This window comes from Scyliorhinus torazame, chromosome 25 (genome assembly GCF_047496885.1).
Source record: "Scyliorhinus torazame isolate Kashiwa2021f chromosome 25, sScyTor2.1, whole genome shotgun sequence".
Lineage (NCBI taxonomy): Eukaryota > Metazoa > Chordata > Chondrichthyes > Carcharhiniformes > Scyliorhinidae > Scyliorhinus > Scyliorhinus torazame.
Window position 1 is genome coordinate 46946068 of NC_092731.1, and position 528978 is coordinate 47475045.

General features: G+C 52.1%; 1 protein-coding gene and 1 long non-coding RNA gene across 2 annotated transcripts; both read right to left on the bottom strand.

The window, feature by feature from the left end:
- Nucleotides 1-178503: 178503 nt before the first annotated feature.
- On the bottom strand, nucleotides 178504-464127 carry LOC140402510 (pancreatic secretory granule membrane major glycoprotein GP2-like). The gene is made up of 8 exons (XM_072490375.1): nucleotides 464109-464127; nucleotides 215393-215442; nucleotides 204881-205025; nucleotides 200746-200822; nucleotides 200476-200640; nucleotides 197322-197420; nucleotides 190765-190847; nucleotides 178504-179772 (listed from the first exon to the last, which is right to left on the bottom strand). Exons 2-8 carry the CDS (start codon nucleotides 215424-215426, stop codon nucleotides 179707-179709), a joined length of 669 nt encoding a protein of 222 aa, XP_072346476.1. The 5' UTR covers nucleotides 215427-215442; nucleotides 464109-464127; the 3' UTR covers nucleotides 178504-179706.
- On the bottom strand, nucleotides 321740-331121 carry LOC140402568 (uncharacterized). Its single transcript, XR_011938171.1, has 2 exons — nucleotides 330910-331121; nucleotides 321740-323003 (listed from the first exon to the last, which is right to left on the bottom strand). It is a non-coding gene; the product is annotated as an uncharacterized lncRNA (long non-coding RNA).
- Nucleotides 464128-528978: the final 64851 nt, after the last annotated feature.

The following is a 528978-nucleotide window of genomic DNA, read 5'->3' on the forward strand; positions in this document are numbered from 1 at the left end:
AGGCTCACATAAAATAAACACTCCATTCACCTTATCCGGGGCTGAGTTCAGCCTCCCCTCCAAATCCCTAACCTGAACAATCTGGCCACATCCTGCCACGTTAATTGGTGAGCCAAGAGAGGGCTGGCCTTCTCCCCATACTCATACACCTTCCCATTCACCCGCCTCAATTGCCGCAGAGCCCTGTCCGTGGACAGCAAGTCAAACTGCATTTGCAGATTTTCCCGCACGCCTAAAACTCCGGGGTCGTGTCCCTCACTCACCTACGACCCACCCCGAGAATCTCATCCACGTGTTTCTGTGGCTCCTCCCTCGCCTCCCCATCCACATGTGCCTTAAACACTCTGATCTCTCCCCTGATCACCACCTTCAGCCCCTCCCACAAATTCGAGGGAGAGACTCCTCATTATCATTATGTTCCACATACTCCCGTATGGCCCTCGGAATCCTCACACAGAACCCCAAGTCCGACAGCACCCTACGTCTAACCGCCCCCCCCTACGACCCTCCCGACCGACATCAAACACCAGGTCCACCCAATGTGGGGCCTGATGTGAAATAACCCCCGCCGAGTACTCAGCCTTCCTCACCCCAGCGAGAAGAGTCCGACTCAGCATAAAATAATCAGGCCCCGGATACACCTTGTGGTTTATGTTCGTCTTCTCATTTTCTTTCTGCACATTTGGGTGTAGTCTGGGTGCCATAGGGTGAGGAAGAGGGGGGAGGGGTCATTTGCTGACCGTGACTGCAGTTTTCTCTTTGTTTAATCCTGTTAGTGGGTTTGGCGGCCATCTTGGGTGGGCCTGGTTGCTGCACTTCCGATGTAGCTGTTGGATAATACCTCTTGGTGGAAATGGCTGACTCCGGATCGATGGGCGGGGGGGGGGGGGTGTGGGTGGGGGGTGTGGGAGGCCCCCAATTCATTTGGTCACCTGCAAGAGACTCATTTGTGTCTCGGAGACCGGACAAGGTTGGGGAAGGTGTGGGTGGGACAAGTTTTTAATTCGGGTTTTGATGGTGGGGTCGGGGTGAGGCAATTTTAATCAATCAACGGGTTCAGTTTTCTGACGATAAGATCTTGGCTGACCCCAATGGCAGAAATGTTATTGTCTGTGAGTCTTTGACGGGCACCTCGATGGTCCTGGTTAACGTCTCTGCTCCAAACTGGGACAATCCGGGTTTTATTAACAAGCTGCCAGCCTCCAACCCCGATTTGGATTCATTTCAGCTTATTTTGTGGGGCGACTTAAACTGTGTTCCGGACCCCGCGATGGACCCAGACCCAAATCTCTGACTCCATCAGGGGTGGCCGAGGCGGTGTAGGCTTTCATGGAGCTGGCGGCGGGGGGCGGGGGGGGGGGGAGGGGGCGGGGGGGGGGGGAGGGGGGTGGGGGGCGGGGGGGGTGGGGGCGGGGGGGGGGGGGCGGGATGGGTGGGCGGGGGGGTTGGGGGGCGGGGGGGTGGGGGGCGGGGGGGGGGGGGTGGGGGGGGGGGAGGAGAGGGGCGGGGGGGTTGGGGGGGCGGGGGGGGGAGGGGGGCGTGGGGGGGAGGGGGGCGGGGGGGGCTGGCGGGGGGGGGGGGGGGAGGGGGCCAGGGGGGGTGGGGGGTGGGGGGCGGGGGGGGTGGGGGCCAGGGGGGCTGGAGGGGGGGGGGGGGCAGATCCGTGGTGATTTTTGTACCCGGGCGATAAAGACTTTTCCTCTTTCTCCCGTCTCCACCAGGTATACTCGCCGATCGACTTTTCTGTGGAGGATAATCTCTCCTCCCTTTGGTGGAGGGGACGGGCTACTCGGCCATTGTGATTTCCCATCATGCCCCACATTGTGTTGCTTTGGCTCCAGAGTCAGGCCCCTCCCAGCGTCCGCCATGGAGATTGGATCCGGCATTATTAACGGACAAGAGAGTTTGTGAACGCGTGTCCACCGCCATTGGGGAATAGATTTAAATGTAATAAAAGTGAGTCTTTCTCATCTTCTACGCTGTGGGAAGCCCTTAAGGTGGTTATCGGGGGAGATAATTTCCCTGAACGTGCCCATGGAAAGGAAAGTGAGGGCGGAGTGGCAGAGGCTGGTGGACTCCATCCTTGAGGTGCATCATCAATACTCACTTGTCCCAACCCCGCAGTTGTTGCCAAGTAGGAAAAAGCTGCAGACACAATTTGAATTATTATCAATCAGCCGGCACGGTGGCACAGTGGTTAGCACTGCTGCCTCATGGCACCGAGGACCCGGATTCAATCCCGGCCCAGGGTCACTGTCCGTGTGGAGTTTAACATTCTCCCCGTGTCTGCGTGGGTCTCACCCCCACAACACAAAGATGTGTCGTGTAGGTGAATTGGCCACGCTAAATTGCCCCTTCATTGGAAAAAAAAAGAATTGGGCACTCTAAATTTAGATTTAAAATTGAATTCTCATCACTGGATAAGGCGGTGGGCCAGCTGTGACATTCGAGGGGAGTATTTATGAACACGGGGAGCAGGCCAGTCGCCTCTTAGCTCACCAGCTCAGACAGCAGGCAGCTTCCCGGGAGATTGAGCAGAGACGGGTCTCGAGTGGCAGCCTGGTTTCCACCCGCCTCAGCTCAATGCAGCTCCTGAAACATTTGATCAGGATCTCAGTACATCGGAGCCCCCGGTGGGGAGTTTCGGCAATGACGGATTTTTTGGATGCGTTATCCATCCCAGTGATGGAGAGGGAGGCGGGACGAGTTGGAATCCCGGTTGGGCCTGGAGAAAATGAGGAAATGCGTTGGGTTAATGCCGACGGGTAAAGCTCCTGGCCCTGATGGATTTCCCACTGAGTTTTATGAGAAGTTTGTGGAACAATTGGTCGCTCTAATTTTCGATATGTTCAGCGACTCCTTGTCCCGGGTTTTGTTGCTCGTTACACTTGCGCAGGCTTCTATTTCCCTCATCCCTAAGAAAGAAAAGGGCCCGACAGAATGAGGGTCGCACCGACCTATTTCACTTTTAAATGCGGACACTAAGTTACTGCCAAAGTGCTGGCTGCGGTTGGAGTCCTGCCTCCCAGAGGTGATCTAGGAAGACCAGACTGGCTTCGTCAAGGTCGGCAACTGTTGGCCAAAATACATCGGCGATTAAATGTTGACCTCTCCCCCTCTTCGGTGCTCGAGCCGGAGGTGATTGGTTCCCGAGACGCTGAAAATGCCTTTGATAGGGTGGAGTGGGGATCTCACTTTGAGATTCTTGGCAGGTTTGGATTTGGACAAAGTTTATATCCTGGATTGTTTATTGTCTCGGGCCCCCCCTGCGAGTGTTCACACAAATGCTGTGAATTCGGTGACATTCCGCTGAATAGGGGCACGAGGCAGGGATGTTTATTGTCTCCTGTTTGCTTTGCCGATAGATCTGCCGTCCATCGCGCTGAGATCTTCCAGTAAGTGGAGGGGGATGAATCGGGGAGGGGTGGAGCAGAGGGTGTCCTTGTACACGGCTGACCTGCTTCTTTATATTACACACCCAGTGTCCACTCTGGATGAGATAATGAAGCAGCTTGGGAGCATTGACTCCTTCTCTGGGTATTAGTTGAAGTTGGATAAGAGCGAATACTTCCTGGTTCCCCCCCGGGGAGGGGAGACTTTCTGGGGATGTGACCTTTACACCTTGCCAGATCGAGCTTTCGTTACCTGGGAATCCGGGTGGCCCACGATTGGACCTCGCTTCAGAAATTAAATTATACTCGTCTGGTTAATGGGGTCAAATTTAATTTACAGAAGTGGGGTAACCTCCCCCTGTCCTTGGGGGGCAGGGTCCAGACTATTAAAATGAATGTGCTCCCGAGATTTTTTTTTGTGTTTTAATGTCTCCCCACTTTCTCCCCAAGTCCTTCTTTGTCAAAATTAATAAATTGGTGTCCTCATTAATTTGGGCAGGAAAGACCCCAAGGATCCGGAGAGCATTCCTCCAGAGGGATAGACAATCAGGAGGCTGGGCTTTACCCAGTTTATTATTTTACTATTGGACAGCCAATATTGAGAAGGTACTGGGGTGGTTTAGTGACCCGGGTTCCACAGGGGGGTAAATGGAGGCGACTTCCTGTCAGGGTTCTAGCCTTGGTGCTTTCGTAACCGCATCGCTGCCGTTCTCTCCGGTAAGATTTTCCTCGAATCCGGTCGTGGTGACCACCCTGAGAATCCGGAAGCAGTTCAGACAACATTTTAAACTTAGTTCCTTGTCTCTGCTGCCCCCTATCTGCAATATCAGCTCTTTTTGCCAGCGGGTTTGGACTCGACGTTTAGGTCCTGGAAGGGGAAGGGTTTGGAGAGGTTTGGGGACTTGTTCGTGGAGGGAAGGTTTGCCAGCTTTAAGGAGCTGTCGGAGAAATTCCAACTCCCTGGTTCCAATCTGTTTAGATACTCCCAGATTCCCGACTTTTCTCACATTCCCTCTTTTGTGCAGAAGCGGCCAGATCCTATCAGCGGAGTCGGCTCCGGTGGATGAGGTGAAGGTGAAATGGGAGGGTGAATTGGGTCCTATTCTGGATGAGGAGGTGTGGAGCGAGGCCCTTCACAGGGTCAGCTCCACCTCCTCTTGCACTCGGCTTAGTCTGATCCAGTTCAAGGTGGTTCACAGGGTTCATCTGACCAGGGCGAGGATGAGTGGATTTTTCTCTGGGGTGGGGGACAGGAATGAGCGTTGTTCTCGGGGGGCCGGCCAACCCCACTCATAGGTTCTGGTCTTGTCCCAAGTTAGTAAGTTTTTGGGTCTCTTTCATCAACACCATGTCAGAGATACTCAATGTCGACCTGGAGCCGTGTCCGCCGGTGGCCATTTTCAGGGTATCGGACTCACCGGTGCTGAGGTCGGGGGTGAAGGCGGGTGTCAGCGCATTTTCCTCGTTAATAACCAGAGACGGGTTCTGATTGGGTGGAGGTTTCCGACTCCGCCCAGTCCCTCGGCTTGGTTGGGTGACCTCATGTTGGTCTTACATTTGGAGAAGGTCAAGTTCACCATTAGGGGACGGTTGAAGGGTTCTAACGAAGATGGCAGCCAATCGTGGAATCATAGAATTTACAGTGCAGAAGGAGGCCATTCGGCCCATCGAGTCTGCACTGGCCCTTGGAAAGGGGGCTCCCCACCCAAGCTCACACCTCCAACCTATCCCCGTAACACAGTAACCCCACCCAAACTTTTCTTTGGACACGAAGGGCAATTGAGCATAGTCGCTCCATCGAACCTGCACATCTTTGGACTGTGGGAGGAACCCAGAGCACCCGGAGGGAACCCACGCACACACGGGGAGAACGTGCAGACCCAGCACAGACAGTGACCCAAGCCGGGAATTGAACCTGGGACCTTGGAGCTGTTGAGTCCGGGAGTGAGAGCTGGGACCTTAGAATCAGCGCGGGAATTTTGAAAAGCGCGGGGGCTGCGAGACAGAGGGGACCATTTAAAAGGTTGCTGTCTGTGGTGAGGTGAGTACAGATTAACTTACTTGCCTTGCAGGTCAGCTGTTGAGTTCGGGAGTGAGAGCTGGGACCTTAGAATCAGCGCGGGAATTTTGAAAAAGCGCAGATTAACAACTTGCTTACCTTGCAGGCCAAGTCGATTTCAGCAGGAGCGGAGCAGGTTAGTCCATTTCTGCGGGGGCAGTGCGGAAGTGATTTCTGGGAGGTAAGTTTCTCCTTTAAATAAATTTTTAAAAAAAAATTCTAGTGTTTAAGGTGGGAACAGGAAGTCGACCCGCGGACGTCTGGGAAGACCCTCACCAATAAATTCTGGTGGAGAGGAAACCCGAGACACTACACGTGTAGTGTCTCCCACCCGCCCTCCTCCTCTAACCTAATAATAAAACCCTTTGGTGTGAGGTAAGTACCATATTTTATTCTTGTTATTAATAATTTTTATTCTTTATTTTTTTTTTTATATATAAAAAATTTTTTAAATTTAGTTGTTAGCCAGATCTTGGTAGAAAGTTAGAGGAATGGCAGGGAAGGGAGTGCAATGTTCCTCCTGCAGGATGTTTGAGGTGAGGGATGCCGTTAGTGTCCCTGCTGATTTTACCTGCAGGAAGTGCTGCCATCTCCAGCTCCTCCAAGACCGAGTTAGGGAACTGGAGCTGGAGTTGGAAGAACTTCGGATCATTCGGGGGGCAGAGGGGGTCATAGATAGCAGCTTCAGGGAATTAGTTACACCAAAGATTGGAGATAGATGGGTAACTGTAAGAGGGACGGGGAAAAAACAGTCAGTGCAGGGATCCCCTGCGGTCGTTCCCCTGAGAAACAAGTATACCGCTTTGGATACTTGTGGGGGGGGGGACTTACCAGGGGTAAGCCATGGGGTACAGACCTCTGGCACAGAGTCTGTCCCTGTTGCTCAGAAGGGAAGGGGGGAGAGGAGCAGAGCATTAGTAATTGGGGACTCGATAGTCAGGGGCACAGATAGGAGATTTTGTGGGAGCGTGAGAGACTCACGTTTGGTATGTTGCCTCCCAGGTGCAAGGGTACGTGATGTCTCGGATCGTGTTTTCCGGGTCCTTAAGTGGGAGGGGGAGCAGCCCCAAGTCGTGGTCCACATTGGCACTAACGACATAGGTAGGAAAGGGGATAAGGATGTCAGGCAGGCTTTCAGGGAGCTAGGATGGAAGCTCAGAACTAGAACAAACAGAGTTGTTATCTCTGGGTTGTTGCCCGTGCCACGTGATAGTGAGATGAGGAATAGGGAGAGAGAGCAATTAAACACGTGGCTACAGGGATGGTGCAGGCGGGAGGGATTCAGATTTCTGGATAACTGGGGCGCTTTCTGGGGAAGGTGGGACCTCTACAGACAGGATGGTCTACATCTGAACCTGCGGGGCACAAATATCCTGGGGGGGAGATTTGTTAGTGCTCTTTGGGGGGGTTTAAACTAATGCAGCAGGGGCATGGGAACCTGGATTGTAGTTTTAGGGTAAGGGAGAATGAGAGTATAGAGGTCAGGAGCTCAGATTTGACGTCGGAGGAGGGGGCCAGTGTTCAGGTAGGTGGTTTGAAGTGTGTCTACTTCAATGCCAGGAGTATACGAAATAAGGTAGGGGAACTGGCAGCATGGGTTGGTACCTGGGACTTCGATGTTGTGGCCATTTCGGAGACGTGGATAGAGCAGGGACAGGAATGGATGTTGCAGGTTCCGGGGTTTAGGTGTTTTAGTAAGCTCAGGGAAGGAGGCAAAAGAGGGGGAGGTGTGGCGCTGCTAGTCAAGAGCAGTATTACGGTGGCGGAGAGGATGCTAGATGGGGACTCATCTTCCGAGGTAGTATGGGCTGAGGTTAGAAACAGGAAAGGAGAGGTCACCCTGTTGGGAGTTTTCTATAGGCCTCCAAATAGTTCTAGGGATGTAGAGGAAAGGATGGCGAAGATGATCCTGGATATGAGCGAAAGTAACAGGGTAGTTATCATGGGAGACTTTAACTTTCCAAATATTGACTGGAAAAGATATAGTTCGAGTACATTAGATGGGTCGTTTTTTGTTCAGTGTGTGCAGGAGGGTTTCCTGACACGCAAGGATAATCCCGGGAACTACAGGCCGGTGAGCCTTACTTCAGTGGTAGGGAAATTACTGGAGAGAATTCTTCGAGACAGGATCTGCTCCCATTTGGAAGCAAATGGACGTATTAGTGAGAGGCAGCACGGTTTTGTGAAGGGGAGGTCGTGTCTCACTAACTTGATAGAGTTTTTCGAGGAGGTCACTAAGATGATTGATGCAGGTAGGGCAGTGGATGTTGTCTACATGGACTTCAGTAAGGCCTTTGACAAGGTCCCTCATGGTAGACTAGTACAAAAGGTGAAGTCACACGGGATCAGGGGTGAGCTGGCAAGGTGGATTCAGAACTGGCTAGGCCATAGAAGGCAGAGGGTAGCAATGGAGGGATGCTTTTCTAATTGGAGGGCTGTGACCAGTGGTGTTCCACAGGGATCAGTGCTGGGACCTTTGCTCTTTGTAGTATATATAAATGATTTGGAGGAAAATGTAACTGGTCTGATTAGTAAGTTTGCAGACGACACAAAGGTTGGTGGAATTGCGGATAGCGATGAGGACTGTCTGAGGATACAGCAGGATTTAGATTGTCTGGAGACTTGGGCGGAGAGATGGCAGATGGAGTTTAATCCGGACAAATGTGAGGTAATGCATTTTGGAAGGGCTAATGCGGGTAGGGAATATACAGTGAATGGTAGAACCCTCAAGAGTATTGAAAGTCAAAGAGATCTAGGAGTACAGGTCCACAGGTCATTGAAAGGGGCAACACAGGTGGAGAAGGTAGTCAGGAAGGCATATGGCATGCTTGCCTTCATTGGACGGGGCATTGAGTATAAGAATTGGCAAGTCATGTTGCAGCTGTATAGAACCTTAGTTAGGCCACACTTGGAGTATAGTGTTCAATTCTGGTCGCCACACTACCAGAAGGATGTGGAGGCTTTAGAGAGGGTGCAGAAGAGATTTACCAGAATGTTGCCTGGTATGGAGGGCATAAGCTATGAGGAGCGATTGAATAAACTCGTTTTGTTCTCTCTGGAACGAAGGAGGTTGAGGGGCGACCTGATAGAGGTCTACAAAATTATGAGGGGCATAGACAGAGTGGATAGTCAGAGGCTCTTCCCCAGGGTAGAGGGGTCAATTACTAGGGGGCATAGGTTTAAGGTGAGAGGGGCAAGGTTTAGAGTAGATGTACGAGGCAAGTTTTTTACGCAGAGGGTAGTGGGTGCCTGGAACTCGCTACCGGAGGAGGTAGTGGAAGCAGGGACGATAGGGACATTTAAGGGGCATCTTGACAAATATATGAATAGGATGGGAATAGAAGGATACGGACCCAGGAAGTGTAGAAGATTGTAGTTTAGTCGGGCAGTATGGTCGGCGCGGGCTTGGAGGGCCGAAGGGCCTGTTCCTGTGCTGTACATTTCTTTGTTCTTTGTTGTTCTTTGACACAGTTTGTTGACAGGCCAACAAGAGGTGAGGCCACATTGGATTTGGTTTTGGGTAATGAACCAGGCCAGGTGTTGGATTTGGAGGTAGGTGAGCACTTTGGGGACAGTGACCACAATTCGGTGACGTTTACGTTAAGGATGGAAAGGGATAAGTATACACCGCAGGGCAAGAGTTATAGCTGGGGGAAGGGAAATTATGATGCCATTAGACGTGACTTGGGGGGATAAGGTGGAGAAGTAGGCTGCAAGTTTTGGACACACTGGATAAGTGGAGCTTGTTCAAGGATCAGCTATTGCGTGTTCTTGATAAGTATGTACCGGTCAGGCAGGGAGGAAGGTGCCGAGCGAGGGAACCGTGGTTTACCAAAGAAGTGGAATCTCTTGTTAAGAGGAAGAAGGAGGCCTATGTGAAGATGAGGTGTGAAGTTTCAGTTGGGGCGATGGATAGTTACAAGGTAGCGAGGAAGGATCTAAAGAGAGAGCTAAGACGAGCAAGGAGGGGACATGAGAAGTATTTGGCAGGAAGGATCAAGGAAAACCCAAAAGCTTTCTATAGGTATGTCAGGAATAAGCGAATGACTAGGGACAGAGTAGGACCAGTCAAGGACAGGGATGGGAAGTTGTGTGTAGAGTCTGAAGAGATAGGCGAGATACTAAATGAATATTTTTCGTCAGTATTCACTCAGGAAAAAGATAATGTTGTGGAGGAGAATGCTGAGCTCCAGGTAAATAGATTAGATGGCATTGAGGTAAGTAGGGAAGAGGTGTTGGCAATTCTGGACAGGCTGAAAATAGATAAGTCCCCGGGGCCTGATGGGATTTATCCTAGGATTCTCTGGGAGGCCAGGGAAGAGATTGCTGGACCATTGGCTTTGATTTTTATGTCATCATTGGATACAGGAATAGTGCCAGAGGACTGGAGGATAGCAAATGTGGTCCCTTTGTTCAAAAAGGGGAGCAGAGACAACCCCGGCAACTATAGACCGGTGAGCCTCACGTCTGTAGTGGGTAAAGTCTTGGAGGGCATTATAAGAGACAAGATTTATAATCATCTAGATAGGAATAATATGATCAGGGATAGTCAGCATGGCTTTGTGAAGGGTAGGTCATGCCTCACAAACCTTATCGAGTTCTTTGAGAAGGTGACTGAACAGGTAGACGAGGGTAGAGCAGTTGATGTGGTGTATATGGATTTCAGCAAAGCGTTTGATAAGGTTCCCCACGGTAGGCTATTGCAGAAAATACGGAGGCTGGGGATTGAGGGTGATTTAGAGATGTGGATCAGAAATTGGCTAGCTGAAAGAAGACAGAGGGTGGTGGTTGATGGGAAATGTTCAGAATGGAGTTCTGTCACAAGTGGAGTACCACAAGGATCTGTTCTGGGGCCGTTGCTGTTTATCATTTTTATCAATGACCAAGAGGAAGGCGCAGAAGGGTGGGTGAGTAAATTTGCAGACGATACTAAAGTCGGTGGTGTTGTCGATAGTGAAGAAGGAAGTAGCAGGTTACAGAGGGATATAGATAAGCTGCAGTGCTGGGCTGAGAGGTGGCAAATGGAGTTTAATGTAGAGAAGTGTGAGGTGATTCACTTTGGAAGGAAAAACAGGAATGTGGAATATGTGGCTAATGGAAAAGTTCTTGAAAGTGTGGATGAGCAGAGGGATCTAGGTGTCCATGTACATAGATCCCTGAAAGTTGCCACCCAGGTTGATAGGGTGGTGAAGAAGGCCTATGGAGTGTTGGCCTTTATTGGTAGAGGGATTGAGTTCCGGAGTCAGGAGGTCATGTTGCAGCTGTACAGAACTCTGGTACGGCCGCATTTGGAGTATTGCGTACAGTTCTGGTCACCGCATTATAGGAAGGACGTGGAGGCTTTGGAACGGGTGCAGAGGAGATTTACCAGGATGTTGCCTGGTATGGAGGGAAAATCTTATGAGGAAAGGCTGATGGACTTGAGGTTGTTTTCGTTAGAGAGAAGAAGGTTAAGAGGAGACTTAATAGAGGCATACAAAATGATCAGAGGGTTAGATAGGGTGGACAGTGAGAGCCTTCTCCCGCGGATGGAAATGGCTAGCACGAGGGGACATAGCCTTAAACTGAGGGGTAATAGATATAGGACAGAGGTCAGGGGTAGGTTCTTTACGCAAAGAGTAGTGAGGCCGTGGAATGCCCTACCTGCTACAGTAGTTAACTCGCCAACATTAAGGGCATTTAAAAGTTTATTGGATAAACATATGGATGATAATGGTATAGTGTAGGTTAGATGGCTTTTGTTTCGGTGCAACATCGTGGGCCGAAGGGCCTGTACTGCGCTGTATTGTTCTATGTTCTATGAGCTGTGAAGCCACTGTGCTAACCACTGTGATACCATGCCGCCCATTTACATTTTTAAGATCAAGTCACTGTCAGTTGTTCAGGGGTTTCGTTTCCTGTTTGGGGGTTAGTTAATTCGAATTTTTGATCGTCATGTTCTTTGTCATTGTAACTTAAATGAATTGTTTTATATTGCATTGTTGTAATGAAAAATTTGCAATCATATATTTTATTTAAAAAGCTTTGAGATAGGTGATGTACCACATGGTTAAATATCCTGCCACAATTTGCACTGTGGCTCACACATAAACAAGAGGAATTCCTATGAGTGAACTAGGAAGAGTCACCTTCAGCACTCTCAGCAACTGTACCCCAGTGAGAGTCAGCACCTTCAGGAACTGTACCCCAGTGAGAGTCAGCACCTTCAGGAACTGTACCCCAGTGAGAGTCAGCACCTTCAGGAACTGTACCCCAGTGAGAGTCAGCACCTTCAGGAACTGTACCCCAGTGCGAGTCAGCACGTTCAGGAACTGTACCCCAGTGAGAGTCAGCACCTTCAGGAACTGTACCCCAGTGAGAGTCAGCACCTTCAGGAACTGTACCCTAGTGAGAGTCAGCACCTTCAGGAACTGTACCCCAGTGAGAGTCAGCATCTTCAGGAACTGTACCCTAGTGAGAGTCAGCACCTTCAGGAACTGTACCCTAGTGAGAGTCAGCACTGTCATGATATGCAGACATGCAGATAATGATGTACAGACAGGCACAGACAGGCAGCTAATGAACACAGAGAACAGGACATGACCAATGAGCAGGCAGGACACTCAAGGGTGGGATCTCACTATAGAAGGCACGAGGCACTCACACTCCACCTCTTTCCACTGATGAACATCTACAGAGTGAGTCAGGGTGTATGTACAGTATCACACCTCCAGCACGTGGCTAAGAGCTAGTCTGGTTCAGTCAGGCTCAGTAACCACACTTAGGTTAGCAGAGAGTCGAACTCATAGAGAACTGTGCTAACTGTGCTGCTGGTTCAGTACATCAGATTGAACTAACTTCAAGGTCTGGAGTATCTTTTGGTTAAAGCTGCGTCCCGTTGCAGCCTGTGTTATCCCAGAGTACATAACACGACAAGTACATGCAGAAAGTGGGCCTCAGAAAAGGTCACCATCTGTAGGAATAGAAGCTGATAAAGAAAACCTGGATTTGCGGCTCGTGTGACGAATGATCACTGGTATTAGGAATGGTGTCATGTGTGGAGCTGAACTGAGAATTTATCAGGAGTTTGAGGAGATGCTGATTCTCTCTGGCCCAGAACTTCTGATGCGTGTGTGTATGTGTCTGGGTCTGTGTCTGCATGTGTGTGTGGGTGTATGTCTGGATATGTGTCTGCATGTGTGTGTGGGTGTATGTCTGGATATGTGTCTGCATGTGTGTGTGGGTGTTTGTGTGTCTAGTTGTTTGTGTGTCTGGGTGGGTGTGTGTGGATCTGCATGGAGGCAAGAATTGAAGATATCTGCTGTGGAATTGACAATGACATTTCAGGATAACAAATTCAAATGACAAGCCTTGCCTGGGTCTGCCTGTTCCCACATTGTTGTCCGTCTTCCCCGGGGTCCTGACAACCGGAGCCAAGAGCGATTTCTGTGTCAGTAATTAACACACATTCCCACTGCCAGCATTGCAGCCTCCAATCAGTGAGAGCAGCAGAGAGGCTCCCTCACTCTGCTTTATTTAACCACAACCTCATCTTTAAATGAACTCACGGTCAAACAGCAAAGGGCAATTTCCCATTGCTTCAACTTCTAACCGGGCCCCAGAAACAGCAAGCTCTCCCTGATCCGGCTGCCATGGCGACATTCCGGAGCTGGGAGGATGGCATCACATGGAAGATGTCTTTACCGTCCAATTGAATCTCAGTCTCCTGACCTACCCACAGCCTCATCTCTGCAAGAGTTTGGAAAGGGCCAGCAAATGACCCTCAGCAGGAGGTAAACTAACCAGCTGCCCTGGAGCAGGGTGACCAACAGGGGAGGAGGTCACCACCCTGACATTGTCGGGAGTCTCTCCTGTTTCCATTGGTCCTGAGGCTGAGATGGACAGAGTTTTGGTCACTCAGGGAATCAAGGATGTGGGGACGGAGCAGAAATAAATAATTTAGTCCAAGGATAAACCCTGATCGTTTCGAATGTCGGAGCAGGCTCGAGGGGCCGAGTGGGCTCCTCCTGTTCCCATTTCTCATGTTTTTAGGATATTTAACAGTGTCTCTGGTGAGAAGATTCCTGTAGTGAACACGGTTTGGTCTCACATTGCTGAAGAATTAACCACTTTGCAATAACTTGGGGCAGGAGTCTGAATGAATGAGATTTAACAATATTTACTGGGGGTAATTTTGACCCGGGTGTGATAGCCACTTTATATCATGTGATGAGAATGTCGCTTTAAGAAACGTTTGGCTGCTCATGTTAATGCAGTGATGTCAGAGTGTGGGTGGAGCTGAGCTCTGGTTCTGCTATTTTGTTTCACTTTGAGAAAAGCTTGGGTGTGTCTGTTTGGTTTCGTGTTTCAGTGTGTTGCAGCTGAAGTCAGAAATAGCAGCTGTACTGTTGAGCTCTCTGCCATGAAGGATTATCTCTTGATCAGTTGGTGAATTCAGAATTATTAATGTTTTCAGTAGTGAATGTAAACCCTGATGTGCTTCTGTTTAAAGGTTTGTTAAGTCTGCTGGGTGTTAGAAGGACAGCATACAGATTACTTAGTGTTGTATTCTTTGGGGGGTGCATTTGATTTACTGGCTGCTAAGACGTTCACAGTTTGTTTTAGAAAGGTTAACTTGAGTTCATAGAATAAACATTGTCTTGCTTTAAAAAATACTTTTCTATTTCTCCTGTACCACACCAGTAGAGTGGGCCGTGTGCTCCCCATACCACAATCTATTAAAAGTTGTAGGTCAGGTGAACTCCATGATACACTTTGGGGTTCTCTAAACCCTGGTCCATAACAAATTGGGGACTCGTCCGTGATAAAAGTCTATCTATTGGATTGGCTTAGTGAACTTAAAGACAGTGAGGGGTGAGCATATTGTGGTTGCTTTTCAGGTGTGGTACTTCAGTTTAAGTAGAGAGTGTGTTGTGGACAATGGCTCTTTCAGAGGCTCTGAAGTTTTTGGGAGTGGAGACGGTCACATGCAGTACCTTATGGACAGAGACTAAAAGCAGACTGTTAGATTTGGCAAAAACATTGCAGTTAACATTACCTGACAAAATGCGAAAAGATGAGGTATTTATGGTGGTGGCTAAGCATTTAAAGTTGCCTGAGATACAGTTTGACTCATTAGAAATGACGAAGATCCAGTTGCAGATTAAGCAACTTGAACATGAAAAAGAATTAAAGCAGCTTGAATAGGCAATGAGAGAAAAAGAAAGAGAAAGGGATATACAGATCGGGGAAAAAGAAAAGGAGATAGATGAAAGAAACAAAGAAAGAATAGCCCTCGCAGAACAAAAAGAAAGAGATAGAGAGGAAAGGGAAAAAGAGAGAGATTTGAACTTCAGAAAATGGCTATGAAACATTACAGTCAGTTAAAATTGGCAGACATAAAGGGAAACATACAGTTGGATGATAGTGATGAGGATAGTGAGAAAGAGCGTCAAAGTCCAAGGCTTGGTGGGGATCTATTTAAATATGTCCCAGCATTGCCAAGGTTTGACGAGAAGGAAGTGGAAGCCTTTTTCATTTAATTTGAGGAGGTAGCTAAACAAATGAAATGGCCACAGGGCATGTTGGTATTATTGATTCAAACAAAGCTGATAGGTAGGGCTAGTGAAGTGTTTGCATCACTACCGGAGGAGGCATCTGGGACGCATGAGGAGGCGAAAAAATCCATCTTGCGTGCATTTGAACTAGTGCCTGAAGCTTACAGACAAAGGTTTAGAAATTTACGGAAAGAATTTGGTCAAACATACATGGAGTTTGAGAGGCTCAAACAGAGTAATTTTGATCGGTGGATAATGGCTTTGAAAATGGACCAAACGTATGAAGCTCTCAGAGAAATTATACTTTTGGAGGAGTTTAAAAATTCAATCCCTGATGTAGTGAGAATTCATGTGGAAGAACAGAGGGTTAAAACTGTGAGATTAGCAGCGGAAATGGCAGATGATTATGAATTCGTTCATAAATCAAGGCTTGGTTTCCGACATCAGTTTCAGCTGGTGAGAGATAGAAACTGGGGACATGAGAAATACTCAAGTGGTAAAGGTAAAGGTGATCTGATGGGAGATAATAAAGAGAGTGTACCTCAGATTAAAAAAGAAATCCAGGAGGGTGGAAGAAAAATGAAAAGTTTCAAATTTTTTCACTGCAATAAACTAGAAGACCAGAAGACATAGGAGTGGAAGTAAGGCCATTCGGTCCATCGAGTCCACTCCACCATTCAATCATGGCTGATTTCAACTCCATTTACCCGCTCTCTCTCCATACCCCTTAATTCCTCGAGAAATCAAGAATTTATCAACTTCTGTCTTACAGACACTCAACGTCCCGGCCTCCACCGCCCTCTGTGGCAATGAATTCCACAGACCCACCACTCTCTGGCTGAAGAAATTTCTCCTCATCTCTGTTCTGAAGTGACTCCCTTTTATTCTAAGGCTGTGCCCCCGGGTCCTAGTCTCCCCTGTAAATGGAAACAACTTCCCTATGTCCACCCTATCTAAGCCATTCATTATCTAGTAAGTTTCTATTAGATCTCCTCTCAACCTCATAAACTCCAATGAATAAAGTTCCAGGATCCTCAGACGTTCATCGTATGTTAGGCCTACCATTCCTGGGATCATCGTGTGAATCTCCGCTGGACCAGCCCCAGTGCCAGTATGTCCTTCCTGAGGTGTGGGGCCCAAAATTGCTCACAGTATTCTAAATGGGGCCTATCTACTGCTTTATAAAGCTTCAGAAGTACATTCCTGCTTTTATATTCCAAGCCTCTTAAGATAAATTACAACATTACATTTGCTTTCTTAATTACAGACTCAACCTGCAAGTTTACCTTTAGAGAATCCTGGACTAGGACTCCCAAGTCCCTTTGCACTTCAGCATTATGAATTTTGTCACCGTTTAGAAAATAGTCCATGCCTCTATTCTTTTTTCCAAAGTGCAAGACCTCGCACTTGCCCACGTTGAATTTCATCAGCCATTTCTTGGACCACTCTCCTAAACTGTCTCAATCTTTCTGCAGCCTCCCCACCTCCTCCATACTACCTTACCCTCCACCTATCTTTGTATCAACGGCAAACTTAGCCAGAATGCCCCCATTCCCGTCATCTAGATCGTTAATATATAAAGAGAACAGCTGTGGCCCCAACACTGAACCCTGCGGGACACCACTCGTCACCGGTTGCCATTCCGAAAAAGAACCTTTTATCCCAACTCTCTGCCTTCTGCCTGACAGCCAATCGTCAATCCATGTTAGTACCTTGCCTCGAATACCATGGGCCCTTATTTTACTCAGCAGTCTCCCGTGAGGCACCTTATCAAAGGCCTTTTGGAAGTCAAGATAGATAACATCCATTGGCTCTCCCTGGTCTAACCTATTTGTTATCTCTTCAAAGAACTCTAACAGGTTTGTCAGGCACGACCTCCCCTTACTAAATCCATGCTGACTTGTCCTAATCCGACCCTGCACTTCCAAGAATTTAGAAATCTCATCCTTAACAATGGATTCTAAAATCTTGCCAACAACCAAGGTCAGGCTAATTGGCCTATAATTTTCCATCTTTTTCCTTGTTCCCTTCTTGAACAGGTGGATTGCAACAGCGATTTTCCAATCCTCTGGGACTTTCCCTGACTCCAGTGACTTTTGAAAGATCATAACTAACGCCTCCACTATTTCTTCAGCTATCTCCTTTAGAACTCTAGGATGTAGCCCATCTGGGCCTGGAGATTTATCAATTTTTAGACCTCTTAGTTTCTCTAGCACTTTCTCCTTTGTGATGGCTACCATATTCAACTCTGCCCCCTGACTCTCCGGAATTGTTGGGATATTACTCATGTCTTCTACTGTGAAGACTGACGCAAAGTACTTATTTAGTTCCTCAGCTATTTCCTTGTCTCCCATCACTAGATTACCAGCGTCATTTTGGAGCGACCCAATGTCTTCTTTTGCCTCCCGTTTGTTTTTAACGTATTAAAAGAAACTTTTACTATCATTACTAATGTTACTGGCTAGCCTACCTTCATATTTGATCCTCTCTTTCCTTATTTCTCTCTTTGTTATCCTCTGTTTGTTTTTGTAGCCTTCCCAATCTTCTGACTTCCCACTACTCTTTGCCACATTATAGGCTTTCTCTTTTGCTTTGATGCATTCCCTAACTTTCTTTGTCAGCCATGGCTGCCTAATCCCCCCTCTGATAACCTTTCTTTTCTTTGGGATGAACCTCTGTACTGTGTCCTCAATTACTCCCAGAAACTCCTGCCATTGCTGTTCTACTGTCTTTCCTACTAGGCTCTGCTCCCAGTCGATTTTCATCAGTTCCTCCCACATGCCCCTGTAGTTACCTTTATTTAACTGTAACACCTTTATATCTGATTCTACCGTCTTTCTTTCAAATTGGAGATAGAATTCTACCATATTATGATCACTGCCTCCTAAGTGTTCCCTTACTTTAAGATCTTTAATCAAGTCTGGCTCATTATATAACACTAAGTCCAGAATGGCCTGTTCCCTCGTGGGCTCCATCACAAGGTGTTCCAAAAAGCCCTCCTGTAAACATTCAATGAATTCCCTTTCCTTGGGTCCACTGGCAGCATTATTTACCCAGTCCACCTGCATATTGAAGTCCCCCATGATCACTGTGACCTTGCCTTTCTGACATGCACTTTCTATTTCGTGGTGCATTTTGTGCCCCTGGTCCTGACCACTGCTAGGAGGCCTGTACATAACTCCCATTATGTTTTTTTTGCCTTTGTGGTACCTCAACTCTACCCACACAGACGCCACATCATCTGACCCTATGTCGTTTAGTGCTATTGATTTAATTTCATTCCTAATTAACAAGGCAACCCCGCCCCCTCTGCCCACCTCTCTGTCTTTTCGATAGGTTGTGAATCCCTGGATGTTAAAATTGCCAGTCCTGAACCCCCTGCAACCACGTCTCTGTGATGCCTACCACATCATACCTGCCAGTCACAATCTGGGCCACAAGCTCATCTACCTTGTTCCGTACACTGCGCACATTTAAATATAGCACCTTTAATTCTCTTTGACCGTCCCTTTTTGTTTTCTTAGTGTGGTGGACCTTGGTTTACTGAGCCTTTCCAAACACTGTGTCATATTTTGTGGGATGGGGACTATCGTAACCTCTCCTGAGTTCTGTTTTTTCGTGCTTTTTTGTATTCCTAAGCAGCTACTAGGCCATGTAAAGTCACGGTTTTGGTGGTTGAAGAAAAGCACTGGGAAGGCTGATGTGGTAAAACAGGATAAGACAGTGGGTTTGTTAAAGTGGGAAAGGAAAGCCCAAGTGAAGCGAAGGAGGTGCGAAAGATTATACAGCCTGATCAAGAGGTGATTGATAAGAAGGTGCCAGATCTCTTTAAAGAATATACTTGTGTGGGTAAAGTTTACTCATGTGTATCAGGAGGAGCAGGTCGTAAAGAGGTCACAATTTTATGAGATATGGGAGCTTGTCAATCTTTAATGGTAAGAGTTGAGGAATTATATAGTTTGGGAAGAATGTTGCCTGAAAAGGTGTTAATATGTGGAATTCAGGGTGAGAGGAGTAGTTATCAATTATATAAGGTAAGGTTGGAAAGTCCAGTGAAGAGTGATGAAGTGGTAGTAGGAGTAATAGAGAAACTATCTTGTCCAGCAATAGTTTATCTTGGGTAATGAAAAAGCTGGATGGCAGGTGGGAGTGATGCCTACTGTGGTTGATAAGCCAGTGGAAAATCAGACAACTGAAGTGTTGAAGGACGAATATCCTGGGATTTTTCTGGGTTTTGTAGTAACAAGGTCACAAAGTCACAGATTAAGACAAGAGGAGAAATCAAAGCGTGAAGATGAAGTTGAAGTGCAATTATCAGAAACGATTTTTGATCAGATGGTTGAAAAAGAACAAGAACAGGTGGAGGATGAGACAGATATTTTTAGTTCAAGAAAATTGGCGGAGTTACAACAAAAAGATCTAGAAATAATATGGATGTATCAGAAAGCATACACGGAAGAGGAATCTGAATGTATACCAGAGTGTTATTACAGTAAAAGTAATGCCTTGCTGAGAAAATGGAGACCTTTACATATGCAGGTGGATGAAAAGTGGGCAGAAGTTCAAGTAGTATTGCTGGTAGGGTATAGAAAGGAGGTGTTGCGAGTTGCACATGAGGTACCAGTGGGAGGTCATTTGGGAATAAGGAAAACTCAAGCTAAAATCCAAAAACATTTCTATTGGCCTGGACTACATAAAGATGTAGTCAAATTTTGTCAATCATGTCACACATGTCAAGTGATAGGGAAACCTCAAGCAGCGATAAAACCAGCGCCCTTAATACCCATTCCAGCATTTGAGGAACCTTTTACAAGGGGCCTAATTGATTGCGTAGGACCGCTTCCTAAAACGAAAAATGGGAATCAATATCTTTTGACTATAATGGATGTGTCTACTAGGTTTCCAGAGGCCATTCCAGTACATAATATTACAGCTCAAAAGATTGCGGAGGAGTTACTTAAATTCTTTATGAGACATGGCCTACCCACAGAAATACAATTGGATCAAGGTCAAATTTTACCTCAAAGTATTCAAAGAAGTAATGGATACTTCAGGAATAAAACAATTTAAATCAACTGCGTACCATCCAGAATCGCAGGGAGCGTAGAAAGGTGGCATCAGACATTAAAGACAATGTTGAGGGCTTATTGTCATGATTATCCAAAGGATTGGGATAACAAATTCCATTCGTACTGTTTGCAATTAGGGATGCTCCCAATGTGTCAACCAAATTTAGTCCATTTGAACTAATTTTTGGTCATGAGGTAAGAGGACCACTTTAATTGATTGAGGAAAAATTGTTGAGTGTGAAATCGGAAATTACATTATTGGATAGTGTGTCAAAATTTACTGAACGATTAAATAGAGCAGGTGAATTGGCTAGACAACATTTAAAAGTTGCGCAAAATGTGATGAAACGGGTAGCGGATAAGAAATCTAAAGTTCGTAGTTTTGCCAGTGGGGGTAAAGTTTTAGTGTTGTTACCAGTGGTAGGTGAACCTTTAAGAGCAAGGTTTCGTGGACCTTATCAGATTGAAAGGAAATTAAGTGAGGAGAATTATGTGGTAAAAACACCAGATAGAAGGAAGACTCACCGAGTGTGTCATGTGAATATGCTTAAAAGGTACTTTGAAAGGGAAGGAGCGAAAAAGGAGGTTTTAATGATTCTAACTCAAAGTGACAAACCAAATCCAGATGACTGTGATTCCGACATACCTCAAATTAAATTGGAAAATGAGGTTGTTCTTAAAAATTGGGATAAATTGTTGAGTTACCTTAACCCTTTAAAATTGGCCAGGTTAACAAAGAGATTGAAAGTATGCTTAAAAATGGCTTAATTAAAACATAGAACATAGAACATAGAACATTCCAGCGCAGTACAGGCCCTTCGGCCCTCGATGTTGCGCCGACCTGTGAAACCACTCTAAAGCCCATCTACTCTATTCCCTTATCGTCCATATGTCTATCCAATGACCATTTGAATGCCCTTAGTGTTAGCGAGTCCACTACTGTTGCAGGCAAGGCATTCCACACACTTACTACTCACTGAGTAAAGAACCTACCTCTGACATCTGTCTTATATCTATCTCCCCTCAATTTCAAGCTATGTCCCCTCGTGCTAGACATCACCATCTGAGGAAAAAGGCTCTCACTGTCCACCCTATCCTATCCTCTGATCATCTTGTATGCCTCAATTAAGTCACCTCTTAACCTTCTTCTCTCTAACGAAAACAGCCTCAAGTCCCGCAACCTTTCCTCATAAGATCTTCCCTCCATACTAGGCAACATTCTGGTAAATCTCCTCTGCACCCTTTCCAATGCTTCCACATCCTTCCTATAATGCGGTGACCAGAACTGTACGCAATACTTCAAATGCGGCCGCACCAGAGTTTTGTACAGCTGCAACATGACCTCATGGCTCCAAAACTCAATCCCTCTACCAATAAAAGCGAACACACCATATGCCTTCTTAACAACCCTCTCAACCTGAGTGGCAACTTCCAGGGATCTATGTACATGGACACCGAGATCTCTCTGCTCATCCACACTGCCAAGAATCTTACCATTAGCCCAGTACTCTGTCTTCCTGTTATTCCTTCCAAAATGAATCACCTCATACTTTTCTGCATTAAACTCCATTTGCCACCTCTCAGCCCAGCGCTGCAGCTTATCTATGTCCCTCCGTAACTTGTAACATCCTTCCGCACTGTCCACAACTCCACCGACTTTAGTATCATCTGCAAATTTACTCACCCATCCTTCTATGCCCTCCTCCAGGTCATTTATAAAAATGACAAACAGCGGTGGCCCCAAAACAGATCCACTAGTAACACCACTAGTAACTGGACTCCAGTCTGAACACTTCCCATCAACCACCACCCTTTCGCTTCTTCCAGCTAGCCAATTTCTGATCCAAACTGCGAAATCACCCTGAATCCCATGCTTCTGTATTTTCTGCAGCAGCCTACCATGGGGACCCTTTTCAAACGCTTTACTGAAATCCATATACACCACATCAACTGCTTTACCCTCATCCACCTGTTTGGTCACCGTCTCAAAGAACTCAATAAGGTTTGTGAGGCACGACCTAAACATTGAAGTGGGTTGCAGCCAATGGAGCTCACCCATAGTGATGGTACCTAAACCAGACGGTACCCAATGGTTCTGTGTGGACTATAGAAAGGTTAATGCAGTTACAAGAGCGGACTCTTATCCGATCCCACGTTTGGAGGATTGCATTGAGAAAGTAGGACAATCAGTTTTTATTTCCAAACTGGATTTACTTAAAGGTTACTGGCAGGTACCTTTATCCGAAAGGGAGAAGGAGATTTCAGCTTTTGTGACTCCAGATGGTATATACCAATTCAAAGTTATGCCATTTGGCATGAAAAACGCCCCAGCCACATTTCAACGGTTAACTAACAAAGTTGCTTCAGGATTACCCAACTGTGCGGGAAACATCGATGATCTGGTAATTTTCTGCCAGACATGGACAGAACATTTAAAACATCTGATGGAGTTATTTGATTGACTTCAGGAGGCGGGTTTGGTGATAAACCGAGCCAAATGTGAATTTGTAAATCCCAAGTCACTTTCCTTGAGGAGTTTTCGACACCTCAAGACGAACGGAAATGATGCAGTTTCTTGGCACGAGTTGATTTGATCGAACATTTGTGTAAATGTTTTGTAGCGTGATCGCTCCACTGATGGACTTGCTTGAGAAACGTCGAAAATTTCAATAGACAGCAGAGTTTCAACAGGCTTGAAAGCTGTGATAACCAATGTGCATGTGCTGGAGAATTACAAGGGAATCTGTGATCAGATTGAACTAAAGTATCTGACTGAAAAGAGAAAGGCCGAGGCGTAGAGAAATGGACGGATCGTGCAGAGACCTTCTTGTTCAAAGAGACTGTCAATCGAGAAGGATTTCAGTTGGAGGAAGAACGTAAAAAAAAATGGACTATATTATTATACCTGTTTGGGTGTGTTTTTTGAAACAAAATAGTATATTTACTGTGTGCATTTCTTAAAGGATAGTGAAAAGGTGGAAAATGAAACCATCTTGAAGTTGATGGGTTTTTTCTTTTTCTTGGGGGGAGGTGTCATGAGAATGTCGCTTTAAGAAACGTTTGGCTGCTCATGTTAATGCAGTGATGTCAGAGTGTGGGTGGAGCTGAGCTCTGGTTCTACTTTTTAGTTTCACTTTGAGAAAAGCTTGGGTGTGTCTGTCTTTTTGGTTTCGTGTTTCAGTGTGTTCCAGCTGAAGTCAGAAAAAGCAGCTGTACTGTTGAGCTCTCTGCCATGAAGGACTATCTCTTACATAGAACAAAGAACATAGAAAAATACAGCACAGAATTGGCCCTTCGGCCCACAAGTTTGTGCCGAAACTTTGTCCTAGATTAATCATAGATTATCATAGAATTTACAGTGCAGAAGGAGGCCATTCAGTCCATCGAGTCTGCACCGGCTCTTGGAAAGAGCACCCTACCCAAGGTCAACACCTCCTCCCTATCCCCATAACCCAGTAACCCCACCCAAAACTAAGGGCAATTTTGGACACTAAGGCAATTTATCATGGCCAATCCACCTAACCTGCACATCTTTGGACTGTGGGAGGAAACCGGAACACCCGGGGGAAACCAACGCACACACGGGGAGGATGTGCAGACTCCGCACAGACAGTGACCCAAGCCGGAATCGCACATGGGACCCTGGAGCTGTGAAACAATTGTGCTATCCACAATGCTACCGTACTTGATCATTTAGTGAATTCCGAATTATTAATGTTTTCAGTAGTGAATGTAAACCCTGATGTGCTTCTGTTTAAAGGTTTGTTAAGTCTTCTGGGTGTTAGAAGGACAGCATACAGATTACTTAGTGTTGTATTCTTTGGGGGGTGTATTTGATTTACTGGTTGCGAAGATGTTCACAGTTTGTTTTAGAAAGGTTAACTTAAGTTCACAGAATAAACATTGATTTGCTTTAAAAAATACTTTTCCATTTCTGCTGTCCCACATCTGTAGAGTGGGCCGTGTGCTCCCCACACCACAATCTAGTAAAAGTTGTGGGTCTGGTGAACTCCATGATACACTTTAGGGTTCTCTAAACCCTGGCCCATAACAAACACTCCCAATTTTTATTTACACCGATTGCAGCAATGTCGAAATTACCCCCCGAGTTGCAGCATTCGGCTCAATGAAGTTGGCAGTTTCAGACTGTGACACCAGGGGTGCCTCTGTCATCATTTGAGAGCAGAGACGTGACGGCTGCTGCTGCTGTTACACCAGCAGGTGGCAGTGTCGCACCACAAAGTACAAAGAGAACAGCAGGATCCCATACTGTCTGTGAAAGGTCAGAATGTCTGTGCAGAAACTAATTGGACACGCCCCCTGTATCAATAATGAATAAACACTCCCACTCCCAGCATTGCATGCTTCAATCAGTGTATTTTATTTCACCAGAATTGTAAAGTACATTTGAAATGAATTAAAGGTAAAACAGCAACAAAAGCGAGATCTGAGAGAGACTCAGTGAGCAATTAGAAATCAGGGAGACGGCGAGAGAGAAATCCCATCAATCACACCCGGAATATTCTATTGGAGAGATTCTTGTCAGTGTGACTCTCGGTCACATCTCCATCGCTTCATTGCGAGCTGGAGCTATGGGACGGTCTTGCAGAGGTGTCGGTCATAATCCACAAAGTTTGGGTTGAATTTGTCGTTATTCTCCTTGAGGCACAGGGCAGCTGCAATATCACAGTCGCACCACTTTTTAAGACACTCTGCGTAGTGAGACGTCACTGCGAAATCAGCTGGAAAATAGGAGAGAACAACCAAATATACACAGTGTAAAATATGCACTGTGATGTGGACATGGAACACACACTGGGATATACACACATTAATGTACACACTAATGTGGTGGGCGGGGTTAGGGGTCTGCGATTCCACAATGTTGAAAAATCCTCATTGTTGTTGGGTCCTTAATGTTGTGGGTGACTCACAATGGTTGGGGCCCAATAATGTTCTTGAAGCTTCCGAAACGACGGGGCAGCTAACGTCTCAGAATGTCTCTGATGTGCGAATGGCCGTCCTCAAGTTCTGGATGGTCATTAATTTTCAATCTAATACTTTGGTGCTGAGGGGGTGGGTGGGTCTGAAGCTGTGGAGAGTCGTTAACGTGGGTGAGGAAGGGGTGGCCTGGAATCGTCTGCTGTGGATTCTGTCCTTGGTGTTGTCAGGGGTTCCCCAATATTGTGAAACTCCCTAATGCTGTCAGTGATGTGGGCTGCATTCCTTTAATGTATTGGGGGTCCCTAACATTGTGGGGTGCCCCTAACTTGGTGATTTCTCTGGGTGACATAATGAGAGTCCCACCACAGCGAGAAGCAGCAAACTATCTCAAACCTCGATATCGCCACAAATGTTCCCCACCTCGAATCTGGGGAATTGTGAAATCTCGCTGAGTGATATTTCTAAACTTGAAACCCGATTTAGTTAAAGAAAATTCACTGCGAGGCAGGTGATGTCTGATCCACAGCAACCACATCTTCAGTAAGTGTCCACAGATCGAGGAACTGCGGCTCAGAGTGAATGAGCTGGACTCGGAGCTTCAGACAGGGCAATGGCATCAGGGAGAGAGAATGCTCCCTGGACACTTTGTCACACCCCTTCGCTCAGCTGCTTCATTGGGTTCGTGATCAGGGAAAGACAGTATGACTCCACGTGAGGATCCAGGGGGGAGTAATGGAAGACACTCAGCCCTTGCACTTGTCCGAGAGATTGGAGGTTTTTGCAGCCTGTGTGGACGAGAGCGAGGGCTGCAGGGAGGACGAGCAGACTGACCACCGCACCTGGGGACAGGGACACAGACAAGTGGGAGGAATGTAAAGGAATGGGATTGTAGCAGGGGACAGTGTTGTTAGAGGATAGACAGTGTTCTCAGCATTGAGAGAGTCTGAGCCCTGAGGGCCGTGTTGCCAGCTTGGTGCCAGGGTTAATAACTCCTGGGGGAAGAATTCAGTTGTTGTTGTATCGGTGGGTACCAACCACACAGAGAGGACTAAGAGGTTCTGATCAGGGAGGATGAGCAGCCCGGGACTCAATCTCTGGGCCACAGACAAATTGACATTGGGTAAATAAGATCAGGGAGTTGAGTGCGTGGCTCAGGGATTGGTGTGGGAGCAATGCGATTATGTCATTTCCGAGGGGGCGGCGCATAGCTGATCCGGGGGATCCCTGCATGTGTAACGGCCAATCCATCTCAAGGGGCCATATATCCTTTAGCAGGGGCGGTGGGATGGGGGGGGGGGGGGCGGGGTGGGGTCGGTGGTTATTTGGGGAGATGGTTACTGTTGCCGGGGGGGGGGATGGGGGGTGGGGGGGGCGGTGGTTATTTGGAGAGATGGTGACTGTTGCAGGGGGGGTGGGGGATGGGGGGGGGGGGGGGCGGTGGTTATTTGGGGAGATGGTGAGTGTTTAGGACTCACTCACTGGCTCAGCTGTCATACGAGCCAGGCTCTCACTTCCGGTCCCGTTCACTGCCACCTCGCACTGAGGGTCCTACCCCATCCTCCTGCTCCCCCCACCCCACCCCTACCTCGTGCACCCTCTACACCCAGGCCCTGTCCATCCCTAACTCCCTTCAGATAGAGGATGGAGGCAGGTCGGAACGTTGGGACAAAAGTGTTTCCTGGCGACTATCGTTGTTTCGGATCCGGCCCACTACGATCGTGTCCTCAGCAAACTTGTGGATAGAGTGATGCGCAATCAATTACTCTTGAGACAAGGTGAGTCATAACTAATAGGCTTGAATCAGCGAGAACTCTTCCCAGCAGCTTCGATACGTGAAGGCTGCTGGGACGGCATTGGTTCTTATACTCCGCCTCTCAGGAAGGAGCTATATACATTAGCCAATGGTAGACTCCTGGGTCTAGCCAATGGTCATCCACCTCTCAGGTACTGCAATACCTGGTATTACCACATTCACCCCCTGTTAAAAAGAACCCGGCGGGGTGATGGCCAGCCTTAATGTTGCCTTTTGCATGGTAGGGCCAGGTATGGAGGTACCGTGATGTCGAGGGTAACAGAAAAAGTGTTCATGGTGCAGCAATCAGTCGATCGAGTGGCCTGGTCGTCCTTCTGGAGCGTCTGAGCTTCGGCGATGAACCTGGTGGGGGCCCCGGTGGTTGCGACTCCGGGAACGTGGTGTCTTCCTCCCAGGCAGCTTTGTCACCCCTAGGCGCCGCTGTTGGGGCAAAAGGTGGGCAGGGGGGAGGGGCACCTGTAGGGGGCGTCGGTGCTTGTTCGGCGCTGGGTAGGGGTGGCGGCAGTACTGACCCTCCGTTCAGGTGCTGCAGGGAGGGTGGGGGTGGGGGCAATGGTGCGGGAGGGGGCAATGGTGCGGGAGGGGAGCCGACGGTGGCCAGGTCCCGAAGGGAGACCGTGTCTTGGCGGCCGTCGGGGAACGCTACGTAGGCGTACTGGGGGTTGGCATGCAGCAGGTGGACCCTCTCGACCAACGGGTCCGACTTGTGCGCCCTCACATGTCTCCGAATCAGGATCGTCCCTGCTTCCACCACCTCCACCGGTAGCGAGTTCCAGACACCCACTACCCTCTGTGTAAAAAACCTGCCTCGTACATCTCCTCTAAACCTTGCCCCTCGCACCTTAAACCTATGCCCCCGAGTAATTCACCCCTCTACCCTGGGAAAAAGTCTCTGACTATCCACTCTGTCTATGCCCCTCATAATTTTGAAAACCTCTATCAGGTCGCCCCTCAACCTCCGTCGTTCCAGTGAGAACAAACCGAGTTTATTCAACCGCTCCTCATAGCTAATGCCCTCCATACCAGGCAACATTCTGGTAAATCTCTTCTGCACCCTCTCTAAAGCCTCCACATCCTTCTGGTAGTGTGGCGACCAGAATTGAACACTATACTCCAAGTGTGGCCTAACTAAGATTCTATACAGCTGCAACATGACTTGCCAATTCTTATACTCAATGCCCCGGCCAATGAAGGCAGGCATGCCGTATGCCTTCTTGACTACCTTCTCCACCTGTGTTGCCCCTTTCAGTGACCCGGATATAAAAACATACAAGCTTAGGTTCTGTTTTATGACCGAATTTTAAAATCAGGAGGTCATGTATCAGAGCCCATGCGGGTCAGTGAGCACAATGGCGAGAGGGGAACGGACTTGGTGCGAGTAAAGATACGGGCGACAGATATTTAGATAACCTCAAGGTTACAGAGGATGGAATGTGGTCAATTGTCCAGAAGTGCATTGGAATAATCAAAGGGAGACAAAGGACTGGTTAAGGTTCCAGTAGTAGATGGGCTGAGGCAGTGGATGTATTGGGTGATTTTATGGAGGTGAAAATAGGTGGTCTTCGTGATGGTGACGATCTGTTCTCAGAAGCTCAGCTCGGGATCCACTTTAACACCAAGGTTACGGACCGTCTGATTCTCCCGCAGACAGGCAGTTGCCGGGGAAAAGGGTGCAGTTGGTCCCAGGGTCTGAAGACAAAGGCTTCCGACCAAATATTCAGTTGGAGGAAATTCCTATTGACCCAGTGCTGGACAGAGCCAGGTGTATATAGTGTATGTTACATATATTTACAGTCTCCATTTTTACAGGTGAGAACTGGCCATCGAGGGTCCTGTGCAGGAACAAGGGGCGTCACTCTCCGACCCCCCACCGGGTCTGAGAATGGCCGTTGGCCGTCGTGAATCCCGCCCCCGCCCCCGCCGAAGTCTCCGGTACCGGAGATTGGGCAGGGGCGGGAATCGGGCCGCGCCGGTTGGCAGGACCCCCCGTTCAATTCTCTGGCCCGGATGGGCCGAAGTCCCGCCCAGAAATTGCCTGTCCCGCCGGCGTAAATCAAACCTGGTATTTACCGGCGGGACCAGGCGGCGTGGGCGGGCTCCGGGGTCCTGGGGGGGGCGCAGGGCGATCTGACCCCGGGGGGGTGCCCCCACAGTGGCCTGGCCCACGATCGGGGCCCACCGATCCGCGGGCTGGCCTGTGCCGTGGGAGCACTCTTTCCCTTCCGCCTCCGCCACGGCCTCCACCATGGCGGAGGCGGAAGAGACTCTCCCCACTGCGCATGCGCGGGAAACTGTCAGCGGCCGCTGACGCTCCCGCGCAGGCGCCGATTTTCCGCGCCAGCTGGCGGGGAAACAAATGCCATTTCCGCCAGCTGGCGGGGCGGAAATCCCTCCGCATTCCGCAACTTTGGGCCGGCGCGATGCCCGACTGATTGGCGCCGTCTTTGACGCCAGTCGGCGGACATCACGCCGTTGGGGGAGAATTTCGCCCCGGATGTGTGAATGTGATGTTGCAGCTGGCCTGTGCTTCAGGAAGCACATCGACAAATACAACCAGACATTTGTGGACATTGACCAGGATCTGTGTCAGACCCTCCCAGGCACCAGCCTGCAATGAAGTGGCGGAGATGTGGCTGAGTGTCACCCCGCCAAGCGGATCTCCAATGGAATATTCCGGGCTGGGAGTGACCCGGCCAAGCGGATCTCCAATGGAATATTCCTGGCTGGGAGTGACCCGGCCAAACGGATCTCCAATGGAATATTCCTGGCTGGGAGTGACCCGGCCAAGCGGATCTCCAGTGGAATATTCCTGGCTGGGAGTCACCCCGCCAAGCGGATTTCCAGTGGAATATTCCTGGCTGAGTGTCACCCCGCCAAGCGGATCTCCAATGGAATATTCCTGACTGGGCGTGACCCGGCCAAGCGGATCTCCAATGGAATATTCCTGGTCTACAGGATGGGATGCCTGTTGGGTCGTTTCAGCGATTATTCGGTCACTGAGTGTCACTGATCTCTCGGTTTTGTTGCTGTGTGACCGTGAGTTCATTTAAAGATGAGGTTGTGGTGAAATAAAGCAGAGTGAGGGAGCCTCTCTGCTGCTCTCACTGATTGGAGGCTGCAATGCTGGCAGTGGGAATGTGTGTTAATCACTGACACAGAAATCGCTCTTGGCTCCAGCTGTCATGGCCCGGGGGAGATGAACAATAATGTGGCCATTTCGCTGAACTAAATAAAACTGTCAGTCAGTATGAAATAAAATAAAAATATCCAAAAAATTATAAAATATGCAGCAATTGCAACATGTACACAGATTAATACACAATTTAACCCCCTCACACACACATACACACTCACACACCCTGGGTGAGCGCGTGGTCAATTCTAGCCCCACAGACACCCAAGTCCCAGCATAAGTGAAATCACCAATAATTTGTATATTTTTCCTGAGATCTTTGATCCTCGCTCCTCCAATGACTGACAGGCACCAGATTTGTAAGCAACCCATATAAAAACTGTTTATTTGTAACAAGAGAAAAGATAAACAGGTAATTGTAATACTAGAACTACAGGCCGCTAATCTAATTATTCCCCGAACCCCGTTTCACCCTCAACCCAGACATGCGAAAGACAGACAATCGGTGGGGGTAGGGAAGGATCACAATAACGGGGATTAAGCTGGGGATGAGAGATGAGTAACTTCGCTGCTGAGGTTGTGGCCTTTGTCAGCGATGATCCTCTCTGGCCACAAAGTGTTGAAAACCCTCGGTTAATTCTGACCTTTTCCTATCTGCCTTCAATATGCTTCTGGGGAAATTAAAGGGATTGAAGGCAGACAAATCTCTAGGGCCTGATAATCTTCATCCCAGATTACTGAAGGAAGTGGTCCTAGAAACAGTAGATCCATTGGTGGTCATTTCCCAAAATTCACTCTGGAATGGTTCCCAGATTGGAGGGTAGATAATATAACCCTGCTACTCACAAAGGGAGGTGGAGAGGAAACAGGGAACTATAGACCAGTGAGCGTAACGTCAGTACCAGAGACGTTGCTGTCCATTATGGAGACCATGATCAAAGATTTCATAGCACAGAGTTTGGGAAGCAGTGGCAGAATCAGACAAAGTCAGCATGGATTTACAAAAGGAAAATCATGCTTGACAAATCTACTGGAATTTTTTGAGGATGTAACTTGTGGAGTTGACCAGGGAGAACCAGTGGCTGTGGTTAGTCAGACTTTCAGAAGGCTTCGACAAGGTCTGATACAGCAGATTATTGTGTAAAGTGAAATTGCATCGAATCACGAGTAGTGTCTTGAGATGGAGAGAAAGCTAGTAAGCAAACAGGAAGCACACATTTGGAATAAATGGGCCTTTTCCGATTGGCAGGCAGTGACTAGTGGGGTACTGCAGCATCTGTGGTAGGACCCCAATTGTTCACATTACATTTTAATGATTTGGACGAGGGAACTAAATGTATTATCTCCAAATTTGCAGATGATGCAAAGTTGGTGGGAGGGTGATCTGTGAGGAGGATGCAGAGATGCTTCAGCGGGACTTGGACAGGCTGAGTGAGTGGGAAAATGCATGGCAGATGCAGTATAATGTGGGTAAATGTGAGGCTATCCGCTTCGGGAGCAAGAATAGGAAGGCAGATTATTGTTTGAATGGGTGTAAATTGAGGGAGGTGTAGATACTCAGCGAGACCTTGGTGTCCTCTGCATCAGTCGCTGAAAGTAAGCGTGCAGGTACATAAACATAGAACATACAGTGCCGAAGGAGGCCATTCAGCCCATCAAGTCTGCACCGACCCACTAAGCCCTCACTTCCACCCTATCCCCCTAACCCAATAACCCCTCCTTACCTTTTTTTTGGACACTAAGGGCAATTTAGCGTGGCCAATCCACCTAACCTGCATGTTTTTGGACTGTGAGAGGAAACCGGAGTAACCGGAGGAAACCCACGCAAACGCGGGGAGAACGTGCAGACTCTACATAGACAGTGACCCAGCGGGGAATCGAACCTGGGACCCTGGCGCTGTGAAGCCACAGTGCTAACCACTGTGCTACCGTGCTGCCATCAGACAGTAAAGAAGGCCAATGGTATGTTGGCCGACACAGTGAGAGGGTTTGAGTAAAGGAATAGAGATGTTTTACTGTAATTGTATCGGCATTGGTGAGGTCACACCTGGAGTATTGTGGGCAGTTTTGGTGACCTTATCTGAGGAAGGATGTTCTTGCTATGGAGGGAGGACAGCGAAGGTTTACCCGGCTGATTCCTGGGATGGCGGGACTGCAATATGAGGGGAGACTTAATCAGTTAGGATTAGATTCACTGGAGTTTCGAAGAGTGAGAGGGGATCTCACAGGAACTGACATAATTCTAACAGGATTAGACAGGGTCGATTCAGAAAGATTCCGATGTTGGGGAGTCCAGAACAAGGGGTCATAGTTTGAGGATAAGGGGTAAACCTTTTAGGACTGAGGTGAGGAGAAATGTCTTCATCCAGAGAGCGGTGATTCTGTGGAATTCACAACTACAGAAAGTAGTTGAGACCAAAACACTGTTTAGGAAGGAATTCGATATCGCTCTTGGATCTAAAGGGATCGAGAGATATGGGGGGAAGGCGAGATCAGGGTATTGAACTTGATGATCAGCCATGATCAGAATGGATGGCAGGGCAGGGCCGAATGGCCTCCCCTGTTTCTGTTTTCGATGTATGTTTCAATGTCGGTCTGTGCAATTCTAACTTGTGTCCACCAGGTGGACTATCAGCCTCACTGAGTCAACGTTCGAATTCTCTGGCTGGGAGTTTCCAGCAGCTTTCCCGCCCACTCTCTGCCTTTTAGCGACTTGTCTGGTCTTTGTGCAGGATTCCTGGCTGTGGTATGAAGAGGGGGAGAGAAGGGCCTGGTCTTCAGGACCCTTTTCGGGTTCTCAGGGCAGTGAGGCAGCCTCTCTGCTCCTCGCTCTGATTGGAGCCTGCAATGCTGGGAGTGGGAATGTTTGTTAATTCCTGATTCCGGAATCACGGCTCCGGTTGTCAGGACCCCGGGGAGATGATCAACAATGTGGCCATTTCGATGAATTTAATAAAACTGTCAGTCAGGAAGAAAAATCAAATGTTCAAAAATAAGAAAATTACCACCAATTGCAACATGTACACAATTTAATACATAATTAAATCCAGAATACATCACACACACACCCACTCAGACACTGTTACAATACCCTGGGCGAGAGCACAGTCAATTACAGCCCCTCCACACCCACAGCAGCTCCCCCAGTCCTATAGTGTCTCCCCTAAACCCCACAGCACCTCCCCATCACCTACCACATCCCCCTCCCACACCACATCCCCCTCCCCACCACATCTCCCCCTCCCACCACATCCCCCTCCCACACCACATCTCCCCCTCCCCCACCACATCCCCCTCCCCACCACATCCCCCTCCCCCACCACATCTCCCCCTCCCACACCACATCTCCTGACCATCCTCCCAACCTCACCACATCTCCCCCACCCCCATGCTGTCCCTGTCTGTCTGAACACCCACCACGTTTCCCGACCCTCGCACCCATGCCAACACTCCCCACCCCCCACCACGTCTCCACACCCCGGTTCAATGACCAGTTCCAAGATTGTTAATCTCTCTCGGATCATCCACCTTGATTAGAATCTCTGGTGACGGCGAATTCAGTCCGGATCTGTACCGAGTGCGACCCTGTTTGGCGGGAGAGGGGGTTTGGGTCCCACACGGAACTCACTCCCCCGGGTCTCTATTACCCTCCTCCTTTGGCCTGGGTCCATCAGCGCCCCCTGCGGCCGTTCCCGGTACTGACGCTGCTCCTCAGCCTGGGACAGCTTCAGCAGAGAAAGCTGCCCAATCTGTCTCCCACCTCATTCCAGCAGCCAGACCAGTTCACATATTTTTTATTCTTCCTTCACGGGATGTGGGCTTCACTGGCAGGGCCGGCATTCATTGCCCAGCCCTAATTGCCCCTTGTGTAAAAGGTCGGCCAGTGAGGCACCGAGCAGGAAAGGGAGCCGGTCGGGATCCACCGGCAAGGGTCTATCCCGTCATTGTAAATAAATCTAACTTCTTTATTTTACTCAGTGTGAACGCCCCATGTCCTGAGTAAAAGCTGCCTTCTTGAATTGCTGTAGACCATGTGGTGTAGGTACACCCACAGTGCGGTTAGAGAGGGACGTCCAGCGAGAATGGAGCCGATGTTTCTCCAGGTCAGGATGGCGAGTGCGTTGGAGGGGAACTTGCAGGAGGTGATGTTTCTCTGCAGCCTTGTCCCTCTCGGATCTCGAGGTCGTGCATTTGGACTTATGGAGATTTAAGAACTCTCAGCAAAGAATCATCTCCATGGGAACGATTTTCTGAAAAGGGTGGTACGGTGGCACAGTGGTTCGCTCTGCTGCCTCACAGCGCGAGGCCCCGGGGCTGGGTGACTGCGGAGTTTGCACGCTCTCCCTCTGTCCGCGTGGGTTTCCTCCGGCTGCTCAAACCTCCTCCCGCAGTCCAAAGATGTCCAGGTTCGGGGGATTGACCATGCTGACTTGCCCCTTATTGCAGGTCAGGTGGGGTAATGGGGTTACGGGGATAGGGTAGGGGAGTGGGGATAGGTGGGGTAATGGGGTTACGGGGATAGGGTAGGGGAGTGGGGATAGGTGGGGTAATGGGGTTACGGGGATAGGGTAGGGGAGTGGGGATAGGTGGGGTAATGGGGTTACGGGGATAGGGTAGGGGAGTGGGGATAGGTGGGGTAATGGGGTCACGGAGATAGGGTAGGGGAGTGGGGCTAGGTGGGGTAATGGGGTTACAGGGATAGGGTAGGAGAGTGGGGATAGGTGGGGTGATGGGGTTACGGGGATAGGGCAGGGGAGTGGGGCTAGGTGGGGTAATGGGGTTATGGGGATAGCGTAGGGGAGTGCGGATAGGTGGGGTAATGGGGTTACGGGATAGGGTAGTGGAGTGGGGATAGGTGGGGTAATGGGGTTACGGGGATAGGGTAGGGGAGTGGGGATAGGTGGGGTAATGGGGTTACGGAGATAGGGTAGGGGAGTGGGGATAGGTGGGGTAATGGGGTTACGGGGTAGGGTAGGGGAGTGGGTATAGGTGGGGTAATGGGGTTATGGGGATAGGGAGCGAGTGGGGATAGGTGGGGTAATGGGGTTACGGAGATCGGGCAGGGGAGTGGGGATAGGTGGGGTAATGGGGTTACGGGGATAGGGTAGGGTAGTGGGGATAGGTGGGGTAATGGGGGTTCGGGGCAGGGAAGGGGAGTGGGGATAGGTGGGGTAATGGGGTTAGGGAGATAGGGTAGAGGAGTGGGGATAGGTTGGGTAATGGGGTTACGGAGAGAGGGTAGGGGAGTGGGGCTAGGTGGGGTAATGGGGTTACGGAGATAGGGTAGGGGCGTGGGGATAGGTGGGGTAATGGGGTTACGGGGATAGGGTAGGGGAGTGGGGATAGGTGGGGTAATGGGGTTACGGGGATAGGGTAGGGGAGTGGGGATAGCTGGGGTAATGGGGTTACGGAGATAGGGTCGGGGAGTGGGGATAGGTGGGGTAATGGGGTTACGGAGATAAGGTATGGGAGTGGGGATACGTGGGATAATGGGGTTATGGGGATAGGGTGCGAGTGGGGATAGGTGGGGTAATGGGGTTACGGGGGAGGGGAGTGGGGATAGGTGGGGTAATGGGGTTACAGGGCAGGGTAGGGGAGTGGGAATAGGTGGGGTAATGGGGTTAGGGAGATAGGGTCGAGGAGTGGGGATAGGTTGGGTAATGGGGTTACGAAGATAGGGTAGGGAGTGGGGCTAGGTGGGGTAATGGGGTTATGGGGATAGGGCAGGGGAGTGGGGATAGGTGGGGTAATGGGGTTACGGAGATAGGGTAGGGGAGTGGGGATAGGTGGGGTAATGGGGTTACGGGGATAGGGTAGGGGAGTGGGGATAGGTGGGGTAATGGGGTTACGGGGATAGGGTAGGGGAGTGGGGATAGGTGGGGTAATGCGGTTGCGGGGATAGGGTAGGGGAGTGGGAATAGGTGGGGTAATGGGGTTATGGGGATAGAGTAGTGGAGTGGGGATAGGTGGGGTAATGGGGTTACGGGGATAGGGTAGGAGAGTGCGGATAGGTGGGGTAATGGGGTTACGGGAATAGGGTAGTGGAGTGGGGATAGGTGGGGTAATGCGGTTGCGGGGATTGGGTAGGGGAGTGGGGATAGGTGGGGTAATGGGTTACGGGGTAGAGTAGTGGAGTGGGGATAGGTGGGGTAATGGGGTTACGGGGATAGGGTAGGGGAGTGGGGATAGGTGCGGTAATGGGGTTACGGGGATAGGGTAGGGGAGTGGGGATAGCTGGGGTACTGGTGTTACGGAGATAGGGTAGGGGTGTGGGGATAGGTGGGGTAATGGCGTTACGGAGATAGGGTAGGGGAGTGGGAATAGGTGGGGTAATGGGGTTATGGGGATAGGGTGGGGGAGTGGGGATAGGTGGGGTAATGCGGTTGCGGGGATAGGGTAGGGGAATGGGAATAGGTGGGGTAATGGGGTTATGGGGATAGGGTGGGGGAGTGGGGATAGCAAATGTGGTCCCTTTGTTCAAAAAGGGGAGCAGAGATGTTGATTCCCAAATTTCTTTCTCCGTCAGTCTGGCCTCAATAAAAGTTGAGATGGATTTGCACGTAAAAAGAAGTTATTTATTTAGCTTGCAAGCTTGATTCATCTTACAGAAACATAAGAGACATCCAGTCTCCTACACTCCAGAAAGCGAATGAACAAAGAGACAAAGGGATCTCTGCAAATCAATTCAAATGGTATCAGGTTTCACATCCTCGACGCCCATAGGTCAGCCTATGTCCCTCCTGACCTGTTTGATCTATTCTGATTGGCTCACTTCCAATCCCTTTCTCTGGCCCCTATCAATGCAGCATCACTCTCACAGACACACCTCTTCCTGCTTTTTCCATGCGGTCTCAATCCCTTTGTCTCTATTTGCCAGAATCAAAGTGGCTTATTTCTACATTACATTAACTAGTATCTCTAAAGTAACTATTTTATATCACATTCGTCATTCCCTCCTTTTATCATTCCATGATAACCGAACTACCCAATCCATAGCTACGGTTCCTCATCTAAAAAGATCCGTCGCTGCATTTCCAATTCCTGTCTTAGCCCCCCTTCATCTGTCTCACCCTCATGGATTTTAACAGTTAAATTTTTTTTTCGGTGATTGGGGCGGTGATCTGATCCAGTGCACCCCGCATTCTACCCATCACACATTTAAGGATGGCCAGGCCCACAAAGGTGCAGCCGATAGCTACCACTATTTGGCCATATTTATCAACCAGTCCTTCCATCCTCCAAATCCCCAGTTACCCCAAGAGCCAGGATCCTGCATCCCGTCCAAGTGATCCCGTATGCGATCCATAAATTTAGTGATGTTAGCGGTCAAGTCCTGAACACCCATGATACACTTGCCCTGTACTATGGCGCATACCCCACCCTCACGGGCCAGAAGATAGTCAAGAGCATACCGGTTCTGCATTGCAAACAACCGTAGCTGAGACAACTCCTTAGTTATTGCCCCGAGGGCTCCCAAGGTTTCATTTCCCAAGATGGTGAGGCCGCAAATAAAATAATTCCGATCACTGACTACTACCCGGGTTTTCCTCAGTTTGTCCTTTAATTAACTTAAGTGTATCTCCCGGTAACCTACGTTCTAGCTGTACTTCCCTTCTCATACGCCCCATCCTCTCTCTAGTCCCTTTCTTTTTCTCATAGCCTCTTCCTACACTCTTCTGACAGCCTGATTTTACCTTTATTGTACCACTCTTAACACATCCAAAATCAAATTTACATGTATTCCAAAAACAAGGCAATGTCCATATAATGTTCCCTTCCCATCGCCGGGACCGGTGCAATTGCTTCATGACTCCTGCATTCTCCTTTACTTTGATGACCTTCCATGAGTCGATACCATGTCCTCGTATATGGGGGCAGCGAAGAACATCACCTTTGCATAGGTGATGTATCCTTGTAGATTGGTTGGGGCTACACAGATACATAATATTGCCTTTTTCCATGTCCATCGCCAATAACACGCCAAGCGAAGTGAGGCCAAATATCAGACAGACGATGCGTAGCCACTCCATCATGCTCCACACCTGTAAAATAGCACTGGAGAAGGGAGGCAGGTTAGTATCCGACCTTTTACAGTAGTGGAGATGGACTCAATTTACAGTGATGTAGGTGGACCCAAGCACTTCGCCCCTCCACTTTAACTGCTGTGGGGGTGGTAAGGAGAACTTGGAAGGGCCCGTCCCATCGCGGCTCCGACCCCTTCCTAGTCCAATTTTTGACCATGACATAACTACCGGGCTGGACTGAAAGTGAGCTAGGTACTGGGGGCAATGGCTGGTGAACCGCGCGGACCTGGCCATGGAGCTCCTTGAGCACTTGCGTGAGGGCTAGAACATAGGTGGTCATTTCTTCAGTCATCTGATGAAACTGAACCAGTCTGGGAACCTGCAGGCTCCAGGGAGTTCTAAGAGGCCTGCCAAAAAGAATCTCGGCAGGAGAGAGCCGGGCCGGTCCCGCAGGTGTAACCCGCAGCTGGAAGAGGGCAACGGGGAGCAACTTAAGCCATGTCAGTCCCGTGTCTGCTCTTAATTTAGCCAATTTAGTTTTGAGGGTCTGATTGTGTCTCTCAACCAACCCGGCCGCCTGCGGTCTGTACGCACAGTGTAACTGCTGGCGTATGCCCAACTGGGAGCAAATCTCCTTGTTAATTTGTCCAATAAAATGAGGCCCATTATCAGAATTTAACTGAGCTGGTATACCGTACCGGGGAATGATTTGCCGCATCAAGACTTTAACCACAGTAGCAGCTTAATTATCGATAGTCGGATACGCCTCAACCCATCTGCTGAACACATCCACAATGACCAAAACATATTTGTAACATTGACACCTTTCCAACTCAATGTAATCCATTTGGAGCGTCTCAAAGGGACCACTGGGCAACGGGGTTTGCCCCTTCCCACAAGGGATACCTTTTCCGGTGTTATATTGCTGACAAATCAAACACCGATTACTGATACTCTGGGCCAACCCCTGCATTTTAGGGTGCCACCAAGTGTCCAGCAACAAATCACTAGTCCCTCGAGCCCCACAATGAGTTGCAAAGTGTACACATTCAATGACCCATAAAGCCAGTACATCAGACATACAAGTCTGATGTGCTGGCGTGGTCCATAAAGAGGAAACAGAATCATATGTACAACCTAACCGTTTCCACATTTGTTTATCACTCTCAGGAGCGTCCTCCTGTAACCTTATGACGTCTTTGATGGTTGGCATTGACTTGTCAGAAGCAGACATATTTATAGTAGATCGTTTAGTCTGACTTAACATCTTAGGCACCATCACTTGCTGAATTTGCGCGGCTGTTCGCGCTGCACAATCTGCTCGTTCATTACCAACATCAACTGGGGTCCTACCGTTCGTGTGGGCAGCGCATTTAATAACGGAAATCTGCGCTGGCATAAGGAGGGCCTGCAGTAGGTCATTAACTAAACCCCGGTTGGATATTTCTGTGCCTGCCGAGGTAAGGAATCCCCTATTCTTCCAGAGTTGTCCGAAGTCATGAACTACCCCGAAAGCATATCGGGAGTCAGTGTAAATATTTACCCGACGATCTCCCCCAAGTATACATGCACGGGTGAGGGCAAAAAGTTCGGCTTGTTGAGCTGAATAAGGGGTCTGGAAAGCTGCCGCTTCTAGAATCAGACCATCCTGATCTACGATTGCATAACCGGACAGTCTCCGGCCAGTGGGGCTTACTAATGCACTGCCATCAACATACATAATCATGTCAGGTTGTTCTAACGGAATATCACTCAGATCGTCCCTTATTGTGGTAGTTTCCTGAATCAAGGCTAAACAGTCGTGACCAGGTGCGGCCTCATGGACAGGGGGACCACTAAGAAAACAGGCTGGATTGATAGTGGTACAGTATTTAAATGTCAGACGTGGATTGTTCAAAAGGTATATCTCATACCTATTCTGACGAGCTGCGGTAAGATGCTGAGTCTGCAGTTGCCCCAATAGTGCGATTACCGAGTGGGAGCTATAAACCGTAATATCCTGTTGGAGAGTGATATTGGCAGCAGCCTGCAAACTATTGTATATCGCTGCCAAGATCTGGGTGCAAACAGGGTGGCCCAACGCCACTGGGTCGAGTTAGGAAGAGTAATATGCTACGGGCCGGTGCTTGTCCCCATGTTGCTGGGTGAGTACCGCTGTTGAACATCCTTCCAGAACAGTACAGTATATCTGGAATGGTCGGTCGTATAGGGGCCTACCGAGGGCCGGTGCTTGTAACAAGGCCTGGTTCAGGCAACGGAAGGCCTCGAGTGCCTCGGTGGTGAGAGTAAAGCTCCCCTCTTCACTAGTGTAAGGCGTCAGCAGCTTTGTATAGACAGCGATGTTTGGTATCCACTGCCGACAATAATTCACCATATCCAGCCAATGACGGACCTCCTTGGCTATTGTAGGGGCGGGGAATTGGCATATTGGTTCAATCCTACTGGGTTTGAGACTTCTTTCTGTGGCTGTAAGTAAAACTCCTAAGAACTTAACTTTTCTCTGAGCCACCAAGACCTTTGCTTGTGAAACAACATAACCCAACGAGGATAGGTGGTTCAATAATTGGATCACATCTTCCCTATTACTGGGCTCGTCAGGACTTGCTACCAATATGTCATCTACATACTGCACTAGAGTGGAACCATGCTCCAATGTCAAGGCCTGGAGTTGGGTCTGCAGACATCTGGAGAAGAGTGTAGGTGAGTTGACGAACCCCTGTGGCAGTCGGGTCCAGGTATACTGCTGCCCATTGTAAGTGAAGGCAAACAAATATTGACTTTCAGTCGTAAGTGGGAAGGCAAAGAAGGTGTGCTGAAGGTCAATTACGGCGAAGACCCGGGCTTGACGGAGCAGCTTGGGATTTCAGGGGGTATTGCCGAATGGAAGGTAGCTTTACATGATCCTTAATCATTACCTTAATAGGTGTAACATTTGTCTTTCCCACTTGTGATGGGTATTCCGCCCAGACCTGTGGATTGACATATTCCAACACATCATGTCCCCTGTGATGCTGCAGTCGAGTGTTAATCGTTTCAGGGACCTCAAAATATTTGATGGGTAGTGCCGTCCGGCATGACTTGAAGTGCGTACTCTGTTGGATCCGAATGATCCACTGCCCTCCTTACCATTCGCCCCATATCCCTGGCATGGTACTGGTCGTGGACCTGACGTGTAATATGAGGGCTTACCGAAGCTGACTGTGGCCATAACTGTGGTGATATTGCAACAAAATCGGCTGTAACTTCTTTTCCCGTGACTGTGGCTGTAACCTTGACTGGCTATTCCGTCCCAATTAATGGCCGGTATTTGTCCTCCAACTCCCTGTTTCGTCCTGTTCTGTCATAGGCCAGGTTAACGTGATGCAGTGACTGTTCAATGTCTAACGTCCACCACTGGGGGGTGATAGAAATATAGCACTGTTGTCTCATCCTCCATGATGTAACCGTTACCCCCTCATCTCCGCACTCTAGCTGTAGCTGGAAGATACACAGTAAATCTCGGGCCAACAAGTTACAGTCCAATCCAGTAGTCACGACAAACTGATGATCTGCAGACTTATTCTCGTAAGTGACTGTCACAGGTTCAGAAATAGGATACTCACACAACTGTCCTTGGAACCCCGACAATTTCTGCGTGTGGTCGGATACTGGTAGTCGAAGTGCTGATTGCACAGAAGACATGGCTGCTCCAGCGTCGATTACAAATGGGTGATGTTGATCTCCTATCTGCAGAGAGATAATAGGTTCCCTGTCCGATTGGAGAGTCCTTATGGCTAAATTAGCTAGTCAATCCTGTGTTGGGAAAGGGTTTTCCTGGGAGAAGTCAGTATATCTCGTCTGTCCTCCCCTCGGTGGGTACCCTCTCCTTTGGGTCGGATAATCTCCGTCTACTGCCTGTCTTTTAAAGGGGCATTCCTGTTGCCAGTGATCTGCACGGCCGCAATTAAAACATGCATTGCGCCCTCTATATCTGCCTCGTCCTCTTCTCCCAGTAGACCAATGGCCCCTCAGAGGGGGCTGCGGTTGTAAAGCTGTTGATGCATTCGGTGGGCCATAAAAAGGAGCTGAGGGTCCCTTTGGGTGGGTTTGGTATCCTCCCCCTCGCTGATCCACCCACCCAAAGTCACAATATTGGGGCTCCTGCTGGTAAACTACCATTTCTGCCGCTTGTTGGGGTCGCAGATCATCCTTTTTCATTACATACTCAGTCTTAACCTTTGTAACTGAGCCTCCTTCCTGGCCTACACCCTCCTTCCAATAAAATCTGACTGCCCTTGCCATCTGGGAAGGGTCGTTCTCTGTCCAATTCATGTTATTACATTTCACAGCAGTAACCACAGAAGGTGGTAGGCAATGCATTAACATAGCACAATATTGAGGGGAATTCTGACCATTTTGATACAGCAAGTCGCCTGAAACGCTCCAGAAATTCCTCTGGCTCTTCAATCTTCTTAGGTTTTAGGTCTAAGATAACAGAAAGATTTATGGGCTTTTGAAATGTGCTATTCAACGCATTCAGGATCTGTGTCCTTCTATCGTCGTCTAACGCATAGGCCTGCTGAAGTGCGGCATGGCTAGCATATTTCAAGTGGTTAAGATAATTGCGGTACTCTGCTGGGGTTAAAACCTACTGGACTAGGGCCCAGAGGTCCCTTGAATCAGCTTGATAAATTGAGAAGGTAGTTCTCAAGGAATCCACGAAGGCAGCAGGAGATTTTTTTCTATCTGGGATTGTAGCCATAATAGCCATCATCTCACTGGGTGTCCATGGGAAGTAAACGTCTATCATGGGGTGCACTCCTGCAGTCGCCGCGTCAGGGTTTCGCATCTTCCTAATCGGTAACTGTCTCCGAATGTCACCAGGGGGCACTCTAGCTATTTCTCCTGGCTGTTCCAAGACTTCAACGTCTCTCCCTGTCACTAGGGGGAGTTCTTTCTCTTCAAAATAATTTGTTGCAGCTTCCTTTGTTCCCGAACCTTGTGGTTTCTCCTTAGTTTGGAGAGACTTAGGTGGTATACTTAATTGTTTCTGGTGAGGGTCAAGCCCCTCTCTCGCTGTCCGAGATCTTGTCCTAGAGCTAACTGGGCTTGTGGAACAGAGCTCCTCTTGCTCTTCTGATCATGAAGATGGTAAATCAGGACCCACACTCTCACCCAAAAGGGCTTGAGTTACTGGCATATTTGGAATCTGGTGAGCAATAACTGGATATATATTATTATACTCTGGTGGTTCTGGAATGAGTGCAGACCATGCTACAGGTGCAGACGGAACTTTCAGTGACTTTTCCAAATTATTTAATTTATCATTTTCTGTCAATTCAAGGCCAGCCATTGAACTACGTAGCTCATCTCTTGTTTGACCCGCGTCTTTCCTGTCTCTACTTGCGCTTTTTTTTGAATGCACATTCCTTTTTCAAGACCTGTAATGTTTTTAGGTTACCCTGTTCACTAATTGGAATTCCCATTTTAAGGGCATTGTCCTGCCAACTGGACAACATGATCTTATCTCTTTCCTCTTGACAATATTGCCTCCATAATCCAATTAATTCTTTTGCTTTCATACTTTGACTCTTTTTACAAATTTGTCCCTGGATTTTCTTAACCATTTCTAGGTCTTTGGTGCCCCCTAGTGGCCATTCATCTCCCATTTTACTTCTTAACTGTGCTGACAATTTTCTAAAATCCTTCGCTTTATCCGGATACTTATCACATAATATTTGCAGTGACATGCCTGGATCATTTGTGCTATCCAAGGAATTCCCCATAATCTAAACTAGTCCTCGGAACTGCGTTTTTCGCCACTACAGTCCAAGGGTACAATTTTAGCTTAATCAACTATATATTTAACACACTCACACATAGAGTTGAACCATTTTCAATTTCAAATGTCCCATCAACTCTATAACTTAACCCAAGCCGAATTAACTCACACATAGAGGTGAACCATTTTCAATTTCAAATGTCTCATCGACCTCCCATAACCTAACCCAAGCCGAATTAACTCACACATGGAGGTGAACCATTTTCAATTTCAAATGTCTCATCGACCTCCCATAACCTAACCCAAGCCGAATTAACAATATGAAATCCCATCAATTAAATTGCTAATCCCCAGACTGACCTTTGATTTCGTCGAGACGATCTTTCTGTACCAACCGCGAGTGACCAGACTAATCAGACGATAAGAAGAGGGGAAAAATCAATGCACGGTCATTTTCCAGCTGTCCATTGAGGGCCCTTTCTTCCCCATCCTCCTGTTCATAATCAGTCTAATTCTGATTTTGCAGTTGGATCAGGACCGTCTTGAGAAATCCGGGTTTTCGGCACCAAATGTTAAATCCTCAGTTTCTTTACCCGTCAGTCGGGCCTCAATAAAAGTCGAGATGGATTTGCAGGTACAGCATTAGATATTTTATTCAGCTTGCAAGCTTTCTCAGTTCACAGCAGTACAGAACGCCTCTTGCTCTCTGTACCTCCGGAATCAAGTGAAGCTATCAGACAAAGAGCTCTGTACTGATACATTCAAATGGCATCAAGTTTCACATACTCGACGCCCATAGGTCATCCTATGTCCCTCCTGACCTGTTTGATCTATTCTGATTGGCTCACTTCCAATCCCTTCCTCTGGCCCCTATTACTCAGCATCACTTTGGTGGACACACCTCTTCCTGCTTTTCCATGTGGTCTGAAATCCTTTGTCTGTGAACTAACCAGAATTAAAGTGGCCTATCTTCTACATTACATTAACTAATATCTCTAAAGTAACTATTTTATATCACATTCGTCACTATAAGGTCCTTGATAATGGATTGAAGCATTTTCCCCACTACTGGTCTAAATTTCCCTACTTTCTCTCCACCTCCCTTTTTGAATATTGGAGTGACGTGAGGTACCCTCCAATCTGCAGGGACAGTTCCAGAGTCTCGAATCCCGGAAGATGACCACCAATGCATCCATTCTTTCCAGAGCCACCTCCTTATACACTCTGGGATGCAGATTCTCAGGCCCTGGGAATTTATCCGCCTTCAATCCCATCAGTTTTCCCAGCACCATTTCTCTACTAATGTTTATCTCCCTCAGTTCTTCCCTCTCACGAAACCGTTCAATCTCCAACATTTCTGGGATCTGATTTGTGCCCTCATTTGTGAAGACAGAACCAAAGTATGTATTCAATTGCTCAGCCATTTCTTTGTCCCTCATTATGCATTCCTCTATTTCTGTCTGTAGTGGACCCACATTTCTCATTACCAATCTCTTTCTCTTCACATAACTGTAGAAACTCTTAGTGTCAGTCTTTATGTTCCCTGCAAGCTTCCGTTCGTACTGTACTTTCCCCTTCTTAATCAATCCCTTCGTACTCCTTTGCTGAATTCTAAACTGCTCCCAACCTCAGACCTATTATTTTTCTTGGCCAATCTGTATGCTTCTTCCTCGTATCGGATACTATTTCTAATTTCCTCTGTAAGCCATGGATTAGCCCTCTTACAACCTTTCCTTTTGTGCCGTTTATTAAGATTCAACACCCTAGTCTCCAAATCAACTACTTCACTCTCCATCTTGATAAAAATTTCTACCATGTTGTGATCGCTCATCCCCAAGGGGTCTCGTACAGCCAGATTGGCAATGATTCCCTTCTCATTACACAGTGCCCAGTCTAAGATGGCCTGCTCTCTGGTTGATTCCTCCACATATTGGTCAAGAAAACCATCCCGTATACACTCCAGGAGTTCCTCTTCTACGGCATTGCGGCTAATTTGATTTGCTCAATCTATGTTAAGATTAAAATCACCCATGATCACCGATATTCCCTTGTTACATGCATCTCTAATTTCTTGTTTAATGCCATTCCCAACATCACCAGTGCAGTTTCAGGGGTCTGTATATGACACCCACTAATGTTTTTTGCCCTTGGTATTTCTCAACATCCAGATTCCACATTGTCAGAGCAAATATCCTTTATCGCTGTTGTGTTAATTTCCTCTTTACCCAGCAGTGCCACACCACCACCTTTTCCTTTATGTCTGTCCTTCCTAAATACTGAGAACCCTGGGACATTCAGTTCCCATCCCTGGTCACCCTGCAGCCAAGTCTCCGTAATCCCAATTATATCATACCCATTTATATCGATCTGCCCGATTAGTTCATCCACTTTATTGCAAATGCTTCGTGCATTAAGGCACAGAGCCTTTAAGTTTGTCTTTTTCACAATGCTTGTCTTGCTCCCAACATTTTTCTCTACTGCCCTGTTTGAATTTTGTCCCTGGTTTCTCCACCTATCACTTTTCTGATTCACTTTTCTACCATTTGCTCATAGAACGATACAGCGCAGTACAGGCCCTTCGGCCCACGATGTTGCACCGACATGGGAAGTCAAAAAACAAAAGCCATCTAACCTACACTATGCCATTATCATCCATATGCTTATCCAATAAACTTTTAAATGCCCTCAATGTTGGCGAGTTCACTCCTATTGCAGGTAGGGCATTCCACGGCCTCACCACTCTTTGCGTAAAGAACCTACCTCTGACCTCTATCCTATATCTATTACCCCTCAGTTTAAAGCTATGTCCCCTCATGCTAGCCATTTCCATCCGCGGGAGAAGGCTCTCACTGTCCACCCTATCTAACCCTCTGATCATTTTGTATGCCTCTATTAAGTCTCCTCTTAACCTTCTTCTCTCTAACGAAAACAACCTCAAGTCCATCAGCCTTTCCTCATAAGATTTTCCCTCCATACCAGGCAACATCCTGGTAAATCTCCTCTGCACCCGCTCCAAAGCCTCCACGTTTTGTACAGCTGCAACATGACCTCATGACTCCGGAACTCAATCCCTCTACCAATAAAGGCCAACACACCATAGGCCTTCTTCACAACCCTATCAACCTGGGTGGCAACTTTCAGGGATCTATGTACATGGACACCGAGATCCCTCTGCTCATCCACACTTCCAAGAGTTTTACCATTAGCCAAATATTCCGCATTCCTGTTATTCCTTCCAAAGTGAATCACCTCACACTTCTCTACATTAAACTCCATTTGACACCTCTCAGCCCAGCTCTGCAGCTTATCTATGTCCCTCTGTAACCTGCAACATCCTTCCGCACTGTCGACAACACCACCGACTTTAGTGTCGTCTGCAAATTTACTCACCCACCCTTCTGCGCCCTCTACGTCATTTATAAAAATGACAAACAGCAACAGCCCCAGAACAGATCCTTGTGGTATGCCACTTGTAACTGAACTCCATTCTGAACATTTCCCATCAACCACCACCCTCTGTCTTCTTTCAGCTAGCCAATTTCTGATCCAAATCTCTAAATCACCCTCAATCCCCAGCCTCCGTATTTTCTGCAATAGCCTACCGTGGGGAACCTTATCAAACGCTTTACTGAAATCCATATACACCACATCAACTGCTCTACCCTCGTCTACCTGTTCAGTCACCTTCTCAAAGAACTCGATAAGGTTTGTGAGGCATGACCTACCCTTCACAAAGCCATGCTGACTATCCCTAATCATATTATTCCTATCTAGATGATTATAAATCTTGTCTCTTATAATCCCCTCCAAGACTTTACCCACAACAGACGTGAGGCTCACAGGTCTATAGTTGCCGGGGTTGTCTCTACTCCCCTTCTTGAACAAAGGGACCACATTTGCTATCCTCCAGTCCTCTGGCACTATTCCTGTAGCCAATGATGACATAAAAATCAAAGCCAAAGGCTCAGCAATCTCTTCCCTGGCTTCCCAGAGAATCCTAGAATAAATCCCATCAGGACCCGGGGACTTATCTATTTTCAGCCTGTCCAGAATTGCCAACACCTCTTCCCTACGTACCTCAATGCCATCTATTCTAATAGCCTGGGTCTCAGCATTCTCCTCCACAACATTATCTTTTTCCTGAGTGAATACTGACGAAAAATATTCATTTAGTATCTCGCCTATCTCTTCAGACTCCACACACAACTTCCCATCCCTGTCCTTGACTGGCCCTACTCTTACCCGAGTCATTCTTTTATTCCTGACATACCTATAGAAAGCTTTTGGGTTTTCCTTGATCCTACCTGCCAAATACTTCTCATGTCCCCTCCTTGCTCGTCTTAACTCTCTCTTTAGATCCTTCCTCGCTACCTTGTAACTATTAAGCGCCTCAACTGAAACTTCACACCTCATCTTCACATAGGCCTCCTTCTTCCTCTTAACAAGAGATTCCACTTCTTTGGTAAACCACGGTTCCCTCGCTCAACGCCTTCCTCCCTGCCTGACCGGTACGTACTTATCAAGAACACGCAGTAGCTGTTCCTTGAACAAGCTCCACATATCCAGTGTGCCCAACACTTGCAGCCTACTTCTCCACCTTATCCCTCCCAAGTCATGTCTAATGGCATCATAATTGCCCTTCCCCCAGCTATAACTCTTGCCCTGCGGGGTATACTTATCCCTTTCCATCACTAACGTGAACATCACCGAATTGTGGTCACTGTCCCCAAAGTGCTCACCTACTTCCAAATCTAACACCTGGCCTGGTTCATTACCCAAAACCAAATCCAATGTGGCCTCGCCTCTTGTTGGCCTGTCAACATATTGTGTCAGGAAACCCTCCTGCACACATTGTACAAAAAACGACCCATCTAATGTACTCGAACTATATCTTTTCCAGTCAATATTTGGAAAGTTAAAGTCTCCCATTCTAACTACCCTGTTACTTTCGCTCTTATCCAGAATCATCTTCGCCATCCTTTCCTCTACATCCCTCAAACTATTAGGAGGCCTATAGAAAACTCCCAACAGGGTGACCTCTCCTTTCCTGTTTCTAACCTCAGCCCATACTACCTCGGAAGAAGAGTCCCCATCTAGCATTCTCTCCGCCACCGTAATACTGTTCTTGACTAGCAGCGCCACACCTCCCCCTCTTTTGCCTCCTTCTCTGAGCTTACTAAAACACCTAAACCCCGGAACCTGCAACAACCATTCCTGTCCCTGCTCTATCCATGTCTCCGAAATGGCCACAACATCGAAGTCCCAGGTACCAACCCATGCTGCCAGTTCCCCTACCTTATTTCGTATACTCCTGGCATTGAAGTAGACACACTTCAAACCACCTACCTGAACACTGGCCCCCTCCTGCGAAGTCAAATCTGTGCTCCTGACCTCTATACTCTCATTCTCCCGTACCCAAAACTACAATCCAGGTTCCCATGCCCCTGCTGCATTCGTTTAAAGAGCACTTAATTCTTCAAAAAACTATCTATAGATTCACAACTCTTCGGGTGAAGAAGTTCTGACTGAGTTCAGTCCTAAATGTACTTCTCCTTATTTTGAGTCTATGCCCCCTAGTTCTGCTTTCACCGACAGTTGAAACAACCTCCCCACATGTATCCTATCTAATTCATAATTTTATATGTTTCTATCAACACACGCCCCCCCCCCCCCACCCCCCCCCCGCATCCTTCTAAATTCCAAGGAGTACAGTCCTTGTCTATTCAACCTCTCCTCGTAATCCAATCCCCTCAACTGTGGAGTTAATCAAGTGAATCTCATCTGCAGTCCCTCCAGCGCCAATACGTCCTTTCTCAGGTAAGGAGAACAAAACTGTACACAATACTCCTTGAGTGGCCTCACTAACACCTTATACAATTGCTCCCTAGTCTTAAACTCCATCCCTCTAGCAATGAACGACAAAACTCCATTCGCCTTCTTAATCACCTTTTGCACCTGTAAACCAAATTCATGCGACTCGTGCATGAGGACATCCAGGTCCCTCTGCACAGCAGAAGTTTTCATATTTTATTATTTAAATAATACTCGCTTTTACTGTTATTCTTACCAAAATGGATAATGTCACATTTGTCAACATTGTGTTTCATCTGCCAGACCCTAGCCCATTCAGTTAAACTATCCAAATCCCTCTGCAGGCTTCCAGTATCCTCTGCACATTTTGCTTTGCCATTCATCACAGTGTCGTCTGCAAACTTGGACACATTGCACTTGGTCCCCAACTCCAAATCATCTATGTGAATTGTGAACAATTGTGAGCCTAAAGATTCAAAAACATCTTCTTCCCCTCCACCAGACTCCGAAACGATTCTCTTATGGACTCAACTGGTTAATACTTCACTTCTGTCTGCGTAACCAGATGCCGGTGTCAATGTATTTACATTGCGTACCATGTGTAGCCCTATTATGCAGTTTATTTTTCTTTTATCTTCTTTTTATGTACTGAATGATCTGTTTGAGCTGCTCGCAGAAAAATACTTTTCACTGTACCTCGGTACAATCCAATTCAGAGCCAATAGATGTAACGGGTCCCTCGGTCGAGTTAGTAAGACATGTTTGGAGCTTTATCCTGACTATTTGTAGATGGTGTCTGAAGAAAAAGCTGTTAAGGTCACTGAGAACCTAGAAAATCGGAAACATGTTGTTGTGTTTATGTTGACGGCTGCAAATGGTTTTTAGCTGACAAATTTGTGATTCTTCACTGATTTAATATACAATACTACACTATAGTACACTATACAATACACTATACCAGGGGCTGGTTTAGCACACTGGGCTAAACCGCTGGCTTTTAAAGCAGACCAAGGCAGGCCAGCAGCTCAGTAGAATTCCCGTACCAGCCTCCCCGAACAAGCGCCGGAATGTGGCGACTAGGGGCTTTTCACAGTAACTTCATTGAGGCCTACTTGTGACAATAAGCGATTTTCATTATCTCTGTCTTAAAGACACTCAGTGACTTGGTATCCATTGCCAGCTGCGGCAAAGGGTTCCAAAGATTCACCACCCTCTGGCTGACGAAATTCCTCCTCATCTCCTCAAGGGGCTGTTTAGCACAGGGCTAAATCGCTGGCTTTGAAAGCAGACCAAGGCAGGAATTCCCGTAACAGCCTCCCCGAATAGGAGCCGGAATGTGGCGACTAGGGGCTTTTCACAGTAACTTCATTTGAAGCCTACTTGTGACAATAAGTGATTTTCATTTCATTTCATATCTGTTTTAAAGGATCGTCCCTTTAGTCTGACATGGTGTCCTCTGGTTCTAGTTTTTCTTACAAGTGGAAACATCCTCTCCACACCCACTCTATCTCGGCCTCGCAGTATCCTGTAAGTTGAAATAAGATCACCCCTCATCCTTCTGACTCCAAAAAGTACAATCACAGAGTCCTCAACCGCTCCTCATACGACACACTCTTTATTCCTGGGATCATTCTTGTGAACTTCCTCTGGACCCTATCCAAGGCCAACACATCCTTCCTTAGATACGGGGCCCAGCACTGCTCAAAATACTCCAAATGTGGTCAGACCAGAGCCTTATACAGTCTCAGAAGTGCATCTCTGGTCTTGAAATCTAGCCTCTTGACATGAATGCTAACATTGCATTTGCCTTCTTAACTGCCGACTGAACATGCACATTAACGTTAAGAGAATCGTGAACAAGGACTCCCAAGTCCCTTTAAGCACTTCCCCATTTCGAAAATAGTCCATGCCTAAATTCCTCCTTCCAAAGTGCATAACCTCACATATTTCCACATGGTATTTCATTTGTCACTTCATTGCCCACTCCACCAGCTTGTCCAATTCTTTTTACAGCCCCCCTGCTTCCTCAATACTACCTGTCCCTCGACAGATCTTTGTATCATCTGCAAACTTAGCAACAGTGCCTTCAGTCCCTTCTTCCAGATAATTATTGTATGTTGTAAACATTTGTGTTCGCAGCACAGACCCCTGAGGCACATCACCAGTCACCGGCAGCCATTCTGAAAAAGACACTTTTATCCCCACTCACTGCCTTCTGCCAGTCAGCCAATCCTCTATCCATGCCAGGATCCTACCCTGAACACCATTGGCTCTTAACTTATTTAACAGTCTCCTGTGCAGCACCTTGTCAAAGGCCTTCTGGAAATCTAAATAAATCACGTCCACTGGTTCTCCTTTGTCTACCTCCCTTGTTAACTCCTGAAAGAACTCTAACAGATTTGTTAGACACGACCTCCCTTTGACAAAGCCGTGCTGACTCAGTCCTACTTTACCATGCACTTCCAAGTGCTCCACGATCTCATCTTTAATAACAGACTCTAAAATCTTACCAATGACCGAAGTCAGGCTAACCGGCCAATTTCCATTCTTCTGCCTCCCTTCCTTGTTAAACAGCGGTGTTACATGGGGCCCTTCCTGCCTCCAGTGAATCCTGAAAGATCATCACCAATGCCTCCACAATTTCCTCAGCTATCTCTTTTAGAACATAGAACATACAGTGCAGAAGGAGGCCATTCGGCCCATCGAGTCTGCACCGACCCACTTAAGCCCTCACTTCCACCCTATCCCCGTAACCCAATAACCCCTCCTAACCTGGACACTAAGGGCAATTTAGCATGACCAATCCACCTAACCTGCACGTCTTTGGACTGTGAGAGGAAACCGGAGTAACCGGAGGAAACCCACGCAGACACGGGGGGAACGTGCAGACTCCACACAGACAGTGACCCAGTGGGAATCGAACCTGGGACCCTGGCGCTATGAAGTCACAGTGCTAACCACTGTGCCACCATGCTGCCCAAAGACCCTGGGGTGTGGACCATCCGGCCGAGGTGACTATCCACTTTCAGACCTTTCAGATTCCCCAGAACCTTCTCCTTAGTGATGGTCACTGCACTCACCTCTGTCCCCTGGTTCTCCTGGAGCTCTGGCATCCCTCTGGTGTCTTCCACCGTGAGGACTGGTGCAAAGTAAGCCTTCAGTTCGTCTGCCATTTCTTTATTTCCTATTAATACTTCTCCAGCCACGTTTTCCAGTGGTCCAATGTCTATTTCTGCCTCTCTATTATATTTTCTATATTGAAAGAAACTCTTCCTATCTTCTTTTATAATACTAGCACTAATATTTCATCTTCTTTCCGCTTATTTCTTCATCACCGCAATAGACTTTCGAAACGGCTAAGTGCCGTTCACTTAGAGGGCAAAGGTTATCTCCAAGTCGGCAATGCCCCGGTACACTATCAAGTCATAGTTTTGCCGTTCTGGGTGAAGACTGCCCCCACAATATCTGAGAGGCAAATGAAAATAATGATTGAATGATGAGGCCACTGCGACATTTTCATTGATGACTTTGTGGTGTCCAGCCAGAGTTGGAAGAACATGTACACTAATTAAAGGAACTGATTGACTGCTTAAGGAGCCAATATGCTGAATATGCAAGAAGCAAATTTATGAAGGGCGAATTTTAGTTTCCGAACACAGAATGGGGCATTGTCAAATGGCACAGCTCAAGAAGGCAGCTCATGCCACTTTCTCAAGGGCAATTGGAAATGGACAATAAATTCTGGCCAAATGTAATTAATCATTGGCAGAGGCGAGGGAAAGACTGAAGGAAAGAACTAAAATGAATAGAGATGGGACTGTGAGGGTGGGCTTTTCCGGTCACGCCCGTCCGACAGCTGAAATTGCCACCGCGGCCAACGGAGCTTTCAACAGTCCTCCTGATGTCCTCCCCTCCAGCGACGATTGTTTTCGCGCAGAACCTAGAACTGTTAGAAAGAACAACCTTTTAATTGAAATATTAAGTTCCAGCTTCGCCAGTTTAGACCTGTGATTGTAACTGCCTTGTTTGGGGAATTTTTCAATTCAAGCTCAGGAATAAACATCTATCACAAAGTAAAACCAGGAGAATGTCCCAACTTGTTTTTTGAAATTTTTCAAAACCAGTTTGAACGATGTTGCAATCTTGGCATCCGCCGGGCGATCCGACAAGTATAAATTAAAGGACCTGAGAACACGCCCCTTCATTTAATAAAGCTGGAAGAGTCCCTGCAGCAACAAGATCACCACTTAAAACATGCGCCAATCATTCTACAGTGTGAGGAAGACATTCTACACAACTCTCGCAATCATTGGTGTTCCTGGTAAGTCACTCTCGCCATCGACTTTGTGTAAGTTTACGTGTGTGCGTTTGTGTTTTGACTTATTGTGCGAATCCTTTATACAGAGAAATTGTCAGTAATATAGTAAGCAGACGTCAAATGACTTGCTGTAATTTTTGTTTCATTCGACGAACAACAGACCTCTATTTGGAACAACCGGATTTCTGAATTAACAATTCACACTCCGTGCAATGTCCTGTATTGTTCAAAGAAGACTCACTCCAGCAAACTGATTGAAGAAAAATGTTTGTGAGATTATGATGGATGTAAAATCATACTGAATGTGTCTGGCTCAGTGGATTCTCGTGACCGTGTATGTAGAGGATTATAAGTCTTTGCAGAAGTGTGTTTAGTGTGGGTAACTAAACATATAACCCCAGTGAATATGCATTACTGGGAGCAGCTTTGTGTAAAATTGTCTGTGTCGGCCAGCAACCGGGTGCATCACCTGACACCAATTGCCTATGTCAATACAAATCTCTCACAGTGGAAATATTCTCCGTGTTGGTTGCTAACCCAAGTGACACCGATAAGCACATTTTAATCGGTCTTACTGTTGCTGCTGAGTTATATTCTTCGTAATAACCAACGGTACTTGAGCACTGAACCACAGTGAGCTTAAATTATTGGACATATTTGTGGGTTTAACTGAGTCTCGGTAAGAATGGAACAGCTGACACTAGTTAATATATATTACTGGGAGTGTCTGTCAGTGTACAATTATGCCTACTATGGGTAAGTAAATAAAATTAAACAAGCACTTTGGATTTTCAAATCATTTTCAGATGACAAATCACTCCAGTCCAATCAGCTAATTACTTATTTTAGAGATGTAAATCGGTGCAAAGTTAAGGAGATTTGCTATTGTGTGATAATCAATTGTATTGGTTTTGTTACGTCTGGTTTTACACTGCTCGAGCAGAAACATATTAACTACTGCCTCATAGTTGAACAGCAGCAGGCACAGTTACAGAATTCCCATCATTTATCCAATGGCGTTTCTTCAACTAAATATAGTCAGTAGAAATAGCCCTTTTGTTTATTGTTGGTTCATTACCTCTTCGAACTCGACCCTGAGAAATTCTGGCTCATGAATGCTTCATGTTCTTGATGGTCCATTGGGCCATGCTTATTGTTTTTATTCACGACTTCTCGGTTTGATGGATGATTTGAATCTTATGTTGTGGAGTCTGCACATGTCTTTTAAGCATTCTCTGAGATTTCTGCAGAGAGGTGAGGCCACGCGAGGAGAGACACAGACTACGAAGGATCACGTATATTCAATTTTCATAATGCAGTGGAACATCCAGGGCAGGAAATAATGTCGTCAATGAACCATCAAGGGTGAAATTATGAGAGCAGTTCTCTCATTTCTGGTATGGTATTGATGAAAATAATTGAATATTGTTCAGTGAATGGATCTCATTTTCAAACTACCCGTTAGGAAGATGTGTTAGAAATGTTGAGAAGCCTGAGGATAGAAATGTCCCCTGGGCCTGATGGGATATATCCTAGGATTCTTTGGGAGGCGAGGGATGAGATTGCAGAGCTTTTGGCTTTGATCTTCATGCCCTCACTATCTACAGGTATAGTGCCAGAATACTGGAGAGAGGTGAATGTTGTCCCCTTGTTCAAGAAAGGGAATAGGTATAACCCTGGGAATTATAGGCCAGTTAGTCTCACTTCGGTCACAGGTAGCTAAGTACAGAGATGAAGGTAGAGCAGTTGATGTCGTATACATGGATTTTAGTAAGATGTTTGATAAGGTGCCCCATGGTCGGCTCATGCAGAAAGTAAGGAGGCATGGCATAGAGGGAAATTTGGCTGATTGGATCAGTAACTGGCTATCACATAGAAGACAGAGGGTGGTGGTAGACGGTAAATTTTTATCCTGGAGCCCAGTCACCAGCGGTGTACCACAGGGATCAGTGCTGGGTCCTCTGCTATCTGTGATTTTTATCAATGACTTGGAGGAGGGGGCTGAAGGGTGGGTCAGTAAATTTGCTGATGACACCAAGATTGGTGGAGTAGTGGATGAGGTGGAGGGCTGTTGTAGGCTGCAAAGAGACATTGATAGGATGCAGAGCTGGGCTGAAAAGTGGCAGATGGAGTTTAACCCTGATAAGTGTGAGGTGATTCATTTAGGTAGGACAAATTTGAATGTGGATTGCAGGGTTAACGGCAGGGTTCTGAAGAATGTGGAGGAGCAGAGAGATCTCGGAGTTCATGTCCATAGATCTCTGAAAGTTGCCACCCAAGTGAATAGAGCCGTGAAGAAAGGCTCCAGTGTGTTAGCATTTATTAAGAAGGGGATTGAGTTTAAGAGCCATGAGGTTATGCTGCAACTGTACAAGACCATTGGTTAGACCCGGGTTTGGTTCCGACATCGGGCGACTATCTGTGTGAAGTTTGCACTTTCTTCCTGGGTGCTCAGATTTCCTCTACAGTCCAAAGATGTGCAGCTTCTGTGGATTGGCCATGCTAAATTTCTCCTTGATAGGGTGACAGGGATAAGGGTGGAGGATTGGGCCTTCATAGTGTGCCGTTCCAGCAGATCAATGCTGACTCAATGGGCCGAATGACCGCCTTGTGCACTTATAGGGATTGTATGAATACATGAAATAAGATGATATGAAATCGTAAATTAAAAAAATGTGCTTTTGTTGTTTTGGTATTCTTGACAAAATTTGCTGAAAACACAAAAGCAAAACTTAGTGGACATGATCCAATTGAATGAAAATGGGGTGAAATTAATTACTTGAAACTAACACCAAATAGGGATGGCATGCTGGTGCCATGGTTAGTACTGTTGCCTCCCGGCGCCAAAGACCCAGAGTTCATCTGGTCCGCGTGTCACTATTTGTGTGGGGATTGCACATTATCCACGTGTCTGCGTGGATCTCACCCCCAGAACCCATATACGTGCAGTATTGGTGGATGGCCCACGTTACGTTGGAAATAAGAAAGCCAGATAGAAGGCAACTCAGAAAGTGTGTTGTGCCAATATGTTCATTAAGTATTTTGATCGAGAAGGGAAGAAGCTTGTTGCGTAAGTCGCTGTGACTCAGGAGAACAGATACATAATAATAATAATGGCTTATTGTCACAAGTAGGCTTCAATGAAGTTACTGTGAAAACCCCTGGTCCCCACATTCAGGCACCTGTTCGGGGAGGCCGGTACAGGAATTGAACCCGCCCTTACTGCCTTGTTATGCATTACAAGCCAGGTATTTAGCCCAAGCTAAATTGTCCCTTAATCGTAAAAAATGAATTGGGTATTCTAAAATTATATATATTTAAAAAATGATTTGCCAAATGTTATACTCAATGCCCCGGCCAATGAAGGCAAGCATGTCGTATGCCTTCTTGACTACCTTCTCCACCTGCGTTGCCCGTTTCAGTGACCTGTGGACCTGTACACCTAGATCTCTCTGACTGTCAATACTCTTGAGGGTTCTACCATTCACTGTATATTCCCTACCTGTATTAGACCTTCCAAAATGCATCACCTCACATTTGTCCTGATTAAACTCCATCTGCCATCTCTACGCCCAAGTCTCCAAACAATCTAAATCCTGCTGTATCCTCTGACAGTCCTCATCGCTATCTGCAATTCCACCAACCTTCTGTCTCATTTGCAAACTTACTAATCAGACCAGTTACATTTTCATCCAAATCATTTATATATACTACGACCAGCAAAGGTCCCAGCACTGATCCCTGCGGAAGACTACTTGGTTACAGCCCTCCAATTCGAAAAGCATCCCTCCATTGCTAATCTCTGCCTTCTATGACCTAGCCAGTTCTGTATCCACCTTGCCAGCTCACCCCTGATCCCGTGTGACTTTACCTTTTGTACCAGCCTGCCATGAGGGACTTTGTCAAAGGCATTACTGAAGTCCATAGACAACGTCCACTGCCCTACCTGCATCAATCATCTTTGTGACCTCCTCAAAAAATTCTATCAAGTTAGTGAGACACCACCTCCCCTTCACAAAACCGTGTTTTGAATAATTGATTGGCCACTTCAGGCATTTATTTTATTTATTTATCTCATTCACAGTTAATTTGCTGGCGATTCTGATCCTGGCCCGAGGAAAATGCGGCCTCTCCACTTGCACCACTCACTACCTGGTAGCCATGGCAACGGCGGATCTACTGGTCGTTGTCACTGATGTCATACTGTTCAGACTAAGATATTACTATTTCCCAGGTTATTTCCTGGACATTACCCCTGTGTGCAGTGTGATCTATGTCCTGAATCGTGCAGCTACAGACAATTCAGTCTGGTTCACCGTCACTTTTTCTTTTGATCGGGTTGTGGCTATTTGTTACCGGAAGTTGAAAACAAAATATTGCACCGTGAAAACCGTGGCTGTCGTTCTAGGAACAACCTGCATTCTGTTCTGTTTAAAAAACATCCCCTTCTACTTTGTATTTGAGCCTGGACAGATAATCAACAATGCACCATGGTTCTGTCATATAAAGCCAAGCTACTTTACTGAGCATGGTTGGGTGGGCTTCGACTCACTGGATACCGTTTTAACTCCATTGCTGCCTTTTGCTTTAATTCTGGTGCTCAACGCTCTTACGGTCAGACATATTTTAATGGCCAGTCGAGTCAGAAAGGGACTGAAGGGTCAGAACAAGGGAGATAATCGCAGTGACCCAGAGATGGAGAGCAGAAGGAGGTCTGTGATTTTGCTCTTCACAATATCCGGCAGCTTCATCCTTCTGTGGTTGCTGTATGTCATCCATTATCTATATTATACCATTGCAGGGAAAGACACTGGGGATTACAATGACGCTGAATATGTATTTGCACAAGTCTCATTCATGTTGAGGAATTTAAGTAGCTGCACAAATACATTTATTTACGGCGCGACTCAGTCCAAGTTCAGAGAACAGTTCAAGAGAGCAGTGAAATATCCGCTTACATCAATTACTCGAATAATTAATAAACAAAGCAACAGCGAGCATGCGCAGGATATGTTCCATTGTTCCCAGTCCATGAATTGACTGTTCATCCCCAAACTCTAAATAATCAACGAGCAGTGCACCATCAGGCCAGGGGTGGCTGTAGGATGATGGCGGGAATAGTGAAATGAGCAGATTCAGAGCGCCTCCTGCAGATTAAGAGAAGTAATGTCAGGCATTTAATCTCGTCCACCGGTTTGATTCTGAGTTCCACCCATTTGTGCTGACAACATTAACTTGCTCTGACCAAAGCTAGATAGGAATAATATGATCAGGGATAGTCTGCATGGCTTTGTGAAGGGTAGGTCATGCCTCACAAACCTTATCGAGTTCTTTGAGAAGGTGACTGAACAGGTAGACGAGAGTAGAACAGTTGATGTGGTGTATATGGATTTCAGTAAAGCATTTGATAAGGTTCCCCACGGTAGGCTATTGCAGAAAATACGGAGGCTGGGGATTGAGGGTGATTTAGAGATGTGGATCAGAAATTGGCTAGCTGAAAGAAGACAAAGGGTGTTGGTTGATGGGAAATGTTCAGAATGGAGTTCAGTTACAAGTGGCGTACCACAAGGATCTGTTCTGGGGCCCTTGCTGTTTGTCATTTTTATCAATGACCTAGAGGAGGGCGCAGAAGGGTTGGTGAGTAAATTTGCAGACGACACTAAAGTCGGTGGTGTTGTCGACAGTGTGGAAGGATGTAGCAGGTTACAGAGGGACATAGATAAGCTACAGAGCTGGGCTGAGAGGTGGCAAATGGAGTTTAATGTAGAGAAGTGTGAGGTGATTCACTTTGGAAGGAATAACAGGAATGCAGAATATTTGGCTAATGGTAAAGTTCTTGGAAATGTGGATGAGCAGAGGGATCTAGGTGTCCATGTACATAGATCCATGAAAGTTGCCACCCAGGTTGATAGGGTTGTGAAGAAGGCCTATGGAGTGTTGGCCTTTATTGATAGAGGGATTGAGTTCCGGAGTCATGAGGTCATGTTGCAGCTGTACAGAACTCTGGTACGGCCACATTTGGAGTATTGTGTACAGTTCTGGTCGCCGCATTATAGGAAGGACGTGGAGGCTTTGGAGCAGGTGCAGAGGAGATTTACCAGGATGTTGCCTGGTATGGAGGGAAAATCTGATGAGGAAAGGCTGATGGACTTGAGGTTGTTTTCGTTGGAGAGAAGAAGGTTAAGAGGAGACTTAATAGAGGCATACAAAATGATCAGGGGGTTAGATAGGGTGGACAGTGAGAGCCTTCTCCCACGGATGGAAATGGCTGGCACGAGGGGACATAGCTTTAAACTGAGGGGTAATAGATATAGGACAGAGGTCAGAGGTAGGTTCTTTACGCAAAGAGTGGTGAGGCCGTGGAATGCCCTACCTGCAACAGTAGTGAACTCGCCAACATTGAGGGCATTTAAAAGTTTATTGGATAAGCATATGGATGATAATGGCATAGTGTAGGTTAGATGGCTTTTGTTTCGGTGCAACATCGTGGGCCGAAGGGCCTGTACTGCGCTGTATCGTTCTATGTTCTGAAGCGAAAATCTGGTAAACGCGGAAGAAGTCATTACGTCAGTATCCTCCAGAGGGATATGTTGGTCCCACCCACAACGAACCCTGCCACGGGTTTACCAGCGGTGGAGACTGCAGACCACGTTGGTACTCACCAGCCACCGAACCCCGCCATGGTGGTGCAGAAAATCCCCACCTCGAGAATGCGAAATCCCCCGCTAAATATTGTAAACATGACTGCGAGATCACACACCGGAGAGTCTTAGGTCACTGTATATATTTCTGAATCTCTCTCCCACCTGGATACCGAGTGTAGACGATAGATAAGAACGGAAGTGAAGGATGTGTACAAAGATGCAAGAATTGATGCGAATGGGCAGAATAACACATGGAACATAGGAATGAAAAGTATGATCCGGATTGGAGTTACCTCTGATATTCACATAAATCCTTGTTGATATTGTGTGTCAAACCCACTTCCCATATCTTCTGACTCCCTGGGGACCAATTCAGTTTCCCCTAATTTTTAAACATATTCACTGCCACAATATTCTGCGGACCATTGAAAATTCCAACGATTCTGATTCCTTGGACTGGAGATATTTCTCATTATTTCTATTCCGTTATGATGAGCATGTTCCCCGTGTTCCAGACGTCCTAGTTTGTGGAAACAACCTATCGGTGCCTACCTTGTCACGGCATTCTGAATAGTATAAGTTTCAATTATATAATCTCTCATCCACTGAACACGGGTAAATAGAGACATTTTCAACCACACATTTAGTGAACTTATTTACTTCTTACTGAAGATAAAAATAATAATAATCGCTTATTGTCCCAAGTAGGCTTCAACGAAGTTACTGTTAAATGGCCCTAGTCGCCACATTCAGGCGCCTGTTCGGGGAGGCCAGTAAGGGATTGATGTACAGTTGAAGCCTTCGTACAACACTGCTCTGCAGTTTTGAGAAATGCTGATGTCTTCAGTTCCTCCGCCCTCGTTTCAATAACGGCAAACAGTTTCCTTGTGTTTTTCCAGTTCATAGCATATGTCCACTTAAGACAAGAATGCTCGTGGACGACTAGAAAGAGCCTGGAAAGAAAAAATAATAAAAATAGTTTTGAAATTTCATTGACTTCTCCGTCTGACTATTTCTTCTGGAGTGTTGCTGTTTTTCCAAGGGACATAACATGGTTGAGGTATAGAATGGCAATGAGGAATGTTATTTTCAATCTGCAGCGTTTGAAATCTGTTGATTTAATTCTTGAATGTGGCATTTTAAGTTGGGGATTTAGGGATCAAAATGCCCCTGTCGCTTATGGTTGGACGGGAACACATGAGGCACTCCAGGGAAGGAGTTGGGATCTCTGGCAACTTCACACAGCATGGTACAAGTGTACGGAAGTAACTGACTGTTCTGACCACAGCAGATGTTACTTGCTGTGAAAAGCAAATCTAAGAAGGATCATTGGTTTGAAAACTGGAATAAATCCTACTAATCGCAGCAGCAGGAATTCCGTAAAACTTCCGATATTTTGAAATTTCAATTAACAGTTCTATGAACAAGACAAATATAGCAGTAACGCGCCAAAGATTAGAGTTACACAGATAAAGTTTGCCTGCAAAAATATCGCGCCCACAATAAAGGACTAATCAGACTCAAAAGTAAATCCGTTTCAATAAACACTCCCTCGGGGTGTTTAACTATAAAACCGCAGTGATATTATCCAAGGCGAAGCTGAAGTTGTTGTCATAAGGCACACAACGCGACCTGTGACATTTACTTCTACTTGGAAATCTAGGAAACCTTCAGAATCAAGACCGCCCTTTGCAGCACAAGACATTTCTGGGTGTATTGTTTTAAAGTACTGCTTCTCCCAGACCAAAATAGTTTCGAGGTGGGCGTCCTCGCAGCCAACAGTAAATATAAATTACATTTCTCGATTTACTTCGTGTTCCCCGGTTCTCAGGGCTCCTGAAATTCAAATACTTCCAAACATGTCATGCTACCTCTTTCTGTTGTGTCTGTGCTTCCCGGTGAAAAAGTTGCGATATACACTCTTCTATTTTGGCTCTGAACTCCTGTAAAAATGCTACTTTTTTCTTGTTGCCTCTGACTTGCCTTTGATATTCAAAGGAATTATCGAATTATGTAAAATGCTAATGTTTAATCTAACCTTTTTTGCCTGTCGTCAAACCACCGTCTCATTCCAAATGCACAGACCTAACACATGTATCCTGTCATAGCTGAAACCTCCGAGACAATCTGTCTGCAGTGACCTTTCCCAGCCAAGCTAAACTAGTTGGGCACCCAAATAAAATCGGCGTTCTACACCGAATAGCACTAGTTTATTTCAAACTATGTAATTCTTGCTCACGCCAGCTGCTGCAAGATCTCAGCAGCTAAATTAATCGGCGCTTCCACACCTTCCCTGTTGTTTGGTTACCTCCAAATCTAAATTATAGTGGATTAGACGCTGGACACCCAGGATTTTATCCTTCAGATGGCAGTAATTGCTCAGAACTCGAACCTTCAGAAGGCGATGAAAAAAACCGATTTCCTGGAGCCGGAAAGTGCGGAACAATGTGCTCCTGAAGTGAAACCTGCCGACCTTGGAAACAGAATCTCCTGAATCATGAGGAGATAAACGGAAAACCCCACATCTGGGCACCCCAAAAAATTGAAAGAAATGTCGCGAAAGCTCGGACGGAAAATAAAACCCGAAAGAATTGTCAAGTTACAGGCTGGTTTGTGAATAGTAACTCTTGATTCTGAATAGAATGCCTTCATTACTACAAGCTGCCTTATTCATTTGAATTTTCCTGCAGTAAGTCTGAGTGAGTCTAAAAATCAAAATATGTGGCGCCTCCGAAGGGTGTGATTAAAATAGATACATTTCTGTTCTTAACAACGGATATTGGGGGGAAAAGTGGAAATGTATCAGTGCTGAGATATTACAAGAGGATATTGTTCTTCCTATCTGGGGAGAGATGGAATAGCTTAACATTGCCGCAGACTTGTTAAATAAACCATTAGTTGGCACCAGTCAATAATATGTGGGAGGGAAAGGAGAAGGGAAAGCCAGGAATGAAAAATGAAAATCTCTTATTATCACAAGTAGGTTTCAATGAAGTTACTGGGAAAACCCCTAGTCGCCACATTCCAGCGCCTGTTCGGGGAGGCTGGTACGAGAATCGAACTGTGCTGTGGGCCTGCCTTGGTCTGCTTTCAAAGCCAGCGATTTAGCCCAGTGAGCTAAGTCAAGATGATGCTCGGAATACATCACTGAACGAGGGATGAACCAAAAATCTGGGTTTTGCGGTTGCGATTTTGTGTTGTTTCAGGATTCACCCACATCGAAACCCACTCTGCGGAAGTAGGACGATTGTGTCACCACCAATGGCCTTGCGATGTGTTAAGAGGGAAAATGATCGCCCATTAAAATGTTCACCTTTTGTTGGAAATCCACCCACATCCCGTGGACTGGGGGCCCCATCTACTTTGTTGTACCATCACTGAGCTCATACCATCACTGAGCCAAGAAAAACTTTTCAATGCAAGAGGAGACGACGATCCGATCACCATGTGCCCCCTCTCCATAAAAATGAGACTGTGTGACAGAACGCCTGGCCGCATCCCGGACACGTGTGGTGGACATGAAAGAGGGCAACACACATAGAGGCAATAAATTCTGGGAATTGGGACAGAGAGGATGGCTAGAAAGCGACTACAAATCCGTCCGTGCTCAATGTCAGGATCATCCAAATCCCATGACCCTGCTGCAGCTTTGCTGCTGATTAGAAGCATTTTCATTGCAAGAGGCTGGTTTAGCACAGGGCCAAAGAGCTGGCTTTGAAAGCAGACCAAGGCAGGCCAGCAGCACGGTTCAATTCCCGTACCAGCCTCCCCGAACAGGCGCCGCAATGTGTCGACTAGGGGCTTTTCACAGTAACTTCATTTGAAGCCTACGTGTGACAATAAGCGATTTTCATTTCATTTTTTTCATTTTCACGCTTTTCCAGATGGTCGGTCTGTTAATTGAACAGATCGAATAGATTAGCTGAATCTTCAAAACCAGTCTCTGTCGGATCCATAAGTATACTTCACCTTCCATGCGGTGCGTGTTGTGGGAATAGATCAGCACCTTCTGCCGTTCACGCTGGCGGGATATTCCGATCCCGCGGTGGCGCACCCGGCCGCGGGCTTCGCGGCGGAAATTAATGCAGAAACGGGAAACCCGCTGACAAAGGAGGAAGCAGAAGATCCCGCCGCGGGCCGAAGGCGGGACATCTCCCGCCCAGTAAATCCCGCCCAAGGACATATTTCAGGGTGAGCCGCCCAGTTTGAAAGTTATTTTTACCGGAAGAAGGGCCAGCAACTAATCTTGGGGTGGAGCGAGTATTGCAAGATGTTCGTGGCTAAAATGGTTAAAATGCCTCCTGTAACTCCAGATAATCGTTGCGTTAATTCCAAGCCTAACGTTTCTAAGTTAAGCACCGAAAAGATGGAAGTGCTGGTGATGTTGTGGAGTGTGTTGGTTAAAGGAGCCGGTATGCTCACCGACATTGCTTCTACAATGAATGTCCACCGTTTCGGCAACTTGGGCTGAGAGGTGATGATTCGGAGTCTGATCCTCGGACACCGTGACGGATAAGAGTTGGACTGGTTAACGGTATATTGTGGTCAAGCGAGTAGTCACAACACGAACCGAAGCACTTCCAATTTGGTTCATGATTAGCGTCAGTCTGTGAATGTGGGTGATGTGCACCGCACGATGCAAAGGGCAGCAGTGGAGGAGGCTCCACGTCTCAAATTGTCCGGCAGGTTCCAGGTCATTCCTGTTGCTCATCGAAAAAGGGGCGACAGGAAGGATGACGAAACTAAGTACAGAAGGGGCTCTTTCAAGTCTGAAGAGCAGGATGGGATGTAATTCAATAATGGACAGTATCATTGGGAGAATATAATGGGGTTTGTGCAACCTCGAGCCTGAGGCCGGAGACTGGATTGGCTTCTCCCCCAGGTTGCAGAGGAACCTGGATGGAAGGGGATTGTGGGAGGGGAAAGTTGTTGCTCTCCACCTGGGCACTAAAACCACAGAGAGGAGTGGCGGTGTTGACTGTGTAGGAACAGCTCGAGTCCAAACTGAAAAACGATACAGGACCCAAGATGTGATTATTTCTTCATTATTTTCCGATCCAGCAGTGAGTGAGCAGCGAGCGAAACAGGTCAGACAGTTAAATGGGTCGCTGACAGATTGATGTGGAAGAAATGCGTTTCAAATCACGAAGCACTGGCGGCGGCGCTGGGGAACGACGCTTCTGGACCGTTGCGATGTCCATGAATGAGCTGGGGTCAGCGCTCTGCTGAATCGTTTCACTCGGATGGCAGAGAAACCTCAAACCTGCGTGGAGCGGGTCTGATCAAGTGACCTGGCACTGGAAAGACCAAGGGGAAGGACATGCGGAAGTGAATGGTAGGCAATCAAGGCGACAAGTTTGACAGGGAGTGGCAGAGCGCACATCGAGAAGAAAGCATCAGAATATATGGTCGGAGTAGCCTTCAGCACCAGAGGCTTTTTAAAATCTGAATGGGAGCGCGTACTAAAAGATGGACAGAAGAAGAATTCCAAGTACTTCTATTAAGATACGACATCAGTAGAGTAGTGACAATTAATCTTGTTTCGGACAATTAAAATGTTGATTCAATTTGGGACGGGATGAGAAATAGCAAAGGGAAAAAAATCACTGGTAGGATTGTTCTGCAGACCCCCCCCCCCCCCCCCTGACAGAAAATACCCGAAAAGTCCCCAATTCAGTGTTTCCAATTCAGGGGCATTTTAACGTGGCCAATCCACACTGCACCCCTTTGGGTTGTGGGGGCAAAACACACGCAAACACGGCGAGAATGTGCAAATTCCACACAGACCGGGACCCAGAGCTCGGATCGAACCTGGGAACTCGGCGCCGCGAGGCAGCAGTGCTAACCACAGCTCCATCGTACTGCCCGCCCCGAAAATACCCGACATGATAGAGCATAAAACAGATGCAATGAGGGCTTGAAAGGAAGGTACTGATAATCGAGTTGGATATTCATCTTTATGTCAGTTGGAAAAGTCAAAATCGCCATTGTTATAGGCCAGGGTTTAGAGAACCCCAAAGTGTATCATGGAGTTCACCATTTAATAGATTGTGGTATGGGGAGCACACGGCCCACTCTACAGATATGGTGCAGCAGACATCTAACCGTATTTGGTAAAGCAAAACATGTTTATTCTATGAACTCAAGTTAACCTTTATAAAACATACAGTGAACATCTTAGCAACCATCAATTCAAATACAACCCCAAAGAATACAACACAAAGTAATTCTTAAGCTTTCCTTTGAACATCCATAAGTCTTGAAAAAACCTTTTAACAGAAGCACATCAGGTTTAAATTCACTACTGAGAACAGTTATCACCTCTGAATTCCCCAAATGATCAAGAGATAGTCTTTACATGGCAGCTAGAACCACATTACACCTCCTGCGGCTGACTGCAGCTCCAACACTGAAACGAAACCAAAACAAAACACAGACACATCCAAGCTTTTCTCAAAGTGAAACTAAACAGCAGAACCAGAGCTCAGCTCCACCCACACTCTGACATCACTGCAGTAACATGAACAGACAAACATTTCTTAAAGTGACATTCTCATAACACCTCCCCCCCCCCCCCCAAGAAAAAAAATAAACCATCAAATTCAAGATGGTTTCATTTTTCACTTTTTCACTATCCTTTAAGAAATGCACGCAGTAAATATACTTTTTCGTTTCAAAAAACAACACGCAAACAGATATAATAATATAGTCCATTTTTTTTGTTCTCCTTCCTCCAACTGGAATCCCTCTCTATTGACAGTCTCTTTGTACAAGAAGGTCTCTGCACAATCCGTCCATTTCTCTATGCCACGGCATTCCTCTTTAAAGTCAGATACTTTAGTTCAATCTGATCACAGAGCACCTTGTAAAATGTCCGCTGTCCACTGAAATTGTCGACGTTTCTTCAGCTAATCCATTAGTGGAGCCACCATGCTGCAAAAATATGGCATAAATGATCGATCAAATCCACTCATGCCAAGAAATTGTATTAATTCCCTTTGTGTGGAGAGTGTTGGAAACTCCCCAATAACTTTGTTTTCCCATCCCGTGGGACCATTCGACCCTGTCCGATTGTATGGCCAAGGAAAGTGGCTTGCGCTTTTCCAAATTCGCTTTTGGCTAGGTTTATCACCAAACCCGCCTCCTGAAGTCGATCGAATAACTCCATCAGATTTTTTTAATGTTCTTTCTATATAACGCAAAATTGGGTAATCCTGAAACAACTTTGTTAGTTAACTGTTCAAATGTGGCTGTGGCGTTTTTCATGCCAAGTGGCATAACTTTGAATTGGTATATACCATCTGGAGTCACAAAAGCTGAAATCTCCTTCACCCTTTCGGATAATGGTACCTGCCAGAAACCTTTCAGTAAATCCAGTTTGGAATTAAAAACTGATTGTTCCACTTTCTCAATGCAATCCTTCAAACGTGGGATAGGATACGATTCCGTTCTTGTAACTGCATTAAACTTTCTGTAGTCCACACACAACCGTTGGGTGCCATCTGGTTCAGGTTCCATCACTATGGGTGAGCTCCATTGGCTGCAACCCACTTCAATTATGCTATTTTTAAGCACATTCTCATTCTCTTTGTTAACCTGTGCCAATTTTAAAGGGTACATTCTATATGGATGTTGTTTGATTGGAACATCATTTCCCACATCGACCTCATGTCTAGCCATTTTAGTACTTCCCAATTTATCTCCACAAACTTGCCCATGTTATGTCAATAACTCTTTCAGGTCAGTTCGTTTTTCCCCTGAAATGTAACTCAACAATTTATGGGCAGAATGGTGGCCCAGTGGTAGCACTGCAGTTTCACAGTGCTGAGGTCCCAGGGTCGATCCCGGCTCTGGGTCACTGTCCATGTGAAGTTTGCACATTCTCCCCGTGTATGCGTGGGTTTCGCCCCCACAGCCCAAAGATGTGCAGGGTAGGTGGATTGGCCACACTAAATTGCCCCTTAATTGGAAAAATGAATTGGGCACTCTAAAAGTTTAAAAAAAGAACTCACCAATTTATCCCCATTTTAAGAACATCCTCGTTTTCCAATTTAATTTATGGGATGTCAAATTCACAGTCATCTGGATTTGGTTCGTCACTTTGAGTTAGAATAATTAAAACCTCTTTTTTCTGTCCTTCTCTTTCAAAGTACCTTTTAAGCATATTCACATGACGCACGTGGTGAGATTTCCTTCTACCTGGCATTTTTAACCATATAATCCACCTCACTTACTTTCCATTCAATCTGATAAAGTAGACAAAACCTTGCTTTTAAAGGTTCAGCTCCCACTGGTAACAATAGTGAAACTTTATCTCCACTGGCAAAACTACGAACTTTGGATTTCTTGTCCACTACCTGTTTCATCACATTTTGTGCACCTTGAAAACGCTGTCTAGGCAATTCACCTGCTCTACTTAATCGTTCCCTAAAATTTGACACGTAATCCAATAATGCAAGTTCTGATTTCTCACTCGCCAATTTTTCCTGAATCAATTTAAGTTGTCCTCTTACCTCATGACCAAAAATTAGTTCAAAAGGACTGAATTTGGTTGACTCATTATGTGCATCCCCCATTGCAAACAGTGCGGATGGAATTCCTTTATCCCAATCCTCTGGATAATCTTGACAATAAACCCACAACATTGTCTTTAATATCTGATGCCACCTTTCTAACACTGCCTGCGATTCTGGATGGTACGCAGTTGATTTAAATTGTTTTATTCCTAAGCTATCCATAACGTCTTTGAATAACCTTGAGGTAAAATTCGATCCTTGATCCGATTTTGTTTCTGTGCGTAGTCCATATCTCGTAAAGAATTTAAGTAACTCCTCCACAATCTTTTTAGCTGTAATATTACGTACTGGAATGGACTCTGGAAAAGTAGTAGACGCATACATTATCGTCTCAAGATATTCATTCCCACTTTTCGTTTTAGGAAGCGGTCCTACGCCGTCAATTAGGACCCTTGTAAAAGGTTCATCAAATGCTGGAATTTGTATTAAGGGCACTGGTTTTATCACTGCTTGAGGTTTCCCTATCACTTGACATGTGTGACATGATTGACAAAATTTAACTACATCTTTATGTAGTCCAGGTCAATAAAAATGTTTTTGTATTTTACCTTGAGTTTTCCTTATTCCCAAATGACCTCCCACTGGTACCTCATGTGTAACTCTACCCTACCGGCAATACTACTAGCATAATATCATACCGAGATTACCTGTAATCTCCGTCACTTCGCACTCAAAGTCTTTCTTCAGCCGCGAGGAATATGCTTGACTGTGACTCCAGACTTTATAAAGTCATGAACAGAATTCCAGTCCTCTGACCGTAATTCAAAGAAAGTGTAGTATGATGTAGTTCTTTCAGTTAATATTCTGGTAGCTGATAATTCCCAGCGTGATGGTGCTGTGGAATTCAGCGATTGTCCAGTTGTTGTTGTTAAAGCATTTCTAGCTGGATAAAACCAGGATACTACCCTGAGGGAGTATATCCTGTGGTCCGGATGATTGCTATCCGTCAAACCGAGCCACCGACACGGTAGCGCAGTGGTAGGCACAGTTGCTTCACAGCTCCAGGGTCCCAGGTTCGAGTCCCGGCTGGGGTCACTGTCTGTGTGGGTCGTGCACGCTCTCCCAGTGTCTGCGTTGGTTTCCTCCGGGTGCTCCGGTTTCCTGCCGCAGTCCAAAGATATGTGGGTTAGCTGGAATGGTCACGCTAAATTGCCCCGTGGTGCCATAAATGCCAGGTAGGTTTGTTGGGTTACGGGGATCGGGTGGAGGTGTGGTCCAACAACTTTCCGCCGATTTCCAGTGACTGTTGCTTTACCTGATCTCCTTAATTTCGCTCTCCAATAAAAATACTGCCTTGATGTCCACGGCAGTTTACTCCACACTGTCCTGTGGAATTAATTTATTTTCTCAATTTTTTAACCAAGGCTCAAAAGAACAATTTGAGCTGAGTGCACTGGAGTACTCGAAACAGAAGCATCAGCAAGCCCCTTGGTAGACAATAATTTCCTTTCTTTTGCACTCGAAGGATCTGCTGAGCGCTTCTGCCAAGGAGTCCTTACATTTGGTAGTCACTCATTCTGGGGGGTGGGGGTCGGGGAGTGATGGTGAGGGCTGCGGAAGGGGTAGGGGAAGATGTTACCAGGTAAAATGTAGTCCAAGAATTGTCCCTGCAGGAGCACATGAAAGTGTCTCCCACTCCATGGCAAGTAGAAGTAGACTATCGTAACTAATTAGTATTAGCACCATTTGCATTTGACACAACAGCAGAACCTGATCACCATTGCATGAAGATAGTTTGGGAATTTACATTGCTCCACAGTCCGCATGTTGCACAACTGCCTTTCCAGGCCTATACTGCGGCACCTTTGCCAACTCCAATGGCAATGGAAGATTTGCAACGGGGTGGACGTTTGTTACTGTAAGTTGCTGCACAAGAATTGGAAGATGGGTGACAGATTCATGAAAATGTCATCTCTATGTATAGTGATAACTTTGGGCAGCTCTGTCGCTAAGGAAACAGTTCTCTTTTGAATACCATCTGGCCAAATGCGCAACATCCCCTTTGTTCACAGGCATGTGTTTCTCTTCTTACGGATGGCAATGCGATTACTTAACGTCGAAAATATTGGTTGCAACAATTTCTCGGCTGTGAATCCAAAGAGGACGCAGCTACCACGCAGGATACCCCCCAGGTGCCTACAGTAGCTTCCAGGGGTGAATTTACAACGAACAATCAAACGGACGAAAAGCAAGAAAACCGATGGCCCGGTGTTATTTCAACTGAACCCTTCAAAGATTTTAAGTTGAGCCATACTTGTGCCTCTTCCCGGGCCACCATTTATTATCCGCTCGTAACTTCCCTGGAGAAGGTGCTCCTGAACCTGTGTTTTGAACCGCGGCAGCTCGTCCGATCTGCATCCACAGTGCAGTAAGAAAGGCGGGTGATGTTTTTCAAAGCGGATTCCGTACATTTGACGCCCTTGCCCTTCGAGATGGCAGAGTTCATTGATTTGGAACGAGTTGCTGAAGAAATACTGGTATTTTTTTATAAATTTATAGTACTCCATTCATTTTTTTCCAATTAAGGGGCAATTTAGCGTGGCCAATCCACCTACCCTGCACATCTTTTGGGTTGTGGGGGTGAAACCCACGGAGACAGGGGGAGAATGTGCAGACTCCACACGGACAGTGATCCAGAGCCGGGATCGAACCTGGGAACCCGGCGCCGTGAGGCAGCAGGGCTAAGCCACTGCGCCACCGTGCTGCCCTGAAATACTGGTAATTCGAAGCATCCCTGCGGACGGCAGACACTGTTGTCTTTCTGCTTTGGGTGGGCAGGGAGTGGAAGGAAAAGTTGGCGTGAGGTCCATTCAAGTGAACTCCATTGTTCTGGATGGAGTGAAGCGTCTTGACTGATTTTTGGACTGCACTCATCCAGGCGATTGCAAATAATCCATCATACTCACGATTCATGATTTGTTGATGGTGAACTATCTTTGTGCAGTTAAAGAATGATTTACTAGACCCAGATTTGACAGCCTCTGACCTGCTCTTGTGGGGCACCGTAATTATGTTGTTACAACACCCTGTGCAGGTGTGCAGTTTCTTCCAGCCCCACTGTTCCTGGGATCACAACACAAGTGAAGTAGCCAAAACTTCTGATACAAATAACCAAATTCGTTGGCCCTTTGCTGTCCAATAATTGCTGTCATGGAGTTTGTACGTTTAAGCACAATTCCTGTTTATTAATAACAAAAACTGCAATCAACTATGCAATATATACACTGGTTCACTATTAACCACCTTCTACACGCAGACGCAAGACAGACAGGCACAGAGTGGTGGAAAGGGGTAAAAATGATAAGTGAAAGGAAAATAAGTCGTCCTTTCATACGATGTTTTTAGCCCGCCTGCCTTCACAGCAAGCTTGCAGGTCACAGTCTCTGTTTTCAGCCTGCACCGGATTTCTCTGAAGAAACATTCATTCATTCAGTTTCTCTGCAGTTTAGAAATGCAGCCCTGACATCTTTTATGGAGAGGTACCCTGCATCTCTTCAAACATTACTTTCAGTTTGTGGTTTGTATTGAGACCTTTCTAGTTTCAGGAATGCAGCCTTCACAGCTGATTTTCTAGAAAGAGATTGAGTAGGTTCTCCCTCTCCCTTTCTGGAGAGAGCGATAGCACTCAAAGCAGCTTTTATGTGGAGAGTTTGCAGCTTCCTACACCAGGACTGCCAGTACCAAAACTGAAATTCCTGGGACTCTGAAAAACATTCCACAGGATATAATCCTGCAGGCAGAGTACGGACGGTTGAACCAATTTATTGGCCACCAGCCAATCAATCAAACCGTGCCAAACCAACCTCTCCCACTGATGCCAGCCAGTCTGTTGTCTCCTGGTCAAACAAGCACAGCCTAGTAAAGAGATCTCCCATGCAACTTCTGGATTTTTCAAAGTGAATTAAGGAAACGGGATGCTTGCCTTAAAGACATGTCCATTAATCATCCATGGATGAGGAAATACAGGAGAATCAACAATAGGGACAGTACATTTTAACGGGCAGCTAACGGGCAGCACGGTAGCATTGTGGATAGCACAATTGCTTCACAGCTCCAGGATCCCAGGTTTGATTCCGGCTTGGGTCACTGTCTGTACGGAGTCTGCACATCCTCCCCGTGTGTGCGTGGGTTTCCTCCGGGTGCTCCGGTTTCCTCCCACAGTCCAAAGATGTGCAGGTTAGGTGGATTGGCCGTGATAAATTGCCCTTAGTGTCCAAAATTGCCCTTAGTGTTGGGTGGGGTTACTGGGTTATGGGGATAGGGTGGAGGTGTTGACCTTGGGTAGGGTGCTCTTTCCAAGAGCCAGTGCAGACCCGATGGGCCGAATGGCCTCCTTCTGCACTGTAAATTCTATGATACGCAACGCTTAATCTTTCCTGTAAATTCTATGATTTTATTTTCTGCGAAGGGTTCAGGGATCTTAATGCCATTGAATATATAATGGATGTGTTTAGATTCTCGTTTCTTTGAGAGGTTATTTTCCCAGCACTTGTGTGGCGCATACTTTTAGGGGTTGCTTCTTCACAATCCTGCTGCCCAATCTGCAAAATTCAGTGCAGAAGGAGGCCATTCGGCCCATCGAGTCTGCACAGGACCTTGGAAAGTGCACCCCACTCAAGTCCACACCTCCGCCCCATTCCCGCATCTCAACCTAACCTTTTTGGACACGAAAGAAAATTTAATATGGTCAATCGACCTAACCTGCACACCGTGGACGGAAACCGGAGCACCCGGAGGCAACCCACGTAGACATAGAGAGAACGTGCGGACTCCGAACACACAGTGACCCAAACCGGGAATCGAACCTGGGACCCAGGAGCTGTGAAGAAACAGAACTACCCACTGTGCTAGCGTCCCGCCGATGCGAAATTCACTTCTTCTACTCTTATTGAGGAAGAATGGAGCCGACGAGGACCATTTATTCGTGGGCAATGCCAAGCGAACTCTGGACGCGCTGCCCCAGGACTGCGATGATTGACCTCCAACAGCTTTCTATTGTGCTGGTTACGGCTCCAACATAAGCAGAGTTACCCGCCCTCCGACCTTCAATTTTGAGGATTCCTTAATGGGTCACTTGGTCAAATACTGCATTAAGTCCCGGGAAGTCACCTCCCCACCCCCAAAACCGACCCCATCCCAGCCTTTTAATCGCTTGACGTCTGCATGACGTCATCCTACTCATTTGAATGGAAAACCAAAACCCTCCCCCACTTCAAGAATCCAATAATTCTCGCTTTGTACAACAACGGAGATTGATAATGCTGTGGAATATATAGAGGTCGTTCACTCTTGTCCATAGCCATGAAAAACACCTGACACACATCCTCCTGTTCTCATGATATTCCTACTACTTGTGATGGGATTAGCCACTGGCTCACAAAGTTGCTGTGAACATAGCAGCGGAATTTATTGCCTGGGATAGGTTGCCAGTTAAATCCCCCACCCCGTGGAAAGCAACACCAGGAAGTGTTCCACCTGATCTAAACGGTTGACTGAGTAAATAAGGAAACTATAACGACCGCATTTCAAAGATTTGTAGATACGATAAATTCTATCTCCATTCTGCAATTTATTCACGATGATATGTCTGCAACTGCTTTGATTGGCATAGAGAAAGACGAAGTGTACAGGCAGTGTCATGACCTCTGTTACTTTCAACTTAAACCGACCAAGACTATTATGTGAGGATTTAACACCACTTAGATGAAAGCTCTTTCACTTCAGTAACACCGTGTCCACGTCAAACCGGTCATGCCCATGGATACATGTTCTAGATTTTGTGAATGGTTCCTGTTTCCTTGCCATCTTTGCGACCAATCTAAAAGTCACGAGCGATGTTTTCAATTGCACACATTCAATGTATTTGTTCTTGAAAACTGCAGGGCAATCTCGTGAGGAAACAAAAGGAATAAAATTCTGAAGGAGCGAATCTATCTCAACTTGGAGAGGCAATGTTTCATGAGGAATAGTCAAAATGGCTTTGTCAAAGGTAGGTCATGTCCAGCAAATTTGATTGGATTTTTGGAGCATGTGACCAGGTGTGCAGATGAGGGCAGTGCACTTTATGTCGTTTCTGCGGCGCCACTGAGGTGCAGTGGTTTGCAATGCTGCCTCACAGACACAGGGACCCGGCTTCAATTCCGACCTTGGCCACTGTCTGTGTGGGCTTTGCAAGTTCTCCCCATGGCTGCTTGTGTTTCCTATGGGTGATAGGCAGGTTATGTGGATTGGCAATGATAAATTCCTCCTTCGTGTCCAACGATGTGCAAGTTAGGTGGGGTTATCGGGTTACGCGGATCGGGCAAGGGTGTCAGAAACGGACCACGAATATTTTCTGTTCAACCTCCTGTCTGACAGCGCCAAGCAGCCCCTCCCTGCCCCCTCTGAGAAGCAGTCTGCTTAAAAGATGGTCCAAATATGCGTTATAAATTTGTTTCAGGGCAGCACGGTGACGTGCTGATCCAGACTCTGGGCCATTGTCCGTGTGGCGTTTGCACATTCTCCCCGTGTTTGCGTTGGTTGCACCTCTACCACCCAATGACATGCGTTGTGGATGGATTAGCCGTGCTCAATTATGGCTTAGTTGGAAATAATTCATTTATTTTTAAAAATTGTTTCACTGACACCATTGTTCGCAATGTCCCCCTTCACATAGATGAAAAATAGTCACTGAAATTGATGAAGGGCGAGTGGAAACTTATTACAACCGCAGCTGGGACAAAGTCCAGGATAGTCCCTGGGACCTGAATGATGCGAACGTGTTCTGCAGACAGCTGAGTCATGGCGTCGCTTGTAGGTCTTCAAAACACCGAGACGGTGAAGATGCTGTGTGGATGAATGATGTTGGGTGTGAAGTAAATGAATTGTATCTCTGGAAATGCCGAATCCGCCTTGCACTGACAGCATCGACGTTTGGGGTTCTGTATTCAGATGAACAAACAGGTCACTTTTCCTGAAACCTCATTGGAAATATATAATGGGCAACCGGCATTCATCATGTTTTCCTGGGGGGAACCGGGGAGCGGGGTGGGGGGGGGGGGGTGGGGAGACAAGCTATTTGACACTGGAGCCAAGATGAAGAACCGGACGACATCTGGAACAAGAAAAACATATTTTGAAATATGATGACAGATTGAAAAACGTCGCAAATATCTAGGTACATTCTCCCAGTAAATTCAGATCAGGTCAATAAGACAATAAGACCATAAGACCACAAGACATAGGAGCAGAATTAGGCCACTCGGCCCATCGAGTCTGCTCCGCCATTTAATGATGGCTGATATGTTTCTCATCCACATTCTCCTGCCTTCTCCACATAACCCCTGATCCCTTTATTAATCAAGAATAAGGATGTCCGACAATGGAAAATAATGTATTGGTCAAAGGGGTAGGTTTCAACACAGCAACTGAAAGGGAAGAGGAGGAGAGTAGTAAGAACGAATGTTCGATACTGTGTCCCAAAATCTAATGTCAGGGACGTTCAGATTTCTAATATTCGTTCTTGGGATATGAGCGTCGTTGGCTGGGCCACTTTTGTTGCCTGTTCCTAACTGCCATTGAACTGAGTGGCTTGCTCCGCGTCGTAGTGGGGAGGAGGAGAGATAAGAGCTAACCGCATCTCTGTGTGGATCTGGAGTCGTATGTAGGCCAGACCGCGTAAAGATGGCACATTTCCTTCCCTGAAGGACATTAAAGAACCAGATGGGTTTGTACGGCAACCGACACTGATACATAGATACATAGAAGGTAGGAGCAGGAGGAGGCCTTTTGGCCCGAAGAGTCTGCTCCGCCATTCATCACAATCATGACTGAGCATCCAACACAATAGCCTAATTATGCCTTCTCCCCATAACCTTTGATCCCATTCTCCCCAAATGCTGCTGCTGCCTCTTGAATATATGCAATGCTTTAGCATGAACTACTTCCTGTGGTAATGAATTCCACAGGCTCACCACTCTTTGGGTAAAGAAATGTCTCCGCATCTCTGTCCAAAATGGTTTACCCTGAATCCTCAGACTGTAACCCCTGGTTCTGGACACACCCAACATTGGCAACGTCTTACCTGCATCTGTCCTGTCTAGTCCTATTAGAATTTTATAAGTCTTTATGAGCCCCCCCGCCTCATTCTTCTGAACTCCAGCAAGGACAATCCTAACCTTGTCAATCTCTCATATGACAGTCCCGCCATCCCTGGAATCAGTCTGGTAAACCTTCGCTGCACTCCCTCGAGAGCAAGAACATCCTTCCTCAGAAATGGAGACCAAAACTGCACACAATACTCCAGGTGTGGCCTCATCAATGCCCTGGATAATTGCAGCAACACATCCCTGCTCCTGTGCGCGAAACTCTCGCAATGAAGGCCAACATACAGTTAGCCTTCTTTGCCACCTGCTGCACCTGCATAGTTACCTCCAGCGACTGCTGCACGCGGGCACCCAGGTCCCTTTGCGCACTCCCCTCTCCCAATTTTACAACCGTTCAGGTAGTATATGCTTTCCTTTTTTTGCTTCCAAAGTGAATACCCTCAGACGTATCCAAATCATACTGCATCTGCCATTTATTTTCCCACTCGCCCAACCTGTCTAGATCATGCTGGAGGATCTCTGCATCCTCGTCAGTTCACCCTCCCACCCAAGTTGGTATCATCTGTAAACTTTGAGATGTTGCATTGAATTTCTGGGTCCTCGGGTGAGCTGTGGTCCATTATTTTGCTTTAGAGGGTCAGTTAACATCTACTTTAGAGGAACCTGAATCACAAGTAGTTCTTACAGTGTGAATCATGGATCCAGAATCAATATTCTTCCTGCACTAAACTGGTCTGCAATCTGGCTTGGGTTTAACCTCTCTCTCTCTCTCTACCTTTCTGTTTCGCTCTGTTTCTGTTTTGATTTCTTGGTGTCGGGGGAAGGTTTGATTTGCTGCTTGTCTCCTGAGCAAAATATTCTTTTACATACTAGGCCAATCAGACGCATTCTGTGTCTTTGTTGTTTTTTATATAACCACTGCAAAAATGAAAAATAGTTGGAATTTCATAACACAGGAGGCCACTTGGTACATCATTACTGTGTGTGTCATTACTGTTACACAGACACACCCCACCTTCCAGCCCTGTACTCCACAGATTAGTGCACCCAGTCTGCATATCCATGCCTGTTTGAAATCCTCTTGTGGCTTTCTACTCCCATCATTCACAATGACACTGATCTTTGAGGGAATGAAGGTGTCTGAGGACCACCATTCCGGGAAGTGACATTGAGGCGGAAGGCCAGCTATGATCAAATTGAATGGTGGGACAGGAGTGTGTGGCCGTACCATAAATTATCAAAGATTATCATAGATTATCATAGAATTTACAGTGCAGAAGGAGGCCATTCGGCCCATCGAGTCTGCACCAGCTCTTGGAAAGAGCACCCTACCCAAGGTCAACACCTCCACCCTATCCCCATAACCCAGTAACCCCACCCAACACTAAGGGCAATTTTGGACACTAAGGGCAATTTATGATGGCCAATCCACCTAACCTGCACATCTTTGGACTGTGGGAGGAAACCGGAGCACCCGGAGGAAACCCACGCACACACGGGGAGAACGTGCAGACTCCGCACAGACAGTCACCCAGAGGGGAATCGAACCTGGGACCCTGGCGCTGTGAAGCAACTGTGCTACCCACAATGCTACCGTGTCGTCTCCCCATGTTATTATTGCTGTCCAGTTTCGACATTACTCGCTGATGAACATAATATAATAATAATAGCTTATTGTCACAAGACTGCATCAATGAAGCTTCTGTGAAAATCCCCTTATCGCCACGTTCCGGTGCCTGCTCGGAGAGACCGGTGCGGGAATTGAACCCGCGCTGCTGGCAATGTTCTGCATTACAAGCCAGCTTTTTGGCCCACTTGATAAACCAGCCCAAGTTATGTTTTATTAAGTTAAATCTATCTGACATTTTTTTCAATGTTCATGCAAACATTAATTTATATTCACATGATGCAGAGTTTACATAATTTAATATGTGTCTGACGAATCTCGCATCGTCCTCTTCTTTTTCCAAAGAAGTCAGTCCCAGCCTGTTCAATTTTCCCGAACAGCAAAGTGCTTCAAACGATTTACACGGCGAGTAGTTCTGGTCTGCTCTGCCTGGTAGACTGGTAGAGGCAGACACAACACTGGCTTTAAAACTGCAATGAGGGAAGTGACATGAATCAAATACCTGTTTCTGGCGGAAGGGCGATGAAGTGGGCCGATATGATCTGCTCATTTCGAGCCGCTGAGGTCAAACCGGCTACATTAGCTCAGCGGATGATTTAAGCACCTGTAAGTTTCTTTGCCAATTCTGGCTGTGAGATGATGGGCAGCACACCGAGTATATTTGCGGTAATCCTTCACATACAATGTGTCCATGTTGCAAAACCGTTTCTGCTCCAGCTAACTTTTAATTTCACAGCATCAATTTAATTGTAAGTCCGAACCTTCTCCCCTGCGTGGGGTTCTGCACCAAATAAAACCAGAGACTAATTTATGAATTCTAAGTGGGTACATTGCAATTATTTTAGAAACTGGTTTCTGCCACTTATGTCGGCTGTGGAAACAGAGGTTTGATTCCAGGTCTGTACAATAACTGACCCATCAATTAGTGTCCCTGTCAGTTGCACAGAACGTATCTGGAGGAAAATGTGTTGCCGATATTTAGTTTATCGAACATCTTACATTGGAATTTAAAATCGATCTTCTTTAGGGACTTAAAGTTATTATTCCATGGTGTTTTGGCAAGGATACACTGTTCACCCTATCTCCAAGAACATTCAAGAAGCTCCACACTTTCGAGGTAAAAGGGCCCGCTTGATTTCCCCCCGACCCACCCCGCTTTCCAAAGAAATCAATCCCTACACTAGCGAAGAACATTGGCAGCTGTGTATACCATCTACATAATGCAAGGTTCCTTCGGCAACACCTTCCTACCACACGATCAATGCATCTAGAAGGTCAGGGCAAGCCCGCAGTTGGGAGGACCACCACCGGGAATATTCCCTCCAAGTCACTCACTACCCCGACATGAAAGTATTTCATCGTTCCTTCACTGCAACTGGGGGAAAATCGTGGAACACCCTCAGCAGAACGGCAGGGGTACGTACATCTTAGTGAATGTAAGGATCAATAAGGCTGCTCACCATCACCTTCTAAAGTGCAACTAACATTGGTCAATAAGTGATGGCCAAACCAGCCACACCCATATGTGTAAAAATCTATTAAATAAAAATGTCCTTCCATTGAACCTCTGGTGCCAGTTCTCTATTCTTATGGCTGAGTGTTTCACGTGACTTCTAATTTGGAGGAACTAGGTTCACTCACGTTTCTAACTGTACGAATCCTGGAACGAAAAAGTCTGCTTTCTGCAATAGGAACAAAGAACATCATAGAAGAGGAACAGGCTCTTTGGTCCATCAAGCCTACGCTAAACCATATTCCTTAGTTTTAGCCATAGCATTTCCAGTGCATGATGGGTGAATCGGCTCAGCTCGCAGACACCGGGCCCTGAAAGAGCATCCTTCCGAAGTCCCCACTTCCACCCGATCGCAGTATACCAGCCATCCTGCATAATTTCTTGGACACTACGGGCCAATTTCGCGTGAGCACCCCACCTAAGCCACATATAGAACATAGTACATAGAACGATACAGCGCAGTACAGGCCCTTCGGCCCACGATGTTGCACCGAAACAAAAGCCATCTAACCTACACTATGCCATTATCATCCATATGTTTATCCAATAAACTTTTAAATGCCCTCAATGTTGGCGAGTTCACTACTGTTGCAGGTAGGGCATTCCACGGCCTCACCACTCTTTGCGTAAAGAACCTACCTCTGACCTCTGTCCTATATCTATTACCCCTCAGTTTAAAGTTATGTCCCCTCGTGCTAGCCATTTCCATCCGCGGGAGAAGGCTCTCACTGTCCACCCTATATAACCCCCTGATCATTTTGTATGCCTCTATTAAGTCTCCTCTTAACCTTCTTCTCTCTAACAAAAACAACCTCAAGTCCATCAGCCTTTCCTCATAAGATTTTCCCTCCATACCAGGCAACATCCTGGTAAATCTCCTCTGCACCCGCTCCAAAGCCTCCGCGTCCTTCCGATAATGCGGTGACCAGAACTGTACGCAATACTCCAAATGCGGCCGCACCAGAGTTCTGTACAGCTGCAACATGACCTCATGACTCCGGAACTCAATCCCTCTACCAATAAAGGCCAACACTCCATAGGCCTTCTTCACAACCCTATCAACCTGGGTGGCAACTTTCAGGGATCTATGTACATGGACACCTAGATCCCTCTGCTCATCCACACTTTCAAGAACTTTACCATTAGCCAAATATTCCGCATTCCTGTTATTCCTTCCAAAGTGAATCACCTCACACTTCTCTACATTAAACTCCATTTGCCACCTCTCAGCCCAGCTCTGCAGCTTATCTATATCCCTCTGTAACCTGCTACATCCTTCCACACTGTCGACAACACCACCGACTTTAGTGTCGTCTGCAAATTTACTCACCCACCCCTCTGCGCCTTCTTCTCGGTCATTGATAAAAATGACAAACAGCAACGGCCCCAGAACAGATCCTTGTGGTACGCCACTTGTAACTGAACTCCATTCTGAACATTTCCCATCAACCACCACCCTCTGTCTTCTTTCAGCTAGCCAATTTCTGATCCACATCTCTAAATCTCCCTCAATCCCCAGCCTCCGTATTTTCTGCAATAGCCTACCGTGGGGAAACTTATCAAACGCTTTACTGAAATCCATATACACCACATCAACTGCTCTACCCTCGTCTACCTGTTCGGTCACCTTCTCAAAGAACTCGATAAGGTTTGTGAGGCATGACCTACCCTTCACAAAGCCATGCTGACTATCCCTGATCATATTATTCCTATCTAGATGATTATAAATCTTGTCTCTTATAATCCCCTCCAAGACTTTACCCACTACAGACGTGAGGCTCACCGGTCTATAGTTGCAACAGGTGATTAAGAAGGCAAATGGAATTTTGTCCTTCATTGCTAGAGGGATGGAGTTTAAGACTAGGGAGATTATGCTGCAATTGTATAAGGTGTTAGCAAGTTCACACCTGGAGTATTGTGTTCAGTTTTGGTATCTTTACCTGCGAAATGACATACTAGCGCTGTAGGGTGTGCAGAGGAGACTCACTAGGTTAACCCCAGATCTGAAGGGTTTGGATTACGAGGAGAGGCTGCGTAGACTGGGTCTGTACTCATTGGAATTTAGAAGGATGAGGGGTGATCTTAAAGAAACATATAAGATTATGAAGGGAATAGATAGGATAGATGCGGGCAGGTTGTTTCCACTGGCGGGTGAAAGCAGAACTGGGGGGGGGGGCAAAGCCTCAAAATAAGGGGAAGTAGATTTAGGACTGAGTTTAGGAGGAACTTCTTCACCCAAAGATTTGTGAATCTTTGGAATTCCTTGCCCAGTGAAGCAGTTGAGGCTCCTTCATTAAATGTTTTTAAGATAAAGATAGATAGTTTTTTGAAGAATAAAGGGATTAAGGGTTATGGTGTTCGGGCCGGAAAGTGGAGCTGAGTCCACCAAAGATCAGCCATGATCTCATTGAATAGCAGAGCAGGTCCGAGAGGCCAGATTCCCTACTCCTGCTCCTAGTTCTTATGTTCATTTGCTCTTCAAGATATACCTTAAACGTTGCTTCCGTGCCTGCGTCCACCACCTCCACTGGCAATGCTTTCCACCCACCACACTTTGCGTGAAAAACACTCCCTGCACACCTCCCCTTAGCTTTCCCCCTCTCACCTTGAAGCTGTGCCCCCTTGTAATTGAGAATTCCACCCTGGGAAGAAGCTTCTGGATACTCACCCTCTCTATACCTCGTGAATTTTTGCAGACATCAACCATGGCTCTCCTCAGCCTCCGTTTTTCTAATGAAAACATTCCGAGTTCATTCAACCTCTCCTGATAGCTAACATCTTCCAGACCATGTAACATCCTGGTAAACATTGTTTCCACTCTGTCCAAATCATCCACGTTCTTCTGGTAGCGTGGCAACCGGAACGTCAGGCAACTTTCCAAGTGTGGCTTCACACAACTGCAACATGACCTGCCAACTATTTTACTCAATGCCCCGGTCGATGAAGGCAAGCAGGCCGTATGTCTTCTTGATCACCTTATCCACGTGCATTCCCAGTTTCATGGAATTATGGACCTTAACGGCCAGATGCCTGAATATGTAAATGCTCTGAAGGCTTCTGCCATTTGCTATATAATTCAAACCTGTATTTTCTCTCCCAAAATGCATCACTTCTCATTTCTTCGGATTGAACTCGATCTGTCATTTCTTTGCCAAACTCTCCAATCGATCTAAATTCTGCTGTATTCTCTGACAGTCCACTTCACTATCTGCAACTCCACCTATCTTCGTGTCATCTGCACACTTACTAATCAGAGAATCTACGATTTCCTCCAGATCATTGATATATATATCAAATGACAGTGATCCGAGAACTGATCCCTGTGGAACACCACTAGTGACAGACCTCCATTCTGAAAGACTGTCTTCCACGGCTAATCTCTGCCTCCTGTTTCCAAGCCAGTTATGTATCCATCTAGCTATTAAGCCCCTAATCCCATACAACTTCATCTTTTGTACTGATCTGTCTTGAGATAATTTGTCAGACGCCTGACTTACGTCCTTGGAGACCACATCCACAGCAATTCCCTCATCATTAATTTTGTCACTTCCTCAACAAACTCTATCAAGTTGGCAAGACATGGCATTCCCGCGCAGAGCCATGCTCTCTGTCACTAATAAGTTAATCCAAATGTGAATAAATCCTGTCAGTCAGTATCGTCTCCAACATCTTCCCCACTGACGACAGGACAGCCGGTCTATAGTTACATGCATTATCCCTGCTTCCCTTCTTAAACAAAGGGACAACGTTGGCTATTCTCCAGTCCTCTGGAACCTCGGCTGTCGTCAACGATGATGCAAATTACATCTGTTAAGGCCCCATCAATGTTCTTTCTTGCCTCCCACAGTAAACTGGGATATAACACATCCCTCCCAGGGGAAACAGGAAGGGTGTGATGTGTAATCCAATAGACCAAAAGATAAACCAGCATCTTCACAGATCCATGGTCCCAGGTTCGATTCCAGCTTGGGTCATTGTCTGTGCAGAGTCTGCACGTCCTCCCCGTGTCTGCGTGGGTTTCCTCCGGGTGCTCCGGTTTCCTCCCACAGTCCAAAGATGTGCGGGTTAGGTGAATTGGCCAATGATAAATTGCCCTTAATGTCCAAATTGCCCTTGGTGTTGGGTGGAGGTGTTGAGTTTGGGTAGGGTGCTCTTTCCAAGAGCTGGTGCAGACTCAAAGGGCCGAATGGCCTCCTTCTGCACTGTAAATTCAATGATAATCTATGACAAAGGTTCGGCACAACATCGTGGGCCGAAGGGCCTGTTCTGTGCTGTATTTTCTATGTTCTATGTTCTATGTTCTTTAGGCCATCGCATCTGCTCCGCCCTTCGACAATGCCTGATATTTTTCTCATCTCCATTCTGCTGTCCACTCCCCGTAATCCCTGTTATTAATCAAGAAATCCCCTTCTTAATGAAGAACATTGGATTTGTGCTTGAGGGACTGTTACTTGTGCTTGTGGGCAGCACGGTAGCACAGTGGTTCGCACAGTTGCTTCACAGCTCCAAGTTCCAAGGTTCGATTCCCCGCTTGGCTCACTGTCTGTGCGGAATCTATACGTTCTCCACGTGTCTGCTCCGGTTTCCTCCCACAGTCCAAAGATGTGCAGGTTTTAGAGATTAGCTATGTTACATTGCCCTTCGTGTCCAAACATGTTGGGTTAGGTGGGGTTACGGGAATAGGGAGGAACTGTGGGGACAGGCAGGAGGTGTGGGCTTCGGTACGGTGCTCTTTCCGAGGGCCGATGCAGATGTGGTGGGCCGAAGGAACTATTTCTGCAACTGTGAATTCTCTGATTCTATGATGTGCACTGGACTGCTGACCAAGAGCTGGAATGTGGAATTGGACAGAATATATCTGATATTATCAGAACTCGAAGCAGGTGTATGCAACGTAGCCTAACGAAACTGCTCCAATATTCAAAACGATCCTGGCTGATCTCATCTGCCCGTTGTCCATAACCCTTCAACCCACCAGTAATTAATACAAAGTCTATACCCTCCTTAAATTTACTCACTATCCCAGCATCAATCGCATTCTGGGTTAACGAACACAACAGATTCACAACTCTTTGGGAAAATAGTTTCTCCTCATCTCTCATTTAAATCCCAGTGAGTTCTCCCAGTGAGCCAGAGAAGACACAGCCAGAGTGAGGCACATCGAAGAGTGAGTTGGGGAGTTTGAAGCTCGGTAGGAAGCTCGGTGGGGAGGAGGTGCTTTATATGCGTTGATTTATTACACTTGAATATCCAGGGCGTGGCCTTGCCCTGCTGCAGACGACTACAAGGGAGAGAATTGATTGGTGAGTTGCAGGTAAGGCAGGTAAAACCTTCACATCGGGAGCGGAACTGAGCGGGCGAAATCGTGACTGCAGTCTGAGAAGGTAAGTGGTATTCGTGTCTATGTCTGTGCGTTTTCAAATTGTGGGGGAGGGGGGAAAAGTGATGCCACAGAAAAGCTGTGACCCGATTGGCTGGTAAGGAATCTGCGTTAAATTTGAAATAAAAAACTAATTAAAATTAATTACTGAACTAGGTAGAGGAGTAACTAAACCAGACAGCAGAAAGTAGTTTTCAGCTTTTAAATTTACAGTGACAATCTGGTGCCAGTGACCACATATTAAATCCTAACTTAATCTAATAATGATTTGAGTGATTATTTTTACTTACTTATCCGGTGCTCGAATGTCTCCCAGCGGGGTGCAGTGCTCTAACTGTGAGATATGACAGACCCATGATGCTTCCAGCATTCCGGTCGAATACGTCTGCAGCAAGTGTAATCAATGGCAGCTCCTCGCACACCACGTGATTTGGTTGGAGCAGCAGTTGGATGCACTGAGGAGAATGCAGGTGCGGAAAGTGACATGGATTGCAGTTATAGAGATGTGGTCACACCCAAGGTGCAGGCAGACAAACGGATGACCGTTAGAAAGGGCAGTCAGTCAGTGCAGGAATCCCCTGTGGCTGTCCCCCTCTCTGACAGGTATACCCGTTTGGATACTGTTGGGGGATCGCCTATCAGGAGAAAACAACAGCAGCCTGACCAGTGGCACCACAAGTGGCTCCGTTGCTCAGTTGGGGAGGGAAAAGTCCAGCAGAGTGATAGTTTAACGGGACTCTACAGTAAGGCATACAGATAGGCGCTTCTGTGGGCGGGAAAGAGACTCGTAGATGGTATGTTGCCTCCCTCGTGCCAGCGTCAGGGATGTCTCTGAACGAACACAGGACATCTTGAAGGAGGAGGGTGAACGGGCAGCACGGTAGCATTGTGGATAGCACAATTGCTTCACAGCTCCAGGGTCCCAGGTTCGATTCCGGCTTGGGTCACTGTCTGTGCGGAGTCAGCACATCCTCCCCGTGTGTGCGTGGGTTTCCTCCGGGTGCTCCGGTTTCCTCCCACAGTCCAAAGATGTGCAGGTTAGGTGGATTGGCCATGATAAATTGCCCTTAGTGTCCAAAATTGCCCTTCGTGTTGGGTGGGGTTACTGGGTGTTGGGTGGGGTTGCTGGGTTATGGGGATGGGTGCAGGTGTTGACCTTGGGTGGGGTGCTCTTTCCAAGAGCCGGTGCAGACTCGATGGGCCGAATGGCCTCCTTCTGCACTGGAAATTCTATGAACAGCCAGATGGCGGAGTACACAGAGGTACGAACGACATAGGCAGGAAGAGTGAATAGGTCCTGCAGAAGGAGTTCAGGGAGTTAAAAAATTAAGTGAGCGAAAAAACAGAACCTCTAGGATTGTAATGTGAGGATTACTCCCAAACAATGACGAGACAGAATACAGGAATGAGATAGAGAATTTGGTGAACTGGTGCGATGACAATAATCTCTCCCTCAATACCAACAAAACGAAGGAGATTGTCATTGACTTCAGGAAGCGTAGTGGAGAACATGCCCCTGTCTACATCAATGGGAACGAAGTAGAAAGGGTCGAGATCTTCAAGTTTTAGGTGTCCAGAGCACCAACGACCTGTCCTGGTCCCCCCATGCCGACACTATATTAAAGAAAGCCCACCAATGACTCTACTTTATCACAAAATTAAGGAAATGTGGCATGTCACCTACGATTCTCACCAACTTCTACAGATGCACCAGAGAAAGCATTCTTTCTGGTTGTCTCACAGCTTGGTATGGATCCTGAACTGCCGAACACCGCAGGAAACTAGAAAAGGTTGTGAATGTAGCCCAGTCCATCACGCAAACCAGCCTCCCATCCATTGACTCTGTCTACAATTCCCGCTACCGCGGAAAGGCAGTCAGCATAATTACGGACCTCATGCACCCCGGGACATACTCTCTTCCACCTTCTTCTGTCAGGAACAAGATACCAAAATTTGAGGTCACGTACCAACCGACTCAAAACAGCTTCTTCCCTACTGCCATCAGACTTTTGAATGGACCTACCTCGTATCAAGTTGATCTTTTATCTACACCTTGCTTTAACTGTAACATTATATTCTGCAGCCTATCCTTCCTTCCCTATGTACAGTATGCATTGTTTGTACAGCATACAAGAAACAATACTTTTCACTGCGACAATAATGAATCAAATCAAATCAAAATGTGCCACGTGCCAGTGAGGCTAGAAATAGAAGGATAGTGCACGTAATACGTGGCTGAGCTGGCGGTGCAGGAGGGAGGGTTTCAGATTTCTGGACCACTGGGATCTCTACTGGGACAGGTGTGACCTGTACAAGAAGGACGGGTTGCATCTAAATAAATAACCTTTATTGTCACACGTCGGCTTACATTAACAGTGCAATGAAGTGACTGTGACAAGCCCCTAGTTGCCGCTTTCTGGCACCTGTTCGGGTACACAGAGGAAGAATTCAGCATTCTCAGCTGGTTCGGAAATTGAATCCACGCTGCTGGCATTATTCTGCATCACAAACCAGTTGTCTAGCCCACTGAGCTAAACCAGCCCTTTAAACTGGAGGGGCACCAATATTCTGGCTGGGAGGTTTGCTAGAGTCATTCGGGAGTATTTAAACTAGTATGGCAGGGAGTGGGAACCAGAGCGTTAGCTCAGAATGAGTGCAAACTGAAGGGGAAGTAGAGCACAAAAATAAGAGAATAACATCGCCCTCTCTGCTCAAACACAGTGGTTTAAAGTGTACTTGTTTCAACGCCAGAAGTATAGCGAGTAAGGGAGATGAACACAGAGCACTTATTAGTACTTGGAATTACGATGTTGTGGCTATCACAGAAAGACGGTTGAAGGAAGGGCAGGATTAGCAGCTGGACGTTGGAGGGTATATATGCGTCAGGAGAGAGTGAGGGCGATGTAATGGGCTGAGAAGTGGCAGATGGAAATCCACCCAGATAAATGTGAAGTGATTCATTTTGGAAGGTCGAATTTGAATGCTGAATACTGGGTGAAAGGCAGGATTCTTGGAAGTGTGGAGGAACAGAGGGATCTTGTGGTCCACAACACAGATCCCTCAAAGCTGGCACCCATGTTGATAGGATTGTTAAGAAGGCGTATGGTGTGTTGGTTTTCATTAACAAGAGGAATGAGTTTATGGGGAACGAGGTTTTGCTGCAGCTTTATAAAACACTTGTTAGACCACACTTGGAATATTGTGCCCATTTCTGGTCGCCTCATTATAGAAAGGATGTAGGTGCTTTGGAGAGGGTGCAGAGGAGATTTACCAGGATGCTGCCTGGACTGAAGAGCATGTCTTCTGGAGGAAGGTTGAGGGAGCTACGGCTTTTCTCACTGGAGCGCGGAATGAAGATGCATGACTTGATAGAGGTGTACAACGTGATGAGAGGCATGGATAGAGTGGATAGCCAGAGACTTTTCCCCAGGGCGGAAATGGCTGTCACGGGAGGACAGACTTTTAACGTGATTGGAGGAAGGTACAGGGGGGATGTCAGAGGTCAGTTCTTTACACAAGAGAGTGGTGGGTGTGTGGAATGCACTGCCAGCAGAGGTGGTGGAGTCAGAGTCATTAGTGACATTTAAGCGACTCTTAGACAGGCACATGGACAGCAGTAAATTGAGGGGTGTGGGTTAGGTTGATCTTCATAGAATTCATAGAATTTACAGTGCAAAAGGAGGCCATTCGGCCCATCGAGTCTGCACCGGCTCTTGGAAAGAGCACCTTACCCAAGGTCAACATCTCCACCCCATCCCCATAACCCAGTAACCCCACCCAACACTAAGGGCAATTTTGGACACTAAGGGCAATTTAGCATGGCCAATCCACCTAACCTGCACATCTTTGGACTGTGGGAGAAAACCGGAGCACCCGGAGGAAACCCACGCACACACGGGGAGGATGTGCAGACTCCGCACAGACAGTGACCCAAGCCGGAATCGAACCTGGGACCCTGGAGCTGTGAAGCAATTGTGCTATCCACAATGCTACCGTGCTACCCCTGTACTGTCTTTGATTAGGATAAATGGCTGGCACAACATCGTGGGCCGAAGGGCCTGTACTGTTCTATGTTCTATGTTATAAACTCTAGCCGAGTCTATCTCAGGCTCTCTCTTAAGCCCTACCTCTCAGCCTTACCCTCACACTCATTCTCCCACCAACTCTCCCACACTCTCTCTCGCACTATTTCGCACTCTCTCGCTCGGTCTCCCACCCTCGCTCACACTCTCTGCTTGAAATTCTCCCAAACTGTATCTCAAACTCTCTATCAAACTATGTCTCTCACTCTGTCTGACACATTCTCTCTCGCACACACACTCTCAAAAACTCTCTCTGATATTATATCTCATTCTCCCTTAAACGCCCTCTCTCTGTCACACCCTCTCCCTTTATTTCCTACTGTCTTTCTTCGGCACTGCCCACCACTCTGTACGCCTTGTTTGCCAAACCCCACCATCACCCCCGATCTCCCCCAGACATCCTTCCACTATCTCTCCCAGTCTGCCTCACACTATTTTCCACTCTCTCTCTCTGTCTCTCACCAACCCTCCTTCCCGTGTGCTCTCACACGCTCTCTCGCCCACTCTCTCAAATGCTCTCTCTTACGTTCTCTGCCACGGTCTTCCACATGCTCTCTCTCACTCACACACTGGCTCTCATATTATCACTCTCAAACTCTCTAAACCCCTCTACCAAGCTCTGTATTATACTCTCTCCCTCGCCCTCTCTGTCGCCAACTCTGTCACACGTTTCTCTCTCGCATTCTCTTTCTCAGACTCTCCCTGTGGGCAGCACGGTAGCATAGGGGTTAGCACTGTGGCCTCTCAGCACCGGGGTACCAGGTTCGATTCCCTTCTGGATCAGTTTCTGTGCAAAGTTTGCATGTTCTCCCCATGTCTGCGTGGCTTTCATCCGGGAGCCCCGGTTTCTTCCCACAGTCCAAAGGCGTGCAGGGTAGGTGGATTGGCCATTATAAATTGCCCTTAGTGTCCAAATAGGTTAGGAGGGTTTATTGGGTTCTGTAGATAGGGTGGAAGTGAGGGCTTAAGTGGGTCGCTGCAGACTCGATGCGCCGAATGGCCTCTTTCTGCACTGTATGTTCTATGTGCTCTCAAACTCTCACATTCTGTCACCCTCTCTCTTACACACCCTGTAGCAGTTGTTCTCTTTTACTATATCTTTCACACCAGCTCACACTCACCCACTCTATTTAACACCTTCTCATTATCTCACTCAATCTCTCGGAGACACTCGAACACTCTAACGTTCTCTGTGCACTCTCACCAACTCAGTCTCTCAAAATATCCCCCACTCTCTCTCATACTCGCTCTCCAAAACCGCCCCAAACTCTCTGTGAAACACTCACTCATTCTCTCTCTCTCACTCGCTCACACTCACTCTCTCACCCAACTCTCTCCAACTCACCCTCTTTCCCTCTCATCCCCTGTTTCTCTTAGACTCTTTCCCTCTCAAGACTTCATCACAGAAATCTTCTCGATCTCTCTTCCTCCACATTTCAACCCGTCTCTCTCCCAGTTTAAATTTGTGGATCCGATAGAGGAACAGTGTCAATTAGAGACAGTGTATGAGTTTTCAAAGCTAAATATGTATGTGATGTGTGTGTATCTGTTTCAGAATCCATGTTTTCCGAGGTGTTCCAATGTTTCAAAGCTTTTTCTTAGTTTTTGGATCTGCATCAGATTTAGGTTTGGAATTATTTACCCGAAACTTTTAATATTTACAGGTCTTGCATCCATTGAAATTAGCTATTTATGGTCACCATGACCCCTCTTAAATCACTGAACGGGCACCGTTAAAGTGTCAGCTGCACCTCAGAGTGCAGTAGAAACACTTAAAGAAACACACTGACAACTGGTACTGAATCACTGAATGGTCAGTTAAAAAGGCAGCTACATCCCAGAGTTCAGTAGAACCATCCAGAGAAACACACTGACAACTGGAACTGAATCACTGAATGGTCACAGTTAAAGAGGCAGCTACATCCCAGAGTTCAGTAGAACCATCCAGAGAAACACACTGACAACTGGAACGGAACTATTGAATAGCCAAAATCGGGTGATGGATATCATCACTGAAAATATCTATGATCTAGAGATGGGATTGTTGTGTTTGATTGCAGAGTATCCTTTCTGTTATTATGCGTCGATCAATTTTATCCAGACAGGACAGTGTATGGAAAGTGGTAATTGAATCAAAAAAGGGTTACGTAATTTTTTTGAACCCACTGTCGTAATCTGTTTGTTTGTATATTTCACTCAAAAATAAGTTAAGCGATGTTGCAACCTCAATATGGCTCAGGTGGTTCCACAGGGTATAAATTAAACGCTTTGAGAATATATAACCACAATTTTTAAGACAGAGAGACTGTTAGCAGCAGTAACGGGCACATCACTTTACACTGAAAATGCACCGTCCAATTGATATGGTTGAGAAAATATTCTACCCAATCCTTGCTATTGTTGGTGTTCCTGGTAAGTAGCTATCACCATTGACGTTGCGTAAATCTGTGTGTGAACGGCTCCCTCATTTGCAACTGTGACAGAAAATGTTTAATGCTGATCTCGTGCTCACTTTAATGCAGTATTTGATGCATGTTTTAAACACATCGATGGCTTGAATCCCTTTCATCAACTGACAATACATCTTTGGGTTGTGGGGGTGAAACCTATGCAGACACGGGGAGAATGTGCAAACTCCAAACAGACAGTGACCCAGAGCTGGGATCGAACCTGGCACCTCGGTGTTGTGAGACAGCAGTGCTAAGCACTGCGCCAAAGTGCTGCCCCCAGAACGGAATATCTGACAGCAGTGAACAAGAATCTGTGATTGTATACTGACCTATACAAGAAATCCAGGTACAACCTCCACTAAGCCACCTGAGATGCCAAGAGCGAATATTAAACCAAGCTAGAGTCACAGACTAGCATTACAGGCTCTTGGCGGTTGTGGCAGGGACTAAACAACAGATCGGGCTACAAAGCGAAGTTGAGCAGTATCTCCAGGAGCAGCGCACCCATCCCCGAATGACTCAATGCATTCTATGCTTGCTTCGAGCAGGACACCAACGACCCGCTGTCGAGTGCCTCATAACACCCCTGTACCCACCATCGCAGCTTCCGAAGTCAGATCGGCTTTCCTGAAAGCGAACCCTCAGAAGGTGACGGGTTCGGACAGGATCCCTGGTCATGCATTAAGTGCCTGCGTGGACCAGCTGGCAGATGTGTTGGTGGACATCTTTAACCTGTCCCTCCTCCGCTCCGAGGTTCCCACCTGCTTCAAGAGGACCACCGTCACACCGGTGCCAAAGAAAAACCAGGCAACATGCCTCAAAGACTATCTTCTGGTGGACATGACTTCAGTCGTAATGAAGTGTTTCGAGAGGTTGGTCATAAAGCGCATCACCTCCATTCTCCCAGAACGCCTTGATCCACTGCAATTCGCATACCGTCGCAACTGGTCCATAGCAGATGCCAGTTCCTTGGCCCTACACTCATCCCTACAGCATCACGACAAGAAGGACTCCGACATCAGATTCCAATTTATTGACTACAGCTCCACCTTCAACACCATAATTCCAGGCAAGATCATATCAAAGCTCCAAAACCTAGGATTTGGATCTTCACTCTGCAACTGGATCTTCGACTTTCTGACCCACAGACCACAATCAGTAAGAATAAACAACAGCAGTTCCTCCCCAATAGTACTCAATACCAGGGCCCCGCAAGATTGCGTACTTAGCCCCCTACGATACTCCCTGTGCACACATGACTGCGTGGCAAAATTTGGTTCCAACTCCATCTGCACGTTTGCTGATGGCACGACCATAGTGGGCCAGATTTCGAATAACGACGAGTCAGAATACAGGATGGAGATTGTGAACCTAGTGGAGTGGTGTAGCGACAACAATCTATCCCTCAATACCAGCAAAAGTAAAGAGCTGCTCCTTGACTTTAGAAAGTAAAGTACTGTACACACCCCTGTCAGCAACAACGGTGCTGAGGTGGAGATGGTTAGCAGTTTCAAATTCCTAGGGATACAAATCTCCAAAAATTTATCTTGGTCCACCCACGTCGACCCTACAACCAAGAAAACACCGCAGCGCCTATACTTCCTCAGGAACCTAAGGAAGGTCGGCATGTCCACATTAACTCTTACCGACTTTTACAGATGCACCATAGAAAGCATCCTATCTGGCTGCATCACAGCCTGGTATGGCAACTGCTCGGCCCAGGACCGCAAGAAACTTCAGAGAACTGTGAACACAGCCCAGTCCATCACACAAACCTGTCTGCCATCCATTCACCCCCATCTACACCCCCCACTGCCTGGGGAAGCGGGCAGCATAATCGAAGACCCCGCCCACCCGGCCTACTCACTCTTCCAACTTCTCCTATCGGGCAGGAGATACAAAGGTCTGAGAACACGCACTAACAGACTCAAAAACAGCTTCTTTCCCACTGCTACCAGACTCTTAAACGACCCTCTTACGAAATGACCTCATTAACAATGCACCCATGTATGCTTCACCAGATGCCGGTGCTTTCTAGTTACATTGTGCACCTTGTGTTGCACTAGTATATATTTTCTTTTATGGGGCAAGACGGTAGCGCAGTGGGTTAGCCCTGTTCACTCTCGGCGCCGAGGTCCCAGGTTCGATCCCGGCTCTGGGTCACTGTCCGTGTGGAGTTTGCACATTCTCCCCGTGTTTGCGTGGGTTTCGCCCCCACAACCCAAAGATGTGCAGGCTCGGTGGATTGGCCACGCGAAATTACCCCTTTATTGGAAAAAATGAATTGGGTACTCTAAATTTATAAAAAATATATATATATATGTTTTGTTTTCTTTTCTTTTCATGTACTTATGATCTTTTGAGCTGCTCGCAGAAAAAATACTTTGAACTGCACTTTGGTACACGTGACACTAAACAAAATCCAATCCAATTTTACTGAATGTGCAGAGAATGTGCATCTCTAACAAGATTGGAATATCTGATCCAATTATCCATCGATTACTGAGACTATCTGTCTGTGTATAATTGTGTTGTGCATGGGTTAGGAACTGGACTGAAATAATTTGGCTCTACTTTGAAATAATTTATTTAGTCGGTGAATGGCCGCTCCCTTCTATGGAGCCCTCGCTTTCTCTGAGTTTTACATTTCGAAAATATTGAAAACAGGAATAATTTGGCTGTGTGTTGAAGATGTTTTATTTTTACTGTATGGTTTTTTGGATTTCGGCGGCAGCGGTGCGCAGGGGCCTTCTGGGAGGTGAGTAGTGAATTTAAAAACCTTACCTTTACAGGAGCAGCCCTTTGGATTTCGGCGGCAGCGGTGCGCAGGGGCCTTCTGGGAGATGAGTAGCGACTTTAAAACCACTTACCTTTACAGGAGCAGCCCTTTGGATTTCGGCGGCAGTGGTGCGCAGGGGCCTTCTTGGAGGTGAGTAGTTAGTTTAAAAAGCCTTGCCTGGTCCCGTGTCTGTTCTTCTTTTCTGTTTTATTTGTTTTTATATAAGGCGGGAACCGGAAGTTCGACCTCTGGCAAGTCCCCCCCCCCCCCGCCCAACCAATAAATTCTGGTGGAGAGGAAACCCGAGACACTACACGTGTAGTGTCTCCCACCCGCCCTCCTCCTCTAACCTAATAATAAGACCCATTGGTGTAAGGTAAGTGCCATATTATATTATTATATTATTAGCATTGTGCAGGTCAAGGATCGGAGGTGGAGGAGCAGTCTCTGTCAGCGAGAGAACCTGAGAACATCTCAGACACTCAGAAGGTAAGAAGGTTAGTAAGTGATTTTTACTTTTATACCTTTTTTCAAATTGTGTGTGTCGGGGGGAAACTGAAGTGACATCACAGAAAAGCTGTGACCTGAGTGGCTGGTTGGGATTCTAACCTAAATTTAAAAAAAAAAAAAAATTTGAGTATTTGGGAACTAATTAAACATAATAACTTAATTATAATTTAGAGGATATCTAAGCCAGAGATCGGAGAATATTATAGTTAGCTATCGCATTTCTATTAGAAATCTAGTGCTAGGAAACAGATAGTTGACAGTAACTTTGCAATTTAAAAAAAAAGTATTTAAAAAAAAAAAGACAAATTTTAATTTTAATTAATTGACGCAATGTCAGTTAGAGGGGTGCTGTGCTCTGACTGTGAGATGTGGCAGGTCCGGGAGGCTTCCAGCGTCCCGGATGGCTTCATCTGCAGAAAGTGCACCCAACTGCAGCTCCTCACAGACCGCATGGTTCGGTTGGAGCAGCAATTGGATGCACTTAGGAGCATGCAGGTGGCGGAAAGCGTCATAGATCGCAGTTATGTAAATGTGGTCACACCCAAGGTGCAGGCAGAGAAATGGGTGACCACCAGAAAGGGCAGGCAGTCAGTGCAGGAATCCCCTGTGGTTGTCCCCCTCTCGAACAGATATACCCCTTTGGATACTGTCAGGGGGGATAGCCTATCAGGGGAAAACAGCAGCAGCCAGAGCAGTGGCACCACGGCTGGCTCTGATGTTCAGAAGGGAGGGTCAAAGCGCAGAAGAGTAATAGTAATAGGGGACTCTATAGTCAGGGGCACAGATAGGCGCTTCTGTGGACGTGAAAGAGACTCCAGGATGGTATGTTGCCTCCCTGGTGCCAGGGTCCAGGATGTCTCCGAACGGGTAGAGGGAATCCTGAAGGGGGAGGGCAAACAGGCAGAGGTCGTTGTACATATTGGTACTAACGACATAGGCAGGAAGGGGCATGAGGTCCTGCAGCAGGAGTTCAGGGAGCTAGGCAGAAAGTTAAAAGACAGGACCTCGAGGGTTGTAATCTCGGGATTACTCTCTGTGCCACGTGCCAGTGAGGCTAGAAATAGGAAGATAGAGCAGACAAACACGTGGCTAAACAGCTGGTGTAGGAGGGAGGGTTTCCGTTATCTGGACCACTGGGAGCTCTTCCGGGGCAGGTGTGACCTGTATAAGATGGACGGGTTGCATCTAAACCGGAGAGGCATAAATATCCTGGCCGCGAGGTTTGCTAGTGTCACACGGGAGGGTTTAAACTAGTATGGCAGGGAGGTGGGCACGGGAGCAATAGGTCAGAAGGTGAGAGCATTGAGGGAGAACTAGGGAATAGGGACAGTGTGGCTCTGAGGCAGAGCAGACGGGGAGAAGTTGCTGAACACAGCGGGTCTGGTGGCCTGAAGTGCATATGTTTTAATGCAAGGAGCATTACGGGTAAGGCAGATGAACTTCGAGCTTGGATTACTACTTTGAACTATGATGTTGTTGCCATTACAGAGACCTGGTTGAGGGAAGGGCAGGATTGGCAGCTAAACGTTCCAGGATTTAGATGTTTCAGGCGGGATAGAGGGGGATGTAAAAGGGGAGGCGGAGTTGCGCTACTTGTTCGGGAGAATATCACAGCTATACTGCGAGAGGACACCTCCGAGGGCAGTGAGGCTATATGGGTAGAAATCAGGAATAAGAAGGGTGCAGTCACAATGTTGGGGGTATACTACAGGCCTCCCAACAGCCAGCGGGAGATGGAGGAGCAGATAGGTAGACAGATTTTGGAAAAGAGTAAAAACAACAGGGTTGTGGTGATGGGAGACTTCAACTTCCCCAATATTAACTGGGACTCACTTAGTGCCAGGGGCTTAGACGGGGCGGAGTTTGTAAGGAGCATCCAGGAGGGCTTCTTAAAACAATATGTAAACAGTCCAACTAGGGAAGGGGCGGTACTGGACCTGGTATTGGGGAATGAGCCCGGCCAGGTGGTAGATGTTTCAGTAGGGGAGCATTTCGGTAACAGTGACCACAATTCAGTAAGTTTTAAAGTACTGGTGGACAAGGATAAGAGTGGTCCGAGGATGAATGTGCTAAATTGGGGGAAGGCTAATTATAACAATATTAGGCGGGAACTGAAGAACATAGATTGGGGGCGGATGTTTGAGGGCAAATCAACATCTGACATGTGAGAGGCTTTCAAGTGTCAGTTGAAAGGAATACAGGACAGGCATGTTCCTGTGAAGAAGAAAGATAAATACAGCAATTTTCGGGAACCTTGGATGACGAGTGATATTGTAGGCCTCGTCAAAAAGAAAAAGGAGGCATTTGTCAGGGCTAAAAGGCTGGGAACAGACGAAGCCTGTGTGGCATATAAGGAAAGTAGGAAGGAACTTAAGCAAGGAGTCAGGAGGGCTAGAAGGGGTCATGAAAAGTCATTGGCAAATAGGGTTAAGGAAAATCCCAAGGCTTTTTACACGTACATAAAAAGCAAGAGGGTAGCCAGGGAAAGGGTTGGCCCACTGAAGGATAGGCAAGGGAATCTATGTGTGGAGCCAGAGGAAATGGGCGAGGTACTAAATGAATACTTTGCATCAGTATTCACCAAAGAGAAGGAATTGGTAGATGTTGAGTCTGGAGAAGGGGGTGTAGATAGCCTGGGTCACATTGTGATCCAAAAAGACGAGGTGTTGGGTGTCTTAAAATATATTAAGGTAGATAAGTCCCCAGGGCCGGATGGGATCTACCCCAGAATACTGAAGGAGGCTGGAGAGGAAATTGCTGAGGCCTTGACAGAAATCTTTGGATCCTCGCTGTCTTCAGGGGATGTCCCGGAGGACTGGAGAATAGCCAATGTTGTTCCTCTGTTTAAGAAGGTTTGCAAGGATAATCCCGGGAACTACAGGCCGGTGAGCCTTACTTCAGTGGTAGGGAAATTACTGGAGAGAATTCTTCGAGACAGGATCTACTCCCATTTGGAAGCAAATGGACGTATTAGTGAGAGGCAGCACGGTTTTGTGAAGGGGAGGTCGTGTCTCACTAACTTGATAGAGTTTTTCGAGGAGGTCACTAAGATGATTGATGCAGGTAGGGCAGTAGATGTTGTCTATATGGACTTCAGTAAGGCCTTTGGCAAGGTCCCTCATGGTAGACTAGTACAAAAGGTGAAGTCACACGGGATCAGGGGTGAACTGGCAAGGTGGATACAGAACTGGCTAGGCCATAGAAGGCAGAGGGTAGCAATGGAGGGATGCTTTTCTCATTGGAGGGCTGGGACCTTTGCTCTTTGTAGTATATATAAATGATTTGGAGGAAAATGTAACTGGTCTGATTAGTAAGTTTGCAGACGACACAAAGGTTGGTGGAATTGCGGATAGCGATGAGGACTGTCTGAGGATACAGCAGGATTTAGATTGTCTGGAGACTTGGGCGGAGAGATGGCAGATGGAGTTTAATCCGGACAAATGTGAGGTAATGCATTTTGGAAGGGCTAATGCAGGTAGGGAATATACAGTGAATGGTAGAACCCTCAAGAGTGTTGAAAGTCAAAGAGATCTAGGAGTACAGGTCCACAGGTCATTGAAAGGGGCAACACAGGTGGAGAAGGTAGTCAAGAAGGCATACGGCATGCTTGCCTTCATTGGCCGGGGCATTGAGTATAAGAATTGGCAAGTCATGTTGCAGCTGTATAGAACCTTAGTTAGGCCACACTTGGAGTATAGTGTTCAATTCTGGTCGCCACACTACCAGAAGGATGTGGAGGCTTTAGAGAGGGTGCAGAAGAGATTTACCAGAATGTTGCCTGGTATGGAGGGCATAAGCTATGAGGAGCGATTGAATAAACTCGGTTTGTTCTCACTGGAACGAAGGAGGTTGAGGGGCGACCTGATAGAGGTATACAAAATTATGAGGGGCATAGACAGAGTGGATAGTCAGAGGCTTTTCCCCAGGGTAGAGGGGTCAATTACTAGGGGGCATAGGTTTAAGGTGAGAGGGGCAAAGTTTAGAGTAGATGTACGAGGCAAGTTTTTTACGCAGAGGGTAGTGGGTGCCTGGAACTCACTACCGGAGGAGGTAGTGGAAGCAGGGACGATAGGGACATTTAAGGGGCATCTTGACAAATATATGAATAGGATGGGAATAGAAGGATACGGACCCAGGAAGTGTCGAAGTCTGTAGTTTAGTTGGGCAGTATGGTCGGCACGGGCTTGGAGGGCCGAAGGGCCTGTTCCTGTGCTGTACATTTCTTTGTTCTTTGTTCTTTGAAATATCTCGATATCTGTTTTGTATTGAATTGTTCCAGCAGAAACAAATATCAACTGCCCTCTGAGATTAATAAATCCCACACAGTGCAATATTCCAATATGTTTTGTTATGTTTTTTTCTCATTTTTATTCATCTTGAAATGAATTCCAATGCGTGTTCATTGTCTGAAACGGTGTTGCTTCAAATGATTTGTGTGTGGTGTTGGGTGTTCTGACACACGGATGAGCCAACACGGTTGTATATGGTACAACGCTATTTTATTTAAACTTACTATGTACAGTTTTGTCTTTGCACCCTGCACGTGGGGGTTCCCTGCTTGTGATGTTTTAACAGCTCTTTCTTGTTTCTTTGTCCCCAGACCTACTGACCACCAGGTGTCGTGCTCATGCTTTTTATGTGGTTGGTGTTCTTGTCTGTGATTGGTTGTGGTGTTGTGTACTCTGATTTGCCTGTTGGTGTGTCCATCATGATGTGTGTGTTTGAATATCATGACATCCCCCCTTTTTACAAAGATATGTGCCTACGTGGTAATAAATATGATCGTGTCGTGAGTGCATCTAAGAGTGTGTGTGTGTCGTGTGCAGCATGTGCATATGACGGAACTATGTACATGGGGCGATGTCGGGTGCGTCACATGAACCAAGTTGTACCATAACATAACATAAATGCGAGCGAGAGAAGAAGGAAAAAAAAAAAACTTGAACAGTTGTCCAGTCAGACGACATCTGGAACGATAAACAACAACAGGTTATCATGTAAAATTGTGCAACTTGTTAAACATATGAACGGTATTATAAGTCCAGTCTAATGGGCTTGCGACGAGTTCGGGTTGATCGCCTCAAGGGTGGATCAAGAACCACCGGCTGCTGTGCAGGCATGGCCATGGGTGGCGATGGAAAGGGCGTGATGTGCGGCAGCTCCACAAAGTCATCCTCTGAAGCCTGTTGAGGATCTGGCGTGTGCGTACTGTGTGGCTGTGAGCGTGGAAGTCGGCGAAGGGCGCGCCGATTGCGGCGACGCACGGAACCATCCGGCATGCGAACCAGGAACGAGCGGGGAGCCACTTGTCGGAGGACTTCGGCCGGTGCTGACCAGCCACCATACGGTTGATGGACGCGTACTTTGTCTCCGGAGGACAGGGGGGGCAGGTCCGTCGCTCGTGTGTCGTACCGACTTTTCTGGCGATCACGCTGCAGTTGCATGTTCCGAAGAACCGCCTCATGGTCTGTTGTTGGTGCCAGGATGGAAGGTACCGTCGTCCTGAGGGAGCGACCCATTAGTAGCTGCGCTGGCGAGAGACCCGTGGATAGCGGGGCCGATCGATAGGCCACAAGGCAAGGTTAAAGTCCGATCCGGCAGCAGCCGCCTTGCACAGGAGCCGCTTGGCGATGTGGACACCCTTTTCAGCCTTCCCGTTCGATTGTGGATGCAGAGGGCTGGATGTCACATGAGTGAAACCATATGCTGCGGCAAAGGACGACCATTCACGGCTGGCGAAACAGGGTCCATTGTCTGACATGACAGTCCTTGGAATGCCATAGCGAGCAAATGTTTCCTTGCAGGCCCCAATGACTGCGGACGACGTCAGATCATGGAGAGGCATGACTTCCGGGTAGTTTGAGAAGTAGTCTATAATAACGATGTAATCTCTGCCGAGCGCGTGAAATAGGTCAACACCCACCTTCGCCCAGGGGGACGTCACCATCTCGTGTGGTAGAAGTGTTTCCGGAGGTTGCGCCGGCTGAAACCTCTGACAGGTTGTGCAGTTGAGCACCATGTTGGCTATGTCTTCATTAATACCCGGCCAATATACCGCCTCCCGGGCCCTTCGTCTGCATTTTTCGACGCCCAAGTGGCCTTCGTGTAGTAGATGAAGAATCATCTGGCGCACGCTGTGCGGAATAACGATCCTGTGTGATTTCATAAGGACCCCGTCTATGTTGGTAAGATCATCTTGCACATTATAAAACTGGGGGCACTGCCCTTTGAGCCACCCTTCCGTCATGTGGCGCATCACTCGCTGCAGAAGGGGGTCAGTCGCCGTCTCTGCGCGTATGTGGGCCAGACTAGGATCATCAGCTGGCAGATTTGCTGCTGTCAGAGTTACGTGTGCCTCAATTTGACGCACGAACCCCTCCGCATCTGGTGGTGTGCTCACTGCTCGGGAAAGAGTGTCCGCCACGATGAGCTCCTTCCCCGGAGTGTAGATCAGTTCGAAATCGTACCTCCTGAGTTTAAGTAAGATGCGCTGGAGGCGAGGAGTCATGTCGTTCAGGTCTTTGTTAATGATGTTGACCAGGGGGCGGTGGTCAGTTTCGACCGTAAATCGTGGCAGGCCATACACATAGTCGTGGAACTTGTCCAGTCCAGTTAACAAGCCCAGGCATTCTTTTTCGATTTGCGCGTAGCGCTGTTCGGTAGGGGTCATGGCTCGTGAGGCATATGCAACCGGGGCCCATGACGACGTGCTGTCTTTTTGCAGGAGTACCGCTCCAATACCAGATTGGCTGGCGTCTGTTGAGATCTTTGTAGGGCGAGTCGTGTCAAAGAAGGCCAGCACTGGTGCCATGACCAGTTTGTGCTTGAGCTCCTCCCATTCCCGCTGATGCGATTGGTGCCAGTTGAATTCTGTCGATTTTTTTACGAGATGGCGCATATTTGTTGTATGAGAAGCCAGGTTGGGAATGAACTTCCCAAGGAAGTTGACCATGCCCAGGAATCTTAAGACAGCCTTCTTGTCAGCCGGCCGTGGCATGGCTGTGATGGCGCTAACCTTGTCTGCATCGGGACGGACCCCTGACCTTGAGATGTGGTCCCCGAGGAATTTCAGCTCCGTCTGGCCGAAGGCACACTTCGCACGGTTGAGACGCAGGCCATTTTGTCGTATGCGGGTGAAGACACGTCGTAGACGATGCATGTGTTCCTGCGGAGTGGTGGACCAAATGATGATATCGTCCACATATACACGTACCCCTTCGATGCCTTCCATCATCTGCTCCATAATGCGGTGGAAAACTTCAGATGCTGAAATGATGCCGAATGGCATCCGGTTGTAGCAGAATCTGCCAAAAGGGGTGTTGAATGTGCATAGTCTTCGGCTGGCCGGGTCCAGTTGGATCTGCCAGAATCCTTTGGACGCATCCAATTTGGTGAATATTTTGGCTCGCGCCATCTCGCTGGTGAGGTCCTCTCGTTTCGGGATGGGATAGTGTTCCCGCATGATGTTGTTATTCAGATCTTTAGGATCTATACATATACGGAGCTCGCCAGAGGGCTTCTTTACACAGACCATGGAGCTGACCCATGGCGTGGGCTCCGTGACCCTGGATAGGACCCCTTGGTCCTGAAGAATCTGCAGTTGTGCCTTGAGGCGGTCTTTGAGTGGCGCAGGAACCCTGCGAGGTGCGTGAACGACAGGGATGGCGTCCGGTCTGAGTCGAATCTTGTACGTGTATGGCAATGTCCCCATGCCTTCAAAAACCTCCTGGTTGTGAGCAAGGAGGGAATGGAGATTTGCGTGGAACTCAGCATCCGGGAAGTCGGATATCTCATCTGGAGAGAGAGACATAATGCGCTGTACCAGGTGAAGGACCTTACACGCCTGTGCGCCCAGTAACGAGTCCTTTGATGAGCCGACAACTTCGAAGGGGAGTGTGGCCGTGTACATCTTGTGGGTCACCTGTAGCTGGCAAGATCCTATGGACGGGATGACGTTCCCGTTATAGTCAACCAACTTGAGCCGGGATGGCGTGATGGGTGGTTTGACCTTCATGGCCTGGACTGCAGAATATGCAATCAGGTTGGCGGATGCGCCGGTGTCCAGACGGAAGGCGACGCGCGATCGGTTGACCGTCAGGGTTGCACACCACTCATCGGCTGGATTGATGGCATTGACCTTGTTGACATCGATGACGGAAACGCGGAAGGCATCCTGGTCATCTGCATCACTTAGCTGGAAGTCTTGATGCGTGGGCTGGACGGTCCTGACTTGTCTGCGAGATTGTCGAGGATGCGCCGGATCCATGGGTTGAGCCGAACGACAGTGGGCTGCGTAGTGGCCCATCTTGCCACATCTGAGGCACTGTCGGTTTTTTGCAGGACATTGCCCTTTTAAATGTAGAGCTCCACAATTGCCGCACGTCATGACGTCACGGCGTTCGTTGCGCCACTGCGCATGCGCAGTGCGATCTTGCGGTGGGCGCGCCTGCGCAGTGCGTCTCTCGTTGTGGCCGTTATTTTTGGCGCGCACCTGCGCGGGAGACCGCGAAAAGCGCGGGAGGCGGCCGCTGTCGTCCGGGCCGTGGGTCGGGAAGTGATCGACGGCCTGGATGCGTTCGACGTCGTGGGCGGCCTGGCTTGCCGATTCGACGGCTGGGGACCCCCTCCGTGCCAACTCGGACGCCTGAAATTGGGCAAAACGGCAGGTAGCATTTTCGTGGAGGACACAGGCTTCCACAGCAGACGCTAAGGTGAGGCTTTTTATTTTAAGAAGCTGCTGGCGTAGGCCACTAGAGGCAACGCCAAAAACAATCTGGTCCCTGATCATGGACTCTGTGATGGTGCCGTAACCGCAGGACTGCGCTAGAATCCTGAGGTGCGTCAAGAAGGGTTGAAAAAGCTCCTCCTTACCTTGCAGGCATTGCTGAAAGAGGTATCTTTCAAAACTTTCATTTACTTCAACTTGAAAGTGCTGGTCCAGCTTGAGGATGAACGTGTCATATTTGGATTGGTTTTCGCCTTCTTCGAACACCAGTGAGTTGAAGACGTTGGTGGCGTGCTGACCTGCGTAGAAGAGGAGCATTGCAATCTTCGTGTCATCCGAGGCACTCTGTTTTTCGGTGGCACGGATGTACAGGTCAAATCGCTGCCTGTAGAGCTTCCAATTGGTGCCTAGGTTCCCCGCGACTTGCATCGGCTGCGGTCCGTCGGTGTGGTCCATGTCCAGAATGGCAGGTTAGTAGGCAGGTATCGATCCACTCCTGTACCATGTGGTGTTGGGTGTTCTGACACACAGATGAGCCAACACGGTTGTATATGGTACAACGCTATTTTATTTAAACTTACTATGTACAGTTTTGTCTTTGCACCCTGCACGTGGGGGTTCCCTGCTTGTGATGTTTTAACAGCTCTTTCTTGTTTCTTTGTCCCCAGACCTACTGACCACCAGGTGTCGTGCTCGTGCTTTTTATGTGGTTGGTGTTCTTGTCTGTGATTGGTTGTGGTGTTGTGTGCTCTGATTTGCCTGTTGGTGTGTCCATCATGATGTGTGTGTTTGAATATCATGACATTGTGAATTCACTCAGTTGAACCCACAATCTGCTCCAGTTCATTCAGACACTTGTTTTCCAAGGAGTAAATGGGAGACTTATTGTTCTTATCAAAATACAGCAGTGGAAATTAACTCCCATAGAAATACCCACTTTGGAGGTTTCTTATCGATGATTGATGTCTTACTGTATTTTGTTGTATTTGTCCACTCCATTCACTACCACTCTCAACTTAGTTGTGTCTGTCAATTTTGTAATTGCCATTCTGCTGCCGATTCCAATTTCTGATGTAAGTGCTGACCCTTGTGGAACACCACTTCCCACCTTCCACCAGTGAGGAGTCTCACAATACCAGGTTAAAGTCCAAAAGATTGATTTGAAATCACAAACTTTCGGAGCACTGCTCCGTTATCAGGTGAAGGAATAATGCTCCTAAACATTGTGATTTCAAATATTCCTGTTGGACTTTAACCTGGTGTTGAGTGACTTCTTAAGGTGCCCACCCCAGACCAGAGCCGGCATGCCCACATCTCACCTTCCACCAATCAGATTAAATCCCTTTAAATCCTCTCCCTGTTTTCTGTATGTGTATCCAGCTTGCTGTCCATTCTGTTGTTGGGTCCCCAACCTCCTCTTGCTATGACATTACTCATGAGTCTTTGCTGTCGTTTATTGCCGAGGGTCTTTAGAAAATCAAATTGTTTAACATCTATCGCACTAATCAAATCTATAATTTCGGATAGTTTTTGAAATAATGCAATGGTATGTCAGGAATGGTGCTGATTTTGAAATATGTGCTTACTATTTATTGGAGTCTGTGTTTCTGGACTATTTTTCTCATAATGGCAATTAAATTGTTTCCGACAATTCACGTTGTGACAAGGAGACTGTTTTCTGTAATTGTTATACTTTCTGGTTTATATTCAAGAATGACAGAAACCGACGGATGCCTTACAATTCACTGGTAATATTCTGATGACAATTCGTGCATGGATAATAGTATCTCCGCTGTTTCTCACTGTCTATTTTATGAACATGTGTGGTTGAAATCCATCCACCTCCGGTAATCTCCCTCTACCGGACGCGGCCCTCTGGCCTCCTATCTGATTTTGATCTTTTCATTGAGATCTGTCAGTGGGACATCGACCGTCTCAACCTCAGGGCCCTTCACACGCACTGTCTTCTGTCGCCCTATGAACCTACTCCAACCTCTCTCTAATATCCATGTATGACCTGTTGATCGAAGCTGCTCACAAGGGCGGTGCCATTATTGTCTGGCTTACTGATCGTCATCTCCCAAGCACTTCTTGTTCCATCACCGTGGACTCTGACCACACCCAAATATCATGATATTGTTTCCATGACATTCACTGATTTCATCGACTTTGGAGATTAACCGTTAATAGCCTCGAATATCATAATCACGCAACCCCACACATCTTGCATCGGCCGACTGCTTCTACCTCCTTCACAAAATCCAGGCAGAGGACTGTCCCAGGAGACACATTATTTCGGGCATTTCCAATCCGACCGAACTCATTTATTCCGATCTTGAATCCATCCTCTCTCCCCTTATTCTGTCCCTTCCCGCCGACATTCCTGCTTCCTCTAATGTGGTATGTTTTTAAAACACAGTCAACTTCCTTGTCCCTAAGCGTTTGATATTTACTGTGGATGCCCAATCCCTCTATACCTCTGTCCCCCAACTGGAGGCTCTGAGGACCCCTCATCTTCTTCCATGGTCGGAGGCCCAGACAATCCGCGACCACGGCCGCCCTCCTCCACCTTTCTTTAACTTGTTTAACTTGCAGGTTAAGGGTATGGTCATACATACCGTATTTGGCCCCGCGAGGTCTGTCTTTTTGTGGGTTCTGTGGAACCTTCCTTGATCCTGTTCCACTCCGGTCCCCTCCCGCAACGCAATTTCTGTCACAACGATAACTGTATCTGGTCCAGGAAACATGAATCGATTTTGCTTCCAATTTCCACACTCCCACCTTTACAGGGTCCATCGTCGAAATCTCCATCCCTTCCTTGATCTCTCTGTCTCCGTTTTCAACGACAGGCAGGTCACCTAGATGCATTACACGCCAACCGAATCTACAGGTACCTCTGGTACATAACCTCCCATCCTGCTTCCTGGAAGGACTGAATCCCATTCTCCCAGTTTCACCGCCTCCGTCGCATCTGATTTGATTCAGCCAACTTCGAAAACTACCCTTCTGGCATGTTTTCCTTTTCCTGAACTGGTGTTGCCCCGACGACCTTCCTTTGGTTGACAGGGCTCTCAACCGTGCTCAATTCATTTCCCAGACCTCTGCACTCTCAATCCCCTTCCCTCAAGGAAACATGATAGGTTCTCCCGACTCTTACTTTCTCCACCCCCGCCTTCATATTCAAAGGCTCTTTCTCCGCCATTTCTGCCAACTTAAGAATGTTGCCCCCACGAAACACATTGTCTCCCTTCTCGAAATACCCATCACTTTGTTTGCATTCCTCAGGTACCACTCCCTCCTTGACACCTTCCTTGGCCCTAGCCGTTAAATATTTACTGCATCACACGAATATCCCTTCGCATTTCCACAGCACCTTCCCATAGAATCGCAGTCGGTGCAATACCTGTTTCTCTACCTCCTCCCATTCTATGATTCTCGGCAGCAATCTCTCCTTTCTGGCGATGCTGTGTTTCACTTTTTATTCCTTCATTTTCGTCTGCTGTATTCGCTGCTCCTCATACAGGGTCTTCTACGTTGCGGAGACTAAATGCAGTCTGGCTGAACAGTTTCTCTCAGCTCGTAAGCACGACGTGAATCTTCCTGTTGGGTGCATTTTGAACTCAGCACATTTATCTCATGTCCACTTGTCAGTCCTAAGCCTGCTCCGCAGATCCAGTGAAGCCCAAAGCAAGTTAGATGAGAAACAGCTGATCTTCTAATCAGGCACGTTACAGCCCTCAGGAGTCATCTTTAAGTTCAAAAAGTTTAGACTGGGAACTAGCCCAGATGAACGCACTTGTTTTGGGATTCTCCCATTTTGTATTCGAATGAAATGGGTCTGAATATGGAGAGAGTCTATTCCTGGTAAGTAAACCCTGGGCAAATTCCAATGCCGGAGAGGGAATAGTACTGGGCAAAGCCTGTCCGGGATTGTGTCTACACTGGAAGCGGATGTTTTCCTGGGAATAGAATGATCGGGGAATGTTTGGAATATGACAATGGATTATTCCTGGGAGAGGGTGCCATATGAATGACTGAATCTGGAAAGGATGTGCCTGAGGAATGTTCTAGAGACTGGAAAGGCTCTGTTCGTCCCATTATTATGAACTGGGGAGGTCCTGCGACTGTTTTTTCTTCCATTGATCATGGAGCTTTGCAACGGAACCAGGCATGGTGTCCAGCTCAATCAGCAACCCAATCCAGGGAACGGTTAATAGTCCAATAATTGGGATTCACGAGGCGTGACAATCTCTGATATATTTGTATCTGTTTTGGGAAACCTTGATAGACTTAGTTAATCCTATCAATCAGACAAAGTGAGGAATGTCACCTTTCCCAAAAGTATTTGAATTATGAGCATTTTTGTACTACTGCGGTCAAACTCAAAGAGCTTCAATTCACACTCCTCCTTCTTAACCACTTGAGTTGTATTCGCTAATTCCTTCTCTGCAATTTTAGTCTTGGTACCCACCTCTCTAACAACACTCTCGCCCACGTACTGCCCGTTTTATTGATGTTGAAATCCTGTCCCGGTTTTGAATGGAGAATGTCTAATCAGTGATTTCCTGCCTCTTCTCTCTGGCAGTTAATTTACTGGGAATTGCGATTCTGTGTCGGCGTAAGTGTGGCCTCTCTACTTGTACCAGTCGCTACCTGGTGGCCATGGCAACGGCGGATCTGCTGTTTATTATCATTGTCCCCATACTGACCATGATCAATGGTTATTATTTCCCCTGGAGTTTCCTGGACCTCACCCCTGTGTGTGGTGTTAAATCTGTCCTGCAGGCTGGAGCCATGGACTGTGCCGCCTGGTTCACCCTCACTTTCTCCTTTGATCGATTTGTGGCAATTCGTTTCCAGAACCTGAAAACTAAATATTGCACCGGGAAAACTGCGGCCGTGGTTCTGTCACCAAGCGGCCTCCCGCTCTGTGTAAGAAATATGCCCTGGTACTCTCCAAATGAACCGAGATACAGAATCGACAAAGTCCAGAGCTTGTGTCGGACAAAGAGCAGCTTCTCCACTGGCTTCAGATGGGTTGGATATAACTGGCTGAATGGGATTTTAACGCCATTGCTCCCGTTCTTCTCAATCCTGTTGGTCACCGCGCTGACAGTCAGACACATTTGACTCAGTCGGGTCCGGAAGGCACTGAGGGCTCCGAGTCAGGGAGACAGTCGCACAGAGCCAGAGGTGGAGAACAGAAGAAAGTCAACATGTTTACCCTTGAGCATCTCCACCGCTTTCATTCTGCTCCGGGTGATGACTGGAATTACATTTGTCTATTTGCATTTGGCAGATTTTTATTCCCTCACCGATCCTCAATATATTTTACAACAAGTTGGATGTTTGCTGCGGGATTTAAATTGCTGCACAGACACATTTATTGCTGTGGTGACTCAGTCCAGGTTCAGGGAGCAGATAAAGATCGCGGTGAAATATCCGGTTACATTAATTATTCAATTAATTAATATATAAAACTGACACAGCCCCTCAGCCAATCAGGAGATTCAGCCGCTGCCTGACAGTCCCTCAGCCAACCAGGAACCAACCTCTCTGGAACCCCTCACAGGCGCAGCAACCTGGATCCGCAGCTGCGAGTTGGCTCAGCCAATCAGAGACTCCGCTATCGAAGTAACAGCCGCTGTAGCCAATCCGCTTTCAGACTCGCGGCAGTCACAGGTAATTAACATGAACTTCAGCCAATCAGTGTCCATCTTCAGACTTACAGCTGTCACAACCAACCAGGAAACTCCACGTGCTGGCTGACAGCTTTGTCCGCCCATCAGTTTCCGGTTTCAGACTGACAGCTGCCGCAGCCAATCATGGAGGTCCGCCTTCTGTCATCACGTCAATCAGAGACACTGTCAAACAATCAGCTTGTCAGTGGGCTGACCAACATACGCTTCAGCCAATCAAGGAACACAGTACACTGACTGACAGCCTCCGCAGCCAATCAGAAGCATAGCTTTCAGAGTCACAGCCACCTCAGCCAATCAGCCGTCCCCAGCTGATGCCTGCCCTCCAGGGAGGATTGTCGCAAATCATCAGCCGGATGTTGGACTCGCCTCTGATGAGAGAGACAGGGATTTCCTAAAGTCTAACGGATGTGTCGCCTTTTCCAAGACAGAACTCTGCACTTCAATACTTTTTTGATCACAGTCTAATTCCTCACTGAAAGTTTTAATTCAACATGTCTTCACCACATCCTCAGATGGTGCATTTCCCGATCCTCACCCCCAGAACCCCAGAAAAGGGCATCGGTAACTTCCTCATTGCCCTGAGTGTACTTATTAATTTAAACCAGAGCCGCTCACTCTCTATCTTTTCAACAGTTGGAACCCTTTCTCCCCCTCCCCTCCAGACCAGGCATGAGTCTGCATACCGCCTCCAAACCTTCTCTCAAACTCCAGCTCGCCAAGGACAATCCACCCAACTGCTCCAATCTCTTTAAACAACTGACTGGCCCCCGCACTCCGAAAATTCTGCTGAATCCCGTATGTGCTCCATACAATAGTTTCGAATCCTTCCCGAAATGGAAGCAATACTCCAGCCCGGATTTTCCATGTTCAATGTGACCTCTTGCATTATATTGCTCTGTCAATAAAGCCTATTGCATGATATTGGATTCCATATTCACTCAAGATATCCCACTGTATTTAGGGACATTCCTTCTGCTCTTTCTGGTTTTATTTCTGTAACCTTTGTTTTATACTGTTTCTAGATTTTTGCCTTACTGTTCTGACCGGTCCTGGGGAGAGGCAGGATAAATTGTGAAGTTCCCCAACAGAACTTCCAAATGAATGTAAATGTGTATATTGGAATCAGTCTTGTCCGTGAGGCACAGATAGTGATGCGTTCCAGCAGTTAATCTGGAAGGTTCCACAAGAGCTGCCAGGCAACATTGCAGTCAGTCAGAGACATTTGATGCCCCCGTGTCAGCTGGAGGGCCTGTCCTGTGTCATGTGGATTGCATTCCTGGTCAGCCTGGCCTCCAGCAAAGCTGAGAGTCTTTGCCTCAAAACTACAGTGCCGGATGGTTCGTGAGTCTTCTTGTTTCTTTGTCACTCACGCCGGGCGCATCACACCGGCACCCGGACGGATCAGGTCTGCAGAAACGTTTCACTCATTTGTCTGTATTCCCGGGACGGAAGTCTTGCAAGCTCTCGGTCAATTTCCACATTCTGAGATAGATTTAAACATGAGATGGATTTCTGAATAACTGCGGAGATGTGAAAAACAGTCTCCATTCTCTCCTCAACCACAGAAGATTAAAGTTGGACCTTTTCTCACTCTATTTCGCTTTCACTCTATTCTTACCTTTCTTTATCTCTCTTCCTCTCTGTCGTGTTCTCTCTTTCCCTCCATTCTCTCTCCAGCGGTGTGTTTCTTACCCTCCCTATGTGGTTTTCTATCCCGTCCCACACTTCTTATGATCCCTTTATCTCTTTATAATTTCTGCCGAAACAACTTTTCTCTAAACCCTATTTTATCTTTGTTATTTTTTCGGTCTATTTCTTCCCCCGCCCACTCAAATTGCAGTTCATCCCCCAACCAAATTCCTCCTCCTTCAGATTGTCCAGGTAGAAAGTTCATCCGACGACAGGGATTCCGTTCGCCCCGAACAGATTTTCTCCTCCGTTAGATTTTCCTCATGCCGCATTTTCCCCAGCCTTGCATCACCCAGTCCCTGCAAGGCTTCATCTAACCTCTCTCCTAACTTTTAATAAACTTTTCACCGACTCTCCCGAACTCATTCTTTCCTGATTCCCTCCGTCTCGACAGCTTCCTCTGTCCCTCTAACACCCTCTACCCTACATCACTCCAAATCCTACTCTAAATCTAAATCTACTCTGCTAAACCATCCCAAGTCACAATCTAACTCTAACCCACGCTTCCTCTGACTGGCCAGGCCCCGAAATTCCTCCAGTACCTCCGTTTTCCTATAACACTCGGTAAATCGCTCTGATACACCAAAGTCCCACTAACACGCAATAGATCCCTCACAAATCCCTTCCTTTCACCCGGCCCTGAGTCTCACTCTCCCCTCACACTCAAAGTTGCCTTGCCTCTAAACGTCTCTAACTCCCCTTTCCTCTAGCCCTAACTGCATCTATGATTTCCATTCTTCATCCAAACGACATTTCACTCTCTCCCACTCCAATATTTCCCTCCCTCCCCTCTTTCGTTTTAACTGTCTCTCTCCCTTAAAATCGCACTTTCTCTAATTTTATAAGTACTTCCTAACCTGTACCTCCGAACTAACTCATCTTTGCCAAAACCCCTCAACACCCAGACTATATTAACACACTTGTGAATAGCTCTTAACTTGCCTGATGTCCCCTCCACGTGAACAGCCCCACTTCTTCATGTTCGCAGAGAAAGAAAATTAACTCGGGTTGTAGCTGTTCACTTGGAAAGAAAAGTTGTCATGATGTTTACAAGGGATTAGTCAATTTAGCGTCTGTTCACAAGGAGGGGCATTAGCCAGGTTAGGGCCTGTTCACAAGGACGGGAATTCGTCAGGGTCGAGACTGTTCACAGAGCGATTGTACCACTCCTGGTCGCGGCAGTTCACAGGGTGAACGAATTTGGACGTGTGCAGAGGAGATTTACCAGAATGTTGCCTGGTATGGAGGGAACATCTTATGAGGAAAGGCTGAGGGACTTGAAGCTGTTTACGTTAGAGAGAAGAAGGTTAAGAGGTGACTTAATTGAGGCACACAAGATGATCAGAGGATTGGATAGGGTGGACAGTGAGAGCCTTTTTCCTCGGATGGTGATGTCTAGCACAAGGGGACATAGCTTTAAATTGAGGGGAGATAGATATAAGACAGACGTCAGAGGTAGGTTCTTTACTCAGAGAGTAGTAAGGGTGTGGAATGCCCTGCCTGCAACAGTAGTGGCCTCGCCAACACTAAGGACATTCAAATGGTCATTGGATAGACATATGGACGATAAGGGAATAGTGTAGATGGGCTTTAGAGTGGTTTCACAGGTTGGCGCAACATCGAGAGCCGAAGGGCCTGTACTGCGCTATGTTCTATGTAGGTAAGTTTTTGCCATAGAATCCCAATATCCTCAGTATCTAAAACCTTCTCTCCTGCAGTATTTCCTGCTACACTATGACACACATCGTCCTCCTATTTTTGTATTCACCTGCATGTGTCACTGACAGTTCTCGGATACTACTGCATTTGACTTCCTGCTTGCTAAACTTTTACACATCTCCTGAAATTCTGGCTGCAGGATCAGGGGCGAAATTCTCCCACAACGGCGGGATGTCCGCCGACTGGCGCCAAAGACGGCGCCAATCAGACGTGCATCGCGCCGGCCCAAAGGTGCGGAATGCTCCACATCTTTGGCGGCCTAGCCCCAACATTGAGGGGCTAGGCCGACGCCGGAGGGATTTCCACCCCGCCAGCTGGCGGAAATGGCGTTTGTTTCCCCGCCAGCTGGCGCGGAAATGCGGCGCATGTGCGGGGGCATCAGCGGCCGCTGAAAGTTTCCCGCGCATGCGCAGTGGGGAGAGTCTCTTCCGCCTCCGCCATGGTGGAGACCGTAGCGGAGGCGGAAGGGAAAGAGTGCCCCCATGGCACAGGCCCGCCCGCGGATTGGTGGGCCCCGATCGCGGGCCAGGCCACCGTGGGGGCACCCCCCGGGGTCAGATCGCCCCGCGCCCCCGCAGGACCCCGGAGCCCGCCCACGCCGCCTGGTCCCGCCGGTAAATACCAGGTTTGATTTACGCCGGCGGGACAGGCAATTTCTGGGCGGGACTTCAGCCCATCCGGGCCGGAGAATCCAGCGGGGGGTCCCGCCAACCGGCGCGGCCCGATTCCCGCCCCTGCCCAATCTCCGGTACCGGAGACTTCGGCGGGGGCGGGGGCGGGATTCACGGCGGCCGACGGCCATTCTCCAACCTGGCGGGGGGTCGGAGAGTGACGCCCCAGATCCCTCTTTCTACCGATGTCATTGCTGGAAATGTGGACCATGACAGCTGGCTCGTCACCCTACGCACTCAGATGTTCTGCAGCCCCTCAGCGGCATCATTGACCCTGACAGCATGGAGGCAAGTGACATGCACGCAAAAGACTCCGTGCCCACCTTCCGTTCATTTTAGCCTGCGGGATACACACATTCACCCTGGCCTACATGTTTTAGTTGTGTATAGGATTGGCCGTGAATGGCTCGGCCATCATTTATTGTCCAACGTTAATTCCCCCTGTGAGGATTGTCGTTCGCTGCCGCCTTGAACAGTTGCAATGCAATGATGGAGTAAACTCAGTATGCTGTCAGGGAAGGAGTTACAGGATTTGGGCCAGAGGAAACGGCAATATATTTCAAATTAGAATGGTGAGTGACTAGCAGGGAAAGTTACTGATGCTGGTGCTCCACAGGTTTGATGACTTTGCCCTTACATGTGGTATCGATTGTGGTGCTGAAAGGCGGTGACAGAGTAAAACTGTCGTTGGACTATTAATTCAGTGACCCGGGATAATGGTCTGGAGACCGGGATTCAAATCCCACCATGGCCTGTAATGGAATTTAGACACAATACACAATCTGGAATTAAAAGTCTAATGATGACCATGAAACCATTGTCGATTGGAAGAACAGACAACGGGTTCATCAATGTAATTTAGGGACGGGAACCTGCCGTTCTTACCGGGTCTGGCCTACATGTGACTCCAGATGCAAACCCAGCCCAGCCGACTGGGCAAAGACCTCCTTACTGATGTCTGGGGCCTCGTGCCAAAGTCGGGAGAGCTGTCGCACAGATTAAAGAACAAAGGACAAAGAGAAGTCCAGCACAGGAACAGGCCTTTCGGCCCTCCAAGCCCGTGCCGACCATGCTGCCCGTCTAAACTAAAATTTTCTACACTTCCATGGATCCGTATCCCTCTATTCCCATCCTATTCATATGTTTGTCAAGATGCCCCTTAAATGTCACTATCGTCCCTGCTTCCACCACCACCTCCGGCAGCGATTAGATAAGCAACAGCTGGACATAGTCATACCTTCCAGACAATGTCCCAGACACGACCATTCCCTAGTATGTCCTGACTCACCGGGAGTAAAGAACCAGCAGGCATGGTGGAATGCAGATGTATACTCGGGATGGAATTGCCCTGAGAGTCCTCAACATCCAGCCTGGAACCCATTCAGTTCCATGGAAACCTCCTGGTGATTTTCAGATGGCGGCTACCACCAGCTAATGAATCAGAACTTCTCCACATAGAACAGCACTTAGAGGAGCCACTGAGAGTGACAGGGGTTCAGAATAAGCTCTGGGTGTGAGACTTCAATGTTCATAACCAAGAGTGGCTTTGAAAAGATCCGCTAAATCAACACTGGGTATCCATGCGACGCTGCGGCCGTTAGCAGCAGCAGAATTGTATTCACCCACATGGCACATCCCTCACTCTGCCAGCACCACCAAACCGTGGGTACAACTCTGGTTCAACGAAGAGGGCATGAGAGTATACCAGGAGCAACATGAGTCATACCGAAAAATGAGGTTTCAATCTGGTAAAGCTGCAACACAGGAATACTTATGTACCAAACAGCATAAACAGTAAGTAATGGACAGAGCTCAGCGGTTTCACACCAAACGCATCAGATGTAAGCTCTGTAATCCTGCCACATCCAGCCGTGAGTGGTGGTGGATAATTAACACCTCATTGGAGGAGGAGGCTCCACAAATATCTCCATCCTCAATAATGGAGGACTCCAGCACATATGTGCAAAAGACCAGGCTGAGGCATTGGCAACAATGTTGAGCCAGAAGTGCCGAGTGGATGTTCCTCTCGGTCTCCTCTCGTCGACTTTCTTGGGGAAATTTAATTTAAAATGTCGGCAGTAGCCACTTTCCGAGGGGGAGGGAAGGTTAGTGTTGTGTTTGTTTGTATTTTGTTACTTTCGATGGTCTGTGAAGACAGAGCCGATCGGGGAAATATCTATGTTAATGTTTAACACCTATTGTTCTTTTCTGTTTTTGTTATAAAATTTCACAAATATTTCAATAAAAATATTATTTAAAAAAAGATATTGACATTTGTTCAAGGATTATTCTTTTTATGTTGTTTCTTGTGTGGCTAAGGAAATCCTTGTTTTTCTCTTTTAATTTTAGTTTCCCTCTCTACTGGCTGTTGTTGGCCTCGAACACGTTTTGCAACAGGGCGACCAATTGCTCCCTGCAGAAAGCAAACCTTCCTCCGGCCCTCGAATGGCGTATTTGATGTTCTGCAGGTGGAGAACTTCTGATAGGTCTGCGAGCCTGTCTGCAGCTGTGGGCGGTGCTGTCGATCGCTCGCGGAGCAGGATTCTCCGGCATGTGATTAGAGAAGCGACAGCTCGGGTGTCGGCCCTCATCCCCAAGTGGGACTCTGGCTGCTCCGATATGCTGAAGATTTGCACATTTGGCATGGCTTCACCCTCGCCCCTACAACCTTAGACATTGCCTCAGAGAAGGCTGTCCAGAACCCAACAAGTTTGGGGCAACCCCAGGAGATGTGGGTGTTGTAGGCCGGGCCCCTCTGGCACCGCTCACATTTGTCCTCTATCTCCGGGAAGAACCTGCTCATTCGGGTTCTGGCCCGGTGCGCTCTGTGCACCACTTTTAACTGCATTAGACTGAGCCTTGCACAGTATGAGGTGGAGTTGGCCCTGCTCAGTGCTTCGCTCCAGAGTCCCCAACCCACTCCTGTCCCCATTTCGTACCCCAATTTCCATCTGGCCTTGGCCAGTGGTGTTCGGGCTCTGTCCAGTAGCAGTCCGTATATTTTCCTGCACAGTCACGCTTCTGTCCTGTCCGTGTTCATGAAGTGCTCGAATAGTCTGGTCTCCGGGGCCCTCTTATCTCTTGCCGAGAAAGTGTTTTATTTGTAGGTGTCTAATTTCCTGTCCTGTCGGTAATTCCAATTCTTCCATCAGTTTATTCAGCGTCGCTAGTCTATTTCCTGTGTCGATGTCAGTGTCAGCGTCCCCCCGTCCTGTCTGTATTTTTTAAAGTAGTGTGCAGCATGGTGGAGGGAATCTGTGGTTTACGCAGATGGGGGCCATGGGGGATATCTTGGTCAGCCCGAAGTGTTGTCGTAATTCAGCCCACATTTTCAGTGTGGTTGCTACCACTGCGCTGTCTGTGTATTTTGCCGATTGGGATGGGAGTGCTGCCGTGGCCAGGGCGGCCCAGGTCGGCCCCTTGCAAGAGGCCCTCTCCATCCACACCCACTCTGAGTTCGGTTTGTGCAACCACCCCTCACTATTTCCGCTGTTGCCGGCTGGTGGTGTTATTGAAAATGTAGCAATGCCATGCCTCCCTTAACGTTCCTCCTTTGCAGTGTTGGTTTGGGAGCTACCTGGGATAGATCCCATCCGGACCTGGGGACTTGTCCACCTTAATGCCTTTTAGAATACCCAAAACTTCCCCCTTCCTTCTGCCGACTTGACCTAGAGTATTTAAACATCCATCCCTCACCTCAACATCCGTCATGTCCCTCTCCTTGGTGAATACCGATGCAAAGTATTCATTAAGAATCTCACCTATTTCCTCTGACTCCACACATAAATTCCCTCTTTTGTCTTTGAGTGGGCCAATCCTTTCTCTAGTTATCCTCTTGTTTCTTATATATGAATAAAAGGCTTTGGGACTTTCCTTAACCCTGTTAGCCAAAGATATTTCATGACCCCTTTTAGCCCTCTTTATTGCACGTTTGAGATTTGTCCTACTTTCCCGATATTCCACCAAAGCTTCATCAGTTTTAAGTTACCTAGATCTTATGTATGTTTCCTTTTTCATCTTAGCTAGTCTCACAATTCCACCCGTCATCTATCGTTTCCTAATCTTGCCATTTCTACCCCTCATTTTCACAGGGGCATGTCTGTCCTGCACTCGAATCAACCTTTCCTTCAAGACTCCTACGTTTCAAATGTGGATTTACCCTAAAGAGCTGCTCCCAATCCGTATTCCCTCACTCCTGCCGAATTGTGTTATACTTGGCCTTTCCCCAATTTAGCACCCTTCCTTTAGGACCACTCCCGTCTTTGTCCAAGAGTATTCGAAAACTTACGGAATTGTGATTGCTATTCCCAAAGTAATCACTGACTGAAAATTCAACCACCTGGCCAGGATCATTCCCCAATACCAGGTCCAGTATGGCAGTATGGATGCAAGATGTATAGTGCTGTCGCCAAGATATCTTGCAGACTTTTTCTCCGGGTCAGTATCTTCTAGTGTACTGACGCTCGTACCCAACTGAGTTTTATATCCTCCCGATCCACAGAATAGCCTTCTAAAAGTGAATCACAGATGACTTTCCAAACTAAACTCGGCAGGCAACGTTTGACTCACACATAGGCTACAAACACCTTTATTCCAACCTTTGTGCTGGTTAGAAACTTCTCATATTCTAACCGTTGTTTGGGAATGAGAAACTTCCAATATTCTACTCCACTTCACTTAACAGGAAACTTCTCATATTCTAGCCTCCACGCTGGGTGCCATGAGGATAAACACGCGCCACTGTCCTTAGAATCCCCCCTATACCGTAAAGGGTTAAGATATTCTAAATGGTGAACAGGGATTCTCCCTCCCTGACATCGATGAAATGAAAAATGAAAATCGCTTATTGTCACAAGTAGGCTTCAAATGAAGTTACTGTGAAAAGCCCCTAGTTGCCAGATTCCGGCACCTGTTCGGGGAGGCTGTTACGATGCACACTTAAGTAGGTGCATTCTGGTCAAACTAGTGTTTCAAGTTATCCCCGGTATAACCTATACCTTCATAGATGATTCTATCTACTTGCCATTGAGTAGCTTCGATCCTTTTTATCCTTTTGAAAGATAAAATCACTGACTTTATAGAAAAGTAAAAAGATCTTGCTTCTGGATTTTCCTGGTCGGTTGATTGGGCCTTCCTTTTCGACCTTGACAATCTCTCTTCTATTTCTTTTGGTTTTCTCCTGCTGGATTCGCTGTTCTACTCGGTTTCCGTGTTCGCTCCGTCCCATGACCGAGGGAAGCTATGAGAGCTGACTCTGCTGATGGCTAGTGATTCAGGGTTTATATTGCCCTTCTAGCAGTTGTTTACTTTACATGGCAATATCGGAAAGTAACTTCATTGTGCTCTTGACTGTTCAGTGTACCTTTAATCTTGATTACTTAGGTCACGACTACGCATTCATGTTGAGCATGACTTTAGTTCATCGAACTCTGATTACATGTTTTTCCTTGTAATGTTCAAAAGTGCTTTGATCCCAGAGGAGTGTAATGTATGGTTCCTGACACTTCTCAGATTGTTTTGTTACTAAATCGTGCCCTTAGCTTGTCAGAACTCTGACCCCGATTTGGTGTTGGCTTGTGCTCTCCTGGACGCTTCGTCTTCAGCTTCCCATATTCAACTGGGGTCAGCAGGATTTTACACGTTAAGATTTGTCACCCAATTCAACAAAGACCCTGGCAATTCTTTTTTAGCTACTTATTAAAATAATGACCCTTTAAGTAGGTGTGAAATACTGTTTCCCTTCATGTAACTAAAAGTTCAATCTGCTTTAACTTGGAAGACAGGCATCATTATTACAGCGTGAGCTGTCACAAGCTGGTTTCTTAACGCCTGTTTGATTCAGGCGATTTGCATTTTATTTGTTGCTGCTGTTAACCCTTCGTGCCATTTTCCCTACATTTGCCCTGTAACCTCAGGTTTTGCCAGACGTCCATGTTTCAAATGACCTATTTTCCCATTTTACTTTACAGGTCCCAGCACCGAACCCAGTGGCACTCCACTAGTTACTGCCTGCCAATTTCAAAATCCCTACTCTTTGTTTCCTCTCTGCCAACTAGTTTTCTATCCACCTCAATAAAATTCCCCCAATCCCATGCACTTTAATTCTTGCACAATAGTCTCTTATGCGGGACTTTGTCAAACGCTTTCTGAAAGTCCAAATATACTACATCGACTGGCTACCCCTTGTCTACTGTACTGGCTACTTCTTCAAAGAATTCCAGCACATTTGTCAAGCATAATTTTCCCTTCACAAATCCATGGTGACTCTGACTGATCCTGCCACTGCTTTCTCAATGTTCATATAAAAAGTCCTTGATAATGGATTCAAGCATTTTCCCCACTACCGATGTGAGGCTTTCTGGTCTATAATTCCCTGCTTTGTCTCTGCCTCTCTTTTTGAATATCGGAGTAACGTAAGCTACCTTCCAATCTGCAGGGAGAGTTCCAGAGTGGAAAGAATCCCGGAAGATGAGCACCAATGCATCCACTATCGCCAGAGCCACCTCTTTAAGCACTCTGGGATGCTGATTCTCAGGCCCTGGGGATATATCCACCTTCAATCCCATCAGTTTTCCCAGCACCATTTCTCTACTAATGTTGATCTCCCTCAGTTCTTCCCTCTCACTAAACCTTTCATTCTCCATTTCTGGGATGAGTGGCGGGATTCTCCGACCCCCCGCCGGATCGGAGAATCGCCGGGGGCTGGCGTGAATCCCGCCCCCGCCGGTTGCCGAATTCTCCGGCACCGGATATTCGGTGGGGGTGGGAATCGCGCCGCGCCGGTTGGTGGGCCCCCCCCCCCCCCCCCCCGCCGATTCTCCGGCCATTGATGGGGCGAAGTCCCGCTGCTGGAATGCCTGTCCCGCCGGCGAGAATCAAACCACCTCTCTTACCGGCGGGACACAGCGGCGCGGATGGGCTCCGGTGTCCTGGGGGGGGGGCGCGAGGCGATCCGGCCCCGAGGGGTGCCCCCACGGTGGCCTGACTCGCGATCGGGGCCCACCGATCCGCGGGCGGGCCTGTGCCGTGGGGGCACTCTTTTCCTTCCGCCTTCGCCATGGTCTCCACTATGGCGGAGGCGGAAGAGACCCCCTCCACTGCGCATGCGCGGGGATGCCATGAGCGGCCGCTGACGCTCCCACGCATGCGCCCCACGGCAAAGTCATTTCTGCGCCAGCTGGCGGGGCACCAAAGGCCTTTCCTGTCAGCTGGCGGGGCGGAAATCAGTCCGGCGCAGGCCTCGCCCCTCAAGGTGAGGGTTCGCCCCTCAAGATGCGGAGAATTCCGTACCTTTGGGACAGTGCGATGCTGGACTGATTTGCGCCATTTTTGGCATCGGTCTGCAGACATCCCGCCGATTGCGGAGAATCCCGCCCCTGATTTGTGTCCTCATTTGTGAAGACAGAACCAAAGTGTGTATTCAATTGCTCAACCATTTCTTTGTCCTTTATTATGCATTTCCCTGGTTCTGTCTGCAGTGGGCCTACATTTCTCATTACCAATCTCTTTCTCTTCACAGTTCTGTAGAAACTCTTAGTGTCAGTCTTTATGTTCCCTGCAAGCTTCCGTTCGTACTGTACTTTCCCCTTCTTAATCAATCCCTTTGTACTCCTTTGCTGAATTCTAAACTGCTCCCAACCTCAGACCTATTATTTTTCTTGGCCAATCTGTATGCTTCTTCCTTGTACCGGATACTATTTCTAAATCCCTTTGTGAGCCATGGATTGTCCCTCTTACCCCCTTTGCCTTTGTTCCAGACAGGAATGAACAGTTGCTGTAGTTCCCCCCATGCGTTCCTTGAATGTTTGCCATTGTCTATCCACTGTCATCCCTTTAAGTCATTCTCCACAATCTATCAAGGCCAACTAACGCCTCATAGAATTTACAGTGCAGAAGGAGGCCATTCAGCCCATCAAGTCCGCACTGGCTCTTGGAAAGAGCACCCTACCCAAGATCCACACCTCCACCCTATCCCCATAACCCAGTAACCCCACCCAACACTCAGAGCAATTTAGCATCGCCAATCCACCTAACCTGCACATCTTTGGACTGTGAGAGGAAACCGGAGCACCCGGAGGAAACCCACGCACACACGGGGAGGATGTACAGACTCCACACAGATAGTGACCCAAGCCGGAATCGAACCTGGGACCCTGGAGCTGTGAAGCAATTGTGCTATCTGCAATGCTACCGTGCTGCCCCATAGTTCACTTTATTAAGATTCACCACCCTAGTCTCTGAATCAACTACTTCGCTCTCCATCTTGATACAAAAAATCCATCATGTTATGGTCGCTCATCCCCAAGGGGTCTCGTACAGCCAGATTGGCAATGATTCCCTTCTCATTACACAGTACCCAGTCTAAGATGACCTGCGCTCCAGTTGGTTCCTCCACAGATTGGTCAAGAAAACCATCCCGTATACACTCAAGGAATTCCTCCTCTACAGCATGTGGCCAATTTGATTTGCCCAATGGATAAGAAGATTAAAATCACCCACGATCACCGGCATTCCCTTGTTACATGCATCTCTAATTTCTTGTTTAATGCCATTCCCAACCTCACCACTGCAGTTTGGGGGTCTATACACAGCCCTTCACTCATCAATTTCCTTTGTCATCACTCCAAATAACTCGATCAAGTTAGTGAGGGATGACCTTCCCCGCAAAAGCTATACAGACAGCATACAATGTCCATATATGCTGTCCCTCAGTATCAGCTCGAATAGCTTCCCGACTACTGATGTCAAGCGAACCGGCCTATAATTTGCTGGATTTGGCCTGCTTCTTTTCTTTAAATGGAAACAACATTGGCTGTTCTCCAGTCCAATGGAAGCTCACCTGTGTTTAAAGAGGATGTTGAGCTATCTGCTGAGGCCAGAGATAATTCATAGAACATAGAACATAGAACAAGACAGCGCAGTACAGGCCCTTTGGCCCTCGATGTTGCACCGACCTGTGAAACCACTCTAAAGCCCATTTACACTATTCCCTTATCGTCCATCTGTCTATCCAATGACCATTTGAATACCCTTAGTGTTGGCGAGTCCACTCCTGTTGCAGGCAGGGCATTCCACACCCTTACTACTCTTCCCTTGTCTCCTGCAGTAATCTGGGATAGATCCCATCCAGCCCTGGGGAATTGTCTAACTTAATGCAATTTAGCGCACTCTAAACTTCCACCTTTGATGTTTTTTGTCCAGTGTACCAACAGTATTTGTCAGACAAATAATGAGATTATTACGCATTTTGCTGTTTAATAATTGAAATATTTAACTATTTTCTGACAAAGATTCATAACTTGTCAGTTAACAGAGTTCATCCCAATAATCGGAGTGAATTTCAATTGTATAGAACCTTGGTAATGCCACGCTTACCTTACCGAACGTGGTAAGGCACACAATTCTGGGTGCCACACTACCAAAATGATGTGGATGAGAGGGTGCAGAGAAGGTTGAGCGGGCTATTGCCTGGTCTGGAGGGTGTTGGCAATGTGGAGAAGCTGAATTGACTCAAACTTTTTTCATGACAAAGACAAAGAAAGGTACAGCACAGGAACAGGCCCTTCGGCCCTCCAAGCCCGTGTCGACCATGCTGCCCGTCTAACCTAAAATCTTCTACACTTCCTGGGTCCGTATCCCTCTATTCCCATCCTATACATGTCTTTGTCAAGATGCCCCTGAAATGTCACTATCGTCCCTGCTTCCACCACCTCCTCCGGCAGCGAGTTCCAGGCACCCACGACTCCCTGTGTAAAAAAACTTGCCTCGTACATCTACTCTAAACCTTGCCCCTCGCACCTTAAACCTACGCCCCCTCGTAGATGACCCCTCTATCCTGGGGAAAAGCCTCTGACTATCCACACTGTCTATGTGCCTCATAATTTTGTAGACCTCTATCAGGTCGCCCCTCAACCTCCGTCATTCCAATGAGAACAAACCGAGTTTATTCAACCGCTCCTCATAGCTAATGCCCTCCATACCAGGCAACATTCTGGTAAATCTCTTCTGCACCCTCTCTAAAGCCTCCACCTCCTTCTGATAGTTTGGCGACCAGAATTAACACTATACTCCAAGTGTGGACTAACTAATGTTCTATACAGCTACAACATACCAATTGCCAATTCCTATACTCAATGCCCCGGCCAATGAAGGCAAGCATGCCGTATGCCTTCTTGACACCCTTCTCCACCTGTGTTGCCCCTTTCAGTGACCTATGGACCTGTACACCTAGATCTCTCTGACTTTCAATAATCTTGAGCGTTCTACCATTCACTGTATATTCCCTACCAGCATTAGACCTTCCAAAATGTATTACCTCACATTTGTCCGGATTGAACTCCATCTCCCAACTCTCCGCCCACATCTCCAAACGATCTAAAGCCTGCTGTATCCTCTGACAGTCCTCATCGCTATCCGCAATTCCACCAACCTTTGTGTCGTCTGCAAACTTACTAATCAGACCAGTTACATTTTCCTCCAAATCATTTATATCTACTATGAACAGCAAAGGTCCCAGCACTGATCCCTGCGGAACACCACTAGTCACAGCCCTCCAATTAGAAAAGCACCCTTCCATTGCTACTGCCTTCTATGACCCAGCCAGTTCTGTGTTCTTGCCAGCTCACCCCTGATCCCGTGTGACATCACCTTTTGAACCAGTCTACCACGAGGGACCTTGTCAAAGGCCTTACTGAAGTCCATATAGACAACATCCACTGCCCTACCTGCATCAATCATCTTTGTGATCTCTTGGAACAACTCTATCAAGTTAGTGAGACACGACCTCCCCTTCACAAAACCATGCTGCCTCTCGCTAATACGTCCATTTGCTTCCAAATGGTAGTAGATCCAGTCTCAAAGAATTATCTCCAATATTTTCCCTACCACTGACTTAAGGCTCACCAGCCTGCAGTTCCCTGGATTATCCTTGCTACCCTTCTTAAACAAAGGAACAACATTGGCTATTCTCCAGTCCTCCGTGATATCACCTGAAGACGGTGAGGATCCAAAGATTTCTGTCAAGGCCTCAGCAATTTCTTCTCCAGCCTCCTTCAATATTCTGGGGTAGATCCCAATCAGGCCCTGGGGACTTATCTACCTTAATATTTTTCAAGATGCCCAACACCTCGTAGTTTTGGATCTCAATGTGACCCAGGCTATCTACACATCCTTCGCCAGACTCAGCATCCACCAATTCCTTCTCTTTGGTGAATACTGATGCAAAACATTAATTTAATGCCTCACCCATTTCCGCTGGCTCCACACATAGATTACCTTGCCTATCCTTCAGTGGGCCAACCCTTTCCATGGCTACCCTCTTGCTTTTTATGTACGTATTAGAAGGGTGGAGGTTGAGGGGTGAGCTAATAGAGATCTACAAGATTTTGAGAGGCATGGATAGAGTGGATGGGCAGGCACCCTTTCCCAGAGTGGAGGGGTCAGTCACCAGGGGGCATAGGGTTAAGGGCCGTGGGGCAAAGTTTAACGGAAATGTGCGAAGCAGGTGATTGGTGAGTTCCTGGAGACATATTGACAAACACATGGATAGGGTGGGCATAGAGTGATGAGCAAAGGACGTTCTGAGGATTTCAACAAAGGTTGGCATCATGACCGGTACAGGATTGGAGGGCCGAAGGGCCTGTTGCTGTGCTGTGTTGTTCTTTGTTCTTTGATTGTTAGTTCAAATGAACAATTATCTTTCCCATTCATTGCGCGATTGAATGAAATCAGTGAATATCTCATTCTGTTAAAGTCCAACTATTTGTGTAATATATGAATGATTTGGATGTGAAGGTATGGGACATGAATGGGAAATTTACAGAATGGCAAAGAGTCTCCACGTGATGGACAATGAAGAGGATAGTTATAATCTCAGAAATTATGTAGAAGTGTTGGTGTAGAGGGCGATAAACCGGCAGGTGGAATTTAACAAAGAAAAGTGTGTAGTCATGCATTTGTGGAGGTGAAACAGCTATAGGGAGTACGTACTAAATGACAATATATTAATAGGGGTCGACGAATTGTGAGATATTGGCGTACAAGTACACAGGTCCCTCATATCAGGAGATCAAGTGGACAAAGTTGAAAATAAAGCATATGGAATAATGTCCTTCACTGGCAGAGGGAAATAATATAAAAGTAAGGATGTAATATTGGATTTGCGTAAAGAAAACTGTTGAGGCCAGAAGTGGAACACAATATTTCAGCAAGGACGTAATTGCCCTGGAGAGAGTACATAGGAAATTTACAAGAATGTTGCCAGGGCTGGAAATGTACAGGTGCGAGGAGAGATTAGGATTATTTTCCTTGAAACGATGAAGGTTGAGGGGTGACTGAATTGAGGTGTACAACATTATGAAGGGATGAGATCGGCTGAACAGAATACTCTTGGTGGAGGCTTTTCAAACCTGGAGAAATAGATACAAAATAGTTCCTAGAAGGAACAGAGGGAACATGAGGAAGAACGTTTTTACACAGAGACTGGAAATCGCTCCCCGAGTTGGTTGTGGAGGTAGAGACCATAATCACTTTTTTTAAAAATGCAACTGGGTCGGCACCTTAAGTGTTTTAAGCTACAGGGTTGCTGACTGGGTGAAGAAAGGTGGGATAAAAAAAGGGGTACCCTAGTGTCCTCTGGCTGGCATGGACAAGAACTTCCTCCTGTGCTGTAATTGTTCTGTGGTTCTATGTATATTAGCCAAGGTGGCGGCTGTTTGCGGAGAGAGGCGAATTAGTTCCAGTAGACTCTGTTCACAGGGACAGCATATCAGTCAGGTCAGGGCCTGTTTACAGGGACGGGAATTAGGTTGTGACTGCAAAATGTGAGCCGGAATTAGTCAGTTAATGGGATGTTCAGTGGGCTGGGGAATTAGTCAGTGTAGGGCAGTTCACATGGAGGGGAACGAGTCATGGTATCGGCTGTTCACAGGGAGAGGCAAATTAGTCAGTGTCGGGGGTATTCACATGGAGGGGTAATTGGTCAGGGTCGAGGCTGTTCACAGGGAGGGGGGATTAAGTCAATGTAGAGTCTGAACCAGCATGTAGAATTTGTCGGGTTAGCTGCTGTTCCCCGGGGGGGCGGGGGGGAATTAGTCAAGTTAGGGGCTGTTCTCATGGAGGGCAATTAGTCAGGATACTGGCTGCTCACAGGGAGGGGGAATGAGTCAGGGGAGGGTCTGTTTCAAAGGAGGGGGAGTCAGGGGGGGTCTGTTTAAAAGGAGGGGGAATGAGTCAGGGGGGTCTGTTTAAAAGGAGGGGGAGTGAGTCAGGGGGGGCCTGTTTAAAAGGAGGGGGAATGAGTCAGGGGGGGGTCTGTTTAAAAGGAGGGGGAGTGAGTCGGGGGGGGTCTGTTTAAAAGGAAGGGGAGTGAGTCACTCTGGGTGCTGCTCACATTCAACAGGGATTAGTCAGTGTAAGGGCTGTTCAGACGGAAGAATAATTAATTTAGTTTAGCTGCTATTGACAGGGAGGGGGCACCAGTCATGGAGGGGTCTTTTCAATGGAAGGGATCATTAGTCAGTGTCGGGGCTTTTCACAGAAAGTGGTAAATAGTCAGATGGGAGATGTTCACAGCTAGGGGGGATTTCTTAGTGGGAATTAGTCATGGACGGGGCTATTCACAAAGGAGGGCATTAAGTCAAGGTGGGACTTGTCACAATTAGTCAGGATAGTGTCTGTTCAGAGGAAGAGGGAGTGAGCCAGGATAGGGGCTGTTCACTGGGAGTGGGAATTATTCAAGGTCTGGGATATTCACGTGGAGGGGGAATTAGACACGGTGCGGACTGTTCAGAGGGAGGGGAATTAGTCAGGGGAGGGACTGTTCACAGAGAGGGTATTAGTCAGGATAGTGGCTGTTCACAGAGAGGGTACTTAGCAGGATAGGGGCTGTTCACAGGGAGGGGTATTAGTCAGGATAGTGGCTGTTCACACGGAGGGGAATTAGTCAGAGTCGGGGCTGTTCACAGAGAGGGTATTAGTCAGGATAGGGACTGTTCACAGAGAGGGAATTAGCCAGGGTAGGGGCTGTTCACAGAGGGGGAATTAGTCAGGGTAGGGACTGTTCACAGAGAGGGAATTAGTCAGGGTAGGGGCTGTTCACATAGAACATAGAAAATACAGCACAGAACAGGCCCTTCGGCCCACGATATTGTGCCGAACCTTTGTCCTAGATTAATCATAGATTATCATTGAATTTACATTGCAGAAGGAGGCCATTCGGTCCTTTGAGTCTGCACCGGCTCTTGGAAAGAGCACCCTACCCAAACTCAACACCTCCACCCAACACCAAGGGCAATTTGGACATTAAGGGCAATTTATCATTGGCCAATTCACCTAACCCGCACATCTTTGGATTGTGGGAGGAAACCGGAGCACCCGGAGGAAACCCACGCAGACACTGGGAGGACGTGCAGACTCCGCACAGACAGTGACCCAAGCCGGAATCGAACCTGGGACCCTGGAGCTGTGAAGCATTGTGCTATCCACAATGCTACCGTGCTGCCCTTAAGAACAAATAAATCTACACTATATCATTTTACCGTAATCCATGTACCTATCCAATAGCTGCTTGAAGGTCCCCAATGTTTCCGACTCAACTACTTCCACAGGCAGTGCATTCCATGCCCCCACTACTCTCTGGGTAAAGAACCTACCTCTGATATCCCTCCTATATCTTCCACCTTTCACCTTAAATTTATGTCCCCTTGTAATGGTTTGTTCCACCCGGGGAAAAAGTCTCTGACTGTCTACTCTATCTATTCCCCTGATCATCTTATAAACCTCTATCAAGTCGCCCCTCATCCTTCTCCGTTCTAATGAGAAAAGGCCTAGCACCCTCAACCTTTCCTCGTAAGACCTACTCTCCATTCCAGGCAACATCCTGGTAAATCTTCTTGCACCTTTTCCAAAGCTTCCACATCCTTCCTAAAATGAGGTGACCAGAACTGTACACAGTACTCCAAATGTGGCCTTACCAAAGTTTTGTACAGCTGCATCATCACCTCACGGCTCTTAAATTCAATCCCTCTGTTAATGAACGCGAGCACACCATAGGCCTTCTTCACAGCTCTATCCACTTGAGTGGCAACTTTCAAAGATGTATGAACAAAGCCCCCAAGATCTCTCTGCTCCTCCACATTGCCAAGAACTCTACCGTTAACCCTGTATTCCGCATTCATATTTGTCCTTTCAAAATGGACAACCTCACACTTTTCAGGGTTAAACTCCATCTGCCACTTCTCAGCCCAGCTCTGCATCCTATCTATGTCTCTTTGCAGCCGACAACAGCCCTCCTTACTATCCACAACTCCACCAATCTTCGTATCGTCTGCAAATTTACTGACCCACCCTTCAACTCCCTCATCCAAGTCATTAATGACACAGGGAGGGGTATTAGTCAGTGTAGGGACTGTTCACAGAGAGGGTATTAGTGAGGATAGGGGCTGTTCACAGAGAGGGGAAATAGTGAGGATAGGGGCTGTAAACAGGGAGGGGAATTAGGGTAGGGGCTGTTCACAGGGAGGGGTATTAGTCAGGATAGGGACTGTTCACAGAGAGGGTATTAGTCAGGATAGGGACTGTTCACAGGGAGGGGAAATAGTGAGGATAGGGGCTGTAAACAGGGAGGGGAAATAGTGAGGATAGGGGCTGTAAACAGGGAGGGGAATTAGTCAGGGTAGGGGCTGTTCACAGAGAGGGTATTAGTCAGGATAGGGACTGTTCACATGGAGGGGAAATAGTGAGGATAGGGGCTGTAAACAGGGAGGGGAAATAGTGAGGATAGGGGCTGTAACCAGGGAGGGGAATTAGTCAGGGTAGGGGCTGTTCACAGAGAGAGAATTAGCCAGGGTAGGGGCTGTTCACAAAGAGAGGAATTAGTCAGGGTAGGGGCTGTTCACAGAGAGGGAATTAGTCAGTGTACGGGATGTTCATAGATGGGGGAATTTCAAACGTTTCGCTGAAGTCTATCAAATAATATCCAATGCTCTCCTCTCATTAATCATCTTTGTCATCTCCTCAGAAAACTCAATAAATGTCCATGTACATAGATCCCTGAAAGTTGCCACCCAGGTTGATAGGGTTGTGAAGAAGGCCTATGGAGTGTTGGCCTTTTTTGGTAGAGGGATTGAGTTCTGGAGTCATGAGGTCATGTTGCAGCTGTACAAAACTCTGGTACGGCCGCATTTGGAGTATTGCGTACAGTTCTGGTCACCGCATTATAGGAAGGACGTGGAAGCTTTGGAACGGGTGCAGAGGAGATTTACCAGGATGTTGCCTGGTATGGAGGGAAAATCTTATGAGGAAAGGCTGATGGACTTGAGGTTGTTTTCGTTGGCGAGAAGAAGGTTAAGAGGAGACTTAATAGAGGCATACAAAATGATCAGGGGGTTAGATAGGGTGGACAGTGAGAGCCTTCTCCCGCGGATGGAAATGGCTGGCACGAGGGGACATAGCTTTAAACTGAGGGGTAATAGATATAGGACAGAGGTCAGAGGTAGGTTCTTTACGCAAAGAGTGGTGAGGCCGTGGAATGCCCTACCTGCAACAGTAGTGAACTCGCCAACATTGAGGGCATTTAAAAGTTAATTGGATAAGCATATGGATGATAATGGCATAGTGTAGGTTAGATGGCTTTTGTTTCGGTGCAACATCGTGGGCCGAAGGGCCTGTACTGCGCTGTATCGTTCTATGTTCTAAGTTAGTGTGGCACGCCCTCCCCTACACAAAACCACGCTGTCTATCGCTATTGAGTCCATTTGTTTCCAAATGGGTATGAATCCTGTCCCAGAGAATTCTCTCCAATAATCTATCCACTACCGTCATAAGGCTCACCGGCCTATAGTTTGTAGGATTACCCCTGCTACCTTTCTTCAACAGCGGTACCACATTAGCTATTCGCCAGTCTTCTGGGATATTACCTCCAACCTCAGCCTCCAGTGCTCCTGGGAAAACAAACTCAACCTCCCCAGTCTCTCCTCATACCTGAAATTTCCATCCGAGATAAAATACTGGTGAATCTCGCGGCACCCTCTCCAGTGCAATGGTGGTCACAATTGCACACAATATTTCATCTGTGGCTAAGCAATGTTCAATAAATTTGAAGCAAGGCCTCCCTGCTCTTTTATTTTAGGCCGCGTCTGATGACGGCAGTCATTCCATATGTCGTCTTCACCACCCTATATATATATATATATATATATATATGTAGTCATTAGCACTGTTGCTTCACAGCACCAGAGACCCAGGTTTGCTTCTCGGCTTGGGTCACTGGCTGTCCGGAGTCTGCACCTCATCCCCGTGGCTGCGTGGGTTCCCTCCGGGTGTTCCGGTTTCCTCCCATGAGACCCGAAAGACGTGCTTGTTACGTGATTTGTACATTTTGAATTCTCCCTCTGTGTTCCCAAACAGGCGCCGGAGTGTGGCGACTAGAGGCTTTTCACAGTTACTTCATTGCAGTGTTAATGTCAGCCTACTTGTGGCATTAAGATTATTATTCTCGATCCTTTTCTTTCTCAAGGTACCTAGGGACCTACTGTGTATTTTGTACATCTTGCGCTTAATTGACCTCCCAAAATGTATCACGTTAACTACTATCAATATTAAATTCCATAAGCCATTGCTCCGTCGAATATACCAGTTGATAAATATCAGTCTATGCTACACACCTCAACAACAACACCGGTTTTGTGTCATCGGCTCTCTTAGCAATAATACTTTCTCCATTCACATAATATATATAAAATGGAAATAGTCCCAGCAACGATACCTGTGATGGACCACTGGTCACAGAATTACAATCACAAAACCAACCCTCCACCATCACCGTTTGCCTCCTTTAATAAGCCAACTCAGCATCCAATTTGACAACTTTGTTATGGACCAGGACTTAGAAACTCCAAAGTATTTAATGAAGTCCATCTGACTTACAACCTTTTATGTTGAATTTGGCTAAGATGCGCAAAAGAGCCTCCCCTTCAAGTGTGATTCAAGAGTCCTGGACACTTTAATCAAAATAAGTTTTATTCCAAGAACTTAGTTAACATAAATAGATAAACAAACAGCAATGATTTTTTAAAATCAATTACAAACATAAAGACACCCCACAGCTACAGTAATCTACGTATAATACTTAATGAATTCCCCCTTTGCTGTTCCAATTCAAAAACAAAATTACATCCACTGTTCCGCATATTGAATGATAACATAATTCAACACTGTATTTGTTTGTTCTGATTGGTCGAGTTGTCGTAAGATGAAGCAAATAACGGATAGCCTCCGGTTGTTGCAGGTGTTCCGAACTGTGTCTCAGAAGAATTGTGCCAGAGAAGAAATTACAAATTGGGAAGTACAGTGGCGCAGTGGTTAGCACTGCTGCCTCAAGGCACCGAGGACCGGGTTCGACCCTGGCCCTGGGTCACTCTCCATGTGGGGTTTGCACAATCTCACCATGTCTGCGTGGGTCTCACCCCCACAACCCAAAGATGTGCAGGGCAGGTGAATTATCCACACTAAATTGCCCCTGAATTGGAATTGGGTATTCTAAATTTATTTTGAAAACTAAGCAAATGCAACTGTGATGAAGACATCCTTACATTCACAATTTTCGTCACTAATTTCAACTAATTCCTACTTTATTAAATCAATCCGAAATATACATTTTACTTGGCTTCGAATTTGGGGAAACTCGGGTATACGCCCGACCCTGAAACTAGAATCATGTGGACTGAGTATAAATGTCCATCTCCTATTTGTTAAGGGGCCAGTGTTACGTCCCATTGCAAACTCTTGGCACATACTTCTAGGTATAGAATTGTAGAATCAATGTCACACCTTCTTGTCAAAAAAAATTAGACAAATAGAAGAGGTCAACTTGATGTTCTGCAAACCCCAAACATTAAGAGCAACTGTTAGCAAGATTTCCTGATACAACGTCAGAATTTCTTTTGCGAATTTCCCAACTTGGGGGTAATGTAGCGAGGCCAATTCACCCAGCACATCTTTGGATTGTGAGGGTGTGATCCACGCAGACAATGTGCAAGCACAGACAATGAAAGGGCGCTTGGATCAATCCCGGGTCTCAACACAATGATTTCGCTGCGCTAACCTCTGCACCACTGTGCTGTCCCAGAAATTGCTTTTGATTTAAGTGTTCTTTCCTGCAGGTATGCATCATAGATCAAGCTATTAGCAACCCATATCTCATTCAAAGATATGTACATATCTGCGATTACTGAGTCCGTAGTGCTGATTTCAAAGAGTTCAGTGAAGTTAATTATGCGGTGTCAAATTTACATATTGTGCTAAATCAAACGCGAATGTTTCAAAGCAGACCACCTCTGAAGTGAATAATTCCAAAAGGAACTGTTTCTTGCAAACAGCTCGCTCTGTGTTCGCAATCTCGTTTTACTGTTTAGTGTCTCAACAGCAGACATCAAAAATGCACTATTTATATACCGAGCCATGGTAGAAATCTGAGCCATTATATTTAATCTATGTGGTACTGTACAAAATAGTATTATTATCAACATTTTCCATGTGTATGAGCATATATTTGTGAGCATGAGTGTGTGGATGCAAGAGTGAGTGATGTGTGAACACACGCCATGTAATTAGGGAGGTTATGCTGCAATTGTATAAGGTGTTCGTGAGGCCACACCTGGAGTATTGTGTTCAGTTTTGGTCTCCTTACTTGAGAAAAGACGTACTGGCACTGGAGGGTGTGCAGAGGAGATTCACTTGGTTAATCCCAGACCTGAAGGGGTTGGATTACGAGGAGAGGTTGAGTAGTCTGGGACTGTACTCGTTGGAATTTAGAAGGATGAGGTGGGATCTTATAGAATCATATAAAATTATGAAGGGAATAGATAGGATAGATGTGGGCAGGTTGTTTCCACTGACTGGTGAAAGCAGAAGTAGGGGGCATAGCCTCAAAATAAGGGGAAGTAGATTTAGGACTGAGTTTAGGAGGAACTTCTTCACACAAAGGGTTGTGAATCTATGGAATTCCTTGCCCAGTGAAGCAGTAAAGGCTCCTTTTGAAGAATAAAGGGATTATGGTGTTCGAGATGGAAAGTGGAGCTGAGTCCACAAAAGATCAGCCATGATCTCATTGAATGGCGGAGCAGGCTCGAGGGGCCAGATGGCCGACTCCTGCTCCTAGTTCTTATGTTCTTATGTTCATGATTAATAATTCTTTTTTCATATGGAAAATCTCACACACACGTTACACATGGATACTTGTCAAAAATTCCACTCCACATCAGCAGAGGCGTCACATTGTATATGACAATTGTTAAAACAGGGCCCTCCACGTTAGGTTAGTCACATAAACAATAGAAGGGCAATTTCCACAGAGTCCGATATATACGGTGGAGTGCCATGGGATCGTCGTTTAAAGAAAGATTTTTTTTGTCTGATCACATGTCATTTTGTGGGTGGAGCTGAGCTGCGGTTGTGCAATTTTTTCAGTTTCAGTTTCACTGTTGTGGACTCAAAAGGGCGAAGAAGGTGTTTGTTTTCTGTTTTTCTATGGCCCTCCACCCAATAACCCAGTAACCATGCTTAACCTTTTTAGACACGAAGGGCAATTCATGACGGGCAAATCACCTAACCCGCACGTCTTTGGAGTATGGGAGGAAACCCGGAGGAAATCCACGCAGACACGAGGAGGACATGCAGACTCCGCACAGACAATGACCCAAGCTGGGAATCTAACCTAAGACTCTGGGGCTCAGAAACAACTGTGCTAACCACTATGCTACCGTGCTGCCTATTCAAGTGAGAATACAGTGTGATTAGGATTTTATGGTTTATTGAATTTTGTTTTTGAACTGGAACAGCTGAGGAGAAAATCATTACGGGTTCTACATCGATTAATGTAGCTGTGTGGTGTCTAGATGTTTGTAATTGATACAAGTTCTTGTTGTGTTTTTATATATTTATATATATATATATATATATATATAAGTTCTTAGAACAAAGCTTGTTTTGGTTAAGGTGTCTCGAAAGACTGATGAATCACATCTGATGGGAAAACTCATCCAAGCAAAATTCAACATAAAGATTGTCGGTCAGGTGGTCTTCATAGTATACTTTGGTGTTTTTAAACCCTGGCCTTAATAGGAACTACATCCTGACCACTAGAGTGGGTGGAAGTCAGCGATGTTCACTGACATGTCCACAAGACACTTAAGGTGGTAGGAGAATAGTATGGTGGTAAAAACAGAATATGCATTTTTTTTCCTTTACTGGAGTAGAAAGTCAATAATATTATGATGGACAAGTTTGTTCTGAGAGCCTATATTTGTGGTCACGACATTACAGGAAGGACGGTTTTAATCTGGTGAGAGCTCAATGGCGATTGTTTTTTAATGCTGCCGAAGCTTCGAAACTACAGCGACGAGGAAGGTTTAGAGAGTTCAACGTTATTTACCTTGGAACGCAGGAGTCGCAAATGTGATTTAATTGAAGTGTACTATATTCTGAGCAACTCAGGGGGAGTAGGCAGAAAAGACATGCTTCCCTTCGTGAGTAGGCCTTCAAGACACATATATCAGGCGGTTGGTAAAAGGATCAGAGGAGAAATTGGGAAGGTAAACGTCACCCAGAGGACGGTGGTGTTCCAGAATATGCTGCCTGTCTTAGCGGAGGAGTCCAAGACCATGAACTCAGTACAAATGACCCGGGTCAGCACGTGAGACATGACAAATACATGAACAGGATGGGAATATCATAGAATTCACAGTGCAGAAGGAGGCCATTCGGCCCATCGAGTCTGCACCGGCTCTTGGAAAGAGCACCCTACCCAAGGTCAACACCTCCACCCTATCCCCATAACCCAGTAACCCCACCCAACACTAAGGGCAATTTTGGACACTAGGGGCAATTTAGCACGGCCAATCCACCTAACCTGCACATCTTTGGACTGTGGGAGGAAACCGGAGCACCCGGAGGAAACCCACGCACACACGGGGCGGATGTGCAGACTCCGCACAGACAGTGACCCAAGCCGGACTCGAACCTGGGACCCTGGAGCTGTGAAGCAATTGTGCTATCCACAATGCTGCCGTGCTGCCCTGAGGGATACCGTGCTGCCCTGAGGGATACGGACCCCGGAAGTGTGGAAGATTTTAATTTAGACGGGCATCATGGTCGGCGCCGGCTTGGAGGGCCAAAGGGCCTGTTCCTGTGCTGTACTTTTCTTTGTTCTGTTTCTTCATTTTTTTGTGACCCACTGAAACCCGCGTTTCAGGGTGATGGGACTAAAATGTGCGTCAGTTTATTTATTTCTTTTTCTGCCGGCACAAACATAAAAGGCTCAGCGTCTCTTGCTGTACATAACCTTTCCAATGGTCCCTGCTTTTAGTTTATTAATTCAGCAAGTGCAGTAAGGGGATATGTCAACATATTTTTGAACTGGACTCTGAATCTAGCCTGGGTCACGGCATAAATGCCAGTGTTTGTGCAACAGCTGAGGAGCTGCAGCATGAATCCCAATTCCACCATGAAAACGGGGATATATATGGACCTATAGCCAAACCAGTACATTCGTAACCATACAATGTATACCATAATCACTGTCCATAAGAGGATGAAATTTCCAGAGATAAGAAACAGTAAAATAACGGATTTCCTTCGACTTTCCATCTCGGAATCTCTTGGACTCTCCCCACTGCTCTTAGCCCGGAGTCTCTGGCGGGCTCTGCTGCTCACTAAAATGTTTCTGATGGTAAATATATTGAGCAACAGAATCAGGATGAATGGGACCCCAGGTGTTAGGACGTAATGAAAGAACTCGATTGTTACCCAGACCCGGGACATCATAACGTCCATTGTCACTTTACAAAACCAGGGGTCGTTTACGAGCCAATACTTTGCCGTGAACATGAAATACCAGAAGACGTTCTTCAAACAGCTCAGACCAGTCACTGTTGCTAGAACCAGAACCGACATTTTCTTGGTGCAATACTTAGATTTCACCTTCTGGCAAGAAATGGCCACAAATCGATCGATCGTGAAAGTGACAGTAAACCAGACAGAACAGTCAGTAGCTGCATAAAGCAGAGCAGCGTGGACATTACAGAGAGGAAGGTGGAGCAAGAAACGAAAATGTATGCGATAGACAATCGGAATCTGACGGAAGATCAGGTCAAAGACAATTACCAGTAGATCAGCCGCCGCCATTGCCACCAGGTAACGTGTGACACATTTAGAAAGACCGCACTTCCCACGATTAAGGATGACAATCGTCAATATGTTAACTGTAACGAGTGGAAATAAATAAGAAGATTATAGATCAGTCCGTGCGTAAAGTTACAAGATTGATTGACCTGTACTTGCAATTTGGAAATGTGACCTGAAAATATGTCAATTTCTGAGCCCTCCTTTGGTCACTCTGCATTAATTACATCAAAAATCATCAAAATAAGTTCACACCGAGAGGGAAATAAGTACAATCATAAAAGCAATAGTCAGAACAACTTGTTCAACGTGATGCGAAGAATAATCCATTGAAATAGAATGTTCAGAAGTAATGGCTTGATAATACAGAAGACTTACCAGGAACAGCAACAACAGCAAGGAGAGGATAGAAAATCTTTTCCGCATCACGAAGCAAATTATGTATCCGCCACTCGACCGCTGGGTCCCACCGTCTCGAGCTGCTGATCATTGTTAATGCCGCTGACAATCTGTGCTAACACAATAACAGAAGTTGCTTATTAATAGAGGAGGATAATCCTCTAGTCACATCATTGGGGTCCATGGAGACTGAGATTAATTACAGTCACAGAACAAACAGGTTCAATTAAATCTTCAACTTTAATCATAAACTTTCAGTACCACAACATATATTTGACCACATATGGATGTCCAGCAACTAGTATTTCCTTAAATATCCATTCAGGAAACATTTAAAACTACTCCAAAAGATTCCATTGATCACTGACAATCGATTTGAAGTATGTTCACCCTCAAAATATCACTGGAAATGGCCTTCCGTCTCATTTCATGGGACACTGGCTTCAGTTTTGGGACAGGGGGGACCTATACCGTTGGGATGGTCTCCACCTGAACCGAGCTGGGACCAGTGTTCTGGCGAAAAGAGTAAATAGGGTGGTCAATAGGACTTTAAACTAGAGATTGGGGGGGGGAAGGGAAAGTCAGGGAACCAAGAGGTGAAGTAATCAGTGGGAAGAGTAGCTGCTTAGGAATACAAAAAAGCACGAAAAGACAGAACTCAGGAGAGGTTACGATAGTCCCCATCCCACAAAATATGACACAGTGTATGGAAAGGCTCAGTAAACCAAGGCCCACCACAGTAAGAAAACAAAAAGGGACGGTCAATAGAGAATTAAAGTTGCTATATTTAAATGCGCGCAGTGTACGGAACAAGGTAGATGAGCTTATGGCCCAGATTGTGACTGGCAGGTATGATGTGGTAGGCATCACAGAGACGTGGTTGCAGGGGGTTCAGGACTGGCATTTAAACATCAAGAGATTCACAACCTATTGAAAAGACAGAGGGGTAGGCAGAGGGGGCGGGGTTGCCTTGTTAATTAGGAATGAAATTAAATCAATAGCACTCAACGACATAGGGTCAGATGATGTGGAGTCTGTGTGGGTAGAATTGAGGAATCACAAAGGCAAAAAAACCATAATGGGAGTTATGTACAGACCTCATAACAGTGGTCAGGACCAGGGGCACAAAATGCATCACGAAATCGAAAGTGCATGTCAGAAAGGCAAGGTCACAGTGATCATGGGGGACTTCAATATGCAGGTGGACTGGGTAAATAATGCTGCCAGTGGACCCAAGGAAAGGGAATTCATTGAATGTTTACAGGAGGGCTTTTTGGAACAGCTTGTGATGGAGGCCACGAGGGGACAGGCCATTCTGGACTTAGTGTTATGTAATGAGCCAGACTTGATTAAAGATCTTAAAGTAAGGGAACACTTAGGAGGCAGTGATCATAATATGGTAGAATTCAATCTCCAATTTGAAAGAAAGAAGGTAGAATCAGATGTAAAGGTGTTACAGTTAAATAAAGGTAACTACAGGGGCATGAGGGAGGAACTGACGAAAATCGACTGGGAGCTGAGCCTCGTGGGAAAGACAGTAGAACAGCAATGGCAGGAGTTTCTCGGAGTAATTGAGGACACAGTACAGAGGTTCATCCCAAAGAAAAGAAAGGTTATCAGAGGGGGGATTCGGCCGCCATGGCTGACAAAGGAAGTTAGGGAATGCATCAAAGTAAAAGAGAAAGCCTATAATGTGGCAAAGACTAGTGGGAAGTCAGGAGATTGGGACGGCTACAAAAACAAACAGAGGATAACAAAGAGAGAAAGAAGGAAAGAGAGGATCAAATATGAAGGTAGACTAGCCAGTAACATTAGGAATGATAGTAAAAGTTTCTTTAAATACATTAAAAACAAACGGGAGGCAAAAGTTGACATTGGGCCGCTCCAAAATGACGCTGGTAATCTAGTGATGGGAGACAAGGAAATAGCTGAGGAACTAAATAAGTACTTTGCGTCAGTCTTCACAGTAGAAGACATGAGTAATATCCCAACAATTCAGGAGAGTCAGGGGGCAGAGTTGAATATGGTAGCCATCACAAAGGAGAAAGTGCTAGAGAAACTAAGAGGTCTAAAAATTCATAAATCTCCGGGCCCAGAAGGGCTACATCCTAGAGTTCTAAAGGAGATAGCTGAAGAAATAGTGGAAGCGTTAGTTATGATCTTTCAAAAGTCACTGGAGTCAGGGAAAGTCCCAGAGGATTGGAAAATCGCTCTTGTAACCCCCCTGTTCAAGAAGGGAACAAGGAAAAAGATGGAAAATTATAGGCCAATGAGCTTAACCTCGGTTGTTGGCAAGATTCTAGAATCCATTGTTAAGGATGAGATTTCTAAATTCTTGGAAGTGCAGGGTCAGATTAGGACAAGTCAGCATGGATTTAGTAAGGGGAGGTCGTGCCTGACAAACCTGTTAGAGTTCTTTGAAGGGGTAACAAATAGGTTAGACCAAGGAGAGCCAATGGATGTTATCTATCTTGACTTCCAAAAGGCCTTTGATAAGGTGCCTCACGGGAGACTGCTGAGTAAAATAAGGGCCCATGGTATTCGAGGCAAGGTACTAACATGGATTGACGATTGGCTGTCAGGCAGAAGGCAAAGAGTTGGGATAAAGGGTTATTTTTCGGAATGGCAAACCGGTGACGAGTGGTGTCCCGCAGGGTTCAGTGTTGGGGCCACAGCTGTTCTCTTTATATATTAACGATCTAGATGACGGGACTGGGGGCATTCTGGCTAAGTTTGCCGATGATACAAAGATAGGTGGAGGGGCAGGTAGTATGGAGGAGGTGGGGAGGCTGCAGAAAGATTTAGACAGTTTAGGAGAGTGGTCCAAGAAATGGCTGATGAAATTCAACGTGGGCAAGTGCGAGGTCTTGCACTTTGGAAAAAAGAATAGAGGCATGGACTATTTTCTAAACGGTGACAAAATTCATAATGCTGAAGTGCAAAGGGACTTGGAAGTCCTAGTCCAGGATTCTCTAAAGGTAAACTTGCAGGTTGAGTCCGTAATTAAGAAAGCAAATGCAATGTTGTCATTTATCTCAAGAGGCTTGGAATATAAAAGCAGGGATGTACTTCTGAAGCTTTATAAAGCATTAGTTAGGCCCCATTTAGAATACTGTGAGCAATTTTGGGCCCCACACCTCAGGAAGGACATACTGGCACTGGAGTGGGTCCAGCGGAGATTCACACGGATGATCCCAGGAATGGTCGGCCTAACATACGATGAACGTCTGAGGATCCTGGGATTATATTCATTAGAGTTTAGGAGGTTGAGGGGAGATCTAATAGAAACTTACCAGATAATGAATGGCTTAGATAGGGTGGACGTAAGGAAGTTGTTTCCATTAGCAGGGGAGACTAGGACCGGGGGCACAGACTTAGAATAAAAGGGAGTCACTTTAGAACAAGATGAGGAGAAATTTCTTCAGCCAGAGAGTGGTGGGTCTGTGGAATTCATTGCCACAGAGGGCGGTGGAGGCCGGGACGTTGAGTGTCTTTCAGACAGAAGTTGATAAATTCTTGATTTCTCGAGGAATTAAGGGCTATGGAGAGAGAGCGGGTAAGTGGAGTTGAAATCAGCCATGATTGAATGGTGGAGTGGACTCGATGGGCCGAATGGCCTTACTTCTGCTCCTATGTATTATGGTCTTATGTAAGGCAGAGAAGCTATAGTCAAAAATCAAAAAGAGCGACAGTACAAGGTACAGTGATTGAGGGGAGCTCAGTGAATAGGCACGGTAATATGAAAGAAATAAAATGAGAAGTAAAAACATTAATGGTAAGCGACGCGGCAGGTTGTTACATGAAGATATGGGTTCAACGACAAGGAAAATTCGGAGAAAAGTTAAGAGGAAATATAACTAAGGAGAGGTTACGGATCGAGCTGTTAAGATTCAGAACAGAGGTAAAAAAGCCAACATAAGTGTACTTTACCTGAATGCTCGTAGTATTCGCCCAAGATCCACTGCAAGAATTGAGAATATAAATTCAGAAGATTAATTAGCTTAGTTATCTTTTAGTCAGTCGTGGATTAGAAAATGTTTCAACAAAATATTTGATTGGTTTTATGGAAAATGACAACCGTAATTCTCTGTTCCTGAATTATGTTCTTATAATAATTTTGCATTCACTCCTAAGTGACTAGCATCAATTGTCACGTCAATTACAACGTTAAAGTCCACAAAAGATGCCGGTTGTGGCAGTAAGATCAGATAGCAGAAGGTTGGAAAAGCTAAAATGAAAGGTTCGGCGCTGTGTGAAAGAAACCCTGAAGAATATGTGACAAAGAGCCCTGCGGGGGGACGGGTGTTTGGGATAAGAATTATTTAAAAGCGGGGTTGATTTGGAAAAGAGAGCTCATGGACTGAAATTGTTGAACTCCATATTATGTCCAGAGAAGGCTGAGAGATGTGTAATGGGAAACTGGTTTCCTCATCCCTCCAGGTGGCGATTTGCTTGAATGGAACACTGCAGCTTGGAAAGGATGTTGATGTTGGCGAGATTCAACGCTGAAATGGCAAAGGACAGAACAGCTCGGGGCCATGCTTGCAAACTGACTGACACTGTTCCACAAAACATTCACTCAGTCTGCATATAGCCCCCTCCCCACCGTCCCGTCAAAAGGAGACCACATTGGGAGAAGCGAATAAAGGAGACCAAATTTGAGGAGGTGCATGCGAAACGCTGTTCGGAGTGTTTAGCGCATTGGCAGGGAGGACGGAGGGGCTGTTTAGCACAGGGCTAAATCGCTGGCTTTGAAAGCAGACCAAGGCAGGCCAGCAGCACGGATCAATTCCCGTAACAGCCTCCCCGAACAGGCGCCGGAATGTGGCGACTAGGGGCTTTTCACAGTAACTTCATTGAAGTTTACTTGTGACAATAAGCGATGCAGTCCATGGGGAGGTGCTGGGAGGGTCGCACTGAAGAAGGCGTGTATTCTGTTTCCCTCTGGTCATACGCCAGCAGGCCCGCTGAGCTTTTTCCAACATTTTCGGTATGTTTAGACTTCATAACTTCCCCAAACCATAGAACATAGAGAACATAGAACATAGAACAATACAGCGCAGTACAGGCCCTTCGGCCCACGATGTTGCACCGAAACAAAAGCCATCTAACCTACACTATGCCATTATCATCCATATGTTTATCCAATAAACTTTTAAATGCCCTCAATGTTGGCGAGTTCACTACTGTAGCAGGTAGGGCATTCCACGGCCTCACTACTCTTTGCGTAAAGAACCTACCTCTGACCTCTGTCCTATATCTATTACCCCTCAGTTTAAAGTTATGTCCCCTCGTGCCAGCCATATCCATCCGCGGGAGAAGGCTCTCACTGTCCACCCTATCCAACCCCCTGATCATTTTGTATGCCTCTATTAAGTCTCCTCTTAACCTTCTTCTCTCCAACGAAAACAACCTCAAGTCCATCAGCCTTGCCTCATAAGATTTTCCCTCCATACCAGGCAACATCCTGGTAAATCTCCTCTGCACCCGCTCCAAAGCCTCCACGTTCTTCCTATAATGCGGTGACCAGAACTGTACGCAATACTCCAAATGCGGCCGGACCAGAGTTCTGTACAGCTGCAACATGACCTCCCGACTCCGGAACTCAATCCCTCTACCAATAAAGGCCAACACTCCAAGGCCTTCTTCACAACCCTATCAACCTGGGTGGCAACTTTCAGGGATCTATGTACATGGACACCTAGATCCCTCTGCTCATCCACACTTTCAAGAACTTTACCATTAGCCAAATATTCCGCATTCCTGTTATTCCTTCCAAAGTGAATCACCTCACACTTCTCTACATTAAACTCCATTTGCCACCTCTCAGCCCAGCTCTGCAGCTTATCTATATCCCTCTGTAACCTGCTACATCCTTCCACACTATCGACAACACCACCGACTTTAGTATCGTCTGCAAATTTACTCACCCACCCTTCTGCGCCTTCCTCTAGGTCATTGATAAAAATGACAAACAGCAACGGCCCCAGAACAGATCCTTGTGGTACTCCACTTGTGACTGTACTCCATTCTGAACATTTCCCATCAACCACCACCATCTGTCTTCTTTCAGCTCGCCAATTTCTGATCCACATCTCTAAATCACCCTCAATCCCCAGCCTCCGTATTTTTTGCAATAGCCTACCGTGGGGAACCTTATCAAACGCTTTGCTGAAATCCATATACACCACATCAACTGCTCTACCCTCGTCTACCTGTTCAGTCACCTTCTCAAAGAACTCAATAAGGTTTGTGAGGCATGACCTACCCTTCACAAAGCCATGCTGACTATCCCTGATCATATTATTCCTATCTAGATGATTATAAATCTTGTCCCTTATAATCCCCTCCAAGACTTTACCCACTACAGACGTGAGGCTCACCGGTCTATAGTTGCCGGGGTTGTCTCTGCTCCCCTTTTTGAACAAAGGGACCACATTTGCTGTCCTCCAGTCCTCTGGCACTATTCCTGTAGCCAATGATGACATAAAAATCAAAGCCAAAGGTCCAGCAATCTCTTCCCTGGCCTCCCATAGAATCCTAGGATAAATCCCATCAGGTCCCGGGGACTTATCTATTTTCAGCCTGTCCAGAATTGCCAACACCTCTTCCCTACGTACCTCAATGCCATCTATTCTATTAGCCTGGGGCTCAGCATTCTCCTCCACAACATTATCTTTTTCCTGAGTGAATACTGACCAAAAATATTCATTTAGTATCTCGCCTATCTCTTCAGACTCCACACACAATTTCCCATCCATGTCCTTGACTGGTCCTACTCTTTCCCTAGTCATTCGCTTATTCCTGACATACCTATAGAAAGCTTTTGGGTTTTCCTTGATCCTTCCTGCCAAATACTTCTCATGTCCCCTCCTTGCTCGTCTTAGCTCTCTCTTTAGATCCTTCCTCGCTACCTTGTAACTATCCATCGCCCCAACCGAAACTTCACACTTCATCTTCACATAGGCCTTCTTCTTCCTCTTAACAAGAGATTCCACTTCCTTGGTAAACCACGGTTCCCTCGCTCGACGCCTTCCTCCCTGTCTGACCGGTACATACTTATCAAGAACACGCAGTAGCTGATCCTTGAACAAGCCCCACTTATCCAGTGTGCCCAACACTTGCAGCCTACTTCTCCACCTTATCCCCCCCCAAGTCACGTCTAATGGCATCATAATTGCCCTTCCCCCAGCTATAACTCTTGCCCTGCGGTGTATACTTATCCCTTTCCATCATTAACGTAAACATCACCGAATTGTGGTCACTGTCCCCAAAGTGCTCTCCTACCTCCAAATCCAACACCTGGCCTGGTTCATTACCCAAAACCAAATCCAACGTGGCCTCGCCTCTTGTTGGCCTGTCAACATATTGTTTCAGGAAACCCTCCTGCACACACTGTACAAAAAACGACCCATCTATTGTACTCGAACTATATATTTTCCAGTCAATATTTGGAAAGTTAAAGTCTCCCATAATAACTACCCTGTTACTTTCGCTCATATCCAGAATCATCTTCGCCATCCTTTCCTCTACATCCCTAGAACTATTAGGAGGCCTATAAAAAACTCCCAACAGGGTGACCTCTCTTTTCCTGTTTCTAACTTCAGCCAATACTACCTCGGAAGAAGAGTCCCCATCTAGCATCCTCTCCGCCACCGTAATACTGCTCTTGACTAGCAGCGCCACACCTCCCCCTCTTTTGCCTCCTTCTCTGAGCTTACTAAAACACCTAAACCCCGGAACCTGCAACATCCATTCCTGTCCCTGCTCTATCCATGTCTCCGAAATGGCCACAACATCGAAGTCCCAGGTACCAACCCACGCTGCCAGTTCCCCTACCTTGTTTCGTATACTCCTGGCATTGAAGTAGACACACTTCAAACCACCTACCTGAACGCTGGCCCCCTCCTGCGACGTCAAATCTGTGCTCCTGACCTCTATACTCTCATTCTCCCTTACCCTAAAACTACAATCCAGGTTCCCATGCCCCTGCTGCATTAGTTTAAACCCCCCCAAAGAGCACTAACAAATCTCCCCCCCAGGATATTTGTGCCCCTCAGGTTCAGATGTAGACCATCCTGTCTGTAGAGGTCCCACCTTCCCCAGAAAGAGCCCCAGTTATCCAAAAATCTGAATCCCTCCCGCCTGCACCATCCCTGTAGCCACGTGTTTAAATGCTCTCTCTCCCTATTCCTCATCTCACTATCACGTGGCACGGGCAACAACCCAGAGATAACAACTCTGTTTGTTCTAGTTCTGAACTTCCATCCTAGCTCCCTGAAAGCCTGCCTGACATCCTTGTCCCCTTTCCTACCTATGTCGTTGGTGCCAATGTGGACCACGACTTGGGGCTGCTCCCCCTCCCCCCTAAGGACCCGGAAAACACGATCCGAGACATCACGTACCCTTGCACCTGGGAGGCAACATACCAAACGTGAGTCTCTCACGCTCCCACAAAATCTCCTATCTGTGCCCCTGACTATAGAGTCCCCAATTACTAATGCTCTGCTCCTCTCCCCCCTTCCCTTCTGAGCAACAGGGACAGACTCCGTCCAGACTCTGACAGACCAATCGGAGAGAATACTGCCATCTTCCGAAAAGTCTTCGCCACTTGCAAAGTAATTTGGGGAACTTGGTATCTGTCTTCATAGCGCTTAGCAATTATTAGTATTCCGCGTCCAAACGTATTCCACGTTTCAATGTGCAGTAGCAGTGACAGATCTGGGTCCCGAGGGACGGGAGGGCTGATCGGTTTCTCGTGTCACTGCCCCATGTGTTGCCTCATGAGTGAAAATGTTTCATTCACTCAAGGGAATGACCAATTGCTTAATTTTGCTGCTGTTAGTTGTGACAGGTTAACATCGACATTAACCAGCCTCCTCGCAGTAAACGCAATTTATTTATTAAGAAATAAAACTTTAAACGGGACAAAAACTTGTTGACATTCATTTGGTAAACGGTAGGTGTAACTACATTCCCTTTTTAATTCCGAAATACAGACATAAACACAACTCGGTGTGTAGAGGGAGGCATTTAAGGGAAGACCAGCGGCTTCCAAATTGTGAAACACAATGAAAAAGGGTGACCTTCCATGGGTTTTGACGGTGACGAAATACCTAACCGGCCAGCACAGCTCTGATGCAGATCTTCCGAAAGGAGCTTCTGTTTTTAGGGTAACGGAGATGAATCAATGTTCGTGGCTCTCTCTGATGTACCAAGCTCGCCATTTGTACATCAATACAGCCGGCCTATACTGTGGTGAGGATGTCTAGCCGGGAACTGATACCCACACAAAGCTCCAGGCGAAGCAGGGAGACAGGGAGTTGCAATCCTAATCGTTTTTGGGGTTATTCCCAAATCTGAGGTCAAAAGCAAGCTCACAAGTCAGGGGGATTCCAGAAAACGGCGAGACCGCACAGCCTGAAAGCAATCGGGTTTTCTTCCTCCAGCAATGAGTTTTCAAGGAAAAATAATCTTTCACCATGCGGAACTGGCTTCCAAAGTACCAGAGGTCATATCATTTCCTGTAAAAAAAAAAAGAACGCTCACTGTCCGAAATGAAGTTGTATTCTTCAAAATAAAACAACCCTGGTCAGTGGCCGAAAAATGTCCAAATAACTTAGAATCTTTCCGATCTTTACTAAACGTATAGTTATTGGATATATGTGTTCATAATACAAGGCTCTGTTCGAGGGAGGACATTCTTAACAAATGTGATTAATTTTGTTTGAGGACGTGGCCAGATGAGGGCAGTGCAGTTGATGTAGTTTATATGGATTTGAGCAAAGTCTTTAGCAAGGTCCCACATGGGAGATTGATAACTGAATCAAAAGCCCAGGGAATCGAGGGTAAAGTGGAAATGTTGGTCCCAAATTGGTTTACTGATAGGAGACAGTCTGTGTCGGTGGAAAGGTGTGTGACTCGAGGCCGGTGTCCAGTGACATATCGCAGACCACAGGAAGATTGGGCGGGTAGTTGACAGTGAAGAAGGTCCTGGTTATAGCAGGATATTGACGGGTTGGTCAGGTGTGCAGGTCTGTGTCAGATGGAATGTAACCCATTAAAATTGTGAGGTGACGCACTTTGGAAGGTGTAACACGAAAAGGGAGTATTCAATGAATAGCAGGACACTACGAATGTTCAGAGGAACAGAGGCACCCGTTGGGGCCCTTGGCGACGGATCTCTGAAGGCGGCAGGACAAGTCAATACGATTCCTAAAAACGCAGAAGGGACACTTATTCGCCGTGGCATTGATTGTAAGAGCAGGGTGATTATTTTGGAGTTCCGCATGACTATGGATAGGCCACAGCTGGAGTACTGAGTTCATTTCTGGTTACTACACCACAGGAAGGAAATGATTGCAGGAGAGAGGCTCCAGATGACAGTCACCTTGGGGTGGAGAATTCTGGCAATGAAGAGAGGCTGGTTGATCTCCGGTTGTTTTCTATGGAGTAAAGAAGGCTAAGAATTGACCCGATTGAGGTGAATACGATTATGAGGGACATGGACAAGGTGGATATAAAGCACTTTTACCCATAGCTGAAGGGTGAATAAAAAGGAAGAATAATTTTAAGGTGAAAGGCAGGGAGGTTTCGACTGTACCCCAGGAAAACTGTATTCACCCACAGGATGGTGGGAAACTGGGATAAACTCTCTGGGAGTGCAGCTGAGGCAGGAAATCTCATCCTATTTAAACAGTACTTGGATGAGCATTTAAAATGTCAATACATTCGAGGCTTGGTCCAAGTCCTGGGAAATGGGATTAGTTTAGATTAGAATCGGTTTTGCTTTGTCGATGCAGGCTTGACTGGCCGAAGGTCCTCTTCTGTACTGTATTATTCTAAGTTTACAGAAGTTGCAAGACTTACGAAAGTTCTTTCTGAAGGAAGTAAGAAAAATAAAGGATGATTTTGCTCCCCCCTCACTGAACTCCTCTGTGACCAGGATTCAACTTTAACACTCTACCACTGGCTGAAGGCGCACTCCACAGTGCAGCCAAAGGCCGCATTTTAAAATAGCCTATCTTTATACTCAACTAAATCTAGGCTCTGCGAACCTACTTCAGACTGTTATCTAGTTTAGTATTTGCAGCTGGAAGCAGAGCCTGAATCATCCCTCTTTTCCAGCTAAAGTAAAACTCACCTTATTCCAATCCAAAGAGCAGCTTTTATTTAATGGAGAAATTAATCGAAGATTGGTTATTAGGTAGAAATTAACCCTTAAACTTCCTTGTTGAGCAAACTTCATGTTCAGCACTCTACTGCAGTCAACGGCGCATTCTAGAGCAGACAAATGCAACACTTCAAACGAGATAACCATTCTAACCAATTGAAATTTCCTTCTGGAATCCGATTAAAAAGAGATATTTTTCTGGATTAGTTGTGGATGCAACGAGGCACTGTATCGGCTAGTTTCAAACAGTGACTCAATCTCTTTTGTCCAGCCAAACAGCAGCGTTTATGTGGTTCCTACATTCAAGAGCGACTATACTCCCGGTCGAAATTCAGCGGGAGTATAATTCTTCAATTCTTTCAGTAACCAAGCAACAAGTTTCGCTCTCTACTGCCGCTCAATGTTTTCTCTCGCGCAGACCTTTATGCCACCGGCAACAACTTTTTCATCCGATGTAATGACAATTACCACCATTGTTCAGAAATTAATACAGTTCTTCACATCAATAAAGAAATGGAGAATAAGATAGTTGATGCAGCAAACTAACGTCCGCAACCAGATCATACATTTTCTCAAGAACAGACCTCAAATATTAACTGTCACAGAACCGCAATGGTAAACATTGCGTTTTTTCGATGTACGAAGGCAGTTCAGTATCCTGAGCAAAGGACCAAACATAAATTCATCGGCGTTTATTCGCGCCAGAGAAATGCAAAATAAGAGGTCTCTCGCCCTCTTCCACTTGCTCTTCTGTTTGACTTTCAGGCCCTGAGGACCACTTTGATCTCACCGCCTGGCTGGAAATGATTTTCCTCAATTTGACTTTCAGCCAGTTGTATTCATTCGATGTCACTTCATTCAGATTGTTTGGAGAAGGGAATAACTTGGTCTTCCTGCTTCGTCGCGGCACTCAGAATTCTGTCGACAAAATGGAATTGTTCGTCACCCTCCTTCGAAGTAAAACAAGCTAGCCTTACGTAATCTTATTTCCTGTTTAAAATTCTCCAGGGGGCAAACGCATTCCTCAAATCCGCCCGGTTATGCCTCTCGTGCGATAATGCTGGACAGGTAATTCCGTGAGTAACACTCAAATTCTGTTCCCGCTTTTGCAGGAAAGAGTGTTCATTAATGTAGATAAAGACAACTAATTGAAACTCCGTGAAAAGAGGAAGGCTCATGTTATTGATATCGACTACAAATAATATTTTGTTTGTCACCAAATAATATTTAAATTTGCTAAGGTCCCAGGTTCGAGACTGGGCTTGGGTCACTGGCTGTGCGGAGTCTGCACTTTCTCTCCCTGTCTGCCTGGGTTTCCTCCGGGTGCTCCGGATTCCTCCCACAAGTCTCGAAAGACGTGCTGTTAGGTGAATTGGACATTCTGAATTGTCCTCTGTGTACCCGAACAGGCGCCGGAGTGTGGCGACGACGGGATTTCCCACAGTAACTTCATTACAGTGTTAATGTAAGCCGACTTGTGACAATAAAGATTATTATAATATTTTTTTTAATAACAACCTAAAGAGGATAAAAAAACAAATTGTTTTTCTGCCTTTATTTTTATTATACTTTATATTGTTTGTTTTCCTTTATCGACTATGTATGAGGGGGGAAACTATCATACAATGTATTTCATTTTTACAAAACGTTTGACAGTCCAGCGGTTCTTTGCGGTTCTTTACCACTTTCAATTTTGTTTTACGGAGTGGGATGCCATATTGACTATGTTAACATAAATAATGAGACAGCTGATTTCCATTCACACATTCCCATTAATAGGAATAGGATCACAATTGATGGGACTGGTAAATGTTACAGAGGAAGATGGTGTCAAAGGCTGGAACGTGTTCCCAAGATAGTGAGGATTTTAAAATATTGTATTTAAGATTTCGGGAATGTTATCGGAAATGGAACAAGTTCCAGAGTTTGGGCATATTTCCGGCTCTAGAAATAAAGGAGATGGAGTGGATTCCCCTGAGTTTGAATGTTCTAGAATGAGGGACAGTTTGCAGACATTGGAGATTTTTCCCCCGCAGTCATATAGAAACATAAGAACAGAGCAAATAGAAGCAGGAGCGGGCCATTCAGCCCCTTGAGCCTGCTCCGCCATTTACTATGATCGTGGCTGCTCATTGTTCAAGACCCGGATCCGGCTTTCCACATATTCGTCGATTACTTGAGCCCCAAGAGCTGTACCTGATTCCTTCTTGAAATTACACAACGGTTTGGCATCAACTACTTCTGTGGTCATAAATTCCACAGATTCACCACTCTCTGAGTGATGGAAATTCCTCTCAGTCCTGAAAGGTTTACACATTATCCTCAAACAATGACCCTAGTTCTGGTCTTCTCCCACCATCGGCATCATTCTTTCCGAATGTACCCTGCCTAATTTTGTTCGAATTTTGTAAGTTTCTGTGAGATGCCCTCTCAATCGCCAAAACTCCAATCAATAGTCTCCGAATAGAATTCGTCTCACCTCATCTGACAGTCCAGCCAACCCAGGAATTAGCCCGTTAAACCTTCGCCGCACTCCGTCCAGAGGAAGAACATGCTTCCTCAGATAAGGACACCAAAACTGCCCACAGCACGCCAGCTATGGCCTCACCATTGTCCTATATAAATGTAGGAGGCATCTCTATTCCTAAACTCAAATCCTCGCATTACGAAGGCCAACTGGGGCTGGTTTATCGCAGGGCTAAATAACTGGCTTTTAAAGCTGACCATGTCAGGCGAGCAGCGTGGGTTTAATTCCTGTACCAGCCTCCCTGGACCGGCGCCGGAATGTGGCGACAAGGGGCTTTTTACATTAACTTCATTTGAAACCTACTTGTGATAAAAAGTGATTTTAATTTCATTTTTCATTTCAACTTACCATTTGCCTTCTTTACTGCCGGCTGTACCTGCGCGCTTACTTTCAGCGACTGATGCACGAGGACACCAAGGTCTCGCTGAGTATCCACCTCTCTCAATTTACACCCTTCCAATATAATCTAGAACATAGAACATAGAAAATACAGCACAGAACAGGCCCTTCGGCACACGATGTTGTGCCGAACCTTTGCCCTAGATTAATCATAGATTATCATTGAATTTACAGTGCAGAAGGAGGCCACTCGGCCCCCCAAGTCCGCACTGGCACCCGGAAAGAGCACCCCACCCAAACTCAACACCTCCACCCAACACCAAGGGCAATTTTGGACATTAAGGGCAATTTATCATTGGCCAATTCACCTAACCCGCACATCTTTGGACTGTGGGAGGAAACCGGAGCACCCGGAGGAAACCCACGCAGACACGGGGAGGACGTGCAGACTCCGCACAGACAGTGACCCAAGCCGGAATCGAACCTGGGACCCTGGAGCTGTGAAGCATTGTGCTATCCACAATGCTACCGTGCTGCCCTTAAGAACAAATAAATCTACACTATATCATTTTACCGTAATCCATGTACCTATCCAATAGCTGCTTGAAGGTCGCCAATGTTTCCGACTCAACTACTTCCACAGGCAGTGCATTCCATGCCCCCACTACTCTCTGGGTAAAGAACCTACCTCTGATATCCCTCCTATATCTTCCACCTTAAATTTATGTCCCCTTGTAATGGTTTGTTCCACCCGGGGAAAAAGTCTCTGACTGTCTACTCTATCTATTCCCCTGATCATCTTTTAAACCCCTATCAAGTCGCCCCTCATCCTTCTCCGTTCTAATGAGAAAAGGCCTAGCACCCTCAACCTTTCCTCGTAAGACCTACTCTCCATTCCAGGCAACATCCTGGTAAATCTTCTTTGCACCTTTTCCAAAGCTTCCACATCCTTCCTAAAATGAGGCGACCAGAACTGTACACAGGACTCCAAATGTGACCTTACCAAAGTTTTGTACAGCTGCATCATCACCTCACGGCTCTTAAATTCAATCCCTCTGTTAATGAACGCGAGCACACCATAGGCCTTCTTCACAGCTCTATCCACTTGAGTGGCAACTTTCAAAGATGTATGAACATAGACCCCAAGATCTCTCTGCTCCTCCACATTGCCAAGAACTCTACCGTTAACCCAGTATTCCGCATTCATATTTGTCCTTCCAAAATGGACAACCTCACACTTTACAGGGTTAAACTCCATCTGCCACTTCTCAGCCCAGCTCTGCATCCTATCTATGTCTCTTTGCAGCCGACAACAGCCCTCCTCACTATCCACAACTCCACCAATCTTCGTATCGTCTGCAAATTTACTGACCCACCCTTCAACTCCCTCAACCAAGTCATTAATGAAAATCACAAACAGCAGAGGACCCAGAACTGATCCCTGCGGTGCGCCACTGGTAACTGGGATCCAGGCTGAATATTTACCATCCACCACCACTCTCTGACTTCTATCGGTTAGCCAGTTCGTTATCCAACTGGCCAAATTTCCCACTATCCCATGCCTCCTTACTTTCTGCATAAGCCTATCATGGGGAACCTTATCAAATGCCTTACTAAAATCCATGTACACTACATCCACTGCTTTACCTTCATCCACATGCTTGGTCACCTCCTCAAAGAATTCAATAAGACTTGTAAGGCAAGACCTACTCCTCACAAATCCGTGCTGACTATCCCTAATCAAGCAGTGTCTTTCCAGATGCTCAGAAATCCTATCCTTCAGTACACTTTCCATTACTTTGCCTACCACCGAAGTAAGACTAACTGGCCTGTAATTCCCAGGGTTATCCCTAGTCCCTTTTTTGAACAGGGGCACAACATTCGCCACTCTCCAATCCCCTGGTACCACCCCTGTTGACAGTGAGGACGAAAAGATCATTGCCAACGGCTCTGCAATTTCATCTCTTGCTTCCCATAGAATCCTTGGATATATCCCGTCAGGCCCGGGGGACTTGTCTATCCTCAAGTTTTTCAAAATGCCCAACACACCTTCCTTCCTAACAAGTATTTCCTCGAGCTTACCAATCTGTTTCACACTGTCCTCTCCAACAATATCGCCCCCCTCATTTATAAATACAGAAGAAAAGTACTCGTTCAAGACCTCTCCTATCTCTTCAGACTCAATACACAATCTCCCGCTACTGTCCTTGATCGGACCTACCCTCGCTCTAGTCATTCTCATATTTCTCACATATGTGTAAAAGGCCTTGGGGTTTTCCTTGATCCTACCCGCCAAAGATTGTTCATGCCCTCTCTTAGCTCTCCTAATCCCTTTCTTCAGTTCCCTCCTGGCTATCTTGTATCCCTCCAATGCCCTGTCTGAACCTTGTTTCCTAAGCCTTACATAAGTCTCCGTTTTCCTCTTAACAAGATATTCAACCTCTCTTGTCAACCATGGTTCCCTCACTCGACCATCTCTTCCCTGCCTGACAGGGACATATATATCAAGGACACGTAGCACCTGTTCCTTGAACAAGTTCCACATTTCACTTGTGTCCTTCCCTGACAGCCTATGTTCCCAACTTATGCACTTCAATTCTTGTCTGACAACATCGTATTTACCCTTCCCCCAATTGTAAACCTTGCCCTGTTGCACGTACCTATCCCTCTCCATTACTAAAGTGAAAGTCACAGAATTGTGGTCACTATCTCCAAAATGCTCCCCCACTAACAAATCTATCACTTGCCCTGGTTCATTACACAGTACTAAATCCAATATTGCCCCTCCTCTGGTCGGACAATCTACATACTGTGTTAGAAAAGCTTCCTGGACACACTGCACAAACACCACCCCATCCAAACTATTTGATCTAAAGAGTTTCCACTCAATATTTGGGAAGTTAACGTCGCCCATGACTACTACCCTATGACTTCTGCACCTTTCCAAAATCTGTTTCCCAATCTGTTCCTCCATATCTCTGCTACTATTGGGGGGCCTATGGAAAACTCCAAACAAGGTGACTGCTCCTTTCCTATTTCTGACTTCAACCCATACTGCCTCAATAGGGTGATACTCCTCGAACTGCCTTTCTGCAGCTGTTATACTATCTCTAAGTAATAATGCCACATCCCCACCTCTTTTACCACCCTCCCTAATCTTATTGAAACATCTATAACCAGGGACCTCCAACAACCATTACTGCCCCTCGTCTATCCAAGTTTCCGTGATGGCCACCACATCATAGTCCCAAGTACCGATCCATGCCTTAAGTTCACCCACCTTATTCCTGATGCTTCTTGCGTTGAAGTATACACACTTCAACCCATCTCCGTGCCTGCAAGTACTCTCCTTTGTCAGTGTTCCCTTCCCCACTGCCTCACTACATGCTTTGGCGTCCTGAATATCGGCTACCTTAGTTGCTGGACTACAAATCTGGTTCCCATTCCCATGCCAAATTAGTTTAAACCCTCCCGAAGAGTACTAGAAAACCTCCCTCCCAGGATATTGGTACCCCTCTGGTTCAGATGCAACCCGTCCTGCTTGTACAGGTCCCACATTCCCCAGAATGCGCTCCAATTATCCAAATACCTGAAGCCCTCCCTCCTACACCATTCCTGCAGCCACGTGTTCAACTGCACTCTCTCCCTATTCCTAGCCTCGCTATCACGTGGCACTGGCAACAAACCAGAGATGACAACTCTGTCTGTCCTGGCTTTTAACTTCCAGCCTAACTCCCTCAACTTGTTTATTACCTCCACACCCCTTTTCCTACCGATGTCGTTGGTACCAATGTGCACCACGACTTCTGGCTGCTCCCCTCCCCCTTAAGGATCCTGAAGACACGATCCGAGACATCCCTGGCCCTGGCACCCGGGAGGCAACATACCTTCCGGGAGTCTCGCTCGCGACCACAGAATCTCCTATCTATTCCCCTAACCATTGAATCTCCTACAACTATTGCTTTTCTATTCTCCCCCCTTCCCTTCTGAGCCCCAGAGCCAGACTCAGTGCCAGAGACCTGGCTGCTAGGTCCTTCCCCCGGTAGGTCATCCCCCCAACATCCAAAACGGTATACTTGTTTTGAAGGGGAACGGCCACGAGGGATCCCTTCACTGTCTGCCTGTTTGGTTTTTTTCCCCCTGACTGTAACCCAGCTATTCTTGTCCTGTACCTTGGGTGTGGTTACCTCCTTGTAACTCTTCTCAATCACCCCCTCTGCCTCCCGGATGATCCGAAGTTCATCCATCTTCAGCTCCAGTTCCCTAACACGGTCTTTGAGGAGCAGAAGTTGGGTGCACTTCCCGCAGGTATAGTCAGTGGGGACACCGGTGGTATCCCTCACCACCCACATCCTACAGGAGGAGCATGCAACTGGCCTAGCCTCCATCCCTTCTTACCTGACAGAATATAGCTGCCCTGTGGACTAACTAGATCTCCGCCCTCCGACTCTGCTCCCAGTCAGCTACACTTTGTGTAAACTCCTGGCTCTCTTCGCACTCTTTGCGGAAATGTCGGAAACAAAATGAAAGCAGCACCTTACCCCCTCCTCACCTACCTCCCTCGGTCACCAAACTCTCACTATCGCACTCAAAAAGCACCAAATTCAGCACTCCCTCAGTCACCAAACTCTCACTATCGCACTCAAAAAGCACCAAATTCAGCACTCAGTGCAAACAAAGTCTGCACTGTAGGTGATCACTTTTATACTGTGAATCTAGCCTCTGAAAACTGGCCTTATCCAATTAACTAATTAACAAGCTCCAGCTGCAAGTGCCTACAAGTAGAAGCCTGATTAAAGCTTATTGAAAATTCACCTTCTTCTAAACCAAACAGCAACTTTTAAGTTAATTAACTAAATAAAAGAAAGACTAAACTTTAGATAAAAATGAAGCCTTATACTCCCTCGGTCACCAAACTCTTACTATAGCACTCAAATGCACCAAATTCAGCACTCAGTGCAAACCCTTCCTCTTTTTGCTAACGAAGCTCATGAAGACACGATCCGAGACATCCCTGGCCCTGGCACCCGGGAGGCAACATACGAACCTCATATGTATCCACATTACACTGCATCTGCCATGCCTATACCCACTCACACCTTGATAGTTTGCGTGGTAGTTACCGAAAGGAGCATCATCTGGAATTAAACAAGATGCAGTTAATCTGGGAGGTCGTAAACAGAAAGATTTAAAGGCCTTTCAGCGACCTGGAATGCTGTCGGGGGCTCAATGTTGCAAACATTGGCGGATGTCACTTTACTGGATGCTGGAACGATGACAGAGTGAATTCCAGGGCCTCAGTCAATTTACAGGAGCAGACAAGGGCCGTCGCGGGAATTGGCACTTGTCGTAACTGGGAGTATGAAGGATATCGGAAATTGCAGCAATTAGGACCTTGGAAGGCTACCAATCTCGCTGCATGGGACAGGATATTTACGGGAGCTGGAGAAAGTCACGGATATGGGGAAGGACTGGGCATTATAGGGACTTACAGATCGTTGTCGATGTATAAAATTGATGCACATATAGGGAGGGTTCAATATGCAGCCAGGTGATCTGGTTATATTGTATTGTCCCAAGGAGTTTACAGGGAGGCTGGAATGGCTGCAGGGAGTTAAAGAAATAGGGAGGACTGCAGTGAGTGTAAACATATAATCAAGGCTGGGAAAAGTTTTGGCATAGTTTTGTAGAGGATAATGAAGAATAAGGGACATTAAAGCAGGTGGTGGGGTACAGGGATAACGACAGTTTCAGTGACTGTTTCAGTTTATACAGTGAATGATTGCTGTGGGCGTTACAGGATCGAACAGAGTAAATAAGTTAGATTTTCTGAACGGTTTTTGCAGAGATAGACGGTGGTGCAGGGCCTGGAATAATCTGTCAGAATCATAGAATCCCCACAGTGCAGAAGGAGACCATTCAGCCCATCCAGTATACTCAGACCCTCTGAATGAGCTCCCTGCCTTGGCCTACTCCCCCGCCCTGTTCCATTAACCCCATTAAGCCACCAAATCTTTTGGCAGCACGGTAGCACAGTGGTTAGCACTGCCGCTTCAGAGCACCAGGGTCCCAGGTTTGATTCCCGTCTTGAGTCACTGTCTGTGCGGACTCCACACGTTCTCCCCGTGTCTGCGTGGGTTTCCTCCCGGTGCTCCGGTTTCCTCCCACTCGTCCCGAAAGACGTGCTGTTAGGTAACTTGGACATTCTGAATCCTCCCTCTGTGTACCCGAACAGGCGCCGGAATGTGGTGACTAGGGGCTTTTCACAGTAACATCTTTGCAGTGTTAATGTAAGCCTACTTGTGACAATAAAGATTCTGATTAATAATCCAGCATGACCAGTTCACCGGCCGTGTACATCTTTGCGCGGTGGGAGGAATCTAGAGCTTGCGGAGGAAAGGCACGAAGGCAAGTGTATAATGTGCAAATTCGACAAAGACTGTCACCCAAGGTTGAAGTTGAATCTGGGTCCCTGGCGCTTACAGCCGAAAGTGCAAACATCATGTTACCGTGCTGCGGATTTATGGAGATAGCTATTGTTTTCGGGGTTGCAGATGTTTCTGTGTGAATATCGTGGCATACACTCATAACCATAGATGTTTACAGCAGGGAAACAGGTCCTTCAGCCCAGCTTGTCCATGCCACTACCTCTATCAATCCATTCCAGATGCTCACCACCCTCTGTGTGAAGACACTGCCACTCTGGTCTCTATTGGATCTCTCCCCTCTCAGCTTAAACCTATGCTTTCTAGTTCTAGACACCTATACCTTTGTGAAAATATGTTGACTATCTACCTTATCTATACCCCTCAATATTTTAGGACCTCTATAAGATTACCCCTAAGCCTCCGACGTCCCAGGAAAAAAGTCCAAGCCTATCCTGCCTCGCCTTGTAGCTCAGACCATCAAGTCCTGGAAGCATCCTCGTCAATAACTTCTGCACCCTTTCTCGTTTAACAATATCCTTTCTGTAATAGGGTGACCAGAGCTGAACACGGCCCATGCGTGATCTTACCAATGTCTTGTACAACTTCAACAAGTCGTCCCAACTCCTGCATTCAATATTCTGACCAATAAAACCTAGCACACTGAATGCCTCCTTCACCACTCTGTCCACCTGCGACTCCACCTTCAAGGAACTTTGAACTTGTACCCCGCGATCTCTTTGTTTTGTAACTACCTCTCCCCAGCTCCCTGCCATTAATTGAGTAGGTTCTACCAAAATGCATCACCTCACATTTATCCAAATTAAACTCCATCTGCCATTCATCGGCCCACTGGCCCAATTAGTCAAGATCCTGTTGCAATCTTTTATAAACTTCTTCACTATCCACCATGCCACCAATCTTGGTGCCATCAGCAAACTTACTAACCATGACTTCTACATTCTCATCCAAATCACTATTATTTACAGCAAATAACAGTAGGCCCAGCACTGATTCCTGAGGCACACCGCTGGTCACAGGCCTCCAGTTTGAATAAAAACCTTCCACAACCAACATTTGGCTCCGGAGCCAATGTTGTATCCAATTGCTACCTCACCCTGGATTCCGTGAGATTTAAACTTTTGCAACAACCTACCATGCGGTACTGTGTCAAAGGCCTTGCTAAAGTCCATGTAGACAACGCCAACCGCACTGCCCTCACCTACGTTCTTGGATGCCCCTTCAAAAACCTCAAAATTGGTGAGCCATAATTTCCCCTTACAAAGCCATGCTAACTTTCCATAATTAGCCCTTGCCTGCCTAAATGCCTGTCCCGCATAATACCGTCTTACAATTTACCCACGACAGAAGTAAGGCAAATCTGTCTGTATTTCCCAGGTTTATCCCGACAGCCCTTCTGAAACAAGAGCGCAACGTTTGCTACCCTCCAATCTTCATCCACCTCTCCTGCTGCTGTCGATAGTTCAAATATCTCAGCTAGGGGGCTGGCAATTTCATCCCTAGCCTCCCATAATGTCCTGGGATACATTTCATTAGGTGACTGGGATTTATCATCATAGAATTTAAAGTGCAGAAGGAGGCCATTCGGCCCATCGAGTCTGCACTGGCTCTTGGAAAGAGCACCCGACCCAAGGTCCACACCTCCACACTATCCCCATAACCCAGTAACCCCACCCAACACTAAGGACAATTTTGGACACTAAGGGGCAATTTATCATGGCCAATCCACCTAACCTTCACATCTTTGGACTGTGGGAGGAAACCGGAGCACCCGGAGGAAACCCACGCACACACAGGGAGGATGTGCAGACTCCGCACAGACAGTGAGCCAAGCTGGAATCGAACCTGGGACCCTGGAGCTGTGAAGCAATTGTGCTATGCACAATGTTACCGTGCTGCCCTATCCATCCTAATGCGCTTTAATACCTCCAGCATCTCCTTTCTGCAATATGTACACTCCCCAAGACATCACTTTTTATTTCCCCAATTTCCCTCATATTCGTGTCTTTCTCAACTGTAATTACTGACGAGAAATATTCATTTAGGACCTCTCCCATCCCTTGTGGATCGGCACACAGATGATCTTGTTTATCCTTAAGAGGCCGTTCCCTCTCAAAGTCACCGTTTTAGCGTTTATGTGTCTGAAAAGGGTCTTTGAATTTTCCTTTGCCTTATCTGCCAAGATAATCTCATATCATCTTTTTGCCCTCCTGATTTCTCTCGTAACTCTCCACCGACAAGCCATGTCCTCTTGGATTGGATTGGATTTGTTTATTGTCATGTGTACTGAGGTACAGTGAAAAGTATTTTTCTGCGAGCAGCTCAAAAAATCATTAAATACATGGGAATAAAAGAAAATACATAATAGGGCAACACAACACGTACAATGTAACTACATAAGCACCGGCATCGGATGAAGCATACAGGGTGTAGTGTTAATGAGCTCAGTCCATAAGAGGGTCATTTAGGAGTCTGGTGTCAGTGGGGAAGAAGCTGTTTTTGAGTCTGTTCGTGCGTGTTCTCAGACTTCTGTATCTCCTGCCTGATGGAAGAAGTTGGAAGAGTGAATAAGCCGGGTGGGAGGGATCTTTGATTATGCTGCCCGCTTTCCCCAGGCAGCGGGAGGTGTAGATGGAGTCAATGGATGGGAGGCAGGTTCGTGTGATGGACTGGGCGGTGTTCACGACTCTCTGAAGTTTCTTACGGTTCTGGGCCGAGCAGTTGCCATACCAGGCTGTGATGCAGCCCGATAGGATGCTTTCTATGGTGCATCTGTAAAAGTTGGTGAGAGTCAATGTGGACGTGCCGAATTTCCTTAGTTTCCTGAGGAAGTATAGGCGCTGTTGTGGTTTGTTGGTGGTAGCGTCGACGTGGGTGGACCTGGGATCCATTTGATCCCAGCTGCCTATGCAGTTCATTTGCCTCCTTCTTCCTTCTGACCAGGGCCTCAATATCCCGAGTCATCCTGGGTTCCCTTCTTGTCCGAGCTTTATCCTTAACTCTCAGAGGAATGTGCTCATCTTGAACCCTAGTTGATATATTTTTGAAAGATTCCCACTTACCAGCTGTCCCCTTGCCTACAAATAGGCACCCCCAATTACCTTTTGAAAGTTCCCACCTAATACCCTCTCAATTGGCCTTGCCCCAATTTAGAATTGCAACTTTTGCACTGGAACTATTATTCTCCATAGCTATCTTAAAACGCTTGGAATTATGGTCACTTGTACCAAAGTGATCCCTCACTAACATTCCGTCGCCTGTCCTTCCTTATTCACCAAGAGGAGGTCAGGTTTCGCTCCTTCTCCAGTCGGGCCATCCACATGTTAAATGTGGAATTGTTTCTGATTACACTCGACAAATTGCTCTCCGTACAAACGCTTAGTGCTGTGGCTGTCCCAGGTAATGTTGAGAGAGTTAATGTCCCCAAATATTACCACCCTGTTTTTCTGGCAGGTATCTGTAATCTCTTTACCTATTTGCTCCTCAATATCCCACTGACTATTTGGGAACTATAGTATAATCCTACCAAAGTGTCCTCACCCTTATATTTCAGTTCAACACTTATAGGCTCAGTGGGCGAAACCTCGGATATATTCTCTCTCTGTACTGCTGTGATACTGTCCCTAATCAAAAACACAACTCCCCCTCCTCGCTTACCTCCTGTTCTCTCTTTCCTGTTGCATCTGTACCTCAGAACATTGAGCTGCGAGTCCTGCCTCTCCTTTAGCCAAGTTTCAGTAACAGCATTAATATCTCAGTCCCATGTACCTATCCATGCCCTGAGTTCACCTGCCATGCCCGTTAGGCCTCTTGCACTGAAATAAATGCAGTTCAATCTGTTTCTCTACCTTCCACTTTTCTCCTTACAGACTTTTGTTTCTATCCTCTCTTCATCGCCCACCGACTTCCTATATTGGTTCCACCCCCCGACCCCGTTATTTTAAGCCCTCTACAACAACACGAGCAAACAACCCCCCTCGGACATTGGTTGCAGTCTTGCAGAGGTGTAGACTGTCCGATTTGTAATTGTCCCACCTCCCCCACAACTGGTTCCAATGTCCCAAAAATCGGAAACCCTCCCTCCTGCGCCAATTAGGAGTTAAACAAAAATGTAGGACCTCAAAGGTGGTAATCTCAGGATTGTTACCAGTGCCACAAACCAGTCAGAATAGGAATGTCAGGGTAAATAGGATGAACGCGTGGCTCGAGAGAAGGTGCAAGAGGGAGGGATTCAAATTCCTGAGGGATGGTACCTGTTCTGGGGGAAGAGGGATCAGTACAAACCGGACGGTCTGCACCTGGGCAGGTCTGGAACTGATTTTGTGTGGGGTGGGCGGTGGGGGGGGGGGGGGGGGGGGGGGATTGCTAGTGCTGTTGGGGAGGGTTTACACTATTGTGGCAGGGGGTTGGGATCCAATGCAGTAATGTTGCCACCCAGGTTGATAGGGTTGTTAAGAAGGCGTATGGTGTGGTGGCTTTCAGGAAGAGGGGGATTGAGTTTAAGAGCCGTGAGGTTTTGCTGCAGCTTTATAAAACCCTGGCTAGACCACACTTCGAATATTGTGTCCAGTTCTGGTCGCCTCATTATAGGAAGGATGTGGATGCTTTGGAGAAGGTACAGTGGAGATTTACCAGGATGCTGCCTGGACCGGAGGGCATGTCTTATGAAGAAAGGTTGAGGGAGTTAGGGCTTTTCTCACTGGAGCGAAGAAGGAACAGAGGTGATTGATAGAGGTGTACAAGGTGATGAGAGGCATGGATAGAGTGGATAGCCAGAGACTTTTCCCCAGGGCGGAAATGGCTGTCACGAGGGGACATAATTTTAAGGTGATTGGAGGAAGGTATAGGGGAGATGTCAGAGGTCGGTTCTTTACACAGAGAGTGGTGGGTGTGTGGAATGCACTGCCAGCAGAGGTGGTGGAGTCAGAGTCATTAGGGACATTTAAGCGACTCTTAGACAGGCACATGGGCAGCAGTAAATTGAAGGGGTGTAGGTTAGGTTGATCTTAGATTCGGGTAAACGGTCGGCACAACGTCGTGGGCTGATGGGCCTGTACTGTGCTGTACTGTCCTATCTTCCTATGTTCCTCGCAGAGAGAACATTCTGAGCCCGCTCTAAAAGGAGACGCATCCTAATATCACTGACTCTCCCAAGTCAGATGCAGAACTTTCCTGCGCAATTTTCTGATTAAAACATCACTTTTGATGAATGTAGGGATTTCAGATGCTTTGTAGTCTAGTTATTTGGTGCAGTATAGTTATTTGGTGTAGTCTAGTTATTTGGTGCAGTATAGTTATTTGGTGCAGTATAGTTATTTGGTGTAGTCTAGTTATTTGGTGCAGTATAGTTATTTGGTACAGTCAGGGCAGAAAACCTGGGTTGCAGTGTGTTTGACTGCTGTGGTCATGCTTTGAAATACATCCTCGTTTGAAAGATTTGGAGCCAGAGGTGCAGTTAACTAATCGTAAAGAGTTTTGACAAATTCAACGTTGTTTCGAATAAGGGGATTCACTGGGAGTTGATTAGTTGTCAGCTTGGTAAGATGTTCTCATTGGACTTCCGGTGGTGCCCTCGAGGAAGCAGGTCGCAGGTCGGATCGCTCCCGCCCGAGATGGGCAAACGGACCTTTTCCAACGGACTTTTTCGGGACCTGGCGACCTGAATCTGTGGAGGGGATGATAGGGAAGAGGCTTTCCCCTCAGGGTATGGACAGCTGGACCAGAAGTGGTCAAGCGGAGCGGCAAGGATCGAAGAGGGAGCAGCGGGGACCCCAGACCGGGCGGTGAAGCATGGCGGGCAGCAAGGACCAGGGAGCGGAGGCTCACTGGCCAAGGGAGCAGCAGATGGAGTTCTTCAGGAATTGCTTCGCCGAACTGAAGAGGGACATGTTGGACTCGATGAGGGCGGTAATGGACCGAATGGTCGACACACAGGCGGCCCAAGAGAAGGCGATGGGCCAAGGCGGAGAGGAGCAGCAGATGGGAGAACTGCGAGGTGCGCATCTACCAGGACTTGGGAACGGAGCTGGCCAAGAGGCGTGCAGGATTGATCAAGGTAAAGGCAGCCCTCTACAAAAAGGAGGTGAGGTTTGGAATGCTGTATCCTGCGAAGCTTTGGGTCACGTTTGAGGAACTCCATTACTACTTTGAGACACCAGAACAGGTTTGGGCTTTTATTAAAGATAAGAAGCTGGACGGGAACCAATGGGCACTTAGTGTTTTCAGTGCTGTACAGTGGCGGCGGTCTGTTAACCTAACTTGCTCTGACTAGGAGTGGACTTTTATTAAGAGTAGAAGCTGGACTTGAACTAAAGGACTCGGGGCTCTCAGAGCTGTTGTGTGGCGGCGGTTTGTTCAATTATCCTGTTCTGTAATGTTTTATCCAGGATTGTTTTCAGCCGGGACAGAGAGCGGGGGCTGGAGGGCGCACTGCTTAGGGTGTTTTGGGGAGATTGAAACGAGGGGGGGTGAGAGGGGCCCTGCATAGGGGGCCCTGCACTTGGTATCTTTTGGCGGGAGATCGGGGCCTCTGATAGGGGGATGGGCTAGGGGCTGGTTAAGGGACTTGAAACGGCACGGGGAGATACAATCAGGTTAATGGGTCCTGTGTGTGTGGGGGGGAGGGCCCGAGCACTCGGGCGGGAGACAGTCAGGCACCAAGGGCAGGGGTCAGCGTAGCTAGCGTAGGTCAGGGGGCACCAAGGAGAGTAGGAGGAGGGGCGGGCTAGGGCCAAGCGCAGGGCTCACCTGGCAGGTCAGGCCTCGGGGGGGGGGGGGGGGTGCAGCTAAGATGTAGAGCAGAGGAGAATTAAGTGGGCAAGGGGGGGTGACCAGTGATCCCCCCGGGGGAGAAAGTCGCTTGCAGTCTCTCGGGGAACAACGCAGGAAACCGGCAGCAGCAGCACCCGAGAAGGGGGGTGGGGGTGAAGGGGAAGGGGTGTGTGGGGGAGGGGGGTGTGGGGGAGGGGGGTGTAGGGGGGTGGGGGGGGTGATGGGGGAGCGGGGGGGGGAAGGGTTAGAGCCACAATAGTTTAGTTCAACACGTGGGGCATGGGAAAACAGAGCTGATAGGGGAAGTGCCTTATGAACATTTTTATTCTTTCCCACTGTTCGTTTTCACTATGTTCAGGCTCTTTGCACAGGGCCTTTTTTTCTCTCTGTAAATGTTACAAATTTGTTTTAAATAAAAAATTTCCAAAAAAAAAAGATGTTCTCAATGATGGGCGGAGCTAATACATCAGGCATCTTGCAGGAGGCAGGTCACTTGTGCTCTGAATAAAGCTGTGCCCAGAAGTGAAACTTTTGTTGCTCTCTGCAGTTCCGTGAAAATAAATTAACCACCTTCAAAGCAGTGGAGGCTTGTCTGATAGCAAGGGGGAGCTGAAACTCGCATGTAAATATCTTCTCAGTACATCCAGTGTCATTGGACTGTCCCTTTAAGAAAGGGTTTTGTCTTATCACAGGGCTTCAGTGATGTCATTTTGTGGGTGGAGCTGAGTGGTGGCTGTGTGAGGTTTTTGCTTTCGCTTGAAAATTTGACTGCGGTGGACTCAGAGTGAGAAAATAATTATTTTGGCCTGTCTCTCTCTATTTGCATTTCAAATATCTGTTCCAGGAAAAACGAAACATTGATTACAGCTGCCTGCTTCGGCAACGTAAAAACATATAGTTTGCTTTCCGGAAGGAGTTAAATCTGTTGAGGAGACGGGATTAGAATCTCCGGGAAAGCCACTCTTATTCAAGTGAGAATGCAGAGTGCTGGGCCACACCCTTGAAAAGGGGTTTTGGTTTGTGGGATTATGTTTTTGAATTGGAACAGTTCAGCAATAGTTAATTAAGTGTTATACACAGATCACTGTAGCTGTGGGGTGCTTTCTGTTTGTAATTGACAAAATGACTTGCTGTTTGCTTCTATATATATATATATATATGTCAACTAAGTTCTTAGAATAGAGCTCGTTTTGATTAAAGTGTCAAGGAAGACAAACAAACCATACCTGAAGGGAAGGCTCTTGTGCTTATCCTACCCAAATTCAATATAATGTTTGTAGGTCAGGTGGACTTCATAATATAATTTGGAATTTCTGAGACCTTGCCCGAAACAAAATTGTGTGCTCATGGGATAAAAGTCTATCATTCGCGATTGGATTTGGCTTAGTGAACTTAAGACAGGTGAGGGGTCAACTTATTTGTGTTTGCTTTTCAGGTGTGGCATTCAAGTTTCAATAGGGAGTGCGTTGTAGACAACGGCTCATTCAGAGGGTTAGAAGTTTTTGGGGGTGGAGAAGGTCATGCACAGTACCTTACAAATGAAGAAAAAAGAAAGGCTTATCGAAATGGCAACAAGAGGTGATTTGTGAGAGGTTGATTGATTGAGTGATTGATATTTATTGTCAAATATTCAGAAGTACAGTGAAAAGTGGGGCTGGTTTAGCACACTGGGCTAAATCGCTGGCTTTTAAAGCAGATCAAAGCAGGCCAGCAGCACGGTTCGATTCCCGTGCCAGCCTCCCCGACCAGGCGCCGGAATGTGGTGACTAGGGGTTTTTCACAGTAACTTCATTGAAGCCTACCAGTGACAATAAGCGATTTTCATTATTCATTTTTTTCATTTCTAGTATTTTTCTGTGGCCAAGGGAACGTACACAGCACGTACATAGTAGGCAAAAGAATAATCAACAGAGAACATTGGCAAATGGTACATCGACAAACAGTGATTGGTGACAGTGCGGAACAAGGGCCAAACAAGAGCAGCATAGGGCATTGTGAATAGTGTTCTTAAAGGGAATAGATTAGTCCGAGGGAGAGTCGTTGAGGAGTCTGGATGCTGTGGGGAATAAGTGGTTCCTATGTCTGGATGTGTGGGTCTTCAGACTTCTGTATCTTCTGCCTGATGGAAGGGTCTGGAAGAGGAAAAAGCCTGGGTATGAGAGGTCTCTGACAATGCTGTTTACCTTCTGAGGCAGCGAGAGGTGTAGACAGAATCAATGTGGGGGTGGCAAGCTTCTGTGATGCGTTGGGCTGAGTTCGCCGCACTCTGCAGTTTCTTGCGATCTTGGGCCGAGCAGTTGCCATACCGAGCTGGAATGTAGCCGAAAAGGGTGCTCACTATGGACATATGTAGAGGTTTGTGAGAGCAGATGCAGACATGCCGAATTTCGTTAGCTTCCGCAAGAAGTAGCGACGTTGTTGGGGTTTCTTGACTGTTGCATCAACGTGAGTGAACTAGAACAGACTGTTGGTGATAGTGACCCCCAGTAACTTAAAGCTGTCAAACATCTCCACTTCGGTGCCATGGATATCGGCGGGGATGTGCGTTGTGCTGCGCTTCCTGAAGTCGATGATCAGCTCATTGGTCTTTCCAACATTTAGAGAGAGTTTGTTTTCTGTACACCATGCAACCAAGTGATCAATCTCCCTTCTGTAATCTGATTCATTGTTGTTTGAGACACGACCCACCACAGTCGTATCAACTACAAACCTAAAGATTGAATTGGCGTTGAATCTTGCCACAGAGTCGTGTGTGTATCCGGAGTAAAGTTGAGGACTGAGCACACATCCTTGCGGGGCCCCGGTGTTGAAAACACAGAAGAGAGTTATTAGTAATTAGTAAATTGGTTATAAGTAATCATATTAACGCTTTGTACCATGAAAGGGAATCAGAAAACCAGATATCATAGGTGCCCAAGGAGGATATTGTAAGAAGCAAGGAACCTATCAGATGAGGAGGAACCAGGCTGCAACCTCCCACCACCAATGGGACACAGGCGCCGACCGACTTGGACACAACAACGAGCCCAAGGACAACCCCCAGACCCGAATGCGATGAGCAAATGACTGGCCACACAACTGGACACGGGTCAGTCCTGACCCCCACTGATGGATTAGGGACAATGGAACCTGGATATGAACATGTAAATGTCATGATCAATCTCACCAGCCGACATATCCCGGCCTCTTGCTGTGACATGAGCTATTGGTGCCCATGGAGAGGGAAATTTTGGAAGGGACAGCTCTGAAAATGCGTAAGCGACAGACAAGAAGCCTGGTGGAGTTGGCGGTTGGAGGATATGGGGCAGGAGTGTCAACGATAAACTCCCTTGGCATTGCAGAGGTAAGTGATGAGATAGAGCGTATGAAAGGACAAGTGAGAACTGAGGTCAGAGGGCGTATACCAAGACACCGATACAGCAGCAGATCTCAACGAACAAGCCAATAGGTGAGTATGGGAAAGCTCAAACAGTTCCAACCATTTCAAGGGACCATTAATGAATTAATCAATAGACAAGCTGATATTTCAAAAGAAATACACAGGTTGCAAATGTGCAGCATCTCTGTAATACAACTGCTTCAGAATCCCCAGACTAACCTCTCCCACATTGATCAGCACCAGGGCTCATTGGGTGAGAAACAATCAATTGAAGGCTTGGGTAAAAATGGCCCACCAAGATCCGGATAATAACCCCACCCTCCGCGTGGGGATGATGATGGATATTCCCGAGCGGAGGAGACTAGCACTCATGAGCTCCTCCGGGTAAACAATGTGGGACACTATGGGAGTGGGTTGTTAGGCTGAATGAGGCCTCTGAAAATGAAATCAACCTCAGCCAATGCAAATGATGTGGAGGCTTTGTAGAGGGTGCGGAAGCGGTCTAGGAGGATGTTGCTTGCTATGGAGGGCATTAGCTATGAGGAGAGGTTAGATAAACTCAGTTTTTCTCAGTGGATTGACGGAGGTTGAGAGGCGACCTGATAGAGGTCTACAAGATTATGAGTGACATGGACAGAGTGGATAGTCAGATGCTCTTTCCTAGGGTAGGAGACTCAAATACAAGGGGACATAGGTTTGAAGTGCGTGGGGAAAAGTTTAGACCAGATGTGCGAGGCAAGTTTTTAGCACAGAGGGTGATAAATATTGGAACGCGTTGCCTGGGGAGGGGGTGGGAACCGGTACAATAGGAACATTTAAGGGGCAACGAGAGAAATCTCTGAATAGGGTGGGAATGGAAGGATACGGACTCCGTAAGTGCATTGGGTTTTAGTTTAGGCAGGTACCATGGTCAGCACATGCTTGGAGGGCCGAAGGACCTGATCCTGTGCTGTATTGTGCGTTGTTCTTTGTTCTAACTGGTTGTGTCCAGAGAAGGACATTAATGCAGAAGACTACTGCGGGTACACTACATGCGAGGAATGCACATGAGCAGTAGATGGGACCAACCAGACTGTCCTAAATAGCGCAAAATACATAACTTACTGTATTGTAATCTCACAGAGCGAAGATGCCTCGTCCTAATATTATTCTGGCCAGTTTAGCTGAAACAATTAACATTGGCGATCTCCAGTTTATCCCGGTTGACGATGAATGTGGACTGAAAATGATGACATTGAGCGGAATGATAATGACCAACATAATCCACGGCTGTGCCCAGGAGGAACTACCACACATACCGCAACAAGAGCAGACTGGACTGAGCTCAAAAACAGAGGTTCTGGAATAAAGAGCAGGAGCAGATTAAGACGCACGAGCATGGCTAAGGAAATGTTTAAATCCCAGAGTTTCTTCAGCAAGATCTGGAATTGGGGACTGAATACCAATATCCACCCATGGATATGAATTCTATCACACGTGGTTGTAATCTTGTAGTCACGTGTCCTGATTGTGTTCATTGTTGCAATATGTTGCCTCAAGCGACGAATCAGGAAATGGTAAAGGGAAATGTGTCCCTGAAATATCGAAGAACTGCTGTGACTATTGCCCATTAGTACTTCCAGCCCTGAGCCCAAGCTCCACAATATCAGTCTGTCTATTCAATAGCCTATTCTTAGGTGAACAAGAGCCAGATGGGGGGACTGAAGGGGTGTTCTGGGCAAAAGACCATTCGATCAAAGTTGTTGGGACATGTGGCACATACATAGGCAAGTTTGTTACACAAAGTCTAGGAAATCAACAGTAGAAAATGTATTCCCTTAGCAGAGGCAATTGTAGCAATTATTAACTATTAAATATATAATCTGAAAGAATTGTAGTAATGAAACATAGACATTTTTGTAAATAGTAAAAGGCTCACATGGCAGAACGGGATTAAGCCAACTGAAGTTAGCCACATCCTTCAGGGACGAGGAGTCACATATAATACAGTCTGGTCAGCTGAAAGCATTTTTTATCAGCAGCCCCAGACAGCACTGATGGATAGAGACAATAGCTCCAGTCAGGGACCAGGCTGAGACAGGACGGGCTGTATATACAAAAAAACGAAGAACTGCAGATGAAGGGTCTGAAAAACATCAAGAGAGTATGGGTAAAACGCTAAATGCCAACGACCTAATCACACAGATCCAAGCTATCGAGAGGCAGAGGTCCATTGGTCAATGTATGCATCTATAACAATAATGATTGGAGCATGTCCAGCCAAGGTGGGCTACCAGTCTTTTGAAAAAGACATTTTGAAAATTGGATGCAGTTGAACCGTGATGTCACAGCCTGCAGGTAAGTGATTGGCTGGTGACTGGTAAGTAGTTTTTCTTTTCCCTGAGGTGTTATCGTGCGGGGCGCAGTGGCTGCTGAGTGAATGCTTGCTGAGAAGGGGAGTAATTTTTTAAAAAACTTACTGTTGGAAGTTTCCAGCTGAATCCAGTCGGAGTGAGGACAGAGTGACTGCTGGGTAAGTAATAAAGATTTAAATTGTTTGCACATGCCCATAACCGCTGATTGCTGTTCTTGTATGGGATGCAGTAGTTGCTGGTTAAGTGTTTTATTTTTACCTGTATTTAAGTTGGGCAGTTCCTAAACCCTAGACACTACACTTGTACTGTCCCCCAGACTTCCACCTGTTTTAACATAGGGGGTAGAGTGAATAACAGGTAAGCTCTTTCTTTCTTTTTCTTTTTTTTTATCTAGAGGGGATGGCAGGGAAGGCAGTGCAATGTTCCTCCTGCAGAATGTTTGAGGTGAGGGACGCAGTCAGTGTCCCTGCTGATTTCACCTGTGGGAAGTGCACCCATCTCCAGCTCCTCAGAAACCGCGTTAGGGAACTGGAGCTGGAGCTGGATGAACTTCGGATCATTCGGGAGGCAGAGGTGGTCATCGATTGTAGCTTCAGGGATGTAGTTACTCCGAAGAATCAAGATAGATGGGTGACGGTGAGAGGGGCTGGGAGGAAGCAGTCAGTGCAGGGATCCCCTGTCGCCGTTCCCCTCAGTAACAAGTATACCGTTTTGGATACTGTTGAGGGGGACGACCTGCCAGGGGTAAGCCACGGTGAACGGATCTCCAGCACTGAATCCGTCCCTGTGGCTCAGAAAGGAAGAAGGGGGAGCAGGAGAGCAATGGTTATTGGGGACTCGATAGTTAGAGGGACAGATAGACGGTTCTGTGGCAGCGAAAGAGACTCACGGATGGTATGTTGCCTCCCGGGTGCCAGGGTCCATGAAGTCTCGGACCGTGTTTCAGAATCCTTAAGGGGGAGGGGGAACAGTCACAAGTCGTGGTACACATCGGTACCAACGAAATAGGTAAGAGAAGGGACGGGGATTTAAAACAGGAATTTAGGGAGCTAGGGCGGAAGCAGAGAGGCAGGACCAACCATGTTGTCATCTCTGGTTTGTTGCCGGTGCCATGTGCTAGTGAGGTGAGGAACAGGGAGAGAGTGCAGATAAACACGTGGCTGCAGGGATGGGGTAGGAGGGAGGGTTTCAGTCACGTGGATAATTGGAGCACATTCCAGGGGAGGTGGGACCTGTACAGACAGGACGGTTTGCACCTGAACCAGAGGGGCACCAATATCCTTGGAGCAGCACGGTAGCATAGTGGTTAACACAATTGCTTCACAGCTCCAGGGTCCCAGGTTCGATTCCGGCTTGGGTCACTGTCTGTGCGGAGTCTGCACATCCTCCCCGTGTGTGCGTGGGTTTCCTCCGGGTGCTCCGGTTTCCTCCCACAGTCCAAAGATGTGCAGGTTAGGTGGATTGGCCATGATAAATTGCCCTTAGTGTCCAAAATTGCCCGTCGTGATGGGTGGGGTTACTGGGTTATGGGGATAGGGTGGGGTGTTGACCTTGGCGGGGTGCTCTTTCCAAGAGCTGGTGCAGACTCGATGGGCAGAATGGCCTCCTTCTGCACTGTAAATTCTATGACACCCTGGGAGGGAAATTTGCTGCAGCTCTTCGGGGGGTTTAAACTAATTTGTCAGGGGGCTGGGAAAACGAGCTGTAGTCCAGAAGCCAGTGTTGAGAGTAGTGAGGCACTGAGGAGGGTATCAAGGTCGCAGGAGTGTACCAGCAGACAGAAAGGTGTGTCGACTTCAATGCAAGGAGCATGCGGAATAAGGTAGGTGAACTTGGAGCATGGATTAGTACTTTGGACTACGATGTTGTGGCCATTACGGAGGCATGGTTAGAACAGGGACAGGAATGGTTGTTGGACGTTCCGGGGTATAGATGTTTCAGTAAGAGTAGGGAAGGTGGTAAAAGAGGTGGAGGAGTAGCATTGTTAATCAAGGATAGTTTAACGGCTGCAGAAAGGCAGTTCGAGGGGGATCTGCCGACTGAAGTAATATGGGCCGAAGTTAGACATAGGAAAGGAGCGGTCACGTTGTTAGGAGTTTTCTATAGGCCCCCAAATAGTAGTAGAGATGTGGAGGAAGAAATTGCAAACAGATTATAGATAGGTGTGGAGGTCTCAGGGTAGTTGTCATGAGTGACTTTAACTTTCTAAATATTGATTGGAACCTCTATAGGTCGAACAGTTCGGATGGGGCAGTTTTTGTACAGTGTGTGCAGGAGGGTTTCCTGACACAATATGTGGAAAGGCCGACAAGAGGGGGGGCACATTGGATTTGGTACTGGGTAATGAATCGGGCCATGTGTTAGATTTGTTTGTGGTAGAGCACTTTGGAGATAGTGACCACAATTTGGTGTCTTTCACTATTGCAATGGAGAGGGATAGGGCCATACAGCAGGGCAAGGTTTATAATTGGGGGAGGGGTAATTATGATGCGATTAGGCAAGAATTAGGGAGCATAAGATGGGAATAGAAACTGTCAGGGAAAGGCACAAATGAAAAGTGGAGCTTGTTCAAGGAACAAATACTGCGTGTCCTTGATAGGCATGTCCCTGTCAGGCAGGGAGGAAATGGCCGTGTGAGGGAACCATGGTTCACAAAAGAGGTTGAATGTCTTGTCAAGAGGAAAAAGGAAGAGGATGTAAGGATAAGAAAACAAGGTTCAGTTGGCTCGCTTGAGGGTTACAAGGTAGCAAGGAATGAGCTGATAAAAGGGCTTAGGAAAGCTAGGAGGGGGCATGAGGAGTCCTTGGCCGGTCGGATCAAGGAAAACCCCAAGGCTATTTACTCTTATGTGAGAAATAAAAGAACGACCAGGGTGAGGGTAGGGCCGGTCCAGGACAGTAGTGGGAACTTGTGCATGGAGTCAGAAGAAATAGGAGAGGCGTTGAATGAATACTTTTCTTCAGTGTTCACCAAGGAGAGGGGCCATGTTTTTGAGGATGAGAGTGTGATACAGGTGGGTAGGCTGGAGGAGGTAGATGTTCTGAGGAAGGATGTATTAGCAATTTTGTAAAACCTGAGGGTCGACAAGTCCCCTGGGCCAGATGGGATGTATCCAAGGATTCTTTGGGAGGCAAGGGATGAGATTGCAAAGCCTTTGGCTTTGATCTTTGGGTCCTCACTGTCCACAGGGGTAGTGCCAGAGGACTGGAGAGTGGTGAATGTTGTTCCTCTGTTCAAGAAAGGGCATAGGAATGACCCTGGTAATTATAGGCCAGTTAGTCTTACTTCGGTGGTCGGTAAGTTAATGGAAAAGGTCCTGAAGGATAGGATTTATGACCATTGGAAAGATGCAGCTTAATCCGGGATAGTCAACACGGATTTGTGAAGGGTAAGTCTTGCCTCACAAATTTGATTGAATTCTTTGAGGAGGTAACTAAGTGTGTAGATGAAGGTAGAGCAGTTGATGTTGCACACATGGATTTTAGTAAGGCGTTTGATAAGGTTCCCCATGGTCGGCTCATGAAGAAAGTAAGGAGGTGTGGGATATAGGGAAATCTGGCCAATTGGATCAGTAACTGGCTATCACATAGAAGACAGAGGGTGGTGGTGGATGGAAAATTTTCAGACTGGAGACCAGTTACCAGCGGTGTACCACGGGGATCAGTGCTGGGTCCTCTGCTATTTGTGATTTTTATCAATGACTTGGAGGAGGGGGCTGAAGGGTGGGTCAGTAAATTTGCTGATGACACCAAGATTGGTGGAGTAGTGGATGAGGTGGAGGGCTGTTGTAGGCTGCAAAGAGACATTGATTGGATGCAGAGCTGGGCCGAAAAATGGCAGATGGAGTTTAACCCTGATAAGTGCGAGGTGATTCATTTTGGTGGAAAACATTTGAATGCGGATTACAGGGTCAACGGCAGGGTTCTGAGGAATGTGGTGGAACAGAGAGATCTTGGGGTTCATGTCCACAGATCTCTGAAGGTTGCCATTCAAGTGGATAGAGCCGTGAAGAAGGCTTATAGTGTGTTAGCGTTTATTAACAGGGGGCTTGAGTTTAAGAGCCGCGGGGTTATGCTGCAACTATACAGGGCAGCACGGTCGCACAGAGAATAGCATTGTGGCTTCACAGCACCAGGGTCCCAGGTTCGATTCCCTGCTGGGTCACTGTGTGGAGTCTGCATGTTCTCCTCGTGTCTGCATGGGTTTCCTCCGGGTGCTCCGGTTCCTCCCACAGTCCAAAGACGTGCAGGTTAGGTGGTTTGGCCATGCTAAATTGCCCTTAGTATCCAAAACGTTTAGGAGGGGTTATTAGGTTATGGGTATAGGGTGGAAGTGAGGGTTTAAGTGGGTCGGTGCAGACTCGATGGGCCGATTGGCCTCCTTCTGCACTGTATGTTCTATGTATGTTCTATGTATGACCCTGGTGAGACCACATTTGGAGTATTGTATGCAGTTCTGGTCACCTCATTATAGGAAGGATGTGGAAGCATTGGAAAGGATGCAAAGGAGATTTACCAGGATGTTGTCTGGTTTGCAGGATAGGTCTTATGAGGGACGGTTGAGGGAGCTAGGGCTTTTCTCTTTGGAGCGGAGGAGGATGAGAGGCGACTTAATAGAGGTTTATAAGATAATGAGGGGGATAGATAGAGTGGACGTTTACAGACTATTTCCTCGGGTGGATGCAGCTGATACAAGGCGGCATAACTTTAAGATTCAGGGTGGGATATAGGAGTGATGTCTGAGGTAGGTTCTTTACTCAGAGAGTGGTTAGGGTGTGGATTGGACTTCCTGCTGTGATAGTGGAGTCGGCACTTTAGGGACTTTCAAGCGATTATTGGATAGGCACATGGAGCACACCAGAATTACAGGGAGTGGGATAGCTTGATCTTGGTTTCGGACAATGCTCGGCACAACATCGAGGGCCGAAGGGCCTGTTCTGTGCTGTGCTGTTCTATGTTCTGTGTATAGCTGCCGAACGAAAAACAATGTAAATTCAGAGTTAATCTGGAACCTGCCCCAGATTGCTCTCCCAGGTATGTGGGGCAAGCTTTAAAACTAAAGAATGTATTTAACCAGAGTTGCTGTCTCCGTGAGTCCTTGTGTCGGCTGAACCGTAATTAAGAAGCAAAATCCCCCACGTGAGAGGCAACTTAATCCTTAGTCTATCAAAAGGCTCCTACACGTGGTAAACACGGCTTTTCCCAACATCACCGTGAGTGGGATAAACACGGCTTTTCCCACCATCACCGTGAGTGGGATAAACACGGCTTTTCCCACCATCACCGTCAGTGGGGTAAACACGGCTTTTCCCACCATCACCGTCAGTGGGGTAAACACGGCTTTTCCCACCATCGCCGTGAGTGGGATAAACACGGCTTTTCCCATCATCACCGTGATGGGATAAATACTGCTTTTCCAACTCATCGTCACCCTCAGCCAAATTCGGGAAAAATTCAGCCTCAGTCTCCCTACTTAAACGAGGATGTACATGTATAGGAGGTGGAACAGTGATGATGGATAGATTAATCGCTGAGATTCGGGGTAGAGTAAAACTGTTGATATTGTCTCAAGATCAGAGAATAAAACATACACGATTCCGTGAGGCGTTTGTTGACACTGAGAAAGTTTTTCTGGTGGTCTCGGAATCTAAACCACGAGAATCAGACTCCGGATCAGAGGATCAGAGTGACCTTGCTGTGCAGAAGCAAAATCACAGATCTCTGAAGACAGCAGGACAAGTAGATCACAGCGCCAGGGACTCGGGTTCGTGTTCAACCTTGGGTGACTGTGTGTGTGGAATCTGCATGTTCTCCCCTTGTCTGCGTGGGTTTCCTCCGGTTGCTCTGTTTCCTCCCAGAGTGCAAAGATGTGCAGGTTAGATGGATTAGCCAGGCTAAATTCTCCATTAGTGACCAACAGGTTAGGTGGGGTTGCAGGGATAGCACGGGGGATTGCGCAGAGGTAGGGTTCTCTTTCGGAGAGTCAGTACAGACACGCTGGGCTGAATGGTGGTCTTTTTCACTGTAGGGATTCTATGATCATTTAAATCGGAGATGAGGACAAATTTCTTTTCAAAGTGTTATGGATCTTTGAAGATCTCCACTCCAGAGAGTTGTGGAAGCTCCATCTTTGAAGAGTGGGAAAGAGAGATTGTTGTTCTCAAAATTCAAGGATGTGCGAGGGCAGTTTTTTACACAGAGAATAGTGGGTGCCTGGAACTCGCTGCTGGACGTGGTGGTGGAAGCAGGGACGATAGTGACGTTTAAGGGACCTCTTCACAAATACATGAACAGGATGGGAATAGAGGGATAAGGACCCTCGAATTGAGGAAGTCTTTAGGTTAGGGGGCAGCGTGGTCAGCACAGGCTTGGAGGGCCGAAGGGCCTGTTCCTGTGCTGTACTTTTCTTTGTTCTTTGTTGGGAGTGGCCAGGAAAGTCGAGGTGAAGCCCAAGGTCAGCATGATGATTTTGAGAGGTAGAACAGGCTCGAGGGGCTGAATGATCTCCTCCTGCTCCTATATCTTGTGTTTTTCAGCCTTGTGAACAGCGACATTTCATCAGCAGAAAACTTGGCAAAATGGCCAGACTGAGAGAGGAAGATGAAGCAGGTAGAGGACAGAGGCACAGAAAGATCCCACTGGGAGGAACAAACCTAACATCAGTATCAGCGTCAGAATAAATTTCAATCTGGACCAGGATGGTTTTCACTCCCAATCGGATCATAAGAACATCAGAACTAGGAGCAGGAGTCGGCCATCTGGCCCCTCGAGCCTGCTCCGTCATTCAATGAGATCATGGCTGATCTTTTGTGGACTCAGCTCCACTTTCCGGCCCGAACACCATAACCCTTAATCCCTTTATTCTTCAAAAAACTATCTATCTTTATCTTAAAAACATTTAATGAAGGAGCCTCTACTGCTTCATTGGGCAAGGAATTCCATAGATTCACAACCCTTTGGGTGAAGAAGTTCCTCCTAAACTCAGTCCTAAATCTACTTCCCCTTATTTTGAGGCTATGCCCCCTAGTTCTGATTTCACCCGCCAGTGGAAACAACCTGCCCGCATCTATCCTATCTATTCCCTTCATAATTTTATATGTTTCTATAAGATCCCCCTCATCCTTCTAAATTCCAATGAGTACAGTCCCAGTCTACTCAACCTCTCCTCGTAATCCAACCCCTTCAGCTTTGGGATTAACCTAGTGAATCTCCTCTGCACACCCTCCAGTGCCAGTACGTCCTTTCTCAAGTAAGGAGACCAAAACTGAACACAATACTCCAGGTGTGGCCTCACTAACACCTTATACAATTGCAGCATAACCTCCCTAGTCTTAAACTCCGTCCCTCTAGCAATGAAGGACAAAATTCCATTTGCCTTCTTAATCACCTGTTGCACCTGTAAACCAACTTTTTGCGACTCATGCACTAGCACACCCAGGTCTCTCTGCACAGCAGCATGTTTTAATATTTTGTCATTTAAATAATAATCCCTTTTGCTGTTATTCCTACCAAAATGGATAACCTCACATTTGTTAACATTGTATTCCATCTGCCAGACCCTAGCCCATTCACTTAACCTATCGAAATCCCTCTGCAGACTTCCAGTATCCTCTGCATGTTTTGCTTTACCACTTATCTTAGTGTCGTCTGCAAACTTGGACACATTGCCCTTGGTCCCCAACTCCAAATCATCGATGTAAATTGTGAACAGTTGTGGGCCTAACACTAATCCCTGAGGGACACCACTAGCTACTGATTGCCAACCAGAGAAACACCCATTAATCCCCACTCTTTGCTTTCTATTAATTAACCAATCCTCTATCCATGCTACTACTTTCCCCTTAATGCCATGCATCTTTATCTTGTGCAGCAACCTTTTGTGTGGCACCATCTGTACATTTCTCCAACAGAAACACCTTTCACACCTTGTGGTCAAGAATTTATAGATTTATTGAGCACACACTTCATGCAATAACATTGAAACACCCGCTAAACCGATCAGCCCACATGTGATGGTGAGGGATTCGAACATCTTACACTTCTCAGCTTAATATTCAGTGAAACAAACTCCCCACAATCCCAATCCTCGGGACAGTCGACTGCTTCATTCGAGACCTTTCTGACCACAGGTTTGTGGCTGTGAAAGTCCATTAATGGGAAGCTCACAGACCTGATTGTGTAATAGAAACAAGAGACAAACCAGTGAGCTGTAAATGCTGAGGCGGTCAGGCAGTAACTGTGGAGAGAATCCCAGTTACTGTTTCAGGGTCAGGAGCCAAAGCATTGAGCTCAAACAGGAAACTGGGGTTTTCTCCACAGCCGCTGCCTGACTGGCTGAGAGTTCAGTGTCTGCAGGAGTTTTCCCGGATATTAGTCCTGATCATGGCTCCCTCACACGAGCAGGTTCCAGCTTCACGCTGCACAGTTGTGACCAACAGGACATTTCCACCGGGTCTATTGGTTGACATGAGTGAAGGTGGGAACACATTGCTCTCTGCTCCATCAGGAATATCGCTCCTCCAGATAAGGAGGATCTGATTGGACCCACCACATATCGGAAAAGCTGATCCCCTCCCTTGTTTCATTGGGCTCCTGGGATCAGTTATCAAATATTTCACTTTGATCAACAGAATGTGTTCCTGTGAAGGAAACAAGAATCCTGGATTTAATTCTGTCCCAACAACACCATTGTCGAGGAACCCTGAGGGAAAGGATGATCTCTACCCAGAGATTGTGCTGGGATTCACTGTTGTCTGGACACCCATTCTCGCTGCTGACAAATCTCTGAATTCAGCAACTGGACACAGATCTTTATAAAATCCTCTCATTCAGCAGACGGTTAAAAAGGGTCATTTGGGGTCAGTCTCTGTCCCACAGCCCAGTGGTCAGGAGTTCCGAATGGAGGTTATACTTCCCTATTCCACAAAGCAAAAACTAAAAGCTCCCACATTCCCCAATATGAAGAAGAATCAATCACGATGTAACATTAACACAGCGAGCGATTAACCCTTTGCTCGCTGCTGAACATTGGAAAGCTATTACTGAGCGAAGCTGTGAACACACAGGTCACTAGGTGCTCACTGGTACAATTCATCACCCTCAATCTTCTGGAGCAGCCACAGCCCAGAGCTAATCGTCTCCGACACTCAAATGAAGGTCCAGATCCGGGAATCGATTCCTGAGCGACAGCTTCAGCTACATCACAGACAGGAGAAATGGTTAATATTGCAGTGAGGGTGGGGGGATTGTGGGGTAGTGTTTGGGGACAAAAAGCCACCTTCACTGCCAATCACTGGCTGGAACGGCACAGGCTGTAAGGAACGGGGCAAATTGCTGCCAATATTTGAAATGGAAAGATCCGAGGGAGAAATGGATTCAGGGACAGACAGTGTGGGAGAGGCTGTGAGAGTAACAGAGAAAGTGGGAGACAGGATGAGGCAGAGAGATAGACTGGAGTGGAAAGAAGGAAGGGATCAGGGGTGAGCTGGCAAGGTGGATACAGAACTGGCTAGGCCATAGAAGGCAGAGAGTAGTAATGGAGGGATGCTTTTCTAATTGGAGGGCTGTGACCAGTGGTGTTCCACAGGGATCAGTGCTGGGACCTTTGCTCTTTGTAGTATATACAAATGATTTGGAGGAAAATGTAACTGGTCTGATTAGTAAGTTTGCAGACGACACAAAGGTTGGTGGAATTGCGGATAGCGATGAGGGCTGTCGGAGGATACAGCAGGATTTAGATTGTCTGGAGACTTGGGCGGAGAGATGGCAGATGGAGTTTAATCCGGACAAATGTGAGGTAATGCATTTTGGAAGGTCTAATGCAGGTAGGGAATATATAGTGAATGGTAGAACCCTCAAGAGTATTGAAAGTCAAAGAGATCTAGGAGTACAGGTCCACAGGTCATTGAAAGGGGCTACACAGATGGAGAAGGTAGTCAAGAAGGCATACGGCATGCTTGCCTTCATTGGCCGGGGCATTGAGTATAAGAATTGGCAAGTCATGTTGCAGCTGTATAGAACCTTAGTTCGGCCACACTTGGAGTATAGTGTTCAATTCTGATCGCCACACTACCAGAAGGATGTGGAGGCTTTAGAGAGGGTGCAGAAGAGATTTACCAGAATGTTGCCTGGTATGGAGGGCATTAGCTGTGAGGAGCGGTTGAATAAACTCGGTTTGTTCTCACTGGAACGAAGGAGGTTGAGGGGAGACCTGATAGAGGTATACAAAATTATGAGGGGCATAGACAGAGTGGATAGTCAGAGGCTTTTCCCCAGGGTAGCGGGGTCAATTACTAGGGGGCATAGGTTTAAGGTAAGAGGGGCAAGGTTTAGAGTAGATGTACGAGGCAAGTTTTTTACGCAGAGGGTAGTGGGTGCCTGGAACTCGCTACCGGAGGAGGTAGTGGAAGCAGGGACGATAGGGACATTTAAGGGGCATCTTGACAAATACATGAATAGGATGGGAATAGAAGGATACGGACCCAGGAAGTGTAGAAGATTGTAGTTTAGTCGGGCAGCATGGTCGGCACGGGCTTGGAGGGCCGAAGGGCCTGTTCCTGTGCTGTACATTTCTTTGTTCTTTGAGAGAGAGAGCGGGGCAGACAGGAACAGAGAGCGAGAGGGAGAGAGAGAGGTGTTATATTCTTTGTTGTAGCCCCAAAGCGAGAGAATCAGAGGTGACACACGGTGCAAGGGGTTTATTTACAAAATGCTGCTCAGACAGGGCACACTGGTGAACTTCACAAAAGCCCACAGAGCGTTCCGATTATGTCATTGCATAACACGTGACATTAACACGTGGGTGGCACGGCGGCACAGTGGTTAGCACTGCCGCCTCACAGCACCAGGGACCCGGGTTCAATTCCAGCCTCGGGTGACTGTGTGGAGTTTGCACGTTCTCCCCGTGTCTGCTTGGGATTCCTCCGGGTACTGCGGTGTCCTCCCACAGTCCAAAGATGTGCAGGTTAGATGGGGTTATGGGGCTACGGGGAGAGGGCAGGGGAGTGGGCCGGGATAGGGAGCTCATCCCGAGGCTCGGTGCAGACGTGATGGGCTGAATGGCCTCCCTCGGCACTGTCGCGATTCGAGGGATTCGGTTGTTATATTACACCAGCCAATGCTGTTACTCTGATACATAACAGAAAGTAAAAGATGGGCAGATGGAGACAAAGCAAGAGATTGAGAGAGAGAGAGAGAAGGTGAGAGAGGGAGAGTGAGAGAGAGAGACAGAGGACAGACAGAGAGTGAGGCAGCAGCAGAGATAGACAGAGGGGAGAGAGAGAGTGAGGGAAAGATGCAGAGACAGAGAATGACAGAGAGAGAGAGAGAGGGGGTGACCCCGGGGTCAGCAGTGCAATGTGGGACTGCTTCACATCTCATTCTGCCCCTTGTTGTGTGAGGAGATCAGCCCAATGGGACTGACTGTGACAAAGCCCCTGCTTTAGTTACACTGTCGAGGCTCCGACACCAACACAGCAACAGGAGGAGACCACTCAGCCCATCAAACCTGTTCCAGGGGATAGGAGGGCTGCCTGGGTAATATGAGGGTGAGCAGAGGGGGAGTGGAGCTGCTGTATGTGACGTGGAGACTCCTGGGGCGTCATTCTCCGACCCCCCGCTGGGTCGGAGAATGGCCGTTGGCCGCCGTGAATCCCGCCCCCGCCCCCGCCGAAGTCTCCGAAGGGAGAAAAGTCGGCGGGGCGTTAATGGCGCCGCTGCCGCGGAGAATGTCACGGGTCTGCGCAAGGCAGCCGATTTTCGGCCTGCCGATATTCTCCCTTCCGGATGGGCCGAAGTCCCGTCGACGTGATGACCGTTCACGTCGACGTCAATCAAACCTCCTTTTCATCGGCGTGACCCGGTGCTCCAGGCTCACGCCGACCAGCGAGGAGGTGAGTGACGGCCTGGGGGGTTGGCTCTGGGCAGGAAATGGCGTGGCCGCAGACTGATTGCCTGAGGAGAGGTGTGTCTCGGCTTGTGTGTGTGTGCGGCGGGGGGGGGGGGGGGGGGGGGGTGGTTAGAGTAGGCTGGGCTCCGGGGGAGTGCCGGGAGGGGGTCCGTGCCGGGGTGGAGGTTGGGGGTTGGGGAGGGGGTCCGTGCCGGGGTGGAGGTTGGGGGGGGGGGTCCGTGCCGGGGTGGAGGTTGGGGGTTGTGGAGGGGGTCCGTGCCGGGGTGGAGGTTGGGGGGGGGGTCCGTGCTGGGGTGGAGGTTGGGGAGGGGGTCCGTGCCGGGGTGGAGGTTGGGGAGGGGGTCTGTGCCGGGGTGGAGGTTGGGGGTTGTGGAGGGAGTCCGTGCCGGGGTGGAGGTTGGGGGGGGGGGTCCGTGCTGGGGTGGAGGTTGGGGGTTGGGGAGGGGTTCCGTGCCGGGGTGGAGGTTGGGGGGGGTTCCTGCTGGGGTGGAGGTTGGGGGTTGGGGAGGGGGTCCGTGCCGGGGTGGAGTTTGGGGGTTGGGGAGGGGGTCCGTGCCGGGATGGAGGTTGGGGAGGGGGTCCGTGCCGGGGTGGAGGTTGGGGGTTGTGGAGGGGGTCCGTGCCGGGGTGGAGGTTGGGGGGGGGGTCCGTGCTGGGGTGGAGGTTGGGGGTTGGGGAGGGGTTCCGTGCCGGGGTGGAGGTTGGGGGGGGGTCCGTGCTGGGGTGGAGGTTGGGGGTTGGGGAGGGGGTCCGTGCCGGGGTGGAGGTTGGGGGTTGGGGAGGGGGTCCGTGCCGGGGTGGAGGTTGGGGGGGGGTCCGTGCCGGGGTGGAGGTTGGGGAGGGGGTCTGTGCCGGGGTGGAGGTTGGGGAGGGGGTCCGTGCCGGGGTGGAGGTTGGGGGTTGTGGAGGGGGTCCGTGCCGGGGTGGAGGTTGGGGGGGGGGGTCCGTGCTGGGGTGGAGGTTGGGGAGGGGGTCCGTGCCGGGGTGGAGGTTGGGGAGGGGGTCCGTGCCGGGGTGGAGGTTGGGGGGGGTCCGTGCCGGGGTGGAGGTTGGGGGGGGTCCGTGCCGGGGTGGAGGTTGGGGAGGGGGTCCGTGCCGGGGTGGAGGTTGGGGGTTGTGGAGGGGGTCCGTGCCGGGGTGGAGGTTGGGGGGGGGGGTCCGTGCTGGGGTGGAGGTTGGGGGTTGTGGAGGGGGTCCGTGCCGGGGTGGAGGTTGGGGGTTGTGGAGGGGGTCCGTGCCGGGGTGGAGGTTGGGGGGGGGTCCGTGCTGGGGTGGAGGTTGGGGGTTGGGGAGGGGTTCCGTGCCGGGGTGGAGGTTGGGGGGGGTCCGTGCCGGGGTGGAGGTTGGGGAGGGGGTCCGTGCCGGGGTGGAGGTTGGGGAGGGGGTCCGTGCCGGGGTGGAGGTTGGGGGGGGGGTCCGTGCCGGGGTGGAGGTTGGGGAGGGGGTCCGTGCCGGGGTGGAGGTTGGGGGGGGGGGTCCGTGCTGGGGTGGAGGTTGGGGGTTGGGGAGGGGTTCCGTGCCGGGGTGGAGGTTGGGGGGGGTCCGTGCCGGGGTGGAGGTTGGGGGGGGGGTCCGTGCTGGGGTGGAGGTTGGGGGTTGTGGAGGGGGTCCGTGCCGGGGTGGAGGTTGGGGGTTGTGGAGGGGGTCCGTGCCGGGGTGGAGGTTGGGGGGGGGTCCGTGCTGGGGTGGAGGTTGGGGAGGGGTTCCGTGCCGGGGTGGAGGTTGGGGGGGGTCCGTGCCGGGGTGGAGGTTGGGGAGGGGGTCCGTGCCGGGGTGGAGGTTGGGGAGGGGGTCCGTGCCGGGGTGGAGGTTGGGGGGGGGGTCCGTGCCGGGGTGGAGGTTGGGGAGGGGGTCCGTGCCGGGGTGGAGGTTGGGGGGGGGTCCGTGCCGGGGTGGAGGTTGGGGAGGGGGTCCGTGCCGGGGTGGAGGTTGGGGGTTGTGGAGGGGGTCCGTGCCGGGGTGGAGGTTGGGGGGGGGGTCCGTGCTGGGGTGGAGGTTGGGGGTTGGGGAGGGGTTCCGTGCCGGGGTGGAGGTTGGGGGGGGTCCGTGCTGGGGTGGAGATTGGGGGTTGGGGAGGGGGTCCGTGCCGGGGTGGAGGTTGGGGGTTGTGGAGGGGGTCCATGCCGGGGTGGAGGTTGGGGGGGGGGGGTCCGTGCTGGGGTGGAGGTTGGGGCGGGGGGGGGTCCGTGCCGGGGTGGGTGATGGGAGGGCAAATGAGTTGGTCCACCTGGCCAGGTGCCAGCCTCCAACAGTTGGACCCATGCGGTCCACGCCACCTGGCTGGGGGGAGGAGGGGATATGGGCAATGATGACATGTCGTCGTTCCCCTCCCCCCCACCAGGTCGTCATGTTTTCAGATCATCCAGCGATGTTGGCCGCCGTGGTGGCAGCCGCTCATGTCTATGTTGCCCTGGATGAGGAGGAGGAGGAGGAGCAGGAGGAGCGCGCCAGAGAGGCGGCGAAGGCTGCCGCAGAGGGGCAGGCGGCAGCCGCCCAGGCTGGAGGGACACCTGACCGACAGGACGAGGAGGGGGAGGAGGACGTCGCGGCCCCACGGCAACGGAGGCACCCGAGGGCGCCCCGTGTGTACCGGCCCCGGCAGTCATACCAGGACCTCACGGACCGGGAATGCAGGAGGAGACTTCGGATGAGGCGGGAAACCGTGGCACACATCTGCCACCTGCTGGCACACCTGTCACCGCGTGGCACTGGCGGGGGACACCCTCTCCCCGTGTCCGTCAAGGTTACGGTGGCCCTGAACTTTTATGCAACGGGGTCATTCCAGGCACCGAGTGGGGGCCTGTCCGGCATATCGCAGACATCGGTGCACCGGTGCATCCGGGCAGTGACAGATGCCCTATATGCCATGGTGCACCACTACATCCGCTTCCCTGTGGACCGGGCCAGCAAGATGCCCGGGCCGTGGGCGTCTCTGCCGTGGCCGGGTTCCCCATGGTCCAGGGCGCGATCGATGGGATGCACGTCGCCGTGCGGCCACCTGCAGATAACAGGGCCGTGTTCACTAATAGGAAGGGGACCTATTCGATGAACGTACAGGTGGTCTGCGACCACCGCATGATGATCCTGCACGTCTGCGCCCGTCACCCAGGCAGTGTACACGACTCATTCGTGTTGTCGCGGTCATCCATCCCCGGCATGTACGAGGGACGCCATCCCCGGCTGAGGGGCTGGTTGCTGGGCGACAGGGGCTACCCATTGCGATCGTGGCTGATGACGCCTATACGGAGGCCACGCAATGAGGCGGAGAACCGCTACAATGATGCCCATGTAGCGACAAGGGGAGTGATCGAGAGGTGCTTTGGCGTGCTGAAGATGCGTTTCAGGTGCCTGGACCTCTCTGGGGGCGCCCTCCAGTATCGGTCAGATAGGGTCGGCCGCATCATTGTGGTGTGCTGCGTCCTGCACAACATAGCCCAGCAGAGGGGCGATGTGCCGCAGGCAGAGGAGGGCGGAGTGGAGGAGCAGCAGGAAGAGGCCCAGTCCTCCCCAGATGAGGGGGATGGGGGCAATGGTCAGGGCAGACGGGGTAGACACAGACGGGTGGCTGTCCACCGTTACCGGCTGGCCCAGCGGGCACGGGACAGACTGATAGACGCCCGCTTCACTGACTAGATGGGCGTGGGAATCGGGTAGTATGGCCACAGACCGCACACCATGACAACAGCCGACCACCCACACCCCCCACCCATCCATCCACCCAGCACCATCACCCCCCTCCCCAACCCCACACACCCCACCCGCATGCACACCACCCCCCCACTCCCAATTGCCGATCCACCGGCGGCACAACGGGCCGGGCTCACCCAGTTGCGGGTGGACGCGTGTCTATCGCAGGCCATGGAGAATGATGACAGCCCGCCTCCGATGAGCTCCTGGCTCTACATCGTTGGACTATGTCTGACCCATGGCCAGAGTACCACCATCCACCCGGACCATCCCTGCATGCGGCTGTGACACTGCAGCGCACGGTCCCGTCCTCTGCCCGGGGGATGTTGATGGCGGCCCAGGGGGAAGGGGGCAGACTCACCTGGGGCTGAGGTAAGACCACCCCTCACACACACACTTGCGCTCAACGTACATGACACCCCCGCACACTTTGGACAGAGCACAAAGGCAGCTTCGGTAGGTGTAACATTGACTTTAATAACCAAAGGAGTTCATGCACGTGCCCTAGCGCCTAAAACTCATCTGTGCCCTGCACCCGTGCCAACTTACTCAGTGTCTAATTGTTTGGCCTTACGGGCCCTTTGACTACGTCTACGTGGTTCCCCAGACGGTACAGCAGAACTGGAGGTGGACTCCTGTGATTCCTGCCCTCTGACACTGGATCCCTTTGGCGGCCGTTTCCTGGGGCGTCCTGGCCTAGATGGGCCAGGCTGCGGCCCGGGCGACTGGGATGGCGAGCTGCCAGCCTGTCCTGCCCGTTGCCCACCCGATGCACCTGGGACGGAAGGGGGGGGAGTCCGAGGTGTCGCGGTGTACCGGGACCTCCCCTACAGAGGGAGCCGGGACGGACCACACCACCTCCTCCTCCCTCGGGGTGCCCGATGGCCCCCAGGCCTCTACATGGGTGGGGGATGCGAACGGACTGGCCATCCGACGCGCCCCCGACATCTGGCGCTGCCAGTCCTGGAGGCCCGTGCTGGTATCGACAGGGGTCTGCAGGTTTGCAGCCATGGAGCCCAGGGGGTTGTCGAACCCTGTCTGCGACAGTGCGACGCCAGCTCGCACATGGCCACTGGCGCCGATGCCCTCAGCGATGGCCTGCTGAGACTGGGCCATGGCCTGCAGAGACTGGGCCATGGCCTGCAGAGACTGGGCTATGGCCTGCTGAGACTGGGCCATGGCCTGCTGAGACTGGGCTATGGCGTTGAGCGCCTCTGCCATCTGGCGCTGGCACTGGCTCATGGCCTCCTGTGAGAGGGCAGCCATTTCCTGGGCCACAGACGCCGCCTGCACGGAAGGCCCCAGGCCTCGCAAACCGTTCCCCATGTCTGACACCGTCGCACCCATTGCCTCCACCGCGGACGCCACCCGTGCGGTGTCAGCCTGGGTGGCACGCATGACCGGGACCACTCCCAGCTCCTGGACGCGGGTGGACTCCTCCACCTGCGACCGCAGCCGCCGCAAGCCACCCGTCACCCTATTCGCTCGTCTCCGTGTCGGTGGTTGCATCGGATCTATGTGTGGGTGTGGTAACTGCAGGAACCCGGGATCCATCTGGGCGGCAGATGTTCGCTTGGCCTGGGCTGCCCTCCGACCACCCGGTCCCTCTGCTGCTCCTACCTCCACCTGCTGTACCGGGACGGCTGTGTTGTGCGCACCAGTGAGTGTACCAGACGCCTCATCACTAAAGTGCCCAACCGTGGTGAGTGTTTCTGCGATGGTGGAGGGTGTTGGTGACAGCAGTGGCGTTGTGTCGTGCTCTTCGTCCCACTCTGAGTCCATGGCACTTTGGGGTGGGGGTTCGTCTCCACCCATCCACTCTGAGTCACTGTCCGGTATTTCGTCTTCCCGGGTAGGGGTGTCCTGGGTAGTGCTGTCCCGGGTAGTGCTGTCCCGGGTAGGGGTGTCCTGGGTAGTGGTGTCCCGGGTAGGGGTGTCCTGGATAGTGGTGTCCTGGGTAGTGGTGTCCTGGCTCGGATGTGACGGGGGCCTGTGGCTGCCCCCCTCATCGCTGGGTGGTCGCTCCCGCACGTGACGGGGGTGTCGTCTCCCTGTTGCTCCAGGTCTCTCCGTCTCCCGTGGTCTCCGAGGGGCATCCTGCGGGCGTCGCATGCTGGAGGGTTCGGGTCTCTCCGTCTCCCGTGGTCTCCGAGGGGCATCCTGCGGGCGTCGCATGCTGGAGGGTGCGGGTCTCTCCGTCTCCCGTGGTCTCCGAGGGGCATCCTGCGGGCGTCGCATGCTGGAGGGTGCGGGTCTCTCCGTCTCCCGTGGTCTCGGAGGGGCATCCTGCGGGCGTCGCATGCTGGAGGGTGCGGGTCTCTCCGTCTCCCGTGGTCTCGGAGGGGCATCCTGCGGGCGTCGCATGCTGGAGGGTGCGGGTCTCTCCGTCTCCCGTGGTCTCGGAGGGGCATCCTGCGGGCGGTCTGCATCTGCGGGGATGGGTGCCTGGACGTTTGGTCCTGCGATACACAATGAAGCATGCATGGTTAGACAGCAGGCAGTGATCAGGTGATACGGGAGAGGGGGATATAGGGGAGGGGGGATATGGGGACGGGCTGTTGGTGGCTCACTTGCTCGTGGGGCCCCGACCTCTGCATCAGCAACCTCCCGGTCGTCAGGTCCGCCAGCCAGTTCCAGGGCCCTTTCCTCGTGTTCGGTCAGTGGCCTCTCATCAGCGGGCCCTCCTCCAGTCCTCACATGCTCCCTATTGTTGTGTGCGCGCTTCTCCTGGGGGGGGGGGGGTGGTGGCAGGGGTAAAAGGCAACAGTGTTAGGCAGGTATATGAATGCACGCCATCGGTTGCGCGTGCATTGCAGAGGTTAAGGTTAGGGCTGGATTCACTTGGGGATATGGGGGATATGGGGGAGGGGGGATATGGGGGAGGGGGGATATGGGGGAGGGGGGATATGGGGGATATGGGGGAGGGGGGATATGGGGGATATGGGGGAGGGGGGATATGGGGGATATGGGGGAGGGGGGAATATGGGGGATATGTGGGAGGGGGGATATGGGGGAGGGGGGATATGGGGGAGGGGGGATATGGGGGATATGGGGGAGGGGGGATATGGGGGAGGGGGGATATGGGGAGGGGGGATATGGGGGAGGGGGGATATGGGGGATATGGGGGAGGGGGGAATATGGGGGATATGGGGGAGGGGGGATATGGGGGATATGGGGGAGGGGGGATATGGGGGAGGGGGGATATGGGGGATATGGGGGAGCGGGGATATGGGGGAGGGGGGGATATGGGGGAGGGGGGGATATGGGGAGGGGGGATATGGGGGATATGGGGGAGGGGGGATATGGGGGATATGGGGGAGGGGGGATATGGGGGAGGGGGGATATGGGGAATATGGGGGAGGGGGGATATGGGGGAGGGGGGATATGGGGGAGGGGGGATATGGGGGAGGGGGGATATGGGGGATATGGGGGAGGGGGGGATATGGGGGAGGGGGGATATGGGGGAGGGGGGATATGGGGGATATGGGGGAGGGGGGATATGGGGGAGGGGGGATATGGGGGATATGGGGGATATGGGGGAGGGGGGATATGGGGGAGGGGGGATATGGGGGATATGGGGGAGGGGGGATATGGGGGATATGGGGGAGGGGGGATATGGGGGATATGGGGGAGGGGGGATATGGGGGAGGGGGGATATGGGGAATATGGGGGAGGGGGGATATGGGGGATATGGGGGAGGGGGGATATGGGGGAGGGGGGATATGGGGGATATGGGGGAGGGGGGATATGGGGGAGGGGGGATATGGGGGAGGGGGATATGGGGGATATGGGGGAGGGGGGAATATGGGGGATATGGGGGAGGGGGGATATGGGGATATGGGGGAGGGGGGGATATGGGGGAGGGGGGATATGGGGGATATGGGGGAGGGGGGATATGGGGGAGGGGGGATATGGGGGAGGGGGGATATGGGGGAGGGGGGATATGGGGGATATGGGGGATATGGGGGAGGGGGGATATGGGGGAGGGGGGGATATGGGGGAGGGGGGATATGGGGGATATGGGGGACGCTCACCCTGCCTGCTCTGACGAGGTCGTTCACCTTCTTGTTGCACTGGGTGCCTGTCCGTGGTGTCAGGGCCACAGCGGTGACGGCCTCTGCCACCTCCCTCCACAGACGCCGGCTGTGGCGTGGGGCAACTCTGCGGCCGTGCCCGGGATACAGGGCGTCCCTCCTCTGCTCCACCGCGTCCAGGAGCGCCTCCACATCGCGTGACTCGAACCTCGGGGCTGAGCGACGGCCAGCCATCAAGTCGGGTGTTCCGGTCGGGTGTTGCTGTCGGGTGGAGGGGAGCAGCGCGGCCTTATGAGCCGTCACGCCGTGCAGCGCGTATGACGCTGCACGGCGTGAACTACTGCGCAAGCGCGGATCCCGTTACGTCGCTGCTAGCCCATTTCGGGCCGCAGACTATCGGCCCATTTTTATGACGTGACGCAAGTGGGATTTGCGCCGTTTTTTGCGCCGATCGGCGGAGTTTCCGCCGATAACGGAGAATTTCGCCCCTGATCTCTGAATTCAGACAGTGAGAGGCAGGTGTTGGTGTCAATATTTAATCGCAAAACAGTTTCTCACCTCCAGAATGATTTTCTGAATCGATGCAAGATCAAAGTCTCCCATTAATTTGATCACCAGTTTAAACTCTTTGCCGTTAACTCCTAAAGACAACAATCACAGCATGAGAATGTTAAACACACTAATCACAGCTCAGAATGTGTGTGCACAGCAAGAAGTCTGACATCATCAGGTTAAAGTCCAACAGGTCTGTTTGGAGAATGTGTGTGTGAGAGAGTGACAGCAAGATAGAGAGAATGTGTGAGAGAGAGACAGCAAGATAGAGAGAATGTGTGTGAGAGAGAGAGAGAGACAGCAAGATAGAGAGAATGTGTGTGTGTGTGAGAGAGAGCAAGATAGAGAGAATGTGTGAGAGAGACAGCAGATAGAGAGAATGTGTGAGAGAGAGACAGCAAGATAGAGAGAATGTGTGAGAGAGAGACAGCAAGATAGAGAGAATGTGTGTGTGAGAGAGAGACAGCAAGATAGAGAGAATGTGTGTGAGAGAGAGACAGCAAGATAGAGAGAATGTGTGTGAGAGAGAGAGACAGCAAGATAGAGAGAATGTGTGAGAGAGAGACAGCGAGATAGAGAGAATGTGTGTGAGAGAGAGACAGCAAGATAGAGAGAATGTGTGTGTGAGAGAGACAGCAAGATAGAGAGAATGTGTGTGTGAGAGACAGTGAGATAGAGAGAATGTGTGTGAGAGAGAGAGACAGCAAGATAGAGAGAATGTGTGAGAGAGAGACAGCGAGACAGAGAGAATGTGTGTGAGAGAGAGAGACAGCAAGATAGAGAGAATGTGTGAGAGAGAGACAGCAAGCTAGAGAGAATGTGTGTGTGAGAGACAGCAAGATAGAGAGAATGTGTGAGAGAGACAGCAGATAGAGAGAATGTGTGTGTGAGAGAGAGACAGCGAGATAGAGAGAATGTGTGAGAGAGAGACAGCAAGATAGAGAGAATGTGTGTGAGAGACAGCAAGATAGAGAGAATGTGTGAGAGAGACAGCAGATAGAGAGAATGTGTGTGTGAGAGAGAGACAGCGAGATAGAGAGAATGTGTGAGAGCGAGACAGCAAGATAGAGAGAATGTGTGTGTGAGAGACAGCAAGATAGAGAGAATGTGTGAGAGAGACAGCAGATAGAGAGAATGTGTGTGTGAGAGAGACAGCGAGATAGAGAGAATGTGTGAGAGAGAGAGAGAGACAGCGAGATAGAGAGAATGTGTGAGAGAGACAGCAGATAGAGAGAATGTGTGTGTGAGAGAGAGACAGCGAGATAGAGAGAATGTGTGAGAGAGAGACAGCAAGATAGAGAGAATGTGTGTGAGAGACAGCAAGATAGAGAGAATGTGTGAGAGAGACAGCAGATAGAGAGAATGTGTGTGTGAGAGAGACAGCGAGATAGAGAGAATGTGTGAGAGAGAGAGAGAGACAGCGAGATAGAGAGAATGTGTGAGAGAGACAGCAGATAGAGAGAATGTGTGTGAGAGAGAGAGACAGCAAGATAGAGAGAATGTGTGAGAGAGAGACAGCGAGACAGAGAGAATGTGTGTGTGAGAGAGAGACAGCAAGATAGAGAGAATGTGTGAGAGAGAGACAGCAAGCTAGAGAGAATGTGTGTGTGAGAGACAGCAAGATAGAGAGAATGTGTGAGAGAGACAGCAGATAGAGAGAATGTGTGTGTGAGAGAGAGACAGCGAGATAGAGAGAATGTGTGAGAGAGAGACAGCAAGATAGAGAGAATGTGTGTGAGAGACAGCAAGATAGAGAGAATGTGTGAGAGAGACAGCAGATAGAGAGAATGTGTGTGTGAGAGAGAGACAGCGAGATAGAGAGAATGTGTGAGAGAGAGACAGCAAGATAGAGAGAATGTGTGTGTGAGAGACAGCAAGATAGAGAGAATGTGTGAGAGAGACAGCAGATAGAGAGAATGTGTGTGTGAGAGAGACAGCGAGATAGAGAGAATGTGTGAGAGAGAGAGAGAGACAGCGAGATAGAGAGAATGTGTGAGAGAGACAGCAGATAGAGAGAATGTGTGTGTGAGAGAGAGACAGCGAGATAGAGAGAATGTGTATGAGAGAGAGAGACAACAAGATAGAGAATGTGTGTGAGAGAGAGACAGCAAGATAGAGAGAATGTGTGAGAGAGACAGCAGATAGAGAGAATGTGTGTGTGAGAGTCAGCGAGATAGAGAGAATGTGTGTGAGAGAGAGAGAGACAACAAGATAGAGAGAATGTGTGTGAGAGAGAGACAGCGAGATAGAGAGAATGTGTGAGAGAGAGAGAGACAGCGAGATAGAGAGAATGTGTGTGAGAGAGAGAGACAGCGAGATAGAGAGAATGTGTGTGAGAGAGAGAGACAGCAAGATAGAGAGAATGTGTGTGAGAGAGAGACAGCGAGATAGAGAGAATGTGTGTGAGAGAGAGAGACAGCAAGATAGAGAGAATGTGTGTGTGAGAGAGACAGCAAGATAGAGAGAATGTGTGTGTGAGAGAGACAGCAAGATAGAGAGAATGTGTGTGTGAGAGAGACAGCAAGATAGAGAGAATGTGTGTGTGAGAGAGACAGCAAGATAGAGAGAATGTGTGTGTGAGAGAGATAGCGAGATAGAGAGAATGTGTGTGAGAGAGAGAGAGACAGCAAAATAGAGAGAATGTGTGTATGAGAGAGAGACAGCAAGATAGAGAGAATGTGTGTGAGAGAGAGACAGCAAGATAGAGAGAATGTGTGTGAGAGAGAGGGACAGCAAGATAGAGAGAATGTGTGAGAGAGAGAGACAGCAAGGTAGAGAGAATGTGTGTGAGAGAGAGACAGCAAGATAGAGAGAATGTGTGTATGAGAGAGAGACAGCAAGATAGAGAGAATGTGTGTGAGAGAGAGACAGCAAGATAGAGAGAATGTGTGTGAGAGAGAGAGACAGCAAGATAGAGAGAATGTGTGAGAGAGAGAGACAGCAAGGTAGAGACAATGTGTGTGAGAGAGAGACAGCAGGATAGAGAGAATGTGTGTATGAGAGAGAGACAGCAAGATAGAGATAATGTGTGTGTGAGAGAGAGACAGCAAGATAGAGAGAATGTGTGTGAGAGAGAGAGACAGCAAGATAGAGAGAATGTGTGTGTGAGAGAGAGAGAGACAGCAAGATAGAGAGAATGTGTGTGTGAGAGAGAGACAGCAAGATAGAGATAATGTGTGTGAGAGAGAGAGACAGCAAGATAGAGAGAATGTGAGAGAGAGAGACAGCCAGATAGAGAGAATGTGTGTGTGAGAGAGAGGGACAGCAAGATAGAGAGAATGTGTGTGTGAGAGAGAGGGACATCAAGATAGAGAGAATGTGTGTGAGAGAGAGACAGCAAGATAGAGAGAATGTGTGTGAGAGAGAGGCAGCAAGATAGAGAGAATGTGTGTGTGATTGAGAGAGTGAGATAGAGAGAATGTGTGTTGAGAGAAAGACACAGCAAGATAGAGAGAGTGTGAGTGTGTGAGAGAGAGGGACAGAAGGGGAGAGAGAGAACGTCCTGTGCAAATGACACCAAAATACCCCAAGGAAGCCAACAAACAATTCGGTACAAGGCGAAGCCGCCAGCACTCGGGTCAGTGCACGCACCCCACCCCCAGCCCCCAACTCTACCCCCCCCCCCCGACTCCAGCAACAGCCCCACATTGGTGGAGAGGCGCCCGCACGCAGCACAGTCCACCAGGAAAGGACAGGCAGCTCACAGTGAGGAGAGAGACAGAGCGAGAGAACACCCCTCCCCCTCACTCGCCCCGGGAAGGACACCTCAACCCCAGTGCACAGAAGCAGGAGGGCCGCAACTGGCGAGCACCCAGGCGCTAAGCCCAAAGTAAAAAACAGAATAAAAATATAATAACCATGTAATCCCACAACAATAAATTAAAACCAAAACATGCTATGGACAAGCAGTGCACATAGTCTATTGGACCCAAAAAGAAAATGGTGGAAAATCTCAGCATGTCTGACAGCATCTGTAGGGAGAAAAAGAGCCAACGTTTCGAGTCCAGATGACCCTTTCTCAAAGCCCCTGCTCTCACAGTTCCAGCATCCGGTCTCCGGACACCAGCCAGTCCAAAACTGCAAAAGTGAGTCCGTTCTCCTCCACTTTCAGCCTGACAGCGGGCCAATCAAAACCGCCCCGTGCTCCACTCCCAGACAGTAAGCCAAAAGGCAGCCAGTGACAATTACTGGTCCCAGGCGTGGCAACTGCAGGCAGACAAACTCTATCCTCTCTCTCCCCTGCAACCGGGGCATGGAGTGGACTGAAGTTTTATTGTGACTAGTGAGGAACAAAGTGAGCTGTACCCGGTCAGTCTGGCATCTCGTGGAGTCCTTGTCTCCGTCTCCCACTCCCCTAATTCGTGCCATCCCACTCCCCTCACTCACTCCCCTCACTCACTCCATCCCACTCCCCTCACTCACTCCATCCCACTCCCCTCACTCACTCCATCCCACTCCCCTCACTCACTCCATCCCACTCCCCTCCCTCACTCCATCCCACTCCCCTCACTCACTCCATCCCACTTCCCTCACTCACTCCATCCCACTCTCCTCACTCACTTACTCCATCCCACTCCCCTCACTCACTCACTCCATCCCACTCTCCTCACTCACTCCATCCCACTCCCCTCACTCACTCCATCCCACTCCCCTCACTCACTCCATCCCACTCCCCTCCCTCACTCCATCCCACTCCCGTCACTCACTCCATCCCACTCTCCTCACTCACTCCATCCCACTCCCCTCACTCACTCCATCCCACTCCCCTCACTCACTCCATCCCACTCCCCTCACTCACTCACTCCATCCCACTCTCCTCACTCACTCCATCCCACTCCCCTCACTCACTCCATCCCACTCCCCTCACTCACTCCATCCCACTCCCCTCCCTCACTCCATCCCACTCCCGTCACTCACTCCATCCCACTCCCCTCACTCACTCCATCCCACTCCCCTCACTCACTCCATCCCACTCCCCTCACTCACTCCATCCCACTCCCCTCACTCTCTCCATCCCACTCCCCTCACTCACTCCATCCCACTCCCCTCACTCACTCCATCCCACTCCCCTCACTCACTCCATCCCACTCCCCTCACTCACACCATCCCACTCCCCTCACTCACTCCATCCCACTCCCCTCCCTCACTCCATCCCACTCCCGTCACTCACTCCATCCCACACCCCTCACTCACTCCATCCCACTCTCCTCACTCACTCCATCCCACACCCCTCACTCACTCCATCCCACTCTCCTCACTCACTCCATCCCACTCCCCTCACTCACTCCATCCCACTCCCCTCACTCACTCCATCCCACTCCCCTCACTCACTCCATCCCACTCTCCTCACTCACTCCATCCCACTCCCCTCACTCACTCCATCCCACTCCCCTCACTCACTCCATCCCACTCCCGTCACTCACTCCATCCCACTCCCCTCACTCACTCCATCCCACTCCCCTCACTCACTCCATCCCACTCCCCTCACTCACTCCATCCCACTCCCCTCACTCACTCCATCCCACTCCCCTCACTCAGTCCATCCCACTCCCCTCACTCACTCCATCCCACTCCCCTCACTCACTCCATCCCACTCCCCTCACTCACTGCAGCCCACTCTCCTCACTCACTCCTTCACACTCCCCTCACTCACTCCATCCCACTCCCCTCACTCACTCCATCCCACTCCCCTCACTCACTCCATCCCACTCCCCTCACTCACTCCATCCCACTGCCCTCCCTCACTCCATCCCACTCCCCTCACTCACTCCATCCCACTCCCCTCACTCACTCCATCCCACTCCCCTCACTCACACCATCCCACACCCCTCACTCACTCCATCCCACTCCCCTCACTCACTCCATCCCACTCCCCTCACTCACACCATCCCACTCCCCTCACTCACTCCATCCCACTCCCCTCACTCACTCCATCCCACTCCCCTCACTCACTCCATCCCACTCCACTCACTCACTCCATCCCACTCCCCTCACTCACTCCATCCCACTCCCCTCACTCACTCCATCCCACTCCCCTCACTCACTCCATCCCACTCCCCTCACTCACTCCATCCCACTCCCCTCACTCACTGCAGCCCACTCCCCTCACTCACACCATCCCACTCCCCTCACTCACTCCATCCCACTCTCCTCACTCACTCCATCCCACTCCCCTCACTCACTCCTTCACACTCCCCTCACTCACACCATCCCACTCCCCTCACTCACTCCATCCCACTCCCCTCACTCACTCCATCCCACTCTCCTCACTCACTCCATCCCACTCCCCTCACTCACTCCATCCCACTCCCCTCACTCACTCCATCCCACTCCCCTCACTCACTCCATCCCACTCCCCTCACTCACTGCAGCCCACTCCACTCACTCACTCCTTCACACTCCCCTCACTCACACCATCCCACTCCCCTCACTCACTGCAGCCCACTCCCCTCACTCACACCGTGCAGAGTAATAATTGCCACTCTCTCAGTAGTGGGTTTGACGATTGCTCCGGGAGTTTTCCAGGTGAACTTTGAGTTTAAAATCCCTCTGGATGTTTGTACCTGATGATGATGATGTAGCATTTGGGACAGTCATTGAAGATGCAATGTGTGCCCGAGTGGTCTGCGGTGTGGGTGGGAGAGTTGGAACAACAGCTTCAGCTGGAAATAAGGGACACAAAGAGAGGGAGACTGAGTGAGGACAAAATCACAACATCAAAACAAAATACCAAAGTGCCGGGAATCTGAAGTCATTACAGAAGCTTCTGGAAAGACTAAGCACATCTGACAGCATCTGTGGAGCGAGGACCAGAGAGCCTTGCAGATTGATAAACTGTTTTTGGCCGAGGGACAGCAGCCTACAAGGTTAAGTCTGTTCCACAGACAGTGCCAGACAAGCTGAGTATTGCAGATTCTTCTGTGGGGCTGGTTTAGCACAATTGGGCTAAATAGCTGGCTTGCAATGCAGAACAAGGCCAGCAGCGCAGGTTCAATTCCCGTGCCGGCCTCCCCGAACAGGCGCCAGAATGTGGCAACTAGGGGCTTTTCAAAGTAACTTAATTGAAGCCTCCTTGTGACAATAAGTGATTATTATCATTATTACCACAATCACCAAAACTCCGTTTCAAACCCTTCCAATAATTCAGCAAATGAGAGAGAGGAGGCGGAACAGCCTCCACAATCATACAAATGTGACTCCTACCCAGACTGGTCCCCACACGGACAGTCCACATACTCCTGACCCCATAACAAACCCCTCCACCCATCAGTAAGCCCCCCACCCTGCACACAAAACCTCGACCCGAACAAGCTGACCTCTGGGGTAGAGGATCCCAAACAGTCACAACTCTGTCAGTTTATCATTTTTTAAAGTTTCCCTCCCTCTCGGCCCGAACTGGCTTCCCCGTATTTTGAATTTGTGCCTCATGGTTCCAGACTCCCAAACCCGGGAAAACAGCTCAGCCACACCCACCCTGAGCCACGCCCACCCTGAGCCACACCCACCCTGAGCCACACCCACCCTGAGCCACGCCCACCCTGAGCCACGCCCACCCTGAGCCACACCCACCCTGAACCACCCCCACCCTGAGCCACCCGCACCCTGAGCCACACCCACCCTGAGCCACACCCACCCTGAGCCACACCCACCCTGAGCCACACCCACCCTGAGCCACCCCCACCCTGAGCCACCCCCACCCTGAGCCACACCCACCCTGAGCCACACCCACCCTGAGCCACACCCACCCTGAGCCACACCCACCCTGAGCCACGCCCACCCTGAGCCACACCCACCCTGAGCCACACCCACCCTGAGCCACACCCACCCTGAGCCACCCCCACCCTGAGCCACCCCCACCCTGAGCCACACCCACCCTGAGCCACACCCACCCTGAGCCACACCCACCCTGAGCCACGCCCACCCTGAGCCACGCCCACCCTGAGCCACGCCCACCCTGAGCCACATCGAGCCTGTCTCTGCATTAAGTATGTTTTAGGTTTCAGTGAGTGTTCATCGGGTCAGAGAGTTTCACAACACAGAAAGAGGCCCTTCAGCCCATCGGGTCAATGCTGACCTTCAAACACCCGTCTATTCCAATCCCATTTCCCAGCACTTGGTCTGTTGTCTTGTTTGCTTTGGCATTTCAAGTGCTAAACGCGACTTAAATGTTCTGAGGGTCCCAAAATGCATCACCTCACACGTTTCAGGGTAAATTCCACTTGCCGCTGTTCTGGTCCTCTAACCAGCCCGTCTATATCATCCTGAGAGAATACATGTCTGGGTTCTTCAAACTCTCTTTGTAAGACAGACCAGACACCCCACGAACAAGTCTGGTGAACCTTCGGTAAACTCCAGCAATGGGAATAATATCCTTCCTCGGGTAAGAAGGGGATTTGAGGAAAACAGTTTTACCCAGAGGGTGGTGACGGTCTGGAACACACTGGCTGGGAGGGTGGTGACGGTCTGGAACACACTGGCTGGGAGGGTGGTGACGGTCTGGAACACACTGGCTGGGAGGGTGGTGGAGGCGGTTGCCTCACATCCTGTAAAAAGTACCTGGCTGAGTTCTTGGCACATTGTAACATTCGAGGCTGTGGGACAAGTGCTGGCCAATGGGATGAGGTGGGCAGGTCAGCTACTTTTCATGCATCGGTGCAGACTCGATGGGCCGAAGGGCCTCTTCTGCACTGTGTGATTCTGTGATTCTATAAGGAACCACATCGACACAAACCACTCGGGGTTTGGTCTAATCAGAGTTCTATAAATTTGCAGCAAAATTTTGCTGCTCCTGGACTCCAATTCTCTGCTGACAAAGCCTAACATACCATTCACTTCCTAACTGCTCGTTGTAAATGCATGCTGGGTCTCAGTGACTTATTGATGAGGACTCCCAGCTCCCTTTGTACGTTTACACTTTCTAATCTCTCACCATTTGAGAAATAATCTGCACATCTGTCCCTCCCACCAAAGTGATGACCTCACATTTTCGATGTTCTCTTCCATCTCCCATGTTCTTGTCCATTCACTAAATCTGTCCAAATCCCCGTGAAGACTCTTTGTATCTTCCTCACAGCTCACATTCCCACTCACGTTGCACCTGTCACAATCTTGGAAAGATTACAATTGGTTCCCAACGTCCAAATCATTGATCAATAACAGCTGGGGCGGTCCAGAGAGCTGAGCCTGTGGACCCCACTCGTCAGAGGCTGTCAATGTGAGAGTCACCCCTTTATTCCCACTCTCTGGTTTCTGCTTGTGAACTAATTCTTAATCTTTGCCAACATCTTGTTTAGTTTGTTGACCAAACTCCTGTTGGTAACTTTATCCACAACTTTCTGAAAATACATAAACTCTTCATGCCCTTTCTCAATTCTGTCAGTAACGTCCCAAAAAACGTCCAATATGTTCATCAAACATCTTCCCCCACATTAACCCATGTCGACTGTGTCCAGTCAGATCCTCATTCTCCAAGTGTCCATTTCTCACATCCTTTGGAATTGATTCGAGCGTTTCCCCTCCGACTGCAGCAAGGTGACTGAGTTGGGAAAGGGTTACAAAGGAGCTGTAACAGTGTCTGATTCAGTTCCCGTCGCTGGAAACTACACTTTGGGTTTCAGTCCCTTACAGCAGGAAGGTCTGATGTAACTTTATCATTGCTGCTGCTGACCTGGGACATCCCAGAATTACCCGTTTACACCATTTAAAACCCCAATGTACCTGTGCAGTAAGCGAGGTTACAATTTGTTGTCTTCTGCAAGTAATAAACAAAGTAATCGCTGCAGCGTTTGATCTTTATTTCCTGAGTCCAGTGACAGGGATTTCCACTCCAGTGAAAACAAACTCTCCTCGTCACCTCCCCATCACCCGGAGTGGGATGGGAACCTGAAATGAACAGAGTGAAACAGAGGGAACAGAGTGAAAAGTGTATCCAGTGTGAATACTGTTGGACAGTCAATGTAAATCTGAGATAATAGAGTCTGAAATTACCGTTTAACCAGCCCGGGGCGTTTGTGGAGCAGTGATTGATTGCGACAACAGTCTCAGGAATGATCGATCCACCAGGACTGAAAGAACAATCACACAGTCAGTCGCTGTACTGGGGAAATTAAAATAAAATGAAGCTGGAATTACTCAGCTGGTCAGGCAGCCTGTGTGGAGAGAAACAGAATTAACCTTTCTGTTTGTGATGACCCTTCGTCAGGACAGGGGAGTTATCACAACACCAAACATTAACTCTGATTCTCTCCACAGAAGCTGACTGAGCTGCTGAGTATTTCCAGCCTGTTCTGTTTCCATTTCACATTGTATTCAGGAGGACGTGTGTGAAATGTGCAATGAGATAAACTAAGTCAGGGAGGAACTATTACCATATTTAGCACCCTGGAAAGTGGACATATCCCCTGAAAGAGACAAAATGTATCCCAGGCTGCTGAGGAGAACAAGGGAAGATGTAACAAAGACTCAAAGCAGCTTCACCCATCGACCGTGGCTATAGGTGTGGATCCGGAGATCTGGAGGACTAATCACATTGATAAAACCAGGATGAAGAGACAGGAGCACTAAGGACAGACCACTCCGCCTGATGTCTGTTGTGGGTAAATTACGGGAAATAATTGTGTGAGATGATATCTACCATGGTGAAGAAAGACATAAATTCATCAGAGTCAGGATAGATTTCCTCGGGAATCAAGTTTGACTAATGTGATTGCATTGAGGAAGTTACGTGGAGAGTTGATGAGGGTAATGTGCATGATGTAATTCACATGGGTTTTAGCAGGAGTTTGGACAACATCCAACAAGACAGACAGATCAGGGAATTAGAAGCTGATGAGATGCAGACAAAGTGGTGAACTGGACCCCAACTGGCTCCCTGTCACAACTGGCTTCTGGGTAGTGTTACTGAGATTCACCACGGAGTGATTGTCCCTCACCACGGAGTGTGTGTCCTTCACCATGGAACGTGTGTCCCTCACCACGGAGTGAGTGTCCCTCACCACGGAGTGTGTGTCCCTCACCACGGAGTGTGTGTCCCTCACCACGGAGTGTGTGTCCTTCACCACGGAGTGAGTGTCCCTCACCACGGAGTGTGTGTGTCTCACCACGGAGTGAGTGTCCCTCACCACGGAGTGAGTGTCCCTCACCACGGAGTGTGTGTCCCTCACCACGGAGTGTGTGTCCCTCACCACGGAGTGAGTGTCCCTCACCACGGAGTGAGTGTCCCTCACCACGGAGTGTGTGTCCCTCACCACAGAGTGTGTGTCCCTCACCACGGAGTGAGTGTCCCTCACCACGGAGTGAGTGTCCCTCACCACAGAGTGAGTGTCCCTCACCACGGAGTGAGTGTCCCTCACCACGGATTGTGTGTCCCTCACCACGGAGTGTGTGTCCTTCACCACGGAGTGAGTGTCCCTCACCACGGAGTGAGTGTCCCTCACCACGGAGTGAGTGTCCCTCACCACGGAGTGTGTGTCCCTCACCACAGAGTGTGTGTCCCTCACCACGGAGTGAGTGTCCCTCACCACGGAGTGAGTGTCCCTCACCACGGAGTGAGTGTCCCTCACCACGGATTGTGTGTCCCTCACCACGGAGTGTGTGTCCTTCACCACGGAGTGAGTGTCCCTCACCACGGAGTGAGTGTCCCTCACCACGGGGTGAGTGTCCCTCACCACGGAGTATGTGTCCCTCACCACGGAGTGAGTGTCCCTCACCACGGAGTGTGTGTCCCTCACCACGGAGTGAGTGTCCCTCACCACGGAGTGAGTGTCCCTCACCACGGAGTGAGTGTCCCTCACCACGGAGTGTCCCTCACCACGGAGTGAGTGTCCCTCACCACGGAGTGTGTGTCCCTCACCACGGAGTGAGTGTCCCTCACCTCGGAGTGAGTGTCCCTCACCATGGAGAATATGTACTTCACCATGGGGTATGCGTCCCTCACCATTCAGTGTGTGTTCTTCACCACGGAGAGTGTCCTGCACCGGTGCCAGAACCAAGATCTTCACGGCAGTCACCATCTCGCTGTGTTGACCTGGTTGTGTCGCGGGGTCGGTCTGATCTCCTCAGACAGAAGCATTCACACTCTTCAGTCCCGGCTTTCAAACTGAGGAGTGAAGCTGGCATCCCTTCCTGATGTTCCAGATGTTTCCTTTGCAGTCCAGTGACTTGAGGTCTGACCAAGTCCAGAGGCTCCACATCTGACTGGGACTCATCATATTCCTGGCCTCCAGCAATGCTCTGAGAGGAGGCAGCCTGGGCCATCTCTGCCTCTGCCTGGTCAGAGAGACTCAGCTGCTCACCAGGTTGTGACCACACGGCATCTTTAGAACAAGATCCCCCTGAGCTAGGTATCTCTGCGCTGCTGCAGGAGGTGGATGAAAACTATTGCGGCTCTTCAATGACAACATCGGAGACCTCGCTGGTGTCAGAGCTTTCTTAGGTCTGGCTGGGAGCTCCCAGGACTACTCCCCGGTACCGGAGCCATGACTCATGTCAGGTTGGTGATATGGATGATGGTGTTCAGGCTCCTCCCTCGGTTTATTGGTCACCTCACCCTCAGCACAGGGGTGATCGACTTCCTCCCCAATTAGCTCGAGGGTTCCCTCCTTGAAGTCCGCGAGGTCTTTCAGCTTGGACACCCATCCGCTCGTCTGGAATCTCTGTTTTATTGTGAGCCAGCTTGTCCTGCATGGAGACAGGTGGAGAGAGTGTGTGCTGGACGTGTGCCAGGGCGGAAGGTAACAATGCCAGGCAGCTGTGGGTGGTGAGTGGAGGTGGAGGGGTGATGAGGTGATGACAAAGATTGGAAGAGTTGTAAATAGTGAAGAGGATTGTCAGACACGGATTGTGTCTTGGGCAAAGAAAGGGCAGATGGAATTTAATCTGGACAAGTGGCATTTTGGAAGGTCCAATGCATGTAGGAATTACACAGTAAATGGTAGAACTCTTGCGAGTACGGACAGGCAGTGGGCGTACATGTCCACCAATCACTGAAAGTGGCAATGCTTGTGGATAAGGTGGTGGTTAAGACGGCAGGTTGGCCTTCATCGGTCGGGGATTGAATATAAAAATTGCCAAGTCATGTTGCAGCTGTACAGGACTTTAGTTGGGCCTCATTTGGAATATTGTGTACAATTCTGGTCGCCACATTACCAGAAGGATATGGATGCTTTAGAGAGGACAGAAGCGGTTTACGAGGGTGTTGCATTGTATGGAGGGCATTAGCTACGAGTCGAGGTTAGACAAACACGGTCTGTTCTCACTGGAACGATGGAAGTTGAGAGGCGACCTGATAGAGGTCTATAAGATTATGAGTGCCATGGACAGAGTGGATAGTCAGATGCTCTTTCTGAGGGTCGGAGAGTCAAGTACTCGGGGACAGAGGTTTAAAGTGCATGGGGAAAAGTTTAGAACTGATGTGCGAGGGAGATGTTTTAAACGAAGGGTGGTAAATATATGGAACTTAATGCCTGGGGGGGCGGGGGGGGGAGCAGGTACGTTGGTGGCAATCAAGCGGAAACTAGACAAATATATGAATAGGGTGGGAATGGAAGGATACGGACTACGTAAGTGCAGATGGTTTTAGTTTAGGCAGGCACCAAGGTCAGCGCAGGCTTGGAGGGCCGAAGGGTCTGTTCCTGTGCTGTATTGTCCTTTGTTCTTCGAGATGCAGGGGAGATGCAGATGTGTGTGGGAGAGGGAGTGGTGCTGGCAGTGAGTGAGCTCCCTGTGAGTGTGCGAGTGATGGGAGGAGTGACGTACCCTGGCAGAACGCAAATGGTCACTCACCCTTTTCCGGCGCTGGGTGCCTGTCCTCCTCAGCAGGCTGTTAGCACTGAGCAGAGCTGTCACCGCTTTCCCTGGTGGGTCAGTGCCCCAGCTCGATGGTCTGCTCCCTGGGAGCGGGTACAGGCCCTCACGCTACAACTCCACTGCATCTGGGAAAGATCCGCCCTCTATCTCTGTTCTATTTCCCTGGGAATCTCCCATTATTCCCCATGTTTCACTCTGCAGAAACCACATCTTCCCTTTCCCAGTATTCCCTCCCTTCCCCATTGCTCTGAATAACAATCCCACTTTCTCTGCAGTTCCTCTGATGAGTTTAATCGCGTTTTCCCCTGGGTCTTACCTGTTGAATCTGGACCATCCCGCGACAAGACCGTTATCACATTGCAAATCAGCGGAACAGTTTTGATTCAGACACTTTACGCTCCTCCATGGCTGCTCCAGAACTTTGTGATTCACACACGGGTCGACAGATATGGAGACGGCAGCTGAATGACAGCAAGCTGTTTATTGTTAAAATAAAGATTAGGAAATATTACACACTGGCTCGGCTGCATTGCAACAAACTCATTTTCAACCAGTGTCTGCTATCAATCCCTGAATTGGAAGCTGGAATCTCTGCTCCTTCTCCAAACCAGTTTACTCCTCATCTCCCAGCTCCGTCTCTGGGGATCTGTGACCCTGGGGATGGAGCATGTAGAACCCAACACTGTATCTGCAGCTCAACACAAACTGTGGACATCGCAGGTGTTAAGATACCAGACAAGACACGTGGCAGGGGGTGAGGGGTGACATGATCATGGACGGAAAGAGGCCATCTGGAATGGGCTCAGTACAGGGTGGATTTAATGGAGGGAGTTAAATGGGGAGATGATGGATGGTAGAGGGGATTGGAGGCACAGGCCTCCGCTAAGGCTGGTAATATGGAACGTCCGGGGACTGAATAGAACATAGAACATAGAACGATACAGCGCAGTACAGGCCCTTCGGCCCACGATGTTGCACCGACATGGGAAGTCAAAAAACAAAAGCCATCTAACCTACACTATGCCATTATCATCCATATGCTTATCCAATAAACTTTTAAATGCCCTCAATGTTGGCGAGTTCACTACTGCAGCAGGTAGGGCATTCCACGGCCTCACTACTCTTTGCGTAAAGAACCTACCTCTGACCTCTGTCCTATATCTATTACCCCTCAGTTTAAGGCTATGTCCCCTCGTGCCAGCCATTTCCATCCGCGGGAGAAGGCTCTCACTGTCCACCCTATCTAACCCTCTGATCATTTTGTATGCCTCTATTAAGTCTCCTCTTAACCTTCTTCTCTCCAACGAAAACAACCTCAAGTCGATCAGCCTTTCCTCATACTGGGCCGGTTAAAAGGCCGGGGCTGTTCGCGTACCACAGGAGTTTTTAAGCGGGGTTGGTCTGTCTGCAGGAGATGCACCTCTGTGTGGAGGACTAGGTTAGGTTAAGGAAGGGGTGGGTCTGGCTGGATTTTCGCTCGGGGTTTGATTTGAAATTGAGGGTAATGGCAATTTTAATGAGCAAAAAAATGGGATACGTGTGTGCAAAGGAGGTAAGGAATCTGGGTGGGAGATATGTGATTGTGAGTGGGGTATTGGAAGGGGCACCGGTGGTGTTGGTAGATGTGAATGCCCCAAATTGGGATGATGTGGCTTTTATGAAGGGGTTGCTGGCAGCAATCCCGGATTTGGACAAGAACCAGTTGTTCATAGGAGGAGATTTCAATTGTATCTTAGAACCAGGGTTGGATAGGCCGAGCCTCAGGTCGGTGGGTGGGGTGCGAATGGCAAGGGCTCGGGGGGGTTTATGGAGAGGATGGGTATGGTGGATCCATGGCGTTATCAGAACCCAGGGGGAAGGGAGTATTCCTTCTTCTCACATGTCCACTAGTTATATTTGAGGATTGATTACTTTGTACTGGGTCGGGAGATTTTGGTCAGAGAGGTCAGAGAATGTGGGGATAGTTATCTCGGAGCATGCGCCCCACTGGCTGGAGAATCGGTTCAGATCAGGACGAGAGCAGAGGCTGGGATGGAGGTTTGACTCGGGGTTGTTGGCGGATGGAGGTTTCTGTGATAAGCTGCCGGCGGTGATTAAGGAGCATGTGGAGTTGAATCAGAATGGGGACGTGCCGACGGCTATTTGTTTAGGAAGCACTGAAGGCAGTGGTCCGGGGGTGAAATTGTTTCTTTTAAGGCTCGTGTGGATAGGGAAAGGAGGAATGAACATGACCGTCTCGTGAGCAAGATAGTGGAGGTGGACAGAGAATATTCGAGGGTGCCCACTGTGGAGGGATTGGCGACGAGAAAAAAGTTGCCGGGGCACTTTGACAGGCTGACAACAGGGAGTGCGGTAGGGCAACTGCGTAGGGCAAGAGGGGTGCAATATGAGTATGGGGAGAAGGTGAGCCGCATGCTGGCGCACCAGCTGCGGAGGCAGACTGCATCCAGGGAAATATTGAAGATGTGGACTGGGGCTGGGGATGTGGTGTCAGAGACAGGGAAGATAAATGAGGCAATTAGGGAGTACAAGCAGGGTCTTTAAGAGGCAGACCCGGGGAGAGAGGAGGGGGAAATGGGCGGTGTCAGGACAAGCTGGAATTTCCCTAACTGGAGGAAGCAAAGAGGCAGGCGTTGGAGGAGCCCCTGGGGCTGAGGGACGTGCAGGATAGTATCAGGGGTATGAAGTCGGGGAAGACCCCAGGGCCGGATGGGTACCCGGCAGAATTTTATCAGGAATTTGCGACAGACCTGGCACCACATCTGTTGGGGCGTTTGATGAAGCACTGGAGAAGGGGGAGTTGCCGGAGACGATGACGCAGGCAGTAATCAAACTAACCCGATAAAGGGGAAGGACCCGGTGGGATGTGCGTCGTATCGGCCCATATCGCTATTGAACACGGATGTGAAAGTATTGGGTAAGTTGTTGGCGGGGAGGGTGGCGGAGTGTGTCCCGGGGTGGTGTTAGAAGATGAAACAGGCTTTGTGAGGGGCAGGCAGCTCGCGAGTAATATAAGACGGCTGTTGAATGTGGTGATGAATCCGTCACGGGCTCTGGTACCGGAGGTGGTGGTGTCCATGGACACGGAGAAAGCATTTGATCAAGTGGAGTGGCAGTACTTGTTGAAGGTTTTGGGAAGGTTTGGGTTTGGGCCGAAATTTGTGGCCTGTGTACCGTTGCTGTATGTGGCACCAAGGGCGAGGATGAATGATATGAGCTCACAAAGCTTTGACTTACACAGGGGTACGAGGCAGGGGTGCCCGCTGTCGCCGCTGCTGTTTGCACTGGCCATTGAGCCATTGGCGATGGCTCTCAGGGGTCGGCAGAGTGGCGGGGGATTATGAGGGACAGAGGGAGCAACGGTGTCGCTCTATGCCGGTGACCTCTTGGTGTATGTTTCGGATCCGTTGGAGAGTATGGGAAGGGTTATGGGCCTGTTGGGGAGGTTTGGAGGGTTCTCGGGTACAAGTTGAATGTAAGGAAATGCAGGGTTTTCCCGGTGAATGAGCTGGCACAGTGGGATAATTTAGGGGGTGTGCCATTTACGGTAGTGAGGGATAGGTTTAGGTATTTGGGGATTCAGGTAGCGAGAGAATGGAGGGGGCTCCATAAGTGGAACTTAACAAAGCTGGTGGAGGTGGCGAGCGAGGATCATCAGAGGTGGGATACGCTGAATTTAACGCTGGCGGGGAGGGTCCAAGTGGTGAAAATGAATATTCTGCCGAGATTCTTGATTATCTTTCATGCCCTCCCGATCTTTGTACCAAACGCCTTTTTTCGGAAAGTGGAATTTGTATGGACGGGGAAGGTGCCGGGGGGGGGGGGGGGGGGGGGCGGGGGGACCCTGCTACAGAGGCAGAGGCCGCAGGTGGGGTTGGCGTTGCCGAACTCTCTTCATTTTTATGGATGGGGGATGTGGACAAGGTGCGGCGGTGGTGGGAAGGAGAAGAGGGAGAGTGGGTTAGGATGGAGGAGGAATCTTGTGAGGGGCCTAGTTTGAGGGCTATGGTGACGGCAGCATTGCCAATGGCTCCGAGTAGGTATTCAGGGAGCCCAGTGGTGCAGTCCACGGTGAAGATATGGAAACAGCTGAGGAGGCATTTTAGGGTGGAAGGGATGTCGGTGCTAACGCCGCTGTGCGAGAATCATGGGTTTGCGCCGGGGGGCGGGGGGGGGGGGGCAGGTTAGTGCATACGGGAGGTGAAGGGAAGTGAGGCTGGTCAAGGTGAGGGATCTCTATTTGGAGGAGGGTTCGCCAGTCTGGAGGAGATAAGGGAGAGGGTAGAGCTGCCGAGGGGGAGTGAGTTCAGGTATCTGCAGGTTAGAGACTTTGCACAAAATGTCTGGAGGGGGTTCCCTTAGTTGCCGGGATACACTCTGCTGGAGCGACTGCTACTTCCGGATGTGGAAGGTAAGGGAAGAATTGGGGATATAGACAAGTGGCTGGGGGAGCAGCGAGTTCAAGCGGGTGGTGACGATGCTCTTTCCAAGGGTAGGAGAGTCAAGTACTCGGGGACATAGGTTCAAAGCCCATGGGGAAAAGTTTAGAACAGATGCACGAGGCAAGTCTTTTACACAGAGGGTGGTAATTATGTGGAAAGCGCTGCCTGGGAGGTACAATAGTGGCATTTAATGGGAATCTAGACAAAAGTATAAATAGGGTGGGAACGGAAAGTTACGGAATCCGTAAGTGTGGGCGGTTTAGTTTCTGCAGGTAGCGTGGCCAGCACGGGCTTGGAGGGCTGAAGGGCCTGTTCCTGTGCTGTATCATTCTTTGTTCTTCACCCTCACTCCCCAAACCCTCCCTCCCCAAACCCCCCCACCTTCCCTCCCTCCCCAAACCCTCCCTCCCCAAACCCTCCCTGCACTTCCCCAAACCCACCCATCGTCCCTCCCAAAACCCTCCCTCCCAAACCCCCCCTCCCCAAACCCCCCTCCCCCCTCCCCAACCCCCCCCTCCCCTCTCCCCAAACCCACCCTCCCCCCTCCCCAAATGCACCCTACCCCCCTCCTCAAACCCACCCTGCATTTCCCCAAACCCACCCACCGTCCCTCCCCAAACCCATCCTTGCCCCCCAAACACGCCCTTCCCCCCCAAAACCTACCCTTGCCCCCCAAACCTTCCATCGCTCCCCCAAACCCTCCCTCGAAGTCCCAAACACTCCCTCGCCGTCTCAAACACTCCCTCACCTCCCCAAACACTCCCTCCCCAAATCCCCCCCCTCAAACACCCCTCCCCCCTCCCCAAACCCCCCTCCCCCCCAAACCCACCCTCCACTTCCCCAAACCCACCCACCGTCCCTCCCCAACCCCACCCTTGCCCCCCCAAAACCCTCCCTCGCCGTCCCAAACACTCCCTCGCCGTCCCAAACCCTCCCTTGCCACCCCAAACAATCCTTGCCCCCCCAAACACTCCCTTGCCCCCCAAACACTCGCTCCCCAAACCCTCACACGCTTCGCCAAACACTCCCTCGCCCTCCAAAACCTCATTCCTCCCCAAACCCTCACACGCTCCCCCAAACTCTCACTCGCTCCCCCAACCCCTCCCTCGCCCCCCAAGCCCTCCCTTGCACCCCCAAACCCTCCATCACTCCCCAAACTCTCCCTTGCTCCCCAACACCTCCCTTGCTCCCCAAGCCCTCCCTCGCTCCCCTAAACCCTCCCTTGCTCCCCCAAATCCTCCCTCGCTCCCCCTAAACCCTCCCTCGACCCCCAAACTCTCCCTCACTCCCCAAACCCTCCCTCCCACCCCCAAACCCTCCCTCCAACCCCCAAACCCTCCCTCGCTCCCCCAAACACTCCCTCGCTCCCGCAAACACTCCCTTGCCCCCCCCAAACCTACCCTTGCCCCCAGACCCTCTCTTGCCCCCCAAACAATCCTTGCCACCCCAAACCCTCCCTTGCTCCCCCAAACCCTCCCTCGCCGTCCCAAACACTCCCTCGCCGTCCCAAACCCTCCCTCGCCGTCCCAAACACTCCCTCGCCGTCCCAAACACTCCCTCGCCGTCCCAAACACTCCCTCGCCGTCCCAAACACTCGCCTCCCCAAAACCTACCCTTGCCCCCCAAAGCCTCCCTTGCCCCCCCAAACAATCCTTGCCCCCCCAAACAATCCTTGCCCCCCCAACACTCCCTTGCCCCCAAACACTCCCTCGCTCCCCCTAAACCCTCCCTCGCCCCCAAAACCTCATTCCTCCCCCAAACCCTCACACGTTCCCCCAAACTCTCCCTCGCTCCCCCAAACCCTCCCTCGCTCCCCAAGCCCTCCCTTGCTCCCCCAAACCCTCCATCACTCCCCAAACTCTCCCTTGCGCCCCCAAGCCCTCCCTCCCACCCCCAAACCCTCCCTCACTCCCCCAAGCCCTCCCTCGCTCCCCCAAGCCCTCCCTCAGACCCCCAAACCCTCCCTCGGACCCCCAAACCCTCCCTCGCTCTCCCAAACCCTCCCTCGGACCCCCAAACCCTCCCTCGCTCTCCCAAACACCCCCTCGCTCCCCCAAACACTCCCTCGCTCCCCCAAACACTCCCTCGCTCCCCCAAACACTCCCTCGCTCCCCCAAACACTCCCTCGCTCCCCCAAACACTCCCTCGCTCCCCCAAACACTCCCTCGCTCCCCCAAACACTCCCTCGCTCCCCCAAACACTCCCTCGCTCCCCCAAACCCTCCCTCGCTCCCCCAAACTCTCCCTCGCACCACCAAACCCTCACTCCCCCCCAAAACCTACCTCGCTCCCCCAAACCCTCACTCGCCCCCAGAACCCTCACTCGCCCCAGAACCCTCACTCGCCCCCAGAACCCTCACTCCCCCCCCCCCAAACTCTCCCTTGCCCCCCCCATACCTTCACTCCCCCCAAACACTCGCTCCGTCCAAACCCGCCATCTCCAAAGCCTTCCTCAGCAAACACTCCCTCCATCTCGGAACACTCCCAATCCAAACTATCCTTCCCCAGATCTTCCTTCCAAAGCCTCATTTCACCCAAACTCCCCCTCCCTAAACCCTCCTGATGCCCATGATACCCCTCGCCAAGCCCTCCAATGATACCCAAATTCTACCTCCACCCAAACTCTCCCTCCATCACCTACCACTACATCTGCCCTCCCACCACTCAAACCCTCCCTGCAGCCTCTCCCACACCTCACCTCCCTGCAGGATCCCACCTCTCCCCAGGGCATAGCTTCCCTCCACAACGTCACACTGCCCAGTGCCCAAGCTCTCTCCGGTGCCTCACATCCCTCCAGCCCCTCATCTGAGCCGAGCCTCCGGCCTGCATTTTGGCACCCTCCAGTGCTCACCTACCTCCAGCGCCTCCCCTCCCTCCAGCGCCTCCCCTCCCTCCAGCGCCTCCCCTCCCTCCAGCGCCTCCCCTCCCTCCAGCGCCTCCCCTCCCTCCAGCGCCTCCCCTCCCTCCAGCGCCTCCCCTCCCTCACATACTCTCCCTCCAGCGCCTCCCCTCCCTGCAGTGCCTCCCTCCCTGCAGTGCGCCTCCCCTCCCTCCAGCGCCTCCCCTCCCTCCAGCGCCTCCCCTCCCTGCAGTGCCCCCCTCCCTGCAGTGCGCCTCCCCTCCCTCCAGCGCCTCCCCTCCCTCCAGCGCCTCCCCTCCCTCCAGCGCCTCCCTTCCCTCCAGCGCCTCACCCCTCCACCTTTTTGTTTGTTTGGAACGGAATACATCAGTTCTAGGTTTGGAAAGTCCATCTCCCTGCCCCTGGGTACGGGTGCTCCACAACACTCGGCTCTGTCTCAACTGGTACCTGGTTCAGGGAATAAACCAAAGTGACAACGTTTCAAGATTCTTGCCCCCAACTGCTCAAATCCCCGATTCAGAACCTGTGTCCAAGTCCTGTGTGTGTCATTGAATCCCATATGAGACACAAACACTGGATCCTCCCCTTCTCACGGCCAAGTTCCTCTCCAGACGGGAGATATCCTGAACCCCGGCACTGGACGGGCTCCGGATTGTGCCTGCAGAGTACAGTCTCGCTGCCCCTGACCAAACTGTCTCCTATCACAAAGCTTCTTGTTCTCCAAGCACTGGAGATGGCAAACTTCACCAAGGTGCCATGCTCAGTCCCCTCTTCCACACTCCAGTCCTTCTCCTCATCCACACAGGTAACACACACCTCATTCCTGTTGGGCAAAGTCAGGGACTGAGGCTCCTCCATCACCACCTTCCCTGAAATCACACCCTCCGGTCCCTCACCGTTGGCCTGGGACTGCCCCCTGGAACTGAGTATCCAGGAAACTCTCCCATTCCCCGTGACTTCGCAATGTCCACAACTCAGACTCCAGCTCAGCAACTCGCAGCCAAATGTTTCCTGAGCTGCAGACACTTTCTGCTGATATGTGTCCGGCGTTGCGATGTCTCCCACAGATTGCTACCTGTTGCAGTCATGACCACCACATGCCCGTCCAAGGTGACTTACTGCATTGAGAAGTCAAATAGCTAGCTAATTTATCAACTACCGGCAAGTTATAATCTCTTAGATCAGAGACACAAGTGTGGCTGGGGAGAAAGGAAAACGAGTAAAGACCAGCAGTTTTTTCAACATTGTCCCTCAGATAAACAAAGCTGTCAGCCCCCCCCCCGGCAAACTCTCCGACTGAGGTCATTGTGTAAACTCCCCTGGCCATCCTCAAACTCAAATCCTCTCAGATCCTTAGGTCGCAATTTCCTCTGGCCGTACAATCCATGTCCCTGATCCTCAAACTCCATCCCTCTGCCCACAAATCATGTCCCTCATCCTCAAACTCCATCCCTCCACCCACAATCCATGTCCCTCATCCTCAACCTCCATCCCTCCGCCCACAATCCATGTCCCTCATCCTCAAACTCCATCCCTCCGCCCCAATCCATGTCCCTGATCGTCAAACTCCATCCCTCCGCCCACAATCCATGTCCCTCATCCTCAACCTCCATCCCTCCACCCACAATCCATGTCCCTGATCCTCAAACTCCATCCCTCCGCCCCCAATCCATGTCCCTGATCATCAAACTCCATCCCTCCACCCCCAATCCATGTCCCTCGTCCTCAAACATCATCCCTCCGCCCACAATCCATGTCCCTGATTCTCAAACTCCATCCCTCCGTCCACAATCCATGTCCCTCATCCTCAAACTCCATCCCTCCGCCCACAATCCATGTGACTGATCCTCAAACTCCATCCCTCCGCCCCCAATCCATGTCCCTGATCGTCAAACTCCATCCCTCCGTCCACAATCCATGTCCCTCATCCACGAACTCCATCCCTCTGCCCACAATCCATGTCCCTCATCCTCAAACTCCATCCCTCCGCCCCAATCCATGTCCCTGATCCTCAAACTCCATCCCTCCACCCCCAATCCATGTCCCTCATCCTCAAACTGCATCCCTCCGCCCACAATCCATGTCTCTGATCCTCAAACTCCATCCCTCCACCCACAATCCCTATCCCTGATCCTCAAACTGCATCCCTCCGCCCACAATCCATGTCCCTCATCCTCAAACACCATCCCTCCGCCCACAATCCATGTCCCTGATTCTCAAACTCCATCCCTCCATCCACAATCCATGTCACTGATCCTCAAACTCCATCCCCCCACCCACAATCCATGTCACTGATCCTCAAACTCCATCCCCCCGGCCCCAATCCATGTCCCTCGTCCTCAAACACCATCCCTCCGCCCACAATCCATGTCCCTGATTCTCAAACTCCATCCCTCCATCCACAATCCATGTCCCTCATCCTCAAACTCCATCCCTCCGCCCACAATCCATGTCCCTCATCCACAAACTCCATCCCTCTGCCCACAATCCATGTCCCTGATCTTCAAACTCCATCCCTCCGCCCACAATCCATGTCCCTCATCCTCAAACTCCATCCCTCCGCCCACAATCCATGTCCCTGATCTTCAAACTCCATCCCTCCGCCCACAATCCATGTCCCTGATCCTCAAACTCCATCCCTCCACCCACAATCCATGTCACTGATCCTCAAACTCCATCCTCCCACACACAATCCATGTCACTGATCCTCAAACTCCATCCTCCCACCCACAGTCCATGTCACTGATCCTCAAACTCCATCCCCCCGCCCACAATCCATGTCCCTGATCTTCAAACTCCATCCCTCCGCCCACAGTCCATGTCCCTCGTCCTCAAATTCCATCCCTCCGCCCACAATCCATGTCCCTCATCCTCAAACTCCATCGCTCCGCCCCCATCACAACACCCATTCCCTCCACCCAATCAGCGGAGGCCACAACCTCATCCCAACATTCGAAGCTGGGGAATGTCTTCCCGAAAGCTCTCAGTAACTTCATCTTCCTCTCGTTCCCGAACTCCTTCCTAAATACACACCCTTCAGAAAACCTCGCCAAAAATCACTTTCTCGGATAAAACTGCAGTTCTTTGATCAGATCTTTGATCCGAATATCAGGAGCTGTTGGACTGAGAGATTCACATTGCACAGAAAGGGCCCTTCAGCCCATCAGGTCTGGGCCGGTCAAAAACAACCAGCTGACTATTCTAATCCCATTTCCCGGCACTTGGCCCCTAGCCGTGTCTGCCCGGGGATCACAAGCGCACATCGAAACACTTCTTAAATGTTATGAGGGTCTCTGCCTCCACCTCCCTTTCAGGCAGCGGGGTCAAAACTCCCACCGCACTCTGGGTGAAAAGGTTTCACTCTCATCCCCTCTGAACCTCCTGCCCCTCACCTGAAATCTCTACCCCATGGTCATTGATCCCTCCACCAAGGGGAAAAAGTCTCTTCCTCTCTACTCCATCTATTTTCCGGGGATGATGCTGAATGATCACAATTGTATTCGGTGTCCTGAATGAAGGTTACTTACTCAGATAGCCCAGAATCAACAACAACGTCTTCATCTCTCTCAGTGATATTCTGTAATTGAAAATGGACAATCCACATTAGAGAAAATTCCGGAGATGGGAAAATGATAGAGAATGTGAGTGAGACAGCAGACATTGAGTTTGTTTACCGATAGAGAGTGAAGTCTCTCTCTGGGAGTGGGATAGTAGACATTGAGTTTGTTTACCTATAGAGAGTGAAGTCTATCTCTTGGAGTGGGATAGTAGACATTGAGTTTATCTATCTATAGTGAGTGAAGTCTCTCTCTGGGAGTGGGATAGTAGACGTTGAGTTTATCTATCTATAGTGAGTGAAGTCTCTTGCTCTGGGAGTGGGATAGTAGACGTTGAGTTTATCTATCTACAGTGAGTGAAGTCTCTCGCTGGGAGTGGGATAGTCAACATTGAGTTTATCTATCTATAGTGAGTGAAATCTCTCTCTGGGAGTGGGATAGTAGACATTGCGTTTATCTATCTATACTAAGTGAAGTCTCTCTCTGGGAGTGGGATAGTAGACGTTGAGTTTATCTATCTACAGTGAGTGAAGTCTCTCTCTGGGAGTGGGATAGTGGACATTGAGTTTGTTTACCTATAGAGAGTGAAGTCTCTCTCTGGGAGTGGGATAGTAAACATTGAGTTTGTTTACCTATAGAGAGTGAAGTCTCTCTCTGGGAGTGGGATAGTAAACATTGAGTTCATCTATCTATAGTAAGTGAAGTCTCTCTCTCTTGAGAGTGGGATAGTCGACATTGAGTTTATCTATCTATAGTGAGTGATGTCTCTCTCTCTTGAGAGTGGGATAGTCGACATTGAGTTTATCTATCTATAGTGAGTGATGTCTCTCTCTGGGAATGGGATAGTAGACATTGAGTTTATCTGCCTTTCGTGAACAAAGAGCAAGAACAAAGAACAAAGAAATGTACAGCACAGGAACAGGCCCTTCGGCCCTCCAAGCCCGTGCCGACCATGCTGCCCATCTAAACTAAAATCTTCTACACTTCCTTGGTCCATCTTCCTCTATTCTCATCCTATTCATGTATTTGTCCCTTAAATGTCACTATTGTCCCTGCTTCCACCAGCTCCTCCGGCAGCGAGTTCCAGGCACCCACTACCCTCTGTGTAAAAAACGTGCCTCGTACATCTCCTCTAAACCTTGCCCTTCGCACCTTAAACCTATGTCCCCTAGTAGTTGAGCCCTCTACCCCGGGGAAAAGCCTCTGACTATCCATTCTGTCTATGCCCCTCATAATTTTGTAGACCTCGATCAGGTCATCCCTCAACCTCTGTCGTTCCAGTGAGAACAAACCGAGTTCATTCAACCGCTCCTCATAGCAAATGCCCTCCATACCAGGCAACATCCTGGTAAATCTCTTCTGCACCCTCTCGAAGCCTCCACATCCTTCTGGTAGTGTGGCGACCAGAATTGAACACTATACTCCAAGTGTGGCCTAACTAAGGTTCTATACAGCTGCAACATGACTTGCCAATTCTTATACTCAGTGCCCCGGCCAATGAAGGCAAGCATGCCGTATGCCTTCTTGACTACCTTCTCCACCTGTGTTGCCCCTTTCAGTGACCTATGTACCTGTACACCTAGATCTCTCTGACTTTCAATACTCTTGAGGGTTCTACCATTCACTGTATATTCTCTACCTGCATTAGACCTTCCAAAATGCATTACCTCACATTTGTTCGGATTAAACTCCACCTGCCATCTCTCCGCCCAAGTCTCCAAACAATCTAAATCCTGCTGTATCCTCTGACAGTCCTCATCGCTATCCGCAATTCCACCAACCTTTGTGTCGTCTGCAAACTTACTAATCAGACCAGTTACATTTTCCTCCAAATCATTTATATATACTACAAAGAGCAAAGGTCCCAGCACTAATCCCTGTGGAACACCACTAGTCACAGCCCTCCAATTAGAAAATCACCCTTCCATTGCTACTCTCTGCCTTCTATGACCTATGACACGGTGAGAACGTGCAAACCCCGCACAGACAGTGACCCATGCCGGGAATCTAACCTGGGACCCTGGAGCTGTGAAGCAACAGTGCTAACCACTGTGCTAGCTTGCTGCCCGTGTCCTCCGGTTTTGGCCCAGTTAAGTTTTGATGCACTAAGCGTCAAGAACCACAAAGACATGTGAGACTTTAACCAAGGCTTTAATACACTACATAGGAAGCTTACCCGACACAGACGACCCCAGACAAAATGGGTCAGGTCTCAGAAGCTGGGTCTTATACCTTACTCCCGGGGGAGCGGCCAAGGCGGAGCTCTCCGTGGCCAGGTCAGGTTACATACAGGTGACCGAACCTCTACAGAGCTACAGTACAATACACAGGATTACATGGCCACGTTACACACAACTATTATATAACTATGTACAATGCTAGGGAAGTACAGGGGTGTATCACCACAAGTTTGCAGTGCCAGTGGGAGGAGACTTTATTAACATAGGGAAGGTCAAAGTGTCATTTGATAGCGTATCTCAAGCACATCCATCTCATTCCCATGGAAACGCAAGCTCATTTGACTGTGGTGGAAGAGATGTAGGATTGTTATGGTTCAGAACCCACCTCCCCAATTCTGGTTATTCTCCTATCAGTTTAAAAAAAAGCCTTGTATTTATATAGCACCTTTTGTGATCACCAGAACTCACAAAGTACCTCACCTTAACCAGAACCCGGAACGCAATTGCATGCTGGCCGGACAATTAATGGGGAGGCAACGTGAAATGCATGCTGGAAAAGGGACCATGATGTCGGAGGGAGGGTGGGGAAAGGGTGGGCACCAGGAAAAGGGAGGGTGTGGGCTGGCACTTCTATTTAAAAAAATAATTTTTATTAAAGGTTTTCATAAAATATCAATGACAAAATGAGACAGAAAAAAGAACCCAACAGGGTTAAGTACAAAACACAATCTAAAAAAGCAACCCCCCAAACCCCTCCCCCCGTACATAAATAATAAATTAACATTAACACCCCGACTTAACACAACAGGTGTAAACACCCCCTCAGACTTTCCAGTGTAAATAACATGAACAAAAAAAAGTAAACCCCCGCCCTGCCCCCCCCCCTCCCCCCCCCCCCCCCCCGCCCCGCCGAGCTGCTGCTGCCATTGACCAATGTCTATCGTTCTGCCAGAAAGTCTAAGAACGGTTGCCACTGCCTAAAGAACCCTTGTACCGACCCTCTCAAGGCGAATTTCACCCTCTCCAATTTAATGAACCCCGCCCTATCGCTGATCCAGGATTCCACACTTGGGGGCCTCGCATCTTTCCACTGAAGGAGAATCCTTCACCGGGCTACCAGGGACGCAAAGGCCAGAATTCCGGCCTCTTTCGCCTCCTGCATTCCCGGCCCCTCTGCCACCCCAAATATTGCGAGCCCCCAGCCCGGTCTGACCCTGGATCCTATCACCCTTGACATCGTCCTCCCTACGCCCTTCCAAAATTCCTCCAGTGCTGGGCATGCCCAGAACATATTATTGTGATTTGCTGGGCTCCCTGAGCACCTAACACACCTGTCCTCGCCCCCCAAAGAGCCGGCTCATTCTTGTCCCGGTCATGTGTGCCCTGTGCAGCATCTTGAACTGTATGAGGCTGAGCCTCGCGCACGAAGAGGAACAATTTGCCCTCCCTACGGCATCTGCCCACGTCCCCTCTTCGATCTCCTCTCCCAAATCCTCCTCCCACTTACCTTTCAACTCCACCACCGAGGCCTCCTCCTCATCCTGCATCACCTGCTAAGTTTCCGAGTGAAGTCTCTCTCTCTGGGAGTAGGATAGTAGACATTGAGTTTATCTATCTATAGTGAGTGACGCCTCTCTCTGGGAATGGGACAGTAGACATTGAGTTTATCTATCTATAGAGAGTGAAGTCTCTCTCTGGGAGTGGGATAGTAGACATTGAGTTTATCTACCTATAGTGAGTGACGCCTCTCTCTGGGAATGGGACAGTAGACATTGAGTTTGTCTATCTATAGAGAGTGAAGTCTCTCTCTGGGAGTGGGATAGTAGACATTGAGTTTATCTACCTATAGTGAGTGAAGTCTCTCTTTGGGAGCGGAATAGTAGACATTGAGTTTATCAATCTATAGTGAGTGAAGTCTCTCTCTCTGGGAGTGGGATAGTAGACATTGAGTTTATCTATCGATAGTTAGTGAAGTCTCTCTCTCTTGGAGTGGGATAGTAGACATTGAGTTTATCTATTTATAGTGAATGAAGTCTCTCTGTGGGAGTGGGATGTTAGACATTGAGTTTATCTATCTATAGTGAGTGAAGTCTCTCTCTGGGAGTGGGATAGTAGACATTGAGTTTATCTATCTATAGTGAGTGAAGTCTCTCTCTCTTGGAGTGGGATAGTAGACATTGAGTTTATCTATAGTGAGTGAAGTCTCTCTCTGGGAGTGGGATAGGAAACATTGAGTTTATCTATCTATAGTGAGTGAAGTCTCTCTCTGGGAGTGGGATAGTAGACATTGACTTTCTCTATCTATAGTGAGTGAAGTCTCTCTCTGGGAGTGGGATAGTAGACATTGACTTTCTCTATCTATAGTGAGTGAAGTCTCTCTCTGGGAGTGGGATAGGAGACATTGAGTTTATCTATCTCTGGTGAGTGAAGTCTCTCTCTCTCGGAGTGGGATAGTAGACATTGAGTTTATCTATCTATAGTGAGTGAAGTCTGTCTCTGGCAGTGGGTTAGTAGACATTGAGTTTATCTATCTATAGTGAGTGAAGTGCATTACAGCCAGGTTATGCACTTTGGTCTCAAAAATGAGAAGGCTGACTATAATCTGAATGGCCATAAATTAGGAGAGGGGAGTGTGCAACGAGACCTGGGTGTCCTCGGAGACCAGTCACTGAAGGTTAACATGCAGGTGCAGCAGGCGGTAAAGAAGAGAAATGCAATATAGGTCTTTATTGCGAGAGGATTCAAGTACACGAACAGGGCCTTGGTGAGACCACGCCTGGAATATTGAGTGAGATTTAACTGAATGGGCTTAATGTCCCATAGCGAAAGCAGTTAGGCTCTGGTTTCCCAACATTGAGAAACACAATGCTGTAATGTCACTCGGGTCAGATAGGGGGTCTTAGGGGGGATTGTGCGACTGAGGCTGTACATAGCCCCATTTCCTACACTGAGCATCTCCACCCGCTGGAACTCCTCAATGTGGCGGGAGAGCAGATGCCATTTTTAAACCGTGACCTCATTTGTGGAACCCCCAACGCGATCCCCAACTCAACCCCCAATACCGAACTCACTATGCGAGGATTTCCAGGCCCATCTGTAACATCACTGGCAACCCCCCCCCCTCCGCCCCCCCTCCCCCCCCCCCCCCCCCCCCACCCCCCGAACACCCGGGCAGGACACCCCCCCCGGCCAGATCGCCACCCCATAAAATGCCAGCTTGGAACCTTGGCCAACCTGGTATCCTGGAAGTGCCTCTGCAGCTGGCAGTGCCAGCTTGTCCAGGTGGAACCAGCAGTGCCAGGGTACCACCCTACCCAAAGGACATGTACCTGGGGGCCTCCGAGCGCCTGGGAGACCCCCACGAGTGCAGCTTGTCAGCCTCACGAGTGCCAATCCCCACCCTGGAGAATGGGACACCGTTTTTCAGTGGAATTGCTCTAGTTCCACAAGGCACGGTGCTAGCCCATTAACCCATCCTGAATTGCTCCGGACCGGTGCCTCTTTCGTGGTTGTAGAACATCACCGATTCAGTCCCGGTGTCAGCACGTAGGCTCTGAATTGGAGAATCTGAAATGGAGAATCCCGCCCATTATACTTTCACCCCAACATGTTCATATTTCTTGGTTCAATTCACAAGCCCTCTCCTCCCCTCCCCCACACCAATCTTTAAACCACTTTTGGGTTGTGACTTGCTGAGTAAATCCTCCAGATCCATCTCCAGTCTCCTCACAGACACAGCTCATTAATGAGCTCTGTATCGGGCCTGGAGTTACAAAGTCCTGAGCGAATGTTTAAAAGCAGTGGCAACCAGGGGCTGGTTTAGCACAGTGGGCTAAACCAGTTTACAGCTGGCTTGTAATGCAAAACAAGGCCAGCAGCGTGGGTTCAATTCCCGTACCAGCCTCCCCGAACAGGCGCCGGAATGTGGCGACTACTAACTTTCACTGTAACTTCATTGAAGTGGACTTGTGAGAATAAGCGGTTATTATTATTAAACCTTCTCATCATCTAATTCATACCTGATTGCTTACCGGAGCTTCAGGTGTTGCCGTGTGAGCTGGAGCAGGTTCACTCAGGTTGCTTGTTCCTCAGTGTTGAACAGTCCGTGACAGCCTCTGTCTGCTTATAAGGCAAATGGATTGGACCAGAAACTGAGATTTGTATCAGATTAATCAAAGCACCATTATCGTGGAGTTATTTAAAACGTCATCAAAGAGTTAAACGTGTTGGTCTAAATAATAATTTGTGGTCAGGTGGATATCATCTCCGTAACTAGGTCCTGGAGTTAAGTCTGACAATATTTACATTACTCTCGTTGAAAAGAATTGTGGTGAGTTTCTAAATCCCCCTGGAAGGTGGGTCCAAACGTATTGATTGTCAATCGGTGCAGTAAACGCACCTATTGACAGGGTGTGATGAGAAGCTATTTGCTAAGTCTATACAAGACTTGTATTTTTTCCAAACTAACACTGACCATTTGCTGGGTGTTTGTCGGCTGAGCCGCATTCGGCTCAGTGTATTTGTTTAACTGTGTGTAATCAATGACTAATCACCGTTTGCCATCTGTTTTAGCAACTCCGAACATGGACGAGTAGAACCGTGAAGATTTTCTGATTAAATCACCTTGTTCAAGTGAATCAATTGCTTTAATAAAGTGACTCTGACACGTGTGCTCGGGAATGTGTCATTGCTTCATAACAGGAAATGGATTAAACCTCGTTTAGTTGTACCAATCTATAATTTGCCACAATGATTAATATGTCAGGTATCCCAGTACTTGTTCAAGGGGTGTTTTAATGTTGCTCTCACTGTGCTGTCTGTGTGACGTTCGAGCTGTTTTACAACATGCTCAGCTCTTTCATCCACGTCAGAATTGACTGGAGATGTAGGAAACCACAGGTTTGAATCTTGAGCCCCAATTAGTAACAGAACCTTTCTACCTGAAGGGAATATCTGATTTATTTCGAACATCGCAGTTTTTAACTTGTGCTGAATTCCGTTTCATTCTCCAGTCAAAATCCTGAGTTAGCTGTGATTTGCCAGTGATTTCTTTGTGTTCTATTGGCTCCCCCGGCCGGCACTTTGAATTTACTTGGGGATGGACAGTTGAGATATCTGCCCCTGTGTCAATTAGCTGTTCCAAGTAAATCTCTGATTTGAATGTCTACGTAAGGGATATGATTCTCCTGCCTGGGGCTTGGAAGGCAAATTTCCTTTTGGCCTTCCCAATAGGAAGTGGGCAGCACGGTAGCATTGTGGATAGCACAATTGCTTCACAGCTCCAGGGTCCCAGGTTCGATTCCCGGCTTGGGTCACTGTCTGTGCGGAGTCTGCATGTTCTCCCCGTGTCTGCGTGGGTTTCCTCCGGGTGCTCCGGTTTCTTCCCACAGTCCAAAGATGTGCAGGTTAGGTGGATTGGCCGTGCTAAATTGCCCTTAATGTCCAAAATTGCCCTGAGTGTTGGGTGGGGTTACTGGGTTATGGGGTTGCGGGGATAGGGTGGAGGTGTGGGCTTGGGTAGGGTGCTCTTTCCAAGGGCCGGTGCAGTTCGATGGGTTGAATGGCCTCCTTCTGCACTGTAAATTCTATATTAAATTTTTATATATTGTTGAGTCTGATCATGAGGATTCCCTGGCCGTCTCGACTTTCCCGTGTTAGTCTGGGTTAGTGCTAGGGTCTGCTGAACTCTTGGTGTTTGGGTTTGACGATTCCTATTTCCTCGCTGTCGCCTGGGAGTTCGTGGAAACTGTCCTTAACTGTCCTTGATTTTCCCACTGATTGTCCTAATATCCGGAATTCGGAATTCTATTTCTCGGGGCTGCTGTCTCGGTGGTTGTTGTCGAGGGAGTATCCTGATGATAATTGCCCTCTATGGGACTGAGGTCGCTGTGATTTTCAGTTATCTCTTCTCGGAGACAGGATCTACTCCCATTTGGAAGCAAATGGACGTATTAGTGAGAGGCAGCACGGTTTTGTGAAGGGGAGGTCGTGTCTCACTAACTTGATAGAGTTTTTCGAGGAGGTCACTAAGATGATTGATGCAGGTAGGGCAGTAGATGTTGTCTATATGGACTTCAGTAAGGCCTTTGACAAGGTCCCTCATGGTAGACTAGTACAAAAGGTGAAGTCTCACGGGATCAGGGGTGAGCTGGCAAGGTGGATACAGAACTGGCTAGGCCATAGAAGGCAGAGAGTAGCAATGGAGGGATGCTTTTCTAATTGGAGGGCTGTGACCAGTGGTGTTCCACAGGGATCAGTGCTGGGACCTTTGCTCTTTGTAGTATATATAAATGATTTGGAGGAAAATGTAACTGGTCTGATTAGTAAGTTTGCAGACGACACAAAGGTTGGTGGAATTGCGGATAGCGATGAGGACTGTCGGAGGATACAGCAGGATTTAGATTGTCTGGAGACTTGGGCGGAGAGATGGCAGATGGAGTTTAATCCGGACAAATGTGAGGTAATGCATTTTGGAAGGTCTAATGCAGGTAGGGAATATACAGTGAATGGTAGAACCCTCAAGAGTATTGAAAGTCAAAGAGATCTAGGAGTACAGGTCCACAGGTCATTGAAAGGGGCAACACAGGTGGAGAAGGTAGTCAAGAAGGCATACGGCATGCTTGCCTTCATTGGCCGGGGCATTGAGTATAAGAATTGGCAAGTCATGTTGCAGCTGTATAGAACCTTAGTTAGGCCACACTTGGAGTATAGTGTTCAATTCTGGTCGCCACCCTACCAGAAGGATGTGGAGGCTTTAGAGAGGGTGCAGAAGAGATTTACCAGAATGTTGCCTGGTATGGAGGGCATTAGCTATGAGGAACGATTGAATAAACTCGGTTTGTTCTCACTGGAACGAAGGAGGTTGAGGGGAGACATGATAGAGGTATATAAAATTATGAGGGGCATAGACAGAGTGGATAGTCAGAGGCTTTTCCCCAGGGTAGAGGGGTCAATTACTAGGGGGCATAGGTTTAAGGTGAGAGGGGCAAGAGTAGATGTACGAGGCAAGTTTTTTACGCAGAGGGTAGTGGGTGCCTGGAACTCGCTACCGGAGGAGGTAGTGGAAGCAGGGACGATAGGGACATTTAAGGGGCATCTTGACAAATATATGAATAGGATGGGAATAGAAGGATATGGACCCAGGAAGTGTAGAAGATTGTAGTTTAGTGGGGCAGCATGGTCGGCACGGGCATAGAGGGCCGAAGGGCCTGTTCCTGTGCTGTACATTTCTTTGTTCTTTCTTCTTTGTTCTTTGAGACTGTCTTTTAAATCGTTTGCTGCTGTGAGTGCACTATTTTTAGTTGTCTCTGTTTTTTAACCAATGTCAATTTTGTTCCTTAGCAAACTTGTAAAGAAATTTTAAGATTTTTTTAACTTCAAATGGTGAAAGTACAAATTCAATTACTGACAAACTGCAAGCTGAGCTCTGACCTTGACTCAGAACGGAATTTAAGATTTTCTTAACAAGAGCTTTTCTAACATTCACAACGGAATTAATTCTTTATGTTAACAATTTTTTCTGACATTCACTAAAATGTTGGCTGCTTTTGGGAGGAAGCAGTTAGCTGCGGAGAATTGCACCGTAACAAAGACAACTGCCGTCTCCAGATTTCCACTTTAAACTGGTACCATTCAGTCGCTATCAATCCACAAATAAATATCAAGTAATTTAACACAAGTTTCTGGGCAATTCCAATCAATTGCCTGCTGAAATAATTAACTTACCTCCAAAACCCAATGTGCAGAGAGTGGGTGGAGATCTCGGTAATCCATTGGGTCCCTTTATACAAAGAACAAAGAAAATTACAGCACAGGAACAGGCCCTTCGGCCCTCCCAGCCTGCGCCGATCCAGATCCTTTATCTAAACCTGTCGCCTATTTTTCAAGGATCTACTTCCCTCTGTTCCCCGCCCGTTCATATATCTGTCTAGATGCATCTTAAATGATGCTATCGTGCCCGCCTCTACCACCTCCGCTGGCAAAGCGTTCCAGGTACCCACCACCCTCTGCGTAATAAACTTTCCACGCACATCTCCCTTAAACTTTCCCCCTCTCACCTTGAAATCGTGACCCCTTGTCATTGACACCCCCTCTTGGAAAAAGCTTGTTGCTATCCACCCTGTCCATACCCCTCATAATTTTGTAGACCTCAATCAGGTCCCCCCTCAACCTCCGTCTTTCCAACGAAAACAATCCTAATCTACTGAACCTTTCTTCATAGCTAGCACCCTCCATACCAGGCAACATCCTGGTGAACCTCCTCTGCACCCTCTCTAAAGCATCCACATCCTTCTGGTAATGTGGCGACCAAACTTAATATTGCTCTAACCCCCCCCCCCCCCCCCCGAAGAAATGTGTCTGTTTACACTAGAAGCTGTTGCAGGCGATATCTCTCAAAGCCTGTCTGATAAGCGCTCTCTCTGCAGTCCAAACCCTTTTGGCTGCTGTTAACCCATTGAGGGACTTCTGCTTTGACTGCCCAATGTCAGCAGGTGCCCTGTGCCCGGGGTCAGCAGGTGCCCTGTGCCCGGGGTCAGCAGGTGCCCTGTGCCCGGGGTCAGCAGGTGCCCAGTGTCCGGGGTCAGCAGGTGCCCTGTGCCCGGGGTCAGCAGGTGCCCTGTGCCCGGGGTCAGCAGGTGCCCAGTGTCCGGGGTCAGCAGGTGCCCAGGGTCAGCAGGTGGCCTGTGCCCGGAGTCAGCAGGTGCCCAGGGTCAGCAGGTGGCCTGCGCCCGGGGTCAACAGATGCAAAGGGCCCGAGGTCAGCAGGTGCCCTGTGCCCGGAGTCAGCAGGTGCCCAGTGCCCGGGGTCAGCAGGTGGCCTGTGTCCGGGGTCAGCAGGTGCCCAGTGCCCGGTGTCAGCAGGTGCCCGGGGTCAGCAGGTACCCAGGGTCAGCAGGTACCCAGGGTCAGCGGGTGCCCTGTGCGCGGGGTCAATAGATGCGAAGGGCCCGAGGTCAGTAGGTGGCCTGTGTGGGGTCAGCAGGTGCCCACTGCCCGGGGTCAGCAGGTGCCCAGTGCCAGGGATCAGCAGGAGGCCTGTGTCCGGGGTCAGCAGGTGCCCGGTGTCAGCAGGTGCCCGGTGTTAGCAGGTGCCCAGTGCCAGGGATCAGCAGGAGGCCTGTGTCCGGGGTCAGCAGGTGCCAGGGGTCAGCAGGTGCCCGGTGTCAGCAGGTGGCCTGTGTCCGAGGTCAGCAGGTGCCAGGGGTCAGCAGGTGCCAGGGGTCAGCAGGAGCCCTGTGCCCGGGGTCAGCAGGTGCCCTGTGCCCGGGGTCAGCAGGTGCCCTGTGCCCGGGGTCAGCAGGTGCCCTGTGCCCGGGGTCAGCAGGTGCCCGGTGTCAGCAGGTGCCCTGTGTCCGGGGTCAGCAGGTGCCCTGTGCCCGGGGTCAGCAGGTGCCCTGTGTCCAGGGTCAGCAGGTGCCCTGTGCCTGGGGACAGCAGGTGCCCTGTGCCCGGGGTCAGCAGGTGCCCTGTGCCCGGGGTCAGCAGGTGCCCTGTGTCCGGGGTCAGCAGGTGCCCTGTGCCTGGGGTCAGCAGGTGCCCTGTGCCCGGGGTCAGCAGGTGCCCTGTGCCGGGGGTCAGCAGGTGCCCTGTGCCCGGGGTCAGCAGGTGCCCAGTGTCCGGGGTCAGCAGGAGCCCAGTGTCCGGGGTCAGCAGGAGCCCTGTGCCCGGGGTCAGCAGGTGCTCTGTGCCCGGGGTCAGCAGGTGCCCAGTGCCCGGGGTCAGCAGGTGCCCTGTGCCCGGGGTCAGCAGGTGCCCTGTGTCCGGGGTCAGCAGGTGCCCTGTGCCTGGGGTCAGCAGGTGCCCTGTGCCCGGGGTCAGCAGGTGCCCTGTGCCGGGGGTCAGCAGGTGCCCTGTGCCCGGGGTCAGCAGGTGCCCAGTGTCCGGGGTCAGCAGGTGCCCAGTGTCCGGGGTCAGCAGGAGCCCTGTGCCCGGGGTCAGCAGGTGCCGTGTGCCCGGGGTCAACAGGTGCCCTGTGCCCGGGGTCAGCAGGTGCCGTGTGCCCGGGGTCAGCAGGTGCCCTGTGCCCGGGGTCAGCAGGAGCCCAGTGCCAGGGGTCAGCAGGTGCCCTGTGCCCAGGGTCAGCAGGTGCCCTGTGCCCGGGGTCAGCAGGTGCCCGGGGTCAGCAGGTGCCCAGTGCCCGGGGTCAGCAGGTGCCCAGTGCCAGGGGTCAGCAGGTGCCCTGTGTCCGGGGTCAGCAGGTGCACTTCCCCCACCCCCACTCCTCACCCCACCCCCACTCTCTCTCCCCCCCCCACTCCTCACCCCGCCCCCTCTCCTTCTCTCTCCACACTTTCCCCACACCCACTCCTCACTCCCAGCCAATTCTCTCCTCCACCCGAGCTCTCTTCCCCAACTCCCCTACCGCCACTCTCTCCCCTCCACTCCCCCGCACCCACTCTCTCCCCCGCCCACACTCTCTCCCCCGCCCCCACTCTCTCCCCCTTACCCACTCTCTCCCCCGCCCACACTCTCTCCCCCGCCCCACTCTCTCCCCCTCACCCACTCTCTCCCCCGCCCCCACTCTCTCCCCCGCCCCCACTCTCTCCCCCTGTTGCTCTTTTTAACCTTATTCTATTTGCTCTGATTACGTCACCTTTGCTCATGAGTCGCCAGGTATCTTTATGATACAGCCACGTGGTTCAAGTTTAGGTTATGATTAATAACACAGCACACCGCTTAGTAAGGATTAAAACAACGGTCATTTATTATATACAACAAGCAATATTAGTACACTAATACTACTATTTATATAATAAACCTATCACTACTGGCCAATACTTAACTTAGGAAGAGCCCACCAGGTCAGGGCAATGAATGGCTTGTCCAATCGGATCTGGTCCGCGGGATTCAAAAGGCTGCTACAGGTCGGTGGCTAGGCGTCTTTACCGGATAGCGATCGCTGGATTCAAACTTACTGTTGCCGGTTGCTGTTCTTGCGAAGGTCTCGAGCAGGCGAAGAGGAGAGAGAGAGAGATCTGAACTTGGACCCTCACTTTTATAGGGCCCAGGGGCTTCCCGCCTCCCGGGGCGGCCCTTGACCCCGAGTCCCAAGTGATTGGATCTGTCCCCAATCTCTGGGGTCGATGTGTCCAATGATGAGGCGATTCCTCGATCGGGGGGTGGTCGCTCACCTGTCTTTGTTTCGGCCACTGCAGCGCCGACAGGTCTGGCCCGGTATTCAATTGCTAATATGTTGCAATTGTTCCCGGGGATAGCCGATTTAACTGTGGATGTCTGGACAGATGGGCTGCAAACAGTCCTGAATGCAACTGCAAATACCTGGGTTGATGGGCTGTTGATAGCCCTGAGTATCGATCTGGGCTAACTTCCCAGAGTCGAATATGCAATACTGTCTGCAGCTGCCTGCTTGTGTCTTCTTAGCTGCTTTTCCCAGCAGTCTTTCGGGTTAGCCATTTCAAACTGGGTTTTGGATAGATTAATCGTAACGCAGCCATTTTACGTGGCTATAGTCCCGCCTTGTGATCCTAACGCGAAGCGTGAAGGATCACATAAATCTTCATTCCCTGACCGGGGGGGGGGCACCTCCTACATGGCCACTACTCTGACCCTAGCTGTGCACAAAAATTTACCTAAACAATTCTTGAGGGCGCTATGTCAGGCAGGGGCATGTATCTATAAAAAAATAATCTGGGAACCTCTAATTTTACCTAAACAATTTTTCAAGCATTATAGAATCTTTTCTCTCTAAACATACAATAACAATCACAACATTTAATATATTCTTTCCTGGCTTGGCAGTCAAGCTCAGGATCATACACTTCCATACATTTTCTTTTTATTTACAGGAAAAACCGCCAGTGCATGTTTTATTATTCATATGTCGCGGGGGTCTGGGGTCTGGTCATAGCTGAATATCGGGGATCGGATCCGATAGACCGGGGTTCGAGCGCGGTACGCTCTCCTTTTCCACTTGCGGAGGCGCATGGTCTGTACCGCACAACTGAGTATAGCCAATGCCAACAGTGCCTCAATGATGTACGACAGGGAGTACCAAGTTGTGAACTTGGCACACCAGGATAATGCAGTGTGGTTGGTGACTGGGCCCTCGGTACTACTGGGCCGTGAAGTGTTAACAGTAAAGGGGTTTGGAGTGATGGGGTCCGCGTTCCCGCGCAACCAAAGGTTCATCAAAAGAGTGTTGAGCACGAAGAAAGGAGTCCTCATGGCTGTCTTCTTTCTTTCCTTTTCCTGTGTTCGCTGGTTTTCTCCGGACTTGGAGCTTCTGGAGTTCTGTAAGACAAGCGTAGTGTGTGTAAATACTTCGGTTTAATATCTGGTGTGTTAGTGTGTCTGTCCTTCTTGGGGCCAATTAAACCCTTATAATTGGTCACAGTCTGTGACTCTCCCCCCATTTTTTTTTCAAAACAAATGTTTGGACACGGCACACTTCCCATTGGTGGACCAGTGCTAGGTTTATTATCCAAATGTTCCAGGATGTAAATAGCATGTGGCAGCAACCCAAAGGTTGCCTAAATAAAATAAAACTGTTTTTGAAAGAAAAGGTCGAATGAGGTGCGTGTGGGCTGCGACGGGTAAGATTTGGGTGGAGTCCCCGGGTAGGACGGCTACCAATACCGTATCTTCCCTACCCGAGCGTTTTTGACCAACGGGGGGGTCCCCAGGCAGAGCGGGTCTCACGCCGTTTCTCCACTGCCTGAGCGACCAAAGAACGGACAAAAATGTAGTCATCATGGTGGGGTTACTGATCTGATTCTACCATCCAATCAGAAGAGTAGCTACGATCGGGCGTCTGGTCTGGTGACCACGTATCAGCTGAAAAGCTAGTTCCTCTGAATGGGCGTCTGGTCTCGGGGGGGCCTCTGAGGCAAGTCCTCCGAGGTTTCGGCAGAATGGGCGTGTGGCCGCGGTGGGTGTCAGTGGGAAAAGTTAAAAAGTTCAGGTGAATGGGTGTGGGGCGGTGAGAAAATTCTCCTGTAGGACGAACAACATTTAACAAACAGACAGACAACATAAAACATTCTGCAGGTTCCATCAGGAAGGACAACACTTTTCACCAAGTGTCTCCTTTAAATCATCATGTGGACACCTCAGTCCTCGGTTGCGAACAGGGTCGCAAAAGGGTTGGCGGCTTGGGAGTCAGGCCCGAGGTCGTCACCGTCTCCCGGGTGCCAAACTCTGGAATGGATCAGGGCGGAAAGGGCTGCGTGGTGTGAGTTGGGATCGTCCTCGTTGTTGCGGACGAGTCTGCAGGAGTTGTCGCGGTGCCAATGAGTAGGGTCGAGTTGGGTGGGGACAAAGTCGGAGTCGTCCGTGTAGTTCGGTGGTCGGTGGTGGGGTTTATTTAAGTGGGTGATGAGGAAGGGGTCACTGGAGTCGAGTTCGGAGTTGCTGGGTGTGGGACCAGGATGGTAGGGAGGCGTGCTGTGGCTGTCGTCAGAGTCACAGTCGCTGTCTGTGCTGCTGCAGTCTGTGGGCGTTCCGGGGCGGAGCGTAAAGTTCGTGGGTGGAGTCGGGGGCGAGTCCGTGTCTGGGCTGGATGTGGAAGGGGTGGGAGTGGTTACGTTGGATGTGGGCGGGGTTTGGTCGGCTGCGTCAAGCATGACGTGGTGGGAGTGGTTTGACTGTGCTCCATAAACCTTGAGCTGGTTTATGTGAAACCATGCAGTCTTACCATTTTGGTATTTAATTTTATATACCGACGGGCTTATTTTGTCCGTAATTGAATAAGGACCCGAGTATTTTGGAGACAGAAACGTGCTGGGGTTGTACACGGACAGCATTACTTGCTGTCCTATGTTGTACTCCGTCGCATGTACTGCCTTAGCAAAACAGGCCTTGCTCTGTTTTCTTTTAGTGCCCAGTTTAACAGCGGCTGCTCACTGAGCCGTTTCTATATTTGCAAGTAGTTGTTCCACGGCCTTCTCATGGGTGAGGGCCATGACTTCGGGGTTGGTTAGGTCTAAACCCAGCAAGTATTCTGTCCCTTTCATGGGGCGTCCGGCCATGAGGGTGTGTGGGGTGTAACCTGTGGAGGTGGAAACTGTTGCGCAAAAACATCAGTGCAAAGGGGAGGACCGAATCCCAAGTGGTGTTGTTCTGCTGGACCATTTTTCGGAGGGTGGATTTTAGGGTCCGATTCATGCGCTCCACTATACCACTCGACTGAGGGTGGTACGCAATGTGAAATTTTTGGGTTATGCCAAATATCGTGAGGACGTTCTGCATGACCCGTCCCGTAAAGTGAGAACCTTGGTCCGATTCAATACTGCGGGGGAGTCCCCATCTTGTGAAGATGTGGTGGGTTAGGATTTTGGCGGTGGTTTTTGCGGTGTTGGTGCGGGCTGGAAATGCTTCCACCCACTTGGTAAAGGTGTCAATGACCACCAGAACATATTTATAGCCATTCCTGCAAGGGGGCAATGGACCTATAAAATCGATCTGGAGGTTAGTCCAGGGGCCTTTAACGGGTCGGGTGTGGCTGAGATGTGCCTTTTTGGCATACCTATCTGGGTTGTTTTGCGCGCAGATGAGGCAATTTTCGATGTAATGGGATACATCCTCTTTAAGATTTGGCCACCAACAAAGCGGCTTGAGGTGGGCTGTAGTGGGATCGATTCCCTGGTGTCCATGGCCGTCATGGAATAGACAGATCATCTGATTCCTATCTTGTACAGGAACCACGCAAAGGCTGTCTTTTAGCACCACACCATCATGTGTGGTTATGGTATTCCGGAACCTCTCGTATGAGGCTGGAAACTTCCCTTTCACGATCTCAGTGAGAGCGCTATCCTGCTTCTGGGCCGTTACTATATCCTCGATCCTAGTCTGCGCGACCTGAACTGCACTCACTGGTGCACTCACTGGGGCGCTCTCGGGGGGCTTCCAAAAGTACCCATGCCTGGATCCTGCCTTAGCCAGTGCGTCGGCTTTTACATTTCCAGGGGGGGAGGAACGATGGTGGCTGCGGACTTTTATAATGCCAAAAGTTCTGTTCTTGGCCTTTTCCAGAATATGGTGGAGTAATGGGGCTGAGGGGAGGGGTTTTCCATCCGCGGAAACAAATCCTCTTGTTTCCCAGAGGGGCAGAAATTCGGCGAGGCTGTTGCAGACATAGAGACTGTCTGAATATATGTCTGCTGGGCTGGGGAAGGAATCTGGGTGGTCTACAATGTAGGCGATGGCCACAAGCTCTGCTGCCTGCGCGCCTAAGTGTCCGGGTAATTTTAATGCGATTTCTTCGAGGGCGCGTCCCTGCGCGTCCTCCACATAAATCCCACAACCTGTTATGCGTTGCCCATCCAGGATTGTGGAAGATCCATCCACATAAATCCTGATGGGGTCACACGTGTCCGGGTAAGGGGGGTTCTGAGATGGAGTGGCTAGTTTTCTGGGGGGTGTTCTGGCTATAAAGGGGCCTGTATTATGGTGGGGTGAGATGATTTCACACTCGTGGGGGGCTCCAAGGTACTGTAGATTGTCCGCTAAGTATGTGTGAGTCTTTGTCTGTTTTACTGTGATGTCCCGTCCTTGTAAGAGAAGGGTCCACCGAGCAGCGCGGATTTGGCTGACGGTACCGTCTTTAAGTCGTCCGTCCAGTAAAAGTTGTGTGGGGGTGTGCTCGGTCAACATGGTGATGGGGTTCAGTCCAGTAATGTATGAAAAGTACTGGACTGCCCAGAAAACTGTGAGCAGGTGTCTCTCACAGGCTGAAAATCCCTGCTCCACAGCATCTAAAATTCGGGAGGCATTAGCCACGGGTCTTAGCTGGTCGTGCCGTTCCTGTAGGAGCACGGCCGAAAGGGTGCGGTCTGTGGTCGCTCCCTCTATGGCGAAAGGGGAAAGTGGGTCGGGAACTTGTAGTGCGGGGGCTGCTATGAGTGCCTGTTTTAATGAGTCCACAGCATCCGTATGCTGCGGAAGCCTCTCCCAGGGGGCTCCTTTCTTTAGGAGGTCTGAGAGGGGCGCTGCCTTGCTGGCGAAACCGTCAATGTGGTTTCGGCAGTAGCCAACCAATCCTAAAAACGACCGGAGGGCTGACACGTGTTGGGGAAGGGGCAATTTAGCGATCGAGTCAATTCTTTTGTGCTCGATCTCGCGTTTGCCGTGTGTGATGATAGTACCCAAATATATCACCTTTTCTTCCAATATTTGGGCCTTTTTGGGGTTTACTTTACAGCCAATGGAGTGTAGTAACTCCAGGAGTTCGGACAGAAGCTCAATGTGCTCTTCCTTTGTGTCTGTCTGCAGTAGTAGATCGTCTACATACTGTACCAGACATTCGGGGCGAGAAGATTTTGCTAGTCCATTTGCCAGCTGTCGGTGGAAAATGGAGGGGGAGTTGTGGAAGCCTTGTGGCAGGCATGTCCACGTGTACTGCTGAGCTCGGAAAGTGAAGGCAAATTTGTACTGGCACGCCTTTGCCAATGGAATGGACCAGAATCCATTACTGACGTCCAAAACCGTGAAATATCGGGCATGGAGTCCCTGTTTGAGCATGGTCTCGGGACTTGTTGCAATGGTGGGGGCTGCTGCGGGAGTGACTTTATTGAGTTCCCGATAATCAATGGTCAAACGCCATGATCCGTCGGGTTTCCTTATTGGCCAAATCGGGGCATTGTTAGTCGAGGCTACCGGTCTTAGGACGCCCTGTTCTAACAAGCTTTCTATGACCTTTAGGATTTCTCCCTCCGCTTCTAGGGGAAATCCGTGCTGTTTCTGGGGTCTTGGGTCCGGTCCGGTTATCTGTACGGAGCCGGTCATCCGTCCACAGTCGTGTTTATGGGGTGCGAATGCTGCCCTGTTTTTCTGCAGGACGGCCCGAACCTGTCGGTCCGTGCTGAGTGTGCTGGGGTTAAACCAAAACTCGCCCACGGCGCTGAGTTTGTTCATGTAGTCCCCTTTATTGAGTGTTGCGGGGGCTCTAGCGGATTTCGCCATCTTCCAGACACACTGGTTGACTGGATCGAAGGAGAGGTGGTGAGAGTTCATAAAATCGATCCCTAAAATGTGCTCTGCTGTTGGGGGCAGGTCGACTAACACTACGGGGTGCTTTGTATTAATATTTCCGATCTGGATGGGTACAGGGGTCGTGATATGCCCCTGTTGTGAGTGGCCTGTGAAGCCGCTGAGGGTGATAGTGGCTGTGGTGGGCCACGTGTCCTTACCAAGGGTGGAGGAATTTAAGGTTGTGCGGGACCCTCCTGTGTCCCAGAGAAGCTCGATCGGCTGTCCCCTAACCTTTGCTGCGACTATGGGTCGTCCTGACCTATCCCAAAGGGTATCGCAGACCCAGCTGGGGGAGCCTATACACGGTCAGTCCGTTCCGGTCATGTCTGTCTGATCGGACTGGGGCTAACGCTATGTATGGGCTCGGCCTTTTTCTTATTGGGAGCGCCGGTCTGATGGGCTCGTTGTGGTTTTTTAGGGCCATTGCATTCTCTAGCAAAATGTCCCAATTGTCCGCAATTGTAGCACTCTTGCGGTTTGGCTGGGGGGCTGTTCTTTCCCTCGTTTACCAAGGCGGGGTTGTGGAGAGTGGTTCTTACTGCCTGCACGTCTGCGGCGGCTTGGTTTTCCTCGGGGGTTCTAGTTGCTGATTTACCGTGAGCCGCTTGTTCCCAAACGCGGGACAATCGTTTGACCACCCACTTCTCATTATGAGCCTCCTCTGAGGGGTCATAATTGCTACAGGCATTCTGTCCTGCTTCCGTGGCATGGGAGATAAGGGTGCGGGTCCACTTGGCCATATTGTCTGGGGACAAATGGGCACGATCTACGTTGCCGAAAACGGCTTCAAAATGAATCCACAAGCGTCCTGCGAACGCTGTGGGGTGTTCAGACTTTTTCTGTCTGCATTTATTCAGACCGTCTACGGGGTCGCCCCGGTTATACCCGATCGCATCCAGGATGGAGGCCTGCATTTCTGCAAGGGTGCCTCCTCCTACATTCTGTGGGTCGGGAAGGGCTGCTGCGACCGATGGGTCTAAGCTGAGGACCGTGAGCTTTACCTGCTCTTTTTAAAAAATATATATTTATTAAAGTTTTTTAACACAATTTTTCTCCCTTACAAACAATAACCTCCCCCCCCCCACCCCCCCCACTCCCCCCCCCCCCCCCCCCCCCCCCGCCGTAACAAAAAAAAATGAGAAGTCGCGCAGAGCAAGATATAGACATGGCAAAATGATATATTTACACAGCTTTGTACACTGGCCCTCACCCGTACGTGCCAGTTTCCCAACCCTTCATATTATCTCTTGCTCATCCACCCTCCCAGGCAGTCCCCCCTCTCCTCCCCCCCTCCCAGGACGTCCCCCCGCCCCCCCCCCCCCCCACCGCCCCCCCCCCCCCCCCCCAAGGTTGCTGCTGCTGCTGACCGACCTTCCTCTAACGCTCCGCGAGATAGTCTAGGAACGGTTGCCACCGCCTGTAGAACCCCTGTGCAGACCCTCGCAAGGCGAACTTAATCCTCTCCAACTTTATGAACCCAGCCATATAATTTATCCAGGCCTCCAGGCTGGGGGGCTTCGCCTCCTTCCACATTAGCAAGATCCTTCGCCGGGCTACTAGGGACGCAAAGGCCAGAATGCCGGCCTCTTTCGCCTCCTGCACTCCCGGCTCGTCCACTACTCCAAATATTGCTAGCCCCCAGCTTGGCTTGACCCGGACTTTCACCACCTGAGATATTGCTCCCGCCACTCCCCTCCAGAACCCCTCCAGTGCCGGGCATGACCAAAACATATGGACATGGTTCGCCAGGCTCCCTGAGCACCTTCCACATCTGTCCTCTACCCCAAAGAACCTACTCAACTTCGCCCCCGTCAAGTGCGCTCTGTGGACCACCTTAAATTGTATCAGAATGAGCCTGGCACACGAGGAGGAGGAATTAACCCTACCTAGGGCATCAGCCCACAGACCTTCCTCGATCTCCTCCCCCCAGCTCCTCCTCCCATTTACCCTTCAACTCTTCTACCAGCGCTTCCCCCTCTTCTTTCAACTCCTGGTGTATTTCCGACACCTTGCCCTCCCCGACCCATACACCCGAGATCACCCTATCTTGAACTTCTTGTGCCAGGAGCAACGGGAATTCCCTCACCTGTCGCCTCACAAAAGCCCTCACCTGCATATATCTAAAGGCATTTCCCGGGGGTAACTCGAACTTCTCCTCCAGTGCCCCTAGGCTCGCAAACGTCCTGTCGATGAACAGGTCCCCCATTCTTCCAATCCCCGCCCGATGCCAGCTCTGGAACCCCCCGTCCATCTTCCCCGGGACAAACCGGTGGTTACCCCTGATCGGGGACCACACCGATGCTTCCATTGCACCCCGGTGCCGTGTCCACTGGCCCCAGATCCTAGCGTTGCCGCCACCACCGGGCTCGTGGTATACTTTGTCGGCGAGAGCGGCAGCGGTGCCGTCACCAACACCCCCAGGCTCGTTCCTTTACAGGACACCATCTCCATCCTCTTCCATGCCGCCCCCTCTCCCTCCATAACCCACTTGCGGATTTGCTGCCCAGTAGTAGCTCCCCAGGTTTGGCAGCGCCAACCTCCTTGGTCCCTACTGCGTTCCAGGAACCCTCTCCTTACTCTCGGGGTCTTATTCGCCCACACAAACCCCATAATACTCCTGCCTACTCTCTTAAAAAAGCGATCCACATTGCAGTGGGTCCTTGTCCCGCTTTAGGATCAAAGAAATTGTTGCTTCCGACATTGTCGGGGGCAGGGTCCCCTCCTCTCTTGCCTCATTAAAGGTCCTCACCAGTAGCGGGGCCAACAGGTCTGCGTACTTCCTGTAGAACTCCACCGGGAATCCGTCCGGTCCCGGGGCCTTCCCCGCCTGCATGCTCCCCAAACTCTTTCTCAGCTCCTCCAACCCAATTGGTGCCCCCAAACCAGCCACCTCTTGCTCCTCCACCCTCAGGAATCTCAGCTGATCTAGGAATCGTCTCATCCCCTCTTCCTCCGCTGGGGGCTGGGATCTGTACAGCTGTTCATAAAAGGCCTTGAATACCTTGTTTATTTTCGTCGCACTCCGAACCGTGGCTCCCCTTCCATCTTTGACTCCCCCTATTTCTCTCGCTGCCATCCTCTAACGGAGCTGGTGTGCCAGCATCCGACTAGCCTTTTCCCCATACTCGTAGGTCACCCCCTGCGCTTTCCTCCACTGTGCCTCCGCCTTCCCTGTGGTCAACAGGTCAAACTCCGCCTGGAGCCGTCGTCTTTCCCCAAGTAATCTTTCCTTTCCATACCCTCCATACCCTTTCCATACCCTCTGTCTTCTCCCTATGAGCCCGAATGGAAATTAGCTCTCCCCTGATCACCGCCTTCAACGCCTCCTATACCACCCCCACCCGCACCTCCCCGTTGTCGTTGGCCTCCAAGTACCTTTCGATACACGCCCTCACCTTCCCACACACCACCTCGTCCGCCAGCAGTCCCACATCCAGCCGCCACAACGGGAGTTGGTCCCTCTCCTCTCCCAGCTCCAGTTCCACCCAGTGCGGGGCATGGTCCGAAACGGCTATAGCCGAATACTCCGTCCCCTCCACCCTCGGGATGAGTGCCCTACCCAGAACAAAGAAATCTATCCGGGAGTAGGCTTTGTGTACATGGGAGAAGAAAGAAAATTCCCTGGCCTGCGGCCTTGCAAACCGCCATGGGTCCACTCCCCCCCATCTGATCCATAAACCCCCTAAGTACCTTGTCCGCCACTGGCCTCTTTCCAGTCCTTGATTTGGAGCGATCCAGTGCTGGATCCAACACTGTATTGAAGTCCCCTCCCATTATCAGGCCTCCTATCTCCAGGTCCCGAATGCGCCCCAACATGCGCTTCATGAATCCTGCATCATCCCAGTTCGGGGCGTATACGTTTACCAACACCACCCACATCCCTTGCAGCCTACCGCTCACCATTAGATATCGCCCTCCATTGTCCGCTACAATAGTCTTGGCCTCAAATGACACCCGCTTTCCCACCAATATTGCCACCCCTCTATTCTTTGCGTCCAGTCCCGAGTGGAATACATGTCCTACCCATCCCTTTCTTAGCCTGACCTGGTCCGCCACCTTCAGATGTGTCTCTTGGAGCATGGCCACGTCCGCCTTCAGTCCCTTTAAGTGCGCGAACACTCGAGCCCTCTTCACCGGCCCATTCAGGCCCCTCACGTTCCACGTTATCAGCCGATTGGAGGGGCTCTCACCCCCCCCACGCCCCGTCGACTCGCCATCTCCTTTTCTGGGCCAGTCCCGTGTCCACGCCTCCCTCACCCTCCAGTCCCCCAGAGGGGGGACCCCCGTCCCGACCACCTCTTCTGTGTCCCATTCCCTTTCGGCCAGTGCAGCAGCAACCCTTTCCACCCCCCCCCCCCACTTCCCCCCCTCCCCTCCCCCCCCCCCCCCCCGATAGACCCCTGTCTAGCTTTTTTGCTCCCCCCATGTCACTCCCGTAAGTCAGCTGAACGCCTGCTGACCCCGGCTTCCCCCGCTGTCCCATTGACCTCCCCGCGTGGGAGTCTCCCAATCCATATGCATTCCTTCGTTCCCCTTCCAGCCTTTCTTCCCGCGCGCAGGAAAACAGCCCGCGCTTTCCAAAGCCCACTCCGCCCCCTCTGGCGCAGCTCCTGTCGCGGCCTTGTCTCTCTCCCCCAGCCCATGTAACATTTCCTACGCATGATTGACCCCCCTATATACAACAACCATCACACATCAAACCTCAAACATCCCCCCTACCCTCACAAACCCTCAGTTAGAGTCCAACTTTTCGGCTTGTACAAAGGTCCACGCCTCTTCAGGCGTTTCGAAGTAATAGTGTTGGCCCATGTATGTGACCCACAATCGCTCTGGCTGCAGCATTCCGAATTTCACATCTTTCCGGTACAACGCCGCTTTGGCCCGGTTGAAACCCGCTCTCCGCTTTGCAACCTCCGTGCTCCAGTCCGGGTATATTCGGATCTCTGCATTGTCCCACTTACTGCTCCGCTCCTTCTTGGCCCATCTCAGGACCCTCTCTCTGTCCGTGAACCGGTGGAACCTCACCACCATCGCCCTTGGCGGCTCATTTGCCTGGGGCTTCTTCGCCAGCACCCGGTGTGCCCCGTCCAACTCCAGCGGCCTCGAAGGGGCCTTCGTGCCCATCATCGCCTCGAGCATCGTGCTCGCGTATGCCCCGGCATCAGCCCCCTCCACTCCCTCAGGGAGACCCAGGATTCGCAGATTCTTTCTCCTCGACCCGTTCTCCAGGTCTTCGAGTCTTCCCGCCCACCTCTTGTGTAGCGCCTCGTTCTGCTCCACTCTCACCGCCAGGCCCACGAGCTCGTCCTCATTCTCACTGACTCTTTTCTGTACCTACTGGATCTTAGCTTCGTGGACCTTCTGGGTGATCCCGAGTCCTTCAATTGCCGAAAGCGTAGGCGCCAACATCTCCTTGCGCATCTCCTCGCGCTGCTCCTCGATGAACTCCTGCAGCTCCCCTTTGTCCCTGGCCGCTGCCATTTTGTTTTCTTCCCCTCGCTTCTCCCGTTGCTCCAGTGCCGCTCCTTTGGCCGTTACACTTCTGGTCCGTTTAAAAAGTCTATGGAAACTCCTGAAAAAGGTCTGAGAGTCAGTTCCAGACGGGAGCTGCCGAATAGAACATAGAACATAGAAAATACAGCACAGAACAGGCCCTTCGGCCCACGATGTTGTGCCGAACCTCTGTCCTAGATTAATCATAGATTATCATTGAATTTACAGTGCAGAAGGAGGCCATTCGGCCCTTTGAGTCCGCACCGGCTCTTGGAAAGAGCACCATACCCAAACTCAACACCTCCACCCAACACCAAGGGCAATTTGGACATTAAGGGCAATTTATCATTGGCCAATTCACCTAACCCGCACATCTTTGGACTGTGGGAGGAAACCGGAGCACCCGGAGGAAACCCACGCAGACACGGGGAGGACGTGCAGACTCCGCACAGACAATGACCCAAGCCGGAATCGAACCTGGGACCATGGAGCTGTGAAGCAATTGTGCTATCCACAATGCTACCGTGCTGCCCTTAAGAACAAATAAATCTACACTATATCATTTTACCGTAATCCATGTACCTATCCAATAGCTGCTTGAAGGTCCCTAATGTTTCCGACTCAACTACTTCCACAGGCAGTGCATTCCATGCCCCCACTACTCTCTGGGTAAAGAACCTACCTCTGATATCCCTCCTATATCTTCCACCTTTCACCTTAAATTTATGTCCCCTTGTAATGGTGTGTTCCACCCGGGGAAAAAGTCTCTGACTGTCTACTATATCTATTCCCCTGATCATCTTATAAACCTCTAGCAAGTCGCCCCTCATCCTTCTCCGCTCTAATGAGAAAAGGCCCAGCACCCTCAACCTTTCCTCGTAAGACCTACTCTCCATTCCAGGCAACATCTAGGTAAATCTTCTTTGCACCTTTTCCAGAGCTTCCACATCCTTCCTAAAATGAGGCGACCAGAACTGTACACAGTACTCCAAATGTGGCCTTACCAAAGTTTTGTACAGCTGCATCATCACCTCACGGCTCTTAAATTCAATCCCTCTGTTAATGAACGCGAGCACACCATAGGCCTTCTTCACAGCTCTATCCACTTGAGTGGCAACTTTCAAAGATGTATGAACATAGACCCCAAGATCTCTCTGCTCCTCCACATTGTCAAGAACTCTACCGTTAACCCTATATTCCGCATTCATATTTGTCCTTCCAAAATGGACAACCTCACACTTTTCAGGGTTAAACTCCATCTGCCACTTCTCAGCCCAGCTCTGCATCCTATCTATGTCTCTTTGCAGCCGACAACAGCCCTCCTCAATATCCACAACTCCACTAATCTTCGTATCGTCTGCAAATTTACTGACCCACCCTTCAACTCCCTCATCCAAGTCATTAATGAAAATCACAAACAGCAGAGGACCCAGAACTGATCCCTGCGGTACGCCACTGGTAACTGGGATCCAGGCTGAATATTTGCCATCCACCACCACTCTCTGACTTCTATCGGTTAGCCAGTTCGTTATCCAACTGGCCAAATTTCCCACTATCCCATGCCTCCTTACTTTCTGCATAAGCCTACCATGCCTTACTAAAATCCATGTACACTACATCCACTGCTTTACCTTCATCCACATGCTTGGTCACCTCCTCAAAGAATTCAATAAGATTTGTAAGGCAAGACCTACCCCTCACAAATCCGTGCTGACTATCCCTAATCAAGCAGTGTCTTTCCAGATGCTCAGAAATCCTATCCTTCAGTACCCTTTCCATTACTTTGCCTACCACCGAAGTAAGACTAACTGGCCTGTAATTCCCAGGGTTATCCCTTGTTCCTTTTTTGAACAGGGGCACGACATTCGCCACTCTCCAATCCCCTGGTACCACCCCTGTTGACAGTGAGGACGAAAAGATCATTGTCAACGGCTCTGCAATTTCATCTCTTGCTTCCCATAGAATCCTTGGCTATATCCCGTCAGGCCCGGGGGACTTGTCTATCCTCAAGTTTTTCAAAATGCCCAACACATCTTCCTTCCTGACAAGTATTTCCTCGAGCTTACCAATCTGTTTCACACTGTCCTCTCCAACAATATCGCCCCTCTCATTTGTAAATACAGAAGAAAAATACTCATTCAAGACCTCTCCTATCTCTTCAGACTCAATACACAATCTCCCGCTACTGTCCTTGATCGGACCTACCCTCGCTCTAGTCATTCTCATATTTCTCACATATGTGTAAAAGGCCTTGGGGTTTTCCTTGATCCTACCCGCCAAAGATTGTTCATGCCCTCTCTTAGCTCTCCTAATCCCTTTCTTCAGTTCCCTCCTGGCTATCTTGTATCCCTCCAATGCCCTGTCTGAACCTTGTTTCCTCAGCCTTACATAAGTCACCTTTTTCCTCTTAACAAGACATTCAACCTCTCTTGTCAACCATGGTTCCCTCACTCGACCATCTCTTCCCTGCCTGACAGGGACATACATATCAAGGACACGTAGCACCTGTTCCTTGAACAAGTGCGACCTACTCCTCCATGGCTGCCACCGGAAGCCTTGTCCCCGCTTCTTCAATGGCCCTGGTAGATCCTTTCACAGTTGTTCCCTCTGATGCTAGAATTCACCTTTGATAGAGTCAAGTCAGATTGCAGCTTTAAGCTTGCCCTTCCCCCGCCTGCATGCTGGAAGAGGCCCTTGTCTAAACCTGCAGCCAAAGCCAAATCCTTTACTGTTTCTGGCGGGTCTGGCAGCCAAAAGACATAACGTTCCTGGGGGACACTGTCAGGGGGATGCTGCAGTCTTCTTCCTACACCGGGAAATGTCAAACAAATGCCGGGGGGGCCCTGTAAAAGAGCCCAAAAGTCCGTTCCAAGCGGGAGCTACCGAATATGCGACTTAGCTCTGCATAGCCGCACCCGGAAGTCCGCTTTACCTGCTCTTTCTCATCCAGGCCGTACATGGTCGCCTGGTGTTTGACGGTGGCAAAGAAATGGTGTGGGTCTGAAGCGGGGAGGAACGGTGTGATTTTGGCACACGCGTCCCGTAATTGGGTCACTGTGAGGGGGGTGGAATATAAGACCTCCGCCTCGTCTGCTGTGGCGGTGCGGTGGGTTGTTACAGGGTTCATGGGAGCCTGTATTATCTTTTGTGTGGGGGGTGGGGGTGCTCTCCTCCTTTGGGGTTTTCCCTGCGCACATGCTCCCTGATCATATCTCTGCACTGTCTCTTGCAATTCTTCCCAATCAGGGCCATCTTCCTGGTCTAAACTTTCCCCAAAGGTTTCTTGAAATCCCTTTTGGACAGAAAGCAGTGCTTTCAAGTCTGCAATCTGCTTTCGGCACTTTGCATGGTCCAAAGTACTCTGCCTTTGTTCCGTGGTTGTGGCGTGGAGCGCTCTCAAGGCTGCCTTGAGATCATTGCATTGTTTCTGGAGCGTCTCTAACTGGTTTTCTGTTTCTTTCTTTACCAGGACTGCACGCTGCAGGTCCTGATAAGCCTTTTCATATTGTGACTGGAAACTACTTAAGTGCGCCAGACAAGATTGGTGACCCCGTTTGGCGTCAGCCACCTCTTCGTCCTTTGCTGCTAATTTCCCTTTTAACTCCAGGTTCTCTTTCTCAATTTCGCATACATCGATTTTACCCATCCGATGTATGCCTTCTATTTCCTTGCGGAGCGTCCTGACGACCTCCTCTGTGCCTCGCAATTGTGCCAGACAGGACACAATTGCCATCGGCTTGCGCGCTTTTGCTAAACTCTTTTTGTGGATCTCACTCAGGTTCTCCCACCAAGTATGCCCTATACTTCCAGGACCTGAGTCGTCGTTATTGCAGAAATCCTTCCACATGGGCCATCCTTTGCCCTGCAGAATTTTGCGGATTTCCACTTTCCAAACGGGACACTGTCCCGCTCCTACGCTGCTGACTGGTGCGACAGCAAAATCTTCGGGGTTCATGAGGCGCTGCATCGCTTGCATTGCCTGCATGGCTCTCTCTTGTCTGCTCGTTACGTTTGAATTTGGAACAGGGGGGCTAAGGTGGTGTGGTAGATGCGGGTACGGCTTGCGCTAATTTCCGAAATACCAACGGCCGACAGTTTTGACGCAACAGAAAATCTATCAGTTTTGCCTTATAACCCTGTTAGTTACGCATGCATATACACCCTTCCGAATTGGGAAATATTAACCAGAACCGCTTGAACACTTGTGGATTTTTTTTTGTTTTGTTTCCGATTGGATTCTAATTCAAATGTTGGGGTTCTCCCGGAGTGGTTTTCCACTTCTAAGTCGGGTCCCGTCAGGATGTCGCCAATTATGTTGCTCTTTTTAACCTTAGTCTATTTGCTCTGATTACATCACCTTTGCTCATGAGTCGCCAGGTATCTTTATGATACCGCCACGTGGTTCAAGTTCAGGTTATGATTACTAATACAGCACACCGCTTAGTAAGGATTAAAACAACGGTCATTTATTATATACAACAAGCAATATTAATACCCTAATATTACTATTTATATAATAAACCTATCACTACTGGCCAATACTTAACTTAGGAAGAGCCCACCAGGTCAGGGAAATGAATGGCTTGTCCAATCAGATCTCGCCCGCGGGATTCAAAAGGCTGCTACAGGTCGGTGGCTCGGTGTCTCTACCGGATAGCGATCGCTGGATTCAAACTTACTGTTGCCGGTTGCTGTTTTTGCGAAGGTCTCGAGCAGGCGAAGAGGAGAGAGAGAGAGATCTGAAAATGGACCCTCGCTTTTATAGGGCCCAGGGGCTTCCCGCCTCCCGGGGCGGCCCTTGACCCTGAGTCCCAAGTGATTGGATCTGTCCCCAATCTCTGGGGTCGATGTGTCCAATGGTGAGGCGATTCCTCGATCGGGGGGTGGTCGCTCACCTGTCTTTGTTTCGGCCATTGCAGGCGCCGACAGGTCTGGCCCGGTATTCAATTGCTAATATGTTGCAATTGTTCCCGGGGATAGCCGATTTAACTGCAGATGTCTGGATAGATGGGCTGCAAACAGTCCTGAATGCAACTGCAAATACCTGGGTTGATGGGCTGTTGATAGCCCTGAGTATCGATCTGGGCTAACTTCCCAGAGCCGAATATGCAATACTGTCTGCAGCTGCCTGCTTGTGTCTCGTTAGCTGTTTTTCCCAGCAGTCTTTCGGGTTAGCCATTTTAAACTGGGTTTTGGCCAGATTAATCGGAACGCAGCCAATTTACGTGGCTACACCCCTCACTCTCTCCCCCTCACCCACTCTCTGCCCCACCCTCACTCTCTCCGCCGCCCCCACTCTCTCCCCCGCCCGAACTCTCTCCCCCTCACCCACACTATCCCCCGCCCCCACTCTCTCCCCTGCCCCCACTCTCTCCCCCGCCCACACTCTCTCCCCCGCCCACACTATCTCCCCCGCCCCGACTCTCTCCCCCGCCCCCACTCTCTCCCCCGCCCCCACTCTCTCCCCCGCCCACACTCTCTCCCCCCGCCCCCACTCTCTCCCCCGCCCCCACTCTCTCCCCCGCCCCCACTCTCTCGCCCGCCCCCACTCTCTCGCCCGCCCCCACTCTCTCCCCGCCCCCACTCTCTCGTCCGCCCCCACTCTCTCCCCCGCCCACACTCTCTCCCCCGCGCCCACTCTCTCGTCCGCCCCCACTCTCTCCCCCGCCCCCACTCTCTCGCCCGCCCCCACTCTCTCGCCCGCCCCCACTCTCTCCCCGCCCCCACTCTCTCGTCCGCCCCCACTCTCTCCCCCGCCCACACTCTCTCCCCCGCGCCCACTCTCTCGTCCGCCCCCACTCTCTCCCCCGCCCCCACTCTCTCCCCCGCCCCCACTCTCTCGCCCGCCCCCACTCTCTTGCCCGCCCCCACTCTCTCCCCGCCCCCACTCTCTCGTCCGCCCCCACTCTCTCCCCCGCCCACACTCTCTCCCCCGCACCCACTCTCTCCCCGCCCCCACTCTCTCCCCCGCCCCCACACTCTCCCCCGCCCCCACTCTATCCACCGCCCCCACTCTCTCCCCCGCCCCCACTCTCTCCCCGCCCCCACTCTCTCGTCCGCCCCCACTCTCTCGTCCGCCCCCACTCTCTCCCCCGCCCCCAATCTCTCCCCCGCCCCCACTCTCTCGTCCACCCCCGCTCTCTCGACCGCCCCCACTCTCTCGTCCGCCCCACTCTCTCGACCGCCCCCACTCTCTCTCCCGCCCCCGCTCTCTCGACCGCCCCCGCTCTCTTGTCCGCCCCCTCTCTCTCGTCCGCCCCCACTCACTCGTCCGCCCCCACTCTCTCGTCCGCCCCCACTCTCTCGTCCGCCCCAACTCTCTCGTCCGCCCCCACTCTCTCGTCCGCCCCCACTCTCTTCCCCTCCCCCACTCTCTCCCCCGCCCCCCACTCTCTCCCCCGCGCCCACACTCTCCCCCTCATCCACTCTCTCCCCCACCCCCACACTCTCCCCCGCCCCCACTCTCTCCCCCGCCCCCACTCTCTCCCCCGCCCCCACTCTCTCCCCCACCCCCATTCTCTCCCCGACCCCCACTCTCTCCCCCATTCTCTCCCCCACCCCCACTCTCTCCCCTGCCCCCACTCTCTCCCCCGCCCCCACTCTCTCCCCCGCCCCCACTCTCTCGTACGCCCCCACTCTCTCGTCCGCCCCCACTCTCTCGTCCACCCCACTCTCTCCCCCGCCCCCACACTCTCCCCCGCCCCCACACTCTCCCCCGCCTCCACTCTCGCCCCCGCCCCCACACTCTCCCCCTCACCCACTCTCTCCCCCACCCCCACTCTCTCCCACACCCCCACTCTCTCCCCCACCCCAACTCTCTCCCCCACCCCCACTCTCTCCCCCAACCCCACTCTCTCCCCCGCCCTCACTCGCTCCCCCGCCCAAACTCTCTCCCCCACCCCATTCACTCCCCTACCACCACTCTCTCCCCCATTCTCTCCACCACCCCCAATCTCTCCCCGCCCGCACTCTCTCCCCGCCCCCACTCTCTCCCCCGCCCCCACTCTCTCCCCCGCCCCCACTCTCTCCCCCGCCCCCACTCTCTCCCCCGCCCCCACTCTCTCCCCCGCCCCCACTCTCTCCCCCGCCCCCACACTCTCCCCCGCCCCCACTCTCTCCCCCGCCCCCACTCTCTCCCCCGCCCCCACTCTCACCCCCTCCCCCACTCTCTCCCCCGCCCCCACTCTCTCCCCCGCCCCCACTCTCTCCCGCGCCCCCACACTCTCCCCCGCCCCCACACTCTCCCCCGCCCCCACACTCTCCCCCGCCTCCACTCTCGCCCCCGCCCTCACTCCCTCCACCGCCCCCACTCTCTCGTCCGCCCCCACTCTCTCCCCCGCCCCCACTCTCTCGTCCGCCCCCACTCTCTCGTCCGCCCCCACTCTCTCGTCCGCCCCACTCTCTCCCCCGCGCCCACACTCTCCCCCTCATCCACTCTCTCCCCCACCCCCACACTCTCCCCCGCCCCCACTCTCTCCCCCGCCCCCACTCTCTCCCCCACCCCCATTCTCTCCCCTACCCCCACTCTCTCCCCCATTCTCTCCCCCACCCCCACTCTCTCCCCCGCCCCCACTCTCTCCCCCGCCCCCACTCTCTCCCCCGCCCCTACTCTCTCCCCCGCCCCCACTCTCTCGTCCGCCCCCACTCTCTCGTCCACCCCACTCTCTCCCCCGCCCCCACGCTCTCACCCTCACCCACTCTCTCCCCCACCCCCACTCTCTCCCACACCCGCACTCTCTCCCCCACCCCAACTCTCTCCCCCACCCCCACTCTCTCCCCCAACCCCACTCTCTCCCCCGCCCCCACTCGCTCCCCCGCCCCCACTCTCTCCCCCACCCCATTCACTCCCCTACCACCACTCTCTCCCCCATTCTCTCCCCCAACCCCAATCTCTCCCCGCCCCCACTCTCTCCCCCGCCCCCACTCTCTCCCCTGCCCCCACTCTCTCCCCCGCCCCCACTCTCTCCCCCGCCCCCAATCTCTCCCCCGCCCCCACTCTCTCCCCCGCCCCCACTCTCTCCCCCTCCCCCACTCTCTCCCCCGCCCCCACTCTCTCCCCCGCCCCCCTCTCTCTCCCGCGCCCCCACACTCTCCCCCGCCCCCACACTCTCCCCCGCCCCCACTCTCTCCCCCGCCCCCACACTCTCCCCCGCCTCCACTCTCTCCCCCGCCCCCACTCTCTCCCGCACCCCATTCTCTCGCCTACCCCCACTCTCTCCCCTATTCTCTCCCCCACCCCCACTCTCTCCCCCACCCCCATTCTCTCCCCCGCCCCCACTCTCTCCCCCGCCCCCACTCTCTCGTCCGCCCCCACTCTCTCATCCACCCCACTCTCTCCCCCGCCCCCACACTCTCCCCCTCACCCACTCTCTCCCCAACCCCCACTCTCTCCCACACCCACACTCTCTCCCCCACCCCAACTCTCTCCCCCACCCCCACTCTCTCCCCCAACCCCACTCTCTCCCCCGCCCCCACTCGCTCCCCCGCCCCCACTCTCTCCCCCACCCCATTCACTCCCCTACCCCCACTCTCTCCCCCATTCTCACCCCCACCCCCACTCTCTCCCCGCCCCCACTCTCTCCCCCGCCCCCACTCTCTCCCCCGCCCCCACTCTCTCCCCCGCCCCCACTCTCTCCCCCGCCCCCACTCTCTCCCCCGCCCCCGCTCTCTCCCCCGCCCCCACTCTCTCCCCCTCCCCCACTCTGTCCCCCGCCCCCACTCTCTCCCCCGCCCCCACTCTCTCCCGCGCCCCCAGACTCTCCCCCGCCCCCACACTCTCCCCCGCCCCCACACTCTCCCCCGACTCCACTCTCTCCCCCGCCCCCACTCTCTCCCCCACCCCCATTCTCTCGCCTACCCCCACTCTCTCCCCTATTCTCTCCCCCACCCCCACTCTCTCCCCCACCCCCACTCTCTCCCCCGCCCCCATTCTCTCCCCCGCCCTCACTCTCTCCCCCGCCCCCACTCTCTCGTCCGCCCCCACTCTCTCGTCCGCCCCCACTCTCTCATCCACCCCACTCTCTCCCCCGCCCCCACACTCTCCCCCTCACCCACTCTCTCCCCAACCCCCACTCTCTCCCACACCCACACTCTCTCCCCCACCCCAACTCTCTCCCCCACCCCCACTCTCTCCCCCAACCCCACTCTCTCCCCCGCCCCCACTCGCTCCCCCGCCCCCACTCTCTCCCCCACCCCATTCACTCCCCTACCCCCACTCTCTCCCCCATTCTCACCCCCACCCCCACTCTCTCCCCGCCCCCACTCTCTCCCCCGCCCCCACTCTCTCCCCCGCCCCCACTCTCTCCCCCACCCCCACTCTCTCCCCCGCCCCCACTCTCTCCCCCGCCCCCACTCTCTCCCCCGCCCCCACTCTCTCCCCATCCCCCACTCTCTCCCCCGCCCCCACTCTCTCCCCCACCCCCACTCTCTCCCGCGCCCCCAGACTCTCCCCCCGCCCCCACACTCTCCCCCACCCCCACACTCTCCCCCGCCCCCACTCTCGCCCCCGCCCCCACTCTCTCCCCCGCCCCAACTCTCTCGTCCGCCCCCACTCTCTCGTCCGCCCCCACTCTCTCCCCCCGCCCCCACTCTCTCCCCCTCACCCACTCTCTCCCTCGCCCCCACTCTCTCCCCCACCCCCACTCTCTCCCCCGCCCCCACTCTCTCGTCCGCCCCCACTCTCTCGTCCGCCCCCACTCTCTCGTCCACCCCCACACTCTCCCCCGCCCCCACTCTCTCGTCCGCCCCCACTCTCTCGTCCGCCCCCACTCTCTTGTCCGCACCCTCTCTCTCCCCCGCCCCCACTCTCTCGTCCGCCCCCACTCTCTCGTCCACCCCCACCCTCTCCCCCACCCCCATTCTCTCGTCCGCCCCCACTCTCTCCCCCATTCTCTCCCCCACCCCCACTCTCTCCCCCGCCCCCACTCTCTCCCCCGCCCCCACTCTCTCCCCCGCCCCTACTCTCTCCCCCGCCCCCACTCTCTCGTCCGCCCCCACTCTCTCGTCCACCCCACTCTCTCCCCCGCCCCCACGGTCTCCCCCTCACCCACTCTCTCCCCAACCCCCACTCTCTCCCACACCCGCACTCTCTCCCCCAACCCCAACTCTCTCCCCCACCCCCACTCTCTCCCCCAACCCCACTCTCTCCCCCGCCCCCACTCGCTCCCCCGCCCCCACTCTCTCCCCCACCCCATTCACTCCCCTACCACCACTCTCTCCCCCATTCTCTCCCCCAACCCCAATCTCTCCCCGCCCCCACTCTCTCCCCCGCCCCCACTCTCTCCCCTGCCCCCACTCTCTCCCCCGCCCCCACTCTCTCCACCGCCCCCAATCTCTCCCCCGCCCACACTCTCTCCCCCTCCCCCACTCTCTCCCCCGCCCCCACTCTCTCCCCGCCCCCTCTCTCTCCCGCGCCCCCACACTCTCCCCCGCCCCCACACTCTCCCCCGCCCCCACTCTCTCCCCCGCCCCCACACTCTCCCCCGCCTCCACTCTCTCCCCCGCCCCCACTCTCTCCCCCACCCCCATTCTCTCGCCTACCCCCACTCTCTCCCCTATTCACTCCCCCACCCCCACTCTCTCCCCCGCCCCATTCTCTCCCCCGCCCCCACTCTCTCCCCCGCCCCCACTCTCTCGTCCGCCCCCACTCTCTCATCCACCCCACTCTCTCCCCCGCCCCCACACTCTCCCCCTCACCCACTCTCTCCCCAACCCCCACTCTCTCCCACACCCACACTCTCTCCCCCACCCCAACTCTCTCCCCCACCCCCACTCACTCCCCCAACCCCACTCTCTCCCCCGCCCCCACTCGCTCCCCCGCCCCCACTCTCTCCCCCACCCCATTCACTCCCCTACCCCCACTCTCTCCCCCATTCTCACCCCCACCCCCACTCTCTCCCCGCCCCCACTCTCTCCCCCGCCCGGACTCTCTCCCCCGCCCCCACTCTCTCCCCCGCCCCCACTCTCTCCCCCGCCCCCACTCTCTCCCCTGCCCCCACTCTCTCCCCCGCCCCCACTCTCTCCCCCGCCCCCACTCTCTCCCCCTCCCCCACTCTGTCCCCCGCCCCCACTCTCTCCCCCGCCCCCACTCTCTCCCGCGCCCCCAGACTCTCCCCCGCCCCCACACTCTCCCCCGTCCCCACACTCTCCCCCGCCTCCACTCTCTCCCCCGCCCCCACTCTCTCCCCCACCCCCATTCTCTCGCCTACCCCCACTCTCTCCCCTATTCTCTCCCCCACCCCCACTCTCTCCCCCACCCCCACTCTCTCCCCCGCCCCCATTCTCTCCCCCGCCCTCACTCTCTCCCCCGCCCCCACTCTCTCGTCCGCCCCCACTCTCTCGTCCGCCCCCACTCTCTCATCCACCCCACTCTCTCCCCCGCCCCCACACTCTCCCCCTCACCCACTCTCTCCCCAACCCCCACTCTCTCCCACACCCACACTCTCTCCCCCACCCCAACTCTCTCCCCCACCCCCACTCTCTCCCCCAACCCCACTCTCTCCCCCGCCCCCACTCGCTCCCCCGCCCCCACTCTCTCCCCCACCCCATTCACTCCCCTACCCCCACTCTCTCCCCCATTCTCACCCCCACCCCCACTCTCTCCCCGCCCCCACTCTCTCCCCCGCCCCCACTCTCTCCCCCGCCCCCACTCTCTCCCCCACCCCCACTCTCTCCCCCGCCCCCACTCTCTCCCCCGCCCCCACTCTCTCCCCCGCCCCCACTCTCTCCCCATCCCCCACTCTCTCCCCCGCCCCCACTCTCTCCCCCGCCCCCACTCTCTCCCGCGCCCCCAGACTCTCCCCCGCCCCCACACTCTCCCCCGCCCCCACACTCTCCCCCGCCCCCACTCTCGCCCCCGCCCCCACTCTCTCCCCCGCCCCAACTCTCTCGTCCGCCCCCACTCTCTCGTCCGCCCCCACTCTCTCCCCCCGCCCCCACTCTCTCCCCCTCACCCACTCTCTCCCTCGCCCCCACTGTCTCCCCCACCCCCACTCTCTCCCCCGCCCCCACTCTCTCGTCCGCCCCCACTCTCTCGTCCGCCCCCACTCTCTCCCCCACCCCCACTCTCTCCCCCGCCCCCCACTCTCTCCCTCGCCCCCACTCTCTCCCCCACCCCCATTCTCTCCCCTACCCCCACTCTCTCCCCCATTCTCTCCCCCACCCCCACTCTCTCCCCCCGCCCCCACTCTCTCCCCCACACCCACTCTCTCCCTCGCCCCCACTCTCTCCCCCGCCCCCACTCTCTCCCCCGCCCCCACTCTCTCCCCCGCCCCACTCTCTCCCCGCCCCCACTCTCTCCCCCGCCCCCACTCTCTCCCCCGCCCCCACTCTCTCCCCGCCCCCACTCTCTCCCCCACCCCCATTCTCTCCCCTACCCCCACTCTCTCCCCCATTCTCTCCCCCACCCCCACTCTCTCCCCCGCCCCCACTCTCTCCCCCTCACCCACTCTCTAACCGCCCCCACTCTCCCCCCCACCCGCACTCTCTCCCCCGCCCCCACTCTCTCTTCCGCCCCCACTCTCTCGTCCACCCCACTCTCTCCCCCGCCCCCACTCTCTCCCCCACACCCACTCTCTCTCCCGCCCCCACTCTCTCCCCCGCCCCCACTCTCTCCCCCACCCCCATTCTCTCCCCTACCCCCACTCTCTCCCCCATTCTCTCCCCCACCCCCACTCTCTCCCCCCGCCCCCACTCTCTCCCCCTCACCCACTCTCTCCCTCGCCCCCACTCTCTCCCCCACCCCCACTCTCTCCCCCGCCCCCACTCTCTCCCCGCCCCCACTCTCTCCCCCGCCCCCACTCTCTCCCCCGCCCCCACTCTCTCCCCGCCCCCACTCTCTCCCCCACCCCCATTCTCTCCCCTACCCCCACTCTCTCCCCCATTCTCTCCCCCACCCCCACTCTCTCCCCCGCCCCCACTCTCTCCCCCTCACCCACTCTCTAACCGCCCCCACTCTCCCCCCCACCCGCACTCTCTCCCCCGCCCCCACTCTCTCTTCCGCCCCCACTCTCTCGTCCACCCCACTCTCTCCCCCGCCCCCACACTCTCCCCCTCACCCACTGTCTCCCTCACCCCCACTCTCTCCCCCACCCCCACTCTCTCCCCCACCCCCACTCTCTCCCCCACCCTCACTCTCTCCCCCACCCCCACTCTCTCCCCCAGCCCCACTTTCTCCCCCACCCCCACTCTCTCCCCCGCCCCCACTCTCTCCCCCGCCCCCACTCTCTCCCCCACCCCCATTCACTCCCCTACCCCCACTCTCTCCCCCATTCTCTCCCCCACCCCCACTCTCTCCCCCGCCCCCACTCTCTCCCCCGCCCCCACTCCCTCCCCCGCCCCCACTCTCTTGTCCGCCCCCACTCTCTTGTCCGCCCCCACTCTCTCGTACACCCCACTCTCTCCCCCGCCCCCACTCTCTCCCCCGCCCCCTCTCTCTTCCCCGCCCCCACTCTCTCCCCCACCCCCATTCTCTCCCCTACCCCCACTCTCTCCCCCATTCTCTCCCCCGCCCCCACTCTCTCCCCGCCCCCACTCTCTCCCCCACCCCCATTCTCTCCCCTACCCCCACTCTCTCCCCCATTCTCTCCCCCACCCCCACTCTCTCCCCCGCCCCCACTCTCTCCCCCGCCCCCACACTCTCCCCCTCACCCACTCTCTCCCCCACCCCCACTCTCTCCCCCACCCCCACTCTCTCCCCCGCCCCCACTCTCTCCCCCGCCCCTACTCACTCCCCCGCCCCCACTCTCTCCCCCGCCCCCACTCTCTCCCCCACCCCCACTCTCTCCCCCACCCCCACTCTCTCCCCCGCCCCCACTCTCTCCCCCACCCCCATTCTCTCCCCTACCCCCACTCTCTCCCCCACTCTCTCCCCCGCCCCCACTCTCTCCCCCACCCCCATTCTCTCCCCTACCCCCACTCTCTCCCCCATTCTCTCCCCCACCCCCACTCTCTCCCCCGCCCCCACTCTCTCCCCCTCACCCACTCTCTAACCGCCCCCACTCTCCCCCCCACCCGCACTCTCTCCCCCGCCCCCACTCTCTCTTCCGCCCCCACTCTCTCGTCCACCCCACTCTCTCCCCCGCCCCCACACTCTCCCCCTCACCCACTGTCTCCCTCACCCCCACTCTCTCCCCCACCCCCACTCTCTCCCCCACCCCCACTCTCTCCCCCACCCCCACTCTCTCCCTCACCCCCACTCTCTCCCCCACCCCCACTTTCTCCCCCACCCCCACTCTCTCCCCCGTCCCCACTCTCTCTTCCGCCCCCACTCTCTCGTCCACCCCACTCTCTCCCCCGCCCCCACACTCTCCCCCTCACCCACTGTCTCCCTCACCCCCACTCTCTCCCCCACCCCCACTCTCTCCCCCACCCCCACTCTCTCCCCCACCCCCACTCTCTCCCCCACCCCCACTCTCTCCCCCACCCCCACTTTCTCCCCCACCCCCACTCTCTCCCCCGCCCCCACTCTCTCCCCCGCCCCCACTCTCCCCCCCACCCGCACTCTCTCCCCCGCCCCCACTCTCTCTTCCGCCCCCACTCTCTCGTCCACCCCACTCTCTCCCCCGCCCCCACTCTCTCCCCCACCCCCACTCTCTCCCCCGCCCCCACTCTCTCCCCCGCCCCCACTCTCTCCCCCACCCCCATTCTCTCCCCTACCCCCACTCTCTCCCCCATTCTCTCCCCCACCCCCACTCTCTCCCCCCGCCCCCACTCGCTCCCCCTCACCCACTCTCTCCCTCGCCCCCACTCTCTCCCCCACCCCCACTCTCTCCCCCACCCCCACTCTCTCCCCCCGCCCCCACTCTCTCCCCCACACCCACTCTCTCCCTCGCCCCCACTCTCTCCCCCGCCCCCACTCTCTCCCCCGCCCCCACTCTCTCCCCCGCCCCACTCTCTCCCCGCCCCCACTCTCTCCCCCGCCCCCACTCTCTCCCCCGCCCCCACTCTCTCCCCGCCCCCACTCTCTCCCCCACCCCCATTCTCTCCCCTACCCCCACTCTCTCCCCCATTCTCTCCCCCACCCCCACTCTCTCCCCCGCCCCCACTCTCTCCCCCTCACCCACTCTCTAACCGCCCCCACTCTCCCCCCCACCCGCACTCTCTCCCCCGCCCCCACTCTCTCTTCCGCCCCCACTCTCTCGTCCACCCCACTCTCTCCCCCGCCCCCACTCTCTCCCCCACACCCACTCTCTCTCCCGCCCCCACTCTCTCCCCCGCCCCCACTCTCTCCCCCACCCCCATTCTCTCCCCTACCCCCACTCTCTCCCCCATTCTCTCCCCCACCCCCACTCTCTCCCCCCGCCCCCACTCTCTCCCCCTCACCCACTCTCTCCCTCGCCCCCACTCTCTCCCCCACCCCCACTCTCTCCCCCGCCCCCACTCTCTCCCCGCCCCCACTCTCTCCCCCGCCCCCACTCTCTCCCCCGCCCCCACTCTCTCCCCGCCCCCACTCTCTCCCCCACCCCCATTCTCTCCCCTACCCCCACTCTCTCCCCCATTCTCTCCCCCACCCCCACTCTCTCCCCCGCCCCCACTCTCTCCCCCTCACCCACTCTCTAACCGCCCCCACTCTCCCCCCCACCCGCACTCTCTCCCCCGCCCCCACTCTCTCTTCCGCCCCCACTCTCTCGTCCACCCCACTCTCTCCCCCGCCCCCACACTCTCCCCCTCACCCACTGTCTCCCTCACCCCCACTCTCTCCCCCACCCCCACTCTCTCCCCCACCCCCACTCTCTCCCCCACCCTCACTCTCTCCCCCACCCCCACTCTCTCCCCCAGCCCCACTTTCTCCCCCACCCCCACTCTCTCCCCCGCCCCCACTCTCTCCCCCGCCCCCACTCTCTCCCCCACCCCCATTCACTCCCCTACCCCCACTCTCTCCCCCATTCTCTCCCCCACCCCCACTCTCTCCCCCGCCCCCACTCTCTCCCCCGCCCCCACTCCCTCCCCCGCCCCCACTCTCTTGTCCGCCCCCACTCTCTTGTCCGCCCCCACTCTCTCGTACACCCCACTCTCTCCCCCGCCCCCACTCTCTCCCCCGCCCCCTCTCTCTTCCCCGCCCCCACTCTCTCCCCCACCCCCATTCTCTCCCCTACCCCCACTCTCTCCCCCATTCTCTCCCCCGCCCCCACTCTCTCCCCGCCCCCACTCTCTCCCCCACCCCCATTCTCTCCCCTACCCCCACTCTCTCCCCCATTCTCTCCCCCACCCCCACTCTCTCCCCCGCCCCCACTCTCTCCCCCGCCCCCACACTCTCCCCCTCACCCACTCTCTCCCCCACCCCCACTCTCTCCCCCACCCCCACTCTCTCCCCCGCCCCCACTCTCTCCCCCGCCCCTACTCACTCCCCCGCCCCCACTCTCTCCCCCGCCCCCACTCTCTCCCCCACCCCCACTCTCTCCCCCACCCCCACTCTCTCCCCCGCCCCCACTCTCTCCCCCACCCCCATTCTCTCCCCTACCCCCACTCTCTCCCCCACTCTCTCCCCCGCCCCCACTCTCTCCCCCACCCCCATTCTCTCCCCTACCCCCACTCTCTCCCCCATTCTCTCCCCCACCCCCACTCTCTCCCCCGCCCCCACTCTCTCCCCCTCACCCACTCTCTAACCGCCCCCACTCTCCCCCCCACCCGCACTCTCTCCCCCGCCCCCACTCTCTCTTCCGCCCCCACTCTCTCGTCCACCCCACTCTCTCCCCCGCCCCCACACTCTCCCCCTCACCCACTGTCTCCCTCACCCCCACTCTCTCCCCCACCCCCACTCTCTCCCCCACCCCCACTCTCTCCCCCACCCCCACTCTCTCCCTCACCCCCACTCTCTCCCCCACCCCCACTTTCTCCCCCACCCCCACTCTCTCCCCCGCCCCCACTCTCTCTTCCGCCCCCACTCTCTCGTCCACCCCACTCTCTCCCCCGCCCCCACACTCTCCCCCTCACCCACTGTCTCCCTCACCCCCACTCTCTCCCCCACCCCCACTCTCTCCCCCACCCCCACTCTCTCCCCCACCCCCACTCTCTCCCCCACCCCCACTCTCTCCCCCACCCCCACTTTCTCCCCCACCCCCACTCTCTCCCCCGCCCCCACTCTCTCCCCCGCCCCCACTCTCCCCCCCACCCGCACTCTCTCCCCCGCCCCCACTCTCTCTTCCGCCCCCACTCTCTCGTCCACCCCACTCTCTCCCCCGCCCCCACTCTCTCCCCCACCCCCACTCTCTCCCCCGCCCCCACTCTCTCCCCCGCCCCCACTCTCTCCCCCACCCCCATTCTCTCCCCTACCCCCACTCTCTCCCCCATTCTCTCCCCCACCCCCACTCTCTCCCCCCGCCCCCACTCGCTCCCCCTCACCCACTCTCTCCCTCGCCCCCACTCTCTCCCCCACCCCCACTCTCTCCCCCGCCCCCACTCTCTCCCCGCCCCCACTCTCTCCCCCGCCCCCACTCTCTCCCCCGCCCCCACTCTCTCCGCGCCCCCACTCTCTCCCCCACCCCCATTCTCTCCCCTACCCCCACTCTCTCCCCCATTCTCTCCCCCACCCCCACTCTCTCCCCCGCCCCCACTCTCTCCCCCTCACCCACTCTCTAACCGCCCCCACTCTCCCCCCCACCCGCACTCTCTCCCCCGCCCCCACTCTCTCTTCCGCCCCCACTCTCTCGTCCACCCCACTCTCTCCCCAGCCCCCACACTCTCCCCCTCACCCACTGTCTCCCTCACCCCCACTCTCTCCCCCACCCCCACTCTCTCCCCCACCCCCACTCTCTCCCCCACCCTCACTCTCTCCCCCACCCCCACTCTCTCCCCCAGCCCCACTTTCTCCCCCACCCCCACTCTCTCCCCCGCCCCCACTCTCTCCCCCGCCCCCACTCTCTCCCCCATTCTCTCCCCCACCCCCACTCTCTCCCCCGCCCCCACTCTCTCCCCCGCCCCCACTCCCTCCCCCGCCCCCACTCTCTTGTCCGCCCCCACTCTCTTGTCCGCCCCCACTCTCTCGTACACCCCACTCTCTCCCCGCCCCCACTGTCTCCCCCGCCCCCTCTCTCTTCCTCGCCCCCACTCTCTCCCCCACCCCCATTCTCTCCCCTACCCCCACTCTCTCCCCCATTCTCTCCCCCGCCCCCACTCTCTCCCCGCCCCCACTCTCTCCCCCACCCCCATTCTCTCCCCTACCCCCACTCTCTCCCCCATTCTCTCCCCCACCCCCACTCTCTCCCCCGCCCCCACTCTCTCCCCCGCCCCCACACTCTCCCCCTCACCCACTCTCTCCCCCACCCCCACTCTCTCCCCCGCCCCCACTCTCTCCCCCGCCCCTACTCACTCCCCCGCCCCCACTCTCTCCCCCGCCCCCACTCTCTCCCCCACCCCCACTCTCTCCCCCACCCCCACTCTCTCGTCCGCCCCCACTCTCTCGTCCGCCCCCACTCTCTCGTCCGCACCCTCTCTCCCGTCCGCCCCCACTCTCTCGTCCGCCCCCACTCTCTCGTCCGCACCCTCTCTCTCGTCCGCCCCCACTCTCTCGTCCGCCCCCACTCTCTCGTCCGCCCCCACTCTCTCGTCCGCCCCCACTCTCTCGTCCGCCCCCACTCTCTCGTCCGCCCCCACTCTCTCGTCCGCCCCCACTCTCTCGTCCGCCCCCTCTCTCTCGTCCGCCCCCACACTCTCCCCCACCCCCATTCTCTCCCCTACCCCCTCTCTCTCCCCCATTCTCTCCCCCACCCCCACTCTCTCCCCCGCCCCCACTCTCTCCCCCGCCCCCACTCTCTCCCCCGCCCCCACACTCTCCCCCTCACCCACTCTCTCCCACACCCCCACTCTCTCCCCCACCCCCACTCTCTCCCCCGCCCCCACTCTCTCCCCCGCCCCACTCTCTCCCCCGCCCCACTCTCTCCCCCGCCCCCACTCTCTCCCCCGCCCCCACTCTCTCCCCCGCCCCCTCTCTCTTCCCCGCCCCCACTCTCTCCCTCACCCCCATTCTCTCCCCTACCCCCACTCTCTCCCCCATTCTATCCCCCGCCCCCACTCTCTCCCCGCCCCCACTCTCTCCCCCACCCCCATTCTCTCCCCTACCCCCACTCTCTCCCCCATTCTCTCCCCCACCCCCACTCTCTCCCCCGCCCCCACTCTCTCCCCCGCCCCCACACTCTCCCCCTCACCCACTCTCTCCCCCACACCCGCTCTCTCCCCCACCCCCACTCTCTCCCCCGCCCCCACTCTCTCCCCCGCTCCCACTCACTCCCCCGCCCCCATTCTCTCCCCCGCCCCCACTCTCTCCCCCACCCCCACTCTCTCCCCCGCCCCCACTCTCTCCCTCGCCCCCACTCTCTCCCCCACCCCCATTCTCTCCCCTACCCCCACTCTCTCCCCCATTCTCTCCCCCACCCCCACTCTCTCCCCCCGCCCCCACTCTCTCCCCCACACCCACTCTCTCCCTCGCCCCCACTCTCTCCCCCGCCCCCACTCTCTCCCCCGCCCCCACTCTCTCCCCGCCCCACTCTCTCCCCGCCCCCACTCTCTCCCCCGCCCCCACTCTCTCCCCCGCCCCCACTCTCTCCCCGCCCCCACTCTCTCCCCCACCCCCATTCTCTCCCCTACCCCCACTCTCTCCCCCATTCTCTCCCCCACCCCCACTCTCTCCCCCGCCCCCACTCTCTCCCCCTCACCCACTCTCTAACCGCCCCCACTCTCCCCCCACCCGCACTCTCTCCCCCGCCCCCACTCTCTCTTCCGCCCCCACTCTCTCGTCCACCCCACTCTCTCCCCCGCCCCCACTCTCTCCCCCACACCCACTCTCTCTCCCGCCCCCACTCTCTCCCCCGCCCCCACTCTCTCCCCCACCCCCATTCTCTCCCCTACCCCCACTCTCTCCCCCATTCTCTCCCCCACCCCCACTCTCTCCCCCCGCCCCCACTCTCTCCCCCTCACCCACTCTCTCCCTCGCCCCCACTCTCTCCCCCACCCCCACTCTCTCCCCCGCCCCCACTCTCTCCCCGCCCCCACTCTCTCCCCCGCCCCCACTCTCTCCCCCGCCCCCACTCTCTCCCCGCCCCCACTCTCTCCCCCACCCCCATTCTCTCCCCTACCCCCACTCTCTCCCCCATTCTCTCCCCCACCCCCACTCTCTCCCCCGCCCCCACTCTCTCCCCCTCACCCACTCTCTAACCGCCCCCACTCTCCCCCCACCCGCACTCTCTCCCCCGCCCCCACTCTCTCTTCCGCCCCCACTCTCTCGTCCACCCCACTCTCTCCCCCGCCCCCACACTCTCCCCCTCACCCACTGTCTCCCTCACCCCCACTCTCTCCCCCACCCCCACTCTCTCCCCCACCCCCACTCTCTCCCCCACCCTCACTCTCTCCCCCACCCCCACTCTCTCCCCCAGCCCCACTTTCTCCCCCACCCCCACTCTCTCCCCCGCCCCCACTCTCTCCCCCGCCCCCACTCTCTCCCCCACCCCCATTCACTCCCCTACCCCCACTCTCTCCCCCATTCTCTCCCCCACCCCCACTCTCTCCCCCGCCCCCACTCTCTCCCCCGCCCCCACTCCCTCCCCCGCCCCCACTCTCTTGTCCGCCCCCACTCTCTTGTCCGCCCCCACTCTCTCGTACACCCCACTCTCTCCCCCGCCCCCACTCTCTCCCCCGCCCCCTCTCTCTTCCCCGCCCCCACTCTCTCCCCCACCCCCATTCTCTCCCCTACCCCCACTCTCTCCCCCATTCTCTCCCCCGCCCCCACTCTCTCCCCGCCCCCACTCTCTCCCCCACCCCCATTCTCTCCCCTACCCCCACTCTCTCCCCCATTCTCTCCCCCACCCCCACTCTCTCCCCCGCCCCCACTCTCTCCCCCGCCCCCACACTCTCCCCCTCACCCACTCTCTCCCCCACCCCCACTCTCTCCCCCACCCCCACTCTCTCCCCCGCCCCCACTGTCTCCCCCGCCCCTACTCACTCCCCCGCCCCCACTCTCTCCCCCGCCCCCACTCTCTCCCCCACCCCCACTCTCTCCCCCACCCCCACTCTGTCCCCCGCCCCCACTCTCTCCCCCACCCCCATTCTCTCCCCTACCCCCACTCTCTCCCCCACTCTCTCCCCCGCCCCCACTCTCTCCCCCACCCCCATTCTCTCCCCTACCCCCACTCTCTCCCCCATTCTCTCCCCCACCCCCACTCTCTCCCCCGCCCCCACTCTCTCCCCCTCACCCACTCTCTAACCGCCCCCACTCTCCCCCCCACCCGCACTCTCTCCCCCGCCCCCACTCTCTCTTCCGCCCCCACTCTCTCGTCCACCCCACTCTCTCCCCCGCCCCCACACTCTCCCCCTCACCCACTGTCTCCCTCACCCCCACTCTCTCCCCCACCCCCACTCTCTCCCCCACCCCCACTCTCTCCCCCACCCCCACTCTCTCCCTCACCCCCACTCTCTCCCCCACCCCCACTTTCTCCCCCACCCCCACTCTCTCCCCCGCCCCCACTCTCTCCCCCGCCCCCACTCTCCCCCCCACCCGCACTCTCTCCCCCGCCCCCACTCTCTCTTCCGCCCCCACTCTCTCGTCCACCCCACTCTCTCCCCCGCCCCCACTCTCTCCCCCACCCCCACTCTCTCCCCCGCCCCCACTCTCTCCCCCGCCCCCACTCTCTCCCCCACCCCCATTCTCTCCCCTACCCCCACTCTCTCCCCCATTCTCTCCCCCACCCCCACTCTCTCCCCCCGCCCCCACTCGCTCCCCCTCACCCACTCTCTCCCTCGCCCCCACTCTCTCCCCCACCCCCACTCTCTCCCCCGCCCCCACTCTCTCCCCGCCCCCACTCTCTCCCCCGCCCCCACTCTCTCCCCCGCCCCCACTCTCTCCCCGCCCCCACTCTCTCCCCCACCCCCATTCTCTCCCCTACCCCCACTCTCTCCCCCATTCTCTCCCCCACCCCCACTCTCTCCCCCGCCCCCACTCTCTCCCCCTCACCCACTCTCTAACCGCCCCCACTCTCCCCCCCACCCGCACTCTCTCCCCCGCCCCCACTCTCTCTTCCGCCCCCACTCTCTCGTCCACCCCACTCTCTCCCCAGCCCCCACACTCTCCCCCTCACCCACTGTCTCCCTCACCCCCACTCTCTCCCCCACCCCCACTCTCTCCCCCACCCCCACTCTCTCCCCCACCCTCACTCTCTCCCCCACCCCCACTCTCTCCCCCAGCCCCACTTTCTCCCCCACCCCCACTCTCTCCCCCGCCCCCACTCTCTCCCCCGCCCCCACTCTCTCCCCCACCCCCATTCACTCCCCTACCCCCACTCTCTCCCCCATTCTCTCCCCCACCCCCACTCTCTCCCCCGCCCCCACTCTCTCCCCCGCCCCCACTCCCTCCCCCGCCCCCACTCTCTTGTCCGCCCCCACTCTCTTGTCCGCCCCCACTCTCTCGTACACCCCACTCTCTCCCCGCCCCCACTGTCTCCCCCGCCCCCTCTCTCTTCCTCGCCCCCACTCTCTCCCCCACCCCCATTCTCTCCCCTACCCCCACTCTCTCCCCCATTCTCTCCCCCGCCCCCACTCTCTCCCCGCCCCCACTCTCTCCCCCACCCCCATTCTCTCCCCTACCCCCACTCTCTCCCCCATTCTCTCCCCCACCCCCACTCTCTCCCCCGCCCCCACTCTCTCCCCCGCCCCCACACTCTCCCCCTCACCCACTCTCTCCCCCACCCCCACTCTCTCCCCCACCCCCACTCTCTCCCCCGCCCCCACTCTCTCCCCCGCCCCTACTCACTCCCCCGCCCCCACTCTCTCCCCCGCCCCCACTCTCTCCCCCACCCCCACTCTCTCCCCCACCCCCACTCTCTCCCCCGCCCCCACTCTCTCCCCCATCCCCATTCTCTCCCCTACCCCCACTCTCTCCCCCACTCTCTCCCCCGCCCCCACTCTCTCCCCCACCCCCATTCTCTCCCCTACCCCCACTCTCTCCCCCATTCTCTCCCCCACCCCCACTCTCTCCCCCGCCCCCACTCTCTCCCCCTCACCCACTCTCTAACCGCCCCCACTCTCCCCCCCACCCGCACTCTCTCCCCCGCCCCCACTCTCTCTTCCGCCCCCACTCTCTCGTCCACCCCACTCTCTCCCCCGCCCCCACACTCTCCCCCTCACCCACTGTCTCCCTCACCCCCACTCTCTCCCCCACCCCCACTCTCTCCCCCACCCCCACTCTCTCCCCCACCCCCACTCTCTCCCCCACCCCCACTCTCTCCCCCACCCCCACTTTCTCCCCCACCCCCACTCTCTCCCCCGCCCCCACTCTCTCTTCCGCCCCCACTCTCTCGTCCACCCCACTCTCTCCCCCGCCCCCACACTCTCCCCCTCACCCACTGTCTCCCTCACCCCCACTCTCTCCCCCACCCCCACTCTCTCCCCCACCCCCACTCTCTCCCCCACCCCCACTCTCTCCCCCACCCCCACTCTCTCCCCCACCCCCACTTTCTCCCCCACCCCCACTCTCTCCCCCGCCCCCACTCTCTCCCCCGCCCCCACTCTCTCCCCCACCCCCATTCACTCCCCTACCCCCACTCTCTCCCCCATTCTCTCCCCCACCCCCACTCTCTCCCCCGCCCCCACTCTCTCCCCCTCACCCACTCTCTAACCGCCCCCACTCTCCCTCCCACCCGCACTCTCTTCCCCGCCCCCACTCTCTCCCCCGCCCACACTCTCTCCCCTGCCCCCACTCTCTCCCCCCCCGCTCTCTCCCCCGCCCCCACTCTCTCCCCCGCCCCCACTCTCCCCCGCCCCCACTCTCTCCCCGCCCCCACTCTCTCCCCCGCCCCCACTCTCTCCCCCGCCCCCACTCTCTCCCCCGCCCCCGCTCTCTCCCCCGCCCCCGCTCTCTCCCCCGCCCCCGCTCTCTCCCCCACCCGCGCTCTCTCCCGCACCCCCGCTCTCTCCCCCACCCCCGCTCTCTCCCCGACCCGCTCTCTCCCCCACCCGCTCTCTCCCCCACCCCCACTCTCTCCTCCACCCTCGCTCTCTCCTCCACCCCCGCTCACTCCCCAACCCCCAATCACTCTCCCACCCCCACTCTCTCTCCCACCCCCACTCTCTCCCCCACCCCCACCCCCACTCTCTCCCCCACCGCCTCTCCCGACCCCACTGCCACTCTCTCCCCCGCCACTACCTCACCCCCCTCCTCTAACCCCATCTCCACACTCTCCCCTATCCCCACTTGCTCCCCCCCACCCACACTCTCTCTCCCCACTTCACTCACCCCCACTCCCTCTCTCTCTTTCACCCCTACTCCTCAGCTGCACGGCAGCACAGTGGTTAGCACTGTGGCTTCACAGCGCCAGGGTCCCAGGTTCGATTCCCCGCTGGGTCACTGTCTGTGCGGAGTCTGCACGTTCTCCCCGTGTCTGCGTGGGTTTCCTCCGGGTGCTCCGGTTTCCTCCCACAGTCCAAAGACGTGCGGGTTAGGTGGAGTGGGCATGCTAAATTGTCCTTAATGTCCAAAAAGGTTCGATGGGGTTATTGAGTTAGGGGGTCGGGTGGGAGTGAGGGCTTAATTGGGTCGGTGCAGACTCGATGGGCCGACTGGCCTCCTTCTGCACTGAATGTGCTTTCTCTCTCTTTCTCCAACTTCATCCAGTCTCTCTCTCCGCCCCTCACTCTCTCTCTTCCCTCACTCTCTCTCTCTCTCCCCCCCCCCCCAAACCTCTCCCACGCTCTCTCTCCTCCCCACACCTCCCACTCCCTCTCTCTCTCCCCCCCACACCTCCCATTCTCTCTCTCTCTCCCACTCATCCTATATCTCAAACTCACTCTCAAAAGCCTCAATGTCTCTCTGTCCCACACTTCCTGCAAGCCCTCGTTCCCATTCCCCCCTGGCCTCTACCTCACCCCCCTCCCACTGGTCTATCTCCCTCCCTACACAGTCCCTCTCATCCACACCCCAGTGTTCTCCCAGCCTCTCTCTCTCCGCCCCCCCCCCCCAGTCCTCTCTGTCTATCTCTCTCTCTCTATGGCTCGCTCTCTGTCTTTCTCTCTCCCCCACTCCTCTCTGTCTCTCTCTCCCCCACTCACTTCTGTCTCTCTCTTCCCCCATTCCCCTTGTTCTCTCCCACTTCACAATGATGTGGAGATGCCGGCGTTGGACTGGGGTGAGCACAGTACGAAGTCTTACAACACCAGGTTAAAGTCCAACAGGTTTGTTTCGATGTCACTAGATTTCAGAGCGCTGCTCCTTCCTCAGGTGAATGAAGAGGTATGTTCCAGAAACACATATATAGACAAATTCAAAGATGCCAAACAATGCTTGGAATGCGAGCATTAGCAGGTGATTAAATCTTTACAGATCCAGAGATGGGGTAACCCCAGGTTAAAGAGGTGTGAATTGTCTCAAGCCAATCCTACCAACTGTCCTGGCTTGAGACAATTCACACCTCTTTAACCTCGGGTTACCCCATCTCTGGATCTGTAAAGATTTAATCACCTGCTAATGCTCGCATTCCAAGCATTGTTTGGCATCTTTGAATTTGTCTATATATGTGTTTCTGGAACAGACCTCTTCATTCACCTGAGGAAGGAGCAGCACTCCGAAAGCTATTGACATCGAAACAAACCTGTTAGACTTTAACCTGGTGTTGTAAGACTTCGTACACCACTTCACAATGTCTCTCTCTTAATTGGGTCGTTTGTTTGCACTGTGTGCTGAATTTGGTGCATTTTGAGTGCGATAGTGAGAGTTTGGTGACCGAGGGAGTTAGGTGAGGAGGGAGTAAGGTGCTCCTTTCATTTTGTTTCCGACATTTCCGCAAAGAGTGAGAAGAGAGCCAGGAGTTTACAGAAAGTGTAGCTGACTGGGAGCAGAGTCGGAGGGCGGAGATCTAGTTAGTCCACAGGGCAGCTATATTCTGTCAGGTAAGAGGGGATGGAGGCTAGGCCAGTTGCATGCTCCTCCTGTAGGATGTGGGTGGTGAGGGATACCACCGGTGTCCCCGCTGACTATACCTGCGGGAAGTGCACCCAACTTCAGCTCCTCAAAGACCGTGTTAGGGAACTGGAGCTGAAGATGGATTAACTTCGGATCATCCGGGAGGCAGAGGGGGTGATTGAGAAGAGTTACAGGGAGGTAACCACACCCAAGATACAGGACAAGAATAGCTGGGTTACCGTCAGGGGGAAAAAAACAAACAGGCAGACAGTGCAGGGATCCCTCGTGGCCGTTCCCCTTCAAAACAAGGAAACCGTTTTGGATGCTGTTGGGGGGGATGACCTACCGGGGGAAGGCTCTAGCGGCCAGGTCTCTGGCACTGAGTCTGGCTCTGGGGCTCAGAAGGGAAGGGGGGAGAATAGAAAAGCAATAGTAGTAGGAAATTCAATGATTAGGGGAATAGATAGGAGATTCTGTGGTCGCGAGCGAGACTCCCAGAAGGTATGTTGCCTCCCGGGTGCCAGGGCCAAGGATGTCTCGGATCGTGTCTTCAGGATCCTTAAGGGGGAGGGGGAGCAGCCAGAAGTCGTGGTGCACATTGGTACCAACGACATAGGTAGGAAAAGGGGTGTGGAGGTAATAAACAAGTTTAGGGAGTTAGGCTGGAAGTTAAAAGCCAGGACAGACAGAGTTGACATCTCTGGTTTGTTGCCGGTGCCACGTGCTAGCGAGGCTAGGAATAGGGAGAGAGTGCAGTTGAACACGTGGCTGCAGGAATGGTGTAGGAGGGAGGGCTTCAGGTATTTGGATAATTGGAGCGCATTCTGGGGAAGGTGAGACCTGTACAAGCAGGACTGGTTATAGATGTTTCAATAAGATTAGGGAGGGGGGGTAAAAGAGGTGGGGGGGGTGGGGTGGCATTGTTAATTAGAGATAGTATAACAGCTGCAGAAAGGCAGTTCGAGGAGTATCACCCTAATGAGGTAGTATGGGTTGAAGTCAGAAATAGGAAAGGAGCAGTCACCTTGTTAGGAGTTTTCTATAGGCCCCCCAATAGTAGCAGAGATGTGGAGGAACAGATTGGGAAACAGATTTTGGAAAGGTGCAGAAGTCACAGGGTATTAGTCATGGGTGACTTTTACTTCCGAAATATTGAGTGGAAACTCTTTAGATCAAATAGTTTGGATGGGGTGGTGTTTGTGCAGTGTGTCCAGGGAGCTTTTCTAACACAGTATGTAGATTGTCCGACCAGAGGAGGGGCAATATTGGATTTAGTACTTGGTAATGAGCCAGGGCAAGTGATAGGTTTGTTAGTGGGGGAGCATTTTGGAGATACGGGTAAATACGGTGTTGTCAGACAAGAATTGAAGTGCATAAGTTGGGAACATAGGCTGTCAAGGAAGGACACAAGTGAAATGTGGAACTTGTTCAAGGAACAGGTACTACGTGTCCTTGATATGTATGTACCTGTCAGGCAGGGAAGAGATGGTCGAGTGAGGGAACCATGGTTGACAAGAGAGGTTGAATGTCTTGTTAAGAGGAAAAAGGAGACTTATGTAAGGCTGAGGAAACAAGGTTCAGACAGGGCATGGGAGGGATACAAGATAGCCAGGAGGGAACTGAAGAAAGGGATTAGGAGAGCTAAGAGAGGGCATGAACAATCTTTGGCGGGTAGGATGAAGGAAAACCCCAAGGCCTTTTACACATATGTGAGAAATATGAGAATGACTAGAGCGAGGGTAGGTCCGATCAAGGACAGTAGCGGGAGATTGTGTATTGAGTCTGAAGAGATAGGAGAGGTCTTGAACGAGTACTTTTCTTCTGTATTTACAAATGAGAGGGGCGATATTGTTGGAGAGGACAGTGTGAAACAGACTGGTAAGCTCGAGGAAATACTTGTTAGGAAGGAAGATATGTTGGGCATTTTGAGGATAGACAAGTCCCCCGGGCCTGACGGGATATATCCAAGGATTCTATGGGAAGCAAGAGATGAAATTGCAGAGCCGTTGGCAATGATCTTTTCGTCCTCACTGTAACAGGGGTGGTACCAGGGGATTGGAGAGTGGCGAATGTCGTGCCCCTGTTCAAAAAAGGGACTAGGGAAAACCCTGGGAATTACAGGCCAGTTAGTCTTACTTCGGTGGTAGGCAAAGTAATGGAAAGGGTACTGAAGTATAGGATTTCTGAGCATCTGGAAAGACACTGCTTGATTAGGGATAGTCAGCACGGATTTGTGAGGAGTAGGTCTTGCCTTACAAATCTTATTGAATTCTTTGAGGAGGTGACCAAGCATGTGGATGAAGGTAAAGCAGTGGATGTAGTGTACATGGATTTTAGTAAGGCATTTGATAAGGTTCCCCATGGTAGGCTTATGCAGAAAGTAAGGAGGCATGGGATAGTGGGAAATTTGGCCAGTTGGATAACGAACTGGCTAATCGATAGAAGTCAGAGAGTGGTGGTGGATGGCAAATATTCAGCCTGGATCCCAGTTACCAGTGGCGTACCGCAGAGATCAGTTCTGGGTCCTCTGCTGTTTGTGATTTTCATTAATGACTTGGATGAGGGAGTTGAAGGGTGGGTCAGTAAATTTGCAGATGATACGAAGATTGGTGGAGTTGTGGATAGTAAGGAGGGCTGTTGTCGGCTGCAAAGAGACATAGATAGGATGCAGAGCTGGGCTGAGAAGTGGCAGATGGAGTTTAACCCTGAAAAGTGTGAGGTTGTCCATTTTGGAAGGACAAATATGAATGCGGAATACAGGGTTAATGGTAGAGTTCTTGGCAATGTGGAGGAGCAGAGAGATCTTGGGGTCTACGTTCATACATCTTTGAAAGTTGCCACTCAAGTGGATAGAGCTGTGAAGAAGGCCTATGGTGTGCCCGCGTTCATTAACAGAGGGATTGAATTTAAGAGCCGTGAGGTGATGATGCAGCTGTACAAAACTTTGGTAAGGCCACATTTGGAGTACTGTGTACAGTTCTGGTCACCTCATTTTAGGAAGGATGTGGAAGCTTTGGAAAAGGTGCAAAGAAGATTTACCAGGATGTTACCTGGAATGGAGAGTAGGTCTTACGAGGAAAGGTTGAGGGTGCTAGGCCTTTTCTCATTAGAACGGAGAAGGATGAGGGGCGACTTGATAGAGGTTTATAAGATGATCAGGGGAATAAACAGAGTAGACAGTCAGAGACTTTTTCCCCGGGTGGAACAAACCATTACAAGGGGACATAAATTTAAGGTGAATGGTGGAAGATATAGGAGGGATATCAGAGGTAGGTTCTTTACCCAGCGAGTAGTGGGGGCATGGAATGCACTGCCTGTGGAAGTAGTTGAGTCGGAAACATTAGGGACCTTCAAGCAGCTATTGGATAGGTACATGGATTACGGTAAAATGATATAGTGTAGATTTATTTGTTCTTAAGGGCAGCACGGTAGCATTGTGGATAGCACAATGCTTCACAGCTCCAGGGTCCCAGGTTCGATTCCGGCTTGGGTCACTGTCTGTGCAGAGTCTGCACGTTCTCCCCGTGTGTGCTTGGGTTTCCTCCGGGTGCTCCGGTTTCCTCCCACAGTCCAAAGATGTGCAGGTTAGGTGGATTGGCCATGATAAATTGCCCTTAGTGTCCAAAATTGCCCTTAGTGTTGGGTGGAGGTGTTGAGTTTGGGTGGGGTGCTCTTTCCAAGAGCCGGTGCAGACTCAGGGGGCCGAATTGCCTCCTTCTGCACTGTAAATTCAATGATAATCTATGATTAATCTAGGGCAAAGGTTCGGCACAACATCGTGGGCCCAAGGGCCTGATGTGTGCTGTATTTTCTATGTTATAGAATCATAGAATCATAGAAGTTTACAGCATGGAAACAGGCCCTTCGGCCCAACCAGTCCATGCCGCCCAGTTTTTACCATTAAGCTAGTCCCAGTTGCCCGCACTCGGCCCATAACCCTCTATACCCATCTTACCCATGTAACCATCTAAATGCTTTTAGAAAGACACAATTGTACCCGCCTCTACTACTACCTCTGGCAGCCCATTCCAGACACTCACTACCCTCTGAGTGAAGAAATTGCCCCTCTGGGCCCTTCTGAATCTCTCCCCTCTCACCTTAAACCTATGCCCTCTAGTTTTAGACTCCCCTACCTTTGGGAAAAGATGTTGACTATCTACCTTATCTATGCCCCTCATTATTTTATAGACCTCTATAAGATCACCCCTTAGCCTCCTACGCTCCAGGGAAAAAAGTCCCAGTCTATCCAGCCTCTCCTTATAACTCAAACCATCAAGTCCCGGCAACATCCTAGTAAATCTTTTCTGCACTCTTTCTAGTTTAATAATATCCTTTCTATAATAGGGTGACCATAACTGCACACAGTATTCCAAGTGTGGCCGTACCAATGTCTTGTACAACTTCAACAAGACGTCCCAACTCCTATATTCAATGTTCTGACCAATGAAACCAAGCATGCCGAATGCCTTCTTCACCACCCTGTCCACCTGCGACTCCACCTTCAAGGAGCTATGAACCTGTACTCCTAGATCTCTTTGTTCTATAACTCTCCCCAACGCCATACCATTAACTGAGTAGGTCCTGGCCTGATTCGATCTGCCAAAATGCATCACCTCACATTTATCTAAATTAAATGTTCTATGTTCTCTCTCCCCCCACTCCCCTTTGTCCCTCTCTCTCTTCCCCACTCCCCTTTCTCTCTCTCTCTCCCACTCCCCTGTGTCTCTCTCTCCCCCGCACTCCCCTTTCTCTCTCTCTCTTCCCCACTCCCCTTTCTCTCTCTCCCCCCCACTCCCCTGTGTCTCTCTCTTCCCCACTCCACTTTCTCTCTCTCTCCCCCACTCCCCTGTGTCTCTCTCCCCCTCTCCCCCTTCCTGCTGTCTCTGTGCCACACTCTCTGGTCTCTCGCCTCTCAGACTTTCTCCCTCCCCTCCAGTCTCTCCCTTTCCCAATGATCGTGTCTCCTGTGAGGATGGTGTGTTCTGAGTTGTTTAATTTAATAGAATTTACAGTGCAGAAGGAAGCCGATCGGCCCATCAAGTCTGTACCGGCCCCGGACAGAGCACCCCACTTAAGCCCACGCCTTCACCCTATCGCCGTAATGTAGTAACCCCACCTAACCTTTTTTCGACACTTCAGGGCAATTTATCACGGCCAATCCACCTAACCTGCACATCTTTGGACTGTGGGAGGAAACTGGAGCACCCGGAGCAAACCCACACGGGGAGAACGGGCAGACTCCGCACAGACAGTGACCCAGCGGGGAATCGAACCTGGGACCCTGGAGCTGTGAACCAACTATACTAACAACTGTGCTACTGTGCTGGTCCCGTCTCGGTCAGCCCCAGCCCCGGTTTCTGACAACGTGGAGTGCAGCTTTCCCAGTTTCACAACAACATTCACACCCGGTTTAATCAGCCTGACCGAGCAGATGGCAACCACAAATCGAAAGCTGATGGAGACCAGTTTCCCATTGCCAGCTGTTGTTGTTTATGAGTTGATGTGGATTGGGGGATAACTCAGTCCTGATAAAGGTCTTGTCGGTCCGCACGGTGATCTGTGTAACTGTGACGAGCTGACAAACACGGGGCAGGACGTTCCTCACCACCCCGCAGCCTGTTTTGTGGCGGCAAAGGCCATTGGCCAGAGGCAGGATCTCCCAGTCCAATCGCAGCCAATGGGTTTTCCCCTTATTCACGCCCCCCGCCCCCAGCAAACGGGAGGGTTGGTGCGGGAACATTTTATATTTTATTTGCAGGATATTAATTTTGCAGCAAAGCTGTTTTCCACCAAAAGTGATCTTCACCATTTTAGAAGAAAGAACAATACCGCACAGGAACAGGCCCTTCGGCCCAACTCCCCGCGACAGGGGCAGTCTCCCCGCGACAGGGGCAGTCTCCCCGCGACAGGGGCAGGCCCTTCGGCCCAACTCCCCGCGACAGGGGCAGTCTCCCCGCGACAGGGGCAGTCTCCCCGCGACAGGGGCAGTCTCCCCGCGACAGGGGCAGTCTCCCCGCGACAGGGGCAGTCTCCCCGTCACAGGAACAGGCCCTTCGGCCCAACTCCCCGCGACACGGGCCGTCTCCCTGCGACACGGGCAGTCTCCCGCGACGGGGTCAGTCTCCCCGCGACGGGGGCAGTCTCCCCACGACGGGGGCAGTCTCCCCGCGACGGGGGCAGTCTCCCCGCGACAGGGGCAGTCTCCCTGTGTCGCAGGGAGGGTTTAAACTAGTATGGCAGGGGGGTGGGCACGGGAGCAATAGGTCAGAAGGTGAGAGCATTGAGGGAGAACTAGGGAATAGGGACAGTGTGGCTCTGAGGCAGAGCAGACGGGGAGAAGTTGCTGAACACAGCGGGTCTGGTGGCCTGAAGTGCATATGTTTTAATGCAAGGAGCACTACGGGTAAGGCAGATGAACTTAGAGCTTGGATTAGTACTTGGAACTATGATGTTGTGGCCATTACAGAGACCTAGTTGAGGGAAGGGCAGGATTGGCAGATAAACGTTCCAGGATTTAGATGTTTCAGGCGGGATAGAGGGGGATGTAAAATGGGAGGTGGAGTTGCGCTACTTGTTCGGGAGAATATCACAGCTGTACTGCGAGAGGACACCTCAGAGGGCAGTGAGGCTATATGGGTAGAGATCAGGAATAAGAAGGGTGCAGTCACAATGTTGGGGGTATACTACAGGCCTCCCAACAGCCAGCGGGAGATAGAGGAGCAGATAGGTAGACAGATTTTGGAAAAGAGTAAAAACAACAGGGTTGTGGTGATGGGAGACTTCAACTTCCCCAATATTGACTGGGACTCACTTAGTGCCAGGGGCTTAGACGGGGCGGAGTTTGTAAGGAGCATCCAGGAGGGCTTCTTAAAACAATATGTAGACAGTCCAACTAGGGAAGGAGCGGTACTGGACCTGGTATTGGGGAATGAGCCCGGCCAGGTGGTAGATGTTTCAGTAGGGGAGCATTTCGGTAACAGTGACCACAATTCAGTAAGTTTTAAAGTACTGGTGGACAAGGATAAGAGTGGTCCGAGGATGAATGTGCTAAATTGGGGGAAGGCTAATTATAACAATATTAGGCGAGAACTGAAGAACATAGATTGTGGGCGGATGTTTGAGGGCAAATCAACATCTGACATGTGGGAGGCTTTCAAGTGGCAGTTGAAAGGAATACAGGACCGGCATGTTCCTGTGAGGAAGAAAGATAAATACGGCAATTTTCGGGAACCTTGGATGACGAGTGATATTGTAGGCCTCGTCAAAAAGACAAAGGAGGCATTTGTCAGGGCTAAAAGGCTGGGAACAGATGAAGCCTGCGTGGAATATAAGGAAAGTAGGAAGGAACTTAAGCAAGGAGTCAGGAGGGCTAGAAGGGGTCACGAAAAGTCATTGGCAAATAGGGTGAAGGAAAATCCCAAGGCTTTTTACACGTACATAAAAAGCAAGAGGGTAGCCAGGGAAAGGGTTGGCCCACTGAAGGATAGGCAAGGGAATCTATGTGTGGAGCCAGAGGAAATGGGCGAGGAACTAAATGAATACTTTGCATCAGTATTCACCAAAGAGAAGGAATTGGTAGATGTTGAGTCTGGAGAAGCGGGTGCAGATAGCCTGGGTCACATTGTGATCCAAAAAGACGAGGTGTTGGGTGTCTTAAAAAATATTAAGGTAGATAAGTCCCCAGGGCCTGATGGGATCTACCCCAGAATACTGAAGGAGGCTGGAGAGGAAATTGCTGAGGCCTTGACAGAAATCTTTGGATCCTCGCTGTCTTCAGGGGATGTCCCGGAGGACTGGAGAATAGCCAATGTTGTTCCTCTGTTTAAGAAGGGTAGCAAGGATAATCCCGGGAACTACAGGTCGGTGAGCCTTACTTCAGTGGTAGGGAAATTACTGGAGAGAATTCTTCGAGACAGGATCTACTCCCATCTGGAAGCAAATGGACGTATTAGTGAGAGGCAGCACGGTTTTGTGAAGGGGAGGTCGTGTCTCACTAACTTGATAGAGTTTTTCGAGGAGGTCACTAAGATGATTGATGCAGGTAGGGCAGTAGATGTTGTCTATATGGACTTCAGTAAGGCCTTTGACAATGTCCCTCATGGTAGACTTGTACAAAAGGTGAAGTCACACGGGATCAGGGGTGAGCTGGCAAGGTGGATACAGAACTGGCTAGGCCATAGAAGGCAGAGAGTAGCAATGGAGGGATGCTTTTCTAATTGGAGGGCTGTGACCAGTGGTGTTCCACAGGGATCAGTGCTGGGACCTTTGCTCTTTGTAGTATATATAAATGATTTGGAGGAAAATGTAACTGGTCTGATTAGTAAGTTTGCAGACGACACAAAGGTTGGTGGAATTGTGGATAGCGATGAGGACTGTCGGAGGATACAGCAGGATTTAGATTGTCTGGAGACTTGGGCAGAGAGATGGCAGATGGAGTTTAATCTGGACAAATGTGAGGTAATGCATTTTGGAAGGTCTAATGCAGGTAGGGAATATACAGTGAATGGTAGAACCCTCAAGAATATTGAAAGTCAAAGAGATCTAGGAGTACAGGTCCACAGGTCATTGGAAGGGGCAACACAGGTGGAGAAGGTAGTCAAGAAGGCATACGGCATGCTTGCCTTCATTGGCCGGGGCATTGAGTATAAGAATTGGCAAGTCATGTTGCAGCTGTATAGAACCTTAGTTAGGCCACACTTGGAGTATAGTGTTCAATTCTGGTCGCCACACTACCAGAAGGATGTGGAGGCTTTAGAGAGGGTGCAGAAGAGATTTACCAGAATGTTGCCTGGTATGGAGGGCATTAGCTATGAGGAACGATTGAATAAACTCGGTTTGTTCTCACTGGAACGAAGGGGGTTGAGGGGAGACCTGATAGAGGTATATAAAATTATGAGGGGCATAGACAGAGTGGATAGTCAGAGGCTTTTCCCCAGGGTAGAGGGGTCAATTACTAGGGGGCATAGGTTTAAGGTGAGAGGGGCAAGGTTTAGAGTAAATGTACGAGGCAAGTTTTTTACGCAGAGGGTAGTGGGTGCCTGGAACTCGCTACCGGAGGAGGTAGTGGAAGCAGGGACGATAGGGACATTTAAGGGGCATCTTGACAAATATATGAATAGGATGGGAATAGAAGGATACGGACCCAGGAAGTGTAGAAGATTGTAGTTTAGTGGGGCAGCATGGTCGGCACGGGCTTGGAGGGCCGAAGGGCCTGTTCCTGTGCTGTACATTTCTTTGTTCTTTGTTCTTTGAACAGGCCCTTCGGCCCAACTCCCCGCGACAGGGGCAGTCTCTCCGTGACTGGGACAGTCTCCCCGTGACAGGAACAGGCCCTTCGGCCCAACTCCCCGCGACAGGGGCAGTCTCCCCGTGACTGGGACAGTCTCCCCGTGACAGGAACTAGCCCTTCGGCCCCCCCCCCCCCCCCCCCCGCGACAGGGGCAGTCTCCCCGCGACAGGGGCAGTCCCTCCGCGACAGGGTCAGTCACCCCGCGACAGGGGCTGTCTCCCCGTGACAGGAACAGGCCCTTTGGCACAACTCCCCCTGACTGGGACACTTTCCCCGTGACAGGGACAGTCTCCCCGTGACAGGGACAGTCTCCCCGTGACAGGGACAGTCTCCCCGCGACAGGGGCAGTCTCTCCGCGACAGGGACAGTCTCCCCATGACAGGTACAGTCTCCCCGCGACAGGGGCAGTCTCCCCGTGACAGGAACAGGCCCTTCGGCCCAACACGTCTCTACCAGTCATGATATCCACCTTGGCCAAAACCCTCAGCACTTTCTTGTGTCGTATCCCTCTCTACCCATCGTATCCATGTATTTGTCAAGATACCTCCTGAACGCCGTTAATGTAAAAGAGCAATTTGTAACTCACTCCCAGTGAGTTCTCCCAGTGAGCCAGAGCAGGCACAGCCAGGAGTGAGGCACATCGAAGCGTGAGTTTAGGAATTTGAAGCGAGGTGGGAATTCAAAACTGGGTGGGGGGTGCTTCTTATCCCTGGTAAGACATGGAAGGAGATCCCAGACCCGTGTCATGCTCCTCATGTGCGATGTGGGAGCTCAGGGACACGTCCACTGACCGTGGCTCCTTCACGTGCAAGAAGTGTGTCCAGTTGCAGCTCCTGTTAGGCCGCTTGACGGCTCTGGAGCTGCGGATGGACTCACTTTGGAGCATCCGCGATGCTGAGGACGTCGTGCATTGCACGTTTAGCGAGTTGGTCACACCATAGGGGAGAATAACTAAGGGAGATAGAAAATGGGTGACCAGAAGACAGAGCAAGAGTAGGAAGGCAGTGCAGGTGTTCCCTGCGGCTATCTCCCAGCAAAACAGACATACCGCTTTGGATGCTGTTGACGGAGATGGCTCACCAGGGGAAGGCAGCAGCCAGGTTCATGGCACCGTGGCTGGCTCTGCTGCACAGAAGGGCAGGAAGAAGAATGGCAGGGCTATAGTGATAGGGGACTCAATGATAAGGGGAATAGAGACAGGCGGTTCTGCGGATTCAATCGAGACTCCAGGACGGTATGTTTCCTCCCTGGTGCAAGGGTCAAGGATGTCTCAGAGCGGCTGCAGGACATTCTGAGGGGGGGGGGGGGGGGTGACCAGCCAGCTGTCGTGGTGCACATAGGCACCAAGGATATATATAAAAAATGGGATGAGGGCCTACAAGTTGAATTCTGGGAGTTAGGAGTTAAACCACAAAGTAGGAACTCAAACTTAATAATCTCAGGATTGCTACCATTGCACAAGCTAGTCAGAGTAGGAAAGTCAGGATAGATAGGATGAATGTGTGGCTTGAGAGATGGTGCAAGAGGGAGGGATTCAAATTCCTGGGGCATTGGAACCGATCCTGGGGAGGTGGGACCAATATAAATCGGACGGTCTGCACCTGGGCAGGAGTGGAAGTAGAGCTGTTTGGGAGGGTTTAAACTAATGTGGCAGGGCGATGGGAACCGATGCAGGAAGTCGGAGGGAAGTAAAACGGTGACAGAAACAAAGGAATAAAACAGGAAGTGAAAAGACAAATGGAAAACGAAGCAGCAGGTTGTTACAGGAAGGTATGGATTCAGCGAAAAGGAAAATTAGGAGAAACGGTAAAAGGAAAAATAACTTAGGAGAAGTAACTGATGGGTTCGGAGTAAGTCAAATGAGTTGATGGTGCAAATCATCGTGAATGACTATGATTTAGTGGCCATTACTGAAACATGGTTAAAGGATGGTCACAACTGGGAGTTAAATATCCAAGCGTATCAAACTATTCGGAAGGACAGAGTGGATGGTACGGGAGGTTGTGTAGCTCTGTTTTTTAAGGATGACATCCGGGCAGTTGTGAGGGATGACATCGGTGCTATGGAGGATAAGGTTGAATCCATGTGGGTGGAAATCAGGAATAGGAAGGCGAAAAAGTCACTGATAGGAGTAATCTATAGGCCACCAAATAGTAACATTATGGTGGGGCTGGCAATAAACAAAGAAATAACTGATGCATGTAGAAATGGTGCAGGAGTTATCATGGGGGATTTTAATCTCCATGTCGATTGGTTTAACCAGGTCGGTCAAGGCAGCCTTGAGGAGGAGTTTATAGAATGTATCCGCGATAGTTTCCTAGAACAGTATGTAATGGAACCTACGAGGGAACAAGCGGTCCTAGATCTGGTCCTGTGTAATGAGACAGGATTGATTCAGGATCTCATAGTTAGGGATCCTCTCGGAAGGAGCAATCACAATATGGTGGAATTAAAAATACAGATGGAGGGTGAGAAGATAAAATCAAACACTAGTGTTTTGTGCTTAAACAAAGGAGATTACAATGGGATGAGAGAAGAACTAGCTAAGGTAGACTGGGAGCAAAGACTTTATGGTGAAACAGTTGAGGAACAGTGGAGAACCTGCCAAGTGATTTTTCACAGTGCTCAGCAAAGGTTTATACCAACAAAAAGGATGGAGGTAGAAAAGGGAAAATTGACCGTGGATATGAAATAAAATGAATGAAATGAAAATCGCTTATTGTCACAAGTAGGCTTCAATGAAGTTACTGTGAAAAGCCCCTAGTCGCCACATTCCTGCGCCTGTTCGGGGAGGCTGTTACGGGAATCGAACCGTGCTGCTGGCCTGCCTTGGTCTGCTTTCAAATCCAGCGATTTTAGCCCTGTGCTAATCTAAGGAAATAAGGGAGAGTATAAAATTGAAGGAAAAAGCATACAAAATGGCAAAAATTCGTGGGAGACTAGAGGATTTGGAAATCTTTAGGGGGTAACAGAAAGCTACGAAAAAAGATTTAAAGAAGAGCAAGATAGATTATGAGAGTAAATGTCACGGAAAAAACAAGCCAAAACTTCGAGGTAAGCCATGGGGTACGGGCCTCTGGCACGGAGTCTGTCCCTGTTGCTCAGAAGGGAAGGGGGGAGAGGAGCAGAGCATTAGTAATTGGGGACTCTATAGTCAGGGGCACAGATAGGAGATTTTGGGAGCGTGAGAGACTCACGTTTGGTATGTTGCCTCCCAGGTGCAAGGGTACGTGATGTCTCGGATCGTTTTTTCCGGGTCCTTAGGGGGAGGGGGAGCAGCCCCAAGTCGTGGTCCACATTGGCACTAACGACATAGGTAGGAAAGGGGACAAGGATGTCAGGCAGGCTTTCAGGGAGCTAGGATGGAAGCTCAGAACTAGAACAAACAGAGTTGTTATCTCTGGGTTGTTGCCCGTGCCACGTGATAGTGAGATGAGGAATAGGGAGAGAGAGCATTTAAACACGTGGCTACGGGGATGGTGCAGGCGGGAGGGATTCAGATTTCTGGATTACTGGGGCTCTTTCTGGGGAAGGTGGGACCTCTACAGACAGGATGGTCTATATCTGAACCTGAGGGGCACAAATATCCTGGGGGGGAAATTTGTTAGTGCTCTTTGGGGGGGTTTAAACTAATGCAGCAGGGGCATGGGAACCTGGATTGTAGTTTTAGGGTAAGGGAGAATGAGAGTATAGAGGTCAGGAGCACAGATTTGACGTCGCAGGAGGGGGCCAGTGTTCAGGTAGGTGGTTTGAAGTGTGTCTACTTCAATGCCAGGAGTATACAAAACAAGGTAGGGGAACTGGCAGCATGGGTTGGTACCTGGGACTTCGATGTTGTGGCCATTTCGGAGACATGGATAGAGCAGGGACAGGAATGGATGTTGCAGGTTCCGGGGTTTAGGTGTTTTAGTAAGCTCAGAGAAGGAGACAAAAGAGGGGGAGGTGTGGCGCTGCTAGTCAAGAGCAGTATTACGGTGGCGGAGAGGATGCTAGATGGGGACTCTTCTTCCGAGGTAGTATGGGCTGAAGTTAGAAACAGGAAAGGAGAGGTCACCCTGTTGGGAGTTTTTTATAGGCCTCCTAATAGTTCTCGGGATGTAGAGGAAAGGATGGCGAAGATGATTCTGGATATGAGCGAAAGTAACAGGGTAGTTATTATGGGAGACTTTAACTTTCCAAATATTGACTGGAAAAGATATAGTTCGAGTACAATAGATGGGTCGTTTTTTGTACAGTGTGTGCAGGAGGGTTTCCTGAAACAATATGTTGACAGGCCAACAAGAGGCGAGGCCACGTTGGATTTGGTTTTGGGTAATGAACCAGGCCAGGTGTTGGATTTGGAGGTAGGAGAGCACTTTGGGGACAGTGACCACAATTCGGTGACGTTTACGTTAATGATGGAAAGGGATAAGTATACACCACAGGGCAAGAGTTATAGCTGGGGGAAGGGCAATTATGATGCCATTAGACGTGACTTGGGGGGGATAAGGTGGAGAAGTAGGCTGCAAGTGTTGGGCACACTGGATAAGTGGGGCTTGTTCAAGGATCAGCTACTGCGTGTTCTTGATAAGTATGTACCGTTCAGACAGGGAGGAAGGCGTTGAGCGAGGGAACCGTGGTTTACCAAGGAAGTGGAATCTCTTGTTAAGAGGAAGAAGGAGGCCTATGTGAAGATGAGGTGTGAAGTTTCGGTTGGGGCGATGGATAGTTACAAGGTAGCGAGGAAGGAACTAAAGAGAGATCTAAGACGAGCAAGGAGGGGACATGAGAAGTATTTGGCAGGAAGGATCAAGGAAAACCCAAAAGCTTTCTATAGGTATGTCAGGAATAAGCGAATGACTAGGGAAAGAGTAGGACCAGTCAAGGACAGGGATGGGAAATTGTGTGTGGAGTCTGAAGAGATAGGCGAGATACTAAATGAATATTTTTCGTCAGTATTCACTCAAGAAAAAGATAATGTTGTGGAGGAGAATGCTGAGCCCCAGGCTAATAGAATAGATGGCATTGAGGTACGTAGGGAAGAGGTGTTGGCAATTCTGGACTGGCTGAAATAGATAAGTCCCCGGGACCTGATGAGATTTATCCTAGGATTCTCTGGGAGGCCAGGGAAGAGTTTGCTGGACCTTTGTCTTTGATTTTTATGTCATCATTGGCTACAGGAATAGTGCCAGAGGACTGGAGGACAGCAAATGTGGTCCCTTTGTTCAAAAAGGGGAGCAGAGACAACCCCGGCAACTATAGACCGATGAGCCTCACGTCTGTAGTGGGTAAAGTCTTGGAGGGGATTATAAGGGACAAGATTTATAATCATCTAGATAGGAATAATATGATCAGGGATAGTCAGCATGGCTTTGTGAAGGGTAGGTCATGCCTCACAAACCTTATTGAGTTCTTTGAGAAGGTGACTGAACAGGTAGACGAGGGTAGAGCAGTTGATGTGGTGTATATGGATTTCAGCAAAGCGTTTGATAAGGTTCCCCACGGTAGGCTATTGCAAAAAATACGGAGGCTGGGGATTGAGGGTGATTTAGAGATGTGGATCAGAAATTGGCTAGCTGAAAGAAGACAGAGGGTGGTGGTTGATGGGAAATGTTCAGAATAACAAAGAACAAAACAAAGAACAAAGAAATGTACAGCACAGGAACAGGCCCTTCGGCCCTCCAAGCCCGTGCCGACCATACTGCCCGACTAAACTACAATCTTCTACACTTCCTGGGTCCGTATCCTTCTATTCCCATCCTATTCATATATTTGTCAAGATGCCCCTTAAATGTCCCTATCGTCCCTGCCTCCACTACCTCCTCCGGTAGTGAGTTCCAGGCACCCACTACCCTCTGCGTAAAAAACTTGCCTCGGACATCTACTCTAAACTTTGCCCCTCTCACCTTAAACCTATGCCCCCTAGTAATTGACCCCTCTACCCTGGGGAAAAGCCTCTGACTATCCACTCTGTCTATGCCCCTCATAATTTTGTATACCTCTATCAGGTCGCCCCTCAACCTCCTTCGTTCCAGTGAGAACAAACCGAGTTTATTCAATCGCTCCTCATAGCTTATGCCCTCCATACCAGGCAACATTCTGGTAAATCTCTTCTGCACCCTCTCTAAAGCCTCCACATCCTTCTGGTAGTGTGGCGACCAGAATTGAACACTATACTCCAAGTGTGGCCTAACTAAGGTTCTATACAGCTGCAACATGACTTGCCAATTCTTATACTCAATGCCCCGGCCAATGAAGGCAAGCATGCCGTATGCCTTCTTGACTACCTTCTCCACCTGTGTAGCCCCTTTCAGTGATCTGTGGACCTGTACTCCTAGATCTCTTTGACTTTCAATACTCTTGAGGGTTCTACCATTCACTGTATATTCCCTACCTGCATTAGCCCTTCCAAAATGCATTACCTCACATTTGTCCAGGTTAAACTCCATCTGCCATCTCTCCGCCCACGTCTCCAGACAATCTAAATCCTGCTGTATCCTCAGACAGTCCTCATCGCTATCCGCAATTCCACCAACCTTTGTGTCGTCTGCAAACTTACTAATCAGACCAGTTACATTTTCCTCCAAATCATTTATATATACTACAAAGAGCAAAGGTCCCAGCACTGATCCCTGTGGAACACCACTGGTCACAGCCCTCCAATTAGAAAAGCATCCCTCCATTGCTACCCTCTGCCTTCTATGGCCTAGCCAGTTCTGTATCCACCTTGCCAGTTCACCCCTGATCCCGTGTGACTTCACCTTTTGTACTAGTCTACCATGAGGGACCTTGTCAAAGGCCTTACTGAAGTCCATATAGACAACATCTACTGCCCTACCTGCATCAATCATCTTAGTGACCTCCTCGAAAAACTCTATCAAGTTAGTGAGACACGACCTCCCCGTCACAAAACCGTGCTGCCTCTCACTAATACGTCCATTTGCTTCCAAATGGGAGTAGATCCTGTCTCGAAGAATTCTCTCCAGTAATTTCCCTACCACTGAAGTAAGGCTCACCGGCCTGTAGTTCCCGGGATTATCCCTGCCACCCTTCTTAAACAGAGGAACAACATTGGCTATTCTCCAGTCCTCCGGGACATCCCCTGAAGACAGCGAGGATCCAAAGATTTCTGTCAAGGCCTCAGCAATTTCCTCTCCAGCCTCCTTCAGTATTCTGGGGTAGATCCCATCCGGCCCTGGGGACTTATCTACCTTAATATTTTTTAAGACACCCAACACCTCGTCTTTTTGGATCACAATGTGACCCAGGCTATCTACACCCCCTTCTCCAGACTCAACATCTACCAATTCCTTCTCTTTGGTGAATACTGATGCAAAGTATTCATTTAGTACCTCGCCCATTTCCTCTGGCTCCACACATAGATTCCCTTGCCTATCCTTCAGTGGGCCAACCCTTTCCCTGGCTACCCTCTTGCTTTTTATGTAAGTGTAAAAAGCCTTGGGATTTTCCTTAACCCTATTTGCCAATGACTTTTCATGACCCCTTCTAGCCCTCCTGACTCCTTGCTTAAGTTCCTTCCTACTTTCCTTATATGCCACACAGACTTCGTCTGTTCCCAGCCTTTTAGCCCTGACAAATGCCTCCTTTTTCTTTTTGACGAGGCCTACAATATCACTTGTCATCCAAGGTTCCCGAAAATTGCCGTATTTATCTTTCTTCCTCACAGGAACATGCCTGTCCTGTATTCCTTTCAACTGACACTTGAAAGCCTCCCACATGTCAGATGTTGATTTGCCCTCAAACATCCGCCCCCAATCTATGTTCTTCAGTTCCCGCCTAATATTGTTATAATTAGCCTTCCCCCAATTTAGCACATTCATCCTCGGACCACTTTTATCCTTGTCCACCAGTACTTTAAAACTTACTGAATTGTGGTCACTGTTACCGAAATGCTCCCCTACTGAAACATCTACCACCTGGCCGGGCTCATTCCCCAATACCAGGTCCAGTACCGCCCCTTCCCTAGTTGGACTGTTTACATATTGTTTTAAGAAGCCCTCCTGGATGCTCCTTACAAACTCTGCCCCGTCTAAGCCCCTGGCACTAAGTGAGTCCCAGTCAATATTGGGGAAGTTGAAGTCTCCCATCACCACAACCCTGTTGTTTTTACTCTTTTCCAAAATCTGTCTACCTATCTGATCCTCTATCTCCCGCTGGCTGTTGGGAGGCCTGTAGTATACCCCCAACATTGTGACTGCACCCTTCTTATTCCTGATCTCTACCCATATAGCCTCACTGCCCTCTGAGGTGTCCTCTCGCTGTATAGCTGTGATACTCTCCTGAACAAGTAGCGCAACTCCGCCTCCCCTTTTACATCCCCCTCTATCCCGCCTGAAACATCTAAATCCTGGAACGTTTAGCTGCCAATCCTGCCCTTCCCTCAACCAGGTCTCTGTAATGGCAACAACATCATAGTTCCAAGTAGTAATCCAAGCTCTAAGTTCATCTGCCTTACCCGTAATGCTCCTTGCATTAAAACATATGCACTTCAGGCCACCAGACCCGCTGTGTTCAGCAACTTCTCCCCGTCTGCTCTGCCTCAGAGCCACACTGTCCCTATTCCCTAGTTCTCCCTCAATGCTCTCACCTTCTGACCTATTGCTCCCGTGCCCACCCCCCTGCCATACTAGTTTAAACCCTCCCGTGTGACACTAGCAAATCTCGCGGCCAGGATATTTATGCCTCTCCGGTTTAGATGCAACCCGTCCATCTTATACAGGTCACACCTGCCCCGGAAGAGCTCCCAGTGGTCCAGATAACAGAAACCCTCCCTCCTACACCAGCTGTTTAGCCACGTGTTTGTCTGCTCTATCTTCCTATTTCTAGCCTCACTGGCACGTGGCACAGGGAGTAATCCCGAGATTACAACCCTCGAGGTCCTGTCTTTTAACTTTCTGCCTAGCTCCCTGAACTCCTGCTGCAGGACCTCATGCCCCTTCCTGCCTATGTCGTTAGTACCAATATGTACAACGACCTCTGCCTGTTTGCCCTCCCCCTTCAGGATTCCCTCTACCCGTTCGGAGACATCCTGGACCCTGGCACCAGGGAGGCAACATACCATCCTGGAGTCTCTTTCACGTCCACAGAAGCGCCTATCTGTGCCCCTGACTATAGAGTCCCCTATAACTATTACTCTTCTGCGCTTTGACCCTCCCTTCTGAACATCAGAGCCAGCCGTGGTGCCACTGCTCTGGCTGCTGCTGTTTTCCCCTGATAGGCTATCCCCCCCGACAGTATCCAAAGGGGTATATCTGTTCGAGAGGGGGACAACCACAGGGGATTCCTGCACTGACTGCCTGCCCTTTCTGGTGGTCACCCATTTCTCTGCCTGCACCTTGGGTGTGACCACACTTACATAACTGCGATCTATGACGCTTTCCGCCACCTGCATGCTCCTAAGTGCATCCAATTGCTGCTCCAACCGAACCACGCGGTCTGTGAGGAGCTGCAGTTGGGTGCACTTTCTGCAGATGAAGCCATCCGGGACGCTGGAAGCCTCCCGGACCTGCCACATCTCACAGTCAGAGCACAGCACCCCTCTAACTGACATTGCGTCAATTAATTAAAATTAAAATTTGTCTTTTTTTTTTATAAATACTTTTTTTTTTTAAATTACAAAGTTACTGTCAACTATCTGTTTCCTAGCACTAGATTTCTAATAGAAATGCGATAGCTAACTATAATATTCTCCGATCTCTGGCTTAGATATCCTCTAAATTATAATTAAGTTATTATGTTTAATTAGTTCCCAAATACTCAAAAAAATTTAGGTTAGAATCCCAACCAGTCACTCAGGTCACAGCTTTTCTGGAGTACAGTCACAAGTGTACAGTCTGGAGTACAGTCACAAGTGGAGTACCACAAGGATCTGTTCTGGGGCCGTTGCTGTTTGTCATTTTTATCAATGACCTAGAGGAAGGCGCAGAAGGGTGGGTGAGTAAATTTGCAGACGATACTAAAGTCGGTGGTGTTGTCGATAGTGTGGAAGGATGTAGCAGGTTACGGAGGGATATAGATAAGCTGCAGAGCTGGGCTGCGAGGTGGCAAATGGAGTTTAATGTAGAGAAGTGTGAGGTAATTCACTTTGGAAGGAATAACAGGAATGCGGAATATTTGGCTAATGGTAAAGTTCTTGAAAGTGTGGATGAGCAGAGGGATCTAGGTGTCCATGTACATAGATCCCTGAAAGTTGCCACCCAGGTTGATAGGGTTGTGAAGAAGGCCTATGGAGTGTTGGCCTTTATTGGTAGAGGGATTGAGTTCCGGAGTCGGGAGGTCATGTTGCAGCTGTACAGAACTCTGGTACGGCCGCATTTGGAGTATTGCGTACAGTTCTGGTCACCGCATTATAGGAAGGACATGGAGGCTTTGGAGCGGGTGCAGAGGAGATTTACCAGGATGTTGCCTGGTATGGAGGGAAAATCTTATGAGGCAAGGCTGATGGACTTGAGGTTGTTTTCGTTGGAGAGAAGAAGGTTAAGAGGAGACTAATAGAGGCATACAAAATGATCAGGGGGTTGGATAGGGTGGACAGTGAGAGCCTTCTCCCGCGGATGGATATGGCTGGCACGAGGGGACACAACTTTAAACTGAGGGGTAATAGATATAGGTCAGAGGTAGGTTCTTTACGCAAAGAGTAGTGAGGCCGTGGAATGCCCTACCTGCTACAGTAGTGAACTCGCCAACATTGAGGGCATTTAAAAGTTTATTGGATAAACATATGGATGAAAATGGCATAGTGTAGGTTAGATGGCTTTTGTTTCGGTGCAACATCGTGGGCCGAAGGGCCTGTACTGCGCTGTATTGTTCTATGTTCTATGTTCTATGTTTCGCAAAGTTCTTTTATTATAACACGAAGTTCGTGGAGGGAGTTAGAGTGACCACCGTCCTTCTAATTGTCCCCACTTTACAAGAGGATAGCAGTACTTTATATGGTTTAATAAGCAATATTATGGAAAAACGAGGCATTCCTTTGGTAAGCCCAGACACAGACAAGCGAGCAGATTTTAAACAACAGGCCTTGAATTCCCAGCCTAAGGACAATAATAATCGTCTACTCTCAGTAAAATGTGCAGCTGTGCACTTGTTTACATAGTCTAACCTTCTGCCTATTACATGCAGAACTTCTTGACTGAAATAAAGGTAATATATCCATCATGCTTTGCCAAATGCCTATTGCCATGAAATATAGTCAAGCAGCCAGTTAAGAAGGAGTACAGGGTATTAAGGCAACTAATTCGACAACTAAAGTTCCTTCTGCAGTAAACTTGCTCAGAATATAAAAACAGACAGCAAAAGTTTCTACAAATATATGAAACAAAAAAGAGTGGCTAAGGTAAATATTGGTCCTTTAGAGGATGAGAAGGGAGATTTAGTAATGGGAGATGAGGAAATGGCTGAGGAACTGAACAGGTTTTTTGGGTCGGTCTTCACAGTGGAAGACACAAAAAACATGCCAGTTACTGATGGAAATGAGGCTATGACAGGTGAGGACCTTGAGAGGATTGTTATCACCAAGGAGGTAGTCACGGGCAAGCGAATGGGGCTAAAGGTAGACAAGTCTCCTGGCCCTGATGGAATGCATCCCAGAGTGCTAAAAGAGATGGCTAGGAAAATTGCAAATGCACTAGTGATAATTTACCAAAATTCACTAGACTCTGGGGTGGTCCCGGCGGATAGGAAATTAGCAAACGTGACACCACTGTTTAGAAAAGGAGGTAGATAGAAAACCTGAAATTATAGGCCAGTGAGCTTAACTTCGGTAGTAGGGAAGATGCGCATCTATCATCAAGGAAGAAATAGCGAGGCATCTGGATGGAAATTGTCCGATTGGGCAGACGCAGCATGGGTTCATAAAGGGCAGGTCGTGCCTAACTAATTTAGTGGAATTTTTTGAGGACATTACCAGTGCGGTAGATAACGGGGAGCCAATGGATGTGGTATATCTGGGTTTCCAGAAAGCCTTTGACAAGGTGCCACACAAAAGGTTGCTGCATAAGATAAAGATGCATGTCGTTAAGGGTAAAGTAGTAGCATGGATAGAGGATTGGTTAATTAATAGAAAGCAAAGAGTGGGGATTAATGGGTGTTTCACTGGTAGGCAATCAGTAGCTAGTGGTGTCCCTCAGGGATCAGTGATGGGCCCACAATTGTTCACAATTTACATAAATGATTTGGAGTTGGGGACCAAGGGCAATGTGTCCAAGTTTGCAAACGACACGAAGATGAGTGGTAAAGCAAAAAGTGCAGAGGATACTGGAAGTCTGCAGAGGGATTTGGATAGTTAAGTGACTGGGCTAGAGTCTGGCAGATGGAATATAATGTTGACAAATGTGAGGTTATCCATTTTGGTATAACAGCAAAAGGGATTATTATTTAAATGATAAAATATTAAAACATGCTGCTGTGCAGAGAGACCTGGGTGTGCTAGTGCATGTGTCACAAAAAGTTGGTTCACAGGAGCAACAGGTGATTAAGAAGGTGAATGGAGTTTTGTCCTTCATTGCTAGAGGGATGGAGTTTAAGACTAGGGGTGTTATGCTGCAACTGTATAAGGTGTTAGTGAGGCCACACCTGGAGTATTGTGTACAGTTTTGGTCTCCTTACCTGAGAAAGGACGTACTGGCAGTGGATGTTGTGCAGAGGAGATTCACTAGGTTAATCCCAGAGCTGAAGGGGTTGGATTACGAGGAGAGGTTGAGTAGACTGGGTCTGTACTCATTAGAATTTAGAAGGATGTGGGGGAATCTTATAGAAACATATCTAATTATGAAGGGAATCGATAGGATAGATGCAGGCAGGTTGTTTCCACTGGCGGGTGAAAGCAGAACTAGGGGGCATAGCCTCAAAATAAGGGGAAGTAGACTTAGGACTGAGTTTAGGAGGAACTTCTTCACTCAAAGGGTTGTGAATCTATGGAATTCCTTGCCCAGTGAAGCAGTTGAGGCTCCTTGATGAGGTATTTTCAAGATAAAGATAGATAGTTTTTTGAAGAATAAAGGGATTATTCTTATGGTGTTCGGGCCGGAAAGTGGAGCTGAGTCCACAAAAGATCAGCCATGATCTCATTGAATGGCGGAGCAGGCTCGAGGGGCCAGATGACCTACTGCTGCTCCTAGTTCTTATGTTCTTATGTTATGTTCTGATGTATCTCTCTCCCTCTCTGCCTTGCTCTCTCTGCCTCGCTCTCTCTGCCTCGCTCTCTCTGCCTCGCCCTCTCTGCCTCGCCCTCTCTGCCTCGCCCTCTCTGCCTCGCTCTCTCTGCCTCGCCCTCTCTGCCTTGCCCTCCCCTTGCCCTCCCCCTTGCCCTCCCCCTCGCCCTCCCCCTCGCCCTCCCCCTTGCCCTCCCCCTCCCCCTCGCCCTCCCCCTCGCCCTCCCACTCCCCCTCCCCTCCCCCTCACCCTCGCCCTAGCCCTCGCCCTCGCCCTTGCCCTTGCCCTCCCCCTCCCCCTCGCCCTCCCCCTCGCCCTCCCCCTCCCCCACGCCCTCCCCCTCGCCCTCCCCCTTCCCCCTCCCCCTCGCCCTCCCCCTCGCCCTCCCCTCGCCCTCCCCTCGCCCTCCCCTCCCCCTCACCCTCCCCCTCGCCCTCGCCCTCCCCTCCCCTCGCCCTCCCCCACGCCCTCCCTCTCGCCCTCCCCCTCCCCCTCCCACTCCCCCTCGCCCTCGCCCTCCCCTCGCCCTCCCCTCGCCCTCCCCTTGCCCTCGCCCTCCCCTCGCCCTCCCCTCGCCCTCGCCCTCGCCCTCCCCCTCGCCCTCCCCCTCGCCCTCACCCTCCCCCTCTACCCCCTCTCCCCCCCTCTCCCCCCCTCTCCTCCCCTCTCCCCTCCCCTCTCCCCCCAATCTCCTCCTCTCTCCCCCTCTCTCACCCCGCCATGCCCCTTATCGGTGTGTCCTTTTCTGGTGGTCTATGCTGCCTGTTCGATGTGGGGCTACAATTGTGGAGGGGTGTGGGGATGAGGTGGCCATGTGCTGACTTTGCAGCTGGTGGTTTGTTTACAGGAACTGTTTTGGGTGGAAATGTGCCCCCTCTTGGGACTGGAGGATGTTCTCTCTCTCTGGTTCTCGCGCTCTCTCTGTTTCTCTCTCTGTGTCGCGGTCTCTCTCTCACCGTGCCCCGTTTCGATGTGTCCTTCCTTTTCCGGTCAGCTCTGTCCTGCTCGTTGCCTGCTGTAAGATAAACCGGAATCAAAGCTGGGACCCTGGAGCTGTGAAGCAGTTGTGCTATCCACAACGCTACCGTGCTGCCCATTTCAAGTGAGAATATAGTATGCTGGGCCACGCACTTGAAAGGGATTTTGGTTAATTGGATTTTGTTATTGAATTGGAACAGTTAATGGGGAATTCATTAAGTGCTGTCTGTGTAGATTACTGCAGCTGCTGTGATGTTGTTATGTTTTTAATTGATAAAAAATGATTGCTGTGTTTATATCTATATATATATATATATATATATATATATGTTAATTACATTCTCAGAATTAACGTTGCTGGGATTGAAGTGCCTCGGAAGTCTGATGAATCAGACCTGAAGTGAAGGCTTTTGTGCTCATTCAAGCCAAATTCAACAAAACGGTTATCGGTCAGGTGAACTGCAGAATGCACTTTGGAGTTTCTAATCCCTGGCCCATATCACATGGAAGACAGGATTGCTGGTCAAAAGCAGCCCCCCCTGAGGGTGGGGGGGAACAGGGCCCAAAGCTGCCGAGACCCGACCAGACCCTCTTCCCAATGGCCCTGCATCGATACCACACCAGCCGGCGATCCATATAACCACGACTGAGGTGCCGAGGTTATTGGGACAGAAATGACAGCCAGTGACCCTCGGAACCCCAGAAGAGACCCCTGGGTGCACGTGGCAGCAATGTCAGGGGGTCGGCATTGCACAATGTTAACTGCGGCAGCCAGATCCACAACAGATTAACCATTACAGACACCACCATACCGTACAGTTACAGGGAGTAATGGGAGGAACAGGAACAGGGGCACTAAGTGCAGCTACAACGTTAGGAATAGGTGACCACACGGAGCAGGTCCAAATCACCAGGGGAACGGAGCATCCTGGGAATAGACTTACTGGAACAATTGGGAGCTGTCATTGATGCAAAGGCAGCTTCTATAACCCGACATAATCCCCTTAGACGGGTCCAATCGGGGCAAAGGAAAGGATGTACGATTCCCAGGTACCGACGTGGGGCTGCATGACCTCACTAAGCCATGCCCTGAGGCTGGGTGACCTCACTAAGCCCCACCCTGGGGCTGGGTGACCTCACTAAGCCACGCCCTGAGGCTGGGTGACCTCACTAAGCCCCACCCTGGGGCTGGGTGACCTCACTAAGCCACGCCCTGAGGCTGACTGACCTCACTAAGCCCCACCCTGGGCCTGAGTGACCTCACTAAGCCACGCCCTGAGGCTGGGTGACCTCACTAAGCCCCACCCTGGGGCTGGGTGACCTCACTAAGCCACGCCCTGAGGCTGGCTGACCTCACTAAGCCCCACTCTGGGCCTGAGTGACCTCACTAAGCCACGCCCTGAGGTTGGGTGACTTCACTAAGCCCCACCCTGAGGCTGGGTGACCTCACTAAGCCATGCCCCGAGGCTGGGTGACCTCACTAAGCCACGCCCCGAGGCTGGGTGACATCACTGTGGATAATGGGATTCCAGATGCTGTAGTAGCCCAAAGACATGGAGACAGATTCAGGGCAGTGGGATATTACTCGGCACAAATGGATTCTGTTGCAAGAGGCAGCACCGATGTGGGGGGACCTTAGCGTGCGCCTCACTGGCGATAAACGTGTCAGGATCCATTACATTGATGGGAAAGATAGTCCTCCACAATCCTCACACCGCAGTCCAATGCCCAGGAGCTGGAAGACTGTTTATACCACAGAATTCTATTGCTAGCTCGCTTTGGGCCCCCATTCCATCTCTGGTTACAACCACTGACATCGACCTCATCGCCGACAAAGAAGGAGACGGACATCGCTGACACGGAAACCAATGATCGCATGTTTACTAATGTCACCATGCGTGTCAGGACACTGTAAATATAATGAGAGACATAAGGGGAGGAGTTATACAGGTTTTTATTATTACAGCACCCAGGACGCATGTACCAATGGGACTTCACACATTCATGCAGGGCAGCTTATATGAATTACCTGCGATTCTGAAATACCTGGGCCGGAGATATCTGAAGGCAGTGGGGCAGGTTAACAGGGTGGTGAAAAAGGCACGTGGATCACTTGTCTTTATCAATCGAGGCATAGATTACAAAAGCATGGAAGTCATGTTGGAGTTGCATCGAACTTTGGTGCGGCTACAGCGGGAGCACTGTGTGCCATTCTGGTTGCCACATGATAGGAAGGAGGTGATTGTACTGGAGTGCTGTCTCCATGAGTCTTTGTGTCAGCTGAGCCGAAAACAAGAAGTGAAATCACTCACGTCAGAGGCAGCTTAACAATTAGTTTATGAAATAACTCCGACTCGGGATGAACACGGCTTTTCCCACCATCACCGTCAGTGGGGTAAACACGGCTTTTCCCACCATCACCGTCAGTGAGGTAAACACGGCTTTTCCCACCATCACCGTGAGTGGGATAAACACGGCTTTTCCCATCATCACCGTCAGTGGGATAAACACTGCTTTTCCCACCATCACCGTGAGTGGGATAAACACGGCTTTTCCCACCATCACCGTCAGTGGGGTAAACACGGCTTTTCCCACCATCACTGTCAGTGGGGTAAACACGGCTTTTCCCACCATCACCGTCAGTGGGATAAACACGGCTTTTCCCACCATCACCGTCAGTGGGATAAACACGGCTTTTCCCACCATCACCGTCAGTGGGATAAACACTGCTTTTCCCACCATCACCGTGAGCGGGATAAACACGGCTTTTCCCACCATCACCGTCAGTGGGATAAACACGGCTTTTCCCACCATCACCGTCAGTGGGATAAACACGGCTTTTCCCACCATCACCGTCAGTGGGATAAACGCGGCTTTTCCCACCATCACCGTCAGTGGGATAAACACTGCTTTTCCCAGCATCGCCGTGAGTGGGATAAACACGGCTTTTCCCATCATCACCGTGAGCGGGATAAACATGGCTTTTCCCATCATCACCGTCAGTGGGATAAACACGGCTTTTCCCACCATCACCGTCAGTGGGATAAACACGGCTTTTCCCACCATCACCGTCAGTGGGATAAACACTGCTTTTCCCAGCATCGCCGTGAGTGGGATAAACACGGCTTTTCCCACCATCACCGTCAGTGGGGTAAACACGGCTTTTCCCACCATCACCGTCAGTGGGATAAACACTGCTTTTCCCAGCATCGCCGTGAGCGGGATAAACATGGCTTTTCCCATCATCACCGTCAGTGGGGTAAACACGGCTTTTCCCACCATCACCGTCAGTGGGATAAACACGGCTTTTCCCACCATCACCGTCAGTGGGATAAACACGGCTTTTCCCACCATCGCCGTCAGTGGGATAAACACGGCTTTTCCCACCATCGCCGTCAGTGGGATAAACACGGCTTTTCCCATCATCACCGTCAGTGGGATAAACACGACTTTTCCCACCATCACCGTCAGTGGGATAAACACGGCTTTTCCCACCATCACCGTCAGTGGGATAAACACGGCTTTTCCCATCATCACCGTGAATGGGATAAACACGGCTTTTCCCACCATCGCCGTCAGTGGGATAAACACGGCTTTTCCCATTATCACCGTCAGTGGGATAAACACGGCTTTTCCCATTATCACCGTCAGTGGGGTAAACACGGCTTTTCCCATCATCACCGTCAGTGGGATAAACACGGCTTTTCCCACCATCGCCGTCAGTGGGATAAACACGGCTTTTCCCATCATCACCGTCAGTGGGATAAACACGGCTTTTCCCACCATCGCCGTCAGTGGGATAAACACGGCTTTTCCCATCATCACCGTCAGTGGGGTAAACACGGCTTTTCCCATCATCACCGTCAGTGGGATAAACACGGCTTTTCCCACCATCACCGTCAGTGGGATAAACACGACTTTTCCCACCATCACCGTCAGTGGGATAAACACGGCTTTTCCCACCATCACCGTCAGTGGGATAAACACGGCTTTTCCCACCATCACCGTCAGTGGGATAAACACGACTTTTCCCACCATCACCGTCAGTGGGATAAACACGGCTTTTCCCATCATCACCGTCAGTGGGGTAAACACGGCTTTTCCCACCATCACCGTCAGTGGGATAAACACGGCTTTTCCCACCATCACCGTCAGTGGGATAAACACGACTTTTCCCACCATCACCGTCAGTGGGATAAACACGGCTTTTCCCATCATCACCGTCAGTGGGATAAACACGGCTTTTCCCACCATCACCGTCAGTGGGATAAACACGGCTTTTCCCACCATCGCCGTCAGTGGGATAAACACGGCTTTTCCCATCATCACCGTGAATGGGATAAACACGGCTTTTCCCACCATCGCCGTCAGTGGGATAAACACGGCTTTTCCCATTATCACCGTCAGTGGGATAAACACGGCTTTTCCCATTATCACCGTCAGTGGGGTAAACACGGCTTTTCCCATCATCACCGTCAGTGGGATAAACACGGCTTTTCCCACCATCGCCGTCAGTGGGATAAACACGGCTTTTCCCATCATCACCGTCAGTGGGATAAACACGGCTTTTCCCACCATCGCCGTCAGTGGGATAAACACGGCTTTTCCCATCATCACCGTCAGTGGGATAAACACGGCTTTTCCCATCATCACCGTCAGTGGGATAAACACGACTTTTCCCACCATCGCCGTCAGTGGGATAAACACGGCTTTTCCCATCATCACCGTCAGTGGGATAAACACGGCTTTTCCCACCATCGCCGTCAGTGGGATAAACACGGCTTTTCCCACAATCACCGTCAGTGGGATAAACACGGCTTTTCCCATCACCACCGTCAGTGGGATAAACACGGCTTTTCCCATCATCACCGTCAGTGGGGTAAACACGGCTTTTCCCATTATCACTGTCAGTGGGATAAACACGGCTTTTCCCATCATCACCGTCAGTGGGATAAACACGGCTTTTCCCACCATCACCGTCAGTGGGATAAACACGGCTTTTCCCACCATCGCCGTCAGTGGGATAAACACGGCTTTTCCCATCATCACCGTCAGTGGGATAAACACGGCTTTTCCCATCACCACCGTCAGTGGGGTAAACACGGCTTTTCCCATTATCACCGTCAGTGGGATAAACACGGCTTTTCCCACAATCACCGTCAGTGGGATAAACACGGCTTTTCCCATCACCACCGTCAGTGGGATAAACACGGCTTTTCCCATCATCACCGTCAGTGGGGTAAACACGGCTTTTCCCATTATCACCGTCAGTGGGATAAACACGGCTTTTCCCATCATCACCGTCAGTGGGATAAACACGGCTTTTCCCACCATCACCGTCAGTGGGATAAACACGGCTTTTCCCACCATCACCGTGAGTGGGATAAACACGACTTTTCCCACCATCACCGTCAGTGGGATAAACACGGCTTTTCCCATCATCACCGTCAGTGGGATAAACACGGCTTTTCCCACCATCACCGTCAGTGGGGATAAACACGGCTTTTCCCACAATCACCGTGAGTGGGATAAACACGGCTTTTCCCACCATCACTGTCAGTGGGATAAACACGGGTTTTCCCACCATCACCGTCACTGGGATAAACACGGCTTTTCCCACCATCACCGCCAGTGGGATAAACACGGCTTTTCCCACCATCACCGTCAGTGGGATAAAAACGGCTTTTCCCATCATCACCGTCAGTGAGGAAAACACGGCTTTTCCCATCATCGCCGTGAGTGGGATAAACGTCGCTTTTCCCACTATCACCGTCAGTGGGATAAACACGGCTTTTCCCATCATCACCGTCAGTGGGATAAACACGGCTTTTCCCACCATCACCGTCAGTGGGATAAACACGGCTTTTCCCACCATCACCGTCAGTGGGATAAACACGGCTTTTCCCATCATCACCGTCAGTGGGATAAACACGGCTTTTCCCACCATCACCGTCAGTGGGATAAACACGGCTTTTCCCACCATCACCGTGAGTGGGATAAACGCGACTTTTCCCAGCATCACCGTCAGTGGGATAAACACGGCTTTTCCCATCATCACCGTGAATGGGATAAACACGGCTTTTCCCACCATCACCGTGAGTGGGATAAACACGGCTTTTCCCACCATTGCCGTCAGTGGGATAAACACGGCTTTTTCCACCATCACCGTGAGTGGGATAAACACGGCTTTTCCCACCATCACCGTCAGTGGGATAAACACGACTTTTCCCACCATCACCGTCAGTGGGATAAACACGGCTTTTCCCATCATCACCGTGAATGGGATAAACACGGCTTTTCCCACCATCACCGTGAGTGGGATAAACACGGCTTTTCCCACCATCACCGTCAGTGGGATAAACACGACTTTTCCCACCATCACCGTCAGTGGGATAAACACGGCTTTTCCCATCATCACCGTGAATGGGATAAACACGGCTTTTCCCACCATCTCCGTCAGTGGGATAAACACGGCTTTTCCCACAATCACCGTCAGTGGGATAAACGCTGCTTTTCCCACCATCACCGTCAGTGGGATAAACACGGCTTTTCCCACCATCACCGTCAGTGGGATAAACACGGCATTTCCCACCATCACCGTCAGTGGGATAAACACGGCTTTTCCCATCATCACCGTCAGTGGGATAAACACGACTTTTCCCACCATCACCGTCAGTGGGATAAACACGGCTTTTCCCACCATCACAGTGATTGGGGTAAACACGGCTTTTCCCATCATCACCGTCAGTGGGATAAACACGGCTTTTCCCACCATCACCGTGAGTGGGATAAACACGGCTTTTCCCATCATCACCGTCAGTGGGATAAACACGGCTTTTCCCACCATCACCGTCAGTGGGATAAACACGGCTTTTCCCACCATCACCGTCAGTGGGATAAACACAGCTTTTCCCATCATCACCGTCAGTGGGATAAACACGGCTTTTCCCACCATCACCGTCAGTGGGATAAACACGGCTTTTCCCACCATCACCGTGAGTGGGATAAACACGGCTTTTCCCATCATCACCGTCAGTGGGATAAACACGGCTTTTCCCACCATCACCGTCAGTGGGATAAACACGACTTTTCCCACCATCACCGTGAGTGGGATAAACACGGCTTTTCCCACCATCACCGTCAGTGGGATAAACACGGCTTTTCCCATCATCACCGTCAGTGGGATAAACACGGCTTTTCCCATCATCGCCGTCAGTGGGGTAAACACGGCTTTTCCCACCATCACCGTCAGTGGGATAAACACGGCTTTTCCTATCATCGCCGTCAGTGGGATAAACGCGGCTTTTCCCACCATCACCGTCAGCGGGATAAACACGGCTTTTCCCACCATCACCGTCAGTGGGGATAAACACGGCTTTTCCCACAATCACCGTGAGTGGGATAAACACAGCTTTTCCCACCATCACTGTCAGTGGGATAAACACGGGTTTTCCCACCATCACCGTCACTGGGATAAACACGGCTTTTCCCACCATCACCGTCAGTGGGATAAACACGGCTTTTCCCACCATCACCGTCAGTGGGATAAAAACGGCTTTTCCCACCATCACCGTCAGTGGGGAAAACACGGCTTTTCCCATCATCGCCGTGAGTGGGATAAACGTCGCTTTTCCCACTATCACCGTCAGTGGGATAAACACGGCTTTTCCCATCATCACCGTCAGTGGGATAAACACGGCTTTTCCCACCATCACCGTCAGTGGGATAAACACGGCTTTTCCCACCATCACCGTGAGTGGGATAAACACGACTTTTCCCACCATTGCCGTCAGTGGGATAAACACGGCTTTTTCCACCATCACCGAGAGTGGGATAAACACGGCTTTTCCCACCATCACCGTCAGTGGGATAAACACTGCTTTTCCCATCATCACCGTGAATGGGATAAACACTGCTTTTCCCACCATCACCGTGAGTGGGATAAACACGGCTTTTCCCACCATTGCCGTCAGTGGGATAAACACGGCTTTTTCCACCATCACCGTGAGTGGGATAAACACGGCTTTTCCCACCATCACCGTCAGTGGGATAAACACGACTTTTCCCACCATCACCGTCAGTGGGATAAACACGACTTTTCCCACCATCACCGTCAGTGGGATAAACACGGCTTTTCCCATCATCACCGTGAATGGGATAAACACGGCTTTTCCCACCATCACCGTGAGTGGGATAAACACGGCTTTTCCCACCATCACCGTCACTGGGATAAACACGACTTTTCCCACCATCACCGTCAGTGGGATAAACACGGCTTTTCCCATCATCACCGTGAATGGGATAAACACGGCTTTTCCCACCATCACCGTGAGTGGGATAAACACGGCTTTTCCCACCATCACCGTCAGTGGGATAAACACGGCTTTTCCCACCATCGCCGTCAGTGGGATAAACAGGGCTTTTCCCACAATCACCGTCAGTGGGATAAACGCTGCTTTTCCCACCATCACCGTCAGTGGGATAAACACGGCTTTTCCCACCATCACCGTGAGTGGGATAAACACGGCTTTTCCCACCATCACCGTCAGTGGGATAAACACGGCTTTTCCCACCATCACCGTCAGTGGGATAAACACGGCTTTTCCCACCATCACAGTGATTGGGGTAAACACGGCTTTTCCCATCATCACCGTGAGTGGGATAAACACGGCTTTTCCCACCATCGCCGTCAGTGGGATAAACAGGGCTTTTCCCACAATCACCGTCAGTGGGATAAACGCTGCTTTTCCCACCATCACCGTCAGTGGGATAAACACGGCTTTTCCCACCATCACCGTGAGTGGGATAAACACGGCTTTTCCCACCATCACCGTCAGTGGGATAAACACGGCTTTTCCCATCATCACCGTCAGTGGGATAAACATGGCTTTTCCCACCATCTCCGTCAGTGGGATAAACACGGCTTTTCCCACCATCACCGTGAGTGGGATAAACACGGCTTTTCCCACCATCACCGTCAGTGGGATAAACACGGCTTTTCCCATCATCACTGTCAGTGGGATAAACACGGCTTTTCCCACCATCACAGTGATTGGGGTAAACACGGCTTTTCCCATCATCACCGTCAGTGGGGTAAACACGGCTTTTCCCACCATCACCGTCAGTGGGATAAACACGGCTTTTCCCATCATCACCGTCAGTGGGATAAACACGGCTTTTCCCACCATCACCGTCAGTGGGATAAACACAACTTTTCCCACCATCACCGTCAGTGGGATAAACACGGCTTTTCCCACCATTACCATCAGTGGGATAAACACGGCTTTTTCCACCATCACCGTCAGTGGGATAAACACGGCTTTTCCCACCATCACCGTGAGTTGGATAAACACGACTTTTCCCACCATCACCGTCAGTGGGATAAACACGGCTTTTCCCACCATTACCATCAGTGGGATAAACACGGCTTTTTCCACCATCACCGTCAGTGGGATAAACACGGCTTTTCCCACCATCACCGTCAGTGGGATAAACACGACTTTTCCCACCATCACCGTCAGTGGGATAAACACGGCTTTTCCCATCATCACCGTGAATGGGATAAACACGGCTTTTCCCACCATCGCCGTCAGTGGGATAAACACGGCTTTTCCCACCATCACCGTCAGTGGGATAAACACGGCTTTTCCCATCATCACCGTGAATGGGATAAACACGGCTTTTCCCACCATCGCCGTCAGTGGGATAAACACGGCTTTTCCCACCATCACCGTCAGTGGGATAAACACGGCTTTTCCCACCATCACCGTCAGTGGGATAAACACGGCTTTTCCCATCATCACCGTCAGTGGGATAAACGCTGCTTTTCCCACCATCACCGTCAGTGGGATAAACACGGCTTTTCCCACCATCACCGTGAGTGGGATAAACACGGCTTTTCCCACCATCACCGTCAGTGGGATAAACACGGCTTTTCCCATCATCACCGTCAGTGGGATAAACATGGCTTTTCCCACCATCACAGTGATTGGGGTAAACACGGCTTTTCCCATTATCACCGTCAGTGGGATAAACATGGCTTTTCCCACCATCACCGTCAGTGGGGTAAACACGGCTTTTCCCACCATCACCGTCAGTGGGATAAACACGGCTTATACCATCATCACCGTCAGTGGGATAAACACGGCTTTTCCCACCATCACCGTCAGTGGGATAAACACGGCTTTTCCCATCATCACCGTCAGTGGGATAAACACGGCTTTTCCCACCATCACCGTGAGCGGGATAAACACAACTTTTCCCACCATCACCGTCAGTGGGATAAACACGGCTTTTCCCACCATTACCATCAGTGGGATAAACACGGCTTTTTCCACCATCACCGTCAGTGGGATAAACACGGCTTTTCCCACCATCACCGTGAGTTGGATAAACACGGCTTTTCCCACCATCACCGTCCGTGGGATAAACACGGCTTTTCCCACCATCACCGTGAGTGGGATAAACACGGCTTTTCCCACCATCACCGTCAGTGGGATAAACACGGCTTTTCCCACCATCACCGTCAGTGGGATAAACACGGCTTTTCCCACCATCACCGTGAGTGGGATAAACATCTCTTTTCCCACCATCGCCGTCAGTGGGATAAACACGGCTTTTCCCACCATCACCGTCAGTGGGATAAACACGGCTTTTCCCACCATCACCGTCAGTGGGATAAAAACGGCTTTTCCCACCATCACCGTCAGTGGGGTAAACACGGCGTTTCCCACCATCACCGTCAGTGGGATAAACACGGCTTTTCCCACCATCACCGTGAGTGGGATAAACATGGCTTTTCCCACCATCACCGTCAGTGGGATAAACACGGCTTTTCCCACCATCACCGTCAGTGGGATAAACACGGCTTTTCCCACCATCACCGTGAGTGGGATAAACATCTCTTTTCCCACCATCGCCGTCAGTGGGATAAACACGGCTTTTCCCACCATCACCGTCAGTGGGATAAACACGGCTTTTCCCACCATCACCGTCAGTGGGATAAAAACGGCTTTTCCCACCAAGACCGTCAGTGGGGTAAACACGGCTTTTCCCATCATCACTGTCATTGGGATAAACACGGCTTTTCCCACCATCACCGTCAGTGGGATAAACACGGCTTTTCCCACCATCACCGTCAGCGGGATAAACACGGCTTTTCCCATCATCACCGTCAGTGGGATAAACACGGCTTTTCCCACCATCACCGTCAGTGGGATAAACACGGCTTTTCCCACCATCACCGTGAGTGGGATAAACGCGACTTTTCCCAGCATCACCGTCAGTGGGATAAACACGGCTTTTCCCACCATCACCGTCAGTGGGATAAACGGTGCTTTTCCCATCATCACCGTGAATGGGATAAACACTGCTTTTCCCACCATCACCGTGAGTGGGATAAACACGGCTTTTCCCACCATTGCCGTCAGTGGGATAAACACGGCTTTTCCCACCATCACCGTGAGCGGGATAAACACGACTTTTCCCACCATCACCGTGAGTGGGATAAACACGGCTTTTCCCACCATCACCGTGAGTGGGATAAACACGGCTTTTCCCACCATCACCGTCAGTGGGATAAACACGGCTTTTCCCACCATCCCCGTCAGTGGGATAAACACGGCTTTTCCCACCATCACCGTCAGTGGGATAAACGCTGCTTTTCCCACCATCACCGTCAGTGGGATAAACACGGCTTTTCCCACCATCACCGTGAGTGGGATAAACACGGCTTTTCCCACCATCACCGTCAGTGGGATAAACACGGCTTTTCCCACCATCACCGTGAATGGGATAAACACGGCTTTTCCCACCATCACCGTGAGTGGGATAAACACGGCTTTTCCCACCATTGCCGTCAGTGGGATAATCACGGCTTTTTCCACCATCACCGTGAGTGGGATAAACACGGCTTTTCCCACCATCACCGTCAGTGGGATAAACACGACTTTTCCCACCATCACCGTCAGTGGGATAAACACGACTTTTCCCACCATCACCGTCAGTGGGATAAACACGGCTTTTCCCATCATCACCGTGAATGGGATAAACACGGCTTTTCCCACCATCACCGTGAGTGGGATAAACACGGCTTTTCCCACCATCACCGTCAGTGGGATAAACACGACTTTTCCCACCATCACCGTCAGTGGGATAAACACGGCTTTTCCCATCATCACCGTGAATGGGATAAACACGGCTTTTCCCACCATCGCCGTCAGTGGGATAAACAGGGCTTTTCCCACAATCATCGTCAGTGGGATAAACGCTGCTTTTCCCACCATCACCGTCAGTGGGATAAACACGGCTTTTCCCACCATCACCGTGAGTGGGATAAACACGGCTTTTCCCACCATCACCGTGAGTGGGATAAACACGGCTTTTCCCACCATCACCGTCAGTGGGATAAACACGGCTTTTCCCATCATCACCGTCAGTGGGATAAACACGGCTTTTCCCATCATCACCGTCAGTGGGATAAACACGGCTTTTCCCACCATCACAGTGAGTGGGATAAACACGGCTTTTCCCACCATCACCGTCAGTGGGATAAACACGGCTTTTCCCACCATCACAGTGATTGGGGTAAACACGGCTTTTCCCATCATCACCGTCAGTGGGATAAACATGGCTTTTCCCACCATCACAGTGATTGGGGTAAACACGGCTTTTCCCATCATCACCGTGAGTGGGATAAACACGACTTTTCCCACCATCACCGTCAGTGGGATAAACACGGCTTTGCCCATCATCACCGTGAATGGGATAAACACGGCTTTTCCCACCATCGCCGTCAGTGGGATAAACACGGCTTTTCCCACCATCGCCGTCAGTGGGATAAACACGGCTTTGCCCATCATCACCGTGAATGGGATAAACACGGCTTTTCCCACCATCACCGTCAGTGGGATAAACACGGCTTTTCCAACCATCACCGTCAGTGGGATAAACACGGCTTTTCCCACCATCACCGTCAGTGGGATAAACACGGCTTTTCCAACCATCACCGTCAGTGGGATAAACACGGCTTTTCCCACCATCACCGTCAGTGGGATAAACACGGCTTTTCCCACCATCACCGTCAGTGGGATAAACACAGCTTTTCCCACCATCACCGTGAGTGGGATAAACACGGCTTTTCCCACCATCACCGTCAGTGGGATAAACACGGTTTTTCCCATCATCGCCGTCAGTGGGGTAAACACGGCTTTTCCCACCATCACCGTCAGTGGGATAAACACGGCTTTTCCTATCATCGCCGTCAGTGGGATAAACGCGGCTTTTCCCACCATCACCGTCAGCGGGATAAACACGGCTTTTCCCACCATCACCGTCAGTGGGGATAAACACGGCTTTTCCCACAATCACCGTGAGTGGGATAAACACGGCTTTTCCCACCATCACTGTCAGTGGGATAAACACGGGTTTTCCCACCATCACCGTCACTGGGATAAACACGGCTTTTCCCACCATCACCGTCAGTGGGATAAACACGGCTTTTCCCACCATCACCGTCAGTGGGGATAAACACGGCTTTTCCCACAATCACCGTGAGTGGGATAAACACAGCTTTTCCCACCATCACTGTCAGTGGGATAAACACGGGTTTTCCCACCATCACCGTCACTGGGATAAACACGGCTTTTCCCACCATCACCGTCAGTGGGATAAACACGGCTTTTCCCACCATCACCGTCAGTGGGATAAAAACGGCTTTTCCCACCATCACCGTCAGTGGGGAAAACACGGCTTTTCCCATCATCGCCGTGAGTGGGATAAACGTCGCTTTTCCCACTATCACCGTCAGTGGGATAAACACGGCTTTTCCCATCATCACCGTCAGTGGGATAAACACGGCTTTTCCCACCATCACCGTCAGTGGGATAAACACGGCTTTTCCCACCATCACCGTAAGTGGGATAAACACGGCTTTTCCCATCATCACCGTCAGTGGGATAAACACGGCTTTTCCCACCATCACCGTCAGTGGGATAAACACGGCTTTTCCCACCATCACCGTGAGTGGGATAAACGCGACTTTTCCCAGCATCACCGTCAGTGGGATAAACACGGCTTTTCCCACCATCACCGTCAGTGGGATAAACGGTGCTTTTCCCATCATCACCGTGAATGGGATAAACACTGCTTTTCCCACCATCACCGTGAGTGGGATAAACACGGCTTTTCCCACCATTGCCGTCAGTGGGATAAACACGGCTTTTTCCACCATCACCGTGAGTGGGATAAACACGGCTTTTCCCACCATCACCGTCAGTGGGATAAACACGGCTTTTCCCACCATCACCGTCAGTGGGATAAACACGACTTTTCCCACCATCACCGTCAGTGGGATAAACACGGCTTTTCCCATCATCACCGTGAATGGGATAAACACGGCTTTTCCCACCATCACCGTGAGTGGGATAAACACGGCTTTTCCCACCATCACCGTCACTGGGATAAACACGACTTTTCCCACCATCACCGTCAGTGGGATAAACACGGCTTTTCCCATCATCACCGTGAATGGGATAAACACGGCTTTTCCCACCATCGCCGTCAGTGGGATAAACAGGGCTTTTCCCACAATCACCGTCAGTGGGATAAACGCTGCTTTTCCCACCATCACCGTCAGTGGGATAAACACGGCTTTTCCCACCATCACCGTGAGTGGGATAAACACGACTTTTCCCATCATCACCGTCAGTGGGATAAACACGGCTTTTCCCACCATCACCGTGAGTGGGATAAACATGGCTTTTCCCATCATCACCGTGAGTGGGATAAACGCGGCTTTTCCCACCATCACAGTGATTGGGGTAAACACGGCTTTTCCCACCATCACCGTCAGTGGGATAAACGCGGCTTTTCCCACCATCGCCGTCAGTGGGATAAACAGGGCTTTTCCCACAATCACCGTCAGTGGGATAAACGCTGCTTTTCCCACCATCACCGTCAGTGGGATAAACACGGCTTTTCCCACCATCACCGTGAGTGGGATAAACACGGCTTTTCCCACCATCACCGTCAGTGGGATAAACACGGCTTTTCCCATCATCACCGTCAGTGGGATAAACACGGCTTTTCCCACCATCGCCGTCAGTGGGATAAACAGGGCTTTTCCCACAATCACCGTCAGTGGGATAAACGCTGCTTTTCCCACCATCACCGTCAGTGGGATAAACACGGCTTTTCCCACCATCACCGTCAGTGGGATAAACACGGCTTTTCCCAGCATCACCGTCAGTGGGATAAACACGGCTTTTCCCATCATCACCGTCAGTGGGGTAAACACGGCTTTTCCCACCATCACCGTCAGTGGGATAAACACGGCTTATACCATCATCACCGTCAGTGGGATAAACACGGCTTTTCCCACCATCACCGTCAGTGGGATAAACACGGCTTTTCCCACCATCACCGTGAGCGGGATAAACACAACTTTTCCCACCATCACCGTCAGTGGGATAAACACGGCTTTTCCCACCATTACCATCAGTGGGATAAACACGGCTTTTTCCACCATCACCGTCAGTGGGATAAACACGGCTTTTCCCACCATCACCGTGAGTTGGATAAACACGGCTTTTCCCACCATCACCGTCCGTGGGATAAACACGGCTTTTCCCACCATCACCGTGAGTGGGATAAACACGGCTTTTCCCACCATCACCGTCAGTGGGATAAACACGGCTTTTCCCACCATCACCGTCAGTGGGATAAACACGGCTTTTCCCACCATCACCGTGAGTGGGATAAACATCTCTTTTCCCACCATCGCCGTCAGTGGGATAAACACGGCTTTTCCCACCATCACCGTCAGTGGGATAAACACGGCTTTTCCCACCATCACCGTCAGTGGGATAAACACGGCTTTTCCCACCATCACCGTCATTGGGATAAACACGGCTTTTCCCACCATCACCGTGAGTTGGATAAACACGGCTTTTCCCACCATCACCGTCAGTGGGATAAACACGGCTTTTCCCACCATCACCGTGAGTGGGATAAACATGGCTTTTCCCACCATCACCGTCAGTGGGATAAACACGGCTTTTCCCACCATCACGTTCAGTGGGATAAACACGGCTTTTCCCATCATCACCGTCAGTGGGATAAACACGGCTTTTCCCACCATCACCGTCAGTGGGATAAACACGGCTTTTCCCACCATCACCGTCAGTGGGATAAACACGGCTTTTCCCATCATCACCGTCAGTGGGATAAACACGGCTTTTCCCACCATCACCGTCAGTGGGATAAACACGGCTTTTCCCATCATCACCGTGAGTGGGATAAACACGGCTTTTCCCATCATCACCGTCAGTGGGATAAACACGGCTTTTCCCACCATCACCGTCAGTGGGATAAACACGGCTTTTCCCATCATCACCGTCAGTGGGATAAACACGGCTTTTCCCACCATCACCGTCAGTGGGGTAAACACGGCTTTTCCCACCATCACCGTCAGTGGGATAAACACGGCTTTTCCCAAAATCACAGTGAGTGGGATAAACGCGGCTTTTCCCACCATCACCGTGAGTGGGATAAACACGGCATTTTGCACCATCACCGTCAGTGGGGTAAACACGGCTTTTCCCATCATCACCGTGGGTGGGAAAAACACGGCTTTTCCCACCATCACAGTGAGTGGGATAAACATCTCTTTTCCCACCATCGCCGTCCGTGGGATAAACACGGCTTTTCCCACCATCACCGTCAGTGGGATAAACACGGCTTTTCCCACCATCACCGTGTGTGGGAAAAACACGGCTTTTCCCACCATCACCGTGAGTGGGATAAACACGGCTTTTCCCACCATCGCCGTGAGTGGGATAAACATCTCTTTTCCCACCATCGCCGTCAGTGGGATAAACACGGCTTTTCCCACCATCACCGTCAGTCGGATAAACGCTGCTTTTCCCACCATCACCGTCAGTGGGATAAACACGGCTTTTCCCAGCATCACCGTCAGTGGGATAAACACGGCTTTTCCCACCATCACCGTCAGTCGGATAAACGCTGCTTTTCCCACCATCACCGTCAGTGGGATAAACACGGCTTTTCCCAGCATCACCGTCAGTGGGATAAACACGGCTTTTCCCATCATCACCGTCAGTCGGATAAACGCTGCTTTTCCCACCATCACCGTCAGTGGGATAAACACGGCTTTTCCCACCATCACCGTGAGTGGGATAAACACGGCTTTTCCCATCATCACCGTCAGTGGGATAAACACGGCTTTTCCCACCATCACCGTGAGTGGGATAAACACGGCTTATACCATCATCACCGTCAGTGGGATAAACACGGCTTTTCCCACCATCACCGTGAGTGGGATAAACGCTGCTTTTCCCACCATCACCGTCAGTGGGATAAACACGGCTTTTCCCACCATCACCGTCAGTGGGATAAACACGGCTTTTCCCATCATCGCCGTCAGTGGGATAAACACGGCTTTTCCCACCATCACCGTCAGTGGGATAAACACGGCTTATACCATCATCACCGTCAGTGGGATAAACACGGCTTTTCCCACCATCACCGTCAGTGGGATAAACACGGCTTTTCCCACCATCACCGTCAGTGGGATAAACACGGCTTATACCATCATCACCGTCAGTGGGATAAACACGGCTTTTCCCACCATCACCGTCAGTGGGATAAACACGGCTTATACCATCATCACCGTCAGTGGGATAAACACGGCTTTTCCCACCATCACCGTCAGTGGGATAAACACGGCTTATACCATCATCACCGTCAGTGGGATAAACACGGCTTTTCCCACCATCACCGTCAGTGGGATAAACACGGCTTTTCCCACCATCACCGTCAGTGGGATAAACACGGCTTATACCACCATCACCGTCAGTGGGATAAACACGGCTTTTCCCACCATCACCGTCAGTGGGATAAACACGGCTTTTCCCACCATCACCGTGAGTGGGATAAACACGGCTTTTCCCACCATCACCGTCAGTGGGGTAAACACGGCTTTTCCCACCATCACCGTCAGTGGGATAAACACGGCTTATACCATCATCACCGTCAGTGGGATAAACACGGCTTTTCCCACCATCACCGTCAGTGGGATAAACACGGCTTTTCCCATCATCACCGTCAGTGGGATAAACACGGCTTATACCATCATCACCGTCAGTGGGATAAACACGGCTTTTCCCACCATCACCGTCAGTGGGATAAACACGGCTTATACCATCATCACCGTCAGTGGGATAAACACGGCTTATACCATCATCACCGTCAGTGGGATAAACACGGCTTTTCCCACCATCACCGTCAGTGGGATAAACACGGCTTTTCCCACCATCACCGTCAGTGGGATAAACACGGCTTTTCCCACCATCACCGTCAGTGGGATAAACACGGCTTATACCATCATCACCGTCAGTGGGATAAACACGGCTTTTCCCACCATCACCGTCAGTGGGATAAACACGGCTTTTCCCATCATCACCGTCAGTGGGATAAACACGGCTTTTCCCATCATCACCGTCAGTGGGATAAACACGGCTTTTCCCACCATCACCGTCAGTGGGATAAACACGGCTTTTCCCACCATCACCGTCAGTGGGATAAACACGGCTTTTCCCACCATCACCGTCAGTGGGATAAACACGGCTTTTCCCACCATCACCGTCAGTGGGATAAACACGGCTTTTCCCATTATCATCGTCAGTGGGATAAACACGGCTTTTCCCACCATCACCGTCAGTGGGATAAACACGGCTTTTCCCACCGTCACAGTGAGTGGGATAAACACGGCTTTTCCCATCATCACCGTCAGTGGGATAAACGCGGCTTTTCCCACCATCACCGTCAGTGGGGTAAACACGGCTTTTCCCACCATCACCGTCAGTGGGATAAACACGGCTTTTTCCACCACCACCGTCAGTGGGATAAACACGGCTTTTCCAACCATCACCGTCAGTGGGGTAAACACGGCTTTTCCCACCATCACCGTGAGTGGGATAAACACGGCTTTTCCCATCATCACCGTCACTGGGATAAACACGGCTTTTCTAACCATCACCGTGAGTGGGATAAACACGGCTTTTCCCATCATCACCGTCACTGGGATAAACACGGCTTTTCCCACCATCACCGTCAGTGGGGTAAACACGGCTTTTCCCATTATCACCGTCAGTGAGGTAAACACGGCTTTTTCCATCATCACCGTCAGTGGGATAAACACGGCTTTTCCAACCATCACCGTCAGTGGGATAAACACGGCTTTTCCACCATCACCGTCAGTGGGATAAACACGGCTTTTCCCATCATCACCGTCACTGGGATAAACACGGCTTTTCCCACCATCACCGTCAGTGGGGTAAACACGGCTTTTCCCATTATCACCGTCAGTGGGATAAACACGGCTTTTCCCACCATCACCGTCAGTGGGATAAACAGGGCTATTCCCACCATCACCGTCAGTTGGACATACACGGCTTTTCCCACCATCACCGTCAGTGGGATATACACGGCTTTTCCCACCATCACCGTCAGTGGGATAAACAGGGCTTTTCCCAGCATCACCGTCAGTGGGATAAACACGGCTTTTCCCACCATCACCGTGAGTGGGATAAACACGGCTTTTCCCACCATCACCGTCAGTGGGATGAACACGGCTTTTCCCACCATCACCGTCAGTGGGATAAACGCGGCTTTTCCCACCATCACCGTCAGTGGGATAAACACGGCTTTTCCCAGCATCACCGTCAGTGGGGTAAACATGGCTTTTCCCACCATCACCGTCAGTGGGATAAACACGGCTTTTCCCACCATCACCGTCAGTGGGATAAACACGGCTTTTCCCACCATCACCGTCAGTGGGATAAACGTGGTTTTTCCCACCATTGCCGTCAGTGGGGTAAACACGGCTTTTCCCACCATCACCGTCAGTGGGATAAACACGGCTTTTCCCATCATCACCGTCACTGGGATAAACACGGCTTTTCCCATCATCACCGTGAGTGGGATAAACACGGCTTTTCCCACCATCACCGTCAGTGGGATAAACACGGCTTTTCCCACCAACACCGTCAGTGGGATAAACACGGCTTTTCCCACCATCACCGTCAGTGGGATAAACACGGCTTTTCCCACCATCACCGTCAGTGGGATAAACACGGCTTTTCCCACCATCACCGTCAGTGGGATAAACACGGCTTTTCCCACCATCACCGTCAGTGGGATAAACACGGCTTTTCCCACCATCACCGTGAGTGGGATAAACACGGCTTTTCCCACCATCACCGTCAGTGGGATAAACACTGCTTTTCCCACCATCACCGTCAGTGGGATAAACACGGCTTTTCCCACCATCACCGTGAGTGGGATAAACACTGCTTTTCCCACCATCACCGTCAGTGGGATAAACACTGCTTTTCCCACCATCACCGTGAGTGGGATAAACACGGCTTTTCCCATCATCACCGTCAGTGGGATAAACACGGCTTTTCCCACCATCACCGTCAGTGGGATAAACACTGCTTTTCCCACCATCGCCGTCAGTGGGATAAACACGGCTTTCCCACCATCACCGTCAGTGGGATTAACACGGCTTTTCCCACCATCACCGTCAGTGGGGTAAACACGGCTTTTCCCACCATCACCGTCAGTGGGATAAACACGGCTTTCCCACCATCACCGTCAGTGGGATAAACACGGCTTTTCCCACCATCACCGTCAGTGGGATAAACGGTGCTTTTCCCATCATCACCGTGAATGGGATAAAGACTGCTTTTCCCACCATCACCGTGAGTGGGATAAACACGGCTTTTCCCACCATCACCGTCAGTGGGATAAACACGGCTTTTCCCACAATCACCGTCAGTGGGATAAACGCTGCTTTTCCCACCATCACCGTCAGTGGGATAAACACGGCTTTTCCCACCATCACCGTGAGCGGAATAAACACGACTTTTCCCACCATCACCGTCAGTGGGATAAACACGGCTTTTCCCACCATCACCGTGAGCGGGATAAACGCTGCTTTTCCCATCATCACCGTGAATGGGATAAACACTGCTTTTCCCACCATCACCGTGAGTGGGATAAACACGGCTTTTCCCACCATCGCCGTCAGTGGGATAAACACGGCTTTTCCCACAATCACCGTCAGTGGGATAAACGCTGCTTTTCCCACCATCACCGTCAGTGGGATAGACACGGCTTTTCCCACCATCACAGTGAGTGGGATAAACACGGCTTTTCCCACCATCACCGTCAGTGGGATAAACACGGCTTTTCCCACCATCACCGTGAGCGGGATAAACACGGCTTTTCCCACCATCACCGTCAGTGGGTTAAACACGGCTTTTCCCACCATCACCATGAGCGGGATAAACACGGCTTTTCGCAGCATCACCGTGAGTGGGATAAACACGGCTTTTCCCACCATCACCGTCAGTGGGATAAACACGGCTTTTCCCACCATCACCGACATTGCGATAAACACGGCTTTTCCCATCATCGCCGTGAGTGGGATAAACACGGCTTTTCCCACCATCACCGTCAGTGCGATAAACACGGCTTTTCCCACCATCACCGTCAGTGGGATAAACACGGCTTTTCCCATCATCGCCGTGAGTGGGATAAACACGGCTTTTCCCACCATCACCGTCAGTGGGATAAACACGGCTTTTCCCACCATCACCGTCAGTGGGATAAACACGGCTTTTCCCACCATCACCGTCAGTGGGATAGACACGGCTTTTCCCACCATCACCGTCAGTGGGATAAACACGACTTTTCCCACCATCACCGTCAGTGGGATAGACACGGCTTTTGCCACCATCACCGTCAGTGGGATAAACACGGCTTTTCCCACCATCACCGTCAGTGGGATAAACACGGCTTTTCCCATCATCACCGTCAGTGGGATAGACACGGCTTTTCCCACCATCACCGTCAGTGGGATAAACACGGCTTTTCCCACCATCACCGTCAGTGGGGTAAACACGGCTTTTCCCATCATCACCGTCAGTGGGATAGACACGGCTTTTCCCACCATCACCGTCAGTGGGATAAACACGGCTTTTCCCACCATCACCGTCAGTGGGGTAAACACGGCTTTTCCCATCATCACCGTCAGTGGGATAAACACGGTTTTTCCCATCATCACCGTCAGTGGGATAAACACGGTTTTTCCCATCATCACCGTCAGTGGGATAAACACGGCTTTTCCCACCATCACCGTCAGTGGGGTAAACACGGCTTTTCCCATCATCACCGTCAGTGGGATAAACACGGTTTTTCCCATCATCACCGTCAGTGGGATAAACACGGCTTTTCCCACCATCACCGTGAGTGGGATAAACACGGCTTTTCCCACCATCACCGTCAGTGGGATAAACACGGCTTTTCCCACCATCACCGTCAGTGGGATAAACACGGTTTTTCCCACCATCACCGTGAGTGGGATAAACACGGCTTTTCCCACCATCACCGTGAGTGGGATAAACACGGCTTTTCCCACCATCACCGTGAGTGGGATAGACACGGCTTTTCCCACCATCACCGTGAGTGGGATAGACACGGCTTTTCCCACCATCACCGTGAGTGGGATAAACACGGCTTTTCCCACCATCACCGTCAGTGCGATAAACACGGCTTTTCCCACCATCACCGTGAGTGGGATAAACACGGCTTTTCCCACCATCACCGTGAGTGGGATAAACACGGCTTTTCCCACCATCACCGTGAGTGGGATAGACACGGCTTTTCCCACCATCACAGTGAGTGGGATAAACACGGCTTTTCCCACCATCACCATCAGTGGGATAAACACGGCTTTTCCCATCATCACCGTCAGTGCGATAAACACGGCTTTTCCCACCATCACCGTGAGTGGGATAAACACGGCTTTTCCCACCATCACCGTGAGTGGGATAAACACGGCTTTTCCCACCATCACCATCAGTGGGATAAACACGGCTTTTCCCACCATCACCGTCAGTCGGGTAATCACGGCTTTTCCAACCATCACCGTCAGTGGGGTAAACACGGCTTTTCCCACCATCACCGTGAGTGGGATAAACACGGCTTTTCACACCATCACCGTCAGTGGGATAAACACGGCTTTTCCCACCATCACCGTCAGTGGGATAAACACGGCTTTTCACACCATCACCGTCAGTGGGATAAACACGGCTTTTCCCACCATCACCGTCAGTGGGATAAACACGGCTTTTCACACCATCACCGTGAGTGGGATAAACACGGCTTTTCCCACCATCACCGTGAGTGGGATAAACACGGCTTTTCCCACCATCACCGTGAGTGGGATAGACACGGCTTTTCCCACCATCACAGTGAGTGGGATAAACACGGCTTTTCCCACCATCACCATCAGTGGGATAAACACGGCTTTTCCCATCATCACCGTCAGTGCGATAAACACGGCTTTTCCCACCATCACCGTGAGTGGGATAAACACGGCTTTTCCCACCATCACCGTGAGTGGGATAAACACGGCTTTTCCCACCATCACCATCAGTGGGATAAACACGGCTTTTCCCACCATCACCGTCAGTCGGGTAATCACGGCTTTTCCAACCATCACCGTCAGTGGGGTAAACACGGCTTTTCCCACCATCACCGTGAGTGGGATAAACACGGCTTTTCACACCATCACCGTCAGTGGGATAAACACGGCTTTTCCCACCATCACCGTCAGTGGGATAAACACGGCTTTTCACACCATCACCGTGAGTGGGATAAACACGGCTTTTCCCACCATCACCATCAGTGGGATAAACACGGCTTTTCCCACCATCACCGTCAGTGGGGTAAACACGGCTTTTCCAACCATCACCGTCAGTGAGGTAAACACGGCTTTTCCCACCATCACCGTCAGTGGGATAAACACGGCTTTTCCCATCATCACCGTCAGTGGGATAAACACGGCTTTTCCCACCATCACCGTCAGTGGGATAAACACGGCTTTTCCCACAATCACCGTCAGTGGGGTAAACACGGCTTTTCCCACCATCACCGTCAGTGGGAGAACACGGCTTTTCCCACCATCACCGTCAGTGGGGTAAACACGGCTTTTCCCACAATCACCGTCAGTGGGGTAAACACGGCTTTTCCCACCATCACCGTCAGTGGGATAAACACGGCTTTTCCCACCATCACCGTCAGTGGGATAAACACGGCTTTTCCAACCATCACCGTCAGAGGGGTAAACACGGCTTTTCCCACCATCACCGTCAGTGGGGTAAACACGGCTTTTCCCACCATCACCGTCAGTGGGATAAACACGGCTTTTCCCACCATTACCGTGAGTCGGATAACCACGGCTTTTCCCACCATCACCGTCAGTGGGATAAACACGGCTTTTCCCACCATCACCGTCATTGGGGTAAACACGGCTTTTCCCATTATCACCGTCAGTGGGATAAACACGGCTTTTCCCACCATCACCGTCAGTGGGATAAACACGGCTATTCCCACCATCACCGTCAGTGGGATAAACACGGCTTTTCCCACCATCACCGTCAGTGGGATAAACACGGCTTTTCCCACCATCACCGTCAGTGGGATAAACACGGCTTTTCCCACCATCACCGTCAGTGGGATAAACACGGCTTTTCCCACCATCACCGTCAGTGGGATAAACACGGCTTTTCCCACCATCACCGTCAGTGGGATAAACACGGTTTTTCCCACCATCACCATCAGTGGGATAAACACGGCTTTTCCCATCATCACCGTCAGTGGGATAAACACGGCTTTTCCCACCATCACCGTCAGTGGGATAAACACGGTTTTTCCCACCATCACCGTGAGTGGGATAAACACGGCTTTTCCCACCATCACCGTGAGTGGGATAAACACGGCTTTTCCCACCATCACCGTGAGTGGGATAGACACGGCTTTTCCCACCATTACCGTCAGTGGGATAAACACGGCTTTTCCCATCATCACCGTGAGTGGGATAAACACGGCTTTTCCCATCATCACCGTGAGTGGGATAAACACGGCTTTTCCCACCATCACCATCAGTGGGGTAAACACGGCTTTTCCAACCATCACCGTCAGTGAGGTAAACACGGCTTTTCCCACCATCACCGTCAGTGGGATAAACACGGCTTTTCCCATCATCACCGTCAGTGGGATAAACACGGCTTTTCCCACCATCACCGTCAGTGGGATAAACACGGCTTTTCCCACAATCACCGTCAGTGGGGTAAACACGGCTTTTCCCACCATCACCGTCAGTGGGAGAACACGGCTTTTCCCACCATCACCGTCAGTGCGATAAACACGGCTTTTCCCACCATCACCGTCAGTGGGATAAACACGGCTTTTCCAACCATCACCGTCAGAGGGGTAAACACGGCTTTTCCCACCATCACCGTCAGTGGGATAAACACGGCTTTTCCCATCATCACCGTCAGTGGGGTAAACACGGCTTTTGCCATTATCACCGTCAGTGGGATAAACACGGCTTTTCCCACCATCACCGTCAGTGGGATAAACACGGCTTTTCCCACCATCACCGTCAGTGGGATAAACACGGCTTTTCCCACCATCACCGTCAGTGGGATAAACACGGCTATTCCCACCATCACCGTCAGTGGGATAAACACGGCTTTTCCCACCATCACCGTCAGTGGGATAAACACGGCTTTTTCCACCATCACCGTCAGTGGGATAAACACGGCTTTTCACACCATCACCGTCAGTGGGATAAACACGGCTTTTCCCACCATCACCGTCAGTGGGATAAACACGGCTTTTCCCACCATCACCGTCAGTGGGATAAACACGGCTTTTCCCATCATCACCGTGAGTGGGATAAACACGACTTTTCCCACCATCACCGTCAGTGGGATAAACACGGCTTTTCCCAGCATCGCCGTGAGTGGGATAAACACGGCTTTTCCCACCATTACCGTCAGTGGGATAAACACGACTTTTCCCACCATCACCGTCAGTGGGATAAACACGGCTTTTCCCAGCATCGCCGTGAGTGGGATAAACACGACTTTTCCCACCATCACCGTCAGTGGGATAAACACGGCTTTTCCCACCATCACCGTCAGTGGGATAAACACGGCTTTTCCCAGCATCGCCGTGAGTGGGATAAACACGGCTTTTCCCACCATCACCGTCAGTGGGATAAACACGGCTTTTCCCACCATCACCGTCAGTGGGATAAACACGACTTTTCCCACCATCACCGTCAGTGGGATAAACACGGCTTTTCCCACCATCACCGTCAGTAGGATAAACACGGCTTTTCCCACCATCACCGTCAGTGGGATAAACACGACTTTTCCCACCATCACCGTGAGTGGGATAAACACGGCTTTTCCCACCGTCACCGTCAGTGGGATAGACACGGCTTTTCCCACCATCACAGTGAGTGGGATAAACACGGCTTTTCCCACCATCACCATCAGTGGGATAAACACGGCTTTTCCCATCATCACCGTCAGTGGGATAAACACGGCTTTTCCCACCATCACCGTCACTGGGATAAACACGGCTTTTCCCACCATCACCGTGAGTGGGATAAACACGGCTTTTCCCACCATCACCGTCAGTGGGATAAACACGACTTTTCCCACCATCACCGTCAGTGGGATAAACACGGCTTTTCCCACCATCACCGTGAGTGGGATAAACACGGCTTTTCCCACCATCACCGTCAGTGGGATAAACACGACTTTTCCCATCATCACCGTCAGTGCGATAAACACGGCTTTTCCCACCATCACCTTGAGTGGGATAAACACGGCTTTTCCCACCATCACCGTCAGTGGGATAGACACGGCTTTTCCCACCATCACAGTGAGTGGGATAAACACGGCTTTTCCCACCATCACCATCAGTGGGATAAACACGGCTTTTCCCACCATCGCCGTCAGTCGGGTAATCACGGCTTTTCCAACCATCACCGTCAGTGGGATAAACACTGCTTTTCCCACCATCACCGTCAGTGGGATAAACACGGCTTTTCCCACCATCACCGTGAGTGGGATAAACACGGCTTTTCCCACCATCACCGTCAGTGGGGTAAACACGGCTTTTCCAACCATCACCGTCAGTGGGGTAAACACGGCTTTTCCCACCATCACCGTCAGTGGGATAAACACTGCTTTTCCCACCATCACCGTCAGTGGGATAAACACGGCTTTTCCCACCATCACCGTGAGTGGGATAAACACGGCTTTTCCCACCATCACCGTCAGTGGGGTAAACACGGCTTTTCCCATCATCACCGTCAGTGGGATAAACACGGCTTTTCCCACCATCACCGTCAGTGGGATAAACACGGCTTTTCCCACAATCACCGTCAGTGGGGTAAACACGGCTTTTCCCACCATCACCGTCAGTGGGATAAACACGGCTTTTCCCACCATCACCGTCAGTGGGATAAACACGGCTTTTCCCACCATCACCGTCAGTGGGGTAAACACGGCTTTTCCAACCATCACCGTCAGTGAGGTAAACACGGCTTTTCCCATCATCACCGTCAGTGGGATAAACACGGCTTTTCCCACCATCACCGTCAGTGGGATAAACACGGCTTTTCCCACCATCACCGTCAGTGGGATAAACACGGCTTTTCCCACCATCACCGTCAGTGGGATAAACACGGCTTTTCCCACCATCACCGTCAGTGGGATAAACACGGCTTTTCCCACAATCACCGTCAGTGGGGTAAACACGGCTTTTCCCACCATCACCGTCAGTGGGATAAACACGGCTTTTCCCACCATCACCGTCAGTGGGGTAAACACGGCTTTTCCCACAATCACCGTCAGTGGGGTAAACACGGCTTTTCCCACCATCACCGTCAGTGGGATAAACACGGCTTTTCCCACCATCACCGTCAGTGGGATAAACACGGCTTTTCCAACCATCACCGTCAGAGGGGTAAACACGGCTTTTCCCACCATCAACGTCAGTGGGGTAAACACGGCTTTTCCCACCATCACCGTCAGTGGGATAAACACGGCTTTTCCCACCATTACCGTGAGTGGGATAACCACGGCTTTTCCCACCATTACCGTCAGTGGGATAAACACGGCTTTTCCCACCATCACCGTCATTGGGGTAAACACGGCTTTTCCCATTATCACTGTCAGTGGGATAAACACGGCTTTTCCCACCATCACCGTCAGTGGGATAAACACGGCTATTCCCACCATCACCGTCAGTGGGATAAACATGGCTTTTCCCACCATCACCGTCAGTGGGATAAACACGGCTTTTCCCATCATCACCGTGAGTGGGATAAACACGGCTTTTCCCACCATCACCGTCAGTGGGATAAACACAGCTTTTCCCATCATCACCGTGAGTGGGATAAACACGGCTTTTCCAACCATCACCGTGAGCGGGACAAATACGGCTTTTCCCATCATCACCGTCAGTGGGATAAACACAGCTTTTCCCATCATCACCGTGAGTGGGATAAACACGGCTTTTCCAACCATCACCGTGAGCGGGACAAATACGGCTTTTCCCACCATCACCGTCAGTGGGATAAACACAGCTTTTCCCACCATCACCGTGAGCGGGATCAACACGGCTTTTCCCACCATCACCGTCAGTGGGATAAACGCGGCTTTTCCCACCATTGCTATCAGTGGGGTAAACACGGCTTTTCCCACCATCACCGTCAGTGGGATAAACACGGCTTTTCCCACCATCACTGTCAGTGGGATAAACGCGGCTTTTCCCACCATTGCCGTCAGTGGGGTAAACACGGCTTTTCCCACCATCACCGTGAGTGGGATAAACACGGCTTTTCCCACCATCACCGTCAGTGGGATAAACACGGCTTTTCCCACCATCACCATCTGTGGGGTAAACACGGCTTTTCCCACCATTACCGTGAGTGGGATAAACACGGCTTTTCCCACCATCACCGTCAGTGGGGTAAACACGGCTTTTCCCACCATTACCGTGAGTGGGATAAACACGGCTTTTCCCACCATCACCGTCAGTGGGATAAACACGGCTTTTCCCACCATCACCGTCAGTGGGGTAAACACGGCTTTTCCCATTATCACCGTCAGTGGGATAAACACGGCTTTTCCAACCATCACCGTCAGTGGGATAAACACGGCTTTTCCCACCATCACCGTCAGTGGGATAAACACGGCTTTTCCCACCATCACCGTCAGTGGGGTAAACACGGCTTTTCCCATTATCACCGTCAGTGGGATAAACACGGCTTTTCCAACCATCACCGTCAGTGGGATAAACACGGCTTTTCCAACCATCACCGTCAGTGGGATAAACACGGCTTTTCCCATCATCACCGTCAGTGGGATAAACGCGGCTTTTCCCACCATTGCCGTCAGTGGGATAAACACGGCTTTTCCCACCATCACCGTCAGTGGGATAAACACGGCTTTTCCCATCATCACCGTCAGTGGGATAAACACGACTTTTCCCATCACCACCGTCAGTGGGATAAACACGGCTTTTCCCACCATCACCGTGAGTGGGATAAACACGGCTTTTCCCACCATCACCGTGAGTGGGATAAACACGGCTTTTCCCACCATCACCGTCAGTGGGATAAACACGGCTTTTCCCATCACCACCGTCAGTGGGATAAACACGACTTTTCCCATCACCACCGTCAGTGGGATAAACACGGCTTTTCCCACCATCACCGTCAGTGGGATAAACACTGCTTTTCCCACCATCACCGTAAGTCGGATAAACACTGCTTTTCCCACCATCACCGTCAGTGGGATAAACACGGCTTTTCCCACCATCACCGTCAGTGGGATAAACACGGCTTTTCCCATCACCACCGTCAGTGGGATAAACACGGCTTTTCCCACCATCACCGTGAGTGGGATAAACACGGCTTTTCCCATCATCACCGTCAGTGGGATAAACACGGCTTTTCCCACCATCACCGTCAGTGGGATAAACACTGCTTTTCCCACCATCACCGTAAGTCGGATAAACACTGCTTTTCCCACCATCACCGTCAGTGGGATAAACACGGCTTTTCCCACCATCACCGTCAGTGGGATAAACACGGCTTTTCCCACCATCACCGTCACTGGGATAAACACGGCTTTTCCCATCATCACCGTCAGTGGGATAAACACGGCTTTTCCCATCATCACCGTCAGTGGGATAAATGCTGCATTTGCATCTCACCATTACACTCAGCCAAATTCTGGAAACGTTCCTGCCTCAGTATCCATATTTACACCAGGATTTACCTGTATTGGAGGTGGAACAGTGAAGATGGATAGATTGATCCTGAGATTAGAGGTAGAGTAAAACTGTCGATATTCTCCCAAGCTCAGAGAATGAAACATACAAGATTCCGAGAGGCTTTGACAAATTGTTTCCATTGGTCTCGGAATCTAAACCACGGGACACAGTCTCAGGATCAGAGGATCAGAGTGACCTTGCTGTGCAGGGTCACAGATCTGTGAAGACAGCAGGACAAGTAGACAATGTGGTTCAGAGGGCCGATGGGACTCGTGCCTTTATTAACCGAGTATAGAGTACAAGAACAGGGAGGATATGATGGAGCCGTATAAAACAATAGTCAGACACCAGCTGGAGCAGTGTGTGCAGTTCTGGCTCCCACACTGTATAAAGGAAGTGATTGCTCTGGAGAGGGAGCAGAGGAGATTTACCAGGATGTTGTCTAGGCTGGAGCGTTTCAGCTGTCGAGAGGCTGGTTAGGCTGGGGTTGTTTTCGAGGGAACACAGAAGGCTGAGGGAGGACCTGATTGAAAAAATATTGGAGCGGCACGGTGGCACCGTGGTTAGCACTGCTGCCTCACAGCGCCCGGGATTCGGGTTCAATCCCAGCTTTTGACTTTCGGTTGAATGTATCTTGGTGACTTGCTGCAATGCATCTTGTCGATGGACCATACGCTGCCATTGTGTCAGTGGTGGAGGGAAAGATGTTTCATTTGGTGGATCAGGTGCAGATCAAGAGGACTTTTCTCCTGGATGGTGTCTCCAGGCAGGTGGAGAGTACTTCACCACACTGTCTTTTGGGAAAGTTAGGAAATGAGTTAATTGCCTCAATTCTCAGTCTTTGACTTGATCTTACTGTCACAGTGTTTATCTGACGAGCCCAGTCCTGTTTCTGGTCAATGGTAGTTCACTGGATGTCGATAGTGAAGGTTTGAGCAATGGTATATCGAATATATGGTTACATTATTGGAGATGGTCATCACCTGGCAACTTTCCTCAGCTCACTCAGAGTAAGCGATGCCGAGGGAGGGACAAGGTTAGAGACCCTCCACCAGACTGGACCACATGAAGCATTGGATCAGATACCAAACCAGATCACTATTCCAGAGCATACAGCATCACCGAGCCGTTCTGCTCCAAACCATCTGTACCCCCCACCCCACCATCACAGCGCCAGGGGCCTGGGATCCACTCCAACCTCGTGTGTGGAGTCTGCACGTTCTCCCCGTGTCTGCGTGGGTTTCCTCCGGGTGCTCTGGTTCCTCCCACAGCCCATAGATGTGCAGTTAGATGGGTTAGCCAGCCTAAATTCTGCTATAGTGACCAACAGGTTAAGTGGGGTTACAGGGACAGAATGGGGGATTGCGCATAGGTAAGGTCCTCGTTCAGAGGGTCAGTACAGATTCTCAGATCATTTCGGGCTGAGATGAGGAGAAATCTATTGTCAAAGTGTTATGAATCTTTGAAGATCTCCACTCCAGAGAGTGGTGGAAGCTCCAGCATTGAAGACATTTCAGGCTGGGGAGAGACAGATTGTTGGTCTCAAAATTAAGGGATGTGTGCGGGAAGTTTCTACACAGAGGGTAGTGGGTGCCTGGAACTCGCTGCCGGAGGAGGTGGTGGAAGCAGGGACGATAGTGACGTTTAAGGGGCATCTTGACAAATACATGAATAGGATGAGAATAGAGGGATACGGACCACGGAAGTGTAGAAGGTTTTAGGTCAGGTGGGCAGCATGGTCGGCACGGGCTTGGAGGGCCTTTTCTTTGTTCTTTGTTGGGAGTGGCCCGGGAAAGTGGAGGTGAAGCCCAAGGTCGGCCATGATGGTTTTGAATGGCCGAACAGTCTTGACGGGCCGAATGGTCTCCTCCTGCTCCTATCCCTTTAGTTCTTCAAAATTGCGAGCTTTCATTGTCAGAAACCCTGGGAAAATGCCAGGCTGAAGCAGAGAGAGGAAGATGTAGCAGCGGGAGGACAGAGGCACAGAAAGATCCCACTGGGAGGAACAAGCCAAATGTCAGTCTCAGCGTCAGAATGAGTTTCAATCTGGACCAGGATGGTTTTCACTCCCAATCAGATCATCTGTACATTTCTCCAACAGAAACACCTTTCACACCTTGTGGTCAAGAATTTATAGATTTATTGAGCACACACTTCATGCAATAACATTGAAACACCCGCTTAACCGATCAGCCCACATGTGATGGTGAGGGATTCGAACATCTTACACTTCTCAGCTTAATATTCAGTGAAACAAACTCCCCACAATCCCAATCCTCGGGACAGTCGACTGCTTCATTCGAGACCTTTCTGACCACAGGTTTGTGGCTGTGAAAGTCCATTAATGGGAAGCTCACAGACCTGATTGTGTAATAGAAACAAGAGACAAACCAGTGAGCTGTAAATGCTGAGGCGGTCAGGCAGTAACTGTGGAGAGAATCCCAGTTACTGTTTCAGGGTCAGGAGCCAAAGCATTGCGCTCAAACAGGAAACTGGGGTTTTCTCCACAGCCGCTGCCTGACTGGCTGAGAGTTCAGTGTCTGCAGGAGTTTTCCGGGATATTAGTCCTGATCATGGCTCCCTCACACGAGCAGGTTCCCAGCTTCACGCTGCACAGTTGTGACCAACAGGACATTTCCACCGGGTCTATTGGTTGACATGAGTGAAGGTGGGAACATATTGCTCTCTGCTCCATCAGGAATATCGCTCCTCCAGATAAGGAGCATCTGATTGGACCCACCACATATCAGAAAAGCTGATCCCCTCCCTTGTTTCATTGAGCTCCTGGGATCAGTTATCAAATATTTCACTTTGATCAACAGAATGTGTTCCTGTGAAGGAAACAAGAATCCTGGATTTTATTCTGTCCCAACAACACCATTGTCGAGGAACCCTGAGGGAAAGGATGATCTCTACCCAGAGATTGTGCTGGGATTCACTGTTGTCTGGACACCCATTCTCGCTGCTGACAAATCTCTGAATTCAGCAACTGGACACAGATCTTTATAAAATCCTCTCATTCAGCAGACGGTTAAAAAGGGTCATTTGGGGTCAGTCTCTGTCCCACAGCCCAGTGGTCAGGAGTTCCACATGGACGTTATAATTCCCTATTCCACAAAGCAAAAACTAAAAGCTCCCACATTCCCCAATATGAAGAAGAATCAATCACGATGTAACATTAACACAGCGAGCGATTAACCCTTTGCTCGCTGCTGAACATTGGAAAGCTATTACTGAGCGAAGCTGTGAACACACAGGTCACTAGGTGATCACTGGTACAATTCATCACCCTCAATCTTCTGGAGCAGCCACAGCCCAGAGCTAATCGTCTCCGACACTCAAATGAAGGTCCAGATCCGGGAATCGATTCCTGAGCGACAGCTTCAGCTACATCACAGACAGGAGAAATGGTTAATATTGCAGTGAGGGTGGGGGGAATGTGGGGTAGTGTTTGGGGACAAAAAGCCACCTTCACTGCCAATCACTGGCTGGAACGGCACAGGCTGCAAGGAACGGGGCAAATTGCTGCCAATATTTGGAATGGAAAGATCCGAGGGAGAAATGGATTCAGGGACAGACAGTGTGGGAGAGGCTGTGAGAGTAACAGAGAAAGTGGGAGACAGAATCAGGCAGAGAGAGAGAGACTGGAGTGGAAAGAAGGAAGGAGAGAGAGAGTGGGGCAGACAGGAGCAGAGAGAGAGAGAGAGAGAGAGGTGTTATATTCTTTGTTGTAGCCCCAAAGCGAGAGAATCCGAGGTGACACATGATGCAAGGGGTTTATTTACAAAATGCTGCTCAGACAGGGCACACTGGTGAACTCCACAAAAGCCCACAGAGCGCTCCGATTATGTCATTGCGTAACACGTGACATTAACACGTGGGTGGCACGGCGGCACAGTGGTTAGCACTGCCGCCTCACAGCACCAGGGACCCGGGTTCAATTCCAGCCTCGGGTGACTGTGTGGAGTTTGCACGTTCTCCCTGTGTCTGCTTGGGATTCCTCCGGGTACTGCGGTGTCCTCCCACAGTCCAAAGATGTGCAGGTTAGATGGGGTTATGGGGCTACTGACGAATGTGATATAAAATAGTTACTTTAGAGTTACTAGTTAATGTAATGTAGAAATAAGCCACTTTGATTTTTGCAGTTAGGGACAAAGGAATTTGAGACCGCATGGAAAAAGCAGGAAGAGGTGTGTCTATGAGAGTGAGACTGCATTGATAGGGGCCAGAGAAAGGGATTGGAAGTGAGCCAATCAGAATAGATCGAACAGGTCAGGAGGGACATAGGCTGACCTATGTCCGTCGAGTATGTGAAACTTGATACCATTTGAATTGATTTTGCAGAGATCTCTTTGTCTTTTAGTCAGTCGTTTTCTGGAGTGTAAGAGGCAGGATGTCCTGTTACATTTCTGTAAGATGATTCAAGCTTGCAAGCTAAATAAATAACTTCTGTTTACGTGCGAATCCGTCTCAACTTTTATTGAGGCCAGACTGACAGAGAAAGAAATTTGGAGATCAACATTTGGTGCCGAAAACCGGGATTTCTCTGGGCGATCCTGATCCAACTGCGAAATCAGAATTAGACTGATTATGAACAGGAGGACGGGAACAAAGGGCCCTCAATGTAGAAATGGAAAACGACCAGCATTGATTGTTCCCCTCTTCTTATCGTCTGATTAGTCTGGTCACTCGCGGTTGGCACAGAAAGACCGCCTCGACGAAATCACAGGTCAGTCTGGGGATTAGCACTTTAATTGATGGGATTTCATATTGTTGTTTCGGCTTGGGTTAGGGTTTTGGGCTGATGGGACTTTAAATAATAAAGGTTCAGTCTATTATCAGGGTTCAGAGGCTGATGTGACTTAAATAATAAAGGTTCAGTCTATTATCAGGGTTCAGAGGCTGATGGGACTTTAAATAATAAAGGTTCAGTCTATTATATGGGTTCAGGGGCTGATGGGACTTCAATAGATGGGGGTTCAGTCCAGTATAACTGTTTTTAAATCTGAAGATGGTTCAACTCTATGTGTGAGTGTTTTAAATATATAGTTGATTAAGCTAAAATTGTCTCCTTGGACTGTAAAGTTCCGAGGTCTAGTTGAGATTGTGAGGTTGAAGCAGAAGTCTCTCAAAGGGTTAACAGCAGCAGGCGGAGTTGAAAACAGACAGTGCTTCTCACTCAGGCCTTGAGATAACAGTCTGCAGTGTAATCGGATACCTTTCCTTTGAGTCAGTGAACACCAGCAAAGTTACGTTTTGAATTAATTAAAGGAAACCAGTGGGTTTCTCCACCTCTTTGATAAAAGTTATTATTTTCGAAAGCAATTGATTGAAATTGCCAGAATCTTAAATTTTACTTACTTGAAATAAGGTTTATCTCATTTTATCTGGAGATTAATAGAAACTTAAAGAAGATCATGGACACCATTTTAAAAAGTGTCAATCTGGAGATGATAGTTGATTTTGCTAATACTTATGATAGTTGATTTTGCTAATACTTATGTGTATGTAACAGAAAAAAAACTTGTTAAAAGAAAAAATTGTTAAGATAAAGAAATAATTAAGTTGTAAATGTTATACAAGTTTGTGTTAAGCAAATTGTAAATTTAGTTCTGAGTTGAGATCAGAGCTAAGCTTGCAAGTTGCAGTAATTCAATTTGAATTTTCAAACATTTTTAAGTTTAAAAAAAGAAGAGAGCAAATAGAGAAAAGAAGGACACAGATCTTGAATGCGTTGAATAGCACATTTCAAAGGCCCATAAATCTTTCTGTTATCTTAGACCTAAAACCTAGGAAGATTGATGAGCCATAGGAATGTCTGGGGCGTTTTAATGAAATCTACCGGGGGCAGTCAGGCGATTTGCTGTATCAAAATGGTCAGAATTCCCCTCAATACTGTGCTATGTTAATGCATTGCCTACCACCTTCTGTGGTTACTGCTGTGAAATGTAATAACATGAATTGGACGGAGAACGACCCTTCCCAGATGGCAAGGGCAGTCAGATTTTACTGGAAGGAGGGTGTAGGCCAAGAAGGAGGCTCAGTTACAAAGGTTAAGACTGAGTATGTAATGAAAAAGGATGATCTGCGATCCCAACAAGCGGCAGAAATGGTAGTTTACCAGCAGGAGCTCCAATATAGTGACTTTGGGTGGGTGGATCAGCGAAGAGGAGGATGAGACAACAGTGCTATATTTCTATCACCCCCCAGTGGTGGACGTTAGACATTGAACAGCCACTATCACTGCATCACGTTACCCTGGCCTATGACAGAACTGGACGAAACAGGGAGTTGGAGGACAAATACTGGCCATTACTTGAGACCGAATGGCCAGTCAAGGTTACAGCCACAGTCACGGGAAAAGAAGGTACAGCCGATTTTGTTACAATATCACCACATTTATGGCCACAGTCAGCTTCGGTAAGCCCTCATATTACACGTCAGGTCCATGACCAGTACCATGCCAGGGATATGGGGCGAATGGTCAGCATCTTACCGCAGCTCGTCAGAATAGGTATGAGATATACCTTTTGAACAATCCACATCTGACATTTAAATACTGTACCACTATCAATCCAGCCTGTTTTCTTAGTGGTCCCCCTGTCCATGAAGACGCACCTGGCCACGACTGGTTAGCCTTGATTCAGGAAACTACCACAATAAGGGGCGATTTGAGTGACATTTCGTCAGAACAACCTGACATGATTATGTGTGGTCAAATATCCCACCGGGGTTTAGTTAATGACCTACTGCAGGCCCTCCTTATGCCCGCGCAGATTTCCGTTATTAAATGCGCTGCCCACACGAATGGTACAACCCCAGTTGACGTTGGTAATGAACGAGCAGATTGTGCAGCGCGCACAGCCGCACAAATTCAGCAAGTGATGGTGCCTAAAATGTTAAGTCAGACTAAACGATCTACTATGAATGTGTCTGCTTCTGACAAGCCAATGCCAACCATCCAAGACGTCATAAGGTTACAGGAGGACGCTCCTGAGAGTGATAAACAAATGTGGAAACGGTTAGGTTGTACATATGATTCTGTTTCCTCTTTATGGACCACGCCTGCACATCAGACTTGTATGTCTGATGTACTGGCTTTATGGGTCATCGAATGTGTACACTTTGCAACTCATTGTGGGGCTCGGGGGACTAGTGATTTGTTGCTGGACACTTGGTGGCACCCTAAAATGCAGGGGTTGGCCCAAAGTATCAGTAATCGGTGTTTGATTTGTCAGCAATATAACACCGGAAAAGGTATCCCTTGTGGGAAGGGGCAAACCCCGTTGCCCAGTGGTCCCTTTGAGACGCTCCAAATGGATTACATTGAGTTGGAAAGGTGTCAATGTTATAAATATGTTTTGGTCATTGTGGATGTGTTCAGCAGATGGGTTGAGGCGTATCCGACTATCTATAGTAAAGCTGTTACTGTGGTTAAAGTCTTGATGAGGGAAATCATTCCCCGGTACGGTATACCAGCTCAGTTAAGTTCTGATAATGGGCCTTATTTTATTGGACAAATTAACAAGGAGTTTTGCTCCCAGTTGGGCATACGCCAGCAGTTACACTGTGCTTACAGACCACAGGCAGCCGGGGTGGTTGAAAGACACAATCAGACCCTCAAAATTAAATTGGCTAACTTAAGAGCAGACACGGGACTGACATGGCTTAAGTTGCTCCCCGTTGCCCTCTTCCAGCAGCGGGTTACACCTGCGGGACCAGCCCGGCTCTCTCCCGCCGAGATTCTTTATGGCAGGCCTCTTAGAATTCCTTGGAGCCTGCAGGTTCCCAGACGGGTTCAGTTTCATCAGATGACTGAAGAAATGACCACCTATGTTCTAGCCCTTACGCAAGTGCTCAAGGAACTCCATGGCCCAGTCCGTGCGGCTCACCAGCCATTGCCCAGTACCTAGCTCACTTTCAGTCCAGCCCGGTAGTTATGTAATGGTCAAAAATTGGACTAGGAAGGGGTCGGAGCCGCGATGGGACGGGCCCTTCCAAGTTCTCCTTACCACCCCCACAGCAGTTAAAGTGGAGGGGCGAAGTGCTTGGGTCCACCTACATCACTGTAAATTGAGTCCATCTCCACTACTGTAAAAGGTCGGATACTAACCTGCCTCCCTTCTCCAGTGCTATTTTACAGGTGTGGAGCATGATGGAGTGGCTACGCACCGTCTGTCTGATATTTGGCCTCACTTCGCTTGGCGTGTTATTGGCGATGGACATGGAAAAGGGGAATATTATGTATCTGTGTAGCCCCAACCAATCTACAAGGATACATCACCTATGCACAGGTGATGTTCTTCACTGCCCCCATATACGAGGACATGGTATCGACTCATGGAAGGTCATCAAAGTTAAGGAGAATGCGGGAGTCATGAAGCAGCTGCACCGGCCCCGGCGATGGGAAGGGAACATTATATGGACATTGCCTTGTTTTTGGAATACATGTAAATTTGATTTTGGATGTGTTAAGAGTGGTACAATAAAGGTAACATCAGGCTGTCAGAAGAGTGTAGGAAGAGACCATGAGAAAGAGAAAGGGACTAGAGAGAGGACGGGGCGTGTGAGAAGGGAAGTACAGCTAGAACGTAGGTTACCGGGAGATGCACTTAAGTTCATTAAAGGCCAAACTGAGGAAAACCCGGGTAGTATGAATCTCTTCTACCAGATTTACCACCGTCTGTATGGCCAGGGACGGGTTGTCTGCTACCCAAACCCCGCAGCGGTGTCTAGGTTATTTTCTGTTTCACCGCTTTGGGGCACTCCCCAAACGGTGGTTCATTGTCAGCGTTCCGAGCCATTGCCCGAGCAAGTCACTCTTCCTTACGATCCGGATTCAGCACCACCGGCTATTTGCCTTCCCCTTCCTCGGGGTAATCCCCACTCACAGTACGATAGGCTGCGACGGTGGAGGGCGTACATACCTAGCCACTTCACTCCCAATAGGGATTCCCGGTCGTACGAGAATTGCTTCAGCAGTGAAGGATATGGCTGTTTGCTGGTAGAGGTGGACACAAATATAACATGTCTGTTTCCCACCTGTACGGACAGGAGGTGCCATATCACCCAGGCGTCTGGCCAATGCGTTTGTTATAGCACCACTTGCGTTCCATTGAACGCTGGCCTCCAGCTCCTTTGTGGCTGGGCGAATGTCTCTCATATCACTGTTGGGAATAGGGCTTTCCGCATTGCTGGGCGGCCCGAATGGGCATTTCAAAATTGGATAAACTGGGCTACTGGGAGGTCCTTACGCAACCGATATGCTGATTGTGATGCTAGTCTCCACACGGAACAAGGATACTACTTTTTATTTAATGGTACGGCGACCAACGTTTTGTCACCCCATTTCCCCGCCGAATTGTTATTGGGACTCTAGTCCCTACCACAGTCCCCTGCCCTTCGGCGTGGAACCTGCATAATCAGTTAGCACGCCGGGCAGTCTCTGCTGAATTTTGCGAGAACTGGAAAAAACCTCAGGTTCTTGCACCCAACCGGGGCCACTCAGCCGGGTGGGGCATTCTGAGCGTATTGACACTGGGAGGTGTGGGGGGTTGCTTGGCTGTTAGTGATCGGAATTATTTTATTTGCGGCCTTACCATCTTGGGAAATGAAACCTTGGGAGCCCTCGGGGCAATAACCAAGGAGTTGTCTCAGCTACGGTTGTTTGCAATGCAGAACCGGTATGCTCTTGACTATCTTCTGGCCCGTGAGGGTGGGGTATGCGCCATAGTGCACGGCAAGTGTATCATGGGAGTTCAAGACTTGACCGCTAACATTACTAAATTTATGGATCGCATACGGGATCACTTGGACGGGATGCAGGATCCTGACTCTTGGGGTAACTGGGGATCTGGAGGATGGAAGGACTGGTTGATAAATATGGCCATGTATCTAGTGGTAGCTATCGGCTGCATCTTTGTGGGCCTGGCCATCCTTAAATGTGTGATGGGTAGAATGCTGGGTGCACTGGATCAGATCACCGCCCCAATCACCGAGAAAAAAAATTTAACTGTTAAAATCCATGAGGGTGAAGCAGATGAAGGGGGGCTAAGACAGGAATTGGAAATGCAGCGACGGATCTTTTTAGATGAGGAACCGTAGCTATAGATTGGATAGTTCGGTTATCATGGAATGATAAAAGGAGGGAATGACGAATGTGATATAAAATAGTTACTTTAGAGTTACTAGTTAATGTAATGTAGAAATAAGCCACTTTGATTTTTGCAGTTAGGGACAAAGGAATTTGAGACCGCATGGAAAAAGCAGAAAGAGGTGTGTCTATGAGAGTGAGACTGCATTGATAGGGGCCAGAGAAAGGGATTGGAAGTGAGCCAATCAGAATAGATCGAACAGGTCAGGAGGGACATAGGCTGACCTATGTCCGTCGAGTATGTGAAACTTGATACCATTTGAATTGATTTTGCAGAGATCTCTTTGTCTTTTAGTCAGTCGTTTTCTGGAGTGTAAGAGGCAGGATGTCCTGTTACATTTCTGTAAGATGATTCAAGCTTGCAAGCTAAATAAATGACTTCTGTTTACGTGCGAATCCGTCTCAACTTTTATTGAGGCCAGACTGACAGAGAAAGAAATTTGGAGATCAACACTACGGGGAGAGGGCAGGGGAGTGGGCCGGGATAGGGAGCTCATCCCGAGGCTCGGTGCAGACATGATGGGCTGAATGGCCTCCCTCGGCACTGTCGCGATTCGAGGGATTCGGTTGTTATATTACACCAGCCAATGCTGTTACTCTGATACATAACAGAAAGTAAAAGATGGGCAGATGGAGACAAAGCAAGAGATTGAGAGAGAGAGAGATAGAGAGAAGGTGAGAGAGGGAGTGTGTGAGAGAGAGAGACAGAGGACAGACAGAGAGTGAGGCAGCAGCAGAGATAGACAGAGAGGACAGAGAGAGTGAGGGAAAGATGCAGAGACAGAGAATGACAGAGAGAGAGAGAGAGGGGGTGACCCCGGGGTCAGCAGTGCAATGTGGGACTGCTTCACACCTCATTCTGCCCCTTGTTGTGTGAGGAGATCAGCCCAATGGGACTGACTGTGACAAAGCCCCTGCTTTAGTTACACTGCCGAGGCTCCAACACCAACACAGCAACAGGGGGAGGCCACTCAGCCCATCAAACCTGTTCCAGGGGATAGGAGGGCTGCCTGGGTAATATGAGGGTGAGCAGAGGGGGAGTGGAGCTGCTGTATGTGACGTGGAGACTCCTGATCTCTGAATTCAGACAGTGAGAGGCAGGTGTTGGTGTCAATATTTAATCGCAAAACAGTTTCTCACCTCCAGAATGATTTTCTGAATCGATGCAAGATCAAAGTCTCCCATTAATTTGATCACCAGTTTAAACTCTTTGCCGTTAACTCCTAAAGACAACAATCACAGCATGAGAATGTTAAACACACTAATCACAGCTCAGAATGTGTGTGCACAGCAAGAAGTCTGACATCATCAGGTTAAAGTCCAACAGGTCTGTTTGGAGCATGTGTGTGTGAGAGAGACAGCAAGATAGAGAGAATGTGTGAGTGTGTGAGAGAGAGACAGCAAGATAGAGAGAATGTGTGTGTGTGTGAGAGTGACAGCAAGATAGAGAGAATGTGTGAGAGAGAGACAGCAAGATAGAGAGAATATGTGTGTGTGTGAGAGAGAGACAGCAAGATAGAGAGAATGTGTGTGTGTGTGAGAGAGAGACAGCAAGATAGAGAGAATGTGTGTGCGTGTGAGAGACAGACAGCAAGATAGAGAGAATGTGTGTGTGTGTGAGAGAGAGACAGCAAGATAGAGAGAATGTGTGTGGGAGAGATAGAGAGACAGCAAGATAGAGAGAATGTGTGTGTGTGTGAGAGAGAGACAGCAAGATAGAGAGAATGTGTGTGTGTGTGAGAGAGAGACAGCAAGATAGAGAGAATGTGTGTGCGTGTGAGAGACAGACAGCAAGATAGAGAGAATGTGTGTGTGTGTGAGAGAGAGACAGCAAGATAGAGAGAATGTGTGAGAGAGAGAGAGAGACAGCAAGATAGAGAGAATGTGTGTGTGAGAGAGACAGCAAGATAAAGAGAATGTGTGAGAGAGAGAGAGAGACAGCAAGATAGAGAGAATGTGTGTGTGAGAGGGAGACAGCAAGATAGAGAGAATGTATGTGAGAGAGAGACAGCGAGATAGAGAGAATGTGTGTGTGAGAGACAGCAAGATAGAGAGAATGTGTGTGTGAGAGAGAGACAGCAAGATAGAGAGAATGTGTGTGTGAGAGACAGCAAGATAGAGAGAATGTGTGTGAGAGAGAGAGACAGCAAGATAGAGAGAATGTGTGTGTGTGTGAGAGAGACAGCAAGATAGAGAGAATGTGTGAGAGAGAGAGAGACAGCAAGATAGAGAGAATGTGTGAGAGAGAGAGAGAGACAGCAAGATAGAGAGAATGTGTGTGTGTGAGAGAGAAAGCATGATAGAGAGAATGTGTGTGTGTGAGAGAGACAGCAAGATAGAGAGAATGTGTGTGTGTGAGAGAGACAGCAAGAAAGTGAATGTGTGTGAGAGAGGGAGAGACAGCAAGATAGTGAGAATGTGTGTGAGAGAGAGACAGCAAGATAGAGAGAATGAGTGTGTGTGTGTGAGAGACAGCAAGATAGAGAGAATGTGTGTGTGAGAGACAGCAAGATAGAGAGAATGTGTGTGAGAGAGAGAGACAGCAAGATAGAGAGAATGTGTGTGTGTGTGAGAGAGACAGCAAGATGGAGAGAATGTGTGTGAGAGAGAGAGAGACAGCAAGATAGAGAGAATGTGTGTGTGAGAGAGAGAGACAGCAAGATAGAGAGAATGTGTGTGTGTGTGAGAGAGACAGCAAGATAGAGAGAATGTGTGTGTGAGAGAGATAACAAGATAGAAAGAATGTGTGTGAGAGAGACAGCAAGATAGTGAGAATGTGTGTGTGAGAGAGAGACAGCAAGATAGAGAGAATGTGTGTGTGTGATAGAGAGACAGCAAGATAGAGCGAATGTGTGTGAGAGAGAGAGACAACAAGATAGAGAGAATGTGAGTGAGCGAGAGAGACAGCAAGATAGAGAGAATGTGTGTGTGTGATAGAGAGACAGTAAGATAGAGAGAATGTGTGTGTGTCAGAGAGAGACAGCAAGATAGAGAGAATGTGTGTGTGTGATAGAGAGACAGCAAGATAGAGACAATGTGTGTGAGAGAGAGAGACAGCAAGATAGAGAGAATGTGAGTGAGCGAGAGAGACAGCAAGATAGAGAGAATGTGTGTGTGTCAGAGAGAGACAGCAAGATAGAGAGAATGTGTGTGTGTGATAGAGAGACAGCAAGATAGAGAGAATGTGTGTGTGTGAGACAGACAGCAAGATAGAGAGAATGTGTGTGAGAGAGAGACAGCAAGATAGAGAGAATGTGTGTGAGAGAGAGACAGCAAGATAGAGAGAATGTGTGTGTGAGAGAGAGAGCAAGATAGAGAGAATGTGTGTGAGAGAGAGAGACAGTAAGATAGAGAGAATGTGTGTGTGAGAGAGAGACAGCAAGATAGAGAGAATGTGTGTGAGAGAGGCCGCAAGATAGAGAGAATGTGTCTGAGAGAGAGAGACAGCAAGATAGAGAGAATGTGTGTGTGTGAGAGACAGCAAGATAGAGAGAGTGTGTGTGTGAGAGAGAGACAGCAAGATAGAGAGAATGTGTGTGTGTGTGAGAGAGAGACAGCAAGATAGAGAGAATGTGTGTGTGAGAGAGACAGCAAGATAGAGAGAATGTGTGTGTGTGTGAGAGAGACAGCAAGAGAGAGAGAATGTGCGTGTGAGAGAGACAGCAAGATAGAGAGAATGTGTGTGTGTGTGAGAGAGAGACAGCAAGATAGAGAGAATGTGTGTGTGAGAGAGACAGCAAGATAGAGAGAATGTGTGTGTGTGTGAGAGAGACAGCAAGATAGAGAGAATGTGTGTGAGAGGCACAGCAAGATAGAGAGAATGCGTGTGTCTGTGAGAGAGACAGCAAGATAGAGAGAATGTGTGTGTGAGAGAGAGAGACAGCAATATAGAGAGAATGTGTGCGTGTGTGAGAGAGACAGCACGATAGAGAGAATGTGTGTGAGAGAGAGAGACAGCAAGATAGAGACAATGTGTGTGTGAGAGAGACAGTAAGATAGAGAGAATGCGTGTGTGTGTGAGAGAGAGACAGCAATATAGAGAGAATGTGTGTGAGAGAGAGAGACAGCAAGATAGAGAGAATGTGTGTGAGAGAGAGAGACAGCAAGATAGAGACAATGTGTGTGTGAGAGAGACAGCAAGATAGAGAGAATGCGTGTGTGAGAGAGAGACAGCAATATAGAGAGAATGTGTGTGAGAGAGAGAGACAGCAAGATAGAGAGAATGTGTGTGTGTGTGAGAGAGAGACAGCAAGATAGAGAGAATGCGTGTGTGAGAGACAGCAAGATAGAGAGAATGTGTGTGAGAGAGAAACAGCAAGATAGAGAGAATGTGTGCGTGTGTGAGAGAGAGAGCAAGATAGAGAGAATGTGTGTGTGTGTGAGAGAGAGACAGCAAGATAGAGAGAATGTGTGCGTGAGAGACAGCAAGATAGAGAGAATGTGTGTGAGAGAGAGAGACAGCAAGATAGAGACAATGTGTGTGTGAGAGAGACAGCAAGATAGAGAGAATGTGTGTGAGAGCGAGAGACAGCAAGATAGAGAGAATGTGTGTGTGTGTGAGACAGCAAGACAGAGAGAATGTGTGTGTGTGTGAGAGAGACAGCAAGATAGAGAGAATGTGTGTGAGAGAGAGCAAGATAGAGTGAATGTGTGTGAGAGCGAGAGACAGCAAGATAGGGAGAATGTGTGAGAGAGAGACAGCAAGATAGAGAGAATGTGTGTGTGTGAGAGAGAGACAGCAAGATAGAGAGAATGTGTGTGAGAGAGAAACAGCAAGATAGAGAGAATGTGTGCGTGTGAGAGAGACAGCAAGATAGAGAGAATGTGTGTGTGTGTGAGAGAGAGAGCAAGATAGAGAGAATGTGTGTGAGAGAGACAGCAAGATAGAGAGAATGTGTGTGTGTGTGAGACAGCAAGATAGAGAGAATGTGTGTGTGTGTGAGAGAGACAGCAAGATAGAGATAATGTGTGTGAGAGAGAGCAAGATAGAGTGAATGTGTGTGAGAGCGAGAGACAGCAAGATAGAGAGAATGTGTGAGAGAGAGACAGCAAGATAAAGAGAATGTGTGTGTGTGAGAGAGAGACAGCAAGATAGAGAGAATGTGTGAGAGAGAGACAGCAAGATAGAGAGAATGTGTGTGAGAGAGAGAGAGACAGCAAGATAGAGAGAATGAGTGTGTGTGTGTGAGAGACAGCAAGATAGAGAGAATGTGTGAGAGAGACAGCAAGATAGTGAGAATGTGTGTGAGAGAGAGAGAGACAGCAAGATAGAGAGAATGAGTGTGTGTGTGAGAGAGACAGCAAGATAGAGAGAATGTGTGTGTGAGAGACAGCAAGATAGAGAGAATGTGTGTGAGAGAGAGAGACAGCAAGATAGAGAGAATGTGTGTGTGTGTGAGAGAGACAGCAAGATGGAGAGAATGTGTGTGAGAGAGAGAGAGAGACAGCAAGATAGAGAGAATGTGTGTGTGAGAGAGAGAGACAGCAAGATAGAGAGAGTGTGTGTGTGAGAGAGAGACAGCAAGATAGAGAGAATGTGTGTGTGTGTGAGAGAGAGACAGCAAGATAGAGAGAATGTGTGTGTGAGAGAGACAGCAAGATAGAGAGAATGTGTGTGTGTGTGAGAGAGACAGCAAGAGAGAGAGAATGTGCGTGTGAGAGAGACAGCAAGATAGAGAGAATGTGTGTGTGCGTGAGAGAGAGACAGCAAGATAGAGAGAATGTGTGTGTGAGAGAGACAGCAAGATAGAGAGAATGTGTGTGTGTGTGAGAGAGACAGCAAGATAGAGAGAATGTGTGTGAGAGGCACAGCAAGATAGAGAGAATGCGTGTGTCTGTGAGAGAGACAGCAAGATAGAAAGAATGTGTGTGAGAGAGAGACAGCAAGATAGAGAGAATGTGTGCGTGTGTGAGAGAGACAGCACGATAGAGAGAATGTGTGTGAGAGAGAGAGACAGCAAGATAGAGACAATGTGTGTGTGAGAGAGACAGCAAGATAGAGAGAATGCGTGTGTGTGTGAGAGAGAGACAGCAATATAGAGAGAATGTGTGTGAGAGAGAGAGACAACAAGATAGAGAGAATGTGTGTGAGAGAGAGAGACAGCAAGATAGAGACAATGTGTGTGTGAGAGAGACAGCAAGATAGAGAGAATGCGTGTGTGAGAGAGAGACAGCAATATAGAGAGAATGTGTGTGAGAGAGAGAGACAGCAAGATAGAGAGAATGTGTGTGTGTGTGAGAGAGAGACAGCAAGATAGAGAGAATGCGTGTGTGAGAGACAGCAAGATAGAGAGAATGTGTGTGAGAGAGAAACAGCAAGATAGAGAGAATGTGTGCGTGTGTGAGAGAGAGAGCAAGATAGAGAGAATGTGTGTGTGTGTGAGAGAGAGACAGCAAGATAGAGAGAATGTGTGCGTGAGAGACAGCAAGATAGAGAGAATGTGTGTGAGAGAGAGAGACAGCAAGATAGAGACAATGTGTGTGTGAGAGAGACAGCAAGATAGAGAGAATGTGTGTGAGAGCGAGAGACAGCAAGATAGAGAGAATGTGTGTGTGTGTGAGACAGCAAGACAGAGAGAATGTGTGTGTGTGTGAGAGAGACAGCAAGATAGAGAGAATGTGTGTGAGAGAGAGCAAGATAGAGTGAATGTGTGTGAGAGCGAGAGACAGCAAGATAGAGAGAATGTGTGAGAGAGAGACAGCAAGATAGAGAGAATGTGTGTGAGAGAGAAACAGCAAGATAGAGAGAATGTGTGCGTGTGAGAGAGACAGCAAGATAGAGAGAATGTGTGTGTGTGTGAGAGAGAGAGCAAGATTGAGAGAATGTGTGTGAGAGAGACAGCAAGATAGAGAGAATGTGTGTGAGAGAGAGACAGCAAGATAGAGATAATGTGTGTGAGAGAGAGCAAGATAGAGTGAATGTGTGTGAGAGCGAGAGACAGCAAGATAGAGAGAATGTGTGTGTGTGTGAGAGAGACAGCAAGATAGAGATAATGTGTGTGAGAGAGAGCAAGATAGAGTGAATGTGTGTGAGAGCGAGAGACAGCAAGATAGAGAGAATGTGTGAGAGAGAGACAGCAAGATAAAGAGAATGTGTGTGTGTGAGAGAGAGACAGCAAGATAGAGAGAATGTGTGAGAGAGAGACAGCAAGATAGAGAGAATGTGTGTGAGAGAGAGAGAGACAGCAAGATAGAGAGAATGAGTGTGTGTGTGTGAGAGACAGCAAGATAGAGAGAATGTGTGAGAGAGACAGCAAGATAGTGAGAATGTGTGTGAGAGAGAGAGAGACAGCAAGATAGAGAGAATGAGTGTGTGTGTGTGAGAGACAGCAAGATAGAGAGAATGTGTGTGTGTGAGACAGCAAGATAGAGAGAATGTGTGTGAGAGAGAGACAGCAAGATAGAGAGAATGTGTGTGTGTGTGAGAGAGACAGCAAGATGGAGAGAATGTGTGTGAGAGAGAGAGAGAGACAGCAAGATAGAGAGAATGTGTGTGTGAGAGAGAGAGACAGCAAGATAGAGAGAATGTGTGTGTGTGTGAGAGAGACAGCAAGATAGAGAGAATGTGTGTGAGAGAGACAAAAAGATAGAGAGAATGTGTGTGAGAGAGACAGCAAGATAGAGAGAATGTGTGTGTGAGAGAGAGACAGCAAGATAGAGACAATGTGTGTGAGAGAGAGAGACAGCAAGATAGAGAGAATGTGAGTGAGCGAGAGAGACAGCAAGATAGAGAGAATGTGTGTGTGTCAGAGAGAGACAGCAAGATAGAGAGAATGTGTGTGAGAGAGACAAAAAGATAGAGAGAATGTGTGTGAGAGGCACAGCAAGATAGAGAGAATGCGTGTGTCTGTGAGAGAGACAGCAAGATAGAGAGAATGTGTGTGTGAGAGAGAGAGACAGCAATATAGAGAGAATGTGTGCGTGTGTGAGAGAGACAGCACGATAGAGAGAATGTGTGTGAGAGAGAGAGACAGCAAGATAGAGACAATGTGTGTGTGAGAGAGACAGTAAGATAGAGAGAATGCGTGTGTGTGTGAGAGAGAGACAGCAATATAGAGAGAATGTGTGTGAGAGAGAGAGACAGCAAGATAGAGAGAATGTGTGTGAGAGAGAGAGACAGCAAGATAGAGACAATGTGTGTGTGAGAGAGACAGCAAGATAGAGAGAATGCGTGTGTGAGAGAGAGACAGCAATATAGAGAGAATGTGTGTGAGAGAGAGAGACAGCAAGATAGAGAGAATGTGTGTGTGTGTGAGAGAGAGACAGCAAGATAGAGAGAATGCGTGTGTGAGAGACAGCAAGATAGAGAGAATGTGTGTGAGAGAGAAACAGCAAGATAGAGAGAATGTGTGCGTGTGTGAGAGAGAGAGCAAGATAGAGAGAATGTGTGTGTGTGTGAGAGAGAGACAGCAAGATAGAGAGAATGTGTGCGTGAGAGACAGCAAGATAGAGAGAATGTGTGTGAGAGAGAGAGACAGCAAGATAGAGACAATGTGTGTGTGAGAGAGACAGCAAGATAGAGAGAATGTGTGTGAGAGCGAGAGACAGCAAGATAGAGAGAATGTGTGTGTGTGTGAGACAGCAAGACAGAGAGAATGTGTGTGTGTGTGAGAGAGACAGCAAGATAGAGAGAATGTGTGTGAGAGAGAGCAAGATAGAGTGAATGTGTGTGAGAGCGAGAGACAGCAAGATAGGGAGAATGTGTGAGAGAGAGACAGCAAGATAGAGAGAATGTGTGTGTGTGAGAGAGAGACAGCAAGATAGAGAGAATGTGTGTGAGAGAGAAACAGCAAGATAGAGAGAATGTGTGCGTGTGAGAGAGACAGCAAGATAGAGAGAATGTGTGTGTGTGTGAGAGAGAGAGCAAGATAGAGAGAATGTGTGTGAGAGAGACAGCAAGATAGAGAGAATGTGTGTGTGTGTGAGACAGCAAGATAGAGGGAATGTGTGTGAGAGAGAGACAGCAAGATAGAGGGAATGTGTGTGAGAGAGAGACAGCAAGATAGAGAGAATGTGTGTGTGTGTGAGAGAGACAGCAAGATAGAGATAATGTGTGTGAGAGAGAGCAAGATAGAGTGAATGTGTGTGAGAGCGAGAGACAGCAAGATAGAGAGAATGTGTGAGAGAGAGACAGCAAGATAAAGAGAATGTGTGTGTGTGAGAGAGAGACAGCAAGATAGAGAGAATGTGTGAGAGAGAGACAGCAAGATAGAGAGAATGTGTGTGAGAGAGAGAGAGACAGCAAGATAGAGAGAATGAGTGTGTGTGTGTGAGAGACAGCAAGATAGAGAGAATGTGTGAGAGAGACAGCAAGATAGTGAGAATGTGTGTGAGAGAGAGAGAGACAGCAAGATAGAGAGAATGAGTGTGTGTGTGAGAGAGACAGCAAGATAGAGAGAATGTGTGTGTGAGAGACAGCAAGATAGAGAGAATGTGTGTGAGAGAGAGAGACAGCAAGATAGAGAGAATGTGTGTGTGTGTGAGAGAGACAGCAAGATGGAGAGAATGTGTGTGAGAGAGAGAGAGAGACAGCAAGATAGAGAGAATGTGTGTGTGAGAGAGAGAGACAGCAAGATAGAGAGAGTGTGTGTGTGAGAGAGAGACAGCAAGATAGAGAGAATGTGTGTGTGTGTGAGAGAGAGACAGCAAGATAGAGAGAATGTGTGTGTGAGAGAGACAGCAAGATAGAGAGAATGTGTGTGTGTGTGAGAGAGACAGCAAGAGAGAGAGAATGTGCGTGTGAGAGAGACAGCAAGATAGAGAGAATGTGTGTGTGCGTGAGAGAGAGACAGCAAGATAGAGAGAATGTGTGTGTGAGAGAGACAGCAAGATAGAGAGAATGTGTGTGTGTGTGAGAGAGACAGCAAGATAGAGAGAATGTGTGTGAGAGGCACAGCAAGATAGAGAGAATGCGTGTGTCTGTGAGAGAGACAGCAAGATAGAAAGAATGTGTGTGAGAGAGAGACAGCAAGATAGAGAGAATGTGTGTGTGAGAGAGAGAGACAGCAATATAGAGCGAATGTGTGCGTGTGTGAGAGAGACAGCACGATAGAGAGAATGTGTGTGAGAGAGAGAGACAGCAAGATAGAGACAATGTGTGTGTGAGAGAGACAGCAAGATAGAGAGAATGCGTGTGTGTGTGAGAGAGAGACAGCAATATAGAGAGAATGTGTGTGAGAGAGAGAGACAACAAGATAGAGAGAATGTGTGTGAGAGAGAGAGACAGCAAGATAGAGACAATGTGTGTGTGAGAGAGACAGCAAGATAGAGAGAATGCGTGTGTGAGAGAGAGACAGCAATATAGAGAGAATGTGTGTGAGAGAGAGAGACAGCAAGATAGAGAGAATGTGTGTGTGTGTGAGAGAGAGACAGCAAGATAGAGAGAATGCGTGTGTGAGAGACAGCAAGATAGAGAGAATGTGTGTGAGAGAGAAACAGCAAGATAGAGAGAATGTGTGCGTGTGTGAGAGAGAGAGCAAGATAGAGAGAATGTGTGTGTGTGTGAGAGAGAGACAGCAAGATAGAGAGAATGTGTGCGTGAGAGACAGCAAGATAGAGAGAATGTGTGTGAGAGAGAGAGACAGCAAGATAGAGACAATGTGTGTGTGAGAGAGACAGCAAGATAGAGAGAATGTGTGTGAGAGCGAGAGACAGCAAGATAGAGAGAATGTGTGTGTGTGTGAGACAGCAAGACAGAGAGAATGTGTGTGTGTGTGAGAGAGACAGCAAGATAGAGAGAATGTGTGTGAGAGAGAGCAAGATAGAGTGAATGTGTGTGAGAGCGAGAGACAGCAAGATAGAGAGAATGTGTGAGAGAGAGACAGCAAGATAGAGAGAATGTGTGTGAGAGAGAAACAGCAAGATAGAGAGAATGTGTGCGTGTGAGAGAGACAGCAAGATAGAGAGAATGTGTGTGTGTGTGAGAGAGAGAGCAAGATTGAGAGAATGTGTGTGAGAGAGACAGCAAGATAGAGAGAATGTGTGTGTGTGTGAGACAGCAAGATAGAGAGAATGTGTGTGTGTGTGAGAGAGACAGCAAGATAGAGATAATGTGTGTGAGAGAGAGCAAGATAGAGTGAATGTGTGTGAGAGCGAGAGACAGCAAGATAGAGAGAATGTGTGAGAGAGAGACAGCAAGATAAAGAGAATGTGTGTGTGTGAGAGAGAGACAGCAAGATAGAGAGAATGTGTGTGTGAGAGACAGCAAGATAGAGAGAATGTGTGAGAGAGACAGCAAGATAGTGAGAATGTGTGTGAGAGAGAGAGAGACAGCAAGATAGAGAGAATGAGTGTGTGTGTGTGAGAGACAGCAAGATAGAGAGAATGTGTGTGTGTGAGACAGCAAGATAGAGAGAATGTGTGTGAGAGAGAGACAGCAAGATAGAGAGAATGTGTGTGTGTGTGAGAGAGACAGCAAGATGGAGAGAATGTGTGTGAGAGAGAGAGAGAGACAGCAAGATAGAGAGAATGTGTGTGTGAGAGAGAGAGACAGCAAGATAGAGAGAATGTGTGTGTGTGTGAGAGAGACAGCAAGATAGAGAGAATGTGTGTGAGAGAGACAAAAAGATAGAGAGAATGTGTGTGAGAGAGACAGCAAGATAGAGAGAATGTGTGTGTGAGAGAGAGACAGCAAGATAGAGACAATGTGTGTGAGAGAGAGAGACAGCAAGATAGAGAGAATGTGAGTGAGCGAGAGAGACAGCAAGATAGAGAGAATGTGTGTGTGTCAGAGAGAGACAGCAAGATAGAGAGAATGTGTGTGTGTGAGAGAGAGACAGCAAGATAGAGAGAATTTGTGTGTGTGAGACAGACAGCAAGATAGAGAGAATGTGTGTGAGAGAGGGACAGCAAGATAGAGAGAATGTGTGTGTGAGAGAGAGAGCAAGATAGAGAGAATGTGTGTGAGAGAGAGAGACAGTAAGATAGAGAGAATGTGTGTGTGAGAGAGAGACAGCAAGATAGAGAGAATGTGTGTGTGAGAGAGAGAGCAAGATAGAGAGAATGTGTGTGAGAGAGAGAGACAGTAAGATAGAGAGAATGTGTGTGTGAGAGAGAGACAGCAAGATAGAGAGAATGTGTGTGTGAGAGAGAGAGCAAGATAGAGAGAATGTGTGTGAGAGAGAGAGACAGTAAGATAGAGCGAATGTGTGTGTGAGAGAGAGACAGCAAGATAGAGAGAATGTGTGTGTGAGAGAGAGACAGCAAGATAGAGAGAATGTGTGTGTGTGAGAGAGAGACAGCAAGATAGAGAGAATGTGTCTGAGAGAGAGAGACAGCAAGATAGAGAGAATGTGTGTGTGTGAGAGAGAGACAGCAAGATAGAGAGAATGTGTCTGAGAGAGAGAGACAGCAAGACAGAGAGAATGCGTGTGAGTGTGAGAGAGACAGCAAGATAGAGAGAATGTGTGTGTGTGAGAGAGAGACAGCAAGATAGAGAGAGTGTGTGTGTGAGAGAGAGACAGCAAGATAGAGAGAATGTGTGTGTGTGTGAGAGAGTGACAGCAAGATAGAGAGAATGTGTGAGAGAGAGACAGCAAGATAGAGAGAATATGTGTGTGAGAGAGACAGCAAGATAGAGAGAATGTGTGTGGGAGAGATAGAGAGACAGCAAGATAGAGAGAATGTGTGTGTGTGTGAGAGAGAGACAGCAAGATAGAGAGAATGTGTGTGTGTGTGAGAGAGAGACAGCAAGATAGAGAGAATGTGTGTGCGTGTGAGAGACAGACAGCAAGATAGAGAGAATGTGTGTGTGTGTGAGAGAGAGACAGCAAGATAGAGAGAATGTGTGAGAGAGAGAGAGAGACAGCAAGATAGAGAGAATGTGTGTATGAGAGAGAGACAGCAAGATAGAGAGAATGTGTGTGTGAGAGAGACAGCAAGATAGAGAGAATGTGTGAGAGAGAGAGAGAGACAGCAAGATAGAGAGAATGTGTGTGTGAGAGGGAGACAGCAAGATAGAGAGAATGTATGTGAGAGAGAGACAGCGAGATAGAGAGAATGTGTGTGTGAGAGACAGCAAGATAGAGAGAATGTGTGTGTGAGAGAGAGACAGCAAGATAGAGAGAATGTGTGTGTGAGAGACAGCAAGATAGAGAGAATGTGTGTGAGAGAGAGAGACAGCAGGATAGAGAGAATGTGTGTGTGTGTGAGAGAGACAGCAAGATAGAGAGAATGTGTGAGAGAGAGAGAGACAGCAAGATAGAGAGAATGTGTGAGAGAGAGAGAGAGACAGCAAGATAGAGAGAATGTGTGTGTGTGAGAGAGAAAGCATGATAGAGAGAATGTGTGTGTGTGAGAGAGACAGCAAGATAGAGAGAATGTGTGTGTGTGAGAGAGACAGCAAGGAAGTGAATGTGTGTGAGAGAGAGAGAGACAGCAAGATAGTGAGAATGTGTGTGAGAGAGAGACAGCAAGATAGAGAGAATGAGTGTGTGTGTGTGAGAGACAGCAAGATAGAGAGAATGTGTGTGTGAGAGACAGCAAGATAGAGAGAATGTGTGTGAGAGAGAGAGACAGCAAGATAGAGAGAATGTGTGTGTGTGTGAGAGAGACAGCAAGATGGAGAGAATGTGTGTGAGAGAGAGAGAGACAGCAAGATAGAGAGAATGTGTGTGTGAGAGAGAGAGACAGCAAGATAGAGAGAATGTGTGTGTGTGTGAGAGAGACAGCAAGATAGAGAGAATGTGTGTGTGAGAGAGATAACAAGATAGAAAGAATGTGTGTGAGAGAGACAGCAAGATAGTGAGAATGTGTGTGTGAGAGAGAGACAGCAAGATAGAGAGAATGTGTGTGTGTGATAGAGAGACAGCAAGATAGAGCGAATGTGTGTGAGAGAGAGAGACAGCAAGATAGAGAGAATGTGAGTGAGCGAGAGAGACAGCAAGATAGAGAGAATGTGTGTGTGTGATAGAGAGACAGTAAGATAGAGAGAATGTGTGTGTGTCAGAGAGAGACAGCAAGATAGAGAGAATGTGTGTGTGTGATAGAGAGACAGCAAGATAGAGACAATGTGTGTGAGAGAGAGAGACAGCAAGATAGAGAGAATGTGAGTGAGCGAGAGAGACAGCAAGATAGAGAGAATGTGTGTGTGTCAGAGAGAGACAGCAAGATAGAGAGAATGTGTGTGTGTGATAGAGAGACAGCAAGATAGAGAGAATGTGTGTGTGTGAGACAGACAGCAAGATAGAGAGAATGTGTGTGAGAGAGAGACAGCAAGATAGAGAGAATGTGTGTGAGAGAGAGACAGCAAGATAGAGAGAATGTGTGTGTGAGAGAGAGAGCAAGATAGAGAGAATGTGTGTGAGAGAGAGAGACAGTAAGATAGAGAGAATGTGTGTGTGAGAGAGAGACAGCAAGATAGAGAGAATGTGTGTGAGAGAGGCCGCAAGATAGAGAGAATGTGTCTGAGAGAGAGAGACAGCAAGATAGAGAGAATGTGTGTGTGTGAGAGACAGCAAGATAGAGAGAGTGTGTGTGTGAGAGAGAGACAGCAAGATAGAGAGAATGTGTGTGTGTGTGAGAGAGAGACAGCAAGATAGAGAGAATGTGTGTGTGAGAGAGACAGCAAGATAGAGAGAATGTGTGTGTGTGTGAGAGAGACAGCAAGAGAGAGAGAATGTGCGTGTGAGAGAGACAGCAAGATAGAGAGAATGTGTGTGTGTGTGAGAGAGAGACAGCAAGATAGATAGAATGTGTGTGTGAGAGAGACAGCAAGATAGAGAGAATGTGTGTGTGTGTGAGAGAGACAGCAAGATAGAGAGAATGTGTGTGAGAGGCACAGCAAGATAGAGAGAATGCGTGTGTCTGTGAGAGAGACAGCAAGATAGAGAGAATGTGTGTGTGAGAGAGAGAGACAGCAATATAGAGAGAATGTGTGCGTGTGTGAGAGAGACAGCACGATAGAGAGAATGTGTGTGAGAGAGAGAGACAGCAAGATAGAGACAATGTGTGTGTGAGAGAGACAGCAAGATAGAGAGAATGCGTGTGTGTGTGAGAGAGAGACAGCAATATAGAGAGAATGTGTGTGAGAGAGAGAGACAGCAAGATAGAGAGAATGTGTGTGAGAGAGAGAGACAGCAAGATAGAGACAATGTGTGTGTGAGAGAGACAGCAAGATAGAGAGAATGCGTGTGTGAGAGAGAGACAGCAATATAGAGAGAATGTGTGTGAGAGAGAGAGACAGCAAGATAGAGAGAATGTGTGTGTGTGTGAGAGAGAGACAGCAAGATAGAGAGAATGCGTGTGTGAGAGACAGCAAGATAGAGAGAATGTGTGTGAGAGAGAAACAGCAAGATAGAGAGAATGTGTGCGTGTGTGAGAGAGAGAGCAAGATAGAGAGAATGTGTGTGTGTGTGAGAGAGAGACAGCAAGATAGAGAGAATGTGTGCGTGAGAGACAGCAAGATAGAGAGAATGTGTGTGAGAGAGAGAGACAGCAAGATAGAGACAATGTGTGTGTGAGAGAGACAGCAAGATAGAGAGAATGTGTGTGAGAGCGAGAGACAGCAAGATAGAGAGAATGTGTGTGTGTGTGAGACAGCAAGACAGAGAGAATGTGTGTGTGTGTGAGAGAGACAGCAAGATAGAGAGAATGTGTGTGAGAGAGAGCAAGATAGAGTGAATGTGTGTGAGAGCGAGAGACAGCAAGATAGGGAGAATGTGTGAGAGAGAGACAGCAAGATAGAGAGAATGTGTGTGTGTGAGAGAGAGACAGCAAGATAGAGAGAATGTGTGTGAGAGAGAAACAGCAAGATAGAGAGAATGTGTGCGTGTGAGAGAGACAGCAAGATAGAGAGAATGTGTGTGTGTGTGAGAGAGACAGCAAGATAGAGAGAATGTGTGAGAGAGACAGCAAGATAGAGAGAATGTGTGTGTGTGAGAGAGAGACAGCAAGATAGAGAGAATGTGTGAGAGAGAGACAGCAAGATAGAGAGAATGTGTGTGAGAGAGAGAGAGACAGCAAGATAGAGAGAATGAGTGTGTGTGTGTGAGAGACAGCAAGATAGAGAGAATGTGTGAGAGAGACAGCAAGATAGTGAGAATGTGTGTGAGAGAGAGAGAGACAGCAAGATAGAGAGAATGAGTGTGTGTGTGAGAGAGACAGCAAGATAGAGAGAATGTGTGTGTGAGAGACAGCAAGATAGAGAGAATGTGTGTGAGAGAGAGAGACAGCAAGATAGAGAGAATGTGTGTGTGTGTGAGAGAGACAGCAAGATGGAGAGAATGTGTGTGAGAGAGAGAGAGAGACAGCAAGATAGAGAGAATGTGTGTGTGAGAGAGAGAGACAGCAAGATAGAGAGAGTGTGTGTGTGAGAGAGAGACAGCAAGATAGAGAGAATGTGTGTGTGTGTGAGAGAGAGACAGCAAGATAGAGAGAATGTGTGTGTGAGAGAGACAGCAAGATAGAGAGAATGTGTGTGTGTGTGAGAGAGACAGCAAGAGAGAGAGAATGTGCGTGTGAGAGAGACAGCAAGATAGAGAGAATGTGTGTGTGTGTGAGAGAGAGACAGCAAGATAGAGAGAATGTGTGTGTGAGAGAGACAGCAAGATAGAGAGAATGTGTGTGTGTGTGAGAGAGACAGCAAGATAGAGAGAATGTGTGTGAGAGGCACAGCAAGATAGAGAGAATGCGTGTGAGAGAGAGACAGCAAGATAGAGAGAATGTGTGTGTGTGAGAGAGAGACAGCAATATAGAGCGAATGTGTGCGTGTGTGAGAGAGACAGCACGATAGAGAGAATGTGTGTGAGAGAGAGAGACAGCAAGATAGAGACAATGTGTGTGTGAGAGAGACAGCAAGATAGAGAGAATGCGTGTGTGTGTGAGAGAGAGACAGCAATATAGAGAGAATGTGTGTGAGAGAGAGAGACAACAAGATAGAGAGAATGTGTGTGAGAGAGAGAGACAGCAAGATAGAGACAATGTGTGTGTGAGAGAGACAGCAAGATAGAGAGAATGCGTGTGTGAGAGAGAGACAGCAATATAGAGAGAATGTGTGTGAGAGAGAGAGACAGCAAGATAGAGAGAATGTGTGTGTGTGTGAGAGAGAGACAGCAAGATAGAGAGAATGCGTGTGTGAGAGACAGCAAGATAGAGAGAATGTGTGTGAGAGAGAAACAGCAAGATAGAGAGAATGTGTGCGTGTGTGAGAGAGAGAGCAAGATAGAGAGAATGTGTGTGTGTGTGAGAGAGAGACAGCAAGATAGAGAGAATGTGTGCGTGAGAGACAGCAAGATAGAGAGAATGTGTGTGAGAGAGAGAGACAGCAAGATAGAGACAATGTGTGTGTGAGAGAGACAGCAAGATAGAGAGAATGTGTGTGAGAGCGAGAGACAGCAAGATAGAGAGAATGTGTGTGTGTGTGAGACAGCAAGACAGAGAGAATGTGTGTGTGAGTGAGAGAGACAGCAAGATAGAGAGAATGTGTGTGTGTGTGAGAGAGACAGCAAGAGAGAGAGAATGTGCGTGTGAGAGAGACAGCAAGATAGAGAGAATGTGTGTGTGTGTGAGAGAGAGACAGCAAGATAGATAGAATGTGTGTGTGAGAGAGACAGCAAGATAGAGAGAATGTGTGTGTGTGTGAGAGAGACAGCAAGATAGAGAGAATGTGTGTGAGAGGCACAGCAAGATAGAGAGAATGCGTGTGTCTGTGAGAGAGACAGCAAGATAGAGAGAATGTGTGTGTGAGAGAGAGAGACAGCAATATAGAGAGAATGTGTGCGTGTGTGAGAGAGACAGCACGATAGAGAGAATGTGTGTGAGAGAGAGAGACAGCAAGATAGAGACAATGTGTGTGTGAGAGAGACAGCAAGATAGAGAGAATGCGTGTGTGTGTGAGAGAGAGACAGCAATATAGAGAGAATGTGTGTGAGAGAGAGAGACAGCAAGATAGAGAGAATGTGTGTGAGAGAGAGAGACAGCAAGATAGAGACAATGTGTGTGTGAGAGAGACAGCAAGATAGAGAGAATGCGTGTGTGAGAGAGAGACAGCAATATAGAGAGAATGTGTGTGAGAGAGAGAGACAGCAAGATAGAGAGAATGTGTGTGTGTGTGAGAGAGAGACAGCAAGATAGAGAGAATGCGTGTGTGAGAGACAGCAAGATAGAGAGAATGTGTGTGAGAGAGAAACAGCAAGATAGAGAGAATGTGTGCGTGTGTGAGAGAGAGAGCAAGATAGAGAGAATGTGTGTGTGTGTGAGAGAGAGACAGCAAGATAGAGAGAATGTGTGCGTGAGAGACAGCAAGATAGAGAGAATGTGTGTGAGAGAGAGAGACAGCAAGATAGAGACAATGTGTGTGTGAGAGAGACAGCAAGATAGAGAGAATGTGTGTGAGAGCGAGAGACAGCAAGATAGAGAGAATGTGTGTGTGTGTGAGACAGCAAGACAGAGAGAATGTGTGTGTGTGTGAGAGAGACAGCAAGATAGAGAGAATGTGTGTGAGAGAGAGCAAGATAGAGTGAATGTGTGTGAGAGCGAGAGACAGCAAGATAGGGAGAATGTGTGAGAGAGAGACAGCAAGATAGAGAGAATGTGTGTGTGTGAGAGAGAGACAGCAAGATAGAGAGAATGTGTGTGAGAGAGAAACAGCAAGATAGAGAGAATGTGTGCGTGTGAGAGAGACAGCAAGATAGAGAGAATGTGTGTGTGTGTGAGAGAGAGAGCAAGATAGAGAGAATGTGTGTGAGAGAGACAGCAAGATAGAGAGAATGTGTGTGTGTGTGAGACAGCAAGATAGAGAGAATGTGTGTGTGTGTGAGAGAGACAGCAAGATAGAGATAATGTGTGTGAGAGAGAGCAAGATAGAGTGAATGTGTGTGAGAGCGAGAGACAGCAAGATAGAGAGAATGTGTGAGAGAGAGACAGCAAGATAAAGAGAATGTGTGTGTGTGAGAGAGAGACAGCAAGACAGAGAGAATGTGTGAGAGAGAGACAGCAAGATAGAGAGAATGTGTGTGAGAGAGAGAGAGACAGCAAGATAGAGAGAATGAGTGTGTGTGTGTGAGAGACAGCAAGATAGAGAGAATGTGTGAGAGAGACAGCAAGATAGTGAGAATGTGTGTGAGAGAGAGAGAGACAGCAAGATAGAGAGAATGAGTGTGTGTGTGAGAGAGACAGCAAGATAGAGAGAATGTGTGTGTGAGAGACAGCAAGATAGAGAGAATGTGTGTGAGAGAGAGAGACAGCAAGATAGAGAGAATGTGTGTGTGTGTGAGAGAGACAGCAAGATGGAGAGAATGTGTGTGAGAGAGAGAGAGAGACAGCAAGATAGAGAGAATGTGTGTGTGAGAGAGAGAGACAGCAAGATAGAGAGAGTGTGTGTGTGAGAGAGAGACAGCAAGATAGAGAGAATGTGTGTGTGTGTGAGAGAGAGACAGCAAGATAGAGAGAATGTGTGTGTGAGAGAGACAGCAAGATAGAGAGAATGTGTGTGTGTGTGAGAGAGACAGCAAGAGAGAGAGAATGTGCGTGTGAGAGAGACAGCAAGATAGAGAGAATGTGTGTGTGTGTGAGAGAGAGACAGCAAGATAGAGAGAATGTGTGTGTGAGAGAGACAGCAAGATAGAGAGAATGTGTGTGTGTGTGAGAGAGACAGCAAGATAGAGAGAATGTGTGTGAGAGGCACAGCAAGATAGAGAGAATGCGTGTGTCTGTGAGAGAGACAGCAAGATAGAAAGAATGTGTGTGAGAGAGAGACAGCAAGATAGAGAGAATGTGTGTGTGAGAGAGAGAGACAGCAATATAGAGCGAATGTGTGCGTGTGTGAGAGAGACAGCACGATAGAGAGAATGTGTGTGAGAGAGAGAGACAGCAAGATAGAGACAATGTGTGTGTGAGAGAGACAGCAAGATAGAGAGAATGCGTGTGTGTGTGAGAGAGAGACAGCAATATAGAGAGAATGTGTGTGAGAGAGAGAGACAACAAGATAGAGAGAATGTGTGTGAGAGAGAGAGACAGCAAGATAGAGACAATGTGTGTGTGAGAGAGACAGCAAGATAGAGAGAATGCGTGTGTGAGAGAGAGACAGCAATATAGAGAGAATGTGTGTGAGAGAGAGAGACAGCAAGATAGAGAGAATGTGTGTGTGTGTGAGAGAGAGACAGCAAGATAGAGAGAATGCGTGTGTGAGAGACAGCAAGATAGAGAGAATGTGTGTGAGAGAGAAACAGCAAGATAGAGAGAATGTGTGCGTGTGTGAGAGAGAGAGCAAGATAGAGAGAATGTGTGTGTGTGTGAGAGAGAGACAGCAAGATAGAGAGAATGTGTGCGTGAGAGACAGCAAGATAGAGAGAATGTGTGTGAGAGAGAGAGACAGCAAGATAGAGACAATGTGTGTGTGAGAGAGACAGCAAGATAGAGAGAATGTGTGTGAGAGCGAGAGACAGCAAGATAGAGAGAATGTGTGTGTGTGTGAGACAGCAAGACAGAGAGAATGTGTGTGTGTGTGAGACAGCAAGACAGAGAGAATGTGTGTGTGTGTGAGAGAGACAGCAAGATAGAGAGAATGTGTGTGAGAGAGAGCAAGATAGAGTGAATGTGTGTGAGAGCGAGAGACAGCAAGATAGAGAGAATGTGTGAGAGAGAGACAGCAAGATAGAGAGAATGTGTGTGAGAGAGAGCAAGATAGAGTGAATGTGTGTGAGAGCGAGAGACAGCAAGATAGAGAGAATGTGTGAGAGAGAGACAGCAAGATAGAGAGAATGTGTGTGAGAGAGAAACAGCAAGATAGAGAGAATGTGTGCGTGTGAGAGAGACAGCAAGATAGAGAGAATGTGTGTGTGTGTGAGAGAGAGAGCAAGATTGAGAGAATGTGTGTGAGAGAGACAGCAAGATAGAGAGAATGTGTGTGTGTGTGAGAGAGACAGCAAGATAGAGATAATGTGTGTGAGAGAGAGCAAGATAGAGTGAATGTGTCTGAGAGCGAGAGACAGCAAGATAGAGAGAATGTGTGAGAGAGAGACAGCAAGATAAAGAGAATGTGTGTGTGTGAGAGAGAGACAGCAAGATAGAGAGAATGTGTGAGAGAGAGAGAGAGACAGCAAGATAGAGAGAATGTGTGAGAGAGAGACAGCAAGATAGAGAGAATGTGTGTGAGAGAGAGAGAGACAGCAAGATAGAGAGAATGAGTGTGTGTGTGTGAGAGACAGCAAGATAGAGAGAATGTGTGAGAGAGACAGCAAGATAGTGAGAATGTGTGTGAGAGAGAGAGAGACAGCAAGATAGAGAGAATGAGTGTGTGTGTGTGAGAGACAGCAAGATAGAGAGAATGTGTGTGTGAGAGACAGCAAGATAGAGAGAATGTGTGTGAGAGAGAGACAGCAAGATAGAGAGAATGTGTGTGTGTGTGAGAGAGACAGCAAGATGGAGAGAATGTGTGTGAGAGAGAGAGAGAGACAGCAAGATAGAGAGAATGTGTGTGTGAGAGAGAGAGACAGCAAGATAGAGAGAATGTGTGTGTGTGTGAGAGAGACAGCAAGATAGAGAGAATGTGTGTGAGAGAGACAAAAAGATAGAGAGAATGTGTGTGAGAGAGACAGCAAGATAGAGAGAATGTGTGTGTGAGAGAGAGACAGCAAGATAGAGAGAATGTGAGTGAGCGAGAGAGACAGCAAGATAGAGAGAATGTGTGTGTGTCAGAGAGAGACAGCAAGATAGAGAGAATGTGTGTGTGTGAGAGAGAGACAGCAAGATAGAGAGAATTTGTGTGTGTGAGACAGACAGCAAGATAGAGAGAATGTGTGTGAGAGAGGGACAGCAAGATAGAGAGAATGTGTGTGTGAGAGAGAGAGCAAGATAGAGAGAATGTGTGTGAGAGAGAGAGACAGTAAGATAGAGAGAATGTGTGTGTGAGAGAGAGACAGCAAGATAGAGAGAATGTGTGTGTGAGAGAGAGAGCAAGATAGAGAGAATGTGTGTGAGAGAGAGAGACAGTAAGATAGAGAGAATGTGTGTGTGAGAGAGAGACAGCAAGATAGAGAGAATGTGTGTGTGAGAGAGAGAGCAAGATAGAGAGAATGTGTGTGAGAGAGAGAGACAGTAAGATAGAGCGAATGTGTGTGTGAGAGAGAGACAGCAAGATAGAGAGAATGTGTGTGTGAGAGAGAGACAGCAAGATAGAGAGAATGTGTGTGTGTGAGAGAGAGACAGCAAGATAGAGAGAATGTGTCTGAGAGAGAGAGACAGCAAGATAGAGAGAATGTGTGTGTGTGAGAGAGAGACAGCAAGATAGAGAGAATGTGTCTGAGAGAGAGAGACAGCAAGACAGAGAGAATGCGTGTGAGTGTGAGAGAGACAGCAAGATAGAGAGAATGTGTGTGTGTGAGAGAGAGACAGCAAGATAGAGAGAGTGTGTGTGTGAGAGAGAGACAGGAAGATAGAGAGAATGTGTGTGTGTGTGAGAGAGAGACAGCAAGATAGAGAGAATGTGTGTGTGAGAGAGACAGCAAGATAGAGAGAATGTGTGTGTGTGTGAGAGAGACAGCAAGATAGAGAGAATGTGTGTGTGTGAGAGAGAGACAGCAAGATAGAGAGAATGTGTGTGTGTGTGAGAGAGAGACAGCAAGATAGAGAGAATGTGTGTGTGAGAGAGACAGCAAGATAGAGAGAATGCGTGTGTGTGAGAGAGAGACAGCAAGATAGAATGAATGTGAGAGAGAGACAGCAACATAGAGAGAATGTGTGCGTGTGAGAGAGAGAGACAGCAATATAGAGAGAATGTGTGTGAGAGAGAAACAGCAAGATAGAGAGAATGTGTGCGTGTGAGAGAGACAGCAAGATAGAGAGAATGTGTGTGTGTGTGAGAGAGAGAGCAAGATAGAGAGTGTGTGTGTGAGAGAGAAACAGCAATATAGAGAGAATGTGTGTGAGAGAGAGAGACAGCAAGGTAGAGAGAATGTGTGTGTGAGAGACAGCAAGATAGAGAGAATGTGTGTGTGAGAGACAGCAAGATAGAGAGAATGTGTTTGAGAGAGAGACAGCATGATAGAGAGAATGTGTGTGTGTGTGAGAGAGACAGCAAGATAGATAGAATGTGTGTGTGAGAGAGACAGCAACATAGATCCCTGAAAGTTGCCACCCAGGTTGATAGGGTTGTGAAGAAGGCCTATGGAGTGTTGGCCTTTATTGGTAGAGGGATTGAGTTCCGGAGTCGGGAGGTCATGTTGCAGCTGTACAGAACTCTGGTCCGGCCGCATTTGGAGTATTGCGTACAGTTCTGGTCACCGCATTATAGGAAGGACGTGGAGGCTTTGGAGCGGGTGCAGAGGAGATTTACCAGGATGTTGCCTGGTATGGAGGGAAAATCTTATGAGGAAAGGCTGACGGACTTGAGGTTGTTTTCGTTGGAGAGAAGAAGGTTAACTGGAGACTTAATAGAGGCATACAAAATGATCAGGGGGTTGGATAGGGTGGACAGTGAGAGCCTTCTCCCGCGGATGGATATGGCTGGCACGAGGGGACATAACTTTAAACTGAGGGGTAATAGATATAGGACAGAGGTCAGAGGTAGGTTCTTTACGCAAAGAGTAGTGAGGCCGTGGAATGCCCTACCTGCTACAGTAGTGAACTCGCCAACATTGAGGGCATTTAAAAGTTTATTGGATAAACATATGGATGATAATGGCATAGTGTAGGTTAGATGGCTTTTGTTTCGGTGCAACATCGTGGGCCGAAGGGCCTGTACTGCGCTGTATTGTTCTATGTTCTATGTTCTAAGATAGAGAGAATGCGTGTCAGAGAGACAGCAAGATAGAGAGAATGTGTGTGTGTGTGAGAGAGAGAGCAAGTTAGAGAGAATGTGTGTGTGAGAGAGCAAGATAGAGTGAATGTGTGTGAGAGCGAGAGACAGCAAGATAGAGAGAATGTGTGAGAGAGAGACAGCAAGATAGAGAGAATGTGTGTGAGAGAGAGAGACAGCAAGATAGAGACAATGTGTGTGTGAGAGAGACAGCAAGATAGAGAGAATGCGTGTGTGAGAGAGAGACAGCAATATAGAGAGAATGTGTGTGAGAGAGAGAGATAGCAAGATAGAGAGAATGTGTGTGTGTGTGAGAGAGAGACAGCAAGATAGAGAGAATGCGTGTGTGAGAGACAGCAAGATAGAGAGAATGTGTGTGAGAGAGAAACAGCAAGATAGAGAGAATGTGTGCGTGTGTGAGAGAGAGAGCAAGATAGAGAGAATGTGTGTGTGTGTGAGAGAGAGACAGCAAGATAGAGAGAATGTGTGCGTGAGAGACAGCAAGATAGAGAGAATGTGTGTGAGAGAGAGAGACAGCAAGATAGAGACAATGTGTGTGTGAGAGAGACAGCAAGATAGAGAGAATGTGTGTGAGAGCGAGAGACAGCAAGATAGAGAGAATGTGTGTGTGTGTGAGACAGCAAGATAGAGAGAATGTGTGTGTGTGTGAGAGAGACAGCAAGATAGAGAGAATGTGTGTGAGAGAGCAAGATAGAGTGAATGTGTGTGAGAGCGAGAGACAGCAAGATAGAGAGAATGTGTGAGAGAGAGACAGCAAGATAGAGAGAATGTGTGTGTGTGTGAGAGAGAGACAGCAAGATAGAGAGAATGTGTGTGAGAGAGAAACAGCAAGATAGAGAGAATGTGTGCGTGTGAGAGAGACAGCAAGATAGAGAGAATGTGTGTGTGTGTGAGACAGCAAGATAGAGAGAATGTGTGTGTGTGTGAGAGAGACAGCAAGATAGAGATAATGTGTGTGAGAGAGAGCAAGATAGAGTGAATGTGTGTGAGAGCGAGAGACAGCAAGATAGAGAGAATGTGTGAGAGAGAGACAGCAAGATAAAGAGAATGTGTGTGTGTGAGAGAGAGACAGCAAGATAGAGAGAATGTGTGAGAGAGAGACAGCAAGATAGAGAGAATGTGTGTGAGAGAGAGCAAGATAGAGAGAATGTGTGTGTGAGAGCGAGAGACAGCAAGATAGAGAGAATGTGTGAGAGAGAGACAGCAAGATAAAGAGAATGTGTGTGTGTGAGAGAGAGACAGCAAGATAGAGAGAATGTGTGTGAGAGAGAGAGAGACAGCAAGATAGAGAGAATGAGTGTGTGTGTGTGAGAGACAGCAAGATAGAGAGAATGTGTGAGAGAGACAGCAAGATAGTGAGAATGTGTGTGAGAGAGAGAGACAGCAAGATAGAGAGAATGAGTGTGTGTGTGTGAGAGACAGCAAGATAGAGAGAATGTGTGTGTGAGAGACAGCAAGATAGAGAGAATGTGTGTGAGAGAGAGAGACAGCAAGATAGAGAGAATGTGTGTGTGTGTGAGAGAGACAGCAAGATGGAGAGAATGTGTGTGAGAGAGAGAGAGAGACAGCAAGATAGAGAGAATGTGTGTGTGAGAGAGAGAGACAGCAAGATAGAGAGAATGTGTGTGTGTGTGAGAGAGACAGCAAGATAGAGAGAATGTGTGTGTGAGAGAGACAAAAAGATAGAGAGAATGTGTGTGAGAGAGACAGCAAGATAGAGAGAATGTGTGTGTGAGAGAGAGACAGCAAGATAGAGACAATGTGTGTGAGAGAGAGAGACAGCAAGATAGAGAGAATGTGAGTGAGCGAGAGAGACAGCAAGATAGAGAGAATGTGTGTGTGTCAGAGAGAGACAGCAAGATAGAGAGAATGTGTGTGTGTGAGAGAGAGACAGCAAGATAGAGAGAATGTGTGTGTGTGAGACAGACAGCAAGATAGAGAGAATGTGTGTGAGAGAGAGACAGCAAGATAGAGAGAATGTGTGTGTGAGAGAGAGAGCAAGATAGAGAGAATGTGTGTGAGAGAGAGAGACAGTAAGATAGAGAGAATGTGTGTGTGAGAGAGAGAGACAGCAAGATAGAGAGAGTGTGTGTGTGAGAGAGAGACAGCAAGATAGAGAGAATGTGTGTGTGTGTGAGAGAGAGACAGCAAGATAGAGAGAATGTGTGTGTGAGAGAGACAGCAAGATAGAGAGAATGTGTGTGTGTGTGAGAGAGACAGCAAGATAGAGAGAATGTGTGTGTGTGAGAGAGAGACAGCAAGATAGAGAGAAAGTGTGTGTGTGTGAGAGAGAGACAGCAAGATAGAGAGAATGTGTGTGTGAGAGAGACAGCAAGATAGAGAGAATGCGTGTGTGTGAGAGAGAGACAGCAAGATAGAATGTATGTGAGAGAGAGACAGCAACATAGAGAGAATGTGTGTGTGTGAGAGAGAGAGACAGCAATATAGAGAGAATGTGTGCGTGTGAGAGAGAGACAGCAAGATAGAGAGAATGTGTCTGAGAGAGAGAGACAGCAAGACAGAGAGAATGCGTGTGAGTGTGAGAGAGACAGCAAGATAGAGAGAGTGTGTGTGTGAGAGAGAGACAGCAAGATAGAGAGAATGTGTGTGTGTGTGAGAGAGAGACAGCAAGATAGAGAGAATGTGTGTGTGAGAGAGACAGCAAGATAGAGAGAATGTGTGTGTGTGTGAGAGAGACAGCAAGATAGAGAGAATGTGTGTGTGTGAGAGAGAGACAGCAAGATAGAGAGAATGTGTGTGTGTGTGAGAGAGAGACAGCAAGATAGAGAGAATGTGTGTGTGAGAGAGACAGCAAGATAGAGAGAATGCGTGTGTGTGAGAGAGAGACAGCAAGATAGAATGAATGTGAGAGAGAGACAGCAACATAGAGAGAATGTGTGTGTGTGAGAGAGAGAGACAGCAATATAGAGAGAATGTGTGTGAGAGAGAAACAGCAAGATAGAGAGAATGTGTGCGTGTGAGAGAGACAGCAAGATAGAGAGAATGTGTGTGTGTGTGAGAGAGAGAGCAAGATAGAGAGTGTGTGTGTGAGAGAGAAACAGCAATATAGAGAGAATGTGTGTGAGAGAGAGAGACAGCAAGGTAGAGAGAATGTGTGTGTGAGAGACAGCAAGATAGAGAGAATGTGTGTGTGAGAGACAGCAAGATAGAGAGAATGTGTTTGAGAGAGAGACAGCATGATAGAGAGAATGTGTGTGTGTGTGAGAGAGACAGCAAGATAGAGAGAATGTGTGTGTGAGAGAGACAGCAACATAGATCCCTGAAAGTTGCCACCCAGGTTGATAGGGTTGTGAAGAAGGCCTATGGAGTGTTGGCCTTTATTGGTAGAGGGATTGAGTTCCGGAGTCGGGAGGTCATGTTGCAGCTGTACAGAACTCTGGTCCGGCCGCATTTGGAGTATTGCGTACAGTTCTGGTCACCGCATTATAGGAAGGACGTGGAGGCTTTGGAGCGGGTGCAGAGGAGATTTACCAGGATGTTGCCTGGTATGGAGGGAAAATCTTATGAGGAAAGGCTGACGGACTTGAGGTTGTTTTCGTTGGAGAGAAGAAGGTTAACTGGAGACTTAATAGAGGCATACAAAATGATCAGGGGGTTGGATAGGGTGGACAGTGAGAGCCTTCTCCCGCGGATGGATATGGCTGGCACGAGGGGACATAACTTTAAACTGAGGGGTAATAGATATAGGACAGAGGTCAGAGGTAGGTTCTTTACGCAAAGAGTAGTGAGGCCGTGGAATGCCCTACCTGCTACAGTAGTGAACTCGCCAACATTGAGGGCATTTAAAAGTTTATTGGATAAACATATGGATGATAATGGCATAGTGTAGGTTAGATGGCTTTTGTTTCGGTGCAACATCGTGGGCCGAAGGGCCTGTACTGCGCTGTATTGTTCTATGTTCTATGTTCTAAGATAGAGAGAATGCGTGTCAGAGAGACAGCAAGATAGAGAGAATGTGTGTGTGTGTGAGAGAGAGAGCAAGTTAGAGAGAATGTGTGTGTGAGAGAGCAAGATAGAGTGAATGTGTGTGAGAGCGAGAGACAGCAAGATAGAGAGAATGTGTGAGAGAGAGACAGCAAGATAGAGAGAATGTGTGTGAGAGAGAGAGACAGCAAGATAGAGACAATGTGTGTGTGAGAGAGACAGCAAGATAGAGAGAATGCGTGTGTGAGAGAGAGACAGCAATATAGAGAGAATGTGTGTGAGAGAGAGAGATAGCAAGATAGAGAGAATGTGTGTGTGTGTGAGAGAGAGACAGCAAGATAGAGAGAATGCGTGTGTGAGAGACAGCAAGATAGAGAGAATGTGTGTGAGAGAGAAACAGCAAGATAGAGAGAATGTGTGCGTGTGTGAGAGAGAGAGCAAGATAGAGAGAATGTGTGTGTGTGTGAGAGAGAGACAGCAAGATAGAGAGAATGTGTGCGTGAGAGACAGCAAGATAGAGAGAATGTGTGTGAGAGAGAGAGACAGCAAGATAGAGACAATGTGTGTGTGAGAGAGACAGCAAGATAGAGAGAATGTGTGTGAGAGCGAGAGACAGCAAGATAGAGAGAATGTGTGTGTGTGTGAGACAGCAAGATAGAGAGAATGTGTGTGTGTGTGAGAGAGACAGCAAGATAGAGAGAATGTGTGTGAGAGAGCAAGATAGAGTGAATGTGTGTGAGAGCGAGAGACAGCAAGATAGAGAGAATGTGTGAGAGAGAGACAGCAAGATAGAGAGAATGTGTGTGTGTGTGAGAGAGAGACAGCAAGATAGAGAGAATGTGTGTGAGAGAGAAACAGCAAGATAGAGAGAATGTGTGCGTGTGAGAGAGACAGCAAGATAGAGAGAATGTGTGTGTGTGTGAGAGAGAGAGCAAGATAGAGAGAATGTGTGTGAGAGAGACAGCAAGATAGAGAGAATGTGTGTGTGTGTGAGAGAGACAGCAAGATAGAGATAATGTGTGTGAGAGAGAGCAAGATAGAGTGAATGTGTGAGAGAGAGACAGCAAGATAAAGAGAATGTGTGAGAGAGAGACAGCAAGATAGAGAGAATGTGTGTGAGAGAGACAGCAGATAGAGAGAATGCGTGTGTGTGTGAGAGAGACAGCAAGATAGAGATAATGTGTGTGAGAGAGAGCAAGATAGAGTGAATGTGTGAGAGAGAGACAGCAAGATAGAGAGAATGTGTGTGAGAGAGACAGCAAGATAGAGAGAATGTGTGTGTGTGTGAGAGAGACAGCAAGATAGAGATAATGTGTGTGAGAGAGAGCAAGATAGAGTGAATGTGTGAGAGAGAGACAGCAAGATAGAGAGAATGTGTGAGAGAGAGACAGCAAGATAGAGAGAATGTGTGTGAGAGAGAGAGAGACAGCAAGATAGAGAGAATGAGTGTGTGTGTGTGAGAGACAGCAAGATAGAGAGAATGTGTGAGAGAGACAGCAAGATAGTGAGAATGTGTGTGAGAGAGAGAGACAGCAAGATAGAGAGAATGAGTGTGTGTGTGTGAGAGACAGCAAGATAGAGAGAATGTGTGTGTGAGAGACAGCAAGATAGAGAGAATGTGTGTGAGAGAGAGAGACAGCAAGATAGAGAGAATGTGTGTGTGTGTGAGAGAGACAGCAAGATGGAGAGAATGTGTGTGAGAGAGAGAGAGAGACAGCAAGATAGAGAGAATGTGTGTGTGAGAGAGAGAGACAGCAAGATAGAGAGAATGTGTGTGTGTGTGAGAGAGACAGCAAGATAGAGAGAATGTGTGTGTGAGAGAGACAAAAAGATAGAGAGAATGTGTGTGAGAGAGACAGCAAGATAGAGAGAATGTGTGTGTGAGAGAGAGACAGCAAGATAGAGACAATGTGTGTGAGAGAGAGAGACAGCAAGATAGAGAGAATGTGAGTGAGCGAGAGAGACAGCAAGATAGAGAGAATGTGTGTGTGTCAGAGAGAGACAGCAAGATAGAGAGAATGTGTGTGTGTGAGAGAGAGACAGCAAGATAGAGAGAATGTGTGTGTGTGAGACAGACAGCAAGATAGAGAGAATGTGTGTGAGAGAGAGACAGCAAGATAGAGAGAATGTGTGTGTGAGAGAGAGAGCAAGATAGAGAGAATGTGTGTGAGAGAGAGAGACAGTAAGATAGAGAGAATGTGTGTGTGAGAGAGAGAGACAGCAAGATAGAGAGAGTGTGTGTGTGAGAGAGAGACAGCAAGATAGAGAGAATGTGTGTGTGTGTGAGAGAGAGACAGCAATATAGAGAGAATGTGTGTGTGAGAGAGACAGCAAGATAGAGAGAATGTGTGTGTGTGTGAGAGAGACAGCAAGATAGAGAGAATGTGTGTGTGTGAGAGAGAGACAGCAAGATAGAGAGAAAGTGTGTGTGTGTGAGAGAGAGACAGCAAGATAGAGAGAATGTGTGTGTGAGAGAGACAGCAAGATAGAGAGAATGCGTGTGTGTGAGAGAGAGACAGCAAGATAGAATGTATGTGAGAGAGAGACAGCAACATAGAGAGAATGTGTGTGTGTGAGAGAGAGAGACAGCAATATAGAGAGAATGTGTGTGAGAGAGAAACAGCAAGATAGAGAGAATGTGTGCGTGTGAGAGAGACAGCAAGATAGAGAGAATGTGTGTGTGTGTGAGAGAGAGAGCAAGATAGAGAGTGTGTGTGTGAGAGAGAAACAGCAATATAGAGAGAATGTGTGTGAGAGAGAGAGACAGCAAGGTAGAGAGAATGTGTGTGTGAGAGACAGCAAGATAGAGAGAATGTGTGTGAGAGAGAGAGACAGCAAGATAGAGAGAATGTGTGTGTGTGTGAGAGAGACAGCAAGATAGAGAGAATGTGTGTGTGAGAGAGACAGCAACATAGATCCCTGAAAGTTGCCACCCAGGTTGATAGGGTTGTGAAGAAGGCCTATGGAGTGTTGGCCTTTATTGGTAGAGGGATTGAGTTCCGGAGTCGGGAGGTCATGTTGCAGCTGTACAGAACTCTGGTCCGGCCGCATTTGGAGTATTGCGTACAGTTCTGGTCACCGCATTATAGGAAGGACGTGGAGGCTTTGGAGCGGGTGCAGAGGAGATTTACCAGGATGTTGCCTGGTATGGAGGGAAAATCTTATGAGGAAAGGCTGACGGACTTGAGGTTGTTTTCGTTGGAGAGAAGAAGGTTAACTGGAGACTTAATAGAGGCATACAAAATGATCAGGGGGTTGGATAGGGTGGACAGTGAGAGCCTTCTCCCGCGGATGGATATGGCTGGCACGAGGGGACATAACTTTAAACTGAGGGGTAATAGATATAGGACAGAGGTCAGAGGTAGGTTCTTTACGCAAAGAGTAGTGAGGCCGTGGAATGCCCTACCTGCTACAGTAGTGAACTCGCCAACATTGAGGGCATTTAAAAGTTTATTGGATAAACATATGGATGATAATGGCATAGTGTAGGTTAGATGGCTTTTGTTTCGGTGCAACATCGTGGGCCGAAGGGCCTGTACTGCGCTGTATTGTTCTATGTTCTATGTTCTAAGATAGAGAGAATGCGTGTCAGAGAGACAGCAAGATAGAGAGAATGTGTGTGTGTGTGAGAGAGAGAGCAAGTTAGAGAGAATGTGTGGGTGAGAGAGCAAGATAGAGTGAATGTGTGTGAGAGCGAGAGACAGCAAGATAGAGAGAATGTGTGAGAGAGAGACAGCAAGATAGAGAGAATGTGTGTGAGAGAGAGAGACAGCAAGATAGAGACAATGTGTGTGTGAGAGAGACAGCAAGATAGAGAGAATGCGTGTGTGAGAGAGAGACAGCAATATAGAGAGAATGTGTGTGAGAGAGAGAGACAGCAAGATAGAGAGAATGTGTGTGTGTGTGAGAGAGAGACAGCAAGATAGAGAGAATGCGTGTGTGAGAGACAGCAAGATAGAGAGAATGTGTGTGAGAGAGAAACAGCAAGATAGAGAGAATGTGTGCGTGTGTGAGAGAGAGAGCAAGATAGAGAGAATGTGTGTGTGTGTGAGAGAGAGACAGCAAGATAGAGAGAATGTGTGCGTGAGAGACAGCAAGATAGAGAGAATGTGTGTGAGAGAGAGAGACAGCAAGATAGAGACAATGTGTGTGTGAGAGAGACAGCAAGATAGAGAGAATGTGTGTGAGAGCGAGAGACAGCAAGATAGAGAGAATGTGTGTGTGTGTGAGACAGCAAGATAGAGAGAATGTGTGTGTGTGTGAGAGAGACAGCAAGATAGAGAGAATGTGTGTGAGAGAGAGCAAGATAGAGTGAATGTGTGTGAGAGCGAGAGACAGCAAGATAGAGAGAATGTGTGAGAGAGAGACAGCAAGATAGAGAGAATGTGTGTGTGTGAGAGAGAGACAGCAAGATAGAGAGAATGTGTGTGAGAGAGAAACAGCAAGATAGAGAGAATGTGTGCGTGTGAGAGAGACAGCAAGATAGAGAGAATGTGTGTGTGTGTGAGAGAGAGAGCAAGATAGAGAGAATGTGTGTGAGAGAGACAGCAAGATAGAGAGAATGTGTGTGTGTGTGAGACAGCAAGATAGAGAGAATGTGTGTGTGTGTGAGAGAGACAGCAAGATAGAGAGAATGTGTGTGAGAGAGAGCAAGATAGAGTGAATGTGTATGAGAGCGAGAGACAGCAAGATAGAGAGAATGTGTGAGAGAGAGACAGCAAGATAAAGAGAATGTGTGTGTGAGAGAGAGACAGCAAGATAGAGAGAATGTGTGAGAGAGAGACAGCAAGATAGAGAGAATGTGTGTGAGAGAGAGAGAGACAGCAAGATAGAGAGAATGAGTGTGTGTGTGTGAGAGACAGCAAGATAGAGAGATTGTGTGTGTGAGAGACAGCAAGATAGAGAGAATGTGTGTGAGAGAGAGAGACAGCAAGATAGAGAGAATGTGTGTGTGTGTGAGAGAGACAGCAAGATGGAGAGAATGTGTGTGAGAGAGAGAGAGAGACAGCAAGATAGAGAGAATGTGTGTGTGAGAGAGAGAGACAGCAAGATAGAGAGAATGTGTGTGTGTGAGAGAGACAGCAAGATAGAGAGAATGTGTGTGTGAGAGAGACAAAAAGATAGAGAGAATGTGTGTGAGAGAGACAGCAAGATAGAGAGAATGTGTGTGTGAGAGAGAGACAGCAAGATAGAGACAATGTGTGTGAGAGAGAGAGACAGCAAGATAGAGAGAATGTGAGTGAGCGAGAGAGACAGCAAGATAGAGAGAATGTGTGTGTGTCAGAGAGAGACAGCAAGATAGAGAGAATGTGTGTGTGTGAGAGAGAGACAGCAAGATAGAGAGAATGTGTGTGTGTGAGAGAGAGACAGCAAGATAGAGAGAATGTGTGTGTGTGAGACAGACAGCAAGATAGAGAGAATGTGTGTGAGAGAGAGACAGCAAGATAGAGAGAATGTGTGTGTGAGAGAGAGAGCAAGATAGAGAGAATGTGTGTGAGAGAGAGAGACAGTAAGATAGAGAGAATGTGTGTGTGAGAGAGAGACAGCAAATAGAGAGAATGTGTGTGAGAGAGAGAGACCGCAAGATAGAGAGAATGTGTCTGAGAGAGAGAGACAGCAAGATAGAGAGAATGTGTGTGTGTGAGAGAGAGACAGCAAGATAGAGAGAGTGTGTGTGTGAGAGAGAGACAGCAAGATAGAGAGAATGCGTGTGTGTGAGAGAGAGACAGCAAGATAGAATGTATGTGAGAGAGAGACAGCAACATAGAGAGAATGTGTGTGTGTGAGAGAGAGAGACAGCAATATAGAGAGAATGTGTGTGAGAGAGAAACAGCAAGATAGAGTGAATGTGTGCGTGTGAGAGAGACAGCAAGATAGAGAGAATGTGTGTGTGAGAGAGAGACAGCAAGATAGAGAGAATGTGTGTGTGAGAGAGAGACAGCAAGATAGAGACAATGTGTGTGAGAGAGAGAGACAGCAAGATAGAGAGAATGTGAGTGAGCGAGAGAGACAGCAAGATAGAGAGAATGTGTGTGTGTCAGAGAGAGACAGCAAGATAGAGAGAATGTGTGTGTGTGAGAGAGAGACAGCAAGATAGAGAGAATGTGTGTGTGTGAGAGAGAGACAGCAAGATAGAGAGAATGTGTGTGTGTGAGACAGACAGCAAGATAGAGAGAATGTGTGTGAGAGAGAGACAGCAAGATAGAGAGAATGTGTGTGTGAGAGAGAGAGCAAGATAGAGAGAATGTGTGTGAGAGAGAGAGACAGTAAGATAGAGAGAATGTGTGTGTGAGAGAGAGACAGCAAATAGAGAGAATGTGTGTGAGAGAGAGAGACCGCAAGATAGAGAGAATGTGTCTGAGAGAGAGAGACAGCAAGATAGAGAGAATGTGTGTGTGTGAGAGAGAGACAGCAAGATAGAGAGAGTGTGTGTGTGAGAGAGAGACAGCAAGATAGAGAGAATGCGTGTGTGTGAGAGAGAGACAGCAAGATAGAATGTATGTGAGAGAGAGACAGCAACATAGAGAGAATGTGTGTGTGTGAGAGAGAGAGACAGCAATATAGAGAGAATGTGTGTGAGAGAGAAACAGCAAGATAGAGTGAATGTGTGCGTGTGAGAGAGACAGCAAGATAGAGAGAATGTGTGTGTGTGTGAGAGAGAGAGCAAGATAGAGAGTGTGTGTGTGAGAGAGAAACAGCAATATAGAGAGAATGTGTGTGAGAGAGAGAGACAGCAAGGTAGAGAGAATGTGTGTGTGAGAGACAGCAAGATAGAGAGAATGTGTGTGAGAGAGAGAGACAGCAAGATAGAGAGAATGTGTGTGTGTGTGAGAGAGACAGCAAGATAGAGAGAATGTGTGTGTGAGAGAGAGAGAGAGCAAGATAGAGAGTGTGTGTGTGAGAGAGAAACAGCAATATAGAGAGAATGTGTGTGAGAGAGAGAGACAGCAAGGTAGAGAGAATGTGTGTGTGAGAGACAGCAAGATAGAGAGAATGTGTGTGTGAGAGACAGCAAGATAGAGAGAATGTGTTTGAGAGAGAGACAGCATGATAGAGAGAATGTGTGTGTGTGTGAGAGAGACAGCAAGATAGAGAGAATGTGTGTGTGAGAGAGACAGCAACATAGATCCCTGAAAGTTGCCACCCAGGTTGATAGGGTTGTGAAGAAGGCCTATGGAGTGTTGGCCTTTATTGGTAGAGGGATTGAGTTCCGGAGTCGGGAGGTCATGTTGCAGCTGTACAGAACTCTGGTCCGGCCGCATTTGGAGTATTGCGTACAGTTCTGGTCACCGCATTATAGGAAGGACGTGGAGGCTTTGGAGCGGGTGCTGAGGAGATTTACCAGGATGTTGCCTGGTATGGAGGGAAAATCTTATGAGGAAAGGCTGACGGACTTGAGGTTGTTTTCGTTGGAGAGAAGAAGGTTAAGAGGAGACTTAATAGAGGCATACAAAATGATCAGGGGGTTGGATAGGGTGGACAGTGAGAGCCTTCTCCCGCGGATGGATATGGCTGGCACGAGGGGACATAACTTTAAACTGAGGGGTAATAGATATAGGACAGAGGTCAGAGGTAGGTTCTTTACGCAAAGAGTAGTGAGGCCGTGGAATGCCCTACCTGCTACAGTAGTGAACTCGCCAACATTGAGGGCATTTAAAAGTTTATTGGATAAACATATGGATGATAATGGCATAGTGTAGGTTAGATGGCTTTTGTTTCGGTGCAACATCGTGGGCCGAAGGGCCTGTACTGCGCTGTATTGTTCTATGTTCTATGTTCTAAGATAGAGAGAATGCGTGTCAGAGAGACAGCAAGATAGAGAGAATGTGTGTGTGTGTGAGAGAGAGAGCAAGTTAGAGAGAATGTGTGTGTGAGAGAGCAAGATAGAGTGAATGTGTGTGAGAGCGAGAGACAGCAAGATAGAGAGAATGTGTGAGAGAGAGACAGCAAGATAGAGAGAATGTGTGTGTGTGAGAGAGAGACAGCAAGATAGAGAGAATGTATGAGAGAGAGACAGCAAGATGGAGAGACTGTGTGAGAGAGAGAGACAGCAAGATAGAGAAAATGTGTGTGTGTGAGAGAGACAGCAAGATAGAGAGAATGTGTGTTTGTGTGTGAGAGAGAGAGCAAGATAGAGAGAATGTGTGTGTGTGAGAGAGACAGCAAGATAGAGAGAATGTGTGTGTGAGAGCGAGACAGCAAGATAGAGAGAATGTGTGTGTGAGAGACAGCAAGATAGAGAGAATGTGTGTGTGAGAGACAGCAAGATAGAGAGAATCCGTGTGAGAGCGAGACAGCAAGATAGAGAGAATGTGTGTGTGTGTGAGAGAGAGAGCAAGATAGAGAGAATGTGTGTGTGTGAGAGAGACAGCAAGATAGAGAGAATGTGTGTGTGAGAGACAGCAAGATAGAGAGAATGTGTGTGTGAGAGACAGCAAGATAGAGAGAATGTGTGTGAGAGAGAGAGACAGCAAGATAGAGAGAATGTGTGTGGGAGAGAGACAGCAAGATAGAGAGAATGTGTGTGAGAGAGGCAGCAAGATAGAGAGAATGTGTGTGTGAGAGAGAGAGACAGCAAGATAGAGAGAATGTGTGAGAGAGAGAGAGAGACAGCAAGATAGAGAGAATGTGTGTGTGTGTGAGAGAGACAGCAAGATAGAGAGAATGTGTGTGTGAGAGAGAGAGCAAGATAGAGAGAATGCGTGTGAGAGAGAAACAGCAAGATAGAGAGAATGTGTGTGTGTGAGAGAGACAGCAAGATAGAGAGAATGTGTGTGAGAGAGACAGCAAGATAGAGAGAATGTGTGAGAGAGAGGCAGCAAGATAGAGAGAATGTGTGTGTGAGAGAGAGAGAGAGACAGCAACATAGAGAGAATGTGTGTATGTGAGAGAGACAGCAAGATAGAGAGAATGCGTGTCAGAGAGACAGCAAGATAGAGAGAATGTGTGTTTGTGTGAGAGAGAGCAAGATAGAGAGAATGTGTGTGTGAGAGAGCAAGATAGAGTGAATGTGTGTGAGAACGAGAGACAGCAAGATAGAGAGAATGTGTGAGAGAGAGAGACAGCAAGATAGAGAGAATCCGTGTGAGAGCGAGACAGCAAGATAGAATGTGTGTGAGAGAGAGACAGCACGATAGAGCGAATGCGTGTGAGAGAGACAGCAAGATAGAGAGAATGTGTGTGTGTGTGAGAGAGAGAGCAAGATAGAGAGAATGTTTGTGAGAGAGACAGCAAGATAGAGAGAATGTGTGTGTGAGAGACTGACAGCAAGATAGAGAGAATGTGTGTGTGAGAGAGACAGCAAGATAGAGAGAATGTGTGTGAGAGAGACAGCAAGATAGAGAGAATTTGTGTGAGAGCGAGGCAGCAAGATAGAGAGAATGTGTGCGTGAGAGACTGACAGCAAGATAGAGAGAATGTGTGTGTGAGAGACTGACAGCAAGATAGAGAGAATGTGTGTGAGAGAGAAAGACAGCAAGATAGAGAGAATGTGTGTGAGAGAGAGACAGCAAGATAGAATGTATGTGAGAGAGAGACAGCAAGATAGAGAGAATGCGTGTGTGAGAGAGAGACAGCAAGATGGAGAGAATGTGTGTGTGTGAGAGACAGCAAGATAGAGAGAATGTGTGTGTGAGAGAGACAGCAAGATAGTGAGAATGTGTTTGTGTGTGAGAGAGACAGGAAGATAGAGAGGATGTGTGTGTGTGTGTGAGAGAGACAGCAAGATAGAGGGAATGTGTGTGTGAGAGAGACAGCAAGATAGAGAGAATGTGTGTGTGAGAGAGACAGCAAGATAGTGAGAATGTGTTTGTGTGTGAGAGAGAGAGGAAGATAGAGAGGATGTGTGTGTGTGTGTGAGAGAGACAGCAAGATAGAGGGAATGTGTGTGTGAGAGAGACAGCAAGATAGAGAGAATGTGTGTGTGAGAGAGAGAGAGAGAGCAAGATAGAGAAAATGTGTCTGTGTGTGAGAGAGACAGCAAGATAGAGAGAATGTGTGTGTGAGAGAGAGACAGCAAGATAGAGAGAATGTGTGTGTGTGAGAGACAGCAAGATAGAGAGAATGTGTGTGTGAGAGAGACAGCAAGATAGTGAGAATGTGTTTGTGTGTGAGAGAGACAGGAAGATAGAGAGGATGTGTGTGTGTGTGTGAGAGAGACAGCAAGATAGAGGGAATGTGTGTGTGAGAGAGACAGCAAGATAGAGAGAATGTGTGTGTGAGAGAGACAGCAAGATATAGAGAATGTGTGCGAGAGAGAGAGACAGCAAGATAGAGAGAATGTGTGTGTGAGAGAGAGCAAGATAGAGAGAATTTTTGTGTGTGAGAGAGACAGCAAGATAGAGAGAATGGGTGCGAGAGACAGCAAGATAGAGCGAATGTGAGTGAGAGAGAGAGAGCAAGATAGAGAGAATGTGTGTGTGTGTGAGAGAGACAGCAAGATAGAGAGAATGTGTGTGTGAGAGAGACAGCAAGAGAGAGAGAATGTGTGTGAGAGAGAGAGACCGCAAGGGAGAGAGAATGTGTGTGTGTGAGAGAGAGAGAGCAAGATACAGAGAATGTGTGTGTGTGAGAGAGACAGCAAGATAGAGAGAATGTGTGTGTGAGAGACAGCAAGATAGAGAGAATGTGTGAGAGAGAGGCAGCAAGATAGAGAGAATGTGTGTGTGTGTGAGAGAGAGACAGCAAGATTGAGAGAATGTGTGAGAGAGAGAGAGAGACAGCAAGATAGAGAGAATGTGTGTATGAGAGAGAGACAGCAAGATAGAGAGAATGTGTGTGAGTGTGATACAGCGAGATAGAGAGAATGTGTGTGAGAGACAGCAAGATAGAGAGAATGTGTGTGTGAGAGAGAGACAGCAAGATAGAGAGAATGTGTGTGTGAGAGACAGCAAGATAGAGAGAATGTGTGTGAGAGAGAGAGACAGCAAGATAGAGAGAATGTGTGTGTGTGTGAGAGAGACAGCAAGATAGAGAGAATGTGTGAGAGAGAGAGAGACAGCAAGATAGAGAGAATGTGTGTGAGAGAGAGAGAGACAGCAAGATAGAGAGAATGTGTGTGTGTGTGAGAGAGAAAGCATGATAGAGAGAATGTGTGTGTGTGAGAAAGACAGCAAGATAGAGAGAATGTGTGTGTGTGTGAGACAGACAGCAAGAAAGTGAATGTGTGTGAGAGAGAGAGAGACAGCAAGATAGTGAGAATGTGTGTGAGAGAGAGAGAGACAGCAAGATAGAGAGAATGAGTGTGTGTGTGTGAGAGACAGCAAGATAGAGAGAATGTGTGTGTGAGAGACAGCAAGATAGAGAGAATGTGTGTGAGAGAGAGAGACAGCAAGATAGAGAGAATGTGTGTGTGTGTGAGAGAGACAGCAAGATAGAGAGAATGTGTGAGAGAGAGAGAGAGACAGCAAGATAGAGAGAATGTGTGTGTGAGAGAGAGAGACAGCAAGATAGAGAGAATGTGTGTGTGTGTGAGAGAGGCAGCAAGATAGAGAGAATGTGTGTGTGAGAGAGACAACAAGATAGAGAGAATGTGTGTGAGAGAGACAGCAAGATAGAGAGAATGTGTGTGTGAGAGAGCGACAGCAAGATAGAGAGAATGTGAGAGAGAGAGACAGCAAGATAGAGAGAATGTGTGTGTGTGAGAGAGAGACAGCAAGATAGAGAGAATGTGTGTGTGTGAGACAGACAGCAAGATAGAGAGAATGTGTCTGAGAGAGAGACAGCAAGATAGAGAGAATGTGTGTGTGAGAGAGAGAGCAAGATAGAGAGAATGTGTGTGAGAGAGAGAGACAGTAAGATAGAGAGAATGTGTGTGTGAGAGAGAGACAGCAAGATAGAGAGAATGTGTGTGAGAGAGAGAGACCGCAAGATAGAGAGAATGTGTCTGAGAGAGAGAGACAGCAAGATAGAGAGAATGTGTGTGTGTGAGAGAGAGACAGCAAGATAGAGAGAGTGTGTGTGTGAGAGAGAGACAGCAAGATAGAGAGAATGTGTGTGTGTGTGAGAGAAAGACAGCAAGATAGAGAGAATGTGTGTGTGAGAGAGACAGCAAGATAGAGAGAATGTGTGTGTGTGTGAGAGAGAGACAGCGAGATAGAGAGAATGTGTGTGTGTGTGAGAGAAAGACAGCAAGATAGAGAGAATGTGTGTGTGAGAGAGACAGCAAGATAGAGAGAATGTGTGTGTGTGTAAGAGAGACAGCAAGATAGAGAGAATGTGTGTGAGAGAGAGACAGCAACATAGAGAGAATGTGTGTGTGTGAGAGAGAGAGAGCAAGACAGAGAGAATGTGTGCGTGTGAGAGATACAGCAAGATAGAGAGAATGTGTGTGTGTGTGAGAGAGAAACAGCAAGACAGAGAGAATGTGTGTGTGTGTGAGAGAGAGACAGCAAGATAGAGACAATGTGTGTGTGAGAGAGACAGCAAGATAGAGAGAATGTGTGCGAGAGACAGCAAGATAGAGAGAATGTGTGTGTGTGTGAGAGAGAGAGCAAGTTAGAGAGAATGTGTGTGTGAGAGAGCAAGATAGAGAGAATGTGTGAGAGAGAGACAGCAAGATAGAGAGAATGTGTGAGAGAGAGACAGCAAGATAGAGAGAATGTGTGTGTGAGAGCGAGACAGCAAGATAGAGAGAATGTGTGTGTGAGAGACAGCAAGATAGAGAGAATGTGTGTGTGAGAGACAGCAAGATAGAGAGAATCCGTGTGAGAGCGAGACAGCAAGATAGAGAGAATGTGTGTGTGTGTGAGAGAGAGAGCAAGATAGAGAGAATGTGTGTGTGTGAGAGAGACAGCAAGATAGAGAGAATGTGTGTGTGAGAGACAGCAAGATAGAGAGAATGTGTGTGTGAGAGACAGCAAGATAGAGAGAATGTGTGTGAGAGAGAGAGACAGCAAGATAGAGAGAATGTGTGTGGGAGAGAGACAGCAAGATAGAGAGAATGTGTGTGAGAGAGGCAGCAAGATAGAGAGAATGTGTGTGTGAGAGAGAGAGACAGCAAGATAGAGAGAATGTGTGAGAGAGAGAGAGAGACAGCAAGATAGAGAGAATGTGTGTGTGTGTGAGAGAGACAGCAAGATAGAGAGAATGTGTGTGTGAGAGAGAGAGCAAGATAGAGAGAATGCGTGTGAGAGAGAAACAGCAAGATAGAGAGAATGTGTGTGTGTGAGAGAGACAGCAAGATAGAGAGAATGTGTGTGAGAGAGACAGCAAGATAGAGAGAATGTGTGAGAGAGAGGCAGCAAGATAGAGAGAATGTGTGTGTGAGAGAGAGAGAGAGACAGCAACATAGAGAGAATGTGTGTATGTGAGAGAGACAGCAAGATAGAGAGAATGCGTGTCAGAGAGACAGCAAGATAGAGAGAATGTGTGTTTGTGTGAGAGAGAGCAAGATAGAGAGAATGTGTGTGTGAGAGAGCAAGATAGAGTGAATGTGTGTGAGAACGAGAGACAGCAAGATAGAGAGAATGTGTGAGAGAGAGAGACAGCAAGATAGAGAGAATCCGTGTGAGAGCGAGACAGCAAGATAGAATGTGTGTGAGAGAGAGACAGCACGATAGAGCGAATGCGTGTGAGAGAGACAGCAAGATAGAGAGAATGTGTGTGTGTGTGAGAGAGAGAGCAAGATAGAGAGAATGTTTGTGAGAGAGACAGCAAGATAGAGAGAATGTGTGTGTGAGAGACTGACAGCAAGATAGAGAGAATGTGTGTGTGAGAGAGACAGCAAGATAGAGAGAATGTGTGTGAGAGAGACAGCAAGATAGAGAGAATTTGTGTGAGAGCGAGGCAGCAAGATAGAGAGAATGTGTGCGTGAGAGACTGACAGCAAGATAGAGAGAATGTGTGTGTGAGAGACTGACAGCAAGATAGAGAGAATGTGTGTGAGAGAGAAAGACAGCAAGATAGAGAGAATGTGTGTGAGAGAGAGACAGCAAGATAGAATGTATGTGAGAGAGAGACAGCAAGATAGAGAGAATGCGTGTGTGAGAGAGAGACAGCAAGATGGAGAGAATGTGTGTGTGTGAGAGACAGCAAGATAGAGAGAATGTGTGTGTGAGAGAGACAGCAAGATAGTGAGAATGTGTTTGTGTGTGAGAGAGACAGGAAGATAGAGAGGATGTGTGTGTGTGTGTGAGAGAGACAGCAAGATAGAGGGAATGTGTGTGTGAGAGAGACAGCAAGATAGAGAGAATGTGTGTGTGAGAGAGACAGCAAGATAGTGAGAATGTGTTTGTGTGTGAGAGAGAGAGGAAGATAGAGAGGATGTGTGTGTGTGTGTGAGAGAGACAGCAAGATAGAGGGAATGTGTGTGTGAGAGAGACAGCAAGATAGAGAGAATGTGTGTGTGAGAGAGAGAGAGAGAGCAAGATAGAGAAAATGTGTCTGTGTGTGAGAGAGACAGCAAGATAGAGAGAATGTGTGTGTGAGAGAGAGACAGCAAGATAGAGAGAATGTGTGTGTGTGAGAGACAGCAAGATAGAGAGAATGTGTGTGTGAGAGAGACAGCAAGATAGTGAGAATGTGTTTGTGTGTGAGAGAGACAGGAAGATAGAGAGGATGTGTGTGTGTGTGTGAGAGAGACAGCAAGATAGAGGGAATGTGTGTGTGAGAGAGACAGCAAGATAGAGAGAATGTGTGTGTGAGAGAGACAGCAAGATATAGAGAATGTGTGCGAGAGAGAGAGACAGCAAGATAGAGAGAATGTGTGTGTGAGAGAGAGCAAGATAGAGAGAATTTTTGTGTGTGAGAGAGACAGCAAGATAGAGAGAATGGGTGCGAGAGACAGCAAGATAGAGCGAATGTGAGTGAGAGAGAGAGAGCAAGATAGAGAGAATGTGTGTGTGTGTGAGAGAGACAGCAAGATAGAGAGAATGTGTGTGTGAGAGAGACAGCAAGAGAGAGAGAATGTGTGTGAGAGAGAGAGACCGCAAGGGAGAGAGAATGTGTGTGTGTGAGAGAGAGAGAGCAAGATACAGAGAATGTGTGTGTGTGAGAGAGACAGCAAGATAGAGAGAATGTGTGTGTGAGAGACAGCAAGATAGAGAGAATGTGTGAGAGAGAGGCAGCAAGATAGAGAGAATGTGTGTGTGTGTGAGAGAGAGACAGCAAGATAGAGAGAATGTGTGAGAGAGAGAGAGAGACAGCAAGATAGAGAGAATGTGTGTATGAGAGAGAGACAGCAAGATAGAGAGAATGTGTGTGAGTGTGATACAGCGAGATAGAGAGAATGTGTGTGAGAGACAGCAAGATAGAGAGAATGTGTGTGTGAGAGAGAGACAGCAAGATAGAGAGAATGTGTGTGTGAGAGACAGCAAGATAGAGAGAATGTGTGTGAGAGAGAGAGACAGCAAGATAGAGAGAATGTGTGTGTGTGTGAGAGAGACAGCAAGATAGAGAGAATGTGTGAGAGAGAGAGAGACAGCAAGATAGAGAGAATGTGTGTGAGAGAGAGAGAGACAGCAAGATAGAGAGAATGTGTGTGTGTGTGAGAGAGAAAGCATGATAGAGAGAATGTGTGTGTGTGAGAAAGACAGCAAGATAGAGAGAATGTGTGTGTGTGTGAGACAGACAGCAAGAAAGTGAATGTGTGTGAGAGAGAGAGAGACAGCAAGATAGTGAGAATGTGTGTGAGAGAGAGAGAGACAGCAAGATAGAGAGAATGAGTGTGTGTGTGTGAGAGACAGCAAGATAGAGAGAATGTGTGTGTGAGAGACAGCAAGATAGAGAGAATGTGTGTGAGAGAGAGAGACAGCAAGATAGAGAGAATGTGTGTGTGTGTGAGAGAGACAGCAAGATAGAGAGAATGTGTGAGAGAGAGAGAGAGACAGCAAGATAGAGAGAATGTGTGTGTGAGAGAGAGAGACAGCAAGATAGAGAGAATGTGTGTGTGTGTGAGAGAGGCAGCAAGATAGAGAGAATGTGTGTGTGAGAGAGACAACAAGATAGAGAGAATGTGTGTGAGAGAGACAGCAAGATAGAGAGAATGTGTGTGTGAGAGAGCGACAGCAAGATAGAGAGAATGTGAGAGAGAGAGACAGCAAGATAGAGAGAATGTGTGTGTGTGAGAGAGAGACAGCAAGATAGAGAGAATGTGTGTGTGTGAGACAGACAGCAAGATAGAGAGAATGTGTCTGAGAGAGAGACAGCAAGATAGAGAGAATGTGTGTGTGAGAGAGAGAGCAAGATAGAGAGAATGTGTGTGAGAGAGAGAGACAGTAAGATAGAGAGAATGTGTGTGTGAGAGAGAGACAGCAAGATAGAGAGAATGTGTGTGAGAGAGAGAGACCGCAAGATAGAGAGAATGTGTCTGAGAGAGAGAGACAGCAAGATAGAGAGAATGTGTGTGTGTGAGAGAGAGACAGCAAGATAGAGAGAGTGTGTGTGTGAGAGAGAGACAGCAAGATAGAGAGAATGTGTGTGTGTGTGAGAGAAAGACAGCAAGATAGAGAGAATGTGTGTGTGAGAGAGACAGCAAGATAGAGAGAATGTGTGTGTGTGTGAGAGAGAGACAGCGAGATAGAGAGAATGTGTGTGTGTGTGAGAGAAAGACAGCAAGATAGAGAGAATGTGTGTGTGAGAGAGACAGCAAGATAGAGAGAATGTGTGTGTGTGTAAGAGAGACAGCAAGATAGAGAGAATGTGTGTGAGAGAGAGACAGCAACATAGAGAGAATGTGTGTGTGTGAGAGAGAGAGAGCAAGACAGAGAGAATGTGTGCGTGTGAGAGATACAGCAAGATAGAGAGAATGTGTGTGTGTGTGAGAGAGAAACAGCAAGACAGAGAGAATGTGTGTGTGTGTGAGAGAGAGACAGCAAGATAGAGACAATGTGTGTGTGAGAGAGACAGCAAGATAGAGAGAATGTGTGCGAGAGACAGCAAGATAGAGAGAATGTGTGTGTGTGTGAGAGAGAGAGCAAGTTAGAGAGAATGTGTGTGTGAGAGAGCAAGATAGAGAGAATGTGTGAGAGAGAGACAGCAAGATAGAGAGAATGTGTGAGAGAGAGACAGCAAGATAGAGAGAATGTGTGTGAGAGCGAGACAGCAAGATAGAGAGAATGTGTGAGAGAGAGACAGCAAGATAGAGAGAATGTGTGAGAGAGAGAGACAGCAAGATAGAGAGAATGTGTGTGTGTGAGAGAGAGACAGCAAGATAGAGCGAATGCGTGTGAGAGAGACAGCAAGATAGAGAGAATGTGTGTGTGTGTGAGAGAGAGAGCAAGATAGAGAGAATGTGTGTGTGTGAGAGAGACAGCAAGATAGAGAGAATGTGTGTGTGAGAGAGACAGCAAGATAGAGAGGATGTTTGTGAGAGAGAGACAGCAAGATAGAGAGAATGTGTGTGTGAGAGACAGACAGCAAGATAGAGAGAATGTGTGTGTGAGAGAGACAGCAAGATAGAGAGAATGTGTGTGTGAGAGAGACAGCAAGATAGAGAGAATGTTTGTGAGAGAGAGACAGCAAGATAGAGAGAATGTTTGTGAGAGAGAGACAGCAAGATAGAGAGAATGCGTGTGTGTGAGAGAGAGAGAGAGCAAGTTAGAGAAAATGTGTCTGTGTGTGAGAGAGACAGCAAGATAGACAGAATGTGTGAGAGAGAGGCAGCAAGATAGAGAGAATGTGTGTGTGTGAGAGAGACAGCAAGATAGAGAGAATGTGTGAGAGAGAAAGACAGCAAGATAGAGAGAATGTGTGTGAGAGAGAGACAGCAAGATAGAATGTATGTGAGAGAGAGAGAGCAAGATAGAGAGAATGTGTGTGAGAGAGACAGCAAGATGGAGAGAATGTGTGTGAGAGAGAGACAGCAAGATAGAGAGAAAGTGTGTGTGTGAGAGAGAGAGACAGCAAGATAGAGAGAATGTGTGAGAGAGAGAGAGAGACAGCAAGATAGAGAGAATGTGTGTGTGTGTGAGAGAGACAGCAAGATAGAGAGAATGTGTGTGTGAGAGAGAGAGCAAGATAGAGAGAATGCGTGTGAGAGAGAAACAGCAAGATAGAGAGAATGTGTGTGTGTGAGAGAGACAGCAAGATAGAGAGAATGTGTGTGAGAGAGACAGCAAGATAGAGAGAATGTGTGAGAGAGAGGCAGCAAGATAGAGAGAATGTGTGTGTGAGAGAGACAGCAACATAGAGAGAATGTGTGTGTGTGAGAAAGACAGCAAGATAGAGAGAATGTGTGTGTGTGTGAGACAGACAGCAAGACAGTGAATGTGTGTGAGAGAGAGAGAGACAGCAAGATAGTGAGAATGTGTGTGAGAGAGAGAGAGACAGCAAGATAGAGAGAATGAGTGTGTGTGTGTGAGAGACAGCAAGATAGAGAGAATGTGTGTGTGAGAGAGAGACAGCAAGATAGAGAGAATGTGTGTGTGTGTGAGAGAGACAGCAAGATAGAGAGAATGTGTGAGAGAGAGAGAGAGACAGCAAGATAGAGAGAATGTGTGTGTGAGAGAGAGAGACAGCAAGATAGAGAGAATGTGTGTGTGTGTGAGAGAGGCAGCAAGATAGAGAGAATGTGTGTGTGAGAGAGACAACAAGATAGAGAGAATGTGTGTGAGAGAGACAGCAAGATAGAGAGAATGTGTGTGTGAGAGAGAGACAGCAAGATAGAGAGAATGTGTGTGTGAGAGACAGCAAGATAGAGAGAATGTGTGAGAGAGAGGCAGCAAGATAGAGAGAATGTGTGTGTGAGAGAGACAGCAACATAGAGAGAATGTGTGTATGTGAGAGAGACAGCAAGATAGAGAGAATGCGTGTCAGAGAGACAGCAAGATAGAGAGAATGTGTGTGTGTGTGAGAGAGAGCAAGATAGAGAGAATGTGTGTGTGAGAGAGCAAGATAGAGTGAATGTGTGTGAGAGCGAGAGACAGCAAGATAGAGAGAATGTGTGAGAGAGAGACAGCAAGATAGAGAGAATGTGTGTGTGTGAGAGAGAGACAGCAAGATAGAGAGAATGTGTGTGAGAGAGACAGCAAGATAGAGAGAATGTGTGAGAGAGAGGCAGCAAGATAGAGAGAATGTGTGTGTGAGAGAGACAGCAACATAGAGAGAATGTGTGTATGTGAGAGAGACAGCAAGATAGAGAGAATGCGTGTCAGAGAGACAGCAAGATAGAGAGAATGTGTGTGTGTGTGAGAGAGAGCAAGATAGAGAGAATGTGTGTGTGAGAGAGCAAGATAGAGTGAATGTGTGTGAGAGCGAGAGACAGCAAGATAGAGAGAATGTGTGAGAGAGAGACAGCAAGATAGAGAGAATGTGTGTGTGTGAGAGAGAGACAGCAAGATAGAGAGAATGTGTGAGAGAGAGACAGCAAGATGGAGAGACTGTGTGAGAGAGAGAGACAGCAAGATAGAGAGAATCCGTGTGAGAGCGAGACAGCAAGATAGAATGTGTGTGAGAGAGAGACAGCACGATAGAGCGAATGCGTGTGAGAGAGACAGCAAGATAGAGAGAATGTGTGTGTGTGTGAGAGAGAGAGCAAGATAGAGAGAATGTTTGTGAGAGAGACAGCAAGATAGAGAGAATGTGTGTGTGAGAGACTGACAGCAAGATAGAGAGAATGTGTGTGTGAGAGAGACAGCAAGATAGAGAGAATGTGTGTGAGAGAGACAGCAAGATAGAGAGAATTTGTGTGAGAGCGAGGCAGCAAGATAGAGAGAATGTGTGTGTGAGAGACTGACAGCAAGATAGAGAGAATGTGTGTGTGAGAGACTGACAGCAAGATAGAGAGAATGTGTGTGAGAGAGAAAGACAGCAAGATAGAGAGAATGTGTGTGAGAGAGAGACAGCAAGATAGAATGTATGTGAGAGAGAGACAGCAAGATAGAGAGAATGCGTGTGTGAGAGAGAGACAGCAAGATAGAGAGAATGTGTGTGTGAGAGAGAGACAGCAAGATAGAGAGAATGTGTGTGTGTGAGAGACAGCAAGATAGAGAGAATGTGTGTGTGAGAGAGACAGCAAGATAGTGAGAATGTGTTTGTGTGTGAGAGAGACAGGAAGATAGAGAGGATGTGTGTGTGTGTGTGAGAGAGACAGCAAGATAGAGGGAATGTGTGTGTGAGAGAGACAGCAAGATAGAGAGAATGTGTGTGTGAGAGAGACAGCAAGATAGTGAGAATGTGTTTGTGTGTGAGAGAGACAGGAAGATAGAGAGGATGTGTGTGTGTGTGTGAGAGAGACAGCAAGATAGAGGGAATGTGTGTGTGAGAGAGACAGCAAGATAGACAGAATGTGTGTGTGAGAGAGAGAGAGAGAGCAAGATAGAGAAAATGTCTCTGTGTGTGAGAGAGACAGCAAGATAGAGAGAATGTGTGTGTGAGAGAGAGACAGCAAGATAGAGAGAATGTGTGTGTGAGAGAGACAGCAAGATAGAGAGAATGTGTGTGTGAGAGAGACAGCAAGATAGTGAGAATGTGTTTGTGTGTGAGAGAGACAGGAAGATAGAGAGGATGTGTGTGTGTGTGTGAGAGAGACAGCAAGATAGAGGGGATGTGTGTGTGAGAGAGACAGCAAGATAGAGAGAATGTGTGTGTGAGAGAGACAGCAAGATAGAGAGAATGTGTGCGAGAGAGAGAGACAGCAAGATAGAGAGAATGTGTGTGTGAGAGAGAGCAAGATAGAGAGAATTTTTGTGTGTGAGAGAGACAGCAAGATAGAGAGAATGGGTGCGAGAGACAGCAAGATAGAGCGAATGTGAGTGAGAGAGAGAGAGCAAGATAGAGAGAATGTGTGTGTGTGTGAGAGAGACAGCAAGATAGAGAGAATGTGTGTGTGAGAGAGACAGCAAGAGAGAGAGAATGTGTGTGAGAGAGAGAGACCGCAAGGTAGAGAGAATGTGTGTGTGTGAGAGAGAGAGAGCAAGATACAGAGAATGTGTGTGTGTGAGAGAGACAGCAAGATAGAGAGAATGTGTGTGTGAGAGACAGCAAGATAGAGAGAATGTGTGAGAGAGAGGCAGCAAGATAGAGAGAATGTGTGTGTGTGTGAGAGAGAGACAGCAAGATAGAGAGAATGTGTGAGAGAGAGAGAGAGACAGCAAGATAGAGAGAATGTGTGTATGAGAGAGAGACAGCAAGATAGAGAGAATGTGTGTGAGAGAGAGACAGCGAGATAGAGAGAATGTGTGTGAGAGACAGCAAGATAGAGAGAATGTGTGTGTGAGAGACAGCAAGATAGAGAGAATGTGTGTGAGAGAGAGAGACAGCAAGATAGAGAGAATGTGTGTGTGTGTGAGAGAGACAGCAAGATAGAGAGAATGTGTGAGAGAGAGAGAGACAGCAAGATAGAGAGAATGTGTGTGAGAGAGAGAGAGACAGCAAGATAGAGAGAATGTGTGTGTGTGTGAGAGAGAAAGCATGATAGAGAGAATGTGTGTGTGTGAGAAAGACAGCAAGATAGAGAGAATGTGTGTGTGTGTGAGACAGACAGCAAGACAGTGAATGTGTGTGAGAGAGAGAGAGACAGCAAGATAGTGAGAATGTGTGTGAGAGAGAGAGAGACAGCAAGATAGAGAGAATGAGTGTGTGTGTGTGAGAGACAGCAAGATAGAGAGAATGTGTGTGTGAGAGAGAGACAGCAAGATAGAGAGAATGTGTGTGTGTGTGAGAGAGACAGCAAGATAGAGAGAATGTGTGAGAGAGAGAGAGAGACAGCAAGATAGAGAGAATGTGTGTGTGAGAGAGAGAGACAGCAAGATAGAGAGAATGTGTGTGTGTGTGAGAGAGGCAGCAAGATAGAGAGAATGTGTGTGTGAGAGAGACAACAAGATAGAGAGAATGTGTGTGAGAGAGACAGCAAGATAGAGAGAATGTGTGTGTGAGAGAGCGACAGCAAGATAGAGAGAATGTGAGTGTGTGTGAGAGAGACAGCAAGATAGAGAGAATGTGTGAGAGAGAGAGACAGCAAGATAGAGAGAATGTGTGTGTGTGAGAGAGAGACAGCAAGATAGAGAGAATGTGTGTGTGTGAGACAGACAGCAAGATAGAGAGAATGTGTCTGAGAGAGAGACAGCAAGATAGAGAGAATGTGTGTGTGAGAGAGAGAGCAAGATAGAGAGAATGTGTGTGAGAGAGAGAGACAGTAAGATAGAGAGAATGTGTGTGTGAGAGAGAGACAGCAAGATAGAGAGAATGTGTGTGAGAGAGAGAGACCGCAAGATAGAGAGAATGTGTCTGAGAGAGAGAGACAGCAAGATAGAGAGAATGTGTGTGTGTGAGAGAGAGACAGCAAGATAGAGAGAGTGTGTGTGTGAGAGAGAGACAGCAAGATAGAGAGAATGTGTGTGTGTGTGAGTGAAAGACAGCAAGATAGAGAGAATGTGTGTGTGAGAGAGACAGCAAGATAGAGAGAATGTGTGTGTGTGTGAGAGAGACAGCAAGATAGAGAGAATGTGTGTGAGAGAGAGACAGCAACATAGAGAGAATGTGTGTGTGTGAGAGAGAGAGAGCAAGACAGAGAGAATGTGTGCGTGTGAGAGAGACAGCAAGATAGAGAGAATGTGTGTGAGAGAGAGACAGCAACATAGAGAGAATGTGTGTGTGTGTGAGAGAGAAACAGCAAGACAGAGAGAATGTGTGTGTGTGTGAGAGAGAGACAGCAAGATAGAGACAATGTGTGTGTGAGAGAGACAGCAAGATAGAGAGAATGTGTGCGAGAGACAGCAAGATAGAGAGAATGTGTGTGTGTGTGAGAGAGAGAGCAAGTTAGAGAGAATGTGTGTGTGAGAGAGCAAGATAGAGAGAATGTGTGAGAGAGAGACAGCAAGATAGAGAGAATGTGTGAGAGAGCGAGAGACAGCAAGATAGAGAGAATGTGTGAGAGAGAGACAGCAAGATAGAGAGAATGTGTGTGAGAGCGAGACAGCAAGATAGAGAGAATGTGTGAGAGAGAGACAGCAAGATAGAGAGAATGTGTGTGTGTGAGAGAGAGACAGCAAGATAGAGAGAATGTGTGAGAGAGAGAGACAGCAAGATAGAGAGAATGTGTGTGTGTGAGAGAGAGACAGCAAGATAGAGCGAATGCGTGTGAGAGAGACAGCAAGATAGAGAGAATGTGTGTGTGTGTGAGAGAGAGAGCAAGATAGAGAGAATGTGTGTGTGTGAGAGAGACAGCAAGATAGAGAGAATGTGTGTGTGAGAGAGACAGCAAGATAGAGAGAATGTTTGTGAGAGAGAGACAGCAAGATAGAGAGAATGTTTGTGAGAGAGAGACAGCAAGATAGAGAGAATGCGTGTGTGTGAGAGAGAGAGAGAGCAAGTTAGAGAAAATGTGTCTGTGTGTGAGAGAGACAGCAAGATAGACAGAATGTGTGAGAGAGAGGCAGCAAGATAGAGAGAATGTGTGTGTGTGAGAGAGACAGCAAGATAGAGAGAATGTGTGAGAGAGAAAGACAGCAAGATAGAGAGAATGTGTGTGAGAGAGAGACAGCAAGATAGAATGTATGTGAGAGAGAGAGAGCAAGATAGAGAGAATGTGTGTGAGAGAGACAGCAAGATGGAGAGAATGTGTGTGAGAGAGAGACAGCAAGATAGAGAGAAAGTGTGTGTGTGAGAGAGAGAGACAGCAAGATAGAGAGAATGTGTGAGAGAGAGAGAGACAGCAAGATAGAGAGAATGTGTGTGTGTGAGAGAGAGACAGCAAGATAGAGAGAATGTGTGAGAGAGAGACAGGAAGATAGAAAGAATGTGTGAGAGAGAGAGACAGCAAGATAGAGAGAATGTGTGTGTGTGAGAGAGACAGCAAGATAGAGAGAATGTGTGTGAGAGAGAGACAGCAAGATAGTGAGAATGTGTTTGTGTGTGAGAGAGACAGGAAGATAGAGAGGATGTGTGTGTGTGTGTGAGAGAGACAGCAAGATAGAGGGAATGTGTGTGTGAGAGAGACAGCAAGATAGAGAGAATGTGTGTGTGAGAGAGACAGCAAGATAGAGAGAATGTGTGCGAGAGAGAGAGACAGCAAGATAGAGAGAATGTGTGTGTGTGAGAGAGAGCAAGATAGAGAGAATTTTTGTGTGTGAGAGAGACAGCAAGATAGAGAGAATGTGTGCGAGAGACAGCAAGATAGAGAGAATGTGTGTGTGAGAGAGACAGCAAGATAGAGAGAATGTGTGTGAGAGAGAGAGACAGCAAGATAGAGAGAATGTGTGTGAGAGAGACAGCAAGAGAGAGAGAATGTGTGTGAGAGAGAGACAGCAAGATAGAGTGAATGTGTGTGAGAGAGAGAGACCGCAAGGTAGAGAGAATGTGTGTGTGTGAGAGAGAGAGAGCAAGATACAGAGAATGTGTGTGTGTGAGAGAGAGACAGCAAGATAGAGAGAATGTGTGTGTGTGTGAGAGAGACAGCAAGATAGAGAGAATGTGTGTGTGTGTGAGAGAGACAGCAAGATAGAGAGAATGTGTGTGAGAGAGACAGCAAGAGAGAGAGAATGTGTGTGAGAGAGAGAGACCGCAAGGTAGAGAGAATGTGTGTGTGTGAGAGAGAGAGAGCAAGATACAGAGAATGTGTGTGTGTGAGAGAGAGACAGCAAGATAGAGAGAATGTGTGTGTGTGTGAGAGAGACAGCAAGATAGAGAGAATGTGTGTGTGAGAGACAGCAAGATAGAGAGAATGTGTGAGAGAGAGGCAGCAAGATAGTGAGAATGTGTGTGTGTGTGAGAGAGACAGCAAGATAGAGAGAATGTGTGTGTGAGAGACAGCAAGATAGAGAGAATGTGTGAGAGAGAGACAGCAAGATAGAGAGAATGTGTGTGTGAGAGCGAGTCAGCAAGATAGAGACAATGTGTGTGAGAGAGAAAGACAGCAAGATAGAGAGAATGTGTGTGTGTGAGAGAGAGAGCAAGATAGAGAAAATGTGTGTGTGTGTGAGAGAGACAGCAAGATAGAGAGAGTGTGTGTGAGAGAGAGAGAGCAAGATAGAGAGAATGTGTGTGTGAGAGACAGCAAGATAGAGAGAATGTGTGAGAGAGAGGCAGCAAGATATAGAGAATGTGTGTGTGTGAGAGAGAGAGCAAGATAGAGAGAATGTGTGTGAGAGAGACAGCAAGATAGAGAGAATGTGTGTGAGAGAGAGACAGCAAGATAGAGAGAATGTGTGTGTGTGAGAGAGAGAGAGACAGCAAGATAGAGAGAATGTGTGTGTGTGAGAGAGAGACAGCAAGATAGAGAGAATGTGTGAGAGAGAGAAACAGCAAGGTAGAGAGAATGTGTGTGTGTGAGAGAGACAGCAAGATAGAGAGAATGTGTGTGAGAGCGAGAGAGCAAGATAGAGAGAATGTGTGTGTGAGAGAGACAGGAAGATAGAGAGGATGTGTGTGTGTGTGTGAGAGAGACAGCAATATAGAGAGAATGTGTGTGTGAGACAGCAAGATAGAGAGAATGTGTGCGAGAGAGAGAGACAGCAAGATAGAGAGAATGTGTGTGTGTGAGAGAGAGCAAGATAGAGAGAATTTTTGTGTGTGAGAGAGACAGCAAGATAGAGAGAATGTGTGCGAGAGACAGCAAGATAGAGCGAATGCGTGTGAGAGAGAGAGAGCAAGATAGAGAGAATGTGTGTGTGTGTGAGAGAGACAGCAAGATAGAGAGAATGTGTGTGTGAGAGGGACAGCAAGATAGAGAGAATGTGTGTGTGAGAGAGACAGCAAGAGAGAGAGAATGTGTGAGAGAGAGGCAGCAAGATAGAGAGAATGTGTGTGAGAGAGAGACAGCAAGATAGAGAGAATGTGTGTGAGAGAGAAAGACAGCAAGGTAGAGAGAATGTGTGTGTGTGAGAGAGGGACAGCAAGATAGAGAGAATGTGTGTGAGAGAGACAGCAAGATAGAGAGAATGTGTGAGAGAGAGGCAGCAAGATAGAGAGAATGTGTGTGAGAGAGAGACAGCAAGATAGAGAGAATGTGTGTGAGAGAGAGAGACAGCAAGATAGAGAGAATGTGTGTGAGAGAGCGACAGCAAGATAGAATGTATGTGAGAGAGAGACAGCAAGATAGAGACAATGTGTGTGTGTGAGAGAGAGAGAGCAAGATAGAGAGAATGCGTGTGAGAGAGACAGCAAGATAGAGAGAGTGTGTGTATGTGAGAGAGAGCAAGATAGAGAGAATGTGTGTGTGAGAGACAGCAAGATAGAGAGAATGTGTGAGAGAGAGGCAGCAAGATAGAGAGAATGTGTGTGAGAGAGAGATAGCAAGATAGAGAGAATGTGTGTGAGAGAGAGAGACAGCAAGATAGAGTGAATGTGTGTGAGAGAGAGACAGCAAGATAGAGAGAATTTGTGTGTGAGAGATTTACAGCAAGACAGAGAGAATGTGTGTGAGAGAGAGACAGCAAGATAGAGAAAATGTGTGTCAGAGAGACAGCAAGATAGAGAGAATGTGTGTGTGTGTGAGAGAGAGAGCAAGTTAGAGAGAATGTGTGTGTGAGAGAGCAAGATAGAGTGAATGTGTGTGAGAGCGAGAGACAGCAAGATAGAGAGAGTGTGTGAGAGAGAGACAGCAAGATAGAGAGAATGTGTGTGTACGAGAGAGAGACAGCAAGATAGAGAGAATGTGTGAGAGAGAGACAGCAAGATAGAGAGAATGTGTGAGAGAGAGAGACAGCAAGATAGAGAAAATGTGTGTGTGTGAGAGAGACAGCAAGATAGAGAGAATGCGTGTGAGAGCGAGACAGCAAGATAGAATGTGTGTGAGAGAGAGACAGCAAGATAGAGCGAATGCGTGTGAGAGTCAGCAAGATAGAGAGAATGTGTGTGTGTGTGAGAGAGAGAGCAAGATAGAGAGAATGTGTGTGTGTGAGAGAGACAGCAAGATAGAGAGAATGTGTGTGTGAGAGAGACAGCAAGATAGAGAGAATGTGTGTGTGTGAGAGAGACAGCAAGATAGAGAGAATGTGTGTGTGAGAGAGACAGCAAGATAGAGAGAATGTGTGTGTGAGAGAGACAGCAAGATAGAGAGAATGAGTGTGTGAGAGAGACAGCAAGATAGAGAGAATGTTTGTGAGAGAGAGACAGCAAGATAGAGAGAATGTTTGTGAGAGAGAGACAGCAAGATAGAGCGAATGCGTGTGGGAGAGACAGCAAGATAGAGAGAATGTGTGTGAGAGCGAGACAGCAAGATAGAGAGAATGTGTGTGAGAGCGAGGCAGCAAGATAGAGACAATGTGTGTGAGAGAGAAAGACAGCATGATAGAGAGAATGTGTGTGAGAGAGAGACAGCAAGATAGAATGTATGTGAGAGAGAGACAGCAAGATAGACAGAATGCGTGTGTGTGAGAGAGAGACAGCAAGATAGAGAAAATGTGTGTGTGTGTGAGAGAGACAGCAAGATAGAGAGAATGTGTGTGAAAGAGAGACAGCAAGATAGAGACAATGCATGTGAGAGAGACAGCAAGATAGAGAGAGTGTGTGTATGTGAGAGAGAGAGCAAGATAGAGAGAATGTGTGAGAGAGAGGCAGCAAGATAGAGAGAATGTGTGTGAGAGACAGCAAGATAGAGAGAATGTGTGTGAGAGAGAGAGTCAGCAAGATAGAGAGAATGAGAGTGTGAGAGAGAGACAGCAAGATAGAGAGAATTTGTGTGTGAGAGACTTACAGCAACATAGAGAGAGTGTGTGTGAGAGAGAGACAGCAAGATAGAGAGAATGTGTGTGAGAGAGAGGCAGCAAGATAGAGAAAATGTGTGTCAGAGAGACAGCAAGATAGAGAGAATGTGTGTGTGTGTGAGAGAGAGAGCAAGTTAGAGAGAGTGTGTGTGTGAGAGCAAGATAGAGTGAACGTGTGTGAGAGCGAGAGACAGCAAGATAGAGAGAGTGTGTGAGAGAGAGACAGCAAGATAGAGAGAATGTGTGAGAGAGAGACAGCAAGATAGAGAGAATGTGTGAGAGAGAGAGACAGCAAGATAGAGAAAATGTGTGTGTGTGAGAGAGACAGCAAGATAGAGAGAATGCGTGTGAGAGCGAGACAGCAAGATTGAGCGAATGCATGTGAGAGAGTCAGCAAGATAGAGAGAATGTGTGTGTGTGTGAGAGAGAGAGCAAGATAGAGAGAATGTGTGTGTGTGAGAGAGACAGCAAGATAGAGAGAATGTGTGTGTGAGAGAGACAGCAAGATAGAGAGAATGTTTATGAGAGAGAGACAGCAAGATAGAGAGAATGTTTGTGAGAGAGAGACAGCAAGATAGAGAGAATGTGTGTGTGAGAGAGACAGCAAGATAGAGCGAATGCGTGTGAGAGAGACAGCAAGATAGAGAGAATGTGTGTGAGAGAGAGACAGCAAGATAGAATGTATGTGAGAGAGAGACAGCAAGATAGAGAGAATGCGTGTGTGTGAGAGAAAGAGAGAGCAAGATAGAGAAAATGTGTGTGTGTGTGAGAGAGACAGCAAGATAGAGAGAATGTGTGTGAAAGAGAGACAGCAAGATAGAGACAATGCGTGTGAGAGAGACAGCAAGATAGAGAGAGTGTGTATGTGAGAGAGACAGCAAGATAGAGAGAATGTGTGTGTGAGAGACAGCAAGATAGAGAGAATGTGTGAGAGAGAGGCAGCAAGATAGAGAGAAAGTGTGTGAGAGAGAGACAGCAAGATAGAGAGAATGTGTGTGAGAGAGAGAGTCAGCAAGATAGAGAGAATGAGAGTGTGAGAGAGAGACAGCATGATATTGAGAATGTGTGTGAGAGAGAGACAGCATGATAGAGAGAATGTGTGTGAGAGAGACAGCAAGATAGAGCGAATGTGTGTGAGAGAGAGACAGCAAGATAGAGAGAATGTGTGTGTGAGAGAGAGAGCAAGACAGAGAGAATGTGTGTGAGAGAGAGACAGCAAGATAGAGAGAATGTGTGCGAGAGAGAGAGACAGCAAGGTAGAGAGAATGTGTGTGTGTGTGAGAGAGACAGCAAGATAGAGAGAATGTGTGTGAGAGAGAGACAGCAAGATAGAGTGAATGCTTGTGAGAGAGACAGCAAGAGAGAGAGAATGTGTGTGTGTGTGAGAGAGCAAGATAGAGAGAATCTGTGTGTGTGAGAGAGACAGCAAGATAGAGAGAATGTGTGTGTGAGAGAGACAGCAAGATAGAGAGAATGTGTGTGTGTGTGAGAGAGAGACAGCAAGATAGAGAGAATGTGTGTGTGAGAGAGACAGCAAGATAGAGAGAATGTGTGAGTGTGAGAGAGACAGCCAGATAGAGAGAATGTTTGTGAGAGAGAGACAGCAAGATAGAGAGAATGTTTGTGAGAGAGAGACAGCAAGATAGAGAGAAAGTGTGTGTGAGAGAGACAGCAAGATAGAGCGAATGCGTGTGAGAGAGACAGCAAGATAGAGAGAATGTGTGTGTGTGAGAGAGACAGCAAGATAGAGAGAATGTATGTGAGAGAGAGAGACAGCAAGATAGAGAGAATGTGTGTGAGTGAGAGAGAGAGAGCAAGATAGAGAGAATGTGTGTGTTTGTGAGAGAGACAGCAAGATAGAGAGAATGTGTGTGAGAGACAGCAAGATAGAGAGAATGCGTGTGAGAGTGACAGCAAGATAGAGAGAATGTGTGTGTGTGTGAGAAAGAGAGAGCAAGATAGAGAGAATGTGTGTGAGAGAGAGAGCAAGATAGAGACAATGTGTGTGAGAGAGAGAGACAGCAAGATAGAGAGAATGTGTGTGTGAGAGAGAGAGCAAGATAGAGAGAATGTGTGTGTGTGAGAGAGAGACAGCAAGATAGAGAGAATGTGTGTGTGAGAGAGAGACAGCAAGATAGAGAGAATGTGTGTGAGAGAGAGAGACAGCAGGATAGAGAGAATGTGAGTGTGAGAGAGAGACAGCAAGATAGAGAGAATGTGTGTGTGACAGAGAGAGACAGCAAGATAGAGAGAATGTGTGTGTGTGAGAGAGAGACAGCAAGATAGAGAGAATGTGTGTGAGAGATAGAGACCGCAAGATAGAGAGAATGTGTGTGAGAGAGAGAGAGAGCAAGATAGAGAGAATGTGTGTGAGAGAGAGAGATAGCAAGATAGAGAGAATGTGTGTGTCAGAGAGAGAGAGCAAGATAGAGAGAATGTGTGTGTGTGTGAGAGAGACAGCAGGATAGAGAGAATGTGTGTGAGAGAGAGAGACAGCAAGATAGAGAGAATGTGAGTGTGAGAGAGAGAAAGCAAGGTAGAGAGAATGTGTGTGTCAGTGAGAGACAGCAGATAGAGAGAATGTGTGTGAGAGAGAGACAGCAAGATAGAGAGAATGCGTGTGAGAGAGACAGCAAGATAGAGAGAATGTGTGTGAGAGAGAGAGACAGCAAGATAGAGAGAATGTGTGTGAGAGGGAGAGACAGCAAGATAGAGAGAATGCGTGTAAGAGAGACAGCAAGATAGAGAGAATGTGTGTGTGTGAGAGAGAGAGCAAGATAGAGAGAATGTGTGTGTGAGAGACAGCAAGATAGAGAGAATGTGTGTGAGACAGAGACAGCAAGATAGAGAGAATGTGTGTGAGAGACAGCAAGATAGAGAGAATGTGAGTGTGAGAGAGAGACAGCAATATAGAGAGAATGTGTGTGTGTCAGTGAGAGACAGCAAGATAGAGAGAATGTGTGTGTGTGAGAGAGAGACAGCAAGAGAGAGAGAATGTGTGTGTGAGAGACAGACAGCAAGATAGAGAGAATGTGTGTGTAGCGCACAATGACTTACGAGAGAGACGAATAGAGATGAATTCGATGAGGCTTTATTAAGCGTGACTTGTTCCCCGCAGTTCAGCAACAGACTGGAGCTGCGGGGAGAAGCCCAGGTTCTTATACTCCGCCTCAGGGCGGAGCTAGGGATCAACAGCCAACCAGAACCCGGGATCTGTCAGCCAATAGCATCACGGCTTCACAGTCCCACATGACCCGTAATGCATACTACCACATTCACCCCTTGTTAAAAATGAACCCGCCGGGGTGGTGCTTCGCATGGTGGTAGGGGTTTACAAGGCTGGTCCTGGGAGGAGAACATTTTTGGCACGTCCTTTCAATGCTCTACACTTTGCCCTACATTGGGCTATGTACAGGGTTTGTGAACTATTTACAATATTCGTAAGAGGAAAAAGAACATTCTCGTTAAATTCCACAACATTCTTGTGTTACACCGATGCCACGAGTCAAGCGGGCGGTCTTGTCTTCCTTTTCGATCGCCTCGGCCCCGGTGGTGGTGCAGGTGCTTGTTCCGGCGTTGTCGTCTCCGGGAGCTTTACGGTGTCTGCTTCTGTTTCACTCCTGGTCGGACATGGGAGGAGGACCGATCCTCCCGGGAAGGGGGCGGTCGCGGGGTGCGCCGGTGGCAGGGAGGGGGTGATGGTTGTCGGGGGGGGGTGCGTGTTGCCGGCGGGCGCCAGGTCTCGCAGGGAGACGGTGTTCTGTCGGCCGTCGGGGTACGCCACGTAGGCGTCCTGCGGGTTCGCGTGGAGGAGATGAACCCTCTCGACCAACGGGTCCGACTTGTGCGCCCGCACATGTTTCCGGAGCAAGATGGATCCTGGGGCCGCCAGCCAGGTCGGCAGCGACGTTCCGGAGGAGGACTTCCTGGGGAAGACAAGGAGGCGCTCATGAGGCGTTTGGTGATACACTGTGGTGGTACACAGCAGATACCGGATGGAGTGGAGAGCGTCCGGGAGGACCTCCTGCCACCGTGAAACTGGAAGATCCCTGGACCGTAGGGCCAGTAGGACGGTCTTCCAGACCGTGCCGTTCTCCCTCTCTACTTGCCCGTTCCTCCGGGGGTTGTAGCTGGTCGTCCTGCTCGAGGCTATGCCCTTGCTGAGCAGGAACTGGCGCAGCTCGTCACTCATGAAGGAGGACCCCGTGTCGCTATGGATATATGCGGGGCAACCGAACAGTGTGAAGATGGTGCTAAGGGCTTTAATAACTGTGGCCGCTGTCATGTCAGGGCAGGGGATGGCGAAAGGGAAATGGGAGGACTCGTCCACCACGTTCAGGAAGTGTGTGTTTCGATCGGTGGAGGGGAGGGGCCCTTTGAAATCCAGACTGAGGCGTTCAAAGGGGCGGGAAGCCTTGATCAGGTGCGCTCTATCTGGCCTGAAAAAGCGCGGTTTGCACTCTGCGCAGATGTGGCAGTTCCTTGTGACTGTACGGACCTCCTCCACGGAGTAAGGGAGGTTGCGGGACTTTATAAAATGGTAGAACCGAGTGACCCCCGGGTGGCAGAGGTCCTCGTGGAGGGTTTGGAGACGGTCTATTTGTGCGTTGGCACATGTGCCGCGGGATAGGGCATCGGACGGCTCGTTCAGCTTTCCGGGACGGTACAGGATCTCGTAGTTGAAGGTGGAGAGCTCGATCCTCCACCTTAAGATCTTGTCGTTTTTAATTTTGCCCCGCTGTGCATTATCGAACATAAAAGCTACCGACCGTTGGTCAGTGAGGAGAGTGAATCTCCTGCCGGCCAGGTAATGCCTCCAATGTCGCACAGCTTCCACTATGGCTTGGGCTTCCTTTTCCACTGAGGAGTGGCGAATTTCTGAGGCGTGGAGGGTTCGGGAGAAGAAGGCCACGGGTCTGCCCGCTTGGTTAAGGGTGGCCGCTAGAGCTACATCGGATGCGTCGCTCTCGACCTGGAAGGGGAGGGACTCGTCGATGGCGCGCATCATGGCCTTTGCGATATCCGCTTTGATGCGGCTGAAGGCCTGGCGAGCCTCTGTCGACAGGGGGAAGGTAGTGGTCTGTATTAGTGGGCGGGCCTTGTCTGCATACTGGGGGACCCACTGGGCGTAATATGAAAAAAACCCCAGGCATCGTTTCAGGGCTTTGGAGCAGTGGGGAAGGGGAAATTCCATAAGGGGGCGCATGCGTTCGGGGTCTCGGCCTATTATCCCATTGCACACTACGTATCCCAGGATGGCCAGCCGGTTTGTGCTAAACACGCGCTTGTCCTCGTTGTATGTGAGGTTCAAGGCGTTTGCGGTCTGGAGGAATTTTTGGAGGTTGGCGTCGTGGTCCTGCTGATCGTGGCCGCAGATGGTTACGTTGTCTAGATACGGGAACGTGGCCTGTAACCCGTGTTGATCAACCATTCGGTCCATCTCCCGTTGGAAGACCGAGACCCCGTTTGTGACGCCAAATGGGACCCTGAGGAAGTGGTATAGTCGCCCATCTGCCTCGAAGGCTGTGTACTTGCGGTCACTTGGGCGGATGGGGAGCTGGTGATAGGCGGACTTGAGGTCAACGATGGAGAAGACCTTATATTGGGCAATCCGATTTACCATGTCGGATATGCGGGGGAGAGGGTACGCGTCTAGCTGTGTGTACCTGTTGATGGTCTGGCACTCGTCTATGACCATCCTTTGCTTCTCCCCTGTCTTTACTACTACCACCTGTGCTCTCCGGGGACTATTGCTGGCCTGGATTATGCCCTCCTTTAGTAGCCGCTGGACTTCGGACCGAATGAATGTCCGGCCCTGGGCGCTGTACCGTCTGCTCCTAGTGGCGACGGGTTTGCAATCCGGGGTGAGGTTTGCAAACAAGGATGGGGGCTCAAACTTGAGGGTTGCGAGGCCGCAGATAGTGAGTGGGGGTATTGGGCCGCCGAATTGGAAAGTTAGGCTCTGCAGATTGCACTGGAAGTCTAATCCCAGTAATGTGGGCGCGCAGAGTTGGGGAAGGACGTAGAGCCTGTAGTTTTTAAACTCCCTCCCTTGCACCGTAACGGTCACTATGCAGAAGCCTTTGATCTGTACGGAGTGGGATCCTGCAGCTAGGGAAATCTTTTGCGCACTGGGACGGATGGTCAAAAAACAGCGTCTTACCGTGTCGGGGTGGATGAAGCTTTCTGTGCTCCCGGAGTCGACCAGGCATGGTGTCTCGTGCCCGTTGATCAGCACCGTTGTTGTCGTCGTCTGGAGCGTCCGGGGCCGTGCTTGGTCCAGCGTCATTGAGGCCAGACGTGGTCGTAGTGCTTCAGCATCTTCCTCGAATCCCGTGGAGCCATCGATGCTGGGGTCCATTGTTGCCGTCCAAGATGGCGGCGGGGGTGAACAAAATGGCTGCCCCCATGCATCGCACATGGCTGGGGGGTCCCAAGATGGCGGCACCCCTCCTCCCCTCGTGGTGGCCGGGACCCAAAATGGCTGCACCTGCGGGTCGCACATGGGGCGCTGGGGGGGTTGGGGAGCGTTTGAAATGCGCAGGACTCCTTCTTCTCCGGGGACAGCGGTGGCCGGGACCCAAAATGGCTGCGCCTGCGGGTCGCACATGGGGCGCTGGGGGGGTTGGGGAGCGTTTGAAATGCGCAGGACTCCTTCTTCTCCGGGGACAGCGGCGACCCCCCGGGACCGGCACACAGCCGAGAAATGGTCCTTTTTCCCGCAGCTCTTGCAAATCGCTGCGCGGGCCGGGCAGCGTTGCCGGGGGTGTTTCGCCTGGCCGCAGAAATAGCAGCGGGCCCCCCCGGGACAACTTGGCGTCTGAACTGCGCAAGCCTGTGGGGGGGGGGGGGGTTTGTCGCGACGGGGGTCCACGGAGCCCAAGGGGCAGCCGCGCGGTCGGGGCCGTAGGCGCGGGCGTTTCGCGCGGCAACATCTAGGGAGGCTGCAAGGGCCCGTGCCTCTGAGAGTCCTAGCGACTCTTTTTCTAAAAGTCTTTGGCGGATTTGGGGAAAGTTCATACCTGCCACAAAAGCATCGCGAATTAACATGTCCGTGTGTTCAATCGCGTTTACCGGCGGGCAGCTGCAGGCCCGTCCCAAAATTAGCAGCGCGGCGTAGAATTCGTCTAGCTATTCTCCGGGACTTTGCCGTCTAATTGCGAGTTGGTAGCGTGCGTAGATCTGGTTCACTGGGCGAACATAGATGCTCTTTAGTGCTGCGAGCGCCGTCTGGAAATCCTCTGCGTCTTCTATGAGAGGGTAAATTTCCGGGCTTACCCTCGAGTGCAGGACCTGTAGTTTCTGGTCTTCTGTGACCCGGCCGGGGGCCATTCTGAGGTAGGCTTCGAAACAAGTCTGCCAGTGTTTCAAAACTGCTGCTGAGTTCACTGCGTGGGGGCTGATCCTCAGGCATTCCGGGACGATCCTGAGCTCCATAGTCCTTTAAGCACGCTTAATAAATTGTAGCGCACAAAGACTCACGAGAGACGAATAGAGATGAAGTCGATGAGGCTTTATTAAGCGCGACTTGTTCCCCGCAGTTCAGCAACAGACCGGCCTGCGGGGGAGAACTCCTGGTTCTTATACTCCGCCTTCAGGGCGGAGCTAGAGATCAACAGCCAACCAGGACCCAGGATCAGTCAGCCAATGACATCATGGCTTCACAGTCCCACATGACCCCTAATGCATACTACCACACAGTCCTCTGGGTAATCTTGAAAATAAGCCCTCAACATTGTCTTTAATGTCTGATGCCACCTTTCTAACGCTCCCTGCGATTCTGGATGGTACCGAGTTGATTTAAATTGTTTTATTCCTAAGCTATCCACAACTTCTTTGAATAACCTTGAGGCAAAGTTTGATCCATGATCCGATTGTATTTCTGTGGGTGGTCCATATCTAGTAAAGAATTTAAGTAACTCCTCCATAATCTTTTTGACTGTAATATTACGTACTGGAATGGCCTCTGGAAACCTAGTAGACACATCCATTATATTCAAAAGATATTGATTCCACTTTTCATTTTAGGAAACGGTCCTATGCAATCAATTAAGACCCTTGTAAGAGGTTCCTCAAATGCTGGACTGGGTATTAAGGGCGCTGATTTTGTCACTGCTTGAGGTTTCCCTATCATTTGACATGTGTAACATGATCAACAAAATGTAACTACATCTTTATGTCATCCAGGCCAATAAAAATGTTTCTGGATTTTAGCTTGAGTTTTCCTTACTCCCAAATGACCTCCCACTGGTACCTCATGTACCACTCGCAACACCTCCTTTCTATACCACACCAGCAATACCACTTGATGAACTTCGGCCCACTTTTCATCCGCCTGCATACGTAAAGGTCTCCATTTTCTCATCAAGGCATCACTTTTACGGTAATATCACTCTGGTATACACTCAGATTCTTCTTCCGTGTATGCTTTCTGATACATCCGGTTTATTTCTACATTTTTCTGTTGTAACTTTTCTGTTGTAATTTTTCAGAACTAAAAGTATCCGCCTCATCCTCCACCTTTTTTTTTCCAACCATCTGATCAAAAATCCTTCATCTTTATCTTCACTCTCTCATTTCTCCTCTTGTCTTAACCTGTAACTTTGCGACATTGTTACTACACAATCCGGAAAACCCCCAGGATATTCGTCCTTCAACACTTCAGTGTCTGATTTTCCACTGGCTTATCAACCACAGTAGGCATCACTTCCGCACCGCTCACTCCCGTCTGTTGCCCCTTGAAAAAAAACACATCCAAGCCCGAGTCATGGGGACACTGTGCACCACCTTAAATTGTATACGACCCATTCTTGCGCGGGAGGTTGAGTTCCTTTGGTGCCTTACCTCACACCAGAGCCCCCATCATATCTCCATCAAAACTGATCCTCCTTCTTCTGCTTGATCTTTTTCTCGAAAGTCTTGTCCTGCTTTTCAAACCATCCATATAGATCCCCAATTCTACCATCCTCCCACTCATCCTGTCGATGTATTTCGTTCAAAAGAGGATTCCTGAGGCAACGTAGGCGGCTCCTTCCCTCCCCTGCTAATATCGCAACTCACGCGCTCCCGTCGGCCCACATTCCGCAGGTTTTGTGCCTCGACCTCTCTTCATAGTCCTCCACCTTTGCTTGCAGCGCTTAACACACGTCCCCCAAAATCGCCATTTCTGCTTGCAATGGCACAATGCGATCACTCTGGTCAGACACCACCTTCTCCACCTCCTGGATTGTCGTCCCCAGCACTTCCCGGCTCTTCTCCACCCATTCCAATGTCCCGCAGAGAGGTACCATTGCCCCATCAATCAAGAAAGTTGAAAGAAATTCAGGATCGGCATGTTCCTGTGAGGAAGAAGGATAAATACGGCAATTTTCGGGAACCTTGGATAACGAGAGATATTGTAGGCCTCGTCAAAAAGAAAAAGGAGGCATTTGTCAGGGCTAAAAGGCTGGGAACAGACAAAGTCTGTGTGAAATATAAGGAAAGTAGGTAGGAACTTAAGCAACGAATCATGTAGAGGGTTCCATCTTTGCTACCCCACTACTGGGCCGATATCTGGGGTTTGAGTATCTGTGTGTGTCTCCCTCCAGATGGCACTGAAACTTTAGAGACCAGGGGATGCCGCACTGGGACACCTCCGCGGGAGAGAGCACTGAATCAAGCCTGCCGTTTATCCCTAACCGGAAGCCTGAGGCTTATATCACACAGATATCCAGACCCCCACCAATGCCCAGGTGATTCTCTCTCTTGCCGGTGGTACAACACCCATCCGGTTCCTACTTCGCTGGAGTAGCTTTCCCAAGAGAGAGAATAGGACACTGCTGTTTATTACCTAACCAGCAGCCTGTCCTGAGTGAACGGGTTCGAATCGTTCAAGATGACCCCAGATTCTCGACCCCGGAATTAAGGTGAAGAATATCTTAACAATGACTTGGTCAGAGATCGCTGGTGAGAGATTGAAGAATTTAAACAACTCCAATTATCAGCAAATCGAGGTTTATTGCAAAACCCAGGTCAAAATCATCAAACAGAAGAAATTATAATAAAATCGTAAGCTCTAACACAAACTATGTCTATTCAGGAAGTACTATAACGGACACAACGTAAAATCTTATCGTTACACAATTTTAGCAATGGTACAAAACACAAATCAAGCCCCCTGCCCCAAAGCCTCAACCACTATCAAAGTCAAGGGAGTTTCGCTCGCTGCTGCAGGGTACTTACAGTCACAGGCTGCAGGAGGTCAAGTCAAAGGTGGAGAGGTCAAGCCAAGAGACCCTCAATCGAAACACAGCCCCTTTTATATCCGTTTTACCTGGCTTTTTCCTGTGTTCAGCCAGCCCCTTTTGCATTGAATCGGTAAGGTTTAAAGTTCCCGCTGGTCCCGCCCCCTTTGAGCCGGTCAGACCTGTCGACTTCCGGGTTTTCCTCCCCTTTGCGTTGTGTCGGTCCAAGTTTAAAGTTCCCGCTGGTCCCGCCCCCTTTGAGCCGGTCAGACCTGTCGACTTCCGGGTTCTCCTCGCAGGTCCGCTCCTTCCAGCCAGGCAGACCTGACCCGATTTAAATTTGGCGCCGACTCCGCCCCCTCCACCCAGTGAGTTCCTGCCGGCGGCTCCTGTCAAGATTGGAGTACCTCCCCCAGGCCCGCCTCCAACTTGGGTTTTTTCCACCGGTTGCCTTGCGGGGCCTGGCCCAGCGCAATACACGAGTTCCAGAGAGTCTATCCTTTTGGATAACAAGGTTAAGCTCCCTTGTGAAGATTTTTCAAGGGCTTCCATCTGCTTCGGAGATCGCTGCTATTCTCCCCTCGCTATGTTGATGGGGTGTTGATTGGATTTCGCTCTGGTGGAGCCAAAGTCATTTACATCTGCATGGGGGCTATGACCATCCCATTGTCCTGCTTGCAGGCAGGCCCCTCACAGCATTACCATGCCCCTTTGTCTCTGTGTTTAATCCTATTTAGTTGTCTGGCTTCTTCTTCCTTGTAGCTCCGGGGGGGGGGGGGGGGGGGGTTGTAAATACCTATGGCCCTACTCAGCTCAGCGGACCAAGCATGCTGGGAAATTTGGTTACGTTCCTTTGGCTGAAAAGTGTCCAGTTTCAGTCTCTGGGTTTTATTCTTGGGCAGTCCAAAAAGGGCCGAATTGCCAGGAAAACCTTAAAGGGGGCAGGTAGCTGCGGTCAGGGGGCAGGTAGCTGGGGTCAGGGGGCAGGTAGCTGCGGTCAGGGGGCAGGTAGCTGGGGTCAGGGGGCAGGTAGCTGCGGTCAGGGGGCAGGTAGCTGGGGTCCGTGGGGAGGTAGCAGGGGTCAGGGGGCAGGTAGCTGCAGTCAGGGGGCAGGTAGCTGGAGTCAGAGTGCAGGTAGCTGCGGTCAGGGGGCAGGTAGCTGGGGTCAGGGGGCAGGTATCTGTGGTCAGGAGGCAGGTAGCTGGGGTCAGGGGGCAGGTAGCTGGGGTCAGGGGGCAGGTAGCTGCGGTCAGGGGGCAGGTAGCTGAGGTAAGGGGGCAGATAGCTGGGGTCAGGGGGCAGCTAGCTGGGGTCAGGGGGCAAGTTTCTGCAGTCAGGGGGCAGGTAGCTGGGGTCAGGGGGCAGGTAGCTGAGGTCAGGGGGCAGGGAGCTGCGGTCAGGGGGCAGGTAGCTGGGGTCAGGGGGCAGGTAGCTGCGGTCAGGGGGCAGGTAGCTGGGGTCAGGGGGCAAGTAGCTGCGGTCAGGGGGCAGGGAGCTGCGGTCAGGGGGCAGGTAGCTGGGGTCAGGGGCAGGTAGCTGCAGTCAGGGGGCAGGTAGCTGAGGTCAGGGGGCAGGTAGCTGCGGTCAGGGGGCAGGTAGTTGGTGTCAGTGGACAGGTAGCTGCGGTCAGGTGGCAGGTAGCTGGGGTCAGGGGGCAAGTAGCTGGGGTCAGCGGGGAGGTAGCTACGGTCAGGGGGCAGGTAGCTGCGGTCAGTGGTCAGGTAGCTGGACTCAGGGGGCAGGGATCTGCGGTCAGGGGGCAGGTAGCTGCGGTCAGGGGGCAGGTAGCTGGGGTCAGGGGGCAGGTAGCTGCGGTCAGGGGGCAGGTAGCTGCGGTCAGGGGGCAGGTAGCTGGGGTCAGGGGGCAGTTGGCTGGGGTCAGGGGGCAGGTAGCTGTGGTCAGGGGGCAGGTAGCTGGGGTCAGGGGGCAGGTAGCTGGGGTCAGGGGGCAGGTAGCTGGGGTCAGGGGGCAGATAGCTGGGGTCAAGGGGCAGGTAGCTGCGTTCAGGGGGCAGGTAGCTGCTGTCAGGGGGCAGGTGGCTGGGGTCAGGGGGCAGGTAGCTGGGGTCAGGGGCAGGTAGCTGGGGTCAGGGGGCAGGTAGCTGGGGTCAGAGGGCAGGTAGCTGTCGTCAGGGGGCTGGTAGTTGGGGTCTGTGGGCAGGTAGCTGTGGTCAGGGGTCAGGTAGCTGCGGTCAGGGGGTGGGTAGCTGCGGTCAGGGGGCAGCTAGCTGGGGTCAGGGGGCAGCTTGCTGGGGTCAGGGGGCAGGTAGCTGCAGTCAGGGGGCAGGTAGCTGGGGTCAGGGGGCAGGTAGCTGCAGTCAGGGGGCAGGTAGCTGGGGTCAGTGGGCAGGTAGCTGCGGTCAAGGGGCAGGTAGCTGGGGTCAGGGGGCAGGTAGCTGCGGTCAGGGGGCAGGTAGCTGGAGTCAGGGGGCAGGAAGCTGCGGTCAGGGGGCAGGTAGCTGGGGTCAGGGGGCAGGTAGCTGGAGTCAGGGGGAGGTAGCTGCGGTCAGGGTGCAGGTAGCTGCGGTCAGGGGGCAGGTAGCTGCAGTCAGGGGGCAGGAAGCTGCGGTCAGGGGGCAGGTAGCTGGGGTCAGGGGGCAGGTAGCTGGAGTCAGGGGGCAGGAAGCTGCGGTCAGGGGGCAGGTAGCTGGGGTCAGGGGGCAGGTAGCTGTGGTCAGGGGGCAGGTAGCAGGGGTCAGGGGGCAGGTAGCTGGGGTCAGGGGGCAGGTAGCTGGGGTCAGGGGGCAGATAGCTGGGGTCAAGGGGCAGGCAGCTGCGGTCAGGGGGCAGGTAGCTGCGGTCAGGGGGCAGGTAGCTGCTGTCAGGGGGCAGGTAGCTGGTGTCAGGGGGCAGGTAGCTGGGGTCAGGGGGCAGGTAGCTGCTGTCAGGGGGCAGGTAGCTGGGGTCAGGGGGCAGGTAGCTGCTGTCAGGGGGCAGGTAGCTGGGGTCAGGGGGCAGGTAGCTGCTGTCAGGGGGCAGGTAGCTGGGGCCAGGGGGCAGGTAGCTGTGGTCAGGGGGCAGGTAGCTGGGGTCAGTGGGCAGGTAGCTGGGGTCAGGGGGCAGGTAGCTCCGGTCAGGGGGTGGGTAGCTGTGGTAAGGGGGCAGGTAGCTGGGGTCAGGGGGCAGGAAGCTCCGGTCAGGGGGCAGGAAGCTGCGGTCAGGGGGCAGGTAGCTGGAGTCAGGGGGCAGGAAGCTGCGGTCAGGGGGCAGGTAGCTGGGGTCAGGGGGCAGGTAGCTGTGGTCAGGGGGCAGGTAGCAGGGGTCAGGGGGCAGGTAGCAGGGGTCAGGGGGCAGGTAGCTGGGGTCAGGGGGCAGGTAGCTGGGGTCAGGGGGCAGATAGCTGGGGTCAAGGGGCAGGCAGCTGCGGTCAGGGGTCAGGTAGCTGCTGTCAGGGGGCAGGTAGCTGGTGTCAGGGGGCAGGTAGCTGGGGTCAGGGGGCAGGTAGCTGCTGTCAGGGGGCAGGTAGCTGGGGCCAGGGGGCAGGTAGCTGTGGTCAGGGGGCAGGTAGCTGGGGTCAGTGGGCAGGTAGCTGGGGTCAGGGGGCAGGTAGCTCCGGTCAGGGGGTGGGTAGCTGTGGTAAGGGGGCAGGTAGCTGGGGTCAGGGGGTCGGTAGCTTGGGTCATGGGGCAGGTAGCTGGGGTCAGGGGGAAGGTAGCTGCGGTCAGGGGGCAGATAGCTGGGGTCAGGGGGCAGCTAGCTGGGGTCAGGGGGCAGGTTTCTGCAGTCAGGGGGCAGGTAGCTGGGGTCAGGGGGCAGGTAGCTGCGGTCAGGGGGCAGGTAGCTGAGGTCAGGGGGCAGGGAGCTGCGGTCAGGGGGCAGGTAGCTGGGGTCAGGGGGCAGGTAGCTGCGGTCAGGGGGCAGGTAGCTGGGGTCAGGGGGCAGGTAGCTGCGGTCAGGGGGCAGGTAGCTGAGGTCAGGGGGCAGGGAGCTGCGGTCAGGGGGCAGGTAGCTGGGTTCAGGGGGCAGGTAGCTGCGGTCAGGGGGCAGGTAGCTGGGGTCAGGGGGCAGGTAGCTGTGGTCAGGGGGCAGGTAGCTGGGGTCAGGGGGCAGGTAGCTGGGGTCAGGGGGCAGGTTGCTGTGGTCAGGGGGCAGATAGCTGGGGTCAAGGGGCAGGTAGCTGCGGTCAGGGGGCAGGTAGCTGGGGTCAGGGGGCAGGTAGCTGCGGTCAGGGGGCAGGTAGCTGGGGTCAGGGGGCAGGTAGCTGGGGTCAGGGGGCAGGTAGCTGGGGTCAGGGGGAAGGTAGCTGGGGTCAGGGGGAAGGTAGCTGGGGTCAGGGGGCAGGCAGCTGCGATCAGGGGGCAGGTGGCTGGGGTCAGTGGGTGGGTAGCTTGGGTCAGGGGGCAGGTAGCTGGGGTCAGGGGGCAGGTAGCTGCGGTCAGGGGGCAGGTAGCTGGTGTCAGTGGGCAGGTAGCTGCGGTCAGGGGGCAGGTAGCCGGGGTCAGGGGGCAGGTAGCTGCGGTCAGAGGGGAGGTAGCTGCGGTCAGGTGGCAGGTAGCTGGGGTCAGGGGGCAAGTAGCTGCGATCAGGGGGCAGGTAGCTGCGGTCAGGGGGCAGGTAGCTGCGATCAGGGGGCAGATTGCTGCGGTCAGGGGCTGGGTAGCTGGGGTCAGGGGGCAGGTGGCTGGGGTCAGGGGTTGGGTAGCAGGGGTCTGGGGGCAGGTAGCTGGGGTCAGTGGGCAGGTAGCTGCGGTCAGGGGGCAGCTAGCTGGGGTCAGGGGGCAGCTAGCTGGGGTCAGGGGGCAGGTAGCTGCAGTCAGGGTGCAGGTAGCTGGGGTCAGGGGGCAGGTAGCTGCAGTCAGGGAGCAGGTAGCTGGGGTCAGGGGGCAGGTAGCTGCGGTCAGGGGGCAGGTAGCTTGTGTCAGTGGACAGGTAGCTGCGGTCAGGGGGCAGGTAGCTGAGGTCAGGGGGCAGGTAGCTGGGGTCAGGGGGCAGGTAGCTGCGGTCAGGGGGCAGGTAGCTGAGGTCAGGGGGCAGGTAGCTGCGGTCAGGGGGCAGGTAGTTGGTGTCAGTGGACAGGTAGCTGCGGTCAGGTGGCAGGTAGCTGGGGTCAGGGGGCAAGTAGCTGGGGTCAGCGGGGAGGTAGCTACGGTCAGGGGGCAGGTAGCTGCGGTCAGGGGTCAGGTAGCTGCGGTCAGGGGGCAGGTAGCTGGACTCAGGGGGCAGGGATCTGCGGTCAGGGGGCAGGTAGCTGCGGTCAGGGGGCAGGTAGCTGGGGTCAGGGGGCAGGTAGCTGCGGTCAGGGGGCAGGTAGCTGCGGTCAGGGGGCAGGTAGCTGGGGTCAGGGGGCAGTTGGCTGGGGTCAGGGGGCAGGTAGCTGTGGTCAGGGGGCAGGTAGCTGGGGTCAGGGGGCAGGTAGCTGGGGTCAGGGGGCAGGTAGCTGGGGTCAGGGGGCAGATAGCTGGGGTCAAGGGGCAGGTAGCTGCGTTCAGGGGGCAGGTAGCTGCTGTCAGGGGGCAGGTAGCTGGGGTCAGGGGGCTGGTGGCTGGGGTCAGGGGGCAGGTAGCTGGGGTCAGGGGCAGGTAGCTGGGGTCAGGGGGCAGGTAGCTGGGGTCAGAGGGCAGGTAGCTGTCGTCAGGGGGCTGGTAGTTGGGGTCTGTGGGCAGGTAGCTGTGGTCAGGGGTCAGGTAGCTGCGGTCAGGGGGTGGGTAGCTGCGGTCAGGGGGCAGCTAGCTGGGGTCAGGGGGCAGCTTGCTGGGGTCAGGGGGCAGGTAGCTGCAGTCAGGGGGCAGGTAGCTGGGGTCAGGGGGCAGGTAGCTGCAGTCAGGGGGCAGGTAGCTGGGGTCAGTGGGCAGGTAGCTGCGGTCAAGGGGCAGGTAGCTGGGGTCAGGGGGCAGGTAGCTGCGGTCAGGGGGCAGGTAGCTGGTGTCAGTGGACAGGTAGCTGGAGTCAGGGGGCAGGAAGCTGCGGTCAGGGGGCAGGTAGCTGGAGTCAGGGGGCAGGAAGCTGCGGTCAGGGGGCAGGTAGCTGGGGTCAGGGGGCAGGTAGCTGTGGTCAGGGGGCAGGTAGCAGGGGTCAGGGGGCAGGTAGCTGGGGTCAGGGGGCAGGTAGCTGGGGTCAGGGGGCAGATAGCTGGGGTCAAGGGGCAGGCAGCTGCGGTCAGGGGGCAGGTAGCTGCTGTCAGGGGGCAGGTAGCTGTGGTCAGGGGGCAGGTAGCTGGGGTCAGGGGGCAGGTAGCTGCTGTCAGGGGGCAGGTAGCTGGGGCCAGGGGGCAGGTAGCTGTGGTCAGGGGGCAGGTAGCTGGGGTCAGTGGGCAGGTAGCTGGGGTCAGGGGGCAGGTAGCTCCGGTCAGGGGGTGGGTAGCTGTGGTAAGGGGGCAGGTAGCTGGGGTCAGGGGGTCGGTAGCTTGGGTCATGGGGCAGGTTGCTGGGGTCAGGGGGAAGGTAGCTGGGGTCAGGGGGCAAGTTTCTGCAGTCAGGGGGCAGGTAGCTGGGGTCAGGGGGCAGCTAGCTGGGGTCAGGGGGCAAGTTTCTGCAGTCAGGGGGCAGGTAGCTGGGGTCAGGGGGCAGGTAGCTGCAGTCAGGGGGCAGGTAGCTGTGGTCAGTGGGCAGGTAGCTGCGGTCAGGTGGCGGGTAGCTGGGGTCAGGGGGCAGGTAGCTGTGGTCAGGGGGCAGGTAGCTGCGGTCAGGGGGCAGGTAGTTGAGGTCAGCGGGCAGGGAGCTGCGGTCAGGGTGCAGGTAGCTGGGGTCAGGTGGCAGGTAGCTGTGGTCAGGGGGCAGGTAGCTGGGGTCAAGGGGCAGGTAGCTGGGGTCAGGGGGCAGGTAGCTTGGGTCAGGGGGCAGGTAGATGCGGTCAGGGGGCAGGTATCTGGGGTCAGGGGGCAGGTAGCTGGGGTCAGGGGGCAGGTAGCTGCGGTCAGGGCGGTGGGTAGCTGTGGTCAGGGGGCAGGTAGCTGGGGTCAGGGGGTGGGTAGGTGGGGTCAGGGGGCAGGTAGCTGGGGTCAGGGGGAAGGTAGCTGGGGTCAGGGGGGCAGGCAACTGCGATCAGGGGGCAGATTGCTGCGGTCAGGGGGTGGGTAGCTGGGGTCAGGGGGCAGGTGGCTGGGGTCAGGGGTTGGGTAGCAGGGGTCAGGAGGCAGGTAGCTGGGGTCAGTGGGCAGGTAGCTGCGGTCAGGGGGCAGCTAGCTGAGGTCAGGGGGCAGGTAGCTGGGGTCAGGGGGCAGGTAGCTGCGGTCAGGGGGCAGGTAGCCGAGGTCAGGGGGCAGGTAGCTGGGGTCAGGGGGCAGGTAGCTGGGGTCAGGGGGCAGGTAGCTGTGGTCAGGGAGCAGGTAGCTGGGGTCAAGGGGCAGGTAGCTGGGGTCAGGGGGCAGGTAACTTGGGTCAGGGGGCAGGTAGATGCGGTCAGGGGGTAGGTAGCTGGGGTCAGGGGGCAGGTAGCTGTGGTCAGGGGGCAGGTAGCTGCGGTCAGGGGGCAGGTAGCTGGGGTCAGGGGGCAGGTAGCTGGGGTCAGGGGGCAGGTAGCTGTGGTCAGGGGGCAGGTAGCTGGGGTCAGTGGGCAGGTAGCTGGGGTCAGGGGGCAGGTAGCTGCGGTCAGGGGGTGGGTAGCTGTGGTCAGCGGGCAGGTAGCTGGGGTCAGGGGGTGGGTAGGTGGGGTCAGGGGGCAGGCCGCTGGGGTCAGGGGGAAGGTAGCTGGGGTCAGGGGGGCAGGCAGCTGCGATCAGGGGGCAGATTGCTGCGGTCAGGGGCTGGGTAGCTGGGGTCAGGGGGCAGGTGGCTGGGGTCAGGGGTTGGGTAGCAGGGGTCAGGGGGCAGGTAGCTGGGGTCAGTGGGCAGGTAGCTGCGGTCAGGGGGCAGCTAGCTAGGGTCAGGGGGCAGCTAGCTGGGGTCAGGGGGCAAGTAGCTGCAGTCAGGGGGCATGTAGCTGGGGTCAGGGGCAGGTAGCTGCAGTCAGGGGGCAGGTAGCTGAGGTCAGGGGGCAGGTAGCTGCGGTCAGGGGGCAGGTAGTTCGTGTCAGTAGACAGGTAGCTGCGGTCAGGTGGCAGGTAGCTGGGGTCAGGGGGCAAGTAGCTGGGGTCAGCGGGGAGGTAGCTACGGTCAGGGGGCAGGTAGCTGGGGTCAGGGGGAAGGTAGCTGCGGTCAGGGGGCAGATAGCTGGGGTCAGGGGGCAGCTAGCTGGGGTCAGGGGGCAAGTTTCTGCAGTCAGGGGGCAGGTAGCTGGGGTCAGGGGGCAGGTAGCTGCAGTCAGGGGGCAGGTAGCTGTGGTCAGTGGGCAGGTAGCTCGGTCAGGTGGCGGGTGGCTGGGGTCAGGGGGCAGGTAGCTGTGGTCAGGGGGCAGGTAGCTGCGGTCAGGGGGCAGGTAGTTGAGGTCAGGGGGCAGGGAGCTGCGGTCAGGGTGCAGGTAGCTGGGGTCAGGGGGCAGGTAGCTGTGGTCAGGGGGCAGGTAGCTGGGGTCAAGGGGCAGGTAGCTGGGGTCAGGGGGCAGGTAGCTTGGGTCAGGGGGAAGGTAGATGCGGTCAGGGGGCAGGTAGCTGGGGTCAGGGGGCAGGTAGCCGTGGTCAGGGGGCAGGTAGCTGTGGTCAGGGGGCAGGTAGCTGGGGTCAGGGGGCAGGTAGCTGGGGTCAGGGGGCAGGTAGCTGCGGTCTGGGCGGTGGGTAGCTGTGGTCAGGGGGCAGGTAGCTGCGGTCAGGGGGCAGGTAGTTCGTATCAGTGGACAGGTAGCTGCGGTCAGGTGGCAGGTAGCTGGGGTCAGGGGGCAAGTAGCTGGGGTCAGCGGGGAGGTAGCTACGGTCAGGGGGCAGGTAGCTGGGGTCAGGGGGAAGGTAGCTGCGGTCAGGGGGCAGATAGCTGGGGTCAGGGGGCAGCTAGCTGGGGTCAGGGGGCAAGTTTCTGCAGTCAGGGGGCAGGTAGCTGGGGTCAGTGGGCAGGTAGCTGCGGTCAGGTGGCGGGTAGCTGGGGTCAGGGGGCAGGTAGCTGTGGTCAGGGGGCAGGTAGCTGCGGTCAGGGGGCAGGTAGTTGAGGTCAGGGGGCAGGGAGCTGCGGTCAGGGTGCAGGTAGCTGGGGTCAGGGGGCAGGTAGCTGTGGTCAGGGGGCAGGTAGCTGGGGTCAAGGGGCAGGTAGCTGGGGTCAGGGGGCAGGTAGCTTGGGTCAGGGGGCAGGTAGATGCGGTCAGGGGGCAGGTAGCTGGGGTCAGGGGGCAGGTAGCCGTGGTCAGGGGGCAGGTAGCTGCGGTCAGGGGGCAGGTAGCTGGGGTCAGGGGGCAGGTAGCTGGGGTCAGGGGGCAGGTAGCTGCGGTCAGGGCGGTGGGTAGCTGTGGTCAGGGGGCAGGTAGCTGGGGTCAGGGGGCGGGTAGGTGGGGTCAGGGGGCAGGTAGCTGGGGTCAGGGGGAAGGTAGCTGGGGTCAGGGGGTCAGGCAGCTGCGATCAGGGGGCAGATTGCTGCGGTCAGGGGGTGGGTAGCTGGGGTCAGGGGGCAGGTGGCTGGGGTCAGGGGTTGGGTAGCAGGGGTCAGGAGGCAGGTAGCTGGGGTCAGTGGGCAGGTAGCTGCGGTCAGGGGGCAGCTAGCTGGGTTCAGGGGGCAGGTAGCTGCAGTCAGGGGACAGGTAGCTGGGGTCAGGGGGCAGGCAGCTGCGATCAGGCGGCAGATTGCTGCGGTCAGTGGGTGGGTAGCTGGGGGCAGGGGGCAGGTGGCTGGGGTCAGGGGGTGGGTAGCTGGGGTCAGGGGGCAGGTAGCTGCAGTCAGGGAGCAGGTAGCTGGGGTCAGGGGGCAGCTAGCTGGGGTCAGGGGGCAGCTAGCTGGGGTCAGGGGGCAGGTAGCTGCAGTCAGGGGGCAGGTAGCTGGGGTCAGGGGGCAGGTAGCTGCAGTCAGGGAGCAGGTAGCTGGGGTCAGGGGGCAGGTAGCTGCGGTCAGGGGGCAGGTAGCTGGGGTCAGTGGACAGGTAGCTGCGGTCAGGGGGCAGGTAGCTGAGGTCAGGGGGCAGGTAGCTGGGGTCAGGGGGCAGGTAGCTGCGGTCAGGGGGCAGGTAGCCGAGGTCAGGGGGCAGGTAGCTGGGGTCAGGGGGCAGGTAGCTGGGGTCAGGGGGCAGGTAGCTGTGGTCAGGGAGCAGGTAGCTGGGGTCAAGGGGCAGGTAGCTGGGGTCAGGGGGCAGGTAGCTTGGGTCAGGGGGCAGGTAGATGCGGTCAGGGGGCAGGTAGCTGGGGTCAGGGGGCAGGTAGCTGTGGTCAGTGGGCAGGTAGCTGCGGTCAGGGGGCAGGTAGCTGGGGTCAGGGGGCAGGTAGCTGGGGTCAGGGGGCAGGTAGCTGCAGTCAGGGGGCAGGTAGCTGGGGTCAGGGGGCAGGTAGCTGTGGTCAGGGGGCAGGTAGCTGGGGTCAGTGGGCAGGTAGCTGGGGTCAGGGGGCAGGTAGCTGCGGTCAGGGGGTGGGTAGCTGTGGTCAGCGGGCAGGTAGCTGGGGTCAGGGGGTGGGTAGGTGGGGTCAGGGGGCAGGCCGCTGGGGTCAGGGGGAAGGTAGCTGGGGTCTGGGGGGCAGGCAGCTGCGATCAGGGGGCAGATTGCTGCGGTCAGGGGCTGGGTAGCTGGGGTCAGGGGGCAGGTGGCTGGGGTCAGGGGTTGGGTAGCAGGGGTCAGGGGGCAGGTAGCTGGGGTCAGTGGGCAGGTAGCTGCGGTCAGGGGGCAGCTAGCTGGGGTCAGGGGGCAGCTAGCTGGGGTCAGGGGGCAGGTAGCTGCAGTCAGGGGGCATGTAGCTGGGGTCAGGGGCAGGTAGCTGCAGTCAGGGGGCAGGTAGCTGAGGTCAGGGGGCAGGTAGCTGCGGTCAGGGGGCAGGTAGTTGGTGTCAGTGGACAGGTAGCTGCGGTCAGGTGGCAGGTAGCTGGGGTCAGGGGGCAAGTAGCTGGGGTCAGGGGGCAGGTAGCTGCGGTCAGGGGGCAGGTAGCTGGGGTCAGGGGGCAGGTAGCTGCGGTCAGGGGGCAGGTAGCTGCGGTCAGGGGGCAAGTAGCTGGGGTCAGGGGGCAGTTGGCTGGGGTCAGGGGGCAGGTAGCTGTGGTCAGGGGGCAGGTAGCTGGGGTCAGGGGGCAGGCAGCTGGGGTCAGGGGGCAGGTAGCTGGGGTCAGGGGGCAGATAGCTGGGGTCAAGGGGCAGGTAGCTGCGTTCAGGGGGCAGGTAGCTGCTGTCAGGGGGCAGGTAGCTGGGGTCAGGGGGCAGGTAGCTGGGGTCAGGGGGCAGGTAGCTGGGGTCAGGGGCAGGTAGCTGGGGTCAGGGGGCAGGTAGCTGGGGTCAGAGGGCTGGTAGCTGTCGTCAGGGGGCTGGTAGTTGTGGTCAGTGGGCAGGTAGCTGTGGTCAGGGGTCAGGTAGCTGCGGTCAGGGGGTGGGTAGCTGCGGTCAGGGGGCAGCTAGCTGGGGTCAGGCGGCAGCTTGCTGGGGTCAGGGGGCAGGTAGCTGGGGTCAGGGGGCAGGTAGCTGCCGTCAGGGGGCAGGTAGCTGGGGTCAGTGGGCAGGTAGCTGCGGTCAAGGGGCAGGTAGCTGGGGTCAGGGGGCAGGTAGCTGCGGTCAGGGGCAGGTAGCTGGTGTCAGTGGACAGGTAGCTGGGGTCAGGGGGTAGGTAGCAGGGGTCAGGGGGCAGGTAGCTGGGGTCAGGGGGCAGGTAGCTGGGGTCAGGGGGCAGATAGCTGGGGTCAAGGGGCAGGCAGCTGGGGTCAGGGGGCAGGTAGCTGCTGTCAGGGGGCAGGTAGCTGGGGTCAGGGGGCAGGTAGCTGGGGTCAGGGGTCAGGTAGCTGCTGTCAGGGGGCAGGTAGCTGGGGCCAGGGGGCAGGTAGCTGTGGTCAGGGGGCAGGTAGATGGGGTCAGTGGGCAGGTAGCTGGGGTCAGGGGGCAGGTAGCTCCGGTCAGGGGGTGGGTAGCTGTGGTCAGGGGGCAGGTAGCTGGGGTCAGGGGGTCGGTAGCTTGGGTCATGGGGCAGGTAGCTGGGGTCAGGGGGAAGGTAGCTGTGGTCAGGGGGCAGATAGCTGGGGTCAGGGGTCAGCTAGCTGGGGTCAGGGGGCAAGTTTCTGCAGTCAGGGGGCAGGTAGCTGGGGTCAGGGGGCAGGTAGCTGCAGACAGGGGGCAGGTAGCTGTGGTCAGTGGGCAGGTAGCTGGGGTCAGGGGGCAGGTAGCTGCGGTCAGGGGCAGGTAGCTGGTGTCAGTGGACAGGTAGCTGGGGTCAGGGGGTAGGTAGCAGGGGTCAGGGGGCAGGTAGCTGGGGTCAGGGGGCAGGTAGCTGGGGTCAGGGGGCAGATAGCTGGGGTCAAGGGGCAGGCAGCTGGGGTCAGGGGGCAGGTAGCTGCTGTCAGGGGGCAGGTAGCTGGGGTCAGGGGGCAGGTAGCTGGGGTCAGGGGTCAGGTAGCTGCTGTCAGGGGGCAGGTAGCTGGGGCCAGGGGGCAGGTAGCTGTGGTCAGGGGGCAGGTAGATGGGGTCAGTGGGCAGGTAGCTGGGGTCAGGGGGCAGGTAGCTCCGGTCAGGGGGTGGGTAGCTGTGGTCAGGGGGCAGGTAGCTGGGGTCAGGGGGTCGGTAGCTTGGGTCATGGGGCAGGTAGCTGGGGTCAGGGGGAAGGTAGCTGTGGTCAGGGGGCAGATAGCTGGGGTCAGGGGTCAGCTAGCTGGGGTCAGGGGGCAAGTTTCTGCAGTCAGGGGGCAGGTAGCTGGGGTCAGGGGGCAGGTAGCTGCAGACAGGGGGCAGGTAGCTGTGGTCAGTGGGCAGGTAGCTGCGGTCAGGTGGCAGGTCGCTGGGGTCAGGGGGCAGGTAGCTTCGGTCAGGGTGCAGTTAGCTGGTGTCAGGGTGCAGGTAGCTGCGGTCAGGGGGCAGGTAGTTGAGGTCAGGGGGCAGGGAGCTGCGGTCAGGGGGCAGGTAGCTGGTGTCAGGGGGCAGGTAGCTGTGGTCAGGGGGCAGGTAGCTGGGGTCAAGGGGCAGGTAGCTGGGGTCAGGGGGCAGGTAGCTTGGGTCAGGGGGCAGGTAGATGCGGTCAGGGGGCAGGTAGCTGGGGTCAGGGGGCAGGTAGCCGTGGTCAGGGGGCAGGTAGCTGCGGTCAGGGGGCAGGTAGCTGGGGTCAGGGGGCAGGTAGCTGGGGTCAGGGGGCAGGTAGCTGCGGTCAGGGGGTGGGTAGCTGTGGTCAGGGGGCAGGTAGCTGGGGTCAGGGGGTGGGTAGGTGGGGTCAGGGGGCAGGTAGCTGGGGTCAGGGGGAAGGTAGCTGGGGTCAGGGGGGCAGGCAGCTGCGATCAGGGGGCAGATTGCTGCGGTCAGGGGGTGGGTAGCTGGGGTCAGGGGGCTGGTGGCTGGGGTCAGGGGTTGGGTAGCAGGGGTCAGGGGGCAGGTAGCTGGGGTCAGTGGGCAGGTAGCTGCGGTCAGGGGGCAGCTAGCTGGGGTCAGGGTGCAGCTAGCTGGGTTCAGGGGGCAGGTAGCTGCAGTCAGGGGGCAGGTAGCTGGGGTCAGGGGGCAGGTAGCTGCAGTTAGGGAGCAGGTAGCTGGGGTCAGGGGGCAGGTAGCTGCGGTCAGGGGGCAGGTAGCTGGTGTCAGTGGACAGGTAGCTGCCGTCAGGGGGCAGGTAGCTGAGGTCAGGGGGCAGGTAGCTGGGGTCAGGGGGCAGGTAGCTGCGGTCAGGGGGCAGGTAGCTGCTGTCAGGGGGCAGGTAGCTGGGGTCAGGGGGCAGGTAGCTGGGGTCAGGGGGCAGGTAGCTGGGGTCAGGGGGCAGGTAGCTGGGGTCAGGGGGCAGGTAGCTGGGGTCAGGGGGAAGGTAGCTGGGGTCAGGGGGAAGGTAGCTGGGGTCAGGGGGCAGGCAGCTGCGATCAGGGGGCAGATGGCTGGGGTCAGTGGGTGGGTAGCTTGGGTCAGGGGGCAGGTAGCTGGGGTCAGGGGGCAGGTAGCTGCGGTCAGGGGGCAGGTAGCTGGTGTCAGTGGGCAGGTAGCTGCGGTCAGGGGGCAGGTAGCCGGGGTCAGGGGGCAGGTAGCTGGGGTCAGAGGGGAGGTAGCTGCGGTCAGGTGGCAGGTAGCTGGGGTCAGGGGGCAAGTAGCTGCGATCAGGGGGCAGATTGCTGCGGTCAGGGGCTGGGTAGCTGGGGTCAGGGGGCAGGTGGCTGGGGTCAGGGGTTGGGTAGCAGGGGTCAGGGGGCAGGTAGCTGGGGTCAGTGGGCAGGTAGTTGGTGTCAGTGGACAGGTAGCTGCGGTCAGGTGGCAGGTAGCTGGGGTCAGGGGGCAAGTAGCTGGGGTCAGCGGGGAGGTAGCTACGGTCAGGGGGCAGGTAGCTGCGGTCAGGGGTCAGGTAGCTGGACTCAGGGGGCAGGGATCTGCGGTCAGGGGGCAGGTAGCTGCGGTCAGGGGGCAGGTAGCTGGGGTCAGGGGGCAGGTAGCTGCGGTCAGGGGGCAGGTAGCTGCGGTCAGGGGGCAGGTAGCTGGGGTCAGGGGGCAGTTGGCTGGGGTCAGGGGGCAGGTAGCTGTGGTCAGGGGGCAGGTAGCTGGGGTCAGGGGGCAGGTAGCTGGGGTCAGGGGGCAGGTAGCTGGGGTCAGGGGGCAGATAGCTGGGGTCAAGGGGCAGGTAGCTGCGTTCAGGGGGCAGGTAGCTGCTGTCAGGGGGCAGGTAGCTGGGGTCAGGGGGCAGGTGGCTGGGGTCAGGGGGCAGGTAGCTGGGGTCAGGGGCAGGTAGCTGGGGTCAGGGGGCAGGTAGCTGGGGTCAGAGGGCAGGTAGCTGTCGTCAGGGGGCTGGTAGTTGGGGTCTGTGGGCAGGTAGCTGTGGTCAGGGGTCAGGTAGCTGCGGTCAGGGGGTGGGTAGCTGCGGTCAGGGGGCAGCTAGCTGGGGTCAGGGGGCAGCTTGCTGGGGTCAGGGGGCAGGTAGCTGCAGTCAGGGGGCAGGTAGCTGGGGTCAGGGGGCAGGTAGCTGCAGTCAGGGGGCAGGTAGCTGGGGTCAGTGGGCAGGTAGCTGCGGTCAAGGGGCAGGTAGCTGGGGTCAGGGGGCAGGTAGCTGCGGTCAGGGGGCAGGTAGCTGGTGTCAGTGGACAGGTAGTTGCGGTCAGGGGGCAGGTAGCTGGAGTCAGGGGGCAGGTAGCTGCGGTCAGGGGGCAGGTAGCTGCGGTCAGGGGTCAGGTAGCTGTGGTCAGGGGGCAGGTAGCAGGGGTCAGGGGGCAGGTAGCTGGGGTCAGGGGGCAGGTAGCTGGGGTCAGGGGGCAGATAGCTGGGGTCAAGGGGCAGGCAGCTGCGGTCAGGGGGCAGGTAGCTGCTGTCAGGGGGCAGGTAGCTGGTGTCAGGGGGCAGGTAGCTGGGGTCAGGGGGCAGGTAGCTGCTGTCAGGGGGCAGGTAGCTGGGGCCAGGGGGCAGGTAGCTGTGGTCAGGGGGCAGGTAGCTGGGGTCAGTGGGCAGGTAGCTGGGGTCAGGGGGCAGGTAGCTCCGGTCAGGGGGTGGGTAGCTGTGGTAAGGGGGCAGGTAGCTGGGGTCAGGGGGTCGGTAGCTTGGGTCATGGGGCAGGTAGCTGGGGTCAGGGGGAAGGTAGCTGCGGTCAGGGGGCAGATAGCTGGGGTCAGGGGGCAGCTAGCTGGGGTCAGGGGGCAAGTTTCTGCAGTCAGGGGGCAGGTAGCTGGGGTCAGGGGGCAGGTAGCTGCGGTCAGGGGGCAGGTAGCTGAGGTCAGGGGTCAGGGAGCTGCGGTCAGGGGGCAGGTAGCTGGGGTCAGGGGGCAGGTAGCTGCGGTCAGGGGGCAGGTAGCTGGGGTCAGGGGGCAGGTAGCTGCGGTCAGAGGGCAGGTAGCTGAGGTCAGGGGGCAGGGAGCTGCGGTCAGGGGGCAGGTAGCTGGGTTCAGAGGGCAGGTAGCTGCGGTCAGGGGGCAGGTAGCTGCGGTCAGGGGGCAGGTAGCTGTGGTCAGGGGGCAGGTAGCTGGGGTCAGTGGGCAGGTAGTTGGTGTCAGTGGACAGGTAGCTGCGGTCAGGTGGCAGGTAGCTGGGGTCAGGGGGCAAGTAGCTGGGGTCAGCGGGGAGGTAGCTACGGTCAGGGGGCAGGTAGCTGCGGTCAGGGGTCAGGTAGCTGGACTCAGGGGGCAGGGATCTGCGGTCAGGGGGCAGGTAGCTGCGGTCAGGGGGCAGGTAGCTGGGGTCAGGGGGCAGGTAGCTGCGGTCAGGGGGCAGGTAGCTGCGGTCAGGGGGCAGGTAGCTGGGGTCAGGGGGCAGTTGGCTGGGGTCAGGGGGCAGGTAGCTGTGGTCAGGGGGCAGGTAGCTGGGGTCAGGGGGCAGGTAGCTGGGGTCAGGGGGCAGGTAGCTGGGGTCAGGGGGCAGATAGCTGGGGTCAAGGGGCAGGTAGCTGCGTTCAGGGGGCAGGTAGCTGCTGTCAGGGGGCAGGTAGCTGGGGTCAGGGGGCAGGTGGCTGGGGTCAGGGGGCAGGTAGCTGGGGTCAGGGGCAGGTAGCTGGGGTCAGGGGGCAGGTAGCTGGGGTCAGAGGGCAGGTAGCTGTCGTCAGGGGGCTGGTAGTTGGGGTCTGTGGGCAGGTAGCTGTGGTCAGGGGTCAGGTAGCTGCGGTCAGGGGGTGGGTAGCTGCGGTCAGGGGGCAGCTAGCTGGGGTCAGGGGGCAGCTTGCTGGGGTCAGGGGGCAGGTAGCTGCAGTCAGGGGGCAGGTAGCTGGGGTCAGGGGGCAGGTAGCTGCAGTCAGGGGGCAGGTAGCTGGGGTCAGTGGGCAGGTAGCTGCGGTCAAGGGGCAGGTAGCTGGGGTCAGGGGGCAGGTAGCTGCGGTCAGGGGGCAGGTAGCTGGTGTCAGTGGACAGGTAGTTGCGGTCAAGGGGCAGGTAGCTGGAGTCAGGGGGCAGGTAGCTGCGGTCAGGGGGCAGGTAGCTGCGGTCAGGGGTCAGGTAGCTGTGGTCAGGGGGCAGGTAGCAGGGGTCAGGGGGCAGGTAGCTGGGGTCAGGGGGCAGGTAGCTGGGGTCAGGGGGCAGATAGCTGGGGTCAAGGGGCAGGCAGCTGCGGTCAGGGGGCAGGTAGCTGCTGTCAGGGGGCAGGTAGCTGGTGTCAGGGGGCAGGTAGCTGGGGTCAGGGGGCAGGTAGCTGCTGTCAGGGGGCAGGTAGCTGGGGCCAGGGGGCAGGTAGCTGTGGTCAGGGGGCAGGTAGCTGGGGTCAGTGGGCAGGTAGCTGGGGTCAGGGGGCAGGTAGCTCCGGTCAGGGGGTGGGTAGCTGTGGTAAGGGGGCAGGTAGCTGGGGTCAGGGGGTCGGTAGCTTGGGTCATGGGGCAGGTAGCTGGGGTCAGGGGGAAGGTAGCTGCGGTCAGGGGGCAGATAGCTGGGGTCAGGGGGCAGCTAGCTGGGGTCAGGGGGCAAGTTTCTGCAGTCAGGGGGCAGGTAGCTGGGGTCAGGGGGCAGGTAGCTGCGGTCAGGGGGCAGGTAGCTGAGGTCAGGGGTCAGGGAGCTGCGGTCAGGGGGCAGGTAGCTGGGGTCAGGGGGCAGGTAGCTGCGGTCAGGGGGCAGGTAGCTGGGGTCAGGGGGCAGGTAGCTGCGGTCAGAGGGCAGGTAGCTGAGGTCAGGGGGCAGGGAGCTGCGGTCAGGGGGCAGGTAGCTGGGTTCAGAGGGCAGGTAGCTGCGGTCAGGGGGCAGGTAGCTGCGGTCAGGGGGCAGGTAGCTGTGGTCAGGGGGCAGGTAGCTGGGGTCAGGGGGCAGGTAGCTGGGGTCAGGGGGCAGGTTGCTGTGGTCAGGGGGCAGATAGCTGGGGTCAAGGGGCAGGTAGCTGCGGTCAGGGGGCAGGTAGCTGGGGTCAGGGGGCAGGTAGCTGCGGTCAGGGGGCAGGTAGCTGCTGTCAGGGGGCAGGTAGCTGGGGTCAGGGGGCAGGTAGCTGGGGTCAGGGGGCAGGTAGCTGGGGTCAGGGGGCAGGTAGCTGGGGTCAGGGGGCAGGTAGCTTGGGTCAGAGGGAAGGTAGCTGGGGTCAGGGGGAAGGTAGCTGGGGTCAGGGGGCAGGCAGCTGCGATCAGGGGGCAGGTGGCTGGGGTCAGTGGGTGGGTAGCTTGGGTCAGGGGGCAGGTAGCTGGGGTCAGGGGGCAGGTAGCTGCGGTCAGGGGGCAGGTAGCTGGTGTCAGTGGGCAGGTAGCTGCGGTCAGGGGGCAGGTAGCCGGGGTCAGGGGGCAGGTAGCTGCGGTCAGAGGGGAGGTAGCTGCGGTCAGGTGGCAGGTAGCTGGGGTCAGGGGGCAAGTAGCTGCGATCAGGGGGCAGGTAGCTGCGGTCAGGGGGCAGGTAGCTGCGATCAGGGGGCAGATTGCTGCGGTCAGGGGCTGGGTAGCTGGGGTCAGGGGGCAGGTGGCTGGGGTCAGGGGTTGGGTAGCAGGGGTCAGGGGGCAGGTAGCTGGGGTCAGTGGGCAGGTAGCTGCGGTCAGGGGGCAGCTAGCTGGGGTCAGGGGCAGCTAGCTGGGGTCAGGGGGCAGGTAGCTGCAGTCAGGGTGCAGGTAGCTGGGGTCAGGGGGCAGGTAGCTGCAGTCAGGGAGCAGGTAGCTGGGGTCAGGGGGCAGGTAGCTGCGGTCAGGGGGCAGGTAGCTTGTGTCAGTGGACAGGTAGCTGCGGTCAGGGGGCAGGTAGCTGAGGTCAGGGGGCAGGTAGCTGGGGTCAGGGGGCAGGTAGCTGCGGTCAGGGGGCAGGTAGCTGAGGTCAGGGGGCAGGTAGCTGCGGTCAGGGGGCAGGTAGTTGGTGTCAGTGGACAGGTAGCTGCGGTCAGGTGGCAGGTAGCTGGGGTCAGGGGGCAAGTAGCTGGGGTCAGCGGGGAGGTAGCTACGGTCAGGGGGCAGGTAGCTGCGGTCAGGGGTCAGGTAGCTGGACTCAGGGGGCAGGGATCTGCGGTCAGGGGGCAGGTAGCTGCGGTCAGGGGGCAGGTAGCTGGGGTCAGGGGGCAGGTAGCTGCGGTCAGGGGGCAGGTAGCTGCGGTCAGGGGGCAGGTAGCTGGGGTCAGGGGGCAGTTGGCTGGGGTCAGGGGGCAGGTAGCTGTGGTCAGGGGGCAGGTAGCTGGGGTCAGGTGGCAGGTAGATGGGGTCAGGGGGCAGGTAGCTGGGGTCAGGGGGCAGATAGCTGGGGTCAAGGGGCATGTAGCTGCGTTCAGGGGGCAGGTAGCTGCTGTCAGGGGGCAGGTAGCTGGGGTCAGGGGGCAGGTGGCTGGGGTCAGGGGGCAGGTAGCTGGGGTCAGGGGCAGGTAGCTGGGGTCAGGGGGCAGGTAGCTGGGGTCAGAGGGCAGGTAGCTGTCGTCAGGGGGCTGGTAGTTGGGGTCTGTGGGCAGGTAGCTGTGGTCAGGGGTCAGGTAGCTGCGGTCAGGGGGTGGGTAGCTGCGGTCAGGGGGCAGCTAGCTGGGGTCAGGGGGCAGCTTGCTGGGGTCAGGGGCAGGTAGCTGCAGTCAGGGGGCAGGTAGCTGGGGTCAGGGGGCAGGTAGCTGCAGTCAGGGGGCAGGTAGCTGGGGTCAGTGGGCAGGTAGCTGCGGTCAAGGGGCAGGTAGCTGGGGTCAGGGGGCAGGTAGCTGCGGTCAGGGGGCAGGTAGCTGGAGTCAGTGGACAGGTAGTTGCGGTCAGGGGGCAGTTAGCTGGTGTCAGTGGACAGGTAGCTGCGGTCAGGGGGCAGGTAGCTGGGGTCAGTGGGCAGGTAGTTGCGGTCAGGGGGCCGGTAGCTGGGGTCAGGGGGCAGGTAGCTGCAGTCAGGGGGCAGGTAGCTGCGGTCAGGGCGCTGGTAGCTGGAGTCAGGGGGCAGGTAGCTGCGGTCAGGGGGCAGGAAGCTGCGGTCAGGGGGCAGGTAGCTGGAGTCAGGGGGCAGGAAGCTGCGGTCAGGGGGCAGGTAGCTGGGGTCAGGGGGCAGGTAGCTGTGGTCAGGGGGCAGGTAGCAGGGGTCAGGGGGCAGGTAGCTGGGGTCAGGGGGCAGGTAGCTGGGGTCAGGGGGCAGATAGCTGGGGTCAAGGGGCAGGCAGCTGCGGTCAGGGGGCAGGTAGCTGCTGTCAGGGGGCAGGTAGCTGGGGTCAGGGGGCAGGTAGCTGGGGTCAGGGGGCAGGTAGCTGCTGTCAGGGGGCAGGTAGCTGGGGCCAGGGGGCAGGTAGCTGTGGTCAGGGGGAAGGTAGCTGGGGTCAGTGGGCAGGTAGCTGGGGTCAGGGGGCAGGTAGCTCCGGTCAGGGGGTGGGTAGCTGTGGTAAGGGGGCAGGTAGCTGGGGTCAGGGGGTCGGTAGCTTGGGTCATGGGGCAGGTAGCTGGGGTCAGGGGGCAGCTAGCTGGGGTCAGGGGGCAAGTTTCTGCAGTCAGGGGGCAGGTAGCTGGGGTCAGGGGGCAGGTAGCTGCAGTCAGGGGGCAGGTAGCTGTGGTCAGTGGGCAGGTAGCTGCGGTCAGGTGGCGGGTAGCTGGGGTCAGGGGGCAGGTAGCTGTGGTCAGGGGGTAGGTAGCTGCGGTCAGGGGGCAGGTAGTTGAGGTCAGGGGGCAGGGAGCTGCGGTCAGGGTGCAGGTAGCTGGGGTCAGGGGGCAGGTAGCTGGAGTCAGGGGGCAGGAAGCTGCGGTCAGGGGGCAGGTAGCTGGGGTCAGGGGGCAGGTAGCTGTGGTCAGGGGGCAGGTAGCAGGGGTCAGGGGGCAGGTAGCTGGGGTCAGGGGGCAGGTAGCTGGGGTCAGGGGGCAGATAGCTGGGGTCAAGGGGCAGGCAGCTGCGGTCAGGGGGCAGGTAGCTGCGGTCAGGGGGCAGGTAGCTGCTGTCAGGGGGCAGGTAGCTGGTGTCAGGGGGCAGGTAGCTGGGGTCAGGGGGCAGGTAGCTGCTGTCAGGGGGCAGGTAGCTGGGGTCAGGGGGCAGGTAGCTGCTGTCAGGGGGCAGGTAGCTGGGGTCAGGGGGCAGGTAGCTGCTGTCAGGGGGCAGGTAGCTGGGGCCAGGGGGCAGGTAGCTGTGGTCAGGGGGCAGGTAGCTGGGGTCAGTGGGCAGGTAGCTGGGGTCAGGGGGCAGGTAGCTCCGGTCAGGGGGTGGGTAGCTGTGGTAAGGGGGCAGGTAGCTGGGGTCAGGGGGTCGGTAGCTTGGGTCATGGGGCAGGTAGCTGGGGTCAGGGGGCAGCTAGCTGGGGTCAGGGGGCAAGTTTCTGCAGTCAGGGGGCAGGTAGCTGGGGTCAGGGGGCAGGTAGCTGCAGTCAGGGGGCAGGTAGCTGTGGTCAGTGGGCAGGTAGCTGCGGTCAGGTGGCGGGTAGCTGGGGTCAGGGGGCAGGTAGCTGTGGTCAGGGGGCAGGTAGCTGGGGTCAGGGGGCAGGTAGCTGTGGTCAGGGGGCAGGTAGCAGGGGTCAGGGGGCAGGTAGCAGGGGTCAGGGGGCAGGTAGCTGGGGTCAGGGGGCAGGTAGCTGGGGTCAGGGGGCAGGTAGCTGGGGTCAGGGGGCAGATAGCTGGGGTCAAGGGGCAGGCAGCTGCGGTCAGGGGGCAGGTAGCTGCTGTCAGGGGGCAGGTAGCTGGTGTCAGGGGGCAGGTAGCTGGGGTCAGGGGGCAGGTAGCTGCTGTCAGGGGGCAGGTAGCTGGGGCCAGGGGGCCGGTAGCTGTGGTCAGGGGGCAGGTAGCTGGGGTCAGTGGGCAGGTAGCTGGGGTCAGGGGGCAGGTAGCTCCGGTCAGGGGGTGGGTAGCTGTGGTAAGGGGGCAGGTAGCTGGGGTCAGGGGGTCGGTAGCTTGGGTCATGGGGCAGGTAGCTGGGGTCAGGGGGAAGGTAGCTGCGGTCAGGGGGCAGATAGCTGGGGTCAGGGGGCAGCTAGCTGGGGTCAGGGGGCAAGTTTCTGCAGTCAGGGGGCAGGTAGCTGGGGTCAGGGGGCAGGTAGCTGCGGTCAGGGGGCAGGCAGCTGCGATCAGGGGGCAGGTGGCTGGGGTCAGTGGGTGGGTAGCTTGGGTCAGGGGGCAGGTAGCTGGGGTCAGGGGGCAGGTAGCTGCGGTCAGGGGGCAGGTAGCTGGTGTCAGTGGGCAGGTAGCTGCGGTCAGGGGGCAGGTAGCCGGGGTCAGGGGGCAGGTAGCTGCGGTCAGAGGGGAGGTAGCTGCGGTCAGGTGGCAGGTAGCTGGGGTCAGGGGGCAAGTAGCTGATATCAGGGGGCAGGTAGCTGCGGTCAGGGGGCAGGTAGCTGCGATCAGGGGGCAGATTGCTGCGGTCAGGGGCTGGGTAGCTGGGGTCAGGGGGCAGGTGGCTGGGGTCAGGGGTTGGGTAGCAGGGGTCAGGGGGCAGGTAGCTGCGGTCAGTGGGCAGGTAGCTGCGGTCAGGGGGCAGCTAGCTGGGGTCAGGGGGCAGCTAGCTGGGGTCAGGGGGCAGGTAGCTGCAGTCAGGGTGCAGGTAGCTGGGGTCAGGGGGCAGGTAGCTGCAGTCAGGGAGCAGGTAGCTGGGGTCAGGGGGCAGGTAGCTGCGGTCAGGGGGCAGGTAGCTTGTGTCAGTGGACAGGTAGCTGCGGTCAGGGGGCAGGTAGCTGAGGTCAGGGGGCAGGTAGCTGGGGTCAGGGGGCAGGTAGCTGCGGTCAGGGGGCAGGTAGCTGAGGTCAGGGGGCAGGTAGCTGCGGTCAGGGGGCAGGTAGTTGGTGTCAGTGGACAGGTAGCTGCGGTCAGGTGGCAGGTAGCTGGGGTCAGGGGGCAAGTAGCTGGGGTCAGCGGGGAGGTAGCTACGGTCAGGGGGCAGGTAGCTGCGGTCAGGGGTCAGGTAGCTGGACTCAGGGGGCAGGGATCTGCGGTCAGGGGGCAGGTAGCTGCGGTCAGGGGGCAGGTAGCTGGGGTCAGGGGGCAGGTAGCTGCGGTCAGGGGGCAGGTAGCTGCGGTCAGGGGGCAGGTAGCTGGGGTCAGGGGGCAGTTGGCTGGGGTCAGGGGGCAGGTAGCTGTGGTCAGGGGGCAGGTAGCTGGGGTCAGGTGGCAGGTAGATGGGGTCAGGGGGCAGGTAGCTGGGGTCAGGGGGCAGATAGCTGGGGTCAAGGGGCATGTAGCTGCGTTCAGGGGGCAGGTAGCTGCTGTCAGGGGGCAGGTAGCTGGGGTCAGGGGGCAGGTGGCTGGGGTCAGGGGGCAGGTAGCTGGGGTCAGGGGCAGGTAGCTGGGGTCAGGGGGCAGGTAGCTGGGGTCAGAGGGCAGGTAGCTGTCGTCAGGGGGCTGTTAGTTGGGGTCTGTGGGCAGGTAGCTGTGGTCAGGGGTCAGGTAGCTGCGGTCAGGGGGTGGGTAGCTGCGGTCAGGGGGCAGCTAGCTGGGGTCAGGGGGCAGCTTGCTGGGGTCAGGGGCAGGTAGCTGCAGTCAGGGGGCAGGTAGCTGGGGTCAGGGGGCAGGTAGCTGCAGTCAGGGGGCAGGTAGCTGGGGTCAGTGGGCAGGTAGCTGCGGTCAAGGGGCAGGTAGCTGGGGTCAGGGGGCAGGTAGCTGCGGTCAGGGGGCAGGTAGCTGGAGTCAGTGGACAGGTAGTTGCGGTCAGGGGGCAGGTAGCTGGAGTCAGTGGACAGGTAGCTGCGGTCAGGGGGCAGGTAGCTGGGGTCAGTGGGCAGGTAGTTGCGGTCAGGGGGCCGGTAGCTGGGGTCAGGGGGCAGGTAGCTGCAGTCAGGGGGCAGGTAGCTGCGGTCAGGGCGCTGGTAGCTGGAGTCAGGGGGCAGGTAGCTGCGGTCAGGGGGCAGGAAGCTGCGGTCAGGGGGCAGGTAGCTGGAGTCAGGGGGCAGGAAGCTGCGGTCAGGGGGCAGGTAGCTGGGGTCAGGGGGCAGGTAGCTGTGGTCAGGGGGCAGGTAGCAGGGGTCAGGGGGCAGGTAGCTGGGGTCAGGGGGCAGGTAGCTGGGGTCAGGGGGCAGATAGCTGGGGTCAAGGGGCAGGCAGCTGCGGTCAGGGGGCAGGTAGCTGCTGTCAGGGGGCAGGTAGCTGGGGTCAGGGGGCAGGTAGCTGGGGTCAGGGGGCAGGTAGCTGCTGTCAGGGGGCAGGTAGCTGGGGCCAGGGGGCAGGTAGCTGTGGTCAGGGGGAAGGTAGCTGGGGTCAGTGGGCAGGTAGCTGGGGTCAGGGCGCAGTTAGCTCCGGTCAGGGGGTGGGTAGCTGTGGTAAGGGGGCAGGTAGCTGGGGTCAGGGGGTCGGTAGCTTGGGTCATGGGGCAGGTAGCTGGGGTCAGGGGGAAGGTAGCTGCGGTCAGGGGGCAGATAGCTGGGGTCAGGGGGCAGCTAGCTGGGGTCAGGGGGCAAGTTTCTGCAGTCAGGGGGCAGGTAGCTGGGGTCAGGGGGCAGGTAGCTGCAGTCAGGGGGCAGGTAGCTGTGGTCAGTGGGCAGGTAGCTGCGGTCAGGTGGTGGGTAGCTGGGGTCAGGGGGCAGGTAGCTGTGGTCAGTGGGTAGGTAGCTGCGGTCAGGGGGCAGGTAGTTGAGGTCAGGGGGCAGGGAGCTGCGGTCAGGGTGCAGGTAGCTGGGGTCAGGGGGCAGGTAGCTGGAGTCAGGGGGCAGGAAGCTGCGGTCAGGGGGCAGGTAGCTGGGGTCAGGGGGCAGGTAGCTGTGGTCAGGGGGCAGGTAGCAGGGGTCAGGGGGCAGGTAGCTGGGGTCAGGGGGCAGGTAGCTGGGGTCAGGGGGCAGATAGCTGGGGTCAAGGGGCAGGCAGCTGCGGTCAGGGGGCAGGTAGCTGCGGTCAGGGGGCAGGTAGCTGCTGTCAGGGGGCAGGTAGCTGGTGTCAGGGGGCAGGTAGCTGGGGTCAGGGGGCAGGTAGCTGCTGTCAGGGGGCAGGTAGCTGGGGTCAGGGGGCAGGTGGCTGGGGTCAGGGGGCAGGTAGCTGGGGTCAGGGGCAGGTAGCTGGGGTCAGGGGGCAGGTAGCTGGGGTCAGAGGGCAGGTAGCTGTCGTCAGGGGGCTGGTAGTTGGGGTCTGTGGGCAGGTAGCTGTGGTCAGGGGTCAGGTAGCTGCGGTCAGGGGGTGGGTAGCTGCGGTCAGGGGGCAGCTAGCTGGGGTCAGGGGGCAGCTTGCTGGGGTCAGGGGCAGGTAGCTGCAGTCAGGGGGCAGGTAGCTGGGGTCAGGGGGCAGGTAGCTGCAGTCAGGGGGCAGGTAGCTGGGGTCAGTGGGCAGGTAGCTGCGGTCAAGGGGCAGGTAGCTGGGGTCAGGGGGCAGGTAGCTGCGGTCAGGGGGCAGGTAGCTGGAGTCAGTGGACAGGTAGTTGCGGTCAGGGGGCAGGTAGCTGGAGTCAGTGGACAGGTAGCTGCGGTCAGGGGGCAGGTAGCTGGGGTCAGTGGGCAGGTAGTTGCGGTCAGGGGGCCGGTAGCTGGGGTCAGGGGGCAGGTAGCTGCAGTCAGGGGGCAGGTAGCTGCGGTCAGGGCGCTGGTAGCTGGAGTCAGGGGGCAGGTAGCTGCGGTCAGGGGGCAGGAAGCTGCGGTCAGGGGGCAGGTAGCTGGAGTCAGGGGGCAGGAAGCTGCGGTCAGGGGGCAGGTAGCTGGGGTCAGGGGGCAGGTAGCTGTGGTCAGGGGGCAGGTAGCAGGGGTCAGGGGGCAGGTAGCTGGGGTCAGGGGGCAGGTAGCTGGGGTCAGGGGGCAGATAGCTGGGGTCAAGGGGCAGGCAGCTGCGGTCAGGGGGCAGGTAGCTGCTGTCAGGGGGCAGGTAGCTGGGGTCAGGGGGCAGGTAGCTGGGGTCAGGGGGCAGGTAGCTGCTGTCAGGGGGCAGGTAGCTGGGGCCAGGGGGCAGGTAGCTGTGGTCAGGGGGAAGGTAGCTGGGGTCAGTGGGCAGGTAGCTGGGGTCAGGGCGCAGGTAGCTCCGGTCAGGGGGTGGGTAGCTGTGGTAAGGGGGCAGGTAGCTGGGGTCAGGGGGTCGGTAGCTTGGGTCATGGGGCAGGTAGCTGGGGTCAGGGGGAAGGTAGCTGCGGTCAGGGGGCAGATAGCTGGGGTCAGGGGGCAGCTAGCTGGGGTCAGGGGGCAAGTTTCTGCAGTCAGGGGGCAGGTAGCTGGGGTCAGGGGGCAGGTAGCTGCAGTCAGGGGGCAGGTAGCTGTGGTCAGTGGGCAGGTAGCTGCGGTCAGGTGGTGGGTAGCTGGGGTCAGGGGGCAGGTAGCTGTGGTCAGTGGGTAGGTAGCTGCGGTCAGGGTGCAGGTAGTTGAGGCCAGGGGGCAGGGAGCTGCGGTCAGGGTGCAGGTAGCTGGGGTCAGGGGGCAGGTAGCTGGAGTCAGGGGGCAGGAAGCTGCGGTCAGGGGGCAGGTAGCTGGGGTCAGGGGGCAGGTAGCTGTGGTCAGGGGGCAGGTAGCAGGGGTCAGGGGGCAGGTAGCTGGGGTCAGGGGGCAGGTAGCTGGGGTCAGGGGGCAGATAGCTGGGGTCAAGGGGCAGGCAGCTGCGGTCAGGGGGCAGGTAGCTGCGGTCAGGGGGCAGGTAGCTGCTGTCAGGGGGCAGGTAGCTGGTGTCAGGGGGCAGGTAGCTGGGGTCAGGGGGCAGGTAGCTGCTGTCAGGGGGCAGGTAGCTGGGGTCAGGGGGCAGGTAGCTGCTGTCAGGGGGCAGGTAGCTGGGGTCAGGGGGCAGGTAGCTGCTGTCAGGGGGCAGGTAGCTGGGGTCAGGGGGCAGGTAGCTGCTGTCAGGGGGCAGGTAGCTGGGGCCAGGGGGCAGGTAGCTGTGGTCAGGGGGCAGGTAGCTGGGGTCAGTGGGCAGGTAGCTGGGGTCAGGGGGCAGGTAGCTCCGGTCAGGGGGTGGGTAGCTGTGGTAAGGGGGCAGGTAGCTGGGGTCAGGGGGCAGGAAGCTCCGGTCAGGGGGCAGGAAGCTGCGGTCAGGGGGCAGGTAGCTGGAGTCAGGGGGCAGGAAGCTGCGGTCAGGGGGCAGGTAGCTGGGGTCAGGGGGCAGGTAGCTGTGGTCAGGGGGCAGGTAGCAGGGGTCAGGGGGCAGGTAGCAGGGGTCAGGGGGCAGGTAGCAGGGGTCAGGGGGCAGGTAGCTGGGGTCAGGGGGCAGGTAGCTGGGGTCAGGGGGCAGGTAGCTGGGGTCAGGGGGCAGATAGCTGGGGTCAAGGGGCAGGCAGCTGCGGTCAGGGGGCAGGTAGCTGCTGTCAGGGGGCAGGTAGCTGGTGTCAGGGGGCAGGTAGCTGGGGTCAGGGGGCAGGTAGCTGCTGTCAGGGGGCAGGTAGCTGGGGCCAGGGGGCAGGTAGCTGTGGTCAGGGGGCAGGTAGCTGGGGTCAGTGGGCAGGTAGCTGGGGTCAGGGGGCAGGTAGCTCCGGTCAGGGGGTGGGTAGCTGTGGTAAGGGGGCAGGTAGCTGGGGTCAGGGGGTCGGTAGCTTGGGTCATGGGGCAGGTAGCTGTGGTCAGGGGGAAGGTAGCTGCGGTCAGGGGGCAGATAGCTGGGGTCAGGGGGCAGCTAGCTGGGGTCAGGGGGCAAGTTTCTGCAGTCAGGGGGCAGGTAGCTGGGGTCAGGGGGCAGGTAGCTGCGGTCAGGGGGCAGGTAGCTGAGGTCAGGGGGCAGGGAGCTGCGGTCAGGGGGCAGGTAGCTGGGGTCAGGGGGCAGGTAGCTGCGGTCAGGGGGCAGGTAGCTGGGGTCAGGGGGCAGGTAGCTGCGGTCAGGGGGCATGTAGCTGAGGTCAGGGGGCAGGGAGCTGCGGTCAGGGGGCAGGTAGCTGGGTTCAGGGGGCAGGTAGCTGCGGTCAGGGGGCAGGTAGCTGGGGTCAGGGGGCAGGTAGCTGTGGTCAGGGGGCAGGTAGCTGGGGTCAGGGGGCAGGTAGCTGGGGTCAGGGGGCAGGTTGCTGTGGTCAGGGGGCAGATAGCTGGGGTCAAGGGGCAGTTAGCTGCGGTCAGGGGGCAGGTAGCTGGGGTCAGGGGGCAGGTAGCTGCGGTCAGGGGGCAGGTAGCTGCTGTCAGGGGGCAGGTAGCTGGGGTCAGGGGGCAGGTAGCTGGGGTCAGGGGGCAGGTAGCTGGGGTCAGGGGGCAGGTAGCTGGGGTCAGGGGGCAGGTAGCTGGGGTCAGGGGGAAGGTAGCTGGGGTCAGGGGGAAGGTAGCTGGGGTCAGGGGGAAGGTAGCTGGGGTCAGGGGGCAGGTGGCTGGGGTCAGTGGGTGGGTAGCTTGGGTCAGGGGGCAGGTAGCTGGGGTCAGGGGGCAGGTAGCTGCGGTCAGGGGGCAGGTAGCTGGTGTCAGTGGGCAGGTAGCTGCGGTCAGGGGGCAGGTAGCCGGGGTCAGGGGGCAGGTAGCTGCGGTCAGGTGGCAGGTAGCTGGGGTCAGGGGGCAAGTAGCTGCGATCAGGGGGCAGGTAGCTGCGGTCAGGGGGCAGGTAGCTGCGATCAGGGGGCAGATTGCTGCGGTCAGGGGCTGGGTAGCTGGGGTCAGGGGGCAGGTGGCTGGGGTCAGGGGTTGGGTAGCAGGGGTCAGGGGGCAGGTAGCTGGGGTCAGTGGGCAGGTAGCTGCGGTCAGGGGGCAGCTAGCTGGGGTCAGGGGGCAGCTAGCTGGGGTCAGGGGGCAGGTAGCTGCAGTCAGGGTGCAGGTAGCTGGGGTCAGGGGGCAGGTAGCTGCAGTCAGGGAGCAGGTAGCTGGGGTCAGGGGGCAGGTAGCTGCGGTCAGGGGGCAGGTAGCTTGTGTCAGTGGACAGGTAGCTGCGGTCAGGGGGCAGGTAGCTGCGGTTAGGGGGCAGGTAGCTGGGGTCAGGGGGCAGGTAGCTGTGGTCAGGGGGCAGGTAGCTGAGGTCAGGGGGCAGGTAGCTGGGGTCAGGGGGCAGGTAGCTGCGGTCAGGGGGCAGGTAGCTGGGGTCAGGGGGCAGGTAGCTGTGGTCAGGGGGCAGGTAGCAGGGGTCAGGGGGCAGGTAGCTGGGGTCAGGGGGCAGGTAGCTGGGGTCAGGGGGCAGATAGCTGGGGTCAAGGGGCAGGCAGCTGCGGTCAGGGGGCAGGTAGCTGCTGTCAGGGGGCAGGTAGCTGGGGTCAGGGGGCAGGTAGCTGGGGTCAGGGGGCAGGTAGCTGCTGTCAGGGGGCAGGTAGCTGGGGCCAGGGGGCAGGTAGCTGTGGTCAGGGGGCAGGTAGCTGGGGTCAGTGGGCAGGTAGCTGGGGTCAGGGGGCAGGTAGCTCCGGTCAGGGGGTGGGTAGCTGTGGTAAGGGGGCAGGTAGCTGGGGTCAGGGGGTCGGTAGCTTGGGTCATGGGGCAGGTAGCTGGGGTCAGGGGGAAGGTAGCTGCGGTCAGGGGGCAGATAGCTGGGGTCAGGGGGCAGCTAGCTGGGGTCAGGGGGCAAGTTTCTGCAGTCAGGGGGCAGGTAGCTGGGGTCAGGGGGCAGGTAGCTGCAGTCAGGGGGCAGGTAGCTGTGGTCAGTGGGCAGGTAGCTGCGGTCAGGTGGCGGGTAGCTTGTGTCAGTGGACAGGTAGCTGCGGTCAGGGGGCAGGTAGCTGAGGTCAGGGGGCAGGTAGCTGGGGTCAGGGGGCAGGTAGCTGCGGTCAGGGGGCAGGTAGCTGAGGTCAGGGGGCAGGTAGCTGCGGTCAGGGGGCAGGTAGTTGGTGTCAGTGGACAGGTAGCTGCGGTCAGGTGGCAGGTAGCTGGGGTCAGGGGGCAAGTAGCTGGGGTCAGCGGGGAGGTAGCTACGGTCAGGGGGCAGGTAGCTGCGGTCAGGGGTCAGGTAGCTGGACTCAGGGGGCAGGGATCTGCGGTCAGGGGGCAGGTAGCTGCGGTCAGGGGGCAGGTAGCTAGGGTCAGGGGGCAGGTAGCTGCGGTCAGGGGGCAGGTAGCTGCGGTCAGGGGGCAGGTAGCTGGGGTCAGGGGGCAGTTGGCTGGGGTCAGGGGGCAGGTAGCTCTGGTCAGGGGGCAGGTAGCTGGGGTCAGGTGGCAGGTAGATGGGGTCAGGGGGCAGATAGCTGGGGTCAGGGGGCAGATAGCTGGGGTCAAGGGGCATGTAGCTGCGTTCAGGGAGCAGGTAGCTGCTGTCAGGGGGCAGGTAGCTGGGGTCAGGGGGCAGGTGGCTGGGGTCAGGGGGCAGGTAGCTGGGGTCAGGGGCAGGTAGCTGGGGTCAGGGGGCAGGTAGCTGGGGTCAGAGGGCAGGTAGCTGTCGTCAGGGGGCTGGTAGTTGGGGTCTGTGGGCAGGTAGCTGTGGTCAGGGGTCAGGTAGCTGCGGTCAGGGGGTGGGTAGCTGCGGTCAGGGGGCGGCTAGCTGGGGTCAGGGGGCAGCTTGCTGGGGTCAGGGGCAGGTAGCTGCAGTCAGGGGGCAGGTAGCTGGGGTCAGGGGGCAGGTAGCTGCAGTCAGGGGGCAGGTAGCTGGGGTCAGTGGGCAGGTAGCTGCGGTCAAGGGGCAGGTAGCTGGGGTCAGGGGGCAGGTAGCTGCGGTCAGGGGGCAGGTAGCTGGAGTCAGTGGACAGGTAGTTGCGGTCAGGGGGCAGGTAGCTGGTGTCAGTGGACAGGTAGCTGCGGTCAGGGGGCAGGTAGCTGGGGTCAGTGGGCAGGTAGTTGCGGTCAGGGGGCCGGTAGCTGGGGTCAGGGGGCAGGTAGCTGCAGTCAGGGGGCAGGTAGCTGCGGTCAGGGCGCTGGTAGCTGGAGTCAGGGGGCAGGTAGCTGCGGTCAGGGGGCAGGAAGCTGCGGTCAGCGGGCAGGTAGCTGGAGTCAGGGGGCAGGAAGCTGCGGTCAGGGGGCAGGTAGCTGGGGTCAGGGGGCAGGTAGCTGTGGTCAGGGGGCAGGTAGCAGGGGTCAGGGGGCAGGTAGCTGGGGTCAGGGGGCAGGTAGCTGGGGTCAGGGGGCAGATAGCTGGGGTCAAGGGGCAGGCAGCTGCGGTCAGGGGGCAGGTAGCTGCTGTCAGGGGGCAGGTAGCTGGGGTCAGGGGGCAGGTAGCTGGGGTCAGGGGGCAGGTAGCTGCTGTCAGGGGGCAGGTAGCTGGGGCCAGGGGGCAGGTAGCTGTGGTCAGGGGGAAGGTAGCTGGGGTCAGTGGGCAGGTAGCTGGGGTCAGGGGGCAGGTAGCTCCGGTCAGGGGGTGGGTAGCTGTGGTAAGGGGGCAGGTAGCTGGGGTCAGGGGGTCGGTAGCTTGGGTCATGGGGCAGGTAGCTGGGGTCAGGGGGAAGGTAGCTGCGGTCAGGGGGCAGATAGCTGGGGTCAGGGGGCAGCTAGCTGGGGTCAGGGGGCAAGTTTCTGCAGTCAGGGGGCAGGTAGCTGGGGTCAGGGGGCAGGTAGCTGCAGTCAGGGGGCAGGTAGCTGTGGTCAGTGGGCAGGTAGCTGCGGTCAGGTGGCGGGTAGCTGGGGTCAGGGGGCAGGTAGCTGTGGTCAGGGGGTAGGTAGCTGCGGTCAGGGGGCAGGTAGTTGAGGTCAGGGGGCAGGGAGCTGCGGTCAGGGTGCAGGTAGCTGGGGTCAGGGGGCAGGTAGCTGGAGTCAGGGGGCAGGAAGCTGCGGTCAGGGGGCAGGTAGCTGGGGTCAGGGGGCAGGTAGCTGTGGTCAGGGGGCAGGTAGCAGGGGTCAGGGGGCAGGTAGCTGGGGTCAGGGGGCAGGTAGCTGGGGTCAGGGGGCAGATAGCTGGGGTCAAGGGGCAGGCAGCTGCGGTCAGGGGGCAGGTAGCTGCGGTCAGGGGGCAGGTAGCTGCTGTCAGGGGGCAGGTAGCTGGTGTCAGGGGGCAGGTAGCTGGGGTCAGGGGGCAGGTAGCTGCTGTCAGGGGGCAGGTAGCTGGGGTCAGGGGGCAGGTAGCTGCTGTCAGGGGGCAGGTAGCTGGGGTCAGGGGGCAGGTAGCTGCTGTCAGGGGGCAGGTAGCTGGGGCCAGGGGGCAGGTAGCTGTGGTCAGGGGGCAGGTAGCTGGGGTCAGTGGGCAGGTAGCTGGGGTCAGGGGGCAGGTAGCTCCGGTCAGGGGGTGGGTAGCTGTGGTAAGGGGGCAGGTAGCTGGGGTCAGGGGGCAGGAAGCTCCGGTCAGGGGGCTGGAAGCTGCGGTCAGGGGGCAGGTAGCTGGAGTCAGGGGGCAGGAAGCTGCGGTCAGGGGGCAGGTAGCTGGGGTCAGGGGGCAGGTAGCTGTGGTCAGGGGGCAGGTAGCAGGGGTCAGGGGGCAGGTAGCAGGGGTCAGGGGGCATGTAGCTGGGGTCAGGGGGCAGGTAGCTGGGGTCAGGGGGCAGGTAGCTGGGGTCAGGGGGTAGATAGCTGGGGTCAAGGGGCAGGCAGCTGCGGTCAGGGGGCAGGTAGCTGCTGTCAGGGGGCAGGTAGCTGGTGTCAGGGGGCAGGTAGCTGGGGTCAGGGGGCAGGTAGCTGCTGTCAGGGGGCAGGTAGCTGGGGCCAGGGGGCAGGTAGCTGTGGTCAGGGGGCAGGTAGCTGGGGTCAGTGGGCAGGTAGCTGGCGTCAGGGGGCAGGTAGCTCCGGTCAGGGGGTGGGTAGCTGTGGTAAGGGGGCAGGTAGCTGGGGTCAGGGGGTCGGTAGCTTGGGTCATGGGGCAGGTAGCTGGGGTCAGGGGGAAGGTAGCTGCGGTCAGGGGGCAGATAGCTGGGGTCAGGGGGCAGCTAGCTGGGGTCAGGGGGCAAGTTTCTGCAGTCAGGGGGCAGGTAGCTGGGGTCAGGGGGCAGGTAGCTGCGGTCAGGGGGCAGGTAGCTGAGGTCAGGGGGCAGGGAGCTGCGGTCAGGGGGCAGGTAGCTGGGGTCAGGGGGCAGGTAGCTGCGGTCAGGGGGCAGGTAGCTGGGGTCAGGGGGCAGGTAGCTGCGGTCAGGGGGCAGGTAGCTGAGGTCAGGGGGCAGGGAGCTGCGGTCAGTGGGCAGGTAGCTGGGTTCAGGGGGCAGGTAGCTGCGGTCAGGGGGCAGGTAGCTGGGGTCAGGGGGCAGGTAGCTGTGGTCAGGGGGCAGGTAGCTGGGGTCAGGGGGCAGGTAGCTGGGGTCAGGGGGCAGGTTGCTGTGGTCAGGGGGCAGATAGCTGGGGTCAAGGGGCAGGTAGCTGCGGTCAGGGGGCAGGTAGCTGGGGTCAGGGGGCAGGTAGCTGCGGTCAAGGGGCAGGTAGCTGCTGTCAGGGGGCAGGTAGCTGGGGTCAGGGGGCAGGTAGCTGGGGTCAGGGGGCAGGTAGCTGGGGTCAGGGGGCAGGTAGCTGGGGTCAGGGGGCAGGTAGCTGGGGTCAGGGGGAAGGTAGCTGGGGTCAGGGGGAAGGTAGCTGGGGTCAGGGGGAAGGTAGCTGGGGTCAGGGGGGAGGTGGCTGGGGTCAGTGGGTGGGTAGCTTGGGTCAGGGGGCAGGTAGCTGGGGTCAGGGGGCAGGTAGCTGCGGTCAGGGGGCAGGTAGCTGGTGTCAGTGGGCAGGTAGCTGCGGTCAGGGGGCAGGTAGCCGGGGTCAGGGGGCAGGTAGCTGCGGTCAGGTGGCAGGTAGCTGGGGTCAGGGGGCAAGTAGCTGCGATCAGGGGGCAGGTAGCTGCGGTCAGGGGGCAGGTAGCTGCGATCAGGGGGCAGATTGCTGCGGTCAGGGGCTGGGTAGCTGGGGTCAGGGGGCAGGTGGCTGGGGTCAGGGGTTGGGTAGCAGGGGTCAGGGGGCAGGTAGCTGGGGTCAGTGGGCAGGTAGCTGCGGTCAGGGGGCAGCTAGCTGGGGTCAGGGGGCAGCTAGCTGGGGTCAGGGGGCAGGTAGCTGCAGTCAGGGTGCAGGTAGCTGGGGTCAGGGGGCAGGTAGCTGCAGTCAGGGAGCAGGTAGCTGGGGTCAGGGGGCAGGTAGCTGCGGTCAGGGGGCAGGTAGCTTGTGTCAGTGGACAGGTAGCTGCGGTCAGGGGGCAGGTAGCTGAGGTCAGGGGGCAGGTAGCTGGGGTCAGGGGGCAGGTAGCTGCGGTCAGGGGGCAGGTAGCTGGGGTCAGGGGGCAGGTAGCTGTGGTCAGGGGGCAGGTAGCAGGGGTCAGGGGCCAGGTAGCTGGGGTCAGGGGGCAGGTAGCTGGGGTCAGGGGGCAGATAGCTGGGGTCAAGGGGCAGGCAGCTGCGGTCAGGGAGCAGGTAGCTGCTGTCAGGGGGCAGGTAGCTGGGGTCAGGGGGCAGGTAGCTGGGGTCAGGGGGCAGGTAGCTGCTGTCAGGGGGCAGGTAGCTGGGGCCAGGGGGCAGGTAGCTGTGGTCAGGGGGCAGGTAGCTGGGGTCAGTGGGCAGGTAGCTGGGGTCAGGGGGCAGGTAGCTCCGGTCAGGGGGTGGGTAGCTGTGGTAAGGGGGCAGGTAGCTGGGGTCAGGGGGTCGGTAGCTTGGGTCATGGGGCAGGTAGCTGGGGTCAGCGGGAAGGTAGCTGCGGTCAGGGGGCAGATAGCTGGGGTCAGGGGGCAGCTAGCTGGGGTCAGGGGGCAAGTTTCTGCATTTCAGGGGGCAGGTAGCTGGGGGCAGGGGGCAGGTAGCTGCAGTCAGGGGGCAGGTAGCTGTGGTCAGTGGGCAGGTAGCTGCGGTCAGGTGGCGGGTAGCTGGGGTCAGGGGGCAGGTAGCTGTGGTCAGGGGGCAGGTAGCTGCGGTCAGGGGGCAGGTAGTTGAGGTCAGGGGGCAGGGAGCTGCGGTCAGGGTGCAGGTAGCTGGGGTCAGGGGGCAGGTAGCTGGAGTCAGGGGGCAGGAAGCTGCGGTCAGGGGGCAGGTAGCTGGGGTCAGGGGGCAGGTAGCTGTGGTCAGGGGGCAGGTAGCAGGGGTCAGGGGGCAGCTAGCTGGGGTCAGGGGGCAGGTAGCTGGGGTCAGGGGGCAGATAGCTGGGGTCAAGGGGCAGGCAGCTGCGGTCAGGGGGCAGGTAGCTGCGGTCAGGGGGCAGGTAGCTGCTGTCAGGGGGCAGGTAGCTGGTGTCAGGGGGCAGGTAGCTGGGGTCAGGGGGCAGGTAGCTGCTGTCAGGGGGCAGGTAGCTGGGGTCAGGGGGCAGGTAGCTGCTGTCAGGGGGCAGGTAGCTGGGGTCAGGGGGCAGGTAGCTGCTGTCAGGGGGCAGGTAGCTGGGGCCAGGGGGCAGGTAGCTGTGGTCAGGGGGCAGGTAGCTGGGGTCAGTGGGCAGGTAGCTGGGGTCAGGGGGCAGGTAGCTCCGGTCAGGGGGTGGGTAGCTGTGGTAAGGGGGCAGGTAGCTGGGGTCAGGGGGCAGAAAGCTCCGGTCAGGGGGCAGGAAGCTGCGGTCAGGGGGCAGGTAGCTGGAGTCAGGGGGCAGGAAGCTGCGGTCAGGGGGCAGGTAGCTGGGGTCAGGGGGCAGGTAGCTGTGGTCAGGGGGCAGGTAGCAGGGGTCAGGGGGCAGGTAGCAGGGGTCAGGGGGCAGGTAGCTGGGGTCAGGGGGCAGGTAGCTGGGGTCAGGGGGCAGGTAGCTGGGGTCAGGGGGCAGATAGCTGGGGTCAAGGGGCAGGCAGCTGCGGTCAGGGGGCAGGTAGCTGCTGTCAGGGGGCAGGTAGCTGGTGTCAGGGGGCAGGTAGCTGGGGTCAGGGGGCAGGTAGCTGCTGTCAGGGGGCAGGTAGCTGGGGCCAGGGGGCAGGTAGCTGTGGTCAGGGGGCAGGTAGCTGGGGTCAGTGGGCAGGTAGCTGGGGTCAGGGGGCAGGTAGCTCCGGTCAGGGGGTGGGTAGCTGTGGTAAGGGGGCAGGTAGCTGGGGTCAGGGGGTCGGTAGCTTGTGTCATGGGGCAGGTAGCTGGGGTCAGGGGGAAGGTAGCTGCGGTCAGGGGGCAGATAGCTGGGGTCAGGGGGCAGCTAGCTGGGGTCAGGGGGCAAGTTTCTGCAGTCAGGGGGCAGGTAGCTGGGGTCAGGGGGCAGGTAGCTGCGGTCAGGGGGCAGGTAGCTGAGGTCAGGGGGCAGGGAGCTGCGGTCAGGGGGCAGGTAGCTGGGGTCAGGGGGCAGGTAGCTGCGGTCAGGGGGCAGGTAGCTGGGGTCAGGGGGCAGGTAGCTGCGGTCAGGGGGCAGGTAGCTGAGGTCAGGGGGCAGGGAGCTGCGGTCAGGGGGCAGGTAGCTGGGTTCAGGGGGCAGGTAGCTGCGGTCAGGGGGCAGGTAGCTGGGGTCAGGGGGCAGGTAGCTGTGGTCAGGGGGCAGGTAGCTGGGGTCAGGGGGCAGGTAGCTGGGGTCAGGGGGCAGGTTGCTGTGGTCAGGGGGCAGATAGCTGGGGTCAAGGGGCAGGTAGCTGCGGTCAGGGGGCAGGTAGCTGGGGTCAGGGGGCAGGTAGCTGCGGTCAGGGGGCAGGTAGCTGCTGTCATGGGGCAGGTAGCTGGGGTCAGGGGGCAGGTAGCTGGGGTCAGGGGGCAGGTAGCTGGGGTCAGGGGGCAGGTAGCTGGGGTCAGGGGGCAGGTAGCTGGGGTCAGGGGGAAGGTAGCTGGGGTCAGGGGGAAGGTAGCTGGGGTCAGGGGGCAGGCAGCTGCGATCAGGGGGCAGGTGGCTGGGGTCAGTGGGTGGGTAGCTTGGGTCAGGGGGCAGGTAGCTGGGGTCAGGCGGCAGGTAGCTGCGGTCAGGGGGCAGGTAGCTGGTGTCAGTGGGCAGGTAGCTGCGGTCAGGGGGCAGGTAGCCGGGGTCAGGGGGCAGGCAGCTGCGGTCAGGTGGCAGGTAGCTGGGGTCAGGGGGCAAGTAGCTGCGATCAGGGGGCAGGTAGCTGCGGTCAGGGGGCAGGTAGCTGCGATCAGGGGGCAGATTGCTGCGGTCAGGGGCTGGGTAGCTGGGGTCAGGGGGCAGGTGGCTGGGGTCAGGGGTTGGGTAGCAGGGGTCAGGGGGCAGGTAGCTGGGGTCAGTGGGCAGGTAGCTGCGGTCAGGGGGCAGCTAGCTGGGGTCAGGGGGCAGCTAGCTGGGGTCAGGGGGCAGGTAGCTGCAGTCAGGGTGCAGGTAGCTGGGGTCAGGGGGCAGGTAGCTGCAGTCAGGGAGCAGGTAGCTGGGGTCAGGGGGCAGGTAGCTGCGGTCAGGGGGCAGGTAGCTTGTGTCAGTGGACAGGTAGCTGCGGTCAGGGGGCAGGTAGCTGAGGTCAGGGGGCAGGTAGCTGGGGTCAGGGGGCAGGTAGCTGCGGTCAGGGGGCAGGTAGCTGAGGTCAGGGGGCAGGTAGCTGCGGTCAGGGGGCAGGTAGTTGGTGTCAGTGGACAGGTAGCTGCGGTCAGGTGGCAGGTAGCTGGGCTCAGGGGGCAAGTAGCTGGGGTCAGCGGGGAGGTAGCTACGGTCAGGGGGCAGGTAGCTGCGGTCAGGGGTCAGGTAGCTGGACTCAGGGGGCAGGGATCTGCGGTCAGGGGGCAGGTAGCTGCGGTCAGGGGGCAGGTAGCTGGGGTCAGGGGGCAGGTAGCTGCGGTCAGGGGGCAGGTAGCTGCGGTCAGGGGGCAGGTAGCTGGGGTCAGGGGGCAGTTGGCTGGGGTCAGGGGGCAGGTAGCTGTGGTCAGGGGGCAGGTAGCTGGGGTCAGGGGGCAGGTAGCTGGGGTCAGGGGGCAAGTAGCTGGGGTCAGGGGGCAGATAGCTGGGGTCAAGGGGCAGGTAGCTGCGTTCAGGGGGCAGGTAGCTGCTGTCAGGGGGCAGGTAGCTGGGGTCAGGGGGCAGGTGGCTGGGGTCAGGGGGCAGGTAGCTGGGGTCAGGGGCAGGTAGCTGGGGTCAGGGGGCAGGTAGCTGGGGTCAGAGGGCAGGTAGCTGTCGTCAGGGGGCTGGTAGTTGGGGTCTGTGGGCAGGTAGCTGTGGTCAGGGGTCAGGTAGCTGCGGTCAGGGGGTGGGTAGCTGCGGTCAGGGGGCAGCTAGCTGGGGTCAGGGGGCAGCTTGCTGGGGTCAGGGGGCAGGTAGCTGCAGTCAGGGGGCAGGTAGCTGGGGTCAGGGGGCAGGTAGCTGCAGTCAGGGGGCAGGTAGCTGGGGTCAGTGGGCAGGTAGCTGCGGTCAAGGGGCAGGTAGCTGGGGTCAGGGGGCAGGTAGCTGCGGTCAGGGGGCAGGTAGCTGGTGTCAGTGGACAGGTAGCTGGAGTCAGGGGGCAGGAAGCTGCGGTCAGGGGGCAGGTAGCTGGAGTCAGGGGGCAGGAAGCTGCGGTCAGGGGGCAGGTAGCTGGGGTCAGGGGGCAGGTAGCTGTGGTCAGGGGGCAGGTAGCAGGGGTCAGGGGGCAGGTAGCTGGGGTCAGGGGGCAGGTAGCTGGGGTCAGGGGGCAGATAGCTGGGGTCAAGGGGCAGGCAGCTGCGGTCAGGGGGCAGGTAGCTGCTGTCAGGGGGCAGGTAGCTGTGGTCAGGAGGCAGGTAGCTGTGGTCAGGGGGCAGGTAGCTGGGGTCAGTGGGCAGGTAGCTGGGGTCAGGGGGCAGGTAGCTGCTGTCAGGGGGCAGGTAGCTGGGGCCAGGGGGCAGGTAGCTGTGGTCAGGGGGCAGGTAGCTGGGGTCAGTGGGCAGGTAGCTGGGGTCAGGGGGCAGGTAGCTCCGGTCAGGGGGTGGGTAGCTGTGGTAAGGGGGCAGGTAGCTGGGGTCAGGGGGTCGGTAGCTTGGGTCATGGGGCAGGTAGCTGGGGTCAGGGGGAAGGTAGCTGCGGTCAGGGGGCAGATAGCTGGGGTCAGGGGGCAGCTAGCTGGGGTCAGGGGGCAAGTTTCTGCAGTCAGGGGGCAGGTAGCTGGGGTCAGGGGGCAGGTAGCTGCAGTCAGGGGGCAGGTAGCTGTGGTCAGTGGGCAGGTAGCTGCGGTCAGGGGGCAGGTAGCTTGTGTCAGTGGACAGGTAGCTGCGGTCAGGGGGCAGGTAGCTGAGGTCAGGGGGCAGGTAGCTGGGGTCAGGGGGCAGGTAGCTGCGGTCAGGGGGCAGGTAGCTGAGGTCAGGGGGCAGGTAGCTGCGGTCAGGGGGCAGGTAGTTGGTGTCAGTGGACAGGTAGCTGCGGTCAGGTGGCAGGTAGCTGGGGTCAGGGGGCAAGTAGCTGGGGTCAGCGGGGAGGTAGCTACGGTCAGGGGGCAGGTAGCTGCGGTCAGGGGTCAGGTAGCTGGACTCAGGGGGCAGGGATCTGCGGTCAGGGGGCAGGTAGCTGCGGTCAGGGGGCAGGTAGCTGGGGTCAGGGGGCAGGTAGCTGCGGTCAGGGGGCAGGTAGCTGCGGTCAGGGGGCAGGTAGCTGGGGTCAGGGGGCAGTTGGCTGGGGTCAGGGGGCAGGTAGCTGTGGTCAGGGGGCAGGTAGCTGGGGTCAGGGGGCAGGTAGCTGGGGTCAGGGGGCAGGTAGCTGGGGTCAGGGGGCAGATAGCTGGGGTCAAGGGGCAGGTAGCTGCGGTCAGGGGGCAGGTAGCTGCTGTCAGGGGGCAGGTAGCTGGGGTCAGGGGGCAGGTGGCTTGGGTCAGGGGGCAGGTAGCTGGGGTCAGGGGCAGGTAGCTGGGGTCAGGGGGCAGCTGGCTGGGGTCAGAGGGCAGGTAGCTGTCGTCAGGGGGCTGGTATTTGGGGTCTGTGGGCAGGTAGCTGTGGTCAGGGGTCAGGTAGCTGCGGTCAGGGGGTGGGTAGCTGCGGTCAGGGGGCAGGTAGCTGGGGTCAGGGGGCAGCTTGCTGGGGTCAGGGGGCAGGTAGCTGCAGTCAGGGGGCAGGTAGCTGCGGTCAAGGGGCAGGTAGCTGGGGTCAGGGGGCAGGTAGCTGCGGTCAGGGGGCAGGTAGCTGGTGTCAGTGGACAGGTAGCTGGAGTCAGGGGGCAGGAAGCTGCGGTCAGGGGGCAGGTAGCTGGAGTCAGGGGGCAGGAAGCTGCGGTCAGGGGGCAGGTAGCTGGGGTCAGGGGGCAGGTAGCTGTGGTCAGGGGGCAGGTAGCAGGGGTCAGGGGGCAGGTAGCTGGGGTCAGGGGGCAGGTAGCTGGGGTCAGGGTGCAGCTAGCTGGGTTCAGGGGGCAGGTAGCTGCAGTCAGGGGGCAGGTAGCTGGGGTCAGGGGGCAGGTAGCTGGGGTCAGGGGGCAGGTAGCTGCAGTCAGGGAGCAGGTAGCTGGGGTCAGGGGGCAGGTAGCTGCGGTCAGGGGGCAGGTAGCTGGTGTCAGTGGACAGGTAGCTGCCGTCAGGGGGCAGGTAGCGGAGGTCAGGGGGCAGGTAGCTGGGGTCAGGGGGCAGGTAGCTGCGGTCAGGGGGCAGGTAGCTGCTGTCAGGGGGCAGGTAGCTGGGGTCAGGGTGCAGGTAGCTGGGGTCAGGGGGCAGGTAGCTGGGGTCAGGGGGCAGGTAGCTGGGGTCAGGGGGCAGGTAGCTGGGGTCAGGGGGAAGGTAGCTGGGGTCAGGGGGAAGGTAGCTGGGGTCAGGGGGCAGGCAGCTGCGATCAGGGGGCAGATGGCTGGGGTCAGTGGGTGGGTAGCTTGGGTCAGGGGGCAGGTAGCTGGGGTCAGGGGGCAGGTAGCTGCGGTCAGGGGGCAGGTAGCTGGTGTCAGTGGGCAGGTAGCTGCGGTCAGGGGGCAGGTAGCCGGGGTCAGGGGGCAGGTAGCTGGGGTCAGAGGGGAGGTAGCTGCAGTCAGGTGGCAGGTAGCTGGGGTCAGGGGGCAAGTAGCTGCGATCAGGGGGCAGATTGCTGCGGTCAGGGGCTGGGTAGCTGGGGTCAGGGGGCAGGTGGCTGGGGTCAGGGGTTGGGTAGCAGGGGTCAGGGGGCAGGTAGCTGGGGTCAGTGGGCAGGTAGCTGCGGTCAGGGGGCAGCTAGCTGGGGTCAGGGGGCAGCTAGCTGGGGTCAGGGGGCAGGTAGCTGCAGTCAGGGTGCAGGTAGCTGGGGTCAGGGGGCAGGTAGCTGCAGTCAGGGAGCAGGTAGCTGGGGTCAGGGGGCAGGTAGCTGCGGTCAGGGGGCAGGTAGCTTGTGTCAGTGGACAGGTAGCTGCGGTCAGGGGGCAGGTAGCTGAGGTCAGGGGGCAGGTAGCTGGGGTCAGGGGGCAGGTAGCTGCGGTCAGGGGGCAGGTAGCTGAGGTCAGGGGGCAGGTAGCTGCGGTCAGGGGGCAGGTAGTTGGTGTCAGTGGACAGGTAGCTGCGGTCAGGTGGCAGGTAGCTGGGGTCAGGGGGCAAGTAGCTGGGGTCAGCGGGGAGGTAGCTACGGTCAGGGGGCAGGTAGCTGCGGTCAGGGGTCAGGTAGCTGGACTCAGGGGGCAGGGATCTGCGGTCAGGGGGCAGGTAGCTGCGGTCAGGGGGCAGGTAGCTGGGGTCAGGGGGCAGGTAGCTGCGGTCAGGGGGCAGGTAGCTGCGGTCAGGGGGCAGGTAGCTGGGGTCAGGGGGCAGTTGGCTGGGGTCAGGGGGCAGGTAGCTGTGGTCAGGGGGCAGGTAGCTGGGGTCAGGTGGCAGGTAGATGGGGTCAGGGGGCAGGTAGCTGGGGTCAGGGGGCAGATAGCTGGGGTCAAGGGGCATGTAGCTGCGTTCAGGGGGCAGGTAGCTGCTGTCAGGGGGCAGGTAGCTGGGGTCAGGGGGCAGGTGGCTGGGGTCAGGGGGCAGGTAGCTGGGGTCAGGGGCAGGTAGCTGGGGTCAGGGGGCAGGTAGCTGGGGTCAGAGGGCAGGTAGCTGTCGTCAGGGGGCTGGTAGTTGGGGTCTGTGGGCAGGTAGCTGTGGTCAGGGGTCAGGTAGCTGCGGTCAGGGGGTGGGTAGCTGCGGTCAGGGGGCAGCTAGCTGGGGTCAGGGGGCAGCTTGCTGGGGTCAGGGGCAGGTAGCTGCAGTCAGGGGGCAGGTAGCTGGGGTCAGGGGGCAGGTAGCTGCAGTCAGGGGGCAGGTAGCTGGGGTCAGTGGGCAGGTAGCTGCGGTCAAGGGGCAGGTAGCTGGAGTCAGGGGGCAGGTAGCTGGGGTCAGGGGGCAGGTAGCTGCGGTCAGGGGGTAGGTAGCTGGTGTCAGGGGGCAGGTAGCTGGTGTCAGGGGGCAGGTAGTTGCGGTCAGGGGGCAGGTAGCTGGGGTCAGTGGGCAGGTAGTTGCAGTCAGGGGGCAGGTAGCTGCGGTCAGGGGGCAGGTAGCTGGGGTCAGGCGGCAGGTAGCTGCTGTCAGGGGGCAGGTAGCTGGGGCCAGGGGGCAGGTAGCTGTGGTCAGGGGGCAGGTAGCTGGGGTCAGTGGGCAGGTAGCTGGGGTCAGGGGGCAGGTAGCTCCGGTCAGGGGGTGGGTAGCTGTGGTAAGGGGGCAGGTAGCTGGGGTCAGGGGGTCGGTAGCTTGGGTCATGGGGCAGGTAGCTGGGGTCAGGGGGAAGGTAGCTGCGGTCAGGGGGCAGATAGCTGGGGTCAGGGGGCAGCTAGCTGGGGTCAGGGGGCAAGTTTCTGCAGTCAGGGGGCAGGTAGCTGGGCTCAGGGGCAGGTAGCTGCAGTCAGGGGGCAGTAAGCTGTGGTCAGTGGGCAGGTAGCTGCGGTCAGGTGGCGGGTAGCTGGGGTCAGGGGGCAGGTAGCTGTGGTCAGGGGGCAGGTAGCTGCGGTCAGGGGGCAGGTAGTTGAGGTCAGGGGGCAGGGAGCTGCGGTCAGGGTGCAGGGAGCTGGGGTCAGGGGGCAGGTAGCTGTGGTCAGGGGGCAGGTAGCTGGGGTCAAGGGGCAGGTAGCTGGGGTCAGGGGGCAGGTAGCTTGGGTCAGGGGGCAGGTAGATGCGGTCAGGGGGCAGGTAGCTGGGGTCATGGGGCAGGTAGCTGGGGTCAGGGGGCAGGTAGCTGCGGTCAGGGCGGTGGGTAGCTGTGGTCAGGGGGCAGGTAGCTGGGGTCAGGAGGTGGGTAGGTGGGGTCAGGGGGCAGGTAGCTGGGGTCAGGGGGAAGGTAGCTGGGGTCAGGGGGGCAGGCAACTGCGATCAGGGGGCAGATTGCTGCGGTCAGGGGGTGGGTAGCTGGTGTCAGGGGGCAGGTGGCTGAGGTCAGGGGTTGGGTAGCAGGGGTCAGGAGGCAGGTAGCTGGGGTCAGTGGGCAGGTAGCTGCGGTCAGGGGGCAGCTAGCTGAGGTCAGGGGGCAGGTAGCTGGGGTCAGGGGGCAGGTAGCTGCGGTCAGGGGGCAGGTAGCAGAGGTCAGGGGGCAGGTAGCTGGGGTCAGGGGGCAGGTAGCTGTGGTCAGGGGGCAGGTAGCTGTGGTCAGGGAGCAGGTAGCTGGGGTCAAGGGGCAGGTAGCTGGGGTCAGGGGGCAGGTAACTTGGGTCAGGGGGCAGGTAGATGCGGTCAGGGGGCAGGTAGCTGGGGTCAGGGGGCAGGTAGCTGTGGTCAGGGGGCAGGTAGCTGCGGTCAGGGGGCAGGTAGCTGGGGTCAGGGGGCAGGTAGCTGGGGTCAGGGGGCAGGTAGCTGCAGTCAGGGGGCAGGTAGCTGGGGTCAGGGGGCAGGTAGCTGTGGTCAGGGGGCAGGTAGCTGGGGTCAGTGGGCAGGTAGCTGGGGTCAGGGGGCAGGTAGCTGCGGTCAGGGGGTGGGTAGCTGTGGTCAGCGGGCAGGTAGCTGGGGTCAGGGGGTGGGTAGGTGGGGTCAGGGGGCAGGCCGCTGGGGTCAGGGGGAAGGTAGCTGGGGTCAGGGGGGCAGGCAGCTGCGATCAGGGGGCAGATTGCTGCGGTCAGGGGCTGGGTAGCTGGGGTCAGGGGGCAGGTGGCTGGGGTCAGGGGTTGGGTAGCAGGGGTCAGGGGGCAGGTAGCTGGGGTCAGTGGGCAGGTAGCTGCGGTCAGGGGGCAGCTAGCTAGGGTCAGGGGGCAGCTAGCTGGGGTCAGGGGGCAAGTAGCTGCAGTCAGGGGGCATGTAGCTGGGGTCAGGGGCAGGTAGCTGCAGTCAGGGGGCATGTAGCTGAGGTCAGGGGGCAGGTAGCTGCGGTCAGGGGGCAGGTAGTTCGTGTCAGTGGACAGGTAGCTGCGGTCAGGTGGCAGGTAGCTGGGGTCAGGGGGCAAGTAGCTGGGGTCAGCGGGGAGGTAGCTACGGTCAGGGGGCAGGTAGCTGGGGTCAGGGGGAAGGTAGCTCCGGTCAGGGGGCAGATAGCTGGGGTCAGGGGGCAGCTAGCTGGGGTCAGGGGGCAAGTTTCTGCAGTCAGGGGGCAGGTAGCTGGGGTCAGGGGGCAGGTAGCTGCAGTCAGGGGGCAGGTAGCTGTGGTCAGTGGGCAGGTAGCTGCGGTCAGGTGGAGGGTAGCTGGGGTCAGGGGGCAGGTAGCTGTGGTCAGGGGGCAGGTAGCTGCGGTCAGGGGGCAGGTAGTTGAGGTCAGGGGGCAGGGAGCTGCGGTCAGGGTGCAGGTAGCTGGGGTCAGGGGGCAGGTAGCTTGGGTCAGGGGGCAGGTAGATGCGGTCAGGGGGCAGGTAGCTGGGGTCAGGGGGCAGGTAGCCGTGGTCAGGGGGCAGGTAGCTGCGGTCAGGGGGCAGGTAGCTGGGGTCAGGGGGCAGGTAGCTGGGGTCAGGGGGCAGGTAGCTGCGGTCAGGGCGGTGGGTAGCTGTGGTCAGGGGGCAGGTAGCTGGGGTCAGGGGGCGGGTAGGTGGGGTCAGGGGGCAGGTAGCTGGGGTCAGGGGGAAGGTAGCTGGGGTCAGGGGGGCAGGCAGCTGCGATCAGGGGGCAGATTGCTGCGGTCAGGGGGTGGGTAGCTGGGGTCAGGGGGCAGGTGGCTGGGGTCAGGGGTTGGGTAGCAGGGGTCAGGAGGCAGGTAGCTGGGGTCAGTGGGCAGGTAGCTGCGGTCAGGGGGCAGCTAGCTGTTGTCAGGGTGCAGCTAGCTGGGTTCAGGGGGCAGGTAGCTGCAGTCAGGGGACAGGTAGCTGGGGTCAGGGGGAAGGCAGCTGCGATCAGGGGGCAGATTGCTGCGGTCAGTGGGTGGGTAGCTGGGGGCAGGGGGCAGGTGGCTGGGGTCAGGGGGTGGGTAGCTGGGGTCAGGGGGTAGGTAGCTGCAGTCAGGGAGCAGGTAGCTGGGGTCAGGGGGCAGCTAGCTGGTGTCAGGGGGCAGCTAGCTGGGGTCAGGGGGCAGGTAGCTGCAGTCAGGGGGCAGGTAGCTGGGGTCAGGGGGCAGGTAGCTGCAGTCAGGGAGCAGGTAGCTGGGGTCAGGGGGCAGGTAGCTGCGGTCAGGGGGCAGGTAGCTGGGGTCAGTGGACAGGTAGCTGCGGTCAGGGGGCAGGTAGCTGAGGTCAGGGGGCAGGTAGCTGGGGTCAGGGGGCAGGTAGCTGCGGTCAGGGGGCAGGTAGCCGAGGTCAGGGGGCAGGTAGCTGGGGTCAGGGGGCAGGTAGCTGGGGTCAGGGGGCAGGTAGCTGTGGTCAGGGAGCAGGTAGCTGGGGTCAAGGGGCAGGTAGCTGGGGTCAGGGGGCAGGTAGCTTGGGTCAGGGGGCAGGTAGATGCGGTCAGGGGGCAGGTAGCTGGGGTCAGGGGGCAGGTAGCTGTGGTCAGTGGGCAGGTAGCTGCGGTCAGGGGGCAGGTAGCTGGGGTCAGGGGGCAGGTAGCTGGGGTCAGGGGGCAGGTAGCTGCAGTCAGGGGGCAGGTAGCTGGGGTCAGGGGGCAGGTAGCTGTGGTCAGGGGGCAGGTAGCTGGGGTCAGTGGGCAGGTAGCTGGGGTCAGGGGGCAGGTAGCTGCGGTCAGGGGGTGGGTAGCTGTGGTCAGCGGGCAGGTAGCTGGGGTCAGGGGGTGGGTAGGTGGGGTCAGGGGGCAGGCCGCTGGGGTCAGGGGGAAGGTAGCTGGGGTCAGGGGGGCAGGCAGCTGCGATCAGGGGGCAGATTGCTGCGGTCAGGGGCTGGGTAGCTGGGCTTAGGGGGCAGGTGGCTGGGGTCAGGGGTTGGGTAGCAGGGGTCAGGGGGCAGGTAGCTGGGGTCAGTGGGCAGGTAGCTGCGGTCAGGGGGCAGCTAGCTGGGGTCAGGGGGCAGCTAGCTGGGGTCAGGGGGCAGGTAGCTGCAGTCAGGGGGCATGTATCTGGGGTCAGGGGCAGGTAGCTGCAGTCAGGGGGCAGGTAGCTGAGGTCAGGGGGCAGGTAGCTGCGGTCAGGGGGCAGGTAGTTGGTGTCAGTGGACAGGTAGCTGCGGTCAGGTGGCAGGTAGCTGGGGTCAGGGGGCAAGTAGCTGGGGTCAGCGGGGAGGTAGCTACGGTCAGGGGGCAGGTAGCTGCGGTCAGGGGTCAGGTAGCTGGACTCAGGGGGCAGGGATCTGCGGTCAGGGGGCAGGTAGCTGCGGTCAGGGGGCAGGTAGCTGGGGTCAGGGGGCAGGTAGCTGCAGTCAGGGGGCAGGTAGCTGCGGTCAGGGGGCAAGTAGCTGGGGTCAGGGGGCAGTTGGCTGGGGTCAGGGGGCAGGTAGCTGTGGTCAGGGGGCAGGTAGCTGGGGTCAGGGGGCAGGTAGCTGGGGTCAGGGGGCAGGTAGCTGGGGTCAGGAGGCAGATAGCTGGGGTCAAGGGGCAGGTAGCTGCGTTCAGGGGGCAGGTAGCTGCTGTCAGGGGGCAGGTAGCTGGGGTCAGGGGGCAGGTAGCTGGGGTCAGGGGGCAGGTAGCTGGGGTCAGGGGCAGGTAGCTGGGGTCAGGGGGCAGGTAGCTGGGGTCAGAGGGCTGGTAGCTGTCGTCAGGGGGCTGGTAGTTGTGGTCAGTGGGCAGGTAGCTGTGGTCAGGGGTCAGGTAGCTGCGGTCAGGGGGTGGGTAGCTGCGGTCAGGGGGCAGCTAGCTGGGGTCAGGCGGCAGCTTGCTGGGGTCAGGGGGCAGGTAGCTGCAGTCAGGGGGCAGGTAGCTGGGGTCAGGGGGCAGGTAGCTGCAGTCAGGGGGCAGGTAGCTGGGGTCAGTGGGCAGGTAGCTGCGGTCAAGGGGCAGGTAGCTGGAGTCAGGGGGCAGGTAGCTGCGGTCAGGGGCAGGTAGCTGGTGTCAGTGGACAGGTAGTTGCGGTCAAGGGGCAGGTAGCAGGGGTCAGGGGGCAGGTAGCTGGGGTCAGGGGGCATGTAGCTGGGGTCAGGGGGCAGATAGCTGGGGTCAAGGGGCAGGCAGCTGCGGTCAGGGGGCAGGTAGCTGCTGTCAGGGGGCAGGTAGCTGGGGTCAGGGGGCAGGTAGCTGGGGTCAGGGGTCAGGTAGCTGCTGTCAGGGGGCAGGTAGCTGGGGCCAGGGGGCAGGTAGCTGTGGTCAGGGGGCAGGTAGATGGGGTCAGTGGGCAGGTAGCTGGGGTCAGGGGGCAGGTAGCTCCGGTCAGGGGGCAGGTAGCTGGGGTCAGGGGTCAGCTAGCTGTGGTCAGGGGGTGGGTAGCTGTGGTCAGGGGGCAGGTAGCTGGGGTCAGGGGGTCGGTAGCTTGGGTCATGGGGCAGGTAGCTGGGGTCAGGGGGAAGGTAGCTGCGGTCAGGGGGCAGATAGCTGGGGTCAGGGGTCAGCTAGCTGGGGTCAGGGGGCAAGTTTCTGCAGTCAGGGGGCAGGTAGCTGGGGTCAGGGGGCAGGTAGCTTCGGTCAGGGTGCAGTTAGCTGGTGTCAGGGTGCAGGTAGCTGCGGTCAGGGGGCAGGTAGTTGAGGTCAGGGGGCAGGGAGCTGCGGTCAGGGGGCAGGTAGCTGGGGTCAGGGGGCAGGTAGCTGTGGTCAGGGGGCAGGTAGCTGGGGTCAAGGGGCAGGTAGCTGGGGTCAGGGGGCAGGTAGCTTGGGTCAGGGGGCAGGTAGATGCGGTCAGGGGGCAGGTAGCTGGGGTCAGGGGGCAGGTAGCCGTGGTCAGGGGGCAGGTAGCTGGGGTCAAGGGGCAGGTAGCTGGGGTCAGGGGGCAGGTAGCTTGGGTCAGGGGGCAGGTAGATGCGGTCAGGGGGCAGGTAGCTGGGGTCAGGGGGCAGGTAGCCGTGGTCAGGGGGCAGGTAGCTGCGGTCAGGGTGCAGTTAGCTGGTGTCAGGGTGCAGGTAGCTGCGGTCAGGGGGCAGGTAGTTGAGGTCAGGGGGCAGGGAGCTGCGGTCAGGGGGCAGGTAGCTGGGGTCAGGGGGCAGGTAGCTGTGGTCAGGGGGCAGGTAGCTGGGGTCAAGGGGCAGGTAGCTGGGGTCAGGGGGCAGGTAGCTTGGCTCAGGGGGCAGGTAGATGCGGTCAGGGGGCAGGTAGCTGGGGTCAGGGGGCAGGTAGCCGTGGTCAGGGGGCAGGTAGCTGCGGTCAGGGGGCAGGTAGCTGGGGTCAGGGGGCAGGTAGCTGGGGTCAGGGGGCAGGTAGCTGCGGTCAGGGGGTGGGTAGCTGTGGTCAGGGGGCAGGTAGCTGGGGTCAGGGGGTGGGTAGGTGGGGTCAGGGGGCAGGTAGCTGGGGTCAGGGGGATGGTAGCTGGGGTCAGGGGGGCAGGCAGCTGCGATCAGGGGGCAGATTGCTGCGGTCAGGGGGTGGGTAGCTGGGGTCAGGGGGCTGGTGGCTGGGGTCAGGGGTTGGGTAGCAGGGGTCAGGGGGCAGGTAGCTGGGGTCAGGGGGCAGGTAGATGCGGTCAGGGGGCAGGTAGCTGAGGTCAGGGGGCAGGTAGCTGCGGTCAGGGGGCAGGTAGCTGAGGTCAGGGGGCAGGTAGCTGCGGTCAGGGGGCAGGTAGCTGCGGTCAGGGGGCAAGTAGCTGGGGTCAGGGGGGAGGTAGCTGCGGTCAGGAGGCAGGTAGCTGGAGTCAGGGGGCAGGGATCTGCGGTCAGGGGGCAGGTAGCTGCGGTCAGGGGGCAGGTAGCTGCGGTCAGGGGGCAGGTAGCTGCGGTCAGGGGGCAGGTAGCTGGGGTCAGGGGGCAGGTAGCTGTGGTCAGGGGGCAGGTAGCTGCGGTCAGGGGGCAGGTAGCTGCGGTCAGGGGGCAGGTAGCTGGGGTAAGGGGGCAGGTAGCTGGGGTCAGGGGGCAGGTAGCTGTGGTCAGGGGGCAGGTAGCTGGGGTCAGGGGGCAGGTAGCTGGGGTCAGGGGGCAGGTAGCTGGGGTCAGGGGGCAGATAGCTGGGGTCAAGGGGCAGGTAGCTGCTGTCAGGGGGCAGGTAGCTGGGGTCAGGGGGCAGGTAGCTGGGGTCAGGGGGCAGGTAGCTGGAGTCAGGGGCAGGTAGCTGGGGTCAGGGGGCAGGTAGCTGGGGTCAGAGGGCAGGTAGCTGTGGTCAGGGGGCAGGTAGCTGCGGTCAGGGGGTGGGTAGCTGTGGTCAGGGGGCAGGTAGCTGAGGTCAGGGAGTGGGTAGCTGGGGTCAGGGGGCTGGAAGCTGGGGTCAGGGGGAAGGTAGCTGGGGTCAGGGGGCAGGCAGCTGCGAACAGGGGGCAGATTGCAGCGGTCAGGGGTGGGTAGCTGGGGTCAGGGGGCAGGTGGCTGGGATCAGGGGGTGGGTAGCTGGGGTCAGGGGGCAGGTAGCTGGGGTCAGTGGGCAGGTAGCTGCGGTCAGGGGGCAGGTAGCTGAGGTCAGGGGGCAGGTAGCTGGGGTCAGGGGGCAGGTAGATGCGGTCAGGGGGCAGGTAGCTGAGGTCAGGGGGCAGGTAGCTGCGGTCAGGGGGCAGGTAGCTGAGGTCAGGGGGCAGGTAGCTGCGGTCAGGGGGCAAGTAGCTGGGGTCAGGGGGGAGGTAGCTGCGGTCAGGGGGCAGGTAGCTGCGGTCAGGAGGCAGGTAGCTGGAGTCAGGGGGCAAGTAGCTGAGGTCAGGGGGCAGGTAGCTGCGGTCAGGGGGCAGGTAGCTGAGGTCAGGGGGCAGGTAGCTGCGGTCAGGGGGCAGGTAGCTGCGGTCAGGGGGCAAGTAGCTGGGGTCAGGGGGCAAGTAGCTGAGGTCAGGGGGCAGGTAGCTGCGGTCAGGGGGCAGGTAGCTGAGGTCAGGGGGCAGGTAGCTGCGGTCAGGGGGCAGGTAGCTGAGGTCAGGGGGCAGGTAGCTGCGGTCAGGAGGCAGGTAGCTGGAGTCAGGGGGCAGGGATCTGCGGTCAGGGGGCAGGTAGCTGGGGTCAGGGGGCAGGTAGCTGCGGTCAGGGGGTGGGTAGCTGTGGTCAGGGGGCAGGTAGCTGGGGTCAGGGGGTGGGTAGGTGGGGTCAGGGGGCAGGTAGCTGGGGTCAGAGGGAAGGTAGCTGGGGTCAGGGGGGCAGGCAGCTGCGATCAGGGGGCAGATTGCTGCGGTCAGGGGGTGGGTAGCTGGGGTCAGGGGGCTGGTGGCTGGGGTCAGGGGTTGGGTAGCAGGGGTCAGGGGGCAGGTAGCTGGGGTCAGTGGGCAGGTAGCTGCGGTCAGGGGGCAGCTGGCTGGGGTCAGGGTGCAGCTAGCTGGGTTCAGGGGGCAGGTAGCTGCAGTCAGGGGGCAGGTAGCTGGGGTCAGGGGGCAGGTAGCTGCAGTCAGGGAGCAGGTAGCTGGGGTCAGGGGGCAGGTAGCTGCGGTCAGGGAGCAGGTAGCTGGTGTCAGTGGACAGGTAGCTGCGGTCAGGGGGCAGGTAGCTGAGGTCAGGGGGCAGGTAGCTGGGGTCAGGGGGCTGGTAGATGCGGTCAGGGGGCAGGTAGCTGAGCTCAGGGGGCAGGTAGCTGCGGTCAGGGGGCAGGTAGCTGAGGTCAGGGGGCAGGTAGCTGCGGTCAGGGGGCAGGTAGCTGCGGTCAGGGGGCAAGTAGCTGGGGTCAGGGGGGAGGTAGCTGCGGTCAGGGGGCAGGTAGCTGCGGTCAGGGGGCAGATAGCTGTGGTCAGGGGGCAGGTAGCTGCGGTCAGGGGGCAGGTAGCTGCGGTCAGGGGGCAGGTAGCTGGGGTCAGGGGGCAGGTAGCTGGGGTCAGGGGGCAGGTAGCTGCGGTCAGGGGGCAGGTAGCTGCGGTCAGGAGGCAGGTAGCTGGAGTCAGGGGGCAGGGATCTGCGGTCAGGGGGCAGGTAGCTGCGGTCAGGGGGCAGATAGCTGTGGTCAGGGGGCAGGTAGCTGCGGTCAGGGGGCAGGTAGCTGCGGTCAGGGGGCAGGTAGCTGGGGTCAGGGGGCAGGTAGCTGGGGTCAGGGGGCAGGTAGCTGTGGTCAGGGGGCAGGTAGCTGGGGTCAGGGGGCAGGTAGCTGGGGTCAGGGGGCAGGTAGCTGGGGTCAGGGGGCAGATAGCTGGGGTCAAGGGGCAGGTAGCTGCTGTCAGGGGGCAGGTAGCTGGGGTCAGGGGGCAGGTAGCTGGGGTCAGGGGGCAGGTAGCTGGAGTCAGGGGCAGGTAGCTGGGGTCAGGGGGAAGGTAGCTGGGGTCAGAGGGCAGGTAGCTGTGGTCAGGGGGCAGGTAGCTGCGGTCAGGGGGTGGGTAGCTGTGGTCAGGGGGCAGGTAGCTGAGGTCAGGGAGTGGGTAGCTGTGGTCAGGGGGCAGGTAGCTGAGGTCAGGGAGTGGGTAGCTGGGGTCAGGGGGCTGGAAGCTGGGGTCAGGGGGAAGGTAGCTGGGGTCAGGGGGCAGGTAGCTGGGGTCAGGGGGCAGATAGCTGGGGTCAAGGGGCAGGTAGCTGCTGTCAGGGGGCAGGTAGCTGGGGTCAGGGGGCAGGTAGCTGGGGTCAGGGGGCAGGTAGCTGGAGTCAGGGGCAGGTAGCTGGGGTCAGGGGGCAGGTAGCTGGGGTCAGAGGGCAGGTAGCTGTGGTCAGGGGGCAGGTAGCTGCGGTCAGGGGGTGGGTAGCTGTGGTCAGGGGGCAGGTAGCTGAGGTCAGGGAGTGGGTAGCTGGGGTCAGGGGGCTGGAAGCTGGGGTCAGGGGGAAGGTAGCTGGGGTCAGGGGGCAGGCAGCTGCGAACAGGGGGCAGATTGCAGCGGTCAGGGGTGGGTAGCTGGGGTCAGGGGGCAGGTGGCTGGGATCAGGGGGTGGGTAGCTGGGGTCAGGGGGCAGGTAGCTGGGGTCAGTGGGCAGGTAGCTGCGGTCAGGGGGCAGGTAGCTGAGGTCAGGGGGCAGGTAGCTGGGGTCAGGGGGCAGGTAGATGCGGTCAGGGGGCAGGTAGCTGAGGTCAGGGGGCAGGTAGCTGCGGTCAGGGGGCAGGTAGCTGAGGTCAGGGGGCAGGTAGCTGCAGTCAGGGGGCAGGTAGCTGGGGTCAGGAGGCAGGTAGCTGCGGTCAGGGGGCAGGTAGCTGCGGTCAGGAGGCAGGTAGCTGGAGTCAGGGGGCAGGTAGCTGCGGTCAGGGGGCAGGTAGCTGCGGTCAGGGGGGAGGTAGCTGCGGTCAGGGGGCAAGTAGCTGGGGTCAGGGGGGAGGTAGCTGCGGTCAGGGGGCAGGTAGCTGCGGTCAGGGGGCAGGTAGCTGCGGTCAGGGGGCAGATAGCTGTGGTCAGGGGCAGGTAGCTGCGGTCAGGGGGCAGGTAGCTGCGGTCAGGGGGCAGGTAGCTGGGGTCAGGGGGCAGGTAGCTGGGGTCAGGGGGCAGGTAGCTGTGGTCAGGGGGCAGGTAGCTGGGGTCAGGGGGCAGGTAGCTGGGGTCAGGGGGCAGGTAGCTGGGGTCAGGGGGCAGATAGCTGGGGTCAAGGGGCAGGTAGCTGCTGTCAGGGGGCAGGTAGCTGGGGTCAGGGGGCAGGTAGCTGGGGTCAGGGGGCAGGTAGCTGGAGTCAGGGGCAGGTAGCTGGGGTCAGGGGGCAGGTAGCTGGGGTCAGAGGGCAGGTAGCTGTGGTCAGGGGGCAGGTAGCTGCGGTCAGGGGGTGGGTAGCTGTGGTCAGGGGGCAGGTAGCTGAGGTCAGGGAGTGGGTAGCTGGGGTCAGGGGGCTGGAAGCTGGGGTCAGGGGGAAGGTAGCTGGGGTCAGGGGGCAGGCAGCTGCGAACAGGGGGCAGATTGCAGCGGTCAGGGGTGGGTAGCTGGGGTCAGGGGGCAGGTGGCTGGGATCAGGGGGTGGGTAGCTGGGGTCAGGGGGCAGGTAGCTGGGGTCAGTGGGCAGGTAGCTGCGGTCAGGGGGCAGGTAGCTGGGGTCAGGGGGCAGGTAGCTGGGGTCAGGGGGCAGGTAGCTGTGGTCAGGGGGCAGGTAGCTGGGGTCAGGGGGCAGGTAGCTGGGGTCAGGGGGCAGGTAGCTGGGGTCAGTGGGCAGGTAGCTGCGGTCAGGGGGCAGGTAGCTGGGGTCAGGGGCCAGGTAGCTGGGGTCAGGGGGCAGGTAGCTGCGGTCAGGGTGCAGTTAGCTGGGGTCAGGGGGCAGGTAGCTGCGGTCAGGGCGCAGGTAGTTGAGGTCAGGGGGCAGGGAGCTGCGGTCAGGGGACAGGTAGCTGGGGTCAGGGGGCAGGTAGATGCGGTTAGGGGGCAGGTAGCTGGGGTCAGGCAGCAGGTAGCTGCGGTCAGGGGGTGGGTAGCTGTGGTCAGGGGGCAGGTAGCTGAGGTCAGGGAGTGGGTAGCTGGGGTCAGGGGGCTGGAAGCTGGGGTCAGGGGGAAGGTAGCTGGGGTCAGGGGGCAGGCAGCTGCGAACAGGGGGCAGATTGCAGCGGTCAGGGGTGGGTAGCTGGGGTCAGGGGGCAGGTGGCTGGGAGCAGGGGGTGGGTAGCTGGGGTCAGGGGGCAGGTAGCTGGGGTCAGTGGGCAGGTAGCTGCGGTCAGGGGGCAGGTAGCTGAGGTCAGGGGGCAGGTATCTGGGGTCAGGGGGCAGGTAGATGCGGTCAGGGGGCAGGTAGCTGAGGTCAGGGGGCAGGTAGCTGCGGTCAGGGGGCAGGTAGCTGAGGTCAGGGGGCAGGTAGCTGCAGTCAGGGGGCAGGTAGCTGGGGTCAGGAGGCAGGTAGCTGCGGTCAGGGGGCAGGTAGCTGCGGTCAGGAGGCAGGTAGCTGGAGTCAGGGGGCAGGTAGCTGCGGTCAGGGGGCAGGTAGCTGCGGTCAGGGGGGAGGTAGCTGCGGTCAGGGGGCAAGTAGCTGGGGTCAGGGGGGAGGTAGCTGCGGTCAGGGGGCAGGTAGCTGCGGTCAGGGGGCAGGTAGCTGCGGTCAGGGGGCAGATAGCTGTGGTCAGGGGCAGGTAGCTGCGGTCAGGGGGCAGGTAGCTGCGGTCAGGGGGCAGGTAGCTGGGGTCAGGGGGCAGGTAGCTGGGGTCAGGGGGCAGGTAGCTGTGGTCAGGGGGCAGGTAGCTGGGGTCAGGGGGCAGGTAGCTGGGGTCAGGGGGCAGGTAGCTGGGGTCAGGGGGCAGATAGCTGGGGTCAAGGGGCAGGTAGCTGCTGTCAGGGGGCAGGTAGCTGGGGTCAGGGGGCAGGTAGCTGGGGTCAGGGGGCAGGTAGCTGGAGTCAGGGGCAGGTAGCTGGGGTCAGGGGGCAGGTAGCTGGGGTCAGAGGGCAGGTAGCTGTGGTCAGGGGGCAGGTAGCTGCGGTCAGGGGGTGGGTAGCTGTGGTCAGGGGGCAGGTAGCTGAGGTCAGGGAGTGGGTAGCTGGGGTCAGGGGGCTGGAAGCTGGGGTCAGGGGGAAGGTAGCTGGGGTCAGGGGGCAGGCAGCTGCGAACAGGGGGCAGATTGCAGCGGTCAGGGGTGGGTAGCTGGGGTCAGGGGGCAGGTGGCTGGGATCAGGGGGTGGGTAGCTGGGGTCAGGGGGCAGGTAGCTGGGGTCAGTGGGCAGGTAGCTGCGGTCAGGGGGCAGCTAGCTGGGGTCAGGGGTCAGCTAGCTGGGGTCAGGGGGCAGGTAGCTGCAGTCAGGGGGCAAGTAGCTGGGGTCAGGGGGCAGGTAGCTGCAGTCAGGGGGCAGGTAGCTGGGGTCAGTGGGCAGGTAGCTGCGGTCAGGGGGCAGGTAGCTGGGGTCAGGGGCCAGGTAGCTGGGGTCAGGGGGCAGGTAGCTGCGGTCAGGGTGCAGTTAGCTGGGGTCAGGGGGCAGGTAGCTGCGGTCAGGGCGCAGGTAGTTGAGGTCAGGGGGCAGGGAGCTGCGGTCAGGGGACAGGTAGCTGGGGTCAGGGGGTAGGTAGCTGTGGTAAGGGGACAGGTAGCTGGGGTCAGGGGGCAGGTAGATGCGGTTAGGGGGCAGGTAGCTGGGGTCAGGGGGCAGGTAGCTGCGGTCAGGGGGCAGGTAGCTGCGGTCAGGGGGCATGTAGCTGGGGTCAGGGGGCAGGTAGCTGGGCTCAGGGGGCAGGTAGCTGGGGTCAGGGGGCAGGTAGCTGGGGTCAGGGGGCAGGTAGCTGTGGTCAGGGGGCAGGTAGCTGGGGTCAGTGGGCAGGTAGCTGGGGTCAGGGGGCAGGTAGCTGCGGTCAGGGGGTGGGTAGCTGTGGTCAGGGGGCAGGTAGCTGGGATCATGGGGTGGGTAGCTGGGGTCGGGGGGCTGATTGCTGCGGTCAGGGGGTGGGTAGCTGGGGTCAGGGGGCAGGTGGCTGGTGTCAGGTGGTGGGTAGCTGGGGTCAGGGGCCAGGTAGCTGGGGTCAGTGGGCAGGTAGCTGCGGTCAGGGGGCAGCTAGCTGGGGTCAGGGAGCAGCTAGCTGGGGTCAGGGGGCAGGTAGCTGCAGTCAGGGGGCAGGTAGCTGGGGTCAGGGGGCTCGTGGCTGCAGTCAGGGGGCAGGTAGCTGGGGTCAGGGGGCAGGTAGCTGGGGTCAGGGGGAGGTAGCTGCTGTCTGGGGGCAGGTAGCTGGGGTCAGGGGGCAAGTAGCTGCGATCAGGGGTCAGGTAGCTGCGGTCAGGGGGCAAGTAGCTGCGATCAGGGGGCAGGTAGCTGCAGTCAGGGGGCAGGTAGCTGGGGTCAGGGGGCAAGTAGCTGGGGTCAGGGTGCAGGTACCTGGGGGTCAGGGGGCAGGTATCTGGGGTCAAGGGGCAGCCTCAGGTGAAGGGAGCCCAGGGGTGGTTTTGGCCCCAGACCTTGGTCCGGTCCAGGTGCAGGATCCCATCCTGACGGCTACCATGACCACTATCCACAGGCAGGAAAAGGTAGGGGCTCCGTACGGGGCTGCGGATGTAGCTGTAAAGGAAGGCCTGCTTTGTAAGGGGGATAAATGGTCGTGCCTTCCTGATACAGAAAAGAGTTTTTGAAGCTAGCCCATGAGGGCCCAGGGGCGGTGCACCCCAGATCAGAAACCACCTGGCAGCGGGTGGAGATGGCAGGATGCTGGCCAGGTATTAGGGAGGACGTCCGTGACTTTTGTGCGGACTGTCTGGTTTACGAAGCAAACAACCCTGATCCCCAGAAGAAGAAGGTTTCTATGGGACACATCAGGAGGGTGGAGGGGCCATGGCAGTCGGTACAGATCGATTACATAGGACCCCTTCCGACCGCACAGGGAGGTTACAAGTACTGTTTAATGCTGGTAGATGTGTTCTCGAAGTAGGTAGAAGCCTTCCCCTGCCGAACAGCCACTGCATTGGGCACAGCAAAAATTCTGGTTACAGAAGTGTTCTCCAGGTGGGGCCGCCCGCAGTTTGTGAAGTCGGATCAGGGGAGCCACTTTACAGGTCAAGTTATGCAGGCGACACTTAAAGTACTGGGCAGAAAAGCCAAATGGCATGTGGCTTATAACCCCCAGTCCTCAGGCCCAGTCGAACGGTTAAACCGGACCATTAAGGAAAGGATAAGGAAAGAAACCCGGTGATTCACCCAACAGGTGGGTGGAGGTTTTGCCCTTAGTGCTTATGGGGGTCAGGGCCAGCCAGTCTAGGAGTACGGGGTACTGCCCCCATGAGCTCATGACGGGACGGGTTATGAGGACCCCGGTCCACGTCATGGTCCCAACCCGTACAGAAGGACAGTTGAGGGAGATAAACAGGGACAAGTTTGCAAAAAGGCGGTTTGAGCAGCTCAAACAGATTCACTGGCAGGCTGCCAGTAATATGGGGCCCAGCACCGAAGGAGTCAGCTACTGTTAGAAGCTCGCACACACCGCGAGTGGGCAGTGGGTGACCAGGTAGTGGCCAGCAGTTATGCTCGGGTCGGGTCTTTCGAACCCTTGTATGGTGGCCCATATAGCACAGTGGATAAAGCTAGTCCGATGGTGTATGCCATCCAACTCCCCCGTAGAGTCAAATGGTTCCACATCAACCAGTGTAAGTTGTTTGATCCCATAAGGGCAGGAAAGAGCAAAAGGGGAGCACGGGCACAGGAGCAGGGAGGTGAGAAGGCTCCTGTAGATGTGGAAACCACAGGGGAAACAGCTAACCCTGTCCCCCTGCATTCGGAAATGGCTCACTGCCAGTGTGAGGCAACACAAGGGTCCAGTAAGGTTTTAAAAGGGACCATGACGCAGGCTGCAAGCCCAGGGGGACCCCGCGATCCGATGGCAGAGGAAGAAAGGGAGGCAGACCCCCCAGAGAGAAGAGTTCTGGCTAGCACAGCCCGGCCACCCAGAGTGGCCTCACCGAAGTGAAGGCAGGTTTTAAGCTGGCCACCAGAGACGGGTGGCATTGGACATAGTATTTGGTTTTGTTTTTTCCCCCCCCAGAGGGAGGTTTTGTCGTGTAAAATATGTTTGTAATGTGTGGAAATCAGTTTAAACGGGATTCTATTCTTCAAAGTGGTAGCGGCTGCTGCCGCCTGAATAAAATTCAGGCACTTTAAGTCAGGGTGTGTTTTCGGAAGGGGAGGTAGTTCTGTAGAGGCAAGGATGTGTTTTGTCTGTTTCACAGATGGGGCACCGAACGATGTGGATCTTGATGGCGATGGGCGTACAGGTGTGTGCCGGGCGACGCGGGGACACAGAGGAGTCCCTGGTCTGCGGGTGCTCTGGGGGCAGGGCACCCCCTGTAACAACCGGACAGGCGAACCTGGTAGCGGACGGCCAGGCCAACTATTCCCATGAGGGGAGATGGCCAGGATGCTGGGGACAAAGTGTAGCCATCTGAGATGGCCACGGGCAGAATACAAAATGGACATTTGCAAAGATTGCAGGGAAAATTGGACAATGTTCAGAAAGCAAGCCGGCACAGAGCCTGTCTGCATATTGAGCCGCAGCTCCCAGACGAGACTGAGACTGTCGGCCCATTGGCAAATGGATGGCCCATCTCCGGGAACAAAGGAAGATACTTAAGTAACCGATCTGGCCCCAGACCTCGCGGCGCCAGTTCCCCAAACCGAAAGCGTAAACAAAGTCAGGCCAACGGCCACCGAGGACCCGCCCAGCCATCAGGGCACCCACCCCTTTATTGGTCAGGATCAATGCGAATGATCAAGAAACGGCCCAATTGATTGGGGCCAAGTTCAAGGCCCCCCAACAGCGCGCGAAGCCCCTTCGGGTATAAGAAGAAGGCTCCAAGAGAGAATCGCTCTCTTGGACTCGGCTCTCACAGCGGAGAGACCCGTCCACCAGCTGCACCAGAAGCAAGTCAGTCCAAGGTCAACGCTCGCTACCAGACGGACGACCTTAGCTGTTTCCCCTCTACCACTTCGACCCCAGCAGCCTCAGAACCGAACAACGGCCATTGTTCCTCTGACTGAGTGGGCGCCCGAAGCTAAGTATAGGCTTTAGCAGTAGTGACAGTTTAGCCTGTAGTATTTTGTGCATGAGTAGATATTACTGTGTGTGTAAATAAATAGCATTGATTTTGAACTAACTAACTGGTGTATTGGCTCTTTGATCAGTATTGGGGTTTGAACCTTGAGGCGGTATCGAAAGATACCTGGCGACTCTAAAGCAAACGTAATTAGAATTAAGGAAAGCGACCATTTTGACCGCCATATTCAGAGCCAACCAAAGAGAGCAACAAAACTCGACCAGATTCTCCAGCCACATGATAACAAACAGAGTTGTTATCTTTGGGTTGTTGCCCGTGCCACGTGATAGTGAGATGAGGAATAGGGAGAGAGAGCAATTAAACACGTGGCTACAGGGATGGTGCAGGTGGGAGGGATTCAGATTTCTGGATAACTGGGGCTCTTTCTGGGGAAGGTGGGACCTCTACAGACAGGATGGTCTACATCTGAACCTGAGGGGCACAAATATCCTGGGGGGGAGATTTGTTAGTGCTCTTTGGGGGGGTTTAAACTAATGCAGCAGGGGCATGGGAACCTGGATTGTAGTTTTAGGGTAAGGGAGAATGAGAGTATAGAGGTCAGGAGCACAGATTTGACGTCGCAGGAGGGGGCCAGTGTTCAGGTAGGTGGTTTGAAGTGTGTCTACTTCAATGCCAGGAGTATACGAAACAAGGTAGGGGAACTGGCAGCATGGGTTGGTACTTGGGATTTGATGTTGTGGCCATTTCGGAGACATGGATAGAGCAGGGACAGGAATGGATGTTGCAGGTTCCGGGGTTTTGGTGTTTTAGTAAGCTCAGAGAAGGAGGCAAAAGAGGGGGAGGTGTGGCGCTGCTAGTCAAGAGCAGTATTACGGTGGCGGAGAGGATGCTCGATGGGGACTCATCTTCCGAGGTAGTATGGGCTGAGGTTAGAAACATGAAAGGAGAGGTCACACAGTTGGGAGTCTTCTATAGGCCTCGAAATAGTTCTAGGGATGTAGAGGAAAGGATGGCGAGGATGATCCTGGATAAGAGCGAAAGTAACAGGGTAGTTATTATGGGAGACTTTAACTTTCCAAATATTGACTGGAAAAGATATAGTTCGAGTACATTAGATGGGTCGTTTTTTGTACAGTGTGTGCAGGAGGGTTTCCTGACACAATATGTTGACAGGCCAACAAGAGGCGAGGCCACGTTGGATTTGGTTTTGGTTAATGAACCAGGCCAGGTGTTGGATTTGGAGGTAGGAGAGCACTTTGGGGACAGTGACCACAATTAGGTGACGTTTACGTTAATGATGGAAAGGGATAAGTATACACCGCAGGGCAAGAGTTATAGCTGGGGGAAGGGCAATTATGATGCCATTAGACGTGACTTGGGGGGGATAAGGTGGAGAAGTAGGCTGCAAGTGTTGGGCACACTGGATAAGTGGAGCTTGTTCAAGGATCAGCTACTGCGTGTTCTTGATAAGTATGTACCGGTCAGGCAAGGAGGAAGGCGTCGAGCGAGGGAAACGTGGTTTACCAAAGAAGTGGAATCTCTTGTTAAGAGGAAGAAGGAGGCCTATGTGAAGATGAGGTGTGAAGTTTCAGTTGGGGCGGTGGATAGTTACAAGGTAGCGAGGAAGGATCTAAAGAGAGAGGTAAGACGAGCAAGGAAGGGGCATGAGAAGTATTTGGCAGGTAGGATCAAGGAAAACCCAAAAGCTTTCTATAGGTATGTCAGGAATAAGCGAATGACTAGGGAAAGAGTAGGACCAGTCAAGGACAGGGATGGGAAGTTGTGTGTGGAGTCTGAAGAGATAGGCGAGATACTAAATGAATATTTTTCGTCAGTATTCACTCAGGAAAAAGATAATGTTGTGGAGGAGAATGCTGAGACCCAGGCTATTAGAATAGATGGCATTGAGGTACGTAGGGAAGAGGTGTTGGCAATTCTGGACAGGCTGAAAATAGATAAGTCCCCGGGTCCTGATGGGATTTATCCTAGGATTCTCTGGGAGGCCAGGGAAGAGATTGCTAGACCTTTGGCTTTGATTTTTATGTCATCATTGGCTACAGGAATAGTGCCAGAGGACTGGAGGATAGCAAATGTGGTCCCTTTGTTCAAAAAGGGGAGCAGAGACAACCCCGGCAACTATAGACCGGTGAGCCTCATGTCTGTAGTGGGTAAAGTCTTGGAGGGGATTATAAGAGACAAGATTTATAATCATCTAGATAGGAATAATATGATCAGGGATAGTCAGCATGGCTTTGTGAAGGGTAGGTCATGCCTCACAAACCTTATCGAGTTATTTGAGAAGGTGACTGAACAGGTAGACGAGGGTCGAGCAGTTGAGGTGGTGTATATGGATTTCAGCAAAGCGTTTGATAAGATTCCCCACGGTAGGCTATTGCAGAAAATATGGAGGCTGGGGATTGAGGGTGATTTAGAGATGTGGATCAGAAATTGGCTAGCTGAAAGAAGACAGAGGGTGGTGGTTGATGGGAAATGTTCAGAATGGAGTTCAGTTACAAGTGGAGTACCACAAGGATCTGTTCTGGGGCCGTTGCTGTTTGTCATTTTTATCAATGACCTAGAGGAAGGCGCAGAAGGGTGGGTGAGTAAATTTGCAGACAATACTAAAGTCGGTGGTGTTGTCGATAGTGTGGAAGGATGTAGCAGGTTACAGAGGGATATAGATAAGCTGCAGAGCTGGGCTGAGAGGTGGCAAATGGAGTTTAATGTGGAGAAGTGTGAGGTGATTCACTTTGGAAGGAATAACAGGAATGCGGAATATTTGGCTAATGGTAAAGTTCTTGGAAGTGTGGATGAGCAGAGGGATCTAGGTATCCATCTACATAGATCCCTGAAAGTTGCCACCCAGGTTGATAGGGTTGTGAAGAAGGCCTATGGAGTGTTGGCCTTTATTGGTAGAGGGATTGAGTTCTGGAGTCATGAGGTCATGTTGCAGCTGTACAGAACTCTGGTACGGCCGCATTTGGAGTATTGCGTACAGTTCTGGTCACCGCATTATAGGAAGGACGTGGAGGCTTTGGAGCGGGTACAGAGGAGATTTACCAGGATGTTGCCTGGTATGGAGGGAAAATCTTATGAGGAAAGGCTGATGGACTTGAGGTTGTTTTCGTTGGAGAGAAGAAGGTTAAGAGGAGACTTAATAGAGGCATACAAAATGATCAGAGGGTTAGATAGGGTGGACAGTGAGAGCCTTCTCCCGCGGATGGAAATGGCTAGCACGAGGGGACATAGCTTTAAACTGAGGGGTAATAGATATAGGACAGAGGTCAGAGGTAGGTTCTTTACGCAAAGAGTAGTGAGGCCATGGAATGCCCTACCTGCTACAGTCGTGAACTCGCCAACATTGAGGGCATTTAAAAGTTTATTGGATAAACATATGGATGATAATGGCATAGTGTAGGTTAGATGGCTTTTGTTTCGGTGCAACATCGTGGGTCCGAAGGGCCTGTACTGCGCTGTATTGTTCTATGTTCTATATTCTATGAGCTTTGAATACGGAGAAGTGTCCATCCCGTGTGCAGAAATTAAAGTGGTGACAGACCGGGTTAGGGTGACTGAGGGCAGGTGGGTGTGCTTGACCTGTGAGGGGGACGTTCCTTTTGGGAGATGGTGGTGGTTCAGGAAGCTGGGCTCGGACATGAGGGATCGATCCTCGGACTGGGAAAGACTGGACAATGACACCGACCGGACCATCACGGGGTCACCAGTAGGGGTCACTGTATGTTTGGAGAAATGGTGGGCATATGACCAGGGGTTATATTTGTGTTCATGGGGGTCTGCCAAGGTGTGTCCCGAAGGGGCAGCAATTACCTTTGTGAGGTGGTGGCAGGACCCCGGGAATGGGATCAATTGGGATCGCAGTGGGGAAGCATGTGTAGCTCCCAGGGCAGGGATGGCAGTGAAAGCTACCGAACTGCTGGTTCAGGTGAAGAAGCCCCTACCCACAGCCCAACCTATCGACCCTCACAACTGTCCAACCACCACCCAGGGGCCCAGGAATGGGTAAGTGCTCATTCCCACAGGAAAGTTGCTCCATCAGGGGGGACATTACCCTGTGGCTTCAGTGGTTTTAGACCTGACAGAGGTACGGTGACCTGCATGGTGTCCTCGGGAAAGAGAACTACTGCACCAAGCCCGTCTGAAAGGCATGTTTCAAAAGTTTTATAATCTGGATTTCGGGGATGTAAAGATTGATCAATTGTATAAACAGGAAAATGTTTTTACTCTGCGACCAGGGAGATAACGGCGAGGGCTGGTCAATGATGGTTTAATACTGGACATCAATTGTCAATAGCCTGGACAATGTAGAATTGGCTCGGCAAATGAACGATTAAAGAGCCAGCACAGCAAGATTTTGGGGGATGAAAATGCTGTGGTCGGGTCGGGGTTACACGAGGAGGTGGTAATGACTCCACATTTAAAATAAATTATAGCACAATTGGGGACACATGCCAAAACTATAAACGCTTTAATTAGAGAGGATCGGAATGCATCCGATCAGGCTGCACAAAATGAGGTGTGTGGGCTCTATGGGGCTTGGTTGCTGGGCGAGGGGAGGAACAATCTGGAGGATTTGAGACAAGGTTAGGTCCCCTCATGGATAAGCAACCAGCAGCGAGCAGCGCTACTCCCTTATAACAGCACATTGAGTCCCTGCCAACTTTGTGTAGCCTCAGAAGCCTACCCAGTACCTGTGGATTGTGGGAAGTCCAACCACACAAGCATGGGGGTAGTTGTGAGAATCCCGGTGATGGGAACCTCTGCACAACCAGCCCCTCTGTACCGAGTGGAGAATGTGGGAGTCATTCATGGGGGTGTACATGTTTGTTACCGGGAGGTCCCGCCCCATGTCATTGTGTGGGAGCACACTGTGACAGGCACTGACCTTTCGGGGTGTCGGAGCAGGGGAGCACAAGTGATCTTGTGTCCCCAGCACAAGAACGCCTATGCTAGACCTCAGTGCGGGTTCAGTACTGCTGGGACAGAGCCTATAAACTGCACCATGGAAGTAATGGCAGCTAGCCATGTCCCTCCACAGGTGGCATACATAGGGGGTGGGACATACTGTGTTACCACCAATGCCCAGCGGTATCAACACGGACCACAGCAGCGGTGCCCGATATCGCACAGCAGTTTCTGTTTTACACGCAGGGCGGATGTTCATGTGGCACACCCGCGAATCGTACCCATCCCAGAACCGTCCTCCATTCACATTACGGTACAGGAGAATTTTACTAACTTGCAGGACAATGTTGCCCATTTTGGGTATGATATTCCCCCTGGAGAAGCTCCAGGAACTGCTGGCGGTAGTTGAGCTGTCTCACAAACATTTCTACATTTTGGAACAGAAACCAGTAGATATTGCGAAGGACATAGAAAATATTAAAACCCCAGACTGGTGGGATTTGGAGGCATGGGTGGTAGTCCCAGCCTGGATCCGCATAACCTCGCATATCTTGATAATTTGCCAATTGTTAATTGTGGTGTATCTATTACTGACAAACTGCAGACTTAAGCGAAGGAGGAAGACAGCCAAACTCCAAAAGGTGATCAACCGGACAGCACAGAAAGCTCAACGGACAGGATCACTACTGGAGTGAATAAAATTGTAAATGTCTTGCAGGCGAACCGTGTCAATAATAAAGCATCGACCTGCCAATGTAACCCGCAGGCATCGCCCTGTAGCTGCCAATGTAACCCACGGGCATCGCCCTGTAGCTGCCAATGTAACCCGCGGGCATCGCCCTGTAGCTGCCAATGTAACCCGCGGGCATCGCCCTGTAGCTGCCAATGTAACCCGCGGGCATCGCCCTGTAGCTGCCAATGTAACCCGCAGGCATCGCCCTGTAGCTGCCAATGTAACTCGCGGGCATCACCCTGTAGCTGCCAATGTAACTCGCGGGCATCGCCCTGTAGCTGCCAATGTAACCCGCGGGCATCGCCCTGTAGCTGCCAATATAACTCGCGGGCATCGCCCTGTAGCTGCCAATGTAACTCGCGGGCATCACCCTGTAGCTGCCAATGTAACCCGCGGGCATCGCCCTGTAGCTGCCAATGTAACCCGCGGGCATCGCCCTGTAGCTGCCAATGTAACTCGCGGGCATCGCCCTGTAGCTGCCAATGTAACTCGCGGGCATCACCCTGTAGCTGCCAATGTAACCCGCGGGCATCGCCCTGTAGCTGCCAATGTAACCCGCGGGCATCGCCCTGTAGCTGCCAATGTAACTCGCGGGCATCGCCCTGTAGCTGCCAATGTAACCCGCGGGCATCACCCTGTAGCTGCCAATGTAACCCGCGGGCATCGCCCTGTAGCTGCCAATGTAACCCGCGGGCATCGCCCTGTAGCTGCCAATGTAACCCGCGGGCATCGCCCTGTAGCTGCCAATGTAACCCGCGGGCATCGCCCTGTAGCTGCCAATGTAACCCGCGGGCATCGCCCTGTAGCTGCCAATGTAACTCGCGGGCATCGTCCTGTAGCTGCCAATGTAACCCGCGGGCATCGCCCTGTAGCTGCCAATGTAACCCACGGGCATCGCCCTGTAGCTGCCAATGTAACCCGCGGGCATCGCCCTGTAGCTGCCAATGTAACTCGCGGGCATCGCCCTGTAGCTGCCAATGTAACCCGCGGGCATCGCCCTGTAGCTGCCAATGTAACCCGCGGGCATCGCCCTGTAGCTGCCAATGTAACCCGCGGGCATCGCCCTGTAGCTGCCAATGTAACCCGCAGGCATCGCCCTGTAGCTGCCAATGTAACTCGCGGGCATCACCCTGTAGCTGCCAATGTAACTCGCGGGCATCGCCCTGTAGCTGCCAATGTAACCCGCGGGCATCGCCCTGTAGCTGCCAATATAACTCGCGGGCATCGCCCTGTAGCTGCCAATGTAACTCGCGGGCATCACCCTGTAGCTGCCAATGTAACCCGCGGGCATCGCCCTGTAGCTGCCAATGTAACCCGCGGGCATCGCCCTGTAGCTGCCAATGTAACTCGCGGGCATCGCCCTGTAGCTGCCAATGTAACTCGCGGGCATCACCCTGTAGCTGCCAATGTAACCCGCGGGCATCGCCCTGTAGCTGCCAATGTAACCCGCGGGCATCGCCCTGTAGCTGCCAATGTAACTCGCGGGCATCGCCCTGTAGCTGCCAATGTAACCCGCGGGCATCACCCTGTAGCTGCCAATGTAACCCGCGGGCATCGCCCTGTAGCTGCCAATGTAACCCGCGGGCATCGCCCTGTAGCTGCCAATGTAACCCGCGGGCATCGCCCTGTAGCTGCCAATGTAACCCGCGGGCATCGCCCTGTAGCTGCCAATGTAACCCGCGGGCATCGCCCTGTAGCTGCCAATGTAACTCGCGGGCATCGCCCTGTAGCTGCCAATGTAACCCGCGGGCATCGCCCTGTAGCTGCCAATGTAACCCACGGGCATCGCCCTGTAGCTGCCAATGTAACCCGCGGGCATCGCCCTGTAGCTGCCAATGTAACTCGCGGGCATCGCCCTGTAGCTGCCAATGTAACCCGCGGGCATCGCCCTGTAGCTGCCAATGTAACCCACGGGCATCGCCCTGTAGCTGCCAATGTAACCCGCGGGCATCGCCCTGTAGCTGCCAATGTAACCCGCGGGCATCGCCCTGTAGCTGCCAATGTAACCCGCGGGCATCGCCCTGTAGCTGCCAATGTAACCCACGGGCATCGCCCTGTAGCTGCCAATGTAACCCGCGGGCATCGCCCTGTAGCTGCCAATGTAACCCACGGGCATCGCCCTGAGTAAAAACTGTCCTGCATGAAGTTGCAGAAGACTTAATTTTTCTTGAATAAATCAATTATTTTAAAACTACCATTATTGTGGTCTCACCTTCCTTTCACTGTCCGCTCTGGTCAAGTCACAATAATTGCCAAGACATAGTCAAGGACCAGAAAAGGGAATCTGAGCGCTTCGAACACGCTCAGTCAAGAGAGGCTACTGGTCAGGAATAAACAGCGGTCCCTCTTTCTCTCTCTCTTGTGAAGTTGCACTAGTGGGACGCTTCCGGGTGACATTTCACCATCACAGGAGAGAGACTTACACAGGCGTAGGTGGCAGTCAGGGTAACTGGTGTGGCATAAGGACAACCTGACTGGTTAGGTATAAACAGTGAGACTTGTCCCCTCTCTCTTGCGAAGCTGTCCCAGTGCAACACTTCCGGGTCGTGGTTTTAACTCCTGCAGGAGAGAGACACCCCCAGTTATCTGTGACACCCAATGCCAGCCTGTTGTGGAGTAAAGGAAACCCTTTTCGTTCCAGCTGGGGTGAGGAAGGCTGAGTACTCGGCGGGGGTTATTTCACATCAGGCCCCACATTGGGTGGACCTGGTGTTTGAGGTCGGTCGGGAGGGTCGTAGGGGGGGGCGGTTAGACGTAGGGTGCTGTCGGACTTGGGGTTCTGTGTGAGGATTCCGAGGGCCGTACGGGAGTATGTGGAACATAATGATAATGAGGAGGTCTCTCCCTCGAATTTGTGGGAGGCGCTGAAGGTGATGATCAGGGGAGAGATCAGAGTGTTTAAGGCACATGTGGATGGGGAGGCGAGGGAGGAGCGACAGAAACAGGTGGATGAGATTCTCGGGGAGGGTCGTAGGTGAGTGAGGGTCACGACCCCGGAGTTTTAGGCGTGCGGGAAAATCTGCAAATGCAGTTTGACTTGCTGTCCACGGACAGGGCTTTGCGGTAATTGAGGCGGGTGAATGGGGCAGTGTCTGAGTATGGGGAGAAGGCCAGCCCTCTCTTGGCTCACCAGTTAACATGGCAGGATGCGGCCAGGGGAATTGTTCAGGTTAGGGATTTGGAGGGGAGGCTGGACTCAGCCCCGGATAAGGTGAATGGAGTGTTTATTTTATGTGAGCCTGTATAGGTCAGAGCCTCCGCAGGACGAACGGGGGCTGGCAGAGTTCCTGGGTGGGTTTGGAGTTTCCCAAGGTGGGGGAGGAATTGTGGGTGGAACTGGAGGCACCACTGGGCCTGGAGGAGATTCAGATCGCGTTGAAACACATGCAGGCAGGGAAGGCACCGGGACCGGATGGGTTTCCAATGGGGAAAGCGGGCAGTATAATCAAAGATCCCTCCCACCCGGCTTACTCACTCTTCCAACTACTTCCGTCGGGCAGGAGATACAGAAGTCTGAGAACACGCACGAACAGACTCAAAAACAGCTTCTTCCACACTGTCACCAGACTCCTAAATGACCCTCTTATGGACTGAGCTCATTAACACTACACCCTGCATGCTTCACCCGATGCCGGTGCTTATGTACTTACATTGTATATGTTGTGTTGCCCTATTATGTATTTTCTTTTATTCCCTTTTCGTCTCATGTACTTAATGATCTGTTGAGCTGCTCGCAGAAAAATACTTTTCGCTGTACCTCGGTACACGTGACAATAAACAAATCCAATCCAATCCAATCCAATCAGTTCGGTCGCTGTTGCTGGGCATGTTTAGGGACTCTTTGGCACGGGACACCCTCTCAGAGACGTTGGAGCCGGGGTCTATCTCGCTGCCTCTGAAAAAGGATAAGGACCCCACAGAGTGTGGCCGTATTGCCCGATCTTCCTGTTAGCCTCGTACCCGATGTAACCGAAAAGACCTCAAGCTCCTGGTGTTGGTGCAAATACTGGAAAACGGGGCCGCACCCACGACACAAACCCAGGTCCAAACCCAAACTTCTCCAACTCCGCGAAAAGGTGCCCCCACTCCACCCGGTCAAACACCTTCTCCGTGACCAATGATACAATTATCTCCGGTCCCGGCCTGGCCGCAGGGTCAGCGCCACATTCAACAACCGCCGCACATTAGAAACAGACAGAGAAAATAGAAGCAGGAGGAGGCCATTCGGCCCTTCGAGCCTGCTCCACCATTCATTATGATCATGGCTGATCATCACGTTCAATATCTTGATCCGCCAGCCCCCACCCCCCCCCCCGCCCCCCCCCTTGATTCCTTTGGCCCCAAGATCGATATCGAATTCCTTCTTGAAATTAAACAATGTTTTTGCCGCGACTACTTTCTGTGGTAGCGAATTCCACAGATTCACCGCTCTCTGGGTGAAGACATTTCTCCTCACCTCATTTCCAAAAAGATTTACCCTTATCCTTCAACTGTGACCCCCTGTTCTGGACTCTCCCACCATCGGGAACATTCTTTCTGAATCCACCCTGACTAGTCCTGTAAGAATTTTATAAGTTTCTCTGAGATCCTCTCTCACTCTTCGAAACTCTAATGAATAAAATCTTAACCAATTTAGTCTCTCCTCATATGACAGTCCCGCCATCCCAGGAATCAGCCGGGTAAACCTTCGCTGCGCTCCCTCCATAGCAAGAACATCCTTCCTCAGATAAGGTCACCAAAACTGCCCACAATACTCCAGGTGTGACCTCACCAATGCCGATACAATTGTGGTAAAATATCCCTATTCCTATTCTCAAACCCTCTCGCCAGGAAGGCCAACACACCATTTGCCTTCTTTACTGCCGGCTGTACCTGCGCGCTTACTTTCAGCGGCTGATGCACGAGGACACCAAGGTCTCGCTGAGTATCCACCTCTCTCAATTTACACCTCATTGTGTTCCCATCTCCATTTGACCTGCCCAAGCCTCCCTTCTGCCATTGAATCTCTCCTGCACTCCTCCCTTTCAGAGATACCCATTTGTTCTTTTCTCCCTCGCCTCTCCCTGCCTCTGTACTTGCTTCAAACCTATTACATCTCTAACCTTTCCCAGTTCTGGTGAGTGGTCATCAACCTGAAATGTTGACTGTCTCCCCCCCCCCCCCCCCCCTCAGATGCTGCCTGATATGCTGAGGATTTGCAGCATCTTGTTGTATTTCAGCTTTCAAACATTGTTTTGATATTAGTCTTAATTGGTAATTATTAATGACACTGGCTGGAGGGTGTGATTGGAGCACGACAAATTCACAAAAGTTGTTTGCATTATAAAAGTGGGCGCAGAGATCTATAATAGAAATAGAGAGATAACAGGATGTATGACCTGAAACAAAGGTTGGAATTACAGCTGAGGTCCGGGCCCAATATCCCCTCAACCTGCTTCACCCAAAACTTATACTTGGCCATGACTCTCTCGGGTGAAATCCCACAGGGAAAACAATCAAACAATGAATAGAAAAACTGCATTTTTTTCAAAGAAGTTAAACATTCCACTTGTTTGAATCTTGAAGATAACATATGGCAACATTTTAACACACTGTATGTGCAAGATAACCCAAAATGTTCAATTACCCCAAATGCTGGACTCCACCGGTCTGCAAAACAACCTGCTCGTTCTTTTTCAGTCAAAACAGTAGGAAAATTTCACACACCCATCGTACACTTTACTGACATCATTCAATATGTTTACATTGGAACTTCGATCTATTTTCTATGAAGCTGAATTACTTCCTAACCACTCAATTCAATTATTTGAGAATATACCCAGGAGTTCTTTTAATAATCTAACTCGATTCCAGTTCTTTGGTTCCCTGGGCAATCATGTCACAAGTGCCAGCTGGAGTTCACACAACCCAAAAATACAGACAATTCTGGAAATACAAACTCAGCAATGTCTGCATTTGCACTGTTAGGAAATACTCGGAATGGGAAGAAAATCGTCACGTCGGGCTTCAGGCTTCCTGACTTTTGCTGGGGTCCAGACAGACTTGGAGCAGAACATAGAACATAGAACAAAGAACATTTCAGCGCAGGACAGGCGCTTCGGCCCTCGATGTTGTGCCGACCTGTGAAACCACTCTAAAGCCCATCTACACTATTCCCTTATCGTCCATATGTCTATCCAATGACCATTTGAATGCCCTTAGTGTTGGCGAGAACACTACTGTTGCAGGCAGGGCATTCTTACTGCTCTCTGAGTAAAGAACCTACCTCTGACATCTGTCCTATATCTATCTCCCCTCAATTTAAAGCTATGTCCCCTCGTGCTAGACATCACCATCTGAGGAAAAAGGCTCTCACTGTCCACCCTATCTAATCCTCTGATCATCTTGTATGCCTCAATTAAGTCACCTCTTATCCTTCTTCTCGCTAACGAAAACAGCCTCAGGTCCCTCAGCCTTCCCTCATAAGATCTTCCCTCCATACCAGGCAACATTCTGGTAAATCTCATCTGCACCCTTTCCAATGCTTCCACATCCTTCCTATAATGCGGCGACCAGAATTGCACGCAATACTCCAAATGCGGCCGTACCAGAGTTTTGTACAGCTGCAACATGACCTCATGGCTCCGAAACTCAATCCCTCTACCAATAAAAGCTAATAAACCGTACGCCTTCTTAACAACCCTCTCAACCTGGGTGGCAACTTTCAGGTATCTATGTACATGGACACCGAGATCTCTCTGCTCATCCACACTACCAAGAGTCTTACCATTAGCCCAGTACTCTGTCTTCCTGTTATTCCTTCCAAAATGAATCACCTCACACTTTTCTGCATTAAACTCCATTTACCACCTCTCAGCCCAGCGCTGCAGCTTATCTATGTCCCTTTGTAACTTGTAACATCCTTCCGCACTGTCCACAACTCCACCGACTTCAGTGTCATCTGCAAATTTACTCACCCATCCTGCTACGCCCTCGTCCAAGTCATTTATAAAAATGACATACAGCAGTGGCTTGTGGCTACAACAGATCCTTGTGGTACACCACTAGTAACTGGACTCCAGTCTGAACATTTCCCATCAACCACCACCCTTTGTCTTCTTCCAGCTAGCCAATTTCTGATCCAAACTGCTAAATCACCCTGAATCACTTGCCTCCGTGTTTTCTGCAATAGCCTACCGTGGGGAACCTTATCAAACGCTTTACTGAAATCCATATACACCACTGCTTTACCCTCATCCACCTGTTTGGTCACCTTCTCAAAGAACGCAATAAAGTTTGTGAGGCACAACCTACCCTTCACAAAACCGTGTTGACTATCTCTAATCAAATTATTCCTTTCCAGATGATTATACATCCTATCTCTGATAAACCTTTCCAAGACTTTGCCCACAACAGAAGTAAGGCTGACTGATCTATAGTTACTGGGGTTGTCTCTACTCCCCTTCTTGAACAAGGGGACAACCTTTCTATCCTCCAGTCTTCTGGCACTATTCCTGTAGACAAAGATGACTTAAAGATCAAAGCCAAAGGCTCAGCAATCTCCTCCCTAGTTTCCCAGAGAATCCTAGGATAAATCCCATCCGGCCCAGGGGACTTATCTATTTTCACACTTTCCAGAATTGCTAACACCTCCTCCTTATGAACCTCAAGCCCTTCTAGTCTAGTAGCCTGAATCTCAGCATTCTCCTCGACAACATTGTTTTTTTCCTGTGTGAATACTGACGAAAAACATTCATTTAGCACCTCTCCTATCTCCTAGGACTCCACGCACAACTGCCCACTACTGTCCTTGACTGGCCCTACTCTTACCGTAGTCTTTCTTTTATTCCTGACATATCTATAGAAAGCTTTAGGGTTATCCTTGATCCTACCTGCCAAAGACTTCTCATGTCCCCTCCTGGCTCTTCTTCACTCTCTCTTTAGGTCCTTCCTCGCTAACTTGTAAATCTCGAGCGCCCTAACTGAACCTCCATGTCTCATCTTTACATAAGCCTCCTTCTTCCTCTTGACAAGTGTTTCGACTGCTTTAGTAAACCAGGGTTCCCTCGCTCGACCACGTCCTCCCTGCCTGACAGGCACAAACTTATTAAGGACACGCAGTAGCTGTTCCTTGAAGAAACTCCACATTTCCATTGTGCCCATCCCCTGCAGTTTTCCTCTCCATCAGATGCATCCTAAGTCTTGCCTCATCGCATCATAATTGCCTTTCCCCCAGATATAACTCTTGCCCTGCGGTATTTACCTATCCCTTTCCATCACTAAAGTAAACGTAATCGAATTGTGGTCACTATCACCAAAGTGCTCACCTCCCTCCAAATCTAACACCTGTCCTGGTTCATTACCCAGCACCAAATCCAATATGGCCTCGCCTCTCGTTGGCCTATCCACATACTGTGTCAGGAAACCCTCCTGCACACATTGGACAAAAGCAGACCCATCTAAAGAACTCAAACTTTAGCATTTCCAGTCAATATTTGGAAAGTTAATGTCCCCCATAACAACTACCCTGTTGCTTTCGCTCCTATCCAGAATCATCTTTGCAATCCTTTCCTCTACATCTCTGGAACTTTTTGGAGGCCTACAGAAAACCCCTAACAGGGTCACCTCTCCTTTCCTGTTTCTAACCTCAGCCCATACTACCTCAGTAGACGAGTCCTCATCAAACGTCCTTTCTGCCACTGTAATACTGTCCTTGACTAACAATACAACCCCTCCCCCTCTTTTACCACCTTCCCTGAGCTTACTGAAATATCTAAACCCCGGCACCTGCAACAACCTTTCCTATCCCTGCTCTATCCATGTCTCCGAAAAGGCCACAACATCGAAGTCCCAGGTACCAACCCATGCTGCAAGTTCACCCACCTTATTCCGGATGCTCCTGGCATTGAAGAAGACACACTTTAAACCCCCTTCCTGCCTGCCGGTACACTCCTGCAACTTTGAAACCTTACTCATGACCTCACTACTCTCAACCTCCTGTATGCTGGAGCGACAATTCAGGTTCCCAATCCCCTGCTGAACTAGTTTAAACACTCCCGAAGAGCATTATCAAATTTCTCCCCCAGGATATTGGTACCCCTCTTGTCCAGGTGAAGACCATCCCGTTTGTAGAGGTCCCACCTACCCCAGAATGAGCCCCAATTATCCAGGAATCTGAAACCCTCCCTCCTGCACCATCCCTGTAGCCACGTGTTCAACTGCTCTCTCTCCCTATTCCTCGTCTCACTAGCACGTGGCACGGGGAACAACCCAGAGATAATAACTCTGTTTGTCCTCGATCTAAGTTTCCACCCTAGCTCCCTGAATTCCTGCCTTACATCCCGATCCCCTTTCCTACCTATGTCGTTGGTACCTATGTGGACCACGAGTTGGGGCTGCTCCCCCTTAAGGATCCCGAAAACACGATCTGAGTGAAGCAATTTCTCCTCACCTCAGTCCCAAAAGGTTTACCCCTTATCCTAAAACTACGACCCCCTGTTCTGGACTCCCCCACCATCGGGAACATTCTTTCTGAATCCACCCTGTCTAATCTTGTTAGAATTTTCTGTTTTTATGAGATCCCCTCTCAATCTTCCAAATTCGAATGAATAAAATCTTAACCAATTTAGTCTCTCCTCGTTTGACAGTCCCGCCATCCCAGGAATCAGCCGGGTAAACCTTCGCTGCGCTCCCTCCATAGCAAGAACATCCTTCCTCAGGTAAGGAGACCAAAACTGCCCACAATACTCCAGGTGTGACCTCACCAATGCCGATACAATTGTGGTAAAATATCCCTATTCCTATTCTCAAACCCTCTCGCCATGAAGGCCAACACACCATTTGCCTTCTTTACTGCCGGCTGTACCTGCGCGCTTACTTTCAGCGACTGATGCACGAGGACACCAAGGTCTCGCTGAGTATCCACCTCTCCCAATTTACACCTCATTGTGTTCCCATCTCCATTTGACCTGCCCAAGCCTCCCTTCTGCCATTGAATCTCTCCTGCACTCCTCCCTTTCAGAGATACCCATTTGTTCTTTTCTCCCTCGCCTCTCCCTGCCTCTGTACTTGCTTCAAACCTATTACATCGCCAACCTTTCCCAGTTCTGGTGAGTGGTCATCAACCTGAAATGTTGACTGTCTCCCTCCCCCCTCTCAGATGCTGCCTGATCTGCTGAGGATTTACAGCATCTTGTTTTATTTCAGCTTTCAAACATTGTTTTGATATTAGTGTTAATTGGTAATTATTAATGACACTGGCTGGAGGGTGTGATTGGAGCACGACAAATTCACAAAAGTTGTTTGCATTATAAAAGTGGGCGCAGAGATCTATAATAGAAATAGAGAGATAACAGGATGTATGACCTTAAACAAAGGTTGGAATTACAGCTGAGGTCCTGGCCCAATATCCCCTCAACCTGCTTCACCCAAAACTTATACTTGGCCATGGCTCTCTCGGGTGAAATCCCACAGGGAAAACAATCAATCAATGAATAGAAAAACTTCTCTTTTTTCAAAGAAGTTAGACATTCCATTTGTTTGAATCTTGAAGATAACATATGGCAACATTTTAACACACTGTATATGCAAGAAAACCGAAAATGTTCAATTACCCCAAATGCTGGACTCCACCGGTCTGCAAAACAACCTGCTCGTTCTTTTTCAGTCAAAACAGTAGGAAAATTTCACACACCCATCGTACACTTTACTGACATCATTCAGTATGTTTACATTGGAACTTCGATCTATTTTCTACAAAGCTGAATTACTTCCTAACCACTCAATTCAATTACTTGAGAATATACCCAGGAGTTCTTTTAAAAATCTAACTCGATTCCAGTTCTTTGGTTCCCTGTGCAATCATGTCACAAATGCCAGCTGGAGTTCACACAACCCAAAAACACAGACAATTCTGGAAATACAAACTCAGCAATGTCTGCATTTGCACTGTTAGAAAATACTCGGAATGGGAAGAAAATCGTCACGTCGGGCTTCAGGCTTCCTGACTTTTGCTGGGGTCCAGACACACTTGGAGCAGAAGACCTTCCTCAAGCACCAGTTATTTTTACACTCAAATGAGAGCTATGCAACCTGGAGGGCATCACAACTGAGACCAACCTTGTTCTCATCCAACACATTGAGTGTTGCTGCACATTTAACTAGTTTTCTTATTCCAGATTTATTAGTTAATTGAATTTAAACTCCCCCAAGCTGCTGTGGTGGAAATTGAACTTGAGTCTCTGGAGCATTAGTCCAGACGTCTGGGTTACTTGTCTGATAACAGTAATTACTGTGCAACTGTCCCCATTGGCCAGTCACTGCTGTTAACGACCATCCCCTTCCCAACTCTAAATGGGCGACATAGTAGCACAGTGGTTAGCACTGTTGCTTCGCATCGTCAAGAATATGGGTTCAATTCTAGCTTGGGTCACTATCTGTGCGGAGTCTGCACGTTCTCCCCGTGTCTGCATGGATTTCCTCCGGGTGCTCCAGTTTCCTCCCACAAGTCCCGAAAACTCAGCTGTTAGGTGAATTGGACATTCTGAATTCTCCCTCTCTGTACCCGAACAGGCGCCGGAATGTGGCGACGAGGGGATTTTCACAGTAACTTCCCTGCAGGGTTAATGCAAGCCTATTCGTGACAATATTGATGATTATTATTATTGTATTACCATGGTAGCTTTCATTTTCACCTGAGAGTGGACAGGACCTCAGTCCAACACCTCGTCTGAAAGACAACACCTCAGGCAGCGCAGCACCACATTCGGAGACAACTTCCGCCCCATCACAAACCCCGTCTGATCTTCCCCTACCACCTCCGGAAGGAAAGACTCCAACCTTAAAGCCGATTCCTTGGCGAATAACTTGGCACCTACATTTAACAGGAAGATCGGCCAATACGGCCACACTCTGTGAGGTCCTTATCCTTTTTCAGAAACAACGACATAGACCCCTGCTCCAACGTCTCTGAGAGGGTGTCCCGTGCCAAAGAGTCCCTAAACATGCCCAGCAACAGAGGACCCAACGGTTCCGAAAACTTCTTTCAAAATTCCATCGGAAACCCATCCGGTGTCTTTCCTGCCTGCATGTGTTTCAACGCTATCTGAATCTCCTCCAGGCCCAGTGGTGCCTCCAGTTCCACCCACAATTCCTCCCCACATTGGGAAACTCCAAACCCACCCAGGAACTCTGCCATCCCTCGTACGTCCTGCGGAGGCTCTGACCTACACAGGCTCACATAAAATAAACACTCCATTCACCTTATCCGGGGCTGAGTCCATACTCATACACCGTCCCATTCACCCGCCTCAATTGCCGCAGAGCCCTGTCCGTGGACAGCAAGTCAAACTGCATTTGCAGATTTTCCCGCACGCCTAAAACTCCGGGGTCGTGTCCCTCACTCACCTACGACCCTCCCCGAGAATCTCATCCACCTGTTTCTGTAGCTCCTCCCTCGCCACCCTGTCCACATGTGCCTTAAACACTCTGATCTCTCCCCTGATCACCACCTTCCACCCCTCCCACAAATTCGAGGGGGAGACCTCCTCATTATCATTATGTTCCACAGACTCCCGTATGGCCCTCGGAATCCTCACACAGAACCCCAAGTCCGACAGCACCCTACGTCTACCCGCCCCCCCCCTACGACCCTCCCGACCGACATCAAACACCAGGTCCACCCAATGTGGGGCCTGATGTGAAATAACCCCCGCCGAGTACTCAGCCTTCCTCACCCCAGCGAGAAGAGTCCGACTCAGCATAAAATAATCAGGCCCCGGATACACCTTGGGCTGGATTCTCCGATTCTGAGGCTCTGTCCCCACGGCAACGTGGCAACGGCAGAAAGAATGGTGTAAAACAGCCACCGACCCTGCGTTTGGCTGGGGGCCGGCATTCCGGCAGCACAGAGCACCCGGCTCGATCTGCCGATACGGCCCGGAGAATTGCTGGGTCTGTGGCCGCGCTTACGCAGGGCGGCGGCTGCAACCGCCCCGCCGTGCTACATGGCGGAGGCCGCTCGCGGGATAATGACCCCTTTTGGCCGACCTGCGAGCCCTGGACCACTCCCCTCCCCCCTCCCCTGACCTTGACGCCGCTGGACTGAGTCCGCAGCCGCCACGCTGCGTTCCCAACGGATGAGACAACATCGACCAACGCGGTCGGGAACTCGGCGGGTCGGGGCGGAGCATCGGGGGGTGGGCCTCAGGCAATGTCCTGAGGGTGTCCATACGCCGCTTTAGGGCGGAGCATCGCCAAAGCTGCGCCGCCCCCAATTCGGTCGGGAACTTTGATTCTCCGGCCGATCACCGAGCAAAGGAAAGAATGAGAACTCCTTCTCCCCAGGGCGTGTTCACTGCCACAGATCTGCCCCCCCCCCCTCACCGACTTTCCCCCCACCCTCCATCACCTCCATAAACGCAGACGATATCTTCACCGTCCCTGCCGAGACCAAGGATTTCGGCCTGGATCGATGCACCTTCGGGTCCAACACACAGTTTAGATCCCCCCTAAAATCAATTGGTGGGTGTCCATATCCGGCACTGTAACCAGCAGCCGTTTCATAAACGATACATCGTCCCAATTCAGGGCGCTCACATTCACTAGAACCACCGACATCTCCTCTAATGCCCCTGCTACCATCACGTACCGTCCACTCTGATCAGCTATAACCCTCTCCCCCGGAACCAAACTCTCTTATTAATTAAGATCACCACCTCCCGGGCCCGTCTATCAAAGCCCGAGTGAAACACCTGGCTCGCCCAGGATTTCCGGAGCCTAGAGGGGTCCCGTACCCACATGTGAGCCTCTTGTAAAAACACCACATCGGCCCCAAGACTCTTTAAATGTGCAAATACCCCTCACCCCGTTTACACGTTCTTCCCCCAGGCCTCGCACATTCCAGGTGATGATCCCTGTCGGAGGCCTCTCATCCCCCTTCACCCTCAAGTCAGCCATTACCACCGCGATGCATCATACCATCATCACCAGTTCCTTAGGCCTCAGGCCCACCTAAGATGGCCACCTGCCCCGCCCAACGGGTGAGACAAAGAAAATCACCTGATGCGGTTAGCTCCCTCCCCCTCCCCTGCCCCCCTCCATACCTACTGCCTTCCCCCCCAAGCCAGCAGACTGGCTGCTGCCTCAGCTAACCCCCTGCCCCTCCCAAAAATAACATTCCAGACTGATCGAGCCTCAGCAGACTGGTCCAGCAAATCACAGCCCCTCCCCCCACACCACTGCCGGTCACTAGCCTACCTCTTACGCCCAGCTAGGTTCCCCCCACCTCCTCATGGTCCCGTCCAAATCCAACCAGAACAAAGACCAACACCCCATCCCCCAAGCCCATCCTCCCTACTCCCTTGTCCAAATCCCAGCATCCTTATCCTGCTTCTCGTTCCCTCCAATTACCACATCAATTCCCCGCTCCACCTCCCCCGTGACCCTGGCCTCCAGGCAAAATGCCCCCAGCAAACCCAAGAGCAAGAAGAGTAAAGACATATCTCACTATATTGCAATAGTTACAGCTACCCTGAACCAACTTTCACACACAATAAATCCCCCCAGCCCTCCTCAAACCAGTCCCTGTCCTTTGTCCTTGATGAAGGCCTCAGCCTGCTCCGGCTTGTTAAAATAGTGATGCTTCGAGTCCAGCGTGCCTCTCAGCCTCGCTGGATACACCACCCCGATCCCCACACTGTTATTGTACAGCTCCGCCCGCGCCTGATTGAAGGCCGCCCGCCCCGTCGCCAGTCCGGTACCAATATCCTGGTTGATGTGCACCGTGTGTGCCTCCCAATCGATGCTCCGACTCTTCTTGGCCCACTCCAGACCCGCTCCTTCCCCGGTAACTGTGAAATCGGACGATCACCGCCCGCGGCGGCTCGTTCGGCTGCGGTTTCTGCCACAGAGCCCGATGCTCCCGGTCCAATTCCGGAGCGGAGAACACTTCATCCCCTCCCACCAATCGAGAGGACATTTCTGAAAAGTACTCGGCTGATCCTGGGCCCTCCACCCCCTCCGATAAGCCCACCACTCTGAGGGTCATGCACCTCGACCTGTTCTCCAGAACTTCAGAACTTCAACTTTGGCCTTCAGGCCCTTATTCCTGTCCGCCATGAGCAGCATCTCAGCTTCCTGCGAGGCAAACTGAGCCCCAGGCCTCGACAAGGCCTCCTCCACGCCCTTCAGCATCTCACCTTGCTCCTTCACAGCCTTGACCATCTTGCCCAACTGCTACTATATTGGGCCCAATGCCTCCTCGATGGTGGCTTTGAACGAGTCTTTAATCTCCTTCCCTTGTTGCTCAAATTGACCAAACTTCTCCAACTCCTGCAGCATCTCCCCAGCCAGCGTCTCTAACGTGATGGGTGTGGCCGCCTCCGGCAGCTTTTCTCCCCAGATTCCTTTGCTGGTCTTCCAGCCGGAGTTCATTCTGTCGCCATTCTGTTCTCCACACCAACCTACTGGGTTAGAACCCAGTCAGGCAGCACGGTTGCACAGTGGTTAGCACAGTTGCTTCACAGCTCCAGGGTCCCAGGTACGATTCCCGGCTGGGTTACTGTCTGTACGACGTCTGCACGTCCTCTCCGTGTGTGCGTGGGTTTCCTCCGGGTGCTCCGGTTTCCTCCCACAGTCCAAAGATGTGCAGGTTAGGTGGATTGACCATGCTAAATTGTCCTTAGTGTCCAAAAAAGGTTAGGTGGGGTTACTGGGTTACAGGGATAGAGTGGAAGTGTGGGGTAAAATAGGGGGCTCTTTCCAAGGGCCGGTGCAGACTCGATGGGCAGAATAGCCTCCGTCTGCACTGTAAATTCTATGGTCCAACCCAAAATCTCCCAAAACAAAGAACAAAGAAAAGTACAGCACAGGAACAGGCCCTTCGGCCCTCCAAGCCTGCGCCGACCATGCTGCCCGTCTAAACTAAAATCTTCTACACTTCCGGGGTCCGTATCCCTCTATTCCCACCCTAAAACACCAGGAAAGATAATCAATAATCCGGGACCCTTGCAGGAGCCACATTTCCTGTGACCGACTTTCACATGTCGTCACCGGAGGTCCACGGTCTGGACTCTCTGATTTTGAGGCTCTGTCCCCGATGCCAGCGTGGGAACGGTGGCTTTTCACGCCCGAAGAAATGGTGTAAAACAGCCACCGATCCTCCGTGTGGCTGGGGGCTGGCACGCCGTCAGTGTCGAGCACCCGGCTCTATCTGCCGATCCGGCCCGGAGAATTGCCCGGTCCGTGGCCGCACATGCGCACGGCGGCCCCACTGCCTGCGGATCGGCTCTCCGCCCTCTCCCACCGGACAAGTAATCCAGACGTCTGGACTAATGCTCCAGAGACTCGAGTTCAGTTTCCACCACAGCAGCTTGGGGGAGTTTAAATTCAATTAACTAATAAATCTGGAATAAAAAAACGAGCTCGATGTCCAGTAACACTCAATGTGTTGGATGAGAACAAGGTTGGTCTCAGTTGTGATGCCCTCCAGGTTGCATAACTCTCATTTGTGTGTAAAAATAACTGGTGCTTGGGGAAGGTCTGCTCCAAGTGTGTCTGGACCCCAGCAAAAGTCAGGAAGCCTGAAGCCCGACGTGACGATTTTCTTCCCATTCCGAGTATTTTCTAACAGTGCAAATGCAGACATTGCTGAGTTTGTATTTCCAGAATTGTCTGTATTTTTGGGTTGTGTGAACTCCAGCTGGCATTTGTGACATGATTGCACAGGGAACCAAAGAACTGGAATCGAGTTAGATTTTTAAAAGAACTCCTGGGTATATTCTCAAGTAATTGAATTGAGTGGTTAGGAAGTAATTCAGCTTCGTAGAAAATAGATCGAAGTTACAATGTAAACATACTGAATGATGTCAGTAAAGTGTACGATGGGTGTGTGAAATTTTCCTACTGTTTTGACTGAAAAAGAACGAGCAGGTTGTTTTGCAGACCGGTGGAGTCCAGCATTTGGGGTCATTGAACATTTTGGGTTTTCTTGCATATACAGTGTGTTAAAATGTTGCCATATGTTATCTTCAAGATTCAAGATCTCTGCGCCCACTTTTATAACGCAAACAACTTTTGTGAATTTGTCATGTTACAATCACACCCTCCAGCCAGTGTCATTAATAATTACCAATTGAAACGAATATCAAAACAATGTTTGAAAGTTAAATAAAACAAGATGCTGTAAATCCTCAGCAGATCAGGCAGCATCTGAGGGGGGGAGACAGTCAATATTTCAGGTTGATGACCACTCACCAGAACTGGGAAAGGTTGGAGATGTAATAGGTTTGAAGCAAGTACAGAGGCAGGGAGAGGCGAGGGAGAAAAGAACAAATGGGTATCTCTGAAAGGGAGGAGTGCAGGAGAGATTCAATGGCAGAAGGGAGGCTTGGGAAGGTCAAAAGGAGATGGGAACACAATGAGGTGTAAATTGAGAGAGGTGGATACTCAGCGAGACCTTGGTGTCCTCGAGCATCAGTCGCTGAAAGTAAGCGCGCAGGTACAGCCGGCAGTAAAGAAGGCAAATGGTGTGTTGGCCTTCCTGGCGAGAGGGTTTGAGAATAGGAATAGGGATATTTTACCACAATTGTATCGGCATTGGTGAGGTCACACCTGGAGTATTGTGGGCAGTTTTGGTGTCCTTATCTGAGGAAGGATGTTCTTGCTATGGAGGGAGGACAGCGAAGGTTTACCCGGCTGATTCCCGGGATGGCGGGACTGTCATACGAGGAGAGACTAAATTGGTTAAGATTTTATTCATTCGAGTTTAGAAGAGTGAGAGAGGATCTCATAGAAACTTAGAAAGTTCTAACAGGATTAGTCAGGGTGGATTCAGAAAGAATGTTCCCGATGGTGGGGGAATCCAGAACAGGGGGTCATAGTTTGAGGATTAGGGGAAAATCTTTTTGGACTGAGGGGAGGAGAAATGTCTTCACCCAGAGAGCGGTGAATCTGTGGAATTCACTCCCACAGAAAGTAGTTGAGGCAAAAACATTGTTTAATTTCAATAAGGAATTCGATATCGCTCTTGGGGCTAAAGGGATCAGGGGGTGTGGGGGGTGGGGAGGCGGATCAGGGTATTGAACGTGGTGATCAGCCATGATCATAATGAATGGTGGAGCAGGCTCGAAGGGCCGAATGGCCTCCTCCTGCTTCTATTTTCTCTGTCTGTTTCTAAAGTGCGGCGGTTGTTGAATGTGGCGCTGACCCTGCGGCCAGGCCGGGACCGGAGATAATTGTATCATTGGTCACGGAGAAGGTGTTTGACCGGGTGGAGTGGGGGCACCTTTTCGCGGAGTTGGAGAAGTTTGGGTTTGGACCTGGGTTTGTGTCGTGGGTGCGGCCCCGTTTTCCAGTATTTGCACCAACACCAGGAGCTTGAGGTCTTTTCGGTTACATCGGGTCCGAGGCTAACAGGAAGATCGGGCAATACGGCCACACTCGGTGGGGTCCTTATACTTTTTCAGAAGCAATGAGATAGACCCCTGCTCCAACTTCTCTCAGAGGGTGTCCCGTGCCAAAGAGTCCCTAAACATGCCCAGCAACAGCGACCCAACTGATCCGAAAACTTCTTTTAAAATTCCATCGGAAACCCGTCCGGCCCCGGGGCCTTCCCTGCCTGCATGTGTTTCAACGCTATCTGAATCTCCTCCAGGCCCAGTGGTGCCTCCAGTTCCACCCACAATTCCTCCCCCACCTTGGGAAACTCCAAACCCACCCAGGAACTCTGCCATCCCTCGTACGTCCTGCGGAGGCTCTGACCTATACAGGCTCACATAAAATAAACACTCCATTCACCTTATCCGGGGCTGAGTCCAGCCTCCCCTCCAAATCCCTAACCTGAACAATCTCCCTGGCCGCATCCTGCCACGTTAATTGGTGAGCCAAGAGAGGGCTGGCCTTCTCCCCATACTCATACACTGCCCCATTCACCCGCCTCAATTAGCACTGTCCGTGGACAGCAAGTCAAACTGTATTTGCAGATTTTCCCGCACGCCTATAACTCCGGGGTCATGTCCCTCACTCACCTACGACCCACCCCGAGAATCTCATCCACCTGTTTCTGTAGCTCCTCCCTCGCCTCCCCATCCACATGTGCCTTAAACACTCTGATCTCTCCCCTGATCACCACCTTCAGCCCCTCCCACAAATTCGAGGGAGACACCTCCTCATTATCATTATGTTCCACATACTCCCGTATGGCCCTCGGAATCCTCACACAGAACCCCAAGTCCGACAGCACCCTACGTCTAACCGCCCCCCCCCTACGACCCTCCCGACCGACATCAAACACCAGGTCCACCCAATGTGGGGCCTGATGTGAAATAACCCCCGCCGAGTACTCAGCCTTCCTCACCCCAGCGAGAAGAGTCCGACTCAGCATAAAATAATCAGGCCCCGGATACACCTTGGGCTGGATTCTCCGATTCTGAGGCTCTGTCCCCACGGCAACGTGGCAACGGCAGAAAGAATGGTGTAAAACAGCCACCGACCCTGCGTTTGGCTGGGGGCCGGCATTCCGGCAGCACAGAGCACCCGGCTCGATCTGCCGATACGGCCGGAGAATTGCCCGGTCTGTGGCCGCGCTTACGCAGGGCGGCGGCTGCAACCGCCCCGCCGTGCTACATGGCGGAGGCCGCTCGCGGACCCGGCCCACGAAATAGTGCCCCCACTGTGGCCGGCTTGCGCACCTCGGACCACTCCCCTCCCCCCTCCACTGACTGTGGCGCCGCTGGACTGAGTCCGCAGCCACAACGCTGCGTTCCCGACGGATGAGACAACATCGACCAACGGCGTCGGGACCTCGGCCGGTCGGGGCGGAGCATCGGGGGGTGGGCCTCAGGCAATGTCCTGAGGGTGTCCATACGCTGCTTTAGGGCGGAGCATTGCCAAAGCTGCGCCGCCCCCAATTCGGTCGGGAACTTTGATTCTCCGGCCGATCGCCGAACCCGATTTTGCCGTCGGCGACGGGAGAATCCAGCCCCTTGTGTACCAAATAAAAAAATGAGAGCTCCTTCTCCCCAGGGCGTGTAAACTGCCACAGATCTGCCCCCCCACCGACATTCCCCCCACCCTCCATCACCTCCATAAATGCAGACAATACCTTCACCATCCCTGCCGGGTCCAAGGATTTCGGCCTGGAGCGATGCACCTTCGGGTCCAACACACAGTTTAAATCCCCCCTAAAATCAATTGGTGGGTGTCCATATCCGGCACTGTAGCCAGCAGCCGTTTCATAAACGATCCATCGTCCCAATTCAGGGCGCTCACATTCACCAGAACCACCGACATCTCCTCTAATGCCCCTGCTACCATCACGTACCGTCCACTCTGATCAGCTATAACCCTCTCCCCCGGAACCAAACTCTCTTATTAATTAAGATCACCACCTCCCGGGCCCGACTGTCAAAGCCCGAGTGAAACACCTGGCTCGCCCAGGATTTCCGGAGCCTAGAGGGGTCCCGTACCCACATGTGAGCCTCTTGTAAAAACACCACATCGGCCCCAAGACTCTTTCAATGTGCAAAAGCCCTCACCCCACTACCCCTTTCCCGCCCCCTTCATACCGACTGCCTACCCCCCTGATGCACGATCAATTAACTCAATGACGAGGTTGTAACATAACTGAAGGCTTTAGTAGACTAGATCTGTTCCCCAGCAGCTTCGGTACAGAATGAGGGCTGCTGGGACAGCACCGGTTCTTATACCCCGCCTGTCAGGGCGGAGCTACATACCAAACAACCAATGGTAAACTCCTAGGTTTACCCAATAGTCTACAGCCTCTCGGGTACTGCAATACCTGATAATACCACACACCCCAAGCCAGCAAACTGCCTCCTGCCTCAGCTAACCCCCTGCCCCTCCCAAAAATAACATTCTAGACTGATCGAGCCTCAGCAGACTGGTCCAACAAATCGCAGCTGTAGATAAATTTATCTATTTAATAGATTTATCACTACTGTAGATAAACGTAGCAGGTCATCATTCACAAAAAACAGAATAAAAAACCCAAATATAAAAAAAGTAAAAAAATAACAAAACATTTTTCTTTTTTGCATTTTTGGCCTTATTAAATTACAGTAGTTAGACCCGATAAAAGGTCTAAACCAGCAGCATTAATCCAGAATGCAGCCTCGTGTTAAACAACTTTAAGTCCAGCCTCCGGTTACTTCTCCCACTTACTTTACAAGTCAATCCATTCATTTATTTTTGAAACATTCTCATTCACGTTTCTGTCCCCCTCCCTCTCTCGCTCTTTATCTCTTCAAAATAAACCTTCTTGGGGACTTGAGGGTCTTGAATTCAGGCCTAGTCAGAGAGGCTGAATTAAACCTCAGGAGTCAATGATACACAGGCCACAATACACAGCTCCCGGTAAGACCCAGCCGGGTCTTAACAGGTCGGTGCTGAACTGGCCGACCTTATATCCAACATAGATTGAGTTTCCCCCAACCACTTAACGAGTCTGATGATCGCGCTCCAGCTCGAGGGCGGGGTTGGGGAGGGGACAGGGAGAGGCTGGTGGGTGGGGGGGGAGCTGAGTCTACCCCACCCCACCATCTCCCCAAACATCTTCGTAGAAAATGGGAGTTGGCCATCCATCCCCTCTGACACCCCCACAATTCGGGTATTTTGGCTCCTGGAACAATTCTCCAAATCGTTCACTTTGTCCTTCAGCACTTTATTCAGATCGGCCATCAGAGACGTCTCCGCTTCCAGAGAGGAGATCTGGGGCGGGATTCTCTGACCCCCCGCCGGGTCGGAAAATCACCGGGGAGCGGCGTAAATCCCGCCCCGCGGCTCCGACGCTGGCTGCCGAATTCTCCAGCGTTGGGTTTTTGGCGGGGGCGGGGATCGCGCTGCGCCGGTCGGGGACCGTTGGCAGTGGTGCCCCGCCGGCGATTCTCAGGTCCCCGATGGGCCGAGCGGCCGCACGTTTTTGGCCAGTCCCGCCGGCGTGGATTAGACCAGGTCCGTACCGGCGAGACCTTTCTCTGAGGGCGGTCTGAGGAGTCCTCGGGGGGGCGTGGGGGGATCCGGCCCTGGGGGGGAGGCCCCCTATAGTGGCCTGGCCCGCGATCGGGGCCCACTCTGCGGGCAGGCCTGTGCCGTGGGGGCACTCTTTCCCTCCGCGCCGGCCTCTGTAAAGTTCCACCATGATCGGCGCGGAGAAGAAACCCCCTGTCCATGCGCAGGAATCACGCCAGTGGTTCTGGGAACACGCTGGCGCTCCTGCGCATGCGCCAACTCCCGCTGGCCGGAGGATTCCGCACCTTCCGGGCGGCCCACGCCGGAGTGGTTCACGCCGCTCTTTGGCTCCGGTACGGCCCCCCCGCCGGATACCGGAGAATCCCGGCCCTGGTCACTGAGCCTCGAGAGGGCCACCTCCGTGCCTCGCTCTGTGTCACCGTGCACCGTTACCGTTTCGATGGTCCTCTCCAACGCCAAACAAATGGGAGCCAAGGCCTCTTCCATCGATTTGTGGAGGTTCCCCGACACAAGCCGCCAGTGTTTGTCACATTCCGCTGCCAAGGTGCGAGGAGGCATCTCGGCCGTTAGTGGAGGGGCCGGAGTCACAGAGGCTGCCTCCGCCATTTTCTCCACCGACGAGCCCCGAGAGGGTCCGATTCAGTCGATGAACTTCTACTTTCAGCCTTTTCCCCCTGGGTTTTCTGGGCATTTCACCTGTGTAGGTTCCTTATTCCATCAAACAAGTGGGTTTTTAAACAAAGATACCCCCTGAAACTAAGGGGAAAAAAATAAAATATATGGAGAGAAAACTTGTGGGAGCCGCCTCGTGCCTGCCTCAGAACCAGAGAATTCCTCAGTGCAGAGGGGGCCATTCAGCCCATCGAGTTTGCAACCCTCTGAAAGGTCACTCTACTTAGGCCCATTCCCTGTGCCTATCCCTATCACCCCATAACCTCGCCTAACCGATCCATCCCTGGACACTAAGGGACAATTTAGCACGGCCAATCCACTTAACCTGCCCGACTTTGAACTGTTGGAGGAAACTGGACCACACGGAGGTAACCCACGCAGACACGGGGAGACATTGCAAACGCCGCACGTGAGGGGGAATTAGAGAACTTAGTCAGTAATCTAACTCTAGTAAAATAGGGACATTTCCTGAGACACATTTACTGGGACGCAGTGCGACACGACTCGGTCAGTAAATTCACACTCCGATAGATGAGGGACATCATTAATCTGATCATTGTGACTAAATAAATTGGAGTGGGAATTGTGCTGGACTTACAGCTGAGTGACTCGGTCTGAGTGCTGATAGCTGAGTGCAACCTATAAAGTGACACTTTCTCGATGTCCTCACTTCTCAGTATTTTGCTCAGAGAATCCAAGCCTACAAGCCCCGCACCAGAATAACAGGTTCCTCAAACCTCTCACACGTTGGACAACAGCAAAATATCTGAATCAGCAGCCGAGGATTCTTCACCCTATTTGCATTTGCTGAGCTAATCTGGGTTGTAACCACCCCGAGAGCCGAATAAAAGAGGCAGAGCCACGGAGAGACAAACATCGATCACTCGGAGGAAACGAGAAGTCATGGAGTCCCCGAAACTCACTGCCATCCTCATCGTGCTCGGAGGTAAGTGATCAACTGAAGACCTCAGGGATGTGCTGTAGGAGTGGGGGGAACAGCAAGTGAGGCAGCACTCAAAACTGGGGTAATTCAGAACAGAGAATTGTAAATGAGAAAGAAGTTAAAAGAAATGTGAATACCTGTCCTGGGAGTGTTTGATGGGGACAGTGTAGAGGGAGCTTCACTCTGTATCTAACCCCGTGCTGTACCTGCCCTGGGAGTGTTTGATGGGGACAGTGTAGAGGGAGCTTTACTCTGTATCTAACCCCGTGCTGTACCTGTCCTGGGAGTGTTTGATGGGGACAGTGTAGAGGAAGCTTTACTCTGTACCTAACCCCGTGCTGTGCCTGTCCTGGGAGTGTTTGATGGGGACAGTTTAGAGGGAGCTTTACTCTGTATCTAACCCCGTGCTGTACCTGTCCTGGGAGTGTTGGATGGGGATAGTGTAGAGGGAGATTTACTCTGTATCTGACCCCATGCTGTACCTGAACTGGGAGTGTTTGATGGGGACAGTGTAGAGGGAGCTTTACTCTGTATCTAACCCCGTGCTGTACCTGTCCTGGGAGTGTTTGATGGGGACAGTAGAGAGGGAGCATTACTCTGTATCTGACCCTGTGCTGTCCCTGTCCTGGGAGTGTTTGATGGGGACAGTGTAGAGGGAGCTTTACTTTGTATCTAACCCCGTGCTGTACCTGTCCTGGGAGTGTTTGATGGGGACAGTGTAGAGGGAGCTTTACTTTGTATCTAACCCCGTGCTTTACCTGTCCTGGGAGTGTTTGATGGGGACAGTATAGAGGGAGCTTTACTCTGTATCTAACCCCATGCTGTCCCTGTCCTGGGAGTGTTTGATGGGGACAGTTTTAGGGAGCTTTACTCTGTATCTAAACCCGTGCTGTCCCTGTCCTGGGGGTGTTGATGGGGACAGCGTAGAGGGATATTTACTCTGTATCTAACGCCGTGCTGTCCTTATCCTGGGAGTGTTTGGTGGGGACAGTGTAGAGGGAGCTTTACTCTGTATCTGACCCCGTGCTGTACCTGTCGTGGGAATGTTTAATGGTCAGATAGTGAAACTCACTACCACAGGGAATGTTTGATGTGAATATTATTGACGGCTTTGAGGGGAAGCTCAGTAAGTACATGAGGGCAAAAGGAATGGAAAGTTACGCTGCAAGTGTGAGAGGAAGAGGGATGGGAGGAGCCTGGTGTGGAACAGATCCGGACAGGCAGCGAGATGGGTGACCACCAGAAGGGGCAGGCAGTTAGTGCAGGATTCCTCTGTGGTTATCCCCCTCTCGAACAGGTATACTGCTTTGGATACTGTTGGGGGGAATAGCCTATCAGGGGAAAACAGCAGCAGCCAGAGCAGTGGCATCACGGCTGGCTCTGATGTTCAACAGGGAGGGTCAAAGCGCAGAAGAGCAATAGTCATAGGGGACTCGATAGTCAGGGGGACAGATAGGTGCTTCTGTGGACGTGAAAGAGACTCCAGGATGGAATGTTGCCCCCCTGGTGCCAGGGTTCAGGATGTCTCAGAATGGGTAGCGGGCATCCTGAAAGGGGAGGGCAAAGAGATAGAGGTTGTGGTACATATTGGTACTAACGACATAGGCAGGAAGGGGCATGAGGTCCTGCAGCAGGGGTTCAGGGAGCTGGGCAGAAAGTTAAAAGACAGGACCTCTAGGGTTGCAATCTCGGGATTACTCCCTGTACCACGTGCCAGTGAGGCTAGAAATAGGAAGATAGAGCAGCTAAACAAGTGGCTAAACAGCTGGTGTAGGAGGGAGGGTTTCCGTTATCTGGACCACTGGGAGCTCTTCTGGGGCAGGTGTGACCTGTATAAGAAGGACGGGTTGCATCTAAACTGGAGAAGCATACATATCCTGGCCGCAAGGTTTGCTAGTGTCACACCGGAGGGTTTAAACTAGTATGGCAGGCAGGTGGGTATCGGAGCAATAGATCAGAAGGTTCAAACATTGAAGGAGAACTAGGGAATAGGGCCAGTTTGGCTCTGAGGAAGAGCAGACAAGGAGATGTTGCTGAAAACAGTGGGACTGGTGGCCTGAAGGACATATGTTTTAATGCAATAAGTATAACAGGTAAGGCAGATGAATTTAGAGCTTGGATTAGTACTTGAAACTATGATGTTGTTGCCATTGCAGAGACCTGGTTGAGGGAGGACAGGATTGGCAGCTAAAGGTTCCAGGATTTAGGTGTTTCAGGTGGGCTAGAGGGGGATGTAAAAGGGGTGGAGGGGTTCCGCTACTTGTCATGTGAGAGTACCTTTAAGAAATGGGTGTTTATAAATGTGTGTGTATAAAAATATCTGTAGTGAGAGTACATTTAAGAAATGGGTGTTTACTACTGCAGTGATGTCAGAGTGTGGGTGGAGCTGGGCTGTCTGTCAGCTTTTTACTTTTGTTTTTGAGCAGACTGCAGGGAGTGTTTTAGTTTCGTTTTCAGTGTTGGAGCTGAAGCCAGACAGGGCAGGTGTACTGCTGTTCTCTCTGCCATCAAAAGTCTATCTCTTGATCATTTGGTGAATTCAGAATTATAAATGTTTTCAGTAGTGACTTTAACCTGATGTGCTTCTGATAAAGGTTTTGTTTTGAAGTCGTATGGATGTTAAAAAGGAAAGCTTAAAGGTTTACTTAGTGTTGTAGGCTTTGGCAGTTGTATTTGAATTAATGGTTGAATCAATATCCAGCAGAGGGCAGTAGAGTGGAGCTGCTGATTGGCTGTTGCGGGGGAAATTTCCATATGTCCGTGTGCTCACCCTAACTTGAAGGTGTGCCTGAGCAACAGACCCTAGCTGTTCAAGTGAAGACAAGCATCCAGCAGAGGGCAGTGGAGCGGAGCTGCTGATTGGCTGTTGCAGGGGAAATTTGCATATGTCCGTGTGCTCACCCTAACTTGATGTGTACCTGAGCATCAGACCCGAGCTGTTCAAGTGAAGACAAGCATCCAGCAGAGGGCAGTAGAGTAGAGATGCTGATTGGCTGTTGCAGGGGAAATGTGCATATATCCAAACTTGAAGGTGGTTTGTGGAGGAGCTGTTGTCAAGTGACACTTAAACCCGAATCTTCTTCAGTGTTTCCCTCCCTTCCCCCTCCTCTAACCAAAAATAAAACAACCGCCGTAATGATCAAGAGGAAATCTCGAGGGCAGGTAGAGCACAGGGCTAAATTGCTGGCTTTGAAAGCAGACCAAGGCAGGCCAGCAGCATGGTTCGATTTCCATAACAGCCTCCCTGAACAGGCGCCGGAATGTGGCGACTAGGGGCTTTTCACAGTAACTTCATTTGAAGCCTACTTGTGACAATAAGCGATTTTCATTTCATTTCATTAGAAGTAAAAATAAGTTGAACCGTGACGTTACAGCCTGCAGGTAAGGGATTGGCTGGTGACTGGTAAGTATTTTTTCTTTTATTTTCCCTCAAGTGTTACCGTGCGGGGCATAGAGGTTGCTGAGTGAGTGCTTGCTGAGAAGGGGAGTGAATAACAGGTAAGCTCTTTCTTTTTCTTTTTTTTTATCCAGAGGGGATGGCAGGGAAGGCAGTGCAATGTTCCTCCTGCAGAATGTTTGAGGTGAGGGACGCCGTCAGTGTCCCTGCTGTTTTCATCTGTGGGAAGTGCACCCATCTCCAGCTCCTCAGAAACCGCGTTAGGGAACTGGAGCTGGAGTTGGATGAACTTCGGATCATTCGGGAGGCAGAGGTGGTCATAGATAGCAGCTTCAGGGATGTAGTTACTCCGAACAATAAAGATGGATGGGTGACGGTGAGAGGGGCTGGGAGGAAGCAGTCAGTACAGGGATCCCCTGTGGCCGTTCCCCTTAGTAACAAGTATACCGCTTTGGATACTGTTGGGGGGGGGGGGATTTACCAGGGTTAAGCCATGGGGTACAGGTCTCTGGCACAGAGTCTGTCCCTGTTGCTCAGAAGGGAAGGGGGGAGAGGAGTAGAGAATTAGTCATTGGAGACTCCATAGTTAGGGGGATAGATAGGAGATTTTGTGGGAACGAGAGAGACTCGCGGTTGGTGTGTTGCCTCCCAGGTGCCAGGGTGCGTGATGTCTCAGATCATGTTTTCGGGATCCTTAAGGGGGAGGGGGAGCAGCCCCAAGTCGTGGTCCACATAGGTACCAACGACATAGGTAGGAAAAGGGATAGAGATGTAAGGCAGGAATTCAGGGAGCTAGGGTGAACTTGGTTAGGGAACTTAGACGATGGACAACAGAGTTATTATCTCTAGGTTGTTACCCGTGCCACGCGATAGCGAGATGAGGAATAGGGAGAGAGAGGAGTTGAACATGTGGCTACAGGGATGGTGCAGGAGGGAGGGTTTCAGATTTCTGGATAATTGGGGCTCATTCTGGGGTCAGTGGGACCTCTACAAACGGGATGGTCTACACCTGGACTAGAGGGGTACCAATATCCTGGGGGGGAAATTTGCTAATGCTCTTCGGGAGGGTTCAAACTAGTTCAGCAGGGGCTTGGGAACCTGAATTGGTGCTCCAGTATACAGGAGGTTGAGAGTAGTGAGGTCATGAGTAAGGTTACAAAGTTGCAGGAGTGTACCGGCAGGCAGGAAGGTGGTTTAAAGTGTGTCTTCAATGCCAGGAGCATCCGGAATAAGGTGAGTGAACTTGCGACATGGGTTGGTACCTGGGACTTCGATGTCGTGGCCATTTCGGAGACATGTATAGAGCAGGGACAGGAATGGCTGTTGCAGGTGCCGGGGTTTAGATATTTCAGTAAGCTCAGGGAAGGTGGTAAAAGACGGGGAGGGATGGCATTGTTAGTCAAGGACAGTATTACTGTGGCAGAAAGGACGTTTGATGAGGACTCGTCTACTGAGGTAGTATGGGCTGAGGTTAGAAACAGGAAAGGAGAGGTCACCCTGTTAGGGGTTTTCTATAGACCTCCGAAAAGTTCCAGAGATGTAGAGGAAAGGATTGCAAAGATGATACTGGATAGGAGCAAAAGCAACATGGTAGTTGTTATGGGGGACTTTAACTTCCCAACTCTTGACTGGAAACGCGAGAGTTCGAATACTTTAGATGGGTCCGTTTTTGTCCAATGTGTGCAGGAGGGTTTCCTGACACAGTATGTAGATAGGCCAATGAGAGGCGAGGCCATATTGGATTTGGTACTGGATAATGAACCAGGACAGGTGTTAGATTTGGAGGGAGGTGAGCACTTTGGTGATAGTGACCACAATTTGATTATGTTTACTTTAGTGATGGAAAGGGGTAGGTATATACCGCAGGGCAAGAGTTATATCTGGGGGAAAGGCAATTATGATGCGATGAGGCAAGACTTAGGATGCATCGGATGGAGAGGAAAACTGCAGGGGATGGGCACAATGGAAAAGTGGAGCTTGTTCAAGGAACAGCTACTGCGTGTCCTTGACAAGTAACATGTCAGGCAGGGAGGAAGTGGTCGAGCAAGGGCACCGTGGTTTACTAAAGCAGTCAAAACACTTGTCAAGAGGACGAAGGAGGCTTATGTAAAGATGAGACCTGAAGGTTCAGTTAGGGCGCTCGAGAGTTACAAGTTAGCTAGGAAGGACCTAAAGAGAGAGCTAAGAAGAGCCAGGAGGGGACATGAGAAGTCTTTGGCAGGTAGGATCAAGGATAACCCTAAAGCTTTCTATAGATATGTCAGGAATAAACGAATGACGAGGGAAAGAGTAGGGCCAGTCAAGGACAGTAGTGGGAAGTTGTGCTTGGAGTCCGAGGAGATAGGAGACGTGCTAAATGAATATTTTTCATCAGTATTCACACAGGAAAAAGACAATGTTGTCGAGGAGAATATTGAGATTCAGACTACTAGACTAGAATGAAAAATGAAAAATAAAAATCGCTTATTGTCACAAGTAGGCTTCAAATGAAGTTACTGTGAAAAGCCCCTAGTCGCCACATTCCGGCACCTGTTCGGGGAGGCTGTTACGTTCATAAGGAGGAGGTGTTAGCAATTCTGGAAAGTGTAAAAATAGATAAATCCCCTGAGCCGGATGGGATTTATCCTAGGATTCTCTAGGAAGCTAGGGAGGAGATTGCTGAGCCTTTGTCTTTGATCTTAAAATCATCTTTGTCTCCAGGAATAATGCCAGAAGACTGGAGGATAGCAAATGTAGTCCCCGTGTTCAAGAAGGGAGTAGAGACAACCCGGTAACTATAGACCAGTGAGCCTTACTTCTGTCGTGGGCAAAATCTTGGAAAGGTTTATCAGAGATAGGATGTAGAATCATCTGGAAAGGAATAATTTGATTAGAGATAGTCAACACGGTTTTGTGAAGGGTAGGTCATGCCTCACAAACCTTATTGAGTTCTTTGAGAAGGTGACCAAACAGGTGGATGAGGGTAAAGCAGTTGATATGGTGTAAATGGACTTCAGAAAAGCGTTTGATAAGGTTCCCCACGGTAGGCTACTGCAGAAAATACTGAGGCATGTGATTCAGGATGATTTAGCAGTTTGGATCAGAAATTGGCTAGCTGGAAGAAGACAAAGTGTGGTGGTTGATGGGAAATGGTCAGAGTGGAGTCCAGTTACTATTGGTGTACCACAAGGATCTGTTTTGGGGCCACTGCTGTTTGTCATTTTTATAAATGACCTGGAGGAGGGCGTAGAAGGATGGGTGAGTAAATTTGCAGATGACACAAAAGACGGTGGAGTTGTGGACAGTGCGGAAGGATGTTACAAGTTACAGAGGGACATAGTTAAGCTACAGCGCTGGGCTGAGAGGTGGTAAATGGAGTTTAATGCAGAAAAGTGTGAGGTAATTCATTTTGGAAGGAATAACAGGAAGACAGAGTACTGGGCTAATGGTAAGATTCTTGGCAGTGTGTATGAGCAGAGAGATCTCGGTGTCCATGTACATAGATCCCTGAAAGTTGCCACCCAGGTTGAGAGGGTTGTTCAGAAGGCGTACGGTGTGTTAGCTTTTATTGGTAGAGGGATTGAGTTTCGGAGCCATGAGGTCATGTTGCAGCTATACAACACTCTTGTGCGGCCGCATTTGGAGTATTGCGTGCAATTCTGGTCGCCGAATTATAGGAAGGATGTGGAAGCATTGGAAAGGGTACAGAGGAGATTTACCAGGATGTTGCCTGGTATGGGGGGAAGATCTTATGATGGAATGCTCAGGGACTTGAGGCTGTTTTCGCTAGAGAGAAGAAGGTTAAGAGGTGACTTAATTGAGGCACACAAGATGATCAGAGGATTGGATAGGGTGGACAGTGAGAGCCTTTTTCCTCTCGATGGTGATGTCTAGCACGAGGGGACATAGCTTTAAGTTGAGAGGGAGATAGATATAAGACAGATGTCAGAGGTAGGTTCTTTACTCAGAGAGTAGTAAGGGCGTGGAATGCCCAGCCTGTAACAGTAGTGGACTTGCCAACACTAAGGGCATTCAAATGGTCATTGGATAGACATATGGATGATAAGGGAATAATGTAGATGGGCTTTAGAGTGGTTTCCCAGGTCGGCGCAACATTGAGGGTCGAAGGGCCTGTACTGCGCTGCAATGTTCTATGTTCTGTGTTGCTAACATGTTCACTGTATGTTTTAAAAGGTTTAACTTGAGTTCATCGAATAAACATTGTTTTGCTTTAAGAAATACTTTTCCATTTAGAACATAGAACATAGAACGATACAGTGCAGTCCAGGCCCTTCGGCCCACGATGTTGCACCGACATGGGAAGTCAAAAAACAAAAGCCATCTAACCTACACTATGCCTTTATCATCCATATGCTTATCCAATAAACTTTTAAATGCCCTCAATGTTGGCGAGTTCACTACTATTGCAGGTAGGGCTTTCCACAAGTTCACCACTCTTTGCGTAAAGAACCTACCCCTGACCTCTGTCCTATATCTATTACCCATCAGTTTAAGGCTATGTCCCCTCGTGCTAACCATTTCCATCCACGGGAGAAGGCTCTCACTGTCCACCCTATCTAACCCTCTGATCATTTTGTATGCCTCTATTAAGTCTCCTCTTAACCTTCTTCTCTCTAACGAAAACAACCTCAAGTCCATCAGCCTTTCCTCATAAGACTTTCCCTCCATACCAGGCAACATCCTGGTAAATCTCCTCTGCACCTGTTCCAAAGCCTCCACGTCCTTCCTATAATGAGGTGACCAGAACTGCACGCAATACTCCAAATGCGGCCGTACCAGAGTTTTGTACAGCTGCAACATGACCTCATGACTCCGGAACTCAATCCCTCTACCAATAAAGGCCACCACACCATAGGCCTTCTTCACAACCCTATCAACCTGGGTGGCAACTTTCAGGGATCTATGTACATAGACATCGAGATCCCTCTGCTCATCCACTCTTCCAAGAATTTTACCATTAGCCAAATATTCCGCATTCCTGTTATTCCTTCCAAAGTGAATCACCTCACACTTCTCTACATTAAACTCCATTTGCCACCTCTCAGCCCAGCTCTGCAGCTTATCTATGTCCCTCTGAAACCTGCAACATCCTTCCGCACTGTCGTCAACACCACCGACTTTAGTGTCGTCTGCAAATTTACTCACCGACCCTTCTGCACCCTCCTCTATGTCATTTATAAAAATGACAAACAGCAACGGCCCCAGAACAGATCCTTGTGGTACACCACTTGTAACTGAACTCCATTCGGAACATTTCCCATCAACCACCACACTCTGTCTTCTTTCAGCTAGCCAATTTCTGATCCACATCTCTAAATCACCCTCAATCCCCAGCCTCCGTATTTTATGCTATAGCCTACCGTGGGGAACCTTATCAAACACTTTACTGAAATCCATATACACCACATCAACTGCTCTACCCTCATCTACCTGTTCAGTCACCTTCTCAAAGAACTCGATAAGGTTTGTGAGGCATGACCTACCCTTCACAAAGCCATGCTGACTATCCCTAATCATATTATTCCTATCTAGATGATGATAAATCTTGTCTCCTATAATCCCCTCCAAGACTTTACCCACAACAGACGTGAGGCTCACCGGACTATAGTTGCCGGGGTTGTCTCTGCTCCCCTTCTTGAACAAAGGGACCACATTTGCTATCCTCCAGTCCTCTGGCACTATTCCTGTAGCCAATGATGACATAAAACTCAAAGCCAAAGGCTCAGCAATCTCTTCCCTGGCTTCCCAGAGAATCCTAGGATAAATCCCATCAGGCCCCGGGGACTTATCTATTTTCAGCCTGTCCAGAATTGCCAACACCTCTTCCCTACGTACCTCAATGCCATCTATTCTAATAGCCTGAGCCTCAGCATTCTCCTCCACAACATTATCTTTTTCCTGAGTAAATACTGACAAAAAATATTCATTTAGTATCTCGCCTATCTCTTCAGACTCCACACACAACTTCCCGTCCCTGTCCTTGACTGGCCCTACTCTTACCCTAGTCATTCGTTTATTCCTGACATACCTATAGAAAACTTGTGGGTTTTCCTTGATCCTACCTGCCAAATACTTCTCATGTCCCCTCCTTGCTCGTCTTAGCTCTCTCTTTAGATCCTTCCTCGCTACCTTGTAACTATCAAGCGCCCCAACTGAAACTTCACACCTCATCTTCACATAGGCCTCCTTCTTCCTCTTAACAAGAGATTCCACTTCTTTGGTAAACCACAGTTCCCTCGCTCGACGCCTTCCTCCCTGCCTGACCGGTACGTACTTATCAAGAACACGCAGTAGCTGTTCCTTGAACAAGCTCCACTTATCCAGTGTGCCCAACACTTGCAGCCTACTTCTCCAACCTACCCCTCCCAAGTCATGTCTAATGGCATCATAATTGCCCTTCCCCCAGCTATAACTCTTGCCCTGCGGGGTATACTTATCCCTTTCCATCACTAACGTAAACGTCACCGAATTGTGGTCACTGTCCCCAAAGTGCTCACCTACCTCCAAATCGAACACCTGGCCTGGTTCATTACCCAAAACCAAATCCAATGTGGCCTCTCCTCTTGTTGGCCTGTCAACATATTGTGTCAGGATTGCACACATTGTACAAAAAACGACCCATCTAATGTACTCGAACTATATCTTTTCCAGTCAATATTTGGAAATTTATAGTCTCCCATAATAACTACCCTGTTACTTTCGCTCTTATCCAGAATCATCTTCGCCATCCTTTCCTCTACTTCCCTAGAACTATTAGGAGGCCGATAGAAAACTCCCAGCAGGGTGACCTCTCTATTCCTGTTTCTAACCTCAGCCCATACTACCTCGGAAGAAGAGTCCCCATCTAGCATCCTCTCCGCCACCGTAATACTGTTCTTGACTAGCAGCGCCACACCTCCCCCTCTTTTGCCTCCTTCTCTGAGCTTACTAAAACACCTAAACCCCGGAACCTGCAACAACCATTCCTGTCCCCGCTCTACCCTTGTCTCCGAAATGGCCACAACATCGAAGTCCCAGGTACCAACCCATGCTGCCAGTTCCCCTACCTTATTTCGTATACTCCTGGCATTGAAGTAGACACACTTCAAACCACTTACCTGAACACTGGCCCCCTCCTGCGAAGTCAAATCTGTGCTCCTGACCTAGAATCATAGAAGTTTACAGCATGGAAACAGGCCCTTCGGCCCAACCAGTCCATGCCGCCCAGTTTTTACCATTAAGCTAGTCCCAGTTGCCCGCACTTTGCCAAGAACCCTCTATACCCATCTTATCCATGTAAATAGACTCATAGATTCTCTATACTCTCAATCTCCCGTACCCTAAAACGACAATCCAGGTTCCCATGCCCCTGCTGCATTAGTTTAAACCCCCCCAAAGAGCACTAACAAATCTCCCCCCCCCAGGATATTTGTGCCCCTCAGGTTCAGATGTAGACCATAATGTCTGTAGAGGTCCCACCTTCCCCAGAAAGAGCCCCAGTTATCCAGAAATCTGAATCCCTCCCGCCTGCACCATCCCTGTAGCCACGTGTTTAATTGCTCTCTCTCCCTATTCCTCATCTCATTATCACGTGGCACGGGCAACAACCCAGAGATAACAACTCTGTTTGTTCTAGTTCTGAGCTTCCATCCTAGCTCCCTGAAAGCCTGCCTGACATCCTTGTCCCCTTTCCTACCTCTGTTGTTAGTGCCAATGTGGACCACGACTTGGGGCTGCTCCCCCTCCCCCTTAACGACCCGGAAAACACGATCCGAGACATCACTTACCCTTGCACCTGGGAGGCAACATACCAAACGTGAGTCTCTCTCGCTCCCACAAAATCTCCTGTCTGTGCCCTTGGCTATCGAGTCCCCAATTACTAATGCTCTGCTCCTCTCCCCCCTTCCCTTCTGAGCAACAGGGACAGACTCCGTGCCAGAGGCCCGTACCCCATGGCTTACCCCTGGTAAGTCCCCCCCCCCCCCACAAGTATCCAAAGCGGTATACTTGTTTCTCAGGGGAACGACCGCAGGGGATCCCTGCACTGACTGCTTCTTCCCAGTCCCTCTTACAGTTACCCATCTATCTCCAATCTTTGGTGTAACTAATTCCCTGAAGCTGCTATCTATGACCCCCTCTGCCTCCCGAATGATCCAAACTTCATCCAACTCCAGCTCCAGTTCCCTAACTCGGTCTTGGAGGAGCTGGAGATGGCTGCACTTCCTGCAGGTAAAATCAGCAGGGACACTAACGGCATCCCTCACCTCAAACATCCTGCAGGAGGAACATTGCACTCCCTTCCCTGCCATCCCTCTAACTTCCAGCCAAGTTCTGGTTAATAAATACATTTTTAAAAAAAAATAATATAATATGGCACTTACCTCACACCAATGGGTCTTATTATTAGGTTAGAGGAGGAGGGCGGGTGGGAGACACTACACGTGTAGTGTCTTGGGTTTCCTCTCCACCAGAATTTATTGCGGGGGGGGCGGGGGGGGGGGGGGGGCGGGGGCGGGGGGGGTACCTTCCCAGAAGTCCGCGGGTCGAACTTCCGGTTCCCGCCTAATATCAAAAAAATAAAAAATAAAGCAGAAAAGAAGAACAGAATCGGGACCAGGTAAGTATTTTTTAATTAAATACTCACCTCCCGACAGGCCCCTGCACTCTGCTCCCGTGAAATTCTAAGGACTGCTCTTCCGAAATTCTAAGGACTGCTCCTGCAAGGTAAGTATTTTTAAATCAAAAACTCACCTCCCGACAGGCCCCTGCACTCTGCTCCCGCCGAAATTCTAAGGACTGCTCCTGTAAGGTAAGTGTTTTTAAAGCAAATACTCACCTCCCGACAGGCCCCTGCACTCTGCTCCCGCCAAAATTCTGAGGACTGCTCCTGTAAGGTAAGTGTTTTTAAAGCAATAACCTACCTCCCGACAGGCCCCTGCACTCTGCTCCCGCTGAAATGTCTGCTGTACCACACCTGTAGAGTGGGCCGTGTGCTCCACATACCACAATCTATTAAAAGTTGTGGGTCAGGTGAACTCCATGATACACTTTAGGTTTCTCTAAACCCTGGCCCATAACATACTGGTTAGGGAGAATATCACAGCTGTACTGTGGGAGGACACCTCAGAGGGCAGCGAGGCTTTCTGGGAGATCAGGAATAAGGAGGGTGCAGTCACAATGTTGGGGGTTTACTACAGGCCACCCAACAGCCAATGGGAGATAGAGGAGCAGATAGGTAGACAGATTTTTGAAAGGAGTAAAGGCAACAGGGTTGTTGTGATGGGAGACTTTAACTTCCCCAAAATTGACTGGGACTCACTTAGTGCGAGGGGCTTGGGCGGGACAGAGTTTGTAAGGAGCATCCAGGAGGGCTTCTTAAAGCAATATGTAGATCGTCCAACAAGGGGCTGTACTGGACCTGGTATTGGGGAATGAGCCCGGCCAGGTGGTAGAAGTTTCAGTAGGGGAGCATTTCGGGAACAGTGACCACAATTCAGTAAGTTTTAAAGGGCTGGTGGACAAGGATAAGAGTGGTCTTGGGATGAAAGTGCTAAATTGGGGGAAGGCTATTTATAACAATATTAGGCGGGAACTGAAGAACCTAGATTGTGGGCAGATGTTTGAGGGTAAATCAACATCTGACATGTGGGAGGCTTTCAAATGTCAGTTGAAAGGAATTCAGGACTGGCATGTTCCTGTGAGGAAGAAGGATAAATACGGCAAACTTCAGGAACCTTGGATAACAAGAGATATTGTAGGCCTCGTCAAAAAGAAAAAGGAGGCATTTGTCAGGGACAGAAGGTTGGGAACAGACGAAGCCTGTGTGGAATATAAGGAAAGTAGGAAGGAACTTAAGCAAGGAGTCAGGAGGGCTAAAAGGGGTCACAAAAAGGCATTGGCAAATAGGGTTCAGGAAAATCCCAAGGATTTTTACATGTTGTGGTAAACCACAGTGTTCTGATATTAGAGGTTGTACGGTAGATCCTGCACTACAGGTTCACCTGTGGCCCCTGCATGCTAGCTCCGCCCAGGAGGTGGGTTATAAATATGCGTGTCCTCCAGCCCGCAGCCATTTCGCCAGCTGCTGTGGGAGGCCGCACATCAGATACTAATAAAGCCTCAGTTTGGATTCAACTTCGTCTCCAGTCAAATTGATCGTGCCTCACACGTACATAAAAAGCAAGAGGGTAGCCAGGGAAAGGGTTAGGCCACTAAAAGACAGGGGAGGGAACCTATGTGTGGAGCCAGAGGAAATGGGCGAGGTACTAAATGAATACTTTGCATCAGTAGTCACCAAAGAGAAGGAATTGGTGGGTGTTGAGTCTGGAGAAGAGTGTGTAGATAGCCTGGGTCACATTGAGATCCAAAAAGACGAGGTGTTGGGTGTCTTGAAAAATATTAAGGGAGACAAGTCCCCAGGGCCTGACGGGATCTACCCCAGAATACTGAAGGAGACAAGAGAGGAAATTGCTGAGGCCTTGACAGAAATCTTTGGATCCTCACTGTCTTCAGGTGATGTCCCGGAGGATTGGAGAATAGCCAATGTTGTTCCTTTGTTTAAGAAAGGTAGCAAGGATAATCCAGGGAACTACAGGCCGATGAGCCTTCGGTCAGTGGTAGGGAAATTATTGGAGAGAATTCTTTGAGACAGGATCCACTCCCATTTGGAAGCAAATGGACGTATTAGTGAGAGGCAGCACGGTTTTGTGAAGGGGAGATCGTGTCTCACAAACCTGATAGAGTTTTTCGAGGAGGTGACAAAGATGATTGATACCGGTAAGGCAGTGGATGTTGTCGATATGAACTTCAGTAAGGCCTTTGACAAGGTCCCACATGGCAGACTGGTACAAAAGGTGAAGTCACACGGGATCAGAAGTGAGCTGGCAAGATGGATACAGAACTGGCTCGGTCATAGAGGCAGAGAGTAGCAATGGAAGGATGCTTTTCTGATTGGAGGTCTGTTTCTAGTGGTGTTCCGCAGGGGTCGGTGCTGGGACCTTTGCTGTTCGTCGTCTATATAAATGATTTGGAGGAAAATGTAACTGGTCTGATTAGTAAGTTTGCGGACGACACAAAGGTTGGAGGAATTGCGGATAGCAATGAGGACTGTCAGAGGATACAGCAGGATTTAGATTGTTTGGACACTTGGGCAGAGCGATGGCAGATGGAGTTTAATCAAACAACTATGAGGTAATGCATTTTGGAAGGTCTTATGTCGGTAGGTAATATATAGTGAACGATAGAACCCTCAAGAGTATTGACAGTCAGAGAGATCTTGGTGTACAGGTCCACAGGTCACTGAAAGGGGCAACACAGGTGGAGAAGGTAGTCAAGAAGGCATACGGCATGCTTGCCTTCATTGGCCGGGGCATTGAGTATAAGAACTGGCAAGTCATGTTGCTGCTGTATGGAACCTTAGTTTGGTCACAGTTGGAGTATAGTGTTCAAATCTGGTCGCCACACTACCAGAAGGATGTGGAGGTTTTAGAGAGGGTGCAGAAGAGGTTTACCAGGATGTTGCCTGGTATGGAGGGCATTAGCTATGAGGAGCGGTTGATTAAACTCGGTTTGTTCTCACTGGAACGATGGAGGTTGAGGGGCGACCTGATCGAGGTCTACAAAATTATGGGGGACATAGACAGAGTGGATAGTCAGAGACTTTTTCCCAGGGTAGAGGGGTCAATTACTAGGGGGCATAGGTTTAAAGTGCGAGGGGCAAGGTTTAGAGGAGATAGTGACCACAATTCTGTGACTTTCACTTTAGTAATGGAGAGGGATAGGTGCGTTCAACAGGGCAAGGTTTACAATTGGGGGAAGGGTAAATACGATGTTATCAGACAAGAATTGAAGTGCATAAGTTGGGAACATAGGCTGTCAGGGAAGGACACAAGTGAAATGTGGAACTTGTTCAAGGAACAGGTACTACGTGTCCTTGATATGTATGTCCCTGTCAGGCAGGGAAGAGATGGTCGAGTGAGGGAACCATGGTTGACAAGAGAGGTTGAATGTCTTGTTAAGAGGAAAAAGGAGACTTATGTAAGGCTGAGGAAACAAGGTTCAGACAGGGTGCTGGAGGGATACAAGATAGCCAGGAGGGAACTGAAGAAAGGGATTAGGAGAGCTAAGAGAGGGCATGAACAATCTTTGGCGGGTAGGATCAAAGAAAACCCCAAGGCCTTTTACACATATGTGAGAAATATGAGAATGACTAGAGCGCGGGTAGGTCCGATCAAGGACAGTAGCGGGAGATTGTGTATTGAGTCTGAAGAGATAGGAGAGGTCTTGAACGAATACTTTTCTTCTGTATTTACAAATGAGAGGGGCAATATTGTTGGAGAGGACAGTGTGAAACAGACTGGTAAGCTCGAGGAAATACTTGTTAGGAAGGAAGATGTGTTGGGCATTTTGAAAAACTTGAGGATAGAAAAGTCCCCCGGGCCTGACGGGATATATCCAAGGATTCTATGGGAAGCTAGAGATGAAATTGCAGAGCCGTTGGCAATTATCTTTTCGTCCTCACTGTCAACAGGGGTGGTGCCAGGGGATTGGAGAGTGGCGAATGTCGTGCCCCTGTTCAAAAAAGGGACTAGGGATAACCCTGGGAATTACAGGCCAGTTAGTCTTACTTTGGTGGTAGGCAAAGTCATGGAAAGGGTACTGAAAGATAGGATTTCTGAGCATCTGGAAAGACACTGCTTGATTAGGGATAGTCAGCACGGATTTGTGAGGGGTAGGTCTTGCCTTACAAGTCTTATTGAATTCTTTGAGGAGGTGACCAAGCATGTGGATGAAGGTAAAGCAGTGGATGTAGTGTACATGGATTTTAGTAAGGCATTTGATAAGGTTCCCCATGGTAGGCTTCTGCAGAAAGTAAGGAGGCATGGGATAGTGGGAAATTTGACCAGTTGGATAACGAACTGGCTAACCGATAGAAGTCAGAGAGTGGTGGTGGATGGCAAATATTCAGCCTGGATCCCAGTTACCAGTGGCGTACCACAGGGATCAGTTCTGGGTCCTCTGCTGTTTGTGATTTTCATTAATGACTTAGATGAGGGAGTTGAAGGGTGGGTCAGTAAATTTGCAGACGATACGAAGATTGGTGGAGTTGTGGATAGTGAGGAGGGCTGTTGTCGGCTGCAAAGAGACATAGGTAGGATGCAGAGCTGGGCTGAGAAGTGGCAGATGGAGTTTAACCCTGAAAAGTGTGAGGTTGTCCATTTTGGAAGGACAAATATGAATGCGGAATACAGGGTTAACGGTAGAGTTCTTGGTAATGTGGAGGAGCAGAGAGATCTTGGGGTCTATGTTCATACATTTTTGAAAGTTGCCACTCAAGTGGATAGAGCTGTGAAGAAGGCCTATGGTGTGCTCGCGTTCATTAACAGAGGGATTGAATTTAAGAGCCTTGAGGTGATGATGCAGCTGTACAAAACTTTGGTAAGGCCACATTTGGAGTACTGTGTATAGTTCTGGTCGCCTCATTTTAGGAAGGATGTGGAAGCTTTGGAAAAGGTGCAAAGAAGATTTAGCAGGATGTTGCCTGGAATGGAGAGTAGGTCTTACGAGGAAAGGTTGAGGGTGCTAGGCCTTTTCTCATTAGAACGGAGAAGGATGAGGGGCGACTTGATAGAGGTTTATAAGATGATCAGGGGAATAGATAGAGTAGACAGTCAGAGACTTTTTCCCCGGGTGGAACAAACCATTACAAGGGGACATAAATTTAAGGTGTAGAGGGTTCCATGTCTGCTACTCCACTACTGGGCCGATATCTGGGTTTTGAGTATCTGTGTGTGTCTCTCTCCAAAGAACAAAGAACAAAGAAATGTACAGCACAGGAACAGGCCCTTCGGCCCTCCAAGCCCGTGCCGACCATACTGCCCGACTAAGCTACAATCTTCTACCCTTCCTGGGTCCGTATCCTTCTATTCCCATCCTATTCATATATTTGTCAAGGTGCCCCTTAAATGTCCCTATCGTCCCTGCTTCCACTACCTCCTCCGGTAGCGAGTTCCAGGTACCCACTACCCTCTGCGTAAAAAACTTGCCTCGTACATCTACTCTAAACCTTGCCCCTCTCACCTTAAACCTATGCCCCCTAGTAATTGACCCCTCTACCCTGGGGAAAAGCCTCTGACTATCCACTCTGTCTATGCCCCTCATAATTTTGTATACCTCTATCAGGTCGCCCCTCAACCTCCTTCGTTCCAGTGAGAACAAACCGAGTTTATTCAACCGCTCCTCATAGCTTATGCCCTCCATACCAGGCAACATTCTGGTAAATCTCTTCTGCACCCTCTCTAAAGCCTCCACATCCTTCTGGTAGTGTGGCGACCAGAATTGAACACTATACTCCAAGTGTGGCCTAACTAAGGTTCTATACAGCTGCAACATGACTTGCCAATTCTTATACTCAATGCCCCGGCCAATGAAGGCCAGCATGCCGTATGCCTTCTTGACTACCTTCTCCACCTGTGTTGCCCCTTTCAATGACCTGTGGACCTGTACTCCTAGATCTCTTTGACTTTCAATACTCTTGAGGGTTCTACCATTCACTGTATATTCCCTACCTGCATTAGACCTTCCAAAATGCATTACCTCACATTTGTTTGTCTCCAGCTGGCACTGAAACTTCAGAGGCCAGGGGATGCCGCACTGGGGCACCTCCACGGAAGAGAGCACTGAATCAAGCCTGCCGTTTATCCCTAACCAGAAGCCTGAGGCTTATATCACACAGATATCCAGACCCCCACCAATGTCCAGGTGATTCTCTCTCTTGCCGGTGGTGCAACACCCACCCGGTTCCTACTTCGCTGGAGTAGCTTTCCCAAGAGAGAGAATAGGACACTGCTGTTTATTACCTAACCAGCAGCCTGTCCTGAGTGGACGGGTTCGAATCGTTCAAGATGACCCCAGATTCTCGACCCCGGAATTAGGGTGAGGAATATCTTAACAATGACTTGGTCAGAGATCGCTGGTGAGAGATTGAAGAATTGAAACGACTCCAATTATCAGCAAATCGAGGTTTATTGCAAAACCCAGGTCAAAATCATCAAACAGAAGAAATTATAATAAAATCTTAAACTCTAACACAAACTAAGTCTATTCAAGAAGTACTATAACGGACACAACGTAAAATCTTATCGTTACACAAGTTTAGCAATGGTACAAAACACAAATCAAGCCCCCTGCCCCAAAGCCTCAACCACTATCAAAGTACCGGGAGTTTCGCAAGCTGCTGCAGGGTACTTACGGTCACAGGCTGCAGGAGGTCAAGTCGAAGGTGGAGAGGTCAAGCCAAGGGACCCTCAATCGCAACACAGCCCCTTTTATATCCGTTTTACCTGGCTTTTTCCTGTGTTCAGCCAGCCCCTTTTGCATTGAATCGGTAAGGTTTAAAGTTCCCGCTGGTCCCGCCCCCTTTGAGCCGGTCAGACCTGTCGACTTCCAGGTTTTCCTCCCCTTTGCGTTGTATCGGTCCAAGTTTAAAGTTCCCGCTGGTCCCGCCCCCTTTGAGCCGGTCAGACCTGTCGACTTCCGGGTTCTCCTCGCAGGTCCGCTCCTTCCAGCCAGGCAGACCTGCCGCGATTTGAATTTGGCACCGACTCCGCCCCCTCCACCCAGTGAGTTCCTGCCGGTGGCTTCTGTCAGGATTGGAGTACCTCCCCCAGGTCCGCCTCCAACTTGGTTTTTTCTACCGTTTATCTTCAAGGGGCTTTTCCAGCGCAATATACTGAGCCCAGACAGTCTGCTTTTTTAGATAACAAGGTTAAGCTCTCTTGTGAAGATTTTCAAAGTCTTCCATCTGCTCCGGAGATCGCTGCTATTCTCCCCTCGCTATGTTGATGGGGTGTCGATTGGATTCTGCTCTGGTGGAGGCCAAGTCATTTACATCTGCATGGGGCTATGACCATCCCATTGTCCTGCTTGCAGGCAGGCCCCCTGTGTATTCCTGTGCCCCTTTGTCTGTGTTTTAATCTTATCTAGTTGTCTGGCTCCTTCTTCCTTGTAGCTCCTGGGGGGGGGGTTTGTAAATGCCTATGCCCCTACTCGGCTCAGCGGACCAAGCCTGCTGGGAAATTTGGTTACGTTCTTTTGGCTGAAAAAGTGTCCAGTTTACAGTCTCTGGGTTTTATTCCTGGGCAGTCCAAAAAGGGCCGGATTGCCCGAAAACCTTACAGATGCCCCTTCGATACATCCCTACCTGCTTGGACCATATCGACACAGGTAAAGGGCAATCATTTCCTTTTGTGTGGACCGTAGGCCCCCCCTCAACAACATGCGAAACTACAAGTCCCAAGACAGTTCCCTTAATCTAGGCTACCCCCAATTTCATTGAAAGGGAAAGACAAGACCATACTTAATTTAAACACACAGTAACATACACACATTTCACCGGAACCCCAAACGTAAGGGTCCCTGTACATATATCACAGTCAAGTAACTGAAACCCGCGAATCCATACAACTATTTACATTTGAATCCTTTTATTACACTACGGATCCTCTTTTGTGGGCTGCACTTCGCTTCTTCCCAAAAGCCCGTTGAAGGCTCTTCATTTTCCTCCGTTGTTGATACCTGCAGCTGAGAGGTTCAGTACAACTGAGGCGACAGCATAATGTACCCCCTGGTACAACATTTTCTTTGTGGGGACAAACACTAAACCATTCTCAGGCCCCCTGGTGGTGATCGGACAGTTGTGAGGGTCGATTGGTTGGGCTGTGGGCAGGGGTCTCTTTACCTGAACCAGCAGTTCGGTAGCTTTTACAGTCATCCCTTCCCTGGGCGTTACACATCCCCCCCCACTGCGGTCAATTCATCCCATTCCCTGGGTTCTGCCACCACCTTACAAAAGTGATTGATGCCCCTTGTGGACATGCCTTGGTAGACCCCCATAAACACAAATAAATGCCCTGGTCAGAAGCCCACCACTTATCCCAGCAAACGGTGATCCTACCCGGTGACCCCGTGATGGTCCGGTAGGTGTTGTTGTCCAGGCATTCCCAGTCCGAGGACCGATCCCTCATGCCCAGGCTCAGCTTCCTGGGCCACCACCATCTCCCCAAAGGAACGTCCCCCTCACAGGTTAAACACACCCGCCTGCCCTCAGTCACCCTAACCCGGTCAGTCGCCACCTGTATCTCCTTGCAGAGTACAGAGGCCTCTCCATAGGTGAAGCTCTGGTGGCTGGAGTACCTGGTCGAGTTCGACCCCAGCCATCCAGGCCACCTCCCCAGGTGGGAGTAGCGGGTCTGCTCTGTGGCCACCTGGTCTCCCTGTCCGGTAGTGACAAGAGGGGCTCTGCCGCCAGAGCACCCAGAGACAAAGGACTCTTCTGTCTCGCCTCTGCGGAGTTCTCCCGGTCCCACCATCGCCAAGATCATCAGCAAGCTCCACATCTGTAAAACAGACAAAACACACCCTTGCCTCTACAGAACTACCTACCTTAAAGTGCATGGCTTCTATCCAGCGGCAGCAGCAGCTCCCGCTTTGAAGTTGGGAAATCAGCATGAAATTGCCGCAGCCTGTCTGTGGTTCTGTGTCCACAGCCCGGCTCCACTCGGGTCCTAGTGCCTGCTGCTCATTCATTATATCACTGCATTATACGCTTCTGTGATCCCACGATCCTAAATAACCCACACACCACTCAACACTAATTAGAACTAACAGGGGGGGAATGCTATGTACAATGCCACCCGTCTCCGGGTGGCCTAATTAAAACTGGACCCCGCTATACTGGGGCTGTTCACCTGTTTGGACCAACGGCTCGGGCCAGACCTCCCCCTCCCGGGGGTCCGGACTGCCCCTTGCCTGTCCTTCCCCAAAGGGGTTCGGGGATCCCTTTCTGCACCCTCCGGAGACTGGGCTACCTGTGGCAGCACTGGATAATGTCCTACATCCCTCACCGTTCCCTTCTACTGGGGACCATCTTACCGGGGGCTTGGAGACCCGATTGCTTCTTCGTCCCCTGGATGGTTCCCACGCCCAAGGTGATACCTCCCTCTCCTCTGCCTCCCTAGCCTCTATACTAAGGCAGGCCACCTGACCCACAGGTAATGGCTTGGGAATCGTTACTGTCCCTGGGCTGGGTGCTTGCAGCACTGTCGGTTTCTTTGGGACTGCCCCTTCGGGACAGCACCTTGTCACCGGTTGTTTGACCGTGGAGTCAGGGACCTCCCCCACCGTCGTTAATTCTACGGGGGGTTTCTCCACTACCACCCCCAGTCTTCCCCCCACCTTGCTCTTTCTTGCCCTTATGGGGTGGAACAATTTAAATTGACTGATGTGGCGTTCGCATGGGTCCCACTGTAGCGCACAAAGGCTCCATGAGATGAATAGAGTGAAGTCGATGAGGCTTTATTAAGCGTGTCTGTTCCCCGGCAGCTCGATAGTAAACTGGCCTGCGGGGGAAGACTCCGGCTTCTTATACTCCGCCTTCAGGGCGGAGCTTGAGGTCAATGGCCAACCAGGACCCGGGATCTGTCAGCCAATGACATTAGGGCTTCCAGTCCCACATGACCCCCAATACATACTACCACATTCACCCCTTGTCAAAAATGAACCCGGCGGGGTGATGCTTCGTATGGTGGTAAGGGTTTACAGGGCTGGTCCTGGGAGTATAAAACATTCACATGGCAATACAGTATTGGACAATTTCGTCCTGTTGCAACTATTTAAAGAGGGTATAGGAAGAAAAGCAAAATGTTCTTGTGAACAGTCCATATTTGTTTTACATCGACGCCACGAGTCGGTTGGGCGGTCTGGTCGTCCGTGTCGATCGCCTCAGCCTCGGCGGTGGTGGTGGTGCTTGTACCAGTGTTGTCGCCTCCAGGAGCCGTACGGTTTCAACTGTTGGTGCAAAGGGGAGGGGGACCGATCCTCCTGGGAAGGGGGCGGTCGCGGGGTGCGGCGGTGGCAGGAAGGGGGGGGTTGGGTTGATGGTGTCGGGGGGGTGTGTGTGTTGCCGGCGGGCGCCAGATCCCGCAGGGAGACCGTGTCCTGTCGGCCGTCGGGGTACTCCACGTAGGCGTACTGGGGGTTTGCGTGGAGGAGGTGAACCCTTTCGACCAACGTGTCCGCCTTATGTGCCCGCACATGCTTTCGGAGCAGGATGGGTCCTGGGGCCGCCAGCCAGGTCGGCAGCGACGTTCCAGAGGAGGACCTCCTAGGGAAGACAAGGAGACGCTCGTGAGGCGTTTGATTAGTGCTCGTACATAATAACGACCGGATGGAATGAAGAGCGTCCGGGAGGACCTCCTGCCACCGTGAAACTGGGAGATCCCTGGACCGTAGGGCCAGTAGGACGGCCTTCCAGACCGCGCCGTTCTCCCTTTCTACTTGCCCGTTCCCCCGGGGGTTGTAGCTGGTCGTCCTGCTCGAGGCTATGCCCTTGCTGAGCAGGAACTGGTGCAGCTCGTCACTCATGAAAGAGGACCCCCTGTCGCTGTGGACGTATGCGGGTTAACCGAACAGTGTGAAGATGCTGTTCAGGGCTTTAATGACTGTGGCCGCGGTCATGTCAGAGCAGGGGATGGCAAAAGGGAAGCGGGAGTATTCGTCCACTCCATTAAGAAAATATGCGTTGCGGTCGGTGGAGGGGAGGGGCACTTTGAAATCGAGACTGAGGCGTTCAAAGGGGCGGGAAGCCTTAATCAGGTGCGCTCCATCTGGCCTGAAAAAATGCGGCTTGCATTCCGCGCAGGTGTGGCAGTCCCTTGTGACTGTACGGACCTCCTCTAAAGAGTATGGGAGATTGCGGGACTTGATGAAGTGGTAAAACCGAGTGACCCCCGGGTGGCAGAGGTCCTCGTGGAGGGTTTGGAGGCGGTTAATTTGTGCGTTGGCTCATGTGCTGCGGGATAGGGCATCGGACGGCTCGTTCAGCTTTCCGGGACGGTACAAGATCTCATAGTTGAAGGTGGAGAGCTCGATCCTCCACCTTAAGATCTTGTCATTTTTAATTTTGCCCCGCTGTGCATTATCGAACATGAAAGCTACCGACCATTGGTCAGTGAGGAGAGTGAATCTCCTGCCGGCCAGGTAATGCCTCCAATGTCGCACAGCTTCCACTCTGGCTTGGGCTTCCTTTTCCACTGAGGAGTGGCGGATTTCTGAGGCGTGGAGGGTTCGGGAGAAAAAGGCCACGGGTCTGCCCGCTTGGTTAAGGGTGGCCGCTAGAGCTACATCGGAGGCGTCGCTCTCGACCTGGAAGGGGAGGGACTCGTCGATGGCGCGCATCGTGGCCTTTGCGATATCCGCTTTGATGCGGCTGAAGGCCTGGCAAGCCTCTGTCGACAGAGGGAAGGTCGTGGTCTGTATTAGGGGGCGGGCCTTGTCTGCGTACTGGGGGACCCACTGGGCGTAGTACGAAAAGAACCCCAAGCAGCGTTTCAGGGCTTTTGGGCAGTGCGGGAGGGGAAATTCCATGAGTGCGCGCATACGTTCGGGGTCAGGGCCTATTATCCCATTGCGCACTACGTAGCCCAGAATGGCTAGCCGGTCGGTGCTAAAAACGCACTTGTCCTCGTTGTACGTGAGGTTCAAGGCTTTGGCGGTCTGGAGGAATTTCTGGAGGTTGGCGTCGTGGTCCTGCTGATCGTGGCCGCAGATGGTTACATTGTCGAGATACGGGAACGTGGCCCGCAACCCATGTTGATCAACCATTCGGTCCATCTCCCGTTGGAAGACCGAGACCCCGTTTGTGACGCCAAAAGGGACCCGTAGGAAATGGTATAATCGCCCGTCTGCCTCGAAGGCTGTGTACTTGCGGTCACTTGGGCGGATGGGGAGCTGATGGTAGGCGGACTTGAGGTCCACGGTGGAGAAGACTTTATATTGGGCAATCCGTTTGACCATGTCGGATATGCGGGGGAGAGGGTACGCGTCTAGTTGTGTGTACCTGTTGATGGTCTGGCTATAGTCAATGACCATCCTTTGTTTCTCCCCTGTCTTCACTACTATCACCTGCGCTCTCCAGGGACTATTGCTGGCCTGGATTATGCCCTCCTTTAGTAGCCGCTGGACTTCGGACCGAATGAAGGTCCGGTCCTGGGCGCTGTACCGTCTGCTCCTAGTGGCGACGGGTTTGCAATCCGGGGTGAGGTTCGCAAACAAGGACGGGGGTTGCACTTTGAGGGTTGCGAGGCCGCAGATAGTGAGTGGGGGTATGGGGCCGCCGAATTTGAACGTAAGGCTCTGTAGATTACATTGGAAATCTAATCCCAGCAAGGTTGGGGCACAGAGTTGGGGAAGGACGTTAAGTTTGTAGTTTTTGAACTCCCTCCCCTGCACCGTAAGGGTAACTATGCAGAATCCCTGGATCTGTACGGAGTGGGATCCTGCAACTAGGCAAATCTTTTGTGCGCTGGGGTAGGTAGTTAGGGAACAGCGTCTTACCGTGTCGGGATGTATAAAGCTTTCTGTGCTCCCGGAGTCGACTGGGCATGGCGTCTCGTGGCCGTTTATTAGTACCGTTGTCGTCGTCGTCTGGAGTGTCCGGGGCCGAGCTTGATCGAGCGTAATCGAAGCGAGCCGTGGTTGTAGTAGTGGAGTGGGGTCCGTTGTTGCCGTCCAAGATGGCGTCGGGGATGGACAAAATGGCCGCCCCCATACATCGCACGTGGCTGGGGGGTCACAAGATGGCGGCGGGGGTGGACAAAATGGCCGCCCCATGCGTCGTACAGGTCTGGGGCGGTCCAAGATGGCGGCGCCCTTCCTCCCCTCGTGGTGGCCGGGACCGAAAATGTCGGCGTCTGCGGGTCGCACATCGGCGCCCCTCCTCCCCTCGTGGTGGTCGGGACCCAAATTGGCGGCGTCTGCGGGTCGCACATGGTGTGCTGGGGGGGCTGGGGAGCGCTAGGACCGCGAACGCTAGGACCGCGCGGAGCTCCCTCACCGCGAGCGCTGGGACCGCGAGCGCTAGGACCGCACGGAGCTCCCTCACCGGGGACAGCGGTGGTCCGGGCCCAAGTCGGCGGCGCCGGCGGGTCAGGCGTGGGGCCGCGAGCGCAAGGACTGCGCGGAGCTCCCTCACCGGGGACAGCGGTGGTCGGGGTCTAAGTAGGTGGCGCCGGCGGGTCAGGCGTGGGGCGTGGGACGGGGGTTAGGGTGGCGTTGGGGACGCGAAAAACTCCCTCCTCTCCGTGGAGAGTGTTGGCCGGGACCCAAAGCGGTAGCGCCGGCGGTGGGTCATACATGGGCTGCGGGGAGGGAGGTTGGGGAGCGTAGGCGGCGTGCAGGGCTCCCAGTTCTCCCGGGACCGCGGTGGTCGGGACCCAGAGCGGCTGCGCCTGCGGGTCGTACATGGCGTGCTGGGGGGGTTGGGGCACATAGACTGCTTGCAGGGCTCCCTGTGCTCCCGGGACAGCGGCGACCTCGCGGGACCAGCACACAACCGCATAATGGCCCTTTTTCCCGCAGCTTTTGCAGATGGCTGCGTGGGCCGGACAGCGTTGTCGGGGGTGTTTCGCCTGGCCGCAGAAATAACAGCGGGCGCCCCCGGTGCGACTTGGCGTTTGGACCGCGCAAGCCTGTGGGGTGTCCGGGGTGGGGTAGGGGGTTTGCCGCGACGGGTACGTACGGGGCCCAATGGCCTGCCACGCGGTCGGGGTCGTAGGCGCGGATATTACGCGCGGCCACGTTTAGGGAGGCTGCTAGGGCCCGTGCCTCTTTTTCTAGAAGTCTTTGGCGGATTTGGGAGGATTGCATACCTGCCACAAAAGCGTCGCGCATTAACATGTCCGTGTGTTCGTTTGCGTTCACCGACGGGCAGCTGCAGGCTCGTCCCAAAATCAGCAGCGCGGCGTAGAACTCGTCCATCGATTCTCCGGGAGCTTGCCGTCTCGTCGCGAGCTGGTAGCGAGCGTAGATTTGGTTAACTGGGCGAACGTTGAGACTTCTGAGTGCTGTGAATGCCGTCTGGAAATCGTCGGTGTCTTCAATGAGGGAGAAAATCTCCGTGCTCACCCTCGAGTGCAGGACCTGCAGTTTTTGTTCGTCTGAGACTCGGCCGGTGGTCGTTCTGAGGTAGGCCTCGAAGCAAGTCTGCCAGTGTTTGAAGGCTGCTGCCGCGTTCACTGCGTGGGGGCTGATCCTCAGGCATTCTGGAATGATCCTGAGCTCCATAGTCCTTTTTAGGCACGCTTAATAAATTGTAGCGCACAAAGACTCCATGAGACGAATAGAGTGAAGTCGATGAGGCTTTATTAAGCGTGTCTGTTCCCCAGCAGCCCGATAGTAAACTGGCCTGCGGGGGAAGACTCCGGCTTCTTATACTCCGCCTTCAGGGCGGAGCTTGAGGTCAACGGCCAACCAGGACCCGGGATCTGTCAGCCAATGACATTAGGGCTTCCAGTCCCACATGACCCCCAATACATACTACCACACCCACCTTAAGGGATTTAAACTGCAAATAGCCGCTGAGGCAGCCTCCAGAATGGGACCCTGCACCTGGACTGGACCAGGGTCTGGGGCTAGAACTACCCCTGCGCTCCCTTTTTCCTCAGGCTGCTCCCTGGGTAGTCATACGGGTTCTTGTGGTGTGGGTGCGGGCAGGTCCTGGCCCGTTGCCATTGCCACCTGTCCCGACCCAGCTGCTCGGCTCTGCAAAAAGGCTAAAAGCTTTTTCAAGTTGATGGTTTCCGGGGCAGCTGCTCCTGCCGCCGGGGTCTGACTCTCTACTGCGGGAGCCCTCTCCTCCTTGCTAGGGTTCTCACACTCCCTCTTGAAATGCCCGGCCTTCCCACACCCGTAGCATACCGGTCTCTTGTCGGAGGTCCGGGTGCCCTCATACTTCCACTCGCTCTTAGGGGGTGCTGGCGCGATTCCATGCACCTGACCCTTATGGGGCTTTTCCTCACTCCTCTCCCCGTTGCGATATGCAAGGGTGAGTTTTCTAAGGACCTCTGCCTCATTAAGGTCCGGACTCTGCGGGTCGAACCAGTGTTCGGCCTTTGCCCTAACGTGAGGGGGACAGTTAGCCACGAGGGTCTTCAGCCAGTGGGCTGTTCTCTCATCTAAATTCTGCCTATCCGCGGGAGTCCCACACGCCTCCACATAGACAGTCCACAGCCTGTCAGCGAACATAGTGGGAGATTCCCCTAGCTGCTGCTTGGTTTCCCCCACCCTCATGAAAGGGCTCCCCAGATTCAAACCCATTGCCTCCAGAACAGCAGTACGTGCTGCCACCCATGTGTCAGGTCTTCCCCCATTCCCGGTGGTCACTGCCCTGCATAGTTGGGGATCTAGGGTCATCAGGAGCATCCTTATTTGCTCCCCCTCGTCGCAGTCATTAATGCTGGCAGCCTGCTCCACCTCCATAAAATGAAGCGACGGATCCCCTTTCGGAGTTAGCCTGGGAACGTGGGCCACCATCCCCCTGAGCGCGGATGCCCCATGAGGAATGATAATGTCGCCCTCAACCAGTCCCCTATTCGCCAGCCCCGCCAGGGGACCATACCTTCTCTGCCTGACAGGGCACATCTGCCCTACCTGGGATTCCTGCTCCTCCGCCTCCCCGGCGTCCAGCTCTCCTGCCCCGTTGGGTAGCCCCCCTGTCCCCGGGCTAACTACCCAGATAGGAGACGCCGCTATCTGGGGATACACCACTGACCCCCCTTGGACCTGCCCCTGACCGGGCGGTCCGAACCCTACCTGCTGACCCGGCCCCATCACCGGCATCCCAGGCAGCGATCTGTCCCCATCCCATGGGGACCCACATACGAAACCAGATGGACACGCCGCCAGCTGGGGGTACCCTGCCGACCCCCCTTGGACTTGCCCCTGAATGTGCAGTCCGATCCCCCCCTGCCGACCCGGACACAATCCCGGCGCCTCAGGAGGTGGTCTATTCCCCTTGGCCTTTGGGGAATCATCCGCTGCGAGGAGCCCCTTGCCCCTTGGGAACCCCCCTGGACCTACCAGGTGTACCTGTCCCCTGACCTTGGACAAGGTCTCCTCCAACTCCGTTATCCGTACCTGGCACGGCCCGTGAGCACAGTCCCCTACTTCCTCACGAGCCACTCGGTACACTGCCTGGATGTCCCGGAACTTCCCCTCCAGCTTCCTGCACTGCTCTGTACTCCGAGCATAGAGTTCCTGGAGCCTCCGTTCCTTTGTCTTACCCTCCACTATCTGGCAGTGGAGATACTCCTTCTCGTACCGGTTAGACTCGCTTTCCTGTAGGCTGTCCTGTTTCATTTCTGCCAATTCCTCCCGCAGTCGTTCCGCTGCGCTAGCGCTGTCCCCTGCGCTGGCCCTAACTTCTCCCAACTCCTGCTCTAATTCTTCGACCCTTCGCTCTGTTTTGGCTACCTGCTGGGACAAGCAGACCAGCCACACTGCCTTCTCCAAGTGCCCTTTGTGTGCCTTACTTTCTGTCCATGCGGCCGCCGCCATTACAGGTCGCTCCGCATTGATTAATTCTGAGACCCAAGGTTTGGTGAGGTTGACCTTTTGCCACTTATACGAGGAGATTCTCTCCTCCATTTTACTTCGTTCCCTCACCCCCTCTGCCATTACTCCAAACCACCGGGGTCCTGCCGCGGTCGCCATTGTAGAGGGTTCCATCTTAGCTACCCCACTACTGGGCCGATATCTGGGGTTTGAGTATCTGTGTGTGTCTCTCTCCAGCTGGCACTGAAACTTCAGAGGCCAGGGGATGCCGCACTGGGACACCTCCACGGGAGAGAGCACTGAATCAAGCCTGCCGTTTATCCCTAACCGGAAGCCTGAGGCTTATATCACACAGATATCCAGACCCCCACTAATGCCCAGGTGATTCTCTCTCTTGCCGGTGGTACAACACCCACCCGGTTCCTACTTCGCTGGAGTAGCTTTCCCAAGAGAGAGAATAGGACACTGCTGTTTATTACCTAACCAGCAGCCTGTCCTGAGTGAACGGGTTCGAATCGTTCAAGATGACCCCAGATTCTCAACCCCGGAATTAAGGTGAGGAATATCTTAACAATGACTTGGTCAGAGATCGCTGGTGAGAGATTGAAGAATTGAAACGACTCCAATTATCAGCAAATCGAGGTTTATTGCAAAACCCAGGTCAAAATCATCAAACAGAAGAAATTATAATAAAATCTTAAACTCTAACACAAACTAAGTCTATTCAAGAAGTACTATAACGGACACAACGTAAAATCGTATTGTTACACAAGTTTAGCAATGGCACAAAACACAAATCAAGTCCCCTTCCCCAAAGCCTCAACCACTATCAAAGTCAAGGGAGTTTCGCAAGCTGCTGCAGGGTACTTGTGGTAGTATGCATTGGGGGTCATGTGGGACTGGAAGCCCGAATGTCATTGGCTGACAGATCCCGGGTCCTGGTTGGCCGTTGACCTCAAGCTCCGCCCTGACGGCGAAGTATAAGAAGCCGGTGCCTTCCCCCGCATGCCAGTTTACTATCGAGCTGCTGGGGAACAGACACGCTTAATAAAGCCTCATCGACTTCACTATATTCGTCTCATGGAGTCTTTGTGCGCCACAATTTATTAAGCGTGCCTAAAAAGGACTATGGAGCTCAGGATCATTCCAGAATGCCTGAGGATCAGCCCCCACACAGTGAATGCGGCAGCAGCCTTCAAACACTGGCAGACTTGCTTTGAGGCCTACATCACATCGACCACAGGCCGGGTCTCAGACGAACAAAAACTGCAGGTCCTGCACTCGAGGGTGAGCACGGAGATTTTCACCCTCATTGAAGACACCGACAATTTCCAGACGGCATTCACAGCACTGAGAAATCTCTACGTTCGTCCAGTTAACCAAATCTACGTTCGCTACCAGCTCGCGACAAGACGGCAAGCTCCCGGAGAATCGATGGACGAGTTCTACGCCGCGCTGCTGATTTTGGGACGAGCCTGCAGCTGCCCGTCGGTGAATGCAAACGAACACACGGACATGTTAATGCGCGATGCTTTTGTGGCAGGTATGCAATCCTCCCAAATCCGCCAAAGACTTCTAGAAAAAGAGTCGCTAGGACTCTCAGAGGCACGGGCCCTAGCAGCCTCCCTAGACGTAGCCGCACGTAATACCTGCGCCTACGGCCCCGACCGCGCGGCAGGCCATTGGGCCCCGTACGTACCCGTCGCGGCAAACCCCCTACCCCCCCCCCCCCCGGACACCCCACAGGCTTGCGCGGTCCAAACGCCGAGTCACACCGGGGGCGCCCGCTGTTATTTCTGTGGCCAGGCGAAGCACCCCCGACAACGCTGTCCGGCCCGCGCAGCTATCTGCAAAAGCTGCGGGAAAAAGGGCCACTATGCGGTGGTGTGCCGATCCCGCGAGGTCGCCACCGTCCCGGGGCCACAGGGAGCCCTACAAGCAGTCTATGCCTCCCAACCCCCCCAGCACGCCATGTGCGACCCGCAGGCGCAGCCGCTCTGGGTCCCAACTACCGCGGTCCCGGGAGAACTGGGAGCCCTGCACGCCGCCTACGCTCCCCAACCCCCCTCCCCGCAGTCCATGTACGACCCGCCGCCGACGCTCCCGATTTGGGTGCCGGCCAACACTCCACGGAGAGGAAGGGGTTTTTCGCGTCCCGAACGCCACCCCCACCCCCGTCCCGTGCCCCACGCCTGACCCGCCGGCGCCACCTACCTGGACCCCGACCACCGCTGTCCCCGGTGAGGGAGCTCCTCGCGCTCGCGGCCCCACGCCTGATCCGCCGGCGCCGCCGACTTGGGCCCCGACCACCGCTGTCCCAGGCGAGGGAGCTCCGCGCGGTCCTAGCGCCCGCGGCCCTGGCGCTCGCAGTGAAGGAACTCCGCGCGGTCCTAGCGCCCGCGGCCCTGGCGCTCGCAGTGAAGGAACTCAGCGCGGTCCTAGCGCCCGCGGCCCTGGCGCTCGCAGTGAAGGAACTCCGCGCGGTCCTAGCGCTCCCCAGACCCCCCAGCACACCATGTGCGACCCGCAGACGCCGCCATTTTGGGTCCCGACCACCACGAGGGGAGGAGGGGCGCCGCTATCTTGGACCGCCCCCGACCTGTACGACGCATGGAGGCGGCCATTTTGTTCACCCCCGACACCATCTTGTGACCCCTCAGCCACGTGCGATGTATGGGGGCGGCCATTTTATCCATCCCCGACGCCATCTTGGACGGCAACAACGGACCCCACCCCACTACTACAACCACGGCTCGCTTCGGTTACGCTCGATCAGGCTCGGCCCCGGACTCTCCAGACGACGACGACAACGGTCCTAATTAACGGCCACGAGACGCCATGCCTAGTCGACTCCGGGAGCACGGAAAGTTTTATACATCCCGACACGGTAAGACGCTGTTCCCTAACTACCTACCCCAGCGCACAAAAGATTTGCCTAGCTGCAGGATCCCACTCCGTACAGATCTAGGGATTCTGCATAGTTACCCTAACGGTACAGGGGAGGGAATTCAAAAACTACAAACTTAACATCCTTCCCCAACTCTGTGCCCCCACCTTGCTGGGCTTAGATTTCCAATGTAACCTACAGAGCCTTACGTTTAAATTCGGCGGCCCCATACCCCCACTCACTATCTGCGGCCTCGCCACCCTCAAGGTGCAACCCCCGTTCTTGTTTGCGAACCTCACCCCGGATTGCAAACCCGTCGCCACTAGGAGCAGACGGTACAGCGCCCAGGACCGGACCTTCATTCGCTCCGAAGTCCAGCGGCTACTAAAGGAGGGCATAATCCAGGCCAGCAATAGTCCCTGGAGAGCGCAGGTGGTAGTAGTGAAGACAGGGGAGAAACAAAGGATGGTCATTGACTATAGCCAGACCATCAACAGGTACACACAACTAGACGCGTACCCTCTCCCCCGCATATCCGACATGGTCAATCGGATTGCCCAGTATAAAGTCTTCTCCACCGTGGACCTCAAGTCCGCCTACCATCAGCTCCCCATCCGCCCAAGTGACCGCAAGTACACAGCCTTCGAGGCAGACGGGCGATTATACCATTTCCTACGGGTCCCTTTTGGCGTCACAAACGGGGTCTCGGTCTTCCAACGGGAGATGGACCATTTGGTTGATCAACATGGGTTACGGGCCACGTTCCCGTACCTCGACAATGTAACCATCTGCGGCCACGATCAGAAGGACCACGACACCAACCTCCAAAAATTCCTCCAGACCGCTAAAGCCTTGAACCTCACGTACAACGAGAACAAGTGCGTTTTTAGCACCGATCGGCTAGCCATTCTGGGCTACATAGTGCGCAATGGGATAATAGGCCCCGACCCCGAACGTTTGCGCGCACTCACGAAATTTCCCCTCCCGCACTGCCCAAATGCCCTGAAACGCTGCCTGGGGTTCTTTTCGTACTACGCCCAGTGGGTCCCCCAGTACGCAGACAAGGCCCGCCCCCTAATACAGACCACGACCTTCCCTCTGTCGACAGAGGCTTGCCAGGCCTTCAGCCGCATCAAAGCGGACATCGCAAAGGCCACGATGCGCGCCATCGACGAGTCCCTCCCTTTCCAGGTCGAGAGCGACGCCTCCGACGTAGCTCTAGCGGCTACCCTTAACCAAGCGGGCAGACCCGTGGCCTTTTTCTCCCGAACCCTCCACGCCTCAGAAATCCGCCACTCCTCAGAGGAAAAGGAAGACCAAGCCATAGTGGAAGCTGTGCGACATTGGAGGCATTACCTAGCCGGCAGGAGATTCACTCTCCTCACTGACCAACGGTCGGTAGCCTTCATGTTCGATAATGCACAGCGGGGCAAGATTAAAAATGACAAGATCTTAAGGTGGAGGATCGAGCTCTCCACCTTCAACTATGAGATCTTGTACCGGCCCGGAAAGCTGAACGAGCCGTCCGATGCCCTATCCCGCGGCACATGTGCCAACGCACAAATTGACTGCCTCCAAACCCTCCACGAGGACCTCTGCCACCTGGGGGACACTCGGTTTTACCACTTCATCAAGTCCCGCAATCTCCCATACTCTTTAGAGGAGGTCCGTACAGTCACAAGGGACTGCCACATCTGCGCAGAATGCAAACCGCATTTTTTCAGGCCAGATGGAGCGCACCTGATTAAGGCTTCCCGCCCCTTTGAACGCCTCAGTCTCGATTTCAAAGGGCCCCTCCCCTCCACCGACCGCAACGCGTATTTCCTTAATGTAGTGGACGAATACTCCCGCTTCCCTTTTGCCATTCCCTGCTCCGACATGACCGCGGCCACAGTCATTAAAGCCCTGAACACCATCTTCACACTGTTCGGTTGCCCCGCATACGTCCACAGCGACAGGGGGTCCTCTTTCATGAGTGACGAGCTGCGCCAGTTCCTGCTCAGCAAGGGCACAGCTTTAAGCAGGACGACCAGCTACAACCCCCGGGGGAACGGGCAAGTAGAGAGGGAGAACGGCACGGTCTGGAAGGCCGTCCTACTGGCCCTACGGCCCAGGGATCACCCAGTTTTACGGTGGCAGGAGGTCCTCCCGGACGCTCTCCATTCCGGTCGTTATTATGTACAAGCACTAATCAAACGCCTCACGAGCGTCTCCTTGTCTTCCCTAGGAGGTCCTCCTCTGGAACGTCGCTGCCGACCTGGCTGGCGGCCCCAGGACCCATCCTGCTCCGAAAGCACGTGCGGGCACATAAGGCGGACCCGTTGGTCGAAAGGGTTCACCTCCTCCATGCAAACCCCCAGTACGCCTACGTGGAGTACCCCGACGGCCGACAGGACACGGTCTCCCTGCGGGATCTGGCGCCCGCCGGCACCACGCACACCCCCCCAACACCATCAACCCAACCGCCCCCCTTCCTGCCACCGCCGCACCCCGCGACCGCCCCCTTCCCAGGAGGATCAGTCCCCCTCCCCTTTGCACCGACAGCTGAAACCGTGCGGCTCCCGGAGGTGACAACACTGGTACAAGCACCACCACCACCGCCGGGGCCGAGGCGATCGACACGGATGACCAGACCGCCCGACCGACTCGTGGCGTCGATGTAAAACAAAGATGTACTGTCCAATGAACATTTTGTTTTTCCTATACCCTCTGTAAATAGTTGTAACAGGACGATACTGTCCAATACTGTACTACCATGTAACTGTTCTATCCTCCCAGGACCAGCCCTGTAAACCCTTACCACCATACGAAGCATCACCCCGCCGTGTTCATTTTTGACAAGGGGTGAATGTGGTAGTATGTATTGGGGGTCATGTAGGACTGGAAGCCCTAATGTCATTGGCTGACAGATCCCGGGTCCTGGTTGGCCGTTGACCTCAAGCTCCGCCCTGAAGGCGAAGTATAAGAAGCCGGTGCCTTCCCCCGCAGGCCAGTTTACTATCGGGCTGCTGGGGAACAGACACGCTTAATAAAGCCTCATCGACTTCACTCTATTCGTCTCACGGAGTCTTTGTGCGCTACAGTACTTACGGTCACAGGCTGCGAGAGGTCAAGTCGAAGGTGGAGAGGTCAAGCCAAGAGACCCTCAATCGCAACACAGCCCCTTTTATATTGTTTTACCTGGCTTTTTCCTGTGTTCAGCCAGCCCCTTTTGCATTGAATCGGTAAGGTTTAAAGTTCCCGCTGGTCCCGCCCCCTTTGAGCCGGGCAGACCTGTCGACTTCCGGGTTCTCCTCGCAGGTCCGCTCCTTCCAGCCAGGCAGACCTGCCGCGATTTGAATTTGGCGCCGACTCCGCCCCCTCCACCCAGTGAGATCCTGCCGGTGGCTTCTGTCAGGATTGGAGTACCTCCCCCAGGTCCGCCTCCAACTTGGTTTTTTCTACCGTTTATCTTCAAGGGGCTTTTCCAGCGCAATATACTGAGCCCAGACAGTCTGCTTTTTTAGGTAACAAGGTTAAGCTCTCTTGTGAAGATTTTCAAAGTCTTCCATCTGCTCCGGAGATCGCTGCTATTCTCACCTTGCTATGTTGATGGGGTGTCGATTGGATTCTGCTCTGGTGGAGGCCAAGTCATTTACATCTGCATGGGGCTATGACCATCCCATTGTCCTGCTTGCAGGCAGGCCCCCTGTGTATTCCCGTGCCCCTTTGTTTGTGTTTTAATCTTATCTAGTTGTCTGGCTCCTTCTTCCTTGTAGCTCCTGGGGGGGGGTTTGTAAATACCTATGCCCCTACTCGGCTCAGCGGACCAAGCCTGCAGGGAAATTTGGTTACGTTCTTTTGGCTGAAAAAGTGTCCAGTTTACAGTCTCTGGGTTTTATTCCTGGGCAGTCCAAAAAGGGCCGGATTGCCCGAAAACCTTACAAAGGTGAAAGGTGGAAGATATAGGAGGGATATCAGAGGTAGGTTCTTTACCCAGAGAGTAGTGGGGGCATGGAATGCACTGCCTGTGGAAGGAGTTGAGTCGGAAACATTACGGACCTTCAAGCAGCTATTGGATAGGTACATGGATTACGGTAAAATGATATAGTGTAGATTTATTTGTTCTTAAGGGCAGCACGGTAGCATTGTGGATCGCATAATTGCTTCACAGCTCCAGGGTCCCAGGTTCGATTCCGGCTTGGGTCACTGTCTGTGCGGAGTCTGCATATCCTCCCCGTGTCTGCGTGGGTTTCCTCCGGGTGCTCCGGTTTCCTCCCACAGTCCAAAGATGGGCAGGTTAGGTGGATTGGCCATGATAAATTGCCCTTAGTGTAAAAAATTGCCCTTAGTGTCCAAAATTGCCCTTGGTGTTGGGTGGAGGTGTTGAGTTTGGGTAGGGTGTTTTTTCCAAGAGCCGGTGCAGACTCAAAGGGCCGAATGGCCTCCTTCTGCACTGTAAATTCAATGATAATCTATAATTAATCTCGGACAAATGTTCGGCACAACATCGTGGGCCGAAGGGCCTGTTCTGTGCTGTATTTTCTATGTTCTATGTTCTATGTACGAGGCACGTTTTTTACACAGAGGGTAGTGGGTGCCTGGAACTCGTTACCGGAGGAGGTGGTGGAAGCAGGGACGATAGTGGCGTTTAAGGGCATCTTGACAAATACATGAATAGGATGGGATACGGACTCCGGAAGTGTAGAGGATTTTAGTTTAGACGGGCAGCATGGTTGACACAGGCTTGGAGGGCCTGTTCTTTGATCTTTGTTGGATTCTCCATGCGGGCGACCAAGATTTCCCGCTGGACTAGAATCTCTCCGGGTCTGCGCTGGCACCAGGAGCAGTGCCCAGGAGCGATTCCCTCTCCCTCGCTATGTAAATGTATGCATGGCGTGAATCCTGTGGGATGCGGTCGGAACCCGGCTAGCAGGCTGCCAAGTGCTTTGACTTCCTCTGTTTCACAGCAGGAAGCACTTAGCTGCGTTTGGTGTGGCGAGGGGCTGTTACTCACTGTGGTAGTATGTATTGGGGGTCATGTGGGACTGGAAGCCCTAATGTCATTGGCTGACAGATCCCGGGTCCTGGTTGGCCGTTGACCTCATACTCCGCCCTGAAGGCGGAGTATAAGAAGCCGGTGCCTTCCCCCGCAGGCCAGTTTACTATCGGGCTGCTGGGGAACAGACACGCTTAATAAAGCCTCATCGACTTCACTCTATTCGTCTCACGGAGCCTTTGTGCGCTACAATTTATTAAGCGTGCCTAAAAAGGACTATGGAGCTCAGGATCATTCCAGAATGCCTGAGGATCAGCCCCCACACAGTGAATGCGGCAGCAGCCTTCAAACACTGGCAGACTTGCTTTGAGGCCTACATCACATCGACCACAGGCCGAGTCTCAGACGAACAAAAACTGCAGGTCCTGCACTCGAGGGTGAGCACGGAGATTTTCACCCTCATTGAAGACACCCATGATTTCCAGACAGCGTTCACAGCACTGAGAAATCTCTACGTTCGCCCAGTTAACCAAATCTACGCTCGCTACCAGCTCGCGACGAGACGGCAAGCTCCCGGAGAATCGATGGACGAGTTCTACGCCGCGCTGCTGATTTTGGGACGAGCCTGCAGCTGCCCGTCGGTGAACGCAAACGAACACACGGACATGTTAATGCGCGATGCTTTTGTGGCAGGTATGCAATCCTCCCAAATCCGCCAAAGACTTCTAGAAAAAGATTCGCTAGGACTCTCAGAGGCACGGGCCCTGGCAGCCTCCCTAGACGTGGCCACGCGTAATACCCGCGCCTACGGCCCCGACCGTGCGGCAGGCCATTGGGCCCCGTACGTACCCGCCGCGGCAAACCCCCTACCCCCCCCCGGACACCCCACAGGCTTGCGCGGTCCAAACGCCGAGTCGCACCGGGGGCGCCCGCTGTTATTTCTAAGGCCAGACGAAGCACCCCCGACAACGCTGTCCGGCCCGCGCAGCTATCTGCAAAAGCTGCGGGAAAAAGGGCCACTATGCGGTGGTGTGCCGATCCTGCGAGGTCGCCGCCGTCCCGGGGCCACAGGGAGCCCTACAAGCAGTCTATGCGTCCCAACCCCCCCAGCACGCCATGTGCGACCCGCAGGCGCAGCCGCTCTGGGTCTCGGCCACCGCGGTCCCGGGAGAACTGGGAGCCCTGCACGCCGCCTACGCTCCCCAACCCCCCTCCCCGCAGTCCATGTACGACCCGCCGCCGACGCTCCCGATTTGGGTGCCGGCCAACACTCTCCACGGAGAGGAGGGGGTTTTTCGCGTCCCTAACGCCCCCCTAACCCCCGTCCCGCGCCCCACGCATGACCCGCCGGCGCCGCCTACCTGGACCCCGACCACCGCTTTCCCCGGCGAGGGAGCTCCGCACGTCCCAGCGCTCGCGGCCCCACGACTGACCCGCCGGAGCCGCCGACCTGGGCCCTCACCCCCGTCCCGCGCCCCACGCCTGACCCGCTGGCGCCGCCGACCTGGGCCCTCACACCCGTCCCGTGCCCCATGCCTGACCCGCCAGCGCCGCCGACCTGGGCCCTCACCCCCGTCCCGCGCCCCACGCCTGTCCCGCCGGCGCCGCCGACCTGGGCCCTCACCCCCATCCCGCGCCCCACGCCTGACCCGCCGGCGCAACTTACCTGGACCCCGATCACCACTGTCCCCGGCGAGGGAGCTCCGCGCGGTCCCAGCGCTCGCGGTACTGACCCGCCGGCCTGGGCCCCGACCACCGCTGTCCCCGGCGAGGGAGCTCCGCGCGGTCCCAGCGCTCGCGGTACTGACCCGCCGGCCTGGGCCCCGACCACCGCTGTCCCCGGCGAGGGAGCTCCGCGCGGTCCTAGCGCCCCCCCAGACTCCCCAGCACACCATGTGCGACCCTCAGACGCCGCCATTTTGGGTCCCGACCACCACGAGGGGAGGAGGGGCGCCGCCATCTTGGACCGCCCCCGACCTGTACGACGCATGGGGGCGGCCATTTTGTCCACCCCCGACGCCATCTTGTGACCCCCCAGCCACGGGCGATGTATGGGGGTGGCCATTTTGTCCATCCCCGACGCCATCTTGGACGGCAACAACGGACCCCACCCCACTACTACAACCACGGCTCGCTTCGGTTACACTCGATCAAGCTCGGCCCCGGACACTCCAGACGACGACGACAACGGTACTAATAAACGGCCACGAGACGCCATGCCTAGTCGACTCCGGGAGCACGGAAAGTTTTATACATCCCGACACAGTAAGACGCTGTTCCTTAACTACCTTCCCCAGCGCACAAAAGATTTGCCTAGCTGCAGGATCCCACTCCGTACAGATCCAGGGATTCTGCATAGTTACCCTAACGGTACATGGGAGGGAATTCAAAAACTACAAACTTAACGTCCTTCCCCAACTCTGTGCCCCCACCTTGCTGGGCTTAGATTTTCAATGTAACCTACAGAGCCTTACGTTTAAATTCGGCGGCCCCATACCCCCACTCACTATCTGCGGCCTCGCCACCCTCAAGGTGCAACCCCCGTCCTTGTTTGCGAACCTCACGCCGGATTGCAAACCCGTCGCCACTAGGAGCAGACGGTACAGCGCCCAGGACCGGACCTTCATTCGCTCCGAAGTCCAGCGGCTACTAAAGGAGGGCATAATCCAGGACAGCAATAGTCCCCGGAGAGCGCAGGTGGTAGTAGTGAAGACAGGGGAGAAACAAAGGATGGTCATTGACTATAGCCAGACCATCAACAGGTACACACAACTAGACGCGTACCCTCTCGCCCGCATATCCGACATGGTCAATCGGATTGCCCAGTATAAAGTCTTCTCCACCGTGGACCTCAAGTCCGCCTACCATCAGCTCCCCATCCGCCCAAGTGACCGCAAGTACACAGCCTTCGAGGCAGACAGGCGGTTATACCATTTACTACGGGTCCCTTTTGGCGTCACAAACGGCGTCTCGGTCTTCCAACGGGAAATGGACCGAATGGTTGATCAACATGGGTTACGGGCCACGTTCCCGTACCTCGACAATGTAACCATCTGCGGCCACGATCAGCAGGACCACGACGCCAACCTCCAAAAATTCCTCCAGACTGCCAAAGCCTTGAACCTCACGTACAACGAGGACAAGTGCGTTTTTAGCACCGACCGGCTAGCCATTCTGGGCTACGTAGTGCGCAATGGGATAATAGGACCGACCCCGAACGTATGCGCGCACTCATGGAATTTCCCCTCCCGCACTGCCCAAAAGCCCTGAAACGCTGCCTGGGGTTTTTTTCATACTACGCCCAGTGGGTCCCCCAGTACGCAGACAAGGCCCGCCCCCTAATACAGACCACGACTTTCCCGCTGTCGACAGAGGCTTGCCAGGCCTTCAGCCGCATCAAAGCGGACATTGCAAAGGCCACGATGCGCGCCATCGACGAGTCCCTCCCCTTCCAGGTCGAGAGCGACGCCTCCGATGTAGCTCTAGCGGCCACCCTTAACCAAGCGGGCAGACCCGTGGCCTTCTTCTCCCGAACCCTCCACGCCTCAGAAATCCACCACTCCTCAGTGGAAAAGGAAGCCCAAGCCATAGTGGAAGCTGTGCGACATTGAAGGCATTACCTAGCCGGCAGGAGATTCACTCTCCTCACTGACCAACGGTCGGTAGCCTTCATGTTCGATAATGCACAGCGGGGCAAGATCAAGAACGACAAGATCTTGCGGCGGAGGATCGAACTCTCCACCTTCAACTATGAGATCTTGTACCGGCCCGGAAAGCTGAACGAGCCGTCCGATGCCCTATCCCGCGGGACATGTGCCAACGCACAAATTGACCGCCTCCAAGCCCTCCACGAGGACCTCTGCCACCCGGGGGTCACTCGGTTTTACCACTTCATCAAGTCCCGCAATCTCCCATACTCCTTAGAGGAGGTCCGTACAGTCACAAGAGACTGCCACATCTGCGCAGAATGCAAACCGCAATTTTTCAGGCCAGATGGAGCGCACCTGATTAAGGCTTCCCGCCCCTTTGAACGCCTCAGTCTCGATTTCAAAGGGCCCCTCCCCTCCACCTTCGCGTCCCTAACGCCCCCCTAACCCCCGTCCCGCGCCCCACGCATGACCCGCCGGCGCCGCCTACCTGGACCCCGACCACCGCTTTCCCCGGCGAGGGAGCTCCGCACGTCCCAGCGCTCGCGGCCCCACGACTGACCCGCCGGAGCCGCCGACCTGGGCCCTCACCCCCGTCCCGCGCCCCACGCCTGACCCGCTGGCGCCGCCGACCTGGGCCCTCACACCCGTCCCGTGCCCCATGCCTGACCCGCCAGCGCCGCCGACCTGGGCCCTCACCCCCGTCCCGCGCCCCACGCCTGTCCCGCCGGCGCCGCCGACCTGGGCCCTCACCCCCATCCCGCGCCCCACGCCTGACCCGCCGGCGCAACTTACCTGGACCCCGATCACCACTGTCCCCGGCGAGGGAGCTCCGCGCGGTCCCAGCGCTCGCGGTACTGACCCGCCGGCCTGGGCCCCGACCACCGCTGTCCCCGGCGAGGGAGCTCCGCGCGGTCCCAGCGCTCGCGGTACTGACCCGCCGGCCTGGGCCCCGACCACCGCTGTCCCCGGCGAGGGAGCTCCGCGCGGTCCTAGCGCCCCCCCAGACTCCCCAGCACACCATGTGCGACCCTCAGACGCCGCCATTTTGGGTCCCGACCACCACGAGGGGAGGAGGGGCGCCGCCATCTTGGACCGCCCCCGACCTGTACGACGCATGGGGGCGGCCATTTTGTCCACCCCCGACGCCATCTTGTGACCCCCCAGCCACGGGCGATGTATGGGGGTGGCCATTTTGTCCATCCCCGACGCCATCTTGGACGGCAACAACGGACCCCACCCCACTACTACAACCACGGCTCGCTTCGGTTACACTCGATCAAGCTCGGCCCCGGACACTCCAGACGACGACGACAACGGTACTAATAAACGGCCACGAGACGCCATGCCTAGTCGACTCCGGGAGCACGGAAAGTTTTATACATCCCGACACAGTAAGACGCTGTTCCTTAACTACCTTCCCCAGCGCACAAAAGATTTGCCTAGCTGCAGGATCCCACTCCGTACAGATCCAGGGATTCTGCATAGTTACCCTAACGGTACATGGGAGGGAATTCAAAAACTACAAACTTAACGTCCTTCCCCAACTCTGTGCCCCCACCTTGCTGGGCTTAGATTTTCAATGTAACCTACAGAGCCTTACGTTTAAATTCGGCGGCCCCATACCCCCACTCACTATCTGCGGCCTCGCCACCCTCAAGGTGCAACCCCCGTCCTTGTTTGCGAACCTCACGCCGGATTGCAAACCCGTCGCCACTAGGAGCAGACGGTACAGCGCCCAGGACCGGACCTTCATTCGCTCCGAAGTCCAGCGGCTACTAAAGGAGGGCATAATCCAGGACAGCAATAGTCCCCGGAGAGCGCAGGTGGTAGTAGTGAAGACAGGGGAGAAACAAAGGATGGTCATTGACTATAGCCAGACCATCAACAGGTACACACAACTAGACGCGTACCCTCTCGCCCGCATATCCGACATGGTCAATCGGATTGCCCAGTATAAAGTCTTCTCCACCGTGGACCTCAAGTCCGCCTACCATCAGCTCCCCATCCGCCCAAGTGACCGCAAGTACACAGCCTTCGAGGCAGACAGGCGGTTATACCATTTACTACGGGTCCCTTTTGGCGTCACAAACGGCGTCTCGGTCTTCCAACGGGAAATGGACCGAATGGTTGATCAACATGGGTTACGGGCCACGTTCCCGTACCTCGACAATGTAACCATCTGCGGCCACGATCAGCAGGACCACGACGCCAACCTCCAAAAATTCCTCCAGACTGCCAAAGCCTTGAACCTCACGTACAACGAGGACAAGTGCGTTTTTAGCACCGACCGGCTAGCCATTCTGGGCTACGTAGTGCGCAATGGGATAATAGGACCGACCCCGAACGTATGCGCGCACTCATGGAATTTCCCCTCCCGCACTGCCCAAAAGCCCTGAAACGCTGCCTGGGGTTTTTTTCATACTACGCCCAGTGGGTCCCCCAGTACGCAGACAAGGCCCGCCCCCTAATACAGACCACGACTTTCCCGCTGTCGACAGAGGCTTGCCAGGCCTTCAGCCGCATCAAAGCGGACATTGCAAAGGCCACGATGCGCGCCATCGACGAGTCCCTCCCCTTCCAGGTCGAGAGCGACGCCTCCGATGTAGCTCTAGCGGCCACCCTTAACCAAGCGGGCAGACCCGTGGCCTTCTTCTCCCGAACCCTCCACGCCTCAGAAATCCACCACTCCTCAGTGGAAAAGGAAGCCCAAGCCATAGTGGAAGCTGTGCGACATTGAAGGCATTACCTAGCCGGCAGGAGATTCACTCTCCTCACTGACCAACGGTCGGTAGCCTTCATGTTCGATGATGCACAGCGGGGCAAGATCAAGAACGACAAGATCTTGCGGCGGAGGATCGAACTCTCCACCTTCAACTATGAGATCTTGTACCGGCCCGGAAAGCTGAACGAGCCGTCCGATGCCCTATCCCGCGGGACATGTGCCAACGCACAAATTGACCGCCTCCAAGCCCTCCACGAGGACCTCTGCCACCCGGGGGTCACTCGGTTTTACCACTTCATCAAGTCCCGCAATCTCCCATACTCCTTAGAGGAGGTCCGTACAGTCACAAGAGACTGCCACATCTGCGCAGAATGCAAACCGCAATTTTTCAGGCCAGATGGAGCGCACCTGATTAAGGCTTCCCGCCCCTTTGAACGCCTCAGTCTCGATTTCAAAGGGCCCCTCCCCTCCACCGACCGCAACGCGTATTTCCTTAATGTAGTGGACGAATACTCCCGCTTCCCTTTTGCCATTCCCTGCTCCGACATGACCGCGGCCACAGTCATTAAAGCCCTGAACAGCATCTTCACGCTGTTCGGTTACCCCGCATACGTCCACAGCGACAGGGGGTCCTCTTTCATGAGTGACGAGCTGCGCCAGTTCCTGCTCAGCAAGGGCATAGCTTCAACCAGGACGACCAGCTACAACCCCCGGGGGAACGGGCAAGTAGAAAGGGAGAACGGCACGGTCTGGAAGGCCGTCCTACTGGCCCTACAGTCCAGGGATCTCCCAGTTTCACGGTGGCAGGAGGTCCTCCCGGACGCTCTCCATTCCGGTCGTTATTATGTACAAGCAATAATCAAATGCCTCACGAGCGTCTCCTTGTCTTCCCTAGGAGGTCCTCCTCTGGAACGTCGCTGCCGACCTGGCTGGCGGCCCCAGGACCCATCCTGCTCTGAAAGCACGTGCGGGCACATAAGGCGGACCCGTTGGTCGAAAGGGTTCACCTCCTCCACGCAAACCCCCAGTACGCCTACGTGGAGTACCCCGATGGCCGACAGGACACGGTCTCCCTGCGGGATCTGGCGCCCGCCGGCACCACGCACACCCCCCCGACACCATCAACCCAACCGCCCCCCTTCCTGCCACCACCGCACCCCGCGACCGCCCCCTTCCCAGGAGGATCGGTTCCCCTCCCCTCAGCTCCGACCAAGAATCAAGCCCAAGCTGAAACCATACGGCTCCTGGAGGCGACAACACTGGTACAAGCACCACCACCACCGCCGGGGCTGAGGCGATCGACACGGACGACCAGACCGCCCGACCGACTCGTGGCGTCGATGTAAAACAAAGATGGACTGTCCAATGAACATTTTGTTTTTCCTATACCCTCTGTAAATAGTTGTAACAGGACGATACTGTCCAATACTGTACTACCATGTAACTGTTCTATCCTTCCAGGACCAGCCCTGTAAACCCTTACCACCATACGAAGCATCACCCCGCCGGGTTCATTTTTGACAAGGGGTGAATGTGGTAGTATGTATTGGGGGTCATGTGGGACTGGACGCCCTAATGTCATTGGCTGACAGATCCCGGGTCCTGGTTGGCCGTTGACCTCAAGCTCCGCCCTGAAGGTGAAGTATAAGAAGCCGGTGTCTTCCCCCGCAGGCCAGTTTACTATCAGGATGCTGGGGAACAGACACGCTTAATAAAGCCTCATCGACTTCACTCTATTCGTCTCACGGAGTCTTTGTGCGCTACACTCACACCGAGAGGATTTGTGTTGTGGGGGGCTGGGCACCATCCATGGACTTTAGGGGGCACGTTCGTTACATACTTACCGCCTTGACCCACCGCGGGGTGCACAGCTTCAGGGCAACGCTTGAAAATACCCTCGCCAATCCACACCCGCCTGAATCCCGGCTGAGAGGCCTGGAGCATCCCGGGGGGAGCAGGAAAATCGGGTTTCCAGCCTGTTAATCAGGTTTTACTGGATGCCCATGACCCAGCGTGTAGCTCACTGCCGCTGTGGGTGGGGGTCGGAACATCGGGCTGGAGTCTCCGATTTTGAGGCTGTGTCCGGAGAACGTGTCCAGTATTACGGCCAAAAAGTCTTCGCCGCCTCCGCACCGATGCTCCACCCAGTGGGGGGTGAGCAGCCGCACCACGTAAACCCCCGGCTTCCCCTGCAGATACAGACGGAGAATTGCCGGGTCCGTGTGACCGCGCATAGCGCACGGTGACGACCTACAGCTGTCACGCCGGACAACATGGTGCCGGCCGCGCGGACAAGGCCTGCCAGATAGTGACCCTCTGTGACCCCGCAGCCCCCGCCGAAGCTCCCGTCACCAGAGGAGCGTCCCCACCCCCACCCCCCAGCCCGCCCACCACCCCCGACTGTGGGGCCACTGGACACAGTCCGCAGCTCTCAACTCTGGTCCGAGTTGACAAAATCTCAGACCACAAGTGATCCACGCTGTCCATCGGGGGGGGGGGGGGGGGAGGGGGGGGGGGGGGGGGGGGGGGGGGGGATCGGGGAGGGCTTTCAGGTGTCGTCCTGAGGCCGTCCCAACGGCGAGCGGCGTCCTCACCGATGATGCCGTTTTGGTGGGCGGAGCATCGGAAGACAGGCGCAGCCCCCGAGTTCGGCGTTAAAAGGGTGATTTTGGCGTTGGCAATCGGAGAATCCCGCCCATCGTGCGCTGATCCCGCTTTTCACCCGGCGCGCGATTCTCCGCTGGATCAGGAACCCCGTTACTGGTGGCGGGTGACAGAGAATCTAGCCCATGGAATTGTTGGGCCGAATGGCCTGGTTCCGAGGCGCAGGGCAGGATTCTCCGATTGCCGACGCCGGAATCGCGTTCAGCGATTGGCCGGAGAATCCGTTTCGACACCGAAATCGGGGGCGGAGCCATTTTCAGATGCTCCGCCCCCTGAAAATCAGCGTAATCGCTGATACGCCGCCGCACACCATTGGGACGTCCTCAGGACGTAGCCCGAGGCCCTCCCCCGATGCTCCGCTCCCGATTGGCCGACATTCCAACGGCGTCGGTCGCGTGTGCTCACAGTTTTCTGGGACCTCGCGTGGGGTCTGCGGACTGTGTCCAGCGCCCCCACAGTCGGGGGGGATAGTCGTTCCACTGGCCGGGGGGCTTTGGCGGGGGCTGGGGGGACTGGTGGGGGGCTGGGCCAGGGGTGGGGAGGGGGGTTACAGTGGGGCACTATCTGGCAGGCCGGGTCCGCGGGTGCTGCAGGATCCACCGTGCACAATGCGCGGCCACGGACTCGGCAATCCTCCATCCGTAGCTGCAGGGGAGGCCGGGGGCTTTACGTGGCGTGGCTGCTAGCCCCTCCCACTGGGCGGAGCATCGGTGCGGGGCCGGCGCCGACTTTTTCATTGTAAAACTAGACACCTGCTCCGGACATAGCCGCAAAATCAGAGAATCCAGCCCGAAATTTCTGCTGAATTCAGGAATATTCTTTTGCCGTTCTTCTGCTTTCTAAATCGGCGTGTTGTTAAATTGTCTCCCTGCTCACTCTGTACCAGGGCTTTCGTGACACAATGATTCATTTTGTTTTCCTCTTTAGCAATTTGGATCCCTGCTCAGGGAGTCACAGATCGGCAAAACACGATAAACTTCCTAAACATTGTTCAGTGCGTCAATCCCACTCTCCCGTACCAGCGCTACAGGAACTACGGCTGTTTCTGTGGGTTTGGAGGAAATGGAAACCAGCCAGTGGATGACCTCGACAGGTAAAATGAGACGATACTTGTGTAAAAACTCTCTCCGTGAAGATGTGGGTGTTTGCGCTGGCTGAGAATCAGCAAGGTTTTACTCTGGTACAAAGAAGAGAGTAGACATTCCTCAGAGAGACAGAACTTGTTTCTCTATCGTCCTTATCACTGCCT

Coding starts and splice junctions, on each gene's coding strand:
- LOC140402510 (XM_072490375.1), bottom strand. CDS start 215,426: ATGAAGACGTTGTTGTTGATTCTGGGCTATCTGA. Junction 205,026..215,392: donor GTTGATTCTGGGCTATCTGA/GTAAGTAACCTT, acceptor GCTGTCATTCAG/CTGCCGTCTCCATATCTGTC. Junction 200,641..200,745: donor CGCCCCGGGCTGGTTAAACG/GTAATTTCAGAC, acceptor TGTTCATTTCAG/GTTCCCATCCCACTCCGGGT.